General features: G+C 46.0%; 3 protein-coding genes and 1 pseudogene across 11 annotated transcripts; 2 read left to right on the top strand and 2 right to left on the bottom strand.

The window, feature by feature from the left end:
* The first annotated feature begins 148,298 nt into the window (after positions 1-148,298).
* Positions 148,299-148,536, top strand: LOC139263652 (U2 spliceosomal RNA; annotated as a pseudogene).
* Positions 148,537-159,918: 11,382 nt separating this feature from the next.
* On the bottom strand, positions 159,919-226,525 carry LOC139262993 (uncharacterized protein KIAA0232-like). 6 transcript variants are annotated; one of them, XM_070878420.1, is made up of 9 exons: positions 226,377-226,524; positions 225,272-225,352; positions 218,946-219,020; positions 187,370-187,437; positions 186,697-186,714; positions 179,717-182,849; positions 177,691-177,781; positions 170,348-170,427; positions 159,919-162,921 (listed from the first exon to the last, which is right to left on the bottom strand). In XM_070878420.1, exons 6-9 carry the CDS (start codon positions 182,621-182,623, stop codon positions 162,832-162,834), a joined length of 3,168 nt encoding a protein of 1,055 aa, XP_070734521.1. In that variant the 5' UTR covers positions 182,624-182,849; positions 186,697-186,714; positions 187,370-187,437; positions 218,946-219,020; positions 225,272-225,352; positions 226,377-226,524; the 3' UTR covers positions 159,919-162,831. The 6 variants fall into 6 exon arrangements, with proteins under 6 accessions (XP_070734521.1, XP_070734519.1, XP_070734520.1 ...); XM_070878418.1 differs by lacking the exon at positions 225,272-225,352; XM_070878423.1 differs by lacking the exons at positions 159,919-162,921; positions 225,272-225,352 and adding an exon at positions 176,018-176,116 and having other exon boundaries at positions 170,355-170,427; positions 226,377-226,525.
* A 13,622-nt stretch (positions 226,526-240,147) lies between these two features.
* Positions 240,148-382,097, bottom strand: LOC139262119 (sideroflexin-1). Of its 2 annotated transcripts, none has more exons than XM_070877269.1 (11): positions 382,022-382,097; positions 314,865-315,038; positions 299,020-299,190; positions 279,283-279,381; positions 274,685-274,760; positions 271,393-271,478; positions 261,728-261,855; positions 259,120-259,169; positions 254,064-254,113; positions 244,858-244,905; positions 240,148-241,687 (listed from the first exon to the last, which is right to left on the bottom strand). In XM_070877269.1, the coding sequence occupies exons 2-11, from the start codon at positions 315,026-315,028 to the stop codon at positions 241,591-241,593; spliced, it is 969 nt and encodes a 322-aa protein (XP_070733370.1). In that variant the 5' UTR covers positions 315,029-315,038; positions 382,022-382,097; the 3' UTR covers positions 240,148-241,590. The 2 variants fall into 2 exon arrangements, with proteins under 2 accessions (XP_070733370.1, XP_070733371.1); XM_070877270.1 differs by lacking the exon at positions 382,022-382,097 and adding an exon at positions 315,961-316,043.
* A 95-nt stretch (positions 382,098-382,192) lies between these two features.
* LOC139262992 (D(1) dopamine receptor-like) lies at positions 382,193-549,273 on the top strand. 3 transcript variants are annotated; one of them, XM_070878414.1, is made up of 4 exons: positions 382,193-382,363; positions 391,670-391,822; positions 391,978-392,202; positions 545,843-549,273. In XM_070878414.1, exon 4 carries the CDS (start codon positions 546,366-546,368, stop codon positions 547,698-547,700), a length of 1,335 nt encoding a protein of 444 aa, XP_070734515.1. In that variant the 5' UTR covers positions 382,193-382,363; positions 391,670-391,822; positions 391,978-392,202; positions 545,843-546,365; the 3' UTR covers positions 547,701-549,273. The 3 variants fall into 3 exon arrangements, with proteins under 3 accessions (XP_070734515.1, XP_070734517.1, XP_070734516.1); XM_070878416.1 differs by lacking the exons at positions 391,670-391,822; positions 391,978-392,202; XM_070878415.1 differs by lacking the exons at positions 382,193-382,363; positions 391,670-391,822; positions 391,978-392,202 and adding an exon at positions 396,089-396,667.
* The last annotated feature ends 25,567 nt before the right edge of the window (positions 549,274-574,840 follow it).

The raw sequence follows: 574,840 nt of genomic DNA, 5'->3' as shown, positions 1-574,840 counted from the left end.
GAGATGATGCCCTCGTGTTGCAGCCTGTCCAGCTCGATTTCCACTCTCTCCCTCATCACGTGAGGTACCGCTCGCGCCTTGTGGTGAATGGGTCATGCCTCTGGGACCAAATGGATCCACACCTTCACCCTGGAAAAGTTTCCAATGCCTCAAAAAGGGAAGGAAATTTGTTAAGAACTTGGGTACAGAAAGCCTCATTGACATGTGATAGCGCTCGGATGTCATCCCAGTTCCAGCGGATTTTGCCCAGGCAGCTCCTTCCAAGCAGTGTGGGGCCATCGCCCGGGACAATCCAGTATGGCATTTCATGCACCGTGTCCTCATAGATGATCTTGACCATGGCGCTGCCCAAGACAATGATGAGCTCTTTGGTGTACGTTCTCAGTTTCGTGTGGATGGGGCTCAGGGCTGCTCTGAGTGCCTTGTTGCACCACAGTCTCTCAAACGTCTTTTTACTCATGATGGATTGGCGAGCGCCAGTGTCCAGTTCCATAGCTATGGGTAAGCCATTCAATTTTACATTTAGCATTATAGGTGGACATTTCGTTGAAAATATGTGCACCCCGTGTACTTCAGCATCTGCCTCCTCTCTCTGAGGCTCGAAATTGCTTTGATCCACCATGAACCAATCTTCCTCTGCCACGTGGTGGTTAGCAGGTTTTGCAGAGCTGCAAGCTCGTTGGAGGTGCCCCATTGTTCCACAGCTCTTGCAAACATACCCTTTGAAGCGGCATGAATAGGCTGAATGGAAGCCTTCACAACGCCAACAAGGTGTGAATTGTCTTGCATTCATTCTTTGTTGCGGACTCTGAGTCATCTGGGTCACCTGAGGCCTGCTGGCAGTTGCAGACTCGTGGTTTCTGCCCTGTACATTTCTGCTCGCAAACACGGTTCCAGTTAATTTATGAACATTGCTAGCACTTATGTGCTGAGAGATTTGTTTGGTGTTATCACTGGTGGACATAAACGCCTGTGCTATCACAATGACCTTACTGAGGGTCGGTGTCTCTGCAGTCAAAAGTTTTCGTAGGATGGTCTCGTGGCCAATGCCCAGTACAAAATAGTCTCTGAGCATCTGCTCCAGGTAGCCATCAAACTCACATTGTCCTGCAAGTCGCCTTAGCTCGGCAACATAGCTCGCCACTTCCTGACCTTCAGATCGCTGGCACGTGCAAACCGATACCTCACCATCAGCATGCTCTCCCTCGGGTTAAGATGCTCCCGAACCAGTGTACACAGCTCCTCATACGACTTATCTGTGGGTTTCACCGGAGCCAGAAGATTCTTCATGAGGCTGTAGGTCGGTGCCCCGCAGATCAAGAGGCGGACCATGCTCTCCTTTTTGCAGCGCTTCCTTCTCCGTCCAGCTCATTGGCTACAAAATACTGGTCTAGCCGTTCGACATAGGCTTCCCAGTCCTCACCCTCCCAGAAATTCTCAAGGATGCCTACAGTTTGCTGCATCTTTGCATTGGATTCATATACTCGTCGCCAGTTATTGTGTTCCTAACACAAATGAGACTGCACACAGGGAGGTTAAAGTAACAGTGTCCTCAGTCTTTATTAAGACACTCCAGAGTGAAGAACAGGCCTCAGGGGCCGGCTTATGCACAGTGCTCCCAAGGGATGCTGGAATCCCGGGGGACATCAGGGGATGCACTCCCTGGTGGCGGAACATGGAAGTGCATGTTTTACAGATACACAACACTCTCTATGATGCTGCGCATCGCAATGTGCGCCATGTTGCATTGATGGTCAGCTTCCATCCGTGTTATGCGTAGGCGTGTCATGAGCCAAGTGAACAGGCCATACCCTTTGTCTCCCAGTCGCCAGCTCTGCCCTTCTGGCTGCTGATCAAACATGTCAGATATAATGTTGTAGCGTAGGATGAACGCATCTTGGGTGCTGCCAGGGTATCTCGCATTGACTGACATGATGCGCTGCTTGTCGTCACACACGAGCTGCACGTTAATGGAGTGGAAACCTTTTCTATTCCTGTACTGCTCGGAATCCTCCACAGGTGCTCGCAAGGCTATGTGGGTACAATTAGTGCAGCCCTGTACCTTTGGGATGCCAGCAATCCTGAAGAAGCCCACAGACCTGTCATGCATTGCTTGTGCGGTCATTGGGAACTTGATGAAGTCATTCTTCCGCACATACAGTGCAGCCGTGACCTGGTAAACGCAGGCATGTATTGCACGGTGAGAGATGGCGCGCACATCTCCAGATGTAACTTGAAACGATCCCGAGGCAGAGAAGGCAAGTGCAGCTGTTACCTTCACTTCAACAGACAAGGCAGTCGGCGTTCTGCTTTTGGGCTGCAAGTCTGTTCCTTGCATATCACAGATCTCAACGACAACTTCTCTGTGGAAACGTAGCCTTTTGACACAATCAGCCTCGCTCATGTCCAGGTACGAACGCCTGGCTCAATATTGCCAACATGGGTAAGGCCTCCTGCCCATCAGCCTATGGGCTATGACGTTCCTGGTGCGGTGAGCTCTAATCAATTCTCTCCTATGCAGTGAATTGATGGCGAACCATTGCATAATCTGTGGTGTTAATAATGCAGCACCCATACTTGAAGTACAAATTTAACTTTTAAACTGGCTGGCTGGCTTTCCCTCCCGGTGCTTTGTACGCTTCCCCTGTCTCCTGGCCGAACGGCCTGCAGCCTATAAAAATAACTTCACAGCTGTGGAGACTGCTGCGTTGCCTCTGTGTGTGGCCCCAACCGTGTCCCTCCCCTTTCTCCTGGCCGAACGGCCTGAAGCTTCGCAGCTCGAAGGCTGCTACTGCCCATTCTGTAGGTGGCCTGACGCCACCCCTGTGCCCTGGCCGAATGGCCTCAAGCTCCGCAGCTCGAAGGCTGCTGCTGCCGTCGTTGGACTGACGCTGCCCCTGTCCCCTGACTAAATGGCCTGAAGCTCCGCAGCTCGAAGGCTGCTGCTGCTTCACACGGGTTGGAAAATTCAATGTATTTTTTATTTGCTTTATTTATCATTTATTATTCAGGATGGCTCTTTATTTGTATAAGTGAGACGAGACTGTTGAATGTTTTTAAAATGTAATTACTTCCCTTCCCCTCCCCCCCCCCCCCACCACCATCTCAGGTTTCCTATGCCTGATTTGTAAGTGTAGGCAAGGTTTTTCTGAGCACACAAAAATCTACACTTACTCCATTCTAAGTTAGTTTGGGGTAAATTTTCGCTGCCTAAACTTGCAAAACAGGCATAAGTGGCGACACGCCCCCTTTTGAAAAAAAATCTGTTCCAAAATGAAACTGTTCTAACTCTCTAGAACTGGAGCAAACTAAGTGCTGAGAATTGCAATTTCTAAGATGCTCCATTCTAAACTAATAGCTCCAAAAAAATAGGAGCAACTCAGGCCGAAACTTGATCCCTTTGTTTCTAATCTTAGAATAAGGGGCCGCCCATTTAAAACTGAGATGAGGAGAAATTTCTTCTGAGGGTTGTAAACCTGTTAATTTGCTGCCTCAGAGAGCTGTGGAACCTGGGACATTGAATAAATTTAAAACAGAGATAGACAGTTTCTTAACCGATAAAGGAATAAAGGGTTATTGGAAGCGGGCAGTGAAGTGGACCTCAGTCCATGATCGGATCAGCCATGATTGTATTAAATGGCGGAGCAGGCTGGAGGGGCCGTATGGCCTACTCCTGCTCCTATTTATTATGTTCTTATTAAGAGATATATTTAAAAGCAGTGGCTGATGTCCAGTGTCATGGGTCTGAGTTATGAAGAAAGTCTAAAAAAATCGAGGCTTTGCAGCCTCGCAAGGAGGTGTCAGTGAAATTATCTTCTAGAGGTATATAAATTTGTTCTGGAAATGGAAAATGTAAACCCAGAATATTACTTTAAATTAAAATGTAGGAATAGAAGAGGGGGAAATGGGTTTTAACTAGTAAAGGGTCATTTTACGACTGATATCAAATAATTCTTTGCACAAAGAGTGATCGATGTATAGGATAAACTCCCAGATAGAGTAGCGAAGCCAAAATCCCAGAATCATTTAAATACAATTGGTTGCTACAATGGGAGGACTTTAGAATGTTTCTGCATGGATGAATTAAGATGACCAAATGGCCTTCCTCATCTGTAATTAATTACCATGACCAAGATTCAGCAGACTGGTGCTCAGATTTTCTGCTCCTCCCGAACAATGCTCTCACAATCTAATAATTTTTCTCCCTCCTAATTATCAACCCTTATCTATTGAAAGCAATGACTCAATAGGTCACAATTCCATTGGTGTCAGCAGCTCTCCAGCACCTCACCCAACTCCCTATCCTCTTGGGTGAGTCTGGGCAGTGAGTGAAGGCCATCACAGTTGAGCCTCATCCTGTCCTTACCCAAACTGCACACAGACACTTTCCCCACAGGGGTTATTGGATAGCAATCAGCAATAAACCTGCCAGATTCCCCAGGGCTACCATGGCCCTTGACTATGTCCGTTCTATTTCCCGCACCTCTACTCTCACCCCTTCCCCTCCCTCACCTCTACTCTCACCCAGTCCCCTCCCACTCAGAACCATGACAGGGTTCCCCTTGTCCTCATCTTTCACCCCACCAGCCTCCACATTCAACGGATCATCCGCCACCTCCAGCGTGATTCCACCACCAATCACATCCTCTCCCCTCCTCTCAGCGTTCTGAAGGGACTGCTCCCTCCGCGACATCCTGGTCCATTCCGCAGTCAACCCCAGCAACCCCTCCCCTTCCAACGGCATCTTCCCGTGCAAGCGCAGCAGATACAACATCTTCCCTTTTACTTCCTCCCTTCCCACTATCCAGGGCCTCAAATACTCCTTCCAGGTGAAACAGCGATTTACTTGTACTTCTTTCAATTTACTATACTGTATTCGCTGCTCACGATATGGTGGTCTCTATATTGGGGAACACGTCCGTTCAGTCCGTAAGTGTGAGCCTGAGCTTCCGGGTGCCTGTCACTTTATTTCCCCGCTCCAGTTCCAACCTGATATCTCTATCCTCGGACTCCTCCGCTGTTCCAATGAAGCTCAACGCAAGCTTGAGGAACAGCACCTAATCTTTCATTTAGGCACTTTGCAGCCTTCTGGACTCAACATCGAGTTCAACAATTTCAGAGCATAACCTCTGGCCATCTTTGGCTCTCCGCCTTCCCCCCCACCATCTTATGTTTTTTTTTCTCTTTGTCTATGATGGCAGCTAGTCATTACTATGCCATTCACACCCTATCCAGATTAACCTTGTTCTAACTTCTGTCATTATCATTTCAATTTGACCCATCATCCCTTTTTTGTCTCTAATCTCTCCTGCCTTCCACCCTATCACAGACCTTCCCTTTTGTTCTTTCTTCCCCTCCCCCTTTCAGTGTTTAAGAATGTGTTCTTTTTGAACATTGAGCAGTTTTGACGAAGGGTCATCGACCTGAGACGTTAACTTTGTTTTTCTCTCCACAGATGTTGCCTGACCTGCTGAGATTTCCAGCATTCTGTTTTTATTTCAGATTCAAAAAATTTCAGATCTGCAAAAGGACATAGACAGGCTAAGTGAGTGAGCAAAAATTTGTCAGATGGAGTGTAATATTGGAAAGTGTGAGGTCATGCACTTTGGCAGAAAAAAATCAAAGAGCAAGTTATTATTTAAATGGAGAAAGATTGCAAAGTGCTGCAGTACAGCGGGACCTGGGGGTACTTGTGCATGAAACACAATAGGATAGTATGCAGGGACAGCAAGTGATCAGGAAGACCAATGGAATCTTGGCCTTTATTGCAAAGGGGATGGAGTATAAAAGCAGGGAAGTCTTGCTACAGTTGTACAGGGTATTGGTGAGGCTACACCTGGAATACTGCGTGCAGTTTTGGTTTCCATATTTACGAAAGGATATACTTACTTTGGAGGCAGTTCAGAGCAGGTTCACAAGGTGATTCCAGAGATGAGGGGTTGACTTATGAGGAAAGGTTGAATAGGTTGGGCCTCTACTCATTGGAATTCAGAAGAATAAGAGGTGATCTTAGCGAAACGTATAAGGTTATGAGGGGACTTGACAAGGTGGATGCAGAGAGAATGTTTCCACAGATGGGGAGACTAGAACTAGAGGGCATGATCTTAGAATAAGGGGCCGCCCATTTAAAACCGAGATGAGGAGAAATTTCTTCTCTGAGGGTTGTGGATCTGTGGAATTCACTGCCTCAGAGAGCTGTGGAAGCTGGGACATTGAATAAATTTAAGACAGAAATAGACAGTTTCTTAAAAATAAGGGGATAAAGGGTTATGGAGAGTGGGCAGGGAAGTGGACCTGAGTCCATGATTGGATCAACCATGATCGTATTAAATGGCGGAGCAGGCTCGAGGGGCCGTATGGCCTACTCCTGCTCCTATTTCTTATGATCTTATGTTCTTATTATTCCCCAGGGTTATTGATTGCCACATATGGCATCGTGTACCCCAAATTAAATCCCCTTATTTATATGAGCCACATTTTATTCCTTAAATTTGCCTTTACAGCACAATTTCACAAATTGTGGTGGCATGTTGTGTGCTGCGCAACTTTGCAATCAGGAAAGGACTAATGGTTGATGTCCAAAATTATGCCAGAGTGTCTGTGGATGGCACTGCTGTTGCTGTAGATTCAGCCCATAAAGAGGAGCAGATATAATGGTAACCGCTGTTAGAAACCTTATTTTTATTAGTTCCGGGATATGGAAGTCACTGGCAAGGCCAGTATTTATTGCCCATCCCTAATTGCCCTTGAGAAGGTGGTGGTGAGCCATCTTCTTGAACCATTGCAGTCCGTGTTGTGAAGGTACTCCCACAGTTCCAGGATTTTAACCCAGCAACGATGAACGAACGGCGGTATATTTCCAAGTCAGGATGGTGTGTAACTTGCAGGTGATGGTGCTCCCATGCGCCTGCTGCCCTTGTCCTTCTAGGTGGTAGAGATCGTGGGTTTGGGAGGTGCTGCCGAAGAAGCCTTGGCGAGTTGCTACATTGCATCTTGTAGATGGTGCACACTGCAGCCACGGTGTGCTGGTGGTGGAGGGAGTGAATGTTGAAGATGGTGGATGGGGTGTCAATCAAGCGGGCTGCTTTGTCCTGAATGGTATCAAGCTTCTTGAGTGTTTTTGGAGCTGCACTCATCCAGACAAGTGGAGAATATTCCATCACACTCCTAACTCGGGTGTTTATAGAAGTAGAAAGGCTCCGAGGGGTTGGGAGGTGAGACACTCGCTGCAGAATACCCAGCCACTGACCTGCTCTTGTTGCCACAATATTTATGTGGCTGGTCCAGTTAAATTTCTGGTCAATGGTGCCCCCCTCCCCCCCCCACCCCCCAGGATGTTGATGGTGGGGGATTTGGTGATGGTAATATTGTTGAATATCATGGGGAGGTTGTTAGACTCTCGCTTGTTGAGGATGATCATTGTCTGGCACTTGTGTGGTACAAATGTTACCTGAGAGACAGATTTATTTGGTAAACATTCACAGATGAAAGAACTGTTACTTGGAAGTTTCAGGCCAAAGATATGCCTCCTCTCAATGGTCCAAGTAAAATCCTTGCTTCTCACAACTAGCCATCACTTCATAATCCTGAGCCTCAACATTACCTGTTTCTCATTGTCATACAAATGAACCAAACACCAAGCAGTTCTTACGTCAAATATTCCAGTGATTTATTACAACTATCGTTTGTCACCGTGCACACACCTTGTGCTTTTCTCTGCCCTATTCTAACAATTCTGGAGCTTGAGATGTAGACAGCTGCTGCAAAATACTATGGGCTCGAAATTCGGCAGGTTTGTGCCCGTTTTACCGACATGGTGGAGCAGAACAAGTAATTTTTGGGGCGCTAAATGTGGCGCACAAAATTTAGCACCTGGGTGGAAAATTTGGCAGTGGTTTTGCGCCAGTGATAAAAATTACCAGCCAGTTTTTTTTTACCGTTTTTATGACGTCAATCAGCATGTAATGCTCTGCTATTGCCACGGGTGGAAAATTCGCCGATACTGCCATTTTTACATCCCGCCCAAAATCACGCCTGAAAAAAATCAAGTCTTACCAGGTCAGACCCACGATGCACCTGGCGCTAATGACACCAGCTTGAAAAACGGAGCAGAAGGTCAGTGCATAAAAGGATTTGGAGGGAAGGCTGCATTTTACACATTGAGATTTTTGTGAGTTTATAGTTCATTTTTAAGGCTATTTGAGGACATTTAAAAGAACGGGGGCTATAATATCCCTGCCATTATTGCTGGCTGCTTTTTCTATGCAGCATTGAGCTGGAAGAAGGCTTATTCAAGAGCATTTTGAGCATAATCAAAGAGCTCACAGACGTATGGGGAAGAGACCATACCCCCCCACAAGTTTACAGGCACCAGCGCTCATACCTGCTGCTGTCTGAGCCACAGTGCATTTGAAGGCTGTGCTTCCGAAAAGAGGCAGTCACAGAGATATGCCAGCTGAACAGGACTGCACTGCCCGTCGAAGTGAAGGTGACCTGCACTTGCCTTCGAGGCTCCTTTCAGGCATCAGCAGGGGACAGATGCTCCATCTCACAGTTTGCTACACATCGCTGCATTTGCCAGGTGACTACTGCACTGTACGCACGCAGGGTGGACTTCATAAACTTCCCGATGACCAAGGAGGCACAGAATGAGAAGGATATAGGTTTTGCATGAATTGCTGGCTTTCCCAAGGTTCAGGCTGCCATTGACTGTACGCACATCACCCTGCGAGCACCTTTAGAGGATCCAGAGGTTTACTTGAAACCGAAAGGGATTCCACTCCCTGAACATACAGATCGTCTGCGACCATACTCGGCGCATTATGGCAGCCAATGCCCAATTTCCAGGGAGCATCCATGATGCTTTCATCTTGCATGAGAGCAGTGTCTCATACCTGTAAGTGTCAGCCACAAGGCCAGAGCTGGATGCTGAGGGACAAAGGTTACAGCCTCGCCACCTGGCTCATGACCTCCCTCCAGAACCCTCAGACAGAAGCCGTACGTCGCTATAATGACAGCCACATAGCCACACGCAACATCGTCGAAAAGACAGTTGGAGTGCTCAAGCAACGCTTTCGATGTCTGGACCACTCTGGAGGCAGTCAGCAATATCCCCTTCAGCAGGTCTCTAAGTTCATGTGGTGTGCTGCAAGCTACGCAACTTAGCCATCATGAGGGAACAGGATTTGCCACTGGGGACTGCAGGACACAACCTCAGGAGGGAGAGGAGGAGGTACAGGAACAACAACCCATGCCACCACCACCACCACAAGGGAGGCTTTGTGGAGCTTTCACCTGTTATGTATGTAAACTTTACCAATGTGTAAGACTTGCCATCAGGGGGCACACCTGTGGGAGACACAAGGGTCACCTGCACACCCTGGGCAAGCAGGTATAAAAGGCAATCTACCATGCTGTTTCCTCACTCTGGAGTTACATTAAAGAGACCAAGGTCACAACAGTTTAAGCTTACAGCATACAGTCTTGTGGAGTTATTCTGAACATAATGTCACCACTGCAAAAGTCTTGCATCAGCAGCTCATAATGCAACGCCTTACTTGAACAGTGAAAGGCACGTTTCACCCTTGCCTGCCCAATCTAGCACACCATGTTGACTATTCCCCCTCTTATTCTGCAAATGAGACACTGCACAAGAATGGTTAAGGTGAATAAAATAATTTATAACACATTTGTAAATTTATGAAACATTTGTATATTTATGAAATTTTTAACTTGAACACAATTTGTAAAACTTTAAAACTTTTATAAAATAACCAAAACAGGAAAACAACAGCAACAAAACAACAACCCCCCTGCACCGAATGTCTTTTAACTACGGCCACCATCCCCCGCCCCCCCCCCCCCCGCATCCTGATCTTACCTGCCGCCTCACTTCTTGCCCTTACTTGCGTTGCGACCAAGACAGTGTGCAGCAAGGCACGCAGAGCGCTGCTTTTGTTGGGGGAGAGAAAATGGAGACGCCATTGGACCCCCTGGAGAAGCTTGGGGTATGGAAGGCCCGGCTTCTAAGTGGGAAGGCTCTTGCTCAGCCTCCCCACTCACAGGTGCTGTCGGTCTGGGTGGTACGACACTGGGGACTGCCGTTGGGCATTGACGGCCTCAGTGTTCTCCCGCATCGCAGCTACAATCTGCAACATGCTCTCCTTCATGTCTGCAGATAGTGCCACAATGTTGCTGGAAATGCCACCCAGGGCCTGGAGGATCTCTCGACTAAGCTCGACGCTCTCCGTTGACAGTCCCACCATATCCAGGTGTGCGCCTGCCTGTCTTTCAGCAGACCGGCTTTGCCGACTCAACCTCCGAAGAGACAGCATACGGGGTTCAATCCTGGGGCTGCGTTGCAGCACACGACTTGGACCCGCTGCCTCGGATTGGACAAACCCCGTTAATGTGGCTTCCTCCGAGGAACTTGTGGCCGCAGCTAAAAGACGTACTGACTGCATTGGCCCCTCCACCACCACCATGCGTCCCCCAACCCCTCCCCCCCCCCACCACCGGAACAGCTTCATGATCTTGTTCCTCCTGTGGAGGTTCCTCAGCATTGCACTCATCTGCCTCCTTGCCCCACACATGATGGAGGCTTCAATAGCAGGATGTGGCACCTCAGAATCCTCATCTGCAAAATAGAAAACAACAGACGAGTGGTTAGCAGCAGGGGAGGGGGCAGGGCAACATGAGGAAGGTCACGGACAGGCTTATTTGAAGGACCACCATTACTGCATTATATGTTGTCAAGAGACACTGCATCACATTGCCCGAACCCTAGTCCAAAGACATTACATCACATTGCCCCAACCCAGCCCAGGGATTTGCAGGATTTGCCCTCAGTTCCGAACATGGGCTCAGCACCCGCGTGGGTAGTTGACCTCCCGGAGGCACCAATAAGACCAGCCACACACACTCCTCCAGATCCGTCAATGGCATGGTTCGGGGCGGACCGCCGCCTGTGTGTTGCTGCTCCTGACGATTGTGGGACAACTTTTCCTGCAAAAATGACAATAAGAATGGTTACCAGAGAGCCCTTCACTCTTGTGACACACACCGATAGACATCAAAACACTTATACTATACTGTTTACATTTAATATAGTTGTCTGTTTAATAGCCCTGGTAGTTGCATGTGGGTGTACTGTGCATGTGCAGGAGCACCTTGACAGCTGACCAGAATCGCGGGGGGTGGGGGGGGGGGGGGGGAAAGGTGAGAAAAAACATCGGCAGAAAAGAAAATTTGCGCATGCACAGAAGGTCCGTTTTTTTTTCAGATTGGTGAATTCGGCTCTGGCAAAACACAGCTGCGCAAGGCTGGAAATACCGCTAGCGCTGGTCACCATTTGGCGAATTTTGCAGCATCTAGCAATAGTGGTATTCCGACGGTAAAAATAAATGCCGCGATTATCGTCCAAAAAATGGCGATAGCGCTATTTTCCAAATTTCCAGCCCTAGGTGCCTCTTCAGATTGAATTGTCCCTTCTCTGAGTCCCCATGTCCCGGGATGCACAGAGGACAGGTTGATCCTTTGTTATGGCCTTCTTGGCAACCTGGTTCTACAAAGGCTTTTATAGGGAACTAAAGGAGTGTTTTTCTGTACTGCTCTCATGAGGGGAAGTATCATCTTAGCCACGCTCAGTTGCTTCTCCACTGATACTGGTTACCTGTGGGAGGACATAAGAACATAAGAATTAGGAGCAGGAGTAGGAGTAGGTTTCCTCAAACCTGCTCCGCCATTTAATAAGATCATGGCTGATCTGATCATGGACTCAGCTCCAATTCCCTGCCCATTCGCCATAACCCTTTATTCCATTATCACTCAAAAATCTGTGTATCTCGCCTTAAATATGTTTAATGACCCAGCCTCCACAGCTCTCTGAGGCAGAGAATTCCATAAATTTACAACCCTCTGAGAGAAGAAATTCATCCTCATCTCAGTTTTAAATGGGCTGCCCCTTATTCTGAGACTAGGTCCCCTAGTTTTAGTTTCCCCTATGAGTGGCAATATCCTCTCTGACTCCACCTTGTCGAGCCGCCTCATGATCTTATATGCTTTGATAAGATAAAAACACACAAAACTTCCCAGCATGACTGCTTGAGAAAAGAACCAGGATTGCCAACTGGTAAAGTAACATTTCTGATCATTTGTATCTATTTGACTAGAGAAAAAAAAACATTGAAGCAACAGCTCAAAGCCATTGCAAAAGTAGAATATAATGGGCCAGCAATCCATGAAAATTAATGCTATTATAGAACTTCTGCCAAAACTCTTTGAAGACTATCAAATCCCTGTTAATAAGAGATGTGTCGAACTGTTCTCCTTGCACAATGCGAATCTCCTCTGATTTCTGAGAATGGGTGCAACAGTTTTGCCCATAGCAGTTAGCAATATATTTACAAATTTATAGACAGACTGCAGAAACAAATAAATATGGAACTGAGACTATAAAGACATTTCTCATTGTCGTGCTCTAGTTTTATAAACATATCTGATGAAACAAGGGCATTCTTGCAGCAGCAAGATTAAACCTCAAACATGCATTCAAGCGCAAGTGGATTAAGATTTGCTGTACTTGTTGTTTATGGATCTGCTTGTATGTAAAATTACTTGTAAATAGTTTTAGATAGATTCATGGTTACATCCAATTTGTTTCGTCAAAATAATTTCTTTATTGAAAACATCTGATATAATTTTTGGTAAAAGATCCTAAATGTGACGGGTGTGAATAGGCAACATTAATGATATTCGGTTGCCACAGACTAACTCATTCAATGTCTGTCCAGGTTTGAATTTGGGGAAAAGTGGCAACCCTAGGCTATGTTACTTCTTCACCCAGACCTGTGGGGGAGGGGAGTCCACAAGGGAATGGGGCATAGAGAATGTAAGATTTAAAAAAATCTGTAAGCAATGCAATGGAGATCACAGTACATTTCCCTACAACCCTAAAATGTAATAAACTATCTTTAAATAAATCATTTCATTTTTCTTCCTTCTGAACAAACTTTTGTCACTTCTAAAATTGCGTGGGCTAAAATTGCGCGTGTTTTACGCCACACGTTACCAGCAACATTTTGCGAAAACACAGCACCTGCTGCTCTTTCACCAGTTGGAGGGGATCCTGCGGCATCTCGATTTTCTGAGGGCTCCAGTACTGCTGGTAAAAGTGATGGCCATGGAAATTTAAATTAGCCGACTTAGCATCACCTCAGCAAACTTGAACCTTAGTGCTGAGTTCAGCACTGGGTCCTCGGCTCACCATGGAAACCCAGTGTTCAGCGGACTCGCTGTCAGTACATCTTAAAGGGACACACACATCTTTCAGATAAGTTTGCATTTAAGCTTTTGGACTGGATTTTGTTTTATTTTTATTGAAGTAGTGGCTTGTTGCAATACATGTTCAACGTTTTTTAAGTATGTAGGGAGTGATGTTGGATGTAAGGCTGCGGGTGGTAAAGTAGGGCTTCTGAGAAGACAGAAAATGCTGCAGATATTCAGCAGGTCAGGCAATATCCGTGGAGAAACAGAGTTCAGGTCTCAGGTTGAGATGCTGCCTGAATATTTCCAGCATTTTCTCTTTTTATTTCAGATTTACAGCATCCGCTCGCAGAGGGAAGTGGAAGACGCAGAAGGAAGGATGCAACCCAGACAGCCCTTTCTGGCCAGGATATCCGGGATGGAATGATTTTCTTGTGAGACGAGTGACTACAATCCCAATTCCCCTTTACACATTTGTCCCACATCTTGCCTTCCCTCTGTTACTGACCATTACAGCATCCTCTTGGTCAGGGTGCTTAAATAAAAGCCACCATAAAGCATTTTGAATCTGATGTTAACATCTATCCATCCAATATGACATCAAGAAAGCAACTAGTCACCCTTATGCATTCCCTTAGTGAATGTCTTGTGTGTGCTTTTGCGTATCCTACTGATCACAGTGCTACCCCAATGGTTGCAGCATGGCTAGCGGAAGGCTGCTGACTCTCAGTGGGGGACACTGCAAATGGCCTTGCTGGTTGACGTTGAGGAGCTGGTGGCCGGGGGTATGAAATCGAAGAATGGTGTTTCTTCTTCACTCTCCACTCCCTCTTCTTGGTCAACCACTGGCTGGGTAGGCTGCATTTTTTGGGGTTTGTGAAATGAGTAAGGCGCAATTGTGGTGGGGGCGGGGGGGAGTGCAGGAAAGCAAGAGGTGCATGCGAGAAGGAGGATAACGTATGAGGATACCAGCATCTTGTATCCGTTCAGCCTGGCCAAGTGCTAAGCCATGCCCCTTCTAAGAATGGACAGCACCGTCTTCTCCAAAGGGGTGAGGTGAATCTAGGAATGGGAGATGTGCCTTGTGATTGGTACGTATTGTTGGTAGATGAGTAATGGGGGAGGTGGGGGGGTGGAGGGGAGAGTCATGCATTGAGAAGTGTGTGAGATTAGTGATGCAGTTGGTAGGAGACGGCTTTTGAAGATGCAGTCACTGACCTTGACCACTGGTCTGAAGTCATGAAGCTTTATTAGGCACTGGAGCCAGGTAGTGGAGGACAGCACTACTGGCAGTGATGGCCTCCGTGATCTGGTCCCACAGCAGGCCAATTTCACTGAGGTGAGAACGGATCTGGTCCGGGTAAATCGGAATCAAAGATTGGCAGACAAAACTGCAATGGAACAATGGACTGCCTTTAAAGAGGAAATATTTTAGGTACAGTCAAGCTACATTCCCATTAGGGTAAAAGGTAGGTCAACTAAAGTCAGAGGTCCTTGGATGAGGAAAGAGATAGAGAGTAAGATGAAGCAGAAAAAAGTGCATATGACAGACATCAGGTCAAGAATGCATCTGAGACTCAAGCTAAGTATAGAAAGTTCAGAGGAGAACTGAGAAAGAAAACAAGAGAGGCAAAGAGAGATTCTGAGACTAGAATGTCAGCTAACATAAAAGGCAACCCAAAAGTCATCATTAGGCATATAAATTGTAAACAGTTAGTAAAAGAAGTGGTGGAGCTGATTAGGGACTAAAAAGGAGACCTACACATGGACGTAGAGGGCATGGCTGAGGTACTAAATGATTACTTTGCATCTGTCTTTACCGAGGAAGAAGATGTTGCTAGTCATAATGAAAGAGGAGGTAGCTGAGATACCAAATGGGATAAAAATTGATAGAGGAGGTACTAGAAAGGCTAGCTGTAGTTAAAGTAGATACGTTATCAGGACTGGTTGGGATGCATCCTAGGATGCTGAGGGAGGTAAAGGTGGAAATTGAGGTACTGGCCATAATCTTCCAATCCTCCTTGGATATGGGGGATGGTGCCAGCGGACTGGAGAATTACAAATGTTACATCCTTGTTCAAATAAGGATGTAAGGATAAACCCAGCAACTACAAGCCAGTCAGTTTAACCTCGGCAGTGGAGAAGAGGACATAGACAGGCTGGTGAAATGGATGGACACGTGGCAGATGAAATTTAATGCAAAGTGATACATTTTGGTAGAAAGAATGAGGAGAGGAAATAGAAACTAAAGGGTACAATCCTAAAGAGGGTGCATGAACAGAGAGGCCTGGGGATTTGTGTGCACAAATTGTTGAAGGTGGCAGGGCAGGTTGAGAAAGCAGTTAAAAAAGCTTACAGGATCCTGAGCTTCATGACTAGGTATAGAGTACAAAAGAATGAAAATTATAATGAACCTGTATAAAGCATTGGTTCGGACTCAACTGGAGCATTGTGTCCAATTCTGGACACCGCACTTTTGGAAGGATGTGAAGGCCTTAGAGAGGGTGCAGAAAAAATTTACGAGAATGATTCAAGAGATGAGGAACTTCAGTTACATCCAGAGTGCTGTTACATGGATCCAGGTTTGACAGTTTTTGGAGTGCAGTTAAACGTGACTAAAATCCACTTTCTATGCTGTCCTGTAATTTACTAATTTTTTTCCAGTGACTTTCCATAGAGCACAGATTTCTTTCTGGTAACTGTTTTGTTCTTTTCATCAGTAAGTTTCTCACCCAGCTTTTTCTTTGCTTCCTTTAGTTTGGGGATTTTCTCACTTTTCTTCAGGTTGTCTATCTGAAGATCTAGCCTTTTTCTACTTGCACAATTCCTATTCAAATCTGTAAGCTTTATTTACTTCCCTTCTTATGCTTCTGTATTTTTCTTTCTCGGTCCACTCAAAAATATTAACGACGTCTTTTGTCATTAACACTCTCGGATTAAGGATTCTTGATGGAACTAAATCAGAGCTTTCTCCTTTGAATATTCCATTAAGTGTCACCAGGTTCTGCCAGCATCTTTTCTACTCAGACTGAGGGGTTAACAAGATCTCTGACCTTGCTGCATTCTCATTAACACTCTGTAACCACTTCTGACACCTTACATTTATGACTGTGCACAATTCAGAATGTTGGTCTAGACCATTCAATCATTGTCCACAGACTGGTTTAACAATGTCTTCTTATATACATAGCAGGTGTGCCACAGAAAATGTGCAGCCAATTATTTAACAATTTAGTTTGCACTGGCTGCTTCATTAGTTTAGTCATTACATCAAGAACTGCTATTTGCATTTTATTCTGGACCATGCGAGTATCACTCACTTTCTGAGCTTTGAGTTTGTAAGGTTCGAAAATCCACGGCCGCATTTTATTGAAACACCCTAAGGATAAGAAAACTAACATGGGATCGTTCTATTCATTTTAAATGAACATCTTTTGGCCACCAAATCCTCTAACCAGGCAGGCTGGGAAACGTGTGGGCGGATACAGACATTGTGGAGTCTGGTTCACAAGCGAGACAGAGGTACTGGCCAATGGGGGAAAAGTGCATTCTGGCAGGCCAATCAGGGGTCGAGTCGGGCCTGACTCAGGGAAATCCTCAACCAATAGGGACTACCCGGCCCAGTTTGAAAATATGACTCACCCCTAATGAATGTGGACCATCATCTACCTAATTAATATGGACAGTGGACAATCACTGCGGTAATGGCCCATCAAAGGGGAGGCCCAAACCAATTGACTCCCAGGACTGTGACAAAGGACCAGCAGACTTTTAGGCACCAATGTGCACTGAAATAATACCCCTGTCCTCACACCTATCTGTACCTGTTACATCTTCTGATTAAATATTGAAAGCTATCTCCCCGCCCAAACTTACACAATGGACCACCAACTGAGTTTGAGTGTGAAAAGGCCAGAACTAAATTGGTTATGGGACCTACAGAACCACCGGTGGGTAGAAGCAGCAGGGTATGGAAGCAGTTGGAGAGCTTGGAGCTTGCAGCTTGTATCTTGTATCCAGAGAGAGCTCTCTCTCCCTCTTGCTCTCACTCCACCAGAGGAAGAAGCAGCAGTTCCACAGACGAAGCCACCGAGTCTGAAAACCAGCAGGCAGTGGCAGTGACTTCCCACAGCTGAGCTGAGTAAGGAAACCAACCAGAGGTTGGAGTCAGCTTGTGGGAGTTGAGTCAGCTTTTCACAGGGCCCTCGCTCTGGGGAAGGTGTACTTAACTCCAGCAGTTTTTTTGCTTAGAAGCCAACCGAAAGGCAAAGAGAAGAAACCGACGCAACATCGAGGAGGAAAACCGAACCGACCAACAACGTAAAACCCACCCCAGAGGGACCCCGAGCTGAAATAAGTGCCCCCCAGAACCCCGGAGTTGATAGGATTGTGAGTAGAGCCCAAACCCCCTCACAGACTCAGTTTAGGATAGGAATTGGTAAGAAGGGTGGAAGAAGGAGGTGGGGTTGTGTGTGAGTGGAATGTTTTAGCCTCTTATTTTCCCCTTCCCTGTTGCGAGATTTTTCGTGTTGTTGAGTGAGATTGTGCCATTACTGCTATTTATGACCTCTTCCTATGCCCTCTATCTTGGTGTTTACTATTCTAAATAAACAACATTAGCCATTGTGTACTCTTACCCACTGTGTCTGGTGCCTCATTACTCACCCATCCTCATAAATCGCAAGTACAGAACCCTAGGGGAGTGTGGATTCGAACCCACACCCCATGCTCCCCTTACAATGGCGACCACGAAGAAGGGACGTGCGTTGAGTGAGGGTGAAGAGACAGTAAGTCTTGGTGGAGAGGAGTATAAAATGGAGGGTAGGATTGCTAGGTATGTTACAGCAAGGATAAACTGCTCAAGGAAGTGGGTGCAGGTGCTGCTGAGGGCTGAACGGCCTGAGGACACAGCAGCCAGGTGGACCCAGAGTAAAGATCATAAAAGATCAGTGGACAAGGCAGTGTGGCTGACGTGCTTTCAGAAGCAAATACAGCTCTTGGACAGGCAGGTCAATGTCCTGCAGACAGAGTTAGCTGAGCAGAGAGAGGAACTGGTAAAGACCAGCAAAGAAAGGGAAAAGCTGGATCAGGATCTAAAGTGGGAGAGGCAGGAACGAGAGAGAGATAGAGAAAGCTATCGCAACCACAGGGAGTACCTTCAGTCCCAGGTAACTGAGGGAAAAGGTTACATCAGGGGACTGCAGGAGGAACTTGCCCAGGCTCAGAACCAGGGAAGGTTGGGAGAGGGTAAGAGTCTCCAGCTACAGGCTGCGCTTCAGGTGTGCCACAGCAGGGCAGAGGCGGATCATCGTTCCTTTCAGGAACAAATTGATTGGCTCACCCTGGCTCTGGCTGAAGCCAAAGCAGCCCTTGTTCTAGCCGGAGCAAAAGCTCTGGAAGTGCCCGAGACTCGAATCCCCACCCAGCCCGACACCAAAGCTCTGGCCCTAGCTAAGGCAAAAGCCCTTGGCTGGGCTGAAAGCAAGGCACCCAGTAAAGGAGTGGTGTGCCTTATCAGCCTAGCCAAGGTGCGGAAGGGGGAGCATAGTGAAACAGGCTGTGGGGAGGAGGATTGGGAGGAAGAATCCTACAGGCCCTCTCCCACAGCCCCATTGGGGATCCCGGAGGAGAGGCAGTGTGAAATGCTGGAATCTAAACCTCTGGGACCAGCCCCAATGTGGCCCATCAGGCAGAGTAGATTCGGACCACCCGCAGTGGGTCAGGCTGAGGGTCCCCTACAGAACCAATATGTGCTTCCCCACAGTGCGACCCAGCTGCGGCAGATGGTGGCCCATGTGAACAAACTTACCTGAAAAGGAGACCCCTCTGTCCACTTTATGGAAGCAGAGCAGGTAGGAGACATAAATGATTGTGATGAGGCCGAACGGAGCAAACTGCTCCTGTTCTCACTGGACCCAGCCCTGTGTCAGGCTCTCTCTGTTGAGAGCAAGAGGGGTCAGCGAACAGTGGCTGCTCTCCAGGAGGATATCCTGGAGGCCATGGGGTTGAACGACGGCTGTCCATTCGACCGGACAGGCCACTGTCCAGAGACCCGGGGAGACCCCCCAGGCATTCACTAATCGACTGTGGCTAGTGTACGAGGAAGCCAGTGGGGGGAATTTGGACCGAACCCAGCTGGATGTACACCGACGTGGTCGCTGGCTGTGTGCACGAGTGGCAAACAGCCTACCTGAGTTGCACGCCCAGGCCAACCTGTGGTTCGATTTCAGAGACCCCCAAGGCACAGAGGAGATGGTGCTGAGGCAGCTGACCCTCTCTTTTCGCAATGGCAGAATCGGGGGGGAGAAACCCACCAAGGGGAAGGTGTGTGAGATCTGCCTCGGCTCTGATAAGAGAGAGTGGAGGCAAGAAGGGAATTGGCAGGCAGGCAGAGAGGTGGTTTGCTATGAGTGCGGGGAGACAGGGCACATGAGGAGGGAATGCCGGGATGCGAGGCAGGAAAAGAGACGTCCACAGGCCCCAACTTCAGCCCCAGTCTCCGCGGCCGCAAGCCCTCCCAAACCAGCTGTGTCCAGCCCTGCCGCCCCACTCGAGGGTCTCCTCGCGGCTCTGCAGGCACTCTTTACCCAGACTGGGAAGGTCGCAGCCGTGACCGGGGACGAAGTCCCTCAGGCCCAGACCAACAATCCCCAATGACTAGACCCCAAGGAACCCGTGTACCTCTGCCCGGTCACCTATGATGCGTGGAACAGGCCACGTGTCATGATGGGGGTTGAGGGGGTCCGGGGGGAGTATCTGCTGGACACAGGGGCCTCGTGCACCCTGGTTCATGTGGACGACCCGACCACCTCACCCCTATCCAGTGGGATCCCCTACTGCCTAACCAGCTTCACTGGAGAAGAACGCGAGGGCTTCTTCTCCAAACCACTGCAGATACACATAGGCACCCTCCACACCATGTGGAAGTGTGTCCTTCTGCCATGGGAGGAAGTAGGTAAAGGCATCCTAGGGGCAGATTTCCTCAGCGGCCAGAAAATTCTGGTCGACCTGAGGAACCACTGTCTGTGGGGCACAGCTGACACTGGGGAGGGGGAAGGTACAGCAGTCATCCAGGAGAAGCAGGGAAAGGGTTCCCTCTGCACTGTAAAGCCGAAGGAGGGATATGAACTCGGTACTCTGGTAGACGGCACCCCGATGATCTATCAGGCTTTTGTGCGGGCCAACCTGGCGGCATTTGTCAGGCATAAGCACCACTGTGGACGGGTAAATGGGGTCACGGTCAGAGTAGATGGGGACCCCATGTCTAAGCCCCAGAAACAGTATAATTTTCCCAGGGAGGCTGAGGCAGACCTAGAGGTCGCATTGGGATCTCTAGTCAGACAGGGAGTGTTGAAACCAAAAGACACACATGTGAACTCTCCAATTTGGTCGGTTAGGAAAACGGACAATTCTTGGAGGGCCACGGTGGACTACCGAGTCCTCAATAAAAATATCCCTGCCTGTGCGCCCACAGTGGCAGCCGTAGCCGACCTAGTCGCAGCCATCCCCGCATCCGCAGCGGTGCTGGACATCTCGAATGGGTTCTGGTCCATCCCGCTGTGGCAGGAGGACCAGTACAAATTCGCCTTTACATTCAAAGGACAGCAGTATACCTGGAACTGTCTTCCCCAGGGCTTCCACAACAGCCTGAGCATTTTTCATCAGTATATGGCCAACTGCCTGAAAGAGTTCAGCAGACCCGGACAGCTAGTGCAGTATGTGGACGACCTCCTGCTATTCTCCGATTCGGAGGAAGAGCACGGTCCCCTGCTGGCAGAGCTGTTGGGACTGCTGCACGAGGAGGGTTTTAAAGTAAACCCTAAGAAGGCACAGATCGGCTAGACAGAGGTAAAATTCCTGGGGCTGACTGTGTGGGCAGGGGAGAGAGTCATTGATGAGGCTAAGAGGAGGACAGTTCAGGAGTTACTGGCTCCGACTACAGTTACAGGGGTGAGGTCGTTCCTGGGTCTGACTGGTTACTGCAGGGACTTCATTAAGGATTACGCAGCCATTGCAGCCCCCCTACTCCGGCTCCTGCGCAAAGGCGTGGAGTGGGAGTGGGATGAGGACTGTGATGCAGCGTTTACCCGCCTCAAGGGAGACCTGCAGAAAGCTCCGGCCCTGGGAGCGGTACATGAAGGCGAGGAATTTTTCCTGGAGGTAGCAGCCAGCGGGGATAGCTTAAGTGCTGTGCTGATGCAACAGCGGCACGGCCAGCTGAGGCCGGTGGTCTACTCCTCCAGGGTCCTCACTGAGGTTGAGAGGGGTTACTCAAACTGTGAAAGGCATTTGCTGGCCACCCACTGGGCTGTGAAGCGGTCGCAGGTGTTTACAGGAGTGTCCCCAATCATCCTCCTCACTCATCACACCCCCACTCAGATGCTGCTGGATGGGAGAATTAAGGATGGGACAGTGAGCAGTGCATGTATTGCTCGCTGGATCCTCCTGCTCTCTAAGATGGAGTTGAGAGTAAAAGGGATGTGTGAGCCTCAACTGGCAGCCCACCGTTGCTCTGTTGAGGGGGTCTTGGACGTGGACATAGGGCTCCGGGCGGGGATCCATCCCCACAGCCGGGAGATCTATGTTGACGTGTCCAGCACGGTGGTGGCGGGGGAAAGGCTCACAGGGTGCGGGATTTATGATCCCCGGGCAGGCATTGCCAGGGCCATAAAGCTCCCAAACACCATGAGCGCCCAGCATGCTGAACTGTCGGCAGTCATGTATGTAGTCACCCACCCCGACGAATTCCCACGGCCCTATACTATCTGTTCAGATATTATGTTCACCTGCGATGCCTGCACGGAGTACCTAGCCATCTGGTCCCGTCACAGGTATACATCTGCAGACGGTAAGCCCCTGGCCATAAAACTCCTACTGCAGCACATCATGCAGGCAGTAGGGACCGGGACAGACATTTGCATTCACAAATTAAAGGCCCATAAAAAACCTGAGTCCAGGGCTGCAGGGAACCAAAAGGCAGATCAACTGGCCAAAGAGGGAGCCCGAACGGGAACCAAGTGGAACCTGCTCGAGGCAATCCCCATAGCAGCTATCCGGGGCGGACAGGGGACACAAGGGAGTGCAGGGGTGGCTTTGGTCCCAGACCTCCAGCAGGTACAGGCGCGAGATCCCATCCTCAAGTCCATCATGGACAAGCGGGAGAAAAGGTCGAAGGACGTACGGAGGCACAGGCATCCATGTTAGAGAGAAGATGTTGTTTAAAGGAGAGCAGTGGATAGTGCCCCAGCAGCACCAAAGGGAGTTCCTTCAGCTGGCCCACGCAGGCCCTGGAGCTGGGCACCCCGGACAGGAGGTCACCTGGCAATGGGTGTAACAGGTCAGGTGGTTGCCCCAGCTCCGGAAAGACACTCGTGAATTTTCCGCAAACTGTCTTGTCTGTGCACCCAATAATCCAGATCCCCAGAAAAGATAGGTGTCTCTAGGACACGCAAGGAGGGTAGAGGGACCATGGCAATCGATACAAATCAATTACATAGGGCCCCTACCTGTGTCTAAGGGAGGGTACCGGTACTGCCTGGTTTTGGTGGACACTTTCACAAAGTGAGTTGAAGCCTTCCCTTGCCAAACAGCCACAGCAGCAGGGACCGCTAGGATATTGGTTAGGAAGGTGTTCTCCAGGTGGGGACTTCCACAGTACGTGGAGTCCGACCGGGGGAGCCACTTCACGGGACAGGTCATGCAGGTAACCCTTAAGGTGCTGGGGATTGAGGGGAAGTGGCACGTCGCCTACAACCCCCAGTCCTCGGGGCTAGTGGAGCGTATGAATAGGACCTTGAAAGAAAAACTCAGGAAGGAGACTAGGGATTCCCCGCAGAGGTAGGTGGAGAGGTTGCACCTGGTTTTGATGGGGATCCGGGCCAGCCAGTCGAAAAGCACGGGGTATTCCCCATACGAGCTCATGACTGGAAGAGCCATGCGAACCCCAACCCATGTACTTGCCCCAGTCCTGACGGAAGCTCAGGTAATCGAGGTGAATAGGGATCACTTTACCAAGAGTCTGTTGGAGCACCTCAAGCAGATTCATTGGCAGGCGGCCACTAACATGGGGAAGCAGCATCAGACCAACCGATTGCTGCTGGAATCGAGCAAACACCACGAGTGGCAGGTGGGGAACCAGCTCATGGTCCGCAACTTTGCCAGGGTGGGAGCCTTTGAGCCACTATACATGGGGCCTTACAGCATTGTCGACAAGGCAAGCCCCATGATATGCGGTCAAGATGCCCCGCCGGGTTAAATGGTTTCACATTAACCAATGTAAACTGTTTAACCCCAACAAGGCAAAACCTCGTGGGAAAGGGCAGCCCGGAGGAATAATCCTGACGGGAAGCCCAGGCCCCCAGCCCACCACTGCAGCCTCACCAATCCCACCACAAGGAGCAGTGAGTTGCTTCACATGTACAAACTGTTAAGTCCTGACTCTAATGTACTGACTTACACGAGACACATGCTGAAGTCAAGGTCACTCAGGACCTGCACCTTTAATTCCAGCTCTCCAGTGCTGCACTTGTCTGAGACCTCCCTTTATATACCAAAGTGGGACAGGTATGGAGTGTCTCCTGCAAGTGCACCCCTGGTGGTAAGGTATGCTTATTGTTACAGGTCATATCCAGTTACAGTCATGTATAGCATGGTAAGATACAGTTTTATACAGTAATGTGAGATACATGACACAAACTACCCACAGATTTGGGACCCACAGGAAGGGGGATTCCCACCTTACATATGGGATGAGGACTCACCTCCACCCATTAGGAGATCCGCTCGGACTCCGCAGCCAAGGGTGCCACCGTCCCTAGCAGCCTGTTTTACTTTCCCAAGAGGCACTAGGGGATAAGGGCCGCACAGGGCAGGCAGCCAGTAACCCCGCAGCCAAGGTCTCCAGACGGGGAAGGGGTTGTACTGAAGACAGGGGCCACCGACAGTGAGGAGCCTGTCGGGGCTAGCCTAGCCTTCAGTGCGGACAGCCCATAGCCTGCAAGTGAGATAGTGGCAGCGGTTCCCAGCAGTGAGTGGTCCCTGGAAGAACGAGAATCTCCTGACAGGGAAGGGGTTGTACTGGAGGAGGAGGCCGCCGACACTGAGGAGCCTGTCAGGGATAGCCTAGCTTTTGGTACAGACAGCCCAGAGCCTGCAGGAGAGAGGGTGGAGGCGGGTCCCAGTAGTGAGTGGTCCCGAGAAGAACAGAGGAAACGCTGTGAGAGTATCAGCTGCGAGTGGTTTCGGGTGGAACCCTTGTACAACCCAAAGCTCCCAGAGGATACGGGAGTCCCCGGCAGTGAGGAGCCTGCCGGGGGAATTTTCGTTGCTCCCGAGGGCAGTGAGCCATCTCTGGAGGGGGTGAGGGGCTGTACCAGACCAGTAAGCACCACCCGAAGCTCAGGGGACACCTTGGCAGGGGAGACAGAGGGGCCGCGGAGGTCAGTCCGGCCCAAGAGGCCAAAGGAGAGGTGGTCTCCCCCCTACATTTCCCCGCATAAAAGGAAAACCAAGGAGCGTCCCAGGGATTAGCACAGCCAGCCGGGAAGGGTGGCAAGCAGGTTAAAAAGGAGAGCAGTAGGTGTGTACAGATATACATATAAAGTTTTCTCTAGTGTAGTGGGGCTCAGGTGGCCTCTGCAATATAGGGAGTGTAACAGTGAGGCTTTTGAGCCAATAGGATAGGGAACCTGGACTTCTTTTTTTCCTCTCACTTCCTCTTTTGTAGAAGGTTTGTTTGTTGTTTCAAGTGTTTATTAGTTGAAACCCCTTGACTTCCACGGTAAAATTGCGGTTTGCGGTCAGACCGATAGGCACACACAGTTTAAACCGTGCAGGGGTACTGCGAGGTGTAAACAGAGTGGAAAATGGGGGAGGGATGAGCCAGGGGGCTCAGGGTTTTTGAACCAAATGTGGTTTTGTCTTTCAGAAGAGGAACCAGAGATGAGGAAAATCCTGCTCCTGTGCACCTACATCAGAACGTGCATCGGCTACCGGGGAGAGACTGAAGAAGCCATCATTTTTGGATGCTCAGGGGGACAGGCACCGACCGTCACCACAGGAGAAGGGACACCAGGGGTAGAGGGGACCGCAATATATACCCACAGGGGAAGGTGGCCAGGGTGGTTGGGGTCCAATTCCACTAGCTACTCCAGCCATCCCGGGATCACGTATGGGGAAGCATCAGTCTCCTGCCCCAACATTGAGGTGACCGCATCCTGGGTTAGGGTAGTGGTTGGGAAGAGGGTTCGCCTGACCTGTAAGGGGCACATCACGGTTGGAAGGTTGTGGTGGCTCAGGAAGCTGAGCAAGGACATGGGAAACCCGACAGCAGATTGGGAGAGACTGGACAATAGCACCTACCGGAACATCACGGGCACCCAGCGGGGAGTGAGTGTGTGTTGGGATAAATGGTGGCAGGCGGAGTTAGGAGTGTATGTGTGCATGTGGGGATCAGAGAAGATATGCCCGGCAGGCATCTCCATAGCGTTCTCCCGACAGTGGCGGGATGAAGGGGAGGGTATGGAATGGGACTGGAGCATGGTCGCATGCACAGTAAGCCACCCCAGCTCCATCCACGCCACCGAGTTAAGCGCACACCCCAGACAGCCCCTGCCCAAAGCCCCGACTGAACCAACAGACACGGACAGATGCCCTACCACCACCCAGGGACCAGAGAACGGTTTGGTTTTGGTTCCCACGGACAAGCTGCTATACCAGGGGGTCCACTACGCCGTGGCCTCCGTCATCCTAAACCCTACCGAGGTGAACCTACCTGAGTTGTGCCCAAAAGAGACAGAACGCCTCTACCAGGCTCTCCTTCGAGAAATGTTCAGAACATTCTACGAGTCGATTTTTGGCTATTTGAATAAGACTTTGCTGTACTGTCTACAACCCAAAGACAATGTCAAACCAAAAAGACACAGAAGAGGGATCTGGAATGATGTTTTTACCAGTTTCAACACCGGGGCATCAATGATTAATAGCATGGACAATTATGTAGCACATTTTGGATACCACATTCCATTTTTACCAGAGCACCTGACAGATCTGTTCAAAACAGTACAAAAATCCCAGAAACATTATTTCACCCTACAACAAAAAAAACAGTAAAATTGTGAGCCTAGATAGCTGACTTAAATTCAAGGCCCTGCTGGGATTGGGGATTGGACGTAGAGGTCCCGGCCTGGGACCGCATCCTCTCTCACGCCCTGGTAGTAGCACAGCTGATCATCATAGCCGATTTGCTGGTGATCCACTGCCAGCTTAGGAGAAAGGGCCGTCGTTTAAAAATTTAAGAAAGCGATGCGGGAGGCCAAGTCAAAGGCCAAACGAAAAGGGAGGGCTAACAAAGTCTATGCAGTATGACGGGACTGATTGTACAAGCCGAATGTATTGCACTGTAAAGAAAAGTTTGTACCTTGTAAAAAGTCCATACCTCCCTATCTGTAATACTATGATGTGTGATACTATGTACTATTATGATTTTGGTGAAGGGGATTGGTTGAGAAGCATTTTTACATTTTCAGTATTGTATTGATTCCAAATGTATGTATATCATTGGCGTATTTTAATGTTTTATTGTGGGTTTATGTAAGATTTGGGGAAGATTGGCTCTGTGAGAGGGAAAAGGTTTTGCTTCACATTTTGAAAACACCCTGAGACAGAGTGTTTTAATGGGGGAGTGTAAGGTTCGAAAATCCACGGCTGCATTTTACTGAAACACCCTAAGGACAAGAAAACTAACATGGGATCGTTCTATTCATTTTAAATGAACATCTTTTGGCCACCAAACCCTCAGACCATGCAGGCTGGGAAACGTGTGGGCGGATACAGACATTGTGGAGTCTGGCTCACAAGCGAGACAGAGGCACTGGCCAATGGGGGAAAAGTGCATTCTGGCAGGTCATTCAGGGGTCGAGTCGGGCCTGAAGTGGGGAAATCCTCAACCAATAGGGACTACCCGGCCCAGTTTGAAAATATGACTCACCCCTAATAAATGTGGACCATCATCTACCTAATTAATATGGACAGTGGACAATAGCCCTGAGATCACTGCAGTAATGGCCCATCAAAGGGGAGGCCCAAACCAATTGACTCCCAGGACTGTAACAAAGGACCAGCAGACTTTTAGGCACCAATGTGCACTGAAACAATACCCCTGTCCTTACACTTATCTGTACCTGTGACATCTTCTGATTAAATATTCAAAGCTATCTCCCCGCCCAAACTTACTCAATGGACCACCAACTGAGTTTGAGCACGAAAAGGCCAGAACTAAATTGGTTATAGGACCTACGGAACCACCGGGGGGTAGAAGCAGCAGGGTGTGGAAGCAGTTGGAGAGCTTGGAGCTTGGAGCTGGCAGCTTGCAGCTTGTATCCAGAGAGAGCTCTCTCTCCCTCTTGCTCTCACTCCACCAGAGGAAGAAGCAGCAGTTCCGCAGACAAAGCCACCGAGACTGAAAACCAGCAGGCAGTGGCAGTGACTTCCCACAGCTGAACTGAGCAATGAAACCAACCAGTGGTTGGAGGTTGGAGTCAGCTTTTGGGAGTTGAGTCAGCTTTTCACAGGGCCCTCGCTCTGGGGAAGGTGTGCTTAACTTCAGCAGCTTTTTTGCTGAGGAGCCAAACGAAAGGCAAAGAGAAGAAACCGACGCAACATCGAGGAGGAAAACCGAACCGCCCAACAACGTAAAACCCACCCCAGAGGGACCCCGAGCTGAAATAAGTGCCCCTCAGAACCCCGGAGTTGATAGGATTGTGAGTAGAGCCCAAACCCCCTCACAGACTCAGTTTAGGATAGGAATTGGTAAGAAGGGTGGAAGTGGGAGGTGTGGTTGTGTGTGAGTGGAATGTTTTAACCTCTTATGTTCCTCTTCCCTGTTGCGAGATTTTTCGTGTTGTTGAGTGAGATTGTGCCATTACTGCTATTTATGACCTCTTCCTATGCCCTCTATCTTGGTGTTTACTATTCTAAATAAACAACATTAGCCATTTTGTACTCTTACCCACTGTGTCTGGTGCCTCATTACTCACCCACCATCATAAATCGCAAGTACAAAACCCCAGGGGACTGTGGATTCGAACCCACACCCCAAGCTCCCCTTACAGTTTGAATCTCACAAGTTACCACAAATAATTAAACAATTGGGCTAACTAAATTGGTAGCAATGCGGTGGAGCATGATTTCCTGAAGTGTATTAGGGATAATTTTCTAGACCAATATGACGAGGAACCAACTAGAGTGCTGGCCATCCTAGACTGGGTGATGTGTAATGAGAAAGGACTAATTAGCAATCTTGTTATGCGAGGCCCCTTAGGGAAGAGTGATCATAATATGGTAGAATTCTTCATTAAGATGGAGAGTGACACAGTTATTTCAGAGGTCCTGAACTTAAGGAAAGGTAACTTTGATGGTATGAGACATGAATTGGCTAGAATAGACTGCCGAATGATACTTAAAGGGTTGACGGTGGATAGGCAATGGCAAACATTTAAAGATCACATAGATGAACTTCAACAATTGTACATCCCTGTCTGGAGTAAAAATAAAATGGGGAAGGTGGCTCAACCGTGGCTAACAAGGGAAATTAAGGATAGTGTTAAATCCAAGGAAGAGGCATATAAATTTGCCAGAAAAAGCAACAAACCTGAGGACTGGGAGAATTCTATAATTCAGCAGAGGAGGACAAAGGGTTTAATTAGGAGGGGGAAAATAGAGTATGAGAGGAAGCTTGCTGGGAACATAAAAACTGACTGCAAAAGCTTCTATAGATATGTGAAGAGAAAAAGATTAGTGAAAACAAATATAGGTCCCTTGCAGTTAGATTCAGGTGAATTTATAATGGGGAACAAAGAAATGGCAGACCAGTTGAATAAATATTTTTGGTTCTATCTTCACTAAGGAACCTTCTGGAAATACTAGGGGACCGAAGGTCTAGTGAGAAGGAGGAACTGAAGGAAATCCATATCAGTCATGAAATTGTGTTAAGGAAATTGATGGGATTGAAGGCCGATAAAACCCTGGGGCCTGATAGTCTGGATCCCAGAGTACTTAAGGAAGTGGCCCTAGAAATAGTGGATGCATTGGTGATCATTTTCCAACAGTCTATCGACTCTGGATCAGTTCCTATGGACTGGAGGGTAGCTAATGTAAAACCACTTTTTAAGAAAGGAGGGAGAGAGAAAATGGGTAATTATAGACCGGTTAGCCTGACATCAGTTGTGAGGAAAATGTTGGAATCAATTATTAAAGATGAAATAGCAGCACATTTGGAAAGCAGTGACAGGATCGGTCCAAGTCAGCATGGATTTATGAAAGGGAAATCATGCTTGACAAATCTTCTACAATTTTTTGAGCATGTAACTGGTAGAGTGGACAAGGGAGAATAAGTGGATGTGGTGTATTTGGACTTTCAAAAGGCTTTTGACAAGGTCCCACACAAGAGATTGGTGTGCAAAATTAAAGCACATGGTATTGGGGGTAATGTACTGACACGGATAGAGAACTGGTTGGCAGACAGGAAGCAGAGAGTCGGGATAAACGGGTCCTTTTCAGAATGGCAGGCAGTGACTAGTGGGGTGCCGCATGGCTCAGTGCTGGGACCCCAGCTATTTACAATATACATTAATGATTTAGATGAAGGAATTGAGTGTAATATCTTCAAGTTGCAGATGACACTAAGCTGGGTGGCGGTGTGAGCTGTGAGGAGGACGCTAAGAGGCTGCAGGGTGACTTGGACAGGTTAGGTGAGTGGGCAAATGCATGGCAGATGCAGTATAATGTGGATAAATGTGAGGTTATTCACTTTGGTGGCAAAAACACGAAGGCAGAATATTATCTGAATGGCGGCAGATTAGGAAAAGGGGAGGTGCAATGAGACCTGGGTGTCATGCTACATTAGTTATTGAAAGTTGGCATGCAGGTACAGCAGGCGGTGAAGAAGGCAAATGGTATGTTGGCCTGCATAGCTAGGGGATTTGAGTATAGGAGCAGGGAGGTCTTATTGCAATTGTACAGGGCCTTGGTGAGGCCTCACCTGGAATATTGTGTTCAGTTTTGTCTCCTAATCTGAGGAAGGACATTCTTGCTCTTGAGGGAGTGCAATGAAGGTTCACCAAACTGATTCTAGGGATGGCAGGACTGACATATGAGGAGAGACTGGATCGACTGGGCCTGTATTCACTGGAGTTTAGAAGGATGAGAGGAGATCTCATAGAAACATATAAAATTCTGACGGGACTGGACAGGTTAGATGCAGGAAGAGTGTTCCTGATGTTGGAGAAGTCCAGAACCAGGGGACATAGTCTAAGGATAAGGGGTAAGTCATTTAGGACTGAGATGAGAAGAAACTTCTTCACTCAGAGAGTTGTTAACCTGCGGAATTCCCTACCGCAGAGAGTTGTTGATGCCAGTTCATTGGATATACTCAAGAGAGAGTTAGATGTGGCCCTTATGGCTAAAGGGATCAAGGGGTGTGGAGAGAAAGCAGGAAGGGATACTGAGAGAATGATCAGCCCTGATCTTATTGAAAGTTGGTGCAGGCTCGAAGGGCTGAATGGCCTACTCCTGCACCTATTTTCTATGTAATTTCTCCCCTGATGGCTGTGAGTTTATCCAATGAGGGCCTGAGTTGTGCAGACCTGAAGGTTCCAGGTTCGATCCCTGGTGTGGACTGAATTAGATCATTTCAATTAGGGCAACAGTAAAATTAATCTCAGCACTGCGTTATGGAGGAGAAAGTCAGTCAGGTTTTCTGCTCATTACCAGTTACCTATGCTGGAAGCACATGTGTGATGAGAAAAGCATTGGGCTTGGCTGTAGTTTCATTAGGGTGATGTCAGGATGGGAACCTATAGTTGAAGAGAGACTGGGGCTATTTCCATTGGAGCAGAGAAGGTTAAGAGGAGATGTAATAGAATTTTTTAAAATCATGAATGTTTTTGATAGGGTGAATAAGGAAAAATGATTTCCTCTTGTTAGGCAGTTGTTGGGAAATCAGTGATGAGGGGTCAGCAATTGAAAATGGTTGCGAAAATGGATTTGGAGAAATGTCTTTACTTGGAGGGTTGTTGAAGATTGGAATGTTTTACCACTGGGAGTAGTTGCGGCAGAAAACATTGCGGCTTTTAAGTGAAAATTGCATAACTATTTGAAGCAGAGAAAGCTACAACACTATAAAGAAAGAGCAGGGCAGTGGGTTAGTTTTGGGTTGATCTAGCAAAGAACTGGCATAGACCAACTTACTTTCTTCTGTGCTGCATGGATTCTTTGTTTTGTTTTTGTGGTCTTCCTCTAATCTCCCTCACCTTTCCACATTATTTTATGGTCTTGTTTGCTGCTTTTGTAATGTTTTTCTTGCTGGTTTCCTACCATTGAACTGGCTTCTTTGAGTCCATTACAAGGCGGCCCGACTGGATTTATGGATTCCTTGGACTATTGCCCAGACCTTCATTTTTATAGGAATATAAATCTCAGTCTTTGAACATTTTAACACCGGTATCTCTGATAACCTCCTACATGTCACATTTCTCTAATATTGTAGAGAATAGTTTCTGGCCTGAAGTAAACCATTCTCCTCAAATTCATTGGTTTGCATGACTTTGAACTCTACTTAGTTCAGGAGTAAAAGTTGGGCTGTGTTAATATTTACCAAACAGAACACATGTATTTGTTTTGTGGAATACTGAAGTTACCAATTTTAAATAGAGCTTCTTGAGAATTCTCACATGCCTATGAGCATTTCTGGCACCTGATAAAAGGGTTCAATGTTTATTTGCAATTAAAGTGAGTTTACAACTTTCATAGTGGTTGGTCGGCAACAGGGCAGAACATCTTTCTCAACACAAGTTTTATCTTTTTTTGTATCTTTCCAAATTTCTCTGCATGCTTTTCACCCCTTCCCCACCTTTCCTAATGGAATGTCTCCATGCTGGGGTATGATCTGTAAGGATTGTACACTTTTACAGATGGCACAGGAAGAGGCCACGAACTAAAAATGATTTAATACAAGCTTTTGGGATTGACTGGACAAAGGGAGAAAAAGGCGCCAGCCTGGGGAAGGTGGTGACTCATCACCAATTAAAAACAATCTCTGCGGTCGAGAGCCAGACCTGTTTATGCATAGAAACAAAGGGGTTGATACAATTCATAAAAATCCACAGAAGAGTCCTGGGATTGATTGGCCGGAGAGGGGCAAAACAATTCCCTCCAGAGACTACAAGTCTGCAACAAACCAGAACAACAAAAGGATCCCACAAGGCATGCATTTTTGGAGAACGGGGTACTTAAGATAAGGAGTTATCTTTCACCCTGTAGACGCCGTGTGCAAATTGGGGACGTCCAGGTCTAATACGTCCTTACTATACAGTATAAATGCACACGAGGCCCATGCTTGAGAGAAGGTCAGTCTGTGACCTGTCCTTTATTTCATAGCACTCAAGTGCAGGAAGTGGGTGGAGCTTCCCCTTTTATATCTGAAGGTCTAGGTTAGGAGTGTCTCCCACAAGTTGACCACCTAGTGGTCATTGTTCTCACAGTGTACAACTTAGGTCAGATTATACATGGATTACAATGCTGGTTGAATACATGACATCACCTCCCCCCCCAAAGTCTTATTGGGATCACAGGTTGAGTCTCTCTGGTGGTTTACGCTCCCTTGTAGAGCGCCTGAGTTGGGGCTCCGGTTGTTGGGCGCTGGCTTGAGTGTCTGCTGTTTGCGGTGCCTCAGGCCTGTCCGGACTGCCCACAGTGACTGGGCTCTCCTCCACTTGGTTCCGGTGTTCGGTCACCTGTGGTGGAGTGAACTCTACATCGTGTTCTTCCTCTGCTTCTTCTATGGGGTTGCTGAACCTCCTTTTTGTTTGATCCACATGTTTGCGGCAGATTTGTCCATTGGTAAGTTTAACTACCAGAATCCCATTTCTCTCTTTGGCAACCACAGTGCCTGCGAGCCATTTGGGCCCTGCAGCGTAGTTGAGGACAAAAACAGGGTCATTTACATCAATACATCGCGCCCTCGCATTCCTGTCATGGTAGTCATATTGTGACTGGCGCCTGCTTTCGACAATTTCTTTCATGGTGGGGTGTATAAGGGATAACCGGCTTTTGAGCGTCCGTTTCATTAGCAGCTCTGCGGGTGGAACCCCTGTGAGTGAGTGTGGTCAGGATCTGTAGGCCAACAGGAGGCGTGATAAGCGGCATTGTAGGGAACCCCCTTGGATTCTGAGCATCCCCTGTTTGATTATCTGCACTGCTCGTTCTGCCTGGCCGTTTGAGGCCGGCTTGAACGGTGCCGTTCTAACATGGTTAATTCCATTGCCTGCCATGAAGTCCTGGAATTCAGTGCTTGTGAAACATGGGCCATTGTCGCTGACCAAGATGTCCGATAGACCGTGGACGGCGAACATTGCCCGTAGGCTTTCTACCGTGGCAGAGGATGTGCTTGAATTTAAAATGTCACCCTCGATCCATTTGGAGTAAGCGTCTACTGCAACCAAAAATATTTTCCCCATGAAAGGACCTGCGTAGTCCACATGGATGCGTGACCAAGGCTTGGCGGGCCATGGCCAAGGGCTAAGGGGGGCTTCCCTGGGTGCATTGCCCAGCTGGGCACACGTGTTGCACCTGCGAACACAAAGTTCCAGATCTGCGTCTATCCCTGGCCACCAAACGTGTGACCTGGCAATTGCCTTCATCGTGACAATGCCCGGGTGCCCATTGTGGAGTTCTCTGACGAACACCTCTCTGCCCATCTGGGGCATGACTATGCGGTTTACCCACAGTAGGCAATCGGCCTGAATCGAGAGCTCATCCTGGCGCCTTTGAAATGGTTTAAATTTCTCAGGGCATGCCCTGTACGTGGCTGCCCAGTCCCCATTCAGGACATATTTCTTGACTAGAGACAATAGCGGGTCTCTATTTGTCCAGACTTTAATCTGACGGGCTGTCACGGGTGAGCCTTCGCTTCCAAAAGCTTCAACAGCCATGACCATCTCAGCAGCATGCTCGGTAGCCCCCTCAGTGGTGGCTAGTGGGAGCCTGCTGAGTGCATCGGCACAGTTTTCGGTGCCCGGTCTGTGCCAAATTGTGTAGTCATAGGCGGCTAAAGTGAGTGCCCACCTCTGTATGCGGGCCGATGCGTTTGCATTTATGGGCTTGTTGTCGGCTAAAAGGGACGTTAGGGATTTGTGATCTGTCTCCAGCTCAAATTTCCTGCCAAACAGGTACTGGTGCATTTTCTTTACCACATATACACATGCTAGCGCCTCCTTTTCTACCATCCCGTAGCCCCTTTCTGCCTGGGACAGACTTCTGGAGGCATAAGCTACCGGCTGTAACTGACCCTTGGCATTGACATGCTGCAACACACACCTGACACCATAGGACGACGCATCGCATGTTAACACAAGTTTCTTACACGGGTCATATAGCGTTAACAGATTGTTGGAACATAACAATTTGCGTGCTCTATTAAAAGCCCTTTCCTGGCTGTCCCCCCAGACCCATTCGCGACCTTTGCGTATGAGCATGTGTAGCGGCTCTAGCAGCATGCTCAATTTGGGAAGAAAGTTACCAAAATAGTTCAGGAGCCCCAGGAATGAACGCAGCTCCGTTGTGTTACGGGGCCTGGGTGCTCTCTGGATCGCTTCCGTCTTGGACGCAGTAGGGCTGATCCCGTCTGCTGCTACCCTCATCCCCAGGAATTCTACCTCTGGAGCTAGGAAGACGCACTTCGCCTTTTTCAGTCACAGCCCTACCCAGTCCAGTCTGCTCCAGGTTGTGGAGGTGTTCTTCAGTATTGTAACCCATAATGAGGATGTCGTCCTGAAAAACCACTGTCCCTGGAATCGACTTGAGACGGCTTTCCATATTTCGTTGGAAGATTGTGGCGGCCGAGCAAATCCCGAACGGATATCTGTTGTACTCAAACAACCCCTTGTGTGTCGTGATGGTGGTCAGCTTCTTCGACTCACTCACCAGCTCCTGGGTCATGTAAGCTGAGGTCAAGTCTAATTTTGAAAAAAGTTTGCCACCAGATAGCGTCGCAAAGAGGTCCTCCGCTCTCGGTAGCGGGTACTGGTCTTGGAGTGACACCCGATTAATGGTGGCCTTGTAATCGCCACATATCCTGACCGACCCATCCGCCTTGAGCACCGGCACAATCGGGCTCGCCCAGTCACTGGATTCGACTGGCGAGATGATGCCTTCCCTCAGCAGGCGGTCCAATTCGCCTTCTATCTTTTCCCGCATCACGTACGGCACCGCTCTGGCCTTGTGGTGTACTGGCCTGGCATCCGGGTTTATGTGAATCACTACCTTGGCCCCCATGAAAGTGCCAATACCGGGTTGAAATAATGAGTCAAATGTGTGCAGGATCTGTGAGCATGATACTCGCTCCACAGAGGAAATTGCATTGACATCGCTCCATTTCCAGTTCATGACAGCAAGCCAACTCCTCCCCAGTAGTGCGGGACCGTCCCCTGGGCAATCCAGAGTGGCAACCTGTTCTCCGAATCTTTGTGGGGCACGACTACCGTGGCGCTGCCTAGCACCGGAATGATCTCCTTTGTGTAAGTCCGTAGCTGTGCAGCGATAATTTTGGCCTCCTGGCCTTGGACGCCCACAACTTTTCGAACTGTTTGATACCCATCAGGGACTGGCTGGCCCCCGTGTCTAGCTCCACTGATACTGGGATGCTATTGAGGAGCACTTTCATCATTATCCGTGGCGTCCTGGTGTATGAACTGTATACGTACTCCACATGAACTCGCTGAACTTCAGCTTCCAGCGATTTCCCCCAGCGTTCATTTCTGTAATTTCTGCAGGTATTTTGCTCACCTCTGCAAACTCCGGCTGAGTGTGTGCCTCCACGCCTCCAGCATGAGCTGCGGTTTCAAACAAAAGGTCCCTTGCCAGTCGATCGTCCCCAACTGCCCCTGTTATTGTCCTTGAGTGTGCCATTAACAGGTGTTGATGGCCCCATTGCTGGCCGCATTGTCCCTTGCAATGGCGTGAATCGCTGTTCAGCTTGCCATTGTCTCTGTCGAACTCCCCCTCTGGGTTCGACTACATGTTGGGGCATGCCAGACTGCCCTTGTCTGCCTGGAGAACTGTGTGCTGCTTTAACAATGTTGAATCTCTGTCCCAACCATTCCTTAACACAGTACCTCTCGTCTGTTCTGCTCGTGGCCATGCTCACGTGGTTTAAATCCCAGTTTCTTGTCGCCATTGATACGTCCTTACTACACAGTATAAAATGCACACGAGGTCCATGCTTGAGAGAAGGTCAGTCTGTGACCTGTCCTTTATTTCATAGCACTCAAGTGCAGGAAGTGGGTGGAGCTTCCCCTTTTATATCTGAAGGTCGAGGTTAGGAGTATCTCCCACAAGTTCACCACCTAGTGGTCAGTGTTCTCACAGTGTACAACTTAGGTCAGATTTTTCATGGGTTACAATGCTGCTTGAATACATGACAAGGTCCATCATGGCAGTCAGTCAAATGGATCACAACAAACAATGAATCGATCCAGACACATTAATGGAAACCTCAGCTCAGCGGGTGTTTTATTCGTAAAATGGATATATATACACGAGCTGGGAGCAGCACGGGAGCGAACGAAAAGGAACAGAATGAACATGGAAGGAACAGAAGAGAAGAGAACGAACAGAAGGGGGAACATCGAAGAGGAACAACTGGTCACAGAACCACGACCACAAACCTACAATCTACAGTTACAGCAACTAACTGGACGGGTGATTGTATGTCTTCTGTCAATGCTCTCAGAAGTCTTGTTCTGTAGTTTTTAGTTCATTTTGCGTAATAAAACTGACAGTTGGATTACGCCTAAACTTTGCGTCATGTAAAATCCTTTCCTGTAATTCCCAAGGTCTACGAATCAAGGTCGAGTGTAAAACGAACACCCTACAGATCCCATCAATGGCAGACACTCTCCAATACCTGATTGAGAAGCCAGTAATTCAGGCAATATTCTTACCCATGAGTGTCAGCAGATATGGGGGTTATCACAGCTGAGCCCAGTCATATCTTCCTATCTAACATTCATGCAAACACATCCAGCAAGGGTGACTGGATTGCGATCAGAAACTGTAACCCTGGTTCATTTTCCTGTCTTTTACTCTGGGCACTGAGTGTTACTGCAGCATTGCCCCAGCGGAGATCAGCTATTGCTGCATGGACTGGGACTTTCTTTGTCTATATGGACCAGCTGCTCATCAGACAAACACATTGAAGTATCTCGGGAGATCATCGTGGTCTTTTCAGCACTGAAAATTGCACATCCTAGGTCCATTTATAATCCCATTCTGTCTATACCTGCCTGCAGTGATTCAGTCGCCACTTCTTTTTCAGATAGAAGGGTGATTATGATATAGCATTTCTTCACCACTGGGCCCCCAGACTGGTAGACCTTATTGTAAGGATTTGGAAGTCGAATAGCTTAATGGTGTCAAATGTCAAGTGGCTGCTGTTCATTTTGTTTAAAATTAAAAGTCAAACAAAGATCGTGGAGATCTTCCTCTTCTGGCATTCAGGAGCAGGAATACAAACAGAAAATGTTGGAAATACACAGCAGGACTTCTGTTGTAGCATTTGCAGTTATTTTTATCTGTGTATCTTTACATCATGGACCCAGCAGTTTCTTTTAAAATGAAATCACAATGAAAGGGCAAGGCACATCATCGTATAGGACAGCGCCAAGGTTGAAAAGCATTAAAGAGAAGACAACAGGGCTGATTCCCTAATCGGTGCTCCCAGGGAAGAATGTCGGTGAAGGGAGCACTGGTTGAGAAACTGTGGACTCCGAGCCTTGATTCTCCATGCATTCATTTAAATGGACAGAAAATCAGTGCCTCTAGGTCCATAATTTTTTGATGAGGCTCCCTGCGATCACCTTTCCTCACTGGGAGCGTCCAATCAGAGAATCTTCCCTCGGGTGAGGAAAATAGTAATTAATTGCAGGAGAGTGATTATAAGAGTCAAAACGGGAGAGTAAAATAGGAGTTTGCAACTGCAGTTCCTATTATCCAAAATAACTTTATTTCAAATTAACATCCTATCAGCAACCCCATTTAACCTCCTTATGAATAATATAACCTTGGATCAAAATTGTTTTAAGAATATTTCTAAAATGTTTTGAATACTCTCCAAAGTCTTGTCCTTAAGCTTTAACCCAGTAGAACAGTGTACGTCTGCCTCTCCCTTTCACATTAGATGGCCAAGTCTACAATGCAGATTGTTTCTCTTAGATCACAGTTTGTCTTAATCCCATGCCAATGTGTCTAGCAGATTAATAAGTCTCGCCTTTCCCTGTATATGTCCACATTAGCAAATTACATAAAGTAACCTCTATACGAGTTTGTTTTGGGCTTGTTTATTGAGCAGGTTTCAGCAGTGGAGTAAATTCAAAGAAGAAACTTGTTATAGTCCATTAGCTTCTTCTGCATAATAGTTTACTGAATCACTGCTGACAGTCAGTGTTCTTTCACATCAGGGAACTGGTTTTGAGTCCAGATCAGACTGATGAGTTAAAAGTCTCTTACTTCTGGCTTAATTGTATACTAGCTGTAGTTCATATCGCAAGTTGCAAGATGTTATTTAAAAATTTAAAGCAGAAGTGTTCAGGTGGCTCTTGTCCTGAGCTGTACATATCAGGAATGTCCCAGATTTGATCCCCGGTCTGTGCTGAGTTAGCTAAGCTTAATTAGTGCAGAGTTGGGTGCTACAATTGGTCGCAGCACGGTAAGGTTCCTGTTTCTGATTGTTAAGTGAAATACCAAGGTCTGTATATTGTTGAAAATAGAAATGGGCTCAACTGTGATGTCCCTGCAATCAAATAGGCTGCCAAATAATGGCCAGTTGGGTATGGTACTGGAAGGTGTTGACCACCCAAGGAACTACATCCCTGCGAGGGGTCACTGCCCTCAGGAAAAGAACAATGGGGAAAAATAAAAATAAAATGACAATAATTATTAAAAAATTAAGTGTTAATGTAGTCTGATCCACAAAGAATTGAAAACATTTATCACGTGGAGTTTCTCTTTTACTTGGACTTTGTATCTTTCCTCTGAACATCTTACTGACAAAATAACATCAGCTCTGTAAATATTTTAATCTACATTCTGTTCTGAGATAATTGTACTTTAGAACTTTGCTCTGAAAGAGTAAAAATTTTAATCTGATTGAAACTTTTCTTTTAGGCATTTGTGTTTGTTCAGCCACTAACCGCTGCATTACTGCAGACTGAAATAAAACACACAATATCAAACATGTAATATTTTTAACCAGAAATAGTATAGCTAATTACGAAACAAGATCATCGTGCCAAAACAGAATTTTAGTATATGTTGTGAATCTATGGAAGTATAATTTGCTATCTCATTCATGGCCACTAGGTGGAGGCAGCAAATGAATGTCCTGCAGGTAACACATCAGCCTCATGACCTTGGTTTTTGACTTATATATCAGTTTGTAAATCAGTTGATAGAAATATAAAAATTAATGAAAGGTTAAATAAGAAAGATAGCTGAATTGGTTCATTATGCTGGCTGACATTAATCTTTGCATCCAAGTATGAAAGAAAAATACTATTTTAATTACAACGGGCCAGATTTTGCGATAATAACGGTGAGACTATCAGCACTCGCCATTATTAAGGAGTAAATCAGACAGCAACTACTGGCATCCTCACATGCGCAGTTAAACGCTGAAATCGGGAAGTTGCTGTCCAAGTTGCCGTGCTCCCCAGAAGCTTTGCTCTAACCGTATCGCACCGAGAGACTCGGCATTCAAATACAAGAAAGGCATGAACTTGTGGTACACACTAAATGCACCAGAGAAAGTTAGGACTTGTCCAATCAAGTGTAAGAACATTTTTAACACTGTGATAAGTCTTAATTACTGCCAAACAACCTCTGTGGTATTGAAATTACTTTGACAAATGTGGAGTTTCATTCCTTCATATTTGTTGGAGATTTTGAAAAACATTTTTTTATTTTTTATTTCTATTTTATCTCTCTCCCTTAAGCTTATCTTTCTTGCCGTCGTTTTATTTTGTTTTCTGTACGTGATTTGGCATTTAACAAAATATTTTAACTGACACTTCCTGGTTTAGGCTCTGTGCCTCAGTCAGGATTCATCAATCTGATTGGTTAAGAGGATACACAGTTGCTTGTCCTATTCACACCGATCCGAGATCCTCTGTGGAGGGCACTGTGCTGTTTTGACTCTCTAATTACCACAAGTCACAATGCAACAAGTGGAAGTGCAATGAATGGCGAGCGTCATTCATTTACTGCTGACCGCAAAATCCGACCAATGTGTTTAATCCCACGGGGATTGCAATATTTAAAAAAAAACACTTTTGAAACTTTATTCCAAGAATGTGATTTAAGAAACATTTTACTTTTTTATTATTCTACTTCATAATATTCATTATTACAAAGTTACAGACATTACTACAAATTTAACATTCAAGGATAGTTATGCCGCTCTGTGATGGCTTTGTGACTTATCCAATGGGTAGCTGATTCTTCCTGGTTGAGCAACCAAGCGTCTCTTCGCAGGCATTGGTTATGGTGGCCTGGAGGGCAGACCAAGCATTGTGGGCATTCTGCGTCTCGGGGTCATCAAAGGTCGCCAGATTAGCAGTGAGGTGCTGGCTGTACTGGGCTCTCTTAGCTGGATCTTTGAGTACACCGGCATTGATTTTTCAGCGGCATTGCTTCTGTTGGGGCTATATTGATGTTGATGACGGGACGGATTAGGCGGTGGTCCATCCAGCAGTCGTTGGCTCCTGTCATGATGCGGGTGATGCGCACGTCCTTGCGGTCCCTTGCTCGAACGATGATGTCATCGAGCAGGTGCCAATGCTTGGAGTGAGGGTGTTGCTACGATGCTTTGTACTTGTCCCCTCTGGTGGAACAAGGTGAAGGTGATGACAAGGTTGTGTTCTAGGGATTTTGTCAGACACCAAGCTTATGGTCTATAAGGTTGTAGTGATACCCGCCCACCTGTATGGGTCAGAGACGTGGACCATATATAGTAGACACCTCAAATCGCTGGAGAAATACCACCAATGTTGTCTCCGCAAGATCCTGCAAATCCCCTGGGAGGATAGACGCACAACGTCAGTGTTCTTGATCAGGCCAACATCCCCAGCATTGAAGCACTGGCCATACTTGACCAGCTCTGTTGGACAGGCCATTTCCATGCCCGACACAAGACTCCCACAGCAAGCGCTCTACTTGGAACTCCTGCATGGCAAGCGAGCCCCAGGTGGGCAGAGGAAACATTTCATGGACACCCTCAAAGCCTCCTTGATAAAGTGTAATGCCTCCATCGACATCTAGGAATCCCTGGCCAAAGACTGCCCTAAGTGGAGGAAGAGCATCCGGGAGGGTGCTGAGCACCTCGAGTCTTGTCGCCGAGAGCATGCAGAAAACAAGCGCAGGCAGCAGGAGGAGCGTGCGGCAAACCAAACAGCCCACTCACCCTTTCCTCCAGCGACTGTCTGCCCCACCTGTGGCAGAGACTGTAATTCCCGTATTGGACTGCACAGTCACCTGCAAACTCACTTTTAGAGTGGAAGCAAGTCCCTCAATTTCGAGGGACTGCCTATGATGATGAGCTGATTCTTACAGACTGGCAAGTCAGGTCCCAGATTCGATCCCCAATCTCTGCTGAATTAGTTGATCTCAGGCTGGGCAAAGGTAGTGACAGTACAGTTAGCTTCAGGGGGAGGGAGGAGGCCGCCCAAGGTCAGCGGTGGGGGGGGGGGGGGGGGTGTCGACGGGTCCCGAGAAGTGTTGATGGGTCGGCGGGTCCCGAGAAGTGTTGATGGGCCGGCAAGCCCCGAGAAGTGTCGGCGGGATCAGCTAACTGTGCACAGAAAAGGAACTAAACCTGGAACCTCTCTGGTTGTCTACTTACTCCATGTTGTGCACTTACCGACCGATGCAGTGGGGAAAACCACATTCGTTTGTTTTATTCCATTTGTGTTGGTGTTTGAAGCAATTCATTTGTGTTAGCTTGACCTACTGGTAACACTCTTATCTCGGAGGAAAGATTTTGACCGGCTGCGTTCTGCGCATGCGCCACCCGACGGCCTGGAATGGTGCTGGACGGCAGGTGGTGCCAGATGAGGGATTCCTGGATAAGAGAGGTGCAACCTGTATACACATCCACAGGTACTTTAATATTAAGAGGTACTTATGCATGTACACCCACCTATACCACAACTCATTCCAAATTCCAATACACTTTTATTACAATCACACTCAATCAAAAATAACACTCCTCAATAGCTCAGTGAATTTACCTCATGAAAAGAAGGATCTAGTTTTGATGCCTGGTCTGAGCTGAGTCAGCTGATCTCAGCCACGATGCTACAATTGGCTCCAGTGCCATACAGGTTAGGGTGCAAAATCTCCTCCTGATCGCTTCCAATGCTACCTGCTGGAAGTGCGTGTTTTAATGCGGCATTAGAACAGGATCCCCCTTCTCTAACCTAAGAGCATTGCACCCAACTGTAGGGCATCTCCTGCTGCCCACATGAGATCAGCAAAGACCTGGGACCACTGAGGCATTGGGGGAGCTGTCCCCTCTTTCACTCTAATGACAAACTGAAAACCTGACTTTTACCAGATCCCCTCTTTGCCATTGAAAGGGCAATTCTAAATGTGAGCCTGAATCTGAAGAAAACATTGTTTGTGATTCAGTTCAACCAAACTGCAAGGGTTTGGATTGGCCAGAAATTCCGGTTCGGTCCTCATCTCTAACATTGGTCCATACTTCAAAAGATACATGTGCATCCAACAGCAATGTTTTCGATCATTGCTTTATACTGCAGGATATATTTCTTCCTTTTTTTCCTGTATTTTTTATTGGCTTTTGAACTTTCACACGTTATTTGTCTTTTCACTGGGATTTTGCTGTAGATGAGAATGCTAGACATTGTTGTGTCTTCTTGCATAGTAAAAGGATTAATGTACCCTTTGTAAAGACACTTGGCCTCCGGAATACCAATGGTATTCGTTCCTCATCGTGATTAATGCTGTTTAAAAGAACACACAGGGGAAATTACACATTTTTACAGAAAGAAATTGCATTTATATATAAAAAAAGTTCTAGCATTCTGAATTCACTAAAACAATAGTTGATCCCATTCATTGTTTGAATCCAATTACTGTTACAATGACTAAGGGTTAGAATTTCCATTGGGATCGCTCCCGCCCAATTCTTAGTGGTATTCCGGCGGTTGCATCTTTTGAACCATGGAATACCGCTGTTGCACGCTCCTGCGATTTTTGATGGTCGTTTCTTGGGGTGGCAGTGTGCAGCGGTATCAGGCCGGAACGGGCGTGACGAAGTGCTTGAAAGTCGGCGATCTGCTTGCCTTACTAAAGACGAGCAGCCTCCTAGAAACGCACGTTTTGTTTTGTCTCTGCGCGTGCGCGAGCATTCTCCCACGATTTTGGGGTTAAAGGTACGCAGGGAACAGTGAGAGAGTGTTGGTGATTTGGAGAGTGCTGAGTAAAAGAGAAAGAGAGAGAAGACTTATGTAAACTACTTGTAAAATGATTTGGAACATTATTTTCATTAATAATTGATAATATAACAATAATAATAGTACAACATAAAAAATAATAAATAATTATTTAAATATAAATATCAGTATAAATAAGATGCAAAAACAAGCTATGGAAGTGGAAAGGGAGGTAGATGGGAGGAGGAGGGCCGTTCATTTCTGCAAAGAAGCCCAGGAATCGTTGGTCCACGAAGTGGAGGCCCGCTGGGAGCATTTACACGGGGTAGGCGAGGAAAACCTGTACCAAATGTGTACCAGAAGTTATGGCGAGAGATCGCTGAGGTGGTGTCGTCCGTTGCGCCGGTGATGCGGGGGCCGAACCAGTGCCGCAAACGGTGCAATGACATCGTTGTGTCGGCAAGAGTAAGTAATAACTTTTATCATGCACTGACTAATTACTCTTAAGTAGTGCCACGTTTTATTATGTTGTAAAGCTTGGTGTCATTTTTTATTTCCCATCATTGATTTCATTGAGTTAGTCCTCTGTATTTTCATGTGTTCATCATGTGTGCTAACAGAACTTAAATGGTGCACTCGTTGACGAAAAGACTGGGGATGGTTAATTGGGGATGAGTACCTATATATGTATGTGCGTGTTCCATAATAGTAGCTGTGAAATTAGTTTACACACATTTTTTTGTCACCTTTGCAGAAAAAATTAGCCAGCAATAGGCCGGAGCTCCGCAAAACAGGCGGAGGTCCACCGAAGACAACAGGCCTAGAAAAACGTGCTGCAGCCCTGATGGGAGATATGATCGCACTGCCACGTGTGTTGGGTGCTGAACCGGTTATCGCGGAGGATAAGTCTGCATAATCCCTGGGTTGTACTGTGGTTCAATGTTATGTCAAAATAATGTAGAATATAATGTAATGCTGTGAACACGAAATGTTGTTAGTTCTAACATGAATTTTTGGTTGAGCACACTCTGCCACTTGGAAAGCAATATGCTGTTTGGGATTCAAGTTTTGTTATGTCATGTAGCTTCTGTCTACTTTGCTTATGATAGTTTCATGTAATGATTCTTGGTAGTGTCTGATATATCCATGCCTCGTGTGAGTTTGTAACAAGGTGCAGAGACATTACATCTGGCGACGAGAATCGGGAATCACCGAACCACGAGGATGGCCACCGGTGGCACAGAGGAATGCTACTGTGTGGGTGAGGACTGGGACAACTTTGTGGAAAGACTCCAGCAGAGCTTTGTCACAAAGGACTGGCTGGAAGAGGCAGCGGCTGACAAGCGGAGGGCGCATCTACTGACCAGCTGTGATCCACAGGCGTATGCACTGATGAAAGACCTGCTCGCACCACAAAAGCCAGCAGACAAGTCCTTCGAAGAGCTCAGCCAGATGATCAGTGAGCATCTCAAGCCGGCAAGTAGCGTACACATGGCCCGGCACCGGTTCTACTCTCACCGGCGTCGGGAGGGTTGAAACATCTCGGACTTCGTGGCGGAACTGCGGCGTATGGCCAGCCTCAGTAAATTCTCCGATGCCTGCAGGGGGGAGATGTTAAGGGACTTTTTCATCGAGGGCATTAATCATGCCTGCATTCTCAGGAAGCTCATAAAGACTAAGGATTTGATTTTAGAAGGGGCAGCGTTGATAGCTCAGGCCTTTATGGCAAGGGAAGAGGAGACCAAGCTCATTTACGCACACAGCCCTGGTTTCAATGTTGCAATGAACCAGAGAGTTAATGTTGTAAAAAGGACACAGAACCCCCACAGGCAGGCAAGGGCAATTTGACACCATCCAGGCAGGCAGGCAAGGGCAATTCGACAGGGCCTGCAACAAGGACAATGGAAAGGGGATCGGCAATTCACGCCATCACGAGGAACAATGCATCCTGTGATGGGACAATTAACACCCTCCATCAGAGTGATTAGAAACAACCAAATGGGCCATCAGAGAGGAATGCCTGGGAATAGCCCTTTTGTTAACAGCAATCTCAACTCACTGCAAAAAGCTGCAGGTTCCAACTTTACACCTGTAGGATTTGTAATGTCAAGGGGCACCTGGCCAAGGTGTGCAAATAGGCAGTAACAAGGCTAGTCTGTGAGACAGACAAACCAGACGAGGGGTCTGAAATGCAGGATGAGGCCTGGGGAATTATCATGGAGGCTGAAGTTTAGAGAGTTCATGTGGCCGACGTCCACAGCTCATACACCAAAACGCCACCCATGATAATGAAAGTCTCACTGAATGGCATTCCGGTGCACATGGAGCTGGATACCGGAGCTAGCCAGTCCCTCATAGAAACATAGAAACATAGAAAATAGGTGCAGGAGTGGGCCATTTGGCCCTTCGAGCCTGCACCGCCATTCAATTAGTTCATGGCTGAACATGCAACTTCAGTATCCCATTCCTGCTTTCTCGCCATACTCCTTGATCTCCCTAGTAGTAAGGACTACATCTAACTCCTTTTTGAATATATTTAGTGAATTGGCCTCAACAACTTTCTGTGGTAGAGAATTCCACAGGTTCACCACTCTCTGGGTGAAGAAGTTTCTCCTCATCTCGGTCCTAAATGGCTTACCCCTTATCCTTAGACTGTGACCCCTGGTTCTGGACTTCCCCAACATTGGGAACATTCTTCCTGCATCTAACCTGTCTAAACCCGTCAGAATTTTGAACGTTTCTATGAGATCCCCTCTCATTCTTCTGAACTCCAGTGAATACAAGCCCAGTTGATCCAGTCTTTCTTGATAGGTCAGTCCCGCCATCCCGGGAATCAGTCTGGTGAACATTCACTGCACTCCCTCAATAGCAAGACTGTCCTTCCTCAACTTAGGAGACCAAAACTGAACACAATACTCCAGGTGTGGCCTCACCAAGGCCCTGTACAATTGTAGTAACACCTCCCTGTCCCTGTACTCAAATCCCCTCGCTATGAAGGCCAACATGCCATTTGCCTTCTTAACCGTCTGCTGTACCTGCATGCCAACCTTCAATGACTGATGTACCATGACACCCAGGTCTCGTTGCACCTCCCCTTTTCCTAATCTGTCTCCATTCAGATAATTGTCTCTCTGTTTTTGCCCCCAAAGTGGATAACTAATGAGCGCCTAACAATTTGACAGACTATGGCCACACAGAGCTAGCAGGCCCAAATTGGAATGCATTGAGACGCAGCTATGTACGTACACCAAAGACATCATCCCAGTGCTGGGCAGTGCAAACTTGGTGGTAACGTATAATGGATCACAGAACCAGCTGCCACTCTGGATTGTTCCGGGAAATGGCCCCGCACTCTTGGGGAGGAGTTGGCTAGCTGAGATGAATTGGGAATGGGGGTTGTGCACGCCATTTCATCCGTGGAGCGAAGTTCATGCTCGCAGGTATTGCAAAAATTCGAGTCACTCTTTCAACCCGGTGTCGGAACGTTCAAGAGCACCAAAGTAGTGATACACATCACATCGGACGCCAGACCAGTGCACCACAAAGCCAGAGCGGTGCCGTGAGAAAATTGAAAGTGAACTGGACAGGCTGCTCAGAGAGGGCATAATTTCGCCCATTGAGTTCAGCGACTGGGCAAGTCCCATTGTTCCCGTCCTCAAAGCAGATGGCTCGGTTAGGATTTGTAGCGACTACAAAGCCACCATCAACCGAGTGTCGCTGCAAGACCAATACCCGCTCCCGAGAGCAGAGGACTTTTTTGCCACGCTGCCAGGTGGTAAGCTGTTCATGAAGCTGGACCTCACTTCGGCCTACAAGACTCAGGAACTGGCTGAAGAATCCAAATTTCTGACCACCATCACGACACACAAAGGATTATTTGTTTACAATAGGTGGCTGTTTAGCATTCGTTCGGCAGCGGCTATCTTTCAGCGAAACATGGAAAGCTTGCTCATGTCCATCCCTGGAACGATCGTGTTCCAAGATGACATCCTTATAACGGGTCGAGACACTGAGGTACACCTCCGCAACCTGGAGGAGGTGCTACGCTGATTGGAACGGGTAGGCCTGCGGCTGAAAAAGGCCAAGTGCGTGTTTTTGGCCCCAGAGGTCAAGTTCCTGGGCAGGAGGGTTGCCACAGATGGGATCCGGCCCACTGAATGAAAAACTGAGGCGATTCACCGGGCGCCCAGGCCCGGCAACACATTGGAGTTGCGATCATTCCTGGCACTCTTGAACTATTTTGGTAACTTCCTGCTGAACTTAAGCACATTGCTGGAGCTGTTACACATGCTCCTCCGTAAAGGTTGTGAATGGTCTTGGGGGGATTGTCAAGAACGGGCTTTCAATAAGGCGAGGAACCTGCTGTGTTCCAACAAGCTGTTGACTTTGTATGACCCCTGTAAAAAACTGGTTTTAACATGTGATGCGTCATCCTACGGGGTTGGGTGTGTTTTGCAGCAAGGTAACGATGACGGCCGACACCAACTGGTGGCTTACGCCTCCAGGTCGCTCTCCCAGGCAGAGCGTGGATACGTCATGGTCGAGAAGGAGGCACTCGCGTGTGTGTACGGTGTGAAAAAGATGCACCAGTACCTTTTCGGTAGATGGTTCGAGCTAGAGATGGACCACAAGCCGTTAACAACCCTGTTGTCCGACAGAAAGGCTTTCAATGCTAATGCGTCAGCTCGCATACAGCGATGGGCCCTCACGCTGGCTGCGTATGACTACACCATACGGCACCGGTCAGGCACCAAAGATTGTGCTGATGCGCTCAGCAGGCTCTCACTGGCCACCGCCGAGGGGGCGTCGGAGCAGAGCGCCGAGATGGTCATGGCCGTTGAGGCTTTTGACACTGCGGGCTCCCCCATCACAGCCCGCCAGATCAAACTCTGGACCAACAGGGACCCCCTCCTATCCATGATAAAGAAATGTGTCCTGACTGGGGACTGGGCACCCGCACACAGGGCGTGCCCCGAGGAAGTTTCAGAGACGGATGGATGAACTCTCCGTCCAAGCTGACTGCCTGTTATGGGGCAGCCGGGTATTTATGCCCCAGAAAGGAAGGGAAGCGTTCATCAGGGAACTCCACAACGAGCACCCTGGCATCGTGTTAATGAAGGCCATTGCCCGGTCACACATGTGGTGGCCGGGGATTGACTCAGACTTGGAACACTGGGTTCGCAGGTGCACAACGTGTGCCCAGCTGGGCAATGCCCCCGGGAGGCCACACTCAGCCCGTGGCCCTGGCCCACCAGGCCATGGTCACATATTCACGTGGACTATGCGGGCCTGTTCATGGGAAAAATGTTCCTGATCGTTGTCTATGCATACTCGAAGTGGATCGAGTACATCATATTGAACTCGTGCACGACATCCATCACTGTGGAGAGTCTGTGTACGGTTTTCGCGACCCATGGCTTGCCGGACATCCTGGTCAGCGATAATGGCCCGTGTTTTACCAGCCATGAATTCCAGGAGTTTATGTCGGGCAATGGGATCAAGCACGTCCGGACAGCGCCGTTCAAGCCGGCTTCCAATGGCCAGGCGGAACAGGCGGTCCAAGTCATAAAGCAGGGCATGCTACGCATCCAAAATCAACACTCTTTAGTCCTGGGAATAAAGTGAAGGTGTGTCTGATATATCCATGCCTCGTGTGAGTTTGTAACAAGGTGCAGAGACACTACAGGTAATATATATTTGTTCTCCACATAAGCCTGCGCAAAGTGAATTGCTCTCATATTACCTCTGACCCCTCCCCTCCCGTGTCGTCAACCATTAATGTTATGTTGTTACAGTTGCACAGGTGGAGCCCGCCTGTCCGTCCCAGAGAGGAGTCATTGGAGGGAATGAGGAATGAAGAGATGGTAATGGAACAGATGGTTGAGGATCAGGAGGAGAATACTCCTCAAAACTTTGTGATGGTGGTGGAAAAGGAGGGAGGGGTGGTGGGACATAGAAACATAGAAATTTACAGTGCAGAAGGAGGCCATTCCGGCCCATCGTGTCCGCGCCGGCCAACAAAGAGCCACACGGCCCTTAGCCAGCAGCCCGAAAGGTTACATATAAACCTATGGACAACGACAGAAAGGCAAAGAGCACCCAGCCCATCCAATCTGCCTCACCACAACTGCAACATTCCCTATCCCAAAACATTCTACACTCCACCCCAACCAGAGCCATGTGATCTCCTGGGAGAGGCAAAAACCAGATTAAAAACCCTGTAATGTATGTACATAAGGTATGCCCCCCATCAGGGGGCACTACAGTCAGAGGTCCTAGGGTCATAGGTACACTCGTGCTGGGCCCGGTATATAACCTGAACTTCATCTTTGTATCTTCACTTCTGGAAGCCATTAAAGACTGACCAGGTTACACCTAGTCACTGGCTCACAGTACGGATTTCATACACCACAACAGGTGATGAGGCAAATACAAACCCATGCAAAAGTATGGCGAGCACAGCACAGTCGAGTACTGTTGGAATTCTCGAGAGATTCAATGAGGGGGAGGATTGAGGAGATTTCACGGATCGCCTTGACCAATATTTTGTGGCAAACAACCTAAACAAAGATGAGGATGCAGAGAAGCGCAGGGCAGTTCTTCTCACCGTCTGTGGCCCCACGATCTATGCACTCATCAAGAATCTGCTCTCACCTGCTCTTCCTACAGAAAAGAATTACAAAGAACTGTGTGCTCTAGTTCGGGAACACTTTAAACCCACGGAAGGAATCCTCATATCCAGATATCGCCTCTATACGCACATTCGTCCTTAAGGCCAGGATGTAGCGGCATTTGTTGCCGACCTGAGACATCTTACAGAGCCTTGCAAATTTGGGCCTGCGTTGGAAGACATGCTGCGTGACTTTTTCATGATCGGGGTCAACCATGAGGCGATCTTAAGTAAGCTGCTGGCTGCGGAGACGCCAGACCTCAGCAAGGTCATCACCATCGTCCAGGCTTGTATGTCCACGCAGAAAAGCACGAAGCAGATATCGCGACAAAACAGGAATTCCATGGCAAGTACTCTGTACAAAAGTGTATCGACAGCCGGCAGAGCTGCACATGGCAGGGTCTACTCGACTGCATCTGCAAGACCAGGAGCCGCTCAAAGCCCACCATCGGGCGCAAATCCGAGCTCAACGTGTTGGCGTTGTGGGGGCAATCACCGACCCCATCAGTGCCGCTTCAGGCAGTATGTTTGCAGAGGATGAGCGAAGACGGGGCATCTTCAGCAGACATGTCCGCAGCACAGCAAGCGAGCTGTGACACACCACGTGGATGATGATCAATTCAGCGTGGATCTGGCGATGCAGCCGAGACATTTGAGAGCTCTGAGGAGGAAGTGTATAGCGTACGTGCGTTCCTAACAAAGAGCCAACCGATAATGATGGAGGTAAAATTAAATGGCATGCTAGTATCCATGGAATTAGACATGGGTGCGGGTCAATTGATAATGAGCCAGAGGACTTTCGAAAAGCTGTGGGAGACCAAGGCAGGGAGTCCCAAGCTGAGTCCAATAAATGCGAAGTTGCGTACCTACAACAAAGAGCTCATACCAGTGATCGGTAGTGCAGCAGTGAGAGTGTCATACGAGGGAGCAGTTCATGATCTACCTTTATGGATTATCCCGGGCAACGGCCCATCGTTATTCAGCAGGAGTTGGCTTAAGAAAATAAAATGGAATTGGTACAATATCAAAGCTTTGTCACCAGCAGATGATAATTTGTGTGCTCAAGTGCTGAGCAAATTTCCCTCACTGTTTGAACCGGGAATTGGCAAATTCAAGGGAGCCAAGGTGCAGATTTACCTAGGCCCAGATGCAAGGCCCATCCATCACAAAGCCAGGGCGGTCCCGTATATGATGAGAGAAAAGGTCGAGCTCGAATTGGACAGGCTACAACGCGAGGGGGTCATCTCACCGGTTGACTTTAATGAATGGGCCAGTCCCATTGTTCCAGTGTTAAAAAGCAATGGCACGGTCAGGATTTGTGGAGACTACAAGGTCACAATCAATCGAGTTTTGAAACGAGATCAGTACCCGCTACCAAAAGCTGATGACCTGTTTGTCGGGGGGAAATTGTTCACCAAATTGGATCTAACATTGGCCTACATGACACAGGAACTGGTTGAATCATCAAAGAAACTTACGTGCATCAACATGCACAAAGGACTGTTTATCTGTTTATTTACAACAGGTGCCCTTTTGGCATTCGTTCAGCAGCAGCCATATTTCAAAGAAACATGGAGAGCCTATTGAAATCTGTCCCCAGGACCATGGTATTCCAAGACGACATCCTAGTCACAGGTCGTGACACCGCCGAGCACCTGCACAATATGGAAGAGGTTCTGCGTCGTCTGGACAAAGTGGGACTCATGCTGAAACGTTTGAAGTGTGTTTTCATGGCACCAGAGGTCAAATTTCTTGGACAAAAGATTGCTGCAGATGGAATCAGGCCTACAGATGCGAAAACAGAGGCCATCAAAAATGTGTCCATGCCCCAGAATGTGACATAGCTGCGTTCGTTCCTGGGTCTTCTCAACAACTTTGGTAACTTCTTATCCAAATTGAGCACAGTATTAGAGCCTTTGCACAAGCTGTTCAGGAAAGGAGACGACTGGGTGTGGGGTGAACTTCAAGACAGACCCTTTGAGAAGGCTAGAAATCTGTTGTGTTCCCACAAGCTACTTGTACTGTATGATCCATGCAAGCATCTAATTTTGACCTGTGATGCGTCATCCTATGGGGTTGGCTGCGTACTCTGACAAGCCAATGAGTCAGGTAAACTGCAACCAGTTGCATACTCATCTTGAAACCTGTCCAAGGCGGAAAGACCCTACGCCGTGGTAGAGAAAGAGGCTTTAACATGTTTATGGGGTAAAAAAAATGCACCAGTACCTGTTCGGGCTTCACTTCGTGCTGGAAACCGATTACAAGCCACTTATAGCATTGTTCTTAGAACATAAAGGTATCAATACCAATGTGTCGTCCCGCATCCAGAGGTGAGCGCCTATAGACCATTCGCTATAGACCAGGCACTGACAACTGCACTGATGCATTGAGCCAATTACCATTGCCCACACCGGAGGTGGAAACGCCAATGCCCGCAGAGTTACTCATAGTCATGGATACCTTTGAGAGTGAAGGGTCGCCTGTCACTGCTCAACAAGTTAAGGCCTGCACCAGCCAGGATCCTATCCTATTGGTTGTAAAACATTCTGTTCTTAATGGTAGTATGTATCCCGGTATTGTCATGATGAAGGCCATCGCCAGATCCCATGTTTTGTAGCCTGGCATTGACTCGGACTTAGAGTCATGCGTGCATCAGTGCAGCACTTGCATGCAGTTAAGCAATGCCCCAAAGGAAGCTCCGCTCAGTCTGTGGTCATGGCCATCCAAACCATGGTCTAGAATCCACATCGACTTTGCGGGCCCCTTCCTCGGTAAAATGTTTTTTGTGATGGTGGATGCATACTCCAAATGGATAGAATGTGTGATCATGTCATCCAGCACTTCCACTGCCACCATTGAGAACCTGAGAGCCATGTTTGCCACACATGGTCTGCCAGACATTGTTGTCAGCGACAAAGGACCGTGTTTTACGAGCCTGGAGTTTCAAAAGTTAATGAAATGCAACGGCATAAAACACGTGAGGTCAGCCCCGTTCAAACCCGCATCCAATGGTTAAGCAGAGCGGGCAGTTCAAACCATCAAGCAGAGCCTGAAACGTGTAATTCACGGTTCCTTGCAGACACGCCTGTCGCGCATACTGCTCAGTTGCAGGACAAGGCCACACATGCTCACCAGGGTCTCGCTTGTGGAACTATTGATGAAGAGAGGCCTCAAAACCAGGCTCTCTCTAGTCCATCCTGACCTTAATGATCATGTCGAAACCCGACGTCAACGTCAGCAGTGGTATCACAACCACGTCGCAGTGTCACGTGACATATCTATAAATGACCCAGTCTATGTACTTAACCATGGTCAAGGGCCCAAGTGGCTCCCGGGCAATGTTACAAATAAGAAGGGTAACCGGGTGTATATGGTTAAGCTCAAGAATGGGCAGATGTGCAGGAAACACATTGATCAAATCAAGCTAAGACACACTGACGAACCGGAACAGTTGGAAGAAGACACCATGAGCTTAGATGACTAACCAACTCACGTCCAGCCATCTGAAGAACCCACTGTGGTCAACGCCCAGCCTCAAGTCGTGAGAGATTTGGAAACACTGGGATTGTAGTGAGACGGTCAAACCAGGGAGCAAAGGGCTGCGGACCGTCTGAACTTGTAATATGGACTTGTGCCAAGAACTGGGGGGTGGGTGGGGGGGATGATGTAATGTACGCACATAAGGTCTGCCCACCACCAGGACTACCATCGGAGGTCCTAGGGTCATAGGTACACTCGTGCTGGGCACAGTATATAACCTGAATTTTACCTTTGTATCTTCTCTTCTGGAAGCCATTAAAGACTGACCAGGTTACACCTAGTCACTGGCTCACAGTACGAGTTCATTGTATCATTTCATACACTGCAAACTCAGGCCAATTTAGGGAGAAAAAATCTGGGAAAATTCCTCTCCAACCCATCCAGGAGATCGAAACTAGTCCAGGAGATCACCCTGGTCGTATTTTATTCCCTGCAGTACTTACCATTATATCTGCCCTGTCCAACAAAAGTTCATGCAGTCTAATCCCAATTACCAGCTCTAGGTCCGAAACCCTGCAGGTTACTGCACTTTAAGTGCCCATCCAACCTTCTCTTAAAAGTGGTGAGGATTTCTGCATCCACCACTCTTCCAAGCAGCGAGTTCCAGATCCCCACAACCCTCTGCATAAAGAAGCCCCCCTCAAATTCCCTCTAAACCTTCCACCAATCACCTTAAAACTATGCCCCCTTGTAATAGACCCCTTCACCAATGGAAATAGACCCTTACTATCCACTATGTCCAGGCCCCTCAATATTTTGTACACCTTAATGAGGTCTCCTCTCAACCTCCTCTATTCCAATGAGAATAAATCCAACCTATCCAATCTGTCCTCATAACTAAGATTCTCCATTCCAGGCAGCATCCTAGTAAATCTCCTCTGCACCCTCTCTAGTGCAATCACGTCCTTCCTATAATATGGCGACCAAAACTGCACGCAATACTCCAGCTGTGGCCTAACCAAAGTATGACACAATTTAAGCATAACCTCCCTGCTCTTATATTCTATGCCTCGGCTAATGAAGGCAAACATTCCGTATGCCTTCTTAACCACCTTATCCACCTGGCCTGCTACTTTCAGGGATCTGTAGACAAGCACTCCAAGATCCCTTTGTTCATCTACACTATTAAGTGGTCTACCGCTTAATGTGTATACCCTTTCCTTATTCGCCCTCCCAAAGTGCATCACCTCACACTTCTCTGAATTAAATTCCATTTGCCACTGCTCTGCCCACCTGACCAGTAGATTGATATCCTCCTGCAGCCCATGACTTTCCTCTTCATTATCAACCACACAGCCAATTTTAGTATCGTCTGCAAACTGCTTAATCAAACTCCCTATATTCAAATCTAAATCATTGATATATACCACAAAAAGCAAGGGTCCCAGTACTGAGCCCTGCAGAACCCCACTGGAAACATCCTTCCAGTCACAAAAACATCCATCAATCTTTACCCTCTGCTTCCTACCTCCAACCCAAGTTTGGATCCAACTTGACACTTTGCCCTGTATCCAATGGACTTTAACCTTCATGACCAGTCTACCATGTGGGACCTTATCAAAAACTTTGCTAAAGTCCATATATACTACATCGTACACACTACCCTCATCGACCCTCTTGGTTACCTCCTCAAAAAATTCAGTCAGGTTAGTTAGACACGATCTTCCCTTAACAAATCTGTGCTGACTGTCCCTAATTAATCCTTGCCTTTCCAAATGCAGATTTATCCTGTCTATCAGGAATTTTTCCAATAATTTCCCCACCACTGAGGTTGGCTGACGGGCCTGTAATTAATCGGCCTATCCCTTTCTTCCTTCTTAAACAGGGGTACTACATTAGCAATCTTCCAATCCTCCGGCACCATGCCCAGATCCAAAGAGGACTGGAAAATTATGGTCAAGGCCTCTGCTTTTTCCTTTTACTTCGCTCAACAGCCTGGGATGCACTTCATCCAGGCCGGAGGACTTATCTACTTTCAAAGCAGCTAAACCCCGTAATACCTCCTCTCTCATTATATTTATTTTACCCAGAATATCACACTCCTCCTCGATAGCAGTATCTGCATTGTCCCTTTCTCTTGTGAAAACAGATGCAAAGTACTCGTTAGCAACCTTACCAACATCTTCTGCCTCCACACAAAGATTAGCTTCATGGTCTCTAATACGCCCTACCCTTTCTTTAGTTACCCTCTTACTCTTAATATATTTATAGAACATCTTAGGGTTTTCCTTAATTTTACTGGCCAAGAATTTCTCGTGCTCTCCCTTAGCATTCCTAATATCCTTTTTAATTTTGCCTCTTAACTCTCGATATTCCTTTAAAAATTCTATAGAATTTAGCTGTTAATATATGACAAAAGCGTCCCTTTTTTTCTTAATCCTCCCCTGTAAGTCCCTAGAAACATAGAAAATCAGGCCCTGGGGATTTATGGGAATGGGATTGGCATTCAATCCCATCAATTTCCCTAATACAATTTCCTGACTAATAAGGATTTCCTTCAGTTCCTCCTTCTCACTAGACCCTTGATTCCCTAGTATTTCCGGAAGGTTATTTGTACCTTCCTTAGTGAAGACAGAACCAAAGTATTTGTTCAATTGGTCTGCCATTTCTTTGTTCCCCATTATAAATTCACCTGATTCTGACTGCAAGGGACCTACATTTGTCTTCACTAATCATTTTCTCTTCACATATCTATAGAAGCTTTCGCAGTCAGTTTTTAAGTTCCCTGCAAGCTTACTCTCATACTCTATTTTCCCCCTCCTAATTAAACCCTTTGTCCTACTCTGCTAAATTCTAAATTTCTCCCAGTCCTCAGGTTTGCTGATTTTTCTGGCCAATTTATATGCCTCTTCCTTGGACTTAACACTATCTCTAATTTCCCTTGTTAGCCATGGTTGAGCCACCTTTCCCGTTTTATTGTTACGCCAGACAGGGATGTACAATTTTTGAAGTTCATCCATGTACTCTTTAAATGTCTGCCATTGCCTATCCACCGTCAATCCTTTAAATATCATTCGCCAGTCTATCCTAGCCAAATCACATCTCATACCATCGAAGTTACCTTTCTTTAAGTTCAGGACCGTGGACTCTGAATTAACTCTGTCACTCTCCATCTTAATGAAGAATTCTACCATATTATAGTCACTCTTCCCCAAGGAACCTCACACAACAAGATTGCTAATTAATCCTCTCTCGGTACACAACACCCAGTCTAGGATGGCCAGCTCTCTAGTTGGTTCCTCGACATATTGGTCTCGAAAACCATCCCTTATACACTCCAGGAAATCCTCCTCCACCGCATTGCTACCAGCTTGGTTAGCCCAATCTATATGCAGATTAAAGTCACCCATGATAACTGCTGTACCTTTATTGCACGCATCCCTAATTTCCTGTTTGATGCCATCCCCAACCTCACTACTACTGTTTGGTGGTCTGTACACAACTCCCACTAGCGTTTTCTGCCCTTTGGTATTCCGCAGCTCTACCCATACAGATTCCACATCATCCAAGCTAATGTCCTTCCTTACTATTGCGTTAATCTCCTCTTTAACCAGCAATGTTACCGCACCTCCTTTTCATTTCTGTCTATTCTTCCTGAATATTGAATACCCCTGGATGTTGAGTTCCCAGCCTTGGTCATCCTGGAGCCATCGAGGAGCATCCAGGGCGCTCTAGAATTATTTTTCCCAGCCTTTTTCTTTAAGGGTACATGTTTGGCCTGAGCCTTCTGGATCTCCTCCTTAAATGCCTCCCACTGTTCCAACACTGATTTACCCACAAGTTGCTGTTTCCAGTCCACCATGGCCAAATCACTCCTTAACTTAGCAAAATTAGCTTTCCCCCAATTCGGAACTTTTATTCCAGGCCTATTCTTGTTCTTATCCATAACCAACTTGAATCTGACTGAATTATGGTCATTGGCACCCAAGTGCTCTCCCACTAATACACCTTCAACCTGCCCAGCTTCAGTCCCCAAAATTAAATCCAAGACCGCCCTCTCTCGTGTTGGGCTTGCTACATACTGACTAAAAAAGTTCTCTTCAATGCATTTCATAAATTCTGCACCCTCTATACCCTTCACACTAAATTTGTCCCAATCAATATTTGGATAGGTAAAATCCCCTACTATTACTACCCTATGGTTTTTGGACTTCACAGCAATTTGCCTACATATTTGCTCCTCTATCTCCCTCACACAGTTTGGGGTTCTATAATACACACCCAGCAGTATGATCGCCCTTTTCTAATTTTTCAATTCGACCCATATGGCCTCATTTGATGATCCCTCGAACATATCATCCCTCTTCACCGCTGTAATATTTTTTTTAATCAGTAACGCAAACCCTCCCCCGTTTTACCCCCCTTTCTATCTTGTCTAAAAATCCTGTAGCCAGGAATATTGATCTACCAAACCTGCCCCTCTTTCAGCCATGTTTCTGTAATCGTTATAATGTCATACTCCCAAGTGTCTACTTGTGCTCTTAGCTCATCCGCCTTATTCGCTATATTCCTTGCTTACTACACACTAAACCCAGTTTCCTCTGTCTTCCAGATTTGCTTTCTAGATTCTTGCTATCCAATTTCAGCTTTACTTCCTTCCCTTTTGAATTCGTTCTCAGGTTCCCATCCCCCTGCCAAGCTAGTTTAAACTCTCCCCAACAGCACTAGCAAAACTCCCCGTGAGGATATTGGTCCTGTTGAGGTGCAACCCGTTCGGTTTGTACAGGTCCCATCTCGCCCAGAAGTGGTCCCAATGCCTCATGAATTTAAAGCCCTCCCTCCTACATCAACTTTCCAGCTACGTATTCATCCTCTCTATCTTTCTATTCTTATATTCATTAGCACGTGGCATCGGTACTAACTCGGAGATTACTACCTTTGAGGTCCTACCCTTTAATTTTCTTCCTAGCTCCCTGAATTCTTCCTGCGAGACCTCATCCCTTATTTTACCTATGTCGTTGGTCCTGATATGGAAACATAGAAACATAGAAAATCGGTGCAGGAGTAGGCCATTCGGCCCTTCGAGCCTGCTCCACCATTCAATATGATCATAGCTGATCATGCAACTTCAGTACCCCATTCCTGCTCTCTCTCCATACGCCTTGATCCCTTTAGCCGTAAGGGCCACATTTAACTCCCTTTTGAATATATCTAACGAATTAGCCTCAATCACTTTCTGTGGTAGAGAATTCCATAGGTTCACAATTCTCTGAGTGAAGAAGTTTCTCCTCATCTCGGTCCTAAATGGCTTACCCCTTATCCTTAGACTGTGACCCCTGGTTCTGGACTTCCCCAACATCGGCAACATTCTTCCTGCATCTAACCTGTCCAATCCCGTCAAAATTTTATATGTTTCTATAAGATCCCCTCTCATTCTTCTAAATTCCAGTGAATATAAGCTGAGTCGATCCAGTCTTTCTTCATATGTCAGTCCTGCCATCCCGGGAATCAGTCTGGTGAACCTTCGCTGCACTCCCTCAATAGCAAGAATGTCCTTCCTCAGATTAGGAGACCAATACTGTACACAATATTCAAGGTGTGGCATCACCAAGGCCCTGTACAACTGCAGTAAGACTCCCTGCTCCTATACTCAAATCCGCTCACTATGACGGCCAACATGCCATTTGCCTTCTTCACCGCGTGCTGTACCTGCATGCCAACTTTCAATGACTGATGTACCATGACACCCAGGACTAAGACCTCTAGCTGTTTACCCTCACCCCCCCTCCATAGGATGCCCTGCATCCGCTCTGTGACATCCTTGACCCTGGCACCAGGGAAGCACAAAACCATTCGGGAGGCCACAGAAACACCTGTCTGTTCCCCTAACTGTAGAATCCCCTATCAATCGGGCTCTTTTGTTCTTCGCCCCTCCCCCCTGTGCAGCTGAGACACCCGTGGTGCCTTGGAATTGGCTCTGGCTGCACTCCCCAGAGGCATCATCGTCCTTACTGATACTCAGAAGTGAATATTGGTTTGAAAGCGAGATGGAGTCACGGGAGGACTCCTGCGCTACCTGCCTAGCGCACTTACTACGTCTGGTGGTTACCAACTTCCCCTCTATCTGCACGTCTTTAAGCTGCGGGGTGACCACCTCCTGAAACGTGCTATCCACGTAGTTCTCAGCCTCGCGGATGCAGCTTATTGACTCCACCCGCTGCTCCAGCTCCGAAACGCGGAGCTCGAGCAGTTGAAGCTGGAGACACCTCTTGCACACATGGGTGTCTAGACTGCGCGAAGCATCCAGGACTTCCCACAGGCCGCAGGATGAGCACTCCATGGGACTGAGCTGCACTGCCATCCCTCTAGTTAGCCTAATCGAGTTTAAAATCTACGTAAAAAGAAATAGAGAAAAGAGAGGTACTTATCAATTCACCTCACCGACCTCAGTGGCCTCCCAAGCTCACCGACCTCTGTGGACTCCTGACCTCTCGGCCTCCGAACTCCCAACCTAAAAAAAATAGAGAAAAGAGAGCTACTTACCAACTCACCTCACCGACCTCCGAGGCCGAACTCCCGGTCTCCGAACTCCCAACTCGCCGACCTCACAGGGCCTACCAATTCGCCGACCTCCCGACTCACCAACCTCAGGGCCTTACCGACTCACCAACATAATAACTAATATTTTTTTAAGCACTTGAGATACAAAGCCAGTTTCCAGCTGACTGCAGGAACTTAGCAGAGATGAAGAGGCTGAAATAGTGTCAGCCACAGGCCAGGCAGCGTGGTGAAAACACTATCGCTTGTAGACACGAGTTAGGATAACTCGCATACAGCACAACTTGTAGGGTCTTTTTTACCTGCGGCCACTGGTTCCTTGTCGGAATCCAACATTCCGGTCCGAGGAAACGGGACCAAGCAGCATGCAGCGGTGCACACCGACCCCAATGCTGAATCCACGGCGGCTGATCCAGCAAGGTGGGAATGCTGCGAGACAGGCAGATGCAAACCTGGACATGCTGGGACTGTCCAGGATGAGCATCGACTTGAGCCAAGAGCTCCTCCAGGCCATTGCTGGGTTGTCTGCAAACATCGCCTCTTTAGCAGCCCGTCAATCGGAGAACATGGCGTAGCTGATTGCGGTGGTGAGGGAGAATACCCAGACCATCAATGCCAATGCTATGCAGCAATAGACGGTCGTGGGATATGGCACTGCACCCGAAGGTGCCATACCACCAATGGTGACAGCACCTGATCGTCGGGAGGAAGTAGTTTCTTCTGACTTTGAAGATGGGTCCTCAACACCCCCAGCTTCTCCAGAGCCGCTACGCATAGCACTGCCATTGTCGCCCCCCCCCCACCCCCCCCCTGCTCTCAGCAGTCACGCTCGAGGTGCTCTGCTGCATGACGTCCTGGGCCCGATGTGGGTAGGGCCAGGGGTATTGATAGCAGGAGGAGGGGGGCACGACCAAGGGTCAGGGGGGGATTGGGGAGGAAAGGCATTGGGAAAGGTGGTCGCAGGTAGAGTTGTGGGAGGGTAGGAGTGGTTTGAGTGTTTATACTGTTTTGTTGTTGTTGATTGTTGTTACTGGTTGTTGATTGTTGTTATTGTATTGTATAGGGTTAATCACATAGGGTTAATTATGATATTTCGACATTTACAGTGTGATTCTGCTTCTTGTCTCGTGGAATATTGTTGATGCAGAGAGAGAGAGAGAGAGACCTTGATGCGCACACCATCTTGTTTATGGGACAGTCGGCGCCTCGAGGTCTCATGCTTTGTGGAAGAACAGCTGTAGCCTTACAGATTAGGAGTTGGCCATAAGCCGCATGCACCCATGTCTGTTCAATAGTATAAAGGAACGGAACTGTCCAGTAGCTCTTTGAACTTCACCTTGGACCGTGATTCGCGAGCGGTGCCGGGACCCCCAAGGCTCCTGACCAGCCGTCGTTGCAGATTTCCCGACAGGCTGAAGGCCGTGAGCTTTGTTGCATCTTATCATACTTCTCTTTTCTTCATAAACTGTATTATGTTTCTTTTCTCTCAGTAAACGGTGTTTTATCTTTACTTCATTTGTCTTGTCTCTTATTTAACATTCATCCAGATCCCGAATCTGGGTCTATTATTATCGATCCAAAACATTTTGGCATCACGAACAGGATCTGGTAAAATGTTTAAGAGAAAAGACAAGAAGCAGTCTCCTCCTGCGGGAGAGAAGTATAGAATACCAGGGTGGAGCACGAGGGATGAGGGTTTTGGCTCTCTTGCCAATGTGCTAGCCCGGTTTGGACCCCCGCAAAAACATTGGGATACGCAGTTATTGGAACAGAGCAAAGATAGAATGGTACCCCACGCGGTACTGTCTCTCCTGGAGGAAGCGGGCGTTCCACAGGAGAAAAGTAGTCCCCCACAAATGGGATGGATTTTGTTGACAGCATTAAGGACGATGTGTAAACAACTTAAGGTAAGTGAGGCAGAAAACCTACAGTTAAAAACAGCTGTTAAGGTTTTGGAAAGTCAAAACTCGACTCTGACTGAAGCGGTCCGCACTGCACAAGAACGGGCGGACAAAGTCAATGAACAATCAGAAACTTTAATATGCCGCCTGGCAACAGTACAAAATAAAAAGAAAGACAGATGATGGAAATTACAGATGGATTTGAAATATATCCTTTGTACTGCACTGATTTGCTGCTGCATGTGGTATGGACTTGCTCAATCAGATCCCAGTGAGTATTTAAAAGCCAATGCAAAATCATGTGGGGAATGTATACAAGCTGGAAAAAATTGTGGGTGATGCACCAAAAATATCTGGTACTCCTCTGACTCAGAATATGAGTGGACAGATGGAGAGGGGGGAACAGGAGGAAACTAAAGACCCTTCCCCATACGCTCCAATCATGGAAGCTAGGCCCCTTATGAGAAATAAGATGAAACATCAAGATGGGGAACAGCTGGTAACCACTAGAGGGGTGGGTGACTTCACCACTAGTGAGTTACAAGAAATAGTGTCTCGATTTCGCCAAAAACCCGGGGAATCATTGTCAGAATGGCTAACCCGGATTTGGGACCAGGGAGCATCAGGCGTAATACTTAACCCCGAAAAGTTAACAAAAATGGGGACTATGACTACGGACTACAGTATCACAGCAGTGCTACAGAATGTCCAGGGCACAGGTTCGCTATGGGACATGGTTACTATAGGGGTCCGGCAAAAATATCCCTCTGCCGTTGATTGGGAAGGGGAGGTAAAACCTTGGAATACTATGGCGGAGGGTGCGATATAGTTGCGCAACATGGCGACACAGGGAGGATTATATCACCAACCATATGGGGGGCCAGATCAGGAGCTCTTTACGGCAGGAATGCAGAGCAGGCTGATGAAGAGTGGCCCTCCTATGATGAGGGGTGCGCTACTTGCATTATTGGGACCAGCCCAAGCGCAGCGGGTGTGGCACGCTTGCTTATTGTTAGGACAGTTAGAGGATGTAGAAGATAGTGTGCGAGAGTCGAGAACGGCTAATGTAGAGGGGGATCGGAACCAGCGACAAGGTTTAACCTCTGGGAAAGGTACAGGGTCAGGAAAGACAAAAAAAAGAATTACGCGGAGGGATATGTTCGCGGCTTTACTGAAGGCAGAGGTCCCCAAAGAAAAAATTGATGGAATCCCAACAGGAGCGATGTATTCTATGTGGAAGCAACACTGTGTCCCGGGAACAGAGAAGGGTGAAAGGAGGGAGGTAAGGGAGACTAAGTCGGATAGCGATAAGTCTGCGGATGCGGAGAAACCACCTCCCACTAGCCTATACCCCAACGTAGAAGAGCTGTGAAAGGCTAGTAATCCCCTTGACTAGGGGTGTGGCCGGGATCCGGGAGTACTCGCCGTTAGAACCACATCAACCCAAGCTCTCGGGGATCTGAGGTCACACATTCCGATTACGATACATTGGCGGGGGGTGGGGGGGGAACATACAAAGAGATGTGGCTTTACTAGACACAGGGGCAGAAGTTACTATTATCCATGGAAATCCTAGGAAACACACAGGGACCTGTATGAGGATTAATGGGTTCGGAGGGGCAGAAACGCCCACTGTCCGAACAACTATCAGAATGACGTTGGGAAATGGGCCTCCGCACTGGGTAACAGTCTTAATGTCGGCAGTAACGGAACATATTATTGGGATGGACCTTTTAAAGGAAACCACACACAACACCTCGTTCGGGTGATTCTCATTCGGGATACGGGTGATCACTGTGATTGCAGGGGAAGCAAAGGGGGAACCAATGGTAATACCACGGCCATCGCGTATAGTGACTATGAAACAGTACCGAATACCTGGGGGACACAAAGAAATAGGGGAAACCATACAAGGGCTCTTGGAGGCAGGTATCATTCGACATGTGGTGTCCCCCTACAATAGCCCTGTTTGGCCTGTGCAGAAATCTGACAATGTTGGAGGATGACTGTGGACTAATGACAACTGAACAAATTTGCCCCTCCCCTGGCAACCGCTGTCCCAGATGTAGTAACTATAACAGAGCGGCTGTCTGAAGAAGGTGCAGAGTGGTATACGGTAATCGACCTGGCCAATGCCTTTTTCTCCATTCCAATAGCAGAAGAATCCCAGGACCAGTTTGCATTCACTTGGGAAGGGAGGCAATAAACATTTAAATGCCTACCTCAAGGTTACCTACATAGCCCTACCCTATGCCACGGCTTGGTGGCCCGGGACCTGGACATGTGCACATTGGCTCCTAATGTCTCAATGGCACACTACATCGATGATGTACTAATAAGGGGTCCCACCGAGGCAGTGGTGTCAGAAGCCCTAGCTACTTTAGTCCAACACATGCGAGACAGGACTGGGAGATAAATCCGAAGAAGGTGCAGGGCCCTAGCCAGACTGTCCAGTTTCTGGGGATCCAATGGTCTCGGGGGGAGCACATCATACCCGAGCCTGTGAAGAATAAAATTCAAGAAATGGCCACCCCAACAAATAAAACTGAGACACAACGGTTTGTGGGACTACTGGGTTACTGGAGGAGACACATACCTCACCTCACGATGTTATTAAAACCGCTGTATGCCGTAACACGAAAAAAGGCCCACTTCGAGTGGGGAAAGGAACAGCAGATGGCTTTTGATGCAGCCAAAGAAGCCATAGCTCAAGCTTTACCCCTAACCCCTGGGCAGCCTTTTGAGTTACAGGTATCCGTTACCAATGATACTGCAGTATGGAGTTTGTGGCAGGTTCAACATGGCACTCGTATACCGTTAGGGTTCTGGTCTAGAAAATTGACAGATGCTGCTACTCGTTACACTCCATTTGAGAAACAATTATTAGCATGTTATTGGGCCCTAACAGAAACAGAAGGATAGACAGGGGACGACAAAGTCAGTTTAAGATCAGACCTACCCATATTATCCTGGGTTCTCTCAGAAAATGAGACACACAAGGTCGGGCGAGCGCAGCAAAGCTCCATAGTGCACTGGAAATGGTATATCGCAGACAGAGCAAGTAAAGGAAAAGAAGGAATCACCCGATTACATGAGCATGTGTCTGAATACCCACAAACAGCTGAGAGTGAACTTACGCAGTCGTCTGTCAGTTTAACCAAAGAGTCTGGTTCACAGATGGCTCAGTGGTCTGGCGAAACAGCCTTCGGCGATGGCGAGCCACTGCCTTCAATCCAAAAACCCAGACAATTGTGCATGATGAGGGCATGGGAGGCTCGAGCCAGCTAGCAGAACTAGCAGCTGTAGTCCTTGGGTTAGAAGAGGAACAGCAACAATTACACATATATACTGACTCATGGGCAGTAGCCAATGGCATGGCGAGCTGGATGCGAAACTGGCATAAACATAACTGGCAAATAATTGGGAAAGACTTGTGGGGAAAGTACCTATGGGAACAAATATCAGAAGATGAAAATAACTGTATATCATGTGGACGCTCACATGAAAAACACTTCAAAGACCTCTGAATATAATAACACTGTTGATAATATAGCCCAGGTGTGGGCTGTCAAAGAGGCGGAAGAGGAAGAATATGGCTTAGGCAAGTGGGCACACCACAAATCTGGACATTTGGGCATTCAGGGTACGATACAATGGGCATGAAATAGAGAGTTACATTTGACTACGGATGGTGTTAAACAGATCATAAACACCTGTGAAATTTGTCAAAAGGTAAAGCATTTTCCCCTACAACGACAACCCGGTGCCCATATTAAGAGAGGGACTCAAGCAGCACAAATATGGCAAGTTGATTATGTAGGACCTTTACCATTGCAACAACAGTTCCAATATTTGCTTACTGCTGTTGATACCTATTCTGGACTTTTGATAGCTTATCCAGTGTCTAAAGCGAATCAACAAAGTACGATTAAAGGACTGGAGAATTTAATCACATACTACGGTGAGCCAGCAGAAGTACAGTCTGATAATGGGTCGCACTTCACAGGTCAAACAGTGCAACAGTGGGCGGTAGACAACGGGATCCATTGGATGTTTCACATACCTTACTATCTGCAAGCTGCAGGGTTAATAGAATGCATGAATGGACTACTTAAGCAACGGATTAAAATATTAACTCCCATTAACACATTGCAAGGGTGGTTAAAGGTCTTACCACAAGCAGTGTGCAATCTGAATCACCGACCATTGCAGGGGGGATCTCCCATAAGCCACATGTTAGGTAAAGTTAGTGTCCCTACAATTGAAAAAGAAAATCAGACTCAGGACACAGTTTGTGAAGGAGGAAAAGTGTGGGTGTAGTACCCCCAGAAACCCTTACAAGCAGGGGAAATCTTAGCGAAAGGAGAAGGAAACACTTATTGGGTGCTCCTGACTGGTCAAGATATTCCTCTCTGTCTTGACAAGGGTAAATTTACTAAACGGGGCTGAATTAATATGCTTATGCTTCCTCCCACAGGAATTCTGCCCAAAATGGCGACTTACCAACTCGGCTGGCAAGTCTCTGTGTCTCGTTATCTGTGACTGTGCTACTTCCATCCTCAAACACAGCATGGGATGGCCGTATAGGGTGGCGGTTTTTGGTGGGACATCTTTCACGAATGGTCCCCAAAAACATCCACCGCTTTGAAGCTGTTAATACATCCTATCGTTGTTTTACTTGTCGCGTTATTACTGATATTACTGCTCGTATGTATTCTTTGATGTAGATTGCAGGCGTTGCTTGCGCATACTCAACGTGTAACTGATGCATTACGCCTTCACCTCGATTATATTACTTAGAATGTCTAAATATCAAGGGTGGATTGTATTGTATAGGGTTAATCACATAGGGTTAATTATGATATTTCGACATTTACAGTGTGTTTCTGCTTCATGCCTCTTGGAATGTTGTTGATACAGAGAGAGAGAGAGAGAGAGAGACCTTGATGCGCACACCATCTTGTTTATGGGACGGTCGGCGCCTCAAGGTCTCATGCTTTGTGGAAGAACAGCTAGGAGTTGCCATAAGCCACATGCACCCATGTTTGTTCAATAGTATAAAGGAATGGAACTGTCCAGTAGCTCTTTGAACTTCACCTTGGACTGTGATTCGCGAGCAGTGCCAGATCACCCAAGGCTTCTGACCAGCCGTTGTTGCGGAGTTCCCGACGGGTTGAAGGCCGTGAGCTTTGTTGCATCTTATCATACTTCTCTTTTCTTCGTAAACTGTATTATGTTTCTTTTCTCTCAGTAAACGGTGTTATATCTTTACTTCATTTGTCTTGTCTCTTATTTAACATTCATCCAGATCCCAAACCTGGCTCTATTATTATCGATCCAAAACAGTTGATAATGTTTTGTTTTGTAAAACTTTCATTCTGAACAATTATTTTATTTTATTACATTGTTCAAGTTTAATTCAAATTACAACTTTTATTAAAAAAATTTATTCACTAAACAAATTCTTGTACTGCGTCTCACTCACTTCTGGAAAATGAGGAGTAACAATCATTGTAAGGGTCAGCAATATTGGCAGTGAAACTACAGGCCCCATTTCTTTTAAAGCCTGCTGGCAACTTTACACAGCCTTTTCCCCCACATAAAAAAAACCCTAAAATAGAGGCATAATTCTGGGACATGGCATAGTAAGTACCTAAAAAATGGGTGATATCGATCCTCAACAAAAGCAGGTGGTAAAAACAGCATTATTACGGAAATTAGCGCTGCAGGGGAATTTTCTTCATTTTGTGCGCGGAAACACGGGCAGGCGATGTGCACAATGCTGGTGGTAATCGTAGGCTGAAATTACCGCCGCTGATAATCTGGACTAAAACGGGCGGCAAATAGGTGGTACAGGGTGGTAATTTGCCTTTCTGGCAAAAATGGGCGGTAACTGGGCAGTAATCCGGTGGGCAGAATGGAAATGCTAGCCCTTTAAGGTGGTATTTTCCACATTTATTAATGAGAATTATTCCTTTTTGTTATGTATTTAACCCCTTGTAACCTGCATCACACCTGTCCACCAGAGGGCCTACCTGTTGGAGTCCCAAGGGATACCAGCATCCCTCGGGAGCACAGTATATAAGCAGGCCACCCACGAGGTGCCTGCACTCTGGAACTACAATAAAGGATCTAAGGTCACAATTGCTCATTATACACAGTACTCGGTCTGACCATTTATTATGAGCGTAACACTTATCATGTTTCTCTTCAATTAATACAGTTTTCAAACTAAGTTTACATTTTTGTTTTTGCCCAAATAGCTCCCATTTCATTTTCTCCTCCTACAATTCAACAGGTACTGGATGTCCTATAATATTTGTCCAGTTACAATTATTCATGCATGACCCTCATAAATGAGAGTTAGGGTATAATCTGACTGCAAGGGACTTCACAGATAAACCTGATCAAATCCTTGCCCACCATACACTTCCAGTAGGGGTTGCTAGATAGTGATCAGGAGCAAATCCCCAGGCCGAATTATAAACCCAAACCTATAAGTGCTGAAGCCAAATGTAGCACCCTAGCTGAGATCAGCTGAATCAGCACCGACTGGGGATTGAACATGGGACTTTCCTGATCTGTATGTCCCAGTGAGTGTGTGCGGAGCCCAGTGATTGTGCGCGGAGCCCAGTGAGCGTGTGTGGGGCCCAGTGAGCGTGAGAATGTATATGGCTCAGTGAGTGCGTATATGACTCAGTGAGTGTACATAGGGACCAGTGAGTGTGTATATGGCTCAGTCGTGTGTGCGGGGCTCAGTGAGTGTGTATATGGCTCAGTGAGTGTGCGCGGGGCTCAGTGAGTGTGTGTATGGCTCAGTGAGTGTACACGGGGACCAGTGAATGTGTATATGGCTCAGTGAGTGTGGGCAGGGCTCAGTGAGTGTGGGCAGGGCTCAGTGAGTGTGGGCAGAGCTCAGTGAGTGCACACGGGGACCAGTGAGTGCGAGACCAATTGAACAAATACTTTGGTTCTGTCTTCACTAAGGTAGACACGAATAACCTCCTGAAAATACTAGGAGACCGAGGGTCTAGTGAGAAGGAAGAACTGAGGGAAGTGAGGGAAATCCTTATTAGTCAAGAAATCGTGTTAGGGAAATTGATGGGATTGAAGGACGATAAATCCCCAGGGCCTGATAGTCTGCATCCCAGAGTACTTCAGAAAGTGGCCCTAGAAATAGATGCATTGGTGGTCATTTTCCAACATTCCATGGACACTGGATCAGTTCCTATGGATTGGAGGGTACCTAATGTAACCCCACTTTTTAAAAAAGGAGGGAGAGAGAAAACAGGAAATTATAGATCGGTTAGCTTGACATCAATAGTGGGGAAAATGCTGGAATCAATTATTAAAGATATAATAGCAGCGCATTTGGAAAGCAGTGACAGGATCGGTCCAAGTCAGCATGGATTTATGAAAGGGAAATCATGCTTGACAAATCTTCTCGAATTTTTTGAAGATGTAACTAGTAGAGTGAATAAGGGAGAACCAGTGGATGTGGTGTATTTGGACTTTCAAAAAGCTTTTGAAAAGGTCCCACACAAGAGATTGATGTGCAAAATTAAGGCACATGGTATTGGGGGGTAATGTATTGACGTGGATAGAGAACTGCTTGGCAGACAGGAAGCAAAGAGTAGGAATAAACGGGTCCTTTTCAGAATGGCAGGCAGTGACTAGTGGAGTACCGCAAGGTTCAGTGCTGAGATCCCAGCTATTTACAAGATATATTAACGATTTAGGTGAAGGAATTGAATGTAATATCTCCAAGTTTGCAGATGACATTAAGCTGGGTGGCAGTGTGAGCTGTGAGGAGAATGCTAAGAGATTGCAGGGTGACTTAGACAGGTTAGGTGAGTGGGCAAATGCATGGCAGATTCAGTATAATGTAGATAAATGTGAGGTTATCCACTTTGGTGACAAAAACAGGAAGGCAGATTATTATCTGAATGGTGACAGATTAGTAAAAGGGGAGGTGCAACGAGATATGGGTGTCATGGTAAATCAGTCACTGAAGGTAGGCATGCAGGTTCTGCAGGCAATAAAGAAAGCAAATGGCATATTGGCCTTCATAGCGAGAGGATTTGAGTATAGGAGCAGGGAGTCTTACTGCAGTTGTACAGGGCTTGAGGAGCATTGCAGAAGGGAGGGATTCAAATTCCTGGGACATTGGAACCGGTTCTGGGGGAGATGGGACCAGTACAAACCGAATGGTCTGCACCTGGGCAGGACCAGAACCAATATCCTAGGGGGAGTGTTTGCTAGTGCTGTTGTGGAGGGGTTAAACTAATATGGCAGGGAGATGGGAACATATGCAGGGAGACAGAGGGAAGTAGAATGGGGGCAGAAGCAAAAGATAGAAAGAAGAAATGTAAAAGTGGAGGGCAGAGAAACCAAGACAAAAAGCAAAAAGGGTCACATTAAAGCAATATCCTAAAGGGGCAAAGGGTGTTAAAATGACAAGCCTGGAGGCTCTGTGCCTCAATGCGAGGAGTATTCGGAATAAGGTGGACAAATTAACTGCGCAGATAGCAGTTAACAAATATGATGTAATTGGCATCACGAAGACATGGCTCCAAGGTGACCAAGGCTGGGAACTCAACATCCAGGGGTATTCAACATTTAGGAAGGATAGACAGAAAGGAAAAGGAGGTGGGGTGACGTTGATGGTTAAAGAGGAAATTAATGCAATAGTAAGGAAGGACATTAGCTTGGATGATGTGGAATCTGTATGGGTGGAGCTACAGAATACCAAAGGGCAGAAAACGTTAGTGGGAGTTGTGTACAGACCACCAAACAGTAGTAATTAGGATAGGGACAGCATTAAACAAGAAATTAGGGATGCGTGCAATAAAGGTACAGCAGTTATCATGGGCGACTTTAATCTACATATTGACTGGGCTAACCAAACTGGTAGCAATGCGGTGGAGGAGGATTTCCTGGAGTGTATTAGGGATGGTTTTTTAGACCAATATGTCGAGGAACCAACTAGATGGCTGGCCATTCTAGACTGGGTGATGTGTAATGAGAAAGGACTAATTAACAATCTTATTGTGCGAGGCCCCTTGGGGAAGAGTGACCATAATATGGTAGAATTCATTATTAAGATGGAGAGTGACACAGTTAATTCAGAGACTGGGATCCTGAACTTAAGGAAAGGTAACTTTGATGGTATGAGACGTGAATTGGCTAGAATAGACTGGTGAGTGATACTTAAAGGGTTGACAGTGGATAGGCAATGGCAAACATTTAAAGATCACATGGATGAACTTCAACAATTGTACATCCCTGTCTGGAGTAAAAATAAAACGGGGAAGGTGGCTCAACCGAGGCTAACAAAGGAAATTAAGGATAGTGTTAAATCCAAGGAAGAGGCATATAAATTGGCTAGAAAAAGCAGCAAACCTGAGGACTAGGAGAAATTTAGAATTCAGCAGAGGAGAACAAAGGGTTTAATTAGGAGGGGGAAAATAGAGTATGAGAGGAAGCTTGCTGGGAACATAAAAACTGACTGCAAAAGCTTCTATAGATATGTGAAGAGAAAATAATTAGTGAAAACAAATGTAGGTCCCTTGCAGTCAGATTCAGGTGAATTTATAATGGGGAACAAAGAAATAGCGGACCAGTTAAACAAATACTTTGGTTCTGTTTTCACAAAGGAAGACACAAATAACATTCCGGAAATACTAGGGGACCGAGGGTCTAGTGAGAAGGATATCCTTATAAAGCGTGAAATTGTGTTAGGGAAATTGATGGGATTGAATGCCGATAAATCCCCGAAGACTGATAGTCTGCATCCCAGAGTACTTAAGGAAGTGGCCATAGAAATAGTGGATGCATTGGTGATCATTATCCAACAGTCTATCGACTCTGGATCAGTTCCTATAGACTGGAGGGTAGCTAATGTAACACCACTGTTTAAAAAAGGAGGGAGAGAGAAAACGGGTATTTATAGACCGGTTAGCCTGACATTAGTAGTGGGGAAAATGTTGGAATCAATGAATAAAGATAAAATAGCAGCGCATTTGGAAAGCTGTGTCAGGATTGGTCCAAGTCAGCATGGATTTATGAAAGGGAAATCATGCTTGACAAATCTTCTCGAATTTTTTGAGGATGTAACTAGTAGAGTAGACAAGGGAGAACCAGTGGATGTGGTGTATTTTGACTTTCAAAAGGCTTTTGACAAGGTCCCACACAAGAGATTGATGTGCAAAATTAAGGCACATGGTATTGGGGGTAATGTATTGACGTGGATAGAGAACTGCTTGGCAGACAGGAAGCAAAGAGTAGGAATAAACGGGCCCTTTTCAGAATGGCAGGCAGTGATTAGTGGAGTACCGCAAGATTCAGTGCTGAGACCCCAGCTATTTACAATATATATTAACGATTTAGATGAAGGAATTGAATGCAATATCTCCAAGTTTGCAGATGACATTAAGCTGGGTGGCAGTGTGAGCTGTGAGGAGGATGCTAAGATGCTGAAGGGTGACTTGGACAGGTTAGGTGAGTGGGCAAATGCATGGCAGATTCAGTATAATGTAGATAAATGTGAGGTTATTCACTTTGGTGACAAAAACAGGAAGGCAGATTATTATCTGAATGGTGACAGATTAGTAAAAGGGGAGGTGCAACGAGATATGGGTGTCATGGTAAATCAGTCACTGAAGGTAGGCATGCAGGTTCTGCAGGCAATAAAGAAAGCAAATGGCATATTGGCCTTCATAGCGAGATGATTTGAGTATAGGAGCAGCGAGTCTTACTGCAGTTGTACAGGGCTTGAGGAGCGTTGCAGAAGGGAGCGATTCAAATTCCTGGGACATTGGAACCGGTTCTGGGGGAGATGGGACCAGTACAAACCGGATGGTCTGCACCTGGGCAGGACCAGAACCAATATCCTAGGGGGAGTGTTTGCTAGTGCTGTTGTGGAGGGGTTAAACTAATATGGCAGGGAGATGGGAACATATGCAGGGAGACAGAGGGAAGTAGAATGGGGGCAGAAGCAAAAGATAGAAAGAAGAAATGTAAAATTGGAGGGCAGAGAAACCAAGACAAAAAGCAATAAAAGGGCCACATTAAAGCAATATCCTAAAGGGGAAAAGGGTGTTAAAAAGACAAGCCTGGAGGCTCTGTGCCTCAATGCAAGGAGTATTCGGAATAAGGTGGACAAATTAACTGCGCAGATAGAAGTTAACGAATATGATGTAATTGGCATCACGGAGACATGGCTCCAAGGTGACCAAGGCTGGGAACTCAACATCCAGGGGTATTGAACATTTAGGAAGGATAGACAGAAAGGAAAAGGAGGTGGGGTGACGGTGATGGTTAAAGAGGAAATTAATGCAATAGTAAGGAAGGACATTAGCTTGGATGATGTGGAATCTGTATGGGTGGAGCTACAGAATACAAAAGGGCAGAAAACGCTAGTGGGAGTTGTGTACAGACCACCAAACAGTAGTAATTAGGATAGGGACAGCATTAAACAAGAAATTAGGCATGCGTGCAATAAAGGTACAGCAGTTATCATGGGCGACTTTAATCTACATATTGACTGGGCAAACTGGTAGCAATGCGGTGGAGGAGGATTTCCTGGAGTGTATTAGGGATGGTTTTCTAGACCAATATGTCAAGGAACCAACTAGATGGCTGGCCATCCTAGACTGGGTGATGTGTAATGAGAAAGGACTAATTAACAATCTTTTTGTGCGAGGTCCCTTGGGGAAGATTAACCATAATATGGTAGAATTCATTATTAAGATGGAGAGTGACACAGTTAATTCAGAGACTGGGATCCTGAACTTAAGGAAAGGTAACTTCGATGGTATGAGACGTGAATTGGCTAGAATAGACTGGTGAGTGATACTTAAAGGGTTGACAGTGGATAGGAAATGGCAAACATTTAAAGATCACATGGATGAACTTCAACAATTGTACATCCCTGTCTGGAGTAAAAATAAAACGGGGAAGGTGGCTCAACCGAGGCTAACAAAGGAAATTAAGGATAGTGTTAAATCCAAGGAAGAGGCATATAAATTGGCTAGAAAAAGCAGCAAACCTGAGGACTAGGAGAAATTTAGAATTCAGCAGAGGAGAACAAAGGGTTTAATTCGGAGGGGGAAAATAGAGTATGAGAGGAAGCTTGCTGGGAACATAAAAACTGACTGCAAAAGCTTCTATAGATATGTGAAGAGAAAAAGATTAGTGAAAACAAACGTAGGTCCCTTGCAGTCAGATTCAGGTGAATTTATAATGGGGAACAAAGAAATAGCGGACCAGTTAAACAAATACTTTGGTTCTGTTTTCACAAAGGAAGACACAAATAACATTCCGGAAATACTAGGGGACCGAGGGTCTAGTGAGAAGGATATCCTTATAAAGCGTGAAATTGTGTTAGGGAAATTGATGGGATTGAATGCCGATAAATCCCCGAGGACTGATAGGCTGCATTCCAGAGTACTTAAGGAAGTGGCCACAGAAATAGTGGATGCATTGGTGATCATTATCCAACAGTCTATCGACTCTGGATCAGTTCCTATAGACTGGAGGGTAGCTAATGTAACACCACTGTTTAAAAAAGGAGGGAGAGAGAAAACGGGTATTTATTGGTAGTGGGGAAAATTTTGGAATCAATGAATAAAGATAAAATAGCAGCGCATTTGGAAAGCAGTGTCAGGATCGGTCCAAGTCAGCATGGATTTATGAAAAGGAAATCATGCTTGACAAATCTTCTGGAATTTTTTGAAGATGTAACTAGTAGAGTAGACAAGGGAGAACCAGTGGATGTGGTGTATTTTGACTTTCAAAAGGCTTTTGACAAGGTCCCACACAAAAGATTGTTGTGCAAAATCAAAGCATATGGTATTGGAGGTAATGTACTGACGTGGATAGAGAACTGGTTGGCAGACAGGAAGCAGAGAATCGGGATAAACGGGTCCTTTTCAGAATGGCAGGCAGTGACTAGTGGAGTGCCACAGGGCTCAGTGATGGGACCCCAGCTTTTTACAATATATATTAATGATTTAGATGAAGAATTTGAGTGTAATATCTCCAAGTTTGCAGATGACAATAAACTGGGTGGCGGTGTGAGCTGTGAGGAGGACACTAAAAGGCTGCAGGATGACTTGGACAGGTTAGGTGAGTGGACAAATGCATGGCAGATGCAGTATAATGTGGATAAATGTGAGGTTATCCACTTTGGGGGCAAAAACACGAAGGCAGAATATTATCTGAATGGCGACATATTAGGAAAGGGGGAGGTGCAACGAGACCTGCGTGCCATGGTTGATCAGTCATTGAAAGTTGGGATGCAGGTACAGCTGGCGGTGAAGAAGGCAAATGGTATGTTGGCCTTCATAGCTAGGGGATTTGAGTATAGGAGCAGGGAGGTCTTACTGAAGTTGTACAGGGCCTTGGTGAGGCCTCACCTGGAATATTGTGTTCAGGTTTGGTCTCCTAATCTGAGGAAGGACATTCTTGCTATTGAGGGAGTGCAGCGAAGGTTCACCAGACTGATTCCCGGGATGGCAGGACTGACATATCAGGAGAGACTGGATCAACTGGGCCTTTATACACTGGAGTTTAGAAGGGTGAGAAGGGATCTCATAGAAACTTATAAGATTCTGACAGGACTTGTCAGGTTAGATGTGGGAAGAATGTTCCCGATGATGGGGAAGTCCAGAACCTGGGGACACAGTCTTAGGATAAGGTGTAGGCCATTTAGGACTGAGATGAGGAGAAACTTCTTCACTCAGAGAGTTGTTAATTTGTGGAATTCCCTACCGCAGAGAGTTGTTGATGCTAGTTCATTGGATATATTCAAGAGGGAGTTAGATGTGTCCCTTATGGCTAAAGGGATCAAGGGCTATGGAGAGAAAGCAGGAAAGGGGTACTGAGGGAATGATCAGCCATGATCTTATTGAATGGTGGTGCAGGCTCGAACGGCCGAATGGCCTACTCCTGCACCAATTTTTATGTTTCTATGTTTCTATGTTTCTTTGTGAGACCACGCCTTGAATATTGTGTGCACTTTTGGTCTCCTAATCTGAGGAAGGACATTCTTGCAGTTGAGGGAGTGCAGCGACGGTTCACCAGACTGATTCCCGGGATGGCAGGAGTGACATATGAAGAAAGACTGGATCGACTAGGCTTATATTCACTGGAATTTAGAAGAATGAGAGGGGATCTCATAGATGCATATAAAATTCTGACGCGATTGGACAGGTTAGATGCAGGAAGAATGTTCCTGATGTTGGGGAAGTCCAGAACCAGGGATCAGAGAAGGCAGGAATGAGGTACTGAAGTTCCATGATCAGCCATGATCATATTGAATGGTGGTGCAGGCTCGAAGGGCCGAATGGCCTGCTCCTGCACCTATTTTCTATATTTCTATGGCTCAGTGAGTGTGTGTGGGGCTCAGTGAGTGTGTATATGGCTCAGTGAATGTGCGCGGGGCTCAGTGAGTGTGTATATGGCTCAGTGAGTGTGCGCGGGCCTCAGTGAGTGTGTATATGGCCCGGTGAATTTGTATATGGCCCAGTGAGTGTGCATGGGGCCTGGTGAGTGTGCACGGGGCCCAGTGAGTGTGTATATGGCTCAGTGAGTCTGTGTGGAGCCCAATGATTGATTCTTGTGAGTAGTTGATTTATCAGGAATCGTCCATAAATAAAAGTACTAAGTATAAACAAATTACATTGTCATAACTTTTGAAAGTACTATAATATTATTATACTATATGGGAGTTCAGAAACTATTTTCAAGAGAACTATATTTATGGACTTTTTTGTTCAATAGCCCTCCCCCCCCCCCACCCCACCAAACACCACCCCCACACCCCCACACCCCCCCCCCCCAACCCCCACCCCACATCACCCTGTAGATGCTGATTCTTTGCTGGGGGTATGCAGTATCTAATCCAAGTGACGATATGAGAACCCTACTAGATAATGACAAATGATTAGAAGCAGCCAGTGTGAAATTAAGAAAGGATGACCATGCCTGAGAAACCTGATGGAGTTCTTTAAGGTGACAAATTTGGTGGATGTGGAGAGAAAAAGGAAACAGTGTTGTATTAAGGACAGTCTTCAAAATGATTGGAAGTAGGTTGTGGTCTTCCATAGTGTTCTGTTCTGGGATCGCTTCTGTTCACTCTGTACATCAATAATGGGGATATAGGCTAGATGGACAAGGTATAGAAACAGGCAGTTTCCAGATGTTGTAGAGTTTAGAACAAGGGGACATAGATATACGATTAAATACAAGAGAGTTAGGACAGAGAGCAGAATTTTTTTACTCAGGTGGTTGCGAGGCTGTTGAATGCACTAACAGTTAGTGACTGAAGCAGAGACCATGTCAACATTTAAGAATAGGTGAGATAGATGGTTAAATAAAAGGGAATATAAGGGATATGGGAACAAGGGATTAGGTTTACTGCTCTTCTGGGGATAAACACCAACATGGACTGGTTGGACCAAACAGTTTGTTTCCATGCAGTAATTTCTATATAATACTATGATAGTGAATGTCAGACAGTTGTACAACTGTGGGACAAAGCCTCATAGCCAAACATGATCCCGTCCTCTCAAACTTTCAAGCGGCGGGGGTGAGGGGGGGGGGCGCGGTCCACTCGATAGCAATCTACAGCAGAAACCCTGGCCATTTTTTCCCTTTTGCTGAAATCAATTCTAACACCCCAACCACTGCTATTGCTACGATCAGGTATCTCCCAGACTGAGTTCATCCTGGGACTTGTTCTGCATTTTTCAGTTGCTCACTGTATAAACCTGCAGCACTATCAGGAGAACCGCGCTTTTGTCATTTAAAAAAAAAGGCCAAGCATGTGACTCTACCAATACGACCATGGAGAGAGGCTTCTCGTATTAGATATCCAGAATCGCAGATTTACTTCACATTTTGTGCCTGTCAGTGCTGAGTTGTGCTTAACTGATTAACCATGTCGCTTATGTTTTGTTCGTAATCCTCTTCCAGCATAAATTTTCTGTCTGGAAATGAATTTACTATGTGTACAGGGTCTGGAGGAAACTTATGGTTGCTTCTGCTAAAAGCAGTGGGTCCCACAGCAGGACTTGAAGATCTTACCCGGGCATGGCTGTTTCTTTTCCCATTTAGAGCCTTGTTTCTGTTCTTTGAACCTGCTACCATTACTGACGCAAGAAGGTTGGAGATTGTTAACACAATGAGCTGAAAAGAAATCCAAAAAACACAATTTTTTGGTTAAAGAGTAGAGATGACAGGGCATTCCAAAGAAACATTTACTTAAACGTGCATTGTTAGTTTATGTTTGGCACTGGCAGCTTGATTGCAAGGAATCTTGAACCAACACCTTTCAAACAGTTTGCTACTGCCACCCAAGATCAGTAGTGGACAACAGACTTTGATCAATCCAGAGCTGTAATCAAGAACTTAGGATCAAGGACTGCAGCGACTGTTATTACTGGATTGAGATCCCGGAGTTTATATTGTCTGATGTATTGCCACAGCACCATTTGCTGCTCTCCCATCATATTTTGGGGTGTTCTCTTGTACTGAAAATGTTCTATTTCACCACTATATAGTTCACATGTACACCCAGAGGCTGGTTGCTAAATCTGGCTTTTCCAAGTGATCATGGTAATTTTGGGAAAAAATAAAGTTTGCTTCATAGCTATATTAACACACTTTCCAACATTGATGCCAATTAAATGGCTCAGTGAGAAGTGTTAAAGGATCATTATTGTAAGTGCATTGTAATTGACTATTTTACTTGTTCCCGCTGTTGAAATCACCAGCCCAGAAAGTCCATATTACAAGATGGTGCACTCCTGCAATTTTGTCAGCAGATTGAAAATAATAATGAAAAGCACAATCTTGTTTACAGGGTTCAAATTAATAGGATATTGTGTCCCATTCTGATTAATTTCATGAAAGCATTTCTGCAAACTTCTGCTGCTTCCACTAATTAAGCTGGCTGCCGAGGATGGCACTTGAGTTAAAGTACTGCAAGTGTTCAATGGATTCAAATGAGTGGCTGCAGCCTTGTTATTTTCCTGTCTTCAAGATGATAGTTCCCCATTGCTGGGTGCTCAACCTAGCAGTCCACATGAGAAGTGGCCAAATGAACAGAGAGTATGCATTTATTGCAGCACCTGATTTGTGTTTGCTCAGATACTGTCAATTTCAATACCCCCGGTAATTGTTATTCAAAATTACAAGTTGTCCTACATGCAGTGAGTGGAGAAATTTGTGGGATCTGTCATGTTACAGCATCTCAGTTAGCCTAATAGTGTTATCAAATGTGATTTAAAATCACTGCCTTTTGGCTGCACTTAACCATGCTCCAGTGATACTTTCATGCAAACGTTCTAAAAATTTAGTCTATGAAGAATAAACTGCAAATGAAGAGGAAAGATCTGAAATTGATTTCTGAGACTGTGATGCCTATTTGTTAGGTTGCTGAATATGTGGCCAGTTACTGTTAAGATAGTGTGTGAGCTTGTTCCAATCAATCAATTCAAATGTTGAAAAGTGGTTGTTTGTGTGTAAATGTATAGTGAGAATATATTGATTGGAAAATTTGTTTTGCAGCATGTTAACCGTTGGTCAAAGCATTCACTGCTCATAATGCACATTTCTTTGTTTCAAAGCAGGGTATGTTTTGGACAGTATCACATTACAATTCTGGCACAAATAGCAGCATGTTTTAAAAGCAGGAGATAGTTTAGAGACTCAAATGAAACTGTTTAGATGGTGATGTGAACAAGTTTGTACCAGAGCTGATTAATCTGCCTTCAGGATTTTATCACTTACTGGTACCAAAGTAAATTTTCAACCATTAAACGTGTGTTTTGATTTGGAACATCTGTAACATCCAGTACAAATGGGTTTAAGGTATTATTTGTCCCTCTTCCTAAGTTATGGTGAATTGTAGCTTTAACATATGTTAAACACTGTGCAGATTAGTAGTATTAGTAAGATCTTAAACATGACTATTTCTGCTTTAAAATGTGATACGATTGCCATTTTTTAGACAACTACTCTGCATTTAGTAAAATAACTTTGCATTTTATGGTAATACCCTGTAGTGTATTACATGGAACACAAGATACTGTTCCCTGGCCGTAGACAAAATCCAAATCTGTTCTGAAATATATTAGATTATGCAGTTTGTGTCATATTGTGATTATTGGACATCCTGTCCAAGGTTGATTATAAATTACAGGAGAGGCCTCTTAGAAGAAAGCCCTATTTCCCTAAAATAAGATATTCTTATAAACAGGAGGTTCTTAGCCAAGAGTTTCACTATTAATAGTTATTTTCAGGTACTCAAAATTTAAAAAAAATGCTTACTTTAAAAAACACTTTATCCAACTCCTAAACTTCACTCCATAATTACTGCAGTGGAATTTACGGTGGGCAATAAACAGCAGATGAAGGGCCGAATGGCCTATTCTTGCACCTATTTTCTATGTTTCTATGTTTCTATTACCCCTTTGAAACTGACCACAACTTCAGGATTTAGCGCATGCACATCCTAGCACGGAAATCCTGAAGTTGTGTTCAGTCATTCACTGCTCCGACACTGGCCCCAGCAATCAGTGTAATCTGTCAAATCATGTTAAGTACCCCATTAAAAGTTAGACCCTTTTGGATTTGGTGTAACTGGGGTATAGCTGCTAAACAAAGATTATGGTCCTGAAAAACTACTTTTAATTTTGTGGAGGGTCAAATTTCTCCATTTTAATAAAAAGTAAATCTTAAAAAACTTAACTGTTTTTTTTTAAAGTTTGTTCATCTTTATTTCAGGTTTGCCTTTTCCACATGTGTGAACCCCAATCTTTGTTTTGCTCTGTCGAACGTTTTTAAAAAGTTAAAATCAAAAGAGCTTACCCACTTCCTGGTTTACTGTCTGAGAATTCTGCATTTTGATTGGCTGCTTAGACAGCCTGTTGATGTCAGCAGCTCTTCGCTGGGATTCCCCACTAACTTGCGTTGATTTCAATTACGCATCGGAAAAGCTCAACTTCTCGCTTCAGAGATCTCAAGGTCTTTGGGGAAAGCTCACTTCGGGGCTAGCGCCGAACGCCTTTGCTTTGCTTCTGACCGCAAATTACTGGCCACGATGTTTACTAATACATTAGAAATACTGGAGGGTGGGTAGCAAGGCAGAAATTCCACTGAGTTCTGCTGACATTATAAACCACTTAAGGGAAAAGCCCAATACATTTCAGATCTTCATCTGAACTTCAAGGTAAAGTTACTGCCTGTGACTCACTCTTAAAATGCAAGTGTCCACACCCAGTTCCGCACTCCCATAAGTCCTGTGACCCATGCTTCTCTGAGCTCCATTGTTTCCTCATGCCCCCATGAGTTGACTTCAAAATTCACATCCTTGCTTTCAAATTTCTCCACGGCCTCGTCCTACCTTATCTTGGTTTTCTCCTGCCTTATGTTCCAACACCCTTCACTCTTCTAACACAGTAGGCTTCTCCTCATTCCCCACTCCCTCCACTCCACCACTATTCATTCAATCACTGTATTCCTGCATGTAAAAAATGGTACAGAAATGCAAATTGTTGTTCTTATGGGAGATCTGTGGAAGAAGTACTTTGATATTGTACTATACAGCAGTGATATCGTACCATACAGCAAGATCCGCGGCGTGGCCCTGGACAACATGGACCACTTCCCATATCTCAGGAGCCTCCTATCAACAAGAGCAGGCATTGACGACGAGATCCAACACCGCCCCCAGTGCGCCAGTGCAGCCTTCGGCCGCCTGAGGAAAAGAATGTTTGAAGACCAGGCCCTCAAAACTGCCACCAAGTTCATGGTCTACAGGGCTGTAGTAATATCTGCCCAACTGTATGGCTCAGAGACATGGACCATGTACAATAGACAGCTCAAGTCGCTAGAGAAATACCATCAAGATGTCTCCGCAAGATCCTACAAAATCCCATGGAGGACAGATGCACCAACATTAGCGTCCTCGACCAGGCCAACATCCCCAGCACTGAAGCACTGATTGCACTTGATCAGCTCCGCTGGACAGGCCACATAGTTCACATGCCAGACACGAGACTCCCAAAGCAAGCGCTCTACTCGGAACTCCTTCACGGCAAACGAGCCAAAGGTGGGCAGCGGAAGCATTACAAGGACACCCTCAAAGCCTCCCTGATAAAGTGCGACATCTCCACTGACACCTGGGAGTCTCTGGCCAAAGACCGACCTAAGTGGTCCGGGAGGGCGCTGAGCACCTCGAGTCTCATCGCCGAAAGCATGCAGAAATCAAGTGCAAACAGCGGAAAGAGCGTGCGGCAAACCAATCCCACCCATCCCTTCCCTCAACAACTATCTGTCCAGAGTCTGAGGCTCTCGTATTGGACTGTTCAGCCACCTAAAAACTCATTTTAAGAGTGGAAGCAAGTCTTCCTCGATTCCGAGGGACTGCCTATGATGATGATACAGCAGTGATAATAACATGTAATATAATAGGACCATTAGTTATACAGTATTAGTATAGTATTAGTTATACAGTATTACATAGTATTTGCAGCACTGAAAACAGGCCATTCGGCCCAACAGGTTTATGCCAGTGTTTATGTTCCACAGGAGCCTCCTCTCACCTTACTTTATCTCACCCTATTAACATATCCTTTTATTCCTTTCTCCCTCATGTACTTATCTAGCTTCCCCTTTCATTTTGTTATACCTGGTAAATGAATTTTGATATACATTGACTATTCATTCCATTACACGGAGTTTCAGTGCATTTGCGTTCACTCTAATCAGGGTCATCTAAATCACAGTCACCTGTTCTTAGGTGAAATAAAAACAGAAAATGCTGGAAATACTCAGCAGGTCAGAAAGCATCTGTGGAGAGAGAAACAGAGTTAGTGTTTCAGATCGATCACCCTTCGTCAGACCCAGACTTCTGACGAAGGGTCATCGACCTGAAAGGTTAACTCTGCTTTCTCTCCACAGATGCTGCCTGAGCTGCTGAGGATTTACAGCATTTTCTGATTTTATTTCTGATTCCAGCATCCGCAATATTTTGCTTTTGTTCTTAGGTGAAATTACTTCCGTTATGCTAATTCCAGCTACAATACATAAGTGATGTGTTACTAAGAAGAAAAGCCAAGGAACTGTTCACTTTTTGTTTCCTGCATTCAGACTGTGCACTATAATCAAATGTTATTCCAGTCACACTTGTATATCAATGCAGCCTATTGAAGATAATTAAACAGATAAAAGGTATAATTACAGAAAACGAGCCAATGACCAATTTTCTACTCTTGATCCAAGATGGAGTTATTTTAACTGGACCTGGTAATATGAACATAAGAAATAGGAACAGGCTAAAGCCCCTCGAGCCGGCACTGCCATTCAATAAGATCATGGCTGATCTGATTGTGGACTCAACCACGTCCCTGCCCGCTCCCCATAATTCTTGACTCCCTTATCATTCAAACATATGTCTATCCCTACCTTAAGTATATTCAATGACCCAGCCTCCACAGCTCTCTGGGGTAAAGAATTCCAAAGATTCATGACCCTCTGAAAGAAGAAATTCCTCCTCATCTCCATTTTAAATTGACGACCTCTTATTTTGAAACTATGCCCCCTACTTCTAGATTCCCTTACAAGTGGAAATATCCTCTCAGCATCTACCCTGTCAAGGCCCCTCATAATCTTATACGTTTTAATAAGATCACCTCTCATTCTTCTAAACTCCAATGAGTATAGGCCCAGCCTGCTCAACCTTTCTTCATAAGACACCGCCTCATCTCCAGAATCAACCTAGTGAACCTTCTCTGAACTGCCTCCAATGCAAGTATATTCTTCCTTAAATGAGGAGACCAAAACTGTATGCAGTACTCTAGGTGTGGCCTCTCCAATACCCTGTACAGTTGTAGCAGGACTTCTCTGCTTATATACTCCAGCCCCCTTGCAATAAAGGTCAACATTCTATTTGCCTTCCTAATTATTTGCTGTACCTGCATGCTAACTTTTTGTGTTTTATATACAAGGACACCCCCCCCGTACCGCAGCATTTTGTAATCTCTCTCCAGTTAAATAATAATTTGTTTTTATATTTTTCCTACCAAAGTGGATAACATTAATGATTTAGATGAGGGGATTAAATGTAGTATCTCCAAATTTGCGGATGACACTAAGTTGGGTGGCAGTGTGAGCTGCGAGGAGGATGCTGTGAGGCTGCAGAGCGACTTGGATAGGTTAGGTGAGTGGGCAAATGCATGGCAGATGAAGTATAATGTGGATAAATGTGAGGTTATCCACTTTGGTGGTAAAAACAGAGAGACAGACTATTATCTGAATGGTGACAGATTAGGAAAAGGGGAGGTGCAAAGAGACCTGGGTGTCATGGTACATCAGTCATTGAAGGTTGGCATGCAGGTGCAGCAGGCGGTTAAGAAAGCAAATGGCATGTTGGCCTTTATAGCAAGGGGATTTGAGTACAGGGGCAGGGAGGTGTTGCTACAGTTGTACAGGGCATTGGTGAGGCCACACCTGGAGTATTGTGTACAGTTTTGGTCTCCTAACCTGAGGAAGGACATTCTTGCTATTGAGGGAGTGCAGCGAAGGTTCACCAGACTGATTCCCGGGATGGCGGGACTGACCTATCAAGAAAGACTGGATCAACTGGGCTTGTATTCACTGGAGTTCAGAAGAATGAGAGGGGACCTCATAGAAACATATAAAATTCTGACGGGGTTAGACAGGTTAGATGCAGGAAGAATGTTCCCAATGTTGGGGAAGTCCAGAACCAGGGGTCACAGTCTAAGGATAAGGGGTAAGCCATTTAGGACCGAGATGCGGAGGAACTTCTTCACCCAGAGAGTGGTGAACCTGTGGAATTCTCTACCACAGAAAGTTGTTGAGGCCAATTCACTAAATATATTCAAAAAGGAGTTAGATGAGGTCCTTACTGCTAGGGGGATCAAGGGGTATGGCGAGAAAGCAGGAATGGGGTACTGAAGTTGAATGTTCAGCCATGAACTCATTGAATGGCGGTGCAGGCTAGAAGGGCCGAATGGCCTACTCCTGCACCTATTTTCTATGTTTCTATGTTTCTATGTTTCTAACCTCACATTTTCCTACATTATACTCCATCTGCCAAATTTTTGCCCACTCACTTAGCCTATCTATATCACTTTGCAGATTCTTTGTGTCCTCTTCACAACTTGCTTTCCCACCTATCTTAGTATCATCAGCAAATTTGGCAACATTACACTCAGTCCCTTCATCCAAGTCATTAATATAGATTGCAAATTGTTGAGGCCCCAGCACTGAACCCTATGGCACCCCACTAGTTAACTTTGCCAACCTGAAAATGACCCATTTATCCCGACTCTCTGTTTTCTGTTAGTTAGCCAATCCTCTATCCACGTTAATATTTTACCCCCAACCCCATGAGCTCTTATCTTGTGCGGTAACCTTTTATGTGGCACCTTATCGAATGCCTTCTGGAAATCCAAATACACTACATCTAAATGATTAGCTTTGTTTAATTATCCATAAAAGCTGATTTCCTATGTGGCGATGTTCCAGTTAAAGTTAATCTAATCTATTTAGATTGAATCCATCATATATCGGATCCACCAGTAGCAATATGTATGGAGGCTGTTAAATTCTGCAACAACTGTTATCAATATAACAGGAGCTGTTCTTTTAGCTGTGGAATATGCTGCTCTGGTCACTTCATGCAGTCCATTACCTGCCCCATTTAAACTCCATGACAGACTGATAATTCCCTTATAATTCAGAAAAATAAACAGATGAAATTCACCAGCTGCATACACTTACCTTTCACACGAGAGGTTAGCAGAAATGTTTTTCTTCCCTTCACAGCAACTACCATTTGACCAAAGCCTGTTTCACTATAGCTAACAGGTGCTTTGCTGTATTGTGATCTAGCCCATTCGACAAACTAAATATATCAAATTGTTAAGGCCTGCTTGAGTAGCTTTCAGATCACAGAAAACAAATATATGAGATATAATGGATATGAAAGATCAAAACAACTCAACAAAACATTTCATGATTAATAACCCCAAGCATGTGTCCGTTTGCTTTTTGTATTGATTTAGTTACTTCAAAGAAGCAGGGGCAATGCAGCCACAGTAAAGTGTAACACCCCCACCGGCACCTGGGAATCCCTGGCCCAAGACCGCCCAAAGTGGAGGGAGAGCATCCGGGAGGGCGCTGAGCACCTCGAGTCTCGTTGCCGAGAGCATGCAGAAACCAAGCGCAGACAGCAGAAGGAGTGTGTGGCAAACCAGGCTCTCCATCCCCCCTTTCCTTCAACCACTGTCTATCCCACCTGTTACAGAGACTGTAATTCCCACATTGGACTGTTCAGCCACCTGAGAACTCACTTTTAGAGGGGAATCAAATCTTCCTCGATTTCGAGGGACTGCCTATGATGATGATGAGTTAGGCTAGATAATCTAGGTGTGTCAAGTATCCCTATATTTACGGATCATACAAAAGTCGTACACATGCACACTTGCACTTCTTAAGCATAACAAAAGCAATTAAAAATTAATAAAATTGCACTGTGTATAAATGTCTGGATTGTTTTTAAAGCACACAGATAATTTTCACATGAAAGACAATCATATAAAGTTAGGTAGAAGTTTATGAAAAGATGAACATTTATTTTCAAAGTGTACTTACTGTTTCTCGACAGAAGAGAACCATTCCACCGAATTAGATTGTAGCATTGTGGATCTGGAGAATATACTGCAATGTGACCGGGGAAGCCAAAGTATTAAAGAGCCTTATGTCAGCACATGCTTTCTGTAGAGAATTGCTACATTTACTTTATAAATACCAGGCTGATATCATTTGAATACTCCATACAAGATATTTCTTCAACAAATATAAACTGCATCAGAGCAAGGAGGTGGATTTCCGTGAACCAACATCCTTTAATTCTGGGCCAGCAATCTGGTCTTTCATTTCCCACACTGATTACAATTGCAGCAAATAGGCTTTAGTGGTAGCCAGAGAGAGAGAGATAAATTGGAAATAGCAACAGAATTATACCACTTTGCTTGTACTTTTACCAACAATTGTTAGTTGACCAATATTGGTCCTGAATTCATATCTGGTATAAGTTCCCAAGGTACAGGAAATGTCCAGCAAGTGACATTGCGATGGTGGTGCACTTTTTAAGGTGTATCAACTTTTACAGGATGGAGAACAAAGGCTGCACAAAAGAAATGAGTCACTAATGCAATGTTTATAAATGTTTTAAAATATGTTACGGTATAACTTCTGCAGTTGGTTGCTGTCAATTCCAATCATTGATGGATACAGCTGGCAGACACAGGTAGCAGAAAAAATTCCCTCTCCTGGATATTTTAACAATGGGACAAAATTTGCTGCAGCAGCAAGTGCCCGGTTAGTTAGACATTTTCCTGCGCACTTCAAATCCAATTTTTTTTTGCCCTGTAAGTTCTTGGAAGTGCATGCTGATAATAGAATGGTGAGAGCAATAGGGAAATTAGAGTGGGCAAAATCAGGTACAGAAAGAGTAAGAAAGAGAGTGAAATAAAGATTCGATTAATATAAAGAAAAAAAGAGACAGAAAGATGTAAGTATAAAAGTATTCAGTAATAAAATTGATTCTGTAAATGTATAAATGTTGAAAGTGTAGACCATACGAAAAGACAGTTTTGAAAGATTCAAAATGGAAGCTCACAGACCTCCAGCATGGTGTTTGTGTATTGTGTTAATTGGAAAGCCATTAAACCTAATCAAGGGATGGCTGGGCCAGTCCAGCAGACACATGAGTGAGGAGAGCCAATAAGGAACTGCCCTGTAAAAAAAGGTCCTATCCTGAGGCTTTCGGAGGAACAATGGATTTAAGGGATATTAAAAACTCAAACCACAGTTTGCTCGGCCCTTTTTTCTTAAGCACACGGCAAAGCAAACCTTCCTCTACAGACCAAGAAGCAGGCCGTGAACTGTGTCAGAGGGAAGTAAAGTATACCATTTTTATTATAACCTCATTGTATCTCTATTGTAACTAGGTAGACCCGTAGGATAACTGATGATTGCTGATGAATGTGCATGTGTGCGTTCTTAATAACTGTTCCGAAGTGTTTTAAAAAAATCGTCTTGCTGTCAATTTAATGCCAGAGATTTAGAAATCTTACAAATTGGTGGAGAGTGTGGGCATCTGGCAATATAGTTTTTCGATGATTCTTTTGAGCAATTGGAAATTTCGGGAGTTGCGATTCTAATTATGTCGCGAAGTATAACTTATAAACGATTAAACGGATCGGGAGGGATGCGTCTTAGGAACAGTCATCTCGATAGTTGTAACTGTTTAAGCGAGGACCCACCAGTAGTTATATTCAAAAGACACAGGATGAAAGGATCGGTCATGAACAGAAAGCCAACAATAAAAAGAAATGTTGAGCTAGTTTATCAGGAGAAGTTGTCCAAAAAGTTCCCGATACAAGACCTAGAAGAGTTAAAGTGACAGGCATGGTACCTCCACTAGGGTAAAACTGCCTTCTTCGGGGAGCTGGTGGCACTTATCCAAGAGAGAGTAGATACAGGAAGGCTAAGGCCAAAATGGGCAAACAGTCTCGTGGCATTCAGCACATTTTATTGTGCCCGGAGAGATGAGGAATTAATGAGGCAGGAGGCCAAAGTGATATAGGATTTGAAAGAATTGCAAGTAGAAGAGATTCAACTAAAAGAAAGAGAGTTCAAGGTATAAAACAACAAAAGGAAGAAGGCCTCCAACTTGTGAAGCAGTTAAAAGAGGGAGAAATACAGCTTTTAAGATAAGAAATTGGTCAATTAAACCATAGGATTAGGCAATTAGAAAGAGGGGTCGAACAGGCAACTTCATTGCTACAACAACAAAGCCTCTCAAATTTAAATGTGCAGCAGCCGTTATTGAAGCAAATGAAAACAAATTGGTGTTAAAAGAATATAAATTGGAAAACTTGAGGCTCCAGCAAGAGATAGAAGATGCTAGTGGGTCATTAAGGGAAGTAATTAAGAAGCCACATAGGGCAGAAGATCACTCCCAGTGCCAACTAGAAATAGCGAGCCTAAAAAGTAAGTTAGGGGAGTAGCAGCCCTGGTATCCGCAGTAACATGGGGAGCCATAACAGAGACAGCAGAAGGGGGCAAGGGGGAGACAGATTGGGAAGAGGAAGGTAGTCAGTATAGTCCCCAGGAGAGTAGTGTAGGATGGACTACCTTGGAGACACAAGAGCCAATCGTAGCCGTAGTAACAACTTCTTCACGACGCAATGCGCACGGTCACATCACCTGTAACCATACCGACTCACGGCCCATATCTGCTGCTGATGCCATGGCGTGTAACCACGAGTTTGGTCCCATTAATGATGGTGACGACCCACTGGAAGTTAATAGGAGGTGGGAAAAATTTAGGAGGGGTCACCCTGAGTTGGAAAGGAGAGACTTAACACGAGTCCTCCTCTTGGCCTGTTGCACTTCCTTAAAAGATAATCTGCCAGACGCAGTCCTCCAGCCTGGCGCAGTGGTCGATGCACTCATGACCGCGATCCTAAACCATTTAGGGATCCAAAACTAGAACTTAGTGGCTCTGCTTAATCAGACCAAGCAGCGCCCAGAAGAGACCCCTAGAGCCTTCAGTAATTGCCTGTCCGATATCTAGCAATGGACGCAGAACCAGGCACCTGCAAATGCTACAGTGGGGAAGAATGTGCTGGGTTTGGAAATGGTATCAATGTCTCTTTCCATAAATTCCAATGTCCATTTGCTGAGGCCCTGCGAGGAAACTAGTGAATCTCCAGATTTCATCAGTAGTTTCAGAGGTGTGTGTCCGCTGTGCAGGATTGTAGCCTGTAACCCAGTAATAAAGGTAAAGTGATGTACCGACCAGAAGACGGCCAGTAGGTGACGCTTACATGCGGTATACGTCTTTTCTGCCCCCTGCAGAATTCAAGTCGCATATGCAATGGGCTGTAGTCGATCAGCTCGCATTTGGCACAAAACTGCAGTGAGGCTTTGCTCTGTGGCCCCGACCTCCAAATGAAAGGGCTGCGTGGGATCAGGAGGGATCTGACATGCGGCCTGTATCACTGCAGTTTTTAATTTAGCCACAGACTGGTGTGGGCATCAGTCCATGCTGGGTGTATGTCATCACCCTGCAGCTTTATTAAATCATACAGGGGCTTTGCACACTCTGCAAAGCCTGGGATAAAGTTCCTTTGGTACCCCACCAAACCCAAGAATGAACGTAGGGCTGTTTTGGAAGTGGGTAATGGCAGTCGCTGTATTATCTCCACCTTGTGAGAGTCGGGGCTGATCCCTCTGGAGAAATGGACACTCCTAGAAAGGTGACCTGTTCTTTTACTAATTGAGCCTCACGGGGATTCACCTTTAGTCCTGCCTGAGCCAACAATGTCAAAAGTTTGTGCAAAAGGGACACATGCTCCTCCATGCTGTCGGTTGCCAGCAGTAGGTCGTCTATGTACTGCAGCAAGCAGGTAGGGTGGGAAAAGTCTTTTAAAATTGCAGCCATTCTTTTGTGGAATATCGTGGGGGCATTGTGGAACCCCTGGGGCAGGCATGTCCAGGTGTAGCTCTAGTCCTCAAATATGAATGCAAATTTGTACTGGTCTTCCCTCTTAACAGGGATACTTCAGAATCCATTGGAGATGTCGAGAGTTGAGAAGTACTTTATGGTGTCTCGGATGTAAGGGTGACTCTCCCTTGGGATGGGGTACTGTTTAGTAAATGAGTGGGGTGGGTCGCTCAATAGATTTCTCGCCTGCCATTTTTCCACTGTCATGCTTGCACACCACTAGGTGTTCCAGAATTAGTTTTGCCACAGCAGGGTCATACTCAGATGGCTTTTTAATAGCAAAAACCGAGTGAGCATCTGAAATTTCTATCATGCCTGCCTTATCTCCCAATCCCATCCAAACACTGTCATGATTATAATCTATCACTGCGCCATACTGATCCAACGCATCAGTCGCGAAAATGCCCCTTCCGTCGGGGGTGGTAATCAGCATCAGTGCTGGGACCTTGCAGGTGAGGCCTCCCAACTGAAGCTCAGTGGCCTTCCCTGTATACGCGGTGATTGGATCATTGTTAAACCCTTTAAGGGTCATACAACCCTTGCCCGCCGCTGCATAGCGTTCAGGGTATGGGGTGTGGATGATGGTAATGACTGAGCCAGTATCGATAAGCATAATCTGCTGCCTGCCCCCTTTTAAGACAACAATGACTACTTGTCTCCCACTACCATCACATTGGAACCCCACTTCCGACCAATCTTTGGGGGCTGAACCCTGACATAGGGTCGATCCTGGAATGGGTCTCTCTAATGAGTGTGCATCGGCGATTGTGTGCACCAGTAAATGAATTTGCATCCTCCCTGTGGCAATTTGAGTTTGTAAGAGGGTTATCAACTGGTCCAATCGTTGATCTGTCCGAGAGAGCTTGGATTCATCCTTCTTTAGAAGGGTTACTAACTGAGCCAATTGTTGTTCCATCCCAAAGGGTTTGGGTTCGTCCCTCAGGAGATTTCTATGCATTGCATCATGGTTCGGTGCCGGTCTGGGCCTGCTGCAATCTTTTGCTAGGTGGCCTACCTTCTTACAATTAAAGCATTGTCCATTAAAGGGGTAGTTTCGCGATCCCTCCACCATTGACACTGGTTTATTTGCAGTGGGTGGTGACTTCACCTTTAACTGGTCTTTTACCATCTCCCAGGCTATTTGAGCGCAGGTCTCTATATCTGTCCACTGATTGGTGGGCCCCACGGCTATGCCCAGGGTGCTTTTAATTAAAGAGTGGAGTTGAGTCAGGAACATCGAATTAAATTGTTCCTGATTCTTTCCTACTGTAGCATTTGCGGGTGCTTGGTTCTGGGTACTGTTATGTATAGAGAAAGAGTCAGACTGAACACAATGAGCTCAAAGTAAAGTGTGACCTTAGTCTTTTATTGCAGGTCTCCAGAGTGCCTCTCCAACCTGTGAGGCCTCCTTAAATACCTGTGTTCCCAAGGGATTATGGGATCCCTTGTGACTCCAGGAGATGAGCCCTCTGGTGGCTGTACAGAGTAAATACAAGTTCACATTTATAACAACACTCCTCCTGCCCCCCCACCCCCAAAGTCAATAGTGTAACTATTTACAATAGGAGTCAATCTGGGGCCCTTCTTGCCCTGGTTGATCGTCTCAGTGTGAAAGCTGGTATTGTTGAATCATTTGTTGGGCCCTCGCTGAGCTGCTGTGCAGTTGGCCTTGCTGGGCTGCCTGGTGTGTTGGGTCCTGCTGGGCTGCTGTGGATGATGGGTTCTGCTTCGTGGTCAACTATGGTGTTGGTTGCCACTGGTGTGTATGTTGGGGGATCAAAAAAGGTAGGGTCCAAGGTGGGTTGCTCAGGATGGTCCGTAAATCTGTGTTTGAGTTGGTCCAAGTGTTTCTTGTGAATGAGTCCATTTGAAAGTTTGACCCGAAACACCCTGCTCCCCTCTTTGGCCACGACAGTGCCGGGAAGCCACTTGGGACCTTGTCCATAATTCAATACAAATACAGGATCATTGATTTCAATCTCGCGTGACACATTTGCGCTATCATGGTATGTACTTTGTTGAAGCCGCCTGCTCTCTACCTGTTCATGTAGATCAGTGTGAACTAACGAGAGCCTTGTCTTAAGTGCTCTTTTCATGAGAAGTTCAGCAGATGGGATCCCAGTGAGTGAGTGGGGTCTCGTGCGGTAGCTAAGCAGGACTCGGGATAGGCGAGTCTGCAGTGAGCCTTCAGTTACCCTCTTCAAGCCTTGCTTGATGGTTTGCACTGCTCTCTCTGCCTGACCATTGGACGCTGGTTTAAACGGGGCAGATGTGACACGTTTGATCCCGTTACGGGTCATGAATTCTTTGAGCTCAGCACTGGTAAAACATGGCGCGTTGTCGCTCACCAGGACATCGGGTAAGCTGTGAGTGGCAAACAGGCTTTCAGTAGTGGCAGCGGACGTGCTAGCTGACATTATCTCATATTCAATCCACTTGGAGTACGCGTCTACAACCACAAGGAACATTTTACCCAAGAATGGGCCTGCATAGTCGACGTGTACCCTAGACCACGGTTTGGAGGGCCAAGACCATAAACTTAGCGGCGCCTCCCTGGGTACATTGCTTAACTGCAAGCATGTGTTACATCCGTGAACGCAGGACTCTAAGTCCGCATCGATACCGGGCCACCACACGTGGGATCTGGCTATCACTTTCATCATTATGATGCCACGGTGGATACTGTGAAGGTCATTGATGAAGGTGTCTCTGCCCTTCTTGGGGACCACTACTTAATTGTACCACAGAAGGCAGTCTGCTTGTATAGACATTTCATCTTCATGCCGCTGGAACAGCTTAATCTCTTCCTGCATTTCCACTGGGACATTGGACCAGCTCCTGTGAAGCACACAGCTTTTGACTAGAGATAATAAGGAATGCTGGCTTGTCCAGGTTTTGATCTGCCGGGCAGTGACGGGTGATTGCTCACTCTCAAATGCTTCCATAACCATGGCTAGATCTGCGGGCTGCACCATTTCCACCCCTGTGATAGGCAATGGCAGCCTACTGAGAGCATCGGTGCAGTTTTCTGTGCCTCTCCTGTGGCAGATGGCATAGTTGTATGCGGATAACATGAGCGCTCATTTCTGGATGCGGGTGGATGTGTTGGTATTTATCGCTTTACTCTCGGAAAACAGGGATATAAGTGGCTTATGATCAGTTTCCAATTCGAATTTTAGCCCAAACAGGTATTGATGCATTTTCTTTACCCCATAGACACACGCTAACGCTTCTTTCTCAATCATGCTATAGGCTCTCTCGGCCTTAGACAGACTCCTGGATGCATAAGCAACTGGTTGCAGTCTGCCAGGATCATTAGCTTGTTGCAATACACACCCGACGCCATATGATGACGCATCACATGCTAGTACCAAACGCTTACATGGATCATACAACACAAGCAATTTGTTTGAGCGTAGCAATTTTCTCACTTTTACAAAGGCATTTTGTTGGCTTTTGCCCCAAACCCCTTCATCCCCTTTGCATAGTAAGACATGCAGTGGTTCTAACAGTGTGCTAAGACCCGGGAAGAAGTTACCAAAGTAGTTCAGGAGTCACAGAAACAACCGCAGCTCCGTCACGTTCTGTGGCCTCGGTGCTTTCTCGATTGCCTCCGTCTTCACGTTGGTGGGCCTGATGCCATCCGCTGCAATCCTCCTTCCCAAGAACTCCACTTCAGGCGCCAGGAAAACGCACCGAGCGCTTTAAACTAAGCCCCACACGGTTGAGTCAATTAAGAACTTCCTCCAGGTGCTGCAGATGCTCGACTGTGTTCCGACCTGTGACCAAGATGTCGTCCTGGAAGATCATGGTGTGCGGGACCGACTTCAGTAAGCTTTCCGTGTTTCTCTGGAATATCGCTGCCGCTGATCGGATTCCAAATGGGCATCTGTAATAAACAAAAAGACCTTTGTGCATGTTGATGCAGGTGAGGGCCTTCGATGATTCCTCCAGTTCCTGCATCATGTAGGCTGAAGTCAGATCCAGCTTTCTGAACGTCTTTCTTCCCGCTAGCATTGCAAAGAGGTCGTCGGCCTTTGGTAGTGGGTACTGCAGGGAGAAACGATTGATCGCCACAGATTCTGACGATGCCATCTCCCTTGAGGACAGGAACGATCGGACTGGCCCACTCGTTGAACTCGATCGGTGAAATGATGCCTCTCTTTGCAGCCGGTCTAGCTTGATTTCTACCCTTTCTCTCATCATATACGGTACTGCTCTCGCCTTGTGATGGGTGGGTTGTACCCCCAGAATTGGGTGGCTCTGCACTTTTGCTCCTTGGAATTTCCCGATGCCTGGTTCGAACAGCGAAGGAAATTTGTTTAGGACCTGGCCGCATGAAGTGTTGTCAGCGGGTGATAGCGCTCAGACGTCATCCCAGCATATCTTTCCCAGCCAGCTCCTGCTGAGCAGCGTGGGACCATCGCCCGGTACCACCCAGAGTGGTAGCTTGTGCACCGCTCCATCGTAGGAGACCTTTACAGTAACACTGCCGATTACAGGAATCAGTTCTTTTGTGTAAGTTCTTAGTTTCGTGCGAACTGGAGTTAAGACTGGTCTTGAGGCCTTGTTGCACCACAATCTTTCGAAAGTCTTTTTGCCCATGATGGACTGGCTCGTGCCCGTGTCCAGCTCCATTGACACTGGGAGTCAATTTAGTTCAACATTCAGCGTTATCGGGGGACAATTCGTGGTGAATGTGTGCACCCCATGTGCCTCTGCCTCCTCGGTCTGAGGCTCTGATTTGTCATGATCCTCCATGGTTCTGTCCTCCTCTGCAACATGGTGGTTTGCAGGTTTAACAAGATTTTCAGCTCGCCTGCACACTCGTTGGAGGTGTCCCATTGTTCCACAACCCTTGCAAACATACCCTTTGAATCAGCATGAATGGAAGCGATGATCACCCCCGCAGCACCAACAAGGTGTTAATGGCCTTGCATTCATCACCCTTGATGGTGGATTCTGAGACATCTGCGGACATGCAGCTGCAGGTATGTGTGACCTGCCCTGTACATTATGATTCGAAAACAACATCATTTTGTTCACAGTACTTGTAGGAGCACTTGTGTGCTGAGAGATTTGCTTAGTATTGCCACTGTTGGCAATGAACGCCTGGGCTATCGCTATGGCCTTACTCAAGGTTGGGGTCTCTATAGTCAAAAGTTTGCGAAGTATGGTTTCATGGCCAACGCCAAGTACGAAAAAGTCTCTGAGCATGTGCTCCAAATGTCCTTCAAATTCGCAATGACCTGCAAGACGTCTTAACTCGGTGACATAACTCGCCACTTTCTGGCCTTCAGACCTTTTGTAGGTGTAGAACCGGTAGCTCGCCATGAGAACGCTTTCCTTCGGGTTCAAATGCTCACAGACCAGTGTGCACAGATCATCGTACGATTTCCCCGTGGGTTTCGCTGGAGTGAGCAGATTCTTCATGAGGCCATACGTTGTTTATCCACAGACGGTGAGGAGGATCGCCTTTTGTTTGGCAGCGTTCTCTTCCCCATCTAGCTCGTTGGCTACAAAGTATTGGTCGAGTCGCTCCACAAAAGTTCTCCAATCATCTCCCTCCGAGAATTTCTCCAGGATGCCCACTGTTCTCTGCATCTTTGAATTCGCTAACTGTATCTCGTCACCAGTTGTTATGTATGGAGAAAGAGTCAGACTGAACACTGTGAGCTCAAAGTGAAGTGTGACCTTAGTCTTTTATTGCAGGTCTCCAGAGTGCCTCTCCAACCTGTGATGCCTCCTTAAATACCTGTGCTCCCAAGGGATTATGGGATCCCTTTGGACTCCAGGGGATGAGCCCTCAAGGCTGTACAGAGTAAATACAAGTTCACATATGTAACGGGTACGTTGATAGATATTGTACAGGCGATTACTGAAGGCTCTAGTGGTCTCTTCTGGGCGCTGCTTGGTCTGATTAAGCAGAGCCACTAAGTTCAGGTTATGGATTCTTAAATTGGTTAGGATCTCGATCATGAATGCATCGGCTGCTGCACCAGGCTGGAGGACTGCGTCTGGCAGAACAGGCCAAGAGGAGGATTTGTGTTAAGTCTCTCTTTTCCAATTCCCTGCCGCAGAGAGTTGTTGATGCCAGTTCATTGGATATATTCAAGATGGAGTTACATATGGCCCTTACGGCTAAAGAAATCAAGGGGTATGGAGAGAAAGCAGGAAAGGGGTACTGAGGGAATGATCAGCCATGATCTTATTGAATGGCGGTGCAGGCTCGAAGGGCCGAATGGCCTGTTCCTGCACCTATTTTCTATGTTCTATGTTTCTAACTTGGAGTGACCCCCCTGAAATTTGCCCACCTCCTATTAACTTCCAGTGGATTGTCCCCATCATTAATGGGCCCCAACTCATGGCTACACACCGTGGCGTCAGCACCATATATGGGCTGTGAGTCGGCATGGTTGCAGGTGATGTGACTGTGCGTATTACGTCGTAAAGAAGTGGTTACTACGGCTATGATTGGCTCTTGTGTCTCCAAGGTATCCCATCCTACACCACCACCCTGGGGTTTATACTGACTGCCTTCCTCTTCCCAATCTGTCTCCCCCTTGTTCTCTTCTGCTGTCTCTGTTATGGCTCCCCGTGTTACTGTGGATACGAGGGCCTTCTGCTCCCCTAACTTACTTTTTAGCCTCACTATTTCTAGTTGGCACTGGGAGTGATCTGCCTCCCTATGTGGCTTCTTAATTACTTCCCTTAATGATCCCCTAGCACCTTCTAGCTCTTGCTGGAGCCCCAAGTTTTCCAATTTATATTTTTTTAACTCTAATTTGTTTTAATTTGCGTCAACGACTGCTGTGCCATTTCAATTTGAGAGGCTTTGATGTTGTAGCAATGAAGTTGCCTGTTCGGCCCCTCTTTCTAATTGCCTAATACTATGGTTTAATTGACCAATTTTTTCTCTTAAAAGCTGTATTTCTCCTTCTTTTAACTGCTTCACAAGTTGGAGGCCTTCTTCCTTTTGTTGTTTTATACCTTGAATCTCTCTTTCTTTTAGTTGAATCTCTTTTACTTGCAATTCTTTTAAATCCTTTATCTCTTTTGCCCTTTGTTCTTTTAATTCTTGGATCACTTTGGCGTCCTGCCTCATTAATTCCTCATCTCTCCGGGCACAATAAAATGCGCTGAATGCCAAGAGACCGTTTGCCCATTTCGGCCTTAGCTCTTCTTGATCTACTTTCTCCAGGATAAATGCCAAGTGCTCCCCAAAGGATGCATGTTGGCCCTTACTGAAGCCCTTGCCTGTAACTCTTCTTTTTCCTTTATGGATATTGTTTTGGCTAACTTCTTCTGATAAACTATCTCAACATTTCTTTTTGTTGGTTTTCTGTTCATGACCGATCCCTTCATCCTGTATCTTTTGAATTTAACTACTGGTGGGTCCCCACTTAAACAGTTACAACTATCGAGATGACTGATCCTGAAGACACAACTCTTCCGATCCATTTAACCGTTTATAGTTTATACTTCGCAACATGGGTTAGAATCACAACTCCCAAAATTTCCAATTGTTCAAAAGAATCATCAAAAGCTGTCTCGTCAGACCCCGGACAAGCCCCCAATTTGTAAGATTTCTAAATCTCTGGCATTAAATTGACAGCAAGACTGATTCTTTTAAAACAATTTGGAATAGTTTATTAAACACACACACGCACATCTATCAGCAGTCGTCAGCTATTCTACGGATTGACTAAGTTACAACAGATACAATGTTCCAATAAGGATTTATTTCCTCTGGCTGGCTGGCTGAGCACACGGCCTGCTGTTTCGGCTGGTCTTGAGCAGGCGGTTTGCCGTGTGCTCAGGAGAGAAGGAGAAAGAGAAATCTGTGCTTGGGTTTTTATATCCCTTAAGTCCATTGTTCCTCAGAAAGCCCCAGGATTGGGTCTTGTTCCAGGGCCGTTCCTGATTGACTTCTCCTCATACATGTGTCTGGAGGGCCGGTGCCATCCCTTGATTAGGTTAATGGCTTTCCAATTAACATCTTTTCTAGTTTGGTGAGTTTCAAAGTCATGGAGACATGAACTTGAAGGTATCCATTTTGTCTCTTCAAACTGTAGCCTTTCCATATAATCTACACTTTCAACATTTATACATACACAGAATCAATTTTGTCATTACTAAACACTTTTATTCTTACATATGAAAAATGGAGACTATTGAAATTCATAAAACTAAATTAATACATTTTCAGTACAGGTTCAGCGTCGTGAATCCGGCAACCTCGGGACCAAAGCCGAGCCGGTTTTTGTGTTTTTCCGGACTTCGGAACATGTTTCTGATGTCCGAAATCCGGAAACGTCTGAGCCCAGGTTCGGGTATTTCCGGATTTTGGAATGTCAGAAAGTGGGGGTGGGGGAGTTGTTCTCCGAGGTGCTGTTCGGGTTGCCAGTCCCGTCCAGGAGGTTGTCGGGAGGGGCCCAGCCGCCAAGGAGTTGTTCGGGCGGGGCCTCACCACTGAGGAGTTGTTCGGGAGGGCCCCACTGAGAAGAAGGTGTTCGGGCGGCCCCTGCTGCCGAGGAAATGTTTGGGCAGCCCCGCCGCTGTGGTGCTGTTCGGGCGAGCCCCGCGGGAAGAAGGTGTTCGGCAGGCCCTGCCGCCATGGTGCTGTTCAGCGGGGCCCCTCCTGGAAGAAGGTGTTCGGCAGGCCCCGCCGGGAAGAAGGTGTTCGGCAGGCCCCGCCGGGAAGAAGGTGTTCGGCAGGCCCCGCCGGGAAGAAGGTGTTCGGCAGGCCCCGCCGGGAAGAAGGTGTTCGGCAGGCCCCGCGGGGAAGAAGGTGTTCGGCAGGTCCCGCCGGGAAGAAGGTGTTCAGCGGGGCCCCGCCGGGAAGAAGGTGTTCAGCGGGGCCCTGCCGGGAAGAAGGTGTTCGGCAGGCCCTGCCGCCGTGGTGCTGTTCGGGCGCGCCCTCGCCGCTGTGGAAGTGTTCGGGCTGGCGGGCCCCGTCGCAGAGGAGGTGTTGGGCCAGGCCCGTGAGGAGGCCCTAAGGTAAGGTCAGCGATGGCGAGTGGGGTGAGGTGAGTGGAGATGAGGCCTGAGGTTGGGCAGCAGATTCTAGACGACCCTGCCACCAATCGATCCGGAATCCGGATTCCGCAACGTTCTGGATTCCGGAACTCCGGATTTTGGATGCTCAACCTGTAACTCATACCCTCATGTATGTCCCTGATAAGAAAAACAAATTTGCACTTATGAAGCAGATTGTAGGTTTTTAAGATGTAACAATTTGCAGACAACAATAAGCTAAATAACCAATTAATTTTTGGGGGGATGTTGGCTGTGGCATTTTGGATTCTGTGCCGTCTGTTTGATTTTCCCTTCCTTTCTAGTTGGAAGTACATAGTCTCACTGCTTGCAATTTTCAACAGTGGCACGGCTGGAATTCAGAAGTCAGCACATGGGGAAGGGTTGGTAGAAACCTACGTGGTTTCACCCTTGTCTTAGAGGAGCAGTGTGATATTCAATTGAAATTCAATTTTTAAACTCCAGTCTTCTTGATCTTTTGGATGCATACGCAACAGGTTGAAGTTTCCCCGACTCATTGGCTTGTTGGAGTACGCAACCAATTCTATATGACAATGCGTCACAGGCCAAAACTAAACGTTTACATGGGTCATAATGTACCAGCAGCTTGTTCGAGCAAAGCAGATTGGTAGCTTTCTCTCAAGCTCTATCTTGCGATGCGCCCCACACCCAGTTGTTGCCTTTCCTCAATAGCATGTGCAGTGGTTCTAGTAAGGTGCTCAATTTAGGTAGGAAGTTACCAAAGTAGTTGAGTAGACCCAGGAATGAACGCAGCTTCGTCACATTCTGCGGCTTGGGTGCATTTTTGATGGCCTTGGTTTTCACGTCAGTAGGTCTGATGCCATCAGCGGCGATTTTCCTCCCGAGGAATTCGACCTCTGGTGCCATGAAGACGCACTTCGAGCATTTCAGTCTGAGTCCCACTCTATCCAAACGCAGTAGAACCTCTTCCGGGTTGTTCAGATGTTCCTTGGAGCCACGACCAGTGATCAGGATGTCATCTTGGAACACGATGGTTCTGGGAACAGACTTCAGTAGGCTTTCCATATTCCTCTATGGAATATTGCTGCAGCCGAGCGAATTCCTAAAGGGCACCTGTGGTAAATAAACAGTCCTTTGTGCGTGTTAATACATGCAAGTCTCTTCGACATCTCGATCAACTCTTGTGTCATATAGGCCAACGTCAAGTCCAGTTTTGTGAACGACTTCCCTCCTGCTAGCATCGCAAACAAGTCGTCAGCATTCGGTAACGGGTACTGATCATGTTTCGAAACCCTGTTGATCGTAGCCTTGTAGTCTCCACAGATTCTGACTGTGCCATCACTTTTCAGCACAGGAACAATGGGGCTGGCCCATACATTAAATTCGACTGGTGATATGATCCCTTCACGCTGGAGTCTGTCCAGTTCAATTTCAACCTTCTCCCTTTTCATATATGGCACTGCCCGAGCTTTATGATGGACGGGTCTTGCATCTGAGTCCACGTGGATCTGCACCTTGGCTCCCGTGAAGCTGCCGAAGTAACAGCTTGGTATTAACCGGGCTCAGCCTGGGCCTCACAATCTCAGTATCCCACAGCTTATAAAATGCTCTCTCGTTCATGATCGATTGACTCGCCCCCATGTCCAGTTCCATTGGTACCGGTATCCCGTTAAACTTCACATTAATCAAAATTGGTTTACTCTTGGTTATGAAGGAGTACAGTCCATACACTTCCTCCTCTGGCATCTCGGATTGCATATCCGGATCCGCGCTAGTCTGACTCTCATCCTCCATGTGGTGTGTCGCAGCTTGCTTGCTCATTTGCGGACACTTGCGTTGGAGATGCCCCACTCTCAGACAGCCTTTGCAACTTTATTGCTTAAATCGGCTCTGCTGGTGCCGATGATTTCCCCCACAACGCCAACACAGAGAATTCGGATACATTCTCGCTGGCGGACTTTGGGCAGCCACTGAGTAGCTGCGGGGAGGCCAAAAACTGCCGAAAACGGCAAGGCTGGGGTCCCGAATGTCCTGCTTATCTTAACGGCAGGGCCTCATTTGCATTGTGTGGCTCTGCTGCTTGCCCGTTTGCCAGCTAAATGTACAGCCTGGCCCGTGGGCAGGAGGGAACATCAGCAGCAGGAGGCTGCAGCTGTGGACCCTTGGGATAGTCCCTGGCAATCAGGAATGGGAGAGGTTGGTAATCAGGATGGGGTTGGGGGGAGGGGGGGGTGGGGGCGCAGCATTGGGAACAAAGCTCTGGTCAGCAGTCAGGAGGGAGGGGGGAGACATATGATTGGGAGAGCTGGGTGGGCGGGGCGAGACTGGAGGAGGCCGAAGGCTTCCTTGAGGGGCCAGGGCATTCCTGCTCCTCCTGGCCCACAAGGAGTGCGGAAAGAGACACTTTAATACTAATGGGGAGCCGGCAGCTCCTGCCTCCGTTTCACTGCCGAGTTTCCGAAACCTGTGCAACAGCAGTTAATCCCAATTGCACTGTAGGAGCCATGGCAGGACACTCGGTGCCCTTGAGCGCTGTGTTGTGTTTGGGTTACATGATTTCACTTTTTAAGCCCCCCAAACTCCTCCGCCATCGTGAGGTTATTATCGAGGCCATTGTGTCTGTGCTTGTTTAATATGACACAAAACCAAAGAAAAGGAATTTGAACTTATTGTAATAAAGCTCCCCCTAGTGGACTACTGCTCCACCTAGTGGACTGCTGTGGTAATGCAACTACTGATCTAAATAATAAAATACCATGTGGCAAGCTCACATGATGACAGTTTTCTCTGTAAGTGCCATCTTGTGTAGTGTGCTTCTAAGTGATGTCGTAAGAGTATATCACATTGGTGACGAGGATAGGATTTCTAGATTCTTTAGCTGAAATTTTTGGTGGATATTCTTGCCAACCAACAGAGATTTTGAGAGGTTCTTTGTTTTGCAGAACAGCTAAAAGTCCAAGGTAAATTACAAGAACACTTGGCTGAACTGTTGACATTTCCAGAGTCCAGATGGCCATGCCTATGGGAATAAGAGGGCACTTGGGTGAATTCCATCATGACCAAGAGACTTTAGGAGTGTATGTGGAGCGACTAGAACTGTTTTCCACCGCAAATAGTATTGTCGAAATCCCCGATGATGAAAACCGTAACCGGGTGATTTTAGAAAGGAAACAGGCTATTTACTTGACTGAAGCAGGCCCCAAGGTGTATGAAACCCTGAAAAATGTGCTTGTTCCTGTCAAGCCAAAGGACATGCCACTGATGGAGATTCTAACCAAGTTAGAATAGCACTACAGTGCTGAGCCCCTGGAAATTGGTGAAAGTTATTGTTTTGGAATGCAAAATCAATTAATTGATGAGGATATCAGTGAGTACATTGTAGCTTTAAAAAAGCAATCCATTCACTGTCATTTCGGAAACTTTCAGGACCAAGCATTGTGTGACCTCTTTGTTTTTGTGGGATGAAAAATGAAGCAATCAGAAGGACGTTGTCGACAACCCCTAACTTGACTTTTGATTTAGCTTGTCAGACTGCTATGTCGATAGATATGGCCGACCAATACTGCCGAGATTTCAACAACAACAACAACAACATTTATTTATATAGCGCTTTTAATGTAGTAAAATGTCCCAATGCATTTTACAGCAGTGTTATAAGACAAAACTGATAAATTTGACACTGATCCACATAAGAAGAAATTAAGGCAAATGACCAAAAGCTTGGTTAAAGAGGTAGGTTTCATGGAACATCTTAAAGGAGGAAAGAGAGGGAGAGAGGTGGAGAGGTGTAGGGAGGGAGTTCCAGAGCTTAGGGCCCAAGCAGCTGAAGGCAGGCCCACCGATGGTTGAGCAGTTATAAACGGATTCTGAAGAGGGAAGAATTTGAGGAGCGCAGACATCTCGTGGAGTTATGAGGCTGAAAGAGATTACTGAGATAGGGATGGTCGAGGCCATATAGAGATTTGTAAACAAGGATGAGAATTTTGAAATCAAGACATTGCTTAAACAAGAGTTGGTCAGCAAGCACAGGGGTGATGGGTGATCGAGTTAAGACATGGGCTGCCGAGTTTTGGATGACCTCAAGTTTAGATAGTGTAGAATGCGGGAGGCCAGTCCGGAGTGCATTGGAGTAGTCAAGTCGAGAGGTAACAAAGGCATGGATGAGGGTTCCAGCAGCAGAAGAGCTGAGGCAGGGGCAGAGGCAGGCAATGTTACAGAGATGGAAATAGGCGGTTTTAGTTATGTTACGGATATGTGGCTGGAAGCTCATTTCAGGGTCAAATAAGATGCCTAGGTTGTGATCAGTCTGATAGCCTCAGATAGATGTTAGGAAGAGGAATGGAGTCAGTGACGAGGGAATGCAGTTTCTGGCGGGGACCAAAGACAATGGCTTTGGTCTTCCCAATATTTAATTGAAGAAAATTTCTGCTCATCCAATATTGGATGTTGGACAAGCAGTCTGACAATTTAGAGACCATGGAGGGATTGAGAGATGTGGTGGCGAGATCAGCGTACATGTGGAAACTGACTCTGTTTTCGGATGATATCGCCAAGGGACAGTATATAGATGAGAAATAGGAGGGAGCCAAGGATAGATCCTTGGGGGACACCAGAGGTAACTATGCGGGAAGCCATTGCAGGAGATTTTCTAGCTATGGTTAGATAGTTAAGAATGGAACCAGGTGAGTGCAGTCCCATCCAGCTGGACGATGGTGGAGAGGCGTTGGAGGAGGATGGAGTGGTCAACGGTGTCAAAGCCTGCAGACAAGTCCTGGAGGACGAGGAGGAATAGTTTACCTTTGTCACAGTCACAAAGGATGTAATTTGTGACTTTGATGAGAGCCGTTTCGGTACTGTGGCAGGCGCGGAAACCAGATTGAAGGGATTCAAACATGGAGTTCTGGGAAAAATGGTTACGGATTTAGGAGGCAACATCATCAGGAACATGAGGGTATCTATCAACGATTCACGATGTATCGTCATCCAAGTAGACCAGGATACCGATGGAAATTGACACAGGTGCATCCGTGACAGTGGTACCAGAATCACTGTTGCGTGACAAGTTGCGTGATTTTCGACTGGAGAAATTGAAGATGGAGCTGCAAAGCTACTTAGCAGAAGAAATTCCTGTTGTAGGACGTATCACTGTACTGGTGAAATACAAGGATCAATTTCAGAGCTTGCCTCCCATAGTGATGGCAGGAGACAAGCCTGCCTTGATAGATAGTAATTGGTTGGGATCACTGAAGCTGAATTGGAATGAGATTTTGCGTGCGGAAATTAAATTTGCATCGAAAGATGATGTCATCAAACAGCATCCGACGGTATTCCGTGAAACAGGTAGTCCAATCCAAGACGTCAAGGCGAGTGTCAGAGTGCAGAAGGATGCAAGATCAGTTGACTGCAAGCCACGTCCCATACCATACGCACTCAAGCAGAAAGTTGAGCAAGGACATTATCTCTAAGGTAGAAGAAGTGTTCTATTTCTCATACATTGATGAGCTGTCAGTCACAGCTGAAGAGATTGGTAGAGCAACCAAACATGACCCAGTTATATCAAGGGTGTATGATTACATAGCAAATGGCTGGCCAAACCAGGCATCAGAGGAAGTTATTCATCCATACTTCATTCATTGGAATGAATTATCAGTGGATAAAGATTGTATCATGTGGGGTACAAGAGTGGTTATCCCAAATAATTTCAGGTCCAAATTGTTAGAAGATTTTTATGACCAACACCTGGGAATGTGCTTGACCAGGAGTTTTGCACGGAGTTGCTTATGGTGGCCAGGTTTAGATAAAGATATAGAGTACATCATTAGTCAGTGTCCAACATGTCAATTGGTAAGCAAAACACCACCATCAGTACAACTATAACCATGGAAATGGCCTCCCAGGATGTGGTAAAGGTTACATGTAGATTTTGCTGAGCTAGAGGGACAGCAATTGTTCATTGTGATTGATAGTCTTTCAAAGTGGGTAGAGGTGTTTCTGATGTGGAAAATAACAAGTAAAACACTAGATAATTTGTGAAGATTGTTTTCTTTATATGGCCTCCCAGAAGAAATTGTATCTGATAATGGGCTGTAATTTTGTTCAGAAGAATTTGCACAGTTCATGAGCAAAAATGGTGTGAAATATACCAAAGTTCCACTAATCACCCTGCTTCAAATGGTGCAGCAGAGCTCATAGTACAAATTGTAAAACTTGCCCTCATCAAGCAAATGTTGGATCCAAATCCAAGGAAATGGCAGTTGTCATTGAACCACAAATTAGATAAATTTTCTGATTACTTATTGTAATAGTCCTCATAAAACTACTGGCAGAACACCAGCAGAGTTGTTTCTCAAACGACAGCCACGAACCAGGTTCTCGTTGTTGAAGCCAAATTTGGCATAGCCAGTAGAAGAGAAATAACTAAGACAGAAAGAGAATCATGAAAGAGGTAGAGTAAGAAAAAGAAGTGTGAAATTGAATCAGAAGGTTAGAATGAAGAATCATCAGCACACATGGTTAAAGTCAATTAAAAAAGTCAAAGAATAAGGAGAAGGCAATAGAGCAGGGTAGCACTGGGGGAAATGAAAACCAGAGCATGACAGGAAGGGGCAGAATGTATAAACATAAAAGTGAATCAAAAAGTGGGGTCAAAGCAGGAAAAAATGGTTAAAAAAACCAAATTTAATAGCTCTTTATCTGAATGCATACAGCATTCATAACAAAATAAATGAGCTGATGGCACAAATAGGTATGAATGGGTATGATCTGATAGCCATTACAAAGACGTGGTTGCAAGGTGACCAAGGGCTGGAACTAAATATTCAGGGGTATTTGACAATTTGGAAGGACAGCAGGGAAGACAGAAAGGAAAAGGAGGTGGCGTAGCTCTGTTAATAAAGGATGAGATCAGTGCATTAGTGAGAAACGATATTGGTTCAGAAAATCAAGATGTTGAATCAGTTTGGGTGGCGATTAGGAATAATAAGGGGGAAAAGTCACTGGTGGATGTAGTCTTATAGGCCCCCTAACAGTGCTACACTGTTGGAAGGTGTATAAATCAAGAAGTAATGGAGGATTGTAAAAAAGGAACGGCAATAATCATGGGTGAATTTAACCTTCATATTGGTGGAGAAAGCAAATTGACCAGGGTAGCCTTGAGGAGGAGTTCAAAGAGTGCATCCGGGATAGTTTCCTTGAACAGTACGTTGCGGAAGCAACCAGGGAGCAGGTTATCTTAGATCTGGTACTGTGTAAAGAGACAGGATTAATAAACGATCTCCTAGTAAAGGATCCTCTAGGAATGAGTGACCATAACATGGTTGAATTTCAAATTCAGTTGGAGGGTGAGAAAGTTGGATCTCAAACCAGTGTCCTAAGCTTAAATAAAGGAAACTACAATGTTATGAAGGCAGAGTTGACTAAAGTGGACTGGGAAAATAGATTAAAGTGTGAGATGAGCAGTCGCAGACATTTAAGGAAATATTTCAAAACGCTCAACAAAAATATATCCCAACGAGAAGGAAAGACTAAGAGAAGCATAACAATCCATGGCTAACTAAGGAAATAAGGGATGGTATCACATTGAAAACAAGGGCATACAATGTGGCTAAGATTAGTGGGAGGCCAGAGGATTGGGAAACTTTTAAAAGCCAACAAAGAACTACTAAAAAAAAATAAAGAGAGATTATGAAAGTAAACTATCACAAAATATAAAAACAGAAAGTAAGAGTTTCTACAGGTACATAAAAAGGAAAAGAGTGGCTAAAGTAAATGTTGGTCCCCTAGAGGATGAGACTGGCGAACTAATAATGGAGAACAGGGAAATGGCAGAGATTTTGAACAAATATCTTGTATCAGTATTCACGGTAGAAGACACTAATAACATCCCAATAGTGGATAATCAAGGGGCTATAGGGGGGAGGAACTTGATACAATCACTTTCACTAAAGAAGTAGTACTCTGTAAAATAATGGGATTAAGGGCGGACAGTCTCTTGGACCTGATGGCTTGCATCCTAGGGTCCTAAAAAAGTGGCTGTAGAGATAGTTGATAGTTGGTTGCCAAAATTACCTGGATGCTGGAAAGGTCCCAGCGGATTGGAAAACCACAAATGTAACGTCCCTATTTAAAAAAGGAGGCAGACAGAAAGCAAGAAACTATAGACCGGTTAGCCTAACATCTGTCGTTGGGAAAATGCTGCAGTCCATTATTAAGGAAGCAGTAGCAGGACTTTTGGAAAAGCATAATTCAATCAAGCAGAGTCAGCATGATTTTATGAAAGGGAAATCATCTTTGACAAATCTGCTAGAGTTCTTTGAGGATGTAACGAGCAGGGTGGATAAGGGAGAATCAGTGGATGTGGTGTATTTGGATTTTCAGAACGCATTCAATAAACTGCCACATAAAATATTACTGCACAAGATAAAAGTTCACGGGGTTGAGAGTAATATATTAGCATGGATAGAGAATTAGCTAACTAACAGAAAACAGAGAGTAGGGATAAATGGATCATATTCCCATTGACAAACAGTAACTAGTGGGGTGCTGCAGGGATCAGTGCTGGGGCCTCAACTATTTACAATCTATATTAATGACTTGGATGAGGGGACAGAGTGTAATGTAGCCAAGTTTGCTGATGAGACAAAGATGGGTGGGAAAGCAAATTGTGAGGAGGACACAAAAAAATCTGCGAAGGGATATGCACAGGCTAAGTGAGTGGGCAAAAATTTGACAGATGGAGTACAATGTGGGAAAATGTGAGGTTATCCACTGTGGCAGCAAAAATAGAAAAACAAATTATAATTTAAATGGAGAATACTTGCAAAGTGCTGCAATACAGAGGGACCTGGGGGTCCTTGTGCATGAAACACAAATGTTAGTATGCAGGTACAGCAAGTAATCAGGAAGGCAAATGGAATGTTGGGCTTTATTGCAAGGGGGATTGAGGAAAAAAGCAGAGAAGTCCTGCTACAACTGTACAGGGTATTGGTGAGGCCACACCTAGAGTACTGCATACAGTTCTGGTCTCCGTATTTAAGGAATGATATACTTGCTTTGGAGGCTGTCCAGAGAAGGTTCACTGGGTTGATCCCGGAGATGAGGTGGTTGACGTATGAAGATAGGTTGAGTAAGTTGGGTCTATACTCATTGGGGTTCAGAAGAATGAGTAGTGATCTTATCGAAACATATAAGATAATGAGGGGGCTCGACAAGGTGGATGCAGAGAGGATACTTCCACTCATAGAGGAAATTAAAACTAAGGGGAATAGTCTCAGAATAAGGGGCCGTCCATTTAAAACTGAGATGAGGAGCAATTTCTTCTCTCAGAAGGAATTCTCTGCCCCAGAGAGCTGTGGAGGCTGCATCATTGAATATATTTAATGCGGAGATAGACAGATGTTTGAGCGATAAGGGAATAAAGGGTTATGGAGCGCGGGTTTATTAAATGGCAGAGCAGGCTCGAGGGGTCAAATGGCCTCCTCCTGTTCCTATTTCTTATGTTCTTATGTTCATAAGTCGTTACCAGGAAGAATACTGAAGATACGACTTGGAGGTCAGTCTCTGTGCGTAGACGCAGGCGTCATCCGCGTACTGTAGCTCGATGACAGAGTTTGGGGTGGTCTTGGATCTGGCCTGTAGACGACGAAGGTTGAACAGGTTCCCTCTGGTTCTGTAGTTTAGTTCCACTCCAGTGGGGAGCTTGTTGAGTGTGAGGTAGAGCATGGCAGCAAGGAAGATTGGGAAGAGGGTTGGCGCGATGACGCAGCCCTGCTTGACCCCAGTCCGGACGTGGATTGGGTCTGTAATGGTTCCATTGATAAGGAACACGGCCTGCATGTCGTCGTGGAGCAGGTGGAGGATGGTGACGAACTTTTGGGGGCAGCCGAAATGGAGGAGGGTGCTCCATAGGCCCTTGCGGCCTTTATAAGGCCAAAGGAGGCCATGTACAAAGGTTGATGCTGTTCCCTGCATTTTTCTTGCAGCTGTCGCACTGTAAAAATCATGTCCGTTGTGCCCCGTAGGGGACGAAATCCACACTGTGACTCCAGGAGGAGCTCCTCAGCCAAAGGGAGAAGACGGATGAGGAGGATTCTAGCGACGACTTTCCCAGTGGCTGAGAACAGGGAGATTCCACTCTAAAAATGAGTCCTTAGGTGACTGAACAGTCCAATACGAGAAGCACAGTCCCCATTACAGGTGGGATAGACAGTCGTTGAGGGAAAGGGTGGGTGCAGACTGGTTTGCCACACGCTCTTTCCGCTGCCTGTGCTTAATTTCTGCATGCTCTCGGTGATGAGACTCGAGGTGCTCTTCCTCCACTTAGGCGCTCTTTGGTCAGGGGCTCCCAGATGTCGGTGGGGATGTTGCACTTTATCAGGGAGGCTTTGAGGGTGTCATTGTAATGTTTACTCTGCCTGCCTTTGGCTCATTTGTCGTGAAGGAGTTCCGAGTAGAGCGCTTGCTTTGGGAGTCTCATGTCAGGCATGCGAACAATGTGGTCTGTCCAGCGGAGCTGATCAAGTTTGGTCAGTGCTTCAATGCTGGGGATGTTGGCCTGGTCGAGGATACTGATGTTGGTGCTTCCAGAGAATTTGTAGGATCTTGTGGAGACATCGTTGGTGGTATTTCTCCAGCGAATTGAGGTGTCTACTGTACATGGTCCATGTCTCTGAGCCATACAGGAGGGCGGGTATTACTACAGCCCTGTAGACCATGAGCTTGGTGGCAGATTTGAGGGCACGGTCTTCGAACACTCTTTTCCTCAGGCGGCCGAAGGCTGCACTGGCGCACTGGAGGCAGTGTTGAATCTCGTCGTCAATGTCTGTCCTTGTTGATAAGAGGCTCCCGAGACATGGGAAATGGTCCACGTTGTCCAGGGCCACGCCGTGTATCTTGATGACTGGGGGGCAGTGCGTTGCGGTGGGGACAGGTTGGTGGAGGACCTTTGTTTTACAGATGTTTAGTGTCAGGCCCATGCTTTCATGCGCCTCAGTGAATGTGTTGACTATGACTTACCTAAAGAATAGGTGGTAGATGGAGAAAGCACAGGAGATACAGCAGCTGGCTAACACCATGATGTGCGGGGATTTTTCACCGCAGTCAAGGCCACCTACGGTCCAAACACCCAAGGCCCCTGCAAGCCAAGAATGGGGAAACACTCATCAAGGACACTGAGGCAGTCAGGGCCCGCCCGAAGGAGCACTTCGAAAATCTCCTCAATCGAGACTCTGTCTTTGACTCGACTGTCCTCAAATCCATCCCGTAGCATGCTACCCGCCACCACATCAGTGAGACCCCAGCCCTACACGAGGTAGAAAAATCCATAAAACAGCTTAAGATCAACAAGGTTACGGGAACGGTTGGAATCGCCACTGAGGCACTGAAGTATGGCGGAGAGGCACTGTTGGTGCGAATGCATGACCTCATCTCTCTCATCTGGAGGGAGGAGGCCATGCTGGGAGATCTCATAGATGCAGTGATCGTGACTATCTTTAAAAAAGGGGACAAATCCGACTGTGGCAACTACAGAGGAATCTCCCTGTTATCAACCACTGGGAAAGTCGCTGCTAGAGTCCTCCTCAACCGTCTTCTCCCTGTGGCTCAGGAGCTCCTCCTGGAGTCACAGTGCAGATTTAGACCACTACGGGGCACAACGGACATGATTTTTACAGCGGGACAGCTGCAGGAAAACTGCAGGGAACAGCAGCAACCCTTATACATGGCCTTCTTCAACCTTACAAAAGCCTTTAACACTGTCAACTGTGAGGGTCTATGGAGCGTCCTGCTCCGTTTCAGCTGCCCCCAAAAGTTCGTCATCATCCTCCGCCTGCTCCACGACGACATGGAGGCCGTGATCCTTACCAACGGATCCATTACGGACCCAATCCACGTCCGGACCAGGGTCAAGCAGGGCTGCATCATCACCCCAACCCTCTTCTCAATCTTCCTCACTGCTATACTCCACCTCATAGTTAACAAGCTCCCCACTGGAGTGAAACTAAATTACAGAACCAGTGGGAACCTGTTCAACCTTCGTCATCTCCAGGCCAGGTCCAAGACCACCCCAACCTCTGTCGTCGAGCTACAGTACGGACAATGCCTGCGTCTGCACACATAGAGAGGCTGAACTCCAAGTCATAGTCAATGTATTTACTGAGGCGTACGAAAGCATGGGCCTCACACTAAACATCCGTAAGACAAAGGTTCTTCACCAGCCTGTCCTCGCAACACTGCCCCCCAGTCATCAAGATCCACACGCGGCCCTGGACAACATGAACTATTTCCCATACATTGGGAACCTCTTATCAACAAGAGCAGACATTGACGACGAGATTCAACACCACCTTCAGTGCGCCAGTGCAGGAAAAGAGTGTTTGAAAACCAGGCCCTCAAATCTGCCACCAAGCTCATGGTTTGCAGGGCTGTAGTACTACCCGCTCTTCTGTATGGCTCAGAGACATGGACCATGTACAGTAGACACCTCAAGTCGCTGGAGAAATACAACCAACGATGTCTCTGCAAGATCCTACAAATCCCCTGGGAGGACAGACTATCAACGTTAGTGTACTCAACCAGGCCAACATCCCCAGCATTGAAGCACTGACCACAGTTGATCAGCTCCGCTGGGCAGGCCACATTGTTCGCATGCCAGACACGAGACTCCCAAAGCAAGCACTCTATTCGGAACTCCTTCACGGCAAACGAGCCAAAGGTGGGCAGAGGAAACATTACAAGGACACCCTCAAAGCCTCCCTGATAAAGTGCAACATCCCCACTGACACCTGGGAGTCCCTGGCCAAAGACTGTCCCAAGTGGAGGAAGTGAATCCGGGAGGGCGCTGAGCACCTCGAGTCTCATCGCCGAGAGCATGCAGAAATCAAGTTCAGGCAGTGGAAAGAGCGTGCGGCAAGCCAGTCCCACCCACCCCTTCCCTCAACGACTATCTGTCCCACCTGTGACAGGGACTGTGGTTCTCGTATTGGACTGTTCAACCACCTAAGAACATTATTTTTAGAGTGGAAGCAAGTCTTCCTCGATTCCAAGGGACTGCCTAAGATGATGATGATACTGTATTCGCTGCTCAAGATGTGGTCTCCTCTACATTGGGAAGACCAAACGTAGATTGAGCGCTTTGCAGAACATCTCTGATCAGTCCTTAAGCATGAGCCCAAACTTCGGGTCGCCTGTCACTTTAATTCTCCACTCCACTTCCACTCTGACCTCTCAGTCTTCGGCCCTCTACACTGTGCCAATGAAATTCAACGCAAGCTCGAGGAACAGCGCCTCATCTTTTGTTTAGACACTTTACAGACTTCTGGACTCAACATCGAGTTCAACAATTTCAGAACATAACCTCTGCCTATATATTTTTCTCTTTGTTTTTTAAATCCGATCTTTTTTTTTCTCTTTCCCATGGCAACTGTTGATGACTCTGCCATTCACACCCCATCTCGACTCATCTTTTGTTTCTTAACTTGTCCCATTACCATCTCATTTTTGCCCATCATCCCTTTGTCTCTTCATTTCTTCTGCCTTCCACCCTATCACAGACCTTCCATTTTGTTCTTTCCTCCCCTCACCTTTTCACTGTCCCAGCACTTCTTTAAGAATCTGTTATGTCATGTATGTAACCAGCATACTACTGTAACCCTTATACAATTGTAACCCTCATGTAACCACTACATACTGTACATACTTACTAGAAATGCACACCTTGACCACAGGGGTGTACTTGTGGGAGACACTCCTTACCTGGAGATTCAGGTATATAAGGGGAGGTCCCTCGCAGGGCCAGCACTCCTTGGTCCAAGTAATAAAGGTGAAGGACAGAGTGACTGTGTCTGCAGTACGTGCCTCATGTGATTATGTTTAAGAGTTAAGGACTCAACACCTGGCGACGGGAAACGGGAATCACTGAACCCAGAGGATGGCCACCGGTAGCTCAGAGGAACGTTACTGTGTGGGTGAAGACTGGGACGATTTTGTGGAGAGACTCCAGCAGACCTTTGTCATGAAGGACTGGCTGGGAGAGGATGCAGCTGACAAGCGGAGGGCGCATCTACTAACAAGCTGCGGGACAAAAACGTATGCGCTGATGAAGGACCTGCTCGCACCCCACAAACCGGCCGACAAGACTTTTGAAGAGCTCAGCCAGCTGATCAGTGAACCCCCCACTTAAAACCGGCGAGCAGCATACACATGGCCCGGCACATGTTCTACACACAACGACGTCGGGAAGGGCAAAACATCTCGGACTTCGTGGCAGACTTGCAGCGCTTGGCCAGCCTCTGTAAGTTCTCAGACGCCTGCAGGGGGGAGATGTTAAGGGATTTTTTCATTGAGGGCATTAGCCATGCTGGGATCTTCAGGAAGCTCAGAGAGACCAAGGACTTAACTCTAGAAGGGGCAGCATTGATAGTTCAAACTTTTATAGCCGGGGAAGAAGAGACCAAGCTAAGTTACGCGAGTAGTCCTGGGTCCAACGTGACAACAGGCCAAGGAATTAACGTGATAAATGCGGCTTGAGATCTCGCAGTCAGGCAAAGGCATTTTGAAACTGCAGCAGTCAAAGGCATTTTGTAACTGCCCAAGCTGAAACCGACTCTAAGGTGGGCCCCCGACAGGGACAATGTAGAGGGGAGCGACAATTCACGCCATCAAGGGGACCATTAACACCCACCATCAGAGTGTTTAGAAACAACCAAGGGAACAATCAGTGAGGAATGCCTGCTAACAGTCCTTTTGTGAACAACGATCTCAGCCAATGCTGGAGATGCGGGGGCGACATTATGGTGAAAAGCTGCAAATTTCAGCAGTTCGTCTGTAGGAATTGTAATGCCAGAGGACATTTGGCTAGGGTTTGCAAACAGCCGGTAGTGAGGCTAATCTATGAAACAGAGGAATTAGGCGAGGAGCTTGCAGTGCAGGACAATGCCTGGGGTAAAACCATGGATGCTGAAGTTCAGCGGGTTCATGTGGCTGACGTCCACAGCTCATACACCAAAATGCCACCCATGATGATGAAAGTTTTATTGAATAGCATCTGGGTGCGCATGGAGCTGGACACGGGAGCTAGCCAGTCCCTCATGAGTGCACAACAATTTGAGAAACTATGGCCACACAGAGCTAGCAGGCCCAAACTGGAACGAATTAATACTCAGCTACAGACGTACACCCAAGAGATCATTCCAGTGCTAGGCAGTGCAAACGTGGTGGTAACAAACAATGGGTCACAGAACCGGCTGCCACTCTGGATTGTTCCGGGAAATAGCCCCGTGCTTTTGGGAAGGAGCTGGCTAGCTGAGATGAACTGGAAATGGGGGGATGTGCACGCCATTTCATCTGTGGAGCGGAGCTCATGCTCACAGGTACTACAAAAATTCGGGTCATTGTTTCAACCTGGTGTCGGAACATTCAAGGGCACAAAAGTAGTTATACACATCATCCCGGACGCCAGACCAGTGCACCACAAAGCCAGAGCGGTGCCGTACGTGATGCGTGAGAAAATTGAAAGTGAACTGGACAGGCTGCTCAGAGAGGGCATAATTTCGCCCGTTGAATTCAGTGACTGGGCAAGTCCCATTGTTCCTGTCCTTAAAGCGGACGGCTCGGTTAGGATCTGCGGTGACTACAAAGCCACCATCAACCGGGTGTCCCTGCAGGACCAATACCCGCTCCCAAGGGCAGAGGACCTTTTTGCCACATTGGCAGGTGTCAAGCTGTTCACTAAATTGGACCTCACTTCAGCCTACATGACTCAGGAACTGGCTGAAGAATCCAAGCTTCTGACTACCATCACGACGCATAAGGATTTATTCATCTACAACAGGTGTCCTTTTGGCATCCGTTCGGCGGCCGCCATCTTTCAGAGAAACATGGAAAACTTGCTGAAATCCATTCCCGGCACAATCGTATTTCAGGACGACATCCTAATAACGGGTCGCGACACCGAGGAACACCTCCACAACCTGGAGGAGGTGCTATGCCGACTGGATCGGGTAGGCCTGCGGCTGAAGAAGGCCAAGTGTGTGTTTTTGGCCCTAGAGGTCGAGTTTTTGGGCAGGAGGGTTGCCGCAGATGGGTTCCGGCCTACCGAATCCAAAACGGAGGCGATCCGTTGTGCGCCCCGGTCCGGTAACACATCGGAGTTGCAATCATTCCTGGGACTTTCGCACTATATTGGGAACTTAAGCACATTTTTGGATCCGTTACACGGGTTGCGAATGGTTTTGGGGGGACTGTCAAGAATGAGCTTTCAACAGGGCGCGGAACCTGCTTTGTTCTAATAAACTGTTAACGTTGTATGACCCCTGTAAAAAACTAGTTTTAACATGCGATGCATCATCATACGGGGTTGGGTGCATGTTGCAGCAGGGTAATGGAGACGGACAACTCCAACCGGTGGCTTATGCCTCCAGGTCGCTCTCCCAGGCAGAGCGTGGTACAGCATGGTCGAAAAGGAAGCACTCGCTTGCGTTTATGGTGTGCAAAAAATGCACCAATACCTTTTCGGCAGACCGTTCGTGTTAGAAACGGACCACAAGCCATTAACTTCTCTGTTGTCCGACAGCAAGGCGGTCAATGCAAATGCATCAGCTCGCATACAGCGATGGGCTCTCACGCTGGCTGCGTATGACTACACCATACGGCACCGGCCAGGCACCAAAAACTGCGCTGACGCACTCAGCAGGCTACCCCTTGCCACCACCGAGGGGGCAGCAGAGCAAAGCGCTGAGATGGTCATGGCCATTGAGGCTTTTGACACTGCAGGCTCCCCCATCACAGCCCGCTAGATCAAACTCTGGACCAACAGGGACCCCCTCCTATCCATGATAAAGAAATGTGTCCTGATGGGGGATTGGGCGCCCACACACGGGGCATGCCCTGAGGAGGTCAGACCGTTTCAGAGACGGATGGATGAGCTGTCCATCCAAGCCGACTGCCTGCTATGGGGCAGCCGAGTGGTCATGCCCCAGAAGGGGAGGGAAGCATTCATCAGTGAACTCCACAGCGAGCACCCTGGCATCGTGTTAATGAAGGCCATTGCCCGGTCACATGTATGGTGGCCGGGGATTGACTCAGACCTGGAACACTGGGTTCGCAGGTGCACGGCATGTGCCCAGCTGGGCAACGCCCCCAGGGAGGCCCCGCTCAGCCCGTGGCCCTGGCCCACCAAGCCTTGGTCACGCATTCACGTGGACTATGCGGGCCCGTTCTTGATAATTGTTGATGTATACTCGAAATGGATCGAATGCATCATATTAAACTCGTGCATGACATCCATTACCGTGGAGAGCCTGCGCACGGTTTTCGCGACCCACGGCTTACCGGACATTCTGGTCAGCGACAATGGCCCGTGTTTCACCAGCCATGAATTCCAGGAGTTTATGTCGGGTAATGGCATCAAACATGTCCGGACGGCACCGTTCAAGCCGGCTTCCAATGGCCAGGCGGAACGTGCGGTCCAAGTCATAAAGCAAGGCATGCTCCGCATCCAAGGATCCTCTCTGCAGTACCGCCTATCACACCTCCTGCTGGCCTATAGGTCCCGGCCGCACTCGCTCATGGGAGTCCCGCCAGCGAAACTCCTCATGAAACGTATGCTCAAAACGCGGCTGTCCCTCATCCACCCAACCCTGGCAGACATTGTTAAGGGCAAGTGCCAGTCCCAAACCAAGTGCCACGATCGTAACTCAAGGGAGAGGTGTATAGAAATGGATGATCCGGTATTTGTACTTAACCATGCATTGGGACCCAAGTGGCTGGAGGGCACTGTAATTGGTAACGAGGGAAACAGGGTCATAGTGGTCAGACTCAATAATGGGCAGATATGCCGCAAACACTTGGACCAAGTAAAGAAAAGGTTCAGCATATACACCGATGAACATGAAGAAGAGCATGAGATTTCAACCACACCACTGCCAGTGGACGAGCAACAAGGACAATCACCAGCATGCACAATCCCTGCGGCCAGCCCGGACAGGCCGGAATCACCTCAGGTGACAGAAACGCATGCCAAGGCTCAGCCACCAGAGCCTCAACTGCGGTGCTCCACGAGAGAGCGTCGACCACCTGATAGACTTAACCTTTGAGTCAAAAAGACATGAGGGGGGAGGTGATGTCATGAATGTAACCAGCATACTATTGTAACCCTTATACAATTGTAACCCTCATGTAACCACTACATACTGTACATACTTACTAGAAATGCACACCTTGACCACAGGGAGTGTACTTGTGGGAGACACTCCTTACCTGGAGATTCAGGTATATAAGGGGAGGTCCCTCGCAGGGCCAGTACTCCTTGGTCCAGGTAATAAAGGTAAAGGACAGAGTGACTGTCTGCAATACGTGCCTTGTGTGATTATGTTTAAGAGTTAAGGACTCAACATGTTTCATCTCAAACTTTTCCAGTTCTGACAAAGGGTCACAGACCTGCAACATTAACTCCGTTTCTCTCCACAGATGCTGCATAACCTGCTGAGATTTCCAGCATTTTCTGTTTTTATGATAGATACTGCCTGACTGGCTGAGTGTTTCCCAGCAGTTTCTGCTTTCATTTCAGATTTCCAGCATCCGCAGTATTTTGCTTTTGCTTCAGTTAATATGTTTCAGAGTCCAGGAATAGGGTTTTCCAAAAAGCTATAAAGAGGTGAAAAAGAGCCAAATAATATAGCATTAATCTGAGGGTGAACAAGACTGGTCGCAACCGAGGTGTAATTTTTGACCCTGAAATGGGTTTCCTGCCACATATCCATGGCATGACCAAAACCGCCTTTTTCCATCTCCACAACATTGCCCGCCTCCGCCCCGCCTCAGCTCTTCTGCTGCTGAAACCCTCATTCATGCCTTTGTTACCTCTATACTTGACTACTCCAACTCACTCCTGGCTGGCCTCCAACATTCCACACTATGTAAACTTGAAGTCATCCAAAACTCAGCAGCCCGTGTACTAACCCACACCAAGTCACGGTCACTCATCACCCCTGTGCTTTCTGGCCTACATTGGCTCCCAGTTAAACAACGCCTCGATTTCAAAATTCTCATCCTTGTTTACAAATCACTCCATGGACTTGCCCCTCCCTATCTCTGTAATCTTTTTCAGCCTCACAATCCCACAAGATGTCTGCGCTCCTCAAATTCTGGCCTCTTGAACATCCCTCATTATAACTGCTCAACCATCGGTGGGCGTGCCTTCAGCTGCCTGGGTCCCAAGCTCTGGAAATCCCTCCCTAAGCCTCTACGCCTCTTACCGCTCTTTCCTCCTTTCAGACACTTATTAAAACCTACCTCTTTAAACAAGCTTTTGATCATCTGCCTTAATTTCTTCTGTGGTTCTGTGTCAAATTTATCTGTTTGTCTGTAACACTGCTGTGAAGCGCCTTGGGATGTTTTACTACATTAAAGGCGCTATATAAATAAAAGTTATTATTAAGTCAGGCAGTGAAAACATATTTAGAGAGACACCGTCCATGGCCCCAAACTTTCCATTTGTTCTTTAAAGGAGCCAACATTGGTTCTAACAGTATTTTGATTTTAAGCTCCAAACTGTAGTGGAGTAAATTAACAGTCATTGTTGAGGATTGATAACTGGCCACAAAACCAAAAAGTAAGGCTGCAGCATTGAAAATGGGAAAATGTATGAAAAATGTGGGGGAGAAAAAAACAAAGATTGAGTAGAAATGTGCAGAAAATGTGTTTTCTCCAGATGAGAGGAGCAGCAATCATCAAAGCCTCATATATCTGCTCCCAAGACACCAAGTGCACACTTCTGTATGTTTCTTAAAATATCCACCTGTAAAACAGAAATCTGCTCCTTTGTGTTCACATTCTAACATATTTTGCAGTGGATTACCATTTGTAACTAGATCCTGTACTTCAAACATATAATATGAATATTAAGCTCACTGGATTATAGGCTCAATTTTCCTCATATTTGCGCCGTTTTTTTGATGCGCGGCGTTTTTTTTTGGCGAGTTTATTTTTTTCAACATTTCCCCCTGCGATCTGCGCCGGCGTAACTGACTTAGTTACGATTTTTCTAGGCCAGTTTTTTTTTACGTCATGGGGTCGCCGGTTTTTTCAATTGTTCGCAGTTTGGCCAACATTTTTTTCTCTTAGGTCGGTGTATCTGGCCAACACTTGAAAAACCTTCAGGTGAGTTAAGAAAACCAGCGCACATTGAGAAATCTGAGCTGAAAGACGCCACTGTTTTTAAATTTAAGATTTTAGAGGGAGTCAAGAACACTGTCAAAATCAATAATAAAGTTCAACTTTTTCTTAACTGTCAACGTAGAAGTGTAAATTTGTTGGGTTTCAGAAATTCTCTCATTTTTTAACTCACTCACACACCACCAGCGAACGTCTTGAAGCAGGGCTGAATGGTTGTAACTTTGGCCGGCAGAATCGCACCACGCCCGGACACGGGGGCTCGGGGCTCGGCTACAAAACAAGCCGTGGGGGAGGGGTGGGGCAGGGGAGGAGATAGAGAGAGCGAAGTGCCATTCGGAAGGCTTAGAGCTCGGGGAGGGGGAGGGAGAGAGAGAAGTCACAAGACTTCAATTAAGGGGGGGGGGCAAGAGAGGAGAAGTCACAAGACCTTTGGGTGAGGTCCATGCATACAGACCTTGGGGAGAGAGAACTGCGAACCTGTGCTGCCTGTTTTCCTGCCATTTTGAGCTTCTTTCAAAGGTTAAATTTAAGTATGGAGGCAATACTGACAATGCCATATGTTGTGCAAGCCTTCTGCATCATGGTGCTACGTAGGAGACAATTGATTCGACTTCATCGCATCAGGAACATCAGCACCCATAGGGTGCTGGGCAGGAGGCCTTACCCACCTTGGGTATGTCGAGACAGGCATTCGTACCTCCACCTGAATGATGCAGACTGTGTCAGAAGGCTGTTTCTCCGCAAAGAAGTTGTAAATGAGATCTGTGAATTGGTCAAAGCAGACCTGCAACCGAGAAGCATTAAGAGGACTGCTTTATCAGTTGAAGTGAAGGTTACAGTTGTACTTTCAAGCTACAACTGGGGATGTGTGCACCATCTCTCAACATGCAACACATGTCTCCATTTGCCAGGTCACGGCTGCACTGTACGCGTGGAGGAATGACTTCATAAAGTTCCCCATGACCGCCCAAGCAACCCATGACAGGGCGGTGGGCTTCTCCAGGATTTCTGGCTTCCCAAAGATACAGGGCTGCATTGATTGTACCCACATTGTCTTGTGAGCACCTTTGAAGGATTCCGAGATATACAGGAACAGAAAAGGCTTCTATTCCATTAATTTGCAGCTCGTGTGTGATGACATGCATCGCATCATGTCAGTCGATGCAAGATACACTGGCAGCACCCATGATGCGTTCATCCTACACGATGACATTATATCTGCCATGTTTCAGCAGCAGCAGCTAGAAGGGCAGAGCTGGCTACTGGGAGACAGAGGGTACGGTCTTGCCACCTGGCTCCTGACGCCCCTATGCTTAACCCGGATGGAAGCTGACCGTCAATACAACATGTTGCACATTGCGATGTGCAGCATCATTGAGAGGACCATTGGCATCTTGAAACAGCTTTTCCGATGCCTGGACCATTCCGGAGGTTACTTGCAATACTCCCCTGAGATTGTCGGTCAGTTCACTGTTGTGTGCTGCATGCTGCATAACTTAGCCATCATGAGGCAGCAGCACCTGACAGTCAAAGACCCAGCTGCGGTGAGAGTGGCTGATGATAATGATGTGGAAGATGCAGATGATGAGCAGGGGGAGGAGGAGGATGACGAGGATGAGGAAGCCATGCAAGTGCCTGAGGCCGGAGCACAACGGCGGAGGAGGGTGGATCATCGAGCCTTGCGCCAGCAGCTCATCCATGAATGCTTTACTGATGCCTGAGGGCTCAGCGACAACTATTCCACATGGACATGTTTACTGTTCTGTAATGTTGTGTTGTGTTAATGGAACATGATTCAGTTTTAATGTATAATATATTTTATTCAAAAGTTTACAATGTACTTAACTTAACTTTAATAAAGTTATTCTTGTATCAAACTTTATTGTAATATCACTCTTTAAGCTCACTTGAAAACTAAGATCACTTATAAACTTGTAAATTTACATAACTTATAAAAAACTTTTAATTTGAGAACAGTTACAACAGTAACAATAATAATAACAACAGCAGCAAAGAAAGGCTGCACCGATCTCTCATCCCCTTTATTCTAAGACCGCTTGCTGAGCTTAGTTTTGGACACTCCAACACCCCTGCCCGCAGGCGATGGCGCAGTGTTTCTGGGCTTGATACCAAGCTTACTCTTTCTAACATCTCGGGTACTGCACACATCTTGAGGGCGGGGGGCGTCGGCATCAGGCGGCAAGGTGGAGGGCCCAGACGGCAAGTTGGAGGGCCCGGTTTTGGGCTCTTCAGAGTCTGGTGTGGGGATTGGAGTGGGAGTAACAGTTGATTCTGTCAATGGATGCGGGGTCTGGGCGTGTTCCCTTATTGCAGCAGCTAACTCCAACATGCCGTCCTTCATGCACCCTGACAGTATCTCAACGATCTGCAACATTCCCTCCCTCATGGTCAGTGATGTGGTTTGCACTACCTCTGATATTTCCTCCCTTATGGCCACTATTCCCTCACTAATGGTCCCGGATATTGTTCCCATTTCTTGTGTCATTGCTGTTACTTCTCCCGACAGTCACTCACCCCACTGATGGCATCCAGGAGTGATCGGGTAAGGTCAATGCTCTTCGCACTCAATTACATCATCTGAACCACATCTGTTAGATCCTGCACCTCAGGAGAGCACTGTCGTGCTCTCCTTCCCCTCCTCCCCATGAGTGTGGTTCGCATCCCAACACTAGGACCCACAGCCTGGGACAATGGGGCCCTGAGTGTGCCTCGCTGCACCACACTACTGGGACCTGCAACCTCGAAAGGTGTAAAACCATGGAATGTCCCACCAGCACTCAAACCACTAGTCACGGAAGGGGCTGTCACCTCCATGAGCGGCATCTCCTCCAAAGTCTGTGCAACAGTGGGAGCTTCTTCCAGTTCCATCCCCTCCCCCTCCCCCTTATCCCCATGTTCTTGGTCTGGAGGGTTGGATTGGAAGATGTTCTCCTCTTAAGGCTCATTCTCGTCTGAATCTTCTTCTGCATTGTCAGGGTTGGCCTCAAGTTCTGCAAAAGATAACAGAACAGTCAAATGGTTAGCAGCAGAGGAGGGAGCAGGATGGGTTGCATGAGTAGGCTCACACATCGCAGGCCAGGCAGCAGGCTGATTTGAAGGGCCATGATGAATTTGCAGGACTTACCCTCTCCCTCGAGTGTGGTCCCAGCTTGTGCAGTACTGATTGCTTTTTTCCAGGCAGGACCCATCAAAGCAGTGACCCTCTCTTCCAAGGGTGTCAGTGGGTGCAGATTTGCCAGGCCTCTTCCTGTTCGAGTTCTTTCCCTTTTATTATGTGTCACCTTCCTCTGCAAAGTTGAAAATACAACCTTTTATAGAGGTTGTCTTTCTGCTGTGTGGGACATATACAGCTGGTCACATTTACAATTGCAATTGCAATTCCATTGAAAAAATGAAAATATTACTGATGTATGTAAACATTACCAATGTGTAAGACTTGCCACCAGGGGGCGCACCTGTGGGAGACCTGCGCACCCTGGGCAAGCAGGTATAAAAGGCAGTCTACCATGCTGCTTCCTCACTCTGGAGTTACATTAAAGAGACCAAGGTCACAACAGTTTGAGCTTACGATATACAGTCTTGTGGAGTTATTCTGAACATAACAATTATTTACACTAACTACTTGACCAAGGTCCCGCCATTTTTTTTTACACCGGCCTCCAGATCTTATGGTGGCCACCACTGCGCAGTAATCTTCTGCAACTTGGTTCCAGCGTTTCTTCATTTCTTTGGATGGAACTTTTATGTGACCTCTGCTGGTGCCCAGCTCATGCCATCTGTTCTCAATCACAGTAACTAGTGCCTCCACTTCTTCCTGTAAGAAATTCCTGGTCATTGTACCGCGTTGCATCTTGTATTGCTCCAGCCCACGATGTTGCAAGGTCCGCGCTCCAGCTGTTTATACTCCTGACCTGTGATAGTGTCCTCTCGCAGATCGGGAGTATAAAGAGCTGGAGCATGCCACTACAGTTTCCAGAGTGAGTCGTCCCAAGTGTGCGACGACTTTGAGGTGGGCGACTGGGTGATGTCATGAAAGCCCAGGTTGCCAGTTAGAGCATTGGCTGGAACATCGGCGGGGCCCAGGCACAGCGGAGGAGCGGGAAGGTCGTAGCGGAGGTGCGGCAAATGAGGGTACGAGGCCCAGAAGAGCCGAGGGCTCAGGGGTAGCACGGGCCAGCCCACACTGCGATTTGTGTGCGCACTTGGTCCGTCGTCCTGGATAAAGGCTTAGCTCTGTCAAGCCCGTATGGTGGCCGATGTGCAATGGCCACCACACGTTAAAAAAATCCACGCAAAGGCATCTTCCACCCCTGGAGTTCAGGACTGGAATATCAGGTCCTTTATTGAAACTACTATGAACTCATCCCTTTTGATGTGGAAGCAAGTCATCCTCGTTCGAGCGATGTTGATGATGATAATTGCTCTAGCTGCGATTTTTGCAATGCTCTCACACAGCACTCGATGTCATCGTACACACAACTGGCTCTTTAAAAATGGCCGATTGCCAAATCTCAGCTGTACTGAGCATGCACGTCCATTGGAACGACGTCAAAAATTAAACTTTTTTTTCTACACATGCGCAGAAGTGCTATTTCGTTTTGCGGTGCGGACAGCAGGCTCCACCCCCCCGAGGTAACTGGGCACGCTGTGCGGCGCTAAATTCGAACTATACATCGGGGAAACTTTGGCAAAATATTTCTGGCATATTTCTGGCCTAGAAAAACGGGCTTGGGAGAAATTGAGCCCTATAATATTGAAATTCAGCCCACATATATAGTTATTAAGGTCCGTGGTAAAATGAGTTTGGGTAGTGTTAAGTCAGGGTGAGTTTGTATAAGCCTTTAGTACAAAACAGTGATGATTCGGCACAAGTGAGGAAATCTCACAAACACATAGACCCTGTTATTTAATTTACGGGGAGTGCATGTTTGTGGGTGGGGAGGGGGCCTGGAAAAGCCAGGAACACGGAGGTCCTGTCGATTTTGTTTTACTCTGCATCCCTCCCGGCAGCTAGTCAGATTGACAGGCTGGGACTGTCCATGGAAGTCGGAAAAGATCGCAAGAGGGAGGCGGCAGATGGCGGCTGGGTGGGGGGGGGGGGTCAGCTGATGGCAGAGGGTGTCAGCAGATCATGGAGGGAGCGGGGACGAGGGGGAGGGGGTCGGCTGATCGTGGCAGAGGATTTGCTTGAGAAGCCTGGGAGGTGCTCCTGCTCTTCCTGCCCTATAGCAGTGCTCTAAAAGCACTTAGCTGCTTGATCTGGCTCCTCCCGACTCCCTTTAGCTGCTGACTTTCCTGAGCCCTGGGAAATCCAGACGGGCAACATTAAATTTAATTGGCTGCCAATGTCTGAGAAATGGAGCCTCATTTACAAATTATAATCATGGAACCGCCTCTCCAAAACAGGTAACTCCGACGGCCCCAAGCCCACTGTGTCTCACACAGTTGACAGGTGAAGTGCTCTTTGGTAGTTAGTGAACAAGAGTCATTTTGAGAGCAATGCAATAGATACATTGGGCCTGAAATTCAGTACCGCTGGAAAGCTGGTGCCCCCCTACCTTTTTGTGGCCATTAGCGGCGAAATATTTTGTGGCTGGACCACGCCATATTCAGCTCCAAAAGTGAACAAATGGGTTCCAGCGCTAATGAACCCTTCCAAGGTGAATTTTTCAGCAGTGTGGCTGTCTTAATTTGAGCGTTATCACCACTGAAAAATTCAGCATGCAGGTAGGGGTTTCTAATGAGCCAGCTGCTCCCTGGCCTTTATAAGCCAGGGTTTGCAGCAAGGCCCTGACGGGGGGGGGGAAAGAGGTTGGAAGGATGACTGGTGTAAGAGGTGCTAGGAGAGCCAACAGACTCACTGATCTGGAGCTGGAGACACTAATGGATGGTGTGGTGGACAGAAGAAGAATACTGTTTCCTGACATGGGGAGACCTGGCAGACCGCCAGTACATAATGCATGGAGGGAGATTACAGGAGAGGTGTCAGGCACCTCCATATATGTGAGGGCGCACCCTCCTGATGCTGGCCAGTCTGCACCTGGACTTTCCAGGGGGGCGATGTGTCGACGCCTCCTAGCTCTGGGGAGACAGGGATCCTCCACCTCCTCTTCCTCCAGCGCCTCCTCCTCCTCAGGTGGTATTGCTGGCTCAACCTCCAGTGCTGTCCCCTCATGATGGCCAGGTTGTGCAGCATGCAGCAGACCACGACGATTATGGAGACCCGTTGAGGAGAGTACTGCAAGGTGCCACCAGAACGGTACAGGCACTGGAACCTCTGCTTAAGGATGCCTTTGTACTGCTCGATGATGCACCTGGTGGCACAATGAGCGTCATTGTATGCATGCTCTGGCGCTGTCCTGGAGTTCCGCAGTGGAGTGAGCAGCCAAGTGGACAGAGGATATCCCTTGTCCCCAAGCAGCCAACCGCCATCCTGATTCAGGCTGGTGAAGACGGCGGGCACACTGGTCTGGCGCAGTATGAACGAATCATGGCTGCTGCCTCACTTGCCCACTGCCTGTCTGCACAGTGCTGATAGCGACGCCTTCTCCTGAGTGCCGCCCTGAGCAGGTGTACCTGGTGTCGCCCATCCAACACTCCTCCCATCTTCAGGGTGAACCCTGTCAAGCAGGTTTCTGTAGCCCACAGGCCTCCACTAAAGAGTCAGGCCTGAAAGTTGTACAAAAGTACAGGGGTATGTGCAAACCTCTGAGCAGCACTCAGCAGTTTTAATGGAGCCAAAACAATTAATAAAATTATATCAAAAGCTAAATTCTGCGGACCATGGAAAATGAAATAAACACTAAAATCTAATAAAACTATATCGAAAGATAAACACTGCGGATGCATGCTGGAAAATGAAATAAAACCACTAATAAGTAATAAAACTTTTTACCTACCAAAGGGGTCCCAGCAGTGTCGCGTTCGAGCGCCACATTGAAAACCTCGCGGGGCAGTGCCGGAAAAAGTCCTACCTTTTCCTCGGTGAATTTCGCTGTGGTAATCCCTTTCCAGCGGCCTGCATGCTGCAGAGCTGACCGCTGGAAGCCTTCCTTTACAGCGGTTTCACCGTGCCGTTTCCAGTGGAAGTGAACACTACTGAAATCCTCCCCGAACTGAATATGGCTCGGGGAGGGAAAAGTACCCGACCGCGGCGGCGAATCGATTTTTCCGATTGACCACCCAAACTCCTTAGTAGCCATCCCTTCGGGGACGGTGAATTTTGGGCTTGTTATCTAATCTATGTCATATATGTTGTAGGTATGAATGCACTTACTTTCGGTTTAGCCGCGGTGGGTTGGGGTCGGGCTTCACATACTCACTGATTTAACTTATTACAAAGGGAGGAGGGAGCAACCAGATCAAGTCATGTCAGCTGTGGGTCAGTGGGCAGCACTCTCATCTCTGAGTCAGAAGGTTTTGGGTTCAGGTTCCACTCCAGGGACTTGAGCATAAATAAATCTAGGCTGACACTCCAGTGCAGTGCTGAGGGAGTGCTGCACTGTTGGAGGTGCCATCTTTTGGATGAGGCATTAAACCAAAGCCGAGTCTGCTCTCTCAAGTGGATGTAAAAGATCCCATGGCACTATTTTGAAAAAGAGCAGGGGAGTTATTCCCATGTCCTGGCCAATATTCATCCCTCAATTAACATAACAAAACAACAGATCATTATAACATTGCTATTTGTGGGAGCTTGCTTGTGTGCAAATTGCTGCCGTATTCCCACATTACAGCAGTGATTACATTCCAAAAGTACTTCATTGGCTGTAAAGCGTTTTGAGACGTCTGGTGGTAATGAAAGGCGCTATATATATCTTTCTTTCTGTTATGTATGCAAACCTCACCTATGTGTAAGACTTGCCACTAGGGGGCACACCTGTGGGAGACCTATGGGTCACCTGTGCACCCTGGAGCAAGCAGGTACAAAAGGCAGTCTGCTGCCTCACTTTGGAGTTATATTAAAGAGACCAAGGTCACAATGGTTTGAGCTTACAACACAGTCTCGTGGAGTTATTCTGAACTTAACAACTGGTGACGAGTTACAGATCACAAACTTTCATGCGGAAATGGCTGCCATTGGTATTCTTGAGAGATTTGTTGAGGGTGATGATTGGGAAGCCTTCATTGAGCATCTCGACCAGTACTTTGTGGCCAACGAACTGGACAAGGCTGAGACAGCGATCAAGCGCAGGGCTATTCTCCTTACCGTATGTGGGTCTTCGATATATGGCCTCCTCAAAAATCTGCTGGCACTGGACAAACCAACGGACAAGACTTGCACAGAGCTGTGTACGCTAGCTCGGGAACACCTCAAGCTGAAGGAGAGCACCTTAATGGCCAGGTATCGCTTTTACACGCATCATCGCTCCTAGGGCCAGAACGTGGCGAGCTTTGTTGGCAACCTAAGACGCCTTGCGGGACAGTGCAAATTTGACGGATCTTTGGGGGAAATGTTGCGGGACTTTTTCGTGCTTGCAATCGGCCACGAGGTCATTCTTCGCAAGCTGCTGTCTGCCGAATCCTTAGATCTGAGCAAGGCCATCACGATAGCCCAGGCTTTCATATCCACGAGCGACAACACGAAACAGACATCTTCACAGCATCGAAGCTCACCGGCAAGTACTGTGCATAAAATGATGCCTTTAGCAGGCAGAATTGTACATGGTAGGGCCCACACGACTGCAGAGGCCAGGCCTAGGGTGACTCAGAGGCCGCTTTGGAGTGCGAATGCGAATCCATTAACACCATGTTGGCGCTGCGGGGGCAGTCATAGAGCCCATCAATGTCGATTCAAGCACTATGTGTGCAAGGGCTGTGGAACAATGGGGCACCTCCAGTGAATGTGCAAGTGACCTCTGACTCAACTCATGGCACAGTCAGCAGAGGATGACCGATCCAGCGTGGATCATGCTAAACGATCAGGAGAGGCAACTCAACCTGAGGATGAAGAGGAAGTGTATGGGATACACACCTTCACCACCAAAGGCCCTCCGATAATGTTAAAAGTTAAACTAAATGGCATTCCAGTCTCCATGGAATTGGACACGGAGGCGAGTCAATCAATCATGAACCAGAAGGCTTTTGAGAAACTGTGGGGCAACAAGGCACAGAGGCCAAAATTGAGCCCGATTCACACAACGCTGCGCACTTACACCAAAGAATTCACACCTGTTATCGGCAGTGCGGCAGTGAAAGTATCGTATGATGGAATGGTGCATGATTTACCACTATGGATTGTACCCGGCGATGGCCCAACGCTGTTCAACAGAAGCTGGCTAGGAAAGATCTGATGGAACTGGGACGACATCAAAGCACTGTTTTCAGTGGATGACGTCCCGTGTGCCCAGGTGCTAAACAAATTCCCGGCGCTATTCGAGCCAGGCATCGGCAACTTCACAGGTGCCAAGGTGCAGATCCATCTTGTTCCTGGGGCACGGCCCATTGATCACAAGGCCCGAGCAGTGCCATATATGATGCGAGAGAAAGTCGAGATCGAACTGGACAGACTTCAATGAGAGGGAATCATATTGCCAGTCGAGTTCAACGAGTAGGCCAGTCCAATCGCGCCGGTGCTAAATCCCCAGGGTCTGATGGTTTGCATTCCAGAGTACTTAAGGAGGTGGCCTTGGAAATAGAGGATGCATTGACAGTCATTTTCCAACATTCCATTGACTCTGGATCAGTTCTTATGGAGTGGAGGGTAGCCAATGTAACCCCACTTTTTAAAAAAGGAGGGAGAGAGAAAACAGGGAATTATAGACCGGTCAACCTGACCTCAGTAGTGGGTAAAATGATGGAATCAATTGTTAAGGATGTCATAGCAGCGCATTTGGAAAGAGGTGACATGATAGGTCCAAGTCAGCATGGATTTATGAAAGGGAAATCATGCTTGACAAATCTTCTGGAATTTTTTGAGGATGTTTCCAGTAGAGTGGACAAGGGAGAACCAGTTGATGTGGTGTATTTGGACTTTCAGAAAGCTTTTGACAAGGTCCCACACAAGAGATTAATGTGCAAAGTTAAAGCACATGGGATTGGGGGTAGTGTGCTGACGTGGATTGAGAACCGGTTGGCAGACAGGAAGCAAAGAGTAGGAGTAAATGGGTACTTTTCAGAATGGCAGGCAGTGACTAGTGGGGTACCGCAAGGTTCTGTGCTGGGGCCCGAGCTGTTTACATTGTACATTAATGATTTAGACGAGGGGATTAAATGTAGTATCTCCAAATTTGCGGATCACACTAAGTTGGTTGGCAGTGTGAGCTGCGAGGAGGATGCTATGAGGCTGCAGAGTGACTTGGATAGGTTAGGTGAGTGGGCAAATGCATGGCAGATGAAGTATAATGTGGATAAATGTGAGGTTATCCACTTTGGTGGTAAAAACAGAAAGACAGACTATTATCTGAATGGTGACAGATTAGGAAAAGGGGAGGTGCAACGAGACCTGGGTGTCATGGTACATCAGTCATTGAAGGTTGGCATGCAGGTACAACAGGCGGTTAAGAAAGCAAATGGCATGTTGGCCTTCATAGCGAGGGGATTTGAGTACAGGGGCAGGGAGGTGTTACTACAGTTGTACAGGGTCTTGGTGAGGCCACACCTGGAGTATTGTGTTCAGTTTTGGTCTCCTAACTTGAGGAAGGATATTCTTGCTATTGAGGGAGTGCAGCAAAGGTTCATCAGACTGATTCCCGGGATGGCGGGACTGACATATCAAGAAAGACTGGATCAACTGGGCTTGTATTCACTGGAGTTCAGAAGAATGAGAGGGGATCTCATAGAAACGTTTAAAATTCTGATGGGTTTAGACAGGTTAGATGCAGGAAGAATGTTCCCAATGTTGGGGAAGTCCAGAACCAGGGGTCACAGTCTAATGATAAGGGGTAAGCCATTTAGGACCGAGATAAGGAGAAACTTCTTCACCCAGAGAGTGGTGAACCTGTGGAATTTTCTACCACAGAAAGTTGTTGAGGCCAATTCACTAAATATATTCAAAAAGGAGTTAGATGTAGTCCTTACTACTAGGGGGATCAAGGGGTATGGCGATAAAGCAGGAATGGGATACTGAAGTTACATGTTCAGCCATGAACTCATTGAATGGCGGTGCAGGCTCGAAGGGCCGAATGGCCTACTCCTGCACCTATTTTCTATGTTTCTATGTAAAGAGCGATGGGACGGTCAGAATCTGTGGGGACTACAAGGTAACGATCAACCGAGTCTCGTTACAGGACCAGTACCCACTACCCAAAGCGGAGGACTTATTCGCAATGCTAGCAGGGGGGAAGTCGTTCACCAAGCTACACCTAACCTCTACTTACATGGCACAGGAGCTGGCTGAATCATTGACGTGCATCAACACGCACAAAGGACCACAGATGCCCCTTTGGGATTCACTCGGCTGTGGCCATCTTCCTGAGGAACATGGAGAGTCTGCTGAAATCGGTTCCATGCACTGTGGTGTTCCAAGACGACATCTTGATCACTGGTCGCAACACCACCGAACACTTGCACAACCTGGAAGAGGTTATAAAGCGACTGGACAGAGTGGGCCTCAGGCTGAAACGCTCTAAGTGCAGTTTCCTGGCGCCAGAGGTCGAATTTCTCGGGAGAAGGATTGCGGCAGACGGCATCAGACCCACCGACTACAAGACAGAGACCATCAAGAATGCACCCAGACCACAGAATGTGACGGAGCTGCGTTCGTTCCTGGGACTCCTCAACTATTTTGGGAACTTCCTACCAGGGTTGAGCACTTTGCTGGAACCCTTGCATTTATTGCTACACAAGGGTGACGGCTGGGTTTGGGGTAAATCTCAAGAGACAGCCTTTAATAAGGCCAGCAACCTGCTATGCTCTAACAAGTTACTTATATCGTATGACGCATGTAAACATTTAGTACTAGCTTGTGATACATCTTCTTACGGGGTCGGTTGTGTGTTATAGCAAGCAAATATGTCAGGCAAACTGCAACCGGTTGCATATGCGTCCAGAAGTTTGTCCAAGGCTGAAAGAGCCTACAGTATGGTTGAGAAAGAAGCGTTGGCATGTGTATACGGGATTAAGAAAATGCACCAATATCTATTTGGTCTCCAGTTCGAGCTCAAAACTGACCACAAACTGCTTACTTCACTGCTCTGAGAAAGCAAAGGTATCAACACCAATGCTTCGTCCCACATCCAAAGATGGGCACTAACATTGTCTGCATATAACTATGTAATCTGCCACTGACCAGGCACTGAGAACTGCGTGGATGCTCTCAGTCGGCTGTCATTGCCCACCACCGGGGTGGAAATGGCGCAACCCGCAGACTTGCTTCTGGTAATGGATGCTTTTGAGAGCGAGGGGTCAGCCGTCACGACTAGCCAAGACCCTGTGCTATCACTAGTAAAAAGCAGCTTCCTCAATGGGAACTGATCGGCGGTTCCCAGAGAAATGCAAGATGAAATTAAGCCGTTTCACCGACGTAAGTATGAATTGTCCAACCAATCGGATTGTCTCCTATGGGGGAATCGGATGGTTTTGCCAAAAAAAGGCAGGGAAACGTTTATACGCGACCTACACAGCACTCACCCAGGCATAGTCATGATGAAGGCTATCGCCAGGTCTCACATTTGGTGGTCTGGCAGTGACTCCAAATTGGAATCATGCGTACACCAATGCAACATTTGCGCATAGTTGAGCAATGCACCCAGGGAGGCCACTCTGAGCCTGTGGTCATGGCCCTCCAAACCGTGGTCCAGGGTCCACGTAGATTTCGCTGGCCCTTTTCTAGGAAAGATGTTTCGAGTAGCAGTGGACACTTATTCTAAGTGGATTGAGTTATATATGTAAACTTGTATTTACTCTGTACAGTCACCAGAGGGCTCAATCCCTGGAGTCCCAAGGGATCCCATAATCCCTTGGGAGCACAGGTATTTAAGGAGACCTCACAGGTTGGAGAGGCACTCTGGAGACCTGCAATAAAAGACTAAGGCCACAATTTACTTTGACCTCACAGTGTTCAGTCTGACTCTTTCTCCATACATAACAACTGGCGACAAGATACAGATAGCGAACCCAAAGATGCAGAGAACAGTGGGCACACTGGAGAAATTCTCAGAAGGAGATGATTGGTAAACTTTTGTGGAGCGACTCGACCAATACTTCATGGCCAACGAGCTAGATGGGGAAGAGAATGCTGCCAAACAAAGGGCGATCCTCCTCATCGTTTGTGGGGCACCAACGTATGGCCTCATGAAGAATCTGCTCACTTCAGCGAAACCCACGGAGAAATCGTATGATAATTTGTGCACACTGGTCCGAGAGCATTCTGATGGCGAGGTACCAGTTCTACACCTACAAAAGGTCTGAAGGCTAGGAAGTGGCGAGTTATGTCGGCGAGCTAAGACGCCTTGAAGGACATTGTGAATTTGAAGGACATTTGGAACACATGCTCAGAGACTTTTTCGTACTTGGCATTGGCCATGAAACCATACTTTGCAAACTTTTGACTGTAGAGACCCCAACCTTGAGTAAGGCCATAGTGATAGCCCAGGGGTTCATTGCCAACAGTGACAATACAAAGCAAATCTCTTAGGACACAAGTGCTCCTACAAGCACTGTGAACAAAGTGATGTTGTTTTCGAATTGTAACGTACAGGGCAGGTCACACATACCTGCAGCTGCACATCCGCAGATGTCTCAGAGTCCACCAACAAGGGTGATGAATGCAAGGCCATTAACACCGTGTTGGCGCTGCGGGGGTGATCATCATTTCCATTCATGCCGATTCAAAGGGTACATTTGCAAGGGCTATGGGACAATGGGACACCTCCAACGAGTGTGCAGGTGAGCTGAAAATCCTGTTAAACCTGCAAACCACCATGTTGTAGAGGAGGACAGATCCATGGAAGATCACGACGAACCAGAGCCTCAGACCAAGGAGGCAGAGGTACATGGAGTGCACACATTCACCACGAATTGTCCCTCGATAATGCTGAATGTTGAACTAAATGGACTCCCGGTGTCAATGGAGCTGGACACGGGCACGAGCCAGTCCATCATGGGCAAAAAGACTTTTGAAAGATTGTGGTGCAACAAGGCCTCAAGGCCAGTCTTAACTCCAGTTCGCACAAAACTAAGAACTTACACAAAAGAACTGATTCCTGTCATCGGCAGTGTTACCGTAAAGGTCTCCTACGATGGAGCGGTGCACAAGCTACCACTCTGGGTAGCTGGTCCCACGCTGCTCGGCAGGAGCAGGCTGGGAAAGAGACGCTAGAACTGGGACGATGTCGGAGAGCTCTCGTTCACTGATGACCCTTCGTGTGCCCAGGTCTTAAACAAATTTTCTTCGCTGTTTGAACTAGGCATCGGGAAATTCTAAGGAGCAAAAGTGCAGATCCACCTAATTCCAGGGGCGTGACCCATCCATCACAAGGTGAGAGCAGTACCATACATGATGAGAGAAAGGGTAGGGATCGAGCTAGACTGGCTGCAAAGAGAGGGCATCATTTCACCGATCGCGTTCAACGAATGGGTCAGCCCGATTGTACCAGTCCTCAAGGCACCATCAGAATCTGTGGTGATTACAAAGTAACTATCAATCGTTTCTCCCTGCAGGACCAATACCCACTACCAAGAGCCGACGACCTCTTTGCAACGCTGGCGGGAGGAAAAACGTTCACAAAGCTGGATCTGACTTCAGCCTGCATGACGCAGAACTGGAGGAATCATCAAAGGCCCTCACCTGCATCAACACGCACAAAGGTCTTTTTGTTTATAACAGATGCCCGTTTGGAATCCGATCAGTGGCAGCAATATTCCAGAGAAACATGGAAAGCTTACTGAAGTCGGTCCCGCACACCGTGGCCTTCCATGACGACATCTTGGTCACAGGTCAGAACACAGTCGAGCATCTGCAGAAGCTGGAGGAGGTTCTTAGTCGACTCAACTGCGTGGGGCTCAGGTTGAAATGCTCGAAGTGCGTTTTCCTGCCGCCTGAAGTGGAGTGCCTGGGAAGGAGGATTGTGGTGGACGGCATCAGGCCCACCAACGCAAAGACGGAGGCAATCGAAAACGCACCGAGGCCACAGAACGTGATGGAGCTGCAGTCGTTTCTGGGACTCCTGAACTATTTTGATACCTTCTTACCGGGTCTCAGCACACTGTTAGAACCACTGCATGTCTTACTACGTAAAGGGGATGAATGGGTTTGGGGCAAAAGCCAAGAAAATGCCTTTGTAAAAGCGAGAAAATTGTTATGCTCAAACAAAATGCTTGTGTTGTATGAGCCATGTAAGCGTTTAGTACAAGCATGTGATGCATGATCATGGCGTCGGGTGTGTATTGCAACAAGCTAATGATTTCGGGAAACTGAAACTGGTTGCTTATGCATCCAGGAGTCTGTCTAAGGCTGAGAGAGCCTGCAGCATGATTGAGAAAGAAGCGTTAGCGTGTGTCTTTGGGGTAAAGAAAATGCATCAATACCTGTTTGGGCTAAAATTCGAATTGGAAACTGATCATAAGCCACTTATATCTTTGTTTTCCGAGAGTAAAAGGATAAATACCAACGTATCGGCCAGCATCCAGAGATGGATGCTTACGTTGTCCGCATAGAACTACGCCATCCGCCACAAGGCAGGCACAGAAAACTGCGCCGATGCTCTCAGTCGGCTGCCATTTTCCACCACGGGGTTGGAAATGGCGCAGCCCGCAGATCTAGCCATGATTATGGAAGCATTAAAGAGTGAGCAATCACCCGTCACTGCCCGGCAGACCAAAACCTGGACAAGCCAGGACCCCTTATTATCTCTCGTCAAAAGCTGTGTGCTTCACGGGAGCTGGTCCAGTGTGTCAGTGGAAATGCAGGAAGAGATAAAGCCATTCCAGTGGCGCAAAGGTGAAATGTCTATACAAGCAGACTGCCTTCTGTGGGGCAATCGAGTAGTGGTCCCCAAGAAGGGCAGAGAGACCTTCATCAATGACCTCCACAGTACCCACCCAGGCATCGTAATGGTGAAAGCGATAGCCAGATCCCACGTGCGGTGGCCCGGTATCGATGCGGACTTAGAGTCCTGCGTTCACAGATGTAATACATGCTCGCAGTTAAACAATGTACCCAGGGAGGCGCCGCTAAGTTTATGGTCTTGGCCCTCAAACCGTTGTCTTGGGTACACGTCGACTGTGCAGGTCCGTTCTTACATAAAATGTTCCTTGGTGTTGTAGACGCGTATTCCAAGTGGATTGAATGTGAGATAATGTCGGCTAGCACGTCCGCTGCCACTACTGAAAGCCTCCGGGCCATGTTTACCACTCACAGCTTATCCGATGTCCTGGTGAGCGACAACGGGCCATGTTTTACCAGTGCCGAGTTCAAAGAATTCATGACCCGTAATGGGATCAAACATGTCACATCTGCCCTGTTTAAACCAGTGTCCAATGGTCAGGCAGAGAGAGCAGTGCAAACCATCAAGCAAGGCTTGAAGAGGGTAACTGAAGGCTCACCGCAGACTCGCCGATCCCGAGTTCTGCTTAGCTACCGCACGAGAACCCGCTTGCTCACTGGGATCCCACCTGCTGAACTGCTCATGAAAAGAGCACCTAAGACAAGACTCTCGTTAGTTCACCTTGATCTACATGAACAGGTAGAGAGCAGGCGGCTTCAACAAAGTGCATGCCATGATAGTGCAAATGTGTTACGTGAGATTGAAATCAATGATCCTGTATTTGTATTGAATTATGGACAAGATCCCAAGTGGCTTCCCGGCACTGTCATGGCCAAATAGAGGAGCAGGGTGTTTCGGGTCAAACTTTCAAATGGACTCATTCACCGGAAACACTTGGACTTAATCAAACTCAGATTCACGGACTATCCTGAGCAACCCACCTTGGACCCTACCTTTTTTGATCCCCCAACATACACACCAGTGGCAACCGGCACCACGGTTGACCACGAAGCAGAACCCATCATCCACAGCAGCCCAGCAGGACCCAACACACCAGGCAGCCCAGCAAGGCCAGCTGCACAGCAGCCCAGCGAGGGCCCAACATATGATTCAACAACACCAGCTTTCACACCGAGACAATCAACCAGGACAAGAAGGGCCCCAGATCGACTCACATTGTAAATAGTTACACTATTGACTTTGGCGTGGGCAGTGTTGTTATATATGTAAACTTGTATTTACTCTGTACAGCCACCAGAAGGCTCATGCCCTGGAGTCCCAAGGGATCCCATAATCCCTTGAGAGCACAGGTATTTAAGGAGGCCTCACAGGTTAGAGAGGCACTCTGGGGACCTGCAATAAAAGACTACGGTCATACTTTATTTTGAGCTCACAGTGTTCAGTCTGACTCTTTCTCCATTCGTAACAGATTGAATGTATAATAATGTCATCATGTATGTCCACTGCCACCATTGAAAGCCTCAGGGCCATGTTCGTCACCCACGGTTTGGCCGATGTCATTGTTAGTGACAAAGGACCATGTTTCACCAGTTCGGAATTCAACGAGTTCATGACCCGCAATGGCATTAAGCATGTCACGTCTGCGCCGTTTAAGCCCGCATCCAATGGTCAAGCAGAACGGGCAGTCCAAACCATCAATCAGAGCTTGAAATGCATAACGGACAGCTCCTTGCAGACCCGGTTATCTCGGATCCTGCTCAGCTACCGGACGCGCCCCCACTCACTCATCGGGCTTCCCCCTGCAGAATTGTTAGTGAAGAGAGCACTCAAAACCAGGCTCCCCTTAGTCCACCCGGATCTCAATGATCACGTCGAAACCCGGTGGCACCGGCATAACGTGTACCACGATCGCGCGGCTGTATCGCGTGACATTGACGTTGATGATCCTGTGTTTGTTCTAAATTATGGCAATGGTCCCAAATGGATTGCTGCCACGGTCTTAGCCAAGGAGGGGAATAGAGTGTTTGTTGTTAAATTGTTGAATGGACAAATATGCAGAAAGCACTTGGATTAGACCAAACTGCGATTCACGAACAACCAAGAACAGTTTGAAGAAGACTTGACCATTTATGATCCACCAACACACACCCAACCAGCAATCAACCTCGCTATCAACCACAAGGATGAACCCACCATGTCTGACAGTCTGATCAGACCAGCTGCGCTGCTGTGCAGCAATGATCCGATCAACTCTCCCATGCCAGGACTTCAACTCAGGCGATCGACCTGGGAACGCAGAGCGCCAGATTGCTTCAACCTGTAAATAAGCTGTACATAAGACTTTGGGGGGAAGTGATGTTATGTATGCAAACCTCACCTATGTTTAAGACTTGCCACTAGGGGGCACATCTGTGGGAGACCTATGGGTCACCTGTGCACCCTGGAGCAAGCACTTATAACAGGCAGTCCACCATGATGCTGCCTCACTTTGGAGTTATATTAAAGAGACCAAGGTCACAATGGTTTAAGCTTACAACTCAGTCTCGTGGACTTATTCTGAACTTAACATTTTCTAACCATCCCTCCTCCACTCCCACCGAACCTCTCTCGCCTATCGTGGGGTGTTAAGATTTCCTCCGATGTCTCACATAGTTGACAGGGAAATGCTCTTTGGTAGTTAGTGGATAACAGTCATTTTGAGAGCAATGCAATAGATACATTATCTAATCTATGTCATATATGTTATAAGTATAGGAAAATGATATTTCTTTTGTTGAAAGCCCCAGCTGCCCGATCCTGTCATCACTAACTATAATAAACACTAAATGAGAAAAACACAAATCAAAGATAAAATAATCTTTTTTCAAGCTAATAAAAATATTTGTTCCAAATCAATAGTCTCAATTCTTGGCTGTTTCCTCTTCTATCCAAATCAGGCATCTGTGAAAGACAATTTATAATCAACCACTAGGAGATACACAGGATGTCACTGTCACATTCTCTCTTTTACAAATATTAAACCCTACCAAGGTTTTGGCCTCTTTGTTAGGCTATAATCAATTAATTCCAATGCAAGTTTTGTTATTTTCAAGTCATGTATCCTGTAAACTAAATCAAATGTTTATCCACTTTTCTTCACGAGCTTGAAATAGTTTTAGATTCTACATAATGGCAACCATTGTCCACAATCCCCATCAACTGGGCAAAAGAGGAATTGCAAAACATGAATTATTTTTTGTAGGAGAGCTCCTTCAGCTCATTTTACTCACTACAAAGCAAACATTTTACCAGGATTTGTTCTCTTTGAATTCAGTCTAAGGCATTTTAAAATAATACTGGAATGTTGATCCTTACCATTTTCCAGTAAGTTCCATTTTACAGCCTCTGGGTTGCTGGACATAATTTCTGACATGGTTAGAACGTTGAGCTCTTGTGTTGATTTCTGGAGTTAAAACTTTTGGTTATGAGAAGAGCATATAGAAGTGCACTTGTTTTCAATGCAGAACAGATTTCGAGGGAATTGGTCTAAATCTTGACAATGCCAAAAGGCAATGATTTATTTTTCTTTCAAAATTTAAAATTGTTCATAGAACTAGAAAACTTAAGACTAGAAAGTAAAAGAATCTTCCTCCCTACATTTAGCAAATAAATGGAACAGACCCCCAATAGAAAGTGGTTAAGGCAATGATAAAAACAGGAGAAACAGGAAATACACAGTAGATCAGTAATCGTTTAGATGAGGAAGGTAAGTTCAAGTTTTTGGCGGGACTCTTCATCAGTCACTTCTGATGCAGGGCGTCACCTAAAACAATCTATTTCCTTTTTTAGATATGACTAACAAGCTGCCAGCTTCCAGTATTTTCTGTTTATTTAAATTTTCCAATATTTTAAGATTTTGGAGCTTGGCCATTCCAGCAGATTTGTGCTGCAACTCCTCGCCTTGTCTCGGTAATTCCCTCTGCATTGTGAGGAGCGGGGCCTTAGTCCATCTCTTACAAGGCCAGCCACATTCAAAAGGGCCAGGGTAATGGTCAGGGCAGGGACTTGCTCGCTGGGAGTTTCTGCTTCCCGGCCCATAGGGCACCCGGTGTAAAGCTGAGCCCAGTATGTCAAGTCACATCAGGAAACTGTTTGGACCCCAGAAGTTTGTAAATTTAAAAAAATAATAATTTTAGTATCAGCTGAAGGGGTAACAGAATGTAGTCTCCATAGTGGGGGGCGGGGGAAGCATGCATATACTATTCAGGATCAGTGGAGGGTGTCAGAGTTTCTTGTAGCATAGGCTGGCATGAGCTCGACATGTACCTTAGTGGTGCGGATGCCCGCAAACAAAGTTCTCTTCCACTGATCAAGCATAATACAGGACTTGCAACCCTGATGTATGATATGTCCTTACTATACAGTATAAATGCACATGAGGCCCATACTCGAGAGAAGGTCACTCTGTGACCAGTTACCTTTATTACCAAGACCGCAAGTGATGAAGGTGGGTGGAGCTTCCCCTTTTATACCTGAAAGTCCAGGTTAGGAGTGTCTCCCACAAGTTCACCCCCTTGTGGTTAATTTTCTCAATGTACAACTTAGGTCAGCTTATACATGGGTTACAATGATAGTTGAATACATGACATCACCTCGCCCCCCCAAAGTCTTATTGGGATCACAGGTTAAATCTCTCTGGTGGTTTACGCTCCCTTGTAGAGCGCCTGAGTTGGGGCTCCGGTTGTTGGGCGCTGGCCTGAGTGTCTGCTGTTTGTGGTGCCTCAGGCCTGTCCGGACTGCCCACAGTGACCTGGGCTCTCCTCCACTTGGTTCCAGTGTTCGGTCACCTGTGGTGGAGTAATCTCTACGTTGTGTTCTTCCTCTGCTTCTTCTATGGAGTTGCTGAACCTCCTTTTAGTTTGATCCACGTGTTTGCGGTAGATTTGTCCATTGGTAAGTTTAACTACCAAAGCCCTATTCCTCTCTTTGGCAATCACAGTGCCTGCAAGCCATTTGGGCCCTGCAGCGTAATTAAGGACAAAAACAGGGTCATTGACATCAATACATCGCGTCCTCGCATTCCTGTCATGGTAGTCACATTGTGAGTGACGCCTGCACTCAACAATTTCTTTCATAGTGGGGTGTATAAGGGATAACCTGGTTTTGAGCGTCCTTTTCATTAGCAGCTCTGCGGGTGGAACCACTGTGAGCGAGTGTGGTCGGGATCTATTGGCCAACAGGAGACATGATAAGCAGCTTTGTAGGGAACCCCCTTGGATTCTGAGCATCCCCTGTTGATTATCTGCACTGCTCATTCCACCTGGCCGTTTGAGGCCGGCTTAAACGGTGCCATTCTGACACCGGTTGATTCCATTGCCTGCCATGAAGTTGTGGAATTCAGTGCTTGTGAAGCACGAGCCATTGTCGCTGACCAAGACATCTGGTAGACCATGGGCGGCAAACACTGCCCATAAACTTTCTACCATGGCAGAGGATGTGCTTGAATTTAAAATGGCACACTCAATCCATTTGGAGTAGGTGTCTACTACAAGCAAAAACATTTTTCCCATGAAAGGACCTGCGTAGTCCACATGGATGCGTGACCATGGCTTGATGGGCCAGGACCAGGGGCTAAGGGGGGCTTCCCTGGGTGCGTTGCCCAGCTGAGCACATGTGTTGCACCTGCGAACAAAAAGTTCCAGGTCTGTATCTATCCCTGGCCACCAACCGTGTGACCTGGCAATTGCCTTCATCATGACAATGCCCGGGTGCTCATTGTGAAGTTCTCTGATAAACACCTCTCTGCCCATCTGGGGCATGACTACTCGGTTTCCCCACAGTAGGCAATCGGCCTGAATCGAGAGTTCATCCTTGCGCCTATGAAATGGTTTAAATTCCTCAGGGCATGCCCCGTACGTGGCTGCCTAGTCCCCATTCAGTACACATTTCTTAACTAAAGACAGTAGCGGGTCTTTACTTGTCCAGACTTTAATTTGACGGGCTGTCACAGGTGAGCCTTCGCTTTCGAAAGCTTCAACAGCCATGACCATCTCAGCATCATGCTCAGTTGTCCCCTCAGTGGTGGCTAGTGGGAGCCTGCTGAGTGCATCGGCGCAGTTTTCAGTGCGCGGTCTGTGCCGAATTGTGTAGTCATAGGCGGCTAACGTGAGTGCCCACCTCTGTATGTGGGCCAATGCATTCGCATTCATGGCCTTGTTGTCGGCTAAAAGGGACGTTAGGGGTTTGTGATCTGCCTCCAGCTCAAATTTCCTGCCAAACAGGTACTAGTGCATTTTTTTTACTGCATATACACATGCTAGCGCTTCCTTTTCTACCATCCCGTAGCCTCTTTCTGCCTGGGACAGACTTCTGGAGGCATAAGCTACCGGCTGTAACTGACCCTTGGCATTCACATGCTGCAACACACACCCGACCCCATAGGACGACACATTACACATTAAAACAAGTTTCTTACACAGGTCATATAACGTTAACAGTTTGTTGGAGCATAACAAATTGCGTGCTCTATCAAAAGCCCTTTCCTGGCTGTCCCCCCAGACCCAATCATGACCTTTGCATAGGAGCACGTGTAGCGGCTCTAACAGCGTGCTCAATTTGGGAAGAAAGTTACCAAAATAGTTCAGGAGCCCCAGGAACGAACGCAGCTCCGTCGTGTTACGGAGTCTGGGTGCTCTCTGGATCGCTTCCATTTTGGACGCAGTAGGTCTGATCCCGCCTGTTGCTACCCTCTTCCCCAGGAATTCTACCTCTGGAGCTAAGAAGACGCACTTCGCCTTTTTCAGTCACAGCCCTACCAGGTCCAATCTGCATAGCACCTCCTCCAGGTTGTGGAGTTGTTCTTCAGTCCCACGACCTGTGATGAGGATGTCGTCTTGAAAAACCACCGACCTTGGAATCGACTTGAGGAGGCTTTCCATATTTCGCTGAAAGAACGAATCCCGAACGGACATCTGTTGTACTCAAACAACCCCTTGTGTGTCGTGATGGTGGTCAGCTTCTTCGACTCACTTGCCAGCTCCTGGGTCATGTAAGCTGAGGTCAGGTCCAATTTTGAAAAAAGTTTGCCACCTGTTAGGTCGCAAAGAGGTCCTCCACTCTCGGTAGCGGCTACTGGTCTTGGAGTGACACCCGATTGATGGTGGAATTGTAATCGCCACATATCCTGACCGACCCATCCGCCTTTTGCACCTGCACGATCGGGCTCGCCCAGTCACTGAATTCGACTGGCGAGATGATGCCTTCCCTCAGCAGGCGGTCCAATTCGCATTTTATCTTTTCCCGCATCACGTACGGCACCGCTCTGGCCTTGTGGTGTACTGGCCTGGCATCCGGGTTTATGTGAATCACGACCTTTGTCCCCATGAAAGTGCTGATGCCGGGTTGAAATAATGAGTCAAATTTGTTCAGGACCCGTGAGCATGATACTCGCTCCACAGAAGACAGTGCATTGACATCGCCCCATTTCCAGTTCATGACAGCAAGCCGCTCCTCCCCAGTAGTGCGGGACTGTCCCCCGGGACAATCCAGAGTGGCAACCTGTTCTCCGAATCTTTGTGGGTCACGACTACCGTGGCGCAGCCTAGCACCGGAATGATCTCCTTTGTACATGTCCGTAGCTATGCGTCAATCGGCAATAATTTTGGCCTCCTGGCTTTGGACACCCACAACCTTTCGAACTGTTTGATACTCAGCAGGGACTGGCTGGCCCCCGTGTCTAGCTCCATTAATACTGGGATGCCATTGAGGAGCACTTTCATCATTATCGGTGGCGTCCTGGTATATGAACTGTACATGTGCTCCACATGAACTCACTGAACTTCAGCTTCCAGCGATTTCCCCCAGTATTCATTTGGCCTCGTAGGGCTTACATCCGGCCCGTCTTCCTCGTACATCAACCTGGCTGCAGGCTTCCTGCACATACGCGCCAAGTGACCGCTAACATTGCAGTTTCTGCAGGTATATTGCTGATACCTGCAAGCTCTGGCTGGGTGTTTGCCTCCACACCTCCAGGATGAGCTGGAGGTCCTGTTGTTGGAAACAAAAGGTCCATTACCAGTCGATCGTCTCTGACTGTCTCTGTAACTGTCCTTAAGCGCACCATTAACAGACGTTGATGGCCCCATTACTGGCTGCATTGTCCACTGCGATGGCATGAATCACCGTTCAGCTAGCCATTGTCTCTGTTGAAATCCCCCTTTGGGTTCGACTACATGCTGGGGCATGTCCGATTGCCCCTGTCTCCCTAGAGAATGGTGTGCCGTGTTAACAATGTTGACTCCCTGGTCGTTTGCCGCATTTGAGCCAAGATTTTTGTCATACATCATTCTGGTCTCTTCCTCCCCTGAGATAAATGTCTGGGCTATCAGAGCCGCCACTTCCAAGGTCAAGTCTTTGGTCTCAATCAGTTTCCTGAAAACCCCAGCGTGCCCGATGCCCTCAATAAAAAAGTCTCGCAGCATCTCCGCTCTGCATGCATCTGTGAACTTACATAGGCTCGCCAGTCACCGGAGATCTGCCACGAAGTCTGTAACGCTTTGCCCTTCTCGCCGCCGTGCTTGTAAAACCGGTGTCTCGCCATGTGCATGCTGCTTGCCGGTTCCCCGATCAACTTACTGAGCTCTTTGAACGTCTTGTTCGCCGGCTTCTCTGGCGCTAGAAGGTCCTTGATCAGGGAGTACGTTCTGGATCCACAAACCATCAGGAGATGAGCCCTGCATTTGTCGGCCGAATCCTGTCCCAACCATTCCTTAGTGACAAAACTTTGCTGTAGTCTCTCAATAAAGTCGTCCCAATCATCACCAACACAGTACCTCTCTTCTGTGCAGCTAGTGGCCTTGCTCGCCTGGTTTAAATCCCAGTTTCTTCTCGCCAATGATATGTCCTTACTATACAGTATAAATGCACACGAGACCCATACTTGAGAGAAGGTCACTTTGTGACCAGTTACCTTTATTACCAAGACCTCAAGTGATGAAGGTACGTGGAGCTTTCCCTTTTATACCTGAAAGTCCAGGTTAGGAGTGTCTCCCACAAGTTCACCCCCTTGTGGTCAATGTTTGCAATGTACAACTTAGGTCAGCTTATACATGGGTTACAATGATAGTTGAATACATGACAATGTAATTGCTGGGATCACGGCCTACGGATTTTTGGTTCCTTTGTCTTTAGTGGCTGAGAGCTGAATAAACATCTACTTAAGAAAGGATGTGAAAGCTATAACATTTATGGGCATCAACGACCAAATACTATAAACTCTATTGTTTCAGTCTTGCTGAAACCACAAAAATGCATTTTGTGGAATGCAGCCAGTCAGGTTGCATGGTCTATTTAATTGATATCCTGAATTTTTGTTGTTCAATTAATTTATGTTCAAGACAAAATTTCAGTTTTATCTGCAATTATTCAAATCACTCAGAAGATTAAATAGATGGAGAATCCATAGTGGTGCAAATGTATCAGCTGTGGCTCAGTGGTAGCACTCCAGCCTCTGAGTCAGAAGGTCAGAAAATCGTACTGCAGAGACTGGAGTACATAATCTGTGTACTGGTAGTTATGCCATTTGGGGTTGTTGCCCTTCATGACCAGGGGGTGGATTGCTGTTACAACGGGGTGCATCCGTCTCACTCTTGATATCTTTTGAGAATGTGTAAACGGTAAACTCTGCAAAGGGATCCAGAGGGAGGTGTTGTCTTTTGTTCCGAGCCACAGGTTTTGCTGGGTGGCTAGGGACTAGGCTACATTCACTTGGGTTTAAAGCTGATTTCCCCCATCTTAATTTGAAGATCGGACAGGCAGCATCTGAAATAGGTGGAGGAAGTGAAGATCTTTGTGTTCATTGACCTAGGAGTGATATGGTTAGGTTATTTCATCTGGTTAAATCCAGATGTGGCTAATTGCATTTTTGATGGGCCTATGCTGGTAGTTCCATGAGCAGCTCCTCATTGCTTCACCTCTATCCATGGGAATCTGCTGCCATCCTTTGCCCTTTCGCTCCCAAATCTTCTCACTTCCACTGTTCAAATTCCCCTGGCTCCATCAGTTGGTGCATTTTAGCCCTAACTGCAGGTTAACTACAAGTTAATTGTTTTAAACTGTGATTACCCATCCCCCACCACTGCTCTCTGCTTCTCACTGAGCTGCTGAATTCTCTTCTCAAATTTGGTTTCTGAATTCCTGGACTTCTTGAATATCAAGACTACAGGACTGCACTAGACCGCACTGGATTACACCACAAGACCTATCTGCTGTGTCTCTGATTCTGCTGCTAAAAATTTTTAAATAACTTTTAACCATCTTCCCCCATTGCGGCTGTTTCTCTGCTGAGCTGGGTGACACGTTCTACTGGTTTGTCAGCTTTGTTGGTCGCTGGCTTGTGGTTTTACATTTTCTCCGCCGCTTCTGATCTACGGTGACCTCCAACTTTGCGTCAGCTTCGCCATCATCTTTTTGCACCATAACCGATTCTCATTACCATGGCAATAACCTCCACCCTCCAATTCTCTGCCCTTCAAATAGCTTCTGGATTTCACTTGCCCGCTCCAGCTGTCTCTGAACTGGGACAAGAGTTTGTCGATGCTCCATTCTACCTACGTCAACTTTTTCTCTCAAGGACTTCTGACTTTAACTCTGGTCTCCCTACTATTGTCTCCAACCTATTCCCTGATATTATCAGGAAATATATATCCCAATAATTGCTACATAACCAGGCCGATGTAACTTGAGTTTTTCCATGTCCATTTGTGGCACATTTTGGTTGCTGCTCCGGACCCGAGTTGATCACTTCTATTTCCACTTGTTTCTTCCCCTTTTTCTTATCTCTCTATCCCAGCCTAACCACTGTCTCCTGTCATTATGCCTCCTTTCATCTCTATTCTCTCAGATACTCTGCCCTCCCAAATTCCTACCCCAACCATTCATTCCTTCCTACTCTCCTGTCACCATCCCAAGCTTGATTCTCTCTAGATAAGCCTACAGCTTCCCTCTGTGCTTCTCTCGGCATTCTCAGAAGGGCCCACCGTGGCACTCATTGCTGCATCCTCACGAGCAGCAATCTCAACTGTCCCATCCTACTCTCTCGTGACCTTCCTGCCCAGCACGTCCACTGGGGGCTAATCTTGCCAATCTCTTCCCTGTGCAACTCACCCCTCCCAGCGTTGACCCTGTGGACGCTGGCAGTGAATCAACCATCACCGACCCTCTCTGCATCATCCTCCAGAATGTCCCTACACTTTTAAAATAATTTTTAGCCACCTTCCCCCCATTGCGGCTGTTTCTCTGCTGAGCTGGGTGACTTGTTCTATTGGTTTGTCAGCTTTGTTGGTGGCTGGCTTGTGGTTTTATATTTTCTCCACTGCTTCTGATCTGCGGTGACCTCCAACTTTGCGTCAGCTTCACCATCATCTTTCTGTACCACAACCAATTCTCATTACCATGGCAATAACCTCCAGCCTCCAATTCAGTGCAGCCTTCGGCCGCCTGAGGAAAAGAGTGTTTGAAGACCAGGCCGTCAAAAGTGTTACCAACCTCATGGTCTGCATGGCCGTAGTAATACCCGCCCTCCTGTATGGCTCAGAGACGTGGACCATGTACAGTAGACACCTCAAGTCGCTGGAGAAATACCACCAGCGATGTCTCCGCAAGATCCTACAAATCCCCTGGGAGGACAGACGCACCAACCTTAGCGTCCTCGACCAGGCCAACATCGCCAGTATTGAAGCACTGACCACACTTGACCAGCTCCGCTGGGCAGGCCACATAGTTCGCATGCCAGACATAAGGTTCCCAAAGCAAGCGCTCTACTCGGAACTCGTCCACGGCAAATGAGCCAAAGGTGGGCAGAGGAAACGTTACAAGGACACTGTTATATATGTAAACTTGTATTTACTCTGTACAGCCACCAAAGGGCTCATACCCCGGAGTCCCAAGGGATCCCATAATATCTTGGGAGCACAGGTATTTAAGGAGGCCTCACAGGTCGGAGAGGCACTCTGGAGACCTGCAATAAAAGACTAAGGTCACACTTTATTTTGAGCTCAGTGTCCAGTCTGACTCTTTCTCCATACGTAACAGACACCCTTCAAAGCCTCCCTGATAAAGTGCGACATCCCCACTGACACCTGGGAGTCCCTGGCCAAAGATGGACCTAAGTGGAGGAAGTGTATCCAGGAGGGTGCTGAGCTCCTCGAGTATCATCGCCGAGAGCATGCAGAAATCAAGCGCAGGCCTTCTCGGCCTTTTGGTTAAGATCATGCGTAACTGACATGACAGGGGAGTAACCATGACCCCAACGTGGTTCTCCCTGGATCAGGAAGGTGATTCTCCTATGCTTTTTGGAAATAGGAGGTGGGTGGGGTGGCTTGACCCATCCACCTCCACGGAGGTGTGTGGGGGGCCTGACCCATCCACCTCCATGGCACGAACCTGGTATTGCAGTACTTTCAGGAACGGTGCAGTGGCTCTAGGCTTTTTGGCTAAGAGCATTGGCGCAGAGTGATCCTTGATGTGTGCAAGGTGACCTCTGGCGTTTGTGATTTGACAAAGAATTGGAAAGATTGGCAACGAATAATTAAAAAAAAAAAATGCAGAAATCAAGCGCAGGCAGCGGAAGGAGCATGCGGCAAATCAGGCTCCCTGCCCACCCTTCCCCTCAACCACTGTCTGCCCCACCTGTGACAGAAACTGTGGTTCTCGTGTTGGACTGTACAGCCACCTAAGAACTTATGCGAAGAGTGGAAGCAAGTCTTCCTCGATTCCGAGGGACTGCCTATGATGACACTTGCGAATAAGGCCTTTGCCATCCATCAGCTTATCGTGGATGATTGCATCGATATCATGGCCCTGACGGAAACTTGGCCAAGGGGTGAAGACACCTTACCTTTAAATGAAGCCTCCCCGCCAGCCCATACCTTCCACCACTTGCCCTGCCCAGACCGCTATGGTGGTGCTGTGGCTCTCATCACCTTGGTCTGTCCCTCTACTCCTCTGGCACTTTCTCCTCTTTTGAGCATCACACCATATTCCTCTCCTCACAACTCTCATTTAAATTTCTCGTTCTCTACTGCCCACACAAGTATCATAAAAATGTTATTACCGAGATGTCTTCACTGCTTTCCTTACTCAGCCTCTGCACCGAATGACTTCTCATCCTTGGTGATTTCAACCTGCATCTCAACTTATCATGCTCTCTCTCCTCCGCCTTCTATCCTCCTTTAATCTCTTCCCTCCGTGCAATCTCCCCAACCCATATTCACAGCCACCCCCATGACCTTGCCATCTCTTGTGGCCTCGCTATTCCCATTGTGTCAATCGTAGATAAGGCCATCTCTGACCACTTCCTTGTATCGTTCTCCACCCATAACCCCTTTCATCTCTCACCCTACTTCCTACAAAGCAGGGTAAAATGGTAAAAAGACAACATTTAAAGCTCTTTATCTGAATGCATGCAGTTATCATAACAAGATAGATGAGTTGACGGCACAAATAGATGTAAATGGGTATGATCTGATAGCCATTACAGAGACGTGGTTGCAAGTGACCAAGGCTGGGAATTGAATATTCAGGGGTATTTGATAATTCGAAGGATAGACAGAAAAGAAAAGGAGGTGGGGTAGCTCTGTTAATAAGGGATGAGATCAGTGCAGTAGTGAGAAATGATATTGGCTCAGAAGATCAAGATGTAGAATTAGTTTGGGTGGAGATAAGAAATAAGGGGAAGAAGTCATTGGTGGGCGTAGGCCATAGGCCCTTTGCCAGTTGCACAGAGTAAAAATCAAGAAATAATGGAGGCTTGTAAGAAATGTGCAGCAATAACCATGGTGATTTTAATCTTCATATTGATTGGACAAATCAAATTGGCAAAGGTAGCTTTGAGGAAGAGTTCATAGAGTGTATCCGGGATGGTTTCCTTGAACAGTATGCTGTGGAACTAACCTGGGAGCAGGCCATCTTAGATCTGGTAGTGTAGTGAGACAGGATTAATAAATGATCTCCTGGTAAAGAATCCTCTAGGAATGAGTGATCATAGCATGGTTGAATTTCAAATTCAGTTGGAGGGTGAAAAAGTTGGGTCTCAAACCAGTGTTCTGATCTTAAACAAAGGCGATAATAAAGGTATGAAAGCAGAGTTGGTTAAAGTGGACTGGGAAAATAGATTAAACTGTAAGATGGTTGATAAGCAGTTGCAGACATTTAAGGAGATATTTCATAACTCTCAACAAACATATACTCCTGTGAGAAGGAAAGACTTTAAGAGAAGGGAGAACCATTCGTGGCTAACTAAGGAAGTAAAGGATGGTATTAAATTGAAAACAATGGCATACAATGTAGCCAAGATAAGTGGGTGGCCAGAGGATTGGGAATTAAAAAAAAAACAACAAAGGATGACTAATAAAATAATAGAGAGAAGATGGATTATGAGAGTAAACTAGCAAGAGATATAAAAACAGATAGTAAGAGCTTCTACAGGTATATAAAAAGGAAGAGATTAGCTCAAGTAAACATTGGTCCCTTAGAGGATGAGACTGGGGAATTAATAATGGGGAACAGGGAAATGGCAGAGACTTTGAACAAATATTTTGTATTGGTCTTCACGGTACAAGACACTAAAAACATCCCAATATTAGATAATCAAGGGGCTATATGGAGGGGGTGAACTTAAAACAATCACTATCACTAAACAAAAAGTACTCAGTAAAATAATGGGACTAAAGTTGGAGAAGTCCCCAGGACCTGATGGCCTGCATCCTAGGCTCTTAAAAGAAGTGGCTGCTGAGATAGTTGATGCATTGGTTGTAATCTACCAAAATTCCCTGAATTCTGGAGAGGTCCCAGCAGATTGGAAAACCGCAAATGTAATGCCCCTATTTAAAAAAGGAGGGAGACAGAAAGCAGGAAACTATAGATCAGTTAGCCTAATATCTGTCGTTGGGAAAATGCTAGAGTCCATTATTAAGGAAACAGTAGCAGGACATTTGGAAAAGCATGATTCAATCTAACAGAGTCAGCATGGTTTTATGAAAGGGAAATCATGTTTGACAAATTTGCTGGAATTCTTTGAGGATGTAACAAGCAGGATGGATAAGGGGGAACCAATGGATGTGGTGTATTTGCATTTTCAGAAGGCATTTGATAAGGTGCCACATAAAAGGTTACTGCACAAGATAAGAGCTCACGGGGTTGGGGGTAATATATTAGCAAGGATAAAGGATTGGCTAACTAACAGGAAACAGAGTCAGGATAAATGGGTCATTCTGCGGTTGGCAAACAGTAAATAATGGGGTGCCACAGGGATCGGTGCTGGATCCTCAACTACTTACAATCTATATTAATGACTTGGATGAAGGTACCAAGTGTAATGTAACCAAGTTTGCTGATGATACAAAGATGGGTGGGAAAACAAGTTGTGAGGAGGACACAAATAATCTGCAAAGGGATATAGACAGACTAAGTGAGTGGACAAACATTTGACAGATGGAGTATAATGTTGGAAAGTGTGAGATTATCCACTTTGGCAGGAAAAATAAAAAAGCAAATTATTTAAATGGAGAGGGATTACAAAATGCTGCAGTACAGAAGGATCTGGGGATCCTTACGCATGAAACATAAAAAGTTGGAATGCAGGCACACAAGTAATCAGGAAGGATAATAGAATGTTGGCCTTTATTGCAAGGGGGATGGAGTACAAAAGCAGGGAAGACCTGCTACAACTGTACAGGGCGATGGTGATACCACACCTAGTGTACTGTGTACAGTTTTGGTCTCCTTATAGGGATATACTTGTATTGGAGGCAGTTCAGAGAAGTTTCACTAGGTTGATTCCTGAGATGAAGTGGTTGACTTATAAAGAAAGGTTGAGTAGGTTGGGCCTATACTCATTGGAGTTCAGAAGAATGAGAGATGATCTTATTGAAACATAAGATACTGAGGGGGCTCGACAAGGTAGATGCAGAGAGAATGTTTCCACTCATGGGGAAATCTAAAACTAGGGGGCATAGTTTAAGAATAATGGGTTGCCCATTTAGAACTGAGATGAGGAAGAATTTCTTCTCTCAGAGGGTCGTAAATCTGTGGAATTTTCTGCACCAGAGAGCTGTGGAGACTGGGTCACTGAATATATTTAAGGTGGAGATAGACAGATTTGAGTAATAAGGAAGTGAAGGGTTATGGGGAGCGGGCAGAGAAGTGGAGCTGAGCCCAAAATCAGATCAACCATGAACTTATTAATTGGTGGAGCAGGCACGAGGGGCCAAATGGCCTACTCCTGCTCTTATTTCTTATGTTCCTTCTGTGTCTGCCCCTTGAAAAACTCTCTCCCAGCTCTCTTACAACTGCATTTATGAAATCCCAACTGTCTAGCCTTTGGTCCTCCATTCACCACGATAATTTTGCAGCTACCGATCTGCTCAACCACACGCTCGCCAACATCTTTGATGCTCTAGTCCCTATTAAAACCGTTATTCTCTCTCACCCTGGCCATTCCCCCTGGTACATCCCTCATCTTCATTCCCTTAAGTCCAAGGGAGGTAGACTTGAATGGACTTGGTGGATTATTTTACTGGTTTAACCATTCACCGTCAGATCTGCCTGGACCACAAAGGATTATCAGGTCCTGCTCTTATCTACCAAAACTACTTACTACTCCAGGATCATTCAAACTGCTCCAGGATCATTCTGGAATACAAAGATAACCCCGGCTTCCTAAACCCCTCTCCCGAGTACTCCACCCTCAACTCCAACAAGTGCGTGGAGCTCATGGACTTCTTCATCACTAAGATTGAGACCATGCAATCTGCAGCTTCTGCCACTTCTCTTCCTTCCCCTAATCTACTGGGCCAAACTTCCTCCAAGTTTTCCCCCTGCCCTGGCCCTGAACATGCATCTTTCTCCAGTTTCTCTCTGATCTCGCTCGTGACCTCTGCATGCATCTTGTCCATGAGACCCACTTCCTTCTCCCTTGACCCTATTCCCACTAAACTGCTGACCAGGAAAAATGGTCTAACCATGACTAACAAGAGAAATTAAAGATAGTATTAGAACAAAGGAAGACACTTATAATGTTGCCAAAAAAAGCAGTAAGCCTAAGAATTGAGAGGATTTTAGAATTCAGCAAAGGAGGACCAAGAAATTGATAAAGTAAGGGAAAATAGAATATTAGAATAAACTAGCGAGATACATAAAAATAGACTGTAAAAGCTTCTATAGATATGGAAAAAGGAAAATAATAAATGAAAGTAAATGTGGGTCCCTTAAGGCTGAGACAGGAGAAATTATAATGGGGAATGATGAAATGGCAGAGAAATTAAACAAATCCTGTCTTTATGAAGATGCAAAAAACCTCCCGGAAATAGTGGAGAACCAAGGGTCGAGCGAGAATGAGGAATTGAAAGAAATTAGTCTTAGTAAAAAAAATGGTACTAGAGAAATGAATGAGACTGAAAGCCAATAAATCCTCTGGACCTGATGACATACATCCTAGGGTTTCAAAAAGGTGGCTATAGAGGTAGTGGATGCATTGGTTGCCATTTTCCAAAATTCCATCGATTCGAGAAAGGTTCCTGCAGAATGGAAGGTAGCAAATGTAACCCCGCAATTTAAAAGAGGGATAAAATGGGGAACTGCAAACCAGTTAGCCTGATATGAGTAGTAGGGTAAATGCTAGAATCTATTATTAAGGACGTGGTAACAGGGCACTTCGAAAATAATAATAGGATTGATAAAGTAAGGGAAAATAGAATGAGAGTAAACACGGATTTATGAAAGGGAAATGATGTTTGACAATTTTGAGGTTGTAACCAGCAGAATAAGGGGGAAACCAGTGGATGTGGATTAGTTGGATTTTCAGAAGGCATTCAAATAAGGTGGCACACAAGAAGTTATTAAACAAAATTAGGGCTCATGAGATTGGGGATAATATACTAGCACGGATTGAGGATTGGTTAACAGACAGAAAACAGAGTAGGAATAAACAGGTCATTTTCGGGTTAGCAGACTGTAATTTGTGGGGTACCACAATGATCAGTACATGAGCATCGGCTATTCACAATCTAGATAAATGATTTGGATGAGGGGACCAAATGTAATATATCCAAGTTTGCTGATGATACAAAGCTAATTGGGAATGTAAGTTGTGAGGAGGATGCAAAGAGACTTCAAGGGGATATAGTGAGTGGACAAGAACATGGCAAATGGAATATAATGTGAAGTTATTCACTTTGGTAGGAAGAATAGAAAAAGAGTATTTTTTTTTTAAAATCGGTGAGAGATTGGGAAATGTTGGTGTTCAGAGGGGCCTCGCTGTCATTGTACACCAATCACTGAAAGTTAACATGCAGGTACAGCAAACAATTAAGAAAGCAAATAGTATGTTGGCCTTTATTACAAGAGGATGAGAGTATAAAGATGCCTTACTGCAATTATATAGGGCCCTGGTGAGACCACATCTGGAGTATTGTGTACAGTTTTGGTCTCCTTATCTAAGGATATACTTGCCATAGAGGGAGTGCAACGAAGGATCACCAGACTGATTCCTGGGATTGGTGGGGGGGGTGGAATTATCCTCTGAGAGATTGAGTAGACTAGGCCTATATTCTCTAGAGTTGAGAAGAATGACAGGTGATCTCCTTGAAACATATACAATTCTTACAGGACTCGACACGGTAGATGCAGGGAGGATCCTGGCTGGGGAATCTAGAACCAGGGGTCGGCCATTTAGGATTGAGACGAGGAAAGATTTCTTCAAAAGGTGGTGAATCTTTGGAATTCTCTACCCCAGAGAGTTGTGGATGCTCAGCTGTTGAGTATATTAAAAACAGAAATCGCTTAAGATTTTTGAATAAAGAGAATCAAGAGATATGGGGATAGTGCAGGAAAGTGGAGTTAATCTAATTGAATGGCGGAGCAGACTCGAGGGGCTACTCCTGCTCCTAATTCTTGAGTTGTGTTCTTTTCTGGCTCCCATCTTAGCTGACATTGTTAACGGTTCTCTCTCCTCAGATACTGTCCCCCTCTTCAAATCTGCCGTTATCATCCCTCTCCTAAAAAAAAACCCTTGACCCCTCTGTCCTTGCAAACTATCATCCATCTCCAACCTCCCTTTCCTCTCCAAAGTCCTTGAATGAGTTCTCGCCTCCCAAATCCGTGCCCATCTTTTCGACAACCCCATGTTTGAATCCCTGCAATCAGGTTTCCGCCCCTATCACAGTACCCAAATGGCTTTCATCAGTCACAAATGACATCCTTTGTGACTGCGACAAAGATAAAACTATCCCTCCTTGTCCTTCTTAGCCCGTCTGGAGACTTTGACATGGTTGACCACCCCATCCTCCTCCAACGCCTCTCCACCGTCGTCCAGCTGGGTGGGACTGCACTCGCCTGGTTTCATTCTTATCTAGCTAATTGTAGTCAAAGAATCACCTGCAATGGCTTCTCTTCCCACTCCTGCATCATTATCTCTGGTGTCCCCCAAGGATCTATCCTAGGCCCTCTCCTATTTCTCATCTACATGCAAAAAGTATCAGTTTCACATGTACGCTGACGACACCCAGCTCTACCTCACCACCACTTCTCTCGACAGCGCCATAGTCTCTAAATTGTCACACTGCTTGTCTGACATCTAGTACTGGATGAGCAGAAATTTTCTCCAATTAAATAGTGGAAAGACCGAAGACATTGTCTTTGGTCCCCACCAAACTCTGTTCCTTAGCCATCTACTCCATCCTTCTCTCTAGCATCTGTCTGAGGCTGATCCAGACTGTTCATAACATCCGTCATATTTGACCCCGAAATGAGCTCCCGATTACAAATTCATGGCATAACTAAGACCACCAATTTCCACCTCCTTAACATTGTCGTCTCCATCCCTGCCTCAGCTCACCTGCTTTGTTACCTCTAGACTTGACTATTCCAACACACTTCTGGTTGGCCTCCCAGGTTCTACCCTACGTAAACTTGAGGTCATCCAAAACTCGGCTGCCTGTGTCCTAACTCGCACCAAGTCCCGTTCACCGATCACCGATCACCCTTGCGCTCGATGACCTTCATTGGCTCCTGGTTAATCGACGTCTCGATTTAAAAATTCTCATGTTTTCAAATCCCTCCATGGCCTCCCATCTCCTTATCTCTAATCTCGTGAATCCCTCCGCAATATCTGCACTCCTCTATTCTGCCCTCTTGAGCATCCCTGATTATAATCACTCAACCAATAGCGGCTGTGCCTTCTGTTGCCTTGGCCCCAAGCTCCGGATTTCCCACTCAAAAATCTCCTGCTCTCTTTCCTCCTTTAAGATTCTCTTTAAAACCACCCTCTTTCACCAAGCTTTTGATCATCTGCCCTAATTTCTCTTTATGTGGCTTTGTAAAATTTTTTGTTTTATAACAGTCCCGTGAAGCGCCTTGGACCGGTTTGCTACATTAAAGGCGCTATATAAATATAAGTTGTTGCTGAGTAAGGCTCTGTCGTCAGTTTGTGATTTCAATACTCAATTCACATGGCGTATGCATGTACGCTTTAATCTTTTTGTGATAAAATTGCAAGACAAAAAGCTGAATATATGATCGTTTTTTTGATCATCGTGAGTTTTTCTTCCTTAGTTACTGCTTATTGGTTATCTAAAGATTTTAAATTGATGACCCTTTGTCATTAAATCCCCAATCAGGGAAGAGAGCTTTTCCTTATTCACTATCAAATCTCTCCACCTTTTAAAAATTTCTTAGTACTATTTGATCGCGGAAATATTTGCAGTATCTCACTTTTCGTTTCACAACTAATAGACTTGTATTTATATAGCGCCTTTCACGACCACTGAATGTCCCAACAATGAAGTACTTTTTTTTTTGATGTGTAGTCACTGTTGTAACGTAGGAAAGGCAGCAGCCAATTTGCGCACAGCAAGTTCCCATAAACAGTAATGTGATAATGACCAGATAAACTGTTTTTGTTAGATTGATTGAGGGATAAATATTGGCCAGGTCATCGGGGATAACTCCCCTGCTCTTCTTCGAAATAGTGTCATGGGATCTTTTACGTCCACCCTCGCCTCGTTTTAACATCTCATCCAAAAGACGGCATCTCCAACAGTGCAGCCCTCCCTCAGCCTAGATTTTTGTGCTCAAAATTCTGGAATGGACTTATCCCTTCACCCGACACATAACATTTTGTAAAATAAAACACTGTGCTTCTAAACTGCAAATTTTAATGGACATATTCCAGTCCCTGATCAAACAATTAAAATAAGAAACCGTGTGAACCGGTTTACTTAATAATTAGACCATTAAAAAAAAAGAATACGCCGATCGTTAATTAAATCAAGCATTAATTTCAATAATGCAAGAGAATGACACGCTGTAGCCTTAAAGGAACACACATCTACACTTACCAAAATGGTGTTGCACAATACGATGTTCTTGTGCTTCTGGCATACTGTTAGCAATGCAGAAAAAAAATCTTGTGACATCATGTGTCCATCACACAGATGTCACTCTTTTTACAAATGCAAAACACTTTTTTTTTTAAATGGAAAAATCATCTGATCTGGTGCCTGAATTTTACCAGCAGTTTTAAGTAGCTACAATTTAGTCCATTTAGAATACTGGTCTGAACATCACAATTGTGCCCTGCACCTGAAACTACCTGAAAGTAACGCAATGGGAGAACTGCATTTTTAAGATGTACTTTGCACAAAAACCTGATGGCCTGAAATAGTGGCATCATGGTTACTTAAAGATTTCTAATCCTTGCACTCTGCATCCTGTAGTTGGACATTCTAAATATTTAGCGAGATCGAAATTAGCAAATCCAAACTGGGTCAGTAAATATATACATTGCAACAAAGCAAGTGTGCATAAAGCTCCTTTAAGACAGGCATCAAACTGCCATTTAGAACATTAATAGGAGGAGTAGGCCAGAAGGCCCCTCTCGAGCCTGCTCCGCCATTTAATATCATGGCTGATCTGATCTGATCATGGACTCGGCTCCACTTCACTGCCCGCTCCCTATAACCCCTTATCGTTTAAGAAACTGTCTATTTCTGTCTTAAATTTATTTCATGTCCCAGCTTCCACAGCTCTGAGGCAGCGAATTCCAGATTCACAATGCTCTGAGAGAAGAAATTTCTCATTTCTGTTCTAAATGGGTGGCCCCTTATTCTAAGATCATGCCCTCAAGTTCTAGTCTCCTCCACCAGTGGAAACATGCTCTCTGCATCCACCTTGTCAAGCCCCCTCATAATCTTATACGTTTCAATAAGATAATTTCTCATTCTTCTGAATTCCAATGAGTAGATGCCCAACCTACTCAACCTTTCCTCATAAGTCAACCCACTCATCCCCAGGATCAACTTAGTGAACCTTCTCTGAACTGCCTCCACAGCAAGTATATCCTTTCGTAAATATGGAAACCAAAACTGCACGCATTATTCCAGGTGTGGCCTCACCAATACCCTATACAGCTGTAACAAAACTTCCCTGCTTTTATACTCCACCCCCTTTGCAATAAAGGCCAAGATTCCATTGGCCTTCCTGATCACTTGCTGTATCTGCATACTATCCTTTTGTGTTTCATGCACAAGTACCCCCAGGTCCCACTGTACTGCAGCACTTTACAATCTTTCTCCATTTAAATAATAACTTGCTCTTTGAATTTTTTTCTGCCGAAGTGCATGACCTCACATTTTCCAACATTATACTCCATCTGCCAAATTCTTGCCCACTCACTTAGCCAGTCTATGTCCTCCTGCAGCCTCTATGTCCTCACACATTACCCTTCCTCCCATCTTTGTATCATCAGCAAACTTGGCTATGTTACACTCAGTCCCCTCTTCCAAGTCGTTAATATAGATTGTAAATATTTGGGGTCCCAGCACTGATCCCTGCGGCACCTCACTCGTTGGATCAATTACCTTGTGATCCAAGTGCCAATTCCTGTGATGACTTGCTTTGCAATCCACTTGCCAGCCCCAACATTCTTTAATGGGTTTTCAAAGTGCCAGCAAGGTTACATTGGCTGCTTTGGCTTCCTCGGGAAATCAAGCACATGTTCATCAGCATATATGTACTGAATGCCGAGAACTGTTACTGTGTAAATTTGACAGTATGTGTATTTATCAGTGTTGTCATCAGGTCTTCAGTGCTAAGTTTTCATGCTATGTCCATTTGAACTGTGAATAACTTGTACAATTACAGATTATTTGGTTGCATTGTGTGTTTTCAGCCATATATAAAAAAAAATCTAGGCTGACACTCCAGTGCAGTGGTGAGGGAGCTGCACGGTCAGAGGTGCTGCCTTTCAGATGAGACATTAAACCAAGGTCCCGTCTGCCCTCAGGTGGACGTAAAAAATCCCATGGCACTATTTCGAAGAGCAGGGGAATTATCCCTGGTGTCCTGGCCAATATTTATCCCTCAATCAACATAACAACAAAAAAAACCCAGATTATCTGGTCATTACCACATTGCTGTTTGTGGGAGTTTGCTGTGTGCAAGTTGGCTGTCGCCTTTCCCACATTACAATAGTGACTACACTCCAAAAGTACTTCAATGGCTGTAAAGTGCTTTGAGACATTCAGTGGTCGTGGAAGGCGCTATTTAAATGCAAGTCTTTCTTTCTTTTGAAGTACTGATGGTTACAGTCTGTCACTGGTGATATGGGGGCATTGTGAAATCATTAAGGTGTACTTGCTTAAGCGTGACTTTGCTTAACCACTAACATGCTATATATGCCTAATGACATTAATTATAATGAAATTGGTCACCAATACATAGATTATATTTTTAAATGAGTGATTCAATTCAATTATTTAAATGAAATAAACAAAAACAAGATCTATTGTATGTTATTTAACACTGATTTTATTTGGTTATGCAAAAAGTTCGACAATGAAACAGTATCCAGTAAAAATGCATTTAAAATCAAAATTCCACAGAATACAATCAGCACATCCCTTATAAAGATATAAAATCAACCACAGATATTGCATGTGCATAATAACTGTGCTATTTTAATGCATAACGCATGTTTTGATTATACTCTGTGGCACTAAGTTACAAAACTAAATTCAGAAAATAACTCTTTTGGCAAACAAGTTTCTTTAGTTGGAGCATTCAAAAGCAGCTACAAATTAAGGAATTTTCTCTACGCTCTTTTATAAGTAACTGTTGTTTTATGAAGACTATTACTATATGCTTCCTTATGCTTCTCTCCTTAGCTAAGAAAATGTAGGATTCAGCTCGAGGTGGACTAAAACATTCTGCAATTGTACGGTATTTTGGGCTATATTTACCATCTATATACAACCTCGTTCTCCACAGTCCTCTCAACATCGCACGTATGCAGCATTAGTAAATACAGACTTCCTGATTTTTCTTAAAAGATAAAAAGCAAGGTCTGTTAAGATTTAATTCAATATGGATCTTGAGAAAATCTGCATCCAGGTGTCTTATAGCCAATTTAATCAGAAAATTGGTCAGTGATGAAACCCAATATAAATAGAAATGCAACTCTCTCAACTTTCACCATGTCATTTCAAAAAGTACTCGAGTACCTTGTTTACCACGTTTTATTATTGAAAACATCTGAAAATTCTTCTCTACTTAATTTTTAGCACAGCCCCAATGTGTAAATAAATAACAGCTGGAAATATTACAGTAAAATACTAGTTCTGTTAAATAGAAATTTACCTAAACCATACAGCGCAGGAAGGCCCCATGTTCAATCCTGGGGTTGCTCTGAATTACCTGACCTCAGTGAGGTGGCAGTACGGGCGCTACAATTGGACTCAGCGCCCCAGGTGTAGGAAGGGAGGAGGGGGTGGGGGGTGTTGAAAGTCAGTTCGCTATCCAGTGACAGACACTGGAAAGTGCATGTGTGTGCATGTTAGGTTAGGGCAGCATTGGATTCAGCTGCAATGTTCTCCATGGTCAAATGGCCAGCTGACACTCATCAAGACTGGCACATGAAGAGCTGCTACGTGTGTGAAGTGCAGGGGGGCTGCCAGTACTCATGGAACTGTATGCAAATGTGAATTACCACCATTAGCAGGAGAAGGAAAAGAAAATGGATCCCCCCCCTCCATAGGTTTCCTGACACATTACCAATAATTAACATGTAGCATTTATTTGCAGACTAAATACAAAGTATAAGAAAAATTTTAAAAATAAAAAGGCACTAAGAAATTGTCACTGAATATGGTTCAAGTAAACCAATGAAAAAGAGAAAAGAACTTTTATAAACTTGAACCACACAGAATTACTGGTTTACACGTGCTTGAAAATGGTCCTCAGGCATGAAGCTATAGCCTACGTTATCTTCCCTGATAGAAGACAAATAAGCACCATTATAAGTATGTTAAATAAAACAAGTATGGGCACTTGTCATTTCGAGACACACACATACACCTCACGTCAAGTTAACAAATTACAATGACCCAAGTTTTTGATTTAAATAGGAAGATATCATATAGTTGTGGGGTATGATTACTCTTGCCAAATAATTTAAGCAGTTTGTCAAGATTATGCTACAAACTTAATTGGCAACTGATGTGACTACATTGCAAAATTAGATACAATGGGTCTGGGCTTCAGGTACTCGAGTTATTAAAATACCCAACTCTTCCCCGTCATTCATTTAATGCCAATGTATCATCATCACAAAGATAGGGTGCTGAGAAACTTCTGAGTCCGATCTAGTTAGGTTCATGGCTTAATTAAGTTTAAAAAATGCTTTAAAAGTAGCTACAATAAAACTAAACAGATGCGATACTACATTATCAAGTATTTTTATCCAGTCATACAGAATGTTTGTCAGCTACTGAAACACAAATATAAAAATATATTACTCAAATGTAACCTAGATGAAAATGACAAAATATGTCATAACACACGCTTAAAAATACTAATAAAGTAAATTATTTTTGGGTTTTGCACTTTAGAGCCAGCAAATGACTAAAGGATTAAAGTAAGCATTTTATTAATTCACTATCTCTTTATTTAGTACTTTTAGAAATGTATAAAAGGATAATATACTTGTGACATTGCAACATGAAAACTTTTGCAAGTGTGAAAGATTCATAAATCATAATCACAATAAGCCAGCATAATTACAAATGTCTTTTACACAACCGAGAACACTTGTAATGCACTTAGAATCATGCGATATTCTGTGGGTTTGTTTTTAAATACATTTGAAGCATCTTGTGGTGCAACTGTTAAGTAATACTTACTAGCAGATTTATTTTCACTGCAGTTAATAATCAAATTCTTGGACTGTGGAATTATCATAAACACCCATATCATGAAGCTCAATGAATCTACTTCCCATAAATATAGCTAATAGTGCCAGTCAATTTAAACTTTTTAAAGTCCTTAAAGAGACACTAATAAATAAAATCATATTGTGTCAGAACCTCAGCTCCGAAAGGAGTTTTGTAAGAAGTTGACACAGATTTTATAAATTGTAGCACATATTCTACTGTAAAAGGGGAGAAACCTTTTTGAATAGATAAATTGTTCTGGACCCACCAACTCCAGCACAAATGCCTCAGTATGCAGCGAAGTGAGCTCTTTTTTTCATTCACCGATACATATCACACTGTTCAGAACTGCATCATTTAAAGATCTAAGAAACCATAGTAACCCAAGTACAATACAAGGAGTTTTCTCGAACCGAAAAGGCATTCACTTTATTGGATGCTGTTCTTTCTGGTGGGGAAAAGGGTAAACCAAATTGTAACTTTATACAACCAGGGTTTCTTCTATTGTAGCCCTATGTTTTACAATCCTTCACACCTTTACACATTTTTTGATCTGTTCTCGGGTCCTCTGGCCCAACATCTGTTTCATTCGGCTTTGTTAGCTGGAAGAAAATAAAAGTTAGTAAACGTTCCATAAAACAATGGTAATTCAAACAATATTAATTCCCAATTTCTCAACATTTTCATAGTATCAAAATATGGTTAAAAAAAGTACCAGTTTTAGAGGTCAAGCCCTCAAATCATAGAATCTTATAACAGGAGGCCGCCATTCATCCCAACGTGTTTGGGCCAAATCCTCAACAAACTGGCCATCTTCATGTCTCTAACTAAACAACGGGGTCATTTCACTACAGAGTGCTTAACAGGTGTGCCCAATCCTACTCTCATTCAACATCTACACATACAGAATTCCCAGCAGGAGTTACATGACAGCTTTGAAGTGAGAGACTAGTCTATACCCCAGGGACACAGACCCAATAGCAGCATCTCAATTTTCTCCCAGCTGAGATCTGCTAACAGCACTAACCAGGGAACAAGTAGGAGATTATCTGCTTGTGTTGTCAGCATGACATCATCTGATGCATTTACCAACAGAACCATCAGAGTGAGTCAATAGTATTAATCTTCAGAAAGCCTTGGAGTATAAAAAGTGCAGGGGTGAAATAAAAAAAAAAGGAAATTAGGAAAGCAAACAAAGGGCATGAAAAAATATTGGCAAGTAATATCAAGGAAAACCTAAAGATGTTTTATAAATACATAAAGAGCAAGAGGGGTTGGGGTAATATATTAGCATGGAGAGAGGATTGACTAACTTAGAGAAAACAGAGAGTCGGGATAAATGGGTAATTTTCTGGTTGGCAAACAGTAACTAGTGGGGCGCCGCAGGGATCGGTGCTGGAGCCTCAACTATTTACAATCTATATTAATGACTTGGATGAAGAGACCAAGTGCAATGTAGCCAAGTTTGCTGATGATACAGGGATGGGTGGGAAAGCAAGTTGTGAGGACACAAAAAAATCTGCAAATGGATAAAGACAAACTAAGTGAGTGGGCAAAAATTTGGCAGATGGAGTATAATGTGGGAAAATGTGAGGTTATCCACTTTGGCAGAAATAATAGAAAAGCAAATTATAATTTAAATGGAGAAAAACTGCAAAGTGCTGTCATACAGAGGGACCTGGGGGTCCTTGTGCATGAAACACAAAGTGAGTATGCAGGTACAGCAAGTAATCAGGAAGGCAAATGGAATGTTGGCCTTTATTGTAAGGGGTATTGACTATAAAAGCAGAAAAGGCCCACTACAACTATACAGGGTATTGGTGAGACCACACCTAGAATACTGCGTACAGTTTTGGTCTCCGTATTTAAGGAAGGATATACTTGCATTGGAGGCTGTTCAGAGAAGGTTCACTAGGTTGATTCCGGAGATAAGGGGGTTGACTTATGAAGATAGGTTGAGTAGGTTGGGCCTAGACTCATTGGAGTTCAGAAGAATGAGAGGTGATCTTATTGAAACATACAAGATAATGAGGGGGCTCGACAAGGTGGATGCAGAGAGGATATTTCCACTCATAGGGGAATCTAAAACTGGGGGACAGAGTCTAAGAATAAGGGCCGCCCATTTAAAACATAGATGAGGAAACATTTCTTCTCTGAGGGTTGTAAATCTATGGAATTCTCTGCCCCAGAGAGCTGTGGAGGCTGGGCCATTGAATATATTTAATGCAGAGATAGATAGATTTTTGAGCGATAAGAGAATGAAGGGTTATGGGAGCAGGCAGGGAAGTGGAGCTGAGTTCATGATCAGATCAGCTATGGTCTTATTAAATAGCGGAGCAGGCTCAAGGGGCCAAATGTTCTACTCCTGCTCCTATTTCTTATATTCTCATGTTTAAGATAACTAAATAAAGAGACCAAAAAGGAAACCAGTGTGTTGAAGTAGAAGAGGTGGGCACAGTTCTTAAATATTTTATGTCTGTCTTCACAAAAGAGATTGATGATGCAGACACTGTAGTTGAAGAGGAGGAGTGTGAAATATTAGATGAGATAAACATAGTATGGGGATATATTAAAGGGTTTAGCATCTTTGAAAGTAGATAGAATTGCCAAGCCCAGATGAAATGTACCCCAGCCTGTTAAGAGAAGCAAACGAGGAAATAGCGGAGGCTCTGACCATTATTTCCCAATCCTCTCTGGTTAAAGCTATGGTGCCGGAGGACTGCTAATGTTGTAAGATTGTTTATAAGGGGAGAAAGGGATAGACCGAGTAATTACAGGCCAGTCAACTAAACCTTGGTGGTGGCCACATTGTTAGAAAAATTCTGAGGGACAGTATTAATCGTTATTTAGAAAGGCATGGATTAATCAAAGACTGTAAACTCGGATTTTTTAACGGTTGTGTCTGGCTAACTTGATTGAATTTTTTGAGGAAGTAACAGGAGGGCCGATAAGGGTTGCACGTTTGATGTAGTCTACAGAGATTTTAGTAATGCATTTGACAAGGTCCCAAATGGCAGACTGTTCGGTAAAGTAAAAGTCCTTGAGATCCAAGGGAAAGTGGCATGTTGGATACAAAATTGGATCAGTGGCAGGAAGCAAAGGGTAATGGTTGATAGGTGATTTTGTGGCTGGAAGGCCATTTCCAGTTGGGTTCTGCAGGGCTCAGTAATCGGCTTCTTGCTTTTTGTGGTATACATCAATGAGTTAAGGAGATATTTCATAACTCATTGACTTCAATGTAAGGGGAAGGATTAAGAAGTTTGCAGATGATACAAAAATTGGTCGTGTGATTGAGAGTGAGAAAGATAACTGTAGATGGCAGGAAGATATCAATGGACTGGAAAAGTCGGCAGAAAAGTGACAAATGGAATTCAATCCAGAGAAGTATCAGGCAATGCATCTGTTTAAATAAAGGAGACTACAAAGGAATGAGGGCAGAGTTGGCTAAAGTAGACTGAAAAAATAAGACTAAAGTATGGGACGGTTGATGAGCAGTGGCAGACATTTAAGGAGATATTTCATAACTCGCAACAAAAATATATCCCAATGAGAAGGAAAGACTAACAGAAGGGATAACCATCCATGGCTAACTAAAAAAATAAGGGATGGTATCAAATTGAAAACAAGGGCATACAATGTGGCCAAGACTTGTGGGAGGCCAGAGGATTGGGAAATTTTTAAAAGCCAGCAAAGAAAGACTAAAAAAATGATAGAGGGGGAAGATAGATGATGAAAGTAAACTGGCACAAAATATAACAGATAATAAGAGTTTCTACAGGTACATAAAAAATAAAAGTGTTTTAAAGTAAATGTTGGTTCCCTAGAGGATGAGATTGGGGAATTAATAATGGGGAACAGGGAAATGGCAGAGACGTTGAACAAATATTTTGTATTGGTCTTCACGGTCAAAGACACTAAAAACATCTCAATCGTGGGTAATCAAGGGGCTATAGGGAGGGAGGCATTTAATACAAACACCATCACTAATGAAGCAGTACTCGTTAAAATAATGGGACCAAAGGCGGACGTCCCCTGGACCTGATGGCTTACATCCTAGGGTCTTAATAGACTCTACCTTCCCCGATTGGATGATTCTCGACGGTCAAGAAGTGGCTGCAGAGATAGTGGATGCATTGGTTGTAATCTACCAAAATTCCCTGGATTCTGGGACGGACCCAGCGGATTGGAAAACCGCAAATGTAATGCCCCTATTTAAAAAAGGAGGCAGACAAAAGCAGGAAACTATAGACCAGTTAACCTAACATCTGTGTTGGGAAAATGCTGGAGTCCATTATTAAGGAAGCAGTAGCGGGACATTTAGAAAAGCATGATTCAATCAAGCAGAGTCAGCATGGTTTTATGAAAGACAAATCATGTTTGACAAATTTGCTGCGAGTTCTTTGAGGATGTAATGAGCATGGTGGATAAGGGGGAACCAATGGATGTGGTGTATTTGGATTTCCAGAAGGCATTCGATAAGGTGCCACATAAGAGGTTACTGCACAAGATAAAAGTTCACGGAGTTGGGGGTAATATATTAGCATGGATAGAGGATTGGCTAACTAAGAGAAAACAGAGAGTCAGGATAAAAGTGTCATTTTCCGGTTGGCAAACAGAGGGGTGCCGCAGGGATCGGTGCTGGGTCCTGAACTATTTACAATCTATATTAATGACTTGGATGAAGGGACAGAGTGTAATGTAGCCAAGTTTGCTGATGAGACAAAGATGGGTGGGAAAGCAAATTGCGAGGATGACATAAAAAAAAATCTACAAAGGGATATAGACAGGCTAAGTGAGATGAGAGGGTTGACTTGAGGATAGGTTGGGCCTATACACATTGGAGTCCAGAAGAATGAGAGGTGACCTTATTAAAACATGTAAGATAATGGAGGGGGCTCGACAAGGTGGATGTAGAGAGGATATTGCCACTCATAGGGGAAACTAAAACTAGCGGACATAGTCTGAGAATAAGGGCCGCCCATTTAAAACTGAGATGAGGAGGAATTTCTTCTCAGTAAATCTGTGGAATTCTCTGCCCCAGAGAACTGTGGAGGTTGGATCATTGAATATATTTAAGACGGAGATAGACAGATTTTTGAGCGATAAGGGAGTAAAGGGTTATGGGGAGCGGGCAGTGAAGTGGAGCTGAGTCCATGATCAGATCTGCCATGAACTTATTGAATGGCAGGGCTCGACAGGCCAAATGGCCTACTCCTGCTCCTATTTCTTATGTTTCTTATTTGGGGACAGCTAACAAGATGAGGGAATACACAATAAATGTAGTGTAGAAGAACAGAGGGACCTTGTAGTGCATGCTCACAGATCCCTGAATAATAGATAAACAAGAGGCTATAGGGAGGGAGGAACTTAAAACAATCACTATTACCAAAGAAAATGTACTCAGTAAAATAATGGGACTAAAGGTGGGTAAGTCCCCTGGACCTGATGGTCTGGATCATAGGGTTTTAAAATAAATAGCTAGAGAGATAGTGGATGTATTGGTTGCAATCTACCAAAGTTCCCTGGATTCTGGAGATGATCCAGTGGATTGGAAAACCTCAAATGTAACACCCCTATTTAAAAAAAGGAGGCAGACAGAAAGCAGGAAACTATAGACCAGTTAGCCTAACACCTGTTGTTGGTAAAATGCTAGAATCCGTTATTAAGGAAACAGTAGCAGGACATTTGGAAAAGCATAATAGAGTCAAGCAGAGTCAGCATGGTTTTATGAAAGGGAAATCATGTTTGAGGATGTAAAGAGCAAGGTGGATAAGGGGGAACCAGTGCAGGTGGTGTATTTGGATTTCCACAAGGCATTCGATAAGGTGCCACATAAAAGATTACTGCACAAGGTAAGAGCTCAAGGGGTTGGTGGTTATATATTAGCATGGGCAACGGATGGCTAACAGAAAACAGAGAGCCGGGCTAATATGGGTCATTTTCCGGTTGGCAAACGGTAACTAGTGGTGTGCCACAGGGATCAGTGCTGGGGCCTCAACTATTTAGAATCTATATTAATGGCTTGGATGAAGGGACCGAGTGTAATGTAGCCAAGTTTGCTGATGATACAAAGATGAGTGGGAAAGCAAGTTGCGAGGAGGACACAAAACATCTGCAAAGGGATATAGACAGGCTAAGTGAGTGGGCAAAAATTTGGCAGATGGGAATATAAAGTGGCAAAATGTGAGGTTATCCATTTTGGCAGGAAAAATAAAAAAGCTAATTATTTAAATGGAGAGAAACTACAAAATGCTGTTCAGAGGGACCTGGGGGTCCTCATGCATGAAACACAAAAAGTTGGTATGCAGGTACAGCAAGTAATCAAGAAGGCAAATGGAATGTTGGCCGTTATTGCAAAGGGGGATGGAGTATAAAAGCAGGAAAGTCTTGCTACAACTGTACAGGGTCTTGGTGAGGTCACACCTAGAGTACTGCGTACAGTTTTGGTCTCCTTATTTAAGGAAGGACATGCTTGCATTGGAGGCAGTTTAGAGAAGTTTCACTAGGTTGATTGCAGAGATGCGGGGGTTGACTTATGAAGACCGGATGAGCAGGTTGGGCCTATACTCATTGGAGTTTAGAAGAATGAGCGGTGATCTTATTGAAACATATAAGGTACTGAGGGGGCTCAACAAGATAGATGCAGAGAGGATGTTTCCACTCGTGGAGGAATCCAGAACTAGGGGGTATAGTTTAAGAATAAGGGGTCGCCTGTTTAGAACTGAGATGAGGAGGAATTTAATCTCTCAAAGAGTTGTACGTCTGTGAAATTCTGTGCCCCAGAAAGCTGTGGAGGCGCGGTCATTGAACACATTTAAGGTGGAGATAGACAGATTTCTGATCGATAAGGGAGTGAAGGGTTATGGGGAGTGGGCAGGGAAGTGGAGCTGAGCCCAAGATGAGATCAGCCATGAGCTTATTAAATGGCGGAGCAGGCTCGAGGGGCCTAATGGCCTACTCCTGCTCCAAATTCTCATGTTCTTATGTTATGTTCTTACGTGAGGTAGCAGGACTGATGTACAAGGTGGCTAAGCATACGGGATACTTTTCTTTATTAGCCGGGGCATAGAATAAGAGCAGGGAGGTTATGCTCGAATTGTATAAAACACTAGTTAGGCCTCAGCTAGAGTACTGCATCCAGTTCTGGTCACCACATTACAGGAACAATGTAATTGCTGGAGACTGCAGGTAGACTGGAGAAGGTACAGAGGGGATTTAGGAGGATGTTGTCAGGAATGGAGAATTTTAGCTATGAGGAAAAATTGGATAGACTGGGGTGGTTTGCTTTGGAACAGAGGAGACTGCGGGGTGACTTAATGGAGTTGTATAAAATTATGAGGGATTTAGATAGAGTGGATAGGAAGAACTTATTTCCTTAACTGGGTCAATAACTGGGGGGGGTGGCACAGATTTAAAGTAGTTGGTAGAAGGATTAGAAGGGAGTTGGGGAGAGCATTTTTCACCCAGAGGGTGGTAGGGGTCTGGAACTCACTGCCTGAAAGGGTGGTAGAGGCAGAAATCCTCATAGCATTTAAAACATACTTGGATATGCACCTGAAGTGCCGTAACAGATAAAGAGCTGGAAAGTGGAATTAGGCTGGATAGCTCTTTTTCGACCAGCACAGACATAATGGCCTCACTTTGTGCCATAAATTTCTATGATTCGATGAATAGGTATTTTTATTAAGCTTTCTTTTTAATCATCCTAGACAATGACTGATTATTAAACACCACGTCAAACAGTTGGAGTATACATTTCAGAGATTCATAGGTATACTTAAATAACTAAGTGTCTAACACTTCACCCAATTCCCCATATTTTGTTGTTGCTCGGTATGTCATTGTTTATTTTAATGCCTTATCCATGTGATTGGTTTCAAAGCTAATGTCTCCTTAAAATGCATTTTTGCATTTTTAAAAGTGTTGAATAAAATGTTAAAACAAATCTGATCTATAATCCAAGCTAGGGTATCTACATTTTAGGCACAGGATCACAGAGACAATATTTTCAAAAGCCTTCAGACTTACCATTCGTTCTACCTCAGGTGGAGAGGAGTTGGGATCTACGGAGGTTACTGTAATACTGTAATTTCTGTAGCATAAGCAATCTACATTGAAGAAAAACATTTCAGTTTAAAAATACTGTATTCTCTTCCCTCTTTGCCCCACCCTCCAACTTTCTCCTCCTGAAGGTGCTGACTTTTGCTGCAATGCAGTCTCACGGGTACGAGAACTGTCCAGTTAAAACCTCTGGTATCTCATTTAAGTAGCTATTTTTCTGGCATGAACCTAGACAGTGAGTGCCAGCAGACTAAATATTGACAGCATTGCAGTTGAGCCTGAACCACATCTGTACTCACTTACTTTCTAGCAGGGGGTCAGAAGCAATTTTGGATAATTTTTCTCCAATCAGGAGTAGCATCCCAACTTCTTCCCTGCTGAGCTCAGCTAATTCAGCACAAACTGGGGATTGAATCAGAGACCCGGTCTGTATAACATAGCACCACACCACTCAGTGTATCATTCACTAAGTCAATGGAGGAAACTATGGACTACAAAGTAATGAATAAAACATGAAGCTAATAACTGTCAGCTTGGCTCAGTTGGTAGCATTCTGTGTTGTGAGTTAGACAGTGTGGGTTCAAGCCTCATCCCAGTACCTGACCTTAAAATCCAGACGGATATTTCAGTGTAGTACTGAGGAAGTGCTGCGTTGGCTGAGGTGTTATTTTTTGACTGATGCATTAAGCAGTGGCCCCATCTTGGATACAAATGATCCCGTGACACTATTCAAAGAACAGTAGGGAGTTCTCCCAGGGACTTGGGCCATTTTTTTCTTGCGACCAATACCTTCACGAATAGATTCACCTCATTATTCATCTCATCTGCTGGTCTTTGCTTTATACAAATTGGCTACCATGTTTGTCTACACTTAATGGGGCTGAAATTCCAGCCTCAACGGGTCCATTCGAAGTGCGGACGGACCCAGCGAGGCCTCGCAAAAGTATTTTTTCCAGGATGCGATGCACAAGCGACAAAAACTGGCTTTTCCCGATCAGTCAAGATTTCTCTTGACAGATCATCCGCATCCCCACAGTAAGGACATTCGCACGGGTGAGATTGGGTTATTTGCCCATCTTATGTCCTTCAAACTCTTATGCCTGGTGAAAGCAGGCGCATAGCCTACTTTTACCAGCATAAGAGTTTTAAAACATAAAAATGTGTTAAATTTAATTTTTGTATGTTAAAACAGTGTCTATTATGGTAAGTTTATTTTAAACCATATTAAAACAAAAAAAATAATTTCATAAATATATTTTTTCTCTAAAACATTTAATTAATTTTAATTTCAATTAATTTTAAATATGCGAGGTGTTTTATTTATTTATTTAGTTATTTAGTTGTGTTTGGGTGTTATGGGTTTTTCTCATCGATAGCAATGGGAACTCGCACAAACGGAGCTCCAATTATCAATGAGAATACTGCATCGTGATTGATTGTCCAGGTCCATGTGACTCCAGCTTGGACTCATGTACCTTGAAGACAGGTCCCCATGCGATGCGCAGCAAATGAAGGCCTCCGACCGGGATCCTACGTTTCTCCGGGACCAACAGGTAGATTTGTAGATTTTTTTCGGGTCGGAGGCATTCAGACGAAGGAAGCCTCCGATCGGAATTTTAGCCCCAACAGTGACTACACTTCAAAAGTAATTCACTGGGTGTGAAGTGCTTTGAAATGTAACAAGGTGCTAGATAAATGCAAGTTCTCTCTTTCAACTGAGGCTCTGGGCACCTCTTGCATGAAACACCTGTGTATTTTGAGCTTAGATCTAACAACGCTAATGTGGCCAATTCACTACTATATTGTTCCTCCTTTCAAGAGAATTCTATTCCCAATCACCTGTAGGTGTTAGTTAATCTCACCCACAATGGATGACAGTTCAGTTCAGGGAGTGAATAAAACCATCTGTGATTTGGTGTATTCAATCAGCAATGATGCAATGTGTTTCATGGTTCCCCTGCATACTGTCTGGAGGAATAATGCCAAATGTTCCTGCATTTCCTCTTCCCAGAGACAGTCTGATCATCTCAGAGGAAATGTCCCCCATAAAATGGGTATGCAGACAAAATCTGTGCAGATATATTGTTCAAGTGGAGCTGCTGTGAATACAAAAATGGCTTTGGTTAGAAATACAATCCTGGGTTATGAATTGGGAGTTCTACCAGTACCATTATTCATGAAGGAGCACAGTCTGAAAGGAAGTTTGTCCTTCAGTGTTACTGCTCTGCTGGAACTTCTGAGCTGAGTGGTCCCTACAAGGGTAGTCTAGTGTTACAAGTCCAATAGTTGTTTCCTTGAAAAGATTAGATACAATCTGTACTTGATTTGCATGGAATTTGACACTAGTCAATTTAAACTCATACTAAAGCAAAATACTGTGGATGCTGGAATCTGAAACAACAGAAAATGCTGGAAATCTCAGCGGGTCAGCAACTGTGGAGAGAAACAGTTAACATTTCGGGTCTGTGACCCTTCGTCTGAACAGAAGGGTCACAGACCCGAAACATGAACTCTGTTTCTCTCCACAGATGCTGTCTGACCTGCTGAGATTTCTAGCATTTTCGGTATTTAATCCAATTTAGACATGTTTTGCTGCTGGCATTCTTAAGTGTTACTTAAGTGTAAAAAAGCTCACTGCGCTGGTCGAAATTAATGCAATTTCAGAGTCATCCAATGGCATTTATGTTGTATATATGGACTTTTCAAAAGTCATTTGAAAAAGTACTGTGTGACAGACTTATTCGGAAAAGAGAAGCCTATGGTATTAAAGGGACAGTGGTAACTTGGGCATGTAATTGGCTAAGGGATAGGCAGAGAGTAGTGGTGAACAGATAGTTTTCTCACTGGAGAGAAGTATGCAGTGGGTCCCCAAGGGTTGGTATTAGAACCATTGCTTTTCTTGTTTTGTATATATGACCTGGACTTGGATATAGGGAGTACAATTTTGAAGTTTGCAGATGATAGAAAACTTGACAAAGTAGAAAATAGTGAGCAGGATAGTAGCAGACTTCAGGAGGACATAAACAGACTGGTGAAATAGGCACACATAATAGATGCAATTTAATGCGGATAACTGAAGTGATGCACTTTAGGAGGAACAACATGGAGAGATAGTATAATCTAAACAGTATTATTTTGAATGGGGTGCAAGAGCAGAGGGACCTGGGGGTGCATACTCACAAATCTTTGAATTTAGCAGGGCAAGTTGCTAAGATAGTTAAGAAAATGTATGGGATACTTGGTTTTGTAAATAGGGACATCGAATACAAAAAGAAAATGATTCTAAATCTTTACAAATCTTCACTGGTTAGGCCTCTGCTGGAGAATTGTGTACAATTCTGGGCACCACACTTTAGAAAGGATATCATGGCCTTGATGAGGATACGGAGGAGATTTACCAGGATAATACCAGGGATTTTTATGTTAATATGGATTTGTTAAGGGAAGGTTGTGTCTGACTAACTTGATTTAAATTTTTGAGGGGGTAACAAGGAGGATCAATGAGGATAGTGTGTTTGATGTAGTGTATATGGATTTTAGCAAGGCTTTTGATAAGGTCCCACGTGGCAGATTGGTCACTAAAGTAAAAGCTCATTGGATCCAAAGGAAAGTTGCAAGTCGGATCCAAATTTGGCTCAGAGGCAAGAAGCAAAGGGTAATGGTTGATGGGTGTTTGTGTGACTGGGATGCTGTTTTCAGTGGCAGGGCTCAGTACTAGGTCCCTTGCTTCTTGTGGTACGTATCAATGATTTAGGCTTGAATGTAGGGGGTATGATTAGGAAATTTGCAGATGATACCAAAATCGGCTGTGTGGTTGATAATGAATTAGAAGGCGGTAGACTGCAAGAAGATATCAACCAACTGGTCATGTGGGCAGAACAGTGGCAAATGGAATTCAATCCAGAGAAGTGAAGTAATACATTTGGGGAGGGCTAACAAGACAAGGGAATACACATTAAATGGTACGACACTGAAAAGTGTAGAGGTTCACAGGGACCTTGGAGTGCAGATCCACAGATCCCTGAAGGTAGCAGGCCAGGTAGATAAGGTATTTAAAAAGGCATATGGAATACTTGCCTTTATTAGCTGAGGCATGGAAGCATAGGGACGTTCTGCTTGAACTGTATAAAACACTAGTTAAGACACAGCTAAGACACAGCTAGAGTACTGCATGCAATTCTGGTCACCACATTACAGGAAAGATGTGATTGCACTGGAGAGGGTGCGAGAATGTTGCCTGGACTGGAGAATTTTAGCTGTAAGAAAAGATTGGATAGGCTGGGTTTGTTTTCTTTGGAACAGAGGAGGCTGAGGGGATTGGGTGTATAAAATTATGAGGGGTCTAGATGGAGTGGATAGGAAGGACCTATTTTCCTTAGCAGAGGGGTCAACAATCAGGGGGCATAGATTTAAAGTAATTGGTAAGAGGTTTAGAGGGGATTTGAGAGGAAATTTCTTCACCCAGAGGTTGGGGTCTGGAACTCACTGCCTGAAAGGGTGGTAGAGGCAGAAATCCTCACCCGATGTGCCGTAACCTACAAGGCTACGGACCAAGAGCTGGAAAGTGGGATTAGGCTGGATAGCTTTGTCGTCCGGCGCGGACATGATGGGCCGAAATGGCTTCCTTCTGTGCTGTAAATTTCTATGATTCTATTCTATGTGAAGAGATTGGAGAAGCTGGGATTGTTCTGCTTAGAACAGAGAAGGTTAAGGGGAGACTTAATACAGGTATTAAAAATTATGAAGGATTTTGTTAGAGCAAGTAGGGAGAAACTGTTTCATCTGGCAAGTGAGTCGGCAACCAGTGGTCACAGATTTAAAATAACTGGCAAAAGAACTAGGAGAACTTCCCCCAACCACCCAAAGGGTTGTTAAGATCTGGAATGCACTACCTGAAAAGGGTGGTGGAATCAGATTCCATAGGAACTTTCAAAAGGCAATTGGAGATGTACTTGAACAGGACTAATTTACATGTTTATCGGGAAAAAAGCTTGGGTGCGGCACTAAATTGGACAGCTCTTTCAAAGAGTCAGCACAGACACTTCAGGTCGAATGGCCTCCTTCTGTGCTGTAAGATTCTGATTCAATGCTGACTCAGCATCGACAGAAGATGTTATGTCCTTGGTACCAATGTAGTGCTGATATGTGTTCAGTGAAGCCCGACTCTGTATGGTTGGATTTCTTAGGCTTAATGTGCTCATCAGGAAACACTGTTCCTATGAATACATTTTTGTGATTCTGGGGCAAAGTTAGCAAATGCTGCTATCATGTTTACATGGCAAACATTTTAGACAAAGATAGTAACAGTCATCAATTGTAGATGGACATTTATTGCACTTTGGATAGTATTTAAAACCGTTGGCAGACATTGAAACATAGACGCTGGTAGTTTGTTTTTGATGTTTTGATGCTGGCAATATAATGCATAGGTTAGTGGCAAATGTGAACTGTATGACCAGAGCCCAACTGGGGCACAATGTGTGCAGTGCAATATTTCCAATGGTAGCGTAGCTCCATGAGTGCTAATTCTTTTGGTTTTGTTTTTCTCTGCTTTATTTACTATCTATATGCCTTGCTAGGAGCATATAATTAGGTCACATGGTAACACTAGCAGCCAAAGATCAAAGCTTTACTTTCTTTTGTACGCTTGACTGGAAAGAGCAACCTAGCGTGGTAATTTCTGACGGTTCATTGCCCGGTGCCAACTAGTGTCAACACTGTCAGCTCCTGGGAAATCTGAAAAAGAAAAGAAAAACCCGGACAGATTGGTTTAAATAACAGAATATTTGATACTCTGTCTAAAATAACAACTCTCACAATGATACAGCACAGAAAGAGGCCATTTGGCCCATCGTGCCTGTGCCAGCTCTGTAAAACAACTATCCAATTAGACCCACTTCCCTGCTCTTTCCCCTTGGTCCTGCAAATTTTTCCTTTTCAAGTATTCATCCAATTCCCTTTTGAAAGTTATTACTGAATCTACTTCCACCACTCTTTCAGGCAGTGCATTCCTCATGATCATAACTCTGTGTAAACTTTGTCCCAAACTTTGGCAATGAAAGACCTGACTCGAGGAACATAAAACCTGGCGCCATAGGATCTCATACAACATGTACTGGTACCGACAATCTGCAACTTCATGGTAACAGTTTCACCTGCGTGCTGAGCATGTAGTTTTCCCAAAACCTATTAAGCAGCTGTGTGAAGGGTTGGAATAAAGCACAAAATGTAGTTTACAAGTTTCCTTTAATGTTAGTGTAGTTTTGCCATGGCATTCCATGTAAAGATGTGAAAGAAAGCCTAAAATATGGCAGAGTTTTCTCGTATATAGTCAATTATGACATCTTCGTTCAAGATATAACTCTGAAATGAGTTTTGTTTCAACCTTTAGTACACAGAACTCTGCTATAAGCATCAACACAATCTGCAGTATACAGAGGTCTCCAAATTGCACTTTGATATTTGACAATAGTTCATGTGTTTGAAATGCACAACAGCTATTCCACAGAAAAAGGCTGTAACAAGATAACACTGTTCAGTAATACGTGCCAAACCTTACTTCACATTTAAAAATGTAGCTGCAAGTGAACACTCACTTAAATGCAAAGATAATATAAATTCTATCCAAATTTGGTTAATTTGTGCAGTTTAATGTCATCACAGCTATTTTACTATATGTTAACAGTATACATTAACTGGATAACTTCACCACACATGCTCAAGTAACATCCCTAATACATTAAGGCAAGTGGGTGAAGTTTGACAAGTCTGTGTAGTTACGTACCTTGTGACATTAAAAATGTTTAGTATTTTGCCAGATCATACACAAATCATTTTATAAATGGAAAATCATGTATATGAGTAGGTTGAAACACAAAAATCTTTGATTAAGAGTCATGTATATATGTATATATAATGTGTGTGTGTGTGTGTAATATATATAATATATATGTGTGTGTGTGTATGTGTGTATATATGTGTGAGATATATATATATACGTGTTATAAAAAAACCACAAAATAAACCATCTTACAGTGCAACTATAAAAATGTAGCAACTATCTCAGAAGTGTACAGTAACACAAGACGTAACGCATGTTCTTACAGTATAACAAATGCTACACATAGGCTATTATATGATTTGGTCTTACAATTGTTCAAATGTCCACCATAATTAGTAATATTTAAAATTATAGTTGTAACATGCATCTTTAATGGAGATTATTGATGTACTAGAATTTCCACATCTATACCCCTCAAATCCTCCACATTTAAATATGAAAAAGCCAACAACGTGCAACATTTACTGACCTGTATTTTTTGAGGAAAGGTGGCTGTCAAAGAGCAGGCAACATGTCTCTTTGGGACAATCCTCGGGGCTTTCTGCTTTGGATAGGAGAACCTGAATGGAACATATTCATTTTTTTTAGAATCGAAAACCTCTTTAAATAAATATGCAATGCATTTAGAACCATACAAGTTTACAGCACAGGAGGACATTTTCCCCATGCACCTGTGCTACCTCTTGCCAGCACAAACCAAAACGAATCCTACTAATGCACTGAATCATATGCTTCAAATGGTTATCTATCCTCAACTGAGAAGATGCAATGGTTTCTGTCTTGACTATTCCCAACTTTGCTCAGCCCAAGAAGGGATCCTGAAGATATCGGTTGGAAGATATAATAGGCATCTGTCCCAATTATTAATTCTATTGGTTCCTAGGAAACCTGATGGATGCCCAACTCAAGATTGGACTGTCATTGGATAATCCGACAAGGGCAAAGGCTATTTTGGTTTTATTCATTCCCGTGTAATTAAGCCAGTGAGATATAAAACACATGAAATGGTGAACAATTCAGAACTCATGGCTTCCTCCAGCTTGCGTGAAAATCAGAATCAAGATCAGGATTTAGGGTAAAAAGGAGAAACAGTTGCAGGGAGGGAAGGCTCTGGCTTATAATGTCCTGTACACTGGAGGGGGAGTCAGCGTTACAGTGGCCATGTGAAAGTCACTTGCACAAGGACCTAGATTAATCAGTTCGTGACAAGTGAGCCTGACAATGTCTAGACTATCAAGGTTGTTGGGTTGCTCTGCACAGGTTCTTCCACAACACTGATGACAGATGGCCCTCATATAGCCAACAAGTGGAAATGACTACAGCTGCTAGATAGTGTTATTCAGAGGCTACATACGAGAACATTCACATATCCAGAGCCCAATGTCAATTATAATTACAATCACAGAGAAGCAAGTAGAAGCTGCTGAATCTCTGCACCTTCAACTGCTGGAATCACCAGAATTCTGGTAATGGCCTCACATTTTATGGTAAGTTGTTCTGCTTGCGCTGTCTATCCAATGAGGACACAAATCCATGCTTATCACAACTGTCCTCTTGTTTGGGGGGGGAGGGGGCAAAGAGGGGGAGGCAAGAGTCTTTTTGGGCTTGAGAGTGTTTCAAGATGACTGACTTGACATTGGAAGTCAGAACCAAGTCGAAACCTGTGGCAGACAAGGCTCCAAATTACTCCAGGGCACTGTTGATTGACCAGCCAGACGGGCTCATTAATGGAATCTAATGGCGTAGACTTGAGATGGAATTCTTTCCACTCAACTGCAAGCAATCTTTAAAACTAATGCCCAATAGGTAGGGTGTCTTGGCTGTTACCCCTCTGTGCACTTGAGCTGCCTCCAAACCTTGGCTCTTGTTAACCTGTGTTTACGTTATAAATGGACTGTGTCTTGATGTGCAGGTTGTGCATTCAATGTTGAGTAAACTTCCTGTGTAGATTTCCCAGTAGCTTGGTTTGGAGACTCAAACATGGGGGCAGGTTTCCAAGAGTCTCAGACACACAGCTGACTGAAAATAATGGACAACTGATTTGAGAAATGGAAAAATGTCTTGTTAACAGAGTAAGGGGTGCCCTTCTGAAATTGGGGCTCAGGCACATGATTAGGGAAGAATGGAGTGTGCTTTACACTTCATCCAAGTCGCTTAGATCTGACTTGGGATTGATTAGTGCCAACATTGGATGTCCAAAATGTTGCATGCGCCAGTATAGGTCTTCCTCACTTTCGCCAACTAAAGTTAAAACTAAAAATTTGAATTAAAAATGTATATTTCATTATTTGTGTATTCCATCAATTCTGTTGTATAAACTACAAATACATTGTGGATACAGTACATTCCTCAATTCAAATTAAGCAATGCAGACACTAAAGCAAGAATTGTGCTGAAAATAAATTTTAACCACGTAACTTTGAACTAGGAGTATACAATATTAAGCTCCAATTAAACAACATCAATTCAAAAATAATCTATAATATTTTACATACCTCTGAATCTCTGAGAGAGAAAGGGCAACTTTCTTTACACAGTTCAAGCTCATCCCCATCCTTACTTGCTTTGCCCTTTTCTAATTGCTGTTGGTCATTTTCCTCTTTCTTTTTTGTATTGGAAGCACAAACCTTACAATCTGCGGTTTGCTGAGGCATCTTTGAATGATCATGCTCCAGACATGGATCTTGGAATTCTGACAGGAGAAAGCTCAATTTATCTTCATCAGCATCCTGAGATATTAAATTGCTTTTATCTAGACCAGTCTCTTTGCAGGTTTTTGATTCGAATTCCATTCGTTGAAGAATCTGCACATCTTGCTTGAGGTTGGTTTTGGGAACTCTGTGGCATTCAGATTTGTCTTTACTTGGTGTAGAATTTGAACTACCAGACATTATTTCAGATGATCCCTGTTGATCCTTGCAGAAATTACATTCTGATTTTTGGACAGGAACGTCCTCCAATCTTGTAAGCACCACTTCTTTTGTAAATAATTGTTCAGAGGTGGGATAAATGTTGGTCTGTGCTGACATTGTCATACAGTCTTGATGTACTGAACTCTCTAATTTGTCACCGTGGGGCATTATTAAATCTGAACTGAGTTTGGGTATAGTCCTGGCCGATTGGTTCATTTTGCCAGTGTTAGAATCTAATGAACTGGTTATAGTAAGCATTTGTGGAACAGGACAACTGAGTTCAAAGGGGAGGAAGGAGCACTCCCTAGGCTCTGTGGAGTCATTGAGATAATCAGTTAAATTTCCCCACAAATCTTCAGGTAGATCTATAGAAATTTCATTAATTATACTTTGCTCCTCTATCTCTTCAACATGGACATTTTGTTGCAAATGGGCCTTTATCAAAGACTTTGGATCAGCAATAAAGCTACTGGACTCCAATGTACTATGAGTGGATGCAGTTTTCAGAAGGGTATTCTTTGAAGGTGAAAATTCACTCTCTTTCTTTTTACCCAGAGTCATTAAGTGTTCAATGCCTCCTGTAACTGAAACATCTGTCTGTTCAGAACCAATTTTCCATTCACTACCGTGCTTTGTCATATCAATGTCCATAGAATCCAACATTTGAGATTTTCCCAGTTTGTCTTCCCAGAAATTACTTTCTGATTTTTGGAGAGGGCAGTTCTGAAGTTTTGCAAGAACTGCTTGTTTCATGGGTATCTCTGTTGCTAAGGAACAGCTATGACATTTGGGATTCTTCATCCCGTCTTCTGAAAATGTTGTTTCATCCTCTTCTGGTGTAGCTTTCCATATTTCTTCAATTACTCTGGAGTTTAAGTCATCCTTCTTTTCAGAAAGGCTCTCTTGACAAATTCCAAAAATTGGATTCCATTTTCCAGCTTCGATCGCATCTGCTTGAACACTATGTTTTGTTATCCCCACTTTTTCTTTTGAAGCCAAGACTGGAAGTTCAATTAGAAAACTATCATCCAACTGTAAATACTCACTGCCAGGTAGCAAACTAAGTAGGTCATCTTCTGAGCAAGCAGTTGGGATGCCAGTAGCCATGTTTACGTTCAGCTCAATAGGGAAGGTTACTGAGTCAATATTTCTTAAAGTAAAAGGGGGCATTAAATTACCAGATTTACATAAGACAGACCAGGAACTACAGTCTTCTCTAAATATGTTTGAAAAACTGGATTTATTTTCAATAGAGCCATCATCTTTGGTAGCAATTAACATAGAAGATTGAGATGGCTCTAATGAAACACTCTCATCGTGTGGATTATTTTTCCAATTAGTTGTTTCACCAGAAGAAAATACAGTATCATTCTGATCTTTTATAACTGAAAAATATGCATCTTTTTCACTGGCTTCTGATTGATCTTGCCAACCATCAACTTTATCTGATAAAAGAGTAGGTTCTTTGCAAAATGGTTGTGTTCCTGTCTTACCAATTAAAGTTGAACCTGAAGTGGATGACAACCAAAGTTTAACTTGATCAGAGCTGAGTTGATTCGTGCAGGATGTACCTGATGGAGAACTTAAGGCTTCCATTCCACCTGCTGGGCCATCCTCCCATATATTCAAAGGCAATCCATCTAATATTACACTACATTCCCCTTCAAATTGAGTTAGGTCTTCATTTTTGCTTTCAACGAGGTTAAGGATTCCACTGTCTTGTTTCAAATTAAAGGCACAAGAATCCACCATAGATTGATTAATATCTCCTTCACAGAAGAGGTCTACTGATTTCTGAAGAGCTAGTGAATCAGAATTTGTTTTAGAACAATCTAAAATCTCAGTGAACTCTCTTTTATCAAGTAATGCCGGGATATCAACAAAGTGACCATCAACAAATGCACCTGTCCAGAGGTAATCTGTAGGACAGTTGTCATCAATACACAGATCCCTAATAGATGCTGGCAATTTTTCTAATAGGTCAGCATCAAATGAAGGTAAACTGCTCTTGTAAGCAGTTTCTAACTTACTTTTTAAATTATTAGAGATTACATTGTCTGAAAGTGGCTCAGTATACCACTGTGGCTCTTCTTTGAACTCCTGTCCATTGTCTTTAAACTTCAGCTCTGTTGCAGTGTTCAAATCTGCATTTTTTTTACTTCCAACTTTTGTCGATCTCTTCCATCTTTTATTATGTCGTTGCTTGTTCAATCCACCGACTTTGCCAGTACTCTTTCTTAATGAGGGTTTATCAGCAGAACATAGAGATGCTCTAACTTGACTTTCCTTTGGTGTTCGGTTTCTATCTGCCATCCATCTCTTGCACTGGGTTTGTGGAACTTTATAAGTTTTAATTTCCTCAGGATTTTCATACAAGTCATTTTCAGCTTCGCTGGAGTCAGAGGAAACTGAACTCGAATGAGTTGGTGCTTGTACAGAATTATCCTGCATCGATTTTGTTTTCTCTAAACCCAAGATACCGTGCATCATTTTATTTTCTTTACTTTACTTTTCCTCGGAAAAATGACCAGGACTTAATTGTGCTGAAAAAACAGACTCTGTTCCTTGTGCACAACGTGGAGATTGGCTGTTCGATTCTGGTGCACTATCTACACAGGCACTTATTTTAGAGAAACTCGTCAGATTTTCCCAAACCGCTTTTCCTTGCGACAGTGAAAGAATTTTCTCAGTCAGTCGTGGAAAGACTTTATTATTCCTAAAAATAAGCATTTAATAAATATTAAATTGCATAGCAAAAAAAACTTTGTACTGTATAGCTCTTCAGATGGCTTAGTGGTGAAACAGATCAGTGACAACAAGCATTAAAAAAAAGGATGGTCATGTGTCTGATTCTCGCTTAATGCTAGTTTAGCTAACCTCAGCCAGCATGGTATTGGTGTGGAACAGGAAGGTGCTGTAATTAATAAAATGTTCATGAGCCAGAAATGGGGAGAATATAAATCAGCTCATGTTCCTGCTCCTGATTGCCATCCACTAATTACAACTAAAAGTGTACGCATAAATGTCAGGTAAGAACAGGATCAGACTTTGAGATACATCCTATAATCAAAATATCTTACTAATGGTCACTGCTCAGGTCTACACACAAAGAATGGCTATTTGCTACCCTTCCTCTTAATGAGTAAATGCACCCCTCCGAGTCAGAGAGACCATAAAGTTTCCAGCTTCAATCACTGTTGAGATAAATAAAAAACCATACTAAATACCGAAGTTGAAATGTACTTCGTCAATTTGTACACATTACATTGGTCAAATGCATTTATAAAATGTAACCTATTCAAAGAAGCTTGTTTGTGTATTAAAAAAAAAGTCTATTAGGAATAATGGAGTCATGATAGATTGAAGTCCAAGTGTACCAACAAATCTCAATATATCAAGATTTCTGCTCCTGGCCAGGCTTTGTTCTCTTGGAACTCCATTCAGTACCCCATCATCTCAGGCTACAACAATTACCTGCTGTGTTTCTAAATCTGGCCCAATTCATCTGGTATAAAAGCTCTAGGATCCTCAGATTTATTCTCCAAAACCTGCTGCATTTATCTCTCCAGCTCTGGATCAGCACGCAGGGAGAGATCAAAAGACAGAACAGTCAGTGCGATTCCTATCTATGCTGTTAGAACTGTTAAATTCAAAGTCCTCTATACCTATAGATCAGAACAGTGCTGATTGGGACTTGGAGAGAGGAAAGCAAAAAGCTACCAGTCTGACGCTGTTGAATTATGTTGGCATTTACGCCACATGAACCAGAGGGGGGGGGGGGGGCAAAGGTGGCAGAAAAGGGGGAGGACTTGCATTTATATAGCGCCTTTCACAGCCACCGGATGTCCCGAAGCGCTTTGCAGCTGATTAAGTGCTTTTTGAAGTGTAGTCACTGTTGTAATGTAGGCTACGTTCAGAAATATACTGCATGTTCACGTTGCATCATGAGAGCTGAGTGAAACCTGAGCAAGTAGCAGCAAAATGAGTTGAATATTATGCTGCCCATTGTGATTTGATGCAAATGTCACGGGCCAGCAATGGATGGGTGGAGGGAAGGGGTGGGGAGATAAATAAATATGGCACATGTTTTACGCATCAGAGAATGCGCTCATTCCAGATCATGGTGACATGGTGAAACCAACTCAATTGAGATAGAGATGAAGTTAACAATCATCATCATCATAGACAGTCCCTCGAATCGAGGATGACTTGCTTCCACATCAGAAAGTTCACAAGTGTTTCAATGAAGAACCTAAAATTCCAGGTCCCAAACTAAATCTTGGGGGTGGGGGGGGATGCCTGTCCGTGGATTAAAAAAAAACATGTGGTGGCACACGGGCTCGACAGAGCTCAGTCTTGGTCCAGTAGCAAAGATTAACCAAGACGACTGGAGACCAGCTCTGCTGCACGGAGCTAGTGCGCACACATATCGCAGTGTGGGTTGCTGCCCTTGGGCCCACGCCTCTTCTGGGCCCCGATCACGTCCCTCTACAATCTCTCACCGCTCTTTCGCCCCGACCTCGCCGCTCCTGCTATACCTGCCCACGCTCCAATCACCGACCTGGATCTTGACGTCCCTTTTCACTGCCATTGCTCTCGTGCTCCAGCATGTGTTGCTCCCTGGAGTGGTATGCCGCCACGCTGCTCCTTGGCCTGCTGTGATGGCGCTCACAGGTCAGGATGCTGGGCTAGGCCGCCACGCTGCTCCTTCCGCTCCCCAGCCTGCTCCGATGATGCTCGCAGGCCGGGGACCGCGCAGACTGCTGGGCTAGGCCACCATGCTGCTCCTTCCGGTCCCCGGCCTGCTCTGATGGTGCTCGCAGGCCAGGGGCCTTGCAGACTGCTGGGTGTATTATGTATTACCCATTAACAGAGGTGATCAGTCTCCACCACTGGTGTCCTGCTTTAAGCTCCCAGCTTAAGGTCCAGCTTCTCTCGAGGGTGGGTCCTAGGTTCTTGCTGCCTAGGTGGGATTTCCCCTCTTGGTTTATACTATACGAGCACCATCGGAACAGGCCGGGGGAACGGAAGTTCACAATATATAATTTACAGTACCTGAATTAATTTGCTGTGATACACCTTAATATTTTCATCTATTGTTTCTCTAATAACTTCTTTTCAGCTATATTCTAATCTAGTACCAAAGTTGCTAAGCTCTCCAAGCATCACTTTCTCTAGTTAAATTATAGGCTTAAGGCACAACACAAAGTGACATATAAAACAGAATGTTGCCATATAGCCGCAATGAAGCAACATGCTCCAGACTCTTACAACAAAATTTTAGAACAAACACTAGGGAAATATTTCAATACAGTAACATAATCAGTTAAGTCTTACTCTTGCAGTTTGGGACTCCATCCTAATCATTCAAGTGTATTATTACCTTGTAACACACTCCTATCGTTTAATCTTTATGTAATTGCTCCACCATTAACGGCCCTCTCTTCAGCTGCTGAGATCCTAACCTCTGGAATTCCCTCCTTAAACTCTCCACTTCTCTTTTCTCCTTTAAGACACTCCTTAAAACCACTACGGTCTTTAAATTGTCACACTGCTTGTCCAACATGCAGTACCTGATGAACAGAAATTTCCTCCAACTAAAACATTGGGAAGATCAAAGCCATTGTCTTTGATCCCCACTACAAATTCTGTTCCTTAGCCATCAAATCCATCCCTCTCCCTGGCAACTGTCTGAGGCTGAACCAGGCCTTGGTGTCGTATCTGACCCAACACGAGCTTCTGACCACATATATTGCCTGCATTAAGACCATCTAGTTCCACTTCCGTAACATCGCTCGACTCTGCCCCTGCCTCAGCTCATCTGCTGCTGAAATCCTCACCCATGCTTTTGTTACCTCTAGACTTGACTATTCCAAGGCAATCCTGGCCAACCTTCCATTTTTCATCCTCCATAAAATTAAGCTCAGTCAAAATTCTGCTGGCTGTATCCTAACTCACACCAAGTTCCGTTCACCCATAACCCCTGTGCGCGTCGATAAAAATTGGCTCCTAGTTAAGCAGCGCCTCAATTTAAAAATTCTCATCCTTGTTTTCAAAGCCCTCCGTGGCCTTGCCCTATTCTATCTCTAAGCTCCTCCAGCCCTACAACCGTCTGGGATATCTGCACGTCTTTAATTTTGGCCTCTTGCGCATTCCTGATTTTAATCGCTCGACAATAGGTGGCTGTGCATTCAGCTGCCGAGGCCCCAAACTCTGGAATTCCCTCCCGAAATCTCTCCGCCTATTTACCTCACTTTCCTCCTTTAAGACGCTCCTTAAAACCTACCACACCTGCCTGAATATCCCCTTATGTGGCTCAGTGTCAAATTTTGTTTGATAACTCTTCGGTGAAGCGCCTTGGTATATTTTATTACATTAAAGGCACTATTTAAATGCAACTTGTTGCTCCAGCCCATAGCTATTCGCTCTAAACTTAAAGTAATTCTGAACATTCAATATCAAGTACCAAACCAAATTATGAATAGCATTAGCAATGTTATCATTCTAATGTGCTAAAATTATTAAAAATGAATGTGCATTATAATATTTTGCTGTATACTCACATGGAATGAAAAAATAAACTGTAAAAAAAAAAAATCATTTTAGGAAAATTTGCGAAAGAACTTATATTTTTGAACTCTTTTTTTTAAAAAACCTTGCTCTACAAAATAATTGCTTCAACTAGAAATGAAAAATAAAATGCTGCAATAAAGTTGCCTATGCAATTTTAACTTTTTGCTGAAAAAGCAGAATGAGAATTTTGGTTGACTTATAGATGGAAATGTTTAGGTTACAAAAATAAAATGGAAGTGCATTAATGTAATAAAAACACAATTAGATTATTATAGACATACACTCCCCTTTCTACCCAATCTTTGGCTGACATATAGGCATGTTTTTACCTGACTGAATAATGTTTGATGAGACTATGTTTTGTACTACTATCAGATAAAAGGCAAAGTTTATAACTTAATACTTTTTGTAAAATAACTAACAGTCCTACTTGGAATTATCTGGTTATGCTCAACCTAGTATCACAGTGCACAGAATCTCTTAAAATGCCCAATTCAAATGCAGTTTACACTGCTAAATTAAAACTGTTACATAACATTTTCTAAAAGTCACAACATAAAAGTTATAATAGAATGTTCAGAATCACATGATGACAGTCTACCAGCATTTGAATATTGGGATAAGTATAGATAATTTTAAAATCACTTTGATAAAGCCGCTTACTGTTTTTTTTAATGTAGGTCTTTCAATTTGGCACACGATCCAACCACCAATGTTTCAAGGACAGCACTCTGTGAAGATGAAGGAAATGTGTCACAAAACTAACTATGAGCAGAACAAAAGCATACCTAGAGGTATTAAAAACTTAGCACTTTTAAAACAATGTAAATATTTGCAGACTTTAATATTTAATACTCGGGAAATGACGCTGTACAATGCAGAAAGGTACATTTATCGCAGCATTTTTATTTGAGGTGGCAAGAGTGAATAACTATAGTTACGGTTCCAAAACCAAGTTTTTCCAAGATATTTTGCTTTTATCTAGACTAAAAAGTCTGCTACAGTATAATTTCTATCCTGAGATCAAATGTGTAAAACAACTGATTCCTGGGAACGCAGTGTACCATTAAGGGTAAATTCACCAATGGTCATGCTTGAAGCCTGAAGAATCAAGGCTATTGTGTAGTAGCCCTATCTCTGATTTACCCTTCCTTCAAGTGTGCTTCCTCACCAGGAGTATGAAATCAGTGAATTTAACCTTTAATATTTTTTAAATGAGCATACAAGTAGAAAGCCTGTAATTACCAATAAGAACTTTCATTACTTGTTCAAAAAAATTACACAGGTACATTTAAACAAGATTTGATATTAGGAACTAGCAGATACAAGGGGACTACTCACTAACACAACTGTATTATAGATTAAATCTTTTTAGAAGTTTACAATGACTACATACAGTGCATTACCTTGCGGAGAAATTAAAACTAAGGTCACCAGGAACATAACCTTCCTGGTTGATGGATTTCGATTTACAAAAATATAAACATTCGGATCAAAGCCCGATAAATGAGAGTCTGCTTCCCCTCCCAGCTGCAAGTTCTGATATATTTGTCACATTAGCTTTTGGCTCCCATACCTCAGATGATTCTCAATTACCAATGCCTTCACAAGCATTGCTATCCAGATAAGTTTTGATGTGTCTAAGATAATAAACAGAACAATCTTTCCAAAAATTAGTATAACTATTGAATTATCCCCATCCCTCATGGAATCCCATGTAAACCTGTCACTCTGCAATTAACCAGCCTCTCCTGGCCATTGGAGACACTGTTGCAGCACCACTGGCAGGAAGGTGTAATTACAGCCTGGCATATTTACATACATTTACATAATATAGTACAATTATACTTTATTAGAAATATAAAACCAAAGACAGAATGCATGAATGAATTGCATCTGGGCACCCTGTATCCCCCACCCCAACCCTGCTTCACCTGAAGACTACACTAGGTCTTGATTTGCTGTGTGCAACAGCACAGGAACATGAAAGAAATTGCATTTATATATCTTTCACAGCCTCAGGACATTCTACAGCGCTTTACAGCCACTTAAGTACTTTTGAAGTGTAGCCACTGTTGTAATGTAGGAAAGGCTAGTAAAAAAAGACTATACAGGCCAGTGTTTATATTAGATACATCTCTTTTTCGATCTCGCTCCTTGAAAGGAAAACAATCTAAATGCTAACCTATTATTTTGTAGATAACTTATGTATACAGTGGTTCTTTCCTTCTGTTTCTCACAACTGCAGGAGTGGTACTAGCCTGAGCTTTATTTCTTTAAAGTTTCAAACTGACTTTCAGATTTAAACAGCTACAGCTCCTTAAATATCCCTGAATATTTTTATCCCATAATACTCGTGAAGTGCCTTGGGACATTTCATAATGTTAAAGGCGCTATATAATTACAAGTTGTTGTTGTTGTTGGAGAGTTACTGGGATTTCTGGTTTGAATAACTGCTGACCATGTTCTAAAATAATTGGCTGTCATACACAAAACTGAAGAAATCAGTCTATGTTTGTCCGAAGGTAGTTTGGCTTCTCTCTCTCTCCCAAGCTTTGCAAACAATCAACAAAACCTACAAAATGTTAGAGAGTTAAACTTAGGGCAAGATTCTGATTATAAATTTTCTTTTAAATAAATAAAAAGGCGCATTACTATTAAAAGGCACATCTACAAATCTAAAACAAGACAGAACTGCTTTATTTCTGTCACAATAGACTTTGATTATTCTGACCTTGTTTCTTGTGGTTAGAAACCCACATAACAATAACATAGGCCAACGTGGTTAAGTTGAAACGTTACACTAGAGCATTTAGGGTACTATTGATTAATTAAGGCTAAGCTGCTGCGACAATGAGACTTTTACCGAGAAGGGATTTTGGTTTAACTTGTATTAGGTCAGGTTCAGTTTACAAAGGATTAACTTCCAGTGATACTCAATTCATCTATCAATTCATCTATCTGTAATAGTAATCAGTTGCTAAGCACCAGAACCAGCTCTGATAGGTCCAATGTGCATAGATCGCCCCATAAAGCACCTACTCTGGCAATGCGAGGCTGCATCTGTAGCATCTCCTGATTGAAGCATGAAAGTACAGATCCTTGAAGCAGTCGGCTATTTGAGGCACACTATCCTTACATGACTGAAGGCAGTGTGAACATTTTGAACTTCTCCCAATTCCCCCCCCCCACCAATTATTAAAACCAGTAGGAATAAACTCTGCTTCTTGGGGACTGCAAAATACTGTTTATTAGAAAACAAAAGGGAGGAGTGAATGGGACATGAATTTCTGAAAAGGGGCTTAGCATGTTGATTAAATGGAATACCTGATGGAACTACCATCAAATTGAGTATTTTCATATGAAACATTAGTTTTGAGACAATCAAAAGTTACTGAGCACATCCTGTAGTAGTTAGCTCCTTGGGGTTAGAATGGATTTTCATTCAATATCTTTGGTATGGGCTTAACTAAACAGATAATGCAAGTGCCAGAAGCTCACAACCCAGGAACTGGGAGGAGGGGTGGAGGAGGCGTCATTCAAAAAAGTGGCAATTTTTAATCTCAGCAATTCAATCCTCACCATACATAGTTGAGGGAAGGTTTAGGGGTCAGCTGTTGTTTCTCTAGGCTCGGTGTTATGTTTATTTTTTTGTCTTATAACATTCCTGTGAAGCACGTTGGGATGTTTTACTATGTTGTTATAGGGAAAGCAACGTAGAGTGTATGAGAAGTGAGAGACACACAGATCTTGAGCAGCAGCCACGTGTTGGAGCGACCAATGATCCCGATTTTTGATCTTGTATTGTGTAATGAGACAGGATTAATTAGTAATTTCATAGTAAAGTATCCTCTGGCGAAGAGTGATCATAATGAAAGAATTTCACATTGGGTTTGAGAGTTAAATACTTAAGTCCAAAACTAGAGTCGCAAGCTTAAAAAAAGTTAATTACATAGGTATGAGGGGCGAGTTAGCTGAAGTAGATTGGGAAATTAGATTATATATATGCAGTGGCAAACATTTAAAGAAATAGTCCAAAATTTTCAACGAATATATATTCCATTGAGAAATAAAAACTTCACGGGGAAACATAAAAACATAAGAAATAGGAGCAGGAGTAGGCCACCTGGCCCCTCAAGCCTGCTCCACCAGCCCGAGTCCGGGGTCGGAGAGGCCTACAAAGGCTCGTCGGAGGAGTTGCTTGGGCAGTCGAGCAGCGCGAGTTGGAGGTCGGAGAGGCCTATAAAGGCTCGTCGGAGGAGGAGTTCGGGCAGTCGAGCAGCGAGAGTTCAGGGTCGGAGAGGCGTGCTTGTGCAGCTGCAGCAGGGAGGCAAAAAAGTAGAGAGAAATCGAAAGGTTACGTCACAGCCAAGGTGGCAAGTGATTGGCTGGTGATTGGTGAGTAGTTTTTTGATTTCTTTCTTTATCAGTAAGTAACTTTTAACACTGTTGTTGCCCAATTAAGTTAATCCAAGAGTTAAGTCATGGCAGGAGAGCTCGGTCATGTGTTATGCTCCTCCTGTACTATGTGGGAAGTCAGGGACGCTTCCGGTGTCCCTGACGACTAAATGTGTGGGAAGTGTATCCGCCTGCAGCTCCTGACGGACCGCGTTGCGGAACTGGAGTTGCGGGTGGATTCACTCTGGGGCATGCACGATGCTGAGAATGACGTGAATAGCACGTTTAGCGAGTTGGTCTTACCGCAGGTAAAGGGTCCACAGCCAGATAGGGAATGGAAGACCAACAGGAAGAGCAATGCAAGGAAGGTAGTGCAGGGGTCCCCTGCGGTCATCCCCCTGCAAAACAGATACACCGCTTTGGGTACTGTTGAGGGGGATGACTCATCAGGGGAGAGCAGCAGCAGCAGCCAAGTTCATGGCACCGTGGCTGGCTCTGCTGCACAGGAGGGCAGGAAAGAGAGTGGGAGAGCGATAGTGATAGGGGATTCAATTGTAAGGGGAATAGATAGGTGTTTCTGCGGCCGCAACCGACACTCCAGGATGGTATGTTGCCTCTCTGGTGCAAGGGTCAAGGATGTCTCGGAGCGGGTGCAGGACATTCTGAAAAGGGAGGATGAACAGCCAGTTATCATGGTGCATACAGGTACCAATGACATAGATAAAAAAACGGGATGAGGTCCTACGAGACGAATTTAGGGAGCTAGGAAATTAAAAAGTAGGACCTGGATGATGTGGAATCGGTATGGGTGGAGCTGCGGAAATCCAAAGGGTAGAAAACGCTAGTGGGAGTTATTATAGACCACCAAATAGTAGTAGTGAGGTTGGGGACAGCATCAAACAAGAAATAAGGGATGTGTGCAATAAAGGTACAGCAGTAATCATGGGCGACTTTAATCTACACATTGATTGGGCTAACCTAACTGGTAGCAATTCGGTAGAGGAGGATTTCCTGGCGCGTATTAGGAATGGTTTTCTAGACCAATATGTCGAAGAACCAACCAGGGAGCTGGCCAGCCCAGACTTGGTGATGTGTAATGAAAAGGGACTAATTAGCAATCTTGTTGTGCAAGGCCCCTTTGGGAAAAGTGACCATAATATGGTAGAATTCCTTATTAAGATGGAGAGTGACAAAGTTAATTCAGAAACTAGGGTCCTGAACTTAAGGAAAGGTAACTTCGATGGTATGAGGTGTGAATTGGCTAGAATAGACCGGCAGAGGATACTTAAAGGGTTGACGGTGGATAAGCAATGGCAAACATTTAAAGATCACATGGATGAACTTCAGCAATTGTACATCCCTGTCTGGAGTAAAAATAAAACTGGGAAGGTGGCTCAACCATGGCTAACAAGGGAAATTAAGGATAGTGTTAAAGCCAAGGAAGAGGCATATAAATTGGCTAGAAAAAGCAACAAACCTGAGGACTGGAAGAAATTTAGAATTCAACAGAGGAGGACTAAGGATTTAATTAAGAGGGGGAAAATAGAGTACGAGGGGAAGCTTGCAGGGAACATAAAAACTGACTGATAAAGCTTCTATAAATATGTGAAGAGAAAAAGATTAGTGAAGACAAACGTAGGTCCCTTGCAGTCAGATTCAGGTGAATTTATAATTGGGAACAAAGAAATGGCAGACCAATTGAACCAATGATCACGAAGGAAGATACAAATAACCTTCCAAATGTACTAGGGGACAGTGGGTCTAGTGAGAAGGAGGAATTGAAGGATATCCTAATTAGGCAGGAAATTGTGTTAGGGAAATTGATGGGATTAAAGGCCGATAAATCCCCGGGGTCTGATAGTCTGCATCCCAGAGTACTTAAGGAAGTGGCCCTAGAAATAGTAGATGCATTGGTGATCATTTTCCAACAGTCTATCGATTCTGGATCAGTTCCTATGGGCTGGGGGGTAGCTAATGTAACACCACTTTTTAAAAAGAGGGAGAGAGAAAATGGGTAATTATAGACCGGTTAGCCTAACATCAGTAGTGGGAAAAATATTGGAATCAATCATTAAGGATGAAATAGCAGCACATTTGGAAAGCAGTGACAGGATCGGACAAAGTCAGCATGGATTTATGAAAGGGAAATCATGCTTGAGCTATCTTCTGTAATTTTTTGAAGAAGTAAATAGCAGAGTGGACAAGGAAGAACCAGTGGATGTGGTGTATTTGGACTTTCAAAAGGCTTTTGACAAGGTCCCACACAAGAGATTGGTGTGCAAAATCAAAGCGCATGGTATTGGGGGTAATGTACTGGCGTGAATAGAGAACTGGTTGGCAGACAGGAAGCAGAGAGTTGGGATAAACGGGTCCTTTTCAGAATGGCAGGCAGTGACTAGTGGAGTGCCGCAGGGCTCAGTGCTGGGACCCCAGCACTTTACAATTTACATTAATGATTTAGATGAAGGAACAGAGTGTAATATCTCCAAGTTTGCAGATGACACTAAACTGGGCGGCGGCGTGAGCTGTGAGGAGGACGCTAAGAGGCTGTAGGGTTACTTGGACAGGTTAGGCGAGTGGGCAAATGCATGGCAGATGCAGTATAATGTGGATAAATGTGAGGTTATCCATTTTGGGGGCAAAAACACGAAGGCAGATTATCTGAATGGCAGCAGATTAGGAAAAGTGGAGGTGCAACGAGATCTGGGTGTCATGGTTCATCAGTCACTGAAAGTGGGCACGCAGGTACAGCAGGCCCAAGTTTCCACAAGAAAAAAAACGGGCGCCCATCCGAGCTGGGCGCCCGTTTTTCACGCCTAAAAATATCCTCGGTATTCTGCACCTACTTACAGGTCCTCTGGCCCTCAGCGCAGCCAGCACGAGCTGTGGGGGGGCGGAGCCAGGTCCCGGCGCTGAAAACAGTGCCGGGACCTCTGCACATGCACGCTACAGTCGGCACGCAAGTGCAGTAGCTCCAGGCGCCGAACTGTGTGGGAGGGGCCCGAAGCACGCAGCCCCTAGCCCTGGCCCAATGGCCTCACTGGGGCTCCTCCCACGGCCAGCTCCTGCTCCCCGCCTGACCAGACCGGCACTCGCTCCCCGCCCCCCCCCCCCCCCCCCAGCCGACCAGACACCCGCTCCCCACCCCTCGCCCCGACCCGACACCCGCTCCCCCCCCCCGCCCCGACCCGACACCAGCTCCCCCTCCGCCCCAACACCCGCTTCCCCCCTCCCGACCCGACACCCGCGCCTCTCCCCCTCCCCCTCTCCCTCTCCCTCTCCCTCTCCCTCTCCCTCTCCCTCTCCCTCTCAGCGGCACGAACGGCTGCAGAATTCTCCCTGGCTGAAGCACTTTCACACAGGTAGGAAGCTGGTTTATTTAATCTTTTCTTGGCTTAGAAATGTTTATTCAGGTTGGATTTATTTGTATAATATTTGTAGAAGTATAAATAAGGATTTATTGTCGAATTTAATGAGTTCCCTTCCCCCCCCCTCCCCCCCACCTCGTTCTGGACGCCTAATTTGTAACCTGCGCCTGATTTTTTAATGTGTAGAACAGGTTTTTTCAGTTCTACAAAAATCTTCACTGGCTCCATTCTACTTTAGTTTGGAGTACATTTTCACTGTGGAAACTTTCAAATCAGGCGTCAGTGGCTGGACACGCCCCCTTTTGAAGAAAAAATTCTGTTCTAAACTAGAACTGTTCGACCTGACTAGAACTGCAGAAAAAAAAATGTGGAGAATTGCGATTTCTAAAATAGTCCGTTCTCCACCAGTTGCTCCTAAAAATCAGGCGCGAATCATGTGGAAACTTGGGCCCATTGTCCCCTAGTTTTAGGTTCCCCTATGAATGGAAATATCCTCTCTGCATCCATAAGAAATAGGAGCAAAAGTGATCCATCCATGACTAACTAAAGAAGTTAAAGATAGTATTAGATGAAAAGAATAATAATAGTAAGCCCAAGGATTGGGCGAGCTTTAGAAACCAAAGGATGACCAAAAAATTGATTTAAAAAAAGAGAAAATAGAATGAGAGTAAACTAGCAGGAAATACAAACAGATTCTAAGAGCTTCTACAAGTATGTAAAAAGGAAGATAGTAGCAAAAGTAAGCATTGGTCCTTTAGAGGCTGAGACAGGAGAAATTATAACGGCGAATAAGTAAATGGAAGAGGCTTTAAACAAATATTTTTTTATCTGGCACCACAGTAGAAGACATAAAAAGCATACCAAAAATAGTGTGGAACCAAGGGGCTAAAGAGAGTGAGGAACTTAAAGTAATTAAGATCAGGAGAGAAAAAGTGCTTGAGAAATTAAATGACAGTTTTTAAGAATACCATGTTCCAGGAAATACATGGTACCTCATTGGATCCTAAGTTCTTAATCAAGGCCACATTGCATTTAATAGGTTAGTCCTCTTATATGGCCACTAAACCACAGAAGATTCAACGAAAACTGAAAACACCAAGAACATGCGAATTAGGAGTAGGAGAAGGCCATTCGGCTCTTCGAGCCTGCTTGGTTAACTTAATCTGTTAAATGGTCATCTAAATTACCAGATGCATCTTTGATAAGTGATAGCTTTGGTATCTGAAAAATTAGAAGCAACAACTAACTGGGAGCTAAATATAATCATGCTATTCATTTCAGCAAGTGAAAAAAAAATTCTTCCTTTCAGATGAGTCAACGTGTCACTCATTTTTATCATCAGGATGTCAAAGACCATTATATATAAAAACAACTCATCAATCTCAGAGAACTCACAATGCAGCTTATTTTCAGGTTGATGAAGATTACATAGAACAACTTGACCTAGAATTGAAAATAAAATCAAACCTAATAATATACTTTCCAAAAAGAAAAAGGTGAATCCATTTTTGAATTTATTGCCAAGATCAGTTATCAACTTAAAAAGGAAAAATCTATTTACCATGTTTAAAATGACGATTGTTGGCAGTCACAAACTGAACAGCTTTAAAAAAAATCCAACAGCAGTCACCTGACACAGTGCACTGATTAAATGTCAAATAAGCACGCTCAGCCTAGTTAAAAATAACTCCCAGTGTTTGTGCCAAATATGAGGCTACACATCTCAGCATTTGTCACGAGGCATTCAAATTGTGTTTTTATAGCCAAAGTAACACACAAGTGAATCAGAGTTTCACCATAGCTTACAACTGGTGGATATGAGATAGTGAAATAGTATTACGTGGAACAAATATACTGAAGAAAAGTGCAGTCAACAACTCAGTTACACAACATGCTGCTTGGCCCTTGATGTAAGGAATTCAATGCATGCTACTTTTGCAGACTCCTTTCGCCGTAACGGTTTCAGAATATAAATTGTTGCTCCGCTTGTTCTGCCCCATAGCCCATTTCCTGCATCTGCTCACGCGTAGACATTTATGGTCCCACTGTTCCAACTTGAGGGCAGTGGAGGCAGCAGCCAACAACCTCTGAAGCTCTTTTCTCTCACCAAACCCTATCCAAGTTATTCTGTTGGTTCCCCTTCAAAACAACACTTCAGTCCACCTTCCACTGCTGCTTCTTGCTTGGATATATATTACCATGCCTCACTTTCAACCAAATCTTCATTACTCTAGGATCATCTGCAGGACATGGGTAACCCACAATTGTTTTCTCCACAATAATAGCCCCCTCAAACCCATCTCCTCCACATTAACTCCCAAGTGCGAACAGCTCATAGATTTCGTTGTTTCTAAGACTGAGACCATGCATGCAGCTGCTTCTGCTGTTTCCCTCTTCCTATCTTCCCTTGCTCCAGACCACTCTCCGGTATCCCATCTACTCTAACTCTAATCCCCTGCACTCTGAAGTTTCTCCCCACCCTCAAAGCTCCTATCTTCCATGAGACCCACCTCCTGCTCCCTTAACCTCCTCTCCACCCAACTCTGGACCACTCAACTATTCCTCCAGACACCTATGCTAGCTAACACACTTAATGGCTTTGTTTGCTCAGTTACCATCATTAACAGCAACTCGTAAACTGTATCATTTACATCATCACCAAGACTGCATTATTACCTGCTTCGCCCCCTAACATCCCTGCCACTTCTGAAACCCCTATCCAGATTTTTGCCATCTCCATTTTATTTCGCCAATGCCACCCTAGTCGTTCCTCCAAATACATGCCCAAAAAACACAACTACCTATTTCCTGTCCTGCCCATTTTAAGGCCTACTCGCCCGTTAGCTCACTGATTTTGATTGGCTCTATGTACCCAACATATTGAATTTAAAACAGTCATCCTCATTTTTAAATGTCCCCATGCCCACCTCTGTAACCTGCTCCAGCCTTACATCATCTCCTGTAAACTTTAATCTTCCGATTTTGTACATCCCTGCCTCCCTTTGCTCCACCACCGGCAGTAGAGCCTTTAGCCACCTCTGCCCCATTTGTGGAATTGTCTCCCCAAAACCTTCCACCTCCATTTCTTGTTCCAACTTTAAAAACTTCAAAACCTCTCTCGTCAGTCTAATTCCCCTACAGTGGCTTAGTTTCCAATCTTTTATTTATTTACTTACTTTTCTCCCTTTGTGAAGTGCTTTGGTACATTTTCTACATTAAAGACACGATATAAAATGGAAGTTATTATTGCCTTGATACCAATACTACTTTTAGAGTAGAGCATGGAGGTAATGTGGAGTTATAGGTGCCTGCTCACAACATTAGCTATTTGTGGAAGCATTGTGTATCTAAATACACTTCTGATCACTGGCCAATTTTTTGTTAGGAAAGTTGTTTTGAACATTAAAAAAAAGACCTTTAATGTTAAGGACGGTGCAGATTGCCACCCAAGTTTGAAATTCAGTTTTGTAATGGTTGCGATTACACCAGTGGCATTTCTCCAGATGTTGCACACTACACCAAAATATATCACATGATCGCAATTCATACTTTCACTATGCAGAGGTTTTATCCACCATCAAATGATGTAACACGGCAGGAAAACAAGACCATGCGACACAAAAAATGTTTGTGCAATTGCCTGAATAAAAATTCAACTCCTAATATGTTCATAGATGCAAAAGAAAATCTGTGGGGATGGGGGGGGTGGTGATACAACAAGGAACGGCAGTTTAAAAAAAATGCTCTAAACTGAAATTAGAGGGAGGTTCTTAATTTCTGTGCTAGACTGTTAAGTGCCTGTCCATCAGTGGACAAACTTGTGCTACAGAAGGACTCTAACCAGCATAAGATTTAACATATACAGCATGGGAACCAGTTCTAGATGAGACCTTGCAACCTTCAATGTGACCCCATTTCATCACTTCTAATCCTGCAGCAACATCAATGTAAACTGAATTAAGTCTCCATCACCTATCCATAATGTAGACAGTGGTTTCCTTTGGCATGACTCATTTATAACTATCTATGGAGTTAGGTAGGTTTTACAAAAAAGATTGTGTACAAATCATGCAAGCATTATGAGGCGCTAAATATTTAACCAATTTGCACTGCAATCCTAGTAAGACAGCATTATTTTTTGCTCTGAATTTTTTGACACAGTAACAACCTTCTCCAAATGCAAGAGCCCATGACCTTTAGACAAAAAATGTACGGTGGCAATTTTATTTTCAGTAAATTTCTCAAAACTATGGAATTTTGGTTGAGGCATTCCCCTGACCAAAATTATTCCAAGCACCTCCTTTTGTCTGCAGATACTGAAATGATCTTAGTCAAATTATTTAAACTGAATATCCAAAGAGGATTTCAGAACCCTCTTGGTGCAAATGCTAACATGATAAATGTTCACCCTCATCTCATATTTTTAAAGAGGATGTTTAATAATTCATTTGGAAAAAACAAATGTCAATGAAAACAGCCCATGATGTGGCAAGGTTGCTGGTGCTCTGCATTCATCTGGTTTGCACTGCAGGTCAGATTCAGAACAACGGTGGAAACTGCATTATGTTCAAAGGTCAGGTGTGTGGTTCAAAAATCAGGTTCGGTAACTTGCTAAATTTCTGGCCAGATTTTCTTTTATGTCACAGTAAATTCTGTACAGACAATTTAAAATCCACACAATCAAAAGTAGCACATTAAATCCAGACACATTCCTTCATGGACATTTATCCTGGATCAAACTGCATACTTAATTCCCAAAAGCGGCACTAATTGGTTGTTTGGAATCTTCCGTCTCTCCTCTTTTAATCTCTGATACCAAGAATATTTTTTTTTAAGTGAAAAGGGTATTATGTAATTTTTAAAAAGTCCGAATTGTGCTCCAGCCATGAATAAGAAAAGACAACATTTGTAGTTGTAGAATTCCTCAGCCTCTTGGGAAGAATTGAAGATTGTTGTCTTTCCTTGTCATTTGACCAGGAAGTTAGTTGGTTGGAAGTAGCCACATGCCATCGTCGTTTCTTTAAGTAATCCAAGTCAAGACTACAAGACTACAAGACTACTGCTTCTGAAACTAGGCACTATTTTTTTTTTAAAAAGCATGGCTTTTTTTGGGGGGGGCGCGGTGGGTGGGATGGAGTGTGGTGACAGTGGTTTTGAAGGAGAGTGATAGTATCTGTGGAGAGTGAACCATTTACAGTGTCACCATGCATTGGAACCAGAAAGGGAAGTTGGGTGGTCAGGTTTAGAGGGAATGGGATCAAGGTAGCAGGAGTTGGGTTTCAGGGGCAAGATAAAGAACAACTTGTATTTATATAGCACCTTCAACGCAGTGAAACATCCCAAGGCACTTCACAGGAGTATTATGAGATAAAACAATGACACCGAGCCACACAAGTAGATAATACCGCAGGTAACCAAAAGCTTGGTCAAAGAGGTAGGCTTTAAGGAGCATCTTGAAGGAGGAAAGAGAGGTAGAGAGGTTTAGGCAGGGAGTTCCAGAGCTTGGGGCCTAGACAACAGAAGGTTTGGCCACCGAAGGTTGAGCAATTTAAATCAGGGATGCTCAAGAGGGCAGAATTAGAGAAGTGCAGACACCGAGAGGTTGTGGGTTTGGAGGAGTATACAGAGATAGGGAAGGATGCAGCCATGGAGGGATTTGATAATAAGGATGAGAATTTTGAAATTGAGGGGTTGCTTAACCAGAAGTCAATGTAAGTCAGCAAGCACAGGGGTGAAGGGTGAGCGGGACTTGGTGCGAGTTAGGACACGGGCAGCCTAATTTTGGATCACCTCTAGTTTATGTAGGGTAGAATGTGTGGGCCAGCCAGGAGTATGTTGGAATAGTCAAGTCTAGGAGGTAACAAAGGCATGGATGAGGGCTCCAGCAGTGGATGAGCTGAGGCAAGGGCGGAGACGGGCGATGTTACGGAGGTGGAAATAGGCGGGCTTAGTTATGCTGCGGATATGTGGTCGAAAGCTCATTTCAGAGTCAAATATGACACCAAGATTGCAAACAGCCTGGTTCAGCTAGTGTTTAGGGAACGGAGTTTGTGGCGGCGACCAAAAACAATATTCAATTAGAGAATATTTCTGCTCATCCAGAACTGGATGTCAGACAAGCAGTCTGACAATTTAAAGATCATAGAGTCGTCGAGAGAAGTGGTATTGAGGGAGAGCTGGGTGTCATCAGCGTACATGTGGAAACTGATGCCGTGTTTTCAGATGTCACCAAGGGGCAACATGTAGATGAGAAATAGCATGGGGCCAAAGATAGATCCTTGGGGAACACTAGAGGTAATGATGCGGGTGCAGGAAGAGAAGCCTTTGCAGGTGATTCTCTGGTGACGGTTAGATAGTTAAGAATTGAGCCAGGCGAGTGCAGTCTCACCCAGCTGGACGATGGTGGAGAGGCGTTGGAGAAAAACAGAGCGGTCAACCATGTCAAAGGCTGCAAACAAGTCAAGAAGGACGAGGAGGGATAGTTTGCCTTTGTCAGTCACAAAGGATATAATTTGTGACTTTGATGAGAGCCATTTCGGTACTGTAGCAGATGCGGAATCCAGATTGGAGGGATTCAAACATGGAATTGCAGGAAAGATGGGCACAGATTTGGAAGGCGGCAACACGTTCAAGGACTTTGAAAAGGAAAGGGAGGTTGGCGATGGGGTGGCAGTTTGCAAGGACGGAAGGGTCGAAGGTTTTTTTTTGGAGCAGATGGGAGACGACAGCAGATTTGAGGGAGAGGGGGACAGTACCTGCAGAGAGAGGTGTCAATAATGTCAGCTAACATGGGAGCCAGAAAAGGAAGTTGGGTGGTCAGCAGTTTGGTGGGCATAGGGTCAAGGGAGCAGGAAGTAGGTCTCATGGACAGGATGAGCTCAGAAAGGTCATGAGGGCAGATCGGAAAGAAACTGGAGAAAGATGTGAGGTCAGGGCCAGGGCAGGGGAGATCCTTAAGAGGAAGTTTGACCCGGTGAACTAGAGGAAGAAAGGGAAGAGGCAGAAGCAGCCAAACAGATGGTCTCAATTTTAGAGACAAAGAAGCCCATGAGCTCTTAACATTTATTGTCGGAGATGAGGATGGAGACTGGCGAGAGGGGTTTAAAAAACGTTTAGCAGTGCAGAATAGAAGCCAGGATTTATCTTTACATTCCAGAATGATTCTGGAATAGTGAGCGATTTTGGCAGACGAGAGCAGGACCTGATAGTGCTTTATGTGGTCCAGCCATATCTGATGGTGAATGGCTAAACCAGTTGTCTACCATATCCGTTCAAGTCTGCCTCACTTGGACTTAAAGGGAACGAAGATCAGGGCTGTACCAGGGGGAATGGCGAGGGTGACAGAAAGTAATTGTTTTAACAGGGACTAGGACATCAAAGGTGGTGGTGAGGGTGTGATTGAGCAGATCGGTAGCTGCAGAAATATCATGGAGAATGGAGGGCCAAAGGCTAGATAGTGGGTCCATAAGAGCAGTTGTAAGAGAGTCAGGAATGTTTTTTTTCCCGGGGCGGACAAAGAAGGAGGTAGGGTTGGGGTGGAAGGGAGTTGTGGGTGGAGAGCGATACAAGGAAGTAGTCAGAGATGGCCTCATCTTAACGAGCCCAGAAAGGGTGTGAGGGAAAATAGGCGAGAAACTAAAGAAAGACATGCATTCAGGAGGAACCTTAGCTTGGCAGGCATAGGGAAGAGGGGCGTGGGGATGGGGAGTAGCAGAGGCAGCTGAACAGATGATATCAATCTAAGTGACAAGTGTCCATGAACACCTTGCATTTGCTGTTGGAGGCAAGGGTGACGGGGCCAGGAGTTTTTCAGTGCAGAAACAGAAAAATAGAGGGATGCTGTCTCGGGGAGAAACTTAGGGTGGGCTTAGTGGAGGCGATACATAACGCGGGTTATAAAGTGAGGGGTAAGTACACACGACATGATGGATTGCAATTGTCTGTAATTGTCAACTTGAACAATTTTGATTTTATTAAAGCATATAAATAGCAACATTCTTCTACAAATGAAGCTGCAGATCTGAATTTTGCTGTTGTTTTTACCTGATAATTAAATACCAGCCACCCCCTCCCCTCCTGTAGATTAATGCCACGACAAGAAGAATTAAGAGTTGCTTACACTTTGACTAAACCATCTGTTATTGTTTTCAGGCTATGATAATCTAGAGCGGATTACATATTTTAGACAGCAATCATCACAATCCACACTGCAATATAGATGGAACTTTTCAATCCTGTTGCTTATATTAAAGCAATGTGTTCAACATAAACACGCCAGAAGTTGATCTCTCTGTACTCGTGAACATAATATCCTTATGACTTGGTTCACAAACTTTAAATGGAATCTGAGAAGTTCCTGGAAGGCAACTAATGTTATAACTGGAAAGAGTTGGTGTTGTGTGGAGAAGAACCCATATAAAGAAGAAATGCAGATAGGAATGCATAAACCAATTCAAATTTGCTGAAACCTTCTCACTTACTCACATAACTGTAACCCAAAGCTTCATATTTAAATAAGAGGTTGAAAAGCTATTTAAAACTGGATGACCTCATAAGAACACAGTATTGCGGCTCAGAAAAATCCATTTAGGCTGGGGCATTAGAAGTTTGCTGAATTAAAAACAACTAAATGAACAAAAAGGAGTGCACATCACAGATTTTACCATGGAGAGGTTGTTCTAGAATGAGATAAATGAGAAATAAAACTATTGCTGGCATAGTAACAATTTTGATTTATGCACACCTCATTTATCATTGACATATCACAAGTTTGACATTTATGTATGAAAACATTATAAATGAGAGCGAGAGAGCGCGAGAGCGCGAGAGATCCTCACATAAATACAACTGGACATCAAGTGAGGACAGGATCAGAATCGGCTATGATGCCCCCCTTCATTCGCTTTCCAGTCTCATTATGAAGAGTAGCCACATGGGCAAGATACCAGAGAGCGACTACTCGCAGAATCATACTGCAGCATGTAATGTTGCTTTCAGGAGAGGAGGTATAAAGGAAGAAAAAAATGAATGAGGAAAAAAACGTGAAAGTTACCGAACTGCCTAAAGTTTACATTCATTAAACTGCAAGTGTTTTTTTAATGTAACTTAATGGATTGCCTATAATTGATCGTAGTAAGTTAGACAAAGTGTTATTTTATGGCAGGAGCATTATACCATTATACCATCAACTGCCAAAGTTGATCTCATTCTTCAGGGCCACAATCTAATTGCTGCAAGTAACACCGCCTGATGTCAATTCCAATTTAGTTGCTATTTGATTCAGGGGAACCCTGCAGTGAGTTTGCAGAATTGAAAGTACAATTTCAAGTTCAATTTTTTAGAAAAAAAGCAGAAAATAATTGCTTATGTTTTTCTTTTTTATACTTTAGACAGTCTTAAATACAATGTCTTAAGCATGACAGGTTACAAGGAGATATATCTTCAGACTATACCATGTGGAAATTGACTAAGAGCAACCAAAGAACATTTAAACTGCAGCCCCAGGCTGCAGGCCTATGGACGAGTCTACAAGAGGTCATTCAACAATGAGATACAAGACTCACCTCAGTCGGATATTCCTCTATGACTCGCGGCACAAAATCAACTCTGGTTTATAAAAAGATATTGGAACAAAAAAACCTGCACATTTGTCAACTGCCATTGTATAAACATGCTGCCACATGATCCAAAAGGCAATGGGGTGGATTTTTGGCGTTTTGCGATTTCGTCCGGTTTCAGGCGCAAATCGCGGCGGATTTTTTTATTAGCACCGGGTTAGCGTTAGCTCCAGAGTGCGTTACTTTTGCCAAATGAAAGTTGCCGACGAACGTTAGCGCTAACTCTGGTGTTGCACAACAGATTATGTGCACCGGAGCCGAAACTTCCGCCTTGATAAAACAAAATTGGCCCTTCTGTGCATGCGTGGATTTAAAAATAAAAAAAAATAAATCTGGCCTTCTGCGCATGCGGAAATTTTTTTCATGTGTTTTTTTTCTTCCCGCGCTACTGGTCAGCTGTCCGATCGCTATTACAGGCAGGGAGCGTCCATGCGCTTGCGCAGTACACTTGAGGCTGAATCAGCCATTTCACTTTTGATTTGGATTATGGAGGACAGACAACAGGTGAGGAGGTTTACCACTGAGGCAAACGAGGCCCAAGTTAGTGCTGTGGATAGGAGATGGGCAGACTTGCATAGGACGGATGGAAGTAGACCCCTCCCAGCAATCTTCAAGAAGATATGGAGGGAGATCGCAGAGGTCTCTGCCTCTGGCACTATTGCTCGAACTGGCAGTGTCGAAAAAAATTTAACAATCTCACCAGGGTCATCAGAGTACCATTTTCATTCATGCACGCCTTCATTACTGAAATTATAAATCTGACACACTATTTGTTTTGAGGCTGTTGCTGACTCTCAGCACTCTGGATTGCCTCCTAAAATGCATGACACATAGGGTGCCAATCTAAACCTACCTATTTGCCATGAATGATCTTTACACATCAAGATTGTTTTGAGATCTCGAAGATGTTTCCGCACTTCGATTCCCGCGAGCATCGAGAAGCTCACTGCGAAACCTGTGAGGTCATCAATCCCCACGCATTACTGATGGCCTCCACCAGTGACACTGCAGTCCCCAGTGTCACACCCAGACCCACACCATCTGTGACTGGCAACGCCGAGCAAGAGGCTCGCCAATCAGAAACCGGGCCTTCCATACCCTGAGCTTCTCCAGTGCATTCTCAGACGGTATTTCCAATGTCTCTCCCCCCCAATACAGCAGGACTCATGCTGCCTTGCTGCATGAACTCTTGCCACTTTGGGTAGGGAAAGCAGGTAAGGGAAGAGGCTAGGGGTAAGGGCAGGGGGGGGAGGGGGAGGGGAGAAAGAAGGAGGAGGAAGACCTGGTGCTAAAAGACTTTGGGGCAGGGGTTGTTGTGTTCTTGTTGTTTTTTTAAAGTTTTAAAATTATATTACTATTAAGTTATAAAATTTCTCAATGTTTATTAAAGTTTCCAATGTTTCAACGTTTACAAAGTTCTAAAAATTTACATTTTTCATAAATTATGTTGTTTACCATAACCATTCCTCATTTGCAGAATAAGGGGGAAGAATAGCCAACATGGTGGGATAGAGTGGCCAGGCAATGGTCAAACATGCCGTTCACTCTTCAAGCAAAGCGTTCAATTATGAGCTGCTGACGCAAGTCTTTTGCAGTGGCAAAATTTCCACGGTGCCTCACCTGTGGTTGTGGTGTTGGCATGGGTTCTTCGCCAGGCTCCTCTTCCTCCCCTCTCTCCTGAAGTTGCCCTGCAGTCCCCATTGGCAAATCCTGACCCCTCATGATGGCTAAGCTTTGTAGCATGCAGCACAGAAACCTGCTGAGTAGAGTATTGCAGGCAGCCTCCAAAGTGGCCCAGGCATCGGAAGCGCTGCTTGAGCACTCCAATTATCTGTTCGACGATGTTGCATGTGGCTGCATGACCCATTATAGAGATGCTCGGCTTCTGTCTGAGGGTTTTAGAGGGGGGTCATGAGCCAGGTGGCGAGGCCATAACTTTTGCATCCAGCTCTTGCCTTGCGGTTGACGCTGGAACAGGCCTGAGACTGTACTCTCACACAAGATGAAAGCATCATGGATGCTCCCTGGATATTGGGCATTGACTGCCATGATGTGCTGAGTATGGTCACAGACGATCTGAATGTTTATGGATTGGTAAACCTCTGGATTGTGTAAAGGTGCTCGCAGGGCGATGTGTGTACAGTCAATCGCACCCATAACCTTATGGAAGCCAGCAAATCATCCAAACCCTACAGCCTTCTCATTCTGTGCTTCCTTGGTCATTGGGAAGTTTATGAAGACCATCCTGCGTGCGTACAGTGCTGCATTCGTCAGGTAAATACTGCAATGCTGCGTGCTACGAGATGGAGCATATGTCCTCTGCTGGTGCCTGAAAGGAGCCGGAGGCATAGAAGGCAAGTGCCGCAGTCACCTTCACCTAGACGGGCAGTGCAGTCCTGTTGCCGCTGGTAGGTTGTCGATCTTCCTTTATGAGCTAGCATATCTCGGTCAGCACTTCTTTTCGGAAGCGCAGCCTTCTAACGCACTGTGCCTCAGAGAGCTTAAGGTATGAGCGCTGTTCCCTGTAAACTCGTTGGGGGCAAGGCCTCCTTCCCATATGTTCAAAATTATCAATAAGCCTTCTTGCAGCTCGATACCGTATAAATATAGCAGCCAGGAATAATGGCTGACCTAGTATAGCCCCCATCTTTTAAAGTGCCCTTTACAATGAACTATAAACTGACATAAAACGTCACTATGAAAAACACAGCCGCCTTCTCCCAATCTTTTTCGATAGTGAGTCAAGACAGCAATGGCCACTATATAATTGCCTTATGTCCCAAGACAACGACAGATGGTTTAGTGAGCCTTCTAGAAATTGCACCTGTATGGATGACGAGTGAGAACAGGCTGCACCTGGCCGTGCCTTTCCCTACCCCTCCACTCACTTTCACTAGATAAAGAAAATGGAACATTAAAAATGGGTCTGCAGATCATAAAGATCTCAGGCTTAACCCACTTGCCTGCACGAAGTTTACTGATCTCAGCCAGGACAGTGGTGAGCCATTATAATTGGCTTTGAAGAGAAGAAAATAGACCAGTAATGCCAATGAACTGAGCAACATCTGTTTAACAGAGTGATCCATAAACACAAGAAAAAGTTCGCTCAGAACAGAAAATTTAACAATATATCATTGGTCACTAAAGCAAGATCAAAAGTGACATTATTTATTCCTTCCAAGTGCCAAAGATAAACTCATGTTTTGAATCCAGCCCATAATATTCATATAAGCTCTTGAACTTGACCAAAGTAACACACTTTGTGACTTGTTTTGTGTGGTCAGTTCCATGAATTGTATTAATTTGGTGTAGCTTGTTGGGCAGGGGGGGGTTGAGAGTCTTTCTTCATTTAATATTAGTTCAACTAATAAGGGAAGTGGGAAACAGGTCAAGGGCGAGAGGTGTCTCACCATCTGCCCTTGGGCAGAGTACATGATAAAATGTAGATTTAAGGATTAGGTGTCACTGGAGAAGGACATAAAAATGTTCAACGGGTAAGTTAAAGGGGATGAGGTAGTGCTTCGGACATTTTCCAGCATTTTCCATTATATTTTGTTGTGTCCCATTGCCATTGGGATGGTTGATGTTTTTGCCAAATGCCTTGCTCCCATTGTGTCCCCTTCGCATTCCCATTACCATTACCCATACTCCTCCCAAACACTCCCTCACCCCCATCGCTACAAAAGGTAGTAGAAATTTAGAACTCTCTTCCCCCAAAATGTGGATGCTCGGAAAATTGGAGCTTTCAAAACTGAAATAGATAGACTTTTGATAGGTAAGAGCATCAAGGGATATGGGGCAAGGCAGAAAAATGGAGTTGAAGTGCAGATCAACCATTTCTAATTGAATGGCAGAACAGCACCGAGGAGTTAAATGGCCTACTCCTGTTTCATGTGCATATCAAAATCAGCTCAAATCATTACTGCACTGGGCAATATCAATTTGGGGCCAGGCTGAGGCTCTGCAGTAAAAACTTTTGTGAAGGTACCAAAAACACAAGACAATTCAATGGTTAAATGTAATCACGATGTTGCTAAATATTAATGAAAACATTTTTTGTTTTAGTTAAACCCATATTTTGGACATTAGAAATTTTAGTTAGTGAAAAAAAATGTCAGATGAAACAATATTTTAAAGAAAATTGACAGAACACAGTGACCAGATTATGCAACCAGGGAGTAGCAAACGAACATTTGCATTTCCATTGGGCATAGGAATTTATAGTAGAAAAAAGTGACATAAAAATGTTATATATACAGTGAGAAAAATGTTACAACAGGAAGTTAAGCAGTGTAGACAGGAACAGCACAAGAACTTTAATAGATTATAACACATCCCGATTCAAACTTTTGCCCAACCTTATTTTAAGTCTCTTAATTCTTTAATTATTTTCGTTCTATCCTCAGCATTTTTTTCTATCTTTCCATGATTTTCTTTAGCTACAGCTTCTTGATCACTTAAATGTGATCAAGTTTGAAATGCACTGTGCTTCAGTCACTACTTACTGGGCGTCAAAACAGGTAAGCTCTGAACTTGGACCTCCCACTGTTCTCATTTAAAAAAATTATTCAAACAACAGTCCAGCCTATTTATAACACAGATGCTAAGATGAAGCCTTTCTGATATGGACATTTTTTACATGTATTTGATGGTAATCCCATGCAGACTTGTCATATCTGAGCCTTGCAGATACAAATCAAAAATCCTTCTTAAAGTCCTGTACTCACCAGTTTGGAGTAAGTGAAAAAGACAGAAATGAGGTAGATACCAAATATTTTGAACTGCAGGCCTTAAAAATGCCAGGTAAGAATAGACATAACTATGTGATACAGCAGTAGTGGAATTATGCATAAAAATTGTAGTCAAGTGTGATTGGAAAAAAGAACATATGTAGACTAATCCTTTATCCCGATCAAGAGCACATGCAGTTCTGCAAATAGTATTCACCCTTTTAAGGTGTCAGCTGTGCCTCAGTGGTAGCACTCTCACTTCCGGTCAGAAGGTCATGAGTTCAAGCCGCTCTCCAGAGACTTGAGCACATAATCTAGGCTGACACTTTAGCGTGGCATTGAAAGTGCTGCACTGTTGGAGGTGCTATTTTTCGATGAGACATCTCATATGAATGAAAAATAATCCAGGGCACTATTGGAAATGTGGACAACATTTAGCCCTCATTTAACATCTAAACCAGTGATCTGTTCATTTATTTCATTGTTGTTTCTGGGATCTCGCTTGTGTGCAAATTTGTTACTGCGTTGTGGATCTTGAGGCATAGTGTTAAACTGATACCAGCCAGCCTCTTGTTCGCTCCTTTTCTCCGGAGGGGGGGGGGGAGGGAAAGGAGAGAGGGGGGGGGAAGGAGGGAGGAGAGGGGGGGGGAAGGAGGGAGGAGAGGGGGGGGGAAGGAGGGAGGAGAGGGGGGGGGAAGGAGGGAGGAGAGGGGGGGGAAGGAGGGAGGAGAGGGGGGGGAAGGAGGGAGGAGAGGGGGGGGAAGGAGGGAGGAGAGGGGGGGGAAGGAGGGAGGAGAGGGGGGGGAAGGAGGGAGGAGAGGGGGGGGAAGGAGGGAGGAGAGGGGGGGGAAGGAGGGAGGAGAGGGGGGGGAAGGAGGGAGGAGAGGGGGGGAAGGAGGGAGGAGAGGGGGGGAAGGAGGGAGGAGAGGGGGGGAAGGAGGGAGGAGAGGGGGGGAAGGAGGGAGGAGAGGGGGGGAAGGAGGGAGGAGAGGGGGGGAAGGAGGGAGGAGAGGGGGGGAAGGAGGGAGGAGAGGGGGGGAAGGAGGGAGGAGAGGGGGGGAAGGAGGGAGGAGAGGGGGGGAAGGAGGGAGGAGAGGGGGGGAAGGAGGGAGGAGAGGGGGGGAAGGAGGGAGGAGAGGGGGGGAAGGAGGGAGGAGAGGGGGGGAAGGAGGGAGGAGAGGGGGGGAAGGAGGGAGGAGAGGGGGGGAAGGAGGGAGGAGAGGGGGGGAAGGAGGGAGGAGAGGGGGGGGAAGGAGGGAGGAGAGGGGGGGAAGGAGGGAGGAGAGGGGGGGAAGGAGGGAGGAGAGGGGGGGAAGGAGGGAGGAGAGGGGGGGAAGGAGGGAGAAGAGGGGGGAAGGAGGGAGGAGAGGGGGGAAGGAGGGAGGAGAGGGGGGGAAGGAGGGAGGAGAGGGGGGGAAGGAGGGAGGAGAGGGGGGGAAGGAGGGAGGAGAGGGGGGGAAGGAGGGAGGAGAGGGGGGGAAGGAGGGAGGAGAGGGGGGGAAGGAGGGAGGAGAGGGGGGGAAGGAGGGAGGAGAGGGGGGGAAGGAGGGAGGAGAGGGGGGGAAGGAGGGAGGAGAGGGGGGGAAGGAGGGAGGAGAGGGGGGGAAGGAGGGAGGAGAGGGGGGGAAGGAGGGAGGAGAGGGGGGGAAGGAGGGAGGAGAGGGGGGGAAGGAGGGAGGAGAGGGGGGGAAGGAGGGAGGAGAGGGGGGGAAGGAGGGAGGAGAGGGGGGGAAGGAGGGAGGAGAGGGGGGGAAGGAGGGAGGAGAGGGGGGGAAGGAGGGAGGAGAGGGGGGGAAAGGAGGGAGGAGAGGGGGGGAAAGGAGGGAGGAGAGGGGGGGAAAGGAGGGAGGAGAGGGGGGGAAAGGAGGGAGGAGAGGGGGGGAAAGGAGGGAGGAGAGGGGGGGAAAGGAGGGAGGAGAGGGGGGGAAAGGAGGGAGGAGAGGGGGGGGAAAGGAGGGAGGAGAGGGGGGGGAAAGGAGGGAGGAGAGGGGGGGGAAAGGAGGGAGGAGAGGGGGGGAAAGGAGGGAGGAGAGGGGGGGAAAGGAGGGAGGAGAGGGGGGGAAAGGAGGGAGGAGAGGGGGGGAAAGGAGGGAGGAGAGGGGGGGAAAGGAGGGAGGAGAGGGGGGGAAAGGAGGGAGGAGAGGGGGGAAAGGAGGGAGGAGAGGGGGGGAAAGGAGGGAGGAGAGGGGGGGAAAGGAGGGAGGAGAGGGGGGGAAAGGAGGGAGGAGAGGGGGGGAAAGGAGGGAGGAGAGGGGGGGAAAGGAGGGAGGAGAGGGGGGGAAAGGAGGGAGGAGAGGGGGGGAAAGGAGGGAGGAGAGGGGGGAAAGGAGGGAGGAGAGGGGGGAAAGGAGGGAGGAGAGGGGGGGAAAGGAGGGAGGAGAGGGGGGGGAAAGGAGGGAGGAGAGGGGGGGAAAGGAGGGAGGAGAGGGGGGGAAAGGAGGGAGGAGAGGGGGGGAAAGGAGGGAGGAGAGGGGGGGAAAGGAGGGAGGAGAGGGGGGGAAAGGAGGGAGGAGAGGGGGGGAAAGGAGGGAGGAGAGGGGGGGAAAGGAGGGAGGAGAGGGGGGGAAAGGAGGGAGGAGAGGGGGGGAAAGGAGGGAGGAGAGGGGGGGAAAGGAGGGAGGAGAGGGGGGGAAAGGAGGGAGGAGAGGGGGGGAAAGGAGGGAGGAGAGGGGGGGAAAGGAGGGAGGAGAGGGGGGGAAAGGAGGGAGGAGAGGGGGGGAAAGGAGGGAGGAGAGGGGGGGGAAGGAGGGAGGAGAGGGGGGGAAGGAGGGAGGAGAGGGGGGAAAGGAGGGAGGAGAGGGGGGGAAAGGAGGGAGGAGAGGGGGGGGAAGGAGGGAGGAGAGGGGGGGAGGAGAGGAAGAGGGGAGAGGGGAGAGGGGGGGAGGAGAGGAGGATAGTGTGTGTGTGTGTGAATAGAGAGAAAAAGATGGTATGCTTGGACCAAGGAAGCAAGGTGCAAAAGAGAGCGAGTGGTGAAAGGGAGCATGCGTGTGTCAGGGATAGTGTATTTCAAGTCGAATCAGGGCCTACATGAAGAAGAATTGTTGGCGTATGCATGTGTTGCGAGAGGGAAGGGACAGAGTACCAAATGCTGAAAGACATACAAAATGTAACGAGAGAAAGATACAAACTGTGCGGGGCATACAAGAGAATGAACTAAGGAGAGACTTTCACGAAGGCAAAAAAACTAATTTTAATCGTCAGCATGATTTAAAATGTCCCTGTTCTGCCTTTGTCATTGGGAAAATGCTGGGGTCCATTATTAAGGAAGCAGTAGCGGGACATTTGGAAAAGCATGATTCAATCAAACAGAGTCAGCATGGTTTTATGAAAGGGAAATCATGTTTGGCTAACTAACAGAGTCAGGATAAATAGTTCATTCTCTGGTTGGCAATCAGTAACGAGTGGCGTGCCGCAGGGATCAGTGCTGGGACCCCAATTATTTACAATCTATATTAACGACTTGGAAGAAGGGACTTGATAAGGTGGATGCAGAGAGGACGTTTCCACTGATGGGGGAAGAATAGAACTAGAGGGCATGATCTTAGAATAAAGGGCCGGCCATTTAAAACAGAGATGAGGAGAAATTTCTTCTCGGAGGGTTGTAAATCTGTGGAATTTGCTGCCTCAGAGTTGTGGAAGCTGGGACATTGAATAAATTTAAGACAGAAATAGACAGTTTCTTAAACGATAAGGGGATAAGGGGACCGGGCGGGGAAGTGGAGCTGAGTCCATGATCAGATCAGCCATGATCTTATTGAATGGCGGAGCAGGCTTGAAGGCCCGTATGGCCTACGCCTGTTCCTATTCTTATGTTCTTATGTTTGACAAATTTGCTGGAATTCTTTGAGGATGTAACGAGTGGGGTGGATAATAAGGGGATGTGGTGTATTTGGATTCCAGAAGGCATTCGATAAGGTGCCACATAAGAGGTTACTGCACAAGATAAAAGCTCACGGGGTTGGGGGTAATATAATAGCATGGATAGAGGATTGGTTAACTAACAGAAAACAGAGTTGGGATAAATGGGTCATTTTCCGGTTGGCAAACAGTGACTAGTAGGGGTGCCACAGGGATCGGTGCCGGGTCTTGGATAAAGGGACCAAGTGTAATGTAGCCAAGTTTACTGATGATACAAAGATGGGTGGGAAAGCAAATTGTGAGGACACAAAAAAATCTGCAAAGGAATATAGACAGGCTAATTGATTGGGCAAAAATTTGGCAGATGGCATATAATCTGACAAAATGTGAGGTTATCCACTTTTGCAGAAATAGAAAAGCAAATTATAATTTAAAATGGAGAAAAAGTGCTGCAGTACAGAGAGACCCGAGGGTCCTTGTGCATGAAACACAAAAAATTAGTATGCAGTACAGCAAATAATCAGGAAGGCAAATGGAATGTTGACCTTTATTGCAAGGGGGAGAGAGTATAAAAAAGCAGAGAAGTCCTGCTACAACTGTACAGGGTATTGGGGAGGCCACACCTAGAGTACTGCATATAGTTTTCCTATTCGTATTTAAGGATATACTTGCATTGGAGGCTGTTCAGAGAAGGTTCACTAGGTTGATTCCAGAGATGAGGGGGTTGATTTATGAGGATAGGTTGAGCTTATACACATGGAATTCAGAAGAATGAGAGGTGATCTGATTGAAACTTATAAGATAATGAGGGGGCTCAACAAGGTGGATGCAGAAAGGATATTTCCACTCATAGGGGAAACTAAAACTAGGTGACCTAGTCTTAGAATAAGGGGCCACCCATTTAAAACGGAGATGAGGAGGAATTTCTTCTCTCAGAGGCTTGTAAATCTATGGAATTCTCTGCCAGAGTTGTGGAGGCTGGATCATTGAATATATTTAAGGCGGAGATAAGGCAGATTTTTGAGCGATAAGGGAGTAAAGGGTTATGGGGAGCAGGCAGGGAAGTGGAGCAGAGTCCATGATCAGATCAGCCATGATCTTATTGAATGGTGGAACAAGCTCGAGTGCCACCTATTTCTTATGTTCTTATGTTCTCTCTCAGCTAGTCTAGCACCCAAGTATATCTCCAGTCGGTTAATATACCAACGGGCCATACAGACTTTGAGCAATCAGCCCAATCATCAATTAAAATCTGATTAATTCAGTAATTCTATGGAAGATCTATTAGCAATGTTAGAAAAAGTGTACCTTTGCATATACTTCCTGTCTATCACACTTCCTCCAACATCTCAGGGGTCACACTTATGGTACGTGAAATCTATCTCACATTTACACCCATTAGCTCAAATCTTGTACACACAATTCAACAACAAATCACAATTCAACAGGTAGGCGCCATACCAATCGAAATTAAGAAAAGCAGCTAGCAAGACCTTCAATGAAAAACTACTGAAGACTTATGGAAACAGCCAATCCTTAAAGACCAGTCAAGAGGTTGAACCAACCAAATCACAAACAACTTTTGTCCTCGTTAAATTCCCTTAGCCAGAGTTACACCAAGGTTAAAAAAAACAACACAACTTATAATGCAATGAATGTGGCAGAATGTAAAATAATTACAAAAAAAGTCATCAAGTTACCCACAACATTGCCCAACTCCTGTTGGAAGTGTGCCATTAAGTTTTGCCCCAAGGTCTAACTGCTTTCAGGTGCCTGGGGTCCATTTTACAATAATGGCTAATGTTTGTACAGCTGATGTGACGGAGTTGTTCAGAGTCCAACTATGTCCATGTCACTGGATCGCCCCATCCTCCCAGCCCAATGCACAACCACAACATTCTTTCCTGATCATTTTTGACACACATTCACACCTTCTATGCTCCAACCCATCTCAAACCTTTTCACAGCCTCAATAGGTTTCTAGTGCTAAATGTTCTGTTTGCTACATTTGCCAATTGTACATTACTATTTATAATACAGATTAAATCTCTCTTATCTGGAACCATTCCTGGCCGCCAGGTGGCGCATGCGTAGAGTCAAAATCCTCAAAAAAATATGAAAAGAAAAACTTGCTCAACATCGGAGCCGACACCTCGGGGCCCGGCGGCCCGTGACATCTTCGGGGCCCATCGACACTACACTGACTGACTGTCCGACTCACAGTCGTTCCAGCCAATCGGCGCACACACCCGCTGAATGCACGTGACCTCCCCTTATCTGGAAATATCCTTCATTCGGAACAGGCCAGGTCTCGAGAGTTCCGGATAAGGGAGGTTCAACCTGTATAATGCACGTACAGATCTAAAAACTGGCTTTAGGCCCACATTGGGTTTTAATGCGCCGTTAAAGGATCAGGGGTGGGATGGGGCACAATCTCTTTCGCCCGCCTCCTCCTTCAATGCTGCCAGACATCACGATTCCTCTTCCAGATGCTGTGATAACTTCCGCAGTGCACCCAGGGCTCTGGGTCACACCCCCTACCTAACTCTATTGATTTAAGATTCCAGCATCCCCCTAACGTCCCCCATGTCCAGTGCTTCCAGCAAAATTTCCCACCATCCTCATGATGCCACCCGTTAGAACTACACCTTTAGTCCAGCCAAACCACAGGACTCTCCTCTCCCTTATTTTTCTAAATCCCGAGTGCTGCAAAACCTGAGGTGTTCTCTCTGCAATGGTGCCAAACTCCAGGCCCACCCCCTAATGTTGCCAAATCTCAGGAGCCTCCCGTACTTTGCTGCAAAACATCAAGATTCTCACCCAAGTGCTGTCAAACCAATAAACCACCCCCAGTTCTGCAAAACTTCAAGATCCCAATTCAGCTAAATTCCAGGACTATCCTCCAGATTGTTACTAAACCCAAGAAACAGCAGTCACCCCCCCGTGCCCCCAGCATGCTGTAAAACCAGAGGACTATCACCACAGTACTCCAGCCACTAAAAAACAGTGCCCTTCCATCTTCCCAGAGTTGCTAAATACCAGACCTACCTCCAAACTGGTACATCTCACCTGCCATCTTACTGTTTATCATGGAATTTTAAAAAGGCAAGATCCTTAATTACACAGGCAAAAGAACATAATAATTAAGGCTACTCATTTGCAGCTTTCAGAGAAATGGACAATCGTGGAAAATGAATCCCAAAACACTTTTACAAATTTCAGATTATTGTGTGATTAACAATGCAATTGGCTTGTCATGACATAAACACTAGGGCCCAAGTTTCCACATGATTTTCTCCTGATTTTTAGGAGCAACTGGTGGAGAACGGAGTATCTTAGAAATCGCAATTCTCCACATTTAAGTTTTCTGCAGTTCTAGTCATTTAGAACAGTTTCACTTTTGAACAGAATTTTTTTTTCAAAAGGGGGCGTGTCTGGCCACTGACGCCTGATTTGAAAGTTTCCACACAGTGAAAACGTACTCCAAACTAACTTAGAATGGAGCAAGTGAAGATTTTTGTAGGCCTGAAAAAAACCTTGTCTACACATTAAAAAATCAGGCGCAGGTTACAAATTAGGCGTCCGGAACGAGATGGGGGGGGGGGGGAGGGGCGTCATTAAATTCTACAATAAATCCTTAGTTATACTTATACAAATATTATACAAACAAATCCAACCTGAATAAAAATTTATAAGCAAAGAAAAGATTAAATAAACCATCTTCCTACCTGTGTGAAAGTGCTTCAGGCAGGGAGAATGCTGCAGGAAGCCTCACAAGTTGAGGCAGCCGTTCCCGACGGCAGGGGGGGGAAAGGCAGGGAGGAGGCAGCCGTTCCCGCGGGGGGGGGGGGGGGTAAAGGCAGTGAGGGCCCGACCGACTGACGGCAGCAGCCGTTCCCGCGGGGGGGGGGGGGAAACGCAGTGAGGGCCCGACCGACTGACGGCAGCAGCCGTTCCCGTGGGGACACACACACACACACACACACACACACACGCAGTGAGGGCCCGAACGACTGACCGACGGCAGCAGCCGTTCCCGTGGGGACACACACACACTCTTTTAGCATTGCCCAAGGATTGTCTGTCTTGGGTGTGGAGCATAGTTGTGAAACTTAAAACTGCTGAGATGGAGCTATATTATTTGTATTCCTTCAAGGGCACTGCTCACATACAGGAATGGTCTAAATGCACACACCCCAAGATTATTTATGGAGGGAAGTTTTTGTAGATTGAAGTTGCTCACAAATTACTGTCTTTTACTTCTCGTTTGTTAAAAGATTACTCAGTTTTGTTTTGTTGCTGCTTCCATCTGTAACAAGAGTTACACTTTGAAGTTGCTCATGGTGAATTGGAGTTTTTAGTGTTTTATGACATGTAATACACAATGACTCATCAGCGGCACTGATTTACAGTGACTGAACGCGTCAAGTTCTGTTTTTATTCCATGGTATTCTAGAATTTTTACAAGTGTTTGGGGGAATTAAATACCATGTTTTCCTATTTCCCACCCCCCCCCACCCATGAAAACCATAAGAGTGCAGTTTTGATTATTACAGGTTTCTTTACCAATGTACTTTTTTAATTTCAACTTAAAAAATCCCATGATGCACAGAAAGATGGGTAGACAACATGTAGCAGATTGAATATAGTTTTGTAGAGTTTAGCAATACTGGGTAGGTTGCAGTTATGGAGGGTGCTGAGCTTTAGAAAGTGATTATATCATATGTATGTCGTATATTTTATCCCGGTGCAGCGAGAGGCCGAGGGAAAAAAATGGATGTTAAAGTTTTCAAATGGTATTTTAAGATTTTAGACTGGTTCATTATCTCCTTTCAGAGAAGCTTGCATAGGGCCAAATTACAATAAATAAATTTGCATTAAATGAACAAATTTCTCAGAATGGATAAGGATCCTGGGACTTGTAAACACTGGGGTGTGGACAACAGTGATATCTTGGAGACCAAACTTTCAAGACTCAAATCAGTGATAAGAAAAATGAATAGGTAAGTTTTAATCATTATAGAGGGGAATGACTGAAAAGTTTGATGAAATAGGCATGACAAGAAAATGTATCAGGAATACTTCCAGGGCAGGTGAGCCCCACATGCAGCAAAACCTGGACAACATTCAGGCTTGGGCTGATAAGTGGCAAGTAACATTCGCGCCATACAAGTCCATCTCTAACAAGTGAGAGTCTAACCACCTCCCCATGACATTACCATCGCTGGGGGAGGTGGGGGGGGGGGACGGACGGTCACCATTGACCAGAAACTTAACTGGGCTAGCCACATAAATACTGTGGCAACAAGAGCAGGTCAGAGGCTGGGTATTCTGCGACGAGTGTCTCACCTCCTGACTCCCCAAAGCTTTTCCACCATCTATAAAGGCACAAGTCAGGAGTGTGATGGACTACTCTCCACTTGCTTGGATGAGTGTGCAGCTCCAACTACACTCAAGAAGCGCGACACCATCCAGGACTTGATTGGCACCCCATCCACAACCTTAAACATTCACTTCATCCACCACACTGTGGCTGCAGTGTGTACCATCTAGAAGATACACTGCAACTCACTAAGGCTTCCTCGGCAGCACCTTCCAAACTCGCGACCTCTACCGCCTAGGACAAGGGCAGCAGGGGCATGAGAACACCGACACCTGCAAGTTCCCCTCCAAGTTACACACCGTTCTGACTTGGAAATATATCACCGCCATCGTCGCTGGGTCAAAATCCTGGAACTCCCTCCCCAACATCAATGTGGGAGATCCTTTACCATAAGGACTGCAGCGATTCAAGGTGGCGGCTCAACACCACCTTCTCAAGGGCAATTAGGGATGGGCAATAAATGCTGGTCTTGCCAGCGGCACCCACAACCCAGGAACAAATAAAAAAGAGTAAACAAAGGAACAAAGTAATGACATTCAACGAACTGAAGTATGCAAGATTCATAAAAATGTATATACTTCATATTTTAGCAGTTTTATATTGCTATTACTGTTCTAATATTTGTGGAATTGTGTGTGTCCTATTGTTGAAATCAATTAAGAAAAAAAAGAGGCTGGCACACAGAACACAACATTTCCTAAACCTGTTTTCAGTTCAAGAAATAGTACAGGACATTATGTTCAATGCAAGCATGGCATAACTGGAAAAGTGAAAATAATTAGAAAAACATACATAGGCCACTATTATTCAAGATCTGCTCAATGTCTGTACATTAGGTCACTGGCATCACACTAAGCAATGGTCTTATTGAGTTTAACTTACCGTAACACCAGTCTAAAAAGCACACCTCAATATCATGCTCGTTTTGATAGAAGCTTGAAGCTACACAGGATTTTCCTGGATTGAAAAAAAGCACAAAAACTTGCATATAAAGTATAACTTGCACACAAGGTACAAAACCCGTTTTAATAAGTAATTGCTTCAATATTCTGACAAAATTCCTAAATATCAACCTTTAAATGGAGTTGCTTTTTTTTTAGAAACTGCAAAGGAATGTACTAAAACCTAATTTCATTGGCCTAAAATAATAAGATCAAGGTGATCAATTCATTTAATATAAACAGACCAAGTAGAGCCCATATGTGGGAAAAAACTAAAGATGATCTGCCCATCTGACTGAAACTGTAAATTCCAGAGATATTCTAACAGTAAATTTTGAAGTCTGTGCTAAAGTTAAAAAGAGGTGAAACACCATGCACATCAGATGCTCAGTAACTTGCCCCCCGACACACTGCGCCCCCCCCTCCCCCCGACACACCCAAAGTTTGGTGACAGTGCCCACCGACTCCTTGAATGTACTCTTGCCTGACTTTTTGCATCAGATCCGTTCTCAGCTCCAGCAGGACTGCCACCATCACCTCTACGGTAATAGATTAAAAACATTGGAAAAAGTCAACTTTGCCTTCTTGTTAAAAATAAATAATAAATTTGGAGAAGCCAAAAATAGGGTAAAAAAAAATACTGAATCGAGGGGGAAAAACATTACATAGCTTAAATAATCACAATGTCTTAACTCAAGTGGATATTCTGAATCGTGCCACTCATGTTGCCTCAAGGCTTCTTAAACTCCTATAAATAATTATAAATAAGCTCGATCATGAAACTCTTGATAAAATCAAGAATATCAATGCAACGTTCCTGTAGTACTTCAAGATCAGGAAGTATCTTCCAAATCCAGAACATGAATTTACTCCATACCGTATCATGTTGGGGGTCAATACAACTGCATGTCATCCTCAAAATAAATCAGTTTTGTCTAATGCACTTGTTAAGTTTCACAATTTGATTATGGCAATAAACTTATTGGTTCTTTTAAATATTCTGTTCCTGTTAGCTACTATAAACAAAATATAACTTTCTGCATTTAGCAAGGCAGCATTAATTAAAGTCAGTTTTTTAACACATAGCAAAAGAAAACATATCCAAAACAAGATTTTGGGTAAAAAAAGTTAGTTAAGTCAAAAGAATAGAGCATGGCAAAAAAAACAGCATCAAGCATTCTGGGCCTAAAGAATCATAGAATAGTGCAGAACAGAAGGTCATTTAGCCTATTGAGTCTGCACCAGCTCTTTCCAGTTAGTCCAACCCCTCCGCTCTTTCCTCATATCCCTATAATTATTTCTCCTTCAAGTACTCATCCAATTCCCTTTTGAAGGCTGCACTTGAATCTGTATCCAGCACCCTACCAGGCAGTGCATTCCAAATCCTAACCACTTGTTGAGTAAAAAAGCTTTTCTTCACATCACCTTTGGTTCTTTTGCCAATCACCTTAAATCTGTGCCCTCTCGTTATCAACCCATAAGCCATTGGAAACACTTTCTTTTAATTTATGCTATTTAAACCAGTCATAATTTTAAACACCTCGATCAAATCTCCTCCTTGTCTTCTCTGCTCGAAGGAGAACAACCCCAACTTCGCCAGTTTCTCCACGTAACTGAAGGCCCTCATCCCTGGAATCATTCTAGTAAATGATGGAATCAATTATTAAGGATGTCATAGCAGTGCATTTGGAAAGAGGTGACATGATAGGTCCAAGTCAGCATGGATTTGTGAAAGGGAAATCATGCTTGACAAATCTTCTGGAATTTTTTGAGGATGTTTCCAGTAGAGTGGATAAGGGAGAACCAGTTGATGTGGTATATTTGGACTTTCAGAAGGCGTTCGACAAGGTCCCACACAAGAGATTGATGTGCAAAGTTAGAGCACATGGGATTGGGGGTAGTGTAGTGACATGGATTGAGAACTGGTTGTCAGACAGGAAGCAAAGAGTAGGAGTAAATGGGTACTTTTCAGAATGGCAGGCAGTGACTAGTGGGGTACCGCAAGGTTCTGTGCTGGGGCCCCAGCTGTTTACACTGTACATTAATGATTTAGATGAGGGGATTAAATGTAGTATCTCCAAATTTGTGGATGACACTAAGTTGGGTGGCAGTGTGAGCTGCGAGGAGGATGCTGTGAGGCTGCAGAGCGACTTGGATAGGTTAGGTGAGTGGGCAAATGCATGGCAGATGAAGTATAATGTGGATAAATGTGAGGTTATCCACTTTGGTGGTAAAAACAGAGAGACAGACTATTATCTGAATGGTGACAGATTAGGAAAAGGGGAGGTGCAAAGAGACCTGGGTGTCATGGTACATCAGTCATTGAAGGTTGGCATGCAGGTGCAGCAGGTGGTTAAGAAAGCAAATGGCATGTTGGCCTTCATAGCAAGGGGATTTGAGTACAGGGGCAGGGAGGTGTTGCTACAGTTGTACAGGGCATTGGTGAGGCCACACCTGGAGTATTGTGTACAGTTTTGGTCTCCTAACCTGAGGAAGGACATTCTTGCTATTGAGGGAGTGCAGCGAAGGTTCACCAGACTGATTCCCGGGATGGCGGGACTGACCTATCAAGAAAGACTGGATCAACTGGGCTTGTATTCACTGGAGTTCAGAAGAATGAGAGGGGACCTCATAGAAACATATAAAATTCTGACGGGGTTAGACAGGTTAGATGCAGGAAGAATGTTCCCAATGTTGGGGAAGTCCAGAACCAGAGGTCACAGTCTAAGGATAAGGGGTAAGCCATTTAGGACCGAGATGCGGAGGAACTTCTTCACCCAGAGAGTGGTGAACCTGTGGAATTCTCTACCACAGAAAGTTGTTGAGGCCAATTCACTAAATATATTCAAAAAGGAGTTAGATGAGGTCCTTACTACTAGGGGGATCAAGGGGTATGGCGAGAAAGCAGGAATGGGGTACTGAAGTTGAATGTTCAGCCATGAACTCATTGAATGGCGGTGCAGGCTAGAAGGGCCGAATGGCCTACTCCTGCACCTATTTTCTATGTTTCTAAATCTCTTCTGTACCATTTTCAAGACCTTCACATCCTTCCTAAAGTGCGGTGCCCAGAACTGGAGACAATACTCCAGTCGAGGTCGAAACAGTGTTTTATAAAGATTCATCGCAACTTCCTTGCTTTTGTACTCTATGCCTCTATTTATGAAGCCCACGATCTTGCATGCTTTTTTAACCGCTTTCTCAACCTATCCTGCTACCTTCAATGATTTGTGCACATATACTCCCAGGTCTCTCTGTTCTTGCACCCCCTTTAGGATTGTACCCTTTGGTTTATATCGAACTCCTCATTCTGCCTACCAAAATGCACTTTTCTGCATTAAATTTCATCTACCAGGTGTTCACCAATACCACCAGCCTATCTATGTTCTCTTGAAGTCCATCATTATCCTCCTCACTGTTCACGATACTTCCAAGTTTTGTGTCATCTGCAAATTTTGAAATTGTGCTCTGTACACCCAAGTCCACTGACCCCTGTGTACCTTCCTCCAGTCTGAAAAACAATCACTACTCTGAGTTTCCTGTCACTTAGTCAATTTCTTTTCCATGCTGCCACTTTTCCTTTTATTCCATGGGTTTCAACATTGTTGGCAAGTCTTTTATGTGGTAGTTTAGCAAACGCCTTTTGGAAGTCCATGTACACTACATCAACTGTATTGCCATCAACATCAAAAAGCTCAATCAACTTAAACACGATTTGCCTTTAACAAATCCGTGCTAGCTTTCCTTAATTAATCCATACTTGTCCAAGTGACTGTTAATTTTGTATCAGATTATCGTTTCTGAAAGCTTCCCTACTATCGAGGTTAAACTGATGGTCTGTAATTGCTGGGTTTATTCTTGCATCCTTTTTTGAACAAGGGTGTAACATTTGCAATTCTCTAGTTCTCTGGCACCATCCCCATATCTAAGGATGATTGGAAGATTATGGCTAGTACCTCTGCAATTTTCACTTTTACCTCCCTCAGCATCCTAGAATGCATCTTATCCGGTCTTGATGTCTTATCTACTTTAAGTACAGCTAGCCTTTCTAGCGCCTCCTATATCCATTTTTGTCCCATCTAGTTTCTCAGCTACCTCCTCTTTCACTATGACTGGAGCATCTTTTTCCTTGGTGAAGACAGATGCAAAGTACTCATTTAGTCCCTTAGCCATGTCATCTGTCTCCATGAGTATTTCTTCTTTTTGGTCTTTAATCGGCCCCACCCCTCACTACCCATTTATTATTTATATGCCGACAGAAGATTTTTGGATTCCCTTTTATGTTAGCTGCCAGTCTATTCTCATACTCTCTCTTTGCTCCTCTTATTTCCTTTTTCACTTCCCCTCTGAACTTTCTATATTCAGCCTGATTCTCACTTGCAGTATCAACCTGACCTGTGTCATACACCTCCTTTTACTGCTTCATCTTACTCCATCTCTTTCGTCATCCAGGTGCCCTAACTTTAGTTGCTCTACCTTTCTCCCTCATGGGAATGTACCTCGACTGTACCTGAACCATCTCCTCTTTAAAAGATAGCCCATTGTTTGATTAGTTTTGCCTACCAATCTTTGATTCTAATTTATTCGGGCCAGATCCGAACTCAACCCATTGAAATTGCCCTCCCTCCAATTAACTATTTTTACCCTAGATTTCTCCTTGTCCTTTTCCATAGCTAATCTAAACCTTATCACTTTTCCCTAAATGATCCTGACACTTGCTACACCTCATTTCCCTGAACCTGACCGAGCAATGCCGCCGCCTTCTTCATTGGGCCGGAAACATACTGATTAAGTTCTCCTGAACACACTTCAGATATTCTTCCTCCTCTTTGCCCTTTACCCCATTACTATCCCAGTCTATATTAGGATATTTGAAGTCCCGCATTATCACTACGCTATAGTTCTCGCACCTCTCTGTAATTTTGCTCCTCCATTTCTTCCGACTAGTTGGTGGCTTATAAAATACACCTAGTAGTGTAATGGCACCTCTATTGTTTCTGAACTCTAACCAAGTAGATTCTGTCATTGACCCCTCCAGGACATCCTCTCCAGCACTGTAATATCATCCTTAATCAATACTGCCATCCCACCTCCTTTCTTTCCTGAACACCTTATATCCAGAATATTTAGGACCCAATCCTGCCGTTTTGGAGCCAGGTCTCTGTTATCACCACCTCATCATATTTCCATGAAGCTTTTACATACACGCACTGTAAATCTACCATGAACCTTTCTTGTATTCGCTTTGTCTGTCGCCACCTAATAACATACTATTTCTTACTCTAGTGCTGTCTCTTCCAATCCTTTGTGCACCTTGTTACTCCTTTCTAATGCTACATCTTGGTACCACCCCCCGCGCCCAAGTGAGGTGCAACCCGTCCAGGTCCCACCTCCACCAGAACCGGTCCCAATGTCCCAGCAATCTAAAGCCCTCCCTTCTGCATCATCTCTCCAGCCACACATTCATCTGCTCTATCCTCCTATTTCTATACTCACTAGTTTGTGGCTCCAGGAGTAATGCAGAGATTACTACCCAAGGTCCTGCTTTTTAATCTCTTTCCAAGCTCTCTAATATCTGCCTGAAGGATCTCATCCCTCTTTCTTCCTACGTCGCTGATATGGACCACGATCTCTGGCTATTCACTCTCTTCCGCCCCCACCCCTCCCCCAGAATATCACGTAGCCGCTCAGTGACATCCTTGAACGTGTCACTAGGGAGGCAACATACCATCTTGGAGTCACGTCTACAACCACTGAAACATCTGTCTGTTCCCCCAACTATTGAATTGATCACTATTGCTTTCCTGATCTTTCTCCTCCCCCTTGTACAACTGAACCATCTATGATGCCGTGGACTTGGCTCTGGCTGTACTCCCCAGAGAAACAATCGCCCTCACCAGTATTCAAAACAGAATACCGGTTAGAGAGCGAGATGCACTCAGGGGAATCCTGCACTATCTTCCTGGTCCTGCTTGTCTGTCTGCCGGTCATGCATTCCCTCTCTGCCTGCACACTCTTATGCTGCGGTGTGACTTGGAACTTACAAAGTAGGGATGAGTGAGTAGTTATCTCTCATCCTACTACCACCTTTTTTTCCTTGCCAATTCTGGCAGGGAAATATAATGAAGAAATGCCAATAAAGTATTTAAAAAAAAAATGTATTCATGCAGGGAATTAGCCATGTAATTTTGCAATGGTCATGTGATTTGTTAATCATCCATCCATAAACTGATAATTTTAAAGGATGCGATGAGCGTCAAATTTGGATACCCTTGGAAACTTTGGTCTGTCTATATTCATTTGATTCTCAGGTGTTCTCTTCTGCAAATCCTTAGGGACTTCATAAGTCTACTGAGAGGAGAAGAGAAATCACAGATCAGCTCGACAGCAAGTGACTGATTTCCCATCCCTCCCCATAAAGTGAGAAACCAGGGTGAAGGGCCAAAGCATATATGGTAAGGCATCACCAAAATTGAAGAGATGATGATAAATCAATTGGTGACATCAAGGCTGTAATAGAAAATAATTACCTGAGAGGGGTAAGGAATGTCAGTTTTTTTTGGGGGGTGGGGGTGAGAAAAGGAAATAAAAGCACATACGTTGGAAATTCACTATCTAAAGCTGCGGTGGGTAAAGGTGGAACTACCTAGCCACACTAAAAAGTGATTAACAGTTCCTGCATCAACATTCGTGTGTCCGTTTGTAAAGGTGAAGGGGGATTAGAGACAAGTCATAGAATCCAGGTCAATGTTTGAGGTGTGTCCTTTATCTGTGGGTGTGCGATGGGTAGGCGGGGGAAGGGAGTGGCGGCTGGGCAAACGGGTCCTCGATCTGTGCCACCCCGCAGGAAGAGGTGGCTCGGAAACGAAAACTTATTTTGTTGGCAGGCAGGGTGGGTGGGACGAAAAGCTGCCTTTGAGGCCGTGTATCCCACCTCCAGCCCCTGCCGTGGGGCTTGAGTGAGTGACTGAGCGGGCGGGCTCCGGCGCCACACACTGACCCCTAGCGCCCGGCCCAAACTCTATGCCAACAGATGCAAATGGCGGAGGAGATTGTTTGGGAGGGGGGTGACACAAAAATCCCAATCAGGCGGCGGCTTCAATCGCCAGACCGGCTAGGGCCCGGCCCCTCCCCTGCCCCACTCGGGAGGTACCCGCTCCTGCTGCCGCCCCCGCCGGCAGGCTGAAACCGTTAGCTGCTGGGGATGGGCCCGATCACTACCACCGGCGGGTGGCGTCGGGCTGACTCTGCCTGGACCCACTACTGGTGGCCGCTCCCATGATTTAGGGGCCTGTCGGGCCGGCCGGCTGACTGGGCGCTCGCTAGCTCGGCACCCCCCGCTCCGCCCCACCCCGGGCCCTGCTCCTTCACTCACTCTCACTCGCTCGCAGTCGCTGCCTTTGCTTCCTCTCGGCCTCCTTCCTCGGCCTCGCGCTGCCTTTTCCCGGCTTGTGTCGGTTTTGGAACGCGCGGATCCGGGAATTGTGGAACGCGGCGGGCGGGGCGGGAGGAATCGTCTGGCGCAGCACGTCACAATGCACTCCGCTCCTCAGCCAATGGGGCACAGGCGTGACTGGCCGCCTGCCCCCGCCCCCCCGCCTCCCCGTGAACATTCCAGAGAGCGAGGCACGTGAGCAGCGGCAGCGCCTTGTCCCACTGATCAGAGAGCACTCGCCAGCAGGCCGGCATTCATACAGGACAAAGCGGGCGAGGAATTGAAATCCCCGTCCTTACAGATTTCAGTGCTAAACTCGGAAACTCCGCCTGTAAATGTTTTTATTAATTTCTAAAATACTGAAGCACTGCATAATATGCATGCTGTATTTTTGACGAAGACATTTCATTTAATTATACTATAAAAATAAACTTTTGGTAATATATCTAATTGTTCAGTATTGCCGATGCCACATTATGGGGACCGCTGAAAGTTTTTAATAGGATAAAAAAAGGGTTGACATAAATTGCAAAAATTAAGGTTTTTGCGCTGAAGGACAAAAGTGGTCACGTTTCATGAAAATATCAAGTAAGGCTTGAGTGGTCTGCATAACAATACCCAACATTTGTTCTCGGGTATACACATGACTATACCCAGAGATTGGGTGATTCGTTTTATTGTCCTCTATTCCCACACTTACTGGTTGCAGGGTGTGGGACTTTTCTTACTGACTGTTGTTGAATCCCACCGGTTGTTCATCCCAATGCCACATTACAAAGTATTACCAGCACAGAAACAAGCCAGTCGGCCCAGAAGGTGCTCATGGTCCACACGAGCCTTCCTTCAACCTTCTTCATCTAACCTCATCAACATATCCTATTTCTTTCTCCCTCGTGTGCTTATTTAAATGTATCTATGCTGGTCACCTCAACTACTCCTTGTGGTAGTGAGTTCCACGTTCTAACCACTGCGTAATGAAGTTTCTCCTGAATTCCCTATTTATTCGTGACCATCTTACATTTATGTCTCTTATTTTTGTCTCATCCGCATGTTATCTCTGCCACAGAACTAGTTACTACCTAACTCGTTTTTAAAAGCACACAAAGTTATGTGCACGGCCTTACAATGTTATTTTAAGCGATCATTCCTCATCTCTCGGCAACAAAGAACATAACATAAGAAATAGAAGCAGGAGTAGGTCACCTGGCTCCTCGAGCCTGCTCTGCCATTTAATAAGATCATGGTTGATCTGATCATGGACTCAGCTCTACTTCCCTGCCTGCTCCCCATAATCCTTTACTCCCTTATCGTTCAAAAATCTCCACCTTAAATATATTCAAACTCCCAGCCTCCACAGCTCTGGGACAGAGAATTCCATAGATTTAGAACCCTCAGAAGAAATTCCTCCTCATCTCAGTTTTAAATGGGCAGCCCCTTATTCTGAGACTATGCCCCCTAGTTTTAGTTTCCCCTATGAGTGGAAATATCTTCTTTGCATCCACCTTGTTGAGCCCCCTCATTATCTTATATGTTTCGATAAGATCACCTCTCATTCTTCTCAACTCTAATGAGTATAGGCCCAATCTACCTTAAGTCAACCCCCTCATCTCCAGAATCAACCTAGTGAACCTTCTTTGAACAGCCTCCAATGCAAGTGTATCCTTTCTTAAATACAGAGACCAACACTGTACGCAGTACTCTAGGTGTGGCCTCACCAATACCCTGTACAGTTGTAGCAGGACTTCTGTTTTTATACTCTCCCTTGCAATAAATGCCAACATTCCATTTGCCTTCCTGATTACTTGCTGTACCTGCATACTAACTTTTTGTGTTTCATGCACAAGGACCCCCAGGTCTCTCTGTACTGCAGCACTTTGCAATTTTTCTCCATTAATGTTTTTTTCTATCAAAGTGGATAACTTCACATTTTGCCACATTATACTCCTTCTGCCAAATTTTTGCCCACTCACTTAGCCTGTCTAAATCCCTTTGCAGATTTTGTGTCCTCCTCACAATTTGCTTTCCCAACCATCTTTGTATCATCAGCAAACTTGGCCACATTACACTCTGTCCCTTCATCCAAGTCATTAATATAGATTGCAAATAGTTGAGGACCCAGCACCGATTCCTGCGGCACCCCACTAGTCACTGTTTACCAACCGGAAAATGACCCATTTATCCCGACTCTCTGTTTTCTGTTACAAAGGTGTGCAAACACTTGCAAAAAGTGGTAAGAATTTGTCTTGAGACCACTTCAATTTATGCACACACATTTCATTTGTGAATGCTATGTATATTTATTTCTGTGCATATTTCCTTCCTTTCTGAAGGCATTGACTCTTGCTGGGAAGCCCTTCGATAATTAGATAGTGGAGGGAGGCTCATGTGGAGCATAAACACCTGCTGGGCCGACTGGCTTATTTCTGTGTTGCAAATACTTTGTAATGTGGCACTTGGATTAAAAGCTGCTGGGACTGAACAACAGTCAGTGAGAAAAGTCCCAAACCCTGCAACCAGTAAGTATGGGATATATGGAAAATAAAACTAATTACCCAAACTCTGGATAGGATACCAGTCAGTCTCCAGTACCTTTTCCAATTTGTCATTCTTTCTCTCGATCTCTGAAGAATGTCTGTTAGCAGGCTATTTGAGAATGGGGAACTACAATTGAGCCCAATCCTAACCCAATGTTCATACATGCGCACTTTCAAGTAGGGATCATTGGATAATGACCAGGAGCAAGAATCTAACCTGATTTCTCTCTACCTAGGTAAGGAGCTCCGAGGGCTCCCCCAAACCCTAACCCTGCTTTGGTTGAGCTTGGCTAACTCAGCACAGACCAGGAATTAAATCTGTGATTTTCTCATCAGTATGCCTTCTTCTAGAGGCCATCATCCAGGACAAAATACATTTTCACTTGAAAAAACGTTAATTAATAATTTGTGAAAGGCAATTCATGTCTGACAAACTTAATTCTTTAATGAAATAACAGGGAAGGTTGATGAAGAAAGTACAGTTGTGTCATCATCATAGGCAGTCCCTCGGGATCAAGGAAGATTTGCTTCCACTCATAACATGAGTTCTTAGGTGACTGTACAGTCCAATACAAGAACCACAGTCTCTGTCACAGGTGGGACAGACGGTCGTTGAGGGAAGGGGTGGGTGGGGCTGGTTTGCCACACGCTCTTTCCACTGCCTGCGCTTGATTTCTGCATGCTCTCGGTGACGCGACTCGAGGAGCTCAGTGCCCTCCCGGATGCACTTCCTCCACTTAGGGCAGTCTTTGGCTAGGGACTCCCAGGTGTCAGTGGGGATGTTGCACTTTATCAGGGAGGCTTTGAGGGTGTCCTTGTAACGTTTCCGCTGCCCACCTTTGGCTTGTTTGCCATGAAGAAGTTCCAAGTAGAGCACTTGCTTTGGGAGTCTCGTGACTGGCATGCGAACTATGTGGCCTGCCCAGCAGAGCTGATCAAGTGTGGTCAGTTGTGTATAGGCGCGGTGGCAACATGGATATAAAACTGGCTAAGGGACAGAAAGCAGAGAGTAGTGGCGAAGTTGTTTTTCAGACTGGAGGGAAGTATACAGTGGCGCCCCAGCTGTTAATATATTACCAATGCTCATTTTGATATATATTAATGACCTGCACTTACGTATAGGAAGTAAAATTTCAAAGTTTGTGGATTACTACATTTCCAAGTTTTGTGTAAAACAGTGAGGATAGTAGCAGACTTTAGGAGTACACTGGTGAAATGGACAGACACATGGAAGATGAAATTTAATGTAGAGAATTAAAGTGAATCATTTTGGTAGGAAGACTGGGGATAGGTACTATTATCACAATGGTACAATTTTAAAGGGGGTGCTGGTACAGAAAGAACTGAGGGTTCACAAATACAAATCTTTGAAGGTGGCAGGACAAACTTATAAAGCTGTTAAAAAAAATGGGATTCTTGGCTTTATAAATAGAGGCAGAAAATACAAAAGCAAGAATGTTATTCTAAACCTATATAAAACATTGGTTGGGCCTTAGCTAGAGTGTTGTGTCCAATTCTGGTCATCACACTTTATGAAGGATGTCAAGGCTTTGGAGAAGGTGCAGAGGAGATTTACCAGATTGATACCTGCGATGAGGGACTTCAGTTATGTGGAAAGACCTGAGAAACTTGGATTGTTCTCCTCAGAGCAGAGAAGGTTAAGGGGAGATTTAAAAGAGGTGTTTAAAATTATGAGGCACTTTGATAGCATCAATTAGTAGAAACTGGTCCAGATGTTGCTGGAGAAATAATGGTGTGTTAATGGCATATACAGTAATTAATGTGTAAATCAGCCAGCTGCTTCAAAGGATTTAGAGATACACCGCAAGTTGTGCATCTCCAGAATATGCTGGTCAGTTTCTGCCACTCCGCTGTTCGCTTCCACAACAGAAGGTTACAGAAAAAAGTCCAACTGCAAGATGCCCTGCTCCAGCAAAATCCAGCCCAATGTTTCCAGTAGCGGGTGAGTAGGTAACCAGAAAACACAGATTTAAGACAATTGGATAAAGTACCAGAGGGATGAGGAGAACTATTTTTACGCAGCTAATTATAATAATCTGGAATGCACTGCCTGACAGGGTGGTGGAATCAGATTTAATAGTAACTTTCAAAAGTGAATTGGATATATACTTAAAGGGGAAAAAATGTAGGGTAATGGGGAACAAGCAGAGGAGTGGGAGTAATTGCATAGCTCTTTTAGAGCTAGCATAAGCAATAATGAACTGAATGGCCTCCTTTTGTATTGTAAGATTCTATTCTTAAGCCACACATTGTCTTCAGTAATTGAATCATGGAGGGGGATGCATTTTTAAATGTACTGTTAGAAAAATAAAGTTGACAATCGTGAACCTTAGCAAAACAAATTAATAAATCATGTTGAAATAACCAATACGTTAGGCTGCAGTTCACAATCTATTCGAAGACAAGTTTAGATTTACAGTATTTCAACATGTCAGTGCCTGTATACTTTCAGCCGACAGGATGTGCTCCGCTTCCCTCTTCATTCCACTATGTCTGCAAAGTGCTCCATCTAGTGATGAATTTGGAAACTGCAAAAACTTAAGTTAAATTTAAACATTCAGACTTGGATCTCAATATTAAGCAAGAAGGAAAAAAAGCATGACACAGGGTGAACCTGAGCTTGGAAAAATAGCTACTATTTTGTCTCCTAATTGCTGACTGTGAAAATCAGCTGCAGTGTGACCAGATTTGGGATTGAGGAAATCCTAGGGGTGAGAATTTTGAGTGCAGGTAAGACACAAGACATCACCTTACACCACAAATATAAAGTGCACCTATCATATGGTCCGCAGGGGACTGACAGTCTCGGATTTTAATCCAGCTTTGTTGCTGCACCTGCTATTTTACCAGTTGACTGCGATGTTCTTGCATTGAGAAGGTCAGGCATTGTGGTATAACATCAGGTGGTACAAATCCCAACCTAAAAAGCTAAGCTTTTAAAATGACAACTGTTGGCCTGCTGTATAACCATTCAGATTTTAATCATTCTAAAGATTACATCACCTTGTAATGATCATTCAAAATTAAACTGGCGGTGAGTAGCATTTCTTGCCTGCATTTGCGTTCTGCATGGAGCTTTGCCTTTCCCAGCTTCATAACAATGCAAGAAGGCAGTGAAAGGTACGTGAAACATTAAGCTAAATAGAATAAGGTAGTTAAAGTGGTCTCTGGAATAGAGTGTGTATCATAAATAGGATTTTTTTGCTATCTATCAACATCATTCTAAACTGATGATAGTGGAGGACCTGACCTGTTTGAGGATTATTTTTCAAATAATCAAACTATATAAATTGTTGTTTGTCATAAAAGGCCTGGAATCATGAGTATTCACTCTTCCTCAATCTGGCCAACTGAATAAAGAGCTATCTACTGTGACATTATTATAATTCCATACAACTTTATCAATTAAAACAGATCATCTGGTCATTATCACATTGCTGTTTGTGGGAGCTTGCTTGTGCGCAAATTGGCTGCCACGTTTCCTACATTACAACAGTGACAACATTCCAAAAGTACTCCATTGGCTGTAAAGCGCTTTGAGACATCTGGTGGTCGTGAAAGGCGCTATATAAATCCAAGTCTTTCTTTTTTTTCAAATTTATCTGATTTACTGTGCAGTACTGCATAAACACACCATGCAATGGTAATGCAAGGCCACCTGCTTGATACTTAACCATAGTAGGAGGTGGGTGGGGTGGATTGACCCATCCTCCTCCATGGAGGTGTGTGGGGTTGCTGACCCATCCACCTCCATGGCACGAACCTGGTATTGCAGTACTTCCAGGAACGGTGCAGTGGCTCTCGGCCTTTTGGCTAAGAGCATTGGCGCAGAGTGATCCTTGATGTGTGCAAGGTGACCTCTGGCGTTTGTGATTTGACAAAGAATTGGAAAGATTGGCTACGAATAAAAAAAAAAAATAAACAGAGTGTCACTAAGTGGAAACGAGCCTTCCTACAGACTGAATTGAAAATGAGAATGTGATTTTTGCCATAGCAACAAGAAAATGATTTAATTCCCTTAGAAAATGTTCACATCTGATTCCATCAAAGGATGGTACTGCACCAAAAAGCCATAAGGGAAAGTGATTTAATGAGCTTAAGGCCAGCAAAATGCTATTGGATTAAGGAGTCTCAACATAATATAAGAACATAAGAATTAGGAACAGGAGTAGGCCATCTAGTCCCTCGAGCCTGCTCCGCCATTCAACAAGATCATGGCTGATCTGGCCGTGGACTCAGCTCCACTTACCCGCCCGCTCCCCATAACCCTTAATTCCCTTATTGGTTAAAAATCTATCTATCTGTGACTTGAATACATTCAATGAGCTAGCCTCAACTGCTTCCTTGGGCAGAGAATTCCACAGATTCATAACCCTCTGGGAGAAGAAATTCTTTCTCAACTCGGTTTTAAATTGGCTCCCCCATTTTTTGAGGCTGTGCCCCCTAGTTCTAGTCTCCCCGACCAGTGGAAACAACCTCTCTGCCTCTATCTTGTCTATCCCTTTCATTATTTAAAATGTTTCCATAAGATCATCCCTCATCCTTCTGAACTCCAACGACTAAAGACCCAGTCTACTCAATCTATCATCATAAGATAACCCTCTCATCTCCGGAATCAGCCTAGTGAATCGTCTCTGTACGCCCTCCAAAGCTAGTATATCTTTCCTGAAGTAAGGTGACCAAAACTGCATGCAGTACTCAAGGTGCGGCCTCACCAATACCCTATACAGTTGCAGAAGGACCTCCCTGCTTTTGTACTCCATTCCTCTCGCAATTAAGTTTCCCTTCAGTTCCCTTCACTCAAGTTGCCCTTCAGTTTAACTTTCATCTATTTTTTCTAAGAATTGATTTTGGCAGTTTTGATATACTTAGTTATATTTTTCTTATTACATTAGCTTGATTATCTAGTTTATTCAATAAAATAATCTAATAGATTGAAGATTCCAATATATAATGTCATAAAAGATCAAAAAGACCCTTTTAATTGATATTCAAAAGAACTGTAATGTATACATTCAGGAATGAAGCTTTTTTTTTTAATCATTGTTTTACTTCCATAGCTATGCAAGTATCAGTTCTCTGGTTTGAATTAAAAATACATTTATTAACTTTAATTTTTAAATACACCATAACATGCCAAAATAATAATTCTAGTTTGATAAAGTATTATAAAGTTTTTTTTTGACAAAAACACAAATTAACTACTGTATAAAGTAATACAACTTTTATCAGCATTTCCAAGTTTTGTAACCATATGCCATTTGATATGGCTGAGGTACTAGACTGTGTAATTAGATCACACAACATAATTCTGATGCGGATTTCAGGAAATAGAGTACATTATTTTTTAGTTATGCTGTACTGTTAGCAGTTATTCTAATTTTACGCTGAATTTTCCAAAGCTACAACCAGGGTAGGCTGGTTCAGTGAAAGTGATTTTTTTTTTGTTGAATTACTATCTTTTTTTTGTTGAATTACTAACTTTTTATATTATAGTTTAGACAAACATCATCCTTAGATTAATTCACTGAAAAATATACTTTTTTTTATCAGGGCAGGTTATCAGGCTGTTAAGAGAAGCAAAGGAGGAAATAGCAGAGGCTCTGACCATCATTTTCCAGTCCTCTCTGGCTACATATGTGATGCCAGAGGACTGGAGGACTGCTAATGTTGTACCTTCGTTTAAAAAAGGAGAAAGGGATATACCGAGTAATTACAGGCCAGTCAGCCTAAACTCAGTGGTAGGAAAATTATTGGAAAAAATCCTGAGGGACATGATCATTCTTCATTTGGAAAGACATAGATTAATCAAAGACAGTCAGCATGGATTTGTCAAGGGGAGGTTGTGTCTGGCTAACTTGATTGCATTTTTTGAGGAAGTAACCAGGAGGGTCGATGAGGGAAGCGCGCATGATGTAATGTATATGGATTTTAGCAAAGCTTTTGATAAGGCCTCACATGGCAGACTGATCACGAAAGTAAAAGTCCATGGGAAATGGCAAGTTAGATCCAAAATTGGCTCAGAGGCAGGAAACAAAGGGTAATGGTTGATGGGTGTTTTTGTGACTGGAAGGCTGTATCCAGTGGGGTTCCGCAGGGCTCATGTTGGGGGTATGATTAAGAAGTTTGCAGATGACACTAAAATAGGCTGTGTGGTTGAAAATGAAGAAGAAAGCTGCGGATTGTAGGAAGATATCAATGTACTGGTCAGGTGGGCAGAGCAGTGGCAAATGAGATTCAATCCGGATCAGTGTGGGGTAATGCATTTGGGGAGGTCTAACAAGGCAAGGGAAAACACATTAAATGGTACGACACAGAAAAGTGTAGAGGAACAAAGAGACTTTGGAGTGCAGGTGCACAGATACCTGAAGGTAGCAGGCCACGTAGATAAGGTGGTTAAGAAGGCAAATGGAATACTTGCCTTTATTAGTCAAGGCATGGAATACAAGAGCAAGGAGGTTATGCTTGAACTGTATAAAACACTGGTTAGGCCACAGCTGGAGTACTGTGTACAGTTCTGGTCACATTACAGGAAAGATGTGATTGCACTGGAAAGGTTTCAGAGATTTACAAGAATGTTGCCTGGTCTGGAGAATTTTGGCTATGAGGAAAGATTGGAGAGGCAGGGTCTGTTTTCTTTAGAACAGAGGAGGCTGAGGGGAGACCTGATTGAGGTGAATAAAATTATGAGGGGCCTGGATAGAGTGAATCGGAAGGACCTGCTTCCCTTGGCAGAAGGGTCAACAACCAGGGGGCATAGATTTAAAGTAAATGGGGGAGGTTGAGAGGAAATATGAGGGGAAATGTTGTCACCCACAGGGTGGTGGGGGTCTGGAACTCACTGCCTGAAAAGGTGGTAGAGGCAGAAAGCCTCACCACATTGAAAAAATACTTTGATGTGTACTTAAAATGCCGGAACCTACAGGGCTATGGACCAAGAGCTTGGAAAGTGGGATTAGACTGGATAGCTCTTGGTCGGCCAGCGCGGACACGATGGGCCGAAATGGCCTCCTTCTGTGCTGTAAATTTTTATGATTCTATGATTCCATGAGCTTATTGCAGCTACAGTACATAGATCAGGATTTTGATTTTCCCGGAGAAGGAACACATTTTTTATTCGTATAAAATATCCATTTCTTTCATTGGTTTGCTTCTGACGTCCAGCTTCAAGTAGTAGTTTACTGAGGACCTGGGTTATAGGATCAAACTTTTCTGGAATGTGTTAGCATGGTTGCTCCTCATTAGCGTGTACTACTGTTCTGAGAATTCCGACAGCATCAGGAATGAGTTAGCAATGTCTCAGTCTCAGCTACTTACCACATGGGGAGATACGTAACAAATTAAGTTTGTTCCACCAGCCACCTAGGTTAAAAGTATAGTATCTTAATGTGTAACCAAAATTACAGTACTGTACTACATGTCACTTTTAATCCATTTTGTGAATATGAAATAAAGAATCATCAAAAGCATCTTAAGTACTATGGGCTAGAATTTCCACTCCATTTCCGCCGGATTTTTCGGCGGTACTGCTAGTTTACGGCGGAAAACCACCCGGTGAGAATCCGGTGGTTTAGAAATACCGCTGGGGAGGTGATCGCTGGCATGCACAGTCGAAAAAAACGCTACCGCCCAAGTTTGGTTTCAGCGGTGACTCGCAGGCGAGTAGAAAAAAAATCGTCCACAAGAAAACAGCTGGAGCTGGGCAGTAGGCCAAAAAAGGTAAGTTAAAGTGTTTTTTATAATTTTTTTTACAGCGATTAAGTGGAAAAGTGTCCTGAGAATGTTTTCTGAATTTTTTATTTTTTGGAAAAAAATATTGTGTGTTTCCTCCCTCCCTAGGCCCAACCCGCAGCCTCGGATTAAATTTGAGTAAGTACTGCCCAACTTGATTAAGAATGCCCAATATGCCCAGGATCATGTTTTCTGGTGGGAATTTGTGTGCAAGACCCATTTTTCCTGCCGGCCGGAAATTTTTCCTTCTTTTGTGCAATCTTTTGTCCGCGTTAATTTACTAATCTTCGAGTTTTTTGGGGCGGCAATCCGACAGTGGCGGATTTTATGGAAATTCTAGCCCTATATATGTATTAAGACGCTTTTGATGATTCTGTATTTCATATTCCCAAATGAATTAAAAGGGAGTTAGCCAGAGTGGTGTTAGGGTTGACAAGTTGATTTCAGTGGCCCTGGGGAAGGGACACCAATTTTGGAACAGGACAAATGTGGGTGTCGGGTACAGATAGGATTGTTCCCATTTATGATGTTAGCATGGTCAAATATCCTATACTCACAGACAAGGCTCACAGGCAAGGAATGGCCACGTTCGCAGGGTGCTATATTCCAGCAAGGACTTGATGTCTTTGTATGTGGAAGGGAGGAAATTGCACATTTTTAAAAATGAGACAGAATTACAGTTCTTAAGTTCTAGTAAAGAACGAGTTAAGAGTAGGAAATGACTTTTGATTTTATCAGAGGGTCAGAAGCTCAAGAAGGCATCTAGCAAATATCATTGGATTTATTCACAGGAATGAATCCTCTCAAAAATATTTATATATGAGTACATTGTTCCTTTACATTTCATTTATTCTCAAAAAAATGATACCATCACATTGAAAAATGTGAACAAGGCTCAACTTAGAGATATAGGTAAAGAAAATGAGAGAAATCATCACCTTTTTGGAGATTATTGACTACAATATGAGTAGCATAATAAAATCCATTCTGAAATAATGGTCACCCTATTTCAGATTCCGAAAGATCCTTGCATGTAATTTAGATGTGATGTTTTCTTCCTCTTCTGCGTTGGTCTTCCAGCGAGTTGTATGCTCCAGAGTTGCTTTTAACCAGATAATCAATTATAACAATGAGGATTCTTTGATATTGGACATTGTAATAAGAGCAATCATCACGTCACCCGATTATCCTATCCTGGCCACACAGATAAATCATTACCGTTGAAGTGGTTGTGATTAGGAAAATAATACCTAGCAGATGCTAGACAACATTAGGCAGTAAACATTACACCTACTCTTTATCATAAAACATATCAGATCTTCTTTCCTTTTTAATGAATTGTGTGTTCATTAAGGTGAGAAATGATTGTTTTGGCCACTTCAGGCACCCAAGTGTTAGCATCAAGCACTCTCAGATTAAGTATTGCATAGCAAAGCTGCTTTTTCTCTGCCCCAAACTTAGAAAAACATTTTAAAATTTCCAACATCAGCCATCTAATTTGATTGAAACTGTTAATTCAGTGGCAAATTAGGGAATGTTTGTGTTGTAGGCCCATGACCATTAGGAATTTGATTAAAGGCTGTCTAGACTCACTTTGCACAGGACCCTCACAGCCGAGAGGAAACTTTCATTCTTGGTGTAGATTGGATTTGAATCCAGGTTCCAAAGGTGACAGGTCAGTGTCTAACTCTTTGCACAACCCTCCCCCATTCTTACTTTTTAATCTGTGCTTTTGAACATTTTGGGATAGCTAATGGTGAACCAGATGCTGATTTAAAAAAAAATGTAGTTCAAGCTGATAAACAATAGTTGTAGAGTTTAAGTGTCAGTTAGTGTCAATATTACAAACTATGGTAACCATGTTTACATATTAATAGAAGCCTTAGCACAATTGAGGTCAATGGGCATCAAAAGGAATACACTTCAGTAGATAGAGTCTGACACAAATGAAGATTGTTGTCATCATCAATTGGGAGGTGGGGGATGGAGGGAGGAGGAGGAATACACAAGACTTTGGAGTCAGAGGAATGGTGAGTATGGGTATTGTAGGTTACAGAGATCGGGAGGGACGAGACCGTGGGGTGATTTAAACAGAAGGATGACAATTTTAAATTTGTGACTTTGGGGGCTGGAAGTCAATGTGGGTCAGCAAGGATAGGTATGATGAGCAACCAGGACTTGGTGTGGGATAGGATAGGGGCCACAAAGTTTTCAATGAGCTCAAAGTTATGGAGGGTAGACATTAGGAGGTTGGCCAGGACAGCATTGGAGTTATTGAGTCTGGAGATGACAAGGCATGGAGGAGGGATTCAGTGGCAGATGAGCTGAGGTAATTTCAGGCAATTCTTAGGCCATTTCTGCTATGATGTCTTTGGACTCCACTGAGTCAACACGAAAGCTCCTGACAACAACAAATGGGATTGAGCTTTACATAAGAACGTAAGAAATAGGAGGAATAGGCCATTTGGCCCCTCGAGCCTGCTCTGCCATTCATTAAGATCATGGCTGATCTGATCTTGGCCTCAACTCCACTTTCTTGCCTGTTCCCCATAACCTTCAACTCTCCTGTAGTTCAAAAATCCATCTATCTCTGCCTTGAATATATTCAATGACTCAGCCTCCTCAGCTCTCTTTCTTGAAGATTCTCACCCTTTTACCAGCTTTACCAGATATCTTCGGCACTTCTTTGCTTCACCAAATAGAAGTTGTAATTATCAAACTAAGTAGCTAAATGTTTCTAACTGAAGAGAATGTATAACCCTTAGAGTATAGGTATGTGGGTAACCTCTTGATAAAAGTCTTCAATGGAAAAGAAAACCAGGTAGAATATAAAACAGGCAGCTGATTTGCTATCCCATGTTTTGCACGATCACTCAAGATGAGTTTCACCCCCATTGTGTTTGCCTTCTCACAGCCAATGAAGATATCATTTGCTGTACACTGTCTCTTAAAAAATTGATGTAGAAATCAGCATAGGTTTTACAAAAGGAAAAGAATACTTAAATTCTGGCCACCATGGAACATATTTGCACCACATAAAGTATACTGAGTTCTAGTGCTCAAGCAAATGGATGGCTGCTGCGGAACCAACACTGAAGGGCAATGCAGCAGAGTAATTGGTTGCTTTACAGTATTGAATTCACTGCCAAACACAAACAGATTTTGACATGGACAACTGCTATTTAGTTTTAGGGAAAATAAACTGTGTACACTGCGTCAAACTTTTCTTTAATGACAACACATTTCTCTTTGTAAGAGGATGAAAGCAATGTATTTTTTGAGCAAATGTATATTTAGACAATTAATAGAATATTCAAAACAATATAATACAAAAACTACACTTGTTTTTCTTGAAGTTTAACTTTATTCAGATTTTATTTTCCAGTTTCATCTAAATAATACATTTCCATTGATTGAAACACTGGCAAGACAACATACTAATACTTTTTCTATTAAAACTGTATTCCTATATTCATGACTTAATTTTAAAAGTCCTAAAGGCATTAGATATTTAGGAATGCAAATTATTTGAGAATTGCTTACAGAGCAACACTGAAGTTTGATTGCACAATTGTCAATGAGAATATAGGGACAAAATGTGCCACTTTTTATAGCCCTGTTAGTGCCTTTGGGGGGCACTAACTGTGCAATGGGGGAGAGGGTGCTACCGCCCCGCGGGAAATTGCCTCAGAGATTTGGGGGCGCTGTCCTGGCAGCGCTAGGCCCCACGGGTAGTGCCCCGGGCTGGCATGCAACCGGCAATGGTGTCATTGGCGTACGCACCAACCCCTCGCCGCCCCATGGGGGAAATTGCCCTGCAGGCCGTGAGACTGGCAGACATCCGCTGCGGGGGCGGAGGGGAGGCCTTTAGCACCCCAGGCCGCCATTATTATTTGTCGGCTGACTCTTGGGTTGGCCCGACCTTGGTGGCCCTAGTGTGGACCGGGCTGCCATCATGCAACCCGGCACTCCATCTTGGGTGTCGGGCTGCTTGCCCAGTCTCACGCGTCCCTGGTGTTCACCAAAGGGTCATGTAGAGTGCTCAGTGGCCCTCCCCTTCAATGGAAGCCCAATTCCACATCGGGAGTGGAACTTGCAGGCTGGGCGATAACAGTCCCGGCCCCGAAAGGTTACCGCTCCGAATCAGACCGAGGGGCAATTTCGTCCCCTATAAATGTTAAAACCATTATCATCTTCAGATCACAGATATCAAGTTCTGTATTATTTCAAGTATTTAATAGCTCACCTACCTAGATCTGCTGTCCTTTATTCTCTATCTGGAGTCTAAACTTTATTCAATTGCCAAAGTCCCACAAGACATACTATTTACCTTATGAAGAATTACCTTCTGATGCTTTCACTTACTGCCCTGGCACATAAGCTGAAGTGAAATGTTCAAGCTAACTCTCTAATACAATTATGTTTGCATAACACTTAGTACAGTCACAAGATTTATTTTCTGTTCTATTCTAATTAGCAAATGTTACCACTTGTTATAACTGTAAACACGGTACGAAAAACATATTAATAAGGTGGAATGTATTAAACACACAGGTGACTCATAGTAATGTTTTGTGCTGTGTCAGTTCACTGACAGAGGTTCACATTAGTATGGTATAAGTTATTTTAGAAACAGACTACATAAATGCAGACAGCACAAACCGTTGCCTTTTTATAGCAACATCTGAAACTAATATCAATCAGAATTAATTTAAATTAGTATTTTTAAGTCATTAAATAAGCTTTTTGAAAAACTATGTAAAAGTACAAATGGGTTAAGACAAAGAAAACCAGTTTTTAAAGTTTTGGCACATTGAACTCACTACAAACTGGATTGCTTGGTGTTTTTCTTCAGTTATTTTGTGCATTTACAATCCTTTGTTGAAGTAAACATATTCCACACCAGGACTGCTCTCTCGAACTTTAGCCTGAATATCATGCTCCAGATGGCTTACAGACATAGAACTGTAAGAAATTAAACAAAAGGCATTTCAAGACAGTTCAGGTATATAGTATGTCCCATGAGTGGGCGAAATGTGGATTGAAATCTAACTATGTAATTTTCATTCAAGTTTATTCGATGACTCTATAACTATGGTTTGGTTTTATATTTATATCCTAAAAAAAAAACGAAGTTGCTGCAGTGCATTCTGTAGATCCTACATACTGCTGCCACAGTGCAACTGTGATGGAGGAGGTGGATATTCATATAGTGGCAGAAGCACCAAATCAAGCAAACTGCTCTGATCTGCATTGTGTGCTTAAATGTTGTTGGCAGTTGCACCTACCAGGCAAGTGATGAATATTCCATTACACACCTGACTGGAGCCTTGTCAATGGTGTAGAGACTTTGAGCGATCAGGTGGTGAGACACTCATCGCAGAGTTTTCAGATTCTGTCACGCTCTTGTAGCCAAGGTGTTGAAATGGCTGGATGATGGTTGTGATATTGAAGGTTGTGGGGGTGGAGGGAGGTGGCTGGGCTTTCCCTTGTTCAAGATGGCTATTACCTGACACTTATGTGGCACAAATGTTACCCATCACTTTTTTAGCCCAGGCCTGGATTTTGTTCAGATACGACTGTAGGCTGACATGGATTGCTTCATTATCAGAAGGCTTGTGAATGGAGCTGAACACCGGAAACTTCAACAAACAGCCTCACTCCTGTCATGACAGAGGGTAGGTCAGTGAGGTAGCTAAAGATGGTTTGGATGAAGATGCTTCCTTGAGGAACTCCTGCAGTGATGTCCTGGGGCTGTGATGACTGGCCTCTGACAACCACAGCCATCTTTGTGTCAGATATGATTCCAACCACTAGAAGGGTTTTCTTTTAACCAAGATCTTGCTATGCTACTTAGTGCCATACTTGGTCACACGCTGCCTTAATATCTATGGCAGTTACTCTCAATTCTCCTTTGGTATTCAGCTCTTGTGTTCATGTCTGGCCAAAGCTGTGATGAGGTTTGGAGCCGAGTGGTTCTGACAGAATCTGAATTGAGCATTTCAGAGTAGGTTATTGGTAACTAGCTTCATGGCACTACTGAAATATTGGGCAGGATTTTAAATTGGAGGCAAGTAGGGAGCGAGTCCTAGATTGCGAATGGGAGAACTTTCCCTCAGGCCCTGCCAAATTTAACGGCAGGGCCTGATTAAATTTTTTTTCACCGTTTCCCACCCGCAGCCATGTATCAGAGAGGAGGGAGGGAAGAATCGGAAGCCATAATTGGGATTGCTGGGTCGGGGGTGGGAGGTTTCGAAGGCATTGACACGGGTCAGGGGGAGGTCTGGGTGAGATTGGAAGGATCTGGGGGGCGGGACTGATCGCATAACTTCCCTATTTTTCAATTCTACACCTCTAGAAATAAACCCTAGTGCTTGGTTTGCTTTTTTTACGGCCTTGTTAACCTGTGTTGCAACTTTAAGTGATTTGTGTATTTGTACTCTGAGATCCCTTTGCTCCTCCACCCCACCTAGAACCGCACCGTTCAAGTAATAAGTGATATCCCTATTCTTCCTACCAAAATACCTCACATTTATGTGTGTTGAACTTCATTTTCCAATTATATGCGCATTCTGCAAGTTTATTAATGTCTTCCTATAATTTGTTGCAGTCCTCCTCAGTATTGACTAGTCCCCCAATTTGGTGTCATCTGCAAATTTAGAAATTGTGTTTTTGATTCCATATTAATATTAAATCGTTAATATAAATTGTGAACAACAGTGGTTCGAGCATTGATCCTTGTGGAACGCCACTACCTATCTTTTGCCACTGTGAATAGCTACCTTTTATCCCTAATCTCTACTTTCTGTTTTGAAGCCAGCTAGCTATCCATTCTGCCACTTGTCCCCTGACTCTGCATTCTCTGACCTTATTCATCAGTTTATTATGGAGTACCTTATCGAAGGCCTTTTGAAAATCTAGAAGAATAATTAATTATTCTGTAAAGCAAAATAGATTACCACTGGCACTTTTGATTGCATCCACCAGAATGTTGAAAAAGATGAAAAACAGAGTGGAATCTAAGGAATTCAAGGGTAGATTCTATGATTAAGACAACAAAGGGTCAAAATTCCCCCTTTTTGTAAGGCCTCTGGCTGCCTGAAAGCGGCGGCCACGTGTCGGTGCGGAATGGTCGCCGAGTCTCTGTGGCGGGACCACTTCCTCAGGTTTGGAGCGGTGTTCGGGACCACTCCGTCCCTTTTACCCCGCACGTGCACACGCCACCTCTTACCGACTGGCGGGGACCTTTTCCCAAAATTGCTCCTCGGGAAATTGCCCCTTTCTCGGAATTGCCCCGTGGGAGCGGCACTGCCGCCGATCAATGCCCCCCAACAGCTTTTTCTGTCGGTACACTCTCTGTGGCTTGACAGCGTGGCCGCCCTTAAAGGGGAAGTGGCGCTGCCGTCGACGCTATGTTATTTTTTTTTTGACAGCCAACTGCCAGATCGGGCCGATAATTATGCCCGCGGGTTTGGCCGGGCTGCCAACAGTCGAAACCCTCCCTGGTGGCCAGTGTTTGCCACTGAAGTGGCTGCAGAGTTCGCAGCGGCCCTCCCCTTTAACAGAAGGGGATAGATGTTGTGAGACGGACCCACTGCAAGGGCGCTTCCGGCCCACACCCGACCGGAATACCTCACCGTGGACAAAAACATTTAAAAGAGCTGAATTTCTCTGGTATCTCTGCCCCATGAACTGAGCAGAGAAAAACTTTCAAAAACGGTAGGTGCGTCCCGTTTGGGATGGGGCTCAATTTCGGCCCCAAAATATTGATTCTCATGACCTGATGTTTGAGTTTTCTGACAGTCACATATCCAGTTCTACAGCTCACCAGGTATGCCAGAAGATTGTGACTTTTTAAAATGAGGCTGGTGTGACATATGTGTCTTGGAAAAGAAGAGTTGTTATCTTATAAAATGGATGATCATTTATCACAGTGAATATATTGGGTTTGGTGAAAGATTTCCGATTCAAGAGAAAGTAGAGGGATGCAATTCTAGCAACAAGATATGTATGGTCTTGAAACTGGACTTAAACGACAGGATGGCAGGAATTGCTTTTCCTTACTTTTTATATTTTATTGAGCAGAAATAATGCAAAATATCAACAGGCATATTGTTCATGAACTGGTTTCTTACCTTTTCTGTGGAAACAATGCACAACAAAGTGGTGTAGCAAATACCAAGCTGTAATAAGAAAGATTACCAACAATGAGAATGGACAAAATGCAACCAATTTTGCATATATATTCCAGCATAATGCATCTGAAATAGCCTAATATTTATGGGACTATCAAGGCAATATAATTTCCTGTGCATGTGCAAGAGATGCTACACGTGCCCTTTTACCTCCTCCCTTCCCACTGTCCAGGGCTCCAAATACTCCATTCAGGTGAAATAGTGATTTACTTGTACTACTTTAAATTTAGTATACTGTATTCGCTGCTCACGATGTGGTTTCCTCCACATTGGGGAGACCATCTGCAGATTGGGTGGAACACCTCCGTTCAGTCTGTAAGCGTGACCCCGAGCTTCCGGTCACCTGTCACTTTAATTCCCCGCACCACTCCCACTCCGACATCTCCGTCCTCAGCCTCCTACCCTGTTCCAATGAAGCTCAACGGATCTTTCGTTTAGGCACCTTACAGCCTACTGGAGTCAAAATCGAGTTGAAAAATTTCAGACCATAACCTCTGCCCATATTTTGCTCCCTTTCCTCCTTTAAACCCCCCACACCCCCACCCCTGTCCCCCCAATTTTATGTAATTTTTTTCTCTCTGTTTCCCATGGCAGCTGGTAATTATTCCACCATTCACTCCATCTAGACTAATCTTTTTCTAACTTCTGCCACTACCATCTCAAGTCGGCCCATAATCCCTTTTGTCTCTCTAATTTCTCCTATCACAGACTTTACCTTTTGCTCTTTTCTCCCCTCCTCCTTTCAGTGCTCCTTAAGAATTTGTTCATTTCTGATACGTCCTTACTACACAGTATAAATGCACACGAGGCCCATGCTTGAGAGGCCAGTCTATGACCTGTCCTTTATTCCTTAGCACTCAAGTGATGAAGGTGGGTGGAGCGTCCCCTTTTATACCTGAAGGTCCAGGTTAGGAGTGTTTCCCACCTAGTGGTCAGTGTTCTCACGGTGTACAACTTAGGTCAGTTTATACATGGGTTACAATGCTGGTTGAATACATGACATCACCTCCCCCCCCCAAAGTCTTATTGGGATCACAGGTTGAGTCTCTCTGGTGGTTTACGCTCCCTTGTAGAGCGCCTGAGTATGGGCTCCGGTTGTTGGGCGCTGGCCTGAGTGTCTGCTGTTTGCAGTGCCTCAGGCCTGTCCGGACTGCCCACAGTGACTGGGCTCTCCTCCCTTTGGTTCCGGTGTTCTGTCACCTGTGGTGGAGTGAACTCTATATCGTGTTCTTCCTCTGCTTCTTCTATGGGGTTGCTGAACTTCCTTTTTGTTTGATCCACATGTTTGCGGCAGATTTGTCCATTGGTAAGTTTAACTACCAGAATCCTATTTCCCTCTTTGGCAACCACAGTGCCTGCGGGCCATTTGGGCCCTGCAGCGTAGTTGAGGACAAAAACAGGATCATTTACATCAATACATCGCGCCCTCGCATTCCTGTCATGGTAGTGATATTGTGACTGGCGCCTGCTCTCGACAATTTCTTTCATGGTGGGGTGTATAAGGGATAATCGGGTTTTGAGCGTCCTTTTCATTAGTAGCTCTGCGGGTGGAACCCCTGTGAGCGAGTGTGGTCAGGATCTATAGGCCAACAGGAAGCGTGATAAGCGGGTTTGTAGGGAACCCCCTTGGAATCTGAGCATCCCGTTTGATTATTTGCACTGCTCATTCTGCCTGGCCGTTTGAGGCCGGCTTGAACGGTGCCGTTCTAACATGGTTAATTCCATTGCCTGCCATGAAGTCCTGGAATTCAGTGCTTGTGAAGCACGGGCCATTGTTGCTGACCAAGATGTCCGGTAGACCGTGGGCGGTGAACATTGCCCGTAGACTTTCTACCGTGGCAGAGGATGTGCTTGAATTTAAAATGTCACACTCGATCCATTTGGAGTAGGCGTCTACTACAACCAAAAATATTTTCCCCATGAAAGGACCTGCGTAGTCCACATGGATGCGTGACCAAGGCTTGGCGGGTCATGGCCAGGGGCTAAGGGGGGCTTCCCTGGGCGCATGGCCCAGCTGGGCACACGTGTTGCACCTGCGAACACAAAGTTCCAGATCTGCGTCTATCCCTGGCCACCAAACGTGTGACCTGGCAATTGCCTTCATCGTCACAATGCCCGGGTGCCCATTGTGTAGTCATAGGCAGCTAACGTGAGTGCCCACCTCTGTATGCGGGCCGATGCGTTTGCATTTATGGCCTTGTTGTCGGCCAAAAGGGACGTTAGGTTTGTGATCTGTCTCCAGCTCAAATTTCCTGACAAACAGGTACTGGTGCATTTTCTTTACCGCATATACACATGCGAGCGCCTCCTTTCTACCATCCCGTAGCCCCTTTCTGCCTGGGACAAACTCCTGGAGGCATAAGCTACCGGCTGTAACTGACCCTTGGCATTGACATGCTGCAACACACACCCGACACCATAGGACGATGCATCGCACGTTAACACAAGTTTCTTACATGGGTCATATAGCGTTAACAGATTGTTGGAACATAACAAATTGCGTGCTCTATTAAAAGCCCTTTCCTGGCTGTCCCCCCAGACCCATTCGCGACTTTTGCGTAGGAGCACGTGTAGCGGCTCTAGCAGCGTGCTCAATTTGGGAAGAAAGTTACCAAAATAGTTCAGGAGCCCCAGGAACAAACGCAGCACCGTCGTGTTACGGGGTCTGGGTGCTCTCCTGATCGCTTCAGTCTTGGATGCAGTAGGGCTGATCCCGTCTGCTGCTACACTCATCCCCAGGAATTCTACCTCTGGAGCTAGGAAGACGCACTTCGCCTTTTTCAGCCGCAGACCTACCCGGTCTAGTCTGCGTAGCACCTCCTCCAGGTTGTGGAGGTGTTCTTCAGTATCGTAACCCGTAATGAGGATGTCGTCCTGAAAAACCACCGTCCCTGGAATTGACTTGAGGAGGCTTTCCATATTTCGTTGGAAGATCGCGGCGGCCGAGCGAATCCCAAACGGACATCTGTCGTACTCAAACAACCCCTTGTGTGTCGTGATGGTGGTCAGCTTCTTCGACTCACTCACCAGCTCCTGGGTCATGTAAGCTGAGGTCAGGTCCAATTTTGAAAAAAGTTTCCCACCGGATAGCGTTGCAAACAGGTCCTCCGCTCTCGGTAGCGGATACTGGTCTTGGAGTGACACCCGATTGATGGTGGCCTTGTAATCACCACATATCCTGACCGACCCATCCGCCTTGAGCACCGGCACAATCGGGCTAGCTCAGTCACTGAATTCGACTGGCGAGATGATGCCTTCCCTCAACAGGCGGTCCAATTCGCCTTCTATCTTTTCCCGCATCACGTACGGCACCGCTCTGGCCTTGTGGTGTACTGGTCTGGCGTCCGGGTTTATGTGAATCATTACCTTGGCCCCCATGAAAGTGCCAATGCCGGGTTGAAATAGTGAGTCAAATTTGTCCAGGACCTGTGAGCATGATACTCGCTCCACAGAGGAAATTTAATTGACATCGCCCCATTTCCAGTTCATGACAGCAAGCCAACTCCTCCCCAGTAGTGCGGGACCGTCCCCTGGGACAATCCAGAGTGGCAACTTGTTCTCCGAATCTTTGTGGGTCACGACTACCGTAGCGCTGCCTAGCACCGGAATGATCTGCTTTGTGTAAGTCCGTAGCTGTGCGTCAATCGGCGATAATTTTGGCCTCCTGGCCTTGGATGCCCACAACTTTTCGAACTGTTTGATACCCATCAGGAACTGGCTGGCATCCGTGTCTAACTCCATTGATACTGGGATGCCATTGAGGAGCACTTTCATCATTATCGGTGGCGTCCTGATGTATGAACTGTATACGTGCTCCACATGAACTCGCTGAGCTTTAGCTTCCAGCGATTTCCCCCAGTGTCCATTTCTGCAGGTATTTTGCTCATCTCTGCAAACTCCGGCTGAATGCATGCCTCCACGCCTCCAGCATGAGTTGCGGTTTGAAACAAAAGGTCCCTTGCCAGTCGATTGTCCCTGACTGCCCCTGTTATTGTCCTTGAGTGCACCATTAACAGGTGTTGATGGCCCCATTACTGGCCGTATTGTCCCTTGCAATGGCGTGAATCGCTGTTCAGCTTGCCATTGTCTCTGTCGAACTCCCCCTCTGGGTTCGACGACATGATGGGGCATGCCTGACTGCCCTTGTCTGCCTGGAGAACTGTGTGCTGCTTTAACAATGTTGAATCTCTGTCCCAACCATTCCTTAACACAGTACCTCTCTTCTGTTCTGCTAGTGGCCATGCTCGCGTGGTTTAAATCCCAGTTTCTTGTCGCCATTGATACGTCCTTACTACACAGTATAAATGCACACGAGGCCCATGCTTGAGAGAAGGTCAGTCTGTGACCTGTCCTTTATTCCTTAGCACTCAAGTGATGAAGGTGGGTGGAGCTTCCCCTTTTATATCTGAAGGTCCAGGTTAGGAGTGTCTCCCACCTAGTGGTCAGTGTTCTCACGGTGTTTATACATGGGTTACAATGCTGGTTGAATACATGACAATTTCGAACATTCGCCAGTTCTGACGAAGGATCATCGACCTGAAACATTAACTTTGTTTCTCTCTCCACAGATGCTGCCTGACCCGCTGAGATTTCCAGCATTTTCTGTTTTTGTTTCCGATTCCAGCATCCTAAGTATTTTGCTTTGGTAATATAATTTTAAAGTTCCATTAAGATTTTTTGATCATAATACTTAGTCAAGATTAAAGCTGTATTTTTGACCAAATATTGTTTAATTTATTCAGTGAATGTTGTAAATAAAGTCTTTGGTTCAAGGTTTTATATATACCTAATACACCTGCATTACTTTCCATAACTGTTTCCATTTCTGATGTTTTCTGCTGTTTATGAGAGGCCAATCTAGCTGTGGTGTAGTACAGCACAGGTAAGCCAGTGGCCATGCAATGTAGCAGAGCTGGGCCAGCATTGGAGCGGAACAAAAGGTTTTAGGACAATGGTTGAGTGGAGTGGCAAGAGGCTGGAGTGGAGAATCTAGTTACTTGGGATTCTGCTCCTCTACTGCTCTAAAGCCTCTGCTAGCTACCTGGATATAGGCTTCGCATCTCATATGACAGTAGAAAAAAATCTCTCACCAAGTCTATTGAATCATTTGGGAAAGTTTCCATCAGTTCTTCAGCTTTATGGAAATGTCATAAAAATGGCACATTGAGAATAAGCCAGTTTAAGAGGCTGGGTGCAGTTTGGCAGAAATCATAATAGAGCCTGCCATTTTGAAATATTTCCCTGCCAGGGCTGAAGGTAAAACAGTAAATATTTATCTAATGATAGATGCTTGCCTTTCTACAGACTATGATTCACCTCAGGCAGAAACTTTTTCAAAATAGTTTTGTATTCATTTTAAGAATTGGGCTGTTTGAAACATCTTTCCCATCCACAAACCAAGAAAAGAAAGAAAATGTACGATAAAAATCTTTGTCAAAGTACTTTGAAGGGCAAGGGTATTACATATGGCAACTGTGTGAGGGACGGAAGGAGGAGAGGGAAAGGAAGAGAAGGAAGCGAGATAATCGGCCATAATTTGTAGCCCCTACAGGCATATACGAGTTGCGCATGCGCCCGTAGGGGCCGCGCAAGTTCCGGGTTTAGGCATACGCTGCGCATGCGCTGAAACCGGAACTTGTGATCTGTCAAGATTGACAGATCATCTGCATCCCCGGGATAAAGGCCTCCGCAGGCGGAGTTGGGCTATTTGTTATTTACCCAACTTCTGCCCAACGAATGCCTGTGAAATTTTTATGCCTGGTAAAATCAGGCATATGGCCTGCATTTTCCAATGTTAAGAGTTTAAATTAAAAAAATTTTTTTTTTTGTTTCATTTAAACACATTAATAATAACGCAAGGTTATATTTTTTTTAAGCCCCTTTAAAACCTTTACTTTTTAAAAAATTACATTTTTGTTTTAAATGTTTCATTATAGTGTATTTTAATTAATTTTAAATTTGTATTTTTTTTAGTTGTTATGTTAAATTTATATTTTATGTGATCTCCATTCATGAATGGGAATTCCCTTCTTTGATTGGTTGAGCTGGCCCACATGATCCCAGGGGCGCTTGCGAACTGCATGTGCCCCTGGAATACTTGAGCCTCTTCGCATGATTGCGCATAGAGGCCGAGGACTGCAAGTCTTCATGGATCCCGATGCAGAAGGTAAGTTTGTAGATTTTTTGCTGGTCGGAGGGAAGACTCTGACTGCAAATTCAGCCCCAATGAGTGCATGTGAGCTGGCTGCATGGGGAGGATGAGAAAGAAAATGAGAGAGAGAGAAAAAAAGACATACACAGAAAGAAAGAGTGAAAACAAAGATAGATAGAGAAGGAACGAGAGAGTGAGGAAGCAGAGAAAGTTGTACAAAAACAGATGAACAATTTTTATTAATTTTTGTTTGTGAGCAACATCACAACATCATGGGAGATTAACTAATTGTAGACTTAACGTTATAAAAGCAAAACAGTTCATATTTTTCAAAGTAGATTTAGCAGTCAAACAATATGGGTGAATAAACTTTTTAAAAAATAATGTATTCCAATCCCAAAATGCAACTTTTCTTTTCCAAAGCAACGAATTACTTTGTATTGTATAGAGGGATGTTAATTGACAAACATTTATTTCACCAAGCAATAAGATACTTTTGTTTTCTCTCACATTACATACCTAAGTAGGTGGATGTAAGGGGGTAAAAAGTACACTTGAGTAAGAAGCATAAGGAAATTAAGAGGTTCTGAGGAATCAGGAGTTCTTCTGTCTTACGGTATGGATTGTAATATTGACCGATTATGTAAAACTCGCTTATGTATGTAAAGCACGCTATACACTCGCTTACATTGGATTAAGAAGAGGGAGGCAGCAATGCCTGATGGTTAATGAACCATAAGTAGCCGACACTGCATTGACCCTTAGCACAGACTGAGAGAAGATGAAAACATACTGAATAACAAGGGCAGTGGAGAATCAACAACCTAGAAAGATAGCAAACCCTGGGAAACAAGGTCAATCAACATGTCATGAGAAACTGAGGCAAAGTTGACACCATGGGAGATGGACAGGTGGGGGAGAACCACTCCGAGCCAGTCTGAGCAGTAGGCCAATCGGTGGTTTCGTAGGACGGTTGCACAAATCGAAAAATCGTTAACTGTGCTTGTAGAGCTCTTGTACTTTGAAGTGTTCATCGGAACCTTCCCGAGCATGTTCGAATAAATAAACCGGTTAACCAAGGTTTCGTCTGAGTGATTCCGTGGTCACTATGTCAAAGGGCAGGTGTCAACTCCTTACATCAGGGTGTCCACCTCGAGGAAGAGAAGTCTTTTTTTTAACCCCAACATGTAATAATATGAATACTTGCTGAGGGAGTTCTTTGCAGGTACAAAGTGAAGTCTTGAAGACACCCTCACACATTGGTACAGTTGTGCAATAATGAGAGGAATTACTCATTGTAAATGTCATAAAATTTGTAAAACCTGCCTATTTTTTCCCAAGAGACACCTTTTCTAACCAATTGATTTCTTCAATTAACTTTGCCACTGCCAGTCAAAGATTAAAAAAAATTAAAAAAGGAAATTCCCTTTAACGCTTCCCCCACCACATTTTCTCCCCTTCCTCACCTGAAGAACATGACCCATGTTCACATATATTCCATGGGCAGCGACAACTCTGGTATTAGTCTCAACGGTGAGAACATCTAGGCTTGAACCTGTCTTCACTGAAGTCACTTCCATCATGGGTTACTGACTTAAAAAACGAGGAGAAGGAAACCTGCTCATGTTTTCCCCTTGCAAGGTAATGCTGAGTGCACTTAATCTGTCTCCACTCCCACTGAAAATGGTTAAGCAAGCTTTGTAACTATGAACTTCCTGGTCTGTGTGACATTAAGCCACATCATATGGTCTATGTACCCTCAGCCATTTAGAGGGCTATGTAAGGTTGTGTATTTCTTTAGTTAGAGTGCCATCACAAAGCAGGTCTTTATTGACATGAAACCAGTTTCTGATATGGTAGTTCTGTTTAAATGTTTAATGTGTAGGAGTTTATAACATCAATATTGAGAACTCTCCAATTTCTGTATGGCTCTTTAATGAAGCACCTTAAAAGTCATTTGGGAAACCGTTATAAATCTGCAGAGTGAAGTACTCAGATATGGGACAAATTTTTTTTTAAACCCCCACAGAATACTTATACTCTTCTTTTCATAGCTAACAGATGAAGTGATACATTTTGGTAGGAAGAATGAGGAGAGGCAATATAAACTAAATGGTACCATTTTAATCGGGGTGCAGGAACACAGAGACCTGGGGGTGTACGCGTACAAGTCTTTGAAGATGCCAGGACAAGTTGAGAAGGCTGTTAAAAAGCAAATGGGATCTTTAGCTTTATTAATAGAAGCAGATAGTATAAATCACTGGTTAGGCCTCAGCTGGAGTATTGTGTTCAATTCTGGAAGGATGTCAAGGCCTCAGAGGGTGAAAACGAGATTTACTAGAATGAGGTACTTCAGTTATGTGGAGAGATTGGAGAAGCTGGCATTGTTTCCTTAGAACAGAGATGGTTAAGAGGAGATTTGTTAAAAGTGTTCAAAATCATGAACAGTTTTAATAGTGTAAATAAGGAGAAACTGTTTCCAGTGGCAGATGTGTTGGTAACCAGAAGGCACACATTTAAGATCATTGGCAAAAGAATGAGGTGACACGAGGAAACATTTTTGTGCACTGGGTTGTTGTGATCGGGAATGCACTGCCTGAAAGTGTGGTGGAAGATGATTCAATAGTAATTTTCAGAAGCGAACTGGATAAATACTTGAAGGAAAATAAATTGCAGGGCTATGGGGAAAGAGCAGAGGAGTGGAACTAATTGGATAGCTCTACCAAAGTTGAATGGCCTCCTTCTGTGCTGTATCATTCTATGATTCTATAGCATAAACTTGTTATATTTTATTTCTGATGCTATTCCTAATTTTAATGCAAAACTTTTTGTTCAGTTTATTTTTACCTTTAGATTAGTGGTTAATCTATTAAAAAATTGAAATGTGCTGTAAAGAACTTCTAATAACTGGAAAAGTTAGAATAGGACTGCCTCCAATTTACAACTACTGTAACTAATGATGACAGTAGAGAGTTTTCAAAATACCAATACTCACCAGACTCCTACCAAGCCCACTTGAATAGGCGCACTCATCCATGGGAATCGCTACAATAATAATGCAAACATCAATAAATTCAATCTCGTGAATTCAAATGGAAATTTCAATGCTGTTGCAGTATTTCACTAGCCCCAACAAGGCACCAATAAGCTGGCTAAATTTTGTATTAGAGACACAGATTTGTATGAAGGAAGCATTAAGTCATTAATGACAAGATAACATTTGTAAGAATTCATCAGTTAAAACATAATTGTAAATATACTCATTGCAGTCAAGCTGAGGAGCTTGTTTTTAAAAGTTTAATCAGTCTTTCTTCTTGCTAATGTTCTCCCCTTTCCCTCCTGAAGATATTGCTTCCTTCTTGGAGGATATAGGCACCTGGGTGCCTACTTCTTCCAGTACCTTGTCCAATTTCTCATTATACATGTGAACATTAACAGCAAGTGTTAGCAGACTAATAAAACTATTCCATGCGTATTTTACATACCAAATGACACATCTCAGATGTGATTTTACAGAATCCAAAAATGGAACATAGCAGTGTAACCTAAAATAGATCTTTGCAGCAAATTAGAAAGCCTTCTCAGGTGTAACTTAAGGAAAGGGTAGTCCTTTTGGAACCACATAAAATATTTTCCCATGGTCGGAAAGTAGGTCCACAGGGTAAAGAGATAACAAAACAAAATGACAGCTTTACTCTTTGAATATTTATTTGGATTCTTTGCTTCAACTAAATGTGTTATTAAAAAAATCTAATCTAATTTTTTGTTAGAAATGATCACCGTTTTCAAAACCACTGGGTCTTTGGTCGGAATTTTCAGCAGTGAGAACAGGTGGGTTGGAAACGTGTGTGGGGGGATGGGGGGGAAGTAAGAGCAGGTGGGTTGTAAGTGTGTGGGGGCGGGGGAGCAAGAACAGGTGGGTTGTAAGTGTGTGGGGGGGGGGGGGAAACAGGTGGGTTGTAAGTGTGTGGGGGGGGGGGGGGAGAAGCAAGAACAGGTGGGTTGTAACTGTGGGGGGGAGGGGGTGGGGGGAGTAAGAACAGGTGGGTTGTAAGTGTGGGGAAGTGAGAACAGGTGGGTTGTAAGCGTGGAAAGGTGGGGGGGGGGGGGGGGGGAGTAAGAACAGGTGGGCTGGAAGGGAAGTGAGAACAGGTAGGTTGTAAGCGTGGGGGAGTGAGAACAGGTGGGCTGGAAGTGTGGGGGGGGGGGGGGGGAGGGGGAAGTGAGTGAGAACAGGTGGGCTGGAAGTGTGGGGGGAGAGGGGGAAGTGAGTGAGAACAGGTGGGCTGGAAGTGTGGGGGGAGAGGGGGAAGTGAGTGAGAACAGGTGGGTTGTAAGCGTGGGGGAGGAGAGGGGGGGGGGGGGAGTAAGAACAGGTGGGTTGCAAGCGTGGGGGAGGGGAGTAAGAACAGGTGGGCTGGAAGCGTGGGTGGGGGGAGGGGGAGTGAGAACAGGTGGGTTATAAGTGTGGGAGGGGGAAGTGAGTGAGAACAGGTGGGCTGGAAGCATGGGGGGGGGGGGGGAGGAAGTGAGTGGGAACAGGTGGGCTGGAAGCATGGGCAGGGGGAGGGGGAGTGAAAGTTGAAAAAATGTGAACCTCGCCGCAATCTGCCCATTTTCATCTTTAACTCCAGAGGGATGGTGGTGGGGGTGGGGGGGGGGGGTTGTGTGGGGGGAGAGGGTGTGCAACCCCCTACCAGGAGGCGGGTTGGCAATTTTATCATAATGAGGCCTGAAGCCTCTTCTTTAACCTGCTTTGCAGGTTATACTGCAATTGGCCAGGGATCCCAGGAGTTGGGATTCCCGGTAGCTGCAACAAGGTGGCCTCAGCCTTGGGGAGCACTCCTTGTGGCCCAGGAGGACCAGGACTGCTTTCTCCTGGCCCCCAAGCTCCTCCACCATCAGCCAGGTCGGGGGTTGGACCCCCCCCCCCCCCGGCTGGGGGATGGGATGGGATGGGATGGGATGGGACTCGACTCCACCTCACCTCACCCCACCCCACCCCACTCCCTCCCCCCTGCCCCGCCCCATCCTGGGCCCAGCAGTTACCTGGTCCTGTGGCCTCCTTGTTCGAGTTTCCTGCACGACTGAAAGCCAGTCTGTCAATCAGGCTGACATCCGGGTGGGGAACCCACCCCTGATGTTGCACGCAAGCTGTGGAGTTAAAACCCCAGGAAACATGACATGCTGGGAAACATGACTTTTCTCCCAGGTCTCTCCACACCGTGCAGGTGGGTCCTCGCAAAATCCAGCCCTTTGTGTCACTGCTGCCATGATAGTGGGGACATATTCAGTGTCCTTGATAGCCACTTACAACAACAACTTGTATTTATACAACACCTTTAACGTAGTAAAATGTCCCAAGGCGCTTCACAGGATTGTTATCAAACAGAATTTGACACCCAGCCACATAAGGAAATATTAGGGCAGATGACCAAAAAGCTTGGTCAAAGTCATAGGTTTTAAGCAGCATCTTAAAGGAGGAAAGAGAGGTAGAGAGGTGGAGAGGTTTAGGGAGGGAATTCCAGAGTGTTGCTGGTTGAAGGCATGGCTGCCAATGATGGAGCAATTAAAATCAGGATGCTGAAGTGGCCAGAATTGGAGGAGTACAGATATCTCGGAGGGTTATAGGGCTGGAGGAGATTACAGAGATAAGGAAAGGCGAGGCTATGGAGGGATTTGAAAGCAAGGCTGAAAATTTTAAATTTAATTTTAAGCTTTGCTTAACCGGAAGCCAATGTAGGTCAGAGAGCACAGAGGCGATGGGTGAATGGGACTTGGTGCGAGTTAGGACACGGGAAACAGAGTTTTGGATGACCTCAAAGCTTACGGATGGTGGAAGATAGGAGGTCGGCGTTGGAATAGAAAAGTCTAGAGATAACAAAGACATGGATGAAGATTTCAGCAGCAGATGAGCTGAGGCAGGGACGGAGTAGGGCGATGTAACAGAGGTAGAACTAGGTTGTTTTAGTGATGGCATGGATATATGGTCGGAAGCTCAGCTCAGGGTCCAAAACGACACCATAATTGCATAGAGTCTGGTTCAGTTTCAGACAGTTGCCAGGGAGAGGGATGGAATTGCTGGCTAGGGAACGGAGTTCACTGTTGGCATTAGAGAGAGCATTGATGCTAATAAATAGGCAATGAGTATCACAAAGGCATTATTTTGCCTACTGATTTGTCTTCCCCAAAAGAAGATGGCACAAAGTATTTCAGGAACTGTGACATATGGAATGGATTCCTTTTAGAGGACCCCACAGTACAACCTGAAGGATCAAATTTTCCTCGCAAACAGTGAATAACCATCAGCCGCCTCAGAACTGGTCATGGTAGATGATGTCACCATCTCCACACACTTGATCAGCTCCGCTGGGCAGGCCACATTATTTGCATGCCAGATACGAGGGGCCCAAGTTTCCACACGATAAAGATCGGGCGCCCCTCCGAGCTGGACGCTCGTTTTTCGCGCCTAAAAAAAAAAATCGCGATTCTGGAGCGTTCTGCAGCTCCTTGTCTGCCTGGCGCGGCGCCCAGGGGGGCGGAGCCTACACTCGCGCCGATTTTGTAAGTGGGAGGGGGTGGGTACTATTTAAATTAGTTTTTTTCCCGCCGGCAACGCTGCGCGTGCGCGTTGGAGCGTTCGCGCATGCTCAGTGTGAAAAAAACATTGGCACTCGGCCATTTTTGCAGTTCTTTGTAGCTGTTTAATTTTTGAACATTTTTTTTAATAAAAGCACATTGCCATCAGCATATCAGCACTTGCAGCCTTCTCATTGTCTCCTTCCCCCCCCCCCGCGGGAAAGAACGGGCGCCTCCTCTCCGCCCCCCCCCCCACCCACGGGAAAAACGGGCGCCTCCTCTCCCCACCCCCCCCGCGGGAAGAACGGGCGCCTCCTACCCCCCCCCCCCCGCGGGAAAGAACGGGCGCCTCCTCTCCCCTTCCCCCCCCCCCCCCCCCCACGGGCAGAATGGGCGCCTCAGGCTGACTGCAGCATTCTCCGTGCCTGAAGCACTTTCACACAAGTAGGAAGATGGTTTATTTAATCTTTTCTTTGCTTATAAATGTTTATTCAGGTTGGATTTATTTGTATAATATTTGTAGAAGTATAAATAAGGATTTATTGTAGAATTTAATGAGTTCCCTTCCCCCCCCCCCCCACCTCATTCTGGACGCATAATTTGCGCCTGATTTTTTAATGTGTAGAACAGGTTTTTTTAGTTCGACAAAAATCTTCACTTGCTCCATTCTACTTTAGTTTGGAGTACGTTTTCACTGTGGAAACTTTGAAATCAGGCGTCAGTGGCCGGACACGCCCCCTTTTGAATAAAAAATTCTGTTCCAAAGTAGAACTGTTCTACCTGACTAGAACTGCAGAAAAAAAAATGTGGAGAATTACGATTTCTAAGATAGTCCGTTCTCCACCAGTTGCTTCTAAAAATCAGGCGCAAATCATGTGGAAACTTGGGCCCGAGATTCCCAAAGCAAGTGCTCTACTTGGAACTCGTTCACGGCAAATGAGTCAAAGGTGGGCAGAGGAAACTTTACAAGGACACCCTCAAAGCCTCCCTGATAAACATCCCCACTGACACCTGGGAGTCCCTGACCAAAGACTGCCTTAAATGGAGGAAGTGCATCCGGGAGAGCGCTGAGCACCTAGAGTCTCAACATCGAGAGCATGCAGAAAACAAGAGCAGGCAGCAGAAAGAATGTGCGGCAAACTTGTCCCACCCTCTCTTACCCTCAACGACTATCTGTCCCACCTGTGACAGGCACTGTGGTTCTCGTATTGGACTGTTTAGCCACCTAAGGACTCACTTTAAGAGTGGAAGCAAGTCTTCCTCGATTCCGAGGGACTGCATATGATGATAATTTCCTCTACTACATTATAACTTATTTTAAGAATAAAAGGTCAGTAGTGTATTGAATGAGTAGCTTGATTAATGTTTCTTTAGTACAGGAAGAAAAATGAATATTGCTGAACATTAGCACCCATGATTGTCTCCTCAAACAGAAAGATAGAAAATTCAAAAGATAAATATGGAAAACTTACCTTTAAAAAGGCTTTCCTTTCCAAGCTATTCATTATAAATGGAGGGATAGCTAAAAAAAAAAGCTCATTTAATAAGTTAACAATTTGATCACAATTAAAATATAAAACAAAAATAAACCATTAGGTGTATTTGGTAACAACAGGAGGTAAGCATGTTTCTAATGATTTAGATCTCAGTCCAATGCAATGGCTATGATCAGAAAAAGCATATATAGTATTGGCATTTGTAACACATGGTTTTGAATTCCATTAAAAAAAAACCCGAAATAATTTAACTTTTGTAGAATTCTGTAATTGGGTAAAAAGTTGATGAAACGTGTAATAATATGGTCAAGATAACATTATGGTTTTCCAGTTTTTACTTGTCAGTTGGAGGCATTGCCAGCATTAATACCTGAAACGCACGACGTGTAGGAATCACAAAAGCACAGATTAACCTTTCCATATATAATGCATCAACTTCCTCCATTTCTCTGGGCTCTTAATTCCCATGCAGTCTTGCTTTAGACGGCTTAGCTGTGAATGTCTCAATGATACTTGCCAATGCAGGTCCATGCTATTTGGCAGTCAGTGTGTTTTTATAGTCAAGGATAGACACCACTGCTAGATTTTTACTATTTCATTCAAGATCATATATCTTTCTACCACTAGTTTTCTATCCAAAACCAGGTCAAGAAGTGGTGATTGTGACTTTGTGACTGTGACAAAGGCAAACTATCCCTCTTCATCCTTCTTGACTTGTCTGCAGCCTTTGGCACAGTTGATCACTCTATCCTTCTCCAACGCTTCTCCACCGTCGTCTAGCTGGGTGGGACTGCACTCACCTAGTTCCATTCTTATCTATCTAATCGTAGCCAGAGTATCACCTGCAACAGCTTCTCTTCCCGCTCCCGCATCGTTACCTCTGGTGTTCCCAGAGGATCGATCCTTGGCCCCCTTCTATTTTTCATTTACATGTTGCCCCTTGGTGACATCATCCAAAAACATAGCGTCAGTTTCCACATGTACACTGATGACACCCAGCTCTATCTCACTACTACATCTTTCAATCCCTCCATGATCTCTAAATTGTCAGACTGCTTGTCAGACATCCAGTTCTGGATGAGCAGAAATTTTCAATTGAATATTGGGAAAACCGAAGCCATTGTTTTCAGTCCTCACCACAAACTTCGTTCCCTAGCCACTGACTCCATCCCAATCTCCAACTTCTGTCTGAGGCTGAACCATATTGTTCGCAATATTTGACCCTGAAATGAGCTTTCGATCACATATCCGCTGCATAACTAAGACTGCCCATTTCCATCTCTGTAACATCGCCCATTTCCACCCTTGCCTCAGATCATCTGCTGCTGAAGCCCTCAGCCATGCCTTTATTACCTCTAGACTTGACTATCCCAATGCACTCCTGGCTGGCCTTCCACATTCTACTCTACGTAAACTAGAGCTGATCCAAAACTCGGCTGCCCGTGTCCTAACTCGCATCAAGCCCTGCTCACCCATCACCCCTATGCTCGTTGGCCTACATTGGTTCCCGGTTAAACAATGTCTCCATTTCAAAATTCTCATCTCGTTTTCAAATCCCTCCATGGCCTTGCCCCTCCCTATCTCTAATCTTATTCAGCCCCACAACCCCCCCCCCGCCCCCCCGAGATGTCTGCACTCCTGTAATTCTGCCCTCTTGAGCATCCATGATTATAATCACTCAACCATTGGTGGCCGTGTCTTCTGTTGCCTAGGCCCTAAGCTCTGGAATTCCTTTCCTAAACCTCTCAGCCTCTCTTTCCTCCTTCAAGATGCTCTTTAATACCTACCTCTTTGACCAGGCTTTTGGTCACATGCCCTAATTTCTCCCTGAATGGCCCGGTGTCAAATTTTTTGTCTCATAATACTCCTGTAAAGCACCTAGGGATGTTTTACTACATTAATATAAATATAAGTTGTTGTTGTTGGTAGGATCCACCCACAGAAGCTAATCGAGTTTGAATGACAGGCAACGCTGGGCCTCTTGAATTGTAGCTCATCATTCCATCATTAGAGCGACCAGAAAATACAAAATCTTCCAATGAATGCTAAATCTAGCAACTTAACATTGTAACACAAACAAGACAGAAAAATAACTGTGGTAAAAATCTGCTTCAATCAAATTGGAATTGAATTATGCAATTAGTTTGTAAACCATAACTAGCATGCAAATGTATCAATATGAAATCATCATGATGATTATCTACAGTAAATTTGGAATAAGTATGTGTTTCCAATGACAAACAGTAACACTATAAGAAAGGTACACATCAGACACACATGAACAACAAAACTGCATTTGGTGTCCAGCTGGCAATAACACATCATATAAATAACATGAACAAAAGAAAAGACAGCAATTTGCTTAACCAGAGTGACTCATGAAGTCAGACTGTTAAGGTGGAGTTGGACAGATTTTTGAACAATAAGGGAGTGAAGGGTTATGAGGAGCGGGCAGGGAAATGGAGCTGAGCCCAAGATCAGATCAGCCATGATCTTATTAACTGGCTCGAGGGGCCAATGACCTAATCCTGCTCCTACTTCTTATGTTCTTATGTTAAAACGGTTTACTTTTAGTACTACTGACCCATGCCAGGAGCAGCCATGAGAATCCTAGAGATGACTACTTGTACAATGGCCTGTTGAGCAGCTTTTGTTGATTCTCCTAGTCGGTTGCCATTTTCATCTGTTACTGGTATTCCATGTTTCAATTCTCTGTGGAATGAAAGCAGAATGTGAAGATTTCCAGGATGTTTAAACTTAGTATTCCAAACTTTAAAATGGCACTTGTCTCGATGCTGAAAGGCTATTTTTTGCAGGGCAGGAAGAAAAGCCAATTTACAATTTATATTTTTGCACCTCATGCTCATAAAAAATGAAAAAGTTTAGATGATTACAGTTTGTATTCCTTTAAACCAATTCCAAAATCAACAGTTCATCACTGTAGTCCTGTCCCCTTTTCATACGTACAGATGTTTGGCTCCATATTCAGTAGACCTCGGCAGCTTTTAGTTTGTGGACCAATGTGAAATCAGTTGATGAGAAAGGTTTTCAGTAGTTTAAGTCATGCTGTTATGAGAAACATATTGTTTGGGTTGTGAAGTAAATGGAACTCTATTATACTCCAGAAGATGATTTTTGGATTCCTAAGGAAGGAGATATTGCTGGATCTGGTTCTGGGAAATGAGGTGGGCCAAGTGGAGCAAGTATCAGTTGGGGAACATTTAAGGAACAGTGATTATAGTATCATAAGGCTTAGATTAGCTGTGAAAAAGGACAGGGAGCAATCTATTAGTAAAAATATTTAATTAGAGGAAGGCCAATTTCAGTGGGTTGAGAATAGATCTGGCCCGGGTAAATTGGAATCAAAGATTGGCAGGCTAAGCTGTAATTGAACAATGCGCTGCTTTTAAAGAGGAGATAGTTCGGGCACAATCCTATGAGGGGAAACAGTAGAGCAACCAAAGTCAGAGCTCCCTGGATGATGAAAGATAGAGAGAGTATGAAGCAGAAAAAGGGGGGTGTATGACAGATGTCAAGTTGAGAATACAACTTGGAACCAGGCTGAATATAAAAAGTACAGAGGGGAAGTGAAGAAGGAAATACGAGGGGCAAAGAGAGTATGAGAATAGATTAGCAGCTAACACAAAAGGGAATCCAGAAGTCTTCTACAGGCATATAAATAGTAAACGGGTAGTAAGAGGAGGGGTGGAGCTGATTAGGGACCAAAATGGAGACCTGCGCGTGGAGGCAGAAGGCACAGCTGAGGTACTAAATGAGTACTTCTCATTAAACCTGCTGACAAGAATGGCGCTGTTGTTGTTTGGCGAACTGACATCTACCTTGCAGAGGCTGATCGGCAACTCTCGGACACCTCCTCCTACCCCCCCCGGATCATGACCCCACTACTGAACATCAAGCCATAATTTCCCAGACCCGTCAACTCCTCTGGAAATCTTCTCTCCACAGCCACCAATCTCATAGTTTCCCAACCCTGCACAGCTGCTTCTACCTCCTTCCCAAGATCCACAAACAGGACTGTCCCGGTAGACCCATCCATTCAGCCTGTTCTTGCCCCACAGAACCTATTTCTTCCTATCTCGACTCTATTTATTCTCCCCTTGTCCACTCTCTTCCCACCTACATCCGTGACTTCTCCAACGTCCGCCATCAATTTAACAGTTTCCAGTTTCCCGGCCCCAACCGTCTCCTTTTCAGCATAGTCGTCCAATCCCTCCACACTTCCATCCCCCACCAGGATGGCCTGAGAGCGCTCCGCTTCTTTCTTGAGCAGAGGCCCAACCAGTCCCCACCGCCCTCCTCTGCCTGGTTGAACTTGTTCTCACATTGAATAACTTCTCGTTTAACTCCACTCACTTTCTCTAAATCAAATGTGTTGCTATGGGAACCTGCATGGGTCCTAGCTATGCCTGCCTTTTCATGGGATATGTGGAACATCCTTTGTTCCAGTCCTACTTGGGTTCCCTCCCTCACCTCTTTTTCCGGTACATTGATGACTGTATTGGTGCCATTTCCTGCTCTCGCCCTGAAGTAGAAAATTTCATTTACTTTGCATCCAATTTCCACCCTTCCCTCACCTTCACATGGTCCATCTCCAACTCTTCCCTTCCTCGACTTCTCTGTTTCCATCTCTGGGGATAGGCTTTCACCAGTATCCACTATAAGCCCACTGACGCCCAGAGCTACCTGGACTACACTTCCTCCCACCCCACATCCTGTAAGGACTCCATTCCATACTCCCAGTTTCTCCATCTCTGTCGCATCCGCTCTGACGACGCCATCTTTCACACTCGTGCCTCTGACATGTCTTCCTTTTACCTCAACCCAGGATTCCCCTCCGCCATGGTTAACATGGCCCTCGGCCGTGTCTGTTCTATTTCCTGCACCTCTGTTCTCACTTTCAGAACCACAACAGGGTTCCCTTTGTCCTCACTTTTCACCCCAGCAGCCTCCATCATGTTCAACGGATCATCCTCCGTCATTTCCACCACCTCCAGCGTGATCCCACCAATCACATCTTCCCCTCCCCTCCCTTCTCAGCATTCTGAAGGGACTGCTCCCTCTGCGCCACCTTGGTCCACTCCGCAGTCACCCCCAGCACCCCCTCCCCTTCACATGGCACCATTCCGTGCAAGCGCAGGAGATGCAACACCTGCCCTTTTACCTCCTCCCTGCCCACTATCCAGGGCCCCAAATACACCTTCCAGGTGAAACAGCGATTTGCTTGTACTTCTTTCAATTTAGTATACCGTATTCGCTGCTCACGATTTGGTCTCCTCTACATCGGGGAGACCAAGCGTAGATTGGGTGACTGCTTTGCGGAACACGTCCGTTCAGTCCGCAAGTGTGACCCTGAGCTTCCGGTCGCTTGTCACTTTAATTCTCCACTCCACTCCACTCCCACTCTGACCTCTCCATCCTTGGCCTCCTATACTGTTCCAACAAAGCTCAACGCAAGCTCGAGGAACAGCCCCATATCTTTCATTTGATCACTTTACAGCCTTCTGGACTCAACATCGAGTTTAACAATTGCAGAGCATAACTGCAGCCCATCTTTGGCTCCCTTTCCCCTTCCCCCGCCACCCCCCCTTCCCCCCCACTGCCCGCGCCCCCTGCGCCTATGTATTTTTCTCTCTTTATCTCCAATGGCAGCTGGTCATTATTCCGCCATTCACACTCAATTTTGACTAATCTTTTTCTAACTCCTACCATTACCATTTCAATTCGGCCCATCATCCCTTTTGTCTCTCTAATCTCTCCTGTCTGCCACTCTATCACAGACCTTTCTTTTTGTTCTTTCTTCCCCGCCCCCTTTCAGTGCTTCTAAGAATGTGTTCTTTTCGAGCACTCGCCAGTTCTGACGAAGGGTTGTCGACCCGAAAAGTTAACTCTGCTTTTCTCTCCACAGATGCTACCTGACCCACTGAGATTTCCAGCATTTTCTGTTTTTATTTCAGATTCCAACATCTGCAGTATTTTGCTTTTGTACTAACTGAGTACTTTGCATCTATCTTTATCAAGGAAGATGCTACCAAAGTCATAGTGAAAGAGGAGGTAGTTGAGACACTGGATGGGATAAAAAAACATAGAAACATAGAAAATAGGTGCAAGAGTAAGCCATTTTCGGAGGTACCAGAAAGGCTGGGTTGTACTTAAAGTAGATAAGTCACCAGGACTGGATGGGATACATCCTAGGATGCTGAGGGAAGTAAAGGTGGAAATTGCAGAGGTACTGGGCATAATCTTCCAATCCTCCTTCGTTTCCTACATTACAACAGTGACTACACTCCAAAGGTACTTCATTGGCTATAAAGCACTTAGCGACATCCGGTGGTCATGAAAGGTGCTATATAAATCCAAGTCTTTCTTTCTTTCCATAGATACGGGGGGGGGCGGGTGGTGCCAGAGGACTGGAGAAATGTTACACCCTTGTTCAAAAAAGGGTGTAAGGATAAACCCAGCAACTACAGGCCAGTCAGTTTAACCTCGGTAGTGGGGAATCTTTTAGGAACTATAATCTGGGACAAAATTAATAGGTCATTTGGACAAGTGTGGATTAATTAAGGAAAGCCAACACGGATTTGTTAAAGGCAAATCATGTTTAACTAACTTCACTGAGTTTTTTGATGAGGTAACAGAGGTTGATGTGGTGTACACGGACTTCCAAAGGCGTTTGATAAAGTGCCACATAATGGTTTGCCAGCAAAATTGAAGCCCAAGGAATAAATGGGACAGTGGCAGCATGGATATGAAATTGGCTAAGTGACAGGAAACAGAGAGTAGTGGTCTGCTGCTGCTGCTGCTTCTTTTTCTTCTTCCATCTTGTAGTAGCAAAGCAAATCAAATGTCAGCATCCAAGTTGGATATCCAGGCCAAATCTTCCGGTGTATCAGCGTGGATATCTTGTAGGCTGCCTGCAAATTTCCTCTGATGACAGTGCTCAATGATGCACTCCAGGGTCTGATTAGGAGCTCCACAGTTGCAGGATAGGGATGCTTAGTAGTTACCGGTTGTTTTTCAGACTGGAGGAAGGTATACTGTGGTGGTCCCCTGGGGTCGGTACTAGGACCACTGTTTTTCTTGATATATATTAATGACTTAGAATTGGGTGTACAGGGCACAATTTCAAAATTAGTATAGTGAACAGATGGGAGGATAGTGATAAACTTCAAAAGGACATCGACAGGCTGGTATAATGGGCAAAAACGTGGCAGATGAAATTTAACACAGAAAAGTGAAAAGTGATTGCACATTTTGGTAGGAAGAACAAAGAGAGGCAATATGAACTAACGGGTGCAATTCTAAAAGGGGTGCATGAACAGAGAGACCTGTGGTTATATGTACACAAGTCGTTGAAGGTGGCAGGGCAGGTTGAAAAAGCGGTTAAAAAAAAGCATAAGGGTTCCTGGGCTTCATAAATAGAGGTATGGAGTACAAAAGCAAGGTGAACCTTTACAAAACACTGGTCCGACCTCAACTGGAGTATAGAAACATAGAAAATAGGTGCAGGAGTTGGCCATTCGGCCCTTCGAGCCTGCACCGCCATTCAATAAGATCATGGCTGATCATTCCCTCAGTACCCCTTTCCTGCTTTCTCTCCATACCCCTTGATCCCCTTAGCTGTGAGGGCCATATCTAACTCCCTCTTGAATATATTCAATGAGCTGAAGGATTATCAGAAACAAATGCCAACGAACAGAATAAACATGATTCAGTAGGGATGTGAATAACAGCAGCAATAACAGCAGAATCCAACCCCTGCAGTCACTTGTGAATTCGCTGGTGTCTCAGCAGGTTGGGTGACTGAGTGACTCCCTTCCCACACTCTGAGCAGGTGAACGGTCTCTCCCCAGTGTGAACTCGCTGGTGTGTCAGCAGGCTGGAAGAGACCATTCACAGACAAGGGTAATGCAGTAGATGTAATAGATTTGAATTTTCAAAAGGCCTTCAATAAAGGTACCGCATAGTACACTCAGGATTAAGGTCAGAGCATGTGGAGTCAGGGGATATGTAGCAGAATGACTGCCAAGTTGGTTACAAAACAGAGAGTAGAGGTAAAGCGCAGCTATTCAGACTGGCAAAAGATTGGAAGTGGTGCTGGGATCACTATTATTCACAATTTGGACTCAGGAATCGGAAGTACAATTTCTAAATTTGCAGACAGCACAAAATTGATGGTGGGGCAGTGGGGGAGGGTGGTGTATTTATTACAAAGGAGAATGTGACAATATGGTTACATTATCCATCAGAAATCTTTCATTTTTTTTTCTGTTATAAAATTGTGTCCAATTCTGTGCACCGCACTTTAGGATGGATGTGAAGGCCTTAGAGAGGGTATAGAAAAGATTTACAAGAATGATTCCAAGGATGAAGGATGTAGTTATGTGGATAGACTGGAGAAGCTGGGATTGTTCTCCTTAGAGCAGTGAAGGTTGAGAAGAGATTTGATAGAGGTATTAAAAATCATGAGGCGTCTAGACAGAGTAGAGAGAGAGAAACTGTTCCCATTGGCGGAAGGGTCGAGGACCAGAGGACAAAGATTTAAGGTGATTGGCAGAAGACCCAAAGGCGACACGAGGAAAAACTTTTTTTTTTTAAACACAGCGAGTGGTTAGGATCTGGAATGCACTGCCTGAGAGGGTGGTGGAAGCAGATTCAATCATAGAAACATAGAAACATAGAAAATAGGTGCAGGAGCAGGCCATTCAGCCCTTCTAGCCTGCACCGCCATTCAATGAGTTCATGGCTGAACATGAAACTTCAGTACCCCCTTCCTGCTTTCTCGCCATAACCCTTGATCCCCCGAGTAGTAAGGACTTCATCTAACTCCCTTTTGAATATATTTAGTGAATTGGCCTCAACTACTTTCTGTGGTAGAGAATTCCACAGGTTCACCACTCTCTGGGTGAAGAAGTTTCTCCTCATCTCGGTCCTAAATGGCTTACCCCTTATCCTCAGACTGTGACCCCTGGTTCTGGACTTCCCCAACATTGGGAACATTCTTTCTGCATCTAACCTGTCCAAACCCGTCAGAATTTTAAACGTTTCTATGAGGTCCCCTCTCATTCTTCTGAACTCCAGTGAATACAAGCCCAGTTGATCCAATCTTTCTTGATAGGTCAGTCCCGCCATCCCGGGAATCAGTCTGGTGAACCTTCGCTGCACTCCCTCAATAGCAAGAATGTCCTTCCTCAAGTTAGGAGACCAAAACTGTACACAATACTCCAGGTGTGGCCTCACCAAGGCCCTGTACAACTGTAGCAACACCTCCGTGCCCCTGTATTCAAATCCCCTCGCTATGAAGGTCAACATGCCATTTGCTTTCTTAACCGCCTGCTGTACCTGCATGCTAACCTTCAATGACTGATGTACCATGACACCCAGGTCTCGTTGCACCTTCCCTTTTCCTAATCTGTCACCATTTAGATACTAGTCTGTCTCTCTGTTTTTACCACCAAAGTGGATAACCTCACATTTATCCACATTATACTTCATCTGCCATGCATTTGCCCACTCACCTAACCTATCCAAGTCACTCTGCAGCCTAATAGCATCCTCCTCGCAGCTCACACTGCCACCCAACTTAGTATCATCCGCAAATTTGGAGATACTGCATTTAATCCCCTCGTCTAAATCATTAATGTACAATGTAAACAGCTGGGGCCCCAGCACAGAACCTTGCGGCACTCCACTAGTCACTGCCTGCCATTCTGAAAAGTCCCCATTTACTCCTACTCTTTGCTTCCTGTCTGACAACCAGTTCTCAATCCACGTCAGCACACTACCCCCAATCCCATGTGCTTTAACTTTGCACATTAATCTCTTGTGTGGGACCTTGTCGAAAGCCTTCTGAAAGTCCAAATATACCACATCAACTGGTTCTCCTTTGTCCACTTTACTGGAAACATCCTCAAAAAATTCCAGAAGATTTGTCAAGCATGATTTCCCTTTCACAAATCCATGCTGACTTGGACCTATCATGTCACCATTTTCCAGATGCACTGCTATGACATCCTTAATAATTGATTCCATCATTTTACCCACTACTGAGGTCAGGCTGACCGGTCTATAATTCCCTGTTTTCTCTCTCCCTCCTTTTTTAAAAAGTGGGGTTACATTGGCTACCCTCCACTCCATAGGAACTGATCCAGAGTCAATGGAATGTTGGAAAATGACTGTCAATGCATCCGCTATTTCCAAGGCCACCTCCTTAAGTACTCTGGAATGCAGTCCATCAGGCCCTGGGGATTTATCGGCCTTCAATCCCATCAATTTCCCCAACACAATTTCCCGACTAATAAAGATTTCCCTCAGTTCCCCCTCCTTACTAGACCCTCTGACCCCTTTTATATCCGGAAGGTTGTTTGTATCCTCCTTAGTGAATACCGAACCAAAGTACTTGTTCAATTGGTCTGCCATTTCTTTGTTCCCCGTTATGACTTCCCCTGTTTCTGACTGCAGGGGACCTACGTTTGTCTTCACCAACCTTTTTCTCTTTACATACCTATAGAAACTTTTGCAATCCGCCTTAATGTTCCCTGCAAGCTTCTTCTCGTACTCCATTTTCCCTGTCCTAATCAAACCCTTTGTCCTCCTCTGCTGAGTTCTAAATTTCTCCCAGTCCCCAGGTTCGCTGCTATTTCTGGCCAATTTGTATGCCACTTCCTTGGCTTTAATACTATCCCTGATTTCCCTAGATAGCCACGGTTGAGCCACCTTCCCTTTTTTATTTTTACGCCAGACAGGAATGTATAATTGTTGTAATTCATCCATGCGGTCTCTAAATGTCTGCCATTGCCCATCCACAGTCAACCCCCTAAGTATCATTCGCCAATCTATCCTAGCCAATTCACGCCTCATACCTTCAAAGTTACCCTTCTTTAAGTTCTGGACCATGGTCTCTGAAATTACTGTTTCATTCTCCATCCTAATGCAGAATTCCACCATATTATGGTCACTCTTCCCCAAGGGGCCTCGCACAATGAGATTGCTAATTAATCCTCTCTCATTACACAACACCCAGTCTAAGATGGCCTCCCCCCTAGTTGGTTCCTCAACATATTGGTCTAGAAAACCATCCCTTATGCACTCCAGGAAATCCTCCTCCACCGTATTGCTTCCAGTTTGGCTAGCCCAATCTATGTGCATATTAAAGTCACCCATTATAACTGCTACACCTTTATTGCATGCACCCCTAATTTCCTGTTTGATGCCCTCCCCAACATCCCTATTACTGTTTGGAGGTCTGTACACAACTCCTACTAACGTTTTTTGCCCTTTGGTGTTCTGCAGCTCTACCCATATAGATTCCACATCATCCAAGCTAATGTCTTTCCTAACTATTGCATTAATCTCCTCTTTAACCAGCAATGCTACCCCACCTCCTTTTCCTTTTATTCTATCCTTCCTGAATGTTGAATACCCCTGAATGTTGAGTTCCCAGCCCTGATCATCCTGGCTTTCAAAAGGGAATTGGATAAGTATCTGAAGGAAAAAATATTGCAGGGCTATGGGGAAAGGGCAAGGTAGTGGGACTAGCTGAACTGCTCTTGCAGAGAGCTGGCACAGGCCGACTGACCTCCTTCTGTGCTATATCCATTCTGTGATTCTATGATGTGGTGAATAAAAACCACAGGTCTATTTTTTTTCAAAAAGGAAATATTAAAGAGGATTTAAAGTTTTGGTGCTCCCATATGTGCAACAATGGGAGACTTAAAAGGGCAATTGTCATTTTTAAAATATCCCCAGTCAAGGGCCCCTCAATAGAACCCAAGAGTGTCTCACTTCCAGTAAGCAGGTCCATTCTAATGATGATGGGCAGGTTAGTTCTCACCAATCACATATGCTGGTCTTACTGGTATTTTGTAGCATTTTGATTCCTTTACAGGAATCGAGACTGTCTTTGTGTTATTTTTAATGTTATTTTCTCCAATTTTTGCTTTTTGTCAAGTTTTTCCAGGCATATCACTTGCTGAAAGGATGAGTTAATAGGACTGCTCCCTGCACTCCATTAAATTCTCCTCCATAATAAAGCAGGTAGGCAGGAATGGCCTACAAATGAATGGCTCTTTATTTTGGAGAAATGTCTGACCTCTGCTCGACATCTCCCACTGTAGCAAAGCTAAGATTGGGTAACTTACTATATGGTACATTTTTCTTTGTCACTGCTAGAATTATTTCCTTTTGAAATCTGTGCTTTACTGCTAATGAGACAGTAAATGGAGAACCTACCTTTGTCTCATTAAAGGGATATTTATACAGTTGGCAGCAGCTACTGCAGCAAATGGAACAAAGCGTCCTATTAAAGGTGTCACATGCTGTACAGAAGAAAAAGATAATTAATTATTTCCTTTACAAGAATAGTGAATTGAGGCAGTGTCAGTCCAAATGTTCATTATTATATCTATACACATGGTTAAATGTTACTAAATCTTCATCTCCTGAATATTTTCCTTTATTCATATATTACTAATAGGGGTCGTTATTAATAGTGCTCATTATATTGCCTCTTATCAAATGGGAAAGACTAAGTAGGCAAAGAAACCTCCTACTGATTACCACCTACCGTCCTCCCTCAGCTGATGAATTCATGTTAAACACCACTTGAAAGAAGCTCAGATGGTAGCAAGGGCACAAAATGTACTCTGGTTGGGGGAATTCAATGCCCATCACCAAGAGTGGCTCTGTACTACCACTACTGACCAAGCTGGCCGAGTTCTGAAGAACATATCTGCCATATTGGGCCTGCAGCAGGTGGCGAGAGAACCAACATGAGGGAAAAATCTACTTGACCTCGTCCTCGCCAATTTACCAATTGCAGATGCATCTGTGTATGACAGCATTTGTAGCAGTAATCAGCGCACAGTCATTGTGGGGAAGTAGTCCCGTCTTCACATTGAAGACACCCTCCATCATATTGTGTGGCACTACCACCGTGCTAAATGAGATAGATTCAGAACAAATCTAGCAGCTCAAAACTGGGCATTCATGAGGCACTATGGGCCATCAGCAGCTGCAGAATCGTATTCCACCTATTGGCCTGACATATCCCTCACTCTACCGTTATCATCTAGCCAGGGGACCACCCTGGTTCAATGAGGAGTGTAGAAGAGCATGCCAAGAGCAGCACCAGGCATACCTAACAATGAGATGGCAGCAAGGGCACAAAATGTACTCTGGGTGGGGGATTTCAATGTCCATCACCAAGAGTGGCTCTGTACTACCACTAATGACCAAGCTGACCGAGTCCTGAAGGACATATCTGCCATATTGGGCCTGCAACAGGTGGCGAGAGAACCAACATGAGGGAAAAATCTACTTGACCTTGTCCTCGCCAATTTACCAACCCGGGGAAGCTGCCACACAGGACGACATGCATGCTAAGCAGCATGCTATAGACAAAGCTAAGTGATCCCACAATCAACGGATCAGATCAAAACTCTGCAATCTGCCACACCCAGTCGTGAATGGTGGTGGACAATTAAACAACTAACGGGAGGAGGCGGCTCCAAGAATATCTCCATCCTCAATGAAGGTGGAGCCCAGCACGCAAGTGGAAAAGACAAGGCTGAAGCTTTTGCAACCATCTTCAGCCAGAAGTGCTGAGTGGATGATCCATATCAGCCTCCTACTGAGGTCCCTTCCATCACAGAAGGCAGTCTTCAGCCAATTTGATTCACTCCATGTGATATCAAGAAACGGCTGAGCGCACTGGATACAGTAAAGGTTATGGACCCCAACCATATCCCGGCTGTCGTGCTGAAGAATTGTTCTCCAGAACTAGCTGTACCTCTAGCCAAGCTGTTCCAGTACAGCTACAACACTGGCATCTACCTGACAATGTTGAAAATTGCCCAAAGATGTCCTATTCACAAAAGGCAGGATAAATTCAATCCGGCCAATTACTGCCCATCAGTTTACGTCTCAATCATTAGCAAAATGATGGAAGATGTCGTCAAGGGTGCTATCAAGTGGCACTTACTCACCGATGTTCATTTTGGGTTCCACCAGGACCGCTCAGCTCCTCTAGACCTCATTACAGCCTTGATCCAAACATGGACAAGAGAGCTGAATTCTAGAGGTGAGGCGAGAGTGACTGCCCTCGACATCAAGGCAGCATTTGACTGATTGTGGCATCAAGGAGCCCTATGAGAATTGAAGTCAATGGGAATCAGGGGGAAAACTCTCCACTAGCTGGAGGCATACCTAGCACAAAGGAAGATAGTTGTGGTTGTTGGAGGTCAATCATCCAAGCCCCAGGACATCGCTGCAGGAGTTCCTGGTGGCAGTGTCCTAGGCTCAACCATATTCAGCTGCTTCATAATGTCAGAAGTGGGGATATTTGCTGATGATTGCAGTGTTCAGTTCCATTCACAACTCCTCAGAAAATTAAGCAGTTCATGCCCGCATGCAGCAAGACCTGGACGACATTCAGGCTTGAGCTGATAAGTGGCAAGTGACATTCGCGCCACACAAGTGCCAGGCAATGACCATCTCCAACAAGTGAGTCTAACCACCTCCACTTGATATTCAACGGCATTACCAACGTTGAATCCCTCACCATCAACATCCTGGGGGTCACCATTAACCAGTAACTTAACTGGACCAGCCACATAAATACCGTGGCAACAAGAGCGGGTCAGAGGCTGGATATTCTGCGGCGAGTGTCTCCCCTCCTGACTCCCCAAAGCCTTTCCACCATCTACAAGACAAAAGTCAGGAGTGTGATGGAATAGTCTTCACTTACCTGGATGAATGCAGCACCAACAACACTCAAGAAGTTCGGCACCATCTAGGACAAAGTAGCCCGCTTGATTGGCACCCCATCCAACACCTTCAACATTCACTCCCTCTACCACCAACGCACCGTGGCTGCAGTGTGTCCCATGTACAAGATGCACTGCAGCAACTCACCAAGGCTTCTTCAGCAGCATCTCCCAAACCCACGACCACTACCACCTAGAAGGACAAGGACAGCAGGCACATGGGAGCACCATCACCTGCAAATTCCCCTCCAAATTACACAGCATTCTGACTTGGAAATATATCGCTCTTCATTGTCGCTGGGTCAAAACCCTGGAACTCCCTCCCTAACAGCACTGTGGGATACAATAGAAGCCTTGGGTTCAAACCCTAGTTAGTCGCAGCTGGAGACAACACTGGGGTATAACAGTTGGTTTCAGTATCCCTGCTAGGAAGTAGTAAAATTATCCAGGGTTCCTGTTCCTGATCACTATCCAGTGTCCTCTGCTGAAATCAGGTGCGCATAGGATCAAATTAGCTCTGAACAGCCTGCCGATATGTGTTCTGAATCTTGAACCAGTGGATCCCTTCAAATCCTTTTAAAATGTTAAATATTTCTGTTAGATTTCACCTTCACCTTCTCTTGAATACAGCACTAGATTTTGCATAATTATGTCTGCTCATTCCTGGTATCATCCTCGTGAAATCAACAATGCACCTTTTCCATAGTTTCAATATCCAATAATGGATAAGACATGCATGTATTAAAAGTTAGTGATACCTTAGTTAGTGAATTAAGGCCAAGAGCTGTTGCTACTGCACCTGTTGTAGCAGAGACATAGGCTGTACCAAGCTGGCTGCAATTTAAACAGGAAATAAAATAAGAAATCATAATTTTAATGATATTATTGAGATTTCTAGAAAATATCTAAACACCAAGGGCTGGATTTGCCGCTCTTTTGCGCCTCTGTTTGCGTCCTGGAGGGCAGTTAATGGTGTTTCTGGGCGTAACACCGGGCGTCCAGGTTTTAGCACCTGACCGGTAAATTAGGCTCCTGATTTGCGGCGGTGCAAAAACTTACCGCCCCACTCTCCAGTTTGATCGAGATCATGATGTCAATCGTTGTGCAACGCTGAGCTTGTGCCCCGGATGGAAAATTCTGCCCTTATGCTTCATCTTACGTCCTCCCTAGGAAACATCTGAAAAAAACAACATTCCCAGGGTGCAGCAGGCAGTATTGGCAGCATATTTAAATGGAAGGAGGATCATCCTACATCGCAGGTCACATTGACTGCAATGGTTGTGCACAGCACGCTACGTGAAGCTCCGACTTGCAAACGGCAGTTTTATCTACAAGTGCAGTGTCCTTACAAGGTCAGAGAGAATTTAATGGGGGCATTACTAGTTCGCCAGCGTATCATGCTGGTTGTTATTGGCAGGCAGCTTCAAGCTAGAACAAGGCTGCTGCTCATGCCGGACCACGGATGAGGAGAGGCCACAGACGTCTGGGAAGGAGGCCTTACCCCCGATGGGTTTACAGGGAACAACGCTCATACCTCCAGTTCTCGGGGGAGCAGTGTGCGAAAAAGCTGCACTTCCGAAAGGAAGTGCTGACAGAGATATACCATCTCCTGCATGCAGACCTACAGCCTTCCAGTACCAACACGACTGCGCTGCCAGTCACAGCGAAGGTGACTGTGGCACTGGCCTTCTATGCCCCCGGCTCCTTCCAAGCAGTAGCATCTCTCAATTCGCTACACATCGCTGCATTCGCCAAGTCACAAAGATTCTGTACGCCCGCAGAATGGACTTCATAAAGTTCCCAATGAGCAGAGACAGCCATGTGGGTTTGGCAGAATTGCAGGGTTCAAGGAGCCATTGACTGTACACACGTGCAAGCACCATTGGACAACGCAGAGGTATTCAGAAACTGAAAGGGATATCACTTCCTAAACGGCCAGCTGGTGTGCGACCCCACACAGCGCATCCTTGCAGTGAATGCCTGCTATCGAGGGAGCGCACACGATGTCTTCATTTTGCGTGAGAGCAGTGTCTCACAAATGTTTCAACGACAAAGGGAAGGGCAGGGCTGGCTTATCGGGGACAAAGGATACGGCGTAGCCACCTGGTTTATGATCCCCCTTTACAAACCCACCAAAGACGCCGAGCAGCAATGAGAGCCATGCAGCCACCGGCATCATCATTCAACAGACAATTGTGGTACTCAAGCAGTGCTTCCGATGCCTGGAAGCAGTCTTCAATACTCCCCTCAACAGGTCTTTGAATTCATTGCAGTGCGCTGCATGCGACTCAACTCGGCCATCATGAGGGTCAGGCATTACCAGTAGGGATTACACAGCCACCCTATCCATGGGGGAGGCAGCATCCAGATGCTGTGCGAGCAAGAGCTGCATGTCGCCAGCTCATAATGGACCAGTTTGGTTCAATGGAGGAAGCTGAGGGATGCATCCAATATTGGTTATGCTATGTGTCACCATACAGACACATCTGCGCTGAGCTTTTGAATGATACAAACAACACCAACGGAAAAGAGTCAGTGACATTTTTATAAAAAAAGTTACAAACAATGCACCCCCAACAAAACCAAACAACACAATAAACCATCACCACCAAACGATACAATAAATCATCATAACCGAACGATACAATAAATCATCCTAACCAAATGATACAATAAACAGCGTTCTGTTGCAAGTTACTTAACAAGTGCATTATTAAAAAACAACTATTCACAGGCGCTCTGATAAAATATCAAGGCATCTGCAGAAGATTATCCCACCGCTTATTGGGACTTGGCTTGAGGTTTTCCCTCCCTTCCCCTCCCACTCCTGCTGCTCCTCCTCGAGAGGCCCCTGTGCCTACAGCAAGGCTGCTGTGTTAGAGGGGCAGAAAGTGCAGACGGAGTATGAGGGCACCCTGAACCAGCTCTGGGCATGGATGGCCCGGCTGCAGACTTCTGCGTCTCATCATCAGCGGAATGGTTGCTGTCACTGGTGGTTCGGGTGTGTACTGTGTAGGGTGCATGGTAGGAGAGTTACTGGTGGGAGCCGGAATGCTGTCATCCTGAGGAAGGTCAGCACCTTCCATTTCCTGGGAGCCACTGAGACTCTGATGGGGCTGGACCTCAACATTCGGATTATGATGTGTCTCTATAATTTGCTGGCCTACTTTGGCACCGTCCCTTCCCCGTTGGAAAGTGGGAAACACAGAGAGGATGGCACCAGTCAGCAACTGCATCACATCACCAAGCTGCAGCATAGCTTGTGCCTGCGAGTCGAGCGATGCTGCATTGTGATCAATGGTATGCGCCACACACTCTGGAACGCCACTGTTGCTGCTGGAGGCCACCTGCCTCTGAGTGGGCAATGATGACCTCGCCGGAGTCCTGAGTTGCACCGACAATTCGTGACGCTACCTCCGCAACAGTCGCAGAAAGTTTGTCGATGTTCTCTGGGATCCAACCCAAGCAGCTCACGGTGCATACCTGTGTTTTCCGTGGACATTTCCACCAAGCCCAGTTCCATGTTTGCCTTTTGTTGAGCAAGCCTACTTTGTCGACTCGCCTTCCGGAGAACTGGCCTCCAAGATTCCCCTCTCGCTGCGCATTGCTGTAGGCGACTGGGGCCAGGAGCTTCCAACAACTCAAAGTCAGGGAAATTGGGCTCGTCCCCAGATGTGCTTTGTTGCGACGTGTCCAACTGGTGGGCTCTGTGACTCAGGCAATGCAGTCTCCTTGCACGTCTCATCATCTCCCCCATGGCCAGATGTCGATGGCTCCCTGGACGCCTGTCGCGATTGTGGCCATCCTTCTGCAAGCAGAAAACAACAGACTTGTGGTTAGCAGCAGGGTAGGGGGGCAGAGTGATAGCAGGAAGGTGGCATTGCAGATGTACATGTGAAGGGTCCATACCACTTCATAATGCGTCTCAATGAAGTCACATCAGCTGTGCAATCCATTTACATACCCTCGCTACCCGAAGGGTGCTCAGCATCATCCCCGCCAACTGTCCGAGCTGATGCTCCAATGAGGGCAGACACTCGTTCTTCGACGTCTGTTAAGTCCAGGATCTGAGGTGGCCCCCGCCTGTCTGGCACTACTCACGCCTGTTGTGTGACATCGCCGGCAATGAGAAAAATAGGAAGGATTCAGAAAGAGTACACTTCCTGTTGTGCCACATATGCCTACCATAGTTCAATAGCTGATACTGTGTGGATGTGCAAATATCTTCACTTCAATCTGTATAGATGTTGCATGAGGCTTGTGAGCGATTGGTAGGAAGTGAGAGGGACGTAGCATAGGGGCCGCAGGTGATCTTGATGAAACCCATATCAGCAGTGGGAGTGTATTGCGAGGAAGGTTCTCAATGATTAGGGAACAATCATTAGGGTATGTGCATCCTTAATTAAGAGGCAATGGTTGGAGAAGTCAGCCTTCAGCTTTCTGATGCATTGTGAAATCCACACCACAGGCTACAAGACTTTGAGAATGGGCAGATACATGAAAGACTTCACATAATGTCTGACATTCATGTTGGAAGAATAGCAGGCATACATAAATGTGAAGGGTACTCACCCGGACGACTCTGGTAAGTTCCTTGAACTTTTTGCAGCATTGGGTGCCAGTTCTGGCAACAGTGTCTGCCACAGACACCTCCTGGGCAATTTCATGCCATAATTGTTTGAAAATTATTGGCAGTGGTCTCCTTCCTCCAACAAATGGAGTGATTTCCACCTCCTCTCCACTGGGTGGACTACGACCTCAGCAGCTTCCGTTGAGAAAAGCCTGGCATGCTGCCTGGCCTCTTGCTGCCCCATCTCTGCAGACGTGCCAGAAGTCGGGCGGGTCATCTGCGCATCCGTGGAGGAAGCCGCCGCGCCCTGAAATAACGTCTGCGCCTGGGAAAACAAAAACGCGACTGCGTATGCGCAAAATGGCCATCTCTTTTAACGCCGCGATTTTCGGCTCAGGCACACAAAGTCCATTGTATAATGCCTGATTTAACGCCCCCGATCACGGATCCTCATTTTTTGCCGAGATTTCCAGTCGAAGGCGCAAACTGTTTTCAGGCAGCATCAGGACCGCCCCACCGCGATTAGCGCTCCGAAATCGGGAAAGCCGAAAATCCAGCCCTGTGTGTTAACTATAATCAAAACACTATTCTGTTACAATATTAATGGTAAATAAATACACTATTTCTACAAGAGATTAATGCATACAAAATAAATACGTGAAAGCCTAGTTTTGCTTACATTATTTTTACTTTGATTTTGACTAGCAAAAGCCATCATTTGGTTTTTAGCATATAAAATACAGTTCAAAATTGAAATTTATATAAAAAAATATAATCACAACCTACCCTACAGTTATTGGAGCATCTCCACTTCTGTTAGTATAGTTCACAATAGCGTTGAAGGACTGATTAATCCACTGCCAGAGAACCACTGCTGGAGTAGTTCTAAAATCAAATCGGTAGAATATATTTTATGATTGCATACAGTAAAGGTAAATAGCGAATATTTTTTTTTTTTTAAATCGGGAAATTGTTCAATGTCTACATTGAATTACAATTGTCTCTGCGCCTGTGTTTTTTAAATTTATATACATTACAATAAATGGAAATATTGGTAGAAGATTTTTAAATTGAAAAACCAAAGTGAATGGCCAAGGCTCATGACACTGGCAAACACCAGGGTTGAAGATGAGGTAAATCAGGAATTAGTAATTAGACGGTTTGAAGCCTGGTGCAGAGGGTACAAGTTATATAATTTTTTAGGTCCCTGGGAAAGAATGAGTTAGAGTAGGAGATGGGTCATGATTTTAACATAGTAATTTTAGAGGAAGTAGGATGGGAGTGTAGGATAGTGCAATTCTAACTTACAAAGAGCAAGACATTAAAGGTAAGAAGCACTGACCAAGATAGCACTGTATATAATACATCCCTATATAGCCTGGGTGAGTTGCTTGTTACATTAAGTCAACAACCTGGTTTAGCTGATGTGTGCCTTGATTAGCAGAATGTGGTGGAGTCAGCTTATTTTGAAAATTTTCAAAGTTTCAAGAAGCCAATCTATGACAGACCAAAACATTTTTGATTGCTTTACTACTGCTAAATATTAAAGCCATAGCAAAAATGTCATTTATCACATTCTTCATCCTATATAGCTGTGTCCCCCATTAGTAGTATAATGCTGTAGAAATATTAGTATTTTTTATTGCTGCTACGGACGAGCAAATACTTCCCTTCAAAGCAGAGAAATCCTGCTACAACCGTACAGGGTATGGGCGAGGCCACACCTAGAGTAGTGTACAGTTTTGGTCTCTGGTATTTAAGGAAGGATATACTTGCATTGGAGGCTGTTCAGAGACTGTTCACTCGGTTGGTTCCGGAAAAGTAACAGCAATGACATGAAAAGTGGGAATAATATCCAGGATCATCAGTGAGGGAATAGTGACCATGAGGGAGGGAATGTTGCAGGTAGTTCAGACAGTTTTGCTCAACATGAGGGAGGGAATGTTGCAGGTCATTGAGACACTGACAGGGCGCATGAGGGACAGCACGTTGGAGTTAACTGCTGCGATAAGGGAACATGCTCAGACCCTGCATCCTTTGACAGAATCAACTGTCACTCCCACTCCAATCCCCACACCAGCCTCTGAAGAGCCCAAAGCCGGGCCCTCCAACTTGCTGCCTGATGCCGACACCTCCCCACCTCAAGAGATGCGCAGTACCAGAGATGTTAGAAAGAATAAGCTTGGTATCAAGCCCAGAAACACTGCGCCATCGCCTGTGGGCAGGGGTGGTGGAGTGTACAAGACCAAGTGCAGCGGGCGGTCTTAGAATAAGGAGGCTGAGAGATGGGTGCAGCCTTTCTTTGCTGCTGCTGCTGTTGGTGTTGTTACCGTTGTAACTGTTCTCAAATTAAAAGTTTTTTGTAATTTATGTAGATTTACAACTTTTTAAGTGATCTTAAAGAGTGATATTAAAGTAAGTTTGATACAAGAATAATTTTATTAAAGTCAAGTACATTGTAAACTTTTGAATAAAATATTATTTTGCATTAAAACTGAATCATGTTCCATTAACACAACACAACATTACGGAACAGCTCCAAACAGTAAACATATCCATGTGGAATAGTTGTCGTTGAGCCCTCAGGCATCAGTAAAGCATTCACGGACGAGCTGCTGGCGCAAGTCTCGAGCAATCATTAAAGAGGCACGATCGCTCACCCTCCTCCGCCGTCGTGCTCTGGCCTCAGTCACTTGCATGGCTTCCTCATCCACGTCATCCTCCTCCTCCTCCTGCATCTTCCACATCATTATCAGCCGCCACTCTCACTGCAGGTGGGTCTTTCACTACCAGATGCTGCTGCCTCATGATGGCTAAGTTATGTAGCACACAACAGTGAACTGCGACAATCTCAGGGGAGTACAGTGTAGCCTTCGGAATGATGCAGGCATCGGAAACGCTGTTTCAAGATGCCAATGGTCCTCTCAATGATTCTGCGCTTCGCAATGTGCGACATGTTGTATTGACGGTCAGCTTCCGTCGGGGTTACGCATAGGGGCATCATGAGAGCCAGGTGGCGAGGCCGTATCTTTTGTCTAAGTTAATCTAGGGGTTAAGTCATGGCAGGAGAGCTCAGATACGTGTCATGCTCCTCCTTGCTATGTGGGAACTCAGGAGCGCTTCCAATGTCCCCGACGACATGATGTGTGGGAAGTGTACCCTGCTGCAGTTTCTGACAGACCGCATTGCGGCACTGGAGCTGTGGGTGGATTCACTCTGGAGCATGCGCGGTGCTGAGGATGCCGTGAATAGCACGTTTAGTGAGTTGGTCTTACCACAGGTAAAGGTTACACTGACAGATAGGAATGGATGACCAACAGGAAAAGCAGTGGAAGGAAGGTAGTGCAGAGGTCCCCTGCAGTCATCCCCCTCCAAAACAGATACACCACTTTCGGTACTGTTGGAGGGCGGGGGGTGAATGACTCATCAGGGCAGGGCAGCAGCAGCAAAGTCAATGCCACCGGGTGGTTATGCTGCACAGGAGGGCAGGAAAAAGAGTGGGAGAGCTATAGTGGTAGGGGATTCTATTGTAAGGGGAATAGATAGACGTTTCTGCGGCCGCAACCGAGACTCCAGGATGATATGTTGCCTCCCTGGTGCAAGGGTCAAGGATGTCTTGGAACGGTTGCACGACATTTTGAAGGGGGAGGGTGAACAGCCAGTTGTCGTGGTGCATATAGGTACCAACGATATACATAAAAAAACGGGATGAGGTCCTACAAGCTGAATTTAGGGAGCTAGGAGTTAAATTAAAAAGTAGGACCTCAAAGGTAGTAATCTCAGGATTGCTACCAGTGCCATCTGCTAGTCAGAGTAGGAATTGCAGGACAGCTCAGATGAATACGTGGCTTGAGGAGTAGTGCAGAAGGGAGGGATTCAAATTCCTGGGACATTGGAACCGGTTCTGGGGGATGTGGGACCAGTACAAACAGGACGGTCTGCACCTGGGTAGGACTGGAACCAATGTCCTAGGGGGGAGTGTTTGCTAGTGCTGTTGGGGAGGGGTTAAACTAATATAGCAGGGGGATAGGAACCTCTGCAGGGAGATAGAGGGAAGTAGAATGGGGGCAGAAGCAAATGATAGAAAGAAGAAAAATAAAAGTGGAGGGCAGAGAAACCCAAGGCAAAAATCAAAAAGGACCACATTGCAGCAAAATTCTAAAAGGGCAAAGTGTGTTAAAAAGACAAGCCTGAAGGCTCTGTGCCTCAATGCGAGGAATATTCATAATAAGGTGGACGAATTAACTGCACAGGTAGCAATTAATGAATATGATATAATTGGCATCACAGAGACATGGCTCCAGGGTGACCAAGGCTGGGAACTCGACATCCAGGGGTAGTCAACATTCAGGAAGGATAGACGGAAAGGAAAAGGAGGTGGAGTAGCGTTGCTGGTTAAAGAGGAAATTAACGCAATAGTAAGGAAGGACATTAGCTTGGATGATGTGGAAACTATGGGTGGAGCTGCGCAATACCAAAGGGCAGAAAACACTCGTGGGAGTTGTGTGCAGACCACCAAACAGTAGTAGTGAGGTTGCGGACAGCAACAAACAAGAAATTAGGGATGCGTGCAATAAAGGTACAGCAGTTATCATGGGCGACTTTAATCTACATATAGATTGGGCTCACCAAACTAGTAGCAATATGGTGGAGGAGGATTTCCTGGAGTGTATTAGGGATGGTTTTCTGGACCAATATGTCAAGGAACCAACTAGAGGGCTGGCCATCCTAGACTGGGTGATGTGTAATGAGAAAGGACTAATTAGCAATCTTGTTGTGCGAGACCCCTTGGAGAAGAGTGACCATAATATGGCAGAATTTTTTATTAAGATGGAGAGTGACATAGTTAATTCAGATACTAGGGTCCTGAACTTAAGGAAAGGTAACTTCAATGGTATGAGACATGAATTGGCTAGAATAGATGGGCAAATGATATTTAACAGGTTGACGGTGGATAGGCAATGGCAAACATTTAAAGATCACATGGATGAACTTCAACAATTGTACATCCCTGTCTGGAGTAAAAATAAAACGGTGAAGGTAGCTCAACCGTGGCTAACAAGGGAAATTAAGGATAGTGTTAAATCCAAGGAAGAAGCATATAAATTGGCCAGAAAAAGCAGCAAACCTGAGAACTGGGGGAAATTTAGAATTCAGCAGAGGACAAAGGGTTTCATTAGGAGGGGGAACATAAAGTATGAGAGGAAGCTTGCCAGGAACATAAAAACTGACTGCAAAAGCTTCTATAGATATGTGAAGAGAAAAAGATTAGTGAAGACAAACGTAGGTCCCTTGCAGTCAGAGTCAGGTGAATTTATAATGGGGAACAAAGAAATGGCAGACCAGTTGAACAAATACTTTGGTTCTGTCTTCACGAAGGAAGACACAAATAATCTTCCAGAAGTACTAGGGGACCGAGGGCCTAGTGAGAAGGAGGAATGGAAGGATATCCTTATTAGGCGGGAAATTGTTAGGGAAATTGATGGGATTGAAGGCCGATAAATCCCCGGGGCCTGATAGTCTGCCTCCCAGAGTACTTAAGGAAGTGACCCTAGAAATAGTGGATGCATTGGTGATCATTTTCTAATAGTCTATAGACTCTGGATCAGTTCCTATGGACTGGAGGGTAGCTAATATAACACCACTTTTGACAAAAAGGAGGGAGAGAGAAAACAGGGAATTATAGACCGGTTAGCCTGACATCAGTAGTGGGGAAAATGTTGGAATCAATTATTAAAGATGAAATAACAGCGCATTTGGAAAGCAGTGACAGGATCGGTCCAAGTCAACATGGATTTATGAAAGGGAAATCATGCTTGACAAATCTTCTGGAATTTTTTGAGGATGTAACTAGTAGAGTGGACAAGGGAGAACCAGTGGATGTGGTGTATTTGGACTTTCAAAAGGCTTTTGACAAGGTCCCACACAAGAGATTGGTGTGCAAAATTAAAGCACATGGTATTGGGGGTAATGTACTGGCGTGGATAGAGAACTGGTTGGCAGACAAGAAGCAGAGAGTCGGGATAAACGGGTCTTTTTCAGAATGGCAGGCAGTGACTAGTGGGGTGCCGCAGGGCTCAGTGCTGGGACGCCAGCTATTTACAATATACATTAATGATTTGGATGAAGGAATTGAGTGTAATATCGCCAAGTTTTCAGATGACACTAAACTGGGTGGCGGTGTGAGCTGTGAGGAGGACGCTAAGAGGCTGCAGGGTGACTTGGACATGTTAGGTGAGTGGGCAAATGCATGGCAGATGCAGTATAATGTGGATAAATGTGAGGTTATCCACTTTGGGGGCAAAAACACGAAGGCAGAATATTATCTGAATGGCGGCAGATTAGGAAAAGGGGAGGTGCAACGAGACCTGGGTATCATGGTACATCAGTCATTGAAAGTTGGGATGCAGGTACTGCAGGCGGTGAAGGCGGCAAATGTTATGTTGGCCTTCATAGCTAGGGGATTTGAGTATAGGAGCAGGTCTTACTACAGTTGTACAGGGCCTTGGTGAGGCCACACCTGGAATATTGTGTTCAGTTTTGGTCTCCTAATCTGAGGAAGGACGTTCTTGCTATTGAGAGAGTGCAGCGAAGGTTCACCGGTGTGATTCCAGGGATGGCTGGACTGACATATGAGGAGAGACTGGATCGACTGGGCCTTCATTTACTGGAGTTTAGAAGCATGAGAAGGGATCTCATAGAAACATATAAAATTCTGACAGGACTGGACAGATTAGATGCAGGAAGAATGTTCCCAATGTTGGGGAAGTCCAGAACCAGGGGACACAGTCTAAGGATAAGAGATAAGCCATTTAGGACTGAGATGAGGAGAAACTTCTTCACTCAGAGTTGGTAACGTGTGGAATTCCCTACCGCAGAGAGTTGTTGATGCCAGTTCATTGGATATATTCAAGATGGAGTTAGATATGGCCCTTACGGCTAAAGGGATCAAGGGGTATGGAGAGAAAGTAGGAAAGGGGTACTGAGGTAAATGATCAGCCATGATCTTATTGAATGATGGTGCAGGCTCGAAGGGCCGAATGGCCTACTCCTGCACCTATTTTCTATGTTTTTATGTCTTCCAGTAGCCAGCTGTGCCCTTCTGGCAGCTGCTGAAACATGGCAGATATAACGCTGTCGCGTAGGATGAACGCATCATGACTGCTGCCAGGGTATCTTGCATCGACTTACATGATATGATGCATGTCATCACACACGAGCTGTACATTAATGGAGTGGAAGCCTTTTCTGTTCCTTCAAAGGTGCTCGCAAGGCGATGTGGGTACAATCAATGCAGCCCTATACCTTTGGGGGAAGCCAGAAATCCTGGAGAAGCCCACAGCCCTGTCATAGATTGCTTGGGTGGTCATGGGGAACTTTATGAAGTCATTCCTACACGTGAACTGTGCAGCCGTGACCTGGCGCATATTGAGAGATGGCGCACACATCCCTAGTTGTAGCTTGAAACGATCCGGAGGCATAGAATGAAAGTACAGCTGTAACCTTCACTTCAACTGACAAAGCAGTCCTCCTGATGCTTCTAGGTTGCAGGTCTGCTTTGATCAACTCACAGATCTCACTTACAACTTCTTTGTGGAAAAGCAGCCTTCTGACACAGTCTGCATCACTCAGGTGGAGGCACGAACGCCTATCTCGATATACCCAAGGTGGGTAAGGCATCCTGCCCAGCACCCTACAGGCTCTGATGTTCCTGATGCAATGAAGTCGAATCAATTGTTTCCTACATAGCACCATGATGCAGAAGGCTCACACAAGATAGGGCATCGTCAGTATTGCCCCCATACTTAAATTTAACCTTTGAAAGAAGCTCAAAATGACAGGAAAGCAGGCAGCACAGGTTCCCAGTTTTATCTCTCCAGGTCTGTGTGGATGGATCACACCCAAAGGCTCTCTCTCCCTCCCCATCCCCAGGCTCCAAGTCTGTCTCTCTGTCTCACCACCCCCCCCAACCCCCAAGGCTTGTTTGTAGCCGAGCCCATGTCCGGGCGTGGGGCCGATTCTGCCGGCCAAACCTATGACACTCCAGCCCTGCTTCAAGACATTCGCTGGTGGCATGTGAGTGAGTTAAAAAATGAGAGAATTTCTGAAATCCAACAAATTTACACTTTGACATTGACAGGTAAAAAAAAGTTTAACTTTATTATTGATTTTGACAAGTGTTCTTGATTCCCTCCAAAATCTTCGATTTAAAAACAATGGTGTCTTTCAGCGCAGATTTGTGAATGTGCTGTGCGCTGTTTTTCTTAACTCACCAGAAGATTTTTCAGGAGTGGCCAGATACACCGAACTAAGAGAAAAAAATATTGGCCAAACTGTGAACAATTGAAAAAAACGACACAGACATGAGGGGAAAAAAAACTGGGCTAGAAAAATCGAAACGAAGTCACTAAGGGGGAAACTTCGAAAAAAATAAATACCGCAAAAAAAACGGCGCAAATGAACGGGGAAAATTGAGCCCTTAGTCTCAGAATAAGGGGCCACCCATTTAAAACTGTGATGAGGAGGAATTTCTTCTTGGAGGGTTGTAGATCTACGGAATTCTCTGCCCCAGAGAGCTGTGCAGGCTGGGTCATTGAATATATTTAAGACAGAGATGGACAGATTTTTGAGCGATAAGGGAATAAGTATGGGGGATGGGCAGGGAAGTGGAGCTGAGTCCATGATCAAATCAGCCATGATCTTATTAAATGGCGGAGCAGGCTCGAGCGGCCAGGTGGCCTACTCCTGCTACTATTTCTATGTTCTTATGTTTTTAAAATGCCCACCATATATCCCTCCAACTACTGGCTCATCTCTTATCTCCTCTTCGCTTCCAAACTCTACACTAGTTTTCGCTGTTTGACTCACTTCAGTCTGATTTCTATCTTAACAATACTGAGACCCATCTGGTCGAAGTCATCAATAATATTTTGTATACCAATCTCTCTCCTCATGTCCTCCCTGTAGTTTTTGACATAGGTGGTCATTCCATCAACCTCAATCGCCTCACCTCTTTGATTCATCTCCATGGGCCTGATTCCATTCCTACCTGTCCCAATGCAGACAGTATGGGGCCGAAATTGTCCTCCGCCCCAAATGGAATGCACCTTCCATTTTTTTTTTAAGTGTTCTGTCCGCACCAATGCATGGGGCAGACAATCTGGGCTCTTTGTTGTTTTTTGGAGCGGGGCGGATGTGGGGTCGTCAGCAGGGCGGAAGTGCGGGCGGGTCGGAATGGCCGTCACTCCGAGTCATCAGCGCTGCGCTGATGATGTCAGTGCAGCGCTGACGCGTCACAACGTCCCTCCCCTTCAGTTAAAGGGGAGAGCCGCTGCGAACTCTGCAGCCACTTTCGTGGCAAACACTGAGCCATCAGGGAGGGTTTTGGCCAGGCCAGCGACCCGGTATCGAAGAGGGGGTGCAAGGCTGCCTGCTGGCACCATTGTTGGGCCGACCTGGCACTTGGCTGAAAATTAAAATAAAATGGCGGATGCGGCAGTGCGCCCTCTCCTTTAAGGACGAAGGTGCCTTCCAGGCACAGGAAGCTTCCCACCAGGGAAAGCTGTTGGGGGCACCGAGCAGCAGCCAATCCGCTCCCGTGGGGCAATTTCCCACGTGGGGCGGAAAGGGAGTCACCGCTGGTCGGAAAGGGATCGCGAGTGACCAATTGGGCGAGAAGATGGCTGGGGCAGTCCCGTACACTGCTCCAAAATTAGACGGGAGCAATTTTCAAAATGGCGACCTTTCCGTGCCGACCGAGCGGTGAGTCCTTACCAATCCGTGGTTGCCTCTTTGTGGCGGTTATGGCTCTTATAGAAAGGGGAAATTTCGGCCCCTATAATTCCTGCAATGGCTTTTGTTCCCATAGGTTCGGACGATGGGTCATAGACCTGAAACGTTAACCCTACCTTCCTCTCTCTACAGATATTTCTGACCTGCTGTTTCTAGCATTCTCCATTTTTTATTAATTAGACAAGTTCTATAATTGGTGGGGATAAGATCATATATAAAAAGTCATTCCACAGTTTTAACACAAAGTTAGGAACTATTTATTATTTTATAATATAGGATGTAGCAAAATTTAGGAACTATTATCGACATGTTTTGTTAGTGCTATTATTTCTTATTCTATTACTGGTTCATAAATTATTTATCAGTTAAAGCCCAAAACAAGGTCTAATACAGCATTGTCCTGCTACTTTTATAGACAAAGAAACTAGTGCCTGAAGTAATCTAAAAAGGGTCTCTTTACTTAATCCTGTGCAGACTATGATGTTTTAACTATCAAGGTAAGTGAAAACATTCTCGAGAATGTTAACAGCTGGGGTTCACCAATGAATGTTGTCTGAACCGCAGAAGCCAAAAATAAACCTAGAGTAAAAAAGGAAAAACAACCCAAAAACACACCACCTCATTCTTGGCCTTATCTCCCAGTTCTGTTTACTGTATTCCCCCCTTGGTCTCCCAAGTTACACTGTACACCAACTCCAACTCATCCAGAACTCCCCTGCCCACATCTGATCCTGTACTGTCTTCACCAATTTCCACTGGCTCCTTTTCCCCCAGTTTGTTGACTTCAAAATTCTCATCCTTGTTCCTCCATGTCCTCTGTTCCACTTTACCTCTGCAACCTCCTCCTTGTGTCCCAGCTCACTCATTTACTTCTCTGACCCTGGCCTTCTGTGCGTTTCCACCATTGGTGAGATTAAATTCAGTTATCTTGCCCTGTTCTGGAATTCCCCAAAAACCCTCTAATACTGTCACACCTTTTCCCATTTTCAAAAGTCTCCTCAGAACCTACCTCTTCAACTGTGTCTTCAGTCACCCACCCCAACATCCTCCTGAACTTCTGCTTGGATATCTTGGGACATTTCATTACACTTCAGGTACTATAAAAGTGCAAGATGTTCTTGCTGAGGCAAGAATAGTATAATACCTGAGCCATCAACATAACTACATTTTCTAGTGGTTACACTGGCTTTGGTACCCATGCCACCCTTTACAGGAATCTAGTTTATATTTTAAAAGTCTTCTACCTGCATAACATCCTGTTGTGCAACACATATTTTCTGTATGGTCACATGTTTTATGTCCAGGTCACACCTGTTTCATGCTATTTCCATGACATCTGGATGTCATGCTAACTGTCACAACCATGAATTAGTTTTAAATTGTAAGTTATATATAAGGTATTTATATTTATCATAGTTACCTTTCAGTCCTCCCAACACGACATAGAAATAGAATTTCATAGAAATTACAACATGGTAAAAGGCTGTTTGGTCCAACCAGTCCATGCTGGTGTTTATCCTTCATGTGAGCAGTAGTCCTAATCCCATATGTCTACCTTATTCCCATATCTCTTTATTCCCTTTTCATTCAACCATCTATCTAAACTATTCTTAAATGTCGACACTAGGTAGTTCTGCTGCTATCTCCCAGGTTCATTCCTCCAGATAGTGCTTGCAGGTAAGTTTTACCTTAAACATAACGACATTTTACTTAATTTTTATTTGCCATCTTTTGGCTTAACTATCATGAGGCTCCCACACTAGGCCTGCTGGGTCAACCCCTAGTCTGCCTGCTCTTACTAAGGCAGGGTTCTGCTACTATCACGTCTTGATTCGCTGAGTCCCCTTCAGCTCCTTGCCTGCCCAACCTGGCTGCTGAAAGGTTCCTCTACTGCCCCATCTTCTAGCCACCTTCAGACCTGCTGTGTCATCACTCTTACAGGGCTCTTTCCCACCCTCAAGAGTACTGCCTACTCTTCCCTGCCACCTCTGGACCTGCTGCCATTACTGTAGGACTTCTCCGACCTGTTTGGCCTGGTCAAAACTGGCCTTAACAAAAAAATTGGGGTGAGGTTGGTGTGGGCTGGAGATTCATGGGGAAAGCTGGAAATGTGAGAGATGGTGGAAGATATGAGGAAGAACGCAGGAGCTGTAAAGCAAGAAGAGTCAGAGGCAAAAGGGGAAGGGTGAAGAAGGAGGACAAAATGGGGAACAAGAAATGGGAAAAAGGACAGATAGGGGAGAGCAAGGAGTGCAAATACATAGAATTTACAGCAAAGAATCAGGCAATTCAGCCCCATTGGTCCATGCTTATATGTTTATGCTCCACACGAGCCTCCTCCCACCCACTTCATCTCACCCTAGCAGCATAACCTTCTATTCCTTTCTCCTTCATGTGCTTATCTAGCTTCCCCTTACATGAATCTATGCTATTCGCCTCAATTACTTTCTGTGGGAGCAAGCAAGGTTTCCTTTTAGCTGTGTGGCTGCGCAGCACTCTGCAGCTCCCGCGCAGCCGGCTCACTGGTTTTTAAATGGTAAAAACCGCTCATGCGCAGTACTTCAAAATACAAGAGGGAGTATAGGAGAAAGGGGAGGGAAGATGGTGGAGAAGAGCTGAAATGGGGCAAGGGGAAGGAAAGGAAATAGTAGGAGGGCAAAGAGACAAAAAGATAGTGCAAATAGGGACAAAGGAAGAGTGGGAAATGGAGTGTTACTGGGAAGTACAAATGGGCAGCAGACAGGACAAATTAAAGGGAAGAGGGAAAGAGGAAGTACACAAAAGCAATGGACAAGGGGAATGAGATCACAAGGGGTGCGGGGCAGTAGTTGTGTACATGTAAGGATTGCTGATGGGGTGAAAGGCAAAATCATAAAGCCTGCTGGGCAATCACACATTGGGGAAGGCAGTTAGAATGCCAACTCCTTCATGTTGCTTGCTGTTGCCACTCTGCTCTGTGGTCACATGCCTCCCCTCCATCCTTGAGAACTCAGAAGAGGGTGAAGGAAAAAGACAACAAACAGAGACATTAGAAAAGCTGAGAAACATCGAGAAAACACTATCAAAAGATAGAGAGAACCATGAGAGGGCAAAGTGACACCACTGGAAACACAAAGATAACACAGACAGGTAAGACACAAACCATTTCCAGCAACCTAATGTGAACAACATCTTGGAAGTTTCATTAGTATTTAAAAAAAAAATCTTGTACTGCCCAGGGGTCCCAGTCTCCATTATTTACCAGGAAAGAAACTTTACATTTACTTTAAATGTCCAGGACCATGTGAAGCCCATTTCTTCTCTGGCACTTTAATGTAATTGTAATCCAAAATTATGCTGGAAACATGTTTAGTAAGTTCACAACTATCAACTTGACAGTATAAGCCTACATATTGTGCCATTGACTAATTTGTCATGGTTCACAATTTAAAGGAACATTTTTTGGGGTATATTTTAGGGTATGACAGCCCCTAATTACTCCCTAAATACTGCAATAGAGATTTTCAAATGGCACCCAGATTTTGGGTGGTAGTTTCAATTGCATGATTATTTATTAAAATAAAACAAATTTGATGTTACTAATAAGGATATGGTTTAAATTATTTTGAAGAAGCATTTAGTTAGAAAACCGATCCCTTAATCCTGCTGGTCCTACTTTCTTCCACCGTTTCTGGGTCAGTTGGACTGAGACAAAATGCAGAGTTTGATGGCCTCTCAGAGTACGCCGTCATACTGCCTCAGAAATTGACCACAGGTTTGGGATTTGCATTAAATCCCGAACTTGTGATCTGTCAAGTTCCGACTGCGCATCGGCTTCGCTGCATGTTTCACCAACCCATTCAAATCAACGTGCTGGTGAAAGGTTGGGCTAATTGCACATTAATTACCCTGAAAGTTTTTATGTCTGGTGCAAACAGGCGCAGAAGCCTGTTGCATGGCGCAAGAGGAGGGGGTTGAGAAAATGTTATTAGTTTATGCTACAGCCCATAACAATGAGGCACTGTTTCAGGTCTGAGTGGATACAAACTTTGAAAGAAACTTTCATTTGTTCATTGTTTGAAAACAGGGCCTTTTTGTGTCATCGTCTTTGCTGCCCAAAAGCCTTTTGTAGTTTCGGTTTAACTCCCAACTTCTATTCAGGTGAGATTTAATTCATTTTTATGATTTCCTCATGTTATCTGACATTTAAACACTGAATTTTAGATTATTTAAATTAATCAAAAGTTAGTTAGCCTAATAGAGGAGAAATGAATTCAATAGGACTATAAGACTGTAATTATAGGTTTGTTTATAATAATCTTGGTATGTGTATTAAATACTATTGCAAATTATTGTAATTTATTAATAAATTAGCATTTCTGGCTGCAAAATTATTTAAATGAGTTATGGACAAATCAGCAATCTCCTCTGTTTCCTGATTGCTAAGAGTCAGGAAGTTAACTAGACCAACCACATAAATACTGTAGCTACAAGAGCAGGTCAGAGGCTGGGTATTCTTCAGCATGTGTCTCACTTCCTAACACCCCACAGCCTTTCCACCAATCACAAGGCACAAGGCAGGAGTGTGAGAATACTTTCCACTTGCCTGGATGAGTGCAGCTCCAACAATACTCAAGAAGCTCAACACCATCCAGGACAAACAGCTCGCTTAATTGGCACGCCATTCACCACCTTAAAGTCAGTCCCGCCACCACTGCTGTAGTGCAGACCATCTACAAGATGCACTGCAGCAACTCACCAATGCTTCTTCGACAGCACCTCCCAAATCCGTGACCTCTAACACCTAGAAGGATAAGGACAGCAGGCGCATGGGAGCATCATCATCTCCAAGTATGGGAGTACCTTTTAAATTAAAAAGTAAGACCTCAAAAGTAGTAATCTCAGGATTGCTACCAGTGCCACGTGCTAGTCACAGTAGGAATCGCAGGATAGCTCAGGTGAATACGTGGCTTGAGAAATGGTGCAGAAGGGAGGGATTCAAATTCCTGGGACATTGGAACCGGTTCTGGGGGAAGTGGGACCAGTACAAACCGGACGGTCTGCACCTGGGCAGGATCAGAACCAATGTCCTAGGGGGAGTGTTTGCTAGTGCTGTTGGGGAGGAGTTAAACTAATATGGCAGGGGAATGGGAACCTTGTAGGGAGACAGAGGGGAGTAGAATGGGGGCAGAAGCAAAAGATAGAAAGAAGAAAAGTAAAAGTGAAGGGCAGAGAAACCGAAGGCAAAATGCAAAAAGGGCCACATTACAGCAAGATTCAAAAAGGGGCAAAGTGTGTTAAAAAGACAAGCCTGAAGGCTCTATGCCTCAATGCGAGGAGTATTCGGAATGGGGTGGATGAATTAACTGCGCAGATAGCAGTTAACGGATATGATGTGATTGGTATCACGGAGACATGGCTCCAGGTGACCAAGGCTGGGAACTCAACATCCAAGGATATTCAGCATTTAGGAAGGATAGACAGAAATGAAAAGGAGGCGGGGTGGCGTTGCTGGTTGAAGAGGAAATCAATGCAATTGTAAGGAAGGACATTAGCCTGGATGATGTGGAATTGGTATGGGTGGAGCTGCGGAATTCCAAAGGATAGAAAACGCTCGTGGGAGTTCTGTATAGACCACCAAATAGTAGAGTGAGGTTGGGGACAACATCAAACAAGAAATAAGGGATGTGTGCAATAAAGGTACAGCAGTAATCATGGGCGACTTTAATCTACATATAGTTTGGGCTAACCTAACTGGTAGCAATGAGGTGGAGAAGGATTTCCTGGAGTGTATTAGGGATGGTTTTCTCGACCAATATGTCGAGGAACCAAACAGGGAGCTGGCCATCCTAGACTGGGTGATGTGTAATGAGAAGGGACTATTAGCAATCTTGTTGTGCGAGGCTCTTTGGGGAAAAGTGACCATAATATGGTAGGATTCCTTATTAAGATGGAGAGTGACAAAGTTAATTCAGAAACTAGGGTCCTGAACTTAAGGAAAGGTAACTTCGACGGTAAGAGGTGTGAATTGGCTAGAATAGACTGGCAGAGGATACTTAAAGGGTCGACGGTGGATAAGCAATGGCAAACATTTAAAAATCACATGGATGAACTTCAGCAATTGTACATCCCTGTCTGGAGTAAAAATAAAATTGGGAAGGTGGCTCAACCATGGCTAACAAGGGAAATTAAGGATAGTGTTAAAACCAAGGAAGAGGCATATAAATTGGCTAGAAAAAGCAACAAACCTGAGGACTGGGAGAAATTTAGAATTCAACAGAGGAGGACTAAGGGCTTAATTAAGAAGGGGAAAATAGAGTACGAGAGGAAGCTTGCAGGGAACATAAAAACTGACTGCAAAAGCTTCTATAGATATGTGAAGAGAAAAAGATTAGTAAAGACAAACGTAGGTCCCTTGCAGTCAGATTCAGGTGAATTTATAATGGGGAACAAAGAAATGGCAGACCAATTGAGCCAATACTTTGGTTCTGTCTTCACAAAGGAAGATACAAATAACCTTCCGAATGTACTAGGTGACAGTGGGTCTATTGAGAATGAAGAACTGAAAGATATCCTTATTAGGCGGGAAATTGTGTTAGGGAAATTGATGGGATTAAAGGCCGATAAATCCCCGGGTCCTGATAGTCTGCATCCCAGAGTACTTAAGGAAGTGGCCCTATAAATAATGGATGCATTAGTGATCATTTTCCAACAGTCTATCGACTCTGGATCAGTTCCTATGGACTGGAGGGTAGCTAATGGAACGGCACTTTTTAAAAAAGGAGGGAGAGAGAAAGCGGGTAATTATAGACCGGTTAGCCTGACATCAGTAGTGGGGAAAATGTTGGAATCAATCATTAAGGATGAACTAGCAGCCCATTTGGAAAGCAGTGACAGGATCAGACCAAGTCAGCATGGATTTATGAAAGGGAAATCACGCTTGACGAATCTTTTGGAATTTTTTGAGGATGTAACTAGTAGAGTGGACAAGGGAGAACCAGTGGAGTGGTGTATTTGGACTTTCAAAAGGCTTTTGACAAGGTCCCACACAAGAGATTGGTGTACAAAATCAAAGCGCATGGTATTGGGAGTAATGTACTGACATGGATAGAGAACTGGTTGGCAGACAGGAAGCAGAGAGTCGGGATAAACGGGTCCTTTTCAGAATGGCAGGCAATTACTAGTGGGGTGCCGCAGGGCTCAGTGCTGGGACCCCAGCTCTTTACAATATACATTAACAATTTGGATGAAGGAAGAGAGTGTAATATCTCCAAGTTTGCAGATGACACTAAACTGGATGGCGGTGTGAGCTGTGAGGAGGATGCTAAGAGGCTGCAGGGTGACTTGGACAGATTAGGTGAGTGGGCAAATACATGGCAGATGCAGTATAATGTGGATATATGTGAGGTTATCCATTTTGGGGGGCAAAACACGAAGGCAGAATATTATCTGAATGGCGGCAGACTAGAAAAAAAGGGAGGTGCAACGAGATCTGGGTGTCATGGTTCATCAGTCACTGAAAATGGGCACGCAGGTACAGCAGGTGGTAAAGAAGGCAAATGGTATGTTGGCCTTCATCGCTAGGGGATTTGAATATAGGAGCAGGGAGGTCTTACTGCAGTTGTACAGGGCCTTACTGAGGCCTCACCTGGAATATTGTGTTCCGTTTTGGTCTCCTAGTCTGAGGAAGGACGTTCTTGCAATTGAGGGAGTGCAGCGAAGGTTCACAAGATTGATTCCAGGGTTGGCTGGGCTGTCATATGAGGAGAGACTGGATCAACTGGGCCTTTATTCACTGGCGTTTAGAAAGATGAGAGGGGATCTCATAGAAACATATAAGATCATGACGGGACTGGACAGGTTAGATGCGGGAAGAATGTCCTCGATGTTGGGGAAGTCCAGAACCAGGGGACATAGTATTAGGATAAGAGATAGGCCATTTAGGACTGAGATGAGGAGAAACTTCTTCATTTAGAGAGTTGTTGACCTGTGGAATTCCCTGCCGCAGAGAGTTGTTGATGCCAATTCATTGGATATATTCAAGAGGGAGTTAGATATGGCCTTTATGGTTAAGGGGATCAAGGGGTATGGAGAGAAAGCAGGAAAGGGGTACTGAAGGAATGATCAGCCATGATCTTATTGAATGGCGGTGCAGGCTCGAAGGGCCGAATGGCCTACTCCTGCACCTATTTTCCATGTTTCTCTGTTTCTATGTTTACCTTCACCACACGGACTGCATCGGTTCAAGAATGCAGCTCACCACCACCTTTCCAAGGGCAATTAGGGATAGGGAATAAATGCTGGCCTTCCCAGCGACGCTCACATCCCTGGAACTAATAATGTGAAAGGAGCACTGCTCCATATGATTCCAGGTTCGCATTCGCACAACGGTGTGCTCCTGGGATTCGTGGGTCACTAAGCTGCAGAGTTTGAAAGCAACTTTTCAAAGGCGTACTCGCATGAGGCAAGTGTGTACAGGTGCAGCGTGCAAAATCCGGAGTTCCGGAATCCGGACCAATTGGTGGCTGGGTTGAACAGAATCCGTAATCTGTTCCGGAATCCGGACCCGCCGACCGAGGTCCCGCTGCTGCATGACCCCGGGCCTCGCCTCACTGCCGCTGTCTTTACCTCGCCAGCCCACTCGAACACCTCCTCCACGGTGGGCCCCGCCCAAACACCTCCTCCTTGGCGGCGGGACCCCGCCCGAACAGTTCCTCCTCGGCAGCGGGGCCCGTCCGAACAGGTCCTCCTCGGCGGCGGGGCCCGCCGGGATACCCGAACCTGGGTTCCGGTGTTTCTGGATTTGTGACGTCAGAAAGATGTTCCAAAGTCCGGAAAAACACAGAATCCGGAACGGCTTTGGCCCCGAGAGTTCTGGATTCTGCACCTGTATTTCATTCGGATGTTGGCGACCTACTCCTTAGCTATGCCGCCGACTCCGAATTCAGGGCCAGTGGCTGGAATCTTTGGGTTTGGAGGCGGGCCTGCTGTCAAAATGACCCTGATTGACAGCGGAGCGGAAGTCCGCTCTGAACCCGCCTCCGTGTCAGTTTCTCAACTGTTGGGTCTGCCTGTGTATCGCAGACCCGACACCAAGCAGCGGGCCAGTTAATTAAGGTAGTTAAATGCTACTTAAGAGGATTAAAAGCAGGCAATAACAATTTTACCAACCTTCTGACGAGTTTGCCGTCCCTCGGGGAACACGCCCGGTAAATGGTATTGGATTCTTCATGACTGTCCATTACTTTGGCTAGTTGACAGCTGCAAAAGTGGTATAAAAGCTACCATTTCACAGCTGTTCATTTCCAATGTCAGAAGCTGAAGCTTAAAGGATTTGGAAGAAACTTTTGAGCTGTATGCAGTTTGGAAGTGTTTTCAGTGAACTCTCCATTCACGGTCATCTCCTTGGAACAATCTCTCACCACTGACACATCGCTTCTGTTATCTTAACCTCACCTGCCATCTATTCCAGCAGCATCGGTGCCCTCGAAAAAAATCTCACCTTGGTCCTCAGAATCCCACCACAATCAGCCCCAACACCAACATCACGAAACACACCAGCATCACCAACACCACCACCAACTTTCTCCGCAATCATCTGATGCTGCACAAGACACAGGGCATCAGCAGCCAACCACATTGCTGCCCGGGAGGCCAGGGATGGCCTCACCATGGCCACACTTACTTCACTGGACGCTGTACACCCTTACTGCCAGATGATGCACCAGGTTGGCACCATTCCACACCAGCTCCATAAAGTATCCCTGCAATTCCCAAGCCATTCCTTTTACACTGTGTCTCACCATTCACTACAACTCACTAAGTCATTTCCAAAAGTGCAAAGTGTTAAAAATAAAGATTTCAATGTTTGACAACACATCAACATAAACTTAACATGAACATTGGTTAAAAGGACACAGGTGCCTACCCTTGTGTGTTGTTAGTTGTTATCATTGGACTAGGATGAGGGGGAGTGTGAGGGATGGCTACTGAAATGGGGAACTGAAAATGTAGAGGGATGGGTGGAGGTGCAAGGTGAGTTGGTGTGAGAAGAATGTGCAGGGGTGGAGCAGGGAAGGCAGAGTGGTGGGGATGTGATGAGTGGCATAGCAGGATGAGGTTGAGTGTAGCTTTGCAGTAACATTTTGTGATCTACTGAGATCATTGAAAGGTTTGCGCCACTGCAGCCAGGTGCTCCTGACGATATCCCTGCTTGTGCCCTCCTGTGCAATGTGCAACCACGCTGCGTCGGTGTCCTGGGTAGGTCTCTTCCACCCATTGGAAGGGAAGAGGACCTCTCTGTATGCGGTGACTCACTCCATAAACATCTGGAGGGAGTGGTGGGAGAGCCTAGGTGCAGTCGTGCACCTCTGTGCAGTGCATGCCAGTGTTTGCAGCACCTCAATGCTGCAGAACACTGACAGAAGAACTGTCAAAATCAATGTAGGCATGGTCCCTTTAAGGAAACCGGTTGATGACACATCAAATGATGTCATCAGACTCACTTCCTGTTAATTGGCCGGGAACTTCACAGGGTGGGCTTAACAAGCCCCATCGAGGGAAGATTGCTTCGAGAGGGTGGGATGGAGACAGGAGCGGGTTTCCCCACCTGCCACCGATGCTGGTTGTCCCATTCTCGCCACGGGTGGCGAAACCAGGGCCAATAAGTCTGAACCTTCCTGCAAAAATATGCTTTCTACAGTTGTGTAAAATCACAAGAAAATCTCTTAAATTTAAAACGTCTTTACTCACTTATAGAAGGTCATCATACATCCAGTAATTGTCATGTTCATTGGCACCTGAGCTGACATTCGACCAATAAGAATCATTTTTTCTCCTGTATCTGGGTGAATTGCAGAATCATAGACATATTTTGCTCTCCAAAGTTCATCTTCTGTAAGTTCAGGATTTACGATACCTTGCCTAAGATGTAACACATGTAACAGTACAATAAGTCTGCTCTAGGATAAGCATCACCCAAAAAAAGAACACTTGCAAAAAAGACAGACAAAGGTTAAAAGGATACAACTTAACAAGATACAGATGGTAAAATGGACCGGAGTTTCTTTTTTGTATCCAGACGTCTAACTATTTTACATAACAACAATGACTATACATCAAATGTTATTCATTACTTGTGAAGCACTTTGGGACACCCTGAGGGTGCTAGGAAAATCCAAGTTCTTTCTTTACTTTGTGAATGGTTATTTTTGACAAATTTAAGATCTTACTGACTTGCTGTCAAAGTAACGGTGAGGCTAATGGTGCACACAATTATTTATGCATAAATGGTACAGCAACTGCTGCGATGAGCAGATGTGCAGTCAAACGTAGATATCCAAAAGTTGACATCTGAGTTGCGCTGCTCAGCCGTTAACTTCATGGAAACAGCATCTTGCTGCTGCCACTCCACTGAAATGCATCAAATGGCATGAAGTTGCTGTATTTGTGCGGTAGATTGAATGAAACTCGCCACAGAATGTTACGTTTCAAGCACAAGTACTCTTTTGATGACGTGATAATTGTTAATTAGTGCCAAGCAACTTCTCTGACACTGAAAATGAACTATTACAAGTGTGGAATCTCATTCCTTCAGGGTATTAATTGATGTTGGAGATTTGAAATGTCAAATTTAGAATTACAGTTTTTAAAAAACTTTTCCTGTCTCTTTTTTTTCCACTGTTAATCCAATCTTTCTTGATCTATTTCGCGTTTGTACCCAATTTGACATTTAATTCACCCACTCTAACTTAAACCTCCTTCTCAGTCCTTCACTGTTCATTTCACAATACTCAAACCTCATTCGTAACGGGGATATACAGTTGCTTTCCCTGTTCACTCGGGTCTCAATGTTCTGTTTCCCTCCCAGCTAATCAGTTCGCAATTTCAGCAACTTGCCAACCAAAAAATTAAAACCCTAACTCTGCAAGGGATAGTCTAACTAACGGCAGACACTGTTAAATGGCCTTCTACAGCAAATTATGGTCCATTGTCATTGCTGAGCCTTGAAAATGATTCTTGCACATTCTGGTATAATCAATGTGTTAAATTTTAGTATACCCATTCAGAATTGCGAAACATTCAAATTCTTCCAGATAATTAGCAAAAAAACCAAGAGAATAGATTATATTTTGCCATTATCAGATTTACTAATATTTAAGGATTCTTAAGGATTCAAAATTTGAGGGATTTTTTTTTGTTAGTCAAAGTCACTAACTTTCAAGACAATAAGTCAACAATTTACCAGGGGTTCAAATTAACACTGGTCTGTTGGAATGGTAATGCTGGATGTTATTGGGGGACTGACATTCTGTAAGACAATATATGTAGATAGAATGTTATGCTTACGAATTCATACGCTTTTTGTTTATTTTTATATAAATTATCTGTGGTAGATACCTGTATAAAATGAAATGCATTTTCTTCATTTCTATAATGTGCCATAGAGAGGGTAGGAAGAAGATTTACTAGCACGATACCTGGGATGAGGGATTTTAGTTATGTGGAGAGGGTAGAGAAACTGGGGTTGTTCTCATTAAAGCGGAGAAGGTTAAGGGGAGAATTAATAAAGACATTCAAAATTATGAAGGATTTTGGTAGAGTAAGTAATAGCAATTGTTTCCAACAGCAGGAGGGTCAGTAACCAGAGGACAACGATTTTAAGATAATTGGCAAAAAAAACAGAGATGAGGAGAATTTTTTTTAGGCAGCGAGCTTTGATGATCTGGAATGCACTGCCTGAAAGGGTGGTGGAAGCAGATTCAATAACTTTCAAAAGGGAATTGGAGAGATACTTGAAAAGGAAAAAAGGCAGGGAAAATGTAGGGGAGCAGGACTAATTGGATAGCTCTTTCAAAAGATCCTCTAGGAATGAGTGACCATAACATAGTTTAATTTCAAATTCAGTTGGAGGGTGAGAAAGTTGGACATCAAACCAGTGTCCTACAATTAAATAAAGGAGTCTACAAAGGTATGAAGGCAGAATTGGCTAAAGTGGACTGGGAAAGTAGATTAAAGTGTGGGACAGTTGATGAGCAGTGACAGACATTTAAGGAGATATTTCTAACTGTCAAAAGTATATTCCAATGAGAAAGAAAGACTGTAAGAGAAAGGATAATCATCTGTGGCTAACTAAGGAAATAAGGGATGATATCAATCGAAAATAAGGGCATACAATGTGGCCAAGACTAGAGGGAGACCAGGGGATTGGGAACGTTTAAAAGCCAGCAAAGAATGACAAAAAATAATAAAGAAAGGGAAGAGAGATTATGAAAGTAAACGAGCACGAAATATAAAAACAGATAGTAAGAGTTTCTATAGGTATATAAAAAGGAAGAGTGGATAAAGTAAATGTTGGTCCCCAAGAGGATGAGTCTGGGGAATTAATATTGCAGAACAGGGAAATGGCAGAGATGTTTAACAAATATTTTGTATCTGTCTTCACGATAGAAGACACTTAAAACATCTCAATAGTGGATAATCAAATGGGTGAAAGGGAGGGAGGAACTTAATACAATCATTAAAGTAGTTGTACTCAGTAAAGTAATGGGACTAAAGGCAGACAAGTCCCCTGGACCTCATGGCTTTCTTCCTAGGGTCTTAAAAGAAGTGGCTGCAGATAGTGAATGCATTGGTTGTAATCTACCAAAATTCCCTGGATTCTCGGGAGGTCCCAGCGGTTTGGAACACCGCAAATGTAACGCCCCTATTGAAAAAGGAGGCAGACAGAAAGCAGGAAACTATAGACCAGTTAGCCTAACATCTGTCGTTGGGAAAATGCTGGAGTCCATTATTAAGGAAGCAGTCGCAGGACATTTGGTAAAGCATAATTCAATCAATCAGAGTCAGCATTGGTTTTATGAAAGGGAAATCACGTTTGACAAATTTGCTGGAGTTCTTTGAGGATGTAACGAGCAGGGTCGATAAGGGGGAATCAGTGGATGTGGTGTGTTTGAATTTCCAGAAGGCATTCGATTAGGTGCCACATAAAACGTTACTGCACAAGATAAAAGTTCACGGGATTGGGGTTAATAGATCAGCATGGCTAGAGGATTGACTAACTGTGGCTAACGAACAGAAAACAGAGAGTCGGGATAAATGGGTCTTTTTCCGGTTGGTAAACAGTAACTAGTGGGGTGCCGCAGGGATCGGTGCTGGAGCCTCAACAATTTACAATCTTTATTAATGACTTGGATGAAGGGACAGAGTGTAATGTAGCCAAGTTTGCTGATGATACAAAGATGGGTGGGAAAGCAAATTGTGAGGAGGACACAAAAAATCTGTAAAGGGATACAGACAGACTAAGTGAGTGGGCAAAAACTTGGCAGATGGAGTATAATGTGGGAAAACGTGAGGTTATCACTTCGGCAGAAAAAAAATAGAAAAGCAAATTATAATTTAAATGGAGAAAAATTGCAGAGTGCTGCAGTACAGAGGGTCCTGGGGTCCTTGTGCACGAAACACAAAAAGTTAGTATGCAGGTGCAGCAAGTAATAAGGAAGGCAAATGGAATGTTGGCCTTTATTGCAAGGGGTATGGAATATAAAAGCAGAGAAGTCCTGCTACAACTGTACAGGGTATTGGTGAGATCACACCTGTAACACTGCGTTTTGGTCTCCATATTTAAGGATGGATATACTTGCACTGGATGCTGTTCAGAAAAGATTCACTAGGTTGATTCTGGAGATGAGGAGAGTTGAGCCTATACTTATATGGAGTTCAGAAGAATGAGAGGTTCTCCAATTGAAACATATAAGATAATGAGGGGGCTCAACAAGGTGGATGCAGAGCAGATATTTCCACTCATAGGGGAAACTAAAACTAGGGGGCATAGTCTCAGAATAAGGGGCCTCCCATTTAAAACGTAGATGTGGAGGAATTTTTTCTCTCAGAGGGTTGGAAATCTGTGGAATTCTCTGCCCCAGAGAGCTGTGGAGGCTGGGTCATTGAATATATTTAAGAGATAGACAGAGTTTTGAGCGATAAGGGAACAAAGAGTTATGGGGAGCGGGCAGGGAAGTGGAGCTGAGTCCATGATCAGATCAGCCATGATATTAAATGGTGGAGCAGGCTCGAGGGGCCAAATTGCCTATTCCTGCTCCTATTTCTTATGTTCTTAAAGCGTGGCACGGGCATGCTGGGTTCAATGGCCTCCTTCTGTGATGTATATTTCCATGATTTTGAGAGACAAATGTATTTTCCTTAAATTTCAAGCTCTGGTCCAAATGTCCAATTATTGTTTTCTGTGGCCTTAAGAATCATTTAAAAAAAAATATATATTTTATTGGATGTGGACATCATTGGCAAGGCCAGCATTTATGCCCATCCCTAATTGCCTTTTAGAAGGTGGTGGTGAGCTGCCTTCTTGAACCACTGCAATCCGTGTGGTGAACGTACTCCCATGGTGTTTTTAGGGAGGGATGTCCACGATTTTGATCCAGCGACAATGAAGGAACGGCAATATATTTCCAAGTCAGGATGGTGTGCAATTTGGAGAGGAACTTGCAGGTGATGGCATTCCCATGCACCTGCTGCCCTTGTCCTTCTAGATGGTAGAGGTCACAGGGGGGGTGCTGTCGAAGAAGACTTGGTTAATTGTTGGAGCTGCACTCATCCAAGCAAGTGGAGAGTATGCCATCACACTCCTGACTTGTGCCTTGTAGATGGTGGAAAGGCTTTGGGGAGTCAGGAGGTGAGACACTCACCACAGAATACCCAGCCTCTGACCTGCTCTTGTGGCCACAGTATTTATGAGGCTGGTCCAGTTGAGTTTCTAATCAATGGTGACCCCCAGGGTGTTTATGGTGGGGGAATTCAGCGATGGTAATGCCACTGAATGTTGTCGGGTCGGTGGTTAGTGTCTCGCTTGTTGGAGATAGTCATTGATTAGTACTTGTGTGGCGCCAATGTTACTTGCCACTTATCAGCCCAAGCCTGAATGTCGTCTAGGTTTTGCTGCATGTGGGCATGGACTGCTTAATTATCTGAGGAGTTGCAAATGGAACTGAACACTGTGCAATCATCAGCGAACATCCCCACTTCAATGACCTTCTCTCAATCATGAGGTCAAATGAAGCGCTGAAGATGATTGGGCCTAAGACACCGTCCTGAGGATCTCCTGCAGCGATGTCCTGGGGCTGAGAAGATTGACCAACAACCACAACCATCTTCCTTTGTGCTAGGTGTGACTTTAGCCAATTGAGAGTTCCCCCCCGTCCTCGCCCAGATTCCCATTGACTTCAATTTTACTCCGGCTTCCGTGATGTCAAATGCAGTCACCGTCACGTCACCTCTGGAATTCAGGTCTTTTGTCCATGTTTGAACCAAGGCTGTAATGAGGTCCAGAGCCGAGTGGCCCTGGCAGAACCCATTCAAGCATTCAAGACCAGGAGAGATCTCTGTTCATATGCTCTTATTTATATGCATTTGCAGTTCTCTGATACTAGATGGTAAATTTTACATGTATTGTGAGACAAGGTGCGGGGGCATCACCACTATTGTTGTGTATCTGTAAAGCATGCACTCCCATGTTCCGCCACCAGGGAGCGCGTCCCCTGAAATCCCAAGGGATTGCAGCATCCCTTGGGAGCACTGCATATAAGCCAGCCCCCCCAAGGCCTGTTCCTCACTCTGGAATGACTTAATAAAGACTGAGGTCACTGTTACTTTAACCTCCCTGTGTGCAGTCTCATCTGTGTTAGGAACACAATAACTGGCGATGAGTATACGAATCCAACGCAAAGACGCAGCAAACTGTGGGCATCCTGGAGAAGTTCTCGGAGGGTGAGGACTGGGAAGCCTATGTCGAATGGCTAGACCAGTACTTTGTAGCCAACAAGCTGGACGGAGAAGGAAGCGCTGCAAAAAGGAGAGCGGTCCTCCTCACGTTCTGCGGGGCACCGATCTACAGCCTCATGAAGAATCTTCTGGCTCCGGTGAAACCCACAGATAAGTCGTATGAGGAGCTGTGTACACTGGTTTGGGAGCATCTTAACCCAAGGGAGAGCGTGCTGATGGTGAGGTATCGATTCTACATGTGCCAGCGATCTGAAGGTCAGGAAGCGGCGAGCTACGTCACCGAGCTAAGGCGACTTGCAGGACAATGTGAGTTTGACGGCTACCTGGAGCAAATACTGAGACTTTTTTGTACTGGGCATTGGCCACGAGACCATCCTATGAAAACTTTTGACTGTAGAGACACCGACCCTCAGTAAGGCCATTGCGATAGCACAGGTGTTCATGTCCACCAGTGATAACACCAAACAAATCTCTCAGCACACAAGTGCGAGCAATGTACATAAATTAACTGGAACTGTGTTTGCAAGCAGAAATGTACAAGGCAGAAACCACGAGTCTGCAACTGCCAGCAGGCCTCAGGTGACCCATATGACTGAGAGTCCGCAACAAAGGGTGAATGCAAGGCAATTCACACCTTGTTAGCGTTTTGGAGGCTTCCATTCAGCCTATTCATGCCGCTTCAAAGGGTATGTTTGCAAGAGCTGTGGAACAATGGGGCACCTCCAACGAGCTTGCAGACGAGCTGCAAGCTCTGCAAAACCTGCTAACCACCACGTGGCACAGGAAGATCGGTCCATGGTGGATCAAAGCAATTTCGAGCCTCAGAGAGAGGAGGCAGATGCTGAAGTACACAGGGTGCACACATTTGACGAAATGTCCACCTGTAATGCTAAATGTAAAATTGAATGGCTTAGCTGTAGCCATGGAACTGGACACTGGCACGAGCCAATCCATCGTGAGTAAAAATATGTTTGAGAGACTGTGGTGCAACAAGGCACTCAGACCAGCCCTGAGCCCCATCCACACGAAACTGAGAACGTACACCAAAGAGCTCATCACTGTCTTGGGCAGCGCCATGGTCAAGGTCATCTACAAGGGCACGGTGCATGAACTGCCACTCTGGATTGTCCCGGACAATGGCCCCACACTGCTTGGAAGGAGCTGGTTGGGCAAAATCCGCTGGAACTGGGATGACATCTGAGCACTATCACATGTCGATGAGGTCTCATGTACCCAGGTTCTTAATAAATTTCCTTCCCTTTTTGAGCCAGGCATTGGAAACTTTTCCGGGGCGAAGGTGCGGATCCACTTGGTCCCAGAGGCACGACCCATTCACCACAAGGCGTAAGCGGTACCTCACATGATGAGGGAGAGAGTGGAAATCGAGCTGGACAGGCTGCAATGCGAGGGCATCATCTCCCCAGTGGAATTCAGCGAGTGGACCAGTCCGATTGTTCCAGTACTCAAAAGTGATGGCACGGTCAGGATTTGCGGCGATTATAAAGTAACTATTAATCGTTTCTCACTACAGGACCAATACCCGCTTCCTAAGGCAGACGACCTATTTGCGACGCTGGCAGGAGGCAAGACGTTCACCAAGTTAGACCTGACTTTGGCCTACATGACGCAGGAGCTGGAGGAGTCTTCGAAGAACCTCACCTGCATCAACATGCACAAGGGACTGTTCATCTACAACAGACGCCCGTTTGGAATTCGCTCGGCTGCAGCGATCTTCCAGAGAAACATGGAGAGCCTACTCAAGTCGGTACCACGCACGGTGGATTTTCAGGACGACATATTGGTCGCGGGTCGAGACATTGTCGAGCACCTACAAAACCTGGAGGAGGTCCTCCAGCAACTGGATCGCGTAGGGCTGTGGCTGAAGAGGTCGAAATGCGTCTTCATGGCAACAGAAACGGAATTTTTGGGGAGAAAGATCGTGGCAGACGGCATTCGGCTCACAGACGCCAAGACAGAGGCTATCAGGAACGCGCCTAGGTCACAGAACGTCACGGAGCTGCGGTCGTTCCTGGGACTCCTCAACTGTTTTGGTAACATCTTACCGGGGTTAAGCACCCTCTTAGAGCCCCTACATGAGTTATTGTGTAAAGGTGAGAACTGGGTATGGGGAAAAAAAACAAGTAATTGCTTTTGAGAAAAGTTTTATGCTCCACAAGCTGCTTGTATTGTAAAACCTGTGTAAAAGACTTGTGCTAGCATGTGATGCGTTGTCGTACGGAGTCAGGTGTTTCAACCTGTCGCCTATGCCTCCAGGAGCTTGTCTAAGGCCGAGAGGGCCTATAGCATGATTGAGAAAGAGGCATTAGCGTGTGTGTTCGGGGTGAAGAAAATGCATCAGTACCTGTTTGGCCTCAAATTTGAGCTGGAAACCGATCACAAGCCCCTCATATCCCTGTTTGCTGAAAACAAGGGGATAAATGCTAATGCCTCAGCTCGCATACAAAGGTGGGCACTCGCGCTATCAGCGTATAACTATACCATCCGCCACAGGCCAGACACCCAGAACTGTGCGGGTGCCCTCAGTCGGCTACCATTGCCCACCACGGGGGTGGAAATGGCGTAGCCTGCAAACTTGTTGATGGTGGCGCAGCCCGCAGACTTGTTGATGGTCATGGAAGCGTTTGAAAATGATAAATCACCTGTCACGGCCCGCCAGGTTAGGACTTGAACCAGCCAAGATCCTCTGCTGTCCATAGTAAAAAACTGTGTACTGCATGAGAGCTGGGCCAGCATCCCCATTGAAATGCAAGAGCTAATCAAGCCGTTCCAGCGTTGAAAGGACGAGCTATCCATTCAGGCAGACTGCCTGCTGTGGGGTAACCGCGTAGTGCTACCCAAAAAGGGCAGGGAGACGTTCATCTCGGATCTCCACAGCACACACCCGGGTATAGTAATGATGAAAGCGATAGCCAGATCCCACGTGTGGTGGCCCGGTATCGACTCTGACTAAGAGTCCTGTGTACGGCAATGCAGCGTGTGCGCTCAGTTGAGCAACGTGCCCAGAGAGGCACCACTAAGTTTGTGGTCCTGGCCCTCCAGACCATGGTCAAGGATCCATGTCGACTATGCGGGTCCGTTTCTTGGTAAAATGTTCCTGGTGGTGGTGGATGCTTTTTCAAAATGGATTGAATGTGAAATAATGTCGGGAAGCACTGCCACCGCCACCATTGAAACCCTGAGGGCCATGTTTGCCACCCATGGCCTGCCTGACATACTGGTCAGTGACAACGGGCCATGTTTCACCAGTGTAACGAGGACTGTAAACAACTTCAGGAGGAAGTAGGTTGGGCAGAGGAATGCCAGTTTACATTTAATGTAGCGATATGTAAGGTGATGCATTTTGGAACAGAATAAGAGGAGTAACTCAGCATCAAATTGTAAACGAGCAGAGAGATTTGATTTAGACACAGATTTCTAAAGCGGAAAGAAAAGTTAAAACTGGATTAAAAATCATTTGGAATTGTAGATTTCATAAATAGTGGCAGAGTACCAAAGTAAAGAGATAATGTTAAACCTGTGCAACTAACTGCTTAGGCTGCACTTAGAATATTGTATTCAGTTTTGGGTGCTCTATTTTAGAAAGAATGCCAAGGCCATGGAGAGGGTAAAGAAAAGATGTGCGAAGATGAATACCAGGGCTGAGGGGCTTTAGTTAGGAGCAGTTTTTCCTGTAGGCTGCACTATGTTCTGCAGGCCTATTTCTTTCTATTAATGGTCCCTTTTAAATTTCACGCATAAGCAGCATTTCCAATTTAAAAGCTCGTGAGTGACCTGCTTGGGACCTTGCTGATTACTGTGTGGCCGTGCACACATACAGTTTAGAGGGAACATGGATAAGGACACACAAAAGAAACTATGGCTCTTATCACAGAGAGAACTTAAGAGGCGATCTGATAGAGGTGCTCAAAATTATACGGGGTTTTCGTTAGGTAAATTAGATAAAACTCTTTCTAATGTTTGGTAAGCCAGATGGTGTACATTTAAGAACATCCAAAGAGCAAAAGGAAAGATGAGAAATTCTTTATGCGCAGATCTCAGTTGGGACATGGAATGCCTCATCAGAAACAGAGGTGGAAGCAGAATCTGTAATCACTGTTAAAGGGAGTGGATAAACATTTGGAAAAGCATTTAATAGTGTTAAGAGATAGGGCAGAGAAATGCAATTAAATACCTAGTTCTTTTACTGGCACAGGTGCAGTGGCCTACATGGCCACTACCTGCGTTGTAATATTCTTTCACATTTACTTTCTTATCATTACAGGCGGTCCATCATCATAGGCGGTTCCTCGTATCGAGGATGACTTGCTTCCTCGTCAAAAGGGGTGAGTTCACAAGTGTTTCAATGAAGGACCTAATATTCCAGGTCCTACACTACATATTGAAGGGTGGAAGATGCCTGTACGTGGATTTTTTTTTAATGTGTGGTGGCCGTTACATGCCAACCACCACATGTGCTTGACAGAGCAAGGTCTTGGTCCAGTGGCAAGGATTAACCAAGACGACTGGAGACCAGCTCTGCTGCATGGACCTAGTGCACGCACAAATTGCAGTATGGGCTGGCCTGTGCCTCTTCTGGCCCCGAACTCTCACCTCTCCTGGGCCCTGATCACGTCGCTTAACGATCACTCGCCGCTCCTGCTGTACCTGCCCAAGCTTCAATCAGCGACTTGGATTATGGTGACGTCCAATCCAGTCGCCCTCTTCACAGCCGTCGCTCTCCAGCACGCGCAACACCTTGAAGTGGTATGCACCTTTTGAAAGCCCTGATCTATGCCTCTGTGATTCCCCCTCAGTTGCTTCCTTTCAAGATAGAAAAGTCTCTCTCTTTCTCAACTTTCCTCCTACCTCAGTCCTGTAACAGTGGGGGTCAGTTATGTATCTCTCTCTCTTCTACACTGCCTTCTGGACTTTATTATTTCCCTTGACAGAAATAGACAGTTTCTTAAATGGTAAGGGGTTATGGGGAGCGGGTGGGGAAGTGGAGCTGAGTCCATGATAGATCAGCCATGATCTTATTGAATGGCGAAGCAGGCTCGAGGGGGCGTATGGCCTACTCCTGCTCCTATTTCTTATCTTATGTCTTATGTTATGTGCCGAATTTAAAGAATTCATGACCCGCAATGGGATCAAACATGTCACCTTGGCCCCGTTTAAACCAGCCTCCAATGGACAGGCAGAGCAGGCAGTACAAACAATCAAACAGAGCCTCAAACGAGTCACAGAAGGCTCACTCCAAACCCGCCTGTCTCGAGTACTGCTCAGCTACCGCACGAGTCCCCGCTCGCTTATAGGGGTACCCCCGGCTGAGCTACTCATGAAAAGGACACTTAAAACCAGACTCTCGCTGGTTCACCCCAACCTGCATGATCAGGTAGAGAGCAGGCGGCAGCAACAAAATGTAAACGATGGTCGCGCCACTGTGTCACGGGAAATTGATCTGAATGACCGTGTATGTGCTAAACTATGGACATGGTCCCAAGTGGATCGCGGGCACGGTGATAGCTAAAGAAGGGAGTAGGGTGTTTGTAGTTAAACTAGACAATGGACAAATTTTCAGAAAGCATCGGACCAAATAAGGCTGCGGTTCAGAGACTGCCTTGAACAACCCACAGCAGACACCACCTTTTTCGAGCCCACAACACACACCCAAAGGATCAACGACACCACCCCGGACCAGGAAATCGAACCCATCACGCCCAACAGCCCAGGCTCACCCAGTAGCCCTGCAGGGCCAACAACACGCCAGCCCAGCGAGGGCACAGCCAACACACCAGAACAGACATTTGTACCGAGGCGGTCCACCAGGGAAAGAAAGGCTCCCGACCACCTCACCTTGTAAATAGTTTTCACTTTGACTTTGGTGGGGTGGATGGGGGGGGCGGGAGGGGAGTGATGATGTGTATCTGTAAAGCATGCACTCCCATGTTCCGCCACCAGAGAACTCATCCCCTGAAGTCCCAAGGGATCCCAGCATCTCTTGGGAGCACTGTATATAAGCTGGCCCCTAAGGCCTGTTCCTCACTCTGGAGTGTCTTAATAAAGACTGAGGTCACTGTTACTTTAACCTCCCTGTGTGCAGTCTCATCTGTGTTAGGAACACAATTTCTATAAACTTGCAGGCTATCCAGAAGGAACAAAGGATGGCTCTGGCAATTCTTGAAACCAGGTTTGATACAACACTGGAATTATACTCCATGATTTCTCAAGCCCAGGGAACCGGAGGTGGACCATCCAAAAGGTAAGTCATACCACTCTGCTCTAAAAATCCAATCGCGACTTGTCTCTGCAATTTTACTGTCATGTTTGCTTTTGCTAGTATGACATTTCAATTGTTAAGCAATTAACTTTCTAACATCTCCATCTGTGACATCCAGATAACTCTCAATCTTGTTCCTAACCAGATATTCAACAATCATTTTTCAAAAAATAAAGTGCTGTTAATTGACAAGGCATTAACAGCTTTTACTAGGAGTCTGCCCACATCAGGTGTAAGAAAGAAAGAAAGGCTTGCATTTATATAGCACCTTTCTCAACCACCGAACGTCTCAAAGCGCTTTACAGCCAATGAAGTTAATTTTGGAACGTCGTCACTGTTGCAATGTGGGAAATGTGACAGCCAATTTGTACACAGCAGGCTCCCATAAATAGCAATGTGACAACAAAAACAGATTATCTGGTCGTTATGTGGATTGAGTGATAAATATTAGCCAGGACACCGGGGATAACTCCCCTACTATTCTTCGAAATAGTTCCATGGGATCTTTTATGTCCACCTGAGAGAATAGACGGAGCCTCGGTTTAACATTTCATCCGAAAGACGGCATCTCCGACAGTGCAGCTCTCCCTCAACATTGCATTGGAGTGTCAGCCTAGATTTATGTGCTCATGTCATTGTGCTTACCAGGGAGCAGACTATTTTAGATCTGGTAATGTGTAATGACACTGGATTAATTAATGATCTCATAGTAAAGGATCCTCTTGGGAAGAGTGATCATAGCATGGTAGAATTTCAAATTCAGTGGGAGAGTGAAAAAGCAAGGTCTCAAACTAGTGTCCTGAACTTAAATAAAGGCAATTACAAAGGTATGAAGGCTAAAGTGGGCTGGGAAAATAGATTAAAGGGTAAGACGGTAGATAAACAGTGGCAAACATTTAAGGAGATATTTCATAACTCTCAGCAAAGGTATATTCCAGTGAGAAAGAGAAGGATGATCCATCCGTTGCTAACTAAAGAAGTAAAAGATGGTATCAAATTGAAAACAAAGGCATACAATGTTGCAAAGAATAGTGGAAGGCCAGAGGATTGGGAAAATTTTAGAACCCAGCAAAGGACGACAAAAAAAAAGAGAAAATAGTTTGAGAGTAAACTAGCAAGAAATATAAAAACAGACAGGGATATAAAAAGAGAGTAGCTAAAGTAAATGTTGGTCCCTTAGAGGATGAGACTGGAGAATTAATAATGGGAAAGAGGGAAATGGCAGAGACTTTGAACAAATATTTTGTATCGGTCTTCACGGTATAAGACACTAAAAGCATCCCAATAATTAATAATCAAGGGGCTATTGGGAGGGGGGGAACTTAAAACAATCACTATTACTAGAGAAAAATTAATAGGCAAATTAATGGGACTAAAGGTGGACAAGTCCCCTGGACCTGATGCCCTGCACCCGAGAGTCTTAAAAGAAGTGGCTGCAGAGATAGTGGATGTATTGGTTGTAATCTACCAAAATTCCCCGGATTCTGGAGCGGTCCCAGCGGATTTGAAAACCGCAAATGTAACACCCCTATTTAAGAAAGGAGAGAGACAGAAAGCAGGAAACTATAGACCAGTTAGCCTAACATCTGTCATTGGGAAAATGCTGGAGTCCATTATTAAGGAAGTAGCAGGTCATGAAGAAAATTATAATACAGTCAAATAGTCAGCATGGTTTATGAAAGGGAAATCATGTTTGACAAATTTGGTGGAGTTCTTTGAGGATGTAACGAGTAAGGTGGATGAAGGGGAACCAGTAGATGTCATGTATTTGGATTTCCAGAAGGCATTCAATAAGGTGCCACATAAAAGGTTACTGCACAAGATAAGAGCTCACGGGGTTGGGGTAATATATTCGCACTGATAGAGGATTGGCCAACTAACAGAAAACAGAGTGTCGAGATCAATGGGTCATTTTCAGGTTGGCAAACAGTAACTAGTGGGGTGCAACAGGGATCAGTGCTGGGGCCTCAACTAATTACAATCTATATTAATAACTTGGACGAAGGGACCAAGTGTAATGCAGCCAAATTTGATGATACAAAGATAGATGGGAAAGCAAGTTATGAGGAGGACGCAAAGAGTCTGCAAAGGAATATAGATAGGCTAAGTGAGTGGGCAAAAATTTGGCAGATGGACTATAATGTGGGATAATGTGGGAAAATGTGAGGTTATCCACTTTGGTAGGAAAAATAAAAAACCTAAATTATTTAAAGCGGGAAGAGATTACAAAATGCTGTGGTATAGCGGGATCAGGGGGTCCTTGTACATGAAACATAAAATATTAGCATGCAGATATTATAGGAAAATGTTGGTATAATGAGGGCATTACTTAGTTTTTAAAAATATTTATTTGTTACTTTTATTGTCTTACTACTGGATTAATGTAGTTTAAACTTACAGCCATATAAATACAATATTTAACACAATAGGCGAGCAAAACCAAGGTTAAATTGTCATATATATATCACCTGTCATTGTAAATAATAGCCAATGAGCATGTAATTTTATCTTTTCTGAATTAAATTGAAATGAGATTAGTTTTTTAAAAAACTTTACATGACCAGCTAATGCATAACTGGTGAGACCACACCTGGAGTACTACATACAGTTTTGTTCTCCTTGCATTGGAGGCAGTTCAGAGAAGATTCACTAGGTTGATTCCAGAGATGAGGTGGTTTGTCTTATGAAGAAATGTTGAGCAGGTTGGAGTTTAGAAAAATAAGAGGTGATCTTATTGAAACGTATAATATTCTGAGGGGGCTCTACAGGGTAGATGCAGAGAGGATGTTTCCCCTAGTGGGGGAATCTAGAAGTAGGGGGCATGGTTTCAGAATAAGGGGTCGCCCACTTAAAATGGAAATGAGGAGGAATTTCTTCTCTCAGAGGGTCGTGAATCTTTGGAATTCTCTACCCCAGAGAGCTGTGGAGGCTAGGTCATTAAATATATTTAAGGTGGAGATAGACAGATTTTTGAACGATGAGAGTCAAGGGTTGTGGTGAGTCGGCAACGAAGTGGAGTTGAGGCAAAGATCAGATTAGCCATGATCTTATTGAATGGCGGAGCAGCCTCGAGGGGCCAAATGGCCTACTCCTGCTCCTATTTCTTATGTTTTAAGTCCCTTCTGAATCAGAGTCAAATGTGCTACCCATTGAACCACAGCTAACATGAAGGTGTAAGGTTGGGTCAACCCTTCCAGTCTCAAGTCTTGTTTGAGGCTTACTAATTTTATGCAGCTTTAGTTCTGTGCTCACTGCCCATGTTAAATAGCTTGTTCTCTGATGGTAATTTTTTGCTCCTGTTATATTATATTATATTCAGAATATCACTCACTTTTTTCTCAAAGGGTTCCTATTCACAAAGAAAGGAGTTCAGTCTACACAACGTACATTCCTTTTTCCCCATTGTTTAATTTAAAAGAGTCAAGATCAAATTGAGTGATAAAATTGCAGTACATCAGAAATATATCTAAGTAAAAATAGAAGACAGGCTGCAATGTCATACCAAAACTCTGCTATACTATACCTATAATCATGTATTATCTTTCTAGCATTGTCCAACTGGGCACTTGATAGAAGAATATTCCTGGGGTCAGTAACTGTGAAGAAGTGTTTTGCTCTCCCAATAAAAGTACCCTGGTCCCATCGAGGCTCTTTGATATTGATGTTCAATGACACTTCTCCAGTCATTTTATAGTCTCTACAAGGTAAACAACAAACATGAAAGTTATGCATTAGTTGGTCATGTAAAGTTTTGAAAAAAACTAACCGCATTTCAATTTAATTCAGAAAAGATAAAATTACATGCTCATTGGCTATTATTTACAATGACAGGTGATATATATATGACAATTTACACTTGGTTTTGCTAGCCTATACTGTTAAATATTGTATTTATATGGCTGTGTTTAAACTACATTAATCCAGTAATAAGACAATAAAGGTAACAAATAAATATTTTTTAAAACTAAGTAATGCCCTCATTAAACCAAGACTTTCCTATAATAACCTGTAGTGGTGTAAATGTTCTGTAAAAAAAAAACACGAGGAGAGAGAACCAAATTCTGATTTGGTCGCCCTAGTTCCACCAGAATTACCAAATAGGTAGCTTGGCACAGAAGTGGTGGTAAATTAGCTCTCGTCTAACAGACGGAACGCAAGAGTAGCTAGAAGATAATGTGCATCATTAAATCACAATGTTATCTCACAATGGTACATTAAACCTGCCCTACATACTGGTGTGTACCTGATCCTGTGGACGAATAATCTCATACCTCATCATCATAAGCAGTCCCTCGAAATCGAGGAAGACTTGCTTCCACTCTAAAAGTGAGTTCTCAGGTGACTACAGTGCAATGGCGGGAATTAGAGTCTCTAACAGGTGCGGCAGACAGTGGATGAAGGAAAGGGTGGGTGGGAAGTCTAGTTTGCCACACACTCCTTCCCCTGTCTGCACTTGATTTCTGCATGCTCTCGTTGAGACTCGAGGTGCTCAGCACCCTCCCGGATGCTCTTCCTCCACTTTGGATGGTCTTGGGCCAGGGAATCCCAGGTGTTGGTGGGGATGTTGCATTTTATCAGGAAGGCTTTGAGGGTGTGCTTGAAATATTTCCTCTGCCCACCTGGGACTAGCTTGCCGTGAAAGAGTTCCGAGTAGAGCGCTTGCTTAGGGAGTCTTGTGTCGGGCATGCGGACGATGTGGCCCACCCAACGGAGCTCGCCGAGTGTGGTCAGTGCTTCGATGCTGCGGATGTTGGCTTGAGCGAGAACACGGTCGTTGGTACGTCTATCATAAGAACATAAGAATTAGGAACAGGAGTAGGCCATCGAGCCCCTCGAGCCTGCTCCGCCATTCAAAAAGATCATGGCTGATCTGGCCGTGGACTCAGCTCCACTTACCCGCCCGCTCCCCATAACCCTTAATTCCCTTATTGGTTAAAAATCTATCTATCTGTGACTTGAATACATTCAATGAGCTGGCCTCAACTGCTTCCTTGGGCAGAGAATTCCAGAGATTCACAACCCTCTTCTCAACTCAGTTTTAAATTGGCTCCCCTGTATTTTGAGGCTGTGTTCCCTAGTTCTAGTCTCCCCGACCAGTGGAAACAACCTCTCTACCTCTATCTTGTCTATCCCTTTCATTATTTTAAATGTTTCTATAAGATCACCCATCATCCTTCTGAACTCCAACGAGTAAAGACCCAGTCTACTCAATCTATCATCATAAGGTAACCCCCTCATCTCTGGAATCAGCCTAGTGAATCGTCTGCGTACCCCCTCCAAAGCCAGTATATCCTTCCTTAAGTAAGGTGACCAAAACTGCACGCAGTATTCCAGGTGCGGCCTCACCAATACCCTGTACAGTTGCAGCAGGACCTCCCTGCTTTTGTGCTACATCCCTCTTGCAATGAAGGCCAACATTCCATTCGCCTTCCTGATTACCTGCTGTACCTGCAAACTAACTTTTTGGGATTCATGCACAAGGACACCCAGGTCCCTCTGCACCGCAGCATGTTGTAATTTCTCCCCATTCAAATAATATTCCCTTTTACTGTTTTTTTTCCCAGGTGGATGACCTCACATTTTCCTACATTGTATTCCATCTGCCAAACCTTAGCCCATTCGCTTAACCTATCCAAATCTCTTTGCAGCCTCTCTGTGTCCTCTACACAATCCGCTTCCCCACTAATCTTTGTGTCATCAGCAAATTTTGTTACACTACACTCTGTCCCCTCCTCCAGGTCATCGATGTATATTGTAAACAGTTGTGGTCTCAGCACCAATCCCTGTGGCACACCACTAACCACCGATTTCCAACCTGAAAAGGACCCATTGATCCCAACTCTCTGCTTTCTGTTAGCCAGCCAATTCTCTATCCATGCCAATACATTTCCGCTGACTCCGCGTACCTTTATCTTATGCAGTAACCTTTTGTGTGGCACCTTATCGAATGCCTTTTGGAAATCTAAATACACCACATCCATCGGTACACCTCTATCCACCATGCTCGTTATATCTTCAAAGAATTCCAGTAAATTAATTAAACATGATTTCCCCTTCATGAATCCATGTTGCATCTGCTTGATTGCACTATTCCTATCTAGATGTCCCGCTATTTCTTCCTTAATGATAGCTTCAAGCATTTTCTCCACTACAGATGTTAAACTAACCGGCCTATAGTTACCTGCCTTTTGTCTGCCCCCTTTTTTTAAACAGAGGCATTACATTAGCTGCTTTCCAATCCACTGGTACCTCCCCAGAGTCCAGAGAATTTTGGTAGATTATAACCAAAGCATCTGCTATAACCTCTGCCATCTCTTTTAATACCCTGGGATGCATTTCATCAGGACCAGAGGACTTGTCTACCTTGAGTCCCATTAGCCTGTCCAGCACTACCTCCCTAGTGATAGTGATTGTCTCAAGGTCCTCCCTTCCCACATTCCCGTGACCAGCAATTTTTGGCATGGTTTTTGTGTCTTCCACTGTGAAGACTGAAGCAAAATAATTGTTTAAGGTCTCAGCCATTTCCACATTTCCCATTACTAAATCCCCCTTCTCATCTTCTAAAGGACCAACATTTACTTTAGTCACTCTTTTCCTTTTTGTATATCGGTAAAAGCTTTTACTATCTGTTTTTATGTTTTGCGCAAGTTTACTTTCGTAATCTATCTTTCCTTTCTTTATTGCTTTCTTAGTCATACTTTGCTGTCGTTTAAAATTTTCCCAATCTTCTAGTTTCTCACTAACCTTGGCCACCTTATCTGCATTGGTTTTTAATTTGATACTCTCCTTTATTTCCTTGGTTATCGCTTCTCTTACCGCCCTTCTTTTTCACTGGAATATATTTTTGTCGCGCACTATGAAAGAGCTCCTTAAAAGTCCTCCACTGTTCCTCAATTGTGCCACCATTTAGTCTATGTTCCCAGTCTACTTTAGCTAGCTCTGCCCTCATCCCACTGTAGTCCCCTTTGTTTAAGCATAGTATATGCTCGTTTGAGACACTACTTCCTCACCCTCAATCTATATTACAAATTCAACCATACTGTGATCACTCATTCCGAGAGGATCTTTTATGAGGAGATCGTTTATTATTCCTGTCTCATTACACAGGACCAGATCTAAGAAAGCTTGCTCCCTTGTAGGTTCTGTAACATACTGTTCTAAGAAACAATCCCATATGCATTTTATGAATTCCTCCTCCAGGCTACCCCGTGCGATTTTATTTGACCAATCGATATGTAGGTTAAAATCCCCCATGATTACTGCCATTTCTTTTTCAGATGCCTCTATTATTCCCTTGATTATTGTCCGTCCCACCGTGAAGTTATTATTTGGGGGCCTATAAACTACGCCCACCAGTGACTTTTTCCCCCTTACTATCTCTAATCTCCATCCACAATGATTTAACATTTTATTCATTGGAGCCAATATCATCTCTCACAACTGCCCTGATATCATCCTTTATTAACAGAGCTACCCCACCTCCTTTCCCTTCTTGTCTATCCTTCCAAATTGTCAGATACCCCTGTATGTTTAATTCCCAGTCTTGTCCATCCTGCAACCACGTTTAGGCATGCAGGTACAGCAGGCAGTTAAGAAAGCAAATGGCATGTTGGCCTTCATAGTGAGAGGATTTGAGTATAGGAGCAGGGAGGTCTTGCTGCAGTTGTACAGGGCCTTGGTGAGACCATACCTTGAGTATTATGTGCAGTTTTGGTCTCCTAATCTGAGGAAGGACATTCCTTGCTTTTGAAGGAGCGCAGCGAAGGTTCACCAGACTGATTCCCGGGATGGCAGAACTGACATATGAAGAAAGACTGGATCGACTCAGCTGATATTCACTGGAATTTAGATGAATGAGAGGGGATCTCATAGAAACATATAAAATTCTGACGGGATTGGACAGGTTAGATGCAGGAAGAATGTTCCCGATGTTGGGGATGTCCAGAACTAGGGGTCACAGTCTAAGGATAAGGGGTAAGCCATCTAGGACAGAGATGAGGAGAAATTTTTTCACCCACAGAATTGTGAACCTATGGAATTCTCTACCACAGAAAGTTGTTGAGTCCAGTTTGTTGGATATATTCAAAAGGGAGTTAGATGTGGCCCTTACGGTTAAAGGGATCAGGGAGTATGGAGAGAAGGCAGGAATGGGGTACTGAAGTTGCATGATCAGCCATGATCATATTGAATGGTGGTGCAGGCTCGAATGGCCGAATGGTCTGCTCCTGCACCTATTTTCTACGTACACCTCAGTGAAGATGTTGATGATGGCTTGGAGATTGGCCTCTGAATGTATGCAGGCGCAAGCATCGTCTGCATACTGTAGTTTGATGACGGAGGATGGGACGACCTTGGATCTAGCCTGGAGGCGACGAAGACTGAACAGGTTCCTGTTGGTTCTATAGTTTAGTGCCATTCCACCGGAGAGCTTGTTTAGAGTGAGATGTAGCATTGCAGCAAGAAAGATCGAGAAGAGCGTTGGCGCAATGACGCAGCCCTGCTTGACCCTGGTCCGGACGTGGATTGGGTCTGTCGTGGATCCGTTGGTCAGGATCACGGCTTGCATGTCGTCGTGGAGCAGGCGGATTGTTGGTGACAATTTTTGGGGGCAGCCAAAATAGAGGAGGACGCTCCATAGTCTCTCACGGTTGACAGTGTCAAAGGCCTATGTGTGGTCAAAGACGGTCATGTACAAGGGTTGGTGCTGTTCCCTGCATTTCTCTTGTAGTTGTCGCACGGTGAAGATCATGGGCCAGATTTTACACTTATAACGCCCACTTAACGTCCATTTTACTGCTGAAATGAGGTATAATGCCCAGATATCGCCCATTTAGCCACAAAATGGAAACTGACACCCATTTTTCGGACACTTATCGCCGAGCGTTACTTTCCCCGTGGACGCAACGCCCGGAAAAAATATTACCCGCCCACTTTTTTTGGGCGGACTCATCAGAATGGGCGAAACCAACGCCCATAATATTGCCCAGCGTTACTTTCCGCACATAATGAATGCCGAGATTCAATAATAACGACTGCCCACTTTACTTTGTCGTAGAGATCACATTTGCCGAAACTAACGCTCAGTATATCGCAAAGCGTCACTTTCACCACCTTGCACACATCTCGCTCACAATATCGCTCGCCCAAAAAACCACCTGGAAAAAGTGGAACTAACCAGAACTACTCACAGCAGTATCGACCCCATGTTCTAAATCACATGTTGCATCATTTAAAAGGCTGCTCTGCTTCAACCTTGGGGGAGTTTGGATGTACTCTGGAGGTCTTGAGGTGAAATGAACAGCTGGACAAATATCTTTATCATACGATGGACAACTAGAATTTAATAGGTGTTTTCGTGGGGACATTCATTCTGTGACAAATCGGTGGAAAACAGATAGCTATTGGAATGGGGCCTGTCCTTTCCCACCCTCTCTTGATGACCATTTACATGCTGCAGACTCGAGATGGCAGAAGGTATGCTCAACAGCATCATGTGCCCAATGTAAGACGTGACAGACTGATGAGGAGGACCAAACGTTATACCCACCCCCGCAAGTACAGGGAGAAGCAGTCTTACCTCAACTTGCCCGACACCACCTGCCTTCGGAGACTGCGCTTCCACAAAGAGGTTATCAGTGAGATCTGCAGCCTGCCAGCACCATCAGTACGGCACTGTCCGTCGAGGTCAAAGTCACTGCGGCACTGTCGTTCTATGTGTTGGGTTCTTTTCAGGCCTCAGCCGGCGAATTTGCAGTCTGTCTCAGCATGCCACACATTGCTACATTAGACAGGTCACTGAAGCCCTGTACGAATGTAGGATGGACTTTATCAGCTTCCCTATGACCAGGGAGGCTCAGACTGAGAGGGCTCTAGGATTCTAACAAATTGCTAACTTCCTCGAGGTGCAGGGAGCATTAGACTGTATGCACATTGCGATGTGGGCACCTTTTCCGAATGCAGAGGTTTTCAGGAACCGCAAGGGATTCCACTCCCTGAATGTGCAACTCGTTGTCGACCACCAGCAAATTATTATGGCAGTGAATGCTAAATTTCCGGGCAGCATCCATGATGCTCACAGCCTGCGTGAGAGCACTGTATCTGACTTGTTTAACAATCAGCCACAAGGTCAATGCTGGATGCTTGGTGACAAAGGATATGGCCTCGCCACCTGGCTGATGACCCCCACCCTGCGCGACAGCCACACCAAAGCCGAGAAGCAATACGAGAGCCACAGAGCCACTCACAATATCGTGGAGAAAACCATTGGAGTGCTTAAGCAGCGCTTTAGATACCTGGACCACTCAGGAGGCGAGCTCCAATACCACTCTGAGCAGGTAGCTCAATTCGTGGTGGTGTGCTCCATGCTGCACAACTTGGCTATCAGGAGGGGACAAGAATTACCAGAAGGGTGTGATGGTCCACCTCAGGAAAGAAAGGAAGAGGAGGACGAGGAGGTGGATGCTGACCTCTGGCCAGACAATCAGGCTGATGGTGAAGCCATGCCCCCGCCCCTCCTGTAGACCGCATGAAAGGGCCCTTGGTGGCATCATAGCTGCAAAAATCTTGCGTCAGGAGCTCATAAATGAGCGCTTTGCCTGAAAGAAAGTTGGTAGTATTTACAAGGCTGGGTGTGTCGGTCATATGCAGTGCCGTGCTTCGGGACCACTGGGAGCCCTCTACCACCAGTGTTCCTGGCTAACAGCTCCAGGGCCTCCCCTCCATCCTTTACATGTCATATCTTATTTGTTGGACAAAAACTCATTGTCAACTATGTTCTTGGTGCTTAGTAGGCTTTTTGCTACTGGTGAATCTCTCTCGTGCCTCCCATAACAGCCAAACAAGCACACACCACACCCACACACGCTTTCAGTCACTCTCTTCTCCCCCTCTCGGTCTCCTCTTCTGCACATGTAATGATGGCCCCTGACCTCCTGAATCGCAGGAAACGAGCATTGCCATGCCGTTGCTTAGGACGGCGACACTTTACGGCAGAAGGTCAGAGAGATTTAACGCTGACGCCCATCTCAGATCGCTCCCAAGGTATGGAACGTGATCCACATTGTTCAAGGTCTCGTCATGGATCTTGATAATCAGGGGCAGTGCCATGTGGCGGGGGCAGGTTGGTAGAGATTCAAGGTTGTTCCAACTCTGTCATTGAACTACAGTATGCAGGCGACGCTTGCGTCTATGCACTTTCGGAGGCCAAACTCCAAACCACCATTGACACCTTCACCGAAGCATATGAGAGTCTGGGCCTCACATTAACCATCAGTTAGACTAACATCTGTGGTTGGGAAAATATTGAAGTCCATTATTAAAGAAGCAGTAGCAGGATATTTGGAAAAGCAAAATTCGGTCAGGCAAAGTCAGCATGGATTTATGAAGGGGAAGTCATGTTTGACAAATTTGCTGGAATTCTTCTGAGGATGTAACGAACAGGGTGGATAAAAGGGAACCAGTGGACGTGGTGTATTTGGACTTCCAGAAGGCATTTTGACAAGGTGCCACATAAGAGGTTACTGCACAAGATAAAAGTTCACGGGGCTGGGGGAAATATATTCGCATGCATAGAGGATTGACTAACTAACAGAGAAGAGAGAGTCGGGATAAGTGGTTCATTCTCTGGTTGGCAACCAGTAACTAGTGGGGTGCTGCAGGGATCAGTGTTGGGACCACAACTATTTATAATCTATATTAATGACTTGGAAGAAGGGACTGAGTGTAACATAGCCAAGTTTGCTGACGATACAAAGATGGGAGGAAAAGCAATGTGTGAGAAGGACACAAAAAATCTGCAAAAGGACATAGACAGGCTAAGTGAATGAGCAAGAAATTGGCAGATGGAGTATAATGTTGGAAAGTGTGAGGTTTTGCACTTTGGCAGAAAAAAAATCAAAGAGCAAGTTATTATTTAAATGGAGAAAGATTGCAAAGTGCCGCAGTACAGCGGGACCTGGGGGTACTTGTGCATGAAACACAAAGGATAATATGCAGGTACAGCAAGTGATCAGGAAGGCCAATGGAATCTTGGCCTTTATTGCAAAGGGGATGGAGTATAAAAGCAGGGAAGTCTTGCTACAGCTATATAAGGCATTGGTGAGGCCACACCTGGAATACTGCGGCAGTTTTGGTTTCCATATTTACGAAAGGACAAACTTGCTTTGGAGGCAATTCAGAGAAGGTTCACTAGGTTGATTCCGGAGATGAGGGCACTGACTTATGGTTGAGTAGGTTGGGCCTCTACTCATTGGAATTCAGAAGAATGAGGTGTGATCTTATCAAAACTTATAAGATTATGAGGAGGCTTAACAAGGTGGATGCAGAGAGGATGTTTTCACTGATGGGGGAGACTAGAACTAGAGGGCATGATCTTAGAATAAGGGGCCGCCCATTTAAAACAGAGATGAGGAGGAATTTCTTCTCTCGGAGGGTTGTAAATCTGTGGAATTTTCTACCTCGGGGAGCTGTAGAAGCTGGGACACTGAATAAATTTAAGACAGAAATAGACAGTTTCTTAAGCGATAAGGGGATAAGGGGTTATGGGGAGCGGGCAGGGAAGTGGAGCTGAGTCCATGATCAGATCAGCCGTGATCTTATTGAATGGCGGAGCAGGCTCGAGGGACCACATGGCCTACTCCTGTTCCTATTTCTTATGTTCTTATGTTCTTATGCAAGACAAAGGTCCTCTACCAACCTGCACACAGTACTCTTAAGTGTGGCCGGAGCAGGGTCCTATACAATTTTAACATATCTTCACGACTTTTGAATTCTATACCCAAAGAAATAAATCCCAGTGCCGTGTTAGCATTTTTAAATGCTTTGCTGACCTGTGATGTTGCTTTTAAATGATTTGTTCACCTGTATCCTTAGATCCCTTTGATCTGCTACCGCATTCAGTTTCTTATTTTCTAAGGTGTAGGTGATGCTTCTGTTTTTCCTACCGAAGTGCATCACCTCACGTTTAATTATGTTAAAAGTTTATTTGGCCCTTCACTGCCCAGACTGCAAGTTTTCTATGTTCTTATGTTCTGGATTCCTCCACCAGAGGAAATAGTTTCTCTGAATCTACCCTACAGAAACCCTACCAATTAGATCACCCCTCAACCATTTAAATCCAAGAGAATACAAGCCATGTTTATCCAAGCCAGGAAAGAAATACTAGTTTAATTGAGAGGTCAGGATGTAGGGCAGCAATGGAGACATACACCAAGCTCCCTAAAGAGAGGGGATAAAACCAGCCTCCCACATTTCAAGCATTGTATTTGATTGTGTCGTATTTTGTCATCCATTCTTCTCCCATTTCAACCAGCAAAAATTCATTTGAATTTTTATTACATCCTTCATGACAAATTCGTCTGAGTTCAGGAATACTGGCATTTACATTTTTTAATCTATGCAAGTCTCAACACAGTGGTTTCTTTCATCTTATTTACATGGTACTAAAGATAAAGAAAGCAGTAGTGAGCAATATTTTATTGCTAACCATTACAAACCCAGAATCCATAATATGATAACCAAGTGGAAAAAAACAAAGCGCACAGGCAATGATTAATGTGAGTAGAACAACAATTCGAGAGATTGGCTAAGTCACTAAAGCATTTGTACTGGACACTTGCACTGATATTTTCATTGTGTGTGTATAATTTTTTTATTTCTGCTCTACACCCTGACCACTCAATTAAATTAGGATTAATTTTCTAGCTCGAGTAAAAATACACAAAAATATTAAGAAATTATATACACGATAATCCAACATACTAGACTGTGATGCAAATACTTAAGGAACTTAATCTAATATTTTAAACCAGGGAATCTTCCATGGTGTTGTTCACAGGCACAGGTCAGAATTTAAACAAGATGAGCTGGAATGGTCACCTTGCTGGATATTGAGGTTGTGCATGCATAGAAGGCCAAAATGTACTGCTTTGTATTCGGCAGCTCTTCATTTATTTTTGAGCACTCAACCATAATCATGGGAATAAGCTGGGTATGGTTAAACCAACTTTAATATTTAGTTACACAGATAATTTAATCAAGGTCAGACCAATATCATTAGCCAGAACTTCAAATGAGCAGAAAAAAAAAATATATTTTTTTTTAAGGAAACCAAAGCTAGATACAATACAAAAAAAATCTACTTTCAACCCTGGCTGCATTACAGAAACTAAAACACAAAACCATGTTATGACTATCTGATTCAACAGTTTTTCTTTCAATTGTACACAGGAACAGAAGTAGGCCATTCAGCCCCTGGTGGCTGTTCCAGCATTCAAGTAGATCATTGCTGATTTGCATCTCAACTCGATTTGCCCACCTTTGCTCCATATCCCTTGATACCCTTAATAAAAGTCTGTCGATTTGTCTTGAAAAAAAACTAGCCTAGTATCAACAACCATTTGAGCGAGTTCCAGATTTCCACTACCCTTTGTGTGGAAATAAATATATAGTTTTAAACATTAATATTTGTGTTATACCTTCTTTTAAAAGTTCCTTCATGGCCAGCGGTGCAAAATATAATGTTACAAACAAAAATAGTACTAATTATGTATCCTTTCAAACTTTTTCTGAAAGGAGACCGACAACACAGGAGTGCCTTTTTTATTACATTATATGGGCACAATTTACATCTGTTGAGGTTCTGGGTTTACTGTTGTGGAGACCAAGAAATATGAAGCTTGAGAAGATTCAGTTAATTTGCATCTTTTCTAAATATGCTTTCAACAATGTTTAATATAACTAAAAGCGTGTGTGTGTGAGTGAGTGAGTGAGTGAGTAAGGGAAAGAGCGAGCAAGATTATATCAATTATTAATTCCAGCAACTAAGCAGCTTAATATTTATACCAATTCTTTATGCAACCACTCTATTTGTGGTGTAATGCATGTTATCTAGGCAAAACTAAATTTACCTAGAATATTGGGGAAAATGTAAGTTTTAGTGCTTATTAGTAAGTAAGACCCATGGTCCAGAGAGAACATGGACGAGAAAAGTAAGCTAAGCAGTACGGTGCTTGAGTTGAGATGCCAGAATCAATGTAATCAATACAGAATCCCTATCTCTAATCTTTTTTAGCCTCACAACCCCACAAGATGTCTGCGCTCCTCAAATTCTGCCCTCTTGAACATCCCTCATTATAACTGCTCAACCATCGGTGACCGTGCCTTCAGCTGTTTAAGCCCCAAGTTCTGGAACTACCTCCTTAAACCTCTCCACCTCCCTTTCCTCCTTTAAGACACTCCTTCAAACCTACCTCTTCAACCAAGCTTTTGGTCATCTGCCTTCATTTCTTCTTTTGTGGCCCAGTGTCAAATTTATCTGTTTTGTCTTGTAACACTGTTGTGAAGCGCCTTGGGATGTTTTACTACGTTAAAGGCGCTATATAAATAAAAGTTAGTTGGCACAAGTCATCTGTAGAGGCTGTAGTTCTTAAGTATTGGAATTGGTTAAATGTGCATTTGCAGGAACCCTAGTACTGAGGTAAGATTTCAGCCAAATAACTTACACTTGGAAGGACTCTAGTCCTGAAGTAGGGTATTAGCTGAGTTCAACACTTCAAGCCTACAGTGCAATGAGAAAACCATCAATGATAATTGATGACAGAAATCAAAACATTTTGGTCATTTTGATCATAGTGGCTGGTGCCTGTACAGAGAGCTTTAGAAGAAAATATGAATTGCATCGTAGGGTATCCAATAACACTACAGAAGCTGCAACATCAAGTATTAGGATGTTGGGTACCTTGTATAAAGATTTTTTGATTTTTACTGAAAAATTACTATTGGTGGCATAGTAAGTAGTGCAGACGGGAGCATAAAATTGCAGAGACATTGATAGACTAAGTGAGTGGGCAAAACTGTGCCAGGTGAATTTCAACACAGTTAAGTGTGAGGTCATTCATCTTGGACCAAAAAAGGATAGATCAGAGTATTTTTTTTTTTTAAATGGTGAAAAGCTAGGAACAGCGGAGGTCCAAAGAGATTTAGGGTTCCATGTACATAGATCACTAAAATGTAGTAGTTGGGTGCAAAAAAAAACCAAAAAGGCTAATGGAGTGTTAGCTTTTATATCTAGAGGGCTAAAATATAAAGAAGAGGAAGTTCTGCTACAAAGCCATGGTTAGACCACATCTGGAATACAAGTTCTGGGCATCACATCTTAGAAAGGTAATATTGACCTTGGAAAGGTAATATTGACCTTGGAAGGAGTGCAGCACAGATTCACCAGAATGTTACCAGGGCTTCACGAATTAGATTATGGAGAGAGATTGCATAAACTAGGCTTATATTCCCTGCAATATAGAAGGTTAAGGGGTGATTTAATTGAGGTTTTAGGATTTTGAAAGGAATTGCTAGAGTAGATACACAAACTTTTCCTGCTTTGGGGACTCTAGAATAAGGGAACATAACCTTAAAATCAGAGTTAGGCCATTCAGCAGAGAAGTTAGGAAACACTTCTTCACATAAAGGGCGGTAGGAGTATGGAACATTTTCCCACAAAAAGACAATGGATACGAGCTCAATTAATAATTTTAAATCTGAGATTGATAGATGTTTGGTAGCCAAGAGTAATAAGGGAGGTGGAGCCAAGGCTGGTGGATAGAGTTAGGATACAGATCAGTCATGATCTCATTGAAAGGTAGAACAGACAGGAGGGGCAGAATGGGCTACTCTTGTTCCTATGTTCTCTTCATGGAGAATGTTATTTTCTCATTTTGATCCATATCCTCAGGCCAAGAAATTGGAATGCCCTGAAAACAAGCTCAGGGATCACGATGCGTGATTAACCTGCGTCCGTTTGGATGACTGTAGGCAGCAAGTGAACTTCGTGCTGCCTGCTCTTTTCCATGATTGTGACACTAAATGCGCTGCTGAGTGGCTGAACGCTCAGCAGGGGACCCAAGTTTGTGCGAAGCTAGCCAGTTAAAGCTAGACAGCACTATTTAAAGGCAAAAGCAAAATACTGTGGATGCTGGACTCTGAAATAAAAACAGAAATGGCTGGAAATCTCAGCGGGTCAGCCAGCATCTGTGGAGAGAAAAACAGAGTTAACGTTTCGGGTCGACAACCCTTCATCAAAACTAGCAAATGTTCGAAAAGAGCACATTCTTAAGAAGCATTGAAAGGGGGAGGGGAAGAAAGAACAAAAAGGTCTGTGATAGGGTGGATGGCAGGAAAAATTAGAGACACAAAACGGATGATGTGCTGAATTGAAATGGTAATGGCAGGAGTTAGAAAAAGATTAATCTAGATAGAATGTGAATGTCAGAATAATGACCAACTGCCATTGAAGACAAACAGAGAAAAAAAATCATAAGCTCGGGGGGTGGGGGGAAAGAGAGGGGGGAGGGACCAAAAGATGGACAGAGGTTATGCTCCAAAATTGTTGAACTCGATGTTGAGTCCAGAAGGCTGTAAAGTGCCTAAATGAAAGATGAGGTGCTGTTCCTCAAGCTTATGTTGAGCTTCATTGGAACAGTGTAGGAGTCCGAGGATGGCGATATCAGAGTGGGAGTGGAGTGGAAAATTAAAGTGATAGGCGACCGGAAGCTCAGGATCACACTTACGGACTGAATGGAGATGTTCCACAAAGCTGTCACCCAATCTGCGCTTGGTCTCCCCAATATAGAGGAGACCACATCATGAGCAGCAAATACAGTATACTAAATTGAAAGTACAAGTAAATCACTGTTTCACCTGGAAGGAGTATTTGGGGCCCTGGATAGAGGAAAGGGAGGAGGTAAAAGGGCAGGTGTTGCATCTTCTGCGTTTGCACGGGAAGGTGCCGTAGGAAGGGGAGGGGACAGTCTCTTCGGAATGCTGAGCGGGGAGGGGAAGGGAAGATATGATTGGTGGTGGGATCATGTTGGAGGTGGCGGAAATGGCGGAGGATCCCTGTCGTGGTTCTGAGAGGGAGGGGAAGGGGTGAGAGCAGGAAATAGAACGGACACTGTTGAGGGCCATGTTAACCATGGCAGAGGGGAATCCTGGGTTGAGGAAAAAGGAAGGCATGTCAGAGGCACTTGTGTGAAAGTTGGCGTCGTCAGAGCAGATCTGACGGAGATGGAGAAACTGGGAGAATGGAATGAAGTCCTTACAGGATGCGGGGTGGGAGCAAGTGTAGTCCAGGTAGCTGTGGGAGTCATCATCATCAACAAAGGCAATCCCTTGGAATCGAGGAGGACTTGCTTCCGCTCCCAAAGTGAGTTCTTTGATGACTGAACAGTCCGATACGAGAGCCACAGACCCTGTTACAGGTGGGACAGACATTCGTCGGGGTAAGGGGTCGGGAGGGCTGGTTTGCCGCGCGCTCCTTCCGCTGCCTGTGCCTGGTCTCTTCATGCTCCTTGCGTCGAGACTCAAAGAGCTCAATGCCCTCCCGGATGGACTTTCTCCACCTCGGGCTGTCTGCGGCCAGGGTCTCCCAGGTGTCAGTGGTGAGTTGCACTTTACCAGAGAGGCTTTGATGGTGTCCTTATAACGTTTCCGCTGTCCTCCTTTGGCTCGTTTACCATGAAGGAGCTCCGCATAAAGCATTTGCTTAGGGAGTCTCGTATCTGGCATGCGTACTATGTGGCCTGCCCAGCGAAGCTGATCGAGTGTGGTCAGTGCTTCAATACTGGGGATGTTAGCCTGGTCGAGGACACCGATGTTGGTGCGCCTGTCCTCCCAGGAGGTTTGCAGGATCTTGCGGAGACATCGTTGGTGATATATCTCCAGCGACTTGAGGTGCCTTCTGTATATCGTCCACGCCGCAGACCCATACAGGAGGGCAGTATTACTACTGCCCTGTAGACCATGAGTTTGGTGGTAGATTTCAGGGCATGGTCTTCAAACACTCTTTTCCACAGGCGGCCGAAGGCTGCGCTGGCGCACTGGAGGCGATGCTGAATCTCCGCATCAATATCTGCCTTTGTTGATAAGAGGCTCCCGAGATATGGGAAATGGTCCATGTGGGAGTCATGGGCTTATAGTGGATACTGATCGAAAGCCTATCCCCAGAAATAGAGAGAGAGAAGTCGAGGAAGGGAAGGGGAAGAGTTGGAGATGGACCTTGTGAAGGTGAGGGAAGGGTGGAAATTGGATGCAAAGTGAATAAAATTTTCTAATTCAGGGTGAGAGCAGGAAACAACACCAATACAGTCATCAATGTATTGGAATAAGGGAGGGGACCCGGATAGGACTGGAACAAAATGTTCCACATATCCCACAAAAAGGCAGGCATGTGTAAGACCCATGCGAGTTCCCATAGCAATACCTTTAATTTGGAGAAAGTGAGTGGAGTAAAAGGAGAAGTTGTTCAATAGGAGAACAAGTTCAGCCAGGCGGAGGAGGGTGGCGATGAATGAGGATTGGTTGGGCCTCTGCTCGATGAAGAAGCGGAGTGCCCTCAGGCCATCCTGGTGCGTGATGGAAGTGTAGAGGGATTGGACATCCATGCTGAAAAGGAGAAGGTTGGGGCCGGGAAACTGAAACTGTTAAAGTGACGGAGGGTGTGGGAGGAGTCGTCGATGCAAGTGGGAAAAGAGTGGACAAGGGGAGAAAAATTAGACTCGAGATAGGAAGAAAATAGGGCAAAAACAGGCTGAAATGGTGGGGCTACCAGGGCAGTCCTGTTTGTGGATCTTGGGAAGGAGGTAGAAGCGGGCTGTGCGAGGCTGTGGAAGAATGAGGTTGGTGGCTGTGGAGGAAAGATCTCCAGAGGAGATAAGGTCAATGACAGTCTGGGAAATGATAGCTTGATGTTTTGTAGTGGGATCATGGTCCAGTGGGAGTTTATTTAAAGGCAGTCTGCACCTCTTAAAACATAGAAACATAGAAAATAGGTGCAGGTGTAGGCCATTTGGTCCTTCGAGCCTGCACCACCATTCAATATGATCATGGCTGATCATGCAACTTCAGTACCCCATTCCTGCTTTCTCTCCATACCCCTTGATCCCTTTAGCCGTAAGGGTCACATCTAACTCCCTTTTGAATATATCTAACGAACTGGCCTCAACAACTTTCTGTGGTAGAGAATTCCACAGGTTCACAATTCTCTGAGTGAAGAAGTTTCTCCTCATCTCGGTCCTAAATGGCTTACCCCTTATCCTTAGGCTGTGACCCCTGGTTCTGGACTTCCCCAACATCGGGAACATTCTTCCTGCATCTAACCTGTCCAATCCAGTCAGAATTTTATATGCTTCTATGAGATTCCCTCTCATTCTCCTAAATTCCAGTGAATATAAGCCTAGTCGATCCAGTCTTTCTTCATATGTCAGTCCTGCCATCCCAGGAATCAGTCTGGTGAACCTTCGCTGCACTCCCTCAAGAGCAAGAATGTTCTTCCTCAGATTAGACGACCAAAACTGCACTTAATACTGAAGTTGTGGCCTCACCAAGGCCCTATACAACTGCAGTAAGACCTCCCTGCTTTTATACTCAAATCCTCTTCACCGCCTGCTGTACTTGTATGCCAACTTTCAATGACTGATGTACCATGACACCCAGGTCTTGTTGCACCTCTCCTTTTCATAATCTGTCACCATTCAGATAATATTCTGCCTTCCTGTTTTTGCCACCAAAGTGGATAACCTCATATTTATCCACATTATAATATAGCTGCCATGCATTTTCCCACTCACCTAACCTGTCCAAGTCACCCTGAAGCCTCTTAGCATCCTCCTCACAGCTTATACTGCCACCAAGCTTAGTGTCAGCTGCAAACTTGGAGATATTATATTCAATTCCTTCGTTTAAATCATTAATGTATATTATAAATAGCTGGGGTCCCAGCACTGAACCTTGCGGTACCCCACTAGTCACTGCCTGCCATTCTGAAAAAGACCCATTTATTACTACTCTTTGCTTCCTGTCTGCCAACCAGTTCTCTATCCACGTCAATACATTACTCCCAATCCCATGTGCCTTAATTTTGCACACTAATCTCTTGTGTGGGACCTTGTCAAAAGCCTTTTGAAAGTCCAAATACACCACATCCACTGATCCTCCCTTGTCCACTCTACAAGTTACATCCTCAAAAAATTGTAGAAGATTTGTCAAGCAGGATTTCCCTTTCATAAATCCATGCTGACTTGGACTGATCCTGTCACTGCTTTCCAAATGCGCTGCTATTACATCTTTAATAATTGATTCTAACATTTTCCCCACTACTGATGTCAGGCTAACCCTGTTTTCTCTTTCCCTCCTTTTTTAAAAAGTGGGGTTACATTAGCTACCCTCCAATCCAGAGGAACTGAGCCAGAGTCTATAGAATGTTGGAAAATGACCACCAATGCATCCACTATTTCTAGGGCCACTTCCTCAAGTACTCTGGGAAGCAGACTATCAGGCCCTGGGGATTTATTGGCCTTCAATCCCATCAATTTCCCCAACACAAGTTCCTGACTAATAAGGATTTCCTTCAGTTCCTCCTTCTCTCTAGATCCTCGGTCCCCTAGTATTTCCGGAAGGTTATTTGTGTCTTCCTTAGTGAAGAAAGAACCAAAGTATGTGTTCAATTGGTCTGCCATTTCTTTGTTCCCCATTATAAATTCACCTGATTCTGACTGCAAGGGACCTACATTTGTCCACTAATCTTTTTCTCTTCACATATTTATAGAAGCTTTTGCAATCAGTTTTTATGTTCCTTGCAAGCTTACTCTCATACTCTATTTTACCCTCCTAATTAAACCCTTTGTCCTCCTCTGCTGAATTCTAAATTTCTCCCAGTCCTCAGGTTTGCTGATTTTTCTGGCCAATTTATATGCCTCTTCCTTGGATTTAACACTATCCCCAATTTCCCTTGTTAGCCATGGTTGAACCACCTTCCCAGTTTTATTTTTTATGCCAGACAGGGATGTACAACTGCTGAAGTTCATCCATGTGATCTTTAAATGTCTGTATTGCCTATCCACCATCAACCCTTTAAGTATCATTTCGCCAGTCTATCCTAGCCAATTCACGTCTCATACCATCGAAGTTACCTTTCTTTAAGTCAGGACCCTAGTCTCTGAATTAACTGTGTCACTCTCCATCTTCATGAAGAATTCTACCATATTATGGTTAGTCTTCCCCAAGGGGTCTTGCACAACAAGGTTGCTAATTAATCTTCTCTCATTACACAGCACCCAGTCTAGGATGGCCAGCTCTCCAGTTGGTTCCTCGACATATTGGTCTAGAAAACCATCCCTTATACACTCCAGGAAATCCTCCTCCACCGTATTGCTACCAGTTTGGTTAGCCCAATCTATATGTAGATTAAAGGGGAGGTGCATTCTGCCTGCAGGGGGTCATTGAAGTGGCTGGGGAGGACAGTGGAAAACAACAATTAATGATGGCATAACAGGCGAAAGAGGAGTATGCACCTAGGTTCTCCAATACAGCAATGAAGGCCTTGGTGCAGGAGGTCAATAGGAGGAGAATGATCCTCTTTCCACAAGGGGCCAGGATGTCCTCCAGACAACAGAGCAAAGTGCAGTGGGAGGAGATAGCCAGTGTGTTGTATGCCAGCCGTGTAGCTGTGGACTCAGTGCAGGAAGAAGTTTAATGATCTCACGGAAGTGTCAGTGAATTCATCTTCAAATCCCACCATCTGCACCACTAGCCTCACACACTGCTCAATGCACCACACCCCCATCACTCACCTACCAACAATCTCTACCAAACATGACTCATACCTCACATTCTTAGCTTCATCTCACCCTCGCATACCACTGCTGCAAGCTCACACCCACATCTCACAACTTGCACAGACCGCCAGCTATTCAACCCTCACAGGCACATCACCCAAACATTGCATTACACTCACTGACAATCTTCCCTTTCTCTTGCAAGAAAAGCTGGCATATCACTGGCGTCAGCAGAACCTAACTGGCAGGGGACAGGCTCGTCTATCATCTCACCCCCATGGAGGTGATGTTGCTGGCCATTTTTGGGAGGGACATAGCTGAGCCCGTGGCCAGCAGAGGTGCTGAAAGAATACAAGATGTTGGTATCCTCATATGTTATCCTCCTTCTCACATCCCACTTCCCCCTCATCCCATAATCTCTTCTGATTTACAAGCTGTATATGGTGGAAGCATGCACCTCTTGCCTGCTCCGCTCCCCTCACCACAACCCTACCGTTGTGTCCTTCTCATTTCAGAGACCCAAGAAATCCAATCTGCCCAGCTAGTGATGCAAAGAGAGGAGAGTGATGAAGAAGAAGAAACACCGTCACTCGATCTGACATTCACAGCCATCAGCTCAGATACTGGCACTGTGCAGAGTTTAGAGGCAGGATTGGCACATGGCAAGTCATCCAGCACGAGTGGGCTGTAGCCAGGGCAAGGGGAAAGGGTAGCACAGGTGCCAGCTCCCCAGAGAGCGAGGTTGCTCACGAGTTTTGCTGCAGTGTAGTCAGATGAGGGCTTTGATAGGGCGGCCTGGAGAAGAATGCTGATGGATATGCACAACAAAATATTTCTTGCATTGGCAGGCCTGCCAGACAGCCTGAGTGTAATGTCAAGGAGCATGGAGGAGCCCAGCATCAACCTCAACACAGGGCTTTGCGCAGAGCTTGGAGCCCATGATTTCCAGCATTGAAGGGATGCGCATATCCATTCGCGCACTTGTGGACCATAATATAGAGTCTGATCGCTGATGTCTCAGCTTCCATTGCAGGACAAGCATAAGTCACCCTACGTCTGAGTGCTGCAAAGGTAGCTCAGACTGTTCTCATGCAGACTCAGCTTGTTGCCAAGCAAGCCGAGATTGCTGCCATCATGGCTGTGTTTACCAGCATGGAAAGGTGCATGCAGGGTGTCACAGCAGTACAGTAATCTGTGCACCAACAGATTATTAGGAATGCTGAGGTGTCACCCCGAGGGAATGGCGGTGGCTCTGTGGAGCAAAAACCTGCTTTCCTTTCAGGATGACAGCATTTGTCCACTCTGCCAGAGCCCTTGCTGTTGCCAGTCAGCCAGCCGGCCAGGATTGCAGTCGCCCATGCGGAGGTAGTGCAGTCCGCAACCGGGCCTTCTTGGCCCAGAGTTGCTCGAGGTCGTCCTGCAAGACCATCTGCAGTCTCCCTCACTGATAAGGTGGTTAAGGAGGCATATGGGATACTTGTCTTTGTTAGTTGAGGCATGGAATACAAGAGCAAGGACGTTATGCTTGAACTGTGTAAAACACTGGTTGCCTTTTGGCTAAGATCATGCGTAACTGACCTGACAAGGGAGTAACCATGACCCCAACGTGGTTCTCCCTGGATCAGGAAGGTGGTTCTCCTATGCTTTTTGGAAATAGGAGGTGCGTGGGGTGGTTTGACCCATCCACCTCCACAGAGGTGTGTGGGGTTGCTGACCCATCCACCTCCATGGCACGAACCTGGTATTGCAGTACTTCCAGGAATGGTGCTTGGGCTCTAGGCCTTTTGGCTAAGAGCATTAGCGCAGGGTGATCCTTGATGTGTGCAAGGTGACCTCTGGCGTTTGTGATCTGACAAAGAATTGGAAAGATTGGCTACGATTAAAAAAAAACACTGGTGAGGCTGCAGCTGGAGTACTGTGTGCAGTTCTGGTCACCACATTACAGGAAAGATGTGATTGCACTGGAAAGGCTGCAGAGGAGATTTACAAGAATGTTGCCTAGACTGGAGAATGTTGGCTATGAGGAAAGATTGGAGAAGCTGGGTCTATTTTCTTTAGAACAGAGGAGGCTAAGGGGAGACCTGATTGAGGTGTATAAAAGTATGAGGGGCCTGGATAGAGTGGAAAGTAAGGACCTGTTTCCCTTGGCAGAGGGAACCACCACCAGGGGGCATGGATTTAAAGTAATTGGGAGGAGGTATAGAGGAGATATGAGGGAAATATCATTACCCAGAGGGTGGTGGAGGGCTGGAACTCACTGCCCGACAGGTTGTACAGGCAAAAAGCCTCACCACATTTAAAACGTACTTGGATGTGTAACCTACAGGGCTATGGACCAAGAGCTGAAAAGTGGGATTAGGCTGAATAGCTGTTGGTCAGCCAGCGCAGACACGATCGGCTGAAATGGCCTCCTTCCGTGCTGTAAATTTCTATGATTTGTTACAATGTCAGCTGTAGCTCAGTAGGTGGTACACTTGCCTCTGGGTTAGAAGGTTGTGGGGTCAAATCCCACTCCAGGGACTTGAGCACATAAATCTAGGCTGACACTCCAGTGCAGTGCTGAGGGAGTGCTGCATTGTCGGAGGTGTCGTCTTTTGGATAAGACGTTAAACCGAGGCCCCGTCTGCACTCTCAGGTGGACATAAAAGATCCCATGGCACTATTTCAAAAAAGAGCAGGGGAGTTATCTCTGATGTCCTGGCCAATATTTATCCCTCAATCAACATAACAAAAACAGGTTATCTGGTCATTATCATAGTGCTGTTTGTGGGAGTTGCTGTTTGCAAATTGGCTTCTGCGTATCCCACATCACAACAGTGACTACACTCCAAAAGCACTTCATTGGCTATAAAGCACTCGAGATGTCTGGCGGTCGTTGAAGATGCTATATAAATGGAAGTCTTTCTTTCTTGTTCCAGCCTGGGAAGGATCCTAATGCTAAGAAATTCAGGGCCATGGTCACCTTCACAGCTGCTGGCAGCACTATCATGCCTGCCCTGGAGGGAAGCTGCAGTTCTTGTTCCAAGAGATGGCAGAGTTCTGTGAGCAGCTCCTTTGTAAAGCACAGATATCTCACACACTGCTCCTGGCTCAGGTTGAGGCAAGAAAATTGCTCTCTGAGGTCCCTAGGTGGGCAAGATCTTCTGCTGAGAGCAATTCGCCCCCTCTTCCTCCCTCTGCAAGCAGCTTGTCCTTTACTTTGCTGCCTCTCCTCCATCTCCCTGTCCTGCTGCAGGTTAAGGGGAATGATATCTAAATGACATTGGGAAATAGTGGTCTGACCAGAACCTTGAAGTCAGAAGCAAGGCCTTCTCCACTTGCAGCACCACTCCCCGTCACCCCACCAACTTTAAACAACTCTGGAAAGCTCCAAACATTTCCACAAAATTACATAGAGCCAGTAGAAATTAATCAGCAAATCACCAAGTGGTTGACGAAGCCTTTAAATATCACTGGGAGGAGGCCCTTGCAGCTGCTGATCGCATGTTCAACTGTGCGAAGTTAACACAGGGCATTAGTTCCAGCATTGAGACTGAAAATGGCAGTGCTGGTGTCAAATCAGCATTGCACACTGACTGCACAATCTGCCTACTCTACATACATTTGGTGCACGCTCCCAGCACCGACACTACCGCCCTCAGCAAGATGCCACCTGGCTTGTGCGACTCGGATGCCATTTGCGACCTAAAATAGCATCCGTAGCTCCCAAACTAGGGCGTTACACAATTTAGTTTTTAGCCCTCAATCTCTTTTTGGTCTTCTGAATCCTAAACACAGTCACTTCAGCTAGCCTCAGAATAGCAGAAAGCAGAAGCCTGAACACCAAACAAATGTATAGTACACCTTTTTTATTCCCCCAAACTTGCGTCTTTTATTTTTGTTTAGAATTTTTGTTTGCTTTTGAAATAATTAAAATAATCACTAAACAATTTCCTGCAATTTTCCAGATAACTAATCTGAAAACATGGAGCCAAATTGGTTTATCATTGCAAGATGCTTTAGTAATGCACTTGGCTTATTAGTTAGTAAAAAACACTTTCCTTGGTTCATGTCAATGAAAGTGTTAACAAAAATTAATCAGTTTGTACTTTGAACTTTCAAAGGGTGAGAATGGGCAAAGTCTGCAGAAGTAGCTGAATATGAAGTTAAAATGGAAAATTACAGAGAAATAGGAAAGTGTTGCATCAGTTTGTTACCGTTTAAGGTACTTTACAGCACTCTTATCTTTCAGCAGTTTTACAACAGCATCTATAAGCAGACCCTGTCCCTAATCCAAAGTGTGTACCTTTTCAGGAATCGGTCAGTGCAGAGTTGCATAACCCAAAGATTAACAATTACTCTACTTGCAGTGACTGGTTTCCTGGATTAAACAACAAGTTGTATTTACATAGTGCCTTTAATGTAGTAAATTGTGCCAAGGTGCTTTACAAGACAAAAAATTTGACACCGAGCAACATACGGAAAAATTAGGGGAGTGAGATACATTTTAAGGAGCTTCTTAAAAGGAGGAAAGAGAGGTATAGAGACAGAGAGGTTTAGGCAGAGAATTCCAGAGCTTAGGGCCTAGGCAACAGAAGGCACGGTCACCAATGGTTTAGCGATTATAATCAGGGATGCTCAAGAGGGCAGAATTATAGGAGCGCAGGTATCTCAATGGGGGCTCGAGGAGATTACAGAGATAGGGAGGGGTGAGGCCATGGAGGGATTTGACAATTTTGAAATCAAGATGTTGCTTAACTGGGAGCCAATGTCGGTCAGCGCGCACTGGAGACTTGATACGAGTTAGGACACAGGCAGCCGAGTTTTGGAAGACCTCAACTTTATGAAGGGTAGAATGTGGGAGGCCAGCCAGGAGTGCATTGGAATAGTCAAATCTAGAGGTAGCAAAGGCATGGATGAGGGTTTCAGCAACAGATGAGCTGAGGCAAGGGCAGAGATGGGCAATGTTACGGAGGTGGAAATAGGCACTCTCAGTTATAATGCAGATATGTGGTCAGAAGCTCATTTCAGGGTCAAATATGACACCAAGGTTGCGAACAGTCTGGTTCAGCCTCAGACAGATCTTAGGGAGGAGGGATGGAGTCAGTGGCGAGGGAATGGAGTTTGTGACGGGGACGGAAAACAATGGCTTCGGTCGTCCCAATATTTATTTAGAGAAAATTCCTGCTCATCCAGAACTGGATGTTGGACAAGCAGTCTGACAATTTAGAGACCCAGATATATGCTGCATGTGCACATTTTTTTTGTTACGGTGGAATATTAAACATGAACCAAAGATTTTACAGGCCAACACAATTAATATATTTATAATTCAAATGGAAATATGTAGCGAAGAATTTGGCAAATACTATCAAATACAAATATTAAAAGTTAAAATTCTCTTGAAAAATCCTTCCTGGCTTCTCATTCACTTTTGATTGGAACTGAATTATGATTTATGTAATGCAAGGCTCACATTATGCAGTACTGTTATGATCAAATCTTTGAACTCAGAAAGAACTGCTGAATGATAAAACCATCTATTCTGCGAAATCTCAAAAATTAATTTTACTGGCAAAAACAAATACCCTGTAATAACTTTTGCTATCACATTAGAATACAGAATTACTTTTGGGTGCTTTAGGTGGGTTCCTGGGAAAACAGGTAATGTTTAATGTTATCAGACTGTAAAAGTACAAATACCTTCCAACAACTTTCAGCTAATCACAGTATTCATAGAAACCAAGATAATTTTGATATCTGCATAAATCAATTCCATTTACATGTACTATTGGTTTATTTAGGAAATGGGGAATTAGGCCATTTCTAACAATGCAAGCATTAGCAATTTAAATCAGTGACCAATGTCTGAACTATGTCGGAAAATTGATGACTCAGCTAATTAGAAACTTTTGTTATGAGACCTCATCCATATTTGAATTTACTTTTTATTCACCCAACAGGACTTGGAATTGGTTTACTGGAGTTCCCAAGTAAGATGTTGGGAGTTCCAGACCCAGGACTGGCTGATCTTGGTTGGAAGTAATGGTAAATTGGCCTTGTTTAGTTGGAAAGGAACATCTAACATAGATTGAATTAGCCCCACAGAATTACATCACACCACCTATTAGCTGGTCACAGAGCAACATTTGTGATCATGGATAACACCATGTCCCAGACCATTGTGTTCTCCCAGATTGTGAAGTTGCTAACTGGCTTTAGTTGTGAAAACAATGGAGCAAGCCCAATTAAAATGGTCCGCAATTTGCTGTCAGCGGCGAAGCAAAGGCGTTTGCTGCTGGCCCCAAAGTAAGCTTTCCACCAAGATCTCGCAAGAAGTTCGGTTTTTTCAACGTTCAATTGAGATCAGTGTAAGTTAATGGGAAATCCCTAACGCAAGCTGCTGCAATGTCAACAAGCTGTCTAAGCAGCCAATCACAATGCAAAATTCTCAGACTAGGAACCAGGAAGTGAATGCTCATTTTATTCTAACATTTTAAAAATGTTAGAGAGCAAAACCAAAATTGGAGCTCTCACATGAGGATAAGGTAATCCTGAAAAAAAGAGCAAACTTTTTTTTTTTAAAAGTCTTAAAAATTTTTATTTTTATTAAAATAGTTAAATTTGGCACTCCACAAAATTAAAATTAGTTTTAACAGTTAATATGCTGTTAAAATCCCAGTTACATCTAATCTAAAAGGGTCCAACTTTTAATAGGGTATTTAACAGGGATATTACCTCGGAAAAGCCAAAATTTTCATCAGTTTCACTGATTTCTCTGGTTATACTGATTGTCGACAATGTGGGGAGGGCGCACAGCGCAGCCAGTGTCAGAGCAGCAAATGACTGTCCGCAACTTCAGGATTTGTGTCAGGATGTGCATACGTTAAGTCTTGAAGTTGTAGTCAGTGTCAAAGGGGTAATAACAGCAAACGCTGTTCCGGGCCAATATAGTTTACCATTCATACATATAATTCGTACAATTTGGATGATAAGATCAACAAAGTCATCAGCTAAAGAAAAAGTAAAGCAGAAAGTGGCTGAACTCTATATGCTGAAAATCTTCTGGTAAAAACACCTTCATAAGTTTAGTTCCAAAGCTTAGTCTATACATAAACAAAATGAAAAAGATATAGTTGCACAAAGGGTTATTACAGACAAGGTCCACATTAGAGAGAAGTACCATTTTGAGTCACTTTACCTCTCTTTATGTAGCAGCATTTCAAATGAAAAGGATTCTCTTTTATTTTACCAATTATAGGCTCAATTTTCCCCAGGATTTGTGGTGTTTTTTTTTGCAGCAGGCTGCTTTTTCTGGTCTAACTTAAAAATCCAGTTTCCCCAATCAATTTGCACCAGCGTAACTCAATTGGTTACAAATTTTTTAAGTCAGTTTTTTTTTCAGCCAAAGGGAGCGTAACCAGCCACCAATGCCACTTCTGGCCATTTAGGGAAGTTTGGCCAGCTGGAGTTACTCCAGTTCTCTGTTGTGCCCAGGAGGGGACGAAATCCGCACTGCGACTCTGGGAGAAGCTCCTCAGTCACTGGGAGATGATGGTTGAGGAGGATTCTAGCGACGACTTTCCCAGTGGTTGATAGAGAGAATCCTCTGTAGTTGCCTCAGTCGGACTTGTCCCCTTTTTTTAAAGACGGTCACGATCACTGCATCTCTAAGATCTCCTGGCATGCTCTCCAGATGAGAGAGATGAGGTCGTGTCTTCGCGCCAGTAGTGCCTCTCCGCCATACTTCAGTGCCTCAGCAGGGATTCCATCCGCTCCCGTAGCCTTCTTGTTTTTTAGCTGTCTTATGGGCAGGCCACATAGTCCGCATGCCAGACACGAGACTCCCAAAGCAAGCGCTCTACTCGGAACTCGTCTACGGCAAATGAGCCAAAGGCGGGCAGAGGAAACGTTACAAGGACACCCTCAAAGCCTCCCTGATAAAGTGCGACATCCCCACTGACACCTGGGAGTCCTTGGCCATAGACCGCCCTAAGCGGTGGAAGTGCAAGCTGGAGGGCGCTGAGCTCGAGTGTCGTCACCGAGAGCATGCAGAAATCAAGCGCAGGCAGCAGAAGGAGTGTGCGGCAATCCAGGCTCCCTGCCCACCCTTTCCCTCAACGACTATCTGTCCGACCTGTGACAGAGACTGTGGTTCTCGTATTGGACTGTACAGCCATCTGAGGACTCATGCTAAGAGTGGAAGCAAGTCTTCCTCGATTCCGAGGAACTGCCTGATGATGATGATGATGACTCCAGTTCTGATTAGGCCAGCGTATGTGGCCTATCCTGAAAAACCTTCCCTAGAGTTAAGGAAATCGGCGCAGGTAAGGAAAGCAGCGCAGCAGATGCCCGCACACACTGAAAGAATTGAAAAACACATAGCAGCAACTTACCTCCAATCCTGCCCGAAGGCTGTCCGGTTCCATTCTCAGTCCCCGGTTCTCTCACACAGTCCGGTCCCACCGAGAATGGGACCGGACCAGACGGCCTTCGGGCAGGGTTGGAGGTAAGGTGGTGCTATGTGTTTTTCAATTCTTTTAATGTGTTGGGAGCTGGCTGTATGCTTCACTTTGCAGACTCAGCTCGCACTGTGTCCCTGGTTACCATGGTAGCCCGATCTTTTTAGTGCAGATCAAGGCTCCACCCCAGTCGGGTTAGGCCATGCCAAAATGAAGCGATCCAATGGGGAAACTTACAACTTTTTTTTTTGGCGGACTTCAGCCCCCAAACAATCGCAAGTAACTCTTCAAATACGTCAAAAAAATGCTTTGGGGAAAATTGTGTTCAATAAATCTTGTCAAGATAGAAAAAGTCAATTTAAACCATATGAGCTTTCTGCCAACCAAATAACAATTGGCAAAACACCACTGAACTATTTATATTTAAGCATGGCATATTGCATAATATCGGCAGCTTTCACTACATGGTAGTTGACTGATAACTGAAGAAAGCATATTGATCAGAGTAATATGGCTTAGTTAAATTTGTCAGGTTACACTAATTTAATCAATAATTCTCAAGTTGTGCAACTTCCTTTTATGCATTTCTAAAGAATATATTTAACAGTTCCAAAGCAATCTGCACAACTGTTGTACTTAAAAAGTGTACACATCAATTAAATAGACAGCTGTCTTATGTTTTTAAAACCGTAGACAATTTCTGACATTATAACCACATCATTATTTGGTAAATCATGGGTCACTACTGGCAAAACAACTTCACGTCAATTTGTGAAAAAAAGGACAAATCATCTGATGAAGCTGAAATTTAAAGCCGTGCTAAAAATAATACAATAGACTTGGAAAGGTTAACGTACTTTATTCATTCTGGAACACTATCAGAAGGAACAGCTGACGTATTTATCTTTTGAGCAGATATGACGTATGCTAAATCAAAAGACTAATGTCAACTTTGCAGTTCTGACTTAATTAGCCTTTCCTTAGTTAATAAACAACATTATAAATCAGATGCCAGAAGCAATCATCGTTGAATTTGTTCAGCAGCCAAGGTGGATTGCTGGCTGTGTAAATATACCATTTACTTATGGAGTAGGGTAGCACAGTCGTTTTGTTGCAGGACTAGTAATCCAGAGGTCTGGACTAATGATCCAGAGTCTGGAATTAAAAAGCTATTGTCAGTAATGTTGAATCTACCAGATTGTCGTAAAATCAATCTGGTTCACTAATGTCCTTTAGGGAAGGAAATCGGTCATCCTTTATAATATGTGACTCCAGACCCACAACAATGTGGTTGACTCTTAACTGCCCTTTGAAATGGCGTAGCAAGCCATTCAATTGTACAAAACTGCTACGACAAAGTCAGCACTGTGGGAGTACCTTCACCACAAGGACTGCAGCGGTTCAAGCAGGCGGCCCAACACTACTTTCTCAAGGGAAATTAGGGATGGGTAATAAATGCTGCCGACGTCCACATCCCATTAATTCATTTTTAAAAACTATACACATTGAATTTTCATAGTTTCTTTACTGCAACACATTAAATGCTTTTTTCCTTCCCATTTTATCTTCAAATGATAAAGAATACAATCTAAATGGTACAAATTTATGGGTTGTTTACAAATCCCTCTATGGCCTCATCCCTTCCTATCTCTGTAATCTCCTCCAGCCTCACAATTCTCAGATATCTGCGCTTCTCTTTTCTGGCCTCTTGAGCATGACCGATTTTAATTGCTTCCCCATTGGTGGCCATGCCTTCTGCCAAGGCCACAGTTGTGGAATTCCCTCCCTAAACCTCTCCACCCTTCTTTCCCCCTTTAAGACACTCCTTAAAACCTAACTCTTTGACCTTGTACAAGATCTTAGTCAGACCACACTTGGAATACTGTGTGCAGCTTTGGTCTCCTCACATGGTGGGTGATATTGAGGATTTGGAAACTAGACTAATTCTCAGTTTAAAGCACCTTGGTTATCAAGAAAGGCTAAAAAAAAAGAGTTGGAGCTCTACACTTTAGAGAAGCGTAGACTTAGAGGTGGTCTGTTTATGGTTTATAAGATAATGAAGGGAATAGATTGTGTTCCAGTTGACAGTTTGTTTCAATTAAATAGGTTAGGGAGGACCAGAGGTCACAAATTTAAGTTGTACAAGGCTGGATCTAGGTTAAATGTCAGGAGATCGATCTTTTCCCAGTGAATAGTGGACCCCTGGAACAGACTGCTATCTCCTGCGGTGGATGCTGATTCGCTGAATTCCTTAAAGCGAGAGCTGGACCTATTTCTAGCTGGGGCGGTACTGCAGAGAATTCAGGACCAGAGTGATCTCCTGGATTAGTTTTAATTGCTTAGATGGTGTAAAGTATTTGCTTCATGGGTTCTTGGCTTAAGAATTCATAGCAACACATTGCTATTAAGAATTAGTTGGTTTATTAGCAAAAGATTTAACAATCACACTACACATTACCAGTTCATCCACCAGGCTCACAACCATCTGCCTTCATCGTAGATTCCCCGAACCCAACTGGCTGGGGTTTTACGGAGTCTTGTGAACATCATGTGACTGGCTAAGCCACTTCCAACTAAACAGCTCTACAACTATTTTAATAGAACTTCAATCCAAGTACCTACTTTTGGCAAGGACACTGGAACCCACAAATTTCAAATAAAACTTTACAAGTAAATTAGATCAAATTAAAATTTGGTTGCCAAGGGTGATGATGTAGTCCACCACTCGCGGAAAGCAGCGAGCATACTGGTAGACAACACTGCGTGCAAATAACTGAATTTAAATTCCCCAGCTGTCATGGTGGGATTTGAACTCATGTCGCATGGATTATTAGTCCAGACCTATTGGGTTACTAGTCTAGTAAGCACTATCAACAACTCTACAAACCTGTGAGCATACTCATTACAGATGGGTCAGAGAGGAATTTCCGAGATTTTTTTCCCCCAAATTGGCCTGGGATTTTTCATCTTTTTTTTTGCGTCTCCCAGGAGATCACATGGTTTTGGGTGGGGTGGAGTGTATATATTGTTATACACAAAGCACTGTAATTGAGACACGGATTCAATGGACTAGAGGGTCTTTACCTGCCCATCATTGTTTGTATCTCCGTAAGTACCAAGCTTTTGGTCATCTACCCTAATATCTCATGTGGCTCAGTGTCAAATTTTGTTTTATAATGCTCATCTGATGCGTCTTGGGATGTTTTACCATGTTAAATACAAGTTGTTGTTGTTGTAACACAAGATTACTTTAGCAGTTGTATAAAAATATTGGCATGTTCAAAAATCTGGGGAATCTTCAATTTCTTCGGATGATATCGCCAAGGGGCAACATGTGGATGATGAAGAGGAGCGGTATGGATAGATCCATGTGGAATGTCAGAGGTAACAATGAAAGGTTCAGAAGAGAAGCCATTGCTGGAGGAGATGTTCTCGCTATAGTTGGATAGGCAAGAGCGGAACTAAGCAAGGGCAGTCCCATTCTGCTGAACAATGGAGGAGAGAATTGGAGGAGGATCGTGTGGTCAACCGTCAACAGCTGAAGAAAGGTTGAGAAACATGAGGAGGGATAGTGTACCATGATTACAGTCACAGAGCATGTAATTTTGTGACTTTGATTAGGGATGTTTCAGTGCTGTAGTGGGGCAGAAATCTAACTGATGTGATTGATGATGGTGTTGCAGGAAAGATGGGTATGGATTTAGGAGGTGATATGTTCAAGGACTTTAGTGAAGAAAGGGAGGTTAGAGATAGGGTGGTAGTCTGCAAGGACAAAGGGGTTGAAGGTGTTTTTTTCTTTTTAAGAAGGGCAGTATGATGCCAATTTTAAAATGTAGGGGAAAGTGCCCGAAGAGACAAAACCATTTACAATGGACGCATTTACTTGTACTGTAAAAATGGCCACACTTGTCTCTGATTGGCCCTGTTGGAGGATAAGCCACAACCTGAAGTGTCTCTGGAATGTGTAATTGGAACCGCCCAGCCCAAGTTCTCACTGACTTCGCAAATTGTAACTCGATCATCTTTGACTTCCAGAAGCCAGAGGATAGATCTCCCCAGAAGCCACCAAGTGCCAGCCGAAATCCCTTACCCCAGCGCAAGTGAGTCCTCCCCACCAGCCAAAGTCCCTTGTCCCCCAGCACAAGTGCTTCCTCCCGCAACCGAAGCCCCTTGCCCCAGTGCAAGTGCATGACCCCCTCCCCCTGCCATAGATGGGGCACTGTGCGTGCATTGTTGACAGGTTTATTGGGTATGAAGTGAATAGTGACAGTGTCGTGACTGCTGGATTGGAAAAACACCTCTCCCCTCCGTGTCTCTCTCTCTCCTTCCCTCTCGCTTCCCCCCACCCCCCAAGCTCTCTCGCGCTCTCCTTCCTCCCCAACCCCCCCCCAAGCTCTCATGCTCTTCCCCCCACCCCCATGCTCTCTCGCGCTCCCCCCCACACACCAAGCTCTCTCACGCCTTCCCCCGCGAGCTTTCTCGCGCCCTTCCTGCCACCCCCCGCACTCTCCCCCCCTCCCAAACTCTCTCGCGCTCCCACTCAACCCCCGCTCTCTCGCGCCCTTCCCCCCCACAAACTCTCTCGCGCTTCCCCCCACAACCAGGCTCTCTTGCTTCCCCCCCCCCAAACCCCACACTGTGGCTTAGTGGCTTGCGGCTCTTCTCTCTCTCTCTCTCTCTCTCTCTGAGACTCGCGGAGAATTAGAAGGCCCGGCCAGTCAGTGGTCACTCGGAGGCTTGCAGAACGTGGTCAGACTGATCGCAAGGTCCTACTTCCAGTTCGAGGACGCACTTCCGGTTCAGGCAGGAGGCATACGTAGAAGGACAGAAAAAGTACAGTACAAATAGTCAATCCCATTTACAATATCAGCTAGCATGGGGGCTAGGAAGGGAGGTTGAATGGTCAGCAGCTCAGTAGAAATAGGATCAAGGTGGCAAGAAGTAGGTCTTATGGACAAGGTGAGCTCAAAGAGGGCATGGGAAAGGATAGCAAAGAAACTAGAGAAAGACACCAGTTCAGGGCTAGGGAAGAGGGAACCATTACTGGGGTAATGCTGCTAATGGTGGAATTGACCAGGGGAATACATTGGAACAAGAATAGAATTATTCCTCTTCTCTTATAAGAACATAAGAAATAGGAACAGGAGTAGGCCATAGGGCCTCTCGAGCCAGTTCTGCCATTCAATAAGATCATGGCTGATCTGATCAGGGACTCAGCTCCACTTCCCTGCCCGCTCCCCATAACCCCTTATTGTTTAAGAAAGTGTCTATTTCTGCCTTAAATGTATTCAATGTCCCAGCTTCCACAGCTCTTTGAGGCAGCGAATTCCTCAGATTTACAACCCTAAGAAATTTCTCCTCATCTTGGTTTTAAAATGGGCAGCCCCTTATTCTAAGATCATGCCCTCTAGTTCTAGTCTTCCCCATCAGTGGAAACATCCTCTCTGCATCCACCTTGTCAAGACCCCTCATAATCTTATACATTTCGATAAGATCACCTCTCATTCTTCTGAATTCCAATGAGTAGAGGCCCAACCTACTCAACCTTTCCTCATAAGTCAACCCTCTCATCTCCAGAATCAACCTACTGAACCTTCTCTGAATTGCCTCCAAAGCAAGTATATCCTTTCGTAAATATGAAAACCAAAACTGCATGCAGTATTCCAGGTGTGGCCTCACCAATACCCTGTATAGCTGTAGCAAGACTTCCCTGCTTTTATACTCTATCCCCTTTGCAATAAAAGCCAAGATTCCATTGGCCTTCCTGATCTCTTGCTGTACCTGCATACTATCCTTTTGTGTTTCATGCACAAGTACCCCCAGGTCCCATTGTACTGCAGCACTTTGCAATCTTTCTCCATTTAAATAATAGCTTGCTCTTTGATCTTTTCTGCCAAAGTGCATGACCTCACAATATCCGACATTATACTTCATCTGCCAAATATTTGCCCAATCACTTAGCCTGTCTATGTCCTTTTGCAGATTTTTTGTGTCCTCCTCACACATTGCTTTTCCTCCCATCTTTGTATCGTCAGCAAATTTGGCTACGTTTTACTCAGTCGCTTCTTCCAAGTCGTTAATATAGATTGTAAATAGTTGGGGTCCCAGCACTGATCCCTGCAGCACCCCACTAGCTTACTGTTTGCCAACCAGAGAATGAACCATTTATCCCAACTCTCTGTACTTTTATCTTGTGCAGTAAGCTTTTATGTGGCACCTTGTCAAATGCCTTCTGGAAGTCCAAATACACCACATCCACTGGTTCCCCTTTATCCACCCTGTTTGTTACATCCTCAAAGAACTCCAGCAAATTTATCAAACATGACTTCCCTTCATAAATCCATGGTGACTCTGCCTGACTGAATTTTGCTTTTCCAAATGTCCTGCTACTGCTTCTTTAATAATGGACTTAGTATGGAGCAAGTTTAACATGTACATGATATTGCATTATGAAGCAGCTTGGAGACTATTTTCAGGGATACATTTGGGAAGAATTACATAAGTGCGATTAGTGACCAGTGCTCCAGTTTCTGAATATTTTATGATAAATAGGGAGAATGATAAGAAAAATCAATGTATATATTCCTTAAAAGTATCAAGAGTCTACTGAACATTTGAAAATGTTTTTGATATATTTTTTTTAAAATGGGATTTACAGATAGCGTTATTTGGTCTTCATTCTTCTGTTTGACTGTCAGACAGATGCAAAAAAGGGATGGCTAGGTGTTTGACACATGCAAGGGTGTACCTGTAATTTGTTAACTGCAACTTTCCCATAAGCCCTGTTCAAGTTTTGGGATCACAGTATACATATACACACACAGGTGATCTACACCAAATAAAAAACTCAAAAAGGAAAAGCACTTTAAATGATCAGACTCCACATAAATCAGATATTTTACATAAAGAACACTGAAAAATGACATCCAATAAGAAAGAGGAATACAAAGTATACATACGCACTATCAGAAATAGGAGAAAGGGAAAGTGGATATTTTAAGGGTTAGCTTTGCACCAGAGGTCCAAGTGTTAAGTTACACTCTTAAGTATCTAACATTTCTTACATATGGTTTGTGTTATGTCTCAAATAAAGCAATCTGACTGAGTACTGTAGACTTTAAGTGTGACCTTAGTCTCTATTCTGACCAGAGTGCTGGCACAGCATGGGAGGCCTGCTGAAATGCAGTGCTCCCAAGGGATGCTGGGCTGCCTTGGGACTCCAACAGATGCGCCTTCTGGTGGCAGTAGAATGATGGTTACAAGGTGCTGCATACATAAAATCACTCTTTCTCCTCCCCCCCCCCGAAAGTCAGTCAATAGTACACTTATTTATAGGGTGAGACGATCTGGGGCTTTCCGCTCCCTAGTCGATCATCTCGGTACAAACACAGGTGCAGGTGAGTTGGTTGGGCCTTCGCTGGGCTGCTGCGCAGCTGGCCTTGCTGGGCTGCTGGGGATGATGAGTTCAGCTTAGTGGTCAACCTTGGTGTCGGTTGCCACTTGTGTGTATATCGGAGGGTTGAAGTTGGTGGTGTCCTCTTCAGGTTGCTCATGGCTGTCTGTGAATCGCAGTTGGTTTGGTCCAAATGCTTTCTGCAAGTTAGTCCATTTGCAAGTTTGACCTCAAACAGCCAACTCCCTTCTTTGGCTATGACCGTGCCAGCAAGCCTTTTGGGACCATGTCCATAGTTGAATACAAATACAGGGTCATTGACTTCAATATCGTGTGACAAATTTGCACGATCATGGTACATGCTTTGTTGATGCCGCTTGCCCTCGACATGATCATAGAGATCAGGGTGGACTAGAGAGAGCCTTGTTTTGAGTGCCCTTTTCATGAGCAGTTCGGCAGGGGGAACCCCAGTGAGCGAGTGGGGTTTTGTGCGGTAGCTGAGCAGGACTCGGGACAGACGGGTCTGCAGGGAGCCTTCCGACACGCGTTTCAAGCTTTGCTTGGTGGTTTGGACTGCCCATTCTGCCTGGCCGTTAGATGCGGGCTTGAATGGGGCAAATGTGACGTGCTTGATCCCACTGCGGGTCATGAATTCCTTGAATTCAGCGCTGGTGAAGCACGGCCCATTGTCGCTGACAAGGACATCAAGCAGGCCGTGCGTGGCAAACGTGGCTTGTAGGCTTTTGATGGTGGCAATGGACTTGCTTACAGACATTATTACACACTCAATCCATTTTGAATAAGCATCCACAACAACCAAAAACATTTTGCCTAGAAATGGGCCAGCAAAGTAAACGTGATCCTAGACCACGGTTTGGAGGGCCATTACCACAAACTTAGCGGTGCCTCCCTGGGTGCATTGCTCAGTTGAGAGCAAGTGTTGCGTTGGCACACCCAAGACTCCAAATCTGAGTCGATGCCGGGCCACCACACATGGGATCTGGCTATAGCTTTCATCATTACAATGCCTGGGTGGGTACTGTGTGGGTCGCATATGAACGTTTCCCTGCTTTTCTTAGGCAAAACCACGCGATTACACCACAAAAGACAGCCCGCCTGTATGAACATTTCATTTTTGCGACGCTGGAACGGCTTGATCTCTTCATGCATCTCCACTGGGATGCTGGATCAGCTCCCATGGAGGACACAGTTTTTTTTTTACAAGGGACAGTAAAGGATCCTGGCTGGTCCAGGTCCTAATCTGGCAGGCCTTAACGGGTAACTTTTCGTTTTCAAATGCATCCATTACCAAGGGCAAGTCTGCAGGCTGTGCCATTTCCACTCCGGTGGTGGGCAATGGTAGCCAACAGAGCATCAGCGCAGTTCTCTGTGCCTGGCCTGTGGCGAATTACATAGTTATATGCAGACAGCGCGAGCGCCCATCTTTGGATGCGAGCAGAGGCATTGATATTAATCCCTTTGCTCTCTGAAAACATTGACATGAGCGGCTTATGGTCAGTTTCTAACGCGAACTTAAGCCCAGATACTGGTGCATTTTTTTCACTCCGTAAGCGCATGCCAAAGCTTCTTTTTCAATCATGCTGTAGGCCCTTTCGGCCTTGGACAAACTTCTGGACGCAAAAACGACTGGTTGCAATGTTCCCGATTCGTTTGCTTGTTGTAGCACACACCCGACCCCGTACGAAGAAGCATCACAAGCTAGCACTAAAACATTTACATGGGTCATACAGAACAAGCAGTTTGTTGGAACATAACAGATTTCTGGCTTTCTCAAAAGCAGTCTCGTGTGATTTCCCCCATACCCAATCATCTCCCTTGCGTAGCAACACATATAGAGGTTCTAGCAAGGTGCTTAACCCGGGTAAAAATTACCAAAATAATTGAGTCGTCCCAGGAACGACCGCAGTTCCATCACATTCTGTGGTCTCGGCGCGTTCTTGATGGCCTCCGTCTTGGCGTCGGTGGGTCTGATGCCGTCTGCCACGATTCTTCTCCCCAAGAACTCGACCTCTGGCGCTAGGAAAACACACTTTGAGCATTTCAACCAGAGTCCCACATAATCTAGCCAACTTAGAACCTCTTCCAGGTTCTGCAAGTGTTCGATGATGGCCCGACCTGTGATCAATATGTCGGCCTGGAAAACCACAGTGTGCAGAACCGACTTTACCAGACTTTCCATGTTCCTTTGACAAATAGCTGTGGCCAATCGAATCCCAAACGGCATCTATTGTAGATGAACAGACCTTTGTGCGTGTTGATGCAGATGAGGCCTTTCGAAGATTCCGCCAGCTCCTGCGTCATGTAGGCCAAGGTCAGGTCCAACTTGGTGAACGTCTTCCCTCCTGCCAGCGTCGCAAATAGGCCGTCTGCCTTGGGTAGCAGGTACTTGTCCTGCAGCAAAAAATGGTTAATCGTTACTTTATAGTCCCCACAAATTCTGACCGTGCCATCGCCCTTGAGAACCGGAACGATCGGACTGGCCCACTCGTTGAACTCAACTGGCGCGATGATGCCCTCTCGTTACAGCCGGTCCAGCTTGATCTCCACTTTCTCTCGCATCATGTATGGCACCGCACGTGCCTTGTGGTGGATGGGTCGTGTACCGGTAACCAAGAGGATCTGCATCTTCGCCCCAGAGAAATTTCCAATGCCTGGCTCAAACAATGACGGGAACTTGCTCAAAACCTGGACACATGTGGCGTGGTCGATGGACGAAAGCGCTCGGATGTCGTCCCAGTTCCAGCCTGCTTCTGCCGAACAGTGTGGGGCCATCTCCTGGTACAATCCTTAGTGGTAGTTCGTACACCGCTCCATCATAGGAGACTTTTACTGCTGCACTGCCAATTACAGGGATCAGCTCTTTGGTGTAAGTTCTCAGCTTGGTATGAATAGGGCTCAGCTTGGGCCTTTGTGCCTTGTTGCCTCTTGAAGGCCTTTTTGCTCATGGTAGACTGACTCGCACCAGTGTCCAATTCCATGGATACTGGAATTCCGTTCAGTTCAACTTTTAACATGATCGGTGGACATTTCGTGGTGAAGGTGTGTACCCTGTACACTTCTGCCTCCTCGGTTCGAGTCTCTAGTTCAGTTTGATCCACCATGGATCGATCTTCCTCTGCAACGTGGTGGTTTGCAGGGTTTGTGGCTCGTCTGCACATTCGCTGGAGGTGTCCTAATGTTCCACAGCCTTTGCACGCATAATGTTTGAAGCGGCATTGATGGGCTCGATAATCACCTCCGCTGCGCCAACAAAGTGTTAATTGCCTCGCATTCACACTTGACGGCGGACTCGGAGTTATGAGGTCGTGCAGGCGTGTACGTTCTGCTATATGCATTCCTGCCTGAAAACAGCATTACTTTGTGTACAGTACTTGCCGATGCATCTTTATGCTGCGAAATTTGCTTGGTGTTATCGCTGGTGGACATAAATGCCTGGGCTATCGTTATGGCTTTGCTCAGGTTCGGTGTTTCAATAGTCAATAGTTTGCGAAGAATAACCTCATGGCCAATGCCAAGCACAAAAAAGTCTCAACATTTGTTCCAGGAATCCACCAAATTCACAATGTCCTGCAAGGCCCCTTAGTTTGGCGACGTAGCTCGCCACTTCCTGGCCTTCAGACCGCTAACATGTATAAAATCGATACCTTGCCATCAGAACGCTCTCCTTCGGATTTAGGTGCTCCAGGACCAGCGTATACAATTCTTCATATGATTTGGTGGTTGGTTTTACCGGAGCAAGACTCTTCAGGAGGCCATAGATTGTTGCCCCGCAGACGATGAGGAGGATCGCCCTTCGTTTGGTAGCATTCTCATTCCCATCCAGCTCGTTGGCCACGAAGTATTGGTCGAATTGCTTCACAAAGGCTTCCCAACCGTTACCTTCTGAGAATTTCTCCAGGATACCGAGAGTTCTCTGCATTTTTGCGCGATGGTTCGTTTTACTCGTCGCCAGTTGTTATGTCTCAAATAAAGCAATGTGACTAAGTACTGTAGACTTGAGTAAGTGTGACCTTAGTCTCTTTATTCTGACTCCAGAATGTTCACACAGCATGGGAGACCTGCTTATATGCATTCTGGGATCCCGTGGGACCTCAACAGATGCGCCCTCTGGTGGCGGTAGAATGCTGGTTACAAGGTGTTGCATACATAACAGTTTGTTTTCTCCTTTATTCCAAAAACAATATTGTTACCCAATGTTTATTCCAAGCTAATTGTACTTTGCACAGATCACTAAACATAAGATTACAGTATCTAACTGCTGATAATGAACAAGAAAATCAAGTGCCTCAAGAAAATATTTTCAAGTATTCAGCTATTAATAAAATCCCACTGTGATGTTAATTTGAAGCTGAAAAAAAAATTTAGCAATTGAATTCTATTATATTTCTGAAAATGCTCAGCAAAAGTCATTACTAATGAAGGATTTTGAGCTTTTTAATATGGACTTTTTAGTGTCTGCTCTTAAGGAGGACTAAGTAAGACTTATGGAGTGGTAACTGCTCGCCCGGGAACCGTGAGATGGATAAAGGAATAGACATTATGACTTGCATGACTTACTGCAGAGTGCACTTTTGCTGCTTCAAAAAACACACAATTCTGAAACACTCTAGTCTCCTGGTAATGTATAATCTGTCTTATTTATATTGCACAACAGATTCCATAGCACTGGAACAACAAACTGAACAAGTGAGTGCTCCAGTGCTATGAGGCTGTCTCAAAGTCGCAGTTCATAATTTAACTTCTGGCTGGTATATCTTCATTGGTGAATGGAGAAGATCTATACAAGATGAAGATCTGGGAACAACATTACTAGTCTGCTCAGATGAAAGATAGTGATCAGCACCAGTGAAGGCATTTACCAGTGTTGCTGCCTCTTCAGACGTCAAAAAAAAATCTAGAAATGGGTCTTTGAATCCCTGGAAATACTAACACCGCTTTGTTCACTTTACAATGCTGCTTTTGCTTTTGGGGCTCCATGTGGAAGGACTCCAAGGTAAATGTAGCATTTGACCCCGATATATAGTAGCAGGCAGGATGCTGTCCTTAGCAACAACTTTCCACTTGAGAGATGCAATGTGTAAAAGAGCATAAGCCAAGAGTTAATGGAGGATAGATGTAGGGGAAGATTGTGCAACGTGATCAAAGTCAGATAACTTGTTCTTTTCTACTTTTCTCAAAACACAACTTTGAACAGTTACAGCACGCTACTATAGAAATACTGAAAATCGCTTACCCAACTGAAAAAAGCTAGAATTGTGGATCTTAGTCAGCAGTCTGTATTCTGCATAATCCTGCTGCTTTTGACACTGAATCATGCCCTACATACCATTGCTCTGAAGCTGATATTAACCATTTCATCCCTACTACCAATGGGCTCAAAATTGTCCCACCCGTTTTTTTCAGCGCACTCACCAGAGATGCGCCGATTTTGTGGGCTGAAAACGGCACTGAAAAGATGTCTCTGGATTCTGGCTGCTCTGTGGCCTCTCCCATGGCTTGGCGCGGCGTGGTCTGTCGATTAGGGGGCGGAGCTAGGGCCCTGCGTGAAAAACAGTGCCGGCAGCTCTCCGCATGCGCACTGGAGGTTTCGCGCATGTGCAGTAGCTCCTGCCGCCAGCCTGTGTGTGTGCTGCCGCCCCTATCCCAGGCCAGGTGGCCTCACGATGCGCGCCGGGCTAGAACTACGTTCGCTGGAATAGTCAGAGTGAAAGTAAGAGAGAGAGAGAGAGAGAGAGAGAGAGAGAGAGAGAGAGAGCGTGTCAGTCAGGGAATTAGAGCGAGAAAGTCAGACAGAGAATGAGACAGAGATAGACAGAGAGTCACGCAGTCAGTCAGTAAGAGAGAGAGAGACAGTCAGAGAGCGAGAGCGAGAGAGCGAGAGAGCGAGAGAGTCAGTGAAATACCCAGTGGAAGTAGAGGTTCCATGTCTCCTTTGGCAGGTTGGCAGTTTATCTTAGAAGTCATTTTCTGCTTGGATGTCAGCGGCCTGTGCTCTCCCTGTCGTCCCGCACCTATCCCCAGCCGCGTGGCCTCCCGCACTGGCCGGCCCGCTGACTTTCCGGGCTGAGTTTTGATAGGAAGGTAGGATTTAGTTTTATTTTTTTATTTCTTCTTGAATGTTTTATGCTTCTTGAATGTTGTTGTGCTTTGTTTAGTGCTTTGCAAGGTCCTCTCCACTTTCCTTCTCGCCCCTATCTCAGGCCGAATGGTCTCAGATGTACCTACCTGCGCTGATTTCTTAACTCTCCACAAGGGTTTTCTGTGCGGCCACAAATGCTGGCCTAAGTTAGTTTGGAGCAACTAATAGCTGTCCAAAGTGGCCTTATTGGCCAAAACGGGCGTAGGTGGCTAGTAACGCCCCGTTTTGGAAAAAAAAACTAAACTAAAAAAAATCCTAACTAGCTCACTTACACTGGCGCAAATTGAATGTGCAAAATGGGGATTTTTAAGATACTCCAGAAAAATCAAGTTGCTCCAAAAAAAAACAGCAACTCCTGGCCAATTTTGAGCCCATTGGTAGTGAGGAGCATCAATTATTTGCAATTTATTTTTGAAAAAGAGAATGTAGTAAAGGGAAAGAGGAGGAAGGATCTCCCAAAGTACTTCACAACCAATTAATTACTTTTGAAGTGCTGTCACTGTTATGTAATCAAATGCGACAGACAATTTACATGCAGTATGGTTCAACACATGCATTTAGTATAATAAACCACGAAACTGTGAATCTGCCATGTTTTGACCATGTAAACTATGATCAATTGTCAGTCAACATTGATATTTCACTTTATTTTGAAGTTGCTGCAGTGGTTTACTCATCTTATGACCACTATTATAGCCAAAGATGAGTACAAAAATGCATGAAATTACATAGGATAAGTGGTATACTATAGCCAAAAATAGAACAATTACTTATTTTATTCATGGATATTATACTCTTCCCTGCAGCAATTCAGCCTTTCCCCTGCTGAAATAGACTAAATGAAAATTACATCCTTTCATGTATCACCTTTCTTGAAAGTATCAGTCATTCTGAACATTCTGAAGAATTCAGAAACAAATTCTTGCTAAATTACTTTAAATCGCACTAGTGCATGTTATTATTTGTTTGTTAAACTGAACAGAATGAAACAGAGGCTGAACACAAGCCATTATTTCAGACAGATTATAAGCATCACGGCTGAAAATATTTGCTACTGAACCAGAAATGCAGATCAGTAAACTTGAAATCTGAGGCTGATTTATTATTACAGGATAACAATTGACAATCATAATGGTTTTGAACCTCTTGCTGAAATGACAGAAAAGACTATATACATATAGTACTGGAGCTTGTAATAACCTTGAGATACAAACTCCCCATTTTCCCTTCTTGAATATTATTGCTCCTCTTTTTAAAAGGGTATGGTGATGGTCTTTCACTGAAGGTATCACAGGACCACAGCTGCTGCACTATATTTGTTGAACCACATATGGAGCCACAGTTTGCTTTGCTCTGTGGAAGATAATTCTTTGATTTGTTTATTTTAACTGCTCAGTAGGTATCCGACACATTAAACATAGTATTACTGCTTGTAATAAAATGATGTAAATTTAATATCAGGTGATAATTCTCCCTCCCCAACTCAATCAGATTCCTTTATTTTAGGATACTTGCATTACATTTACACTCCCCATAAAAAGATTAGCTCCATCAGAAAGTAGCTTCTAAAATAAAAAGTACACATTTTAATTTAAACTTCAGTTCTTATTTATAAACCAATTTTAATTTTAAAGATATTTAACACATTATATATTGTAACATTTGTCAGGTTCCCAAGAATGCTAATAATCTCAATAGAATAATGTATAGTTGGGAGAATAACTGATTTGTACACTTTTGAGAGGTAGCTTTGAGCCAGTACCAAAAAGAGCTTTCATCATCATAGGCTGTCCCTCGAACAAGGGTGACTTGCTTCCACACCAAAAGGAATGAGTTCATAGATGTTTCAATGGAGGACGTGATATTCCAGTCCTGAACTCCAGGGATAGAAGATGCCTGTGCGTGGATTTTTTTTAACGTGTGGTGACTGTTGCATAACAGCCACCACACGGGCTTGACAGAGCTAGGTCTTTATCCAGTGGCAAGGGTTAGCCAGGATGACTGGAGACCTGCTCTGCTGCACGGACCTAGTATGCACACATATCGCAGCGTAGGCTGTCCCGTGCAGCCCGAGCCCCAGCTCTTCTGGGCCCCGCACCCTCATTTGCCGCACCTCCGCCACGATCTTTCACCACTCTTCCGCCACAATCTCTCACCGCTGACCTCTCACCGCTCCTCTGCCACGATCTCTCACCGCTCCTCCGCCACGATCTCTTGCCACTCCTCCACCACAAAACATTCACCGCACTTCCACCACGAGCTCTCACCACACCTCCGCACCAAACATTTGCCGCACTTTCGCCACGATCTCTCATCGCTCATCTCGTCACATCTCAGCCACAATCTATCACCGTTCCTCCGCCTCAATCATTCACTGCATCTCCGCTATGACCTTTTGCCATTCATCCGACCCAACCTTCCCGCTCCTCCACTGTGCCTGGGCCCCGCCGATGTTCCTGCCCATGCTCAAACCGGCGACCTGAGCCTTGATGACGTCAGCCAGTCGCCCACTTCAAAGTCGTCGCACACTTTAAGTGTGCGATGACTTTGAAGTGGGCGACTGGGTGACGTCATCAAGGCTCACGCTGGAAGTTGTAGTGGCATACTCCAGCTCTTTATACTCATGACCTGCAGTGATGTCCTCTCCAAGTCAGGATGGCCCACGATGTCGCAGGGGCCCGCGCTCCAGCTCTTTACTCCCGACCTGCGGTGGTGACTAAAGGAGCTTTAGAGCTTCAGGGGCTTCCACTCCTGACTTCCCATACTAAGCTGAAGAGCAGTATAATACCTTGATTTTTGCCCATTAATTAATGTCAACTTCAATTAGTCCGTAATAGGACCTTCCATACTTTAAATTTAGGGGAGAAATTCCAAATGTGGATGGAATCTTGATTCCAGTGGGACAGGATTCACATCCTTCGAAACACTCACAAATTTAATCGATATATAAACAGTAATTTAATTACTTTGAAGTACATTGTTTGTTAAGTGCTTTGGGATGTACTATATAAATGAAAGTTATTTATTTAACCTTCAATGCCAGAGTATAAAAACCAAATATCCAATTTTCAAAAGCAGTGAATTTAAATATTTAGATACGCGAAGGCCATAACGCTCAGTAAGAAATAGTCTTATGTTTGATATATTAAAGCCCTGTAGCTGCATAGAGGGAAATTAAGACCCCACAGAATTAACTCAGAAATGCTATCTTCATCACACAATGCCCCTTAATGAAGCAGGAAGCAACATGTCATTTAGCAAAGAGCAGCATGCTCTTTGACTGACTCTCTGGCTACACAGCCTTTCCCGTGTGGTGATTGGTGTGCAACGGCCACCACACGTTAAAAAAATCCAAGCACAGGCATCTTCCACCCTCCAAGATGTAGTTCGGGATCTGGAATCTTAGGTCCTTCATTGAAACACTTGTGAACTCATTCTTTTTTGGCGTGGAAGCAAGTCATCCTCGCTTTGAGGGACTGCTATGATGATGATTCTCTCAAATTTACAAATACTTGCAGCTTCATGACCTATTTGACAACACAAAATGAAGCTATAATATCACACATTATCTCTCAAGTTCTCGGCAGAATGCCATGAATACAAATTAAATACCAGCTTACAGTTGTCACATCTGCTACCATCTGGATCAAAGGTCATTCAAGACAAAAGTGCTCATTCACAGAAGCCTTCATTATCATGCATGTAAAAGCTAAAATAAACTCACAGAAAAGGATCAAGTTTGAGAGTGCTCATTACGTACAAAGCCATAAATCCCAAAACATTCTGCAGTACTATTATTTTCACGTTTTACTTTCTTCTGTGTCCCACCTAATGTCTTCCCATCTTCACTATGTCATTATCATTCTGGGCTGTAAGCTTCTCCACGTAGGCTGTCAATGCAACTCTAAATTTGCCAACAGGATGTATTTGCATGGTCTTGTTGCTAATAGGAATAGTGGAGTATGGAAATCTTGGAAAATGAGAAGGTTCATCGAGCAACTGGGTAAGTACAGACAAAATTGGGGATAGCCAAGATCAGAATGTCAGTGAAGGCAAAATTAAAACTGGCATGAAAATTCCACACTGCAGCTATTGGGTTACCTCAACACCAGTGCTTTAAATATAGTATGTAAGCCATTGCTTAAAGACCAGTATGGTGGCACTAGTATTGGTGGTCCAATATGATGTGCCACAATGACAGAACAAGGCACAGCATCCACAATTCCCTCATACTAGTTGTATCGCAGTGATGTGAGTGGAGGCATTGATTGGAGGTACTGCCCAACAAAAAATGTAGGAAAAGAGTAAGTCACTCCAGACCACATTCATTCATTTCATAGAGGTCTGCCATATCCTCGAGGTTGGAGTATATTGTATAACAATCCGATGCTAGTCACACTAATCTGCTACTTCTGTTGGTGGAATTACAACACTGTTAATGGTGTGATGGTTATTTTTGGTTACTATAGCTCCAGGAATGTTAATTGCAGGAAACTGAATAATTTGTAATTCAAAAAGATGACCACCGAAAGCAAGCAGATGCAAGATAAACAACCATGGAATCAACAGTTGGAAAAAAGAGAAGTGAACTGGGAAGCTTGTGGTGGTTAAGTTGGCACAGTAGCTGAAATCTTACTGACATCTTGAAACATGCATTTTGAATAAAGCCGAGGACAGATTTCATGGGAGGAGTTGATTTTGAATACAGTGTGTTTAAGGGCAAAGGAGTGATGGACAAATGTCACAGGAACCTGGCAGTGGAATTTTGGATGTGTTAGATTTTGTGTATGGTGATGCTCAGAAAGCTGGCAAGAAGGGCATTGGAGAAAGTCTGGAAGCAACAAAAGTGTGGACAAAGATTTCAGTGGCAGTGCTACTAAAGGCAGAGGTAGGCAATATTGCAGAAGCGGAAGCAATTGGTATTGATGATGGATGTGATGGAGGGTTTGAGACTTACCTCAGAACTGATCAGGACACTGGGGTTTTGCACCATCTGGTTCAATCCGGGTGGCAACTGGGGAGGGAGTTCGAATCAAGGGCAAGGATATTGATTTTTTGGTGGAATCTGAAGATGACTCTCTTCAAATTTTGGCTAATCCTCCATTTGATATTGGACAAACAAAGATAGTTTGAACCTCTCTGTTCCGGAAATATCCATGGTTCGGCATTAGTTTGCAGAACTGCTGCTTTGCATGGGTGGCGTCCCAGTTTCCCGCGCTGCCGCAGTTTGTTTATGTCCAGCCAGCAGTCCTGGCTCTCAGTGTTCTGTGCTATTATTTAGCTCTAATTTACCTCTAAATGAGTCGGAGAGTGGTAAGCAGCACTCTACAGGTACCAGTAAGCCTAGCCTATAGCCTAGGCTAGACGTATGTAGGGTGTATCGGTACAGTCATCCCACGGTTCAGAGAATTCTGTGTTTCGGCACCAGTCAGGTCTCGAAAGTGCCGGATCACAGAGGTCCAACCTGTAGTAGAATTCCCACTTCTTCCTGAACTACTTGCTGGTGTACAATTTCACGTGTGTTGGGTGGTCTCTCGGGTCTCACTTAAATGGCCAATTTTCAATTGCGAGAATCTTGGCAGTTAGTGTTGTGAATGTTTGAAAATGTATAGAATATGAATGTTTGAAAATGTATAGAGACATTGAAGTTGAGAATGTGGGAAAATGTATAGAGAAAGTGAAATTGAACAAAGAAATCATGGGAGAATAACTAAAAGAATGTCAGACTGCAAATATTACAACATCAGCACAATTAACAGACTTGCAAGGTCTAAGTTACTAGTCACGCCAGTAAAATTGTAACATTTAGAAGCAATGCCTGAGAAAGTTTTTGAGCCAAGTGTGAGAAAGTTCTTTGGGAAAAACAGCCCATACAAATGTCAGCTCATGAGTGGACAAAGGGAAGGAGGGATCAAAAGGGATAGGCTGAACTAGAATGTCACTCTAATTGTATCTTGTTATCTTGTACCGAAAATGTATAACCGTTGTGCCTTCACAATGTAACGGCACTTGTCCGTAGGAAGTGGGTGCGCTCTATCGAGAGAGCATTTCTTCTGTCTGATAAGTCCCGGCCGGTAAATCTTTATAATAAAGACTGCTTTGTTTTAAGCTTCTTTGGTGTTCGCCTCAGTGTATTCGCTGAAACAGATTGAAGGAAAAGAATCCAGAAATCAACATTTGGTGTCAGAAGTGGGATCTCAACGGACGACTGCCGAAAACTTGCGAATTAAGAGCCAGACTAGCCTTGGACGAGACGGGAGGAAAGTGGCCACTGTAGTGAGTATATTTTAAAATACCACTGCAGTTTCCTTCAGTTTCAAATGTCTGAGAAAAGTTTGGCCACTCGCTGGTTCTCAGGTAGTGTCTGAACGAGATCCAGGTCAATCTAAACTTAGGAAATAAGTGTCCAAGTCAGATGTGATGTCGACCTTGTATATCACTTGGCCCGTCTAGGCACTGATCGGATTAGAATCGCGTGGCGACGCGATCCGCTCGGCGACGCGGAAAGTAGGGATAGATAGAGCTAGATAGGGTTAGATCGAATCGTGCGGCGACGCGGAAGGTAGAGCTAGATAGGGTTAGATCGAATCGCACGGCGACACGGATAGGGTTAGATCGAATCGCGCGGCGACACGGAAGGTAGGGATAGATAGAGCTAGATCGAATCGCGTGGCGACATGATCCGCGCGGCGACGCGGAAGGTAGGGATAGATAGGGCTAGATCGAATCGCGCGGCGACGCGGAAGATAGGGCTAGATCGAATCGTGCGGCGGCGTGGAGGGATAATAAAAAAAAACGCGGGGCGACGTGGGACTGTGTAAATTTAAAATTGTACTTATGCCAGGTGTGGCGTCGATCTTGTATATCACTTGGTCCGCCTAGGCTCTGGATAAGATAACCTAAATCACCGCGGGGCGACGCGGGGACAATCGGGACTAATTAGAAACAGTTACGATACGCGGGGCGACGCGAGAATGGGTAATCAGTTAGATAAAACTACGGATGCGGGTAGTCCGCTACAAATGTTATGTGAGGAATTCCCTGAAAGAGCTGAACAATTTAGACTATTATCTGGAGCCCTGAACAAATTATTAGAAGATGACCAATGGCCCCTAGGTGGCACTAGAAGCGTGGAAATAGCAAAAAAGGCACAGGGATTGATTTGGAGAAGGGGACGAGAGAAAAGGGACAAGAATTTAATTGCCACGTGGCGACATTATTGTCAAAAATTAAAAGATGCATCACTTCTGTCAAGTTGGCAGGAAAACGCCACTAAATTAGGACTCTCATTGACAGAAGGAGGACATGTTAAAACCGTAGACGTCTTAAAAAAAGAATGCGCGCACGAAAAACGTACTAAGAGATCCACTGGGACCTTTGAGAAAGGTATTAACCGACTACGTAGTCAAATGGATGGCTTTGCGTTGACCGAGGCTGATGATGAAATTGATGAATGGTCACTGATTCGGCACCCAACGGCACCTCCCGCAGCCCTAACCCCTTACCACAGTCCCCTTCATCCTCTGATAGCGACTCAAATCCCCAGTTCACGAGCCATGTAGCCGAGAGGACCAGATCTCACACCCGGAAGGGCAGATCTATATCTCAAAGGAATAAGCAGTCCCGTGAATCCGCTAGTCAGAATGCCAGTTGCGAAAGGCAAAACAAACCCTCCTGCCGATTGGGACGCGGAGATGCTGTACAGTCAGACGGCTCCGAGCCACCCTCCGACCCAGAAACGTCTTCCGAGGTTGACACCCCACCCACAAGCCCCGGCGGCAGTCCCGGTTAGACCAATGCCAAACCCTGACGCACAAGCTGCAGACCACCCTACCATAGATGTCTATGTGCCTTGGAAACCGAGCGAAATTCTGGCCATTCTGGCCACCATACCAGATCGAAAAAGGGAACCCGTCAAGTTTATAGATCATCTCCGGACTACCATTGCAGTTTATAATGCAGAATCAAGGGACCTGTGGGCCCTGGTACAGCAGACCCTGATCCCAACTGAGCACTCCTGATTTCTAGTTCACTTAAGATATGCAACCCATGACGCATTATTGGCTGCACACCCTAATAACGCCCAGGACCGCCTAAACGCTATCTTCACCGCCCTCGGCACGACCCTTCAGAAGCCCATCAGTATGGCCGCAGTATTAGAAATTAAACCCAAACGAGACGAAAATGCCGATGAATTCATGGAAAGATTCATTGAAATATACGGGGGTCAATCTGGAGATAATGCCTTCCGGGCGGGGGATAATTCACCTCAATTCTGCGCTATTCTACTTCAATGCCTACCCCATTCGATTGCTCACGCTATCCGGACCAATAACATGAATTGGGCAGATAACAGTCAGGCCCAGATGGAAAGAGCAGTGAAATATTATTGGCAGGAAAAGAAAGAGGGGGGAGGTGCGCCCCCAACCCGGGTCAAGACTGAATACGTGACTAGAAAGGAAGAGCCTCCTCGAGGGGAAAGACCGGAACCTGCCCCAAGGGAATATCAAATGGAACCACAGCGCTGTGTAAGGGGATGGGAGGATAACCAAGGATATGGGAATACCAAACACCCCAATGGTCCCGGCCCCGCAAACTATGGACCCCCTTATGGCCCTCAATCGGGTACGGGAGGCGGCCAGGGTTGGGGATGGAGCGGACGATGCTTTAATTGTGGACAGGAAGTTCATTGGATCAGGCAATGCTCCTCCCTTCGGCACGGAAAAGGGAGAGGAGGAAAAGAAGGGGGGCAAAGGGGGAAGAGGACGGGGATCTTATACTAACTTCTCCCAGAACAACCCCTTTGCCCATCTGTCATCCGAATATCAATACTGACTACGCAGCTTGACTGTACAAGGACTTTCCTCGGATGAGGAACCAATGATATCGCTAAAAATTCAAAATGAGTGGCAACCCTTCTTAATAGATACGGGAGCTTCCATGTCCTCTGTGCAATCGAAGCTTAAACTCCCCGCCTCCACCGAGACACAGGGACTGTTAGGGTTCCTGGGACAAGTCTCAACATTCGCAGTGTCAGAACCATTCAAAGTAAATTACAAGGAAGAATCTGTGAAACATCGGTTTGTTATTACCACCAATTTGGACTGTAACTTGATGGCTAGGGATCTCCTCTGTAAATTTCAGTTGCATCTGGAATGCGGGGATGATGGAATCGTTGTAAAGCAAGAAGCCTTTAAACGGCAGTGCTACACTACCCGGACCCCTCAATGGTGGCCCCTGGATTTGCCCCAAGCGCCCTATCATGTGACCCTAGCCTATGATCCTAGTGGTAAGAATCAGGATCTCCAGAATCTCTACCAGGATCACGTGGGAGAGGAGTGGGAAATCCTACTAAGAGCCAGAGTGTCTGGACCGGAGGGGAAAGCAGATTTCGTGGAAATAAATAGAAAGTTGTGGCGGCAACGGTAGCACCCCACGTCACTCGCGAAGTATTACCTCCCCACCATGCCAGAGATTTGGGAATTATGGTGCGCCAAGCTATAGACGAGGCTGACCCTACCAGCTCGGATTTGCAGATTGTGGGATATGGCTGGACGGTCCAATTTCACAGGGATCCCGAGAAGGTTCTGACGGTACTATGTCACCATATCGGTACCAATACACCCGATTACGTGGATCCTCACATATGGGCAGAGGACCCCTCCCAAGTGGGCTATACTCCAATTGATCCGATTGAGATCCTAGTACAGGACAATGTGGACTGGCCCTCCATCCGTCAGTACCCACTGAAACCACAGGCAATACCAAGTATCCACCGATTGATCAAGGGACTAGTGGAACAAGGGATTTTGGTTCAATGTCAGTCCCCATGTAATACACCAATACTGGCAGTCCCTAAGCCAGGCAAAACAAATCAGTTCCGTTTGGTCCAGGACCTTCGAGCCATCAATGCTATTGTCCAAACCCTACACGCTCTGGTTCTCAACCCAGCACAGATACTGTCAGTAATCCCAGCAAACGCCAAGATCTTCGCAATAATAGACCTCCAGCACGCCTTCTTCGCCTTGCCGCTAGCCCAGGTGAGTCAGTATCTGTTCGCCTTCACTCACCAGGGACAGTAATATACATGGACTAGATTTCCCCAAAGGTTCATCCACTCCCCGACCTTATTCTCAAGGTGTCTGCAGAAACAGTTACAGTCTCTCACGCTGACTAAGGGATCCACTTTAATTCAGTATGTGGAAGATTTACTGGTAGCCAGCGCAGATGAACCAAGTAACAGGGAGGATGCTAATTAGTTACTGAATTACTTGTCCTCCCTGGGATACATAATTTCCCCGTCAAAGGTCAAAATTGGCCAGTCTCAAGTCAAATTTCTTGGGATCATTTTATTAGGCACCCACCGAGCCTTGGAGGCTAGTCGAATCGAACCCATCTGCCAGTTTCCAGTCCCTAGCCTAGACAAATGCGGCAGTGGTTGGGGATGATAAATTACTGTAGATCCTGGATCCCTAATGCTGCCCTGATGACCAAGCAACTCACACCGTACACTACCAAGGAAGGCAGCTTTGAAATAGAAACCGCAGACGTCCAAGCCTTTAAGGAACTAAAGACAGCCCTGCTGCAAGCTCCGGCTTTGGGCCGGCCCCTCTATGACCGGCCCCTTCAACTGTATTGTACAATCCTGAAAGATTGTGCTACCGCTGTCTTAACTCAGAAACACGGGGATAAGCATAGGCCTGTTGCCTACTTCTCTTCTAAAATAGACCCCGTTGCCTTGGGGCACCCTGTATGTACTCAAATATTAACTGCCATCTACAATAGCCTTCAATCTGTCGCCAACTTTACCCTCCAGCAGGATATTGTTGTATATACCTCACTCTGTAGCTGCCCTCTTTGGTCAACTGCAGACTCAACATCTTACCATGGCCAGGCAGAGTAGATATGAGATCTACCTACTAAATAACCCTAGGCTGACCTTTCGGCACTGTACTGCCATTAATCCGGCCTGTTTTCTTACCGAGCCACCCCAAGATGAGGAAGAACTGAGTCATGATTGTTTTTCTTTAATTCAAGAGGCCACCTCGGTCAGGGAAGATTTCGTTGATGTACCAATGGAGGACCCAGACTGTATTATGTATGTTGACGGAAGCTCTTCTATTGATCCAGAAGGGCACGAATTTCAGGATATGCCATAGTAAACCAGGAGAATCAGGTCTTGGAATCTGCCGCCTTTGAGACCGCCTATTCCGCTCAAAAAGCTGAACTATTTGCCCTCACCCGAGCCTATATATCTTGGCTAAAGACCTCAAGGTCAATATCTATACCGACTCGGGATATGCCTTTGGGGTAGCCCATGATTTCGGACAATTATGGAAAAATAGGGGATTCCTAACCTCAAATGGGAATGAGATATCACATAAGCAGCTAGTATCTGACTTATTGCAGGCCCTCATGCTCCCCAAGCGCATTGCCATTGTCAAATGTACCGCCCACACTACTGGAAAATCTCCGGTTGATATACAAGAGGCCAAACATGTGCTGACCAAGAGGCCAAACAGGCCTCTCGTGGACAACAGATGGTAGTGCCCAGAATGATGAGTCAAACTAAAATCCTACAAAGGATAAGTTAGCCTCGGAAAAACCAATGCCAACCATCCAAAATGTCATTAAAGCACAGGAGGACGCTCCTGAAAAAGATAAACTATTGTGGAAAGATTATGGATGTATTTATGACAATGTCTCTAAACTCTGGACCACTCCCGCGGGACAGACTTGCATGTCTGACGAGTTGGCCTTAAGGATTATTGAATGTATGCACTTTGCTACTCATTGTGGAGCAAGGACAACAAGTGACACGCTTTTGACCACTTGGTGGCACCCTAGACTCCAGGTGCTGGCCCAGAACATCAGTAGTTGCTGCCTTGTTTGCCAACAGCATAATCCAGGGAAGGGAGTCCCCTGTGATTGGGGTAAGACGCCCCTACCAGAAGGTCCCTTTGAGACCTTGCAGTTGGACTACATTGAGTTGCAAAGAGTTCAGTGTTACAAATATGTGTTAGTAATAGTGGATGTGTTTAGCAAATGGATGGAAGCCTACCCTAACCCTGGACAGTAAGGCTCAAACTGTTGTTAAGGTGTTAATGAGGGAAATTGTTCCTAGATATGGTATCCCAGCTCGACTGGCCCTCACTTTATTGGCCAAGTTAACAAAAAGAATTCTGTTCCCAGATGCGCATTAACCAGCAGCTACGTTGTGCCTACCGACCCCAAGCTGCGGGACTAGTTGAACGTGCTAATCAAACTCTTAAAACCAAGCTTGCAAAACTAGTAGCATCAACCGGACTCAATTGGCTTAAACTCCTTCCCATAGCCCTATTCCAGATCCGAACTACTCTTACTGGTAAGGCTAGACTGACCCCCGCTGAGGTTATTTATGGTAGGCCCCTTAGGACCCCATGGAATCAGAATGTCCCCTCCACTGTCAAGTTCCACCACATGACTGAGGAAATGACCACCTATGTTCTTTCCGACTCAGGCTCTGCGAATAGCCCACAACCAGATTCGAGACGCTCACCTCGACCTCCCAGTTTCGCCCGAATTGTCCCTCGTGGCACCAGGGAAGTATGACCTGATTAAGAAATGGATTCGAAAAGGATTAGAGCCACGATGGGAGGGGCCTTTTCAGGTGTTACTCACCACCCCCACTGCAGCTAAGGTTGAAGGGAGAAGTGCCTGGGTTCACCTGCATCATTGTAAGCTTATCACTCCTTAACTATCCTTTATATTTATATTACAGACTTCCTCTATCCCATAGCTGAATAAGTGGAACATTCGGGCGAGCAAAGACGAGCTGCTGAAGGTTGTGTACCTCTAATTCCCCGTTGGACAAACCAGGTCCTTGAGACTCTTGGAACCTGACGGGCCCAGAGGACGTTGGATGATATCCACTTAACCCATAGCTATGGGGTGGTGGATTCTTTTTAGTATAATGGCGTTGGCAGCTTATAACAAAGGGAGCAAGACAACGAAGGGAACTCCATGTAAATACGTTCCTATATATGTCTTATGTTTATGCGCAAAACGGGAACTTTTCTAGTTGCTGGGTGTGCTCACATATCCCTATACATTCCAAAGGGGGAATTCCTTTGCGCCCCGTTCCACTGACCCTAACTGAGACTGTCAGATGGATTCAGAGTCAGACTATCATGAGAGGAGGGGGGCCAAGGCAAATACGAGAGATGAAAGGCGGGTCAAAAGAGGGATCACGGAGACCAGGAGGGGTATCATACCGTTACCATGTGAACGACCACGGGGAGGTCACCAAGTGGGAGAGTGCTGGAGACCCCATTAGTCAGACGTTCTAGGGATGGTACCAACCAACCTACGACCGTGAAAAGGAACCCCCATTCTTAGCTCTGACCAATACCTCGGGGATTGGGAGGCCAACCGGGGACATATGTCTAACCCAAAATGACACCAGTAACAAGGGACATATTATAGGGTACAGCAATTGCCCACACAGTCTCAACATCATCACAGGTGCACGGGTCACCATCCTCTCTCACCTTCCGAATAAAACAGGTGGAGGTCTGTGGGCCCAGTCTTGGGACCCGGAAGCAATATATCAGAAAGCAGCTTTTAAAGGCACGTATTTCGTGTGCGGTCATAAGGCATATCCCTGGTTGCCTAAGCGATGGACAGGGTCCTGCTATCTGGGATATGTGGTGCCATTTGTGCGGCAAGTACGTACCCTGGCGGAAGCACATGCCTCCAGCCGATGCAAGCGAGCCCTCACCCCCGCCGACAGGTTCTTTGGGGTCATGATGTTCCCAATCGGGATAGGACGTCTCATGGATGAAGTACAGAACCTAGAGACGATATTGGAACAAATAGCTAACAATACTGCTGAAGCTCTGGAGGGCATCACGGCTGAAATGGTAGCAATACGGACCGTAGCATTACAAAACAGAATGGCCCTCGATTACCTGTTAGCTGAGAAAGGGGGAACGTGTGCCCTGATAGGATCTGAATGTTGCACTTACATCCCCGATAATTCAGAAAACATAACCAATCTCGCTGATCACATAAGAAGGGAGGTAAAGAAGTTATCCACCCCTGCAGGAGGAGTAGGCTGGTTTGATTGGCTGTTAGGTGGATCTTGGGGATCGTATATAATGCATGGAGCGATTATTCTCATCGTAGTAATAATTACCTGTTGCTTGATTATTGGTTGCTTTAACCTTTGTTGTAAAGTCATGATGGCAAGGTTAGCAAACCCTCTTGTGGCCAGGGGCTCCCGGGTTATGATCCAGCAAACTAAAGACCTACTCGATAAAGAGGATCAGGAAAAAGAGTGCGAACGGCTGAATGCGATACTCCTGGAATAGTCACCAGGGTTATCATGGAATGATAAAAGGGGGGAATGTGAATGTTTGAAAATGTATAGAATATGAATGTTTGAAAATGTATAGAGACATTGAAGTTGAGAATGTGGGAAAATGTATAGAGAAAGTGAAATTGAACAAAGAAATCATGGAAGAATAACTAAAAGAATGTCAGACTGCAAATATTACAACATCAGCACAATTAACAGAGTTGCAAGGTCTAAGTTACTAGTCACGCCAGTAAAATTGTAACATTTAAAAGCAATGCCCGAGAAAGCTTTTGAGCAAAGTGTGAGAAAGTTCTTTGAGCAAAGTGTGAGAAAGTTCTTTGAGCAAAGTGTGAGAAAGTTCTTTGAGCAAAGTGTGAGAAAGTTCTTTGGGAAAAACAGCCCATACAAATGTCGGCTCATGAGTGGACAAAGGGAAGGAGGGATCAAAAGGGATAGGCTGAACTAGAATGTCACTCTAATTGTATCTTGTTATCTTGTACCGAAAATGTATAACCGTTGTGCCTTCACAATGTAACGGCACTTGTCCGTAGGAAGTGGGTGCGCTCTATCGAGAGAGCATTCCTTCTGTCTGATAAGTCCCGGCCGGTAAATCTTTATAATAAAGACTGCTTTGTTTTAAGCTTCTTTGGTGTTCGCCTCAGTGTATTCGCTGAAACAGATTGAAGGAAAAGAATCCAGAAATCAACAGTGTCAGCAGGCTATTCAATCACTGGAAAGATCACAGCCAAGCCATATACAGTCCTCATTCAATGTTCACATATGAATAATTCCATCAAGGGTTATTGAATAACAATGAACACAGGGAGCCCCAGTCAATCTACGCAATACTTACAGGATCAACCCAACTTGTTACTATTATTATAAATGAGAGAATGCAAGGATAATATTCACAATATTCAGAGCAGCTCATGTTAGATATATCTGAACTGCTAACAATATCTAAATATGAGATTGTGAACGGGAATGACAACATTGCAAGGAATTTCCTACAGCCCCTGAATTTGGGAGTTGTGAATGCATGAACTGGGAACGAAATTTGTATTTACCGCTCACAGAGGAGCATTGTTAGAGACCTTTTCATCTTTATATCACTTTTGTCGAACAGTAATAAAAGATCTTACTGCCCTTTATTGCACCATCAGTGATCACCTGTGCAACTAAAATTAGTGCAGTGTTTAACAGGTTAAGGCATGTTTTGGGAGTCAAAATGATTTTCTAGTTGTAAATGGTAGAATTGGAACACACTTAGAGGAAAACGATACTGCTGCAGTGCAACCAGAAATCAAGGAGTCAAACTGAATAATGAAATTAGTAAAAAATCAAATAAACCTGTGTTTATTTAGTGTTTTTTCACTTCCTCAGGAGTGTGCTTCATAACTAATGAGTTACTTTTAAAGTGTAGTCACTGTTATCAAATGGAAAGTGAAACGGCAAAAAAATTAAAAGCAATGCCCTCCCTGAACTGAAATCTAATAATATATTTTGACGTGCGAGTTTAACTGTATATTGAAGCTATTGAGAAACGGTTTCCACTTGTGGGCAAGTCCAGAATAATGAGGCATAAATAGAACATCGCCAGCAACTGCTCAAATAAAGAATTTAGCAGCAATTTATTTGCAACAACTTGCATTTATACAGCGTCTTTAATGCAGGAAAACATCCCAAGGTGATTCACAGGAGGAAAATCAACTGAAAATTGATACCGAGCCAAAGGAGAAGATATCAGGACGAGTGACTTAGTGGCCAAAGTGGTAGATTTTAGAGGGTTTTAAAGGAGGAGAATGTTGGAGAGATTTAGGGAGAGAATTTCATACCTTGGGGCCTAGACAGCTGAAGGCATGGACACCAATGGTGAGACGAAGGGAGCATGGGATGCACAAGAGGACAGAGTTGGAGGAACGTAGAATTCTTGGAAGGGTTGTCGACAATGTTCTATTTTATTTCCTGTGTGCAGTCCCTTTAAATTGTTGCATGGCCAATTCAAATTTTGTGCATGCGCGGTTTTACAATGCAAAAGACAGTGCAGGACCTCACAGACATTGCCGTGCAGCTTCGAGGGTGCATAGGCTGTAGAGCTTGAAGAAGTTACAGAGATTGAGAGTTGCGAGGCCATGGATGGATTTGAACACGAGGATGAGAATTTTAAATTTGAGGTGTTGGCGGACTGGGAGCCAATGTAGGTCAGAGAGCTCATGGGTGATGTGTGAGTAGGACTTAGTGTGAGTTAGGATACAGGCAACAGAATTTTGGATGAGCTGGAGTTTAGGGAGGTTGACTCTTAACTGCCCTCTGAAATGGCATTCAGTTGTATCAAAGCTAAGAAAAACTAAGAATAAAACCAGATGGACCACCCAGCATCAGATTTGGACACGACAAAGGTACACCCAGCCAGTCAACTATGCAAAGTCGTCCTCACTAACATCTGGAGATGTGCCAACATTGGCAGAGCTGTTCCAGACAAGTCAAGCAACACAAAAGCAAAATGTTGCAGATGCTGGAAATCTGAAATAAAAACAGAAAATGCTGGAAATACTCAGCAGGTCAGGCAGCATCTGTGACGAGAGAAAGAGAGTTAATGTTTCAGGTCGATGACCCTTCGTCAGTTTTGGCAGCAGTGGTACACAGTTGGGAGGGAGTGGCCCTGGCATTCTTCAACATTCTCTCTGGAGCCCACAAAGTCTCGTGGACAAGAACACCTCCTGCTGATTACCACCTACCGCCCGCTCTCGCTCTCCCTCAGCTGATGAGGCAGTACTCATCCATGTTGAACACCACTTGGAAGCAGCACTGAGGGCAGCAAGGGCACAAAATGTACTCTGGATGCAGGACTTCAATGTCCATCACTATGAGTGGCTCGGTAGCATCACGACTGACCAAGCTGGTCAAGTCCTGAAGGAAATAGTTGCCAAACTGGGCCAGCGGCAGGTGGAGAGAGAACCAACATGAGGGAAAAATCTACTTGACCTCATCATCACCAATCTACCTGTCGCAGATGCATCTGTACATGACCGTATTGGTAGGAATGACCACCACACAGTCCTTATGGAGGCAAAGACCCGTCTTCACACTGAGGACACCATTGTGTTGTGTGGCACTACTACCGTGCTAAACGGGATAAATTCAGAACATATCTAGCAGCTCAAAACTGGGCATCCATGAGATGCTGTGGGCCATCGGCAGCAGCAGACTTGTATTCCACCACAATCTGTAACCTCATGGCCCAACATACCCCTCACTCTACCATTACCATCAAGCCAGGAGACCAACACTGGTTCAAGGAGGAGTGTAGAAGAGCATTCCAGGAGCAGCACCAGGCATACCAAAAATTGAGGTGCCAACCTGGGGAAGCTGCAACACAGGTCTACCTGCATGCTAAACAGCGGAAGCAGCATGCCATAGACAGGGTTACGCAATCCCACAATGGATCAGATCAAAGTTCTGCAGTCCTGTTCCATCCAATTGAGAATGGTGGTGGACAATTAAATAACTAATGGGAGGAGGAGGAGGAAGTTCCATGAACATTCCCATCCTCAATGATGGCGAAGCCCAGCACGTGAATGCAAAAGACAAGGCTGAAGCATTTGCAACCATCTTCAGCCAGAAGTGCTGTGGATGATCCATCTCAGCCTCCTCCCGAGGTCCCAACCATCACATAAGGCAGGCTTCAGCCAATTTGATTCACTCCACGTGATATCAAGAAATGGCTGAGCGCAAAGGGATACAGCAAAGGCTATGGGCACAGGCAACATCCCGGCTTTAGTGCTGAAAACTTATGCTCCAGAACTAGTCGCGTCTCCAGTCAAGCTGTTCCACTTCAGCTACAACACTAGCATCGACATGACAATGTGGAAAATTGCCCAGGTATGTGCTGTCCACAAAAAGCAGGACAAATCCAATCCAGCCAATTACCACCCCATAAGTCTACTTTCAATCATCAGCAAAGAGTAAATGGTGCTATCAAGCGGCACTCACTCACTAATAACCTGCTCACCGATGCTCAGTTTGGGTTCTGACAGGACCACTCAGCTCCAGACCTCATTACAGCCTTGGTTCAAACATGTAATGTTGCCAAATTTGCTGATGATACAAAAATAGGTGGGAAAGCAAGTTGTGAGGAGGATGTAAAGAATCTCTAAAGGGATATAGATAGGCTAAATGGGCCCAAGTTTCGAGCCGCGCCTAGAACGGCGCAGTACCGACCTGGACGCCCGTTTTTCGCGCCACAAAGTGCGCCTAAAAAAAAACCTCCAGATTCTCCACCTCCCTGCAGGTCCTCTGGCCCTCGGCGCAGCGCAGCAGGAGCTGTAGGGGGCGGAGCTAGGTCCCTGCGCTGAAAACAGTGCCGGGACCTCTGCACATGCGCGCTACAGTGGGCGCGCGTGTTCAGTAGCTCCAGGCGCCCAAAACTGTGTGGGAGGGGCTCGAAGCACGCAGCCCCTAGCCCTGGCCGAATGGCCTCACTGGGGCTGCGTGAATAAGGCTCCTCCCACAGCCAGCTCCTGCTTCCTCCCGACCCGACTCGACTCCCGCTTCCGGACCAGACCTGACACCGACTCGCGCTCCGCTCCCCACCCCCGGACCGAACCCGACCTCCCTCCCCCCGACCTGACCTCCCTCTCCCTCCCTCCCCCCGACCCGAACCGAACCGACCTCCCTCCCACCACCCCCCCGACCCGACCCAACGCCACCTACCTGTAAATCTGGTGCTGGGGACGGGCCCTGCCCGAAGTCTCGGGCCCGGCCCGTTCAGCCTCCCCACCCCCCCAATCTCCTTCCCCCCCACCCCCCGCAATCTCCCTCGCCCCCCCCACACAATCTCCTTCCCACCCCCACCCCCCGCAATCTCCCTCGCACCCCCCCACAATCTCCTTCCCACCCCCCCCACAATCTCCTTTCTCCCCCTTCTCCCTCTTCTCCCCCCCCATCCCTCCCCCTTCTCCCCCCCCATCCCTCCCCCCCTCTCTGTCAGAAACACAGACACTGACAGACAGAGAATGAGAGACACACAGACAGAGAGATAGAGACACTGACAGACACACTGAGGGGGTCATCCCAGCACGCTGTTGGAGGGCTCCCGGTGCTGCAGTCGGTAAGTAGAAAATGTTTTATTTATTGATTAAAAAAAAAATTATTTCTTATTAATTTTTTTTGATTGATTTATTGGTTGATTTATTGATGTATTTATCATTTATTATTGATGATGGCTCTTTATTTGTAAAACTGAAGTGTTTAATGTTTGTAAACTTCCCTTTAAACACCCCCCCACACCATTCCCTACGCCTGATTTGTAACCTACGCCTGATTTTCTAAAGTGTAGACAAGGTTTTTTCGAGCGTACAAAAATCTTCACTTACTCCATTCTAAGTTAGTTTGGAGTAAGTTTTCACTGACAAAACTTTGAAAACAGGCGTAAGTGGCCGGACACGCCCCCTTTTGAAAAAAAAATTCTGTTCCAAAGTGAAACTGTTCTAACTCACTAGAACTGGAGCAAACTAAATGACGAGAATTCCGATTTCTAAGATACTCCGTTCTACACCAGTTGCTCCTAAAAATCAGGAGCAAATCATGTGGAAACTTGGGGCCTAAGAGTGGGCAAAAATATAATGTGGGAAAATGTGAGATTATCCACTTTGATAGGAAAAATAAAAAAGCAAATTATTTTTTAAATGGGAAGAGATTACAAAATGCTACGGTCAGAGGGATCTAGGGGTTCTTGTACATGAAACACAAAAAGTTAGCATGCAAGTACAGCAAGTAATTAGGAAGGCAAATGGAATATTGGCCTTTATTGCAAAGGGGATGGAGTATAAAAGTTGCAAAGTCCTGCCACAACTGTACAGGGCATTGGTGAGACCACATCTAGAGTACTGCGTACAGTTTTGGTCTCATTACTTAAGGAGGGATATACTTGCATGCGAGGCAGTTCAGAGAAGATTCACGAGGTTGATTCCGAACATGAAAGGATTGTCTTATGAAGAAAGGTTAAGCAGGTTGGGCCTATACTCATTGGAGTTTAGAAGAATAGAGGTGATCTTATTGAAATGTAAAAGATTCTGAGGGAGCTTGACATGGTAGATGCAGAGAGGATGTTTCCCCTCATGGGGGAGTCTGGAATAAGGGGTCGCCCATTTAAAATGGAAATGAGGAGGAATTTCTTCTCTCAGAGGGTCGTGAATCTTTGGAATTCTCTACCCTAGAGAGCTGTGGTGGCTGGGTCACTGAATATATTTAAGATAGAGATAGACAGATTTTTGAACGATACAGGAGTCAAGGGTTATGGGGTGCAGGCAGGGAAGTGGAGTTGGGGGCCATGATCAGATCAGCCATGATCTTAGTGAATGGCGGAGCAGGCTCGAGGGGCCAAATGGCCTACTCCTGCTCCTATTTCTTATGTTCTTAAAAGAGCTGAATTCCAGAGGTGAGGGGAGAGTGACTGCCCTTGACATCAAGACAGAATTTGACCAAGTGTGGCATCAAGGAGCCTAGTAAAATTGAAATCAATGGGAATCAGGGGGAAAACTCTCCACTGGCTAGAGTCATACCTAGCACAAAGGAAGAAGGTTGTGGTTGCTGGAGCACAATCAACTCAGCCCCAGAACATCGCTGCAGGAGTTCCTCAGGGCAGTGTCCTCAGCCCAACCATCTTCAGCTGCTTCATCAGTGACCTTCCGTCCACCACAAGATCAGAAGTGGGGATCTTCACTGATGATTGCACAGGGTTTAGTTCCATTCACAACTCCTCAGATAATGAAGTATTCCTTGCCCGCATGCAGCAAGACCTGGACGTCATTCAGGCTTGGCTGATAAGTGGCAAGTAACATCCGTGCCACACAAGTGCCAGGCAATAACTATCTCTAACAAGCGAAAGTCTAACCACTGCCCATGGTTATTCAACGGCATTACCATCACCGAATCCCCCACCATCAACATCCTGGGGAACAACATTGACCAGAAACTTAACTGGACCAGCCACATAAATACTGTGGCCCCAACGGCAGGTCAGAGTCTGGGTATTCTGTGATGAGTGTCCCAACAACACTCAAGAAGCTCAACATCATATAGGACAAAGCAGTCCACTTGTTTGGCACCCCACCCACTATCTTAAACATTCACTCCCTCCACCACTGGCGCACTGCGGCTGCAGTGTGTACCATCTACAAGATGCACTGCAAGAACTCACCAAGGTTTCTTCAACAGCACCTCCGAAACCCACAGTGAAGGACAAGGGCAGCAGGTGCATAGGAACACAATCACCTGCAAGGTCCCCATCAAGTTACACACCATCCTGACTTGGAAATATTTTGCCTTTCGTTCATCGTCGCTGGATCAAAATCCTGGAACTCCCTCCCTAACAGCACTGAGAGTACCTTCACCACACAGACAAAAGCGGATCAAAAAGGCGGCTCACCACCACATTCTAAAGGGCAATTAGGGATGGGAATATAAATGGTGGCCTTGCCAGTGATGCCCACCTCCCGGGATTAATTTTTATTTAAGTAGTAGGGATGGTCACTGATGACTGCAGTGTTCGGCTCCATTTGCATCCTCAAATAATGAAGCAGTCCGCATCAGCATGCAGCAAGACCTGGACAACATTGCGCCTTGGCTGATAAGTAGCAGGTAACATTCGTATCATACAAGTGCCAGGCCATGGCCATCGCCAACAAGAGAAAGTCTAACCACCTCCCCTTGACATTCAGTGGCATTACCATTGTCGAATGCCCTACCACTAACATGCTGGAGGTCACCATTGACCAGAAACTTAACTGGAGCAGCCACATAAAAATCGTGGCTACAAGAGGTCAGAGGCTCGGTATTCTGCAGAGTGACTCACCTCCTGACTTACCAAAGCCTTTCCAACATCTACAAGGCACAAGTCAGGAGTGTGATGGAATACTCTCCACTTGCCTGGATGAGTGCAGCTCCATTAACACTCAAAGCTCAACAGCATCCAGGACAAAGCAGCTCGACTGAATGGCACCCCATCAACCACCTTAAACATTCACTCCCTCCACCACTACCAAGGCTTCTTCGACAGCACCTCCCAAACCCACAACCTCTACCACCTAGAAGGACAAGGGCAGCAGGCACATGGGAACACCACCACCTCCAAGTTCCCCTCCAAGTCACACACCATCCTGACTTGGAAATATATCGCCGTTCTTTCATCGTCGCTGGTCAAAATCCTGGAACTCCCTACGCAAGAGCACTGTGGGAGTACCTTCACCACATGGACTACAGCGTTTCAATTCGGTGGCTCACCAGCACCTTCTCGAGGGCAATTAGAGATGGGCAATAAATGCCAGCCTTGTCAGCGACGCCCATATTCCGTGAATGAATGAAAAAAAAGGGTGAAAGATGGAATGCCGGCCAGGACAGCATTGGAATAGTTGAGTCTGGAGGCAACACAAGCAAGGAACGAAGTTACTGTTGGGAGCCAGGCCCAAGAAAATGGCTTTGGTCTTAATAATGTTTAATTGGAGGAAACTGCAGTTCATCCAGGAATGGATGTTGGGCAAGCAGACTGACAACGCAGAGACAATGGAGGGGACGAGAGAGGTGGTGGTGAGGTAGAGCTGGGCAACGTCAGTGCATATATGGAACCTGAAATCATGTCTTTGGATGATATCACTGAGGGCCAGCATATAGGTCATAAATAGGAGGGGAACATGGATAGATCCTTGATAAGCTCCAGAGATAACAGTGCTGGGACAGGAAGAGAAGCCACTGCCAGAGATTCTCTGACTATGAGTGGATATGTAAAAATGGAACCAAGCAATGCAGTCTAACACACCTAGGCAACAGAGGAGAGGTATTGGAGGATGACATTGCCGACCCTGTCAAAGGCTGCAGAGAGGTCGAGAAAAATGAGGAAATATAGTGCGCCACGATCAGTCACAGAAGATGTCATCTATAGCTTTGTTTAGGGCTGTTTCAGTGCTGTGTCATGGGCGGAAACCCGATTGAAGAGGTTCAAACATAGAGTCGCGTTAAAGATGGTCACGGATTTGGGAGGTGACAACACGTTCAAGGATTTTGAAGAGGAAAGGGAGGCTGGAGATTGGGTGGTAGTCTGTAAGGACCGAGAGTGGTGAGAAGGTGGAACTTGCTGCCACATTGAGTGGTTGAAGCAGATATCATTGACACATTTAAGTGGCGGGGGGGGGGGGGGGGGCAGTTGATGCATTATTGAGGCAGAATGGAATATTTTCTTTTCATTTGTTCATGGGATATGGGCATCACTGGCAAGGCCAGTATTTTATTGCCCTCAAGAAGGTGTTGGTGAGCTGCCTTCCAGCACTGTTGCAGCCTGTTAGAGAGGGAGTTCTAAGATTCTGACCCAGTGCCAATGAAGGAACAGCAATATATTTCCAAGTCAAGATGGTGTGTGACTTGGAGGGGAACCTGGAAGTGATGGTGTTCCCTTGCGCCTGCTGCCCTTGTCCTTGTCCTTTTAGGCAGTCGAGGTCACAGGTTTGGGAGGTGCCGCTAAAGAAATAGAAAGGAATAGAGAGACATGGGGCAAGGGTGGGAAAAGGTTACTCGAGTGGGAGGATGCTCATGTAGAGTATAAATACAGGTATAGACTACTTAGGTCAAATAGTCTGTTACTGTGCTGTAGATTCAATGTAATTATATGTAATTGGTGGCAGTATGCAACTACACGCTCCAAGAAAGCTCACTTGTTTCGCTCCAGGATCACTATGTGGCTCGAGAGTTGCACAGTAAATTTAGCACAGGTGCAGAGTGGAAATTTCTTCACATTGATGATAAAGCTGCAATTTAAATACACATTAAGATATCTTGCTCTTCTAAGAGTGGGCCAGTAGTTTGTAGACAACTTTCAGATCAGACTGAGATAAAACACCAACCTTAGCTGACTGTACGTCTTTGAAGTTGATCCACAAATAGAAAGCGAGTTGATATATAAAAATAGTTATCCAACTCAGCACGAAGTAGAAAAAAATCTGTTGACTAGTCACTGTGGTTTATTAATGACAAACATTAGTTTTATGTTTTCTAGCTTCATGTCAGTTTCACTAGGTATTGAGAAATTCTTCATGTCAGTTGCAAAAAATGTCCTAAATTTGACTTGAGGGGATGGCAACAATGTGAAATCTGGTCATGTGATGCAGATTGGTACGAATGTCCCGTGAAAAAATGAAATCTTAAATTTACAGGCCACAGCCAAGAATCAATAGTTCATCCTTTTTTAGGAACAATGTTTGAACAAATCAATTTTTAACCACCTATATGCAAATCTCTTCAGCAGTCAAAAATGAAATACAGGAGCTATATCCTCAAAACTGGAGGATATTAAAATGGAGAAACAGTATACAGTCTGGCGAGAACATGCATAGAGAAATGCTAAATGGCATTTTCCCATACTTTGTGTCCTTAAATGGTTGAACCATAGCTTTTGTGATTAGTCCAATCCTCTTAACTCAATTACTTAATTCAAATTACCTCTTAAGCACTAAATTCCTACTTTGCATTATTTGCCTTGCTTAATTTAAATGTGGAAAATGTATTTTTTCAATCCAAAAACTTTGAATTAAACAGCCTGTATGTTGCATTGAACGCAAAGTACATTGTAAAATATACACGATTAAATAACAAGCCATTTGTGGGGCACCGCAAAGCTTAATTCGTGATAACATGAGCTAATGTTTAATTTGGCATTGACTGCACAAGAGTCAAATATGAACAGTCAGCAACACCACAAGGTGTTCAGAACTATCGTTTTACTGTCAAGTAACAAGTCCCTCATGTTCAAATATGAACAGAAAACAGCACCAACATTTTATTTAGAATGCAATTACAGTATTGCCGAGGGAAACACGCTAGAAATAAAGTCAACAATATCACACCAACTACTGTAAACATAAAGCCTGCTTGTCAATGTTATCTTCCTAATAGATTACAAACTTCTGGAATGCATTTTCCTCTCTGATGCAATCATCTTTGATGCCATTCGAAAAATCATTGCATCAGAAATATTAAAACCTGTGCACCGCTGTATAGTTTGCCGGGACCCCAGAAAAAAAAAATCTGTAGTCAGTAAGTGTTTCTGCGACACGTATGCCATCAGCATGCGATCACTTGTAACACGCGTTAAAGTTAAATTGCCTGCACGGTTTCTGCGACAGCGACATTCTGTCAAAACTGCCTGATGCTGGGGGAATCTCACTGCCGTTGCAAGCTCTGACTGCAACCATACAAAAAAAATGAACCGAAGCCATCCGTTACATCACGTCCAATCTTTACTGCACACACTCACACACACAGAGCTGCATTGGAAACATTCATTCTACACCATCAGCAAGCAAACGGGAAATAAATCAAAAAGGAGCGAGAAATCCTTTCATTTTGAGGCCGGCTCATTTGATTTATTGACCGGTTAGCAGTCGACTCCACCGGTGACTATGGGAATCCCGGGCTCCCAGTGTCCATTTACCCCGATAATAAAATCACTCAGCACCAGGGGGTGACTGACACCCCGGGGGTTGCTGCTTCTCAGTCCCGCTTCGCTCCTTCAATCCCATCCATTTCTGGCAGCCGGTCGGTAGGGGAAATCCCTCCTCCGCGAGGACATCCATCCATCCAATACCCCTCACCTGCCTACCCCAACCGTGTCCCTCCGTGCTCCGCCGCCCCGCAGTGCTGCGGCCACGAGCCCACGCCGCCGGCTTTTTAACGACATTTAACGGTCGCTCACTCACCGCAAACGGTCTCCTTCGATCTCAATCAGTCCGAGCCCGCGCTCCAGCTCGAGACACCACTTCACCCGGAAGTGCTGATCCTGACAGCGCGCGAGCCCGACCAACCCGGCCACGTGGGGGCACGCGCCCTGCAGGGGTCCCCGTCACGAGGGAGCAAGGTGGTATCGGCAGTGGTCGGGCGGACACGCGCCTCCACACACATAATCTGATCAGCGACCTGGGGAGTGAGAATGATCTGAGCCACACCTGTCAGCCATTAACCTGAGAGAGGATTGAGGGAAACCGATGGGACACCAGCATCAAGGAGGAATTATAGACCGGTCAGCCTGACATCGGTAGTGGGTAAAATGATGGAATCAATTATTAAGGATGTCATAGCAGCGCATTTGGAAAGAGGTGACATGATAGGTCCAAGTCAGCATGGATTTGTGAAAGGGAAATCATGCTTGACAAATCTTCTGGAATTTTTTGAGGATGTTTCCAGTAGAGTGGACAAGGGAGAACCAGTTGATGTGGTGTATTTGGACTTTCAGAAGGCTTTCGACAAGGTCCCACACAAGAGATTAATGTGCAAAGTTAAAGGGATTGGGGGTAGTGTGCTGACATGGATTGAGAACTGGTTGTCAGACAGGAAGCAAAGAGTAGGAGTAAATGGGTACTTTTCAGAATGGCAGGCAGTGACTAGTGGGGTACCGCAAGGTTCTGTGCTGGGGCCCCAGCTGTTTACACTGTACATTAATGATTTAGATGAGGGGATTAAATGTAGTATCTCCAAATTTGCGGATGACACTAAGTTGGGTGGCAGTGTGAGCTGCGAGGAGGATGCCATGAGGCTGCAGAGCGACTTGGATAGGTTAGGTGAGTGGGCAAATGCATGGCAGATGAAGTATAATGTGGATAAATGTGAGGTTATCCACTTTGGTGGTAAAAACAGAGAGACAGATTATTATCTGAATGGTGACAGATTAGGAAAAGGGGAGGTGCAAAGAGACCTGGGTGTCATGGTACATCAGTCATTGAAGGTTGGCATGCAGGTACAGCAGGCGGTTAAGAAAGCAAATGGCATGCTGGCCTTCATAGCGAGGGGATTTGAGTACAGGGGCAGGGAGGTGTTGCTACAGTTGTACAGGGCCTTGGTGAGGCCACACCTGGAGTATTGTGTACAGTTTTGGTCTCCTAACCTGAGGAAGGACATTCTTGCTATTGAGGGAGTGCAGCGAAGGTTCACCAGACTGATTCCCGGGATGGCGGGACTGACCTATCAAGAAAGACTGGATCAACTGGGCTTGTATTCATTGGAGTTCAGAAGAATGAGAGGGGACCTCATAGAAACTTTTAAAATTCTGACGGGGTTAGACAGGTTAGATGCAGGAAGAATGTTCCCACTGTTGGGGAAGTCCAGAACCAGGGGTCACAGTCTAAGGATAAGGGGTAAGCCATTTAGGACCGAGATGAGGAGAAACTTCTTCACCCAGAGAGTGGTGAACCTGTGGAATTCTCTACCACAGAAAGTTGTTGAGGCCAATTCACTAAATATATTCAAAAAGGAGTTAGATGAAGTCCTTACTACTAGGGGGATCAAGGGGTATGGCGAGAAAGCAGGAATGGGGTACTGAAGTTGCACGTTCAGCCATGAACTCATTGAATGGCGGTGCAGGCTAGAAGGGGCGAATGGCCTACTCCTGCACCTATTTTCTATGTTTCTATGGTTGCCAACCCTCCAGAGTTGTCCTGGACTCTCCAGGAATTAAAGATTCACCTGGGAGTAGACCCATTTAAAAAAAAAAAGTTTTTTTTCACTTTTGGTTATTAGGTATATACATTTTGGGGGGGGGGAAGAGATGGTTTGTTTGACAGTCAAGAATCATACAGTTGGGGTAATTAAGTCTCCGTTAATTTATACAGCTACTTTTACGTCCTGGGAAGTCACAAAGTAATTCCAATTACCGTATATACTCGCGTATCCTACGATCTCACGTATCATGCGACCCCTAAATTTTCGTTCCCAAAACATGATTTTATCATATATCTCATGTATCATGCGAGTCACTTTTTTGAGATACCAGATGCCGCTAGGCTAGGCTTTCAAACAAGTTTAACAAGTACCCAACACGTAACAAGTACCCTAACACATAACAACGATCGAATACAGACCTTAACAACCGAATCATGAAACATCGAGTGGATTCTGTTGTGAAAGCTGTTCGCGAATCGAACACCGATATAGTAATCATTCCAGCTGGCTTGACTAGCGTCGTTCAGCCACTGGACGTATCCATTAATAAGCCATTTAAAGACAATATAAGAAAGAAATGGAATGACTGGATGATGGAAGGAGAGAAATCATTTACGAAGGGAGGGAATATGAAGGCTCCGGATTTGCTTCTACTGTGTTTGCGGATAAAAGAAGCATGGGCTGAGATAGATGGAGATTTGATTGTTAAAGCCTCTAATAATGCAGCAAACTTCAGAGGGAGTTGTGGGTGGCGATCTCTAGACCACAGCAAAGATACAGTACAAGTGACAATAGAGGCTGCAATCCAGCCCAGGAGATACCTGCCAAGATTCAGCGTGGATACCGTCTGCTCAACAGCCTAACAGCCTAATCTTGGCCAGCACTTCACACCCGCAAATTTTGTATCTCGCGTATCATGCTACCCCCCAAATTTAGGTTACAATTTAGGTCTTCAAAAGTCGCATGATACGCGAGTATATACAGTAATTATTTTTGAAGTGCACACTTGTTATGTAGGCAAAAATGGTAGCCAATTTGCTCAGCAAGATCCCACAAACAGTAAATGAGATAAATGGTCAGTTAATCTGTTTTTGTGAGTTATGGATTATCTTCATAGATTACATAGAATATTGAACATAGAAACAGGCCATTCGGAAAATGAAGTAAATACACTCACGTTTTATACTGAGTTGTGGTGCTCACCACGCCACTCAGAAGGAATTTGCAAGAGCGCAAATCTGTGCTTGTTGGTTGCCCAATGACCAACTAGTGTATATCCTCTGGAATGGGTTGGGAATGGAGATGATGATAAGCGGGGTCTCTTTGAGGTATTGGTGACTCCAAGATGCTTAGTGTTGGAAGATTAAAACTAAGTTGATCCAGTGTAGCAGACTCAACTAAAGGCTAAAAGTTCTTGTTTGATTTACCTGATTTGTCAAAATTGTGAGATTCCAATTACAACAGTTCCCACTGAACCAGAGCACAAGGGTGTAAGTTAGACTGTGTGAACATAGAGAAAGCTCAGCTGGATTGAAGAAGGAGATAAGTTATAACACGGTCAGGTGAGTCCAAAAGAAAACAGCACTCAGTTTTTTTTTCATTCACGGGATGTGGGCGTCGCTGGCAAGGCCAGCATTTATTGCCTATCCCGGATTGCCCTTCAGAAGGTGGTGCTGTACTGCCTTTTTGAACCGCTCTAGTCTGTGTAGTGAAGATACTCCCACAGTGCTGTTAGGTAGGGAATTACAGGATTTTGACCCAGTGGCAATGAAGGAATGGCGATATATTTTCAAATCAGGATGGTGTGTGCCTTGGCGAGGATCTTATAGGTAGTGGTGTTCCCATGTTCCTGCTGCCCTTGTCCTTGTAGGTGGTAGAGGTCGTGGTTTGGGAGGTGCTGTCGAAGAAGCATTGGCGAGTTTCTAAAGCGCATCTTGTAAAAGGGAATATTATTTGAATGGGGAGAAATTACACCATGCTGCGGTGCAGAGGGACCTGGGGGTCCTTGTGCATGAAACTCTTCCCAAAAAGTTAGTTTGCAGGTGCAGCAGGTAATCAGGAAGGCGAATGGAATGTTGGCCTTCATTGCAAGAGGGATGGAGTACAAAAGCAGGGAGGTCCTGCTGCAACTGTACAGGGTATTGGTGAGGCCGTACCTGGAGTACTGCGTGCAGTTTTGGTCACCTTACTTAAGGAAGGATATAATATCTTTGGAAGGGGTACAGAGACGATTCACTAGGCTGATTCCGGAGATGAGGGGGTTACCTTATGATGATAGATTGAGTAGACTGGGTCTTTACTCGTTGGAGTTCAGAAGAAACATTTAAAATAATGAAGGGGATAGACAGGATAGAGGCAGAGAGGTTGTTTCCGCTGGTCGGGGAGACTAGAACGAGGGGGCACAGCCTCAAAATACGGGGGAGCCAATTTAAAACCGAGTTGAGAAGGAATTTCTTCTCCCAGACGGTTGTGAATCTGTGGAATTCTCTGCCCAAGGAAGCAGTTGAGGCTAGCTCATTGAATGTATTCAAATCACAGATAGATAGATTTTTAACCAATAAGGGAATTAAGGGTTATGGGGAGCGGGCGGGTAAGTGGAGCTGAATCCACAGCCAGATCAGCCATGATCTTGTTGGGTGGCGGAGCAGGCTCGAGGGGCTAGATGGCCTACTCCTGTTCCTAATTATTATGTTCTTATGTTCTTATTAATGTTGGGGAGGTCCAGAACCAGGGGTCACGGTCTAGGGATGGGGGTGGGCCATTTGGGACCGAGATGGGGAGAGGCTTCTTCACCCAGAGAGTGGTGGGCCTGTGGAATTGTCTGCCACAGAAAGTTGTTGAGGCCAGTTCACTGGGTGTGTTCAAGGGGGAGTTAGATGTAGTCCTTACTACAAGGGGGAATCAGGGGGTATGGCAAGAAAGCAGGAATGGGGTACTGAAGTTGCATGTTCAGCCATGAACTCATTGAATGGCGGTGCAGGCTCGAAGGGCCGAATGGCCTACTCCTGCACCTATTTTCTATGTTTCTATCTTGTAGATGGTATACACTGCAGCCATGGTGCGCCAGTGGTGGAGGGATGGTCTGTTTAAGGTGGTGGATGGGGTACTAATCAAGCGAGCTGCTTTGTCCTGGATGGTGTTGAGCTCCAGAGTTGTTGGAGCTGCACCCATCCAGGCAAGTTGAGAATATTCCATCACACTCCTGACTTGTGCCTTATAGATGGTGGAAAGGCATTGGGGAGTCAGGAGGTGAGCCACTCGGCACAGAGTACCCAGCCTCTGACCTGCTCTTGTAGCCACAGTATTCATGTGGCTGGTCCAGTTAAGTTTCTGGTCAATGGTGACCCTCAAGATGTTGATGGTAATGTCATTATATGTCATGGGGAGGTGGTTAGACTTTCTCTTATTGGAGATGGTCATTGCCTGGCACTTAAGCGGCATGTAACATTCGCGCCACGTATCAGCCCAAGCCTGAATGTTGTCCAGGTTTTGCTGCATGCGGGCATGGACTGTTTCAATATCGGAGGAGTTGTGAATGGAACAGAACACTGCAATCATCAGCAAACATCCCCACTTCTCACCTTGTGCTGGAGGGAAGGTCATTGATGAAGCAGCTGAACATTGTTGGACCAAGGACACTGCCCTGAGGAACACCTGCGTCAATGTCCTGGGGCTGAGATCACTGGCCTCCAACAACCACAGCCATCTTCACACTTATTTCGAGTTTCATTTGAGACCTTCGATGAATCATTCCATATGCTTTAGTGCCCCTGAGGTCAGGCTTTATTTTTAGGTTACATATAGTGACACCACAAGTCCCAGCCAGAATGGAGATGATTGGGTAATTCCATCGTCAATCATGCCTGGAGTCACTAAATAACTGGGATTGAGTTTATGCACGTACGGCTGGATTTTGGGCTTTTTGGATTTTGGGGCGTTCATCGCAGTGCGGTTTTAAAGTTATCTCCTGAAAATAGTTTGCGCCTTTGATTGCAAGTTTCGGCGAAAAAGTAAGTTGGAGGAGCGTTGGCGTTAAGTCAGGAATTTCACTTTGGACTGAAACTTGTGTCGTTAAAGGAGGCGGCCATTTTGCACATTCACAATTTTTTTTGCCAGTCGCAAACGCTAATGCATTTGAGTGTGCGCATATAAACCATCCCACTTCAGCAACTCCTGTAGAGATGGAGCAGCAGGAGGGAAGAACATAATAGGAGCAGGAGTAGGCTATACGGCCCCTCGAGCCTGCTCCGCCATTTAATATGATCATGGCCAATCTGATCATGGACTCAGCTCCACTTCCCTGCCTGCTCCCCATAATCCCTTATCGGTTAAGAAACTGTCGATCTATGTCTTAAATTTAATCAATGTCCCAGCTTCCACAGCTCTCTGAGGCAGCGAATTCCACAGTTTTACAACCCGCTGAGAGAAATTCCTCCTCGTCTCAGTTTTAAATGGGTGGCCCCTTATTATAAGATTATGCCCTCTAGTTCTAGTCTCACCTATCAGTGGAAACATCCTCTGCATCCACCTTGTCAAGCCCCCTCATAATCTTATACATTTCGACAAGGTCACCTCTCATTCTTCTGAATTCCAATGAGTGGAGGCCTAACCTACTCAACCTTTCCTCATAAGTTAACCCCCTTATCTCCGGAATCAACGTCTGAACAGTCTCCAAAGCAAGTATATCCTTTCGTAAATATGCAAACCAAAACTGTACGCAGTATTGCAGGTGTGGCCTCACCAATACCCTGTACAACTGTAGCAAGATTTTCCTACTTTTATACTCCATCCTCTTTGCAATAAAGGCCAAGATTCCATTGGTCTTCCTGATCAATTGCTGTACCTGCATACTAACTATTATGTCCGTAATGTACTTATGAATGACTCCACGAGGCAATGTGTTGTACTCAAACTGTTGTGACCTTGGCCCTTTATTCCAAACTCCAGAGTGAGGCAGCCGCATGATGGCTCCCCTTTTATACCGCCCCTACCACCAGTGCAGGAAACCCTGGTCTCCACCAGTTGCACCCTCTAGTGGTGCCAGCATGTATAAACACAGTGTAAACCTTATTGATAGTACATCAGGTAAACAAGTCTCCATCTTATGCAACTATACAGTGACTACACAGAGAGTATATCTATAGTCTGCATATATAACACTAACCTTTTGTGTTTCATGCACAAGTACCCCCAGTGCCGCTGTACTGCAGCACTTTGCAATGTTTCTCCATTTAAATAATAACTTGCCCGATGATTTTTTTTCCTGCGAAAGTGCATGACCTCTCACTTCCCAACATTATACTCTTATCTACTAAATTTTTGCCCACTCACTTAGCCTGTCTATGTCTTTTTGCAGATTTTTTGACTCCTCCTCACACATTGCTTTTCCTTCCATCTTTGTATCGTCAGCAAACTTGGCTACGTTACACTCGGTCCTTTCTTCCAAGTTGTTCATATAGATTGTAAATAGTTGGGTTCCCAGCACTGATCCCTGTGGCACCCAACTCGTTACTGATTGACAACCCAAGAATGAACCATTTATCCCGACTCTGCTTTCTGTTAGTTAGCCAATCCTCTATCCATGCGGATATATTACCCCCAACCCCGTGAACTTTTATTTTGTGCAGTAACCTTTTATGTTGCACCTTGTCAAATGCCTTCTGGAAGTCTAAATTCACCACATCCACTGGCTCCCCGTATCCACCCATTACTAATTCCCTGGTCCAACGTTTACTTTAGCCACTCTTTTTTCCTTTTTATATACCTATAGAAACTCTTGCTATTTGTTTTTATATTTCGTGCTAGTTTACTTTCATAGTCTATCTTCCCTTTCTTAATCATTTTTTTTAGTCATTCTTTGCTGGCTTTTAAAAGCTTCCCAATCTTCTGTCCTCCCACTAGTTTTGGCCACTTTGTATGCCCTTGTTTTTAATTGGATACCGTCCTTTATTTCTTTAGTTAGCCATGGGATGGCTCTCTTTTACACCCTTTCCTCCTCACTGCAATATATTTTTCTTGAGAGTTGTGAATTATCTCCTTAAATGTATGTCACTGTTCATCAAACGTCCTACACTTTGATCTATTTTCCCAGTCCACTTTATGTTGGGAGTCCAACTCTGCCCTCATACCTTCATAGTCTCCTTTATTTAAGCTTGTTCGCTGGTTTGAGATCCAACTTTCTCACCCTCCATCTGAATAGAAATTCAACCATGCTATGATCACTCATTCCAAGGGGATCCTTTACTAGGAGATTGTTTATTAATTCTGTCTCATTACACAGGACCAGATCCAAGATAGCCTGCCTCCTGGTTGTTTCCGATACATACTGCTCAAGGAATCCGTCCCTTATGCACTCTATGAACTCTTCCTGAAGGCTACCCTGACCAATTTGATTTGTCCAATCAATATGGAGGTTAAAATCACCCATGATTATTGCTGTTCCCTTTTTTACAAGCCCCCACTATTTCCTGGTTTATACTCCGACCAACAAAGTTGCTACTGTTAGGGGGCCTATAGACTATTCCCACCAGTGACTTTTTTTCCCCCTTATTATTCCTTATCTGCACTCAAACTGTTTCAACATTCTGATCATTTGAGCCAATATCGTTTCTCACTATTGCAGTGATTCCATCCTTTATCAATAGAGCTACCCCACCTCCTTTTCCTTTCTGTCTGTCCTTCCGGATTGTCAAATACCACTGAATATTTAATTCCCAGTCCCGGTCACCTTGCAACCACATCTCTGTAATGGCTATCAGATCATACCCATTTGTATCTATTTCTGCCTTTAGCTCATCTATTTTGTTACGAATGCTACGTGCATTTAGACAAAGTGCCTTTAAATTTGTTTTTTTTACCCTTTTTCCTGCTTGTTTCCTCTCTCCTTCAAACTCACTTTCTTTACTTTTGCTTTCTAATTGCAGTTTACTCCCCTCCCTACTGAATCTATTTTCAGGATCCCATACCCCAGCCAAGCTAGTCTAAACCCTCCCCAACAGCACTAGCAACCCCGCCACCCCCCAGCGAGGCTATTGGTCCCGGCTCTGTTGAGATGCAACCCATCCGGCTTGTACAGGTCCCACCTCCCCCAGAAGTGGTCCCAATGCCTCAGGAAACTAAAGCCTTCCCGCCTGCACCATCTCTCCAGCCATGTAGTCATCTGATTTATCCTATTTCTATAGTCACTAGCTTGTGTCACCGGGAGTAATCCGGAGATTATTACCTTTTGAGGTCCTGCTTTTTCATCTCTCTCCTCGCTCCCTAAACTCTGCCTGCAGCACTTCATCCCAGGCGCTTCACCAATGAGGCGAGTGAGGCCTCAGTGAACGCAATGGAGTGGAGGTGGTCCTCACTCCATCTTGCTGGGGGAGCCAGACCACTCCTACCTGTTTTTAAGAGACTGTGAAGGGACAATGCTGCAGACACTGTGCCCAGAACTGCCACACAGTGTTGCAAAAAGTTCAACGACTTTACCAGGTTGTTAGGGTGAATACCATTTTCATTTATGTATGCCTTCATGACTTCTCATATTAATCTCACACACTATGTGAAGTTTTTCATGCATATGGTCCCTCTCAACAGTCTTGTGTCATTCACAATGCACAAGAAAGATGAAGGCTTACTTCTGCACCCATTGGCTTCGAATGATCCATGCACATAAACTCAGTCATTTACATCCTTCCTCACCATACACTCCCACTGCTGCTACGCCTTTCAGAAAGATCACCTGCAGCCCCCATGTTACATCCCTTTAACCTCCTAACAGTTCCTCACGAAGCACATGCAACATCCAAACAGATTGAATGGTAGCCACGAGAACATTCACACAATATCGCCTATTGTACTATGGCAGGCATATGTACCACAACAGCAAAGAAACCCTTTCTGAACCCTTCCTATTTTTCTCTTTGCAGTCGAAGCACTCCCACAACAGGAGGGAGCAGCTGCGCACAGGCCACCCCAATTATTGCCACTGACTGATGTCGAGGAACGGGTGTCAACCCTCATAGATATACCAGCTCGGACAGTTGTCGGGGGTGATGCTGAGTCCACTTCAGGTAGTGTGGGTATGTAAATGGATAGAGCGACTGAAGAGATAATATTAAGACATATAATAAAGTGGTGGCGGCCTTTCAAATGAACATGTGCAATGCCACCTTCCTCATGTCACCCTGCCCCCTCCCCTGCTGCTAACCACACGTCTGTTATTTTCTACTTGCAGATGACCAGCCGCAAGCACAGCATCCTTCAAGGGAGCCCTCTATGGGTCAATGAGGCAGGGGAAGAGAGTGTTCGGCCTGAACCTCAGAGCTCACCAGTTGCCCCGTCTGGCCTCACTACCTGGGGATGACGTGGATTTCCCGGGGTGTGAGGAATCGGAGGCTCCTGGGCCCCACTAAAGCAATGCAGTGCGAGAGGGGAATCTCGCAGGCCAGCTCTCTGGAGGGTGAGTTGGCAAAGTCGGTCTGCTCAACAACAGGCAGACATGGAACTGGACTTGGTGGAAATGTCCAGGGAAACCACAAGCATGCACTGTGAGTTTATGGATGCATTGGGACGGATCCCAGTGAGCATTGACAAGTTTACTGCAACTGTTGCGGAGGCAGCATCACAGATTGACAGTGTGACTCAGGAGTCCAGCGAGGCCATCATTGCTCACAGACAGAGGCTGGTGGCCTCGAGCAGCGACAGTGGTGTTTCAAAGTGTGTGGTGCGTGCCCTTGATCACGTCGCAGACTCGGGCGCATCGCAGGCACAGGCTATGCTTCAGCTTGGTCAAGTCATACAATGGATGTCTGCTACCATACTCTCTGCATTCCCCATTGCCTAACGGGGAAGGATGATGCCGAAGCAGACCAGCAAGTTGTGAAGACACATCGTGCTCCGGATGCTGAGGCCCCGCCCCGTCGGTAAGTCAGTAGCTCCCAGGAAATGGAGGGTGCTGTCCTTCCACAGGATGATAGCATTCAGGCTCCCACCACTGACTCGCCAACCATGCACCATACACGGTTGACACCCCAGCCACCAGTGATTGCTCTCACTGAAGATGAGGCGCAGCAGTCCGCAGCCGGGCCTTCCAGGCCAAGAACTGGTCTAGGGTGTCCTCAGATGGCGTCTGCATTGTCTGGCCCCCCAACAAAGCAGCCCTCAGGCAGCCTTGCTGTAGGCACTGAGGAGGAGCAGCAGGCGCGGGAGGGGATTGAAGGGAAGTGGCGATGGGGGGTAGTGGAGGGGAGAGTGTGGATAAGAGCCATTAGGCCTGGCACAAGTTGGTGCTCATGAATGTTTGTAACTTTGTAAAAAATGTACATAGTGGTGTGATAACAATTGACTCATCTTGAATTGTCTTGCTGCAGGAAGTTTACTTTTTATTTACATTTTGTTCACTGCAGGAAGCAGTTTTGTGTTTATTTACTTTTACTTTAACCATTGTATAGTTTTGGGTTTTTGGGGAGGGAACATTGTTCATTATTCATGTCTATAAAAATGTTTGTTTGACCTTTGCCCTTGGTGTCTTGCGTCTCATTGCAGAATCAAGTGTAGATTAGCCAGTATTGTGGCATAGATTAGTGAGTCAACGCTGCAACCCCTCCTTCCCCATTCAAGCAAATGGTGAGCTGCCGACACAGAGCTCTTGCTGCAACCAGATCTCCACGCTGCCTCCCCTGTGGTTCTGGTCTCACTGCAATGGGTTCCTCGCTAGGTTCCTCTTCCTCATCCTCCTCCTCCTCAGGTGGTCCTGTAATCCCCACTGGCAATATCTGGCCCCTCATGATGGCTAAGTTGTGTAGCATGCAGCCCATGACGATGAATTTGGACACCTGTTGAGGGGAATATCGAAGGCTGCCTCCAGAGCGGCCCAGGCATCGGAAATGCTGCTTGAGCACGCCAATTGTCTGTTCGATGATTTTGCGGGTGGCTGCATGGCTCTCATAAAGGTGCTTGGCTTCTGTGGCGGGGTTCCGGAGGGGGGGATCATGAGCCAGGTGGCCAGGTCGTATCCTTTGTCCCCAATCAGCCAGCCCTGGCCTTGTCTTTGTCGCTGAAACATTTGTGAGACACTTCTCTCACGCAAGATGAAAGCATCATGTGTCATCCCTGGATAGCGGGCATTCACTGTGAGGAAGCGTTGCGTATGGTCACAGACCAGCTGTACATTTAGGGAGTGGTATCCCTTTTGGTTTCTGAAGACCTCTGCATTGTGTAATGGTGCTCGCAAGACGTCGTGTGTGCAGTCAATGGCACCATGAACCTTGGGGAAGCCTGCAATTCGTCCAAACCCTAGAGCCCTCTTATTTTGGCTGTCCCTGTTTATTGGGAACTTTATGAAATCCATTCTGTGTGCGTACAGTGCCCTTGTAACCTGGCGAGTGCAGCAATGTGCAGTGTGCTGAGAGATACTGCACATGTCCCCTGCTGCTGCCTGGAAGGAGCCGGAGGCATAGAATGCCACAGTCACCTTCACTTTGACAGGCAGCGCAGTCCTATTGGTGCTGGTAAGCGTTAGGTCTGCCTGTAGGAGCTGGCATATCTCTGTCAGCACTTCTTTTCAGAAGTGCAGCCTTCCAACACACTGCGCCTCAGATGTGGAGGTATGAGCCATGTTCCCTGTAAAACCATGACGGGTAAGGCCTCCTCCCCATACGTCTGCGACCTCTTTAAATCTGTGCCCAACATGGCCAAGAACCCTTCTTCTAGCTTGAAGCCGCCTGCCAATAGCAACCAGCATGATTCGCTGGCGAACTAGTATTGCCTCTATTGAAATCTCTCACTGACCTTGTAAGCAAAGTGTCATGGCACATAAAAATGCCATTTGCAACTCGGAGCCTCACGCAGCATTTTGCGTGCAACCATAGCAGTCACAGATAACTGCGATATAAGTTCCTCCAGCCTCCGTTTAAATATGCTGCCAGTAGTACCTGCTGCACCCTGGGACCGCCTGGTTTTTTCAGGTGTTTCTTGGGGTGGTTGTCAAATGATGCGTTGAGGCCGAAAGTTCCATCCGGGGCACTTGCGCAGCCTTGCACGACAATTGGTGTCAAAATCATGCTGAAAACGGAGGGCGGGGCGGTAAGTTAAACCATTAGCCGAATCTTCCAGCCGGGTACTAAATTCTGGACGCCCGGCAGCAAGCCATAAACAGCATTTAACGTCCCACTGGGGTGCTAAACTAGGCGCAAAATAGCCGAAAATCCAGCCTTATAATTTGTATTATGTAATTATTCTCCACTCACTGCATTTCACTGGAGAATTAATTAATTTGTTGGAGAAATAATCCTGCTTTTATCAGGAGACTTTTGGTAATGAGTTCTGTTTTTTGTAGTTCATAGAGACTTTGTTTAAATAAACTGTTTTTGCTGAGTAAATAGACTCTGTTTGCTGAGTAAATAGACTCTGTATGCTGAGTAAATAGACTCTCTATGCTATAAAATATGCCCTGTTTGCTGTAAGACCTGCCATAAGTCCTATCCTGCCTCCAATTCATTGGCTGACACAGTGGTGTCAGTAGACCCAATGTTATTTTTAATTTGTAGATTCCACAATAATACAACTCATATACTAAATAAGTACAAAATATTGTATAAGAGACTCTACAAAGGGATACTTATTGCAATATTTACAGAATATTATAGTTGTATAATAAGATTCATCACCTAACACGCTGTGTCAGCACCAGAAGGGGAACCCTCTGGACTACACTTCCTCCCACCCTGCTTCCTATAAAGACTCTATTACATTCTCCCAGTTTCTCCGTCTCTGCCGCATCTGTTCTGACAATGCCACCTTCCATACTAGTGCTTCCGATATGTCTTCCCTATTCCTCAGCTGAGGATTTCCCTCTACCGCAGTTGACAGGGCCCTCGACCATGTCCGTTCCATTTCCTGCACCCTCTGCCCTCACCTATCTCCCCTCCCTCCCGATAGGGTTCCCCTTGAATTCACCTTTCACCCACCAGCCTCCACATTCAATGTATCATCCTTCCCCATTTCTGCCACCTCCAGCGTGATCCCACCATCAATCACATCTTCCCATCCCCTCCCATTTCAGCATTCTGAAGTGACTGCTCCCTCCGTGACACCCTGTTCCACTCCTCAGTCACCCCCAACAGCCACTCCCCTTCCCACAGCACTTCACCATGCGAGCGCAGGAGATGCAACACCTGCCCTTTTACCTCCTCTCTTCCCATTGTCCAGGGCCCCAAACACTCTTTCCAGGTGAAACAGCGATTTACTTGAACTTCTTGCAATTTATATACTGTATTCGCTGCTCACGATGTGGTCTCCTCTACATTGGAGAGAACAAACGCAGATTGGGTGACCGCTTTGCAGAACACTTCTGTTCAGTCTGCAAGGATGACCCTGAGCTTCCGGGCCTGTCACTTTAATTCTCTGCTTCCCTCCCACTCTGCCTTCTCTATCCTCGGCCTCTTACACTGTTCCAATGAAGCTCAACGCAAGCTTGAGGAACAGCACCTCATCTTTCGATTAGGCACTTTACAGCCTCTGGACTCAACATCGAGATCAAAAATTTCAGACCATAACCTTTGCCCCTATTTTTTCTGATGGCTGCTGTTGATGATTCTGCCATTCCCATTTGCAGCATTTAGCCACTCTTGCCTGCCATCCCTTTTATTCTTTCCTCCCCTCCTTCCTTTCCTGCCTCTGCACTTGGTTAAAATCTGTTACATCTCCAACTTGAAAGGTCACAGACCTGAAACACGAACTCTGTTTCTCTCTCCACAGATAGAGCCTGACCTGCTGAGTATATCCAACATTTTCTGTTTTAATTTCAGATTCCAGCATCCACAGTATTTTGCTACTATATAAATGCAAGTTGTTGTTGAGTTTAGATAGATAGGGAAGAGGGAAGAGAAGGAAGCAATTGAAAAGTGAGGTGAAGAAGATTATGGGTAAGTTTGTGTTTTTCAGTACATTATTTGTGCATTTTGCATGTATGTCATGTCATGAAGTTTATTTTAGAGACCTATATTGAGGAAAGTGAAAGCAATATGAGTGGTAGAAGATGTGTATTGGCAGTAGTGCTTAGACTTACTCTAGCTACCCTTATGAGGCTATTGAACCCCTTCCTGCACTGTGTGGCAGTTCTTGGAGTGGTGAAGGTTGCATTGACTGCCTCTGCCACCTCCTCCATACAGCTTGAATGAACCTCTTATGGACTTTCAATGTCCAACAGTTTTGCTCTTCTGTCCCTCACTTCTGGTGAAAGGATCTCCAGGGATGCATCCAAGATACTGGGGGCTTTCTGGCTCCTGACACTTTTAGACATTTTGGCCATAACTGTCTGCCACTCTCCAGAACCGGCAGACAGCAGTCTCTAAGTTGCTGCACTATTTTAAATACAGCAGCTTGAATTTATTTTTCTCACAAAGGCGGTAAGTCAAGAGCGGAATGATGGCTCCAAACCCACCTGATAGTAAATGAGGGTCCCGGAGGAAATTGCAATAGGTTAGTGGCAGTTCAGCTAGGTGATTGGTATTCCTACTCCGTCACTAACCAGCCAACGGGAGGAGAATTCAGCCCAATAAATTAATTGGCTAGAATTAGCTAACACTTGGAATATTTGAGCTCCATGTCAACAGTATCGAGCAAGTTTATGGAATAGCAACAAGGATCAATTGTTAGCTTGGATAGATTGAAAAGAGCTTAGTCATTCTTCTTTAAGCAAGAAAGGCTAAGCAGGATAATACAAGTATTTAAAGAAGCTAAGCTAATTAATAAAGTGGATATCGTGTACGGAGCAAGAGGACATTATAATAAACCATTTGGGTTGTTTTTTTATGTTAGAGGACATTGGGGATTTGGAAATAAACTGACATCTAATCAGATTAATGTAACAAAAGTAAGATTTTTTTAGAAAAGAGGTCAGAGTTTTCTTGGAATTGGATGTTTTAGGGCATGTTTGCAATTCAAGGTGAGTCAATTTATTATTTGAAAAGAGATTAAGTTGAATAATATGATTGAAATGTGAATTTATTATATTAATTCAATAGTCTGCAAAGAAAATGAATGCTCAATTAAGCAAAATTGTTTTTACGTTCCTTTATATATTCTCATTAAAATTATCTAATTATGTCACTCACATTTGTGCAAATACTTCTACATCTAATTAGTAGATTTATATAGTGTGTTTGTTCATTTGATATGTAAATACACATGAATTAAATTGTAATTTTATAAAATGGTAAGTTTTTAAACTTCTGTGGTTGATTTATGTGTTGGTGTGACTATATATCAAAATGGCATCGAATGATGCAGATGCAACCAACAGAATTGCAAGTGTCAAAGGAATAAAAGGGTTTCATCTTCATTATTCTTTTTCCTTCTTTTCTGCCAGTTTTTCCTTGATTAACTGCTCAATCCTGAGCTCAACTTTATTCTCTCTACTATTAGGGTAACTTTCTTGCACCTGTAAAACATCAGCTGACGTTACCCTTACCGAACAACTATTTTAAAACATAACTTTAAATCAAGTGCCCCCTTTTGGTAAGGGCACTAGAACCACCGAACAACCCAGAAACATAATCCATGATTTATTACTTTGAGGCACACCTTATACAAAGCTCTCCTAAATGCTCTTCCTCCCTCCATTTTCCACAAACTACAATTAATTCAGAATGCTTTGACCCCCTCCTCACTGATGCAAAGCACTGCACCTCTATCGTTCCCATTTTGGCAAGTTCCACTTGATGCGTTCATAATAAAGGATGAAACTGAGTACTGTGTACAATGAGCAAGTGTGACTTTAGCTCCTTTAATGAGACTCCAAAGTGCAGGTACCTCGTGGGTGGCCTGCTTATATACCATATAATCTGGGATCCCTTGAGACTCCAACAGATAGGCCCTCTGGTGGTAGTATAATACAGGTTGCAAGGGGTTAAACACATAACATCACTCCCCCGTAAAGTCAGTAGTACATTTGTTTACCAGGTGAGACGATCTGGGGCTTTTCGCTCCTTTGTCGATCGACTCGGTACAAATGCGGGTGTGGGTGAGTTGGTTAGTTCTTCACTGGGCTGCTGGGCAGCCGGCCTTGCTGGGCTGCTGGGGATGGTGAGTTCGGCTTCGTGGTCAACCATGATGTCAGTTGCCACGTGTGTGTGTGTGTGTGTGTGTGTGTGTGTTGGAGGGTCAAAGGTGGTGGTGTCTTCTTCAGGTTGTTCGTAGCTGTTGGTGAACCATAATTTGATTTGAACCAAATGTTTTCTGCGCGTTAGTCCATTGGCCAATTTGACCTGAAACACCCTACTCCCCTCTTTGGCTATGACTGTGCCAGCGAGCCATTTGGGACCATGTCCATAACTGAGTACAAACACAGGGTCCTTGACCTCAATATCGCGTGACAAATTTGCGTGGTCATGGTACACAGTTTGTTGATGCCGCCTGCTCGCCACATGATCAAGGAGATCAGGATGGACAAGAGAGAACCTTGTTTTGAGCGCCCTTTTCATGACCAGGTTGGCTGGGGGAACCCCGGTGAGTGAGTGGAGTCTGGTACAGTAGCTGAGCAGCAGTCGGGATAGCCAGGTTTGCAGGGAGCCATCTGACACACGTTTCAAGCTTTGCTTGATGGTCTGAACTGCCCGTTCTGCCTGGCTGTTAGATGCAGGCTTGAACGGGGCAGATGTGACATGCTTGATCCCATTGCGGGTCATGAATTCTTTGAATTCAGCACTGGTGAAACACGGCCTATTGTCACTGACTAGGACATCAGTCAGGCCATGCGTGGCAAACATGGCTCGTAGGCTTTCAATAGTGGCCGTGGATGTGCTTACAGACATTGCACATTCAATCCATTTTGAGTAAGCATCCACGACAAGCAAGAACATTTTGCCTAGAAATGGGCCCACATAGTCCACGTGGATCCTCGACCACAGTTTGGAGGGCCACGACCACAAACTTAGCGGTGCCTCACTGGGTGTATTGCTCTGCTGAGAGCAAGTGTTGCACTGGCGCATGCATGACTCTAAATCTGAGTCGATGCCGGGCCACCACACATGGGATCTGGCTATGGCTTTCATCATTACAATGCCTGCGTGGGTGCTGTGCAGTTCACAAATGAACGTATCTCTGCCTTTCTTGGGCAGCACCAAGCGATTGCCCCACAACAGGCAGTCCGCCTGCAGGGACATTTCGTCTTTGCGCCTGTGGACCGGCTTAATTGCCTCCTGCATCTCCGCTGGGCGCTGGACCAACTACCATGGAGGACACAGTTTTTTACCAAGGACAGTAAAGGATCCTAGCTGGTCGAGGTCCTGATCTGGCGGGCCGTAACGGGGGACTTTTAGTTTTCGAATGCATCCATTACCATGAGCAAGTCCGCAGGCTGTACCATTTACACCCCGGTGGTGGGCAATGGCAGCTGACTGAGAGCATCAGCGCAGTTCTCTGTGCCCGGTCTGTGGCGGATTACATAGTTGTATGCCGACAGTGTGAGCGCCCATCTTTGGATGCGGACAGAGGCATTGGTGTTAATCTCTTTGCTCTCAGAGAACAGCAATATGAGCGGCTTGTGGTCAGTTTCAAGCTCAGACTTGAAGCCAAATAAGTAATGGTGCATTTTCTTTACCCCGTAAACGCATGCCAGAGCTTCTTTTTCAATCATGCCATAGGCCCTTTCGGCCTTGGACAAACTCCTGGATGCATAAGCGACCTGTTGCAAAATCCTCGATTCGTTAGCCTGTTGTAACACACACCCGACCCCATATGACGATGCATCGCAAGCTAGCACTAAATGTTTACACAAGTTATACAGGACAAGCAGTTTGTAAGAACACAACAGTTTCCTGGTTTTCTTAAAGGCAGCCTCTTGAGAATTCCCCTATACCCAGTTGTCTCCCTTGTGCAGTAGCGCATGCAGGAGTTCTAGCGAGGTGCTTAACCCAGGTAGGAAATTACCGAAATAGTTAAGGAGTCTCAGGAACGACCGCAGCTCCATCACGTTCTGTGGTCTCGACGCGTTCTTGATGGCCTTCATCTTGGCATCGATGGGTCTGATGCCGTCTGCTGTGATTCTTCTTCCCAAGAACTCGACCTTCTGCGCCATGAAAATACACTTCGAGCGTTTCAACCTGAGTCCCACGTGATCCAACCGACTAAGAACCTCTTCCAGAATTTTCAAGTGCTCAATGGTGTCCTGACCTGTAACCAGTATGTCGTCCTGGAAAACCATGGTGCGAGGAACCGACTTTAGCTGGCTCTCCATGTTCCATTGGAAGATTGCCGCGGCCGACCGAATCCCGAACGGGCATATGTTATAGATGAACAGACCTTTATGCGTGTTGATGCAGATGAGGCCTTTCGAAGACTCCTCCAGCTTCTGCATTATGTAGGCCGAGGTCAGGTCCAGCTTGGTGAACGTCTTCCCTCCAGCCAGGGTCACAAATAGATCGTCTGCCTTGGGTAGCGGGGTACTGGTCCTGTAGCGAAAAACGGTTAATCGTTATTTTATAGTCCCCACAAATTCTGACTGTGCCATCCTCTTTAAGTACTGGGACAATCGGACTGGCCCACTCATTGAATTCCATCGGCGTGATAATGCCTTCTCGCTGCAGCTCAGCTCAATTTCCACTTTATCACGCATCATGTATGGTACCGCACATGCCTTGTGGTGGATGGGCCGCGGACCGGGAACCAAATGGATCTGCACTTTCACCCCCGAGAAGCTTCCAATGCCTGGCTCGAACAATGATGGAAACCTGCTCAGAGCCTGGGCACATGAGACATCGTTGACAGACGAAAGCGCTCTGTTGTTGTCCCAGTTCCAGCGGATTTTTCCCAGCCAGCATATGCCAAACAATGTGGGGCCATCCCCTGGCACAATCTACAGCGGGAGTTCATGACCTGCTCCATCATAGGAGACTTTGATTTCTGCACTGCCAATTACAGGGATTAGTTCCTTGGTGAAAGTCCTTAGTTTGGTGTGAATGGGGCTGAGCTTGGGCCTGTGTGCCTTGTTGCCCCACAGCCCGTCGAAGGCCTTTACTCATTATGGACTGACTCGCACCCGTGTCCAGTTCTATAGATACTGGAATTCCGTTCAGTTCAACTTTCAACATTACTGGTGGACATTTTGTGGTGAATGTGTGTACCCCGTATACTTCTGCCTCCCTGGTACGAGTCTCCAATTCAGCCTGATCCACAGTGGATCTATCTTCCTCTGCAACGTGGTGGTTTGCAGTGTTTGCGGTCGCCTGCATGTTTGCTGGAGATGTCCTATTGTTCCACAACCGTTGCATGCATAGTACTTAAAGCAGCATTGATGGGGCCGATGATCACCTCCACAGCGCCAACAAGGTGTTAACTGCCTCTCATTAATGATTGATGGCGGACTCTGGGTCATCTGAGGTCGAACAGCAGCAGCCCGTGTGTACATTCTGCCATGTATATTCCTGCTCGAAAACGACGTTACTTTGTGCACAGTACTGGTCGAAACTTCTTTACGCTGTGAGATCTGTTTGGTGTTGTCGCTGGTGGACATAAATGCTTGGGCTATTGTTATCGCTTTGTTTAGATTCGGAGTTTCAACAGTCAACAGTTTGCGAAGGATTACTTCATGGCCAATGCCCAGTACAAAAAGTCTCTAAGCATTTTGTGATGTATTTGCAGCCATGCTCTGTACCATGCATTGTACCATGTAATTACATGTAGCAGCCAACAGATGGGGAAAGCCTGGAAGGCGCACTTTACTGCACCTCGTGTTGCCTCCCTATATAAAGCAGGCTCTCCCTGCAGATTTCACTTTTGGAGTTTACATTAAACCTAAAGGTCACAAGGTGATCAGCTCCAGCAATGGGCCATGTGTGATCATTACAGTGATAAGCATACATATCACATTTGTTCTAGGAATCCCTCAAATTCGCAATGTCCTGCGACGCGCCTTAGTTCGGCGACATAGCTCGCCACTTCCTGGGCCTCCGACCGTTGACATGCGTAGAACCGATATCTCGCCATAAAAATGCTTTCCTTAGGATTTAGGTGTTCCCGGACCAGTGTACACAATTCTTCTTAGGATTTAGCTGTTGGTTTTACCGGAGCTAGGAGATTCTTCATGATGCCATAAGTTGTTGCCCCACAGACAGTTAGGAGGATCGTCCTTTGGCAGCGTACTTGTTCCCTTCCAGCTTGTTGGCCACAAAGTATTGGTCAAGTCTCTCCATGAAGGCCTCCCAATCATCCCCTTCTGAGAACTTCTCCAGGATACCAACTGTTCCTTGCATTTTCGCGCGGTTATTCATTACCTCGTCGTCAATTGATGCATTCATAATAAAGGATGAAACTGAGTACTGTGTACAATGAGCAAGTGTGACCTTGGCTCCTCTAATGTGACTCCAGAGTGCAGGTACCTCGTGGGTGGCCTACTTATATACCATGCTCACAAGGGATGGTAGTATAATACAGGTTGCAAGGGGTTATAATACATAACACCACTGACCTCCCATACTGAAGCAAATTGACTTTATGATCGTTGTCCTCCTCTTTAAATATCTCTTTCGTCTCGCCCCACCCTACCTTAATGAGCTGCTCTTCTCTTCTATTAGGCCAGAGAAATCAAGTGCAAAAATAAAAAGGGCCACATTACAACATAATTCTTATTATGTATGTATGGAGACCATACCCAAATGTAAGACTTGCCACCAGGGAGCACACCTGTGGGAGACCGAAGGGGCACCTGTGCACCCTGGGGCAAACAGGTATAAAAGGTGACTCATCATGCTGCTTCCTCACTCTAGAGTCTGAAATAAAGAGGCCAAAGTCACAACTGTTCTGTGGATTTATTCTAAACATAACAATTCTAAAAGGACAGTGTGTTAAAAAAACAAGCCTGAAGGCTTTGAGTCTCAATGCGAGGAGCATTCGTAATAAGGTGGATGAATTAACTGCGCAGATAGCTGTTAACGGATATGATGTAATTGAGATTACAGAGACATGGCTCCAGGGTAACCAAGGCTGGGAACTCAACATCCAGGGGTATTAAATATTCAGGAAGGATAGACACGAAGGAAAAGGAGGTGGGGTAGCGTTACTAGTTAAAGAGAAGATTTAAGCAATAGTAAGGAAGGACATCAGCTTCGATGATGTGGAATCTATATGGGTAGAGCTGCGAAACACCAAAGGGCAGAAAACGTTAGTGGGAGTTGTGTACTGACCAAACAGTAGTAGTAAGGTTGGGGATGGCATCAAACGGGAAATTAGAGATGCGTGCAATAAGGGCACAGCAATTATCATGGGTGACTTTAATCTACATATAGATTGGGCTAACCAAACTGGTAGCAGTACTGTGGAGAAGGATTTCCTGGAGTGCATAAGGGATAGTTTTCTGGACCAATATGCCGAGGAATCACCCAGAGAGCAGGCAATCCTAGACTGGGTCTTGTGTAATGAGAGAGGATTAGTTGGCAATCTGGTCGTGCGAGGCCACTTAGGGAAGAGTGACCATAATATGGTAGAATTCTTCATTAAAATGGAGAATGACACAGTTAACTCAGAGACTAGGGTCCTGAACTTACAGAAATGTAACTTCGATGGTATGAGACATGAATTGGCTAGGATAGACTGGAGAATGATACTTAAAGGGCTGACGGTGGATAGGCAATGGCAGACATTTAAAGATCACATGGATGAACTACAACAATTGTACATCCCTGTCTGGCGTAACAATAAAAAGGAGAAGGTGGCTCAACCGTGGCTAACAAGGGAAATTAAATCCAAGGAAGAGGCATATAAATTGGCCAGAAAAAGCAGCAAACCTGAGGACTGGGAGAAATTTAGAATCCAGCAGAGGAGGACTAAGGGCTTAATTAGGAGGGGGAAAATAGAGTACGAGAGTAAGCTTGCAGGGAACATAAAAACTGACTGCAAAAGCTTCTATAGATATGTGAAGAGAAAAAAATTAGTGAAGACTAATGTAGGTCCCTTGCAGTCAGAATCAGGTGAATTCATAATGGGGAACAAGGAAATGGCAGACCAATTGAACACATACTTTGGTTCTGTCTTCACTAAGGAAGACACGAATAACCTCCCGGAGGGTCGAGCGAGAAGGAGGAACTAAAGTAAATCCTTATTAGTCAGGAAATTGTGTTAGGGAAATTGATGGGATTGAAGGCCGATAAATCCCCAGGACCTGATAATCTGCATCCCAGAGTACTTAAGGAAGTGGCCCTAGAAATAGTGGATGCATTGGTAGTCATTTTCCAACATTTTATGGCCTCTGGATCAGTTCCTATGAATTGGAGGGTAGCTAATGTAACCCCACTTTTTAAAAAAGGAGGGAGAGAGAAAACAGGGAATCATGGACCGGTTAGCCTGATATCGGTAGTGGGGAAAATGTTGGTATCAATTATTAAAGATGTAATAGCAGCGCATTTGGAAAGCAGTGACAGAATCGATCCAAGTCAGCATGAATTTATGAAAGGGAAATCATGCTTGACAAATCTAGAATTTTTTGAGGATGTAACTAGTAGAGTGGACAAGGGAGAACCAGTAGATGTGGTGTATTTGGACTTTCAAAGGGCTTTTGACAAGGTCCCACACAAGAGATTAGTATGCAAAATTAAAGCACATGGTATTGGGGGTAATGTATTGACGTGGATAGAGAACTAGTTGGCAGACAGGAAGCAAAGAGTAGGAATAAACGGGTCCTTTTCAGAATGGCAGACAATGACTAGTGAGGTACCGCAAGGTTCAGTGCTGGGATCCCAGCTATTTACAATATACATTAATGATTTAGACGAAGGAATTGAATGTAATATCTTCAAGTTTGCAGATGACATGAAGCTGGATGGCAGTGTGAGTTGTGAGGAGGATGCTAAGAGGCTGTAGGGTGACTTGGACAGGTTAGGTGAGTGAGCAAATTTATGGCAGATGCAGTATAATGTAGATAAATGTGAGGTTATCCACTTTGGTGGCAAAAACAGGAAGGCAGAATATTATCTGAATGGTGACAGATTAGGAAAAGGGGAGGTGCAACGAGACCTGGGTGTCATGGTACATCAGTCATTGAAGATTGGCATGCAGGTACAGCAGGCGGTTAAGAAAGCAAATGGCATGTTGGCCTTCATAGCGAGAAGATTTGAGTATAGGAGCAGGGAGGTCCTACTGCAATTGTACAGGGCCTTGATGAGGCCACACCTTGAATATTGTGTACAGTTTTGGTCTCCTAATCTGAGGAAGGACATTCTTGTTATTGGGGGAGTGCAGCAAAGGTTCACCAGACTGATTCCAGGGATGGCAGGACTGACATATGAAGAAAGACTGGATCGACTAGGCTTATATTCACTGCAATTTAGAAGAATGAGAGGGGATCTCATAGAAACATATAAAATTCTGATGGAATTGGACAGATTAGATGCAGGAAGAATGTTCCCGATGTTGGGGAAGTCCAAAACCAGGGGCCACTGTCTAAGGATAAGGGGTAAGCCATTTAGGACCGAGATGAGGAGAAACTGCTTCACTCAGAATTGTGAACCTGTGGAATTCTCTACCACAGAAAGTTGTTGAGGCCAGTTCGTTAGATATATTCAAAAGGGAGGTAGATGTGACCCTTACAGCTAAAAGGATCAAGGGATATGGAGGGAAAGCAGGAATGGGGTACTGAAGTGCATGATCAGCCATGATCATATTGAATGGTGGTGTAGGCTCGAAGGGCCGAATGGCCTACTCCTGCACATATTTTCGATGTTTCTATTACGGTTTATTCTTAATTCTATCATAGGCAACCATTCTTTCAGGCACTATACCCCTGTCCTTCTCTCAATCCCTCTGCCTTGCAACTTCTCTCTGTGCTTTCAAAGAACTCCCAAAAACCTTACTTTTACAGTCTCTTCCCATTTCTTTTTCTGAATGCTAATTACCAAAGAAGTTGTTTGAGATGTATAGCTGCCCAAATCCACCACCTCTACCACCTAGAAGGGCAAGAGAAGCAAGTGCGCATGGGAACACCACCACCTCCAAATCACACACCATCCTGACTTGGAAATATATTGCCATTCCTTCATTGCCACTGGGCCAAAATCCTGGAACTCCCTACTTAACAACACTGTGCGAGTACCTTACCGCATGGACTGCGGTGGTCCAAGAAGGCAGCTCACCACCACCTTCTCAAAGGCAATTAAGGATGGACAGGAAATGCTGGCTTTGCCAGTAACACCCACATCCCAGCAATGAGAAAAAGGGAAAAAAAATAGCCAAAATCTATCATAGATTGTGGGGGAACAATTCATTATCACCCCGTTTGAGGGCGGTAACATTTGTGAAGACGGGAAATTTAGTAATAGGTGCTAAAGTTTCCTCCCTCTCAAAAAAATTTGGTTTGGCCTTCCCGGAAGGAAGTGGAGCACACTGGGCTGTGCAGTGCACCCATGTCCAAAGGTCCCACGCTGCAGACTCTGCAATGAACAAACAACAACTGGTGCTTTCCACTCTCCCATCCTGCGACAGTTAGAACTGGTGTTCTCTACTCTCCTGTGACAGTTAGAACTGGTGCTCTCTACTCCCCCACCCTGTGACAATTGGAACTGGTGCTCTTCACTCTCTCTCCTCCTCCTCCTCTTACCATGGTGCAGGAGGCCATTCAAGTGGGGGGAGTGAAAAGCAATGTAGTTGTGGCAGGGGACACTATAGTCAGAGGGATAGATACTGTTCTCTGCAGCCGCGACCGGGAGTTCCGAAGGTTGTGTTGCCTGCCAGGGTTAAAGACATCTCCTCGTGGCTGGAAAAGAACTTTGAGTGGGAAAGGGAGGATCGAGTTGTCGTAGTCCATGTAGGAACCAATGACACAGGTAGAACTAGAAATGAGGTTCTGCTGAGAGAGTTTGAGGAGCTGGGGTCCAAATTAAATAGCAGAACCTCCAAGGTAATAATCTCTGGATTGTTACCTGAGCCATGTGCCAATTAGCATACGGATAAGCAGATTAGAAGATTAAATGCATGGCTCAATGTAGGTCCCTTGCAGTCAGAATCAGGTGAATTCATAATGGGGAACAAGGAAATGGCAGACCAATTGAACACATACTTTGGTTCTGTCTTCACTAAGGAAGACACGAATAACCGCCCGAAAATAATAGGGGACGGAGGGTCTAGCGAGAAGGAGGAACTGAAGTTAATCCTTATTAGTCAGGAAATTGTGTTAGGGAAATTGATGGGATTGAAGGTCGATAAATCCCCAGGACCTGATAATCTGCATCCCAGAGTACTTAAGGAAGTGGCCCTAAAAATAGTAGATGCATTGGTGATCATTTTCCAACATTCCATGGACTCGAGATCAGTTCCTATAGATTGGAGGGTAGCTAATGTCACCCCACTTTTTAAAAAGGGAGGGAGAAAGAAAACAGGGAATTATAGACCGGTTAGCCTGACATCGGTAGTGGGGAAAATGCTGAAATCAGTTATTAAAGATGTAATAGCAGTGCATTTGGAAAGCAATGACAGGAACAGTCCAAGTCAGCATGAATTTATGAACAGGAAATCATGCCGAACATAAGAACATAAGAACATAAGAATTAGGAACAGGAGTAGGCCATCTAGCCCCTCGAGCCTGCTCTGCCATTCAAAAAGATCATGGTCGATCTGGCCGTGAACTCAGCTCCAATTACCCGCCCGCTCCCCATAACCCTTAATTCCCTTATTGGTTAAAAATCTATCTATCTGTGATTGGAATACATTCAATGAGCTAGCCTCAACTGCTTCCTTAGGCAGAGAATTCCACAGATTCACAACCCTCTGGGAGAAGAAATTCCTTCTCAACTCGGTTTTAAATTGGCTCCCCCGTATTTTGAGGCTGTGCCCCCTAGTTCTAGTCTCCCCGACCAGTGGAAACAACCTCTCTGCCTCTATCTTGTCTATCCCTTTCATTATTTTAAATGTTTCTATAAGATCACCCCTCATCCTTCTGAACTCCAATGAGTAAAGACCCAGTCTACTCAATCTATCATCATAAGGTAACCCCCTCATCTCCGGAAGCAGCCTAGTGAGTCGTCTCTGTACCCCCTCCAAGGCTAGTATATCCTTCCTTAAGTAAGGTGACCAAAACTGCCCTCGGTACTCCAGGTGCGGCCTCACCAATACCCTGTAAAGTTGCAGCAGGACCTCCCTGCTTTTGGACTCCATCCCTCTCGCAATGAAGGCCAACATTCCTCCATTCGCCTTCCTGATTACCTGCTGCACCTGCAAACTAACGTTTTGGGATTCATGCACAAGGACCCCCAGGTCCCTCTGCACCGCAGCCTGTTGTAATTTCTCCCCATTCAAATAATATTCCCTTTTACTGTTTTTTTTTCCAAGTTGGATGACCTCACATTTTCCGACATTATATTCCATCTGCCAAACCTTAGCCCATTCGCTTAACCTATCTAAATCTCTTTGCAGCCTCTCTGTGTCCTCTACACAACCCGCTTTCCCACTAATCTTTGTGTCATCTGCAAATGTTGTTACACTACACTCTGTCCCCTCTTCCAGGTCATCTATGTATATTGTAAACAGTTGTGATCCCAGCACCGATCCCTGTGGCACACCACTAACCACCGATTTCCAACACGAAACGGACCTATTTATCCCGACTCTCTGCTTTCTGTTAGCCAGCCAATTCTCGATCCATGCTAATACATTTCCTCTGACTCCCCGTACCTTTATCTTCTGCAATAACCTTTTGTGTGGCACCTTATTGAATGCTTTTTGGAAATCTAAATACACCACATCCATCGGTACACCGCTATCCACCATGCTCGTTATATCCTCAAAGAATTCCAGTAAATTAGTTAAACATAATTTCCCCTTCATGAATCCATGTTGCGTCTGCTTGATTGCACTATTCCTATCTAGATGTCCCGCTATTTCTTCCTTAATGATAGCTTCAAGCATTTTCCCCATTACAGATGTTAAACTAACCGCCCTATAGTTACCTGCCTTTTGTCTGCCCCCTTTTATTAAACAGAGGCGTTACATTAGCTGCTTTCCAATCCGCTGGTACCTCCCCAGAGTCCAGAACATTTTGGTAGATTATAACGAATGCATCTGCTATAACTTCCGCCATCTCTTTTAATACCCTGGGGGATGCATTTCATCAGGACCAGGGGACTTGTCTACCTTGAGTCCCATTAGCCTGTCCAGCCTACCTCTCTAGTGATAGTGATTGTCTCAAGGTCCTCTAATCTCACATTCCCGTGACCAGCAATTTTTGGCATGGTTTTTGTGTCTTCCACTGTGAAAACCGAAGCAAAATAATTGTTTAAGGTCTCAGCCATTTCCACATTTCCCATTATTAAATCCCCCTTCTGATCTTCTAAGGGACCAACATTTACTTTAGTCACTCTCTTCCGTTTTATATATCTTCTAGAATTTTTTGAGGAGGATAACTAGTAGAGTGGGTAATGGAGAATCAGTGGATGTGGTGTATTTGGACTTTCAAAAGGCTTTTGACAAGGTCCCACACAAGAGATTAGTGTGAAAAATTAAGGCACATGGGATTGGGGGTAATGTATTGACATGGATAGAGAACTATTTGGCAGACAGGATGCAAAGAGTGGGAATAAACGGGTTCTTTTCAGAATGACAGGCACTGACTAATGGGGTACCGCAAGGTTCAGTGCTGGGACCCTAGCTATTTACAATATATATTAATGATTTAGACGAAGGAATTGAATGTAATATCTCCAAGTTTGCAGCTGACACTAAGCTGGGTGGCAGTGTGAGCTGTAAGGTGGATGCTAAGAGGTTGCAGGGTGACTTGGACAGGTTAGGTGAGTGGGCAAATGCATGGCAGATGCAGAATAATGTGGATAAGGTTGAGGTTATCCACTTTAGTGGCAAAAACAGGAAGGCAATTATCTGAATGGTGACAGATTAGTAAAGGGGGAGGTGCAACGAGACCTGGTTGTCATGGTACATCAGTCAGTAGGCAGTAAAGAAAGCAAATGGCACGTTGGCCTTCATAGCGAGAGGATTTGAGTGTAGGAGCAGGGAGGTCTTGCTGCAGTTGTACAGGGCCTTGGTGAGACCACACTTTGAGTATTGTGTAAAGTTTTGGTCTCCTAATCTGTGGAAGGACATTCTTGCTATTGAGGGAGTGCAGCGAAGATTCACCAGACTGATTCCCGGGATGGCAGGACTGACATATGAAGAAAGACTGGATCGACTAGGCTTACATTCACTGGAATTTAGAAGAATGAGAGGGGATCTCATAGAAACATACAAAATTCTGACGGGACTGGACAGGTTAGATGTAGGAAGAATGTTCCCGATGTTGGGGCAGTCCAGAACTAGGGGTCACAGTCTAAGGATAAGGGGTAAGCCATCTAGGACCAAGTTGAGGAGAGAATTTTGATCCTATGGAATTCTCTACTACAGAAAGTTGTTGAGTCCAGTTCGTTGGATATATTCAAAAGGGAGTTAGATGTGGCCCTTACGGCTAAAGGGATCAGGGGGTATGGAGAGAAGGCAGGAATGGGGTACTGAAGTTGCATGATCAGCCATGATCATATTGAATGGTGGTGCAGGCTCGAAGGGCTGAATGGCCTGCTCCTACATCTATTTTCTATGTTTCTATGTTTCAAAGAGTGGTGTGGGTGGCAGGAGTTTTGCTTCGTGAGGCACTGGCACCAGCACTGGAAAAAGGGGGAGCTGTTCCGTTGGGACGGGCACCACCAGGCTGGAACCAGTGTCCTGGCGAATCGAATAACTAGGGCACTAGACAGGGCTTTAAACTAATGAAGGATGTTGTGAGGATTCAGGAAAGAGTAAATTTAAAAGCAGCAAGAAAAATGTTAAGGCTCTAGAGCAGAGCAGAATTTTGGGTAAATATAAAGAGAATGGGTCAGGAAGCGACAGAGAGAGTAACAAAGATAATAGGGCATCAGTGTCTAAGGTGATAGCACTATATCTGAATGCGTGAAGCATGCGCAACAAAATAGATGAATTAGTAGCCCAGATAGAAATTAATAGGTTTGATCTGAAAGCCATTATGGAGACGTGGTTGCAAAGTAACCAAGGTTGGGAACTAAATATTCCAGGGGCCCAAACTTGGTGGCCTTACCACTACGCTACCGCCAACTGCCGCCGAGTTTTTTGGTCGGTCTCCCCGAGGTGATAGATTCCTCTCGGTCTGCCGCTGGTGGGAGGGGAGTACCGCTGGGAACCGCCCGCTGATAGCCGTTAGCGTGCAAGTTGCGTAAGTGACCTCCCGCTCACCGAGCTGGCAGATTCCTCCGGGCGGGAGTCGGTGGCAGCAGGGGGAAGGACCACTGCGGGAAGGCAGGCCTAACCCCAAAGGTAAATAAGAAGACCTGCAAAAAAAGGTAAGTGAACTTTTCTTCTTTTTTTTCCAGCATTTATGTGGATGGGGTCCCCTGAAGGTTTTCCTTTTATTTTTTTTTAATTTTTAGCTGTTCCCCCTCCCTGGGCCTGACTCGATCCTCAGCGGCACTTTGGCGAGGATTGCATTTGCCGCTGAGATTGGGAGCTCCCGCCTACTGCCACCTAGATTCACGGCATAAGTCGGTTTTTGCTGTCGGGTGGTACTGGCATATCTTTTAGAGGAATCTCCCTGGCAAAGTACCGCCAGGTCTCTCGGCGGTCCTTTGGGCGGCACTTGGGCAGGCCTTAGCTTTGAGCAAGTTCGGGCCCCAGGAAACTTAACTTTTAGAAGAAATAGGCAAATTGGAAAAAGAAGAGGGGAAGCCCTGATAATTCAGGATGTGATAAAGATGGTAGCGAGAAAGGATCTTAGCTCTGAAAATCAAGAAGTAGAATCAGTTTGGGTGGAGCTAAGAAACAGCAAGGGACAAAAACTATTGGTGGGATTTGTTTATAGGCCCCTAAACAGTAGTTGTTATGTTGGGCAGAGTATAAATCAGGAAATTAGAGGTGCATGTAACAAGGTTAATAGAGTAATCATGGGGGACTTTCATCTACATATAGACTGGGCAAACCAAATTTGCAGTAATAATGTGGAGGACGAATTCAAGGAATGTATACAATATAGTTTTCTAAATCAGTATATTGAGAAACCAACTAGGGAGCAGATTATTTTAGATCTAGTATTGTGCAATGAGAAAGGGTTAATTAATAACCTTGTAGTAAAGGGGTCCTTCGGGAAGAGTGACCATAATATGATAGAATTTTACATTATGTTTGAAAGTGATTTAGTTGAATCCGAAACTAGGGTCTTAAATCTAAACAAAGCAAACTACTTGGTTATAAGGGGCGAGTTGGCTAAGGAAGATTGGGAAACTATATTAAAAGGTATGATGGTAGACGAGCAATGGCTACCATTTAAAGAATTAATACATTATTTACAGCAAATATGCATTCCTTTAAGGCACAAAAACTCCACAGGAAAAGTGGTCCAACCGTGGCTAACAAGAGAAGTTAAAGATAGTATTAGATCAAAGGAAGAAGCTTATAGGGCTAGATTTTACACTTTTGTGCAGATCACCCAAAAATGGGCGTTATTTCCATCGTGGGTGGTAAAAATGGGTTTTCAGATCGCCTGCTTGTCACCCATTTTCAAAGCCCCTCGTCTCCATTTTTAACATTGGGCGTTACGATGAATGATCTGAAATGGGCGTTTTACAGCTTTCTTGCTCTTTTCGCGTCATTGTTTTAACTGTCGAATTACACACATTCAGTTGTAGTAAATGGCAGGATCAGGTCTTTTATTCAGACATTCATACAATACAAACCAAGTATGAAAGCTACTGAGACACAAACACTTCACAAGCCAACTTTTTGCTTGCTCCAATTTCCAATGGCTGCTTGTGAGGCAGACACCTTCTGAATGTCCAGTGTCTAATGTCTACTGTCAAACTCTCATCTTTATACCAAAAAAGCCTTTGAACTTTGTATAGTACATTTAGACAATTAACATGCAGATGATGTAGAATCAAAATGGCATTGTCCTGAAATCACGACTAACTGCTTTCTGAATTATACACAAACCAGATCATAGTAACAAAGGTACACTCGAATACGTAACATTCAGCCGATGTCATCAGATTATTATTCACATGGTAAAAAAGGTACACTCAAATAGTTAACATACAGACAATGTCATGAATTACTATACACAAATCAGGTTATTATTCACATAGTAACAAATACTTTGGCATGCAGATAAATGACCAGCTACTCATTTCAATTACTAAATTGCTCCATATCGTCTAGCAGCCTGTTTCGATCCAATCATCCTGTTTTAATCTAATCTTGAATCTTCCAACTTTTAACCCTTTCGATATCTCCAGACTGCGCTGAAGCAAAGCATTTCAGAAATGCGGGCTTGCGCTCCCACAGGCGTTAGCATTAAATCTCTCTGACCTTCTGCCGAAAAGTGTCGCCGTCCTTAGCAAAAGCATTGCAATGCTCGTTTCCCGTGATTCAGGGGTCATTATTATATGCGCAGAAGCAGGGATGGAGAGGGACTGAAAGCATGTGTGGGTGTGGTGTGTGTTTGTTTGGCTGTTGTGGGAGGCACGAGGGAGATTCACCAGCAGCAAAAAGCCTACTAAGCACCAAGAACATAGTTGGCACCGAGTTTTTGTCCAACAAATAATACATAACATGGAAGGAATAGAGGAGGCTCTGCAGCTGTTAGCCAGGAACACTGGTGGCAGAGGGCTACCAGTGGTCCCAGAGCGTGGCACTACACCCCAAGGTGCCGCACCCCCATTGCCAATGACACATGAGGGCCAGGAGCAACATCTTGCTTCAGGCTTGGAGCATGTTCCCACCTCGGGACTGTCCTCTCCCATATCCATCCAAGCAGCGGTTCTGCCGTCATCCTCCCCCCCTCCCCCCCCCCCCCCCACCCGCTAATGAAGCTGCGCCTGAGGAACTCCTCGGTCAGGCGGCTTAGAGTCAGGAGGGGAAGGGGAAGGAGAAAGGGTAGAGTTGGGGATGAGAAGCGGCCGGTGGGGAGGGGAAGGAAAATGAGGTGCATGGCCGTAGGTGTTGTCTGGAGCATATTTTTAAGTTGCTGTTGTTATTTTGGTGGGAGGGTTGGGACAAGGGGCGAGGGGGCTACCTGATTGGTTTCATTTGTGTTCTGTATTGCAGGAAATGGGGACCATTGTAATGATGTAACTGTGATAAATTTGTTGTGAGGTGGGGCGGTCTTTACAGATATACTTATAATTTCAGACAAATGGTCGGTTTAAATTTTTATTTAACATAACCTTGTTGCGCATTGGCTCAGATAGCTGCACCATTACACACTGGTGATTCCTTAACATCAAAGGATATAATTACACTTAACTTTAACTGTCACCAAGGTGATGCACACCATTGATTTATGACCTGCACACCCAGTAATGTGTCAGCCTTGTAAATACCGTGAATGTTCTTTCAGGCAAAGCGCTCATTTATTAGCTCCTGACGTAAGAATCTTGCAGTTATGTAGCCACCATAGGCCCTTTCCTGCGGTCTACAGGGGGGCGAGGACATGGCTTCAGCATCAGCCTGATTGTCTGGCCCGAGGTCAGCATCCACCTCCTCATCCTCTTCCTCTCTCTCCTGAGGTGGACCATCAGACCCTTCTGGCAATTCTTGTGCCCTCCTGATAGCCAAGTTGTGCAGCATGCAGCACACCACCACGAATTGAGCTACCTGCTCAGGGTGATATTGGAGCTCACCTGAGTGGTCCAGGCATCGAAAGCACTGCTTAAGCACTCCAATGGTTTTCTCGACAATATTGCGAGCGGATCTGTGGCTCTCGTTGTATCGCTTCTCAGCTTTGGTGTGGGTGTCACGCAAGGGGGGTCATCAGCCAGGTGGCGAGGCCATATCCTTTGTTACCAAACATCCAGCATTGATCTTGTGAATGATTGTTAAACAAGTCAGAAACAGTGCTCTCACACAGGATGTGAGCATCATGGATGCTGCCCGGCAATTTAGCATTCACTGCTAAAATTATTTGCTGGTTGTGCAACTCGTTGTTGACCTTCAGGAAGTAGAAACCTCTCTCTCTGGTTCCTGAAAACCTCTGCATCCTGAAAAGCTGCCCGCATTGCGATGTGCATACAGTCTATTGTCCCTGCACCTTGGGGAAGTTAGCAATTCGGTAGAATCCTAAAGCCCTCTCAGTCTGAGCCTCCCTGGTCATAGGGAAGCTGATAAAGTCCATCCTGCATGCATACAGGCCTTCAGTGATCTGTGTAATGCAGCAATGTGTGGCATGCTGAGACATACTGCAAATGTCGCCAGCTGAGGCCTGAAAAGAAACCGATGCGTAGAACGACAGTGCCACGGTGACTTTGACATCGACGGACAGTGGGGTCCTGATGGTGCTGGCAGGCTGCAGATCTCCCCTTATGAGCTGGCACATCTCACTGATAACCTCTTTGTGGAAGCGCAGTCTCTAAAGGCAGGTGGTGTCGCACAAGTTGAGGTAAGACTGCTTCCCCCTGTACTTGAGGGGGGGTGTAACGTCTGGTCCTTCTCATCAGTCTGTAACGTCTTACATTGGGCACATGATTCTGTCGAGCGTACCTTCTGTCATCTTTCGTCTGCAGCATGTGAGTGGTCATCGAGAGGTTGAGAAAGGACAGGCCCCATTCCAATAGCTATCTGCTTTCCACCGATTGTTCACAAAGAATGAATGTTCCATCTAAGACACCTAGTAAATTCCAATTGTCCACAGTATGATAAGATGTTTGTTCAGATGTTCACATCACCTCCAAAGACCTCCAGAGTACATCCGAACTCCCCTGAGGTTGAAGCAGAGCAGCCTTTTAAATGATGCGACATGTGATTTAGAACATAGCGTCCATAACGCTGTGAGTAGTTCCGGGTAGTTCCACTTTTTCCTAATGTTTTTTTCAGCGAGTGATATTATTGGTGAGATGTGTGCGAGGTGCCGAAAGTAAGGATGGGTGATATACTGGGCATTAGTTTCGGCAAATGTGATCTTTATGACAAAAAACAGTGGCCGGGCGGTATTATTAAATCTCGGTGTTAATTATGTGCCAAAAGTAACGCTGGGCGATATTGTTGGCGTTGGGATCGCCCATTCTAATGATTCCGCCCCAAAAAAGTGGGCGGGCGGTATTATTTTTTCTTGGCGTTATCCACATGCTGAAAGTAACACTTGGCGATAAGTGACCAAGAAATTGTCAGTTTCCATTTTGTGGCTAAATGGGCGATATCTGGGCATTACATGTCATTTCAGCCTTAAAATGGACATTGTGGGCATTATGCATGCAAAAATAATGGAAAATCTAGCCCAATATATTGCCAAAAAGAGCAGTAAGACTGAGGATTGGGAGGTTTTTAGCCTTCAGCAAAGGCGGACAAAGAAACTGATAAAGAAAGGGAAAATAGAATGAGAGTAAACTAGCGAGAGATGTAAAAAGGGAAACATTAGCAAAAGTAAATGTGGATCCCTAACAGGCTGAACAGGAGAAATTATAATGGGGAATGATGAACTGGCAGAGAAATTAAACAAATCCTGTCTTTATGGAAGAAGATGCAAAAACCTCCCGGAAATAGTGGAGAACAAAGGGTCTAGCGAGAATGAGGAACTGAAAGAAATTAGTATTGGTAAAAAAATAGCACTGGAGAAATTAATGGGACTGAAAGCCAATAAATCCTCTGGACCTGATGGCTTACATCTTCGGGTTTTGAAAAAGGTGGCTATAGAGATAATGGATGCATTGGTTGTCATCTTCCAAAATTCCATAGATTCAAGAAATGTTCCCACGGATTGGGAGGTAGCAAATGTAACCCTGCTATTTAAGAAAGGCGGGAAAGCGAAAACAGGGAACTACAGACCAGTTAGCCTGACATCAGTAGCAGGGAAAATGCTAGAATCTACTATTAAGGCCATGATAACAGGCCACATGGAAAATAATAAAAGGATTAGGCATAGTCAACATGGATTTATGAAAGGGAAATCATGTTTGACAAATCTGTTAGGAGTTTTTGAGATTGTAACAAGCAGAATAGATAAGGGGGAGCCTGTGGATGTGGTGTATTTGGATTTTCTGAAGGCATTCGATAAGGTGACATATAAGAGGTTATTAAACAAAATTAGGGCTCATAGGATTGTGGGTAATATACTAGCATGGATTGATTCATGGAAAAAAAAGTAGGAATAAACATGTCATTTTCAGGTTCGCAGACTGTACCGCACGGATCTGTGCTTGAGCCTCAGCTATTCACAATCTATATGAAACTCTTTTGAGTTTACCTGCAAAACATAAAACATTAAGACCATGCCACCCGACCTGGGTGACACAGCAGACATTTTCAAGGCCCCTTTTTTTTTTTTTTAATTATTTTTTTGGTTTTTTTTTTGGGGCGCTAAAATCAAATTTTCCCAGTGCCCCCTATAAAAGGGGAGGGGGACACTAAAAGCACCGGCAATTAAAACAAATTAAACTTTAAAAAGTAAAATCAAATTAAAATTTGGTATGATTTGGATGAGGGGACCAAATGTAATGTATCCAAGTTTGCTGATGATACAAAGCTAGGTGGGAATGTAAGTTCTGAGGAGGATGCAAAGAGACTTCAAGGGGATATAGACAGGCTAAGTGAGTGGGCAAGAACATGGCAAATGGAATATAATGTGGTGAAATGTGAAGTTATCCACTTTGATAGGAAAAATAGAAAGAGATTTTTTAAATGGTGAGAGATTAGGAAATGTTGATGTTCAGAGGGACCTGGGTGTCCTTGTACATGAACTCTTTTAGGAGTTAACAGAAAAACATTAAACCGTGCCCCCCGATCTGGGGGAAACACCAACATTTACAATGCCTTTTTCTTTTAGCACAGATCCTTGTACATGAAACTCTTTTTGGAGTTTATCTGGAAAACATAAAACATTAAACCGTGCCACCCAACCTGGATGACACACCAGATATTTGCAAGGCCCTTTTTTTTTCTTTTTTGTGTTTTTTTTTTGTGTTTTTCTTTTTTTTTGGTTTTTTTATTGGGCACTAAAATCACATTTTTCCAGTGCCCCCTATAAAAGGGGAGTGGCTCACTAAAAGCACCGGCAATTAAAACAAATTAAGCTTTAAAACATAAAATCAAATTAAAATTTGGTTGCCGGGCGTGACGATGCACTCCAGTCCCTCCGGTGCCCACCTCTCACGGAAGGCCGCGAGCGTACCGGTGGACACCGCGTGCTCCATTTCCAAGGACACCCTGGCGCGGATGTACGCGCGGAAGAGAGGCAGGCAGTCAGGTTGAACGACCCCCTCGACCGCCCGCTGCCTGGACCGGCTGATGGCACCCTTGGCCGTGCCCAGGAGCAGTCCTACGAGGAGGCCCTCGGACCTACCCGCTCCCCTCCGCACAGGGTGCCCAAAGATCAGGAGAGTGAGACTGAAGTGCAGCCAGAATTTCAGGAGCAGCCCCTTTAAATAATAAAACAGGGGCTGCAACCTCGTGCATTCCATAAAAACATGGAACACGGACTCTTCCAGACCGCAGAAATTGCAGGCGGCCTGGGAGTCCGTGAACCGGCTTAAAAATTTGTTGCACGGCACTGCTCCGTGCACCACCCTCCAGGCCAAGTCCCCGATGAATAGTGGGAGGACTCCCGCATAGAGTGCCCTCCATCGGGGACCCCCGCCTCCTCTGGACGGCAAGATGGTACGCAATGGCGTGTCCGGACGGCCGGCGAGGATGGCAAAGTTGAGAGTGTGCAGGAGCAGCCCGTACAGGAGACCCCTCCGCGCGGAACTGAAAGGCACGGAGGGAATTTCCCCGAGGCGGCTCAAGTTGTGAGGCGCCGGCCCCCGAGGGAGGTTCCGGAGTTTGGCGCCGATGAGGAATTCCGTCCGGACGGGGGTCAGTTCGGACGGGATCTCCCCACGTGCTTGAGCCTCCTCGATGCACCTAACAGAGTCAGAGTTAGCGACTCGATGGCTTCGGCCGCGCGGCGGACGTCTGCTGAATTTAGGCGCCGCGCCAGCGTGCCTGGCGCCATCCAGCCCGCTCCTCCGCCATCGAGCAGGTCCCTGACCCTGGTCACCTCACCAGCCACAGCCCTCTCTTCCGACCGCCACATAAAACCTCGGTCGTGGAGGTACGGATTCCCGAGCAGCGGCTCCTGCAGGACGGCCGCCACTCCAGCCGGCGGAGAGCTGCGCTTGGTGGAGACTTTGTTCCAGACCCTGATGAGTTCCTTGTAAAAGACAGGCAGCTCCCGGAGGGCGGTCCTGACACCCCCCAAGTTCACAAACAGGAGCTGCGTGTCGTAATTGAGGTCGCGCTGCTGGCGGAAGAAATACATCGCCAGAGCACACCACCTAGGAGGGGGCTCGACGTAAAGGTATCTCTGCAGGGTCTGAAGGCGGAAAGTCGCGAGCTGGGCGCTGACGCACACCAACGACTGACCGCCCTCCTCAAGCGGGAGACTCAAGACCGCGGCAGAGACCCAGTGCGTCCTGTTGTTCCAGAAGAAGTCCACCAGCTTCTTCTGTATCTTGGCGACAAACGCAGGGGGAGGGGTCAAAGTGACCAGCCGGTACCACAACATTGCGGCCACCAGCTGGTTTATGACTAGCACTCGACCCCTGTAGGACAGCACTCGGAGCAGTCCTGTCCAGCGCCCTAGGCGAGCGGCGACCTTGGCCTCCAGCTCCTGCCAGTTCGCCGGCCAGGCTTCCTCGTCGGGGCTAAGGTACACTCCCAGATAGAGGAGATGGGTCGTGCTCCAGGCAAAAGGCCTGAGCTCCTCCGGCAGGGAGTCCACCCGCCACTGACCCACCAGGATTCCGGAACATTTCTCCCAGTTGATCCTGGCGGAGGATGCGGCCGAGTAAATCTCCTGGCACTCACGCATCCTCCGCAGGTCAGCAGGATCCTCTACCGCGAGGAGCACGTCATCGGCGTAAGCCGAGAGGACGACTTCCACGCCCGGCCCTTGCAGAGCCAGTCCCGTCAACCTCGTCCGCAGGAGGCGCAGGAAAGGCTCCACGCAGACGGCGTATAACTGGCCAGACATGGGGCATCCCTGGCGCACCCCGCTCCTAAAGCGAAGGGGCGCCGTCAAGGACCCGTTAACCTTAATCAGACACTCCGCGGCGGCGTACAAAAGTCGGATCCGGGCGACGAAATGTGTCCCGAACCCGAAAGCGCGCAGAGTTCCGAGCAGATAGTCGTGATCCACCCTGTCGAACGCCTTCTCTTGGTCGAGAGATAGGAAGGCGACCGACAGACCAGCCTCCTGGGAATGATGGATGAGGTCCCGGACCAGATGGATGTTGTCGTGGATTGTCCGGCCCAGGACCGTGTAGGACTGGTCGGGGTGGAACATGTGGTCCAGCACGGCACCAAGGCGAGCAGACATCGCCCTGGCGAAGATTTTGTAGTCCGTGCTGAGGAGGGAGACCGGGCGCCAGTTCTTAAGGAGGCGGAGATCGCCCTTCTTAGGCAGCAGGACGATGACTGCCCTGCGCCAAGAGAGGGGCATCTCCCCGGTCGCCAGACTTTCCCCCAGGACCCGCGCGTAGTCGCCCCCCAGGACGTCCCAGAACGCCCTGTGGAACTCCACGGTCAGCCCGTCCAGCCCCGGGGATTTTCCCCTCGAGAGCTGGTCGAGGGCACCGGTCAGCTCCGCTAGGCTTAGCGGAGCATCCAGATTTTCGGCGCCCTCCGGGCTGACCTTCGGCAGGTCCTCCCACAAAACTCTACGCGCTTCCTCGCTGGACGGATCCGGAGAGAACAGAGCCCCATAATATTCACGGGCCCTGTTGTTGACGCCCTCCGGATCCGAGACGAGAGAGCCGTCGTCGGTCAGCAGCGTCAAGAGCTGCTTACGGACACTCTGTCTTTTTTCCAGCGAGTAGAAGGGGGAGCCGCGGTCCAGATCCCGCAGGAACCGGATCCGCGACCTCACGAACGCGCCTCGGGACCCGACGAGCTGCAGGTCCTTCAGCGCGGCCTTCTGCGCTTCGTACACCGTCCGCAGGGCCGGGTCCCCAACGACTTGACCGAGACGGGACTCCTCCTTGTACATGAAACTCTTTTGAGTTTACCTGTGAAAACATAAAACATGTATCCGTGCCACCCGACCTGGATGACACACACAAGACATTTACAAGGCCCCTTTTTTTTTTTGGTTTTTTTTTGTGGTTTTTTTTTTTGGGCACTAAAATCAAATTTTTCCTTTTTTCCAGTGCCCCCTATAAAAGGAGAGGGGGACACTAAAAGCACCGGCAATTAAAACAAATTAAACTTTAAAACGTAAAATCAAATTAAAATTTGGTTGCCGGGCGTGATGATGCACTCCAGTCCCTCCGGTGCCCACCTCTCGCGGAAGGCCGCGAGCGTACCGGTGGACACCGCGTGCTCCATCTCCAAGGACACCCTGGACCGGATGTAAGAGCGGAAGAGAGGCAGGCAGTCAGGTTGAACGACCCCCTCGACCGCCCGCTGCCTGGCCCGGCTGATGGCACCCTTGGCCGTGCCCAGGAGCAGTCCTACGAGGAGGCCTTCGGACCTACCCGCTCCCCTCCGCACAGGGTGCCCAAAGATCAGGAGAGTGGGACTGAAGTGCAGCCAGAATTTCAGGAGCAGCCCCTTCAAATAGTGGAACAGGGGCTGCAACCTCGTGCATTCAATAAAAACATGGAACACGGACTCCTCCAGACCGCAGAAATTGCAGGCGGCCTGGGAGTCCGTGAACCGGCTTAAAAATTTGTTGCACGGCACTGCTCCGTGCACCACCCTCCAGGCCAAGTCCCCGATGAATAGTGGGAGGACCCCTGCGTAGAGTGCCCTCCATCGGGGACCCCCGCCTCCTCCGGACGGCAAGATGGTACGCCATGGCGTGTCCGGACGGCCGGCGAGGATGGCAAAGTTGAGGGTGTGCAGGAGCAGCCCGTACAGGAAACCCCTCCGCGCGGAACTGAAAGGCACGGAGGGGATTTCCCGGAGGCGGCTCAAGTTGTGAGGCGCCGGCCCCCGAGGGAGGTTCCGGGGTTTGGCGCCGATGAGGAATTCCGTCCGGACGGGGGTCAGTTCGGACGGGATCTCCCCACGTGCTTGAGCCTCCTCGATGCACCTAACGGAGTCAGTGCCCAGAGCTGTTTTTAGCGACTCGATGGCATCGGCCGCGTGGCGGACGTTGGCAGAATTTAGGCGCCGCGCCAGCGTGTCTGGCGCCATCCAGCCCGCTCCTCCGCCATCGAGCAGGTCCCTGACCCTGGTCACCTCACCAGCCACAGCCCTCTCTTCCGACCGCCACATAAAGCCTCGGCCGTGGAGGTACGGATTCCCGAGCAGCGGTTCCTGCAGGACGGCCGCCACTCCAGCCGGCGGAGAGCTGCGCTTGGTGGAGACTTTGTTCCAGACCCTGATGAGTTCCCTGTAAAAGACAGGCAGCTCCCGGAGGGCGGTCCTGGCACCCCCCAAGTTCACAAACAGGAGCTGCGTGTCATAATTGAGGTCGAGCTGCTGGCGGAAGAAATACCTCGCCAGAGCGCACCACCTAGGAGGGGGCTCGACGTAAAGGTATCTCTGCAGGGTCTGAAGACGGAAAGTCGCGAGCTGGGCGCTGACGCACACCAACGACTGACCGCCCTCCTCAAGCGGGAGACTCAAGACCGCGGCAGAGACCCAGTGCTTCCTGTTGTTCCAGAAGAAGTCCACCAGCTTCTTCTGTATCTTGGCGACAAACGCAGGGGGAGGGGTCAAAGTGACCAGCCGGTACCACAACATTGCGGCCACCAGCTGGTTTATGACTAGCGCTCGACCCCTGTAGGACAGCACTCGGAGCAGTCCTGTCCAGCGCCCTAGGCGAGCGGCGACCTTGGCCTCCAGCTCCTGCCAGTTCGCCGGCCAGGCTCCCTCGTCGGGGCTAAGGTAGACTCCCAGATAGAGGAGATGGGTCGTGCTCCAGGCAAAAGGCCTGAGCTCCTCCGGCAGGGAGTCCACCCGCCACTGACCCACCAGGAGTCCGGAACATTTCTCCCAGTTGATCCTGGCGGAGGACGCGGCCGAGTAAATCTCCTGGCACTCACGCATCCTCCGCAGGTCAGCGGGATCCTCTATCGCGAGGAGCACGTCATCGGCGTAAGCCGAGAGGACGACCTCCACGCCCGGCCCTTGCAGAGCCAGTCCCGTCAACCTCGTCCGCAAGAGGCGCAGGAAAGGCTCCACGCAAACGGCGTATAACTGGCCGGACATGGGGCATCCCTGGCGCACCCCTCTCCTAAAGCGAAGGGGCGCCGTCAAGGACCCGTTAACCTTAATCAGACACTCCGCGGCGGCGTACAAAAGTCGGATCCGGGCGACGAAATGCGTCCCGAACACGAAAGCGCGCAGAGTTCCGAGCAGATAGTCGTGATCCACCCTGTCGAACGCCTTCTCTTGGTCGAGGGATAGGAAGGCGACCGACAGACCAGCCTCCTGGGAACAATGGATGAGGTCCCGGACCAGATGGATGTTATCGTGGATTGTCCGGCCCGGGACCGTGTATGACTGGTCGGGGTGGATCATGTGGTCCAGCACGGCACCAAGGCGAGCAGACATCGCCCTGGCGAAGATTTTGTAGTCCGTGCTGAGGAGGGAGACCGGGCGCCAGTTCTTAAGGAGGCGGAGATCGCCCTTCTTAGGCAGCAGGACGATGACTGCCCTGCGCCAAGAGAGGGGCATCTCCCCGGTCGCCAGACTTTCCCCCAGGACCCGCGCGTAGTCGCCCCCCAGGACGTCCCAGAACGCCCTGTGGAACTCCACGGTCAGCCCGTCCAGCCCCGGGGATTTTCCCCTCGAGAGCTGGTCGAGGGCACCGGTCAGCTCCGCTAGGCTTAGCGGAGCATCCAGATTTTCGGCGCCCTCCGGGCTGACCTTCGGCAGGTCCTCCCACAAAACTCTACGCGCTTCCTCGCTGGACGGATCCGGAGAGAACAGAGCCCCATAATATTCACGGGCCCTGTTGTTGACGCCCTCCGGATCCGAGACGAGAGAGCCGTCGTCGGTCAGCAGCGTCAAGAGCTGCTTACGGACACTCTGTCTTTTTTCCAGCGAGTAGAAGGGGGAGCCGCGGTCCAGATCCCGCAGGAACCGGATCCGCGACCTCACGAACGCGCCTCGGGACCCGACGAGCTGCAGGTCCTTCAGCGCGGCCTTCTTCGCTTCGTACACCGTCCGCAGGGCCGGGTCCCCAACGACTTGACCGAGACGGGACTCCTCCTTGTACATGAATCATTGAAAGTTACCATGCATGTGCAGCAAGCAATTAAGAAAGCAAATGGTATGTTGACCTTAATTACAAGAGGATTTGCATATAAGAGTAAAGATGACTTACTGCAATTATATCATCATCTTAGGAGGATGACTTGCTTCCACACAAATATGAGTTCCCAGGTGACTGATGAGTCCAATGAGGGACCTACAGTCTCTGTCACAGGTGGGGCAGACGGTGGTTGGAGGGATAGGTAGGTGGGGTGCTTGAGTTGTCGTGCGCTCCTTCCATTGTTTGCGCTTAGCTTCCCAGTGCTCCTGGCAAAGAGACTCGAGGTGTTTGGCGCCTTCCCAGCGCTTCTCCTTCGCTTTGAGTGGTCTTGGGCCAGGGATGTTGCACTTTTTCAAGGAGGCTTTGAGGATGTCCGTGAAGCATTTTCTCTGCCCACCTGGGGCTCGCTTGCCGTGTCAGAGCTCTGAGTAGAGCGCATGTTTTGGGAGTCTACTATCAGGCATGCAGACGATGTGGCCCATCCATCGAGCTGATCGAGCGTGGTCATTGCATGGATGCTGGGGATGTTGGCCTGAGCGAGGTCACTGATGTTGGTGCGCCTATCCTGCCAATGGATTTGCAGGATCTTGCGGAGGCAGCGTTGGTGTTACTTCTCCAGTGTTTTGAGGTGCCTGCAATTATATAGGGCCCTAGTGGGACCACACCTGGAGTATTGTGCATAGTTTTGGTTTCCTTACCCAAGGAAGGATATACTTGCGATAGAGGGAGTGCAATGAAGATTCACCAGACTGATTCCTGGGATGGGTAACGCCTCGAGTGTTATGTTCATAATAAAGCAATGTAACTGAGTACTGTAGACATGAGTAAGTGTGACCTTACCTCCTTTATTCAAACTCCAGAGTCCAGGTACAGCATGGGGGGCCTGCTTATATACAGTGTTCCCAATGGATGCTGGGATCCCTTGGGACTCCAACAGGTATGCCCTCTGGTGGCGGTATGACACAGGTTACATAGGTTGCATACATAACATCACTCCCTCCCAAATTCAATAGTCTAATTATTTACAGGGTGAGACAATTTGGGGCTATTCACTCCCTTGTCGATCGTCTCTGTACAAATGCAGGTGTAGGTGAGTTGGTTGGTTCTTCGCTGGGCTGCTGAGCAGCTGGCCTTGCTGGGCTGCTGGGGATGGTGAGTTCAGCTTCGTGGTCAACCGTGATGTCGGTTGCCACGTGTGTGTGTGTGTGTGTGTGTTGGAGGGTCAAAGTTGGAGGTGTCCTCTTCGGGTTGCTTGTGGCTGTCTGTGAATCGCAGTTTGGTTTGGTCCAAATGCTTTCTGCAAGTTAGTCCATTTTGCAAGTTTGACCTGAAACACCCTACTCCCTTCTTTGGCTATGACAGTGCCAGCAAGCCATTTGGGACCATGTCCATAGTTGAGTACAAATACAGGGTCATTGACTTCAATATCGCGTGACAAGTTTGCGCGATCATGGTACATGCTTTGTTGCTGCTGTCTATCCTCGATGTGATCATGGAGATCAGGATGGCAAAGACAGAGCCTTGTTTTGAGTGCCCTTTTCATGAGCAGCTCGGCTGGGGGAACCCCGGTATGCGAGTGGGGTCTGGTGCGGTAGCTGAGCAGGACTCGGGACAGGCAGGTCTGCAGGGAGCCTTCCGACATGCGTTTCAAGCTTTGCTTGATGGTTTGGACTGCCTGTTCTGCCTGGCCATTGGATGCGGGCTTGAATGGGGCGGGTGTGACGTGCTTGATCCCATTGTGGGTCTTGAATTCCTTGACTTCAGCACTGGTGAAGCACAGCCCATTGTCGCTGACAAGGACATCAGGCAGGCCATGCGTGGCAAATATGGCTCGCAGGCTTTCAATGGTGGCAGTGGATGTGCTTACAGACATTATTACACAATCCATTTTGAATAAGCATCCACAACAACCAAGAACAATTTGCCGAGAAACGGGCCCACAAAGTCAACGTGGATCCTAGACAAAATGGTTTGGAGAGCCATGACCACAAACTTAGTGGTGCCTCCCTGGGTGCATTGCTCAGTTGAGAGTAAGTGTTGCACTGGCGCATGCAAGACTCCAAATCTGAGTCGATGCCGGGCCACCACACATGGGATCTGGCTATAGCTTTCATCATTACTATTCCTGGGTGGGTACTGTGTAGGTCGCGTATGTTTCCCTGCCTTTCTTGGGCAAAGCCACGCGATTGCTCCACAAAAGACAGTCCGCCTGAATGGACTTTGCGCTGCTGGAACGGCTTGATTTCTTCATGCATTTCTGCTGGGACGCTGGACCAGCTCCCATGGAGGACAGTTTTTTACAAGGATCCTGGCTGGTCCAGGTCCTGATCTGGTGGGTCGTAACGGGTGACTTTTTGTTTTCAAATGCATCCATCACCAAGAGCAAGTCTGCAGGCTGTGCCACCCCGGTGGTGGGCAATGGTAGCCGACTGAGAGCATCAGCACAGTTCTCTGTGCCTGGTCTGTGGCGGTTTACATTGTTATATGCAGACAGCGTAAGCGCCCATCCTTGGATGCGGGCAGAGGCATTGGTATTAATCCCTTTGCTCTCTGAGAATAGCAATATAAGCAGCTTCTGCTCGGTTTCTAACTCAAACTTGAGACCAAACAGATACTGGTGCATTTTTTTCATCCCGTAAATGCATGCCAGAGCTTCTTTTTCAATCATCCTGTAGGCCCTTTTGGCCTTGAACAAACTCCTGGACACATAGGCAACACGTTGCAATGTTCCCGATTCATTTGCTTGTTGTAACACACACCCGACCCTGTACGAAGACGGATCGCAAGCTAGCACTAAACATTTACATGGGTTATACAGAACAAGCAGTTTGTTGGAACATAACAGATTTCTGGCTTTCTGAAAAGCAACCTCTTGTGATTTCCCCCATACCCAGTCATCTCCCTTGCGTAGCAGCACATGTAGGAGCTCTAGCAAGGTGCTTAACCCGGGTAGGAAATTACCAAAATAGTTGAGTCCCAGGAACGACCGCAGCTCCATCACATTCTGTGATCTCGGCGCGTTCTTGATGGCCTCCATCTTGGCGTCGGTGGGTCTGATTCTGTCTGCCGCGATTCTTCTCCCTAAGAACTCGACCTCTGGTGCCAGGAAAACACACTTCGAGCATTTCAACCTGAGTCTCACGCAATCTAGCCGACTTAGAACCTCTTCCAGGTTCTTCAAGTGTTCGATGGTGTCCCGATCTGTGACCAGTATGTCGTCCTGGAAAACCACGGTGCGCGGAACCGACTTTAGCAAGCTCTCCATGTTCCTTTGGAAAATTGCCGCGGCCGATCAAATCCCGAACTGGCATCTATTGTAGATGAACAGATCTTTGTGAGTGTTGATGCAGGTGAGGCCTTTCGAAGATTCCGCCAGCGCCTGCATCATGTAGGCCGAGGTCAGGTCCAACTTGGTGAATGTCGTTCCTCCAGCTAGGGTCGCAAATAGGTCATCTGCCTTGGGTAGCAGGTACTGGTCCTGTCGTGAAAAACGGTTAATCATTACTTTATAGTCCCCACAAATTCTGACCATGCCATCGCCCTTGAGAACCGGAACAATTGGACTGGCCAAACAATTGGACTCATTGAACTCCACCGGCTCGATGATGCCTTCTCGCTGCAGCCTGTCCAGCTCAATTTCCACTTTCTCTCGCATCATATATGGCACCGCCCGTGCCTTGTGGTGGATGGGTCGTGTACCGGAAACCAAGTGGATCTGCACCTTTGCCCCCGAGAAACTTCCGATGCCTGGCTCAAACAACAATGGAAACTTGCTCAGAACCTGGGCACATGAGGCATCGTCGACGGACGAAAGCGCTCGGATGTCATCCCAGTTCCAACGGAGTTTTCCCTGCCTGCTTCTGCCGAACAGTGTGGGGCCATCGCCTGGTATAATCCATAGTGGGAGTTCGTGTACTGCTCCATCATAGGAGACTTTTACTGCTGCACTGCCAATTACAGGGATCAGCTCTTTAGTGTAAGTTCTTAGCTTGGTATGAATGGGGCTAAGCTTTGGCCTGTGTGCCTTGTTGCACCACAGCCTGTCGAAGGCCTTTTTGCTCATGATAGACTGACTTGCACCTGTGTCCAGTTCCATGGATAGTGGAATTCCGTCCAGTTCGACTTTTAACATGATCGGTGGACATTTTGTGGTGAAGGTGTGTACTCCGTACACTTCTGCCTTCTCGGTTCGAGTCTCTAGTTCAGCCTGATCTGTCATGTCCTTTCAGTAAGTTGGGTGTCAGTGATGGTTGTCTTTAACCATATTGAGTTAAGAAAATTGTAATTCTTTCATATAGTCAATACATCAATGCATTGTGCAATAAACAGAAACTAATTTGCTAACAGCAATATTTCAGCCTGATCCTCCTCTGCAACATGATGGTTTGAAGGGTTGGCAGCTCGTCTGCACATTTGCTGGAAGTGTCCCATTGTTCCAAGCCTTTGCACACATAATGTTTGAAGCGGCATTGATGGGCTCGATGATCACCTCTGCAGCGCCAACAAGGTGTTAACTGTCTCGCATTAATGTTTGTTGGTGGACTCAGCATCATCTGAGGTAATGCAGCTGCAGGCGTGCACGTTGTGCCATATGCATTCCGGCCTGAAAACGACGTTACTTTGTGTACAGTATTTGCCGAAACCTCTTTATGCTGCAAAATTTGTTTGGTGTTATCGCTGGTGGACATAAATGCCTGGGTTATCGTTATGGCTTTGCTCAGGTTCGCTGTTTCAACAGTCAATAGTTTGTGAAGGATAGCCTCATAGCTAATGCCAAGCACAAAGTCTCTTAGCATTTGCCCAAGGAATCCTTCGAATTCACAATGTCCTGCAAGGTGCCTTAGTTTGGCGACGTAGCTCGCCACTTCCTGACCTTCAGACCGTTGACGTGTGTAAAATCGATACTTTGCCATCAGAACGCTTTTCTTCGGATTTACGTGCTCCCGGACCAGCGTACACAGTTCTACATACGATTTGGTTGTTGGTTTCACCGGAGCTAGAAGATTCTTCATGAGGCCATAGGTTGTTGCCCCACAGACTGTGAGGAGGATCGCCCTTCGTTTGGCAGCGTTCTCATCCCCTTCCAGCTCATTGGCCATGAAGCATTGGTCGAGTCGCTCCGCGAAGGCCTCCCAATCATCCCCTTCTGAGAATTTCTCCAGGATACCAACAGTTCTCTGCATTTTCGCGTGATTGTTCATTATCTCGTCACCAGTTGTTATGTTCATAATAAAGCAATGTAACTGAGTACTGTAGACATGAGTAAGTGTGACCTTCGCTCCTTTATTCAAACTCCAGAGTCCAGGTACAGCATGGGAGGCCTGCTTATAATACAGTGTTCCCAAGGGATGCTGGGATCCCTTGGGACTCCAACAGGTATGCCTTCTGATGGTGGTATGATACATGTTGCATACATAACAGGAGGGATTATTATTTGAGAAGCGATTGAGTAGACCAGGCCTATATGCTCTAGAGTTTAGAAGAATGAGAGGTGATCTCCTTGAAACATTCAAAATTCTTACAGCGCGAGATAGGGTAGATGCAGGGAGGATGTTTCCTCTGGCTGAGGAGTCTAGAACCAGGGGTCACAGTCTCAGAATAAGGGGTCGACATTTAGGACTGAGATGAGGAGAAATTTCTTCACTCAGTGGGTGGTGAATTTTTGGAATTCTCTACCCCAGATGACTGTGGGTGCTCGGTCATTGAGTATATTCAAGACAGAGATCGATAGAATTTTGAATATTAAGGGATCAAGGAATATGGGGATAGTGTAGGTAAGTGGAGTTGAGGTAGAAGATCAGCCATGATATTGATTGGTGGAGCAGTCTCAAGGGGCCGAATGGCCTACTCCTGCTCCTAATTCTTATGTTTTTATGAAAAAAGGACCTACCTGGACCGCCTAGGTAGTGGGGTTGCCACGCGATCAGCCTGGCAATCAAGCAGGGTGCCAGGCTGAGCGATCGCGGCCAGGGCCCCGCGAAGAAAACTGAGCAGCACCGCGTTTTATTTTTTACTTACCTTGGTCACCTCACCTTTAATTATCGCCTTGGTAGTGGCTGGTCGGCCAATCAGCGCCTCCTGCAGCTACGGGTGTTCTCGCCTGGCGCTGCTGCAGGGGATGAAAGTGAATTTCGGGGCCAGAGCAATGCATGTGGCGATGACGTCACGATCTCGGGGCGCAAAGCCGTATCGCCGCCGCTAAATCCTGCCCAACATGGAGGGAGTCATTGTCAGCACGCACCTGGTCGGGAAGGCATTTGAACCCTGCTAGCACCCTTGGGGGCCGCTAGCGGGAGGTGCAAATGAATTGAATTTCGCCCCCTGTGTCTTTCCTGGAGCAGTGTGCACATTGACTGTCAGGACATGCTCAGCTGTAGGCTATCATTGGATATCTCTTAAGCTGACCTAGAATGCAGTGTTGGGTATGCTGGGGAACTGTCCTTCCATCCCCGGCCCCCCCACACCCCTGCAATTAATGCACTGTCTGCTTCATGGGTACCAGCTGTTTCTGCTATCTTGCCCAAGTGACTTTGCTCATATTTGAGTTTTGACTGGGGTGACCAACTAGTTCTGATTTGCATGCGATCCTTGTATGGTTGAAGTGCAGCTTTTCAAACTCAAAATAGAATATAAAAAAGTTTTATATTCATCTAATTATTTCTGCTTGCTCAGGTGGTTAACATTTTTTTCATCATTATTTAGTGGCAGATTATTTGAGTCCTTTCAGTAAGTTGGGTGTCAGTGATGGTTGTCTTTAATCATATTGAGTTAAGAAAATTGTAATTCTTTCATATAGTCAATACATCAATGCATTGTGCAATAAACAGAAACTAATTTGCTAACAGCAATATTTCTAGTGAAAAGAATGAAAAGGGTTTGCACTTGATGTTTTTAATGACTCAGGCTGTTGAATAAAAATTTCAACCGTGTATTCAAATATGTTTTCAAATTGCTCACCAGAATAAATGCATCTACTATTTTCTCCACCTTTCACTGGGTAAAATGCTTATATTTGTGAGGTATCAATTGGTTATATTAATGTTGGTTCCTTTTATCAGAATATCCCTTTGTATAGCATGGAAAATACAGCAGCAAATCAAATATATTATCGATGTTGGTTGGACCTTTTCCTCATTTAAAAATATTATCCTCCATATACCAAATAATAGTTCAATTATCAATATAGAAAATCATAAGGGTAATGTTACTTCGATATATTGGGATAGAATTTTACAATTGTTCGTGGAGGTGGCAGGAAATGTATGGTGCACAATTTGTGCCTGCCCAATTTACATTTATCCCCAATTTCTGGGGCAGGGCTCAGAAACTATACCGGCAGAGGGACCTTGCACAAGCGAATTCCGGCATTGCTGCAGCACTTACTGGGAGGCATTCATTTAAAGGTAATTGGTTACATGTGGAGCCAAAAATAGATTCAGGCTGGTCAAAAATAGCAAAGCTGCATTAAGTCTCTAGCTGGAAAATTAAGTGACTGATGAAAACTAATAGATGTCAACAATGATATGTGGTGGTTAGGAACAGGAACTGTTGGTAATCAGATGAACAGGGGTGAATATGGGTTGGACTCTTCACTGACCTATTTTGACCCGATTAGCTTGTATGCATGAAGATCTCGACTGTTTCCAGTGGGAGCCCTGGCCACCTGAATCAAGTCCACTGAAAAATAGAGATGGACGGTGATACGTCCTTACTACACAGTATAAATGCACAAGAGGCCCATGGTTGAGAGAAGGTCAGTCTGTGACCTGTCCTTTATTCCTTAGCACTCAAGTGATGAAGGTGGGTGGAGCTTCCCCTTTTATACCTGAAGGTCCAGGTTAGGAGTGTCTCCCACCTAATGGTCAGTTCTCACGGTATACAACTTAAGTCAGTTTATACATGGGTTACAATGCTGGTTGAATACATGACATCACCTCCCCCCCCCCAAAGTCTTATTGGGATCACAGGTTGAGTCTCTCTGGTGGTTTACGCTCCCTTGTAGAGCGCCTGAGTTGGGGCTCCGGTTGTTGGGCGCTGGCCTGAGTGTCTGCTGTTTGCAGTGCCTCAGGCCTGTTCGGACTGCCCACAGTGACTGGGCTCTCCTCCCTTTGGTTCCGGTGTTCGATCACCTGTGGTGGAGTGAACTCTATATCGTGTTCTTCCTCTGCTTCTTCTATGGGGTTGCTGAACCTCCTTTTTGTTTGATCCACATGTTTGCGGCAAATTTATCCATTGGTAAGTTTAACTACCAGAATCCTATTTCCCTCTTTGGCAACCACAGTGCCTGCGAGCCATTTGGGCCCTGCAGCATAGTTGAGGACAAAAACAGGATCATTTACATCAATACATCGCGCCCTCGCATTCCTGTCATGGTAGTGATATTGTGACTGGCGCCTGCTCTCGACAATTTCTTTCATGGTGGGATGTATAAGGGATAATGGGGTTTTGAGCGTCCTTTTCATTAGTAGCTCTGCAGGTGGAACCCCTGTGAGCGAGTGTGGTCGGGATCTATAGGTCAACAGGAGGCGTGATAAGCGGGTTTGTAGGGAACCCCCTTGGAATCTGAGCCTCCCCTGTTTGATTATCTGCACTGCTCGTTCTGCCTGGCCGTTTGAGGCCGGCTTGAACGGTGCCGTTCTAACATGGTTAATTCCATTGCCTGCCATGAAGTCCTGGAATTCAGTGCTTGTGAAGCACTGGCCATTGTCGCTGACCAAGATGTCCGGTAGACCGTGGGCGGCGAACATTGCCCGTAGACTTTCTACTGTGGCAGAGGATGTGCTTGAATTTAAAATGTCACACTCGATCCATTTGGAGTAGGCGTCAAATACAACCAAAAACATTTTCCCCATGAAAGGACCTCCGTAGTCCACATGGATGCGTGACCAAGGCTTGGCGGGCCATGGCCAGGGGCTAAGGGGGGGCTTCCCTGGGCGCATGGCCCAGCTGGGCACACGTGTTGCACCTGCGAACACAAAGTTCCAGAGCTGCGTCTATCCCTGGCCACCAAACGTGTGACCTGGCAATTGCCTTCATCGTGACAATGCCCGGGTGCCCATTGTGGAGTTCTCTGATGAACCCCTCTCTGCCCATCTGGGGCATGACTACGCGGTTTCCCCACAGTAGGCAATTGGCCTGAATCGAGAGTTCATCCTTGCGCCTGTGAAATGGTTTAAATTTCTCAGGGCATGCCCTGTACGTGGCTGCCCAGTCCCCATTCAGGACACATTTCTTAACTAGAGACAATAGCGGGTCTCTATTTGTCCAGACTTTAATCTGACTGGCTGTCACGGGTGAGCCTTCGCTTCCGAAAGCTTCAACAGCCATGACCATCTCAGCACCATGCTCGGTAGCTCCCTCAGTGGTGGCTAGTGGGAGCCTGCTGAGTGCATCGGCGCAGTTTTCGGTGCCCGGTCTGTGCCGAATTGTGTAGTCATAGGCAGCTAACGTGAGTGCCCACCTCTGTATGTGGGCCGATGCGTTTGCATTTATGGCCTTTTTGTCAGCCAAAAGGGACATTAGGGGTTTGTGATCTGTCTCCAGCTCAAATTTCCTGCCAAACAGGTACTGGTGCATTTTCTTTACCGCATATACACATGCGAGCGCCTCCTTTTCTACCATCCCGTAGCCCCTTTCTGCCTGGGACAGACTCCTGGAGGCATAAGCTACCGGCTGTAACTGACCCTTGGCATTGACATGCTGCAACACACACCCGACACCATAGGACGACGCATCGCATGTTAACACAAGTTTCTTACATGGGTCATATTGTTAACAGATTGTTGGAACATAACAAATTGCGTGCTCTGTTAAAAGCCCTTTCCTGGCTGTCCCCGCAGACCCATTCGCGACCTTTGCGTAGGAGCACGTGTAGCGGCTCTAGCAGCGTGCTCAATTTGGGAAGAAAGTTACCAAAATAGTTCAGGAGCCCCAGGAACAAACGCAGCTCCGTCGTGTTACGGGGTCTGGGTGCTCTCTGGATCGCTTCAGTCTTGGATGCAGTAGGGCTGATCCCGTCTGCTGCTACCCTCATCCCCAGGAATTCTACCTCTGGAGCTAGGAAGACGCACTTCGCCTTTTTCAGTCGCAGACCTACCCGGTCCAGTCTGCGTAGCACCTCCTCCAGATTGTGGAGATGTTCTTCAGTATCATAACCCGTAATGAGGATGTTGTCCTGAAAAACCACCGTCCCTGGAATCGACTTGAGGAGGCTTTCCATATTTCGTTGGAAGATCGCGGTGGCCGAGCGAATCCCAAACGGACATCTGTTGTACTCAAACAACCCCTTGTGTGTCATGATGGTGGTCAGCTTCTTTGACTTACTCGCCAGCTCCTGGGTCATGTAAGCTGAGGTCAGGTCCAATTTTGAAAAAAGTTTGCCACCGGATAGCGTTGCAAACAGGTCCTCTGCTCTCGGTAGTGGGTACTGGTCTTGGAGTGACACCCGATTGATGGTGGCCTTGTAATCACCACATATCCTGACCGACCCATCCGCCTTGAGCACCGGCACAATCGGGCTCGCCCAGTCACTGAATTCGACTGGTGAGATGATGCCTTCCCTCAACAGGCGGTCCAATTCGCCTTCTATCTTTTCCCGCATCACGTACGGCACCGCTCTGGCCTTGTGGTGTACTGGTCTGGCGTCCGGGTTTATGTGAATCACTACCTTGGCCCCCATGAAAGTGCCAATGCCGGGTTGAAATAATGAGTCAAGTTTGTCCAGGACCTGTGAGCATGATACTCGCTCCACAGAGGAAATTGCATTGACATCGCCCCATTTCCAGTTCATGACAGCAAGCCAACTCCTCCCCAGTAGTGCGGGACTGTCCCCTGGGACAATCCAGAGTGGCAACCTGTTCTCCGAATCTTTGTATGTCACGACTACCATGGCGCTGCCTAGCACCGGAATGATCTGCTTTGTGTAAGTCCGTAGCTGTGCGTCAATCGGCGATAATTTTGGCCTCCTGGCCTTGAATGCCCACAACGTTTTGAACTGTTTGATACCCATCAGGGACTGACTGGCACCTGTGTCTAACTCCATTGATACTGGGATGCCATTGAGGAGCACTTTCATCATTATCGGTGGCGTCCTGATGTATGAACTGTATGCGTGCTCCACATGAACTCGCTGAACTTCAGCTTCCAGCGATTTCCCCCAGTGTCCATTTCTGCAATTTCTGCAGGTATTTTGCTCATCTCTGCAAACTCCGGCTGAATGTATGCCTCCACGCCTCCAGCATGAGTTGGGGTTTGAAACAAAAGGTCCCTTGCCAGTCGATCATCCCTGACTGCCCCTGTTATTGTCCTTGAGTGCACCATTAACAGGTATTGATGGCCCCATTACTGGCCGCATTGTCCCTTGCAAAGGCGTGAATCGCTGTTCAGCTTGCCATTGTCTCTGTCGAACTCCCCCTCTGGGTTCGACTTCATGTTGGGGCATGCCTGACTGCCCTTGTCTGCCTGGAGAACTGTGTGCTGCTTTAACAATGTTGAATCTCTGTCCCAACCATTCCTTAACACAGTAGCTCTCGTCTGTTCTGCTAGTGGCCATGCTCGCGTGGTTTAAATCCCAGTTTCTTGTCGCCATTGATACGTCCTTACTACACAGTATAAATGCACAAGAGGCCCATGCTTGAGAGAAGGTCAGTCTGTGAACTGTCCTTTATTCCTTAGCACTCAAGTGATGAAGGTGGGTGGAGCTTCCCCTTTTATACCTGAAGGTCCAGGTTAGGAGTGTCTCCCACCTAGTGGTCAGTGTTCTCACGGTGTACAACTTAGGTCAGTTTATACATGGGTTACAATGCTGGTTGAATACATGACAGACGGGAAATTGCCGATAAGTAGACACGTCGGCCTAGAAATTCCTGCCGGTGCCACTGCGGGCTGCAGTTAACGACCGCCCAAATTCATAGTGCTGCCTGTTAATTTAAATTAGCACGGCGCTAAACTTACCTCTTTTCCCAGCGCTGCTCACAGCAGGAGGTCCAATGTATCATGGCTGTAGCATTTCTGGAACAAGAGCAGTGTTATCTTAAAGCTAGTCTGTCATTTTCAAAAGCAGTGTTGGTTCCTTAAAGGCAGATTGCCTTCTAAATTGAAAAAAATCATTTAAAAATGGGCAGTTTTTAGCCCTTAGAGCTCAAATGCCTTCTGAAAAAAAAATTAAAAATAATTTCCAAATGGCAGTCTTCAACTCTTAAAGCTGAATTGCCTTCTGCCCCTAAAAAAGGTAGAAGTGCTTCAGCACGAACACAAATGGCTCAACAAGCCAAGAGAAGTGGCAGCCAGAATCTCACATGCAGCACTCCAGCTTTGTACAGGGAGACAGTACTGCAAAAGAATGGCCAGGACGCCCTCCAGAAAGGATAATGTAGGATCAGATCACTAAGGCCGTCACTGCCAGCAATGTCACCCCCACAACTCGGCTCCACTGCCTAAAGAAATTTCATGACCTCAGATCAGTAGTCAAGGTCAGTGAATGCATCTTGAAAAGCCGTCTCCTACCAACTGCACCACTAGCCTCACACACTGCTCATTGCATAACCACCTCCCCATCAAGCAACTAACAACAATCTCGACCAAACATGAGGCACACCTCCCATTTCTAGCTTCACCTCACCCCCTTGGAGGAGATGTTGCTGGCCATTCTTGGTTGAGGCATGGCTCAGCCTTTGGTCAGGCTTTGGCTGCAAGGATACAAGATGCTGCTAACCTTATATGTTATCCTCCTTCTCGCATGAATCTCTTGCTTTCTTGCCCTCCCATCACCACAACTCCACCCTTGTGCCTTCCTCATTTCACACACCCGAAATGTAGCCTGCCCAGCCAATGGCTGACTAAAAGGAGGGAGAGGAGAGTGAAGAAGAAACACCGTCATTCGATTCGACATTCCCAGCCACCAGCTCCTTGAGGTCATCCTGCACTGCCATCTGCCGTGTCCCCCACTGAAAGTCAGCAGCCTTCCATCAGCCATGCTGCAGCCACTGGGGTAGCACTGCGTGGCATCTGTAGGATAGGCGAAGGCACACACAAGACAGTCACTAAGGGAATGCATAATGGTGATTAGTTGATTTCTTTGTCATATTGGATGGATAGATGTATAAAGTTGCATTGGAAAGTTTGCTTTGTGGTGACAGTCATTTTCCAACATTCCATAGACTCTGGATCAGTTCCTATGGAGTGGAGGGTAGCCAATGTTACCCCACTTTTTTAAAAAAGGAGGGAGAGAGAAAACGGAATTATAGACCGGTCAGCCTGACATCGGTAGTGGGTAAAATGATGGAATCAATTATTAAGGATGTCATAGCAGCACATTTGGAAAGAGGTGACATGATAGGTCCAAGTTAACATGGATTTGTGAAAGGGAAATCATGCTTGACAAATCTTCTGGAATTTTTTGAGGATGTTTCCAGTAGAGTGGACAAGGGAGAACCAGTTGATGTGGTGTATTTGGACTTTCAGAAGGCTTTCGACGAGGTCCCACACAAGAGATTAATGTGCAAAGTTAAAGCACATGGGATTGGGGGTAGTGTACTGACGTGGATTGAGAACTGGTTGTCAGACAGAAAGCAAAGAGTAGGAGTAAATGGGTACTTTTCAGAATGGCAGGCAGTGACTAGTGGGGTACATGAAGATTCTGTGCTGGGGCCCCAGCTGTTTGCACTGTACATTAATAATTTAGACGAGGGTATTAAATGTAGTATCTCCAAATTTGCGAATGACACTAAGTTGGGTGGCAGTGTGAGCTGCGAGGACGATGCTATGAGGCTGCAGAGCGACTTGGATAGGTTAGGCGAGTGGGCAAATGCATGGCAGATGAAATATAATGTGGATAAATGTGAGGTTATCCACTTTGGTGGTAAAAACAGAGAGGCAGACTATTATCTGAATGGTGACAGATTAGGAAAAGGGGAGGTACAACGAGACCTGGGTGTCATGGTTCATCAGTCATTGAAGGTTGGCATGCAGGTACAGCAGACGGTTAAGAAAGCAAATGGCATGTTGGCCTTCATAGCGAGGGGATTTGAGTACAGGGGCAGGGAGGTGTTACTACAGTTGTACAGGGCCTTGGTGAGGCTACACCTGGAGTATTGTGTACAGTTTTGGTCTCCCAACTTGAGGAAGGACATTCTTGCTATTGAGGGAATGCAGCAAAGGTTCACCAGACCGATTCCCGGGATGGCGGGACTGACATATCAAGAAAGACTGGATCAACTGGGCTTGTATTCACAGGCGTTCAGAAGAATGAGAGGGGATCTCATAGAAACGTTTAAAATTCTGACGGGTTTAGACAGTTTAGATGCAGGAAGAATGTTCCCAATGTTGGGGAAGTCCAGAACCAGGGGTCACAGTCTAAGGATAAGGGGTGAGCCATTTAGGACCGAGATGAGGAGAAACTTCTTCACCCAGAGAGTGGTGAACCTGTGGAATTCTCTACCACAGAAAATTGTTGAGGCCAATTCACTAAATATATTCAAAAAGGAGTTAGATGTAGTCCTTACTACTAGGGAGATCAAGGGGTATGGCGAGAAACCAGGAATGGGGTATTGAAGTTGCATGTTCAGCCAGGAACTCACTGAATGGCGGTGCGGACTCGAGGGGCCGAATGGCCTACTCCTGCACCTATTTTCTATGTTTCTATAGTTGCTAAGGCTGTCTGAGAGTGGGGCATATCCAGCGCAAGTGTCTGCAGATGAACAAGCGAGCTGCGACACACCACATAGAGGATGAGAATCAGACTAGCGCGGATCCGGAGACGCAATCCGAGATGCCAGAGGAGCAAGTGTATGGACCGTGCTCTTTCATAACCAGGAGTAAATCAATTTTGATTAATGTGAAGTTTAACGGGATATTGGTATCGATGGAACTGGACACAGGGGCGAGTCAATCGATCATGAATGAGAGGACATTTAATAAACTGTGGGATACTAAGACTGCAATTTCCAGGCTGAGCCCTGTTAACGCCAAGCTGCGCATGTACACCAAAGAACTGATAAAGATGATTGGCAGTGTATAAATTAACGTGTCGTATAACGGTCCGGTTCACGTGTTACCGCTGTGGATTGTTCCAGGCAATGGCCCAACATAGAAACTTAGAAAATAGGTGCAGGAGTAGACCATTTGGCCCTTCAAGCCTGCACCGCCATTCAATAAGATCACAGCTGATCATTTCTTGTACCCCTTTCCTGCTTTCTCGCCATACCCCTTGATCCCCTTAGCCGTAAGAGCCATATCTAACTCCCTCTTGAATATATCCAATGAACTGGCATCAACAACTCTCTGTAGCAGGGAATTCCACAGGTTAACAACGCTCTGAGTGAAGAAGTTTCTCCTCATCTCAGTCCTAAATGGCCTACCCCTTATCCTAAGAGTATGTCCGCTGGTTCTGGACTTCCCCAACATCAGGAACATGCTTCCCTCATCTAACCTGTTCAGTCCCGTCAGAATCTTATACGTTTCTATGAGATCCCCTCTCATCCTTCTAAGTTCCAGTGAATAAAGGTCCAGTTGATCCAGTCTCTCCTCGTATGACAGTCCAGCCATCCCTGGAATCAGTCTGGTGAACCTTCGCTGCACTCCCTCAATAGCAAGAACATCCTTCCTCAGATTAGGAGACCAAAACTGAACACAATATTCCAGGTGAAGCCTCAGTAAGGCCCTGTACAACTGCAGTAAGACCTCCCTGCTCCTATACTCAAATCCCCTTGCTATGAAGGCCAACATACTTCACCGCCTACTGTACCTGCATGCCAACTTTCAATGACTGATGAACCATGACACCCAGGTCTCATTGCACCTCCCCTTTTCCTAATCTGCCGCCATTCAGATAATATTCTACCTTCGTGTTTTTGCCCCCAAAATGGATAACCTCACATTTATCCACATTATACTGGATCTGCCCTGCATTTGCCCACTCAACTAACCTGTCCAAGTCACCCTGCAGCCTCTTAGCATCCTCTTCACAGCTCACACCCCCACCCAGTTTAGTGTCGTCTGCAAACTTGGAGCTGGTTGAAGTAAATCAGATGCGACTGGAACGGTGTTGTCGTCGTCGGAAGATACATGTGCCCAAGTATTGAGCAAGTTCCCCTCGCTGTTCGAACCGGGTATCGGCAACTTCATGGGAGCCAAGGTGCAGATCCACGTGGACTCAGATGCAAGACCCGTCCATCATGAAGCTCGGGCAGTGCCGTATATGTTGAGGGAGAAGGTCGAAATTGAACTGGACAGACTCCAGCGTGAAGGGATCATATCACCGGTCAAATTTAATGAATGGGTTAGTCCCATTGTTCCTGTGCTGAAAAGTGATGGCACAGTCAGAATCTGTGGAGACTACAAGGCTATCGATCAACAGGGTTTCGAAACAAGATCAGCACCCGTAACCGAAGGCTGATGACTTGTTTGCAATGCTAGCGGGAGGGAAGTTGCTCACAAAACTAGACTTAATGTCAGCCTATATGATGCAGGAGTTGGTTGAGATGTCAGAGAGACTTATGTGCATTAACATGCACAAAAGACTGTTTATTTACCACAGGTTCCCGTTTGGAATTTGCTCGGCTGCAGCAATATTCCAGAGGAATATGGAAAGTCTACTGAAGTCTGTTCCCAGAACCATCATGTTCCAAGATGACATTCTGATCACCAATCATGATTCCAAGGAACATCTGAACAACCTGGAAGAGGTTCTACTGTGTTTGGACAGAGTGGGACTCAGACTTAAATGCTTGAAGTGAGTCTTCATGGCGCCAGAGGTCGAATTCCTCGGGAGGAAAATCGCCGCTGATGGCATCAGGCCTATTGACATGAAAACCAAAGCCATCAAGAATGCACCCAAGCCACAGAACGTGACAGAGCTGCATTCGTTCCTGGGTCTACTCAACTACTTTGGTAACTTCCTACCTAAATTGAGCACCTTACTTGAACCACTGCACATGCTATTGAGAAAAGGCAACAACTGGGTGTGGGGCGCATTGCAAGACAGAGCTTTCGAGAAAGCCACCAATCTGCTTTGCTTGAACAAGCTGCCGGTACATTATGACCCATGTAAACATTTGGTTTTGGCCTGTGACGCATCGTCATATGGAATTGGTTGCGTACTCCAACAAGCCAATGAGTCGGGGAAATTTCAACCTGTCGCGTATGCATCCAAAAGTTTGTCTAAAGCAGAAAGAGCCTACAGCATGGTAGGAAAATAAACTTTAGTGTGTGTGTACAGTGTTAAAAAAGATGCATCAATACCTGTTCGGTCAAAGGTTTGAATTAGAGACCAATCACAAGCCGCTCATTTTGTTGTTTTCGAGAGCAAAGGTATCAATACCAACGCTTCATCCCACATCCAAAGGTGGGCGCTGACATTATCTGACATGTGTGCTGTGTAAGTCATGTACAAACTTCTCTCTCCCTTTCTTAGGCATTACAACTCGATTGCCCCACAATATGCAATTGCTTGAATAGACACTTCGTCCTTGCGACGAATGTATGGCTTGGCCTCCTCGCACATTTGCTTAGGTATGGCAGACCAATCCCCTTTGAGGATGCAACCCTTGCCATTCACCACAGACCTGACGCAGAGAATTGTGCCGATGCTTTGAGCCGGTTGCCGTTGCCCACACCGGCAGTGGAAACGCCACAACTGGCAGATTTAATGTTAACCATGGATGCTTTTGAAAGTGAAGTTACCCCTGTCACGGCTCAACAATTTAAGACCTGGACCAGCCAGGACCCGATATTATTGGTGGTAAAGGGTTGCATCCTCAAAGGGGATTGGTCTGCCATACCTAAGCAAATGTGCGAGGAGGCCAAGCATACATTCGTCGCAAGGACGAAGTGTCTATTCAAGCAGATTGCATATTGTGGGGCAATCGAGTTGTAATGCCTAAGAAAGGGAGAGAGAAGTTTGTACGTGACTTACACAGCACACGTCCTGGTATAGTGATAATGAAGGCCATTGCCAGGTCCCACGTATGGTGGCCAGGAATTGATTCTGAGCTGGAAGCATGCGTGTATCAGTGCAACACCTGCATGCGACTCAGCAAAGCACCAGCGGAATCGCCGCTGAGTCTGTGGTCATGGCCATCCAAACCTTGGTGCAGGATCCATGTAGATTTTGCAGGTCCCTTCCTGGGCAAGATGTTTTTAGTGGTGGTGGATGCTTATTCGGAGTGGATAGAATGTATAATCATGTCATCCAGTACGTCCACGGCAGCCATAGAGAATCTCAATGTGATGTTCGCGACACATGGTCTGCCTGACATAGTGGTGAGCGATAATGGATCGTGCTTCACCAGTCAGGAGTTTCAGGAGTTTGTAAAACTTAACGGCATAAAACATGTAAGATCAGCACCGTTCAAGCTTGCATCCAATGGGCAAGCAGAATGTGCAGTACAAGTTGTCAAACAAAGCATGAGGAGAGTAACCCAAGGGTCACTGCAGACCCGCTTGTCTTGTATACTGCTCAGTTACAGGACAAGACCCCACACACTCACAGGGGTCTCATAGGAACATAGAAAATAGGTGCAGGAGTAGGCCATTCGGCCCTTTGATCCTGCACCACCATTCAATAAGATCATGGCTGATCATTCCTTCAGTATCCCTTTCCTGCTTTCTCTCCATATCCTTTGATCCCCTTAACCGTAAGGGCCATATCTAACTCCCTCTTGAATATATCCAATGAACTGGCATCAACAACTCTCTGCGGCAGGGAATTCCACAGGTTAACAACTATCTGAGTGAAGAAGTTTCTCCTCATCTCAGTCCTAAATGGCCGACCCCTTATCCTACAACTATGTCCCCTGGTTCTGGACTTCCCCAATATCAGGAACATTATTTCTGCATCTAACCTGCCCAGTCCTATCAGAATCTTATATGTTTCTATGAGATCCCCTCTCATCCTTCAAAACTCCAGTGAATAAAGGACTAGTTGATCCAGTCTCTCCTCAAAAGACAGCCCAGCCATCCCTGGAATCAGTCTGGTGAACCTTCGCTGCACTCCCTCAATAGCAAGAACATCCTTCCTCAGAATAGGAGACCAAAACTGAACACAATATTCCAGGTGAGGCCTCACCAAGGCCCTGTACAGCTGCATTAAGACCTCCCTGCTTCTATATTCAAATCCCCTAGCTATGAAGGCCAACATACCATTTGCTTTCTTTACCGCCTGCTGCACCTGCGTGCCCACTTTCAGTGACTGATGGACGATGACACCCAGGACTCGTTGTACCTCCCCTTTTCCTAGTCTGCCGCCATTCAGATAATATTCTGCCTTCATGGTTTTGCCCTGAAAGTGCATAACCTCACATTTATCCACATTATACTGCATCTGCCACGTATTTGCCCACTCACCTAACCTGTCCAAGTCACCCTGCAGCCTCTTAGCGTCCTCCTCACAGCTCACACCACCATCCAGTTTAGTGTCATCCGCAAACTTGGAGATATTACACTTTATTCCTTCATCTAAATCGTTAATGTACATTGTAAAGAGCTGGGGTCCCAGCACTGAACCCTGCGGCACTCCACTAGTCACTGCCTGTCTTTCTGAAAAGGACCCATTTATCCCGACTCTCTGCTTCTTGTCTGCCAACCAGTTCCCTATCCACGTCAGTATATTACCCCCAATACCATGTGCTTTGATTTTGTACATCAATCTCTTGCGCGGGACCTTGTCAAAAGCCTTTTGAAAGTCCAAATACATCACATCCACTGATTCTCCGTTGTCCACTCTGTTAGTTAAATCCTCAAAAAATTCCAGAAGACTCGTCAAACATGATTTCCCTTTCATAAATCCATGCTGACTTGGTCCGATCCTGTCACTGCTTTCCAAATGCGCTGCTCTTTCATCCTTAATGACTGATTCCAACATTTTCCCCACTACTGATGTCAGGCTCACTGGTCTATAATTACCCATTTTCTCTCTCCCTCCTTTTTTAAAAAGTGGTGTTACATTAGCTACCCTCCAGTCCATAGGAACTGATCCAGAGTCGATAGACTGTTACCAATGCATCCACTATTTCTAGGGCCACTTCCTCTGGGATGCAGACTATCAGGCCCCGGGGATTTATCAATCTTCAATCCCATCAATTTCCCGCCCCATAAGGATATCCTTCAGTTCCTCCTTCTCACTAGACCCACTGTCCCCTAGTACCTTCAGAAGGTTATTTGTATCTTCCTTTGTGAAGACAGAACCGAAGTATTGGTTCAATTGGTCTGCCATTTCTTTCTTCCCTATTATAAATTCAGCTGAATCCAACTGCATCTTTGTCTTTACTAATCTTTTTCTCTTCACATATTGATAGAAGCTTTTGCAGTCAGTTTTTATATTCCCTGCAAGCTTCCGCTCATACTCTATTTTCCCCCTCCTAATTAAACCCTTGGTTCTCCTCTGTTGAATTCTAAATTTCTCCCAGTCCTCAGGTTTGTTGCTTTTTCTAGGCAATTTATATGCCTCTTCCTTGGCTTTAACACTATCCTTAATTTCCCTTGTTAGCCATGGTTGAGCCACCTTCCCAGTTTTATTTTTACTCCAGACAGGGATGAACAATTGCTGAAGTTCATCCATGTGATCTTTAAATGTTTGCTACTGCCTATCCATTGTCAACCTTTTGAGTATCCTTTGCCAGTCTATTCTAGCCAATTCACGCCTCATACCGTCGAAGTTACCTTTCCTTAAGTTCAGGACCCTAGTTTCCGAATTAACTGTGTCACTCTTCATCTTAATAAAAAATTCAACCATATTATGGTCACTTTTCCCCAAGGGGCCTCGCACAACAAGATTGCTAATTAGTCCCTTCTCATTACACATCACCCAGTCTAGGATGGCCAGCTCCCTGGTTGGTTCATCGACATATTGGTCTGGAAAACCATCCCTAATACACTCCAGGAAATTCTCCTCCACCGCATTGCTACCAGTTCGGTTAGCCCAATCAATATGTCGATTAAAGTCGCCCATGATTACTGCTGTACCTTTATTGCACACATCCCTTATTTCTTGTTTGATGCTGTCCCCAACCTCATTACTACTATTTGGTGGACTATACACAACTTACACTAGCGTTTTCTGCCCTTTTGGAATTCCGCAGCTCCAATTACACCGATTCCACATCATCCAGGCTAATGTCCTTCCTTACAATTGCTTTGATTTCTTCTTTAACCAGCTATGCCACCCCGCCTGCTTTTCCTTTCTGTCTATCCTTCCTAAATACCCGTGGATGTTGAGTTCCCAGCCTTGGTCACCCTGGAGCCATGTCTCCGTGATGCTATCTGCGCAGTTAATTCATCCACCCCATTCCGAATACTCCTCGCATTGAGGCACAGAGCCTTCAGGCTTGTTTTTATAACGCACTTTGCTCCTTGGGAATTTTGCTGTAATGTGGCCCTTTTTGTTTTTTGCCTTGGGTTTCTCTGCCCTCCACTTTTACTATTCTCCTTTCTATATTTTGCTTCTGACTCCATTTTATTTCCCTCTATCGCCCTGCATAGGTTCCCATCCCCCTGCCATATTAATTTAACTCCTCCCCAAAAGCACTAGCAAACACTCCCCCAAGGACATTGGTTCTGGTCCTGCCCAGGTGCAGACCGTCCGGTTTGTACTGGTCCCACCTCCCCCAGAACCGGTTCCAATGTCCCAGGAATTTGAATCCCTCCCTTCTGCACCGCTCCTCGAGCCACGTAGTCATCTGAGCTATTCTGCGCTTCCTATTCTGACTAGCACGTGGCACTGGTAGCAATCCTGAGATTACTACTTTTGAGGTCCTACTTTTTAATTTACCTCCTTGTTCCCTAAATTTGTCTCGTAGGATCACATCTCGTTTTTTACCTATGTCATTGGTACCTATATGCACCATGACAACTGGCTGTTCACCCTCCCTTTTCAGAATGTCCTGCACCTGCTCCGAGACATCCTTGACCCTTGCACCAGGGAGGCAACATACCATCCTGGAGTCTCGGTTGCGGCCGCAGAAACGTCTGTCTATTCCCCTTACAATTGAATCCCCTATCACTATCGCTCTCCTACTCTTTTTCCTGCCCTCCTGTGCAGCAGAGCCAGCCATGGTGGCATGAACTTGGCTGCTGCTGCCCTCCCCTGATGAGTCATCCCCCTCAACAGTACCAAAGCGGTGTATCTGTTTTGCAGGGGGATGACTGCAGGGGACCCCTGCACTACCTTCCTTGCACTGCTCTTCCTGTTGGTCTTCCATTCCCTATCTGGCTGTGTACCCTTTACCTGCGGTAAGACCAACTCACTATTCGTGCTATTCACGTCATTCTCAGCACCGTAGATGCTCCAGAGATCATCCACCCGCAGCTCCAGTGCCGCAATGTGGTCCATCAGGAGCTGCAGGCGGATGCACGTCCCGCACACGTAGTCGTCAGGGACCCTGGAAGTGTCCCTGCCTTCCCACATAGTACAGGAGGAGCATAGTATGTGTCCGAGCTCTCCTGCCATGACTTGACCCTTAAATGCACTTAAATTGGCAACAACAATGTTAAAAGGTTACTTACTCGCTTGCTGAACTCATGATGAATGTGGATGTGGTGTATTTGGATTTTCACAAAGCTTATGACAAGATCCCGCACAAGAGATTGGTGTGCAAAATCAAAGCCCATGGTATTTGGGGTAATGTACTGACGTGGATAGAAAACTGGTTGGCAGACAGGAAGTAGAAAGTCGGGATAAACGGGTCCTTTTCAGAATGGCAGACTAGTGGAGTGCCGCAGGGCTCAGTGCTGGGACCCTAGCTCTTTACAATATACATTAACGATTTAGATGAAGGAATTGAGTGTAATATCTCCAAGTTTGCAGATGACACTAAACTGGGTGGCGGTGTGAGCTGTGAGGAGGACGTCAAGCGGCTGCAGGGTGACTTGGACAGGTTAGTTGAGTGGGCAAATGCATGGCAGATGCAGTATAATATGGATAAATGTGAGGCTATCCATTTTGGGGGCAAAAACACGAAGGCAGAATATTATCTGAATGGTGGCAGATTAGGAAAAGAGGAGGTGCAACGAGACCTGGGTGTCATGGCACATCAGTCATTGAAAGTTGGCATGCAGGTACAGTAGGCGGTGAAGTATGTTGGCCTTCATAGCAAGGGGATTTGAGTATAGGAGCAGGGAGGTCTTACTGCAGTTGTACAGGGCATTAGTGAGGCTTCACCTGGAATATTGTGTACAGTTTTGGTCTCCTAATCTGAGGAAGGATGTTCTTGCTATTGAGGGAGTGCAGCGAAGGTTCACCAGACTGATTCCAGGGATGGCTGGACTGACATATGAGGAGAGACTGGATCAACTGGGCCTTTATTCACTGGAATTTAGATGGATGAGAGGGGATCTCATAGAAACGTATAAGATTCTGATGGGACTGGACAGGTTAGATGCGGGAAGAATGTTCCCTATGTTGGGGAAGTGCAAAACCAGGGGACATAGTCTTAGGATAAGGGGTAGGCCATTTAGGACTGAGATGAGAAGAAACTTCTTCACTCAGAGAGTTGTTAACCTGTGGAATTCCCTGCCGCAGAGAGTTGTTGATGCCAGTTCGTTAGATATATTCAAGAGGGTGTTAGATATGGCCCTTACAGCGAAGGGGTATGGAGAGAAAGCAGGAAGTGGCGAGCTACGTCACCGAGCTAAGGCGACTTTCAGGACAATGTGAGTTTGATGGCTACCTGGAGCAAATGCTTAGAGACTTTTTTGTACTGGGCATTGGCCACGAGACCATCCTACGAAAATTTTTCACGGTAGAAACAGCGACCCTCAGTAAGGCCATTGGGATAGCACAGGTGTTTATGTCCACCAGTGATAACACCAAACAAATCTCTCAGCACACAAGTGCTAGCAATGTTCATAAATTAACTGGAACTGTGTTTGTGAACAGAAATGTACAGGGCAGAAACCACGAGTCTGCAACTGCCAGCAGGCCTCAGGTGACCCAGATGACTCAGAGTCTGCAACAAAGAATGAATGCAAGACAATACACACCTTGTTGCCGTTGTGGAGGCTTCCATTCAGCCTATTCATGCCCCTTCAAAGGGTATGTTTGCAAGAGCCGTGGAACAATGGGGCACCTCCAACGACCTTGCAGACGAGTTGCAAGCTCTGCAAAACCTGCTAACCACCACGTGGCAGAGGAAGATCGGTCCATGGTGGATGAAAGCAATTTCGAGCCTCAGAGAGAGGAGGCAGATGCTGAAGTACACGGGGTGCACACATTTTCGACGAAATGTCAATCTATAATGCTAAATGTAAAATTGAATGGCTTAGCCGTAGCCATGGAACTGGGCATTGGCGCTAGCCAATCCATCATGAGTAAAAAGATGTTTGAGAGACTGTGCTGTAACAAGGCACTCAGACCAGCCCTGAGCCCCATCCACACGAAACTGAGAACGTACACCAAAGAGCTTATCACTGTCCTGGGCAGCGCCATGGTCAAGGTCACCTACGAGGGCACTGTGCATGAACTGCCACTCTGGATTGTCCTGGGCGATGGCCCCACACTGCTTGGAAGGAGCTGGCTGGGCAAAATCCACTGGAACTGGGATGACATCCGAGCGCTATCACATGTTGATGAGGCCTCATGTACCCAGGTTCTTAACAAATTTCCTTCCCCTTTTGAGCCAGGTATTGGAAACTTTTCCAAGGCGAAGGTGCGGATCCACTTGGTCCCAGAGGCACCACTCATTCACCACAAGGTGCGAGCGGTACCTCACATGATGAGGGAGAGAGTGGATATCAAGCTGGACAGGCTGCAATGCGAGGGCACCATCTCCCCAGTGGAATTCAGCGAGTGGGCCAGCCCGATTGTTCCAGTACTCAAAAGTGATGGCACGGTCAGGTTTTGCGGCAATTATAAAGTAACTATTAATTGTTTCTCGCCACAGGGCCAATACCCGCTACCTAATGCAGACGACCTATTTGCGACGCTGGCAGGAGGCTAGATGTTCACCAATTTCGACCTGACTTCGGCCTACATGACGCAGGAGCTGTAGGAGTCTTCGAAGGGCCTCACCTGCATCAAAATGCACAAGGGACTGTTCATCTACAACAGATGCCCGTTTGGAATTCAGTCGGCTGCAGCGATCTTCCAGAGAAATATGGAGAGCGTACTCAAGTTGGTACCACACACGGTGGTTTTTCAGGACAACATATTGGTCACGGGTCGGGACACCATCGAGCACCTACAAAACCTGGAGGAGGTCCTCCAGCAACTGGATCGCATAGGGCTGCGGCTGAAAAGGTCGAAATGCGTCTTCATGGCAACAGAAGTGGAGGTTTTAGGGAGAAATACCGCGACAGATGGCATTCTGCCCACAGATGCCAAGACAGAGGGTATCAGGAATGCTCCCAAGCCACAGAACGTCATGGAGCTGCGGTCGTTCCTGGGATTCCTCAACTATTTTGGTAACTTCCTACCGGGTTAAGCACCCTCTTAGAGCCCCTACATGTGTTATTGCGTAAAGGTGAGAACTGGGTATAGGGCAAAAAACACAAGTAATTGCTTTTGAGAAAGCCAGAAACATTTTATTCAACAAGCCGCTTGAATTGTATAACCCGTGTAAAAGACTTGTGCTAGCATATGATGCGTCGTCGTATGGAGTCGGGCGTGTATTACAACAAACCAACATTGCGCGGAAGTTGCAACCTTTCGCCTATGCCTCCAGGAGCTTGTCTAAGGCCGAGAGGGCCGACAGCATGATTGAGAAAGAGGCATTAGCGTGTGTGTTCGGGGTAAAGAAAATGCATCAGTGCATGTTTGGCCTCAAATTTGAGCTGGAAACCGATCACAAACCCCTCATATCCTTGTTCGCTGAAAACGAGGGGATAAATACTAATGCCTCAGCCCGCATACAAAGGTGGGTACTCGCGTTATCAGCGTGTAACGATACCATCTGCCACAGACCAGGCACCAAGAACTGTGCGGATGCTCTCAGTCGGCTACCATTGCCCACCACGGGGGTGGAAATGGCGCAGCCTGCAAACTTGCTGATGGTGGCGCAGCCCGCAGACTTGTTGATGATCATGGAAGCGTTTGAAAATGATAAATCACCTGTCACGGCCCTCCAGATTAGGACTTGGACCAGCCAAGATCCTCTGCTGTCCCTAGTAAAAAACTGTGTACTGCATGGGAGATAGGCCAGCATCCCCGTTGAAATGCAAGAGCTAATCAAGCCGTTCGAGCGGCGAAAGAACGAGCTGTTCATTCAGGCAGACTGCCTGTTGTGGGGTAACCGCGTAGTGCTACCCAAAAAGGGCAGGGAGACGTTCATCTCGGATCTCCACAGCACACACCCAGGTATAGTAATGATGAAAATGATAGCCGGATCCCATGTGTGGTGGCCCGGTATCGACTCTGACTTAGAGTCCTGTGTGCGGCAATGCAGTGTGTGTGCTCAGTTGAGCAATGCACCCAGAGAGGCACCACTAAGTTTGTGGTCCTGGCCCTCCAGACCATGGTCAAGGATCCATGTCGACTATGCAGGCCCGTTTCTCGGTAAAATGTTCCTGGTGGTGGTGGATGCTTTTTCAAAATGGATTGAATGTGAAATAATGTTGGGAAGCACCGCCACCGCCACCATTGAAAGCCTGAGGGCCATGTTTGCCACCCATGGCCTGCCTGACATACTGGTCAGTGACAACGGGCCATGTTTCACCAGTGCTGAATTTAAAGAATTCATGACCCGCAATGGGATCAACATGTCTCATCGGCCCCATTTAAACCAGCCTCCAATGGGCAGGCAGAGCGGGAGTACAAAAAATCAAACAGAGCCTTAAACGAGTCACAGAAGGCCCACTCCAAACCCGCCTGTCCCGAGTACTGCTCAGCTCCCACAAGAGACCCCACTCGCTCACAGGGGTGCCCTCGGCTGAGCTACTCATGAAAAGGACACTTAAAACCAGACTTTCGCTGGTTCACCCCAACCTGCATGATCAGGTAGAGAGCAGGTGGCAGCAACAAAATGTAAACGATGGTCGTGCCACTGTGTCATGGGAAATTGATCTGAATGACCCTGTGTATGTGCTAAACTATGGACATAGTCCCAAATGGATTGCGGGCATGGTGATAGCTAAAGAAGGGAGTAGGGTGTTTGTAGTCAAACTAGACAGTGGACAAATTTGCAGAAAGCACCTGGACCAAACGAGGCTGTGTTTCACAGACTGCCCTGAACAACCCACAGCAGACACCACCTTTTTCGAGCCCACAATACACACCCTGAGGATCAATGACACCACCCCGGAACAGGAAATCGAACCCATCACGCCCAACAGCCCAGTATGACCAGGCTCACCCAGCAGCCCTGCAGGGCCAACAACACGCCAGTCCAGCGAGGGCACAGCCAACACACCAGAACAGACATTTGTACCGAGGCAGTCCACCAGGGAAAGAAAGGCTCCCGACCGCCTCACCTTCTAAATAGTTTTCACTTTGACTTTGGCGGGGAGTGATGTTGTGTATCTGTAAAGCATGCACTCTCATGTTCCACCACCAGGGAGTGCATCCCCTGAAGTCCCAAGGGATCCCAGCATCCCTTGGGATCACCATATATAAGCCGGCCCCTAAGACCTGTTCCTCACTCTGGAGTGTCTTAATAAAGACTGAGATCACTGTTACTTTAACCTCCCCGTGTGCAGTCCCATCTGTGTTACGAACACAATAGTCAGAGTTTCTGCTATTTCCTCTCTTAACAGCCTGGGATATATTTAATCCGGGCCAGGGTTATTTATCCACTTTCAAAGTTGCTAAACCCCTTCATACTTCCTCTCTCTTCTAATATTTCACACTCCTTCTCCCTTATTGCAATTTCTGCATCCTCCCTCTCTTTTGTGAAAACAGGTGCAAAGTATTCATTAAGAACCATACCCATTTCTTCTGCCTCCACACACAGGTTACCTTTATTGTCTCTAATAGGCCCTACTCTTTCTTTAGTTATCCTCTTGCTCTTAATGTATTTATAATTATATTTATCTCCACTGATATTTTAAAACTGGAAAATCAAAAGATGAGTTGATACACACTGTTCATCATCACCTTCTGGAAGCTGATTTTTGATACATATTGTTTGGAACCCAAAACCCCAAAACTATAAAATGCTTGTGCCTGTGATGTGCCAGAATCTGTGAAGTGATCAATGGCATGCGCCACACTCTGGAACTCCATTGTCGCTTCTAGAGGCCACCAGCCTCTGTGTGTGGGCAATGATGGCCTCGCTGGACTCACAACTTGCAATGACAATCTGCAACACTGCCTTGATAACAGTCACAGTAAGCTTGTCGATACTCGCTGGGATCCATTCCAATGCATCACGGTGCATTCCTGTGGTTTCCCTGGACATTTCCACCAGGTCCACTTCCACATCTGCCTGTCTATGAGCAGAGCGACTTTGCCGACTCACCCTGCGGAGAGCTGGCCTGCAGGATTCCACACCGGCACTGCGTTGCTCTATGCAACTGGGACCAGGAGCCTCCGCGACTCAAACTCCGGGAATTCAGCGTCGTCCCCAGATGAACTTAGCCCCGATGAGGCAACTGGTGGGCTGCAATGCTCCGCTGGAGCAATCTCCTCCGATCCCTTGTCATTTCATGTACTGACGTGGAGGCCTCCCTCGAGGGATGCTGCGCCTCTAGTTATTCATCTGGAAATAGAAAACAACAGAGGAGTGATTAGCAGCAGGGAAGGGGGCAGGGTGACATGAGGAAGGTGACATTGCACATGCTCATTTGAAGGGCCGCCGCAACTCCATAATATATCTCAATGGAATATCTTGAGTTGCGTGATCCATTTGCATACCCTCACTATCTGAAGGGGGCTCAGCATCGCCCCCGGCAACTGTCCGAGCTGGGACTCTGATTAGGGCCAAGATTCCTCCACATCTGTCAACGGAATTGCTTGAGGCGGACCCCCGTCTGTCCGCAGCTGTTCCCTTCTATTATGGGAGTGTTTGGACTGCAAAGAGAAAAATAAGAAGGGTTCAGACAGGGCTTCTCTGGTGTTGTGGCACAAATGCCTACCAGAGTACCAATAGGTGACACTGTGCAAATGTTATTGTTGCTTTCGTTCAATCTGTTTGGATGTTGCATGTGCTTCGTCAGTATTTGTTCGCAGGTTTGAGGCATCTAACACGAGGGCTGTAAGTGATCTTTCAGAAAGGCATAGCAGCAGTTGGAGTTACGAGGGACGATGTAAATGATAGAGTTAATGTGCATGGATCATTAAAAGCCAATGCAGAAGAAAGCCTTCTTTTTTGTTATACGCTGTGATAGCCATGCCACAGATTGTTGAGAGGGACCATATGCGTGACAATTTTCACATAGTGCGTGAGATTAATATGAGAAGTCATGGAGGCATCTATAGATGCAAATGTACTCACCCTGATGATTCTTGTAAGGTCATTGAACTTTTTGCGGCATGGTGTGCCAATCCTGGGCATAGCGTCTGCAGCAGACACCTCCTGCACTATCTCCCTCCATATTCTCTTAAACACAGGAGGGAGTGATCTGGCTCCCCCAGCAAAATGGAGTGAGGCCCACCTCCTCTACACTGCGTGGATTAAGGCCTCATTTGCCTCATGGCTAAAGCACCTGGCACGCTGCCTTCCCTCCTGATCCTCCATCTCAGCAGAAGTGGCTGAAGTGGATCGGTTTTTATGTGCATGTGCGCAGGAAGCTGCTGCGCCCTGCATTAGTGTTTGCGACTGAAATAGAAAAAAAAAATTCAATGCGCATGCGCGAAATGACCGCCTCCTTTAACACCGAAAGTTTTGGGTTCCGGAGCGCAAAGTCAGTCATGCAACGCCTAACTTAATGCCAATGTTCCTCCGGATTACTTTTTTGCTGAAACCTCCAGATGAAGACGCAAACTATTTTCAGGCACAAACTTTTACACCCTGCCGCGATTAATGCCCCGAAATCCAAAAAGCCGAAAATCCAATCCTTTATGTTTTAGAAAAGGTGTATGGCATGGGGAGATCTAAAGAAAGAGGAAGAATATGTTTTGTTAGTGCAGCCTGGATGCAGAATTTTAGCACAAACAATTATGTCATCACATTATGAGAAAAGATAATGGGTCCGAATTTGGTGAAGGCCTCCGCCTGTCCAAGTGCTGCCCAAAGGACCGCCGATAGCCGCTGAGGTCCCTGACGGTTCTTTGGGCGGGGTTTTCATCAGCAAGGTCCCTTGAAAGTCGGCGGGTGGCAAAGCAGCGACGTACACCGCCAATCTGGGCGGGAGCTGGTGGGAGCTCTCATTCTCGACAGCAAATGCGCTTGCCGCCCAGGTGTCGCCGAGGATGGAGTCGGGCCCACAGAGGGTTGAACATCTAAAAATAAAAAAGCATTAAAAAAAACATCTAACGACCTTCAGGGGACTCCATATAGGTAAATCCCTGTAAAGAAATAAATTTAAAAAATGTCACTAACCTGTTTTCCCCCATCTTCACACTTACCATTGAGGACATAGCAGCCTCCACACAGCGGTCCCCAGCCGTCCTGCCGCCGACTCCAGCCGACTCCCACCCACATGAATATGGCATCTCGGCGGGTAGGAGTCTATTTACGCGCATTGGTTGTCCGTTGACGTCGGCGGGTGCTTCTCGGCGGCTCTCTTCTCCCGGCCGCTCCAGGCCATGTCGAAAGTGGTACTACGTGGTTCAAGCAGAGGAATGTCGGTGGCAGTCGGTGACAGTGGGCGATGAGTGCATCAATTTCGGGCCCAATGTGTTCTTGTGATTATTGGTTCTTTAGTACATACAGAATGAAAATAGAGAATAAGAGCTATCTGGAAATGATTACAACAACAACTTGCAGTTATAGAGAGCCTTTAGCATGACAAAAGTCCCACGGTATTTCATAGATAGGTGTACAAAGAACAGATGTCAAGCCATGAAGGGCGAGGTTAGGAGGGGTGCAATAGTTTGGGCGACGAGATGGGTTTTGAGAATATTTTTAGAGGAAAAGGAGGTGGCGAGGCAGAAAGGTTTAGCGAAAGTTTACAGAGAGTGGGACCCAAGTGATAACAGTTGTCACTGCACATTAACAAGCAGTCCATTGATTGTAAAGTGCTTTAATATATCCTGAACACTACAGGGACTGCACCATTTTAACAAGAAGGCCTACCACCAATTTCTCAAGGCAACTAGGATGGGCAATAAATACTGGCCTTGCCAGCGATACCACATCCTAAGAATCAATAACAAAAGTTCTTTCTTTAGTAAATTAAAACTATTGCCATATTTTTAGTAAAAACAGAAAATGCTGGAAATACTCAACTGATTAGGCAACACCTGTGGAGAAAGAAAAAAAGTTAATGTTTCAGGTCGATGACCTTTCATCCGAACTGGAAAACGTTAGAGATATAACAGATTTTAAGCAAGTACAGAGGCAGGGAAAGAGGGAGGGAACAAAAGAACAAAAGGGAAGGTGCTGTGATAGGGTGGAAAGCAGGAGAGATTAAATGACAAAAGAGATGATGGTGCAAGGCAAAAGGGGGTGATAATGGGACAAGTAAAGAAATAAAAGATGTGTCTAGAGGAGATGTAAATGGCAATAGCGGAATTATTACCACAGCTGCTGTCCGAAAAAATAGGAGAGGTGGTTATGATCTGAAATTGTTGAACTCAGTGTTGAATCCGTGATGGCTGTAAAGTGCCTCAGCAAAAGATGAGGTGCTGTTCCTCGAGCTTCCGTTGAGATTCATTACAATTGTGTAGGAGGCCAAAGACAGAGAAGCCAGAGTGGCAGTTGGGCGAAGAATTAAAAAGGCAGGCGACCGGAAGCCTTGTGGACTGAACAAAGGTACTCTGCAAAGCAATCACCCAATCCGCATTTGGTCTCCCCAATGTAGAGGAGACCACATTGTGAGCAGTGAATACAGTATATTAAATTGAAAGAAGTACAAGTAAATCGCTGTTTCACATAGAAGGAATGTTTGAAGTCCTGGACGGTGGGAAAGAAGGGCAGGTGTTGCACCTCCTGCACTTTCACGGGAAGGTGCCGTGGGAAACGGAGGGGGTGTTGGGGGTGATTGAAGAGTGGACCAAGGTGTTGCGGAGAGAATGGTCCCATTGCAATGCTGAAAGGGGAGCGGAGGGGAGGGGATGTGTTTGGTGCTGGCATCATGCTGGAGGTGACAGAAATGGTGGAGGATAATCCATGAAATGTGAAGGCTGATGGGCTGGAAGGTGAGAACAGGGGGAATCCTATCATGGTTCTGGGAGATAAGGGAAGGGATGAGAGCAGAATGCGGGAAATGGGATGGATACAGTCGTAGGCCCTTTCAACCACAGTGGAGGGGAATCCTTGGTTGAGGAGAAAGGAAGATATATCGGAAGCACTGGTATGGAAGGTAGCACTATCAAAGCAATGTGACAGATGGTGAAACTGGGAGAATGTAATAAAATCCTTACAGGAGGCAGGATGGGAGGAAGTGTAGTCAAGGAAGCTGTGGGAGTCTGTGGGCTTATTGTAGTTATTTTTTAAAGCTAGGCAAAATGCAATTACGTTCTCTAAAAAATATATTGGTGCAGAAATTGCAGTCGAAGGCTTCCCGTGGGCGTAAGCCTCTGATCTGAAAAACTCTACGAACTTACCTGGTAGTCCGGGAGGTTTGGCAACTTGCAGTCCTAGGCCTCTATGCGTAGGCTTACATAGAGGCCTATGTATCTCAGGGGCGCAGGTGTTTGCAAGCGTCCCTGGGATCATGTGGTCTGGCCCAACTAATCAAAGTAGGAGTATTCCCATTCATAATTGTGATGATTCCGTAAATCACCATAAGTGTGAATGGGAATACGCCAAAAAATACACACTTAAAATACATTTTTAAAAACATCACATTTAAAATTAATCAAAATAGAACTTCATTAATTATTAAAACCAAAATGTAATTTTTTGAAAAATAAACTTACATATTTTAAAGGGTCTAAAAATAAGATGACCATATTTCACAGGTTTCTAAATGTTTAAATTATTGAAAAAAAAATATTTTTCTGTCCTTTAAAAGGCTTACACTGATAAAAGCAGGCCTTATGTAAGCATGCGTAACAATTTCACGGGCATTCGCTGGGCAGAAGTTGGGCAAATAGCCCAACTCTCCGCCAGGGATTGACCATTTGTTAGATTCGTAAGATCTGTGAAAAGGATTCTTGACGGATCGCAAGTTCCGGCTTTAGGCGCGTGCACAGAATTTGTGGGGCACGTGCACACCTCATACACGCCCGTAAGTGCCACGAATTCAGTTCCAATATAAATAAGATGAAGGCCCTTAAGATCTAGATGTTTTTTTCCATTGTGTCATTTTCTGCAGAGGGTGGTAACAAGATTTCCTTTCTTCCTGCACAATCTCATATCTACAAGATTGTTGTACAACAGCAACAGTCTTATAGATATGAGTTTGTGCAGGAAGAAAAGGCAGCCAAAACTATTTATTTGGATGTAAGTGACATCATTACACTAAAATATTCCAAGTGGTTTAGTGGCTTTATACTCCAAATCTTTTTGCAGTAAAGTAGTAGATTGTGAGTTAAATTCTGTGATTATACCACATTTTTTCAATCATGAGCTTGGCATCAGGCAAAGGTAATCTGGAAGGTCAAGCAAAAATCAATAAATGTGCCATTCCAGGCCATTTTCTCATTTGGCCTAGTGATGAAATCAAGAGCAATATTAACAGAGTCCGAGGAAATGATTCAGTTTCACTAAAGAAAGAGGAGTAAAAAATGGGTGTTTGAGGGATAAGTCTAACTTTCTCATTGTTGGCCAGAATCTGCAAAGTACCGGGAAAGAAATGTCCTTACCTAATGTCATCATCATAGGCAGTCCCTCGGAATTGAGGAGGACTTGCTTCCACTCTTAACATGAGTTCTTAGGTGGCTGAACAGTCTAATACTGTCATGTATGTAACCTCTATGTAACACCACTGCAATACTGTATATACTTAAGCAATGCACACCTTGACCACAGGGGGTGAACTTGTGGGAGACATTCCTTACCTGGTCGTCCAGGTATATAAAGGGAGGTCCCACGCAGGGTCATCACTTCTTGGTCCTGTGAATAAAGGTTCAGGTCATAGAGTGACCTTGTCCATAGAATGTGCCTCATCTGGGTTTTGTGTCATTGAGTAAGGACTTTACATTGGCGACAAGAAACGGGAACCAACGACCCACGAGAATGGCCACCGGTAGCACAGAGGAACGGTACTGTGTTGGTGAGGACTGGGATGATTTTATTGAGAGGCTCCAGCAAAGCTTTGTCACAAAAGAATGGCTGGGAGATGCAGTGGCCGACAAGCGAAGGGCCCATCTGCTGACCAGCTGCAGACCTAAGACCTACGCGCTCTTGAAGGATCTACTACTACCAAAAAAACGGCGGGCAAAACCTTTCACGAGCTCAGCAAACTAATCGGTGAGCACCTCAAACCAGCGAGCAGCATACACATGGCCCGACACAGATTCTATACTCACCGATGTCGTGAAGGACAGAGCATACCGGACTTCGTTGCGGACCTCCGGCGTTTGGCCAGCCTCTGTAAGTTCACAAACACGTGCAGTGGGGAGATGTCAAGGGATTTCTTTATTGAGGGCATTGGTCATGCGGGGATTTTCCGAAAGTTACTTGACTTTGGAAGTGGCGGCGTTGATGGCTCAGACTTTCATGGCGTGGGAGGAGGAAACCAAAATAATATACGTGCGCAATTCTGCCTCCAACGCGACGGGGGATCAGGGAGTCAACATCATAAATGCGACTCAGAGCCCCGCAGTCAGGCAAGGGCAGTTCGACACACCCCAGGCAGCAATAGACTCCAGAGTAGGTTTTCAACAGAGACAATGGCAGGCTGAACGGACATTTACGCCATCACAGTGGACAATGCGGTCCAAGATGGGGCCATTGACACCCACTAACAGGGTACTCAAGGGCAGTCAAAGGGACAATCAGCGAGGAATGCCGGGTCATAGCTCCTTTGTTCACAACAATGGGAATCTCAGCTCATGCTGGAGATGTGTGGGCAAACACTCTGCCAGGACTTGCAGGTTTCAACAATTTGTCTGCAGAAATTGCAATCTCAGTGGCCATTTAGCTCGAATGTGCAGGAAGCCTGTAACCAGGCTAATTTACGAGGCGGATGGACCAGAAGAGGGGTCTGTGATGTAGGCTGACTCTTGGGGCAAATCAATGGACGCTGAAGTTCAGCGGGTTCATGTGGCAAACATTCACAGCTCATGTACCAAAACGCCACCAATTATGATTTTTATTAAATGGCATCTCTGTACGCATGGAGCTGGACACGGGGGCCAGCCAGTCACTCATGAGTGTTCAACAATTCGAAAAGCTATGGCCACTCAAAGCCAGTAGACCCAAACTAGAATGCATTGAGACACAACTACGGACGTATACCAAAGTAATCATTCTAGTACTAGGCAGTGCAATGTTGGCGGTCACACACAATGGATCAGTGAACCAGCTGCCGCTCTGGATTGTCCCGGGCAATGGTCCCGCACTGTTGGGAAGGAGCTGGTTAGCTGAGATGAACTGGAAATGGGGGGATGTGCATGCAATGGAGCGAAGTTCGTGCTCACAAGTCCGACAACAATTTGAGTCACTATTCCAACCTGGCGTCAGGACGTTCAAAGGTACCAAAGTAGTGATTTGCATCACCCCGGACGCCAGACCAGTGCACCACAAAGCCAGAGTGGTGCCGTATGTGATGCGGGAGAAAATTGAGAGCGAATTGGACCGTTTGCTGAGAGAGGGCATCATCTCGCCCGTTGAATTCAATGACTGGGCGAGCCCCATCGTTCCCGTCCTAAAAGCGGATGGTTCTTTCAGGATCTACAAGGCCACTATCAATCGGGTGTCCCTACAAGACCAATACCCGCTCCCGAGAGCAGAGGATCTTTTTGCCACGCTGGCAGGCGGCAAGCTGTTTACCAAGTTGGATCTCAATTTAGCCTACATGACCCAAGAACTGGCCGACAAATCTAAACTACTGACCACCATCATTACGCACAAGGGACTATTCGTTTACAACAGGTGCCCGTTTGGCATTCGATCAGCGGCTGCGATTTTTCAAAGAAACATGGAAAGCCTGCTTAAATCCATTCCTGGAACAATCGTATTTCAGAACGACATCCTCATCATGGGTCGTGACACCGAGGAACATCTCCACAACCTGGAGGAGGTGCTACGCCGACTGGACCGGGTAGGCCTGCGACTCAAGAAGTCTAAATGTGTGTTTTTGGCTCTTGAGGTTGAGTTCCTGGGCAGGAGGGTTGCTACAGATGGGATTCGGCCCACTGAATCCAAAACAGGGGCGATTCGACGAGCGCCCAGGCCTAGCAACATATCGGAGTTGCGTTCATTTCTGGGACTCTTGAACTATTTCGGGAACTTTCTGCCGAACTTGAGCACGTTGTTGGAGCCGCTTCACGTGCTCCTGCGTAAGGGTTGTGATTGGTTTTGGGGGGACTGTCAAGAACGGGCTTTCAATCGGGCGCGGAACCTACTTTGTTCAAATAAGTTATTGACCCTGTACGACCCCTGTAAGAAATTGGTTCTGACATGTGATGCATCGTCCTGTGGGGTTGGGTGCGTGTTGCAGCAGAGTAATGCTGAGGGCCAACTACAACCTGTGGCTTATGCTTCCAGGTCGCTCTCTCAAGCAGAACGGGGATATGGGATGGTTGAGAAGGAGGCACTCGCGTGTTTCTATGGTGTAAAAAAAAATGCATCAGTACCTCTTTGGCAGGAGGTTCGAATTAGAAACGGACCATAAGCCGTTAACATCCCTGTTGTCAGACAGCAAGGCTGTCAATGCCAACGTGTCAGCCCGCATACAGCGATAGGCTCTCACGCTGGCTGCTTATGACTACTCCATCCGGCACCGGCCTGGCACCGAAAATTGCGCTGACGCGCTCAGCAGGCTTCCACTGGCCACCACCGAGGGGGCAGCGGAGCAAAGCGCTGAGATGGTTATGGCCGTTGATGCTTTTGACAGCGCAGGCTCCCCCATCACAGCCCGCCAGATCAAAATCTGGACAAACAGAGATCCCCTCCTATCTCTGATTAAGAAATGTGTCCTGACTGGGGATTGGGCGCCCGCACACGGAGCATGCCCTGAGGAGGTCAGACCGTTTCACAGGCGGATGGATGAGCTCCCCATCCAAGCTGACTGCCTACTATGGGGCAACCAGAGGGGCAGGGAGGCATTCATCAGGGAACTCCACAGTGAGCATCCAGGCATCGTTCTGATGAAGGCCATTGCCCGGTCACATGTTTGGTGGCCAGGAATTGATTCAGACATGGAACACTGTGTTCGCAGGTGCATGACGTGTGCCCAGCTGGGCAATGCCCCCAGGGAGGCCCCGCTCAGCCCGTGGCCCTGGCCCACCAGGCCATGGTCACGTATTCATGTAGACTACGTGGGCCCGTTCATGGGAAAAATGTTTCTCATTGTGGTAGATGCGTACTCGAAATGGATCAAGTGCATCATTTTGAATTCGTGCACGACATTCACCACTGTTGAGAGTCTACGTGCGGTCTTTGCAACCCACGGCTTGCCGGACATCCTTGTTAGCGATAATGGCCCATATTTCACGAGCTACGAATTCCGGAAATTCATGTCGGGCAATGGCATCAACCATGTCAGGACAGCACCGTTCAAGCCGGCCTCCAATGGCCAGGCGGAACGTGCGGTCCAAATCATTAAACAAGGCATGCTCAGGATTCAAGGACCCTCCCTTCAATACCGCCTACTGGCCTATAGGTCCCGACCGCACTCGTTCATCGGGGTCCCGCCCGCTAAGCTACTTATGAAACGAACACTCAAAACTCGGTTGTCCCTCATTCACCCAGTCCTGACTGACATAGTTGAGGGCAAGCGCCAGTCCCAAAACGAGTACCATGACCGAAATTCAAGGGGGAGATGCAAAGAAAAAAATGACCCTGTATTTGTCCTCAATCACGCCGTGAGGCCCAAATGGCTTGAGGGTACTGTAATAGACAAAGAGGGGAACAGGGTCATCGTGGTTAAACCTAACAATGGGCAGATATGCCACAAGCATCTGGACCAAGTAATAAAAACGTTTCAACATAGACACTGAGGAACCTGAGGAAGATCATGAGATGGTGCTCACACCACCGCCAGTGAATGAGCAACAAGAACATTAAGCAGCATGCACAGTCCCGGCGGTCAGCCCGGACAGGCCGGAATCACCACAGGTGACAGACACTCACGCCAAGGCTCAACAGCCAGAGCCCCAACTGCGGCGCTCCACGAGGGAGCGTAGACCACCTGAAAGACTCAACCTATGATCCCAATAAGACTTTGGGGGGGAGGTGATGTCATGTATGCCACCTCTATGTAACACCACTGCAATACTGTATATACTTAAGCAATGCACACCTTGACCACAGGGGGTGAACTTGTGGGAGACACTCCTTACCTGGTCATCCAGGCATATAAAGGGAGGTCCCACGCAGGGTCATCACTTCCTGGTCCTGTGAATAAAGGTTCAGGTCATAGAGTGACCTTGTCCATAGAATGTGCCTCGTATGGGTTTTGTGCCATTGAGTAAGGACTTTACAAATACGAGAACCACATACCCTATCACAGGTGGGGCAGATAGTCGTTGAGGGAAGAGGTGGGTGGGACTGGTTTGCTGCACGCATTTGGAAAGAGGTGACATGATAGGTCCAAGTCAGCATGGATTTGTGAAAGGGGTCACAGTCTAAGGATAAGGGGTAAGCCATTTGGGACCGAGATGAGGAGAAACTTCTTCACCCAGAGAGTGGTGAACCTGTGGAATTCTCTACCACAGAAAGTTGTTGAGGCCAATTCACTAAATATATTCAAAAAGGAGTTAGCTGTAGTCCTTACTACTCGGGGGATCAAGGGGTATGGCGAGAAAGCAGGAATGGGGTACTGAAGTTGCATGTTCAGCCATGAACTCATTGAATGACGGTGCAGGCTCGAAGGGCCGACTGGCCTACTCCTGCACCTATTTTCTATGTTTTGATGGTTCTATGTCTGTGTACTGTAGCTCGACGACAGAGGTTGGGGTGAAGGTTGAACAGGTTCCCACTGATTCTGTAGTTTAGTTCCACTCCAACGGGGAGCTTGTTGGCTGTGAGTTGGAGCATGGCAGCAAGGAAGATTGAGAAGAGGGTTGAGGCGATGACGCAACCTTGTTTGATACTGGTCCTGACGTGGATTGGGTCTGTAATGGACCCGTTGGTAAGGATCATGTCCTGCATGTCATCGTGGAGCAGGCGGAGGATGGTGACGAACTTCTGGGGCCATCCGAAGCAGAGGAAGACTCTCCATAGACCCTCACGGTTGGAAGTGTCAAAGGCCTTTGTAAGGTCAAAGAAGGCCATGTATAAGGGCTGGCGCTGTTCCCTGCAGTTTTCCTGCAGCTGTCGCGCTGCAAAAATCATGTCCGTTCTGCCCCGTAGGGGATGAAATAAGCACTGCAACTCCGGGAGGAGCTCCTCGGCCACAGGGAGAATATGGTTGAGGAGGACTCAAGCGATGACTTTCCCAGTGGCTGATAGCAGAGAGATTCCTCTGTAGTTGCCGCAGTCGAACTTGTCCCCTTTTTTAAAGATGGTTACGAACACTGCATCTCTGAGATCTCCCAGCATGCTCCCCTCCCTCCAGATGAGAGAGATGAGGTCATGCATTCACGCCAACAGTGCTTCTCCACCATACTTCAGTGCCTGAGCGGGGATTTGATCTCTCCCGTAGCCTTGTTGTTTTTAAGCTGTCTTATGGCTTTTTCTACCTTGTGCAGTGTTGGGGTTTTGCAGAGGTTGTGGCAGGTGACATGCCGCGAGTTGGAGTCGAGAACACTCGGGTCAAAGGCAGAGTCTCGATTGAGGAAATCTTCAAAATGCTCCTTCCAGCGGGCCCCGACTGCCTCGGTGTCCTTCATGAGTGTTTCCCCATTCTTGGCCAGCAGTGGGGTGGGACCTTGGGTGTTTGGACCATAGGTGGCCTTGACTGTGATAAAGAATCCTCGCACATCATGGCTGTCGGCCAGCTGCTGTATCTCCTGTGCTTTCTCCATCCACCATCTGTTCTTTAGGTCCCGGGTTTTTTGTTGGACCTCAGCCATGAGCCATCTGTAATGCTGCTTTGCTGCTCCCGAGTTGGGTTGTTGTTTAAGGCTTGCGATCTATTAGCTCTTGGATCTTCTGATCATTCTCATCGAACCAGTCCTGGAGTTTCCTGGTTGAGTGACCAAGCGTCTCTTCGCAGGCACTGGTTATAGAGGTCGGGAGGACAGACCAAGCGTTGTGGGCATTCTGCATCTCAGGCTCATCAAGGCGCGCCAGGTTAGCTGTGAGGCGCTGACTGTATAGGGCTGTTTTAGCTGGGTCCTTAAGTGCCCTGGCATTTACTTTTTTGCGGCACTGCTCCCGCTGCCCTCTCCACTTTGGGGCTATGTTGATGTCGATGATGAATCGGATTAGGGATGATCCGAGCAGAAGTCGTCAACTCCTGTCATGGAGCAGGTGATGCGCACATAGAAACATAGAAACATAGAAAATAGTGCAGGAGTAGGCCATTCGGCCCTTTGAGCCTTTTCAATAAGATCATGGCTGATCATTCACCTTAGTACCTCTTTCCTGCTTTCTCTCCATACCCCTTGATCCCTTTAGCTGTAAGGGCCATATCTAACTCCCTCTTGAATATATCCAATGAGCTGGTATCAACAACTCTCTGCGGTATAGAATTCCACAGGTTAACAACTCTCTGAGTGAAGAAGTTTCTCCTCATCTCAGTCCTAAATGGCTTACCCTTTATCCCTAGATTGTGTCCTCTGGTTCTGGACTTCCCCAATATACTTGCGATCCCTGGCTCGGACGATGACATAGTCGAGCAGGTGCCAGTGATTGGAGTGAGGACATTGCCACGATGTCTTGTATTTGTCCCTCTGGCGGTGTGGTGGTGATGAGAAGTTCATGTTTGTTATATATGCAGACTATAAATACACTCTCTGTGTAGTCACTGTACAATTACATAAGATGGAGGCTTGTTTATTTGATGTACTATCAATAGGTTTACGCTGTGTATATACTTTGCTGGCACCACTAGAGGGTGCAACTTGTGGAGACCGGCATTTCCTGCCCTGGTGGCAGAGGCTGTATAAAAGGGTAGCCACCATGCGACCGCCTTACTCTGGAGTTACGAATAAAGGACCAAGGTCACTACAGTTTCAGTACAACACATTGCCTCCTGGAGTCATTCATAAGTACATTACAGACATAACAACTGGCGATGAGTATACGGACTTTCACGCGATTATGGTACCTTTGCACACGAAAAGATTTCGCAGAGGGTGATGATTGGGATGCCTTCACAGAAAGGCACAAGCAATATTTTGTGGCAAACGACCTGGCAGGGGAAACGGACGCATTGGCGGAGAAGCGCAAGGCTATACTGCTGACCAGTTGTGGGCCTGAGGTCTACCGCCTCGTCAGGGACTTGCTGGCAGCCACGAAGGCCAAGGGTAAGACATACAATGAGCTGACTGAAGTAATTCGCGACCAACTAAAACCAAAAGAGAGCATCCTCACGGCCAGGCAGAGATTCTACACTCACCGCAGACCTGAGGGCCAGGAGATTGCAAAATATGCTGCCGACCTCAGGAGACTTGCAGCACCGTGTGATTTTGGCACGCACCTCAACGAAGCATTGCGAGACATCTTCATTAAGGGAATTGGCCAAAAGGGCCTCCTTCACAAGCTATTATGGGCCGCCACCACAGTCAACCTACAGAAGGCCATCAACATCAATCAGGTATTCATGACCTCTATCTGCAGCACCAAGAAAATTATTCATGCTGTGGATTCAAACCCGGCAAGTACTGTACACAGAATGGTGCCTTTTTTTGTGTATGGAGAAAGAGTCAGACAGAACACTGTGAGCTCAAAGTAAAGTGTGACCTTAGTCTTTTATTGCAGGTCTCCAGAGTGCCACTCCAACCTGTGACGTCTTCTTAAATATCTGTGCTCCCAAGGGATTATGGGATCCCTTGGGACTCCGGGGAATGAGCCTTCTGGCGGCTGTACAGAGTAAATACAAGTCCACATATATAACAACATTCCCCGCCAAAGTCAACAGTGTAACTATTTACAATGTGAGTCGATCTGGGGCCCTTCTTGCCCTGGTTGATCACTTGGGTTGAAAGCTGGTGTTGTTGAATCATTTGCTGGGCCCTGCAGGGCTGCTGTGGATGATGGATTCTGCTTCATGGTCAACCGTGGTGTCGGTTGCCACTGGTATGTGTGTTCGGGGATCAAAAGAGGTAAGGTCCAAGGTGGGTTGCTCAGGGTAGTGCGTGAATCTGAGTTTGATTTGGTCCAAGTGTTTCCAGTGAATGAGTCCGTTTGAAAGTTTCACCCGAAACACCCTGCTCCCCTCTTTGGCCACAACAGTGCCCGGAAGCCACTTGGGCCTTGTCCATAATTTAATACAAATACAGGATCATTGACTTCAATCTCGTGTGACACATTTATGCTATCATGGTATGCACTTTGTTGAAGCTGCCTGCTCGCTACCTGTTCATGTAGATCAGGGTGAACTAACGAGAGCCTTGTCTTAAGTGCACTTTTCATGAGCAGTTCAGCAGATAGGATCCCAGTGGCTAAGCAGGATTCGGGATAGGCAAGTCTGCAGTGAGCCTTCAGTTACCCTCTTCAAGCCTTGCTTGATGGTTTTCACTACTCTCTCTGCCTGACCATTGGACGCTGGTTTAAACGGAGCAAATGTGACATGTTTGATCCCGTTACGGGTCATGAATTCTTTGAACTCAGCACTGGTAAAACATGGCCCATTGTCGCTCACCAGGACATCGGGTAAGCCGTGTGTGGCAAACATGGCCCGCAGGATTTCGGTGGTGGCAGCGGACGTGCTAGCCGGCATTATCTCACATTCAATTCACTTGGAGTACGCATCTACAACCACAAAGAACATTTTAACCAAGAACGGGCCTGCATTGTCGATGTGTACCCTAGACCACAGTTTGGAGGGCCAAGACCATAAACTTAGCGGCGCCTCCCTGGGTACATTGCTTAACTGCGAGCATGTATTACATCTGTGAACGCAGGACTCTAAGTCCGCATCGCTACCGGGCCACCACACGTGGGATCTGGCTATCGCTTTCATCATTACGATGCCTGGGTGGGTACTGTGGAGGTCATTCATGAAGGTGTCTCTGCCCTTCTTGGTGACCACTACTCGACTGCCCCACAGAAGGCAGTCTGCCTGTATAGACATTTCATCTTTGCGCCGCTGGAACGGCTTTATCTCTTCCTGCATTTCCACTGGGACACTGGACCAGCTCCCGTGAAGCACACAGCTTTTGACGAGAGATAATAAGGGGTCCTGGCTTGTCCAGGTTCTGATCTGCTGGGCAGTGATGGGTGATTGCTCACTCTCAAATGCTTCCATAACCTTGGCTCGATCTGCGGACTGCGCCATTTCCACCCCCATGGTGGGCAATGGCAGCCTACTGAGAGCATCGGCGCAGTTTTCTGTGCCTGGCCTGTGGCGGATGGCGTAGTTCTATGCCGACAACGTGAGCGCCCATCTCTGGATGTGGGCCGATGCATTGGTATTCATCCCTTTACTCTCGGAAAACAGGGATATAAGTGGCTTATGGTCAGTTTCCAATTCAAATTTTAGCCCAAACAGGTATTAATGTATTTTCTTTATCCCATAGACACATGCTAATGCTTCTTTTCCAATCATGCTGTAGGCTCTCTCGGCCTTTGACAGACTCCTGGATGCATAAGCAACCGGTTGCACTTGCCTGAAATCATTAGCTTGTTGCAGTACACGCCCAATGCCATATGACGACGCATCACATGCTAGTACCAAGCGCTTAATGAATCATACAACATAAGTAATTTGTTTGAGCATAACAATTTTCACAGTTTTACAAAGGCATTTTCTTGGCTTTTGCCCCAAACCCATTCGCTCCCTTTTCATAGTAAGACATGTAGTAGTTCTAGCAGGGTGCTGAGACCCAGTAAGAAGTTACCAAAGTAGTTCAAGAGTCGCAGAAACAACCGCAACTCCGTCACGCTCTGTGGCCTCGGTGCGTTCTCGATTGCCTCCGTCTTCGCATTGGTGGGCCTGATTCTGTCTGCTGCAATCCTCCTTCCCAGGAACTCCACTTCAGGCACCAGGAAAACGCACTTCGAGCGTTTTAACCTGAGGCCCACTCGGTTCAGTCGACTAAGAACCTCCTCTATGTTTTGCAGGTGCTCGACTGTGTTCCGACCTGTGACTAAGATGTCGTCCTGGAAGACCACGGTGTGCGGGACCGACTTCAGTAAACTTTCTATGTTTCTCTGGAATATCGCTGCCGCTGATCGGATTCCAAACGGGCATCTGTTATAAATAAAAAGACCGTTGTGCATGTTGATGCAGGTGAGGGCCTTCGATGATTCCTCCAGTTCCTGCGTCATGTAAGCTGAAGTCAGATCGAGCTTCGAGAACGTCTTTCCTCCCACCAGCATTGCAAAGAGATCGTCGGCTTTTGCTAGTGGGTATTGGTCCTGCAGGGAGAAACGATTGATAGTTACTTTGTAATCACCACAGATTCTGACGATGGCATCTCCCTTGAGGACTGGGACAATAGGACTGGCCCACTCGCTGAACTCGATCGGTGAAATGATGCCCTCTCCTTGCCGCCGGTCTAGCTCGATCTCTACCCTTTCTCTCATCATGTACGATACTGCTCTCGCCTTGTGATGGATGGGTCGCACCCCCGGAATTAGGTGGATCTGCACTTTTGCTCCTTGGAATTTCCCGATGCCTGGTTCGAACAGCAAAGGAAATTTGTTTAAGACCTGGGCACACGAAGTGTCGTCAGTGGGTGATAGCGCTCGGACATCGTCCCAGTTCCAGCGTATCTTTCCCAGCCAGCTCCTGCTGCGCAGCATGGGACCATCGCCCGGTACCACCCAGAGTGGTAGCTTTTGCACCACTCCATCGTAGGAGACCTTTACGGTAGTGTCATGTATTCAACCAGCATTGTAACCCATTATAATCTGACCTAAGTTGTACACTGTGAGAACAATGACCACTAGGTGGGAGACATTACTAACCTGGAACTTCAGGTATAAAAGGGGAAGCTCCACCCACCTTCATCACTTGAGTGATAAGGAATAAAGGACAGGTCACAGACCTTCTCTCAAGCATGGGCCTCGTGTGCATTTATACTGTATAGTAAGGACGTATCAATGGCGACGAGAAACTGGGATTTAAACCACGCGAGCATGGCCACTAGCAGAACAGACGAGAGGTACTGCGTTAAGGAATGGTTGGGACAGAGATTCAACATTGTTAAAGTAGCACACAGTTCTCCAGGCAGACAAGAGCAATCGGGCATGCCCCAACATGTAGTCAAACCCAGAGGTCGAGTTCGACAGAGACAATGGCAAGCTGAACGGCGATTCACGCCCTTGCAAGGGACAATGCGGCCAGTAATGGGGCCATCAACACCTGTTAATGGCGCATTCAAGGACAGTCACAGGGGCAGTCAGGGACCATCGACTGGCAAGGGACCTTTTGTTTCCAACCACTGCTCAAGCCACGTATTCATCTGCGCTGTCCTACGATTCCTACTCTGACTAGCACGTGGCACTGGTAGCAATCCCGAGATTACTACTTTTGAGGTCCTACTTTTTAATTTAGCTTCTAGCTCCTTAAATTCGTTTCGTAGGACCTCATCCCTTTTTTTACCTATGTCGTTGGTACCAATGTGCACCACGACAACTGGCTGTTCGCCCTCCCTTTTTAGAATGTCCTGCACCCGCTCCGAGACATCCTTGACCCTTGCACCAGGGAGGCAACATACCATCCTGGAGTCTCGGTTGCGGCCGCAGAAACGCCTAGCTATTCCCCTTACAATTGAATCCCCTATCACTATCGCTCGCCCACTCTTTTTCCTGCCCTCCTGTGCAACAGAGCCAGCCACGGTGCCATGTACTTGGCTGCTGCTGCCCTCCCCTGATGAGTCATCCCCCCCAACAGTACCCAAAGCAGTGTATCTGTTTTGCAGGGGGATGACCACAGGGGACCCCTGCACTACCTTACTTGCACTGCTCTTCCTGCTGGTCTTCCATTCCCTATCTGGCTGTGGACCCTTTACCTGCGGTACGACCAACTCGCTACACGTGCTACTCACGTCATTCTTAGCATCGTGGATGCTGCAGAGTGAATCCACCCTCAGCTCCAACTCCGCAACGCGGTCCGTCAGGAGCTGGAGGTGGATACACTTCCCGCACACGTAGTCGTCAGGAACACTGGTGTCGTCCCTGAGTTCCCACATGGTACAGGAGGAGCATAACACGTGACCGAGCTGTCCTGCCATGACTTAACCCTTAGATAAACAACAACAATGCTAAAGTTGTTATAGAAGAGAATAAAGAAAAACTACTCACCAAAGGTCGCGAATTGGTCTGCGGGGACAGCCAGGAAAGGGCTTTTAATAGTGCACGCAATTTTTTATGTTCCAATACTCTGTTAACACTATACGACCCATGTAAGAAACTTGTGTTAACGTGCGATGGTGTCGGGTGTGTTGCAGCATGTCAATGTCAAGGGTCAGTTACAGCAGGTAGCTTATGCCTCCAGGAGTCTGTCCCAGGCAGAAAGGGGTTACGGGATGGTAGAAAAGGCGGTGCTCGCATGTGTATATGCTTTAAAGAAAATGCACCAGTACCTGTTTGGCAGGAAATTTGAGCTGGTGACAGATCACAAACCCCTAACGTCCCTTTTGGCTGACAACAAGGCCACAAATGCAAACGCATCGGCCCGCATACAGAGGTGGGCACTCACATTAGCCGCCTATGACTACACAATTCGGCACAGACCGGGCACCGAAAACTGCGCCGATGCACTTAGCAGGCTCCCACTAGCCACCACTGAGGGGGCAACTGAGTATGCTGCTGAGATGGTCATGGCTGTTGAAGCTTTCGGAAGCGAAGGCTCACCCGTGACAGCCCGTCAGATTAAAGTCTGGACAAATAGAGACCCGCTATTGTCTCTAGTCAAGAAATGTGTCCTGAATGGGGACTGGGCAGCCACGTACAGGGCTTGCCCTGAGGAATTTAAACCATTTCACAGGCGCAGGGATGAACTCTCGATTCAGGCCGATTGCCTACTGTGGGGAAATCGCGTAGTCATGCCCCAGATGGGCAGAGAGGTGTTCATCAGAGAACTCTACAATGAGCACCCGGGCATTGTCATGATGAAGGCAATTGCCAGGTCACACGTTTGGTGGCCAGGGATGGACGCAGATCTGGAACTTTGTGTTCGCAGGTGCAACACGTGTGCCCAGCTGGGCAATGCGCCCAGGGAAGCCCCCCTTAGCCCCTGGCCATGGCCCGCCAAGCCTTGGTCACGCATCCATGTGGACTAGCAGGTCCTTTCATGAGAAAAATGTTTTTGGTTGTAGTTGACGCCTACTCCAAATGGATCGAGTGTGTCATTTTAAATTCAAGCACAGTCTCTGCCACGGTAGAAAGTCTATGGGCAATGTTCACCGCCCACAGTCTACCGGACTTCTTGGTCAGCGACAATGCCCCGTGCTTCACAAGCACTGAATTCCAGGACTTCATGGCAGGCAATGGAATTAACCATGTCAGAACGGCACCGTTCAAGCCGGCCTCAAACGGCCAGGCAGAACGAGCAGTGCAGATAAGCAAACAGGGAATGCTCAGAATCCAAGGGGGTTCCCTGCAAAGCCGCTTATCACGCCTGCTGTTGGCCTATAGATCCCGACCACACTCGCTCACAGGGGTTCCACCCGCAAAGCTGCTGATGAAAAGGACGCTCAAAACCCGGCTATCCCTTATACACCCCACCACGAAAGAAATTGTCGAGAGCAGGCGCCAGCCACAATATGACTACCATGACAGGAATGCGAGGGCGCGATGTATTGATGTAAATGATCCTGTTTTTGTCCTCAACTACGCTGCAGGGCCCAAATGGCTCGCAGGCACTGTGAATGCCAAAGAGGGAAATAGGATTCTGGTAGTTAAACTTACCAATGGACAAATCTGCCGCAAACATGTGGATCAAACAAAAAGGAGGTTCAGCAACCCCATAGAAGAAGCAGAGGAAGAACACAATGTAGAGTTCACTCCACCACAAGTGACCGAACACCGGAACCAAAGGGAGGAGAGCCCAATCACTGTGGGCAGTCTGGATAGGCCTGAGGCGCCGCAAACAGCAGACACTCAGGCCAGCGCCCAACAACCGGAGCCCCAACTCAGGCGCTCTACAAGAGAGCGTAAACCACCAGAGAGACACTCAACCTGTGATCACAATAACACTTTGCGGGGGGAGGTGACGTCATGTATTCAACCAACATTGTAACCCATGTATAATCTGACCTAAGTTGTACACTGTGAGAACACTGACCACTAGGTGGGAGACACTCCTAACCTGGACCTTCAGGTATAAAAGGGGAAGCTCCACTCCACCCACCATCACTTGAGTGCTAAGGAATAAAGGAATAAAGGACAGGTCACAGACTGACCTTCTCTCAAGCATGGGCCTCGTGTGCATTTATAATGTATAGTAAGGACATATCAGGTAGCACTACCGATTACAGGAATCAGTTCTTTAATGTAAGTTCTTAGTCTCGTGCAAACTGGTGTTAAGACTGGCCTTGCACCACAACCTTTCAAAAGTCTTTTTGCCCATGATGGACAGCCTCGTGCCTGTGTCCAGCTCCATTGACACTGGGAGTCCATTTAGTTCAACATTCAGCATTATTGGGAGACCATTCCTGGTGAATGTGTGCACCCCATGTACCTCTGCCTCCTTCTGAGGTTCGTAGTGATACTCCGTGGATCTGTCCTCCTCTGCAATGTGGTGGTTTGCAGGTTTAACAGGCTTAGCAGCTTGCTTGCACACTCGTTGGAGGTGTCCCATTGATCCACAGCCCTTGCAAACGTATCCTTTGAATCGGCATGAATGGAAACGATGATCACCCCCGCAGCGCCAACAAGGTGTTAGTGGCCTTGCATTCATCATCCTTGATGGTGAACTGTGAGACATCTGCGGATGTGTAGCTGCAGGTATGTGTGACCTGCCCTGTACATTACGATTCGAAAACAACATCACTTTGTTCACAGTACTTGTAGCGGCACTTGTGTGCTGAGAAATTTGCTTCGTATTGTCACTGGTGGCAATGAACGCCCGGGCTAGCGCAATGGCCTTACTCAAGCTTGGGGTCTCAACAGTCAAAAGCTTGCGAAGTATGGTTTTGTGGCCAATGCCAAGTATGAAAAAGTCTCTGAGCATGTGCTCCAAATGTCCTTCAAATTCGCAATGACCTGCAAGGCGTCTCAGCTCTGCGACATAACTCGCCATTTCCTGGCCTTCAAACCTTTTGTCAGAGTAGAACCGATACCTCGCCATCAGAACGCATTCCTTCGGGTTCAAATGCTCTCGGACCAGTGTGCACAAATCGTCGTACGATTTCTCTGTGGGTTTCGCCGGAGTGAGCAGATTCTTCATGAGGCCATACGTTGGTGACCCACAGACGGTGAGGAGGATCACTCTACGTTGCCATCTAACTCGTTGGCCACAAAGTATTGGTCGAGTCGCTCCACAAAAGTTTCCCAATCATTTCCCTCTGAAAATTTCTCCAGGATGCCCACTGTTCTCTATATCTTTGGGTTCGCTATCTGTATCTCGTCTCCAATTGTTGTGGTATGGAAAAAGAGTCAGACTGAACACTGTAAAAGTAAAGTGTGACCTTAGTCTTTTATTGCAAGTCTCCAGAGTGCCACTCCAGCCTGTGAAGCCTTCTTAAATACCTGTGCTCCCAAGGGATAATGGGATCGCTTGTGACTCGGGGGAATGAGCCCTCTGATAGCTGTACAGAGTAAATACAAGTCCACATATATAACACCTTTCACAGGCAAGACTGTAGAATGTTGCTCTGCCCAGGGCAGAGAGCACAGACCTCAGGGTTCCAGAACTCAGAGTCCGCCGAGGGGTCCTAATCGAGTAGCACCATGCTGGCATTGCGGAGGAAGCCATAGGGTTCACCAGTGTCGGTTTGTTGAGTACATATGCAAAGCCTGTAACATGAAGGGCCACCTCCAGCATACGTGTAGAAGAAACACGACTCACCGTCTAGAAGAGGAGTCGGTAAATGAATTTGAATCCAGCGGGGAGTATGATGATTTGGCCAGAGAGGCAGCTCAGTTCCAAGAAGAAGTGTATGGAGTGTATACCTGCACCACAGGTTGTCCTCCAGTGAAGATGGAAGTCGAGATAAACGCATTCCAGTCTTCATGGAAGTGGACACGGGAGTGAGCCAGTCAGTGATGAGCCAGGATGCCTTTGAGAGCCTATAGAATGAAAAACGACCAGAGCTGGTTCCAGTACAGGAAAAGTTTTGCACCTACACCAAGGAACTGATCCCAGTCTTTGGTATTGCGGATGTAAGTGTAATCCATAATGGCGAGGTACATAAGTTACCTCTGTGGATTGTTGCAGGTGATGGTCCAATGATACTCGGAAGAAGGTGGATGGGGAAGATCCAGTGGAAATGGGAAGACCACTTCGCTCCAGCAATCGATGTCCCCCTGCTCAGAGGCAGAGCAAAACCTCACCTGAGGCACAGACCATCCATCATGACTGCGTGGCAATGATTAGACCGGAACGACCTAAAAGTACCTTCCCGGCTTCAGTGGCAGGACTCCTGGGGAGGAAGATCGAATTCACAGGCACTCTTCCAGCTTTTGTGGCAATCCGCCAAGGGGTGCTAATCGAGTAGCACCATGCTGGCGTTGCAGAGGAAACCATAGGGCTCACCAGTGTCGGTTTGCTGAGTACGTATGCAAAGCCTGTAACGCGAAGGGCCACCTCGAGCGTATGTGTAAAAGAAACATGACTCACCGTCCAGCAGAGGAGTCGGCAGCGGGAGAGAAGGATCAAGGTAGTCGACCTCGAGGACAAAGGCAAGATCGCTTCCTTGCTGCAGTGAGGTGCAGTGTGGCTTAAAAAAAAATGGCCGCGGCCATAGCACGAGGTGCAACACTGAGAGACCAACATGTGGTGTCTAACAAAGGATTTCATTGGGGTAAAGTCAGCAGGGTTCTCTTAAAGGAGACCTGCAACCAACTGAACTTAAAGAGACATTGCATGCATGGCAATCAATGTAACGAACCGATTAAGATTGTGAACAAAATGTTGTTGTGAGATGTCGGTACTATTCCTAATGTAAAGAACAAAATGTTGTCGCGAGCTGTCGGTACTATTCCTAATGTAAAGAACAAAATGTTGTGCAAGATGTCGGGAATAGAATGTCCCCAAAAGTAGCAAGCGAGCGAATTCGGGAGGGTAAAGGCGCTGATCCTGATGCCCTGCCCCAGGTGTCCCCACAAGTTATAGCCAACAACCTCAGGAGGGTGAAGGCACTGATCCTGATACCCTGCCCCAGATCTATCCCACGCTGCAGGCGCCCAATGGCACTATTTGCCAGGGACTTGGAAATGAAAATGGCGTTAATACGCGCAGTCGGCCGCCGTTGCCCACCACCCGGGTGGAGACAATGCAGCCCCCAGACCCAGTCGCTACCTCGGCGATGTCCGGGAGCGAAAGGTCAGAACCAATGAGTTCCCTAAACGGGACCTGGAACAGCCAGATTCCCAACACCTTTGGAGAGCAGGCAGAAGATTCTGCAGCCCTCAAAGGAGGACAGGGAGGCCACACACACCTGTGGCTCTGCCCACCACTGGGCAACGGCAAAGGCCCTGAGTCCTGGCAAGGCGAGAGAACCTAGCTCACCCGGCTAGCAGGGGGTGCAGCGCTGCCATCAGATGACCAGGATCCCGTCCGGTTGCTCGGGAACCAGCGCCCTCGCATACCTGTACTGCTACCTCAATACTGACCATGACTGAACCATGAATGCAATCTACCCAATCCTGGTGCACGACTGTAAAACGTAACGAATGTAAGTCACTGAACCAAGGTGTCATGATACAAACTGTAAAAAAAAAAGAAAAAAAATTATTTCTTTGTACTTGCACTTTGTCTGATCCTGTAAATGTAATGGGCCAGCTGCATGATCTTGCTGCGGAGGGGAGGGGGGGTGGGTGCGGTGGTGGGGGAATGGATGCATGCAGCCATGGACACACACATGGATCAAACCCAGAGCCCACTGGAAGCTCCACTGCATCATCGAACCATCCAAACTGGTAACCATTACCTAACATTGTGGCAAATTGAGGCTAGCTCATTGAATGTGTTCAAGTCACAGATAGATAGATTTTTAATCAATAAGGGAATTAAGGGTTATGGGGAGAGGGCAGGTAAGTGGAGCTGAGTCCACGGCCAGATCAGCCATGATCTTATTGAATGGCGGAGCAGGCTCGAGGGGCTAGATGGCCGACTCCTGTTCCTAATTCTTATGTTCTTATGTTCAAAAGGACTTGGGGGTTAACAGGGAGAGAACCAAGCCAAAGCACAGCCAAGGATCAAGGGCTATTGGCACTTAAGTCTGGGGAGAGCTAAGCCAGAGCACATAGTGCAAAGGTAATTGGCACAAAAGATTTGGGGGAGAGTGATGTTATATATGCAGACTATAGATATACTCTCTGTGTAGTTACTGTACAGTTGCATAAGATGGAGACTTGTTTACCTGATGTACTATCAATAAGGTTTACACTGTGTATTTACATGCTGGCATCACTAGAGGGTGCAACTGGTGGAGACCGGGGTTTCCTGCCCTGATGGCAGAGGCTGTATAAAAGGGTAGCCACCATGCGGCTGCCTCACACTGGAGTTACGAATAAAGGACCAAGATCACTACAGTTTCAATACAACACATTGCCTCGTGGAGTCATTCATAAGAGGCAAAAGCAAAAGACAGAAAGGAGATGAGGAAAAGTGGAGGGCAGAGAAACCCAAGGCAAAGAACAAAAAGGGCCACTGTACAGCAAAATTCTAGAAGGACAAAGGGTGTTAAAAAAGCAAGCCTGAAGGCTTTGTGTCTTAATGCAAGGAGTATCCGCAATAAGGTGGATGAATTAACTGTGCAAATAGATGTTAACAAATATGATGTGATTGAGATTACGGAGACGTGGCTCCAGGATGATCAGGGCTGGGAACTCAACATCCATGGGTATTCAACATTCAGGAAGGATAGAATAAAAGGAAAAGGAGGTGGGGTAGCATTGCTGGTTAAAGAGGAGATTAATGCAATAGTTAGGAAAGACATTAGCTTGGATGATGTGGAATCTATATGGGTAGAGCTGCAGAACACTAAAGGGCAAAAATCGTCAGTGGGAGTTGTGTACAGACCTCCAAACAGTAGTAGTGATGTTGGGGAGGGCATCAAACAGGAAATTAGGAGTGCATGCAATAAAGGTGCAGCAGTTATAATGGGTGACTTTAATATGCACATAGATTGGGCTAGCCAAACTGGAAGCAATACGGTGGAGGAGGATTTCCTGGAATGCATAAGGGATGGTTTTTCTAGACCAATATATCGAGGAACCAACTAGGGGGGAGGCCATCTTAGACTGGGTGTTGTGTAATGAGAGAGGATTAATTAGCAATCTCATTGTGCGAGGCCCCTTGGGGAAGAGTGACCATAATATGGTGGAATTCTGCATTAGGATGGAGAATAAAACAGTTAATTCAGAGACCATGGTCCAGAACTTAAAGAAGGGTAACTTTGAAGGTATGAGGCATGAATTGGCTAAGATAGATTGGCTAATGATACTTAAGGGGTTGACTGTGGATGGGCAATGGCAGACATTTAGAGACCACATGGATGAATTACAACAATTGTACATTCCTGTCTGGCGTAAAAATAAAAAAGGGAAGGTGGCTCAACCGTGGCTATCTAGGGAAATCAGGGATAGTATTAAAGCCAAGGAAATGGCATACAAATTGGCCAGAAATAGCAGCGAACCTGGGGACTGGGAGAAATTTAGAACTCAGCAGAGGAGGACAAAGGGTTTGATTAGGGCAGGGAAAATGGAGTACGAGAAGAAGCTTGCAGGGAACATTAAGGCGGATTGCAAAAGTTTCTATAGGTATGTAAAGAGAAAAAGGTTAGTAAAGACAAACGTAGGTCCCCTGCAGTCAGAATCAGGGGAAGTCATAACGGGGAACAAAGAAATGGCAGACCAATTGAACAAGTACTTTGGTTCAGTATTCACTAAGGAGGACACAAACAACCTTCCGGATATAAAAGTGGTCAGAGGGTCTATTAAGGAGGAGGAACTGAGGGAAATCTTTATTAGTCGGGAAATTGTGTTGGGGAAATTGATGGGATTGAAGGTCGATAAATCCCCAGGGCCTGATGGACTGCATCCCAGAGTACTTAAGGAGGTGGCCTTGGAAATAGCGGATGCATTGACAGTCATTTTCCAACATTCCATTGACTCTGGATCAGTTCCTATCGAGTGGAGGGTAGCCAATGTAACCCCACTTTTTAAAAAAGGAGGGAGAGAGAAAGCAGGGAATTATAGACCGGTCAGCCTGACCTCAGTAGTGGGTAAAATGATGGAATCAATTATTAAGGATGTCATAGCAGCGCATTTGGAAAATGGTGACATGATAGGTCCAAGTCAGCATGGATTTGTGAAAGGGAGATCATGCTTGACAAATCTTCTGGAATTTTTTGAGGATGTTTCCAATAAAGTGGACAAAGGAGTACCAGTTGATGTGGTATATTTGGACTTTCAGAAGGCTTTCGACAAGGTCCCACACAGGAGATTAATGTGCAAAGTTAAAGCACATGGGATTGGGGGTAGTGTGCTGACGTGGATTGAGAACTGGTTGTCAGACAGGAAGCAAAGAGTAGGAGTAAATGGGTACTTTTCGGAATGGCAGGCAGTGACTAGTGGGGTACCGCAGGGTTCTGTGCTGGGGCCCCAGCTGTTTACATTGTACATTAATGATTTAGACGAGGGGATTAAATGTAGTATCTCCAAATTTGCGGATGACACTAAGTTGGGTGGCAGTGTGAGCTGCGAGGAGGATGCTATGAGGCTACAGAGTGACTTGGATAGGTTAGGTGAGTGGGCAAATGCGTGGCAGATGAAGTATAATGTGGATAAATGTGAGGTTATCCACTTTGGTGGTAAAAACAGAGAGACAGACTATTATCTGAATGGTGACAGATTAGGAAAAGGGAAGGTGCAACGAGACCTGGGTGTCATGGTACATCAGTCATTGAAGGTTGGCATGCAGGTACAGCAGGCGGTTAAGAAAGCAAATGGCATGTTGGCCTTCATAGTGAGGGGATTTGAGTACAGGGGCAGGGAGGTGTTGCTACAGTTGTACAGGGCCTTGGTGAGGCCACACCTGGAGTATTGTGTACAGTTTTGGTCTCCTAACTTGAGGAAGGACATACTTGCTATTGAGGGAGTGCAGCGAAGATTTACCAGACTGATTCCCGGGATGGTGGGACTGACCTATCAAGAAAGACTGGATCAACTGGGCTTGTATTCACTGGAGTTCAGAAGAGTGAGAGGGGACCTCATAGAAACGTTTAAAATTCTGATGGGTTTGGACAGGTTGGATGCAGGAAGAATGTTCCCAATGTTGGGGAAGTCCAGAACCAGGGGTCACAGTCTAAGGATAAGGGGTAAGCCATTTAGGACCGAGATAAGGAGAAACTTCTTCACCCAGAGAGTGGTGAACCTGTGGAATTCTCTACCACAGGAAGTAGTTGAGGCCAATTCACTAAATATATTCAAAAGGGAGTTAGATGAAGTCCTTACTACTCGGGGGATCAAGGGGTATGGCGTGAAAGCAGGAAGTGGGTACTGAAGTTTCATGTTCAGCCATGAACTCATTGAATGGCGGTGCAGGCTAGAAGGGCTGAATGGCCTGCTCCTGCACCTATTTTCTATGTTTCTATGTTTCTATAAGTATATTACAGACATAACAATGTTCTAGACATTTTGTTAGGAGTAGGGTGCCGCTGGAGTTTGCTTTCCCTACCCCCCTCTGCCAATCATGCCTCCCCAGAGGACTGTGTCCTTGCCGACCCTAGCGTTAAAATCACCGAGGAGGATCAGTTTGTTGTCCGCAGGACGTGGATTTTTCGAGGTTGGAGTAAAAACCCTCTTTGGTCTCATCTGTTGCATCGAGTGTTGGGGTGTATGCACTGATGACTGTGGTGCATTGATTCCGGGATAGGGTGAGTCGAAGAGTCATGAGGTGTTCGTTAACCCCGCAGGGGGAGTGTTTGAGGCGGTCGACCAGCTTGTTTTTGATGGCGAAGCTGACTCCGTGGAGGCGTCATTCTTCCTCTGGTTTCCCTTCCCAGAAGAAGGTATAACCTCTACCTTGTTCCTTGAGCTGGCCTTCCCCTGCCTGCCAGGTCTCGCTTAGGGCGGCGATATCAATATCAGAGTGTCTAAGTTCCCAGGTAACTATAGTGGTGCGGCGTTCTGGCCTGTCACTGTTGGAGTTGTCCATTAGGGTCCTGATGTTCCAGGTTCAGAACTTCATGTTAGAGGAGTGGAAGATGCATGCGTGAGTTCTTTTAATGTGGGGTGGTCGTTGCACACCGGCTACCACATGGGCTTAGCTGAGCAAGGTCTTGATCCAGTGGCAAGGGGGTCCAAGATGACTCGAGACCAGGCACTACCAAATGGGCCTAGTTGCCTACGACACGAAGTTAGCCGCAGGCTCGGCGCTGAGTAGTGCTCTTGGTGGTACATGGTCTGAGGCTTGGTTAAGGGGAGGCATTGGGACGGTCTGTGGCCCACTGGGATCAGAGTGGGAGATCAGGGGGGGTCATAGCCATCATTCTCATCACGTGTTGGAGGAGGGCAAGAGGCCAGGTCACCAGTGGGGCAGGAGAGCCCCAGTCGTCGCGTCGCCGTTGAGGAGCTCGCTCATCACCGCAGGAGGTCCAGCCGACGCTGGGGAGGAGAGGCCTATCTGCCCCGTTGGAGGTTTTTCGATCACCAGGCCCCGGTCTTCACTGCAGGAGGCCCCGGTCTTCACCGCAGGAGAACATAAGAATTAGGAACAGGAGTAGGCCATCGAGCCCCTCGTGCCTGCTCCGCCACTCAACAAGATCATGGCTGATCTGGCCGTGGAATCAGCTCCACTTACCCGCCCGCTCCCCATAACCCTTAATTCACTTATTGGTTAAAAATCTATCTATCTGTGATTTGAATACATTCAATGAGCTAGCCTCAACTGCTTCCCTGGGTAGAGAATTCCACAGATTCACAACCCTCTGGGAGAAGAAATTCCTTCTCAACTCAGTTTTAAATTGGCTCACCCGTATTTTGAGGCTCTGCCCCCTAGTTCTAGTCTCCCCGACCAGTGGAAACAACCTCACTGCCTCTATTTTGTCTATTCCTTTCATTATTTTAAATGTTTCTATAAGATCACCCCTCATCCTTCTGAACTCCAACGAGTAAAGACCCAGTCTACTCAATCTATCATCATAAGGTAACCCCCTCATCTCCGGAATCAGCCTAGTGAATCATCTCTGTACCCCCTCCAAAGCTAGTATATCCTTCCTTAAGTAAGGTGACCAAAACTGTACGCAGTACTCCAGGTGCGGCCTCACCAATACCCTGTACAGTTGCAGCAGGACCTCCCTGCTTTTGTACTCCATCCCTCTCGTAATGAAGGCCAACATTCCATTCGCCTTCCTGATTACCTGCTGCACCTGCAAACTAACTTCGTCGCTGGAGTCCCGGTTGCCAATAGGTGGTGTGGTGGGATGCCTGAGGTAGGCCCAACCTTGTGGGGTTGTGCTTAAAATCATGGTTTAAGTGCTTAAGACCCCCTATTAGGATCTATTGGGGCTAGGGGAAGTTTAAACAGTGTGGTGGGGGGGTGAGGGGCGGGGGGAGGAAGATTGAGGGTTGAAAGTTGCCGATGGTAGAGGATGGGAGTTGATTTGTGGGGGAGCTCCCCTAGGGAGCTGCCACCCCCAGCGACCATATCATTGCATAATGTAAAACAGAAACAAAGAACATTCCCTCCTGGAGCCAAGGTGAAAATTTGCAAAATGAGTAATGTTATGTATGGAGAAAGAGTCAGATTGAACACTGTGAGCTCAAAGTAAAGTGTGACCTTAGTCTTTTATTGCAGGTCTCCAGAGGGCCTCTCCAACCTGTGAGGCCTCCTTAAATACCTGTGCTCCCAAGGAATTATGGGATCCCTTGGGACTCCAGGGGATGGGCCTTCTGGTGGCTGTACAGAGTAAATACAAGTTTACACATATCACAAGTAAGGCATTCAAAAAGTGTTTTACTTTTCGGTGACATGGCATCAATAATCCACTCTCGCATGGACAACTGAATGTTGTCAGTGCTAATATAGACTTCAGTCTTCTATATATTTCATTGTAAACAGTTTCTTCAATCCAACTTAAATTTACTTCTCAGTCTTCTTTCCACACTTTTCTGTGCTTTCCTTTTTTGATAATACCTCCTTCTTCATCTTGCTCAGAAGCAGGCTATTTACAAATAGAGACAGCAACCAGCCAAAAGAGACAGAACAAGTAGGTGACATAATTAGTTGGTGTTCTATACTCTTGGTAATAAGTCAAGGTCAGTATCAGTTAATGGGTATTACAGATGGTAAAGTTCAGTCTCATCTGTGTTAGGAACACAACAAATTTCACTTGAGGATCAGTGAACACTCAGAGTAATTTATATAAGTTTCTACTACACAATGCACTCGAGCAAGACACTTGAAGAAACTCAAACAATCTTTTCAGAGATGAATTGGTAAAATGATCACATGAAGCCTTTTCTGATTTGTCATCTAATTATTCCTACTGAAACCAGTGGACTGAGCTACTATTTCTATACACTGCAACATCCAGTATGTAATCACATCAAATTACATTTATTGTACATTAGAAAAAAAATCACGAGATCGGAGGCGGGAGCTCGAGGTGCATGGTAAGGCCTATAAAGGCCCAGCGGCTGCGAGAGGCGGTGACAGATCGGAGGCGGGAGCTCGAGGTGCGTGGTGAGGCCTATAAAGGCCCAGCGGCTGCGAGAGGCGGCGGCAGATCGGAGGCGGGAGCTCGAGGTGCGTGGTGAGGCCTATAAAGGCCCAGCGGCTGCGAGAGGTGGCGGCAGATCGGAGGCGGGAGCTCGAGGTGCGTGGTTAGGCCTATAAAGGCCCAGCGGCTGCGAGAGGCGGCGGCAGATCAGATGCGGGAGCTCGAGGTGCGTGGTGAGGCCTATAAAGGCCCAGTGGCTGCGAGAGGTGGCGGCAGATCGGAGGCGGGAGCTCGAGGTGCGTGGTGAGGCCTATAAAGGCCCAGCGGCTGCAAGAGGCGGTGGCAGATCAGATGCGGGAGCTCGAGGTGCGTGGTGAGGCCTATAAAGGTGAGCTTGTGCAGCTCCAGCCGGGAGAAAAAGCAAAAAAGAAATAGAAAGAAATCAAAAGGTGACATCACAGCCAAAGGGGTAAGTGATTGGCTGGTGATTGGTGAGTAGCTTTCCTTCTTTTTTATATCAGTAAGTAACCTGTTAAAATTGTTGTCACCAAATTAAGTGTATCTAAGGGTTAAGTCATGGCAGGAGAGCTCAGTCACGTGATATGCTCCTCCTGTACCATGTGGGAACTCAGGGACACTTCCGGTGTGCGGGAAGTGTATCCGCCTCCAGCTTCTGACGGACCGCGTTGCGGAATTGGAGCTGAAGGTGGATTCACTCTGGAGCATCCACGATGCTGAGAATGACATGAGTAGCACGTTTAGTGAGTTGGTCTTACCGCAGGTGAAGGGTCCACAGCCAGATAGGGAATGGAAGACCAGCAGGAAGAGCAGTGCAAGGAAGGTAGTGCAGGGGTCCCCTACGGTCATCCCCCTGCAAAACAGATACACCGCTTTGAGTACTGTTGAGGGGGATGACTCACCAGTGGAGGGCAGCAGCAGCCAAGTTCATGGCACCGTGGCTGGCTCTGTTGCACAGGAGGGCAGGAAAAAGAGTGGGAGAGCGATAGTGATAGGGGATTCAATTGTAAGGGGAATAGATAGGCGTTTCTGCGGCCGCAACTGAGACTCCAGGATGGTATTTTGCCTCCCTGGTGCAAGGGTCAAGGATGTCTCAGAGCAGGTGCAGGACATTCTGAAAAGGGAGGGAGAACAGACAGTTGTCGTGGTGCACATTGGTACCAACGACATAGGTAAAAAAAGGGATGAGGTCCTACGAGACAAATATAAGGAGCTAGGAGTTAAATTAAAAAGTAGGACCTCAAAAGTAGTAATCTCGGGATTGCTACCAGTGCCACGTGCAAGTCAGATTAGGAATCGCCGGATAGCGCAGATGAATACGTGGCTTGAGCAGTGGTGCAGCAGGGAGGGATTCAAATTCCTGGGGCATCGGAACCGGTTCTGGGGGAGGTGGGACCGGACGGTCTGCACCTGGGCAGGACCGGAACCAATGTCCTCAGGGGAGTGTTTGCTAGTGCTGTTGGGGAGGAGTTAAACTAATATAGCAGGGGGATGGGAACCAATGCAGGGAGACAGAGGGAAACAAAAGGGAGACAGAAGCAAAAGACAGAAAGGAGATGAGTAAAAGTGGAGGGCAGAGAAACCCAAGGCAAAAAACAAAAAGGGCCAATGTACAGCAAAATTCTAAAGGGTCAAAGTGTCATTAAAAAGGCAAGCCTGAAAGCTCGGTGCCTCAATGCGAGGAGTATTCGGAACCCAGGAGAGGGCTCTGAGCTAGTTAGAGTGGGTGAGAGCTCAGATGAACAGGACCCCAAGAAAGAATGCAAAAGGCAGGAGGCCACAGAGCAGAGTAGCATTGGAGTAAGTGTAAACCACAAGGTGATAGGAAGGGACAATATGTATGAATATAAAAGGGCTGCAGGAGGGGTCAAAACTAAAAATCATGGTTTAAAAACTAGTTTTAAAACACTCTACCTAAACGCACGCAGCATTCGAAATAAAGTAAATGAGTTGACGGCACAAATCATTACAAATGGGTATGATTTGGTGGCCATTACAGAAACGTGGTTGCAGGGTGGCCAAGACTGGGAATTAAACAGACAGGGGTATCTGACAATTCGGAAGGATAGGCAAGAAGGGAAAGGAGGTGGGGTAGCTCTGTTAATAAAGAATATCAGGGCAGTTGTGAGAGATGATATTGGCTCGAATGAACAAAATGTTGAATCATTGTGGGTGGAGATTAGAGATAGTAAGGGGAAAAAGTTACTGGTGGGCATAGTTTATAGGCCCCCAAATAATAACTTCACGGTGGGGCGGACAATAATCAAGAGAATAATAGAGGCATGTGAAAAAGGAACGGCAGTAATCATGGGGGATTTTAACCTACATATCGATTGGTCAAATCAAATCGCACGGGGTAGCCTTGAGGAGAAATTCATAGAATGCATACGGGATTGTTTCTTAGAACAGTGTGTTACAGAACCGACAAGGGAGCAAGTTATCTTAGATCTGGTCCTGTGTAATGAGACAGGAATAATAAACGATCTCCTAGGAAAAGATCCTCTCGGAATGAGTGATCACAGTATGGTTGAATTTGTAATGCAGATTGAGGGTGAGGAAGTAGTGTCTCAAATGAGCGTACTATGCTTAAACAAAGGGGACTACAGTGGGATGAGGGCAGAGTTAGCTAAAGTAGACTGGGAACACAGACTAAACGGTGGCACAATTGAGGAACAGTGGAGGACTTTTAAGGAGCTCTTTCATAATGCTCAACAAAAATATATTCCAGTGAAAAAGAAGGGCAGTAAGAGAAGGGATAACCAGCCGTGGATAACCAAGGAAATAAAGGAGAGTATCAAATTAAAAAGCAATGCATATAAGGTGGCCAAGGTTAGTGGGAAACTAGAAGATTGGGAAAATTTTAAACGACAGCAAAGAATGACTAAGAAAGCAATAAAGGAAAGATAGATTACGAAAGTAAACTTGCGCAAAACATAAAAACAGATAGTAAAAGCTTTTACCGATATATAAAACGGAAGAGAGTGACTAAAGTAAATGTTGGTCCCTTAGAAGATGAGAAGAGGGATTTAATAATGGGAAATGTGGAAATGGCTGAGACCTTAAACAATTATTTTGCTTCGGTCTTCACAGTGGAAGACACAAAAACCATGCCAAAAATTGCTGGTCACGGGAATGTGGGAAGGGAGAATCTTGAGACAATCACTATCACTAGGGAGGTAGTGCTGGACAGGCTAATGGGATTCAAGGTAGACAAGTCCCCTGGTCCTGATGAAATGCATCCCAGGATATTAAAAGAGATGGCGGAAGTTATAGCAGATGCATTCGTTATAATCTACCAAAATTCTCTGGACTCGGGAGGTACCAGCGGATTGGAAAGCAGCTAATGCAACGCCTCTGTTTAAAAAAGGGGGCAGACAAAAGGCAGGTATCTATAGGCCGGTTAGTTTAACATCTGTAGTGGGGAAAATGCTTGAAGCTATCATTAAGGAAAAAATAGCGGGACATCTGGATAGGAATAGTGCAATCAAGCAGACGCAACATGGATTCATGAAGGGGAAATCATGTTGAACTAATTTACTGGAATTCTTTGAGGATATAACGAGCATGGTGGATAGAGGTGTACCGATGGATGTGGTGTATTTAGATTTCCAAAAGGCATTCGATAAGGTGCCACACAAAAGGTTACTGCAGAAGATAAAGGTAAGCGGAGTCAGAGGAAATGTATTAGCATGGATAGAGAATTGGCTGGCTAACAGAAAGCAGAGAGTCGGGATAAATGGGTCCTTTTCGGGTTGGAAATCGGTGGTTAGTGGTGTGCCACAGGGATCGGTGCTGGGACCACAACTGTTTACAATATACATAGATGACCTGGAAGAGGGAACAGAGTGTAATGTAACAAAGATGACACAAAGATTAGTGGGAAAGCGGGTTCTGTAGATGACACAGAGAGGCGGCAAAGAGATTTAGATAGGTTAAGCGAATGGGCTAAGGTTTGGCAGATGGAATACAATGTCGGAAAATGTGAGGTCATCCACCTTGAAAAAAAAACAGTAAAAGGGAATATTATTTGAATGGGGAGAAATTACAGCATGCTGCGGTGCAGAGGGGCCTGGGGGTCCTTGTGCATGAAACTCTTTTTGGAGTTCACCTGCAAAAACATAAAACATTAAACCGTGCCACCCGACCTGGGTGACACACCAGACATTTACAAGGCCCTTTTTTCCTTTTTTTTGTTTTTTTTTTGTGTTTTTCATTTTTTGGGGTTTTTTTTTGGGCACTAAAATCAAATTTTTTCCAGTGCCCCCTATAAAAGGGGAGGGGGACACAAAAGCACCGGCAATTAAAACAAATTAAACTTTAAAACGTAAAATCAAATTAAAATTTGGTTGCCGGGCGTGATGATGCACTCCAGTCCCTCCGGTGCCCACCTCTCGCGGAAGGCCGCGAGCATACCGGTGGACACCGCGTGCTCCATCTCCAAGGACACCCTGGACCGGATGTAAGAGCGGAAGAGAGGCAGGCAGTCAGGTTGAACGACCCCCTCGACCGCCCGCTGCCTGGACCGGCTGATGGCACCCTTGGCCGTGCCCAGGAGCAGTCCTACGAGGAGGCCTTCGGACCTACCCGCTCCCCTCCACACAGGGTGCCCAAAGATCAGGAGAGTGGGACTGAAGTGCAGCCAGAATTTCAGGAGCAGTCACTTTAAATAATAAAACAGGGGCTGCAACCTTGTGCATTCCATAAAAACATGGAACACGGACTCTTCCAGACCGCAAAAATTGCAGGCGGCCTGGGAGTCCATGAACCGGCTTAAAAATTTGTTGCACGGCACTGCTCCGTGCACCACCCTCCAGGCCAAGTCCCCGATGAATAGTGGGAGGACCCCTGCGTAGAGTGCCCTCTATCGGGGACCCCCGCCTCCTCCGGACGGCAAGATGGTACGCCATGGCGTGTCCGGACGGCCGGCGAGGATGGCAAAGTTGAGAGTGTGCAGGAGCAGCCCGTACAGGAAACCCCTCCGCGCGGAACTGAAAGGCACGGAGGGGATTTCCCCGAGGCGGCTCAAGTTGTGAGGCGCCGGCCCCCGAGGGAGGTTCCGGGGTTTGGCGCCGATGAGGAATTCCGTCCGGACGGGGGTCAGTTCGGACGGGATCTCCCACGTGCTTGAGCCTCCTCGATGCACCTAACGGAGTCAGGGCCCAGAGCTGTTTTTAGCGACTCGATGGCATCGGCCGCGTGGCGGACGTTGGCAGAATTTAGGCGCCGCGCCAGCGTGTCTGGCGCCATCCAGCCCGCTCCTCCGCCATCGAGCAGGTCCCTGACCCTGGTCACCTCACCAGCCACAGCCCTCTCTTCCGACCGCCACATAAAACCTCGGCCGTGGAGGTACGGATTCCCGAGCAGCGGTTCCTGCAGGACGGCCGCCACTCCAGCCGGCGGAGAGCTGCGCTTGGTGGAGACTTTGTTCCAGACCCTGATGAGTTCCCTGTAAAAGACAGGCAGCTCCCGGAGGGCGGTCCTGGCACCCCCCAAGTTCACAAACAGGAGCTGCGTGTCATAATTGAGGTCGCGCTGCTGGCAGAAGAAATACTTCGCCAGAGCACACCACCTAGGAGGGGGCTCGACGTAAAGGTATCTCTGCAGGGTCTGAAGACGGAAAGTCGCGAGCTGGGCACTGACGCACACCAACGACTGACCGCCCTCCTCAAGCGGGAGACTCAAGACTGCGGCAGAGACCCAGTGCTTCCTGTTGTTCCAGAAGAAGTCCACCAGCTTCTTCTGTATCTTGGCGACAAACGCAGGGGGAGGGGTCAAAGTGAACAGCCGGTACCACAGCATTGCGGCCACCAGCTGGTTTATGACTAGCGCTCGACCCTTGTAGGACAGCACTCGGAGCAGTCCTGTCCAGCGCCCTAGGCGAGCGGCGACCTTGGCCTCCAGCTCCTGCCAGTTCGCCGGCCAGGCTCCCTCGTCGGGGCTAAGGTAGACTCCCAGATAGAGGAGATGGGTCGTGCTCCAGGCAAAAGGCCTGAGCTCCTCCGGCAGGGAGTCCACCCGCCACTGACCCACCAGGAGTCCGGAACATTTCTCCCAGTTGATCCTGGCGGAGGACGCGGCCGAGTAAATCTCCTGGCACTCACGCATCCTCCGCAGGTCAGTGGGATCCTCTACCGCGAGGAGCACGTCATCGGCGTAAGCCGAGAGGACGACCTCCACGCCCGGCCGTTGCAGAGCCAGTCCCGTCAACCTCGTCTGCAAGAGGCGCAGGAAAGGCTCCACGCAAACGGCGTATAACTGGCCGGACATGGGGCATCCCTTGCGCACCCCTCTCCTAAAGCGAAGGGGCACCATCAAGGACCCGTTAACCTTAATCAGACACTCCGCGGCGGCGTACAAAAGTCGGATCCGGGCGACGAAATGCGTCCCGAACCCGAAAGCGCGCAGAGTTCCGAGCAGATAGTCGTGATCCACCCTGTCGAACGCCTTCTCTTGGTCGAGGGATAGGAAGGCGACCGACAGACCAGCCTCCTGGGAACAATGGATGAGGTCCCGGACCAGATGGATGTTATCGTGGATTGTCCGGCCCGGGACCGTGTAGGACTGGTCGGGGTGGATCATGTGGTCCAGCACGGCACCAAGGCGAGCAGACATCGCCCTGGCGAAGATTTTGTAGTCCGTGCTGAGGAGGGAGACCGGGCGCCAGTTCTTAAGGAGGCGGAGATCGCCCTTCTTAGGCAGCAGGACGATGACTGCCCTGCGCCAAGAGAGGGGCATCTCCCCGGTCGCCAGACTTTCCCCCAGGACCCGCGCGTAGTCGCTCCCCAGGACGTCCCAGAACGCCCTGTGGAACTCCACGGTCAGCCCGTCCAGCCCCGGGGATTTTCCCCTCGAGAGCCGGGCGAGGGCACCGGTCAGCTCCGCCAGGCTTAGCGGAGCTTCCAGATTTTCGGCGCCCTCCGGGCTGACCTTCGGCAGATCCTCCCACAAAACTCTACGCGCTTCCTCGCTGGACGGATCCGGAGAGAACAGAGCCCCGTATTATTCACGGGCCCTGTTGTTGACGCCCTCCGGATCCGAGACGAGAGAGCCGTCGTCGGCCAGCAGCGTCAAGAGCTGCTTACGGACACTCTGCCTTTTTTCCAGCGAGTAGAAGAAGGGGATCCGCGGTCCAGATCCCGCAGGAACCGGATCCGCGACCTCACGAACGCGCCTCGGGACCCGACGAGCTGCAGGTCCTTCAGCGCGGCCTTCTTCGCTTCGTACACCGTCCGCAGGGCCGGGTCCTGGACGACTTGACCGAGACGGGCTTCCAGGTCGAGCACCTCTTTTTCTAGGCGCCCGACTCTGGCCGCCCGCCTCTTGGTCGGCCCCCTCGCGTACTCTTGACAGAAGACGCGGACGTGAGCCTTGCCCACGTCCCACCATAGCCTCAAGGAGGGGAAGCCCCCCTGCTTCCTTCTCCAGTCGGACCAGAATCGACGGAACGAGTCCTGGAATCGCACGTCCTCCAGCAGCCGGTTGTTAAAGTGCCAGTACGCGGACCCCGTCCTCGCGTGGAGCGAAGCGAGCTCCGCCCACACCAGGTGATGGTCCGAACACGGCACCGGCCGCATGGAGGCCGCCGGGACGCAGGAAACGTACGCCCGAGACACGTAAAGGCGGTCGACTCTAGACCATCCTACTCCAGGCCTCACCCAAGTAAAGGCGCTGGAGTCGGGGTGGAGATTTCGCCAGACGTCCACCAAGTCGAAGGACCCGACCAGGTCCCTCAACTTCTCCATCGCCGTCATGCACTGCGGGGCACCGGAGCGGTCCCTCGCCTCGAGGGTGCAGTTAAAATCCCCCCCGAGGACAATGCAGTCGCCGACGTCGACGGAGCCAAGAAGAGCGGACACCTCTTCAAAGAAGCGCGTTTGCTGCGGGCCGGGCTGAGGGGCGTACACGTTCACGAGATGGAGCGGCACGTCCCCCAGGCGAACTGTTACGTGCAGCAAGCGGCCTGGCACGGGCTCCTCGACCCCCAAGATCTCCGGCTGAAAATGCGGGCCCAGCAAGATGGCCACCCCACTAGAAATGGCGGTGAGGTGGCTCATGCGGACCTCTCCTTGCCATTCCAGGAGCCACGTGGCTTCGTCTCCCGGAACGGTGTGGGTTTCTTGCAGGAAGCACACCGCATATTTCCCCTCCCGCAGGAGCGAAAAATTGTCAAATCTACGGCGTGCCCCTCTGCCGCCGTTGATGTTGAGGCTGGCTATGGTTATCTTCATGGCAAAAGCATAGTGCAACCTCTACCTTAACCTATTGTGGGGGAGGGAGCGGAGTCTTTTGTTGAACTCCGCTCCCTCCGCAGCCCAGCGAGGAGTCCCTCGAGCTCGCGCAGCTCAAGGTGTTGCGCCTTTGTCAAGGGCCCGCCCGCGGCCAAGGTTTTGACGGCGGCGCGGACGGACCCCTTGATCAGCTCTGGCTCGGACCATTTTTCCAGGGCCAGTCGGGCTTGGTTGCAGCGACCCTGGCTCTGGGCCAAAAAGTCCCGGAGTTCCTTTGCAGGAATGAGGATGGTCTCGGCGGCGGCCGCGAGCAGATCCACCGCCTCGCTGGCGGTGGTCTCTAGGTCTTCACCCGCGTCCCCCACCGAGTCCCCGTCCTCCTCCGGGAGGTGGCCGCCAGCAGCCGGCCCATCGACCGCACAAGGTACGGCAAATGAACCGGCCGCTCCAACCGGCCCTGGCTCTGCCCCGATCCCACCCCCAGGATCGTCGGCAGAGGAGTCCCCACTGGGCTCTTTTAAAAATGGTGCCGGGTCGGGAAATGACAGCGGAAGGGGTTCCCCCTCCGCCCCAGGAACCGGGGAACAAGGAGAGACCCGGCCATAGGAAATCCCCAGGCTCTCCAAGTGCTCCAGCTCCACAGCAATAGGCGAGGGTGGGTGTTCCTCCCCCTCCCCGCTGCCACCCCTCAGCCCAGCATCCACAGTGTCATTATAAATATTTGTTTCGGTTTCTGCCGGGTCGAGCGACTCCCGGGGGAAGTTGGGTATTGGTTGGGCGGGCTCAGGTTCGGCCTTTTCGGCCCCGCCCGCCTCAGTCCCCGGGACGCCCGGCCCGGCGGCAATGCATTCCTCCGCGGTCCCCATGCCCCCCACGACAGGCAGATCTTCCACGCCATCCCCGGGAGGCAGAGGCTGGGCAGCCTCGACTGTCTCACCCTCCCCGGGGACAGACTCCTCCCGCCTACGGCGCTGCTTGGGGGCGCTGGTGGGGGACGCGGGACACGCGGCGGGCACCGACTCCTCCGCGGAGGGATGTTGTTCCCCCTCCGCCTCAACGGAGCGGCGCCTCCTTTTGTTGCTGGAGGTGCGCTGAGGCAGGGAGACCTCCATGTCTGCCGAGGCCTCCAGCTCCGCCCCCCCCTTTTTCTTTTCTTGCCCGCGCCCGGGCCCCTCTGCGGTATTGGTCAAGGGCCCGGGCACGGGCTCAGGGCACCCCGCGCTCGCCGGTGGCTTGGTTGGGCCGAGCGCGGTGGTCAATCTTTCTGGCGCACTGAGGGGACCCGCCTCTGGGTGTTTTGCCTTCTTCCGCGCCTTCTTACCGGTCGGACGCTCTCCCTCCCCCCCGCCAGAGGCCGTGAAAACAAAGGCCCCTGACGATGCCCGCGCACCCATGGCTCCCGGCACGCGGACGCAACTAGGGGGAGGGGTGGCGGCGGCGCCAGCCTTGGCCGCCTTCGGTGGTTTGGTGGCCTTGGAGGCGGGGCAGTTCTTGCGAACGTGCCCCACCTCCTTGCAGGCATGGCACCGCACGCCGTCCGACGTCCAGAAGACGCGGTAGGCAGTCCCCTCGTGCACCACATTAAAGTTCCCCTCGGTCGTCTCCTCCCGCGCCAGCCGGACAAAGAGCTGGCGGCGGAAGGAGAACACGTGGCGCAGGCTGTTCTCCCGGAGGCCAAGCGGTATGGGGTTGATCCCCGACCTTACCTCCCCCAGTTGGTGTAGGTGAGGGAGGAGGAGCTCAGCGGGAACAAAGGGCGGGACGTTCGATACGATGACCCTCTGCGCGGTGGCCTCGAGAGGATCCACCGGCAGGAACGTCCCGCCCACCGTGAGCCCCTTTTCGAGGGCCAGGGACACCGCCCGCTCCGACCCCAGGAAGAACACGGCCTTCCCAGACATCTTGGAGGCTGCGACAATGGCCGAGGGGCCGACTACCCCAGCCATCACCCACACGCACTCCTCAATGCTCATTGTGGGGTGAGTGTAGCTCTTGACCCCGTGTTTTTTTGTAATTAGTCTGAAAGGTGGCAGGGCAGCGGGTGGCGCAGGAGGTGCCGTGGAAGCGGTTGCCACCTGCGCATATGTCTTCGCTGGCCCTGCCACCGGCGTGGATGGGGTCGCCATCACGGGGTCCCTTTAAGGGACACACCCACCCCAAAGTCACAGGCCTTAATGGTCTTTATTAGCCTCGTTGGTGTTTGAACAGAGGGAGCTCTGAAAGAGGCACACCTCTCCCCTAGTTAATGATTGGGGAGGGGCCTTGTTCCCTCTGCTCAGTGTCTTAATTGTTTTTTTTTTAAATTCGGAGGAAGGGCTCTCAGAGAGAGAGGGGAGAGACAGAGAGAGAGAGATAGAGATAGAGCGAGGGGTGTGGGAAAGAGGGAGGCTGCGAGGGCAGGTCTCCCCTCACAGCAATGGGTGGGTGCACTCCCCAGATGGCAAAAAAACAAAGCACAGTCTTTGGGGTGGTCTTCAGGTGGGGGGAGAAGATGTCTTCACCTGGGGCAGCTGGAGCCACCCAGGCACACACTCCTTACGATGTTCAATAGGTGATTAAATATTCTTCAGCCAGGTAGCTCCAGCTATCCCAGGGTAGGCAATGGGGGGGGAGGGGTGTTTCAATTGTGTGTGGGGCCTAGTTGTAAGCAAGGCCCCCACACACACTTCCACACACACACACCCCCCGCGATGTTCCGGCCCTCAAGTTATCTTCTTTCCTCCCCCCACCGATACAACAAAGTCTATTGGGGAATGCACCAAAACACACCCACCTGTCGAAGATGTGGAAATGACTCTCCCTCCTTCCACACTGGATGGTGTTTCCTCAGGTTGTTCTTTCCCCCTCTCTCCAACTCTCTGTAGTTGTAATAAATGGTAATTGTTCAGCTCTCCTCCTCTCCCTCCGGATGTTGAATGGGTAGCAAGCTAGCCCTTTCCTCCTATTCCTGGGCTGGTCTCAGGGCTCTCAAGGCCTTCCAAAACAGGAGCAAAAGTTGATAGCTCCTTCTCTCACTGCTCACTCAGCCAACTGAGCAGGACACGCCTCCACTGCTCCACGATTGGTCCTTGTGCATGAAACTCTTTTTGGAGTTCACCTGCAAAACATAAAACATTAAACTGTGCCACCCGACCTGGGTGACACTCCAGACATTTACAAGGCCCTTTTTTTTTTCCCCTTTTTTTTCTTTTTTCTTTTTTTGGTTTTTTTTTCTGGGCACTAAATTCACAATTTTCCCCAGTGCCCCCTATAAAAGGGAAGGGGGACACTAAAAGCACCGGCAATGAAAACAAATTAAACTTTAAAACGTAAAATCAAATTAAAATTTGGTTGCCGGGCGTGATGATGCACTCCAGTCCCTCCGGTGCCCACCTCTCGCGGAAGGCCGCGAGCGTACCGGTGGACACCGCGTGCTCCATCTCCAAGGACACCCTGGACCGGATGTAAGAGCGGAAGAGAGGCAGGCAGTCAGGTTGAACGACCCCCTCGACCGCCCGCTGCCTGGACCGGCTGATGGCACCCTTGGCCGTGCCCAGGAGCAGTCCTACGAGGAGGCCTTCGGACCTACCCGCTCCCCTCCGCACAGGGTGCCCAAAGATCAGGAGAGTGGGACTGAAGTGCAGCCAGAATTTCAGGAGCAGCCCCTTCAAATAATGGAACAGGGGCTGCAACCTCGTGCACTCAATAAAAACATGGAACACGGACTCCTCCAGACCGCAGAAATTGCACGCGGCCTGGGAGTCCGTGAACCGGCTTAAAAATTTGTTGCACGGCACTGCTCCGTGCACCACCCTCCAGGCCAAGGCCCCGATGAATAGCGGGAGGACCCCTGCGTAGAGTGCCCTCCATCGGGGACCCCCGCCTCCTCCGGACGGCAAGATGGTACGCCATGGCGTGTCCGGACGGCCGGCGAGGATGGCAAAGTTGAGGGTGTGCAGGAGCAGCCCGTACAGGAAACCCCTCCGCGCGGAACTGAAAGGCACGGAGGGGATTTCCCCGAGGCGGCTCAAGTTGTGAGGCGCCGGCCCCCGAGGGAGGTTCCGGGGTTTGGCGCCGATGAGGAATTCCGTCCGGACGGGGGTCAGTTCGGACGGGATCTCCCCACGTGCTTGAGCCTCCTCGATGCACCTAACGGAGTCAGGGCCCAGAGCTGTTTTTAGCGACTCGATGGCATCGGCCGCGTGGCGGACGTTGGCAGAGTTTAGGCGCCGCGCCAGCGTGTCTGGCGCCATCCAGCCCGCTCCTCCGCCATCGAGCAGGTCCCTGACCCTGGTCACCTCACCAGCCACAGCCCTCTCTTCCAACCGCCACATGAAACCTCGGCCGTGGAGGTACGGATTCCCGAGCAGCGGCTCCTGCAGGACGGCCGCCACTCCAGCCGGCGGAGAGCTGCGCTTGGTGGAGACTTTGTTCCAGACCCTGATGAGTTCCCTGTAAAAGACAGGCAGCTCCCGGAGGGCGGTCCTGGCACCCCCCAAGTTCACAAACAGGAGCTGCGTGTCATAATTGAGGTCACGCTGCTGGCAGAAGAAATACCTCGCCAGAGTGCACCACCTAGGAGGGGGCTCGACGTAAAGGTATCTCTGCAGGGTCTGAAGACGGAAAGTCGCGAGCTGGGCGCTGACGCACACCAACGACTGACCGCCCTCCTCAAGCGGGAGACTCAAGACCGCGGCAGAGACCCAGTGCTTCCTGTTGTTCCAGAAGAAGTCCACCAGCTTCTTCTGTATCTTGGCGACAAATGCAGGGGGAGGGGTCAAAGTGACCAGCCGGTACCACAACATTGCGGCCACCAGCTGGTTTATGACTAGCGCTCGACCCCTGTAGGACAGCACTCGGAGCAGTCCTGTCCAGCGCCCTAGGCGAGCGGCGACCTTGGCCTCCAGCTCCTGCCAGTTCGCCGGCCAGGCTCCCTCGTCGGGGCTAAGGTAGACTCCCAGATAGAGGAGATGGGTCATGCTCCAGGCAAAAGGCCTGAGCTCCTCCGGCAGGGAGTCCACCCGCCACTGACCCACCAGGAGTCCGGAACATTTCTCCCAGTTGATCCTGGCGGAGGACGCGGCCGAGTAAATCTCCTGGCACTCACGCATCCTCCGCAGGTCAGCGGGATCCTCTACCGCGAGGAGCACGTCATCGGCATAAGCCGAGAGGACGACCTCCACGCCCGGCCCTTGCAGAGCCAGTCCCGTCAACCTCGTCCGCAAGAGGCGCAGGAAAGGCTCCACGCAAACGGCGTATAACTGGCCGGACATGGGGCATCCCTGGCGCACCCCTCTCCTAAAGCGAAGGGGCGCCGTCAAGGACCCGTTAATCTTAATCAGACACTCCGCGGCGGCGTACAAAAGTCGGATCCGGGCGACGAAATGCGTCCCGAACCCGAAAGCGCGCAGAGTTCCGAGCAGATAGTCGTGATCCACCCTGTCGAACGCCTTCTCTTGGTCGAGGGATAGGAAGGCGACCGACAGACCAGCCTCCTGGGAACAATGGATGAGGTCCCGGACCAGATGGATGTTATCGTGGATTGTCCGGCCCGGGACCGTGTATGACTGGTCGGGGTGGATCATGTGGTCCAGCACGGCACCAAGGCGAGCAGACATCGCCCTGGCGAAGATTTTGTAGTCCGTGCTGAGGAGGGAGACCGGGCGCCAGTTCTTAAGGAGGCGGAGATCGCCCTTCTTAGGCAGCAGGACGATGACTGCCCTGCGCCAAGAGAGGGGCATCTCCCCGGTCGCCAGACTTTCCCCCAGGACCCGCGCATAGTCGCCCCCCAGGACGTCCCAGAACGCCCTGTGGAACTCCACGGTCAGCCCGTCCAGCCCCGGGGATTTTCCCCTCGAGAGCCGGGCGAGGGCACCGGTCAGCTCCGCCAGGCTTAGCGGAGCTTCCAGATTTTCGGCGCCCTCCGGGCTGACCTTCGGCAGGTCCTCCCACAAAACTCGACGCGCTTCCTCGCTGGACGGATCCGGAGAGAACAGAGCCCCGTAATATTCACGGGCCCTGTTGTTGACGCCTCCGGATCCGAGACGAGAGAGCCGTCATCGGCCAGCAGCGTCAAAAGCTGCTTACGGACACTCTGCCTTTTTTCCAGCGAGTAGAAGAAGGGGGAGCCGCGGTCCAGATCCCGCAGGAACCGGATCCGCGACCTCACGAACGCGCCTCGGGGCCTTCTTCGCTTCGTACACCGTCCGCAGGGCCGGGTCCTGGACGACTTGACCGAGACGGGCTTCCAGGTCGAGCACCTCTTTTTCTAGGCGCCCGACTCTGGCCGCCCGCCTCTTGGTCGACCCCCTCGCGTACTCTTGACAGAAGACGCGGACGTGAGCCTTGCCCACGTCCCACCATAGCCTCAAGGAGGGGAAGCCCCCCTGCTTCCTTCTCCAGTCGGACCAGAATCGATGGAACGAGTCCTGGAACCGCACGTCCTCCAGCAGCCGGTTGTTAAAGTGCCAGTACGCGGACCCCGTCCTCGCGCGGAGCGAAGCGAGCTCCGCCCACACCAGGTGGTGGTCCGAACACGGCACCGGCCGCATGGAGGCCGCCGGGACGCAGGAAACGTACGCCCGAGACACGTAAAGGCGGTCGACTCTAGACCATCCAACTCCAGGCCTCACCCAAGTAAAGGCGCTGGAGTCGGGGTGGAGATTTCGCCAGGCGTCCACCAAGTCGAAGGACCCGACCAGGTCCCTCAACTTCTCCATCGCCGTCATGCACTGCGGGGCACCGGAGCGGTCCCTCGCCTCGAGGGTGCAGTTAAAATCCCCCCCGAGGACAATGCAGTCGCCGACGTCGACGGAGCCAAGAAGAGCGGACACCTCTTCAAAGAAGCGCGTTTGCTGCGGGCCGGGCTGAGGGGCGTACACGTTCACGAGATGGAGCGGCACGTCCCCCAGGCGAATCGTTACGTGCAGCAAGCGGCCTGGCACTGGCTCCTCGACCCCCAAGATCTCCGGCTGAAAATGCGGGCCCAGCAAGATGGCCACCCCACTAGAAATGGCGGTGAGGTGGCTCATGCGGACCTCTCCTTGCCATTCCAGGAGCCACGTGGCTTCGTCTCCCGGAACGGTGTGGGTTTCTTGCAGGAAGCACACCGCATATTTCCCCTCCCGCAGGAGCGAAAAATTGTCAAATCTACGGCGTGCCCCTCTGCCGCCGTTGATGTTGAGGCTGGCTATGGTTATCTTCATGGCAAAAGCATAGTGCAACCTCTGCCTTAACCTATTGTGGGGGAGGGAGCGGAGTTTTTTGTTGAGCCCCGCTCCCTCCGCAGCCCAGCGAGGAGTCCCTCGAGCTCGTGCAGCTCAAGGTGTTGCTCCTTTGTCAAGGGCCCGCCCGCGGCCAAGGTTTTAACGGCGGCGCGGACGGACGCCTTGATCAGCTCTGGCTCGGACCATTTTTCCAGGGCCAGTCGGGCTTGGTCACAGCGACCCCGGCTCTGGGCCAAAAAGTCCCGGAGTTCCTTTGCAGGAATGAGGATGGTCTCGGCGGCGGCCGCAAGCAGATCCACCGCCTCGCTGGCGGTGGTCTCTAGTTCTTCTCCCGCGTCCCCCACCGAGTCCCCGTCCTCCTCCGGGAGGTGGCCGCCAGCAGCCGGCCCATCGACCGCACAAGGTACGGCAAATGAACCGGCCGCTCCAACCGGCCCTGGCTCTGCCCCGATCCCACCCCCAGGATCGTCGGCAGAGGAGTCCCCACTGGGCTCTTTTAAAAATGGTGCTGGGTCGGGAAACGACAGCGGAAGGGGTTCCCCCTCCGCCCCAGGAACCGGGGAACAAGGAGAGACCCGGCCATAGGAAATCCCCAGGCTCCCCAAGTGCTCCAGCTCCAAAGTAAGGGGCGAGGGTGGGTGTTCCTCCCCCTCCCCGCTGCCACCCCCCGGCCCAGCATGTACAGTATCATTAAAATCAGTTGTTTCATTCTCTGCCGGGTCGAGCAAATCCCGGGGGAAGTTGGGTATTGGCTGGGCGGGCTCAGGTTCGGCCTTTTCGGCCCCGCCCGCCTCAGTCCCCGGGACGTCCGGCCCGGCGGCAATGCTTTCCTCCGCGGTCCCCATGCCCCCCATGACGGGCAGATCCTCCACGCCATCCCCGGGAGGCTGAGGCTGGCCAGCCTCGACTGTCTCACCCTCCCCGGGGACAGACTCCTCTCGCCTACGGCACAGCTTGGGGGCGCTGGTGGGGGACGCGGGACACGTGGCGGGCACCGCCTCCTCCGCGGAGGGATGTTGTTCCCCCTCCGCCTCATTGGGGCGGTGCCTCTTTTTGTTCCTGGGGGCGCGCGGAGGCAGGGAGACCTCCATGTCTGCCGAGGCCTCCCGCTCCGCCCCCCCCTTTTCCTTTTCTTGCCCGCGCCCGGGCCCCTCTGTGGTGTTATTCAAGGGCTCGGGCACGGGCTCGGGGCACCCCGCGCTCGCCGGTGACTGGGTTGGGCCGAGCGCGGTAAACAAATTGTCTGGCGCACCGAGGGGACCCGCCTCTGGATGTTTTGCCTTGTCCCGCGCCTTCCTTCCGTTCGGACGCTCTCCCTCCCCCCCGCCGGAGGCCCCGAAAACAAAGGCCTCCGACGATGCCCGCGCACCCATGGCTCCCGGCACGCGGACGCAACTAGGGGGAGGGGTGGCGGCGGCGCCAGCCTTGGCCGCCTTCGGTGGTTTGGCGGCCTTGGAGGCGGGGCAGTTCTTGCGAACGTGCCCCACCTCCTTGCAGGCATGGCACCGCACGCCGTCCGACGTCCAGAAGACGCGGTAGGCAGTCCCCTCGTGCACCACATTAAAATTTCCCTCCGTCGTGTCCTCCCGCGCCAGCCGGACAAAGAGCTGGCGGCGGAAGGAGAACACGTGGCGCAGGCTGTTCTCCCTGAGGCCGAGCGGTATGGGGTTGATCCCTGACCTTACCTCCCCCAGTTGTTGTAGGTGAGGGAGGAGGAGCTCAGCGGGAACAAAGGGCGGGACGTTCGATACGATGACCCTCTGCGCGGTGGCCTCGAGAGGATCCACCGGCAGGAACGTCCCGCCCACCGTGAGCCCCCTTTCGAGGGCCAGGGACACCGCCCGCTCCGACCCCAGGAAGAAAACAGCCTTCCCAGACATCTTGGAGGCCGCGACAATGGCCGAGGGGCCGACTACCCCAGCCATCGCCCGCACGCACTCCTCGATGCTCATTGTGGGGTGAGTGTAGCTCTTGACCCCGTGTTTCTTCGTTATGAGTCTGAATGGTTGGCAGGGCAGCGGGTGGCGCAGGAGGTGCCGTGGAAGCGGTTGCCACCTGCGCATATGTCTTCGCTGGCCCTGCCACCGGCGTGGATGGGGTCGCCATCACGGGGTCCCTTTAAGGGCTACACCCACCCCAAAGTCACAGGCCTTAATGGTCTTTATTAGCCTCGTTGGTGTTTGAACATAGGGAGCTCTGAAAGAGGCACACCTCTCCCCTAGTTAATGATTGGGGAGGGGCCTTGTTCCCTCTGCTCAGTGTCTTAATTGTTTTTTTTTTAAATTAGGAGGAAGGGCTCTCAGAGAGAGAGGGGAGAGACAGAGAGAGAGAGATAGAGATAGAGCGAGGGGTGTGGGAAAGAGGGAGGCTGCGAGGGCAGGTCTCCCCTCACAGCAATGGGTGGGTGCACTCCCCAGATGGCAAAAAAACAAAGCACAGTCTTTGGGGTGGTCTTCAGGTGGGGGGAGAAGATGTCTTCACCTGGGGCAGCTAGAGCCACCCAGGCACACACTCCTTACGATGTTCAATAGGTGATTAAATATTCTTCAGCCAGGTAGCTCCAGCTATCCCAGGCTAGGCAATGGGGGGGGAGGGGTGTTTCAATTGTGTGTGGGGCCTAGTTGTAAGCAAGGCCCCCACACACACTTCCACACACACACACCCCCCGCGATGTTCCGGCCCTCAAGTTATCTTCTTTCCTCCCCCCACCGATACAACAAAGTCTATTGGGGAATGCACCAAAACACACCCACCTGTCGAAGATGTGGAAATGACTCTCCCTCCTTCCACACTGGATGGTGTTTCCTCAGGTTGTTCTTTCCCCCTCTCTCCAACTCTCTGTAGTTGTAATAAATGGTAATTGTTCAGCTCTCCTCCTCTCCCTCCGGATGTTGAATGGGTAGCAAGCTAGCCCTTTCCTCCTATTCCTGGGCTGGTCTCAGGGCTCTCAAGGCCTTCCAAAACAGGAGCAAAAGTTGATAGCTCCTTCTCTCACTGCTCACTCAGCCAACTGAGCAGGACACGCCTCCACTGCTCCACGATTGGTCCTTGTGCATGAATCCCAAAAAGTTAGTTTGCAGGTGTAGCAGGTAATCAGGAAGGCGAATGGAATGTTGGCCTTCATTACGAGAGGGATGGAGTACAAAAGCAGGGAGGTCCTGCTGCAACTGTACAGGGTATTGGTGAGGCTGCACCTGGAGTACTGCGTGCAGTTTTGGTCACCTTACTTAAGGAAGGATATACTAGCCTTGGTCGGGGTACAGAGACGATTCACTAGGCTGATTCCGGAGATGAGGGGGTTACCTTATGATGATAGATTGAGTAGACTGGGTCTTTACTCGTTGGTGTTCAGAAGGATGAGGGGTGATCTTATAGAAACATTTAAAGTAATGAAAGGGATAGACAAGATAGAGGCAGAGAGGTTGTTTCCACTGGTTGGGGAGACTAGAACTAGGGGGCACAGCCTCAAAATACGGGGGAGACAATTTAAAACTGAGTTAAGAAGGAATTTCTTCTCTCAGAGGGTTGTGAATCTGTGGAATTCTCTGCCCAAGGAAGCAGTTGAGGCTAGCTCATTGAATGTATTCAAATCACAGATAGATAGATTTTTAACCAATAAGGGAATTAAGGGTTATGGGGCGCGGGCGGGTAAATGGAGCTGAGTCCACGGCCAGATCAGCCATGATCTTTTTGAATGGCGGAGCAGGCTCAAGGGACGAGATGGCCTACTCCTGTTCCTAATTCTTATGTTCTTATGTTCTTATGTTAACAAAATTGTAGAATGGTTGATTTTAAAAATTAATTTCAGTACAGGACTTTCATTGTTGTAAGGACTAATTTAAGGAATAATTCAGTGCTCGGAGAGATATCTCAAATGTTTGTCTTCTGTCTGGACCTCTACTTTCTCGCCTGGGAGAGAGCTCTGCAAATACCTGAATGCGCCCACGGGCAGAGCTTTTTTCCTGCACACTAAACACTTAAATTAATGTCCAGTAGTTTTGAAAACTGTCTATCTCCTCCAAAATACCCCTGTGTTAAATGCGTTAAACTTTCAGGTGTACATATGCACCAAGAGACGCCAAAAGGATGGGTTTTAAAAGAAATGGAAAAATTCAAAATGGTGCTTTTGATGGTGGGATTAAGAATCAAAGGCGCAGAGCAAAGTTTTATACCTCTAATGAGAGTCTACCTGTCATATGCAACTGCAATATTCTGCCTGGATTGTTTGTTATTTTTTGCATAATTATTCTCTTTCTATTTTTATATTGCAGCTCTAATCTGCTAAAATGTTAGTTTTTTTAACAGAATGTATCTTTTGCCATATTTGAGTAATCTCAATAATATAAACCCTAAAAGATGCAGTGACTTTAGCATTTATATCATTGAGGTTACTCAAACTGGCATTAAAAGACAAGTTCCACTGTAGTGCTGACATCAGGTTCCAAAAGAATTCAGTCTCCTTGTACTGACATCCTTCAACTCAGTAAGCACAATATTCCAAAAAATGCATACACATTTAAAAAAATATTTCATAGAATGTGAAAATAAATTCGGGCAGAAGTAAGGGTGTTGTGATGGAATATTTTGCAAAATCATTGGACATATAAAAATGTCTTGGTTGGGGAGTTATAATCTTATTAGCTTGGCATTCATAGTGGGAAAATATTGTAGTCTATTATAAAGGAAACAATTTAAGAGACGAGTGAGTTTGCAATGAATTTAACCGACATGGATATATGAACAACATGTCATACCTAACTAATTTAAGGTGATATATGCTACTTATCTTGACTTACATAAAACATTTCATAAACTCCCTCATGGGTCTTATCGGCAAAAGTAAAAAGGCAAGTTGAAGTTGTAAATTGCATTATTGATTTGTTCACTAACTGGATACAGTGTTGTTAGCAAAGGTAATAGATTGAATGGGATAGTGCTTAAAATCTGTGCTGATAAAGGTTTCCATTATAATACAGGACCACCAGTGAGAAAATCAATGCTCTTCGTTTTAAATCAGGCTAGGCAGTCCACTTAATCAGAGCATTTATATATGCTTCACTATGGTCAGTTTAGAGTGAATGTGATAACATTTTTGTTATCTTTAGCTTTAGAGAATATATTTCCTGTACAATTTACATAATTCTATAGATTGCAAAAGAATAAGAATAGAGACAGCTGCTTCCCTTTCATTATCAAAAATGATATTGTAGATTTACAGATTTGTTTTCCGAACGAATTTGAAAGCGAAAGAAATATTACCTGAGGATGTCCTGCACTGTTGGAGGTACCATCTTTCAGATGAGAAGTTAAACCGAGGCTCTATATGAACATACAATTTGTCAGGTAGGAAAACACCAGCTGGCACATCAAACCTGCTCACAATGATGGCTGGAGCATCATGACCACCCACTTCCTAACTCCAAACAACCATGTAATCTCCCATAAGAGGCAAAAAGAAAAACAGGTCTAATAAGGGAAGAATACTCTGGAAAATTGCTCTCTCACCAACCCAGGAGATCACATGGACCAAGTGTTATTTATAAAGACACTTACCTTCTATATGATGTCCCAGTAAAGAAACAGTTCAGTTCCCTCTTGAAGGCATGTCGACAGTCAGCGGCCACCACATCAGCCAGAAATGTATTCCAGAGGCGCTCTACTCTCTCGGCTTCATGGAGTCGGCTTCGCTGTCAAAAATGAGCTGGTTGACCACCTCAAAGACTCCCCCTGTGGGGCTAACGAACGCCACATGACTCTTCGTCTTACCCTGTCCCGGAACCAATGCGCCACAGTCATCAGTGCGTACGCCCCTACACTCGATGCAACGGATGAGACTAAGGAGGGTTTTTATTCCAACCTTGAGAAATCCCTGTCTTGCGTCCCCACGGGCGACAAACTGATCCTCCTAGGTGACTTTAATGCCAGGGTTGGCAAAGACACAGCTCTCTGGGGAGGCGTGATTGACAGAGAGGGGGTAGGGAAAGCCAACTCCAGCAGAACCGTGCTCCTGACAAAATGTCTGGAACATGAACTCTTCATCACCAACACCCTGTTCCACCAGAGGGACAAAAACAAGGCATCGTGGCAACACCCTCATTCCAAACACTGGCACCTGTTTGATTATGTCATCGTCCAAGCCAGGGATCGCAAGGATGTGCGCATCACCCATGCCATAACAAGAACTGATGACTGCTGGACAGACCACCGCCTAATCCGATCCATCATTGACATCAATATAGCCCCAAAGCGGAGGGGACAGCAGAAGCAGTGCCACAAAAAAGTCAATGCCGGGGCATTAAAAGACCCAGCCAAGAGAGCCCTATACAGCTAGCGCCTCACAGCTAGTCTGGCATGCCTTGATGACCCTGAGATGCTGAATGCCCATAGCGCTTGGTCTGCCCTTTAGGCCTCCATAACCAGTGCTTGTGAAGAAACACTTGGTCACTCAACCAGAAAACACCAGGACTGGTTTGATGAAAATGATCAGGTGATCCAAGAACTAATAGATCACAAGTGCAGAGCATTTCTTCCCCTCAAGCAACAACCCAATTCAGGATCAGCAAAGTGTTATGTATTAATGCTTGGAGGTGACCAGACACCAGAGGGCACCACGGTCAGAGGTCATCGGGCTGTACGCATGTGGCATATGTGCTTGGTCACCTGTATATAAGCCGGGAGTCTGTCACACAGGCACTCTTGGGCTGGAATAAAGATAGATCAGTTGTACATGAGTGAGTTTACAGTAACCAGACTCTTGAGTCATTCCAATTGGTGATGAGGTAATCTAAGAACCTTCGCATGCACAATGGGCACGATTGGAATCCTGGAGAGATTCGTGGAAGGCAAGGATTGGGTGGATTTTATCAACCGCCTGGATCAATATTGTGGCCAACAAAATGGAGGGAGAGGCTGACGCAGTTCGGCGCAGGGCGGCTTTCCTCACCATTTGTGGTCCGAAAATATACGGCCTCATGAAGAACCTTCTCTCGCCTTTACGTCCAAGGGACAAAGAGTACGAGGATTTGTGTGCTTTGGTGTGTGACCATCTTAAGCTGAAAGAGTGGATCATCATCTCATGCTATTGCTTCTGTACACATATTTGGGCTGAGGGCCAGGATGTGTCAGAATTCATCGCCGACCTACGACGTCTTGCTGAGCTGTGTAAGATCGGGAACATGTTGGAAGACATGTTGCGAGATTTCTTCATGATAGGCATCAACCATGATGTGATTCTCCGGAAGCTATTGGCCAAAGAGAAGCTGGACTTGACGACTGGCATGCATGATGACTGATGATAATTTGAGGCAGATATCATCGAAGAGTCGGAGCTCCACGGCAGGTACTGTAAACAAGATTGTGTCGTCGTCTGGCAGAGCTGCTTATGGCAGGGCCGACTCAATTGCTTATGTGAAATCTCTAGCTGCTCAGAGTCCGCCAACTGGTACGAATCTGATTTCACCTTGTTGGCATTGTGGGGGCAATCATCAGACTCATCAGCGTCGGTTTAAACAATACTCCTGTAATGGCTGTTCAAAAGTGGGGCATCTTCAGAGAATGTGCCCACAACTGAGCAAGTATGCTGCTGCTCATCACATTGTTGATGATAACCAGTCTAGTGCTGGCCCAGATACACAACCCAAGGAGGAAGTATATGGTTTGTATTATTCTTGGCAACGAGCCAGCCGATAATTGTTAATGTGAAGCTGAATGGTGGCCTGTATCAATGGAGCTGGACATGGGTGCGAGTCAATCGATAATGAGCCAAAGGACATTCGACAAGCTGTGGGACACTGAGGCTGTGAAGCCTAAGCTGAATCCAGTCAATGCCAAGTTGCGTACCTACACGAAGGAACTCATACCGATAATTGGCAGTGCAGCAGTCAAGGTGTCATATAATGGTGTGGTTCAAGATCTACCATCATGGATCGTCCCAGGTAATGGTCCTGCTGTTCAGCAGAATTGGCTCGAGAAAATCAAGTGAAACTGGAATGATATCAAAGCGTTGTCCTCGGTGGGTGACACTTCGTGTGCTAAAGTGTTGAAGAAGTTTCCTTCTTTGTTTGAACCGGGCCTTGGTAATTTTACTGGATCCAAGGTGCAGATTCACCTGGATTCTGATGCAAGGCCTGTCTATCATAAAGCTCGGTCTGTTCCTTACATAATGAGGGAGAAGGTTTAAATTGAGCTTGACAGACTCCAACGTGATGGGGTCATATCACCGGTTGTGTTTAACGAGTGGGCCAGTCCTATTGTTCCTGTGTTGAAGAATGACGGCACCATCAGAATTTGTGGAGACTACAAGGTTACGATTAACCGATTTTCGAAACAGGATCAGTATCCGTTACTGAAGGCTGATGACCTGTTTGCCATGCTAGCTGGTGGAAAGTTGTTCATTAAACTAGATCTGATATTGGCCTAGATGGCACAGGAGCTTGTTGGCACTTCAAAGAAACTCACCTGCATCAACACCCATAAAGGACTGTTTGTCTACAACGGGTGTCCTTTTGGAATTCGTTCGGCTGCAGCCATATTTCAGAGGAATATGAGAGTCTACTGAAGTCCATCCGAGAACTGTCGTGTTTAAGATGACATTCTTGTCACAGGTCATGACACTGCTGAACATCTGAACAATCTTGAAGAAGTCCTACATCGTCTAGACAAAGTGGGACTCAGGCTGAAAAAATGCACCCAGGCCTCAGAATGTGACGGAGCTGCATTCATTCCTTGGGCTACTTAACTACTTCAGTAATTTCTTACCCAGACTGAGCACTTTATTAGAGCCACTGCTTAGAAAAGGCAACAACTAGGTCTGGGGTGTGTCTCAAGATAGAGCTTTTGAGAATGCTAGGAATCTGCTTTGTTCAAACAAGTTGCTTGTTCATTATGATCCATATAAGCATCTTGGATTGGCCTGTGATCCTTCATCATATGGGATTGGCTGTGTACTCGAACAAGCAAATGAGTCGGGTAAGCTACAACCTGTTGCGTATGCTTCGAGAAGTTTGTCAAAAGCAGAAAGAGCTTACAGCATGGTAGAAGAAGAAGCTTTGGCCTGTGTGTATGAGGTCAAAAAGATGCATCAGTACCTGTTTGGCCTTCGTTTTGAACTTGAAATGGATCACAAGCCACTCATTTCATTGTTTTCAGAAAACAAAGGTATTAATACCAATGCATCGTCTCGTATTCAGAGGTGGGCGTTGACATTGTCTGCCTACGATTATGTTATTCGTCATAGACCTGGCACTGAAAATTGTGCCGATGCACTGAGTCGTCTGCCCTTACCTCCAACTGAGATGGAGACCCCTTAACCTGCAGATCTACTGTTATAAATGGATGCTTTTGAGAGTAAAGGAACCCCTGTCACTGCTCAACAAGTTAGGATCAGGACCAGATATAACCCTATTTTATCGGTTGTGAAACGGTGTGTACTCAGTGGTCTGCCATATCTATGGAGATGCATTAGGAGAACAAATCTTACAACCGTCACAAGGATGAGCTGTCCAGTCAGTCAAACTGTTTACTGTGGGGTAATTGTGTAATCATGCCAAAGAAAGGTAGAGAAAAATTTGTACGTGAACTTCATAGCACTCATCCTGGTATTTTTATGATGAAGTCCATTGCTAAGTCTCATGTATGGTGGCCTGGAATTTACTCTGATCTGGAATCATGGGTGCACCAGTGCAATACTTGCAAGCAGCTAAGTAAAGTACCAGCGGAATCTCTGCTGAGTCTTTGGTCATGGCCATCCAAACCATGGTCGAGGATCCACATTGATTTTGCGGGCCTGTTCCTAGGAAAGATGTTTTTTGTCATAGTAGATGCATATTCTAAGTGGATAGTGATATGTTCACAATAAAGGATGAAACTGAGTACTGTGTACAATGAGCAAGTGTGACCTTAGCTCCTTTAATAAGACTCCAGAGTGCAGGTACTTTGTGGGTGATCTGCTTATAAACCGTGCTCCCAAGGGATGCTGGGATCCCTTGTGGCACCAACAGGTAGGCCCTCTGGTACTAGTGTAATACAGGTTACAAGGGGTTAAATACATAACAGACAAAGTGTGTTATTATGTCATCCAGCATGTCTACAGCTACCACTGAGAGCCTTTGTATCATGTTTGCTACTCGTGGTTTGCCTGACATTGTTGTGAGCGACAACGGATCTTGCTTCACAAGTCTTGAGTTCCAGGAGTTCATGAAACTCAATGGCATCAGACATGTGAGATCAACTCCATTCAAGCCTGCTTCTAATGGTCAAACAGAGCGTGCCATTCAAACGATCAAGCAAAGTATGAAACATGTAACTCAGGGCTCACTGCAGAGACGGTTGTCATGTATATTGCTCAGTTACAGGTCAAGATCTCATACACTTACTGGGGTTCCTCTTGCTGAACTACTGATGAAGAGAAATCTCAAGACCAGGCTTTCTCTTGTTCATCCTGATTTGAAAACAGACGTCAAAGTCACCAATGGTGTCATGATCGTGTTGCCATGTCACATGACATCTCGGTACTGAACTATGGTCAAAGTCCAAAGTAGATTGCCGGCACTGTTACAGCCAAGGAGGGTAACAGAGTGTTTATTGTCATGCTCAAGAATGGGCAAACATGCAGGAAAAACCTTGACTAGGTTAAACTGTGGCACACGGATGAACTGGAACCGAGTGAGGAAGATGCAGTCAGTGACCAACCAACCATTGTTCACTCATCGGAGAACTCTGCTGACATTACTGACTCTGAACCTTCAGTATATGATGTGGTCATGACCATTCCTGTCAGATCGGCTACTCAGCCCTCAGTCTCAAAGGACTCAGAACGCTCATCCAGAGCCAAAGTTGAACTGAGATGATCAACTCGTGAGAGGAAAGCCCCAGACCGTCTTAATTTGTAAAAAGACTGTTGTTAAGATTTTAAAAAGGGGATGTGGTTATGTATTAATGCTTGGGGGTCACCAGATACCAGAGGGCGCTGCAGTCGAAGGTCATTGGGCTGTACGCATGTGGCATGTGTGCTTGGTCACCTGTATATAAGCCGGGTATCTTTGTCATGCAGGCGCTCTTGGGCTGGAATAAAGATGGATCAGGTTGCACCTGAGTGAGTTTACAGTAACCAGACTCTTGTGCCATTACACAAAGCAACGTTACAGATGGCTCAAGGCTGATGTCCAACAAAAAACCCGGGACCTAAAGAACAGGTGGTGGATGGAGAAAGTGCAGGAGATACAACAACTGGCTGACAGCCACGATATGCGAGGATTCTTCATTGCAGTCAAGGCCACTTACGGTCCACACTCCCAAGGCCCCACCCCACTCCTGGCCAAGAACAGGGAAACATTCATGAAGGACACAAAGGCAATCAGGGCCCGCTGGAAGGAGCACTTCAAAGATCTCCTCAATCGAGACTCTGCCTTTGACTCGAGTGTTCTCAACTCCATCGCGCAGTATGCGACCCGCCACCACCTCAGTGAAACCCCAACATTGCATGAGGTAGGCAAAGCCATAAAACAGCTCAAGAATAACAAGGCTACGGTGCTGATGGAATCCCTGCTGAGGCGCTAAAATATGGCGAAGAGGCGCTGTTGGCGCGGATGCATGACCTCATCTCATCTGGAGGGAGGAGAGCATGCCGGGAGATCTCAGAGATGCAGTGATCATGACCATCTTTAAAAAGGGACAAGTCCAACTACAGGGGACTCTCCCTGCTATCAGCCACGGAAAGTTGTCGCTAGAGTTTTCCTCAACTGTCTTCTCCCTGTGGCCGAGGAGCTCCTCCCGGAATCACAGTGTGGATTCTGTCCCCTACGGGGCACAAAGGACGTGATCTTTGCAGCGCGACAGCTGCAGGAAAAATGCAGCGAGTAGCGCCAGCCCTTATAATGGCCTTTTTTGATCTTATGAAGGCCTTTGACACTGTTAACTGTGAAGGTCTATGGAGCGTATTCCTCAGTTTCAGATGCCCCCAAAAGTTTGTCAACATCTTCCGCCTGTTCCACGACGACATGCAGGCCGTGATTCTTACCAATGGATCCATTACAGTCCCAATCCACAACCGGACCGGGGTCAAGCAGGGCTGCATCATTGCTCCAACCCTCTTCTCAATCTTCCTCATTGCCATGCTCCACCTCACAGTCAACACGCTCACCGCTGGAGTGGAATTAAACTACAGAACCAGTTTAACCTACGCCGCCTCCAGGCTGAATCACATCTGTCAACTCCAAGATTATCTGCCTTCTCAGGTGGATGTAAAAGATCCTATGGCACTATTCAAAGAAGGGCAGGTGAGTTTTCCCAATGTCCTGGCCAACATTTATCCATCAACTCACACCAGTAACTGGGACAAAATTAGTGTGAAGGGTATAGAGGGTGCAGAATTCCTAAAATGCATTCAAGGAGAACTTTTTTAGCCAGTATGTAGCAAGGCCAACATGAGAATGAAGCTGGGCAGGTGGAAAGGGTATCAGTAGGAGAGCATTTAGGTGCTCGTGACCATAATTCAGTCAGATTTAAGGTAGTTATGGAAAAGAACAAGGATGGACCAGGAATAAAAGTTTTAAATTGGGGAAAAGCCAACTTTGCTAAGCTGAGAAGTGATTTGGCCATAGTAGACTGGAAATAGCTACTTGAAGGTAAATCAGTGTCAGAGCAGTGGGAGACATTCAAGGAGGAGATCTGTAGGGTTCAGGCCAAATATGTGCCCTTAAAGAAAAAGGGAGGGACTAACAAATCTAGAGCCTCCTGGATGTCGAGGGACATACAGGGTAGGATAATGAAAAAAAGGGAGGCTTATGACAGATACCGAGGGCTAAATACTGCAGAATCACTAGAGGAGTATAGAAAGTCCAGGGGTTAAATTAAAAAGGATATTAGGAAAACAAAGAGAGAGAATGAAAAATTTTTGGCAAGTAAAATCAAAGAAAACCCAAATATTTATATGTGTTATAAATATATTAAGGGCAAGAGGATAACTAAAGAAAGGATAGAGCCTATTAGAGACCATGAAGGTAATCTGTGTGTGGAGGCGGAAGATGTGGGTATGGTTCCTAATGAATACTTTAGGTCTGTTTTCACAAAAGAGAGGGGCGAAGCAGACACTACTATCGAGGAGAAGAAGTGTGAAATATTAGATGAAATAAACATAGTGAGAGAGGAGGTATTAAGGGGTTTAGCAGCTTTGAAAGTGGATAAATCCCCAGGCCTGGATGAAATGTATCCAGGCTGTTAAGCGAAGCAAAAGAGGAATTGCAGAGGCTCTGACCATCATTTTCCAATCCTCTCTGGCTTCAGGTGTGGTGCTAGAGGACTGGGGGACTGCTAATGTGGTACCTTTGATTAAGAAGGGAGAAAGGGATAGACCGAGTAATTACTAGCCAGTCAGCTTATACTCGGTGGTGGGAAAATTATTGGAAAAAGTCCTGAAGGACAGGATAAATCTTCACTTAGAAAGACACGGATTAATTAAGGACAGTCAACACAGATTTGTTAAGGGAAGGTCTTGTCTGACAAACTTGACTGAATTTTGCGAGGAGGTAAACAGGAGGGTCGATGAAGGCAAAACATATGATGTTGATGGATTTTAGCAAAGCTTTTGATAAGGTCCCACATAGCAGACTGGTCACAAAAGTAAAAGCCCATGGAATCCAGGGCAAAGTGGCAAGTTGGATCCAAAACTGGCTCAGAGGCAGGAAGCAAAAGGTAATGGTTGATGGGTGTTTTTGCGATTGGAAAGATGTTTCCAGTGAGGTTCCTCAGGGTTCAGTACTAGGTCCCTTGCTTTTTGTGATACACATCAATGATCTAGACTTGAATATAGGAGGTATGATTAAGAAGTTTGCAGATGATACTAAAATCAGCTGTGTGGTTGATAATGAAGAAGAAAGCTGTGGATTGCAGGAAGATATCAATCAACTGGTCAGGTGGGCAGAACAGTCGCAAATGGAATTTAATCTAGAGAAGTGTGAGGTAATGCATTTTGGGAAGGCTAACAAGGAAAGGGAATACACATTAAATGGTAAGATACTGAGAAGTGTAGAGGAACAAAGGGACCTTAGAGTGCATGACCACAGATCCCTGAAAGTAGCAGGCCAGGTAGATAAGGTGGTTAAGAAGGCATACGGAATGCTTGCCTTTATTAGCCAAGGCATAGAATACAAGAGCAGGGGGTTTATGCTTGAATTGTATCAAACACTGGTTAGGCCACAGCTGGAGTACTGCGTGTAGTTCTGGTCACCGCATTACAGGAAGAATGTGATTGCACTGGAGAGGGTACAGAGGAGATTTACGAGGATGTTGCTGGGAGTGGAGAATCTAAGCTATGAGGATAGATTAGATAGGCTGGATTTGTTTTCATTGGAACAGAGGAGGCTGAGGGGAGACCTCATTGAGGTGTATAAAATTATGAGGGGCCTAGGTATAATGGATAGAAAGGGCCTACTTCCCTTAGCAGAGGGGTCAATAACCAGGATGCATAAATTTAAAGTAATTGGTAGAAGGTTTAGAGGGAATTTGAGGGGAAATTTCGTCATGCAGAGGATTGTAGGGGTCTGGAACTCACTGCCTGAAAGGGTGGTAGAGGCAGAAACCCTCACCACATTTGAAAAGTACTTGGATGTGCACCTGAAGTGCTGTAACCTGCAGGGTTACGGACCTAGAATTGGAAAGTGGGATTAGGCTGGAGAGCCTCTTGTTGGCCGGCGAAGATACGAAGGGCCAAAATGGCCTCCTTCTGTGCTGCAAACTTCTATGATTCTATGAAAACAGAGATTGAAGCTTGTGGAACCTTACTGTGTGTAAATTGGCTGCTACATTTCCCTACATTATAACAATGACTACGAACTGCATTTTCCGGGGGTTCAGTTGGCGCAATCGGTGGCGGGTCAGGTGGGAAAGTTTTTTTCCCACCTGCGGGTTGGGACTCTGCAGTGAACCCACATGCCTTTCCCTGATGTTGGGTATGTCAGCGCTGAGCAGACCCGACACGCAATGGCAGGGGACCCAATTCAGGGCATTATGACCTTGTTTAGAGATGATTAGGAACACATTTGAGTTCACCTTTTGATTTTACATGCTCAGCCATGGGGTCCTCACTGCTCGGGGATCATGTCTGTTAAGCTGAGACAGGAGTTCAGTGGCCATTGAATCAGCTGTTGAGTTGACAACTACAAATGTCAAATAAAAGCTCCCACCTTTCATAGATATCTTCATTCAGCCACAAGCTCTTCCTCGCTGCATTTCTGCAAAAGATTCACCATGCTGCAAGTCTTTACACAAATCTCCATCCAGTCTCACCTCATTACCTCTCGCACCATCTCTACTTCACCTGCCATTTATTCCATCAGCATGGGTGCCCTTTATGCTCTCTCACTATTGATACGTTCTTACTATACAGTATAAATGCACACGAGGCCCATGCTTGAGAGAAGGTCAGTCTGTGACCTGTCCTTTATTCTTTAGCACTCAAGTGATGAAGGTGGGTGGAGCTTCCCCTTTTATACCTGAAGGTCCAGGTTAGGAGTGTCTCCCACCTAGTGGTCATTGTTCTCACAGTGTACAACTTAGGTCAGATTATACATGGGTTACAATGCTGGTGGAATACATTACATCATCTCCCCCCCAAAGTCTTATTGGGATCACAGGTTGAGTCTCTCTGGTGGTTTACGCTCACTTGTAGAGCGCCTGAGTTGGGGCTCAGGTTGTTGGGCGCTGGCCTGAGTGTCTGCTGTTTGCGGTGCCTCAGGCCTATCCAGACTGCCCACAGTGATTGGGCTCTCCTCCCTTTGGTTCCGGTGTTCGGTCACCTGTGGTGGAGTGAACTCTACATCGTGTTCTTCCTCTGCTTCTTCTATGGGGTTGCTGAACTTCCTTTTTGTTTGATCCACGTGTTTGCGGCAGATTTGTCCATTGGTAAGTTTAACTACCAGAATCCTATTTCCCTCTTTGGCAATCACAGTGCCTGCGAGCCATTTGGGCCCTGCAGCGTAGTTGAGGACAAAAACAGGATAATTTACATCAATACATCGCGCCCTTGCATTCCTGTCATGGTCGTCATATTGTGGCTGGCGCCTGCTCTCGACAATTTCTTTCATGGTGGGGTGTATAAGGGATAATCGGGTTTTGACCGTCCTTTTCATTAGCAGCTCTGCGGGTGGAACCCCTGTGAGCGAGTGTGGTCGGGATCTATAGGCCAACAGGAGGCGTGATAAGCGGCTTTGTAGGGAACCCCCCTGGATTCTGAGCATTCCCTGTTTGATTATCTGCACTGCTCGTTCTGCCTGGCCGTTTGAGGCCGGCTTGAACGGTGCCATTCTGACATGGTTAATTCCATTGCCTGCCATGAAGTCCTGGAATTCAGTGCTTGTGAAGCACGGGGCATTGTCGCTGACCAAGATCCGGTAGACCGTGGGTGGCGAACATTGCCCGTAGACTTTCTACCGTGGCAGAGGATGTGCTTGAATTTAAAATGACACACTCGATCCATTTGGAGTAGGCGCCTACTACAACCAAAAACATTTTCCCCATGAAAGGACCTGCGTAGTCCACATGGATGTGTTACCAAGGCTTGGCAGGCCATGGCAAGGGGCTAAGGGGGGCTTCCCTGGGCGCATTGCCCAGCTGGGCACACGTGTTGCACCTGCGAACACAAAGTTCTAGATCTGCGTCTATCCCTGGCCACCAAACGTGTGACCTGGCAATTGCCTTCATCACGGCAATGCCCGGGTGCTCATTGTGGAGTTCTCTGATGAACACCTCTCTGCCCATCTGGGGCATGACTACGCGGTTTCCCCACAGTAGGCAATTGGCCTGAATCGAGAATTCATCCCTGCGCCTGTGAAATGGTTTAAATTCCTCAGGGCATGCCCTGTACGTGGCTGCCCAGTCCCCATTCAGGACACATTTCTTGACTAGAGACTTTAGCGGGTCTCTAATTGTCCAGACTTTAATCTGACGGGCTGTCACGGGTGAGCCTTTGCTTCCGAAAGCTTCAACAGCCATGACCATCTCAGCAGCATGCTCGGTAGCCCCCTCAGTGGTGGCTAGTGGGAGCCTGCTGAGTGCATCGGCGTTGTTTTCGGTGCCCGGTCTGTGCCAAATTCTAGTCATAGGCGGCTAACGTGAGTGCCCACCTCTGTATGCGGGCCAATACATTTGCATTTATGGCCTTGTTGTCGGCCAAAAGAGACGTTAGGGGTTTGTGATCTGTCTCCAGCTCAAATTTCCTGCCAAACAGGTACTGGTGCATTTTCTTTACAGCAAATACACATGCGAGCACCGCCTTTTCTACCATCCCGTAACCCCTTTCTGCCTGGGACAGACTCCTGGCGGCATAAGCTACCGGCTGTAACTGACCCTTGACATTGACATGCTGCAACACACACCCGATACCATAGCATCGCACGCTAACACAAGTTTCTTACATGGGTTGTATAGTGTTAACAGAGTGTTGGAACATAACAAATTGCATGCTCTATTAAAAGCCCTTTCATGACAGTCTCTCTAGAACCATTCGTCACCTTTGCGTAGGAGCACGTGTAGTGGCTCTCGCAGCGTGCTCAATGTGGGAAGAAAGTTACCAAAATAGTTCAGGAGCCCCAGGAACGAACGCAGCTCCGTCGTGTTACGGGGTCTGGGTGCTCTCTGGATCGCTTCCGTCTTGGACGCAGTAGGGCTGATCCTGTCTGCTGCTACCCTCATTCCAGGAATTCTACCTCTGGAGCTAGGAAGACGCACTTCGCAGCCCGACCCGGTCCAGTCTGCGTAGCACCTCCTCCAGGTTGTGGAGGTGTTCTTCAGTATCGTAACCCATGATGAGGATGTCGTCCTGAAAAACCACCGTCCCTGGAATCGACTTGAGGAGGCTTTCCATATTTCGTTGGAAGATCGCGGCAGCCGAGCGAATCCCGAACGGACATCTGTTGTACTCAAACAACCCCTTGTGTGTCGTGATGGTGGTCAGCTTCTTCGACTCACTCGCCAGCTCCTGGGTCATGTAAGCTGAGGTCAGGTCCAATTTTGAAAAAAGTTTGCCACCGGATAGCGTCGCAAAGAGGTCCTCCGCTCTCGGTAGCGGGTACTGGTCTTGGAGTGACACCCGATTGATGGTGGCCTTGTAATCACCACATATCCTGACTGACCCATCCGCCTTGAGCACCAGCACGATCGGGCTCGCCCAATCACTGAATTCGACTGGCGAGATGATGCCTTCCCTCAGCAGGCGGTCCAATTCGTCTTCTATCTTTTCCCGCATCATGTACGGCACCGCTCTGGCCTTGTGGTATACTGGCCTGGCGTCCAGGTTTATATGAATCATGACCTTGGCCCCCATGAAAGTGCCGATGCCGGGTTGAAATAATGAGTCAAATGTGTGCAGGATCTGTGAGCATGATACTCGCTCCACAGAGGAAATTGCATTGACATCGTCCCATTTCCAGTTCATGACAGCAAGCCAACTCCTCCCCAGTAGTGCGGGACCGTCTCCTGGGACAATCCAGAGTGGCAACCTGTTCTCCGAATCTTTGTGGGTCACGACTACAGTGGCGCTGCCTAGCACTGGAATGATCTGCATTGTGTAAGTTCGTAGCTGTGCATCAATCGGCGATAATTTTGGCCTCCTGGCCTTGGACGCCCACAACTTTTGATACCCATCAGGGACTGGCTGGCCCCAGTGTCTAGCTCCATTGATACTGGGATGCCATTATCGGTGGCGTCCTGGTGTATGAACTGTATACATGCTCCACATGAACTCGCTGAACTTCAGCTTCCAGCGATTTCCTCCAGCGTTCACTTCTGCAATTTCTGCAGTATTTTGCTCATCTCTGCAAACTCCGGCTGAGGTGTGTGCCTCCACGCCGCCAACATGAGCCGTTGTTTGAAACAAAAGGTCCCTTGCAAGTCGATCGTCCCTGACTGCCCCTGTGACTGTCCTTGAATGCGCCATTAACAGGTGTTGATGGCCCATGACTGGCCGCATTGTCCCTTGCAATGGCGTGAATCACCGTTCAGCTTGCCATTGTCTCTGTCGAACTCCCCCTCTGGGTTCGACTACATGTTGGGGCATGCCCGACTGCCCTTGTCTGCCTGGAGAACTGTGTGCTGCTTTAACAATGTTGAATCTCTGTCCCAACCATTCCTTCACACAGTACCTCTTGTCTGTTCTGCTAGTGGCCATGCTCGCGTGGTTTAAATCCCAGTTTCTCGTCGCCATTGATACGTCCTTACTATACAGTATAAATGCACACGAGGCCCATGCTTGAGAGAAGGTCAGTCTGTGACCTGTCCTTTATTCTTTCGCACTCAAGTGATGAAGGTGGGTGGAGCTTCCCCTTTTTTACCTGAAGGTCCAGATTAGGAGTGTCTCCCACCTAGTGGTCATTGTTCTCACAGTATACAACTTAGGTCAGATTATACATGGGTTACAATGCTGGTTGAATACATGACAACTATGGTCCTTAGAATCCCACCACAATTATCCCCTACACCAGCAGCACCAGACGCACCAGCAGTACCAACAACAACACCAACCTTCTCCACAATTAACTGATGCTGCACAGGTCACAGGGCATCAGCACCCAACCACATTGCTGCCTGCGACACCAGGGATGGCCTCACGATGGCCAGACTTACTTCACTTGACGTTGTACACCCGGCTGCTACATTTGCGGCAAGTTGGCACCAACCCACAACATAAAGCATCCCTACAATGCCCAAGCCATTCCTTTCACACTCATCACGATTGTGGGAGTACCATTATGCCTCACCATTCATTGCAACTCATTAATCCACTTCCAAAGGTGCACACAAATCTGTTGGAAATAAAGGTTTCAATGTTTGACACCACATTAACATAAATTTTACATGAACATTGCATAAAACACCCAAGTGGCTACCCTTGTATGTTGTTAGTTGTTATGATTGCACTAGGATGGGGGTGAGTGTGAGGTCTGAAATTGGAATGTGATAATGTAGATAGTGAGGGATGGGTGGAGGTGCAAGGCATGTTGATGTAAGGATGTGCAGGAGTAGGGTAGGGAAGGCAGAATGATGGGGATGTGATGAGAGTCACAGCAGGATGAGGTTGAGTGCAGCTTTTTATTGAGATCATTGAAACGTTTGCGGCACTGCACCCAGGGCCTCTTGATGACATCCCTTCTGTGCAATGTGCAACCAGTGCCCTCCTGTGATGATCTCCTTGGGAGGTCTTTTCCGCCCATGGGGAGGGAAGAGGACCTCTCTGCGTGCTGTGGCTCCCTCCATAAGCACATAGAGGGGGTCATGGGAGAGCCAGGGTGCAGTCCTGCACCTCTGTGCAGTGATTGCCAGTGTTTGCAGCACCTCAGTGCTGTAGAACACGGACAGCACAAATGTAAAAATAAAGTTGGGCATGATCCCTTTAAGGAAGCCGACTAATGACGCATCATCAAATGACACCATCAGACTCGCTTCCTCTAATTGGCCGGCAAACGCGCTGAGCGGGCTTAAAAAGCCCAATCAAGGTAAATTCATTTCTGAGGCCCAGATGGAGACAGCAGCAGGGTCAGGACCCACCACCGACGTCACCCGCCACGGACCCGCCAAGGTCAGCAAAATCGCAGCCTACATTTTAAAATTACTTCATCGGCTGTGCAGCGCTTTGAGACATTCCACGTTTGTGAAAATCGCTATATAAATGTAAGCTCCTTTATTCTTTATTTTAATGTATATGCGGAGGAGGGGCTAATTGCTCCACTTTATGTGCTGTGGCCATCCACGGTACTAATAATAGCAATAATTGGTGGCAGCTTTCATGACTAATGTGGTCTGTGCCCTCTGCTGGACACAGAAATTGCTCCTGCATCCACTACTATGGATGCCAAAGTTAGAAGGCAGGCTGTTTAGAACCTCTTAGATGAACAGCATGATCTCAAAATTAATTCATGGATGTTGAAATTGTACACTGGAAGCAGATATTGTATTAAAAAACTTACGTTTTTATAACAACCTCTGCAACTCAGAGCACTGCTTTTAAATGTTAACAATATATTGGGACAATTGTCAAACATTTAGATTTTACATGCAAATGTCCTCATTTCAAGACACAACAAAGAAAATAAGTCACATGATGGATGATAACTGAAATCAAGAAACCAAAACTAATATGTGCTAATGCTGATGACAGTTACTATTACTGCTCACTGTTATATTTCGGAATCATTGAATTGAATGAAAACCAGTTTCAGAATGGTACATACTTAGGACAATGTGGAACTGGCAGCACTGGATTACACTGCTGGCTCCACTTAGCTCTCTGGCTGGGCAAAGCATAGCTTTCTGCGTGAAAGCTTGTTCATTTGCATCCAAATGCTGTTTCCATTTTTAATGTTAGTAAAGAATTGATGGGACTGTTATGATTCAAGCGCACTCCAGATATTTTTCTTGTGCCAAACAGAAAAAGTGCTCTCTTGGTGAGTTTTCACTTCATGCACTATGCATGAAGTAATTTGAGATAGTGTGCCCTGGATGAACAATAAAGCTTTTTATTGTTGACTATTATGTAGGATTTCCATTATGTCTCACATCACTTCAGAAGATAGTTAATATTAATCATATCAGACACTTTTGTTCCAAAAAGTACCATTAAACAGCTTTATTCACAGATAATAATTTGCAGCAGCAAGCAGTAAAAGTGTGGTGCTGAAAACAGTCCAGGAATAAATAATAGTCTGGAACCAGTTCAGGGAGGGACAGACCAGGCGGCTGAGGTCATTTGAAAGCTTTCTTAGAAAATTTGAATGCATTTCAGAGAGATATAATCATCATAATTGGCCCAGCAATACACGGGATGTAATCTTGGCAGTAACGCCAGGATTGTGCCCACTGGTATCCTTCAGGACTGACCATGCCAGAGTATGCAGAGTCAGTGGGACACCACCTGATGTGTATAGGTCTGTCAGGGGACTGTGCCACTGTGGGCGCATCTTGAGCACCTGCTTGCCTCACCCGGCTGGAAACTCCAAATGTCTGCCTTATTCGGCGGGGTGCAGGTTGCCCCTGGAGACATGATTTACAGTCCTCTTACAAAGGAGCTTGATTCTAGTTGTTTTTTAAAAATCATCTTCAGAGCTTCTGGCATTGAAACTGGGTGGTAGAGTGGAGGCAGGTCGAGGGAGAATTGCTAGACCTAGACTCCGAGATGGCCTTACGGGTGGGCAGCATGGGCAACTTCCCAGGGCGCCATGTTCAAGAGGGTCTGATATTAACAGCGTCAACTCTGCGAAGAACCTGGCTATCTCCAAAGTCTGCTTCCAACGGACTGTATTGCTCCGCGAGAAGAGAAAACTTCAAGTTTCAAGATAAAGTTCCCAAACATATGGATAGCACTCAGGATCCTGTTAACAATGCCGTATCAGTGGCAAGCAGCGAATGGCATTTCTTAAAGTTGAAGTTCATAAAAACATATTTGGCAGCGACCATGGGAGATGACAGGCTATCTTCGCTGGCCATCCTGTCTATTGAGAATGATGTGGCTCAAAATATTTTGGTGAATAAATTTTTTTATTTGTTATTATTTAGTAGTTTCATGTTTACATAAAAACATAGAAACATTGAAAATAGGTGCAGGAGTAGGCCATTCGACCCTTCAATACGATCATGGTTGATCATTCCCTCAGTACCCCTTTCCTGCTTTCTCTCCATGCCCCTTGATCCCCTTAGCCATAAGGGTCATATCTAATTCCCTCTTGAATATATCCAATGAACTGGCATCAATAACTCTCTGCGGCAGGGAATTCCACAGGTTAACAACTCTCTGAGTGAAGAAGATTCTCCTCATCTCAGTCCAAATTTGGCCTACCCCTTATCCTAAGTCTATGTCCCCTGGTTCTGGACTTCCCCAACATCGGGAACATTCTTCCCGCATCTAACCTGTCCAGTCCCATCAGAATCTTATAAGTTTCTATGAGATCCCCTCTCATCCTTCTAAACTCCAGTGAATAAAGGCCCAGTTGATCCAGTCTCTCCTCATATGACAGTCCAGCCATCCCTGGAATCAGTCTGGTGAACCTTCGCTGCACTCCCTCAATAGCAAGAACGTCTTTCCTCAGATTAGGAGACCAAAACTGAGCAAAATATTCCAGGTGAGGCCTCACTAAGGCCCTGTTCAACTGCAGTAAGACCTCCCTGCTCCTATACACAAATCCCCTTGCTATGAAGGCCAACATACCATTTGTCTTTTCAATGTTTCGTTTATTTGTCACTTAGTTATAATGTTATTTTTTATGACATCATTTTTTATTGAAATTATAAAAAACTTTTGAGATTGCAGCTTTATTTCTGAAATTCACTAATACTACTACATACTTAAACTCAAAGGGCTAAAAATTGCGTAGCACTCTGTTTGGGGCGATAACTTTAGGTAGTGAGTATAGGAGCAGGGAGGTCTTACTGCAGTTGTACAGGGCCTTAGTGAGGCCTCACCTGGAATATTTTGTTCAGTTTTGGTCTCCTAATCTGAGGAAGGACGTTCTTGCTATTGAGGGAGAGCAAAGATATCGCTGGGTGAAAAAGATTTTCAGCTGACGGGAACTTCCACTTTAGCACTCCAAGAGGGAAGTGGAGCGCTAAGTCAAGCGCTATCACTTCCCTTAGAGCACTGAAGGGAATGAGAGGGATGGTATCGGCAGAGCGCTGCACAATGTTCCATGGAGCACTGCCTTCTATACAAGCTCCTTCCCTTGCTTAAAGGGAAGGTCCAATGTTGGAGTGACTGAGTTTTCCTGCTGTCTGTGTTGAGCCATGGCACCTGCGCTATATCCATAGCAGCACCAAGCATTCTCAGAGAGTACAGGGCTGAGCAATCAGGTCTAAAAAAAAATACCACACTGAGGAGATAAATACATTTTTCCCTACCTGACCACTGCTGCCTTTAAATAATGCACCCCAAGCGGCCAGCTGAGGTGACAATACTTCCTACAGCTGCTGTTGTTGACACCAGGTGAAGCTGCAGGGACGGGAGGGGTGGTAACAGAGTTCTGCGCACCGGATGATGTCACGATCTCTGGGACGCAAGACAGCGAAGAGATAAGTGTTAGCGCCAGCACAAAACCACCAGGGAAGTTCACGGGTGTCGCAGAATTCGCTGCGCCCAATTGGTAACCCATTAGTGCCCAGTTACCGCCACCCCCCACAGGCACTAACTGGAGGCGCAAAACAGGCCAATTTCTCCCCTTAAGAAAGGGCACTAAAATACAAGTTCGTCCAGGGCCCCATTTTTCCTAAGGGCAGTCCTGGTAAGCTCAGAGGCAGAGATTTTCTGATCAGTGTTATTTTCACACTGGTGGTGAGGCTGATGCCGATTGAAAATCCACAGTAGAATAATATGAACAGTGTAAATTATATTACAATGGCAATGCAGAGAAATATTTCTATTTAGAGAATATCACAACCTTTCAATGTTAAAATATTTTTTCATTTATGCCTTTGAGAATTTTATTTCTGGAATATGGTTGTAATAATCTCTTCTCAACCTTTGTATCTATGTGTCACACAATCTCTACTGTCAGTTGCGGAACTATAGAACTATACAAGTTTACACCATAGAAAGAGGCCTTTCAGCCCATTGTCACTGTGCAAGCTCTTTGTTAGAGCAATCTAAAACTGATCCCATTGCTCCATTCTCTCTTTATAACCCTATATCTTCTGCTGTTTCAATTTTTGTTTATCTACTTTTCCCTTAAAAGATGAAATGGTCTCTGCCTTGACTATTTCCTGTGACAAGGTGTTCCTTGCTTTAATGTAATGATTTTTAGCATACAGAAATTTCCTCTAAACTTTCTCCTCATTCTCTTGGTCATCAATTTTAAATTGATGACCCCTTGTCACTGACTCCAACCAGAGAAATAAGTGCTTCCCTGTTCATGCCATAAAAATCCTTCATAGTTTTAAAATTTCCATTAAATATTCTCTTAGCCTTGTTTGTTGCAGTGGAAATAGTACCCGTATATCATGTGGGTTGAATTAAAGAACAAAAAAGGGGCGATCACACTACTGGGAGTGGACTATACACCCCCAAGCAGTCAGAGGGAGATAGAAGAATAAATATGTGGGCAAATTGCTGCGAAGTGCAAAAATTGTTATAGTGGGGGATTTCAACTACCCTAATATTAACTGAGAAAAAGATAGTGTGAATGGTAGGTTGCAGAATTCATAAAATGCATTCAGGAGAACTTCTTTAGTCAGTATGTAACAAGCCCAACAAGGGAGGGGCCGGTTCTGGACTTGGTTTTGGGAAATAAAGAGGGGCAGGAGGAAGGAGTATCAATGAGAGAGCATTTTGGTGCAAGTGATCATAATTCAGTAAGATTTAGGGTAGTTATGGAAAAGGACAAAGGGGAACCAGGAATAAAAGTTCTCAATTGGGGTAAAGCCAATTTTGCTGAGCTGAGATGGGATTTGGCCAAAGTGGACTGGAAATGGCTACTTGATGGTAAATCGGTGTCAGAGCAGTGGGAGGCATTCAAAGAGGAGGTCCTGAGGGTACAGAGCAAGTATGTTCCCTTAAAAAATAAGGGCGGGGCTAACAAATCTAGAGCCCCCTGGATGTCAAGGGACATACAGGGTAAGATAAAGAATAAAAGGGAAGCTTATGACAGATACCGAGAAGTGAAAACTTCAGAAACTCTAGAGGGGTATAAGAAGTGCAAGGGTGCAATCAAAAAAGATATCAGGAAAGCAAAAAGAGAGCATGAAAGAAGTTGGCAAGTAAAATCAGGGGAAACCCAAAGATGTTTTATAAATACATTAAGAGCAAGTGGATAACTAGAGAAAGAGTGGAGCTTATTAGAGACCATATTGGAAATCTGTGTGTGGAGGTGGAAGACGTGGGTAGGATTCTTAATGAATACTTTGCATCCGTTTTCACAAAAGAGAGGGGCGATGCAGACTTTGCAATGAGGGAGGAGGAGTGTGAAATATTAGACAAGGTAAACATAGTGAGAGAGGAAGTATTAAGAGGGCTTAGCAGCTTTGAAAGTGGATAAATTCCCGTGCCCGGATGAAATGTATCCCAAGCTGTTAAACATAGGAAACATAGAAACATAGAAAATAGGTGCAGGAGTAGGCCATTCGGCCATTCGAGCCTGCACCACCATTCAATATGATCATGGCTGATCATGCAACTTTAGTACCCCATTCCTGCTTTCTTTCCATATTCCATGATCCCTTTAGCCGTAAGGACCACATCTAACTCCCTTTTGAATATATCTAACGAACTGGCCTCAACAACTTTCTGTGGTAGAGAATTCCACAGGTTCACAATTCTCTGAGTGAAGAAGTTTCTCCTCATCTCAGTCCTAAATGGCTTATGTAACCCCTGGTTCTGGACTTCCCCAACATCGGGAACATTCTTCCTGCATCTAACCTGTCCAATCCTGTCAGAATTTTATATGTTTCTATGAGATCCCCTCTCATTCTTCTAAATTCCAGTGAATATAAGCCTAGTCAATCCAATCTTTCTTCATATGTCAGTCCTGCCATCCCGGGAATCAGTCTGGTGAACCTTCGCTGCACTCCCTCAATAGCAAGAAGGTCCTTCATCAGATTAGGAGACCAAAACTGTACACAATATTCAAGGTGTGACCTCACCAAGGCCCTGTACAGCTGCAGTAAGACCTCCCTGCTCCTTAACTCAAATCCTCTCACTTTGAAGACCAACATGCCATTTGCCACCTTCACCACCTGCTGTACCTGCATGCCAACTTTCAATGACTGTTGTACCATGACACTCAGGTCTTGTTACACCTCCTCTTTTCCTAATCTGTCACCATTCAGATAATATTCTGCCTTCGTGTTTTTGCGACCAAAGTGGATAACCTCACATTTATCTACATTATACTGCATCTGTCATGCATTTGCCCACTCACCTAACCTGTCCAAGTCACCCTGCAGCTTCTTAGCATCCTCCTCACAGCTCACATTGCCACCCAGCTTAGTGTCATCTGCAAACTTGAAGATATTACATTCAATTCCTTCATCTAAATCATTAATGTATATGGTAAATAGCTGGGGTCCCAGCACTGAACCTTGCGGTACCACACTAGTCACTGCCTGCCATTCTGAAAAGGACCCATTTATTCCTACTCTTTGCTTCCTGTCTGCCAACCAGTTCTCTATCCATGTCAATACATTAACCCCAATACCATGTGCTTTCATTTTTCATACTAATCTCTTGTGTGGGACCTTGTCAAAAGCCTTTTAAAAGTCTAAATACACCACATCCACTGGTTCTCCCTTGCACACTCTACTAGTTACATCCTCAAAAAATTCTAGAAGATTTGTCAAGCATGATTTCCCTTTCATAAAGCCATGTTGACTTGGACCAATCCTGTCACTGCTTTCCAAATGTGCTGCTATTACATCTTTAATAATTGATTCCAACATTTTCCCCACTACCGATGTCAGGCTAACCAGTCTATAATTCCCTGTTTTCTCTCTCCCTCCTTTTATAAAAAGTGGGGTTACATTAGCTACCCTCCAATCCATAGGAACTCATCCAGAGTCTATAGAATGTTGGAAAATGACCACCAATGCATCCACTATTTCTAGGCCACTTCCCTAATTACTCTGGGATGCAGACTATCAGGCCCCGGGGAATTATCGGCCTTCAATCCCATCAATTTCCTGAACACCATTTCCTGACTAATAAGGATTTCCTTCAGTTCCTCCTTCTCGCCAGACCCTCGGTCCCCTAGTATTTCTCGAAGGTTATTTGTGTCTTCCTTAGTGAAGACAGAACCAAAGTATTTGTTCAATTGATCTGCCATTTCTTTGTTCCCCATTATAAATTTGCCTGATTCTGACTGCAAGGGACCTACATTTGTCTTCACTCATCTTTTTCTCTTCACATATCTATAGAAGCTTTTGCAGTCAGTTTTTATGTTCCCTGCAAGCTTACTCTCGGACTCTATGTTCTCCCTCCTTATTAAACCCTTTGTCCTCATCTGCTGAATTCTAAATTGCTCCCAGTCCTCAGGTTTGCTGCTTTTACTGGCTAATTTATATGCCCCTTCCTTGGATTTAACACTATTCCTAATTTCCCTTGTTAGCCACGGTTGAGCCACCTTCCCCATTTTATTTTTACGCCAGACATTGTTGAAGTTCATCCATGTGATCTTTAAATGTCTGCCATTGTCTATCCACTGTCAACCCTTTAATTATCATTCGCCAGTCTATCCTAGCCAATTCACATCTCATACCATTGAAGTTACCTTTCTGTAAGTTCAGGACCCTAGTCTCTGAAATAACTGTGTCACTCTCCATCATAATGAAGAATTCTACCATATTATGGTTACTCTTCCCCAAGGGGCCTCGCACAACAAGATTGCTAATTCATCCTCTCTCATTACACACCACCCAGTCTAGGATGGCCAGCTCTCTAGTTGGTTCCTCGACATATTGGTCTAGAAAACTGTCCCTTATACACTCCAGGAAATCCTCCTCCACCGTATTGCTACCAGTTTGGTTAGCCCAATCTATATGTAGATTAAAATCACCCATGATAACTGCTGTACCTTTATTGCATGCATCCCTAATTTCCTGTTTGATGCCATCCCCAACCTCACTACTACTGTTTGGTGGTCTGTACTAGCGTTTTCTGCCCTTTGGTGTTCCGCAGCTCTACCCATACAGATTCCACATCATCCAAGCTACTGTCCTTCCTTACTATTGTGTTAATCTCCTCTTTAACCAGCAATGCTACCCACCTCTTTTTCCTTTCTGTCTATCCTGCTTGAATATTGAATATTGATGTTGAGTTCCCAGCCTTCGTCACCCTGGAGTAATGTCTCCGTAATCCCAATTACATCATATCCGTTAACAGCTATCTGTGCAGTTAATTCATCCACCCTATTATGAATGCTCCTCGCATTGAGACACAGAGCCTTCGGGCTTGTTTTTTTAACACTCTTTGTCCTTTTAGAAAAATGTAAGAGAAGCAAAAGAGGAAATAGCACAGGCTTAAACCATCATTTTCCAATCCTCTCTGCTGTGGTGCCAGAGTACTGGAGGACTGCTAACATTGTACCTTTGTTTAAAAAGGGAGAAAGGGATAGATCAAGTAATTACTGGCCAGTCAGCCTAACCTTGGTGTTGGGAAAATTATCGGGAAAAATCCTGAGGGACAGGATAAATCTTAATTGGGAAAGGCATGCATTAATCAAGGACAGTCAGCATGGATTTGTCAAGGTCGTGTCTGACTCATTTGATTGAATTTTTCAAGGAGGTAACCAGGAGAGTCAATGAGGGCAGTGTATATGTAGTTGTATATGGATTTTAGCAAAGCTTTTGATAAGGTCCTGAAAGTAATAGCCCATGGGATCCAGGGCAAAATGGCAAGTTGGATCCAAAATTCGCTCAGAGGCAGGAAGCAAAGGGTAATGGTTGATGGGTAATTTTGTGATTGGAAGGCTGTATCCAGTGGGGTTCCACAGAGCTCAGTACTGGGTCACTTGCTTTTTGTGGTATATCTCAATGACTTGGACTTAAATGTTGGGGGTATGATTACAAAGTTTGCAGATGACACTAAAATAGGCTGTGTGGTTGATAATGAATAAGAAAGCTGTGGACTGCAGGAAGATATTAATGTACTGGTCAGGTGGGCAGAACAGTGGCAAATGGAATTCAATCCGGATAAGTGTGAGGTAATGCATTTGGGGAAGTCTAACAAGGCAAGGGAATACACATTAAATGGTACAACACTGAAAAGTGTAGAGGCACATAGGGACCTTGGAGTGCAGGTCCACAGATCCCTGAAGGTACCAGGCCAGGTAGATAAGGTTAAGAGGGCATATGGCATACTTGCCTTTATTAGTCGAGGCATGGAATTCAAGAGCGAGGAGGTTATGCTTGAACTGTATAAAACACTGGTTTGGCCGCAGCTGGAATACTGTGCAGTTCTGGTCATCACATTACAGGAAAGATGTGATTGTACTGGAAAGGGTGCAGAGGAGATTTACAAGAATGTTGCCTGGACTGGAGAATTTTGGCTATGAGGAAAGATTGGGGATGCTGGGTCTGTTTTCTTTGGAACGGAGGAGGCTTAGGGGAGACCTGATTGAGGTGTATAAAATTATGAGGGGCCTGGAGAGAGTGGATCGGAAGGACCTGTTTCCCTTGGCAGAGAGGTCAACAACCAGGGGGCTTAGATTTAAAGTAATTGTAGGGGAGGTTTAGAGGAGATATGAGGGAGAATTTATTCACCCAGAAGGTGGTAGGGGTCTGGAACTCACTGCCTGAAAGGGTGGTAGAGGCAGGAACCCTCACCACATTTAAAAGATACTTGGATGTGCACTTAAAGTGCCATAACCTTCAGGGCTACAGACCAAGAGCTGGAAAGTGGGATTAGGCTGATAGCTCTTGGTCGGTTGGTGCGGACACAATGGGCCGAAATGGCCTCCTTCCGTGCTGTAAATTCTATGATTCTCCTCACAACTGTAGTTTTTCATCCCTGCTATCATCCTGGTGAATCTATGCTGGATGGCTTTGATGTTCTTTCTATAATGGGCACCCAAAACTACACAGAGTGCTAATCATTGGCAAGTACAAATTTATCATTACCTGAACATCTATTTTTTTTTTTAATTGAATGATGCAGAGCAAGCTGATTGATCCATGGATTGTAAAATAAATAATTATCAAGCCATGAGTTGAGTCCAATTTGCAACAAGTAAAGGGAAATATAAAAGTAAATTGCCTGTATATCAGTACATTTGTCAGGTTTTCTCAGTCAAATTACTTTCTATAGCAGGGATTTCCCCCCCCCCCCACCAACTGATCTTTGTGTTCAATTAACAGGGCTGGCATTATGCTGCCTGAGTAACCAATCAAAGCCTCATGTAAATGCCTTTGGTGAATCCCCAGCTCTATTTTCACCTGCTCTTGAGAATTAGCTGCTGTTGGAGGGGAGGGATGGGAGTGTTGGGGGAATGACTGCTGCTGCAGGATTCAAATTCCTGCAGCAGCTTAAAGTGCCAAGGTTTTCAATCCAATTGCCTCCGCTGACGAATGGACTTTGCTGCACTTAAGATATTTACCTACGTCATCTGATTTTAATTAAAGTGGCTGCAGAATCCAAAAGAATTGGATCAGGTGGTTCTCTGTCACTGAGCAATGTTGGATCTTTGTGAAATGTTGGCATTCTTAGTACTCGGTGTTGCTGAAGCGATAATGATGAAAATGTGACATAATATCACTAAGTCATTATCAACAAATGTCATTAGTTCTGCTAGAAAATAGATCAGCCTAAAAGATTGGCGGAGATTTGGAATTACAATTTTCTGACCCTACTTATCTCAGTACCACTACAAAACTGGAGGAAAGGCAAAAGAAAATCCTGCCTTATGTGTCTAAAAGCTGTATTATATTGGATATAATTTCCCACCGTCACTGTCCAATGTCCCTCTCTTCCATTACACTATCACAGCAGCATGTTACACAAGGTGAGTGATATCCTTGCTTTAGTAATAAGCTGAGCAGGTGTGAGATCATAGGAATATATTATATCAGGTGTGGATACCGTGGAAAGCTGCGAGTTTGCTGAGAGGAAAAGAAAGGTTCTGATGTTTTATTTGTATAAATTAAGATCACAATCAGAAACAAAATTGCTGGAGTTGACGGGAGAGATAACAATAGTTCAGATAGTCCATGCTGTTTGGTGATATGATTGAGCACATGAGCCATTAGCCTCTGCTTCATGATGTTGCTTTCACCCAGAAAAGTAAACAAAGTAACATACCAATTTCCCAAAATGGCTGCTTGGTAACAAAACAGCCTAGAGTAAACTCATAAGGAATGAGTTCAGATAATTTAACAATTTTCGATCTTGTGTGCATATTTTCCAAAAAAGCATTGCATCAATGCCATAGCCATCTAACTGAATAACAATTAGGCCAAACAGATTTATTTAAAAGAAATTATCTGCTCTTTTTCTAACAGAAGCCTCTATCAATAGCTTTTTTGTCCATATGGTCACCTTAAGAATAACTCAAATTCTATCCTTGGCCTCCACCTTTTCCACATTTACATGTTGCACCTCTGAGATATTGTATGCATGTAGGGCAACTTCCATGTATTCTAATGACACTCAGTTCTACCTTTCCATCATCACTCTCAACGGCTTGTCTGACATAGTCATGGGTGAGCTAGAACTTCCTCGAGTTGGCATTGGGAGTAACTAAACCGATCATATTTGGCTTCTGCCAAAATTCCTTGTGTCCAACTCCATCCGCACTCTGGCTAAATCTAAAAATGCACAACCTTGGTATCCTGTTGAGCTTCAAACGTCATATTTCATCTGTAACCAAACCATTTACTTCTACCTTCACAACATCATCTGCCTCTGCTCTTCCCTCAACCCACCACCACTGAAATTTTTACATGAGTATATATGAACTATAAGCATTTGTTAGATTATAGATACAACTCCTTATTGCATCATAAAAAGGCAGAGGTCATCGATATCCATTTGGGGGCAGCAATAATCACCTTCACTCTCATATGATCCTTGAGAGACTCCCAAGCCCATCAGACTTCTTATTTCTGTTGCTGTAAATATTTAAAAAAAACATTTGTAATGATACTACCTTTGGGCAACTCAGTAGTTTGGATGGGTCCAATGTATTAGGTCACTATTAGATGGGGTTCCTGGGAGTCTGTCAATATTTTCAGTCAGCCTCTCACACAGAGAAGTCTGGAAACCACTACTATAGGTGTATTTCTTTCTTTTTATGTGATCTTCAGATAACCATACCACAAAAGGATATACATGCATTAGAAAAGATACAGAAAACAGTAACAAGACTGCTACCTGCTAGTGAGAGTGAGCTGTAAAGAAAGATTGGAGATGCTTATGTTTAAATATCTAAGAATTGGGTTAAAGAAGCCCTCTTCAGAGTAAATAATAAATAAGATTATTACTTTAAATTGTGCCTGGAAAGTAGAACCAGAAGACAGGAATTAAAATTAGTGAAAAATAAATTTACAATAGATCACAAAAATGTTTAGGTCAAAGAGTGAGTCATGTTTGGAACAATCATCAAGCAAGATAATAGAGGGACAAATACAGGGGTTATTTAAAATATATTTGGATTCCATTATGGGGGTATTAATGTACCAGAAGGATGAATGTGGGCAGACAGGGCCTTCCCATGTTTCTTATGATTTGGTAGAAGTTGTGTGTTTCACTGTCTGCTTATCTTGACTCTCTAATTAATGTCAGTCTGACTGTATCGTTCTCAGTATATGCCAACTTTTAGAAACATAGAAACATAGAAAATAGGGGCAGGAGTAGGCCATTCGGCCCTTCTAGCCTGCACCGCCATTCAATGAGTTCATGGCTGAACATTCAACTTCAGTACCCCATTCCTGCTTTCTCACCATACCCGTTGATCCCCCTAGTAGTAAGGACCTCATCTAACTCCTTTTTGAATATATTTAGTGAATTGGCCTCAACAATTTTCTGTGGTAGAGAATTCCACAGGTTCACCACTCTCTGGGTGAAGAAGTTCCTCCGCATCTCGGTCCTAAATGGCTTACCCCTTATCCTTAGACTGTGACCTCTGGTTCTGGACTTCCCCAACATTGGGAACATTCTTCCTGCATTTAACCTGTCTAACCCCGTCAGAATTTTAAATGTTTCTATGAGGTCCCCTCTCATTCTTCTGAACTCCAGTGAATACAAGCCCAGTTGATCCAGTCTTTCTTGATAGGTCAGTCCCACCATCCCGGGAATCAGTCTGGTGAACCTTCGCTGCACTCCCTCAATAGCAAGAATGTCCTTCCTCAGGTTAGGAGACCAAAACTGTACACAATACTCCAGGTGTGGCCTCACCAATGCCCTGTACAACTGCAGCAACACCTCCCTGCCCCTGTACTCAAATCCCCTTGCTATGAAGGCCAACATGCCATTTGCTTTCTTAACCGCCTGCTGCACCTGCATGCCAACCTTCAATGACTGATGTACCATGACACCCAGGTCTCTTTGCACCTCCCCTTTTCCTAATCTGTCACCATTCAGATAATAGTCTGTCTCTCTGTTTTTACCACCAAAGTGGATAACCTCACATTTATCCACATTATACTTCATCTGCCATGCATTTGCCCACTCACCTAACCTATCCAAGTCGCTCTGCAGCCTCATAGCATCCTCCTCGCAGCTCACACTGCCACCCAACTTAGTGTCATCCGCAAATTTGGAGATACTACATTTAATCCCCTCATCTAAATCATTAATGTACAGTGTAAACAGCTGGGGCCCCAGCACAGAACCTTGTGGTACCCCACTAGTCACTGCCTGCCATTCTGAAAAGTACCCATTTACTCCTACTCTTTGCTTCCTGTCTGACAACCAGTTCTCAATCCATGTCAGTACACTACCCCCAATCCCATGTGCTCTAACTTTGCACATCAATCTCTTGTGTGGGACCTTGTCGAACGCCTTCTGAAAGTCCAAATATACCACATCAACTGGTTCTCCCTTATCCACTCTACTGGAAACATCCTCAAAAAATTCCAGAAGATTTGTCAAGCATGATTTCCCTTTCACAAATCCATGCTGACTTAGACCTATCATGTCACCTCTTTCCAAATGCACTGCTATGACATCCTTAATAATTGATTCCATCATTTTACCCACTACCGATGTCAGGCTGACCGGTCTATAATTCCCTGTTTTCTCTCTCCCTCCTTTTTTAAAAAGTGGGGTTACATTGGCTACCCTCCACTCCATAGGAACTGATCCAGAGTCAATGGAATGTTGGAAAATGACTGTCAACGCATCCACTATTTCCAAGGCCACCTCCTTAAGTACTCTGGGATGCAGTCCATCAGGCCCTGGGGATTTATCGGCCTTCAATCCCATCAATTTCCCCAACACAATTTCCCGGCTAATAAGGATTTCCCTCAGTTCCTCCTCCTTACTAGACCCCCCGACCCCTTTTATAACCGGAAGGTTGTTCGTGTCCTCCTTCGTGAATACCAAACCAAAGTACTTGTTCAATTGGTCCGCCATTTCTTTGTTCCCCGTTATGACTTCCCCTGATTCTGACTGCAGCGGACCTACGTTTGTCTTTACTAACCTTTTTCTCTTTACATATCTATAGAAACTTTTGCAATCCGTCTTAATGCTCCCTGCAAGCTTCTTCTCATACTCCATTTTCCCTGCCCTAATCAAACCTTTTGTCCTCCTCTGCTGAGTTCTAAATTTCTCCCAGTCCCCAGGTTCGCTGCTATTTCTGGCCAATTTGTATGCCACTTCCTTGGCTTTAATACTATCCCTGATTTCCCTTGATAGCCACGGTTGAGCCACCTTCCCTTTTTTATTTTTATGACAGACAGGAATGTACAATTGTTGTAGTTCATCCATGCGGTCTCTAAATGTCTGCCATTGCCCATCCACAATCAACCCCTTAAGTATCATTCGCCAATCCATCCCAGCCAATTCACGCCTCATACCTTCAAAGTTAGCCTTCTTTAAGTTCTGGACCATGGTCTCTGAATTAACTGTTTCATTCTCCATCCCAATGCAGAATTCCACCATATTATGGTCACTCTTCCCCAAGGGGCCTCGCACAACGAGATTGCTAATTAATCCTCTCTCATTACATAACACCCAGTCTAAGATGGCCTCCCCCCTAGTTGGTTCCTCGACATATTGGTCTAAAAAACCATCCCTTATGCACTCCAGAAAATCCTCCTCCACCGTATTGCTTCCAGTTTGGTTAGCCCAATCTATGTGCATATTAAAGTCACCCATTATAACTGCTGCACCTTTATTGCACGCACCCCTAATTTCATGTTTGATGCCCTCCCCAACATCACTACTACTGTTTGGAGCGCTGTACACAACTCCCACTAACGTTTTTTGCCCTTTGGTATTCTGCAGCTCTACCCATATAGATTCCACATCATCCAAGCTAATGTCCTTCCTAACTATTGCCTTAATCTCCTCCTTAACCAGCAATGCTACCCCACCTCCTTTTCCTTTTATTCTATCCTTCCTGAATGTTGAATACCCCTGGATGTTGAGTTCCCAGCCCTGATCATCCTGGAGCCACGTCTCTGTAATACCAATCACATCATATTTGTTAACATCTATTTGCACAGTTAATTCATCCACCTTATTGCGGATACTCCTTGCATTAAGACACAAAGCCTTTAGGCTTGTTTTTTTAACACCCTCTGTCCTTTTAGAATTTTGCTGTACAATGGCCCTTTTTGTTCTTTGCTTTGGGTTTCTCTGCCCTCCACTTTTCCTCATCTCCTTTCTGTCTTTTGTTTTTGCCTCCTTTTTGTTTCCCTCTATCTCCCTGCATTGGTTCCCATCCCCCTGCCATATTAGTTTAACTCCTCCCCAACAGCACTAGCGAACACTCTCCCGAGGACATTGGTTCCGATTCTGCCCAGGTGCAGACCGTCCGGATTGTACTGGTCCCACCTCCCCCAGAACCGGTTCCAATGCCCCAGGAATTTGAATCCCTCCCTGCTGCACCATTGCTCAAGCCACGTATTCATCTGAGCTATCCTGCAATTCCTACTCTGACTAGCACATGGCACTGGTAGCAATCCCGAGATTACTACTTTTGAGGTCCTACTTTTTAATTTAGCTCCTAGCTCCTTAAATTCATTTCGTAGAACTCATCCCTTTTTTTTACCTATATCATTGGTACCAACGTGCACCACGACAACTGGCTGTTCTCCCTCCCTTTTTAGAATGTCCTGCACCCGCTCCGAGACATCCTTGACCCTTGCACCAGGGAGGCAACATACCATCCTGGAGTCTCGGTTGCGGCCGCAGAAACGCCTATCTATTCCCCTTACAATTGAATCCCCTATCACTATCGCTCGCCCACTCTTTTTCCTGCCCTCCTGTGCAACAGAGCCAGCCACGGTGCCATGAACTTGGCTGCTGCTGCCCGCTCCTGATGAGTCATCCCCCTCAACAGCACTCAAAGCAGTGTATCTGTTTTGCAGTGGGATGACCACAGGGGACCCCTGCACTACCTTCCTTGCACTACTCTTCCTGCTGGTCTTCCATTCCCTCACTGGCTGTGGACCCTTCTCCTGCGGTAAGACCAACTCGCTACACGTGATACTCACGTCATTCTCAGCATTGTGGATGCTCCAGAGTGAATCCACCTTCAGCTCCAACTCCGCAATGCGGACCGTCAGTAGCCGGAGGTGGACACACTTCCCGCACATGTAGTCGTCAGGGACACTGGTGTTGTCCCCGTGTTCCCACATGGTACAGGAGGAGCATATCACGTGACCGAGCTGTCCTGCCATGACTTAACCCTTAGATACACTTAAATTGCCGACAACAATGTTAAAAGTTACTGATTAATAAAGAAAAAGAAAAACTACTCACCAATCAGCAGCCAATCACTTACCACGTTGGCTGTGACGTCACCTTTTGATTTCTTTCTACTTCTTTTTGACTTCTCAGCTGGAGCTGCACAAGTCACGCCTCTCTCGACGCTCCCCGGACTGCTGAGCCTTTTATAGGCCGCTGCCTCTCTCGACGCTCCCCGGACTGCTGAGCCTTTTATAGGCCGCTGCCTCTCTGGACTCCCGCCTCTCTCGACGCTCCCCGGACTGCTGAGCCTTTTATAGGCCGCTGCCTCTCTCGACTCCCACCTCTCTCGACGCTCCCCGGACTGCTGAGCCTTTTATAGGCCGCTGCCTCTCTCGACTCCCGCCTCTCTCGACGCTCCCCGGACTGCTGAGCCTTTTATAGGCCGCTGCCTCTCTCGACTCCCGCCTCTCTCGACGCTCCCCTGACTGCTGAGCCTTTTATAGGCCGCTGCCTCTCTCGACGCTCCCCGGACTGCTGAGCCTTTTATAGGCCGCTGCCTCTCTCGACGCTCCCCGGACTGCTGAGCCTTTTGTAGGCCGCTGCCTCTCTCGACGCTCCCCGGACTACTGAGCCTTTTATAGGCCGCTGCCTCTCTCGACACTCCCCGGACTGCTGAGCCTTTTATAGGCCGCTGCCTCTCTCGACTCCCGCCTCTCTCGACGCTCCCCGGACTGCTGAGCCTTTTATAGGCCGCTGCCTCTCTCGACTCCCGCCTCTCCTTTTTCTTTCGACTGACCAGAAATTCTTCCACATATTACATACATCCCATGGGCAAAGTTATAATGGGCACATAACTTTGCCCATGGCTAAAGGTAGAGAAATTTCTAGCCAATATATGTGTGTATGTCTTTCTCTACTTAAATGCTGTGCATATCTCAGTTTGTACCTCTCTGATTTAATTAAAGTGCACTTGTATCTGTCAATTTGCATCTGTCTTGAACTGCCTGTCTCTGGTTGTCAGTCTCTATCTCACTGAAAATCAATACCAGAATGTTCTTCATTCATTGACTCGTAGTTTATTCAGAGACAAAGGATTGTCAGGTCACTGGTAATTGATAGTATTAATAAGAATGGCTTAACCACACACTTCACATAATCTAGCCTGATGAAAAATTTGAATAAAAGTACACAATATTAAACATCCATGCAGTTCCTACTGCTACATTGTCTTTTTTCTCTCCCCTTCTATTCCTAACATCTCATTGGTCCCTGCCCTCCAGCCCTGATTCTCTCTACATGCTTTATTTCTTCCATGATCCTGCTCCTTTGATCTCTTTTCCATTCAACTGACCAATTAACTTCCTCTCCTGGCCCCCATTCTAGCTAATATTGTTAATGGTATCCTTTCCTTAGGCCTGTAAAACTGATAAATTCTTCAGTATTATAATTGAAAAATAACCTTACTATGATATGATATTTGTTGTGTATGAGTAAATAACTGACAAACTGAGCCAGGAGAAATGTAAATTAACCACACTGTGCTTTTATACAATCCAAAATGGAGTCTCAAACTTGCATGAGCCAGCATGAGTACAGCAACTGTGAATAGCTTCCGCAGGTTCCTAATGCTCGTCTAGTGATCTGTAACAAATAAATAGAATATGAACACAACATATTTCCCCCCTTTTTAAAACCACAGTCTATGTACAGACAAAGTCCTTGAGATAGCCAGGCCGTGTTCTGATACGCTGAGACCGGCGTGGAGCTTGCGGTGTTTGATCAAGGTTTTCGGTTGGGAAACAGAACTGTACCTCTGTTCTATTCTGCTGGTCTGTTGGCCTGTGAGTTGGGATCAGTCTACGAGTGTTCCATTGAGTTCCATCATCGAGCTCGGAGGTGTGAGGGCTGAACTCTCGTCCGATCTGTTTTGGAGGCGAAAGTGAAGATGCAAGCTTATGACTATGGTTTGGGCGCTTAACTCTGACCCAATCTCCATTCTTCAGTTGGGGCTTTTGAGCACGTCATTTTGTGTCAGTGTATGACTTCGCTTTTCGCTGGCGTTCCGAAATCTGGGATGCGAGTGGTTATCTTCGCACTAGGTTTGGCTAGGGGTTTGAGAATGTCCAGTAGCCAGCGAAGATTCAGCCCAATCATGAGCTCAGGGGGTGTCTTCCCCGTTAGCGAGTGCGTTGTCAAACGATATGTGTGGAGAATGGTTTGAATCGCTTCGTCAAATGCTTGGCCTGCAGCGAGGTTGGCTTTCAAACCCTCTTTGATGATGCGGTTAAAACACTCAACACCTCCGTTGCTTTGAGGATTGTACCGAGCAATAAGGAGATGCTGGATAGCATGATGAATGAGGAAATCGGCGAACTGGTCGGACACAAACTGTGGTCCATTGTCAGTGATTATAACCTCTGGGAGGCCCCACTTTGCGAACATACGCTGCAGAATAGTGACGATCGTTGATGAGGTCACTGAACTGGTTGTAGAAATTTCTGGCCATTTGGAATGCAGGTCATGTACTACAACAAGGAAACTCTGCTGTTGTGGAGCTGCTTCAACTGGACCGAAGATATCCAACTGAAGTTGTTGCCATGGTTTTTGTGGCCATGGAATGGGCTTCATTGGCGCTGGTCGGATGTTTGTGGCCTTTTCGCTCAGGCTGCATGCTTCGCAGTGGGAGACGAACTCCTCGATGCGAATGTCAATCCCAGGCCACCATACTGAATCGCGACATCTCTGCTTCATGTGGACAATGCCAGGATGTCCATCGTGTACCAATGAGAGAATGCGCTGTTGAAGCAACTTGGGAATTACTGCTCTATCATCACGAGCTAGGCAGCCATCGTTCCAAACGGAAAATTCATTGCGAAGTCTGTGGAAGGATTTCAGCTCTTGCAGAATTTGCTTAGGCCACTCAGTCTGGAGGAAGTGGCACAAGTGCTGGAGCGTAGCTTCACTCTGTGATTCGGTTTTGAGTTTGTTGCAGGATGGACTGAGTGATGATCGACGTGACATATGTGTCATCATTTGTGAATAAGTCAGCACCAGAGTCCAAACCAGGTGTCGAGCGGCTGAGCATGTCAGCTATATGGCTGTGACTGCCAACAATGTACTGTACATCAAAGCTATACTGATGAAGACGATGTGACCATCGGCTGATTCGTAGTGTCTGTGCCCAGATCCAGTTGTAGCGAGTAGCATAGTTAGCACTTGGTGATCCATATGTAGGGTAAATTTCCTGCCATGGAGGTAGATGTGCCAGTATTCACATGCGTAGATGCAAGCGAGTGCTTCGTGTTCCCCTGTAGAGTATTTACGTTCTGCAGACGAGAGCCTGTGAGAGGCGAAGGCGACTGAGCGTTCCAGGCTGTCACTCCATTGCGAGAGCATAGCACCCATGGCAGTGCCTGATGCATCTGTGGTAACGTACGTGGTGGCATTCGGATCAAAGTGCGTGAGGATAGGAGGAGATGTGATTTTTCTCCTTAAGTCTGGTGAATGCCTGAGCCTGGGAATCTGTCCATTCCCAAGGGATGTCCTTGCGCATCAACTTGCAAAGTGGTTCGGCAATGTGCGTGTAGTGCGGGGCGAACTTCAGATAGAAGATGCACATGCCGAGGAATGATGACGGTTCCTTGACATTAGTAGCCTCCTGCATTCGCTGCATCGCATCAATGGTGTCATTGACACCTTGTGCTATGACTCTGTGGCCCAGAAAGTTTTTTTCTCCAGCAGTGAATGTACACTTATCAGCATTAAGTGTAATGTTAAGTGTAGCAAGTTTAGCCATAACTGCGTGAAGTCGCTGGTCATGTTCTTCCATTGTCCATCCATGAATGACGATATCGTTAAGCTGATTGAGAGCTCCCTCTATGCCTGCTAGCATAGTAGTGACAATCTTCTGAAATGTACTTGGTGCAGAAGATAGCCCGTAGGGCATGCATCGATACTAATACAGACCATCGTGCGTCATGAATGCCATGAGCGGTTTGCTGTCCTCTGCTAGGGGTATTTGCAGGTAACTGCGGCACATATCGAGTTTCATAAAAACTATTGAGCCGTGGAATTCTGAAGCCAGTTCGTCGATGGTAGGAAGAGGGTACTTGTCGGGGATGATGGCCTTGTTGACCTCTTTCAGGTCGATGCCTAGGCAGATCTCCCCATTTTTCCACCAAGCAATGTCTAAGTTCAAGATCCAGAGTGATGAGTCGATGCTCTCAATGATTCCCTGAGATTCGAGTCACGTTAATTCTGTGGGTACTTGATCGCGAACCGTGAATAGGAGACGGCGAAGTCGCTATGTAACCAGTTTGACGGAAGGGTCAACATGGGGACGATGGCAGAATTTTGTTGTCACTCCAAACCTTGTGAAGATTGAGGGATGCTGCTTGTCAAAGTCCACCGTGTACACAGGTGTGCCGGTTGGCTCATAAACTTTGAACCCAAGCTTGTCAAAAAGTTAAACACCCATGAGGCTTCATCCCTTCGCGACATAAAAGGAAAAATTCTCCAATGTTATGTCCTTGTAATATATTGTGACAGATATGATCCCAAGTACCTCCATTTTGGAGTCGGAGTACGCATGTAGAATGGAAGTTGCAGGGCGTGCCGTCAATGTTTACCTCACAGTCCTTGAATTTGCCCGAATTGATGTGCGAAATGCCACTAACGGTATAAACCATACTGGGCTCATCACTATCAGGATTGTCCACATGTCGAATATGCTGTGATGAGCGACAGACACTAGCAAAATGCTTCATTTTACCACGTATAAAGCATTTCTTCCAATGTGCAGGGCAGTTAGTACTCGTTGCTGAGTGTGATTTGTCCCCACAGTTAAAGCAGTGGAAGTTAAGCCCGCGATCCATAGTGGGTGGTTTATTACAAGCCCTGGGTCTCTGGTGTAATTTCCACTTTGGACGAACGCCTTGCACATTGGCTGTAGCTGCAGTCTGCTGCACAGGGGGAACAAGGGGTCTGGTCACTTTTGAATCAGAAACCGCTGATTCAATTTGAATGGCCAAATTAGTTGCTTTGACCAATGACAATTTGTCATCCTCCATTAGCAAGCATTCCCAAATATGGGTGATCGCTGTTTTCTCAATAATTTGATCCCTGATCATTTCCTCTATGAGTGCTCCAAAGTTACACGTAGGGGCCAGTTCAGTTAATGAAATGATGTACTGTTTGATTGGTTCACCGTTTCCTTGTCCCCTTTGATGGAATTGGTATCTCTCCATCATGATACTTTTCTTTGGCCCAAATACTTCTCTAGGGACTCTTGCCATTTTGTCAAAGGACTCCGTGTCTTCGATTTGGCCAAAGATGCGTTTGCCTTCGGTGCCGAGGCAGTAGATAAGTATTGCATGGCAGCGAGCTGCTGTTACATTGGCGCCGTCTCACCCACTCGCCATGATGTATGTAGAATAGCTTTTTATCCATCTCGAATTGGAGGGTCCCCGGGTGTGGAGAGGAAAGGTGGGGGGTTAGGAAGGTTAATTTGAGTCATCTTTGTCACCAAATTATGTTGTGTACGCGTAAATAACTGCCTGTGCTTTTATACAACCCAAAATGGAGTCTCAAACCAGCATGAACCTGCATGAGTACAGTAACTGTGAATAGCTCCCGCATGGTCCTAATGCCTGTCCAGCAAATAAATAAACTATATAAAACAGCCCATTTCCTGAGAGTCAGCTGGGACATCAGGATGGGAACCTTGTTATTCCCCAAAGAACTTGATCAATCCTTTGTCTTGCGCTCGACTCACTAGAAAAAGATTATATGAGAAGCTACTACTTCCTTTCTGGTAAAAACTGTTGTATCTGTCTGTCAAATTAAATTCTTTAAAGTTGCAAATTAGCTACAGTGTCGCCTTGACCATTGATTTTTGTATTCTGAACAAGAGAGCAAAGAAATCCTACAGCCTACTCAGGGCAACTAGCGATGGGCAACAAATTGCCATAACACCAGCCTTGCCAGTAATGCACACATTTCGAGACTGAATTTTAAAAATTATTGCCGTTGAGAGAGGAGCAAGATAAATAACCCCAAAAGTAGTGAAAATTAAATACATTCACTATTAGAAACTCAGAGAATTAATCAAAAGATAGAAAAAAATAAATTAGGTTGAGAAAACAAAAATAGTTTTAATTAATTAAAGGTTTGAGTACTAGATTCTTGAGTGTGGTTTAAACCCCTTTGATCCAGAATAAAATAATGTTTAATGAGTGGAGTTCATCATGTGACATTCATTTTATGATGTCACTATTACCATTATCTGTTGGCAGCTGCAGTTCGTTTTGAAAACCGTTAACTAAACTTTCCAAACATAATTTTAATCATTGTCAAGCAAGCTAATTATCATTTATCACAAGCTCTTTTACAACTATAGATATAAATCTGCTAAATAAGCTAGATGTTTCTTCAGATTTAATTTAATAGTCCTTAATTATTTTCGGGACACAGAATTGTCAGGTTAATGGTAAAAGATTGTACTACTAACAATAAAAACTGAGGTTATCTTGATCTATTCTCCGTATTAATTAAACATGTTGCATCCTTATAGCTTTAGAAGAAATTCTGCAATATTGCATTTCTTGTCTAAGAAGTACTGTTTTAAAAATAATGACAGTGACTCTAGAAATGAACATTGTGGATTAAAGTTGGCTCTTGTTTTAACTTAACAACCAAATACAATCTAAAGCAATGATTGCAAATAGTGCATAGTACAGCGCAGACCATCTCCCACCTTTTACCGTAAAGGAGACTAGTTGTTGATTATAGAAACATAGAAACATAGAAACATAGAAAATAGGTGCAGGAGTAGGCCATTCGGCCCTTCTAGCCTGCACCGCCATTCAATGAGTTCATGGCTGAACGTGCAACTTCAGTACCCCATTTCTGCTTTCTCGCCATACCCCTTGATCCCCCTAGTAGTAAGGACTTCATCTAACTCCTTTTTGAATATATTTAGTGAATTGGCCTCAACAACTTTCTGTGGTAGAGAATTCCACAGGTTCACCATTCTCTGGATGAAGAAGTTCCTCCTCATCTCGGTCCTAAATGGCTTACCCCTTATCCTTAGATTGTGTCCCCTGGTTCTGGACTTCCCCAACATTCTGTTGACCATGGAGTGAGAGAGGTAATTTGTGCAGGATGTCCTTAAAGGACTACTGCTTTCATGAAAAAGTATGTGGCAAAAATTTCAGAGCGTAACCGCTGCCAATCTTTGGCTTCCTCCCCCGGCCCCCGTCCCCGTCCCCCTCAGAGCCTGTTTCTTTTTTTTTTCCTTGTCTCTAATAGCAGTTGGTCATTATCCCGCCATTCACGCCCTATCTTGACTAATGTTTTTCTAACTCCTGGCTTTACCATTTGAATTCGGCCCATCATCCCTTTTGTCTTTCTTATCTCTCTTGTCTTCCAACCCATCACAGACCTTCCCTTGTGTTCTTTCTTCCCCTCCCCCTTTCAGTGCTTGTTAAGAATCTGTTCTTTTCGAACACTCTCCAGTTCTGACGAAGGGTCATTGACCTGAAACCTTAACTCTGTTTCCTCTCCATTGATGCTGCCTGACCTGCTGAGATTTCCAGCATTTTCTGTTTTTATTCCAGATTCTAGCATCCGCAGTATTTTGCTTTTGTATATGTGGCAAATCTATTTCGATCATCTGAAATACATAACAATTGTGTAAATTATGTTGAAGTACATCAATGTACACTAACGTACCTAGTGGTCGTGAAAATGACAGGCTCGAAATCAAACCACTTGCCAATTTTCAGGCAAAGACTGTCCTTTTAATTACAGCATCCACTTGCAAAGAAAGCAGAAACCTAAATCTAATGGGACTGGAGCTGATTTCACGTTGTCGCAGTGATAAACATAACAGGGAACTTTCATCCGCAAAGCTATTGTAAACACACTGGCGACAAATAGCTAATATTTACGATTTCGCTGAAACACTATTATTATGATCATAGAATTCACACTCCCAAAACTTGATAAACTATTTGCGTTAATAGTTAATTCGCTGTACTTAACTTTAAAGTGCAGCTTAGTTGTTCCCCTCCCCTTGACCGACGTGCAGCATTTGTCAGCAACTAGCTTGGCTGTCTAGTTGGCTGGAGGAGTTTCAACATCAATCCCTGTCCACAACCCACGGTTGCACGCAGAGCTTGATAAACCCCATCCGTCTCTTTATTAACAGCATTCGTAATCCGCTTGGTGGCGCAACAAGATCGCGTCCAGTAATCCGAGATTTTGGGATAATTCATTAACAACGGGACTTGAGAAGTAGATAACAGAGGTCGTAAGACTTACTGTGAATCACCACATTTTTGTGAATGACGACACAGGCACCTATAGCCGGCGACTCAACAGTGATAAAGATTTATGCTGTCAGAGTAGTTGGCTGTACTGTGGGGATCAATATATTTACAGAATGTTATTGGAAGTTTTATTCTCGATCCGGACGTGAAAATTGCGACCACCGTGTCTTTTTGCTTTAAAATGAGTATGGTACTGGTGTTGAACCCACGGTCAACAAACACCTTTCTCTCGTAAGAATAAGAACAGTGCAAAGTGTTGGATCATTTCTAAATAGGCTGGAGTGCATCGTTTTGCGATTTTGTTTCCTTTGCAAACACAGCGTGGGACAACATCGGTGAGTAGGATCATAAATGCACATGTGTAACGATTCACGGCGCGATGTGCAGGTGGTGAGATGAGAAGTACAGACCGTGGGATTCACCGAAACCTTGGCGGACTGGAGCTCCCTCGCAGACTAAATACTCCCTGCACTGTGATATCCGTAAAATTGCTCCAGATTTGGGGAATTCTCTTTTAACACGATATAAACAGCCCCATTACAGGAGGACAACATACAAAGTACTACAGACATCGGAAATCTGTTCTGAAGAGAGGTCACCGACTTGAAACGTTAACCCTGCCTCCCTCTCTCCACAGAAGCTGGCTGACCTGCTGAGTGTTTCCAACACCCTGTATTTTATCTCATTGCAGCAAATGCTGGTTGTAAATTGGACTCATCAGTGATCACAGCTGTAATGGGACTCGGAGTGGAGTAATGTGTGAATGAAATTAATACCATTTGTTGTGGTTATTTAAAGGTGACAGTTTATTTTATTTCTGGTTTCTTTTTATTTCGAAGGAACGTCAAGTGAATGGTGGGGCGCAGGATATACGGACTTTTTAACGCTGGAGGCAAGGGAGATCTAGACTGAAGTTCTGAGAGAAGCTATTGAAGCAACAAAAAATCTCGCAATGTAAATTGGATTTATACGCTCCATAGGACACAAGGGATGACAAATAAACATGGACACTTACAGAGGATTAATAGCCTGTTAGTATGCAATATATGTGTGCTATTTTCCCTGCAGAATTTTGCACCACCGCAAAATTCATAGTTACTTTTTCCCGGGCTGTTGACTGGGGCAGAGATGTTCCTTTGCGTTACCATTATGGATTTTAAGATAAAGCTAAACCGGAAAAAAGTACACTGATTAAAACTGGACCAAGCCACCTTGGAGATGGTGTTAAGGTAGGTCCTTTTTTATTGGAAGTGTGAAAGGACTTTTCGCTATGATCGCCCTCTGTAATCGACGGGTTAGTTGCGGTAAGCAGACGGAGTATGGCGTAGGGAGATATATGAGGGATCCTCTCTCTTTGGAGAAATGAGGCTGAACACGACCACCATGGACGGGGGCTCGATAGATGCTGAAAAGGACTCCTCGTTTCGCATACTGACAGGCTGTTTCCTCTCCTTGTTGATCCTTTCCACGCTTTTGGGGAACACTCTAGTCTGCGTGGCTGTGGTCAGATTTCGCCATCTCAGATCGAAAGTCACCAATTTTTTCGTGATCTCGCTGGCTGTGTCCGACCTCTTGGTGGCCGTCTTGGTGATGCCCTGGAAGGCTGTGAGTGAGATCGCGGGCTATTGGCCATTTGGTTCATTCTGCAACATCTGGGTAGCATTTGACATAATGTGCTCCACGGCCTCTATCCTCAATCTGTGTGTCATTAGCGTGGACAGATACTGGGCCATCTCCAGTCCATTCCGCTACGAACGCAAAATGACACCCAAAGTAGCTTTTGTGATGATCAGCGTGGCATGGACCCTCTCAGTCCTGATTTCCTTTATACCAGTGCAGCTGGACTGGCACAAGGCTAAAACCACCACCTTATTGGATTACAACACCAGTGCCCAGCACCCAGGGGACAACTGCGACTCCAGCCTCAACAGGACCTACGCCATCTCCTCGTCCCTGATTAGTTTTTATATCCCAGTGGCCATCATGATCGTCACCTACACCAGGATCTACCGAATCGCCCAAAAGCAGATCCGGCGTATCTCGGCCCTGGAGAGAGCCGCCGTGCACGCCAAGAACTGCCAGAGCAATAGGAGCAGCGCCAGCAACGCGGACATGCAGCAGCCCGAGAACTCCTTCAAAATGTCTTTCAAGAGAGAGACCAAAGTCTTAAAGACCCTGTCGGTGATCATGGGGGTCTTCGTATGCTGCTGGCTGCCCTTCTTCATCCTCAATTGCATCGTGCCCTTTTGCGAGGCCCAAGCCCGCAGCAGCAGGGCGCCCTTGCCCTGTGTCAGCGGCAGCACTTTCGATGTATTTGTCTGGTTCGGGTGGGCCAACTCCTCCCTCAACCCCATTATCTACGCCTTCAACGAAGATTTCCGCAAGGCCTTCTCCACCCTGTTGGGCTGCGACTCTTTCTGCAACAGCAACGCGGTGGAGACAGTCACCATCCACAACGGGGTGTCCGCCTACAACCCCGGGGGATCCCTGGATAAAATGGAGAACTGCGTCTACCTGATCCCGCATTCGGTGCCGTGCACTCAGGAAAACCCAGCGGATCCCAACCGCTGCGCTAAGCTTTCCCCCGCCTCCCAGCACGGGGCAGTCAGCCTTCTGTCCAGCAATGGAGACTATGAGACAGACGTGTCGTTGGAAAAAATCATCCCAATTACCCAAAACGGCCAACACAACACCTGACAGCTGAGATAATAATACCAGAAAAATGTTGCTTTCAATTCAAGAGGCAAAATACATACGAGCTGGTAGCAAATCTACTAAACGTGGCTCGCCCAGCATCCACCATTAGCAACGTACTGTTTACTGCAGTTACTTGAAATAAGTTATATATAACACAATCGTTCTTTCCCCCAGATTAAGTAATGAAGATTTAACGAAATTAAGTGACAAAGGTTTCATCATTTCTTCTGAATAGATGATTATCCTTTAAAGGAGCTGCCCTTTGCCGAGTTGACAAGGTTTATTTAGTACAAAAGCCACAAAGTACCAATCATACTTCATAATGTCTAGTGTATATGAATAGAACCCGACTTCATACACTGCCGAACTCTGTGGAATAGGGGATGTATGTGGGCAGAAATCGGTGTGGAATATCTAGCTGAAGCCGCCAACACGGTTTCTGATAATATTCGTTACCCCTACTGAGATGGAGCTTTAAACTATTTGTTCTGTTACTTCCCAGTCGCACCCACAGAGTCAGATCACCACGCATGTGAGATTGACAATAAACATTAGAAGAGTCAGATGTACAACTCAGTACCAAATAGGCCAACATGAGCAGTCAATACTCAAGATTGGGACACGTTTATGATTTAGTTTTGCTGGCAGCTCCTTTAAATTCCAGCGATAACAACATTCCCTGTTGTACAGATAAGACGTGCAGATGGTATCAGTCAAGAAGGAGTTATTTGACATTGATAGAAAAAGGCGCGTGACGCTATTTATTCCCAAAGTTTGAAAACACTGTATTCACAATATAAATATTTATTAACGGATAGAGCGTCATTGTACAACTCGTAATGGTACACAGTATACGCTAAATGTGAGGATGTAGCTAGTATTTAGATTTTTTTTCGAACTTTCCATTATTTTTAACTTGTCAAGACGCCGGTGAGTTATGTTGTCGGACTGTAAAGACCATTCTTGTTTGTTGAGAAGTAAACTAACTGCACATCTTTGTGTGACGTGGATTTTGTGCTCATTCCTCTATCGAAATGTTGTCACACCAGTTCCGACCAGCTATTTTATATCTAGCGGTCATTTATGTAAATGGTATTTGGTATGTATTTTGCAAACGCCAATAATTGCCCTTCAATCGATTTTCTCCACCACCCTCCTTTCCCTAATTGATATCTCTATCTCTCCCCTTCCCTTCGTTTCCTGTACTAGGATGTCAAGGCAAACAAGTAATACTACGTGGATATCGTTCATTGTGCGCTGTTTAGTACGGTACTGTGCACACGTGTGGAAGGAAGCTTGGGAACTGTGTTATGTATTAATTTTTTGCTTACCTCAGGAATAGCTCTTTTAAAATGGTCACGGTGCGCCTGTGTCATGTTAACCTGAACTCGCAATTACCGCGCGCCCTGTTAAACCAAGAAACAAACATGGATCAGAAGCTCAAAAGCCAAAAGCACGATGTTTTCACGTTTTCTGATTACCGAGACTGTTCCACGAAAGGACTGTGCAATTCAGATACCGATAGCGAATGTACAACTGAATGTCGTGTAATTAAATGTTCAGTTCGACAATTTACAGTGACACCGATCGTGTTGCTGCTGTTAAGGTGAATGTCTTGGAATTTTATTTTCATTTAACCACGAAGGATTTACTGGCGCTGGAAATGTATAAGCTTCTTTAGTGGCTTTAGCTGAAATATATACAGTCCTGTTGTATAGGTCTGTCACGTTAGCATTTTAATATTCATTGCCAGTAAACCAAAAAAAACTTAAAAATCTATTGTATGGATTGGGAATCTGTCATTTAGATGAAACATAAAATCGGATCTAGTACACCTACCCTGCCTTTTCTACAGACGATATCTTTGCAATGGAACATCACCTCTACAGACCGCCAGATACAAACATCATCAGCAAAAGCTGAACATTGCAGTTTCTAACCATTAACCCACATGACAATTTAGAAGCCAGATTAAGCATAATTAACTGCAGTATTAAAAACAATTATGCTGCAAAATTATCTTTGTAAGGATTGGCTTAGTTTATAGTTTTATACAAGCCGCATGCACAAAAAGAAAGACTTATATTTATATAGTGCCTTTCAGCACCACCAGAGTAAAAAGACAATGAAATACTTTTTGGAGTGTAGTCACTGTTGGAATGTGGGAAACATGGCAGCCAATTTACGCACAGCAAGCTCCCACAAACAACAATGTGTTAATGGCCAGATAATCTGTTTTTATGTTGATTGAGGGATAAATATTGACTAGGACACCGGGGATAAATCCCTTGCTCATCTTAGAAATAGTGCCATGGGATCTTTTACATCCACCTGAGAGAGCAGACGGGGCCTCGGTTTAATGTCTCATCCGAAAGACAGCATCTCCGACAGTGCAGCACTCCCTCAGCTTTGCACTGGTGTGTCAGCTTAGATTTATGTGCTCAAGTCCCTGGAGTGTGACTTGAACCCACAACCTTCTGACTCAGAAGCGAGTGTGCTACCCACTGAGTCACAGCTGACACTGTACAGTGTTAAGAATACTTCTCTATAAAAGTTTACACTATGCTAACAAGAAGTTTTGTAATATTTAGTTATGTTTAAAGAGAAAATAACTATATAGAGTATACTCGCTCCCTATTTCCCACATTCCTCCTTTTATGAGGGTGCTGACTTTTATTGGGGTATAACTCCATATGCTCCAAGTAGAGCATGGACTCAGTTCCATTCTGTCCTCACCCAAAGTCCGTAAACATATTCTTTCCAGTAGGACAAAATCACAATACTGTAGATGCTGGAAATGTGAAATAAAAGCAGAAAATGCTGTGGAAAGATAAACAGGATTAAAGCTTCATTTGATGACATTTTGTCAGAACTGGAAGAAGTTAGAAATTTAACAATTTTTAAGCAACTACAGAGGCAGGTAAAAATGGGGGTTTGAAATCAATGTTCAGGTCGCAAGGCTGCAAAGTGCCTAATCACAAGATGAGATGCTGTTCCTCTACCTTCTGTTGAGCTAATCTACCTCCCTCTGAACTTGTAGCTCTCAGATCTAACCCTGCTATTGTCATTAAACTTGCTGACAAAGGAGGCACTGTTGCTTGGTGAACAGACCCCCAACCTTGCGGAGGCTGAATGGCAACTCTCCGACGCCTGCTCCTACCTGTCCCGGACCATAACCCTACCGGTGAACATCAAGCCATAAATTCCCAGACCATCATTGACCTCATCTCCTCTGGAGATCTTGCCCCCACGGCATCCAACCTCATAGACTTCCGACCCCGCATAACCTGCTTCTATCTCCTTCCCACTATCCATAAACAGAACTGCCTTAGTAGATCTATCATTTCAGCTTGTGCCTGCCCCCCAGAACTTATTTCTCCCAATCTCGGCTCTATTTTTCTCCCCTTGTTCTGTCTCTTCCGATCTACATTCGCGACTCTTCTGATGCCCTCCACCAATTTAACCATTTCCAGTTTCCTCACCTTAACCATCTCCTTTTCACCATGGACATCCAGTCCCTTTTCACCTCCGTCCCCCACCAGGATGGCTTCTTTCTTGAATGGAGGCCCAATCAGTCCCCATCCACCACCACCCTACTTTACCTGGCTGAATTTCTCCTTTGACTCCATTCACTACCTCCAAATAAAAGATGTCGCTATGTGAACCATGGGTCCTAGCAATGCCTGCCTTTTCATGAGATATGTGGAAAATGCTTTGTTGCAGTCCCTTCCCTTTCCTCTTTTTCTGGTACATTGATGATGTATTGGTGCCACTTCCTGCTCTCGCCCTGAAATGGAAAATTAAATCAACTTTGCTTCCAATTTCCACCACTTGCTCACCTTCACATGGTACATCTCTGACTCTTCCCTTCCTCGACTTCTTTATCTCCATTTCTGGGGATAGGCTGTCCACCAATATTTCTCCCATCCCGCTTCCTGTAAGGACTCTATTCCATTCTCCTAGTTTCTCTGGCTCCATCGCATCTGTTTCAACCTTCCATATCAGTGCTTCCGATATGTCTTTCTTTTACTTCAGCCGAAGATTCTCCTTCACTGTTGCTGACAGGGCTCTCGACCAAGCCCGCACCATTTTCCACACTTCTGCCCTCACCCCGTTTCCCTCGCTCCAGAACCATGATAGGATATCCCTTGTCCTGAACTTCCATCCCACCAGTCTTATTCAACAGATCATCCTCCGCCATTTCCTCCACCTCCAATATGATGGCATCACTAAACATATCTTCCTGCGAAAGAAGGGACCATTCCTTTCGCAAAACCCTGGTCCACTCTTCAATAACACCTATACTCTTCCCACAGCACCTTCCCATGCAAGCACAGAAGATGCTACACCTGCCCTGTCCCCTCTTCCCTTCCTGCCATCTAGGAGCCCAAACACTCCTTCCAGGTGAAACGGCGATTTTACTTCTACTTCTTCCAAGTTAGTATACTGTATTCGCTGCTCATGATGCGGCCTCCTCTATTTTGGGGAGACCAAACGCAGATTGGGAGATTGCTTTGCAGAATACCTCCATTCAGTCCGCAAGCACAACCCTGAGCTTCCGGTCGCTTGCCACTTTAATTCTCCGCTTCACTCCTACTCTGACCTCTCTGTCCTCAGCCTTCTACACTGTTCCAACGAAGCTCAACGCAAGCTCGAAGAACAGCATCTAATCTTTTGATTAGGCACTTTACAGCTTTGCGGACTCAACATTGGGCCATAAATTGTGGCCTCTCCGGATGCATATGATGTGCGCACGCGTCCGAAGAGGCCTCGCAAGTGCCGGTTCTCAGCATGCGATACATATGCGCCAAGAACCGGCATTTGCTAACTGTCAAAATTTATTTTGACAGATCGCACACATCTTCGGGAGAAGGACATTTCCATATGAGCTTGTAAGACATCTTTATAAAGACACTCCACTTTACAGAGTTCAGACTTATGAGAAAAAAAAACAACACACACAGAATCAGGATGTTTATTTTTCTCACCCTTATCCCGGGGTTATCTTTACTTAAAATAATCAAAGGAAATACAATCAATTTATGATAACATCAAATGCAACCTATCCTTATTAATATACTTATTAACAGTTAAAATTTCCTATCTAAGTGATTAAAAGAAACAAAGGCACTCACACCAGACCTTGTCAGCGATTGTAAGACTTAACCCCCCCCCGATTCTCTTGGCAACTAAGCAGGTTGCCAGTTCTCTTGTCTGCAGCAGCCCCTATCTCACGTGTTACAGCCATTTTATACTGTTTTTCTGGATGTCTGCCCAATGTGTACGCAATGGCCTAGCATTGAAACAAAGTGACAATCTTTCATGATGAATAGGTCTTTCATTCTCTTATCTCCTGGACAGTTTTTTTCACCATTCCCAGACAAGTCTTTTGTAGCTGTGAGGTGTTAAAACTCATTAGAAAGTATTTTGACTTCGCACAGTATTTTGGGTCATTAAAAATGGTCAAGTCAGTTTCAGCTATCTTGAAGCAGTTTTCAAGCACGGTTATTAGCAGAAAAATAAGACAAAAAATTGCTGTAGTCTTAGAGGCTGTTTGCCCAACTCCTGCCCAGCGAATGTCCTTCAAACTCTTACGCCTGGTAAAAGCAGAAAAATAGAAAAATTAAAATTGATCATTAATTTTTGTATTAAAAACCCTGTCCATTAAGATAAGTTTAGTTTACCCCTATTTAAAATTTTTTTTTAAATCAATTTTTTTTGTGTAAAACATTGAAATTCAATTTCAATTAATTTTAAATATATGAGGGTTTTTTTTCATTTATTATGTTGTGTTTCTATGTCTTTGGAGTATTCTCAAAATAATGGGAGCTCTTACAAATGAAACTCACCATTATTATCAATGAGAATACTCCATACTCATTGGTGGTCCAGGCCCACGTGATCCAAGGTTGCTCTTACGTTCCTGGGATGCGTGGGCCCATATACTGGACTGAGAATGAAGGCCTTGGACTGTAAGGCACCACCAGGTACTTTCGTTAAAAAAATTTTCGGTCAGAGGAATCCGCCCGCAGGAAGCCTCCGACCGCAATTTCTGGGCCAATGAGTTCAACGACTTTAGATTATAGCCACCGCTCCCATTTTCTTGGACAGCAAATTCTGGTAATGCTCTGCTGTTGCCACCTCTGCTGAACCCATCTTTTGTTTCTTTACTTGTGATACCACCCCTTTTTTCTTGCACCATCATGCCTTTAACCACTCATACGCTACAATCTATAACAGACCTTTCCCTTTCTTCTTTCCTCTCCTACTGCATTTTTTCCTGATTCTGTACTTGCTTAAAAACTGTTAAATCTCTAACTTCCTTCAGTTTTGATGAGAGGTCATTGACCTAAAGCATTTATTTTGATTCTCTCTTCAGAGAGGCTGCCTGACCTACTGAGTGTTTCCAGCACTTTCTGTTTTTATTTCTTTCCAGTAGAGGTCACTGCAGAGTGAGGTACAGGGGAATCCCTGGCTGATATTCTCCCTCCCTACTCCAGGGCTGCTGAGACCTATTTTAGTGCCCCAGCTGTTACCCTCACTGAGATCAGCTAATTCAGCACAGCCTGGGAATCAAAGCTGCAACCTTCTGGTTTGCCAGGCTTAGTGCTACACCAGGTGCTGCTTTTCCTTGCTGGGTCAACACCAGAGCTTAAAACAAAAGATATTTCTATTTTTAGTTCATTGCTGTGGATTTTTTGATGATTTTCATTTAAACAGATAGTGCTAAAGACATCATCAGATGGGATGGCTGCGAGCCCAATTGTGCAAAAGAGATTAACTAAAATATATACAGTACTCACAAAAGCATCCTGGGTTAATGATATTAATTTAACTCAAATGCCGAGTTTAGTACTTCCTCCAGTCGAAAAATGCTGCATTTTGTGGTGATTAGTCAGTAATTAAACAAATGAATATGAACAGAAAGACAAAATCGAGGATAAAATTAAAAATAATTCTTGTTTTAGTGATTGTGGAATTCACAGATCTAATGAATCTCATAATTGATACTCCTTTAAAGCACAGTCATATATAAGATCTGCTTCATTATCCAGTGCATTGGAGTTTTAATACATTAAGGGGCCAAAATTCAGCTCCCAAATAAGGCCCGTTACCGCCGGATTGCAGCGGCCATGCAATGGAGTCGAGCGGCCGCCAATTTCTGGTTGAATGGCTGCCACAAACTAAATTCAGCAGGGAGGGTTTTCTGGCAGTCCCCACTTCTGCCCCGCCACTGCTGAGTGACTGTGAGTGTGTCATCAGTGCGTGCACTGCTGGGACCCCCCCACCTCCTTGAAATTCAGTCCAAAAAATCGTATTGCTGCCCAGCGGTGCCCCCGATAGCTTTTTCTGTCGGTGCACCTTTCATTCCCTTTGTCAGCCCTGGTGGTGTGGCGGCAATTAAAGGCAAGTGCCCAATGCTACGGCCGCCATTTTTTTTTGCTGACCGACTTCCATGTCGGCTGGACTATTGTGTCCCCTGGTTCGGCTGGGCCGCCAACAGGCCCTCCCTGGTGGCCCAGTGGCCGCTCCTAAATAATCGCTGATTCTGTCCTCTTTAAAGGAGGGGAGATATGTGGTGACACAGACGCGCAATGATGTCACCACCGCTCTGCTGCTGAGTGACAGTGGCGGAGAATTCGTCCCGCCTCCACCTTTGCCCTTCACCAGCACTTACTGCTGCACGTCTGCCCCCATTATGACGGACTTCCTGGCCGCTTAAAAAAAAAACCTGACAAAGACCTGAATTTCGCGCAAGAGGCGACCTCATTCGAAACGGTGGTAAAACCTCTTTGACAAAGCTAGGTGCGCCAGGTTTCTCATGGAGCTGAATTTTGGCCCTACAGTCAGATTTTAACATCCTCCACCAAAATGTGCCGAAAATGTTATCGGGTTTCTTACTGTCCTAAGAACATAAGAACAAAAGAAATAGTAGCAGGAGTAGTCCATTTGATCATTCGAGTGTGCTCCACTATTCAATAAGATAATTTGCTGGTCTTGTACCTCAACTCCACCTTGCCACAATCCCTTGATTCCCTTAGTTTCAAAAAAATCTATCGATCTCTGTCTTGAATATACTCAACAACTGATCATCCATGGCTCGCTGCAGTAGGGAATTCCAAAGATTCACAACTCTGAGTGAAGAAATTTCTCCTTACCGCAATCCTAAATGGCTGACCTCTCATTCTGAGACTGTGACCCCTAGATTTATACTCCCCAACCAGGGGAACAATCCTCCCACCATCTATCCTCTCAAGCTCAATAATTTTATATGTTTCAATTAGATAATGGGCATGCAATCCCAGCCTTGTTGGGTCTGTACTGAGTGTATACGGACCCGACGAGGCCTCGCAAAAGTCAATTTTTGGTGCGCAATGTGCATGCGCCGAAAACCGGCTTTTCCAATCTGTCAAGTTTTCGCTTGATAGATCGAACGCATCCCCGTAGCAAGGACATTCGCGCGGGTGAGATTGGACTATTTGCCCATCTCTTATCTAGCAAATATCTTTCAAACCTTTACGCCTGCTAGCAGGCGCATAGCCTACTTTTACCAGCATAAGAGTTTTAAAACACATAAAAATTAAATGTAAACACACATTTTTAGAGTTAAAAACCCTGTCCATTAAGGTAAATTAATTTTTAACCCTATTAAAACATATTAAATTAAAACCCCCAAAATATATATTTTTTCTAAAACATTTAATTTACTTTAATTTCAATTAATTTTAAATATTTGAGGGTGTTTTTTAAATCTTTTATGTTGTGTTTGGATGTTTTAGGGGGTTATTCTCATTGGGCCCAAGTTTCCCCAAGAATTACCCCATTTTTTTTGGAGTAAGTAGCTTTTATTGGAGTAACTTAAGAATTGCAAATTTCCCCATTTAACTTGCTCCAATGTAAGTCAGTTAGTTAGGTTTTTTTGTAGTTTAGTTTGTTCTCTCCAAAAGGGGGCATGACAAGCCACTTATACCTCTTCTGGCCATAGAAGCAAATTTGGCCAGCTGAAAGTTACCCCAAACTAACTTAGGCCAGTGTATGTGGCCACTTTTATGTGCACAGAAAAACCTTACCTACATTTAAAAAATCAGCGCAGGGGCAGCCAGAGATGGGGGGCGGGGGAGGAGGTGGGGGGGCTTGAGGGCTGGGAAGGTGAGTTAGAGGATTCCAAAGCTCTAAAGACCTTCACAACATTACAACATCTTCAGCACAACAGCTGCACAACATCATCAAAAATAAATGAAAGATAAATCAGCTACTGAAAATAGAGCAGTCCTACCTTGCTGACTGCAGAACGTACTGGCTAGCGCTCCGGCCAGGACTAGGGGCGGCAAGCATGCATGACTGTAGGGGTGAGGGATTTTTACTGTTTACAGTCGACCCTAAATGTTGCGTGGTCCTAATGGAGGATAATTCAGTTTTGATGCGAAATATCTTCTATTGTAAATTTTAATTAAATTTTTAATTCAATTAATTCAAATTTTAATGCACTTCAATGACACCAACAACAACAACAACAACAGTAACAACAGGAAAGAAAGTCTGCACCCATCCCTCATCTACATCTCAGGGAAAGTGCACTTCCTCATAGGGTCGGTGATGGTGTTGGGGGGGTGTGGGGGGGGGGGGGTGGGGTTGGGGGCCTGGTTTGGGTCTGACCGGTGGCTGGTGGGTGGGGTGAAGTGGGAGTGGCATTTGAGTCGCGGGTCTTTGTGCCCTGATTGCAGAAGCCAGCTCCCTCATGGCATCTGCCGTCATCTGCACACCTTCTGAAATGCCCGCCCTCACTTCCCGTCATAGTGCAGAGATCTCACCCAACAGTGTCGCGACCTCATCATGCATCCCACTGATGGCCGCCACAAGTGATCCTGTGAGGGCATTGGTCTCCTCACCCAATGACAGAACCTGATTAACCTCTGCTGAGGGCTGCCTCTCAGGAGAGACTGGTTGGCTTCTCCTTCCCCTCGCCGTGGGTCTGCCTAGTGCAGGGAGGACTAGGTGGCCCAAGATGCATTTCCCGGCCGCAACTCGGACCCGCGACCTTGCAAGTTGTGAACCCATGGAAGGTTGTCAAGGAGCTCATGGAGGGTTCTGGCAGTGTGATGCCCTGTGATATGTCCTGATCCAAATTGCGGTCAGCATTCTCCTGAGCACACATTTCCATGGACCCCTCCTCCCCGCATCTGCCTTCATCTGGCGTGCACGCATCTGGATCCTCAGGATCTTGAGGAGTGTCTTCTTCTTCTGCAAAAGACAACAGAACAGTCAAATGGTTAGCAGCACAGGAGGGGGCAGGATGGGTGGCATGAGTAGTCTCACGTGTAGCAGGCCAGTCAGCAGATTGATTTGAAGGGTGACGATGCATTTTAATGACTCACCCTTACCCTCACATGTGGGTCCAGCTTGTGCAGGGCTGATACTTTTTCTGTCGTTGCGAATCAGCAAGGCAGCAACCCTCTGTTCCACAGATGTCAGTTGGTGCAGATTTGGCGGACCTTCCCCTGTTCTAGTTCTCTCCCTTTTGTTGTGGTACAATTTCTTCTGCAAAGATGAAAATATTAATTGTCAGACATGGTGCGCTTCTGATGGGTGGGACACATACAGATGCTCACATTTTCCACTGCAACTCAATTTAAAGATGAAGATATTACTTACACTGACTACTTGACCAACGTCCTGCCATTTCTTCTTGCAATGGCTTCCAGATCTTGCGGTGTTGACCCCAGCGGAGAATTCTTCTGCAACGAGGTTCCATCTTTTTCTCATTACCTTGGGTGAGACCTTTGATGGACCACTCTTGCTGATAGAAACAGAGAAACATAGAAAATAGGTGCAGGAGTAGGCCATTCGGCCCTTCGAGCCTGCAACACCATTCCATAAGATCATGGCTGATCATTCACCTCGGTGCCCCTTTACTTTCTCTCTATACCCCTTGATCCCTTTAGCAGTAAGAGCCATATTTAACTCCCTCTTGAACATATCCAATGAACTGGCAACAACTCTCTGCGATAGGGAATTCCACAGGTTAACAACTCTCTGAGTGAAGAAGTGTCTCCTCATCTCAGTCCCAAATGGCTTACCCCTTATCCTTAGACTGTGTCCTCTGGTTCTGGACTTCCCCAACATCGGGAACATTCTTCCTGTATCTAACCTGTCCAGTCCCGTCAGAATTTTATATGTTTCTATGAGATCCCCTCTCATCCTTCTAAACTCCAGTGAATACAGACCCAGTTGATCCAGTCTCTCCTCACATGTCAGTCCTGCCATCCCAGGAATCAGTCTGGTGAACCTTCGCTGCACTCCCTCAATAGCAAGAACGTCCTTCCTCAGATTCGGAGACCAAAACTGAACACTATATTCCAGGTGAGGCCTCACCAAGGCCCTATACAACTGCAGTAAGACATCCCTGCTCCTATACTCAAATTCCCTAGCTATGAAGGCAAACATACCATTTTCCTTCTTCACCGTCTGCTGTACCTGCATGCCAACTTTCAATGACTGATGTGCCATGACACCCAGGTCTCGTTGCACCTCCCCTTTTCCTAATCTGACGCCATTCAGATAATATTCTACCTTTGTGTTTTTGTCCCCAAAGTGGATAACCTCACATTTATCCACATTATTCTGCATCTGCCATGCATTTTCCCACTCACCTAACCTGTCCAAGTCACTCTGCAGCCTCTTAGCGTCCTCCTCACAGCTCACACCGCCACCCAGCTTAGTGTCACTGCAAACTTGGAGATATTACACTCAATTCCTTCATCTAAATCATTAATGTATATTGTAAATAGCTGGCGTCCCAGCACTGAGTCCTGCGGTACCCCACGAGTCACTGCCTGCCATTCTGAAAAGGACCCGTTTATCCCGACTCTCTGCTTCCTGTCTGCCAACCAGTTCTCTATCCACATCAGTACATTACCCCCAATACCATGTGCTTTAATTTTGCACACCAATCTCCTGTGTGGGATCTTGTCAAATACACCATATCCACTGGTTCTCCCTTGTCCATTCTACTAGTTACATCCTCAAAGAATTCCAGAAGATTTGTCAAGCATCATTTCCCTTTCATAAATCCATGCTGACTTGGACCGATCCTGTCACTGCTTTCCAAATGCGCTGCTATTTCATCTTTAATGATTGATTCCAACATTTTCCCCACTACTGATGTCAGGCTAACCGGTCTATAATTACCCATTTTCTCTCTCCCTTTTTAAAAAAGTAGTGTTACATTAGCTACCCTCCAGTCCATAGGAACTGATCCAGAGTCGATAGACTGTTGGAAAATGATCACCAATGCAGGGCCACTTCCTTAAGTACTCTCGGATGCAGACTATCAGGCCCTGGGGATTTATCTGCCTTCAATACCATCAATTTCCTAACACAATTTCCTGCCTAATAAGGATTACCTTCAGTTCCTCCTTCTCACTAGACCCTTGGTCCCCTAGTATTTCTGGAATGTTATTTGTGTCTTCCTTCGTGAAGATAGAACCAAAGTATTTGTTCAACTGGTCTGCCATTTCTTTGTTCCCCATTATAAATTCACCTGAATCTGACTGCAAGGGACCTACTTTTGTCTTCACTAATCTTTTTCTCTTCACATATCTATAGAAGCTTTTGCGTTCAGTTTTTATGTTCCTGGCACGCTTCCTCTCATACTCTATTTTTCCCCTCCTAATGAACCCTTTGTCTTCCTCTGCTGAATTTTAAATTTCTCCCAGTCCTCAGGTTTGCTACTTTTTCTGGCCAATTTATATGCCTCTTCCTTGGATTTAACACTATCCTTAATTTCCCTTGTTAGCCATGGTTGAGCCACCTTCCCCATTTAATTTTTACTCCAGACAGGGATGTAGAATTGTTGAAGTTCACCCATTGTTTGCCATTGCCTATCTACTGTCAAAACTCTAAGTATCATTTGCCAGTCTATTCTAGCCAATTCATGTTTCATACCATCGAAGTTACCTTTCCTTAAGTTCAGGACCCTAGTCTCTGAATTAACTGTGTCACTTTCCATCTTAATAAAGAATTCTACCATATTATGGTACCAAGGGGCCTCAAAAAAACAAGATTGCTAATTATTCCATTCTCATTACACATCACCCAGTCTAGGATGGCCAGCCCTCTAGTTGGTTCCTCAACATATTGGTCGAGAAAACCTTCCCTAATATACTCCAGGAAATTCTCCTCCACTGTATCACTACCAGTCTGGTTAGCCCAATCTATATGTAGATTAAAGTCGCCCATGATAACTGCTGTACCTTTATTGCACGCATCCCTAATTTCTTGAATGATGCCATCACCAACCTCACTACTACTGTTTGGTGGTCTGTACACAACTCCCACTAGCATTTTCTGTCCTTTGCTATTGCCATACAGATTCCACATCATCCAAGCTAATGTCCTTCCTTACTATTGCGTTAATTTCCTCTTTAACCAGCAATGCTACCCTACCTCCTTTTCCTTTCTGTCTATCCTTCCTGAATATTGAATACCCCTGGATGTTGAGTTCCCAGCCTTGGTCACTCTGGAGCCATGTCTCTGTGATGCCAATTATATAATTCATTAATTGTTGCATGTGCAGTTAATTCATCCACCTTATTACGAATACTCCTCGCATTGAGGCACAGAGCCTTCAGGCTTGTCTTTTTAACACACTTTGCCCTTTTAGAATTTCGCTGCAATGTGGTCCTTTTTGATTTTTGCTTTGTGTTTCTCTGCCCTCCACTTTTACTTTTCTTCTGTCTATCTTTTGCATCTGTCCTCATTCTACTTCCCTCTGTCTCCCTGCATAGATTCCCATCCCCCTACCATATTAGTTTAACCCCTTCCCAACAGCACTAGCAAAAACTCCCCCGAGGACATTGGTTCCGGTCCTGCCCAGGTGCAGACCATCCGGTTTGTACTGGTCCCACCTCCCCCAGAACTGATTCCAATGTCTCAGGAATTTGAATCCCTCCCTTCTGCACTACTCCTCAAGCCATGTATTCATCTGAGCTATCCTGCGATTCCTACTCTGACTAGCATGTGGTACTGGTAGCAATCCTAAGATTACTACCTTTTCAGGTCCTACTTTTTAATGACCTCCTAGCTCCCTAAATTCAGTTTGTCGGACCTCATCCCATTTATTACCTATATCGTTGGTACCTATATGCACCACGACAATGGCTGTTCATCCTCCTCCTCCAAAATGTCCTGCAACCGCTCTGAGACATTCTTGACCCTTGCACCAGGGAGGCAAAATAGCATCCTGGAGTCTCGATTGCTGCCGCAGAAACGTCTATCTATTCCCCTTACAATAGAATCCCCTACCACTATAGCTCTCCCACTCTTTTTCCTGCCCTCCTGTGCAGCAGAGCCACCCACGGTGCCATGGAGTTGGCTAATGCTGCCCTTCCCTGGTGAGTCATCTCCCCCAGCAGTACCCAAAACAGTGTATCTGTTTTGGAGGGGGATGACTGCAGGGGACCTCTGCAGTACATTTCTTCCACTGCTCTTCCTGTTGGTCACCCATCCCCTTTCTGTCTGTGTGACCTTTACCTGCAGTCTGACCAACTCACTAAACGTGCTATTCACGGCATCCTCAGCATCGCGGATGCTACAGAGTGAATCCACCCTCAGCTCCAGTGCTGCAATGCGGTCTGTCAGGAGTTGCAGTCTGTCTGTCAGAATATCCAGCTCCAGCCATTTCTCCTCAATTACAGTCACTAATTTCTCCACTTCCTCATGGAGGAAATTCCTGGTTCGTCTTGCACGGTTTTGCGCCATTCGTCTATTGGACTCAAACACAGGTAATGTTCCAAGATCACACTTACACCTCTCTTACACCTATCCAGCACTCCTTTCCACTCCCTCAGCCACACAAAAATCAATATTCAGACCTCAACTTTATATATGCTCCATAACCAATGATTCTGAGGACGCTCTCTAATTGGCCGATTGCCAAGCTTTCTGTTGCACTGCGCATGCGCGCAAACTGATCCACCCATCGCACACTCAAACGGTCATGCGTGCCCCTGCCAGCACTACACAACACATTGGGCCCAAGCTCCACCCCTCCCCCCAGGCCACTGGTTCCGGACGACGAGGGAGCGGCTAAATTCAAAGGTCAATTTTTGGCGCTTTTTTTCCCCCAGGAAATCGGCGCACCACCTCTAACTACATCGCTCCAAGTGGTTGGGGAAATTTGGGACCATTGATCGTGGTGGGAACTCATAAATCAATGACAATACTGTACCATGATTGGTTGTCCAAGCCCACGTGACTCCAGCTTCTCCGTCCATACCTCGAAGATGAGTACGTGCTGCGATGCGTGGGAAAATAAGGCCACGGACCGCAATCGAATGTGCCTCCGGGACCACCAGGTACTTTCGCAAACATTTTTTGGGTCGGAGGCATTCGTCCGAAGAAAGCCTCTGACCAGAATTTCAGGGCCCATCTCTCATTCTTCTAAATTCTAGGGAATATAGACCAAGTCTGCAAACTTGGATACATTACCTCGGTCCCCTTATCTAAGTCATTGATATAGATTGTAAATAGCTGAGGCCGAAGCACTGATCCTTGCTGTACCCCATTAGTTACAGCCCACCAACCCAAAAATGACCCGTTTTCTCCTACTCTCTGGTTTCTGTCTGTTAAACCAATCCTCAATCCATGCTAATATATTACCCCAATTCCATGAGCCCTAATTTTGTGTAATAATTTATTGCATGGCACCTTATCAAATGCACTATATCCAGTGGTTCCCCTTATCTACCCTGCAAGTTACAACCTCAGAAAAACTCTATTAGATTTGTCAAACATGATTTCCCTTTCATAAATCTGTGTTGACTCTGCCCAATCATATTTGAGACCATACACACTAAATGGTAGAATTTTAAAGGGGGTGCAAGAACAAAGAAACCTGGCGGAGCTTGTGCACAAATGTTTGAAGTTGACAGCACAGATTAACAAAGCAGTTAATAACACATATGGGGTCCTCGGCTTCATAGAGACATAGGGGCCGAAATTCGGTAACGCCTCATTTGGGGGCGGTAACTGAGGTGAAGCAGGACTTTCTGCGCCCGGTGCAGAAGTCCCGTCTCAGCCATGAAATTTGAGCTACTGCCCCCGCCGAGAGGAAGTGGAGTGCAATGATGGGCACTCCACTTTCTCTCTGGGGTGGGACCAGGACGATAAGCATGGCAATTTACCAGTGCTATGTGGAGCGCTCCGTAGCACTGGCAGGAGCACAGGGCCCGTCCCTTCCGTTAAAGGAAGCGATCTTTGCAGTAGGGCAAGGGGCCACTACTTCTCCACCGGGGAGTGGGGTGCTGTGGTAGCAGGCCAGCACAGAAACGGAGTGCCAGTCTGCAACGGACCCTGAGAAATCGACAACGGAAAGCCGGTAAGTTGGTCATTGAGACAAAATGGCGGCACGCACCTCCCCTTTAATTTTCGCCCATGAGCAGAGTGCAGCTTGGTTCGTGACCCATGAGGCTGGCATGGACGTTGCCCACAACGGCTTCATGGGGGTGCTACCCAATTTCCGCTCCTGGGCGAAAACGGGTTGGTGCGCATGGCGGTGATGTCATTATTGCCGGCTTAGTGGCCCGGGGTGGTACCGATGGGAGCAAGGTGCTGCCGGTTTGCGTTTCCACTACCTTTCACGGGAGGAGTTAGTGCCCCAACCCCCGGCGAGAAATCGTTTGCACCCCATTATCGCAGGGGCGCTAATGAGAGGCACAAACAATGCGAATTTCTCTCCCAAAGAGTACAAAAGTCTGGAAGTTAAGCTAAACCTATATAAAACACTAGTTTGGCCCCAGCTGGAGTACTCTGTCCAATGCTGGCCACCGCATTTAGGACGGATGTGAAGGTTTTGACAAGGATACAGAAGATATCTACTAGGGTGGGTCCAAGAATGAGGTAATACAGTTACGTGGATAGACTAGAGAAACTGGGGTTGTTTTCTTTGGAGCAGAGAAATCTAAGATGAGATTTGATAGAGGTGTTTAAAAGGCATCTGAAGCGCTTCTTCAGCATGTCGATTGTTTGCTCTGTGACACTTCTGCTGGACATGTGACTGTCATTATAACGCTCCGCGGCCTCAGTGCTTGGCCTCCTCAAAAGTGTCATCAGCCACATCTTCAGTGTCTCCAAGCAGCCAGTTGGTAAGTATGAATGGAGGTGCGAAGAGCTGAGCAAGGGTGGGCTGGCGTAGCATGAAAAAGACATGACAGCTGCCAGGGAATCTGGGGTGTACATGCATAATCTTTTTATGGTTGCAGACAAGCTGCACATTGAGGAGATGGAAGCTCTTGTGGTTCACAAACACTCCTGGGTGATGTGGGGGTGCCCTGATGGCCACATGTGTTGCAAAGCTGAGCACCTGCTCAGTAACACTGGCTTCATTAGTGGCAAAGTTTACACAATTGGCTGACTTGTCAAACGTGACATCGGCCACCCTGGGTGATGCATCTATGGGTGGCCAACTGCAAGATCCTACAAATGTCTGTTGCAGATCCCTGGAAGGAGCTGAGGTGAAAAAGTTGAGGGCAGTGGTGACTTTGACAGTTATTGGTTAGGCATGCCTACCAGGCCCTCTGGGCTGCAGGTCTTAGAAACATAGAAACATAGAAAATAGGTGCAGGAGTAGGCCATTCGGCCCTTTGAGCCTGCACCGCCAGTCAATGCGTTCATGGCTGAACATGCAATTTCAGTACCCCATTCCTGCTTTCTCGCCATACCCCTTGATCTCCCTAGTAGTAAGGACTACATCTAACTCCTTTTTGAATATAAAAATGAATTGGCCTCAACAACTTTCTGTGGTAGAGAATTCCACAGGCTCACCACTTTCTGGGTGAAGAAGTTTCTTCTCGTCTTCCTAAATGGCTTATCCTTAGACTGTGACCCCTGGTTCTGGACTTCCCCAACATTGTGAACATTCTTCCTGCATCTAACCTGTCTAAACCCGTCAGAATTTTAAACGTTTCTATGAGATCCCCTTTCATTCTTCTGAACTCCAGTGAATAGAAGCCCAGTTGATCCAGTCTTTCTTGATAGGTCAGTCCCGCCATCCCGGGAATCAGTCTGGTGAACCTTCGCTGCACTCCCTCAATAGCAAGAATGTCCTTCCTCAAGTTAGGAGACCAAAACTGTACACAATACTCCAGGTGTGGCCTCACTAAGGCCCTGTACAACTGTAGTAACACCTCCCTACCCCTGTACTCAAATCCCCTCGCTATGAAGGCCAACATGCCATTTGCTTTCTTAACCACCTGCTGTACCTGCATGCCAACCTTCAATGACTGATGTACCATGACACCCAGGTCTCATTGCACCTCCCCTTTTTCTAATCTGTTGCCATTCAGATAATAGTCTGTCTCTCTGTTTTTACCACCAAAGTGGATAACCTCACATTTATTCACATTATACTTCATCTGTCATGCATTTGCCCACTCACCTAACCTATCCAAGTCACTCTGCAGTCTCATAGCATCCTACTCGCAGCTCACACTGCCACCCAACTTAGTGTCATCCACAAATTTGGAGATACTACATTTAATCCCCTCATCTAAATCATTAATGTACAATGTAAACAGCTGGGGCCCCAGCACAGAACCTTGCAGTACCCCACTAGTCACTGCCTGCCATTCTGAAAAGTACCCATTTACTCCGACTCTTTGCTTCCTGTCTGCCAACCAGTTCTCAATCCACATCAGCACACTACCCCCAATCCCATGTGCTTTAACTTTGCACATTAATCTCTTGTGTGGGACCTTGTCGAAAGCCTTCTGAAAGTTCAAATACATCACATCAACTGGTTCTCCCTTGTCCACTCTACTGGAAACATCCTCAAAAAATTCCAGAAGATTTGTCAAGCATGATTTCCCTTTCACAAATCCATGCTGACTTGGACCTATCATGTCACCTCTTTCCAAATGCGCTGCTATGATATCCTTAATAATTGATTCCATCATTTTACCCACTACCGATGTCAGGCTGACCGGCCTATAATTCCCTGTTTTCGCTCTCCCTCATTTTTTAAAAAGTGGGGTTACATTGGCTACCACTCCATAGGAACTGATCCAGAGTCTATGGAATATTGGAAAATGACTGTCAATGCATCTGCTATTTCCAAGGCCACCTCCTTAAGTACTCTGGGATGCAGACCATCAGGCCCTGGGGATTCATCGGCCTTCAATCCCATCAATTTCCCCAACACAATTTCCTGACTAATAAGGATTTCCCTCAGTTCCTCCTTCTTACGAGACCCTCTGACCCCTTTTATATCCGGAAGGTTGTTTGTGTCCTCCTTAGTGAATACCGAACCAAAGTACTTATTCAATTGGTCTGCCATTTCCTTGTTCCCAGTTATGACTTCCCCTGATTCTGACTGCAGGGGACCTACATTTGTCTTTACTAAACTTTTTCTTTTTACATATCTATAGAAGCTTTTGCAGTCCATTTTAATGCTCCCTGCAAGCTTCCTCTCTTACTCTATTTTCCCTGCCCTATTCAAACCCTTTGTCCTCCTCTGCTGGTTTTAAATTTCTCCCAGTCCCCGGGTTCGCTGCTATTTCTGGCCAATTTGTATGCCACTTCCTTGGCTTTAATACTATCCCTGATTTCCCTTGATCGTCACGGTTGAGCCACCTTCCCTTTTTTATTTTTACGCCTGACAGGGATGTACAATTGTTGTAGTTAATCCATGCGGTCTCTAAATGTCTGCCATTGCCCATCCACAGTCAACCCCTTAAGTATCATTCGCCAATCTCTTCTAGCCAATTCATGCCTCATACCTTCAAAGTTACCCTTCTTTAAGTTCTGGACCATGGTCTCTGAATTAACTGTTTCATTCTCCATCCTAATGTAGAATTCCACCATATTATGGTCACTCTTCCCCAAGGGGCCTTGCACAATGAGATTGCTAATTAATCCTCTCTCATTACACAACACCCAGTCTAAGATGGCCTCCCCCTAGTTGGTTCCTTGACATATTGGTCTAGAAAACCATCCCTTATGCACTCCAGGAAATCCTCCTCCACCGTATTGTTTCCAGTTTGGTTAGCCCAATCTATATGCATATCAAAGTCACCCATGATAATTGCTGCACCTTTATTGCATGCACCCCTAACTTCCTGTTTGGTGCCCTCCCCAAGCCATCTTGAGTAGGTCTTGCGATGAGTGGCGAGAGCTCTCTCCTGTTTCAGGTGGAAGGTAATTTGTAATATGCAAATTATATTCTGTGACGTACATAGGACATATTCAAGGTACAAGTGGACAGAGCATGGGCAAGAAATGTAAAAAAATAATTTTTTGGTATGACCAGGAGGAACAATAGCGCCCACAAAATAAGCTCTGGGCTGCTGCTGGTCCATCCGAGGTCTCCTCCGGGGGTTTCCACCATCCTAGGTTCCGACTACCCGCCCTTCTACAAATGTCAAGCTGCAGTGGGGTGCCCACTTGATGCCTGCAGCTCGCCGGCAGAATGTAAAGTCCTGGCCTCAAAATTGGTTGGGTCTCATGCAGCAAGAATGGCCAGGTAGGCACACTCCACCTGTTTCCCATCCATTCTCCACCAGTAGTTAAAATCAGTCCTGCTATCTCAGTAGAGTAGGAGGACTCACATTTATACTTGAGATTCCCCTTATGGTAATATAGCTGTGTCACAATGCTTCTCTATGGGTAAAGAGGATAGCTTAGACGGAGACTTACTTTGTACATACAGAGGTATGGGAGCCATTCCCCTCCCCCCTTTTTGAATCTTTAAATTTTAACAGTGAACACTGATAATACTATCAATGATTGGAAAAGTAAATGGTTAAATTGACAATATGAAAGGGTTGGGTTGATAGCTGAAGCTTGAGTTAATGATTATATCTCCACTGATGTAAATTTAGCTTCAGAACGTCACTGAGCTCAATAACCCCTCCAAGCTAATTTCCATTATCATTCACTGTGTAAATAATATTACTTACCAGTCAACAGAATCTGGAAAATAAAATGGATGATAATTTAATCTAGCTGATGATTTGGAAATGTTTTGTTAATGATGACAGTAGCTCTGTGACATCAACATCTTTTTCTTTGTCCATTTTCTTTAAAAAAAAGTATTATTGATATTATTGGGAGCTTGGGACATTTCTGAGCATGACAATATGAAGGAGTTGAAATAACAAAGTGGTCATCAACTCAGTGTGCTCCATTGGTGTGCAAAACCAGTGGTGTGTGTTTATTCATCCTCTATGACTCAGGAACTTCTCAGCCAGTTTAAAAAAAGGGGATAAAACAAGTTAATTACAATTCTTTAGAACCGTTTGATTTTTTAAAAAGTGGTAATGGTGATTGAGGTAATGATAGTAAGGTTTTTAACTTATTTGCAATTATATTGTTATGTTTTACAATCACTTAAAAACATAAGTGCTTGCACATTATCTGTGATGGACTACTAGTGAAAAACTATGGACACAGCAATGAAAATCAGCTAGGTGAAGCCAAATTAAGAAATAACTTCTCCCCAAATTTTCAATGAATTGTCCATACGCAAAGAATTTATCAATTCTGATCCATCTGCCCTTACTAATATCAAATATAATCGTACTCAGAATATAAAAAAAGACGCATTTACACAGCACTTTACCACCTCTTTCAGAAACATCTTAAACGACACATACAAAAAACTGTTTTGTAATGCAGTAACTATCATTATGAGTGCAAACAGCAGCCATTTTGCACATATATGATTCCAAAAACTGCCAGAGATGAATGACCAGTTAATATGTTTTTGGCGGTGTTAATTGAAGGAGGCTTATTTCTACAGCTCCTTTTGAATAATACCATAGGATCTTTAACATCCATCTGAACCACTGGCACAGGTACAGATAATGTTTCACTTTGCACCTGTGCATACGTTACCATTCCTGGGCCATATGCTGGAGATCATACACAGTGTAGGTCCTTGTAACTTATCCTAACAACTTGCTTTGTCCTCAGAATAAATGTACCAAGGGACAAAAAAACTGGAAATGCTGACAATCTAAAACAAAAATAACATTCTAGAAATGTACAGCAGGGCCGTCATCCTTTGAATAAAGAAAATATAGACTATTGTTTTCGATTCAAACCATTCACAGTTCTACACTCAAAATGTGAGCCTATTTTTTCCCCTTCCAGATGCTGACAGACCTGCTTCGTATTTAATTAAGAACATAAGAATATAAGAAATAGGAGCAAGAGTAGGCCATTCGGCCCCTCGAGTCTGCTCAGCCATTCACTAAGATCATAGCTGATCTGCTATCACAACTCCACCTACCCGCACTATCCCCATATCCCTTAGTTCCCTTAGCATTCGAAAAATGAATTGATCTCTGTTTTGAATACACTCAACGACTGAGCATTTACAACCTTCTGGGGTAGAGAATTCCAAAGATTCACAACCCTTTTAAGTGAAAAAATTTCTCCTCATCTCAGTCCTAAATGGCTGATCCCTTATTCTGAGACTGAGACCCCTAGCTCTGGACTCCCCAGCCAGGGGAAACGTCCTCTCAGCATCTGCCCTGTCAAGCCCCTTAAGGATTTTATACGTTTCAATGAGATCATCTCTCATTCTTCTAAATTCTAGGGAATATAGGCCTAGTCTCCTCAATCTCTCCTCATAGGACAATTCCCCCATACCAGGAATTATTCTAGTGAACCTTCATTACACTCCCTCTAAGGCAAGTATATCCTTCCCTAGGTAAGGAGACTAAAGGCTAGAACCTCCACTTTTTTTGCATGATTAACACCCACTTAATGCCCATTTTACCGCTGAAATGACATATAACGCCCATATAGTGCCCATTTTGACACAAAATGGAAACTGACGGGCATTTTTAGGAAACTTATCGGCGAGTGTTACTTTCCCCATGTGCTTAATGCCGAGAAAAAATATTACCGTCTGCCCACTTTATTTGGGCGGAATCAGCAGAATGGGCGAATTCAGCGCCCATAATATTGCCCAGCATTACTTTCCACACGGAATTAACGCCGAGATTCAATATTAATGCCTGGCCACTGTTTCTTCTTATAAAGAGTATATGTACCCAAACTAACGGACATGGAGATCGCCCATCATCAATTTCGCCATCTCCCACACATATCACCCACAATATCGCTCGCTCAAAAAAATGCCCACAAAAAGTGGAACTAACCGGATGAATCACAGCGTTATGGACACCATGTTGTAGATCACATGTCGCGTTTTTTAAAAGGCTGCTGTGCTTCAACCTCGGTGGAGTTCCTTGTTTGTGAGCAATCGGTGGAAAACAGAGAGCTACTGCAATGGGGCCTGTCCTTTCTCACCCTCTCTTGGTGACCAAATATATGCAGCAGACTCGACATCTCTGAGGGAACGCTCCACTGCATTATGTGTCCAATGTACAAAGTGACAGACAGATGAGGAGGACCAGACGTTACAACCCCCAGCAAGTACAGGGAGAAGCATTTTTACCTTGACTTGCCTGACACCACCTGCCTTCAGCAACTGCGCTTCCACAAAGAGGTTATCACTGAGGTATGCCAGCTGATAAGGGCAGATCTGCAGCCTGCCAGCACCATCAGAACTGCACTGTCCGTCGAGGTCAAAGTCACCGCGGCACTGTCGTTCTGCACCTCGGGTTCTTTTCAGGCCTCAGCTGGCGACATTTGCAGACTTTCTCAGCATGCCACACATCGCTGCATTAGACAGGTCACTGAAGCCCTGTATGCATGCAAGAGGGACTTAATCAGCTTCCCTATGACCAGTGAGGCACAGAGTGAGAGGGCTCTAGGATTCTCCAGAATTGCAAACTTCCCCAAGGTGCAAGGAGCAATAAACTGTATGCACATCGCGATGCGTACACCTTTTCAGAATGCTGAGGTTTTCAGGAACCGCAAGGGATTCCACTCCCTGAATATCCAGCTGGTTGTCGACCACCACCATGCTCACATCCTGCGTGAGAGCACTGCATCTGACTTGTTTAAAAATGAGCCAAAGGTCAATGCTGGATGCTTGGGGACAAGGGATATGGCCTTGCCACCTGGCTGATGACCCCCCGCCCGCGTGACACCCAGACTGAGGCCGAGAGGCGATACAACGAGAGCCACAGAGCAACTTGCAATATCGTGGAGAAAACCATTGGAGTGCTGAAGCAGCTCTTTAGATGCCTGGACCACTCAGGAGGCGAGCTCCAATATCACCCTGAGCAGGTAGCTCAATTCGTGGTGGTGTGCTCCATACTACACAACTTGGCTATCAGGAGGGGACAAGAATTGCCTGATGAGTCTGACAGTCCACCTCACCAGAGAGAGGAAGAGGAGGACGAGGAGGCAGATGCTGACATCGGGCCAAACAATCAGACTGATGCTGAAGCCATGCCCCCACTCCCCTTTAGACCGCATGAAAGGCCCCTGGTGGCATGATAGCTGCAAGAGCTTTACATCAGGAGCTCATCAATGATCGCTTTGCCTGAAAGAACATTGGTGTTATTTACAATGCTGACACACTGCTGGGTGTGCAGGTCACACATCAATGGTGGGCAATTAAAGTTTAAGTTGATTGAAGTTAAGTAATTATACCCTTTGATATTAAGGAATCACCAGCGTATAATGATGCAGCTATCTGAGCCAATGTGCTACAAGGTTTTGTTAAATAAAAAACATTAAAACCGAACATTAGTCTGAAATCATCAGTATTTCTGTAGAAACCAACCCTTTCCCCCCGCTTCTCCTCCCCACCTCTATCCCTTCCCCTTCCCCTCCTGACTCCAAGATTCCTGGCCGAGGAGGTCCTCAGGCGATGCTTCATCGGTGGGGGGCGGGGGGGAGGTGACGATGGCCGAAGCGCTGCTTGGACAGATACAGGAGAGGATGGTTCCAAGATGGGAGCATGCTCTGAGCCATAAGCCAGATGTTGCTGCTGGCTCTCATGTGTGGTTGGCAATGGGGATGCGTCACCTTGGGGTGCAGTGCGGCACTCCGGGACCACTGGGAGCCCTCTGCCACCAGTGTTCCTGGATGCCAGCTCCAGGGCCTCCTCCAGCCCTTCCATGTTATATCTTATTTGTTGGACAAAAACTCGATGCCAACTATGTTCTTGGTGCTTAGTAGGCTTTTTGCTGCTGGTGAATCTCCATCGTTCCTCCCACAACAGCCAAACAAGCACACACCACAGCCACACATGCTTTCAGTCCCTCTGAGCTCCCTTTCTCTCTGTCTCCTCTTCTTTCATGATGACCCTTGACCTTCTGAATCATGGGAATCGAGCCTTGACATGCCGTTGCTAAGGACGGCCACATGTTACGGGCAGAAGGTCAGAAAAATTTTACCTTACCGCCCATTTGACACAATAACGCCCATTTTCAAAAATGTAAGCTAGGTGTTTTGAGAATGGGCGAGAAGCCGGCGATCTGAAAACCCTTTTTTAATGCCCATGCCGAAAATAACGCCCATTTTTGGGCGATAAGCACAAAAGTGGAGGTTCTAGCTCTAAAACTGTACACAGTACTCAAGGTATGGTCTCATCAAAACCTTATATAATTGCAGTAAAACTTCTTTACCCTTATATTCCAATGCATTAGTAATAAAGGCTAATATACCATTTGTTTTCCTAATTGTTTGCTGTACCTGCATGTTAACTTTCTGTGATTTGTGCACAAGGACACCCAGGTCCCTTTGAACACCAACATTTCCCAATCTCTCACCATTTAAAAAATATTCTGCTTTCCTATTTTTCCTACCAAAGAGGTTAACTTCACATTTCTCCACATTATCTTACATCTGCCATATTCTTGCCCACTCACTTAACCTGCCTATATCACTTTGCAGCCTCTTTGCATTCTCCTCACCACTTACTTTCCCACCTAGCTTTGTATTGTCAGCAAACATTACACTTGGTCCTCTTTTCTAAATCATTGATATAGATTATAAATAGCTGAGGCCCAAGCACCGACCCTTGCGGTACCCCACTAGTTACAATCTGCCAACCTGAAAATGACCTGTTTATCCCTAGCTCTGTTTTCTGTCCATTAACCTGTCCTGAATCCACGTGAATATATTACCCCAATCCCATGAGCCCAAATTTTGTGTAATAACTTCTATAAGATGGCACCTTATTGAATGCTTTTTGAAAATGTTCTGTTAGTACCAAGTGATAGTTTCATATGCAGTTTCATGCTGTTATGTTCTTATGGCTGATCAGAAACTATGCAATGATGACTATTCTTTCTTGATGTAAGCTGTGAACTAACGTCATCTAATCACGAGATTTCTCAAACCTATTGTGCCAGAATTTATTGTAGATGGTTAGATTTGCCCTTGCCCATTTAATTTTTATGACCTTTTGCACTGGAAGTTGCTGCACGTTAAGCGATCCAAGCAGTGCGGCTCCCTCTACAGGGTATATGGGACCGGTATGTACAGAAGAGCCGAAGGCCCAGGGGCAGCACGGACCAGCCCACACTGCGATATGTGTGCGCATTAGGTCTATGCAGCAGAGCAGGTCTCTCGTCGTCCTGGTTAACTCTTGCCACTGGATAAAGACCTAGCTCTGTCAAGCCCGTGTGGTGCTGTTGTGCAATGATCACGTTAAAAAAAATCCATGCACAGGCATCTTTCACCCTTTCAACTGGAGTTCAGGAGGGAACATCGGGTCCTTCATCGAAACACCTGTGAACTCGTGGAAGCAAGTCATCCTCGTTCGAGGGACCACCAATGATTTCCACTGGCAGTATAACAAACATGAAAAAACTCTTAAAAAGAACCTTTTTTACGGAGGAATATTAGCCAGGACGTTGAGAGAATGCTTTGCCTCTTCTTTGAATAATGCTATGGGACCGTTACAATCCACCTGAACCAGCAAAATAGGTAGACAGACTTTGGTTTAAAGTCTCATACAAAGGATGGCATCTTGGCATCAGAACTCCCTTAATGCTGCACTAAAGAGTCAGCCTATGTGTTATGTTTTCAAGTCCTTCAGTAGAGCTTGTATCCACAACCTTTCTGAGTGCTACCAACTGAGTCTGATTAACTCACAGCAAGGGTGGCAGAAGAATCAAAAAATACTCTAGGAAAGTAATGTATCCTTCATCTTCCCAAATGTTGATGAGTGTAGAGACTGGGTCCAGCCTGTATGTAAGTTAGTGATAATC

Source organism: Pristiophorus japonicus, chromosome 4 (genome assembly GCF_044704955.1).
Source record: "Pristiophorus japonicus isolate sPriJap1 chromosome 4, sPriJap1.hap1, whole genome shotgun sequence".
NCBI classification, from domain to species: domain Eukaryota; kingdom Metazoa; phylum Chordata; class Chondrichthyes; family Pristiophoridae; genus Pristiophorus; species Pristiophorus japonicus.
This window is presented reverse-complemented; position numbering and strand designations above follow the sequence as displayed.

Bases quoted from the DNA above. Each gene is read 5' to 3' on its own strand.
- LOC139262993 (XM_070878420.1), bottom strand. From the start codon at position 182,623: ATGATGCACGGTATCTTGGGTTTAGAGAAAACAAAATCGATGCAGGAT. The intron at 177,782-179,716 runs GTATGTAAAATA...TGTTCCATTCAG, and splicing joins TCTCTCTCAGAGATTCAGAG to GTTCTCCTATCCAAAGCAGA. The intron at 170,428-177,690 runs GTCAGTAAATGT...TCTTCAATGTAG, and splicing joins CCTTTCCTCAAAAAATACAG to ATTGCTTATGCTACAGAAAT.
- LOC139262992 (XM_070878416.1), top strand. From the start codon at position 546,366: ATGAGGCTGAACACGACCACCATGGACGGGGGCTCGATAGATGCTGAA.
- LOC139262119 (XM_070877269.1), bottom strand. From the start codon at position 315,028: ATGACTGGAGAAGTGTCATTGAACATCAATATCAAAGAGCCTCGATGG. The intron at 279,382-299,019 runs GTGAGTAAAGAC...ATTTGATTTTAG, and splicing joins TGTATGATGACCTTCTATAA to AACTACTCCAGCAGTGGTTC. The intron at 254,114-259,119 runs GTAAGTTTTCCA...TTATTATTGTAG, and splicing joins AAAGGAAAGCCTTTTTAAAG to CGATTCCCATGGATGAGTGC.